The sequence below is a fragment of the Lissotriton vulgaris genome, chromosome 9 (assembly GCF_964263255.1).
Source record: "Lissotriton vulgaris chromosome 9, aLisVul1.2, whole genome shotgun sequence".
In the NCBI taxonomy this organism is placed as follows: domain Eukaryota; kingdom Metazoa; phylum Chordata; class Amphibia; order Caudata; family Salamandridae; genus Lissotriton; species Lissotriton vulgaris.
The window spans coordinates 268,069,411-268,646,126 of record NC_141697.1 but is presented as its reverse complement, the minus strand read 5'-3'; the positions used below and the strand labels follow the sequence as shown (position 1 = coordinate 268,646,126).

At 45.6% G+C, this 576,716-nt stretch overlaps 1 protein-coding gene across 3 annotated transcripts; it reads left to right on the top strand.

Moving 5' to 3' along the window:
• Positions 1-110,182: 110,182 nt before the first annotated feature.
• On the top strand, positions 110,183-487,844 carry ANGEL1 (angel homolog 1). Of its 3 annotated transcripts, XR_015299914.1 has the most exons (11): positions 110,217-110,344; positions 181,423-182,007; positions 183,161-183,384; positions 236,830-236,899; positions 264,109-264,563; positions 346,440-346,566; positions 364,445-364,555; positions 383,969-384,038; positions 384,179-384,342; positions 421,503-421,668; positions 486,267-486,362. XR_015299914.1 is itself a non-coding variant. In XM_086937537.1 (10 exons), the coding sequence occupies exons 1-10, from the start codon at positions 110,278-110,280 to the stop codon at positions 486,425-486,427; spliced, it is 2,034 nt and encodes a 677-aa protein (XP_086793663.1). In that variant the 5' UTR covers positions 110,183-110,277; the 3' UTR covers positions 486,428-487,844. The 3 variants fall into 3 exon arrangements, 2 of the variants coding, with proteins under 2 accessions (XP_086793663.1, XP_086793664.1); XM_086937537.1 differs by lacking the exon at positions 421,503-421,668 and having other exon boundaries at positions 110,183-110,344; positions 486,267-487,844; XM_086937538.1 differs by lacking the exons at positions 421,503-421,668; positions 486,267-486,362 and adding an exon at positions 444,075-444,729.
• Positions 487,845-576,716: the final 88,872 nt, after the last annotated feature.

The following is a 576,716-nucleotide window of genomic DNA, read 5'->3' as shown; positions in this document are numbered from 1 at the left end:
GATGCCACTGATACAAATAGCAAAGGTTTATGTAGTGTTCTCACACAGATGGATAAGAATACAAATGAAGTGGTCATCACTTTTGCTTCCAGATCACTAACATCTACAGAGGAAACATCCTCTGTCATAGAGCAGGAGACACTAGCATGTGTCTGGGCATTGGAACACTTCATATAGATGTTGTGGGGTTGGAAATTCACCTTAAGGTGTGAACACAAACCTCCAACAAAGTTGTTGACTATAGAAGGATTATTCAGGGTAACAGCAAGGCTAGCCAGATTCTCACTGAGGCTACAGGGGTTTAGTTCGATATGAAGTCCAGTATTTAACAGAAGCAAGGAATTTTACTACAGACATCCTGAGCAGGATGGAATTACCCTTAACAGAGTTTAAAAAGGACCAATGGAATGAGTACTCAGTAGCAAGCATTTCACAAGTAAACATTTTGCAATATATCCTTTACCAGACTGACTGGTTGGAAGCTGAAAAGGGTGATGCTGTATTGAGTGAAGTGAAAAAATAAGTTGACCATGGGTGTAGTTATCTGGAAACAAAAGTATATGTGATGAGTTGCAGAGATCTTGGGAAGTCTGTGATGAATTGACTCTATCTGATTATTTTCTATCACGGGGAGAAAAAGTTATCCCACCCAAACCATTAAGAAAGAAAATCATACACTTTTGTCATGAAGGTCATTCAGGCATCACTCACACTTAAAGGAGACTTAAAGGCCTGTATTGGATTCTTGGTATGGATAATGCAGTAGAAAGATTTCTGAGAATGTGTGCAAGTGCGAAGTAGCTGATAAGTCTCAAAAACTCTTGAATCCCCTTTAGGTGCTTTAAGTTGTCCAAACTTACCTGGATGGAAGCAGTAAGAATATTATAGTTTTGACAGACGTTTTCAAGATAGTTCAAAATAAGCATTGTAGATAAGGTAGATACAAAAAGTGTACTTGACTTCTGAGAAGGATTCCCCACGACTATTCTAACTGACAATGGTGTGCAACTCAAATCGAAAGAAATTAATTAATTTTCCCTAATGAGAGTTCCATTCTCTAAGGGTAATCCAGGATGAATGAGAAGAAGTGGTATGGTAGAGTGTGATGTTAAGGAAGTGAAGAGGAAAATCAAAGAAGCTCACATGAAGAATAAGGTGTATTACAATGTTTAACATAGTACCCAAGAAGTGAATTTATGTGTAGGACAATGGGAATGAGTGAAGAGTGCAAGGAAAGTATCTAAAGGAGAGAGCAAATTCAGTGAACCAAGAAAAGTAACACAGTTGAAGAACAACACAGTTGTGTTAGATAATGGGGAAGTGTGGCACATGAGTTGACTCACGTTAGCGAGTAGTAGTAGTGACGGAGTTAAGAAAAAAAACATTCCACATGGTAATTACTGGTGGTTGGATGTGAGTGAATCAAGACAAGGAGTACGCAATGATTGTGAATCTTATGAGGTGAGGGAACAAAATATTCATGAGGAACGTTCCAATTTGGAAGGCCATGCTGAAGATATATATATCTTTTTTTTAGTTTTCAATAACCTTTATTAAACATTAAGGCATGTTGCATTTCACAAATTCCAACAAAGATCATGGCATCCATTACAAGCACAAATATTATTGACACAGCTAGAGACATATTAACTGGTGTGGCCCCCAGCCCGTCACAGCAGAAGGGGGAGATAGAGCCAGTGTGGCAACGTTGTGTACAGGTAATCCAATGCTGAAGATATAAGCTAACAATGTTTTCTCAAATCCTCGCGAGAAAACACATTTCAAACTATAGGTGATAGCTGTAATGATCCTCATGTTTCTTCGGAAATAAAAACATCTCAAGGGTGGATTGTGAGAAAGGCAAGAAATTATGATGTATTCCAATGTGATTAAGACTATGTATATTTTACATGTATTTAAGTGCAACATATTTATTTTATTGTATTGCTACATAAAAAAGGGGGGAATTATGTAGTATAGTGGGTATTTATTAAAATGTAAGTAAGGAATATATGTTCCATGTAGAATGTGTTATGTCAAAGCTATATATTCTAGATTCCAGAGATAATTTTGGGTAGTTGGAATAACAAGAGCATTCTTGTACTGGGAGCTGAGGCCGCTGTCAAGATGCAAATGTGTTGATAACAAAGAAGACTTAACCATTGGTTATTTATTGTCTTGGATTATTTATGAAGATACTACAAACACACACGTAGGAAAAACGTAAGAATAGAAAGACGGCAACACTGCCAACAGAGAAAAAGCAGGAACCTGCAAGAGTGAGAAAAAGGGTCAGGGAGCGTCTGGTAGTGGATATAGGACTTCCAGCCTTGATATTTGGAGGGCAGACTTTTAATTGGCAGCTGTGTTCTAAGCAGAGCTTCGGGGATCAGCACTCTTTATGTAATAAATTAAGCACTGTGTGATATGTGACCAGAGTCGAACAGGTCACGTTGACATTGGCGTTTACCTGGAAGGCTAAGGGACTATTTTTAGAGAATAATAAACTGCAGTGACCGAACATGATCCCATGGCTCAAATGTAACCATATCCTCATGCTGTCTGGGGCTTGTATGAACATTTTTTCCCCATGTTGATTTTGTTTTTTATTTTTTATTCCAGCCCTGCAAATGTCCATGTTGGGAACAGAAGAGACAACAATGAGAGAAATCTGATCTGTAATCACAACTCCACCCACCCATGATAGAACTTTGAGCTATTTGGAAATCGCCTAAGCAAGGCAGACAGGAATGGCTTGTATTTTGAGTACAGACTAAAACATTTTAAGAAACCCTGCTGCAGTAAAACAAACAAAGCAAAAAAAGGCTTACTTTCTCTATACAATGCATCAACAAGAAAATGAATTCAATGTATAATGATTCAGTGTAAGCTTTTTACATTGTTTTTAACTTAACTGTGTATCTCTGTGGGAAGTACACAACTCTTGGAACTTACCCACATTGTATTGGTGCATCATAAATTCTTTGAAGCTTTACAAATTGTTTTTACTAAAAAATAGCCCTGGCCTCTTAGCACTGGGGTAAACCAGTGGTTCAACGATAACTGTAAGAAAGCTAAGAAGGCTCTGCAATTACCAGCTACCGAGTACTCTAGAACTGAAGTAATCTGGGCTCGCAACAGCTACAAAGTAGTGTTAAACAAAGCAAAGCGAGATGTCGCCGACAAAAACTGGCAAGAATTGGTCCTAGCTACCCAATGTAGGGATAGTCGCCTTTTTTTGGCACATTGTTTCAAAGGGGAGCAAGGAGAATGCTTTCACTCTTAGCTATCACATCCAACCGGAGACCTGGGTGGACCATTTCACAAAATTATATTCAGGAACAGAAGTTAAGGACAGTTCTAACACCTATAGGGCTGAACGCAACCCCGCTATTACGACTCTAGCAGTGAATGCTAACAACTCAGCATCGGCCTTCAGCCTAGAAGACACTCTGTCGGCAATCAGTAGATTAAAGGCTGGAAAAGCCCCTGGCCCCGATTTGATCCTGGATGATCTAAACAAATCAGAACCAATGATATGGGCCCCGTATATAAATCTTTTGTCCAATTGTATACTGGCTGGTGGGGACATTCCAGACACCTGGAGGGGAGCAGAGATAATTACCATCTATAAAAAGGGCAATACTGCTATCTCCTCCAATTCAAGACCCATAAGCCTGATAGACAATTTACTAAAGATTTTTTCCAGGAAAATCCTAGATAAATTACAATGTTGGATGGATGATCGTATGATATTGTCAACATACCAGGTGGGTTTTCGTAGCAAAATAAGGACGTGTAATCAAGCTTTCCGATTCACTTTACTAACTTGAAAATATATGCTACTTAGGAAACAGAAGCTTTATGTAGCATTTGTGGATCTGCGAGCTGCGTTTGATCTGGTACCGCATGACTTGTTATGGAAGATTATGCTCGATCTAGGTGCCCTGCAAATCTGGTATCAGTGATAGCACGACTCCACATGGATAATTATGCACAAGTTAGATGGGAGAAAATGGTGAACTAACTGAGAAGATACCGATACGGCATGGGGTGCGATAAGGGTGCATTCTCACCTCACACTGTTTTCTTTGTTCATCAATGAAGTGGCGAGTCGTTTAATGGTTAGTAAGAATGATGCGCCTTCTCTGAATGGGGAAAAAGTCCCTATCCTGCTCTTTGTAGATGACTCCTTATTAATATCTAAGACACCAATGGGCTTGCAGATAATATTGGATAGATTTTTAGAATTTTGCAGAGATCGAAGGCTGGAAATGAACGCCTCCAAGGCAAAATATATGGTGTTTGGGAAAGTACGGGGTGGCCTCCGGGAGATCAAGATTACACACAAGCCCCTGGAGCGTGCAAAAATGTTTGATTATCTAGGCATAGGTTTGAGTGAGTCACTCAATTGGGAATACCAGCTAAACAAGAGTTATCTAATCCTATGCCAAAGGTCTAAATCTATACTAAGATTTCAAAAACAATCATATACTCAGCCCCTATCCCCAGCACTGGAAATCTATAGTGCAAAAGCCCAAAGCAGAGCCATGGATGGAGCTGACATGGGACTACATCACCATCAATAAGTTAACAACTTGCAAAAACATCTTTGTTAGATCCCTCATTTCGGTAACGATTACAACTCCTCTCATTCCCCTTTTCTATGATCTTGGATTGAAGAGAATTGGGGATTTGGCTGCTCTGAAACCTTTAACCTACTGGTTGTGCCTATGGATAACCCCCCAACTAATCGATTAGCGAAATTCCCTATGGGAGGTTATGATGATTGATGGTGCAAAAAGCTTACCATGGTTTAAACATATTGCAGACTGGTGCAAGTCATTGAGTATGAAGGACCTGTGGGAACATCCGGATAGGGCTACAAGAGATGATTTATTAAGATTAAAAGCCAGATACTGGGAGGTGGTGGGCAATAACTTCACTAATAAGTTGACCAGTGGTCAGTTAACATCCACATTTTTAGTTGTAAAGTCATGCACACAATTTGAACCATTTCTGTATCGAATCTCTCCTCTTCTTGCAAAAAGCTTATATGTGAGATTCAGATACGGCAATCTGCTCCTAAAATTTCCTGGTAAGGAGGCAGTTGGCCTAGTACTGGATTTATGTCCTGCCTGTACTACTGTCAGAGAAACCGAAGAACATGTTTTGTTTTTCTGCCCTAGATACCAACAGATACGCAGGAAGTGGGTAAGACCAATCTGCCTCCATTTAGGAGCTAGTATCAGATTGCGCACATAATTTTAAAATCAGATGTATCTGAACTGATATTTTTTTCTGTCAGTCGCTTTTTATTTGCCTTCTAGATGATCCAAAAGAAGCTTTTATTGAAGATTGCATTGTATTATTGATTGTCTTGTAAAATATGCACTGTAAGTACTATGTACTTTAGGAACACTCCCCTTATTTCCTTGGGGACAAGCAAGTTGCATGCTTCTTGGCAGGAAGCATGCCCCACAGCTGTCTCCTAATGTATTCTGATGTATGCTTAGCTGTCCATTTCTATTGCCTATTTTTTAATAAGTTACTTGAAAATGTTCCTGTTTTTACATTTTTAAATTGTGAATTGTCAATGTTTTTATCTTTTGTATACTTTGATGGTTTTGTATAAACAAACCGAATAAAGTTATTTGACTAATTCAGTGTACTTAGAAATGTAAAATAGTCCTGCATGCATTGCAATGCAAGTGCCCATAGGAAAGGGAATCATACACCAAAGAGTCAATTGCACAAGTTTAGAAAGATATACTCCTCGAGCTGGTGTATTTTTTAAAACATTGGTAACAAGAGGCCAACAGTCTGTTGGTCTATCAAGCCAGACCTAAAAAGGCACTATTATTTTAGAAAGTATAGTGATTTTAATGAACATGGCAAATGGGAAATGGCTCTGGTAGTAAGATGCTGCTAATATCACATCATTTGAAAGTTGACCTAAGCAAGACCAGTAAACCAATACTTTTAAATGCACTGTAATCTCCTCATCACAAGAAGTTACAGAGGTTTATATACAAATGGCAATGATTTGCTTTGTACTGGTGCCTTATATTTTTGGTCACTGCAGTGTAATTTGGAGATGTCATATAGTTATCCCTGAATGAAGGAATTACAATGAATTTGTTTTCTTAGTTTAATGAGAGATCAGTAATTGACACAATGTTGGTCTTGATTTATCTTTAGTGATTCTTCTAAATTCGTTGAGTTTAACTGTATTGTATAGCATTTCAGAATTAGAATTTATAAAGAATGTTATACCCCTGATGAGGATGCAAAACAATGCAATTTGCAAAGCCTTTCTGGGCAGGTATTGGGAGTGTCTGGTTGGAAGCATGTTTAAAACAATATGTCCCTAAATGAATTTGGTGATTGAGGTGCATGAGATGAGGTTCAAGGACATGCTTCAAACATGGTGCAGCTTATGTCATTATATCATTGTGGGGAGGGTAGAAACAGGTTCATTTGTGCATGCCTACTTCTAAAAGTATATAGCTGGTCACCTATGTCTTGTGATCACTTGGATGAAAAGAGATAGGATTTGAGTCACCTCTGGAATTCAAATGATTATCGATTTTTGTTATTTGTGCAGACACCAATTTTCAGAGTTTTGCCATCTGAAGAAAGAACAAGGGGGCATATTACCAACAAGTAGCGATATTTATCGCTAAAAAGACTTAGCTGCGATTTTTTTATCGCTGCCTATCGCTGGATATGTTAGCGGAGAAAACATGCTATTAGCAACTTTTTTTTCTCCATTGTGCTAAAATATCCAGCGATAGCGGCGAAATGCGTGAATATCGCTGAGAATACAGCGATATTCACGCATTAGCGACAAAATGCTCTTTGCCATGTTATCCACCGCCCATTGGATAACATGGCTAAGAACTGGTCTGTGAGAAGAGGGACTACGCAGCCCCTTATCCAAATGCACAGCTCTGTGCCGCTGAATTCGCGTGCACATAATATTCACACTCCTTAGTCCATTATAAATTTTCCATCCTTTTTCATCCATATCTTGACTCTTATCTATGACATTTTGATGCTTTGTTTTAATTTACCAATCGGGAAAGGTAAAGTGCCAATTTTCAATCTTTAACATTCAGACTGTGCCATTCCAGGCCTTCATGAAAGAATGCGATAAATGCAAGAAGTCCATCACAAGTGCTCATTTATTATCGGGGGTCACGATTTAAACAAACTACTAACGTCTCCCGTCCTCATCCTGATTACTCGAACCGGCTCGAGTAATCAGGATGAGGACGGGAGACGTTAGTAGTTTGTTTAAATCGTGACCCCCGAAGAAGGGCACATGGAGGCCCGAAATGCATTGGGTATTTTAACTACATAATAAATGAGACAAGCTAATGATAGCACAAACCCAAATCATAGTGCTCTTTTTGTTGACAGAAAATCGGCGCTCACAATGCCATAAAAAATGATGGTCACTGTTAGACCTGACACCCTTGGCTTGGTTTTCCCCTAACTCTTTGCCATCAAATCCCCTGTTTTTGCTGACTTCGTCTTTGCTGGCCTTTGAACTCTGCCCACTTTACCACTGCTAACCAGTGCTAAAGTGCTTGTGCTTTCTGCACAAAACTTGTAACATTGGCTTATACTCAATTGGCAGATGTAATTTACAAGCTGTTGCAGGGCCTATGTGCGCAGTTTTAACCTACCATGTTGACCTGGCAAAATAAACCTTTTCCAGGGTTAAACCTTCCTCTTTACCAAGTATCAGTCACCACTAAGTTAGGCCCTAGAAAGCCTAAAGGGCAGGGTGATGTGTATTTAAAAAGTTGGACCTGTACTTTTAAGTTTTAGATATCCTGGTAGTTAATTTGTTTTACACTACTGCAAGGGCTATTTCTCTTTTGTAGGATAACATTGGTGCTGGCTTATAACATTTTATAAGTGTAATTTCCAGAGAGGAAGTGATCACTGGTTCATGTTTGGTTTCTCTGGAATTCTAATTTAAAATTCTAATTTAAGGTGAAGTCAGATTTTAAATTACAATTCTGAAAATGCCTCTTTTAGAAAGTTGGCTTTTTCTTACCATATGCAAAAACAACAATTGATGGACAGAATGCAGAACAATGTCATACATTCACCCCAGTACAGAGATCTGGGCCTAAATACATAGTTGTTTTGCTCACTGTGCCATTCCAGTTTGAACCCAGCCCTATGCAAATCAGTCTTGACCCTGTGCCTCATGGGAACTGTCCAGCCCGAACTGCCAAGCCAGATCCTCCTTGGACTGGAAACAAGCATCCTAGGACCGGTTTTGGGGTTTTATCCCTCTTCAGCCATGATAGCCTGATTCCAGTGGCATGGAAAGCACAGGACCCACGTCTAGGCATACCCGTCCCACTCGGGGTGACAAATGCAAAAACAACAATTGGTGGGCAGAATGCAGAAAAATGTGATACATTCACCCCAGTTCAGAGATCTGGGCCTAAATCCATAGTTTTTTTGCTCACAGTACCATTCCAGTTTGAACCCAACCATATGCAAATCAGTCCTGACCCTGTGCTTCATGGCAACAGTCCAGCCCAAACTACCAAGCCAGGTCCTCTCTGGGCTGGAAACAAGCATCCTAGGACCGGGTTCGGGGTTTCACCCCTCTTCTGCCAGGATAGCTTGATTCCAGTGGCATGGAGAGCATCGGACCCACGTTTGGGCATACCTATCCCACTCATAGGTGACAAATGCAATGTTCAACACTCCGTCCACCATCCCCTTTGGTTTTGCTTTGTTCGCCCTAAGTTGGCAGGGTATGCCCAGATGTGGGTCCCTTGCTCACTTTGCCACTGGATTCAAGCTAGTCTGGTTGATTAGCCAGAAACCTGTCCCAGGATGCTTGTTTCCGGTCCAGGGAAGAAATGGCTTGGCAGTTCGGGCTGGACTGTTCCCATGAGGGACAGGGTCAGACTGATTTGCATATGGCCATGTCTGAACTGTGATGGCGGAGTGAGCAAAAGAATTATGATGGATTAAACCCAGATCAGTTGACTGGGGGTGAGTGCTTGCAATGTTCAACACTCCGTTCATCATCCCCTTTGGTTTTGTTATTTTCTTTCCTTAGCCATTTGGTATCTGCATCCTACCGCTCGTCACATGACTGGGTGTAGTTGGCGGTTGGGCTTGGTATAGTCCTCCTAGAGAGCCACAAGGAATGGGAGCTTAGGTGTGACTGAATGAGCCATCATTGGAAGGATGGGAGGTAGGAACTGGGCCCAGCCTCACTTACACCTGAATAGGCTGTGTCCTGTCTCCACACAAAGGGCTGCATACCCCCTTTAGTTAGTCTGGAGCCAGGTCAGGGAAGGCAGGGCATCTTTGCACTTCAAAGGCATGCCTATAGAGGCATCTCCTCACTTCAAAGGCAGAACTGTGTATAGAAGAAGGACCTCAGACACCACCACTTCTGAACCTGTGGATACTCTGTCAGGAAGAAGGTCTGCTGTGCTGCTCCAAGGACTGTCACTCTGCTGCTCTGCTGCTCTAAAGGAACTGCTGCCCTGCTGTGCTGACCTGCTGCCTGCAGCTCTCTTGTGTGGGTGAGAAGGACGGGATCTGCATCACTTGAACCCAGGACCCAGAGTGACTCCAAGGGTTAGTTGGCTGGTCTCTGTATCTGAAGCCTCAGGGACATAACAGGCTTCCAACAACCTTGCATCTGCAAGTGGACTCTTCCACCTATGCGTCTACCCTGTCAAGTGGTGCCACCTCAGTCCTAGACCCTTGGAAGTGGGCCTAAAGTGCTCTGTCAGTCTGTAGTGCCAGCGAAACGAGCATATCTCCTCTGTTGCCCGGGGCAGCCTCACAGCTCTTTGGAACCGATGCATCACTCTGACTGCGCACCATATTCTTGATGCTGGACTTTGCATCGCAAGCCCCCTTGACAGGATCCTCGATGTTGATGCAACAGGACCTCGCACCATAGCCTCACCACATCTTGGAACCATCTCATCGCCTCGGCTGAGCAATACATCTTCGACACAGATCCACACTCCATCACGGTTGGCCTGAACTTGTGACTTTGTCCCGGTCCAGCACGGCCAGATATCCACAGTTGGACCTTTATACCTTTAGGGGCTATCTTCTCTAAAAACTTTAAAATCCAATAGTTTTGGTTCTACTAATTGGATTTCTGTCATTTTGGTCTTGTTTTATTTATTAAATTAAGCTCTATTTTTCTACGCCGGGATTATTTTTGTGTGGTGTTTTCGATATTTTATTGTTTGACGTGTTGCATAAATACTTTACACATTGCCTCTAAGTAAAACCTGACTGCTTTGTGTCAAGCTACCAGGAGTTGAGCACAGGTTAAATTTGGGTGTGCTTCTGCCTTACCGTGACTAGTATTGTGGTGGCTGTTTGACCCGGGCTCACACCCCAGTCAACCAGTAACCCAATTTCTATCATCCACAATAAACGACAATTGTTGTTCTGATCCTGTACCCAGACTAAACTTTGCCCTTATGCCGGCCCTCTAAGACTGGGGCTATCATAGCTCAGCACGACATGAACAAGATCCTGACTCTTCTTGGCACATTGTTGCCTATACCAGTTGGACTTTGATGGAAACTGAGAGGCCCTATTCTGAAGCACACCAGAAGAGTCTTGCAATAAGCAGTGAGTTTGAATACTTTTTATTTATTTCTCTATGGCAAGGATTTCACTGACTACACACATCATCAGGGAGTAATCTTCATTTCTGGAAACTCCAGTGTCAAGATGCCTTCAAGAATCGAGAGGCGGCATTTATGCTTGGGTGTGGATATTGATAAATCTGCCCCCTAGTCTCTCCCAAAAAAGGCTTCATTCATCAGGATACTCAATGGAACACTTTACTAGCTCATTCCTGACAATCACTGTACAGACATTGAAATAATTTCTGAGAATGACCAAATAATTGATGATTTTGCCACTCAAGTGTTATCACCCATATACCCTTATCCCTGAAACCCATTACTCTGAGCTATAAGCTTGCAGAATGACATCACAATCATAAAATGATAGACAATTGCAACAGATTATTCCAAGCATTTTGATAAGGTTAGGAAAATGTAGAATTGTCATTACTTTAGGACATGCTGAAAAAGTAAGCTGGTTGGTGGGGACGTGCAGTGAACACAGAACAGGCAGGCACAGCTCCCTGGAGCTCCTGCATTGTTAAAATGGTGCAATGCTTATTCATATTCATAGTTCCGAAGTTTCCTATGTCCATGTGAGAGCAGCTATTAAAATCCAGGTTTTTGCTTTTATTTCTGGGACTTGTAGTTCGTGGCCATCACATGGTAATATAAGGAGTGTGAACCATAGAATGCAAAGTAAAAACCCATGAACCGATGAAACTAGAGATTTCTCATTGAGATGTTCCTGATGCGCGCATAGTTTGCAGTTAGACCTCCACAGTCAGTCAGGGGCGTAGCTTTGGGGCGGGGGGGGGGGAGTTTGGAGTGTTACACACCCTTAGTAAATGTATTTTCTGGTAAATAGTTGGGTCCAGGTGCTTTCAGTTGGGTATGGTGAGGTGGCTGTCAAATTTCCACAGACGCAGATAAAAAAGCACACCCACTCCCCCCCTCTCTGTTCTAAAAGTCTAAAAACATGTTGGCTATTTTATAAAATATTGTGTTTTCTCTCACTTCATAACCATAACCATAACCAATCTGCATTTGCCTCCCTTTCCACAGGCCCTTTAGCCGCTCTCATGCACCCTGCTTGTCGTATTATGTATTTTAACAGTATGGGCCCGATGTAGGTAATTCCGATTTACCTACTCTTAAATACCGAATCATACCAATTCGGTATTTAAGAGTAGGTACATTGGAAGTAAGCAGATGTAGGTAATTTTTCTTTTACAATTACCAAATCTGTGAAATTCGGTATTTACCGATTCGGTAAATACCGAATCGGTATTTCCCTTTGATTCCTATGGGCCGTGAAGCCCATAGGAATCAATGGGAAATACCGAATCGGTATTTACCGAATACCGAATCCTGGCAGGGGGAACGGGGTGTCACTTTGACACCCTGTAGCACCCCAATTGCAGGCTTGTGTGCCATGTGGCACACATACATGCCCTAAGGGCATGTCTGTGTGTCACATGGCATAGGTGTACATGCACAGATGTGCATGTACACTGGAATTCGGTATTTTACCACCCAATAGGATTGGGTGGTAAATACCGACTCCTAAAGGGCCTGTGGCACTCTTTGAAGTGCCAGCTACATCTGGAATTACCGATTCGGTAAATATACTGAGTCGGTATTTTACTGAATCTGTAAATTTACCGAATCGGCAAATTTACAGATTCAGTAAAATTCGGGCCCCCTACATCTCAAAAGCCAATTACCGGCCGATTTCGGCCGTTACCCACCGGTAATTGGCGACCTACATCTGGCCCTATATGCCTATGTGATTGTTGGAAAATCTGAACCTTGCACCACCGCCCCACCCCCACACCCCCCTCATTTTACTGACCAAGCTACGCCCCTGGGCCCTGGTGTCATTATTTACTGGCTATATCATAGCAATGACTCTACTGACGTCTGTGGATGCACCTTTCAAGCTCGGAGACTGAACACAACCGAAAAGAGAGTGACACTTTCAAATCAAGATGACAGAGTCAGCAGGATGGCTCAGTGAGTTTAATAGATCATCGAGGACAAGGTGTCCAAATAACTCCCGGGGAACCAACGATGGACAAAATAAAAGAAGCACTTTATCATTTATTGAATGCCGTGCAGATGTGATTCTAACAACTAAAAGTTCCCCCATACAGATCACTGTTTCTTCTGTTAAGTCCATACATGGTTCCCTGTGGGTTTATTGGTCACCCAGCTCGCAATTTAAAGTTTAGTACAGACTGAGGGTCTGCAAGGGAAACAGTTTTACAAAATAATTGACTTCACCTAGTAAGAGGTTGTTTTTCACATACTACCTATTATGGTAGAAAAGACACTAACTTTTATAGTGCAGAATGCATTGTAAAACTTATAAGACACTGTCCTAATTATAACCTTCTGCTTCGTCTGAAAGGAGGTTCTCTTATTCAGATGTGGAATTGTTAGTACTTAGTTTCTTGGAAAAATAATAACAGAATATTTAAAAGCTGATATTATTCCACTGGGTCTGCAAATTAAGAATATTCTAGTTATTTTCCCAAATGAATCAGAATGCAAACTAGTGTTTAGAATGTTGCAACATGTTCCCACAACTGGATGGTGGGAGGTACTGGAGCAGCTGAACGGCATATGGCCATGTTGAGAAAAGAAATAGAAGAATTAGAAACAAATAATTTACAACACAATCGCTAACACCTTAATAGCCTTAGACATTCTTGGAAATAATAATCATACAACCCAAAATCACCACTTTAATTGTAAAATTGATAAACTGCAAAAAGATATTTTAACTACATAAACTAAAATACTTTTTTCTATACCTACAACCTCATATTTATCAACATAAGCACATGTAGGGGCCAACACAAAAAAAAATCTGTAACGTTCTCTGAAACCTCCTCTCATTCGGGTTCCGATCACGACATTGTAGCCAGTACCTCTAGGAATCTCAACCTCCAGACCGCCGTTTCTTCCACTCTGCAGACTGTCCAGGTCCAGCAACCACAGCCATTCCCTTTTTTAGGCGGAGATTCCCTTTGCGGCAGAGGACACTACAGCAACCAGTACAACTTCGGGAAAAGACAAAAAAGGAGTCTGTACTACCGACAGTCAGGAGCGGCTCTAGGCCCATGGCGGCCCTGGGCAGGGAGCGTAGGTAGGGGGCCCGGAAGAGGGGGTCCGGGTGGAGCGGAGTGCGGAGGCCAGTGAAGAGGGGGGGTCAGGGTGTTTGGAAGTGGAACAGAGCCGGAGGCCGCCAAATCCCTGCCAGGGGCGGCCACGCAAATATGTAATCCATCCTCAGAGGATTATTATATTAAGGATATATATTGGAGTGGTGGCCCCTGGGGTTTGGCGGCCCTGTGCAGGTGCACAGCTTGCACATGCCTAAGGCCGCCCCTGCGACAGTAACTGGCTGTTGTAGATCAAGTGACATTACTGCAACAAATATTCAAATGCCAATTGAAGCTATGTCATCTCCCCCCAAAAAGTTCTGATTCCAATCTTTAATCACTCTAAATACAATTTGTCTACAATTGAAACCATGTACTCTGCAAAGGATCATCCTTTGTCCCACTACTTACATGGTGCACTGATGATTTTGAACAAGAATAGAGCAGCAAAATTGAAAATGAAGTTGAAAATTGTTAATAGTCCTTATCCTCAGTGCAATCTCTCTAAGAAACGAAAGTGGCTCCAATACCATGATATGCGATTCACCAAAATGCGAGGGATAGCGAACGATCCTGCAAATGTACCGACCCATTACACAAAGAGAAGTCAGGATGATTCTGGGAATGGTTGGCAAATCTTGCAAGTGGTTTCCAAACAATTCCCTAGTGGCAAAGCCTCTGCAGAGGCTTACTAGAAATTATGCAAATGATCTGGTACCCTGGAATAAAGAATGCATAAGTGCCTTTCCAGAGCTCAGAAACAATCTCTGCAGAGCTCAAACCATAGGAATGCCAGATTATAATTCGGACTTCGACATTTTCTTTCACAAACATGATTGGTGCACATTGTCTGTGTTGAAACAGACCCAAAGCCAGTGACTTACTTTTCAGGTACATTAGATACTATGGCCGTGCCACTTGCCAGATATCTCTTGCTGCTGTGAGTGTTGGAATACAACAAAGTGAGAGAATTGTAATGGGTTATACCCTTACTGTTATGGTTCTTCACTCTCTTGACATTATGCTGACTCACACTTTAACTCAGGACATGGCAAACAGCAGATTGACCAGATTTGAACAATAGCCACTAAAAACACTATAATTCATAGGTGTAATATCATAAACGTTGCAACACTTTTCCCAGTTTCTGATTCAGATGATGAGGATGCTGACTTTAATCATGATTGTGAATTCGACATAGAATTGTGTAGCGAACAAAGAGCAGACATACTGGATTTTGCACTTGAAATGGCCAAAATAACTTTGATGGTGAATGTCTCTGGTCTCAGAGACCCTTATGGAACTTTGACAGCAGTATACGCTGTGTGCACCACAGAAGAATCCTACTTGAGCAATGTAATCTCAGAACAAGGGCTGAATTAATCGTGCTGACAAGAGCTTGTTCTGTGGCAGAGAAACTGAGAGTTACCATTTACACTGGCAGCTAGTATGGGTTTGGCGTGGACCATGATTTAGGACAATCTGTGTCATTCAATGTAGATGAACCATATAAAAACTGACTGTGATAATGTGGCAAACATGTTATTAACACCTTGGGTGCTACTGATAATTCCCGCTGGGTGCTGCATTTCTCAAAATCCCATTGTTCATGACAAGGTCAACTCGTCATAAGCACAGGGCAGGTAAAACCCATGACGAGTTGACCTTGTCATGAGCACTGAAGGCGTTAACTACTGTTCATACTCTAAACGAGCTCAGAGACATTTGACTATATCCCTTGTCATCAGGAAGGAAAGGTGGGTCAGAGTAAGTTGTAGCAGGGATGAGAGCAATACCTAGGTTTCAATTGATGGGAGGCCAGTGTTGCCAGATTCACTATTGACCAATATGGTGTGACACGCCCATTGACTTACCAACATTCAGAGAGATGGCATGATCTGTACATTCCAGAAACACTGGGTCACTGGCAGAAAGTTTTGGCCAGCGTTGCATTACATACCAATAATAAAACTATAGTGATCATGAGTCACATAGGAATGTTAGATGGCCCTTTTACGTACATTCATGATGATTTTGTCTTAATGCCGGTTTGCCAGGACCTGAGGTACATACTGGTTGTAACCTGTCTTTTCTCATGCTGGGTTGAAGCATATCCGATAGAAGGGGTGAGTCTCGCTGTAGTCAAAAAGTTGTTGAGGGACTGGATGCTTAGTTTCGGGTCACCTGTTTCTTTCAAATAAGAACGCTGTACCCATTTAAAAAAAAAATTCATGAAGTTGCTCTGCCTACATCTTGAGATCTATCAAAGGTTCCACTGTAGTTACAGTTGTTAGACTAAAATGATGGGACCTAATGAAATGTATTGTGATATGTTTTTATAGATATGATTAAACAGTGAACAAGTCCTGAAGAAGGTGCAAGATTAAAAGAGGCATTGATGTAAACGTCCCCTTGGGGATTTTAGCACCACCTACGATTTACCAAACTCAGGAGAAGGAGATCTGTTTTTATAAAGTTACAGATCATATGCATTCGGAATGGTAGGACAAGTCAACAGCATGTTGAAATCCAGTTTGGCCAAGTTGTGCATCTCCACTTCACTCAGTTGGCTCGATGTACTCCCACTTGTCTGGATGAGTCTCAAATGCAAGCCAAAGAAACGAGCAGGACTCTCACCACATGAAGTGTTGATGGAATGAGCTATGAGAATCCAACCTGTACCTGCATCTGTGATTGTAAACATCACAGATGATATTATTATTGAATACTGCATGGGCTGGCTGATGTCGTGCGTTCTTGCTTTTGGCAGGTCAGTTTGTCAACTACATTCGTGGAGAAGGGACAATGCCATGACCTCAATCCCGGAGACTGGATCTGGTGAAGAGGCATGCATGCAAGCACAGTTTGGAGCCTCGCTGGAAGCGACTTCACCAGATAATCCTTGTGACCAACACAACTGTAAAGTGTGGCATTTCTTTGTGGATTTGTATGTCATACATGACAATGGTGAGACAAGCTGACGAAGAAGTGGTGACAATAGCCACAGATTCACAGAGGCAGATCCCAATCAGATGTGTGTATCTTGAATGAGAATAATCAGAAGTCGAATGCCTGCAAGAGGTGTATCAGTGGACACAAATGGATCAAGTCTCAGAGCAGCAGGGGCAAGATCAAAATGAAGATCCTCAAGCCTCTGCATCCAAACAAAGAGACAAAGATCAAAACTCAAGCTCCGCATCTCTTGAGTTCCTGGTGATTCTTGGATGTCTGTGATGGACAAAGAAGTTTGTGGTGAAAATGGTTCTCAACCTCTGAAAAATTATAAAAGCACGCCAGCAGTTGTCAAAAATAGATCTGAAAACAGAAGTGAGCACTGTGATTCAGAGCCAGCCATAAGTACCTCAAGAGCAGGTCAGTATCAAGAAGAACATTGGCCAAATTTTGCAGGAAAAAGAATAGTGAAAGGAGTATCAAGAGTAGGTGAATCAGTTCAGTTCATAAGCTTTATTCGATTATTCAAAGAAACAATCATAAAAGCACACAGAATAAAAGTGACACATAAAAATTGTTACAAGATAAAAGAATTACAGTATATTACAAGAATTGGAACAACTCGAATGGGGGCAATACCATGGACATAGCAGCAACTAATTATACAGGACACATTATGAAAATTCCAGGCTTTTTCTAATGGACACTGATTTTAAAATAAAGGCTGCAGTAAAAAAACAGATATCCGGGGTAGCAAGTGCAAAAAGTAATCTCAAGGCGTTAGCAGTTGTAAACACAGAGTATTTCTTAAAAAGAGGTTTGAGATAACAAGTACGAAGGTGCATATACAGTGGGCAAATTAGCATAAAGTGCAACGTGCTCTGTTTGGTGGTACCATCACACGGGCATGGAGTTGAAGTGTAAGTTTTCATCCTTGGGAATGCCACCAGGTTATGAACAATGCCTAATCTCAGCCTTGTAAGAACAAACTGATGAGACTGTCTGGTGATTACTTTTAAATACTTAGGCATGCCATAACCTTCCTCCTTATTGGAAAAATAAAAAACATGGGTTGAAAAATGGCTACATTGATCTTTACGCCTATTAGATTTATGCCCCAAGAAAACTCTTTTGACCTCCTGTTTAGGTATATTAATGACACATAAGGGGCCACTGTGGACATCCAAATCAAAAAATTCCTTAAAGGATGTTAAAACATAGTTTAACCACGGAATATGGCGGCTTTGTCCAGGCGAAGACAGTCTTGAATTATTTGCCTGGTAAATCCAGTTTCGTCTTTGGCCCAGATTGACCTCCATGCCATAAGTGGTCTCAATCCTGTTAGGTCAGTCAGGTATTCCAACCGCGCCTCTTTATGGATCAGTTCAGTGGATGCCGAGGGAGGGAGGCAGAGGAGTCTCTTAAGAAATAAGTTTTCAGCAACTTGCAGATCCCCTTGGTTCCAGTGTCCCCACACTCCTGAGACATAGAGGGCAATTGAAGCACATCTGTGCCGGTAGACATTCAGCATATCAGGGATGCGACGACTGCCTAGTTTAGCAGCAAAACGAAATACGCCTGAGGATCCCTTGCCCATCTTGGCCTTGACATTGAGTAGTTCCGGGGCCCAAGACCCACTGTTACTAAAAGTTATACCCAGATAACAAAATTTGTCCACAACCTCAATTCGATGTTCCTTGAACTGGAATGATTTAAGTTGGTTCACCTTTTTCCCGCAAGCCATGATAAAAGTTTTAGAATTATTGATTTTTAATTTCTTCCCCTGAATAAAATCATAAAAGTGGTTCATGAGTTTTTGAAGACCTATAGGAGTTCTCGAGAGTAAGACAGTATCGTCTGCATAAAGCAGTACCAGAATTGGTTGCCCCTCAACTTGAGGAGCGTCAGCTTGGACTCTCTTCAGGTCGGACTCCATGGAATTTATAAAAAGGGAGAAAAGTAGCGGGGCCAAGACACAACCTTGCCTAATGCCAGATTTAACCCTGATCTTCTTCGTGCATTCCCCAGCTTGCCCACAGCGGATCTGAGCCGACAACTTGTTGTAGAGTCTAGCCAGGAAATAAATTATCGCTGCCGGGGCTCCCATTTCGAATAAGGTGGACCACAACAGAGTATGATCCACCAGATTGAAGGCACTAGAGATGTCTGCAAAGCAAAGAAATAAAGAGCCCTGTTTAGCTTTGGTGTATTTCCCTATAATAAGATCTAAATTGATACACTGCTCAATTGTGCCGAGACCCTTCCGGAAACCATATTGGGAGGCCGCAAGGATATTATTGGCTTCAGACCAATCCTCCAGACATAACAGTAGAACCCGCTCATAATTTTTAACGAGGAATCCAGAAGGGAGATAGGGCGGTAGTTCTTGGTCTCTCCTCTATCTCCCTTCTTGTAAATCGGCAAGATTATGGATTCACTCCAGGTAGAGGGAGTAGTATCGTTAACGCAGGCATTAAACTACTGGGTCAGGAGGGGGCTCCAAAGTGCCAGGTCAGTTTTGTACAGGTCGACCGGAACTCCTTCCGGTCCAGGAGCCTTCCCCCCCTTGCTGTTACGGATGGCATTATCTACTTCTTGAAGTGTAATCCCCAGGGGTTGTTTTAATCCTGTAATATCAGCACAAAAACTATCCTGATCCTCGCTGGCTGGGTCAAAGATTCCTGTAAAATATTGAACCCAGCTATCCTCACTAACCTGGGCAGTTAAAACTGGGAATTCCTCCTTTTGGAGGAATGGGCTGTTGACAGTACTCCAAAATAACTTACTGCTACGCAGCTCCGCCGCTTTGGTCAGGTTATCCCAAGCTTGCTCCCTAAGCTCCTGTTTTCTACGGGTCAACTGGTGTTTATACGTCAGCCTGAGAAGTGTAACGGCATCCCTATCTCTAGGGTGGCTAGACAGTGCCCTCTTTAGATCTTGTAACGAATTTGTGCAGGCTCTGTCAAACCAACCTAAAGCGGCCCTCTTGGATATACCCTTAGTGATAGTGAGGGACCTTTTGATTATATCGCTGAGTTTCTCAAAATCGGCAATAATGCACCAGGGGGCGGCATCAACGTCAAGACAGCAAAGTAACTCTTCGGAACCTGCTCCCACTATTTTCCGCAGCAGTTTATCAGAATTGTCCCCACACCATTTAATCCGAATGCCATTTTGCATGCAAGGCGTGATCTCATCAACAATCCTGCGCTTAAAACTGGACATAGACCCCCAGATGGAAGTCGACATAGTAATGGCATTGTGATCACTAATACCAAAATCAACAATGATAGGGACCGTACAGAGTGGGGCAATATGTACCGATATCAGCAAGTGGTCAATGACGGAGGCTGAATTCCTCCCAACGAACGTCGGGGCAATATTGCCCTCTTTATCCGCTGCGGGTTGGTGGATGACCAAGTCAAAATTTAACAGGAGGGTGTTAAGGGAGTGGCCATACGGAGTGTGGGTAAAATGGGCCCGATTCTCCCCATTATCCCCGTCAAACCCACATACATTAGTATATGAATAGGGACAAGTCTGGATATTAAAATCCCCTCCCCAGATGATATCACAAGGCTTGTGGGTGTCTCTACAGATTTTCTTTACAGCTATCTCAAGTTCGTCTACAACACAGGTACTCGTAGAGTCAAACATATTGTTGTAGTGGTTGATTAACAAGGTATCCCGGCCCCCTCTTTGTTCCAACCTTAGAATTTGTGAATGGGAACCTACTGTAGAATTGGATCTCACACGTACTGGGAAGTTCACAGACAGTAAGATTACGAGCTCACCTTTTGCCCTACCCATGGTGGACTCTTGCGCTATACAATTGTATGACACAAAGCCGTCAAAATGGATATCCGTCGTAGACCAGGTCTCCTGTAAACAGAGGATGTCAAACCTGGAGATGGATATCCTCCAGCCCAGGGACGACACCCTCTGTCGCCAACCGGCAATATTCCAGCTCGCAATTTTAAAACCAGGAGGACAAGAGACAGGATCTGCGAACCCAGGGTCACTTGGAAGCACTGGGGTTGGTAGCGGCTCCTCGGATATATCCAAAGAGATTAATGGGTGGTGGGTGTCCGCTATGTCAGCTTCCAAGGATGGCTCCAGGGGTGACCTCATAGGGGCTGCAGTAATTGGCAAGCACTCTGCGGGGGACGTTTCATTTGTCTCAACCTCTCCAGCCAATAAACCATTAACAATGTCTGGTGGGGAAAATTTTGAGTCATGTGCTGGGGATAGTCAGTCAACTCCATCTAGACCATCTAGACAACTGAACCGATTAAAATCACAGAAGGGAGCATACTGGGGCAGCATAACCGGTCTTACATCGTATCTTCTTTGCCTACCCCTCCGCTCAACCCTGGTCCAGTCATCTCTACCTCTACCATGGTTCATATAATTAGGTGGAAAGAAAAAGGACACTGGGAGGGTCTGGATGGTGGAGTCAAAGGATCTATTAAAACCCGCACAAATATGTGAGACAGTTCTGGGGTCTCTGAAACTGACCGTTATACAATCCCCATTTATGGTCTTAATGGTCTTACCCAGCCGAGGCACCCTTCTTACCATAATGATTGCGTTGTGAAGGTGGGCCGGGAGCGGTCTATTCCAGTTGAGCCACCTAACAACTTTTCTTTTTAGGGAGCTAAAGTTTTCGGCTTCTCCTGCTTCCAAGGGAGGGGCTCCTGCTAAAACTACCATAAAACGGTTTGCTTCAGGTAGAAGGTCTGGCAAACGTGGTCTAGGGGCTCTAAGTTCTTTGGCTGGGGAACCTTTTTGACCATCAACCGTTAACCCATTTGCATTAGTATTACTTGGTTGCGGCCCAGATATTTGTTGCGGGGGTACATTATTGACCTGGTTGGAGTCCTGGGGGACTAAGGGAATGCCTACGGGAGGGCAGGTTAGATGTAAGGCCTCTTTAACTAGTGGGGGACCAGGGATAGTAAGAGTAATTGGCAAGGTACTCTGGTTACTGGGCTTGTTGGATTTAGCTAATATAGCAGCTGTGGCTTTCTCTATATTTGACAGTCTGAGTTCTATCCGCTCCATTTTGGCCTCTAGGGGGAATAGGATTGATTTAAATAGGGCACCCAATCTTTCAATTGATACCTCGTTGCTAACCAGGGGTTGGGTTGAATTAGTAGGAGGGGGGATGGAGTCATGTTGTAACTTTGCTGATTTAGATTTTCTACCAGCTTTCTTATTGTAAGACCTCTTATGTTTAGAGGTAGCCCCTTCTTTAACCCCCTGTGACAAAGTATTATTAATGGTATCATCAAGTTCAGAAGAAATGGATACATTATTATCAAGAACTAAATCAATTTCGGGAAGTATTTCATTAACCAAAATGTCCAAGTCCAATGAAGCCTGTTTGTCAGCTTCAGATATGGGGGCTTGGCCAGCCACATCGTTGGTAACGGTATCGACGGGCCTTACTGGAGTTTTAGCATTAGCTATTGTTCCCAGGGAAGATCTCTTGATAGCCAACAGTTCTTTAGACAGGCGTTTTTCAAGGACATTAATTTCAGTGTCTATGATGGTATTGGCTCTAATGAGAAATGTTTCCATACCTCCGACTGTAGATCCTCCGACTAGCAATGACTTGCTCCTCGTTTCACGTCCAGCCATATGAAGCCGGTGAAGCAGACAGGGGATTGGAACAAATGCAAGAGAGGGGGACCGGTCCGGTCAAGACGCTTGGCGCGCACCCGCGCGCGTCCCGCGTGCGTGGGAGTGGGCTGAGCTATATACAGGGGAGGGGGTGGGGCGGGAAGAGTCGCAGGTGCGCTGGTGTTTCCAGCGCTCTGCCTGCTGGGACTCGCAGTCCCGCGCCCAATGTCCACACAAGCAATGATCTCCCCAAGGGTTCTGGAAGGTATGCTCCGGTCCAATACTCCACAGGGCACTCCTCCTCACACGAACTGCTTCTGACTCGCCACTGAACGGCTGCGAGCGGCACCTCTGACTCATAAACTGCTGCCCTCCACCATCATGTCGCGCTCATCTGCTCATCTCCTCTTTCGTAGGTGAATCAAAGAAGGAGCATTAGATCAAGACCAGCAATGTGACGGTGATGATGAACAACTAAAAGTCAAAAGACAAAAGAGACGGGAGCTGCCTCACATAGAGTATGCTGGTTTTTAATGGTCATATCTAGTTGATATTCAAGAAGACGAACAACTTAATTCAGAAATAACTGATCTGGTAGATTACAAATTCATTTTTGAAGAGCCTCCATGAACTTGAACTGATTAAAAGCTGACTCTTGAATAATTTCTGATGAAACATTGAACTGGGATTGGAGCTGGTATTTTGGAAGTTTATCTTGTATTTTGTACTGTAGGTATCTAGTCAAAGATATTAGGTTTCCTTAGGCATCCACCAGAAGATTTAGGGCCATATGTATCAAGCAAATTTTTAGTCGCAAACGCTGTGATTCGCTAAAAACAGCATTTGCGAATAAAAAGTTGCTATTTCCAATGTATGATGCAAAGTAGCAAAATAGCTTCGCAAAATGAGAAATCGCTAAAATTGCGATTCCTTACGTTGGGAGACTCAGAATTCTGTGAATTTCCTTGTGATTCCTTATTTTGAGATTTCTCAGTTAGCGAAATTTGCAAACGGGAAATCGCAAATTAAGAAATCGCTATGGTATGTATGAAAAAAATCGCAAATTGCGAATTCCTGAAAACCGCAATTTAGAGAATCGCAATTACCACCAAGTAGGAGCAGGTGGTAACCAGGTGCAAACTATTTAAGGAGTCCCAGAATGCAACAGACTTTTTCCACAATGGCTAGGCTGTACGTGATAGCCAGGAGGCTGAGACTCAGAGGAGGAGACGTCAGGAGAGGATATTCCGTGCGCACATTACCATCTCCCAGCGCACTGAGGAGGACATCTACACAGACTACAGACTGGATGAAGAGAGTATCACTGCACCTCTTGGCATCAGGTAGTTTCCAGGGGGTGATAGCTTCATCAGGAGGGGCGTCACAAAGTGCACTTTCGTGCTTTTTCCACGCGTTCCTTGATGCCATGGTACAGAGGCTGCATCACCACATTCACTTCCCAAGCACCCCACAGGCACTAGACCAGACCAAGCAGGACTTCTATCAAAAAGCCCAATTTCCCCACGTCATTGGATGCATAGATGGGACACATGTTGCAATATCCCCTCCCTCCCAGAATGAGTACGTGTTCAGGAATCGCAAAAGCAGGCACGGTCTGTCATAGCACCCTTGTACAACGCATCAGCAACGTTGGGATACAAGGAAAAGCATTGGATTGGATCATCTCGTTCCTAGCTGGAAGATCCCAGAGAGTCCTCCTCCCCCCTTTCAGATCAGAGGCCACCGAAGTCATCTGCGGCGTACCACAAGGTTCATCGCTCAGCCCCACCCTCTTCAACGTCTACATGAGCCCCCTCGCATCCATCGCACGCCAGCACAACCTCAACATCATCACCTAGGCTGACGACACACAGCTGATCCTCTCCCTCACCAAAGACCCAAACACCGCCAAAACCAACCTACACGAAGGGATGAAAGACGTAGCCGAGTGGATGAAGAACAGCCGCTTAAAACTGAATTCAGACAAGATGGAAGTCCTCATCCTAGGATCATCCCCCTCTGCATGGGACGACTCATGGTGGCCACCGGCCCTGGGCAGCACACCCATACCAACGGACCATGCTCGCAACCTGGGATTCATTCTAGACTCCTCCCTCTCGATGACCAGACAAGTCAACGCCATCTCATCATCATGTTTTAACATCTTACGTATGCTCAGAAAGATCTTCAGATGGATCCCCACTGAAACAAGAAAGACGGTCACCCAAGCACTTGTCACAAGCCGGCTGGACTGCAGAAACACCCTCTACGCCGGAACCACAGCCAAACTACAGCAAAAACTCCAACGCATTCAGAACGCCTCCGCCCGACTCATCCTAGACATACCCCGCCACAATCACATCTCGGATCACCTGAGAGACCTTCACTGGCTCCCCGTCAACAAGAGAATAACGTTCCGCCTCCTTACCCACTCACACAAAGCCCTCTACGACCTAGGACCCAAATACCTCAACACACGCCTGACATTCTACACCCCCACCCGCCAACCCGATCGTCCAATCAAGCCCTCGCTGTGATTCCACGCATTCGAAGAGCCACCATGGGAGGAAGATCATTCTCCTACTTAGCGGCCAAAACCTGGAATTCTCTCCCCACCCACCTCCGCCTCACACAGAACCACCTCTCCTTCAGAAAACAACTCAAAACTTGGCTATTTGATAGGTAGCGACTCCCCCCCTCAAGCGCCTTGAGACCCTCTGGGTGAGTAGTGCGCTATACAAATCTTTACTTGACTTGACTTGAAACACATCATCACAGAAATTGTTGCGAAATACCCAGGCAGCACGCACGCTTTCATCTTCCGTCACAGTAGGATACACCGTAGACTCACAAGTGGGGAGTTTAGCGAGGGATATTTACTAGGTAAATGCATTTAAACAGAGGACACACTTGTTAAGACTAGCATGTGCAGGACAGTGTTTAACCATATCCATCCCACCCCACAGGTGACAGTGCGTATGCGGTCCGGGACTTCATACTGACACCCTACCTGAATCCTGCCAACGCTGGGGAGCAGCGATACAACAGCGCACACATAGCAACCAGAGGCACCATTGAGCGCACATTCAGGATACTCAAGAGCAGATTCAGATGCCTACACAAGAGCGGAGGGGCACTGCAATACAGCCCCCAGACCTGTTGCAAGATAGTGGTAGCATGTGCCATGCTGCACAACATCGCCACCAGGAAAGGCCGAGCTCAGTGAATCGTATTAGTCAGATGTGGAGGGGCCTGCCCCAAGATGTATGCTAGCCGGTGTAGCTGGTGCAGCTGCTGGGCGCCAGAGGCGAGATTAGATTACACGCAACTATTTCTAGATAAGAAAATATGACACAATGCTAGATATCATTTGTGCTACTGTGTTTTATTCCTTATCTGCAAGATTAATGATGTCACACAGCCTGAATGACAGCCAATGTCTCTCCCAATGTCCAGCACATGTAATTGTCACAGTGCAAGTCTGTATACAGGAGCAAGTGTACAAGTCAAGTGGGTAGCTGCACCCATCCAGTGCTCACATTCGCTGCACCTCAAATGCGGCGTTGTCGTGAGGAAGCCCCTGTTTGGGGTTGCACAGTGCCCTCCTCACTTGTGCCACTAGGCCTACTGGTACGGCCACTACGGCGCCTATCCATGGTGGGCGGGGTGGTGATGCTGCTCCATCCTGACTGCATCCTCATCTGTGGGAGTCAGGACTCCAGGCCCGGTAGTGCGAACTTCCCGCAGCTCGTCTACTGCTGATGTAATTTGAACCAGTGCCCTAGCTGTTGTGTGCCACATCGCGCTGCATGCAGATGCTGCGCCTTGATAGAATATTGGTGGCAGAGGACAGGCGGGTCACCGCGCGTGTGTTCAGGTCCAGGCGCTGCATCTCTCTGCGCCTAGCAGCACGATCAGCCATGAGTTCTTCACAGAGTGCCTCCAGGGCACCCGTCATGCCCCTGAAGCCTGCCCTCACTTCCCTCTGTAATCCTTAGATATGTTTTGCTTGCAGGCACTGTACCTGCAACATGTGCATCTCCAGGCCACCAAAGACGGTTTCCTCCCCTGGATCTGCAGCACTGCTGGATGTGCGAGACCTGCGTTTGGTTCTGACTGGTGGGATTGGGTCAGCATGTGCACATTGTTGTCGCTGTGGCTGTGTTGGCTCAGGGTGCACATTGACATCGCTGTCCTGGCCCTCGTCCTCCAATGGGGCTAGTGGTGGGTCATGTCTCCTGCGGCGCTTTGGAGGGTTGACGGGGCTGTCCTCCTCCTCTGTGTCCTCCTCTTGCCCTGCTGCTTCTATGTTTGGGGAATCGGCCTGCCTCCCACTGCCTGTAGGCTGCGTTCCAGATGGTGCTGTGGACGTAAATGCACACATTTATTAACTGTTCTGACTTGCACTTGACAATTATTAAATATCACTGCTTGGGATTACATGTGTCTTGTATTTGCCTTTCCTGAAGTGCACATGATATTGGGGACTGGCTGGGTGTAAATGCACCACTGTAATGTGCATGTGACTACATTTCCCATAATGCACTGGTGTGTACTTGTGTACCTGCTCTGGACTGATAATTTTGTCCTGCCCCTGGGTCACAGCTGGGGGGGGGGGGGGGGGGGGGGGGTTGGGGGTGTCAGGGGTGTGATGGCATGCTTCTTACCTGGTCCTGGTAACGGGTGCTCCGAGCTGTCTAGGTCAGCCACGCCCATGACACTTTCAGGTAGCAGGGTCCCCTCCACCAGTTCCTCAAGAGGTGTGGAGTCAGTGGCTGTGGAGGTCCCTCCACCGGTCTTCCTGGACTGCTCCAGCCTGGCAGCCACCTTCTCCTTAGAGTGCTGGTGCATGTCATACCATCGCTTTCTTAAATCTTCGACACTCCTGTGTGTCACCCCAACAGCATTAACTTTCTGCTGAATTTCAGCCCATATGCGCCGCTTGCGTGTCTCAGGCACCCTGAGTGATTTTTTTCCAAATAGGTGCTCATGGCTGACCACCATTTCTTGGCTTAGCACCTCAAAGTCTGCCTCAGAAAATTTCTGCTTTCTCTTCCTCTGGCCTTCCCCCTGCTGCTGCTGCTGTTTTTCCTGGCTGGCCATGTCTCCAGTGTCTGCCATTCTGTGCACCACTGCAGTGTTCCCTCTCCACCACTCCTTCTCTCTGACTGTGAATCAGCAACTCAGGTGCAGCATGGGTAGTCCCACTTCCTGGTTGTGATGTCATCAAGCTGCACCTGAGTTTCCGATTAGCAGATTTGCGAAAATCGCAAATTTGCGATTTTTCATGTTAAGGAATCGCAAAATTGCGTTTTTTTTATGTTAAGGAATCGCTATTGGGGGTATCAAAATGTAAATAGTGATTTTTACTGGTGATACATATGGCCCTTAGTGATTTCCCTTTTAGGTATCCAGTTGAAGAGAATAGGTTTCCTTTTCTGAGTTAACATTGATGATATGAACTGAAACTGTTACTTGGACTTCCATATTTTCTTGATTTTCTATTTTGTACCAAAAAATATAGCAGTGATATTTTTTATTTATTTAGTAGTTTTGTAGAAGAAACATAGCAATTAGCAAGGAGATTTGTAGCAAAATAATATAATCAGGATTAGTGATTATGGTATTGATATTCATACTTGATTTACTAGTGGGATATAGCACTTCAGTTGGATATACTTTACCCAAAATAAAAACTAGCCTGAATCTAAGGGATGGTAGAATGGAATTAGATATTAAATTACTGCATACAGATGACTCAGTAGAAAATTATGAAGAAAATGTTTACCTTAGATTATTATATGAATATTCAAAGCTTATGGAAGCCAAATACTGATATATTTTCCTCTTTTTACCCGCTTCTACTGCTGAGGGAGTGATGTATTATTACATCCTTCTTACCTATTCTTCCTAATGCTCTATTTTTAGAAATGTGTTTTATTGACAAGATTTTCTTGAACTGTACCAATGGAACTCTGATGTTCCTCTTGCAAGTGTTCCTTTAGTTAGGCCTTCATATACTTACTATGGAAGTAGGGTCTATGTCTAGATCCATTGCACACATTACCCAAATTATCCCTACTAACCATGGTGTTAATAAATTTACAAACTTTTTAAGCAAAGGTGGGAAGGAGTTTGCATTAGAGCTCAATGAAGGAAGGTGAGATTCAGTGATAAGACTAAGGAACAGAAAAGAGTAAAGTTAAAAAAGGAGGAAGAGGAGAAAGGAAATAACACGTTGCATCTAAGGGGTCAATAACGATGGCATTCGGAAAGGCTACGAATCAGATTCAGGTTTGCCAAATCCAATTCAGAACCCTTTTTCCGACTGATTCAGAAAGCTTTCAGAACGACCGATTACGATGTTCTGAAAGCATTCAGACATTCCGACTCGGTTCTGAATCCAAACCGGACGGCATTTGGAACTGTTGCAGAGATTCTGCTCAGACACAGAACTGTGCACAGAGACCCAGGACCTCAGTGAATTGTGGTGGACCAAAAAACTCACCTCAGTACCTAGAAACCCTAACCGACTAGCAACAGTATCACATTAGCTCTTCGTCCTATAGCAAAGGAACCAATGATTAGACAACCCAAAACATGCAACTTAGGTTACTCTCAGGAATGGTGGGAATCAAGAATACTCTTTCATTTGTTATTCTCATACCAGTCCACAACAGGAGTAAAAAAAGACACAGGAAAAATGTAAATGTTTATTTTAATGACGTGCTCTAAGATGCAGTAATTTTGCTAACGCAAGCAGACATATGATTAGAAATAATATGATAAGCATTGTTACAATTCCATAAAACACAAAAGGAGAAATCATATTACAATGATGGTGAAAGCAGGTCCTATAGTGCCTAGTATATCATCCTCCCTAGCTAAGGTCTCTTAGGCTTGAATAGGGGACCCCATACCTCCAAGATCAGCAGAAGTGTATCACATCAGGATCTGCAAAAGCTCTTTCTCTCTGGGAAACAGATTTCTTCCAAGTGCCTGAAATCATGCCTACAGTACAATATTAAAGGCGCCAGAATCTTCGTTAGATGCAGCTGTCTGCATGTTATATCTAAAACGTGAGCCGATCAGCCTGAACAACAGCTACATTGTTATGATAACCTTGGAGGCTTCCGCACTTACTGTGCAGACTAGGGTCACAATGTAAGTCAAGGGATGTTGAAAACAAGCCATTCTCATGTGAAGACATTCACGAAGCCTAACTTACAACAACAGTTAAATGCAGTGTTGTGTGCAAAAGCAGCAAAAGGATAAAATGGCGTTTAAACTTCTAATAAGCTTATGCTAACTTAGCAATGTGCACATACAAGGCCCTGCCCTCACTATACCCTCCCTTGACTGGAGAACGCACAAGAAGGTGGGGCAATTTTAGAACGCAGAGTTCAAGTTCGAATGAGACAGAACCAGGTTCAAAATTTTGCCATACTGGATAATTGGGAGTATATTCCGAATTAATAACTACAAAAATGTTTTAAACCCAACAGGGGTGTATATTGTCGAACACATTTAACGCGTAGAGAAAAAAAAATGAAGGAGAAAAAATTATGAGTCCAGTACGTATCTATGAAGCAAAAAAAAATTATTACTTCAATCCAATAGCGTATAGGCACAGTACGTTGCAACCACCTCCAATAGGAAGTCGTTATCGTCAGTGAACATTTCAGCCATTCAATTTAGTAATGGAAAAGAATACACATGTTCTTCAACAGCCGGAGCCTCTAGCACCATCAGAGGACAACTAAGGTGTTCTTTGAGATAACTGCGTGCCAAAAAGTCATGGGCTGCAGTCCATATATTCCAATTACCTAGGGCTCCATGAGCCACTGCCCAGGCCATAATCCCGACACCAGAACAGTCTAGTTCATGAGCAACTCATTAGTAGGGACTCATTAGTAGATCATAATCCAGGTTAGGAGACACCGTATTGCAGAGACACAAATTCAGAGCCTATTCAAAAGTGCAATCCAGGGAGTGGAAAACAATCAATCAATCATCGTATTTATATAGCGCACTACTCACCCAGAGGGTCTCAGGGCGCTGGGGGGGCGGGTCCGCTACTGCTCGAACAACCAGGTCTTGAGTTGCTTCCTGAAGGCGAGGTGGTCCTGGGTCAGGCGGAGGTGGGTGGGGAGGGAGTTCCATGTCTTGGCGGCGAGGTAGGAGAAGGACCGTCCCCCTGTGGTGGCTCTGCGGATGCGGGGGACGGCGGCGAGGGCGTGGCTGGTTGAACAAAGCTGGCGTTTGGGAGCGTAGAAGTTGAGGCGGCTGTTGAGGTATTCTGGGCCTTGGCTGTGTAGGGCTTTGTGTGCGCGGGTGAGGAGACGGAAGGTGATTCTCTTGTTGACTGGGAGCCAATGCAGATCTCTCAGGTGTCCGGAGATGTGGCTGCGACGGGGGATGTCCAGGATGAGCCATGCTGAGGCGTTCTGGATCCGCTGAAGTCTCTTCTGGAGTTTGGCGGTGGTTCCGGCGTAGAGGGTGTTGCCGTAGTCCAGACGGCTGGTGACGAGGGCCTGGGTGACCGTCTTCCTGGTCTCGGTGGGGATCCACCGGAAGATCTTACGTAGCATGCGCAGGATATTGAAGCACGACGAGGAGACGGCGTTGACTTGTCTGGTCATGGAGAGGGAGGAGTCCAGGATGAAGCCCAGGTTGCGTGCGTGGTCTGTTGGTTTGGGTGCGCTGCCTAGGGCTGGGGGCCACCAGGAGTCGTCCCAGGCGGAGGGCGAGGGTCCCAGGATGAGGACTTCCGTCTTGTCCGAGTTCAGTTTCAGGCGGCTGTTCTTCATCCATTCGGCTACCTCTTTCATCCCTTCGTGGAGGTTGGCTCTGGCGGTGGTGGGGTCGTTGGTCAGGGAGAGGATCAGCAGGGTGTCGTCGGCGTAGGAGATGATGTTGAGGTTGTGCTGGCGTGCGATGTCCGCGAGGGGACTCATGTAGATGTTGAAGAGGGTTGGACTGAGTGAGGAGCCTTGAGGGACGCCGCAGATGACTTCGGTGGCTTCCGATCTGAACGGGGGGAGACGGACTCTCTGTGTTCTTCCGGCGAGGAAGGAGATGATCCACTCCAGTGCCTTCTCCTGGACTCCGACGGTGCTGAGGCGTTGTGCTAGGGTACGGTGGCAAACAGTGTCTAAGGCCGCGGAGAGGTCGAGGAGGATGAGGGCCGCTGTTTCGCCGTTGTCGAGCAGCGCTCGGATGTCATCTGTGACTGCGATCAGGGCGGTCTCGGTGCTGTGGTTGGCCCGGAAGCCAGACTGCGAGGGGTCGAGGGATCCGTTTGTCTCGAGGAAGGCGGGCAGCTGCTTGTTGACGGTCTTCTCGATGACTTTTGCAGGAAACGGGAGCAGCGAGATGGGGCGGTAGTTCTTGAGGTCGGTGGGGTCGGCCGATGGTTTCTTGAGTAGAGCGCTGAGTTCGGCGTGCTTCCAGCTCTCCGGGAAGGTAGCGGTGTCGAAGGAGGTGTTGATGATGTCCCGCAGGTGGGGTGCGATGATAGCGTCGGCCTTGTTGAAGACGTGGTGAGGGCAGGGGTCGGTCGGAGATCCGGAGTGGATGGAGTTCATTGTGCGGATGGTGTCTTCGGTGCTGATCGGAGTCCAGGCGCTGAGGGTGGTGGTGGGGGGCGGTGGTTCGGTCGTGGTGCTCGTCGGTTGAGTGCTGAAGCTGTTGTGTATGTCCGCGATCTTGTTGTGGAAGTAGGAGGCGAGGGAGTTGCAAAGGTCTTGCGAAGGGGTGATGTCGTTGTTTCCGGCGTTGGGGTTGGAGAGCTCTGTGATGATGTTGAAGAGTTCTTTGCTGTTGTGTGCGTTGTTGTCCAGTCGTTCCTTGAATGCAGTTTTCTTGGTGGCGCGGATGAGCTGGTGGTGTTTCCGGGTGGCGAGCTTGAGGGCAGTCATGTTGCCCGGTGTTGGGTCTCTGCGCCAGGTTCTCTCGAGGGCTCGGCAGTTCTTCTTGGAGCTCTTGAGTTCGTCGGTGAACCATGGGGCTTTCTTGCTGCCGGGTCTGCTGGGCGGGGACCTCAGGGGGGCGATCTCGTCTGCGCAGTCGTTGATCCACTTCGTGAGGTTGGTGGCCGCCTGGCTGGGGTTCGTTGAGCTGGTGGGAGGGCTCGTGCTCAGGGAGGACGTGAGCTGGTCGGCTGTGATCTTGTTCCAGTTCCTGCGTGCCGCCTGTTGCTGGTGGTGGTGGATCGTGGTCCTTGCGAAGCTGAAGTGGACGCAGCTGTGGTCCGTCCAGTGGAGTCCAGTGGTGTGGCTGAAAGCGATGTCCTTGCTGGATGAGAAGACGGGGTCGAGTATGTGTCCGGCGTAGTGGGTGGGGGTGGTCACCAGTTGCTTGAGTCCCAGGTTGGCGAGGTTGTCCAGCAGGGTGGTGGTGTTGCGGTCGTTGTTGTTCTCCAGGTGGAAGTTGAGGTCCCCTAGGAGGATGTAGTCAGCGGAGCAGAGGGTGTGCGGGCTGATGAAGTTGGCGATGTCTTCGCTGAATTGAGTGCGTTGTCCAGGGGGTCTGTAGATGAGGGTGCCTCTGAGGGTGGTCTTGGGGTTGATGTGGACTTGGAAGTGCAGGTGCTCGGCGGTAGAGAGGGTGTCATCGGTGTTGGTCGTGATGCGGATGGTGTTCCTGTGGACGATGGCGATGCCTCCTCCGGTGTGGTTGATGCAGTCCCTACGGATGATCTTGTAGCTGTCTGGGATGGCGATGGCGATGGCGATGTCAGGCGCGGAGGAGGCGTTCACCCAGGTTTCCGTGAAGAAGGCAACGTCTGGGGCTGTGGTGTCGAGCAGGTTCCAGATCTCAATGGCGTGCCTGTGGACGGAGCGGGTGTTGAGCAGGATGCATCTCAGGTGGCTGCTGCTGTTGCTCGTCGAGGTTTTGGGCACTGCTGGAGTGGTGCAGGTCCGGATGCAGGTGAACTTGCAGGCGTTGCAGCTGAAGGCTCCGTGGGTGGATCTCGGGGTGGCTCGGTGGCAGTCCGGGAGTCGGCCAGTGTTGAGTGCGTTGAGGGTGGCGGCGTCGTACGTCCTGCGGGTGGGCTTGGGTCTTCGAGGGCCAGGGGTTCTGGCACTGGGCGCGGTCCAGGCATGGACGGGCTTACCTTTGGCGCGCCTTCGGTGCACAATCGGCGCTCCCGCTGTGCGTGGCCGCTGCGCGTTCGCACGGTCGCCATATATGGCGAAGTGCGAGGGAGGGCGGAGCAGCTGGGAGGCGGGAGCGGGGAGGGCACAGAAGAAGGGGGCGTGGTTAGTGACGGAGGCAGGAAGCGGGGAGCGGGGAGGGAGGATACCGGGGGGAGCGAAAACAGGGGAACAAGCGATAAATATACAGCAAAACAAAATACAATCTCAGACAGGCAAAGGGGCACACAGCAAGGAAAACGGGGCACAGGAGCCTACAGTGGCAGCGAACACAGCACTAGACCGCAGGAGACCATGCCGCTCGGTGGCAGGGGGCGTGGTCACACGGCGGCGGCAGGGTCAGCGAGGCAGGCGGGAGGCACACGCAGCAGCTGGTGGCCGTGCGGCGCGGGGGGTGTCCTAAGCTAGGTCACACTCACCTGCGTCGCACGGTCGCCATATATGGCCAAGTGCGAGGGAGGGCGGAGCAGCTGGGAGGTGGGAGAGGGGAGGGCACAGAAGAGGGGGGCGTGCTTAGCGACGGAGGCGGGAAGCGGGGAGCGGGGAGGGAGGAAACCGGGGGGAGCGAAAACAGGGGAACAAGCGATAAATATACAGCAAAACAAAATACAATCTCAGACAGGCAAAGGGGCACACAGCAAGGAAAACGGGGCACAGGAGCCTACAGTGGCAGCGAACACAGCACTAGACCGCAGGAGACCGCGCCGCTCGGTGGCAGGGGGCGTGGTCACACGGCGGCGGCAGGGTCAGGGAGGCAGGCGGGTGGCGGGAGGCACACGCAGCAGCTGGTGGCCGTGCGGCACGGGGGGTGTCCTAAGCTAGGTCAGGCTGCACGCACGTAAAGTACGAAAACCGGAAAGATAAATCATACGCCACACTCAATGTAGCCAGAGGTAGCGATCCATAGCATCCGGTTACAACATTGGAGCAGCTGGGGCAGGTTGTGGTGGGGGCACAGGTGGTGCAGCCATTCTTGAACAAACAAATTAACAGCAGCACACCGGCAGCCAAGGCGAGAATTAACGGTGAACCCCCAAAGAGGCTGGAAAAAATAGAATAAAAAAAATGCTGGTATCACACCAAATATTGTTTGGAATGAAGTCACAAGTCCAGAACCTACTACTACTACTATAAAAAAGCGCGCCAAGCCTGTGGTCGACAAGGCATTGAATATAGTGTGAATCAACGCTCCAAAATGCAGGGGGAGATCAGTATTCGGAAGGGCATGTACCTCGGTACCAGTGATAGCCACATGAAGGACGAATGTTTTACGTGCAGAAGTAAGGGTGACTTCTTTTTGAGACAAAAGAGCCTTTATTCGACTCATCATGAAACTGCTTTCAAGGTCGGAATGGAAGGCCAGATGGATATATCGAGCTTCCCATGCGGAGGAGGGAACAGAACATTTTTACAACAGACTACATGCTGGGAGGCAGTCACTATGTATTGAATCCCTGCCAGCATTCCACAGCAATCTTCATCATTTAAAAGTAAATAACTACTGTTTGCTAACAACGTGAAAGTCGGTGTTATAGCCGGGGCGGGTGTACCTTTTAAAATACAGGCCAAATTAGGGGCATCAGAATTACAAGATCCGTGCAATTGTATATTCCCACAGACCAATGAGTGATCAGGTGTGGAAGTGCATTCTTCACCTTTTAAATAAACCTCCTTTCCTTTCCTCAATCACCTATTGGTAAACGGTAGAGACCAAACTTCATGGAGATATGAGCTACCTAATGGTTCATATCTGCCTATGGCATAATGTTTCATGCATGCCTTGAATTTAAACAGTGGAAAAGGTAGCGTTATTAACCCATGAATAAGCCAAACTGCAGAATTTGTTTCGGCCACAGAAAATGGTAAAGGATCTAACTTTTCAATATGCAATAGTGAAAATGTTGTATCTTTCATTGAAATAAATTGTTGTTTAACAGTCAAATTAAATGGTAAAAATAGCGAAGAAGTGTTGATATAGTCCCAAGGCACTTTCCCAGCCTTCAACGTTTGTAAAGTCCATGCAAACTGCATAATAGAGCGCAATAGATTTTGACCATGGTACAAAACTGAGACATCATCTTGCACAATATCAACGACAAAAGAAACAATATTGTCTAATGTGTAAATTCAGGAAGAAAGTGTGTTAATGCTATTATCTACAACTGCAAGCACTTTTTCTAAATTAGCTTGATCAATAGCCCTCCACCTAGAAGCAGATTCAACTTGGGACAATTTTCACACTTTGTTGTAAATAGCATATATCCATCTTTTGGATCTGCCAGTTGCAGGACCTTTCACAAAGTCATTCAAGTCAACGTTGTCAGCCAATTTAGACAAGTGGAGTTTTTAAGTCAGTTCTGACATAGCTTGCCTTCAGAATAGGTTGTGACAGAATGGTCACTCTCGAAATGGGGATCCACCCTAACCTTTGTATAGCCAGTGGCCAAACCCAGAAAACTATGCTGGCATGAAGCTGCACTTCTTTGCCATAACAACCAACCTTGGGGATCCAAACTGGAAAAGTTAAAGGACGAATTTTGTAACAGAGTCTGTAAATCACTAGGGAACCTACTGGTGTGATTGTTCCATTTAGGGTGTTCTCCCAAATCAGGAATAGAAGGAGCATTTAATTTTTTAGATGTGGCCAATCCAAAACAGGTGGTTTGTGAAATAGTCGAATTAAAAAACAACATATTGTTCGAGATGAGACATGTACGATGCAAAGCCTCAGTGCCTTGCACTTGCCAACTTTTAGAACTCCAAACAGATTTAAGATCAATCGTATCTTTCCACAGCTCATAGCCTCCTATTTCCATTTGGTCGATAAAGTACTTTGAATGCAATAAGTCTAACTTTGGAAGAGGACTTCTCAGTCATCTTAAAATAAAATGCATCAGCGTTGGATTGATTAAAATCAGTAAAGTAAGAAAACTTTTTCAAAAGAATTTTGGAGCTGCCTTCAACAGGAGCTGGACAATGTTTGCATTGAGTGTAATTAACCACATTCATAAATGTGTTTGCTTTGTGCAGAAAATGATTGCCATAGTGTTGGTAACAAAATAAGTCAGCATAATTTACAGAATCTAAGTACAAATATTCTGCATCAAAGGCAGCATAATATTTCAAATCAGAAAATAGAGCCTCTACGGCTTGGGCATCCCAATCATCAGAGTGTATATTTTGTTTAACCACATCCCCCATTGAAACACGAAGTACATTAGGGACATTAATAACCTCTGTGGGTCCGTGTATTTGAAATTTAACAGCATCCCAGACAATCCCATCTAAGACTGGCGAACCAGTGATATTCACGCGCATTTCATGATTTCCTTGTCTGCTGGGGGCGATTTACTTCCACTGGCCCCCGCTCCTCCAGCTGTTTTGAGGTCAGTCTGCAGCCAGGTCCGCTGAGTGCCGTGAGGGGAACGGCCGCCGACCGCCGAAAAACAGGACAAACTACTACTCCCAGAAGCCCCAGTCCTAGCCCAGGCGCCTGCCATTGGAGTGATCAGGCAGCCCCAGGGCTCTCCAAAAGGGCAAACGGTGCTCCGCAGCGCGGGACGCGCACTTCAGGATTTCCTTGTTTGCTGGGGGCGATTTTCTTCCACTGGCCCCTGCTCCTCCAGCTGTTTTGAGGTCAGTCTGCAGCCAGGTCCGCTGTGTGCCGTGAGGGGAACGGCCTCCGACCGCCAAAAAACGGGACAATCTACTACTCCCAGAAACCCCAGTCCTAGCCCAGGTGCCTGCCATTGGAGTCATCAGGCAGCGCCAGGGCTCTCCAAAAGGGCAAACGGTGCTCCGCAGCGCGGGACGTGCATTTCAGAATTTCCTTGTCTGCTGGGGGCGATTTTCTTCCACTGGGCCCCGCTCCTCCAGCTGTTTTGAGGTCAGTCTGCAGCCAGGTCCGCTGAGTGCCGTGAGGGGAACGGCCGCCGACCGCCGAATAACGGGACAAACTACTACTCCCAGAAGCCCCAGTCCTAGCCCAGGCGCCTGCCACTGGAGTCATCAGGCAGCGCCAGGGCTCTCCAAAAGGGCAAACGGTGCTCCGCAGTGCGGGACGCGCGTGGGCAGCACCGGGCTAAGCCCGGGATAAGGGCGGGACCATCTGTGGCCATCCGGGGCTGAAAAGGCCGGGCTGGGCCACATCTCTTGGCTCCAGAAAAGGACAGCGGTACTTTTCCTTTTTTGACACTCCCTTCCCCATATTATTTTAACCTGTAAACTGGACAGTCTGTTCAGTACTATTGTTGTAGGTGCTTTTAATTTACATCTGACTTTTACCTTTTGAACTCACGTAGGATAATACTATTCAATATTCTATAGTAACACTATTTGGACAAGAACCATGGGCAAGGGCAATCCCCCCGTAGCACGCCCCAATACTCGTCTAAAGGCAGCAACAACTGCCAAAATACCGACCCTGCCTGCCATAGACAAAATGCTACAACAAACCATTGGGGTTGTAGCTAATGCTATTGAGAATTTGTGTGTTGCGTCCGCCCACCCAGATACCTTCTAGGGAGATTATTAAGTGCACGCTGAATGCTATTGAGGTGGGCTAGCCAGTTCCGGCCTGTACCGAAAACCCTAGCTGTCAAGGATTACTTTAAGTCACGGTTCATCCGTTCCACAACACTATTGCCCTTAGGCCTGTATGGAGATGACAATTTGACCTGGACCCCCAATGAACGCATGGCATCCTTGTACGCCTTAGAGGCGAACACTGGACCCTGGTCCGAGTGGAAGGTACCACATGCAAAAATTCCCACAAAGACACGCAAATCCCTTAACACAGTTTGAAAATCAACACTTCTTTGGGGCCACACCCACACAAAGTGCGTACAAGAATCAACTGCAACTAAGATGTATTTATACGCAATATCAGAAGAGAAAGGACTGCAGTGATCTAAATAAACACAACCAAGTGGTTTACTAGATATATAGAACTGTGTCTGGGGCAGGCGTGCAGCAGTTGAAGGTTTAATCTGCTGGCAAATGTCAAAATGAAGGACATAATCACGTATTTGTGTGTACAATCCGCACCACCAGTAACGCTGTTGTAAAAGTGGCACGGTTGCAGAGACGCCGGCATGAGTGGATGCCATACCCTCATGAGCGGCTGTTATCAGTGAGGACCTGCAGTCTGCGTTGGGAATCAATCTGTCACCAACGTCATTAATTTTCACATAAGGAACTTTATCAGGACTTAAGGGATAAGAGTATTTAGAAGGGAAACCTCTAGCGCATTTACTTCCCTCCTCTGTTCCTGCAATAGCAGCCAAGATGTCATCATCAATGTTATGTTATGGTATGTTATATGTCTTTTATATGGCACAAATCACCATCAGGTCTCTAAGCGCTTCTAGAGACGAGTGAGCAAGTCACTAGGGCAGAAATGTCAAGGCAGCAGCGGAGGCAGGAGTTACGCAGTTGTTAGCGACTATCTAAATAGATAAGTTTTTAAGAGCTTATTATAGCTGAGTAAAGCCGGTTCCTTGCGCAGGTACTCTGGCAGATCATTCCAGACCTGCGGGAGGAAAGCAGAAAACGCTCTACCCCCTTTAGATTTGGAGATGCACCTGGGGGAGCTAACCTGCAAGCCTCAGATGATCGTAGAACCTGGCCGGGAACATACTTCATCAAGCGATCTTTTATATACTTGGGTGACTCACCATAGATTGCCTTGTGGGCGATACAAAGGCCCTTAAACTGCGCTCTCTGTTTAACAGGCATCCAGTGCATTTACGTAACAGCGGGTGGCTCGTGTCTTTCTAGGGAGTCTAAAAAGGAGCCTAGCCGCATCGTTCTGTACTACCTGTAGTCTCCTGAGGAGCTTCTGGGGAAGGCCAATGTAAAGGGCATTCCTGTAATCCAGCCTAGAGATGACAGTAGCGGAGACGATTGACTGCAGTGAGGATGTTGATAAGAGAGGAGCAAGTTTCCGTAGCTGCCTAAGTAAGCCTGTGCAGGTTCCTACTACAGTGGTAACCTGACAAGACATAGACAGTTCAGAATCGATTTTCAGCCCCAGGCATTTTACGACCGGGACTGGTGCCGGGGCTACTCCTAGTTCCGGAGACCAAAAGAGATCACACTATGGGCTATTACTTGCTGGAATGACAAGCACTTCGGTTTTCCGGATTTATTTTCAATGAATTGGCTGTCATCCAATTTCCAGTGAACCTGCGCAGGTTTATTGCAGACTCCTGAGCCTGACAGGAGTTATTAAGCCAACAAGAAGTTGGGTGTCATCGGCATAATTAAAGACAATCCATGTGGGTCAAGGTCTCCATCAAGGGTTGCAAATAGATGTTAAAAAGGAGAGGGGATAATGCAGAGCCCTGGGGTACTCCGCAGGTCAGGGAGGCCAGATCCGATAACTGCTCCCCCAGCTGAACTCTCTGAGTGCAGTCTGACAAAAATGACTTTAGCCATTGATATGCTTGCCCATTAATATCCAGATTAGTAAGACGGTTCAGCAGTATGCTATGGCTGACTGAGTCGAATGCTGCTGACAGATCTAATAAAATCAGGGCACTCGGCTGTTTACTGTCGTCCCTAACTCTGAGCTTGTCCAAGACGGACACCATCACTAGCTCTGTGCTATAATGAGCTATAATTAAAGAACAAAAGTGAAGTGCCAGTACTGATATGGGTTGATTTAAATAAACAAATAATCCTCCAGAACTCAAAGAGACATTCAAGAACGGGGATCGCTAGTTAATAGCTTTTTATTCTAGCAATTTCTTGAAAAAGACAATACTCATAAATTTTCAGTTCATCATACAAAAAAAGAAACATTCAAAAAGGACACATAATACATTAAAAAGAATCTAACTGTGCATCAATCATTCATTCCTCATTACATGCATATCACAACCATACAAAAACATTCAACCAATTAGAGAAAATGGTAACAAAAAACATATAATACAATGTATATACAGTATAATACAGAGAAAGGAAAAACAAAGCCACAGTCTGCAAACGATTTTTCAATGGTGTTAAGAAAAATAATTTATACTAAGTACATTCCTATATATTGAACCAAGTGGTCAAAAAAAATCCTTAGAACTATTAGTCCTAGGTAATGTACGACACGGAGCGGCAGGAGAGGTTCATTCGGTAACCTGCGGCTCTCGCAGACCAGGATGTGATAATGAGCTATAAAGCCCGCCTGTCTAGCATGAAGCAGTTGATGATCCTTCAGATACCTTGAGAGTATCTTTAGTGCGTGCTGTTCCACGATCTTAGCTAGAAAGGGAGCTGAGAGATGGGCCTATAGTTCTTTAAGGTCAGGGTATCCGAACTATACTTTTTCAGCAGGGGGGTGACACTGGCTTCTTTCAGATTTGTTGGTAAATAACCCAAATCCAGGGAATTATTGAGTAGTCCAAAGACCTGCTTCTCCAGCCCTGGCAGGGCCATTTGAAAAATCCTCAGAGGGCAAGGGTCTGCTCGAGAACCTGATTTGGTACGATTTGCTAAGGATACCAAAGTGGCTGAGTCAAGATTAGGGAATTTAGACAGCTGACTAATAAGGCAGGGAGGAGGGCTGGTCTGGTCGAGGGAACTAGGATCAATGGGGGTTCTAGCAATTCCGGGATGATGTCTGTAACTTTCTGAAGGAAAAACTCCTGAAAAGCATCACAATCTAAGGATGCGATTGTGGATTTCTTCTCGGCTTTTTGACTCAGTTCCTTCAGAATGGCAAAAGTCTCTTTTCGTTTATTCTCTGCCAAGACAATTCTTCCCTCATAATATTCTGCTTTCCTAGCTAAGATAGCTAATTTGTAAGTAGCAAGAAGGGCTTTGTAGGCATTTAGCTCCACTGACTTATAGCTTTGTCGCCACCGCCTCTCAGCTTGACAGAGGAATTGTTTCTTTTCCCTTAGTGGTTCATTGAACTATGGGGCCCCTTCCCTTTATCTCTGACCTTTTCTTTTGGATCTGGTGCCACTATGTCAATGGCCTGCTGTAAATGAGTAAGTAGTCCAAATTGGCCCTTTTCGTACTAGGGGCGGAATTGAGTGCAGAGTAGCTATTAGGTGATCTGCCTCAAAATTTTTCCAGATCCTTACCTTCCTCCACAGAGGTGGGGGCTGCGGTAATTGGCTATCACTTGGGACCCAACATCTCAACAGCGAGTGATCAGACCAGGCAAAGGGACTGATGTCAGTTATCTGTGCCTGTGAGGTCCAAATAAGGTCAAGAGTATGGCCTTTTACAGGGTAGGACTGTTAACCACTTGCTGCAGGTCCGTCAAGAGCATAGTGGTCTCAAATAGACCTGCTGCAGACTCTCTCTGTGTCTTGTCCCAATGGTAGTTAAAAACCACCACTGCTGAAAGACGTTTATATCGAGAACATAAATCAGTAATGAGTTTAAAAAAAACTCATTAAAATTAGGGGTGGTCCTTGGGGGCTGATAGACTACCATGAGTGCAATGCAGGAGGACTTAAAGGAGATTTATACCCCCCAAGATATCTGCATTGTCGCGATTTTCTGCCATTATTTTAGTGACCATAAGGCTCTTTTTCAAAAGGAACGCCGCTGCCCTCCCCTGGAATCCCCTGATCTATTTTGCCAAAAGGCGTCAAATCCTGTTGGCAGGGCTGCGACGATATCTGGGGGTGACATGTTCCCTAACCAGGTTTCCGTAAGCGCCAGGATGTCTATGTCCCCATCTTGCAACAGGGAAAAGACCTCAAGATATGCTTCTGCAGAGAATGAGTATTAATCACTCTTGGAACATGTAACTGCTGCAACTACATATGTCGCTACTGCTGTCTTTGCTGCTTCATCTGCAAGACTATTGCCAACAGCGTGAACTCCAACACGCTGATGACCAAGAGTATGGATCACAAACACGAGTGACAGCCGTTCTTTATGCTCAGCCACTCGAACTCAGATCTTTTTGTGTTTTATTGTGCTACCTTTGGAATAACAATATTAATTTTGAGTCCAAAAGAACAAATTGTCATTGTAAGGCTGTACACAGTAGTAAGAGTAGTCACACTAGGATCAGCGTACTCCAGTGTAAGCATTAGAGCACGGAGCTCTGCCAATTGGGCGGTACAGTCCCCTAATGTCTGTGTATGCACGACATCGGACTTGAATTCTCCATTCACCATGGTACCAACCACTATTGCACAGGCTGAAGAATAAGCATGCTTTAACCTGTCGCCGGTTGCGCCGAACCGTCAATGTAAATGATAAAATGGAAATCCTCCAATGGGCCCATGGTCAGAGGAGCCGGATGAACAAATTAATACTGCATATACTCCTGAGTCTGCAAAGAAGAGACGAAAATGACTCCGGAGATGTAGCCCATTGTATCCACCGTGAGTGCAAAGCTTTTGAATTTGGTACACTGGCTTTCATCACTGCCTCCAAGGCAGGATACGGAGTAACAACCAATACGCCTTTTCCCTACGACAGTGCACGCTCTTTCAGAATCACCATTTGCACTGCTGTCAAAACTTTTTCCACAGTGGAAAACCACAGCTCAGCCGAATGTTTATGTTTATGTTTATATGTTTGTAAAGCGCTCGATTGCTGAGGCGTCTTGGCGCTGTGACGTGTGGATGTAGAAGGGACATCATGGTGACGGCCTATGGGGCTGTGAACAGCCAGGTCTTGAGACTCCTTCTGAAGGGTAGGGTGTTGAAATATCGATTACTAAAATATAGTTGCAAAAATATTGTTTACAAAAATATCGACACCCTATACTTAAACAGGTAAGTACATAAATATCTACTCAAAAATATCGTTGTAATAAATATAGATGTAAAAAATATCGACTTTTTAAATTAATTAAAATTACATTAAATAATAAATAAATATAAGTACTATTAACAAAATACATTACATTACTTTTATTTTTGAACTATTTAAAACAAATTAACTACACTTTTTCATTATAAACTTAATAAATGTGTACATATACATATATTTAACACATTACTTTATATAACAACAATAATACATACATATAATTAAAATATACAATATATTATTAGTTAAAACATTTGATAGCGTAGGTGTAAAAATTACTATTCCCACTCCAGAGAGTGAAACAGTAGGGAAAGCATTGGATAGCGTAGGGGTAAAAATTACTATTCCCACTCCAGAGGGTGCAACAGTAGGGAAAGCGTTGGATAGCGTAGGAGTAAAAATTACTATTCCCACTCCAGAGGGTGCAACAGTAGGGAAAGCGTTGGATAGCGTAGGAGTAAAAATTACTATTCCTACTCCAGAGGGTGCAACAGTAGGGAAAGCGTTGGATAGCGTAGGAGTAGAAATTACTATTCCCACTCCAGAGGGTGCAACAGTAGGGAAAGCGTTGGATAGCGTAGGGGTAAAAATTACTATTCCCACTCCAGAGGGTGCAACAGTAGGGAAAGCGTTGGATAGCGTAGGGGTAAAAATTACTATTCCCACTCCAGAGGGTGCAACAGTAGGGAAAGCGTTGGATAGCGTAGGGGTAAAAATTACTATCCCCACTCCAGAAGGTGCAACAGTAGGGAAAGCGTTGGATAGTGTAGGTGTAAAAATTACTAAATGTATTTAGTCATTTATAAAATAACACATCTTTATTTTTATTTAATTAATCATTAATTAAATAATTATTCAATTAAAATGTAATTAATTTACTACATTTTCACTAAAAAATTCCAGTACACACACCTAAAATTAATTACAATTAACATATTTAATTACATAATTATTAATCAATTAACTAATTGAAATTAATTAACTATTATTTATTACACTATTTATATTCATTTAAAACATTAATTAATCTATTATTTTATTATATTTAAATTACTTCCCACCCTACTCCCCTATAAACCCACAACCCGCTACGGAACTATTAATACTAAATTCAACATAAAATATATTATTAACTAATAAAATACTACAAAAAATACTACTTTGACAACAAATACTCATTAAAAACACTACATTACTTATAATTATTTAAAAAAAGATATTTTTGTAAACTATGTTTTTGTAAACGATATTTATTACAACTATATTAATGTTATCGATATTACTTACCTGTTTGTCGATATTCTGGTCAGACTATATTTTTGTCATCGATATTTCTTCCTGTAGATATTTTTGCAGCGATATTTATGTTAGTCGATATTTTTACAACGATATTCCCGTTCTGTACCCTTCTGAAGAGCTGAAAGTTAGGTTGGAGCTTCATGGAGAGCGTCCAGAGCTTCGCCGCACAGTGTGTTATTGTTTTCTCCCCCATCTTGCCCTCCTGACCTGACCTGACTCTGGTCGGTGACGGTCGCTCCACCCGCCGCGCGGCTCTCTTCGAGTGTGCCTGGTCCCCCTGCCTGCCTGTTCCTGCTCGCTAGCAGTGCTTGTTGCTCTTGTTCCTGCCCTGGTTCGATTTTCGTCCATCTCTCCTTCAGAAAGCAGCTCAAGACCTGGCTGGTCGAGCAGTAACATACCCCTCTCCCCAGCGCCTTGAGACCCTCCCAGATTTAATAAGACCAAGATTAGCTGACCTGAGATTGCTGGGGGAACATATATCGAGAAAAGGTCTTGTAAATCCTCGGCCCCCGCCATAAATTGCTTTATGTACAAGACGTAAGGCTTTGAAATCAATGCGTTGTTTGATGGGTAGCCAGTCAAATGTTCTAATACCGGCCGAGGTCGGCTGTCCTCTAGGGATGCCCAGGAGAATTCTCTCTGCGGCATTTTGCAGAGACTGCAATTTTTGCAGGTGGCATTTAACGATTCCCAGAAATAGAGCATTGCAATAATCCTGCTTGGATAAGAATAAAGCAACCATCACTGTCTTTTGTAGCTCTTGCGGGATGTATGGGAACATTTTTCTCAGAGTTTTCAGAAGAAAGAAACACGATGAAATTAGGCTGTTTACCTGAGGGCCAAAGTTCAATTTGCCATCAAAGTGAAGTGTACAAGTGTAACTTGTAAGCTATAGGGACTGTGCCACCCTCATTAAAAGTCAAGTACGTGAAACCCATCGCCCCAAGCACGATTCTTATCACTAGGTTGGTGTGGTTATCATGAGTCAATAAGAATTTAGATTCTAGATGATCGGACTGCAAAGGTTGCAAGATGGCAGAACCGTGAATGTTTTTTACCGCGCAGGTCCGACAATGAGAGTTTAAGTGCGGGTAATCCAATTCCAAACGGTATAAGCCATCAGGCTTGGTCACAGTAAAAAGAGGGTTATTCGTCGGTGACACACATGTTTCAATCACACCTTGATATTCCAGTTGTTCAAGGATTTCTGCCACTGGAGCCTTTGCTTCACGCCGAATGGGATATTGGGGTAGGGGCTGTGGCATAGACCGCAATGGTATCTCATGTCGGGGCGAACATTTGTCCCATCCACAGTGAGTATGGTACAAAGCCGGTGTAAGCACCTTAGCCCACTCTTCCGCAAAATGCAGAGCCTGCTCCTTTGGCACAGTGTGTGCGAAACTAGGGAGGATTATCTCCTCCCCTTGCGTAGTGGCTAAAACAAAAGGTGGGGGCCAGTCAGCCTCTGCCAACAAAATGTCATAGGTAGTAGTTAGATTCTCCCAAAATACCCCTTTTACAGTACGTTGTATGTCACCTTCAATTAAAAGACTATTTCAAAAAGTCTTTCAGGGGGAGCCACTCTAGTGTCAGCTGTCTCATTAACAACAAACGTGTTAGTTGCTGTCACCTTCAGAAGTGGACACAATGCTTCCCGCACTATGGTAATTTCCGCTGCGCTGTCTAGTAGCACCAGCGCCCATGTCAGATTCCGTAGCTGTGTTCTCACTATCCATGGCATATCGCTGTTAAAGCTGCAACTTTCTTTTTCTGAAACTGGGGTCTTTGACATGGAGAGTCATCCTGCTTACCTTTACCATCCGTCTTGCAGGGCGGCTCACAACTTTGTTGGGCACCCTGACCTCTGCATCGGTCTCCTCCACCACTGGATGAGACTTTTGTATCCTGCAAAGAGCGAGGAGAATGTTGATCCGGAACCTGAAAACGATCAGGTGACTTAATAGTAGCACGGTTGCGCAAATCATATGTGCGCTCAGTAGACGCAGGTATTGGAGATGCAGGACGGGACCCCTGTTTCTGTTGCTGTTTCCCCTGTTTCTTATTCTTATTCCAATTCTACTTTGGAAAATCGGGGCAATCATCCTTGTCAGATTTCGCCACCTGAGTTTGCTTCTGCGCTGCTTTGGCGAAAGGATTAACACCCAAACTATTACGGCCAATGGTCTTATAAGCCGCTGTAATAATTTTCAGTAACTGACGGGGTTTATCGGCATCGGGGACATGGCTCAAAGCATTCGATACCTGAAAGCTCACCGCATCTCCCTTGACATTAGCAAGGATGACATCGGAAACTACGTCAAACACTCCTACGAGTCTCATCCCCAATTCAACAGCCGCTTCCGCCCCCTGTTTATCTTGGATACGCTTAATGACGGAGAGTAGGACAGACATGGATGGAGTGCTGAAGCACTTACCATAGACTGTCGCAAAAATCTTGCCCCAGGTTTCACAATCGGGAATCTCCGGTATTAAGTCTTTCTGCAAACTAATGGTGAGAATCCTCTGGTTTTCAACAGGAGACCTGTTAGGAAAAACTGTTTCCAGTTGGTCAAATTTCTCAGCAAGCCAAAAAGGCATTTCATCCTTATCTTGGGGGCGCTTGCCCATAACCGAATTAACCATGAAGGGATTAATTTTGATCCCGGCCGGTCCAACTGGATGCGTTGCAGCGCCAGGTGCTCCCACCTGGACATTGTGGGTCACATATTGTACCAGAACCCAGTGCACTCTAACCAATGAGGTATAGAGCACACGCAACTCCTCAATAGTGACTGTGTTATAACGCAGGTGCTGTGTGTACCTGGCCAAAACCGGACGTGTGGCCCCTGGAATAGACAAAGAGCCCAACCAAACTGCCTTTAAGGATTGGGGAAGGGCGCCATCAAACCAAACACGATGCTGCCAAGCATTAATAGGGATATCCAGAGTACTATATGGGGTGTAGTTTATAGGCATGGCTGTGGGAGTGTGAGAGTGAAACAAACCGGAACCTGCATCAGGAAAAGTAACCCATGAGTAGAAGAGTTCAAATGGGTATGCTGCCTCAGCACTCACCACAAAAACAACCGCCAAGCCATCTATGGTGACGCCATATGTCTGTAAATGATTGCGGACGGCCACCCTACTATGTTGTGGAATGTCAACGTCAGCCATAGGGACACGGAAAAGAACAAGAACAATGCAAATGTAATGTAGCAAAAATGGGTAGTAATTCACTAAAAAAACATTTTAAATTATCAAGCTTGAATGACCTATGTAACTATAGGTAGGTTAATCTGTTACCACTGTCAACCGGAAACAACAGTGAGGGGGTCGTAGACTGGTATAAGCACTACTCGAGAGTCTCAAAGTAACACCACTATGTTAGGTGCGCCATGTTGCAGGGATTCTATTCAGACACAGAACTGAGCACAGAGACCCAGGACCTCAGTGAATTGTGGTGGACCAAAAAACTCACCTCAGTACCTAGAACCCCTAACCGACTAGCATCAATGTCACATTAGCTTTTAGTCCTAAAGCAAAGGAAACAATGATTAGACAACCCAGAACATGCGACTTAGATTACTCTCAGGAATGGTAGGAATCAAGAACATTCTTTCGTTTGTTATTCTCATACCAGTCCACAACAGGAGTAAAAAGAGACACGGGAAAAGGTTAAAATGTTTATTTTAACGACGTGCTTTAAGATGCAGTATTTTTGCTAACACAAGCAGACATATGATTAGAAAAAATATGATCAGCGTTACAATTCCATAAAACACAAAAGGAGAAATCATATTACAATGTTGGTGAAAACAGGTCCTATTGCGCCTAGCATATCACCCTCCCTAGCTAGGAACTATGTTTTATAAAATATAGAAGGAAGGTCTCTTAGGCTTGAATAGGGGACTTCCTACCTCCAAGATCAGCAGAAGTGTATCACATCAGGATCTGCAAAAGCTCTTTCTCTCTGGGAAACTGATTTCTTTCAAGTGCCTGAAATCATGCCTACAGTGCAATATTAAAGGCGCCAGAAACTTAGTTAGATGCAGCTGTCTGCAGGTTATGTCTAAAACGTAAGCCGATCAGCCCGAACAACAGTCATATTGTTATGATAACCATGGAGGCTTTAGCACTAACTGTGAAGACTAGGGTCACGGTGTAAGTCTAGGGACGTTGAAAAAAAGCCATTCTCATGTGAAGACATTCACGAAGCCTAACTTACAACAACAGTTATGTGCAGTGTCGTGTGCAAAAGCAGCAAAAGGATAAAATGTTGTTTAAACTTCTAATAAGCTTATGCTAACATAGCAATGTGCACATGCAAGGCCCTGCCCTTACTACAGAACGTCTGAGTCATTCAGAACCAAATCATATGTGTCTACGGGCTACATTTCTGAACGACTCAGATGTTTGCCGAATGACCGATTACGATGTCGGATTTGGACAGCCTTTCCTAATCTGTTGTTCCAACTCAGATCGGCTGTTGGAATCTGACTTTGGGGGCCCGTAGAAGGCTAATCTTCGCCCGGGGCCTCCCGAATCGGCCCCGTGGGGTACCCATGGGTACCCTCTTTCCAATCATGCACAGTGTGGCAGGCACCATGGGGTGAACGTCACAGGGTGCACTATTTTTCCCAGCCACCCCTTTCTTCAAAGGAAGCTTGTGTATTCAGTCGAAACACAGACTCCAATTGAAGTCAATGGGAGTCTGACCGAATGGTATCCAGAACCCTCGTAATTGGTCAGTCAGACTCTGAGAATCCGATTCGGTCGGAAACCATTTTGAGACTGATTTGGTTGGAATGCTTTCCGAACAACATCTTAATGGGGCCCTAAGACTTAGGTCCCGGATTTGTGTAAATGGCTCATCGTCTGTTTCTACAATCAATGGGGCATAATGGCCAGGATTGGAAGCAAGGAGGAGCTGCGGTCTGGTAAGAACAACCTAATTTACTTTTTACAACATTTTAGTATGGCAATTTATTTTAAAGAGAAATGGAGAGAGGAGATAGATGTTAAAAGTAAAACAAATATGTCTTTTGTGTTTTAACAACTTTTACAACCCCAGTTGGTTTTTGAATGCACATGTCGAGAGGGTTAGCTTTTTTTTCAAAATAGGTTTAAAAAAGGAAAAACTATATTAATGTTACTATTTAATTGTAAAACTATTTGAATAAAGTCCAACATTTTTATTTTGGGAGCTGTGTTTCTTAAAGTTGTACAACTCTGGAAAAAGAAAAAGAAGAACATTTTCTTGATTGTTTTTGCAGTCTCCCATTTAATTTGTTTTGCAATTATTTTCTGCTTTTTAAAAAAAAATTAATTGGTAACTTGAATATTGGATTGAGACTTTTCTGGAGTTTTGAAGAAAGCAACATGAGAAAAAAATGTGATTATTATTTTTGAATTTTTATGGGGTTTGAACTTGATGCAAACTTTCTGAATTGTTGGATTACTCATGACTTTAGGTGAAAGGTTTCTTAAAATATCACCAATAGTTGAAAAAAGAAGTCAACCACTGGTAGGTAGGTAAAAGATTTTTTCATGGCGGAAACCTCATACTAAACTCTGCAGCTCGCTTGATTCAAGTGAGACATGCTACGACCCGCCTTAGGCCAGCATGGGATACTATTCACTGTCTCACACCCTGTTTTGGTCTACTAATTGTATATCAATGGATTGCATGACTGGGACATGTAACCGCTATTATAGACAATTCTATAATATTCTGTTACGCTGCTGCTGTAACCTGTAATCTTTAATCTTTCTCTTCTCTTCTCCTTCCTCATCTTTTAACTTCATATTCTTTCTCTTCCTATCCTATATTATTGTTTTCTCGTCCTTTTGCCCCTTCCTACTTTCCTTTTTCTTTTTCTTTTTCTCACATTGGTGCGTGAAGAGTATGGCTCCATGTAGGGATAATTTGCTTGACAAGTATCTACTGTGTGTTTTTTGCCATGTCATGACCTATTAATCATTCATGATATTCTTTTTTGCCCACTTGATGTGAACCGGACAGATTATCATTTGAATGCACCCTCTGTATCCACTTGTGTATTGTTTTCTGTCTCTTCCTCGTTTATTGTGTATTGTTTTTTTTTTGTATGCCCTTTAATCCTTAATAAAAACGATTTGAAATCAAAAATAAAAAAATAAAACATATTACAAAACTTATTTTAAAAAGGCAATCAAATGATGTACTATAGTCATAGCAGAAGAGTTATTTTGGAAAGTATTAGTTGTGGTCAGTAAGGTAAAATGTAGGCAATATTGTCCAGGTAGTCTGAAGCTCCCATTAATGGAAAATTATGCATTTTTTGCCAATAGTCTTTGACATCCAAAGGTTCAGACTACCTGACAGTGATTGTGTCATTCTCATTTGCTGGAATCTTTGTTCTTTTTAAAAAAAAATCCAGGGAGTAACAGAGGCTGGGGTGACTTTTAGAGTTGTTGAAAGAGTTATACCAACCTGGGACACACTATTTAGCTGACCGGAGGCCTGTACCTGTTTTGGTGTGCTGCCACTGGGGTGAGGCTCGGTCCCCCAGCAATAATCACTGTCTGCAGGGAGGTGGAGCAACATCCGTCCCGATGTCACAAAATCACCAGGAGACTCCCGTTTTTCATGACCCTCTTTTGATTACTGAAGAATCTCATAATAGTGAGCAAACCCCACCCACGGCAAAGAAAAGTCGCCAGTCATTGGTTATGCCCCCCAGCCCAAAGAGGGGGGGAACAGTTATTAGGGCAAGTGGGAATAGAAGTGATCCCAAGTAGTGTCCAAAGCGTAAGATATCAAAATTAGTGAACCCCCCAGAATTTACATTAAAGAAGCTACAAATTAAGATGGAGAACTTGGATGAAAACTTCTCGAAGAATTTGATGGAAATTAAGGACTTACAGCTAGATTCATGAAGCCAAATTGCGATCGCAATAGCTGCGAATTAGCAATTGCGATCGCAATTTGAGAAAAAGGAATTCATGATACTGAAATCTCCAAAAAAGCGAATTCGCTAAATAAAAATTGCGAATTTGCAAATAAATTCGCAGAATCCTGGTAGAAGCCCATTAGCGATTCGGAAATTGTGAGAAACCATGGAATCTGCGAATTCATTTGCGAAATCGCTAAATAATCGCAATCGCTATTCAAGAAAATTCGCTAAATGCGAAAAACCCGAAAATCGCAATTACCGACGCGCAAGTTAAGGAGAACCCAAACCAGGTGGTAACCAGTAAGAAAAAAAAAATTGAGAAAAAAAAACTTTAACTAACTACCAACAGGTGCAGGCCTCACCAAACGCACTTAAGGGAATGCAGCTGGAGCATGAGGACTCTCACAATGCCAGGACTCTACATGGTGGTCAGGTGGCGAAGGCTACAGCGAGCAGCACGGAACAGACGTAGGATCCAGGAGCGAATATTCCGCCAGCGGGTCACCCTTCTGTGCCAAACTGCGGAGCAAATTTACACTTAGTACCGCCTGAATGGGCCAATGATCATCAAGCTGATCCGGGACCTAGACCCCCTTATGCAGCTCCCAACAAGGAGGACCAATGCCGTGCCCACACATGTCCAGGTATTGTGCAGCCTGCACCTTTTGGCCTCCGGAAGGTTCCATGGGATAGTCGCTGTTGCAGGGGGATATCCCAGCCCACCATGTCCCGCTGCCTAAGGAGTTTCCTGGAGGCTGTGCTGACCCGGCTACACCACTACATCTCATTCCCCACCAGCCAACAGGACTTGAATGAGACCAAGCTTCAATTTTACAACGTTGCACAATTCCCACATGTTATAGGATGCAATGACTGTACCCACATCCACATCTGCCCACCAGCACGAACGGAATACATGTACCGCAACCGCAAGTCCTACCACTCCCTCAATATCCAGATGGTGTGCAATGCCAAGACATTAATCACGGACATAGTGGCACAGTACCAGGGGAGCACACATGACTCATTCATATTCCGGCACAGCGGCAGCGGCATCCACGACTGGCCAGGGGAGACTTTGGGGAAGGACACCTACTAGGTAAGTACACATGCCCCAAAATAGTACACTGTGATCATGTAGCTGCGCAGAACAGGCACTCACCCTCTGCTCCTATCATTCAGGTGACAGTGGCTACGCTCTCCGTGAGTACCTCCTCACCCCATACCTCGACCCTGCAACACCACAGCAAAGGCGTTACAATGCAGCACACATACGCACAAGAAATTGCATTGAGAGGACATTTGGCCTTTTGAAGAGCAGATTCCGAATACTTGACAAGACTGGTGGGGCCATCAAATACGAGCCTGAGGTCTGCTGCCGCATTGTGGCCGTGTGTGCAATACTACACAACATTGCTACCAAGCGCCGGATACCTGTAGAGATATCTGGCAGTGAGTCGGAAGGGGACCACCGCCCACCTGCACATGCGGGTCATGCATGCGGGGAAAATCCTGCTGAAGGACACAGACGGCGCAACCAAATCACAATGAACTATTTCTAGTGCACCCACTCCCCTCACCCAACACTTCATTCATGCATGACAATGGAAATAATGACATGAGTCTGATGTACTATTATTGAATAAATATTATTGTTAGTTGCACAATAATATTGCATTATTTCAAACTGTAACATTTGAGGTGTATTGCGTAATACAACTCCAGATTTTGTAGTGGGCATGCTTCTGTCATCAGCATGTCCCTGCCCTATGAGCATTAATGTCATTGGCGCCTCCGGCGCGAAGCTCCCAGTCGCCTCTTCTCGACCTCTTCCTCCGGCTGAGCACGTGATGCCGCAGTGGGCCTGCTGCTGCGGCGTGGAACACTAACCTGTGACAAAGACAGGCTGCTGTGGCTAGATGTTCCCTCACTTCTGTCATCCCCTCCTGCATGGCCGTGGCCAGTTGGCTGCAGAGCCTGAACAGCAGTGGTTACCTGCTCGAGTGCCCGTGCCATGTCCTGACAGCATTGGACCATCTGGAGTTGCATGGCCAATGATCTACGGGACAGCTGGGAAGTTGCGTTGCCAATTAAATAATTAGAGCCCGTGTACGCCGAGAGGCGTGTGAGGAGCTGGTGGTGGTGGCGGCGGGTGAGGTCTCGCTGGCTAAGCATGGCCGCAGTGTTTGCCTCCACAGCTGTGGTCATTCGGTCCATCCGGTCGGACAGCTGGCCAACATTCCTGCCTGTATTGTGCAGCTGCAGGTGTATTGCTGCAAGGTGTCGTGCCTGTAATTGGTGGACGCGCAGCATGCAGCGCTCTATTGAGAGCCCTGGCACACGCACAATCATCCCCCTCCTGCCGGTGCGTGGTGTACTTTGGCGCCGCTCCCTGACCTGTCCGCTGGACTGGGTGGACACAGTAGGTGTGCGTTGTGTTGGTGGCCTGGCGGCTGCTGGTGTTGCTGATGCCACTGGCATGGGTCTCACAGCTCACGATGGTGGTGCGCCTGTTGTAGCTGGCGTTGCAGGTGGTGGTACAGCTGCTGGCACTGGTGCTTGGCCAGATGGACCTGGTTGTGTGGATGTATCTTCCTCACCCTCAGAATCCTCATGGGTTTCATCAATTTGCAGCCCCTCACTGTCGCTGCTGGTGTTATCAGCGCCACCTGTGATGGAATGTGGACGTTGATTAATTACATGTATCTTTCACATGGAAGGTTGCTACATGCATGCAGGGTACCATTCCCTGACTGGCTGTTGAATTGACTCCATTAGGACATGTCTGGCTGTATGGGACTGTTTGTAAATTGTGGTCAGACTACATGTCCCACAATGCAATAGGGATATTCTGGTGTGCATGGGCTGCATGACTGGGGGTTCTTATGGGTAGCTCTAGGGTCATGGCCATTGTTAGGGGACAGGGTCGCAGTCGCATGGCACTTACCTTGGCTGTCTTGGGTGGTTTGGGAGGAGTCCAGCCGGGTTACCCCCACGCATGCCTCAGGTTGCAATGTGTCCTCAACAAGATCCTCCAATGGGGTGTTGGGAGGGACTGTTAGCTCTCCCCCTTCTGTTGCATGGCGCTCACCCAGCCTCTCGGCAACCCTCTCCTTGGCACAACCTCGGAGGTCGTACCACCTCTTTTTGAGATCGTCAATTGATCTCTGGGTGACTCCAACAGAGTTCACTTTTGCGCGAATGCACAACCACAGTCGCCGTTTCTCGGCCTCTGGCACCCTCCTGGAGTCCTTCCCGAACAGTCTATCATGGTCTTTACAGACTCCCTCGATGAGATGTTCCAGCTCCTGTTCGGACAATTTTATTTTGCGCCTTCTTCCTGTGGCACTGGGCCCTGCTGCTTCCTGTGACATAGCTGCAGTCTGGAGTATCCAAATACAATAACTGGAGGGGGTTGGAGTGGAGCTCTGAGCAGTGCTGCTTCCAAATCAGCCTCAGTATTCAGAATGAGGGAGGGAACTGCCTGCTTCCTGGTTGTGATGTCATCACAGTGCTCGAAATGCGACTTCCCAATAGCGAGATCGCAATTTCAACACGGGATTTGTCCGATTTCGCGATTTTTCTGCGATTTCAGCAAAATCGCTATCTGCTTTTGCGGCCGAATGCCAATCGCTATATTTTCTCGCACTTTTACATGAATCCCATTATGCGAATTCTAAATTGCGATTCGGTATTAATTGCAATTTAGAATTCACAGAATATGGTTTTCATGAATCTGGCTGATGATTTCCAAATTGGACTAATCCGCAAGAGAAGTTCTAGCACTGATTAAGAGGCCAGAATAATCTGGGGTCACTTTGACTGATGTGGTCACTCCAATTACTAATAATCCCTGCCCACCTCTTATCCCTTTTTCTGTTCCCCAGCAACCACTCTTTGTACCCCCTGAGAGAATAACCGCCTCGGACACTGTCGCTTGTGTAAACACTATTTTGCATCTTCCACCAGAGGCAATCCCATATGTTATTGTATTAAGAAATGTTACCAAATTGCTACCACACTCAATGGAGTCATGGGAGTGATTGGAAACATAAGGTGATTCACTGGTTGGACAAACAGTCCTGGGGCACAAATATTTTATCCCAAGAAGTGATAATGGTAAGAAGGGTATACTGTATAGGCCCTTCTAGAAAAAACTGGTCATGGTGATTGTATTGCTGTGAATTCCAGTACTCCTAAGGTGGTTAAATCTCTCCTTTTTTCCCTTAATGGGAGAACACAAGGGTATATTATGGCTGAACCCCTTGGTTTCTTTTACAGACCTGACATGTTTTCTAACATTCATAGAGGTCCTGTCCAGACAGGACCCCCTTTTAACCAATGTGTTTACCAGCATGAGCAAATACCCACATCTAGCATGCTCATAACAGTTCGAACATCTAACAGATTTGCTTCCCTTTCCAACTGTGATGAACATGACTGACTCCAGGGGTTTGTTGAGTCTGACAAGTCTAATCCAATTGATATTCAACATGTAGAGCGGGATCATGTTATGATGGATAGTGGGGTACCATCTAGCAGTAATAATGATAGTACTAACCTTGTAGTCAGGTCTTAAATTATTGCGGGGGTAAAGAATAAATGAATGAATTTAGAATGGTTGGATACAATGAAATGATTCAATTGACTCTATTTACAAGAAACATGAGCGGTGGGGGATTTCTATTTGGAAGGGTACACCTATATCTAAACCCCGTGCACACCCTTTAGTGGCTGGATAGGATAAGGGGAGTTTAGACCTTTTATTATCCACAACCATCCCATTGAAATAAAAAAGACCCTATTACAGCTCACTCTATTTCCAGTTCTTTCACTTGCAGACTGATGAATCAATCAATCAATAACCAAAATTTGTATAGCGCGCTACTCACCCGTTAGGGTCTCAAGGCGCTGGGGGGGACGCTACTGCTCGAACAGCCAGGTCTTGTGTTGTTTCCTGAAGGAGAGATGGTCCTGGGTCAGCCGGGGGAGGGAGTTCCATGTCTTGGCTGCCAGGTACGAGAAGGATCTTCCTCCGACAGTGGATTTGCGGATTCGTGGACGGAGGCGAGGGCGAGGCTGGCGGAGCGGAGTTGGCGGGTGGGTGTGTAGAATGTAAGTCAGCTGTTGAGGTACTTCGGGCCCGTGTTGTGGAGAGCCTTGTCTGCATGGGTGAGGAGTCTGAACGTGATCCTCTTGCTGACAGGGAGCCAGTGCAGGTCTTTCAGGTGGGCAGAGATAAGGCTATGGCGAGGGATGTCCAGGATGAGACGTGCTGAGGCGTTCTGAATGCGCTGGAGTCTTTTCTGTAGTTTGGCTGTGGTTCCAGCGTAGAGGGTGTTCCCGTAGTCCAGATGGCTGGTGACGAGGGCCTGGGTAACCGTCTTCCTGGTTTCGGTGGGGATCCATCGGAAGATCTTTCGGAGCATGCACAGGGTGTTGAAGCAGGATGAGGAGACGGCGTTGACTTGCTTGGTCATTGTGAGGGAGGAGTCCAGGATGCGTGCGTGGTCCGTTGGCTTGGGTGCGGTTCCCAGGGCAGGGGGCCTCCTGGAGCCGTCCCAGGCGGAGGGAGATGGTCCGAGGATGAGGACTTCCGTCTTGTCTGAGTTCAGTTTCAGCCGGCTGATCTTCATCCATTACGCGACGTCTTTCATTCCTTCCTGGAGGTTGGCTTTGGCGGAGGCGGGGTCGTTGGTGAGGGAGAGGATCAGCGGGGTTTCATCGGCGTAGGAGATGATGTTGAGGTTGTGTTGGCGTGCGATGGCTGCGAGAGGGCTCATGTAGACGTTGAAGAGGGTGGGGTTGAGTGATGATCCTTGCGGAACACCGCAGATTACATCCGTGGCCGAGGAGCGGAACAGGGGGAGGCGGACTCTCTGCGTTCTTCCGTCGAGGAACGAGATGATCCACTCCAGGGCCGCTCCTTGGATTCTGGTGTTGCTGAGGCGCTGTATCAGGGTGCGGTGGCATACGGTATCAAAGGCTGCTGAGAGGTCCAGGAGGATGAGGGCGGCAGTTTCCCCGTTGTCGAGCAGGGACCTGATGTCGTTGGTGGCTGCGATGAGGGCGGTCTCGGTGCTGTGGTTTGCTCGGAAGCCGGACTGTGAGGGGTCGAGGGATCCGTTGGTCTCGAGGAAGGTGGAGAGTTGTCTGTTGACGGTCTTCTCGATGACTTTGGCTGGAAAGGGGAGGAGCGAGATGGGGCGGAAGTATTTGAGGTCCATGGGGTCCGCTGTGGGTTTCTTCAGGAGGGCGCTCAGCTCGGCATGTTTCCAGCTCTCCGGGAAGGTGGCGGATGCGAAGGAGATGTTGATGATGTTCCGGAGTTGGGGTGCGATGATGGAGTCGGCTTTGCTGAAGATGTGGTGTGGGCAAGGGTCGGTTGGGGAGCCGGAGTGGATGGTGTTCATCAGGCGGGTGGTGTCTTCAGTGCTGACCGGGCTTCAGGTGCAGATGGTGGTGGTGGGGGGCGTTGGTTCGGTGGTTGGGCCCGTGGTCTGCGCGCCAAAGCTGTTGTGTATATCTGCGATCTTGCGGTGGAAGAATGAGGCAAGTGAGCCGCAGAGGTCTTGCGAGGGTGTGATGTCGTTGTTGCAGGCTCTGGGGTTGGAGAGCTCTTTAACGATGCTAAAGAGTTCCTTGCTGTTGTGGGTGTTGTTGTCCAGTCGTTCTTTGAATGTTCCTTTTTGGTGGTGCGGATCAGCTGGTGGGGTTTTTGGGTGGCGTTCTTGAGGGCGGTCATGTGTTCTGCTGTCTGGTCGTGGCCCCAGGCTTTCTCGAGGGTGCGGCAGGTTTTCTTGGAGTTTTTGAGTTCGTTGGTAAACCACGAGGCTTTTCTGCTGCCGGGTCTGTTGGGAGGATTCTTCAGTGGTGCGAGTTTGTCGGCGCAGTTGATGAGCCACTGTGTGAACACCTGAATATTGTCCTGGTTAATCATTACAATATTTTTGATAACACAGAATTTAGGGTTATTATTGGTCTTGGCAGGGAGATGGAATCTTTTACAAGCCAGATTAAGGACAATTATATTTTAATTTGAGTAGAGGGGTTTAACATAAGTAAATGCTACAAGCAGGAGACTATAATTTATGACTACTTATGAGATAATTAGGAGGTGATGTTACACTTTCCCTATAACATACATGGGAAAGCAATTAAGGAATTGTTTTATATATATAGATGAAATATAGATTGATATTATTATATCCGAATAAAGAAATACTGACTGACTACAGTTATACTAACCCTCAATGGGATTATTGTTTTGTTTTTTTAAATCTCTGTCAAGCTCTGAGGCCCTCCAAAACTAGCACCTACCATAGCTGTTTATATATACTAAGGATCATACTGTCCCAAACACTTCTCTTTCAGTTTTCTGCCCTGGCCAACCAGCCGAATTGCAGATCACAAAAGAAGAGTAAGAGACCAAAAAGCGAGAAAACATATTCATTGGACCTGTCCCTTCCCTTAACAACCATCTTTCACCTGGGATCTAACCAGTTTAGAGCTGGAGACCAGAATTGGTTTCTTTTTCTCACTGATGCCCTATCCAGGCTGCTTGTATAGTTAACAGATTTTACCCGGTCTACTTCAGTCGGTGGCAAATTACTAATCCAATTTTTACAGATCTCTCCTCGAGCCAAGAGAACCAGATTGAAAACCAACTTTTTTTTACCTCATTAGAGATATCAACATGGAGCACTGGTAACCCCAAACATACGAGAGGCAGACTTACCTGGAATTCTGTATGCACTATAGGTGAAATATATCTACTTACATCTCACCAGAATTTTTGAATCACAGTACTCTCCAGAAACATATGAATATCATCTGATTTCTCTTGACTTCATTTTGCACATCTTGACGACCTTCCCTTCCCTAGCTTTGATAGTCTGTAAGGAATCCAATATTCCGTATCTATGCAGAAGATGTGGTTTCTTCTTAAATTGGCAGGATGTACAGTTGAATAAAGAACGGTAAAGATACTTGCCATAAGTCTTTCAGCTGCATCCCTGGCAAGCTCTTTTTCCACAGGTCGTTCAAGAGTCTGAAGACACCTTCCATTAGTTCCACCAATAACCAGTACCATCTAGCCACCTCCTTCTTCTTTGGCACCTCCCCAGTTAAACCAAAGTCTAGTTCATTTGACGAGCCTATCTCCACCCCAGATGACTGGAACCAACTTTTTATTTGAAAGTACTTAAAACTTGAAATGTTATTGCTGGGTACCTCCGCCAATTTATCCCAAGACATGAAATCTTCTTCCTCCACCAGGTCACCTCATCTCCAAATTCTGGATTGCTGCCTCCGTCAAAGGGAGAGCAAGGGTATCCTTAGTCCATTCTGGAGATCTAGGGGCAATCCATAGTGGCACCAACCTACTATAATAGTGAAGTTTTATCTCCATTCTGATCTTAGACCAAAGTTCAGCCATATTCTGTAATATCTTATAACGCACCTTTTTGAAATACTTTGGGTCTCTAAACTTGTACATAAATTATTGCTCTCCTCCTTTAATGTCTAGTAACATAGATCTGAACATTTTAGAGATATCCGAATTGTCTGGTTGACTTAGTAACATGTTGCCATTCCTTAAAAGAAAAGCCCAGGCGTAATAACCTAAATCTGGCAGGCATAAGCCCCCTTTTTCTTTCTTCCTTCATAGTTTTTTCCAGGCAATTCGGGGGCCTTTTGAATCCCATATAAAACTGTTGATCTAATCTTGGAGTTATGTTAGCCTTAAACATTAGTGGGATCGTCTGGGATAGCAAAGTAAAATTCAGGAGGATTGACATTTTCACCTGATTTACTTTCTCTATAATAGTTAAGGGAAGACGGGACCACCTTAACATCAGGTTGCAGGCTTCTTTCATTACCTTGGAGAAATTAGCCTCGAGAGATCCTTGATATTCTAGGTAATCTTTATACCTAAGTATCTCATCTCTTTTCTGCAGGTGTTTGGGTTCGCCTCCAAATTCAAAGCCATAATCTCAGTTTTTGCCCTGTTTACTGAGTACCCTGCAATAAGCCAAATTGTAGGGTTAGATCATTTAACTTTACTACTACTAAATTGAGAAAAATCCTAACTTTAAGACTTTCGGCATTCACAGAAGGCATTTAGGAGTCCTAAAGTTAGGACTCCTAACTTCTGTGAATAAAGAAATGAGTAAGTGCCTTCTGTGAATACCAAAATGAGTAAGTGCCTTCTGTGAATACCAAAATGGTAGTAAGTTTAGGATTTTGTCTTAAGTTATTTCTGTGAATCGGGCCCTATGCCCGCAACGCATAGCTCACGCAGGGTTTGACAATTACGGGAGTCATTGCTGTACAGGAAGGAGGTGGTCTCTAAAATTCAGCGCGCGATAACGGACTACCTTTCCCACAACAGCAATGCTGAAACTACGCTGGCTACACAGTGGGCCGCGTTGAAAGCAGTTATTAGGGGGAGTTCATCTCCATTTCGACAGCGGATAATGTGGAGCATCGGGCTAAGAGAGAGGAGCTCACACAACAGACCAGGGAGCTGGAACAAATACATAGTAGGACAGAGGCACCGAGAATTTGGAGACAGCAGAAGGCGGTGCGCCAGCAGCTCTCGGCTTTAGATCTAGACCGGGCGGAATTTGTGGCCTTGCGTTTACGTCATGCATACTATACTGGAGGGGACAGATGTGGGCGCCTACTGGCACATAAATTGCGAGAAGTGACACAGCGGCGGGAGGTTCGGGAGATACACATGGGAGATGGCACTCGAGTCACTGAGGACCATGTTATAGCTAGTACCTTTAGCTCTTTTTATGCAGACCTATACTCTGCGGATCCCCCTGCGCCCCTGGCAGAAGCAGATTTCCTGGTTTCTGTTCCCTTGCCAGCTCTATCACAGGACCAGATGGAGTGTTTTGGGAGAGATATCCGACAGGAGGAGGTTATCTCTGCCATCTCTCGCCTCAAGGTAGCTAAAGCTAAAGGGCCGGATGGCTTTCCGGCGAGTTTTTACAAGACATTCTGTGCCCAGGTGGCCCCGCTGCTTGCTCGCCTCTTTACCTCCTTTTCAGAACTGGGGGCGATACCGGAAGATTTGCTAGAGGCTTCTATCGCTTCGATACCCAAACTGGGAAAGGATCATACCGAATGCGGAGCTTACAGACCTATCTCTCTCCTAAACGTGGATCTTAAGCTCTATAAACGTGGATCTTAAGCTCTATATTTGGCCTCGCAATTGGGCCCATACATGGGGGGGTTGGTTGAGACGGACCAGTCCGGGTTCATCCCGGAACGCCAGACCTCTGATAATACCAAAAGGGCCTTCATCTCCTCGAAAAGGCCGCTCGTACGGAAGGCGAGTATATGATGCTAGCCATCGATGCCGAGAAGGCATTCAATAGGGTCCATTGGCCCTACTTGGAGAAAGTTCTGGAGAAGGCGGGTGTGGGCCCGAAATTTCGAACTCGGGTAATGAACTGCTACAGGTTCCCCACGGCCATGGTCCGAATCAATGGGTGTACGTCACTGCGATTTGTGATAGAACGAGGTACGAGACAGGGGTGCCCGTTGTCCCCCCTGCTATTCGCCCTTTATATGGAACCTCTTGCACAGCTTATACGATTGGATTTGAATGTGCAGGGGATTACGTTTGGGGGCGATGTCCATACCATAAGCCTGTATGTCGATGATGTGCTGATATCACTTTCCAGCCCTAGGGACTCCCTACCGTCGTGCTTTGAGGACCTCAGGAAATTCGGCCGGGTCTCAAGCTTCAAGGTTAAAATGACCAAATCGGTGGCCCTTGATTTGTCGCTGCGGTGCCCACTCGTGCCCACCTGCAGGAGGCGTTTCCCATTCAGTGGGCCTCTAAGGCAGTGCAGTACCTCGGGATACAACAGGCTCCTTCCCTCTCGTCCTCAGTAGACATCAATTACTCCCAATTGTGACAGAAAATCAGGCACGAGCTGGGGCAGTGGAAATATTATCCCATGTCCTGGTTGGGTAGGGTTGCGGTGGTCAAGATGACAGTCCTCCCCCAAATCTTATACCTCTTCCGCACGATTCCTCTTAGGCCCCCTCGGGATTGCTTAAAGTTGGTGCAATCTGAGCTGTCACAGTTTATTTGGAATGGGAGGAAGCCACGTCTGAAGCTGCGTGTGGCGATGTTGGCCCCGGAACAAGGCGGGATCGGGGTCCCAGACTTGGCTACATACTTCCAAGCGGCACAACTGCACTACCTGGTGGAGTGGAGTAGGTGGGAGTCCGGGAAGCATTGGTTATTCCAAGACCAAGCTGTCGCGGGGAGAACACTCCAGGAGATTCCCTTTATGCGTGGGGAACACAGGCTCCCTAATCTATATGCATCCTGTATTGCACGGGTTCCAATCCAGATCTGGGACTGAGTCGGGGTGAGTCACGACCTCACTACTCTTCCGTCGCCCCTTACCCCCATTGTGGGGAACCCGGACTTCCAGCCAGGAATGGACGAACGGGCCTTCGCAACCTGCCGGCTGTCGGACTCTTTGCCATATGTATGCCTCAGAGGGCGTGTTACATCCAGTCTTCAATGATAAGCGGAGATGAGACTGGTGAAGAATAGGTTCTTTAATAAGTATCCTTCACAGCATACATGAAGTAGCGTCAGCTAAGAGCAGAGATCAGGCAGCAACTGCCAACAGATAGAACATCAAGGAAAGAACCTAACAGGCATTCTAAGCAATAGAGACAGATAAAGAATATAGATAGACTAAGGGTCTGAACCATAGATACCACACATCTCCCTTCCCCAAAACAAAAAGAGAAGAAGGAAGGAAGAGAGAAAAGCAAAAAAAAACAGATTAAAGATAATAGTCCTTGAGATAAGCAGGAACACAAGTGTTACGAGAACTCCGCCTAAGGGCAGGTGGAAGATCAAATTGAGCAGAAATAACATTTGCAGCAGAGGCAGAACCATCAGGTAAAACATTAGAGGCACAAACATCATCAGTGAAGTCAGTAGGTGAACATTGGTCCGACAGCAAGGAAGAAGAAGGACCTGGACGTTCCAGAACATCAGCACCAGAAATGAAGGAAGAGTCTCCTTGAAGGGAAGACGAGGAGGGCTGGAAATCCAGAGACGAGCAGGCTGAAAAGTTGCTGTCCTTCAGGCCTTTGCAGTCTTTGGAAACAGGAGGATTGACAACCACAACATTTCTTTTGCTCCACCACTTCCCATTTGAAAGTAACACAGCATTCTTGGAGACTCTGATAACTTTAGAAGCAGGATAGAATTTTGAAGACTGACTACTGTTTTTCAAAGGTCTTTTGACTTTGACGGAATCACCCACATTGAAAGGAACCACTTTAGTTTTAAATTTGTCATCATAAGCAGCTTTCATCTTGTTTTGCATAGAAACAAACCTGTTACGAACCTGATCAACATTGGGTAATTTCCCATCAATCTTAGTCTTGTCAAGGACCCAGAGGGGACTAAGCTTGGAAGAGCCAACACGTTTCTTTAACAAGACAAAAGGGGTAATGCCAGTTGTGGAATGGGGTGTGTTGTGATAACTCCACAACCTTTCTTTGACAGCTTTGGGAACATCCAAATTTTGCATGCAGGCTAACTGGATAGTATCTTTTAGCATCTTGTTAACCCTTTCGACCATGCCATTTCCTTGTGGGCTGTATAGGGCAACAGTCAAATGTTTGATGTCAAGATTGGATAAGAACTTTTGAGTGACATGGGACTTGAACTGGACACCATTGTCAGAGACTAGAAACTTTGGGATCCCTTCTCTATGAAAGAGGTCATCCAGAAAATCAATAACACCAACCGTGGAGGGATCAGACATGAACCTGCACTCAACCCACTTGGAAAAATAATCCACAAGGACTAAGGCAAATCTTAAATGAGGCTTCAAGTTATACATGGGACCAATAAAGTCAATGCCCAGTTTCTCCCAGGGGCCCTGGGGGTAGGGAACAGGAATAAGGGGGGTATTCCGCAGCTTGAGAGACTTGTCAGCTTCAAAACAACAGGAACATCTACCAACAAAATTTTCAACATCAACATCTAGATTTGGCCACCAGTAGTAGAGTCTTAACCTTTTCTTGGTACCGGTGATCCCTAAATGACCAAGATGGGCCAAATTCAACAATTTCACTTTGAGTTTGTTAGGAGGAATTAACAAGGAGCCCCTCATCAAAAAATCATCCTCTACAGTAAGTTCATCCTTGACTTTAGAAAACAAACGTAAGCCAGAATCAAGATTCCTGTCATCGGGCCAGCCCATGATAACATGACCCTTGACTAAGTCTTGGACCTTGTCCAACTTAACACACTCCAACCACTCATCCTTGCTAATGATATTCTCAGAGAACAACAAACCATCAACCATACCTACAACGCACTCAGAGTCCTCACAGAGAGAAGAAGAACCTTCAGAATCCTTAAGGGGACATCTAGAAAGGAAGTCAGCACGAGTATTTTTACCTCCAGGAATATGTGTAATAGAGAAATGAAATTCATACATTCTTGAGAGTAACCTGACTAAACGAGGACTGAGATTATTGTGATCTTTGTTCGACAAAAGGAACACTAAGGGTTTGTGGTCGGTCACCAAAATAAATCTTCTACCCCAAAGGTAAGTTTCGAAGTGCTTGGTGGCCCAAAGACAAACCAGAGCTTCCCTCTCAATAGTGCTGTATCTGTGTTCTGCAGGAGAAAGGGATCTGGAGGCAAACCCAACAGTTTGTTCTACTCCATCAACTAACTGGGACAAAACAGCCCCTAACCCGATGCCACTTGCATCCACCGTGACAACCGACTGAATGTCATCTCTAAAAGAATGGAGAGAGGGGGCCTGAACAATGAGTTTCTTTAAATGGACAAAAGTCTTGTTAAGAGAATCATCCCAAACAAACTTTTCACCTTTCCTGAGCAATTTTCTTAAAGGTTCAGTCTGTAAAGCAAAACAATCCACAAATCTAGAGTAATACTCACAAACACCCAGGAAAGACCTAAGTTGATCTTTGTTCTCAGGACAGGGACTGTCCACAATGGCTTTAATAAGGTCCTGTTTGGGAGAGATGCCACTGCTGGAAATGTGATGGCCAAGATAATCAATGCTGTCCACCATGAACTTACACTTCTCTTTTTTTACAGTGAAACCATTGGTTTCAAGAATGTTCAACACTTCTGAAAGTTTCTTTAGATGATCATCATCACATTTGGAATAAATCAGAATGTCATCTTGGTAAGCTAACACATTGCTACAATTACCAAACATTTTGTACATGAGCTTCTGGAAGACAGAGGCTGCAGACGCAAGCCCGAAAGGCATGCGTAGGAATCTATAGGGACCAAAAGGTGTGTTAAAAGAAGTCAAATCACGGGAGTCTTCACAGAGTTCAACCTGGTGATAGGCAGATCTTAAGTCCAGACACGAAAAAACTTTAGAATCACCAAGTTGGGCTAACATATCTTGGATTTTGGGTAGGGGAAAGTAATCAATTAAGATATTTTTATTTAAAGATCTTAAATCAATGCATAATCTTGTGTCTTTGCTACCCTTTTTCTTCGCAATAACAATGGGGGCGACCCATTCTGAAGAATTTATAGGCTCGATAACCTTGTCAAGGCAAAGCTGCTCTAAATGTAGTTTGAGTTGGGACCTAACAGATAGAGGGACATTCCTTACTTTATGGACAACAGGAATGGCATCCTTTTTGAGGACAATGCGATGCTCAAAGTCATGAACAAGACCCAGCTTGTCCTTGAAAAGGGCACTATGTTTGGCTCGAAGTTGGTGTACGGTAAGATTAGGGGAAGAACCAACCTCAACCAAAGAGATAGGACAAGAAGTGCCTGGTCTTAAAACCATGCCAAATTTGCCCTGATCTTTCCATCCCAAAATGTTGTACCCATTTTTGGCTACATATATTTTAGTAGCAATGGACCTGTCCTCAAACGTTATGGTATCATTGAAAAATCCCAACATGTCAATGGAATGACCACCAAAGGAAATGGTGTGAATATCAGGAGGGAATAAATGGGAGGAATTTCAATGCAAATTAAATAAGATGTCAGTGACAAAGGTGATTGGAGAACCAGAATCCACCGTCACTTGAATTACTGTATCACCAATGGTGATGTCACAGATAGGACCACCGTCATCCAACTCAGCATCAATGTACAAAACAATCTTTTTAGAGGAAACAACTGTACATACATTCTCAGGTTCAGAAAACTCAACATTTTCAATGGCATTGATTTTTACAGGATTTCTGTTACACACCCTGGTAAAGTGACCAGTACGTTTACAATTAAGACAAGTTTTACTGAGAGCTGGACAACTTTTGGAATTGGCTAAATGTGAGGAGGAACCACACCTGAAACACGCAAAACTTTTCCTGGGCTCTCTGGTATCTTTGTTTTTAAATTGGAAAGGCTTAGGTTTAATGCTTAAAGCATTGACAGCTTCAGACAAAGTTTCACTTTTATTTTTGTTCAAGACTCTTTGAGAAGAGACAGATCTCTCAATTCCTCTAGCAAGTTCAAGAGTTTCTTTGAGAGATGGATCCCAGCAGCATAGTAATCTCTCTTGGACCTTTTTATTAAAACAGTTTACAACTATTTGATCTCTGAGGTAAGAATCAATGTTACCATCAAATTCGCACGTTGCGATCAAAACTCTAAGTTCTGTTAAGAAAGTGTCAATTGACTCAAACTCAAACTGATGTCTGGTATAGAATTTGTGACGTTCAACAACTACACTGGTTTCATCTATAAAATATTTAGCAAGTCTGGAAACAGCTTCTTGAAAAGCATCCCAATCAGTTTCATGAGGTTGGGGAGAAACGGGTAAATGATCAAAAATGCGTTGGCCTTCAGCTCCTAGACTGTTATAAAGTAAGGCTAACTTTCTGTCAGGTTAAAATTTTTGACCATCTAAAGCAATGATATAACTACCAAAACCCTTGAACCATTGTTTCCATTTAGTTTTAGGTACACCTGGATCAGGAAGAAAATAAGGAGGAGTGACAATGTTTTGTGACATATCAAAGCAAAAATGTGCACAGAGAACACAATAAAAGACACTCAGAAAAAGAAAAAAACACAAAACAAAAATAGTCTCAGTCAATTAACTTTCCAGGAGAGTGTTAAAGAACTTGGTAAGATGTGCACATCATCGAGTAGAATTCAAGGAGATGTGCCGTGGGAAAAACAGAACCAAAGACTTGAATAAAACAGAACCAAACCTGAAGACGATTAAAACTGTTTGCAGTCCAGAACAGCGTCGTGAAAAATGAGGTAAAATTTAAAAATACGCTGTGAAAATGATGAAAAACACGTTGTCCACCGTAATTAAACCTCAGACGATGAGAAAAGATGGCTTTGAAGAAACGAGCGCATGAAATTGACAGCGCATGCAAATTACGATGAGGAGGCTTGCGTGAACTGCACCAAGATGGAGTCACGTCGGGTGAAGCAAACGTGAAGCGCGTCACTCCGTCATCGGCTGGGCGGAAGATTGTGACGTGCGCGGAAGCTGACTGGGAGGAGGAGACGAAGATGGCCGGGAAAGAAGACTCAGATGGGAGCGTTCGAATAGAATCCTCAAGCTGAAGCTGGCTCGAGAGGGAGGAACGTGGAGTCTTATGGCGCTCGAGGAGAAACTCGCTCGAGAAACGAAGGTGCGCAGTGAAGATTAAGTGGCACAGGACAGGTAGGAACTGTCAGAAAATAAGGGTTTTCATACGACCTTTTGAAGAGGAAGCGCGTTTCTTGTAGAAAAAGTTCTAGCGCTCTCGGATGGTCGAGAAGGCCTCCCAGTACTTCTGTGGATGCTGGAGAAGTGAAGGAAATTCAGGAAAAATCCCAAACGTCGCCAAATGTTACATCCAGTCTTCAATGATAAGCGGAGATGAGACTGGTGAAGAATAGGTTCTTTAATAAGTATCCTTCACAGCATACATGAAGTAGCGTCAGCTAAGAGCAGAGATCAGGCAGCAACTGCCAACAGATAGAACATCAAGGAAAGAACCTAACAGGCATTCTAAGCAATAGAGACAGATAAAGAATATAGATAGACTAAGGGTCTGAACCATAGATACCACAGGGCGTCATCCCCTTTCTGCAGTTTCGTCAGGAGTTCGGACTACCGGAATCTGAAAGACTCCGATATCTTCAGGTGAGGCACTGGTCTCTCAATGATAGTGTGCGGTCCTCGGCGGATAGACAGTTGACACCATTTGAACGCTGGCTGATTACTTGCAAAACAGATAAACAACTGATCTCAGATCTCTATAAGATGCTCATGCATACAAACACATACAACTCAGGCGGGGCGCGATGGGAGCGGGAGCTGCGGAGGTCTCTTAGGCACAAGGAATGGGAGGGGATCTACTATAGGGCGCGACATTCAGCATACCACATAGGACTTACTGACACTCTCACGAAGATAGCGACTTACTGGTACTACACCCCTGAGCGCCTGTACGAGATGGACCGAAGCAGTGATCCCCTATGTTGGCGCGGACAGGTTGTCACACTGGTTCATATACTTTGGGAGTGTAAGCTGCTCCAGGAGTACTGGGGCCAGATTCTAGTGGATGTAGATGCCCACTTTGATACGGAGATCCCTAGCCTTCCCTCCTATGTCCTTTTGGGACTCCCTAATGCACTGACCTACCAGTTGAGGTCCCGTAAGGGTCGCCTGATTGCCATCGCGTTAGGGTCCCCGATGCAGAACATACTGGTGCATTGGTGCTCTATGCAGATTCCCACCTACCAGGGCTGGCTTTACCGCCTTTGGATGGTACTTGGAATGGAAAAGCTCTCGTTATCTAGGGCAGGGGAGGGAGCAAAATATGCGGAATTGTGGCAACCCTTCCTGTCCTTGCTGGCGTCCGAGTTCATAGAGGTGACTTGTCCTAAATATCTCCGATTACTGCGATTGACAGATGTGGGAGGGAGAGGGGGGACGGGAGAGGTTTCGAAGACTGGGTAAGGCCACCAGATGGACGTAGGAGGCGGCCATGGACCATGGGGAGGGAGGAAGGTGGGGGCGGGGTGTTAAGGGCTGGGGGCGCGGGTGGGGGGTTTGTTGGGTTCTGGGTGAGGAAGGGGTTAGTTCGTGGGTTTCTTTTTCTTAGTTCATTCCAACTGACAACGTCGCGTATTTAGCCTAGGCTGCCTAGGGGGTTGTACGGCAGAAGTTCTGTCTCAGGGGAGCTGTAGGACTGCTCCTATGGGTTTGGAGGGGGTGATCGGCCTATGCCTATTCCAGTGGAGCTAGTGCGGCGGCACTCCAGCGGGGCCTCCTAGCATTTTCATCTTGCTTATGACGCAGCCGGCCCGAACTGGGTTGTAGGCGGCTTGCCGTGTTTAACAATGGTTCCCCCTGATTTGCGATTTGTATGTGCACTGTCCCTTCCATGCCGGCCCGTTGGGTTGTAGGCGAAGTGGACATCGGTCCGTGCTTCTGCTTTCTTCTTCTTTGTCAATAAAAACATTTAATACTAAAATTACCTTGGGGTGTAGTGGGGCTGAGCCTTGCATTCACACAGTGTTAAGTTAGGGTGAGCTTGTTAGAAGTTTAAACGCCATTTTACCTTTCTGCTGTCTTTTGCACACGGCACACACTTTATTAATTGTTTAGAGTTAGGCTGAGTGTTTTGATTCACATGAGAATAACTTATTTTTGTACATCACTATAGACTTGCTTTGTAAGCTTAATCTGAACAGTGAGTGCCGAGGCCTTCAAGGTTATTTCAACACTGTGGCTGTTGTTCGAACTGATCAGCGCACGTTCTAGATATAATACATATGCAGCTGCCGTCACCTCAGATACCGGCGCCTTTAATAATGCACTGTGTAGGCATGATCACAAACACTTGGAGAACATTCGTATGCTGAGAGCTAGTGCAGAACTCGTTGTGATCCACTCCTACATAGCTTGAGGTATGGGGTCGCCTATGCAAGCCTAAGAGACCTTCTGTAGTTATAAAATAACCTACTAGCAAGGGAGGGTGAAATATAGGTATATATTTAACCTGTTTCCATTTAGCATTATAACATGCTTTCTCCCTTTGTATTTTGTGGAATAGTAACTATGCTGACAATCTTATTTCTTAGCATATGTCTGCTTGTATTAGCTAAAATGCTGCACTTGATATCACAGCATTAAAATAAATATTTTAAACTTGCACATGTCTCCCTTTACTCCCTGTTCTGGACTGGTGTGAGAGTATAACGAAAGAGTGTTCATGTTTTCCGCTTTACCTGAGGTAACCTAAGTCACATGTTCTGGGTTGTCTAATCATTGGTTTCTTTGCTATAGGACTAAGAGCTAATGTGACACTGATTGCTAGTCTGGTAGGGGATTTTGGGTACTGGGGTGAGTATTGGCAAACCCTGATTCCCTGAGGTCCTAAGTCTCAGTGCACAGTTCTGTGTCTGAGCAGAATCCTTGCAACAGGCTAACATATAACTCTTTCGTAGTATCTAACACCTATAGATAGGTCAATAAAGAGAAGTGAAGAAGAAAAAGTGCATTGAAGTGCTGTGAAGAAGAAATGAAACAGGCGTACGTACCCCCCTAGCCATCATACATATTTAATGTAGTAAACTTGTAAAGCCAACAGCTGCCCCCGCAGCGGGGCGTCCTGGCGCTGTATAATGCAGCGGAACCCTTCCTGGCTCTCCCTGTGAGATGCCCCTCCTGGGCACCCCCAAGGTGAATCCAGGCATCCCAGTGTTGTTGGGGCCGTTGTGGAGATTAAGCAAGCTATTGCCCAGAGTTGTAGCGTGGGACCTATGATTAGAGTAGGCGCTGAGGTGAGAATTATCGAGTTCGCAGATATTGAGCCCAAGACCCTGCCGCGTCGGGAATTGAACCCTGGTCCCGGGCCTGATCTCTGCTTCAGAGTCTGCCGCTTCTAACCAGTGAGCCACACTTCTCCATAAGTGCCATCTTCTCCAGAGATAGTTATCATAAATTCTTCAACTTTCTCACTTCTCCTGAGATTCTGCATTATATTCTTATGCATCATTCGTAATGTAGCAGGGAAATTTAAGTGTGCCGTAGCACCTAATTGCCTCAATGGTTCCATCTTTTTCCCTAATTCCCATTGCTTATTGGCAGTGATCTGAGAAATATCTGACCTTATCTCAAAGCTTATCCCATCCACCTTGAGAAACTTCAGTTTTAATGCCTTGGTGAGAATTTCTTCTTTCATTTTATATGTTTGAAAGTTCACTAGAATTTTCCTAGCCTTCGAACAATTAGGGTTTAACCTGAAAGGATCTCTATGTATCCTCTGAATGTCATTAATAATATCCTGATCCGAGCAATCCATTTGTGTCCCAGCTTTAATCAATTTTGCCACAAAAGATTTTAGGTTGTCCCCTTCAGTCCCTTCTGGAATTTTTAACAAGCACAAATTGTTTCTTCTTTGCTTGTTTTCTAACAATTCTAATTTGTCCTTCATGCTAGTTCCCCTTTCTTTAAGGAGGCTAATACTTACCCGATTTGCCCCAGTTTGCAGGGATAAATCCTTAACCGCAAATTCCAACACTTTGGTCCTAACTGCTAGGTCATCCAACTTTTTCTCCAAGTTATCACAGGCTATTATATCTTTTTGATTTGTTTCTGACATCTCAAATCAACTTCTTATTTCCATAGTTAGCATCTGGACCAAATCTGCAACTGACTGTCAGGAGGCTTGTGTTTGAAGTGCTTCCTCCGATGCTGTATTTGTGGCATCTTGGTCTATCGATTCATCCCCCTTTGCTGAAAACACCCTTTCTACTAACACAGGGTTAGCTCTCCCTGACACTGTATTTTGTACAAGAGGATTGTCCTCCTCTGCGTTCATGCCATGTGATTCTTCTACAGTCAGACTTGGAATCTATTCGGACTTAACAAATCCAACCCCCTTAAAATTGCCATGTCACTATTTAGTACTGGACTGTGTACAGCTACAGCCTCACTCATCAATCGTATCTGGCTCCCCTCTGTTTTCCCTCTTCCCCTTTTTTCAAAATCAAGGTTTTTGGCATCACTTTAAAAAAGGTCCGTAATGAGGGGGTGATCTTAAACTTTTGTCCTTGGCTCTCTATCCCTTCTTTTAATCTTACCCCTTTACACCTCGTACCTTCACCCTTGAATGCGTGCACTGCTAAAGGCTCATTCGTACACTTTAGTGTGCTTACTTTCAATGGCCTAATATCAGGGGTAAACAGAACCTTAGTCCTCCCTTTAACTGCTGCATTCCTCAGAGCATATCTGTTGTATTTTTCTAACTTCTCTGTGCTTCTCTGGTGCTGGTGTCTGTGCTATTACTGTGTTTCCTCCCTCTTGGGTAGCCAGTGGAGATTCCCCCACTACTCCTTACCCGTGTCAGCTGAGTATTCCAGTTGGAAGCGGGCTGGCTGCCTCCTCTTCCCTTGATTTGTCCTCCAAAAACTGCCTCCAAATCAGTCCTCTGCCTTACCCCTTCCACCTCTCTCTCACAGAACTCCTCCCAGGCTCCTATGGAGCTTGTGAGTGGCTTTGATCCAGCATACCTCAGAGCCTGGAGGGTTAGCGTGTGCCATGATCAATACTGCCGAAGGGGGCACTGAGGACCCCTTGCCAACGAACTACATCTCGCCTTCAAACTCTATCGTAGCAGGTAGGTTAATTTTAATCAATGACTAGCCCCAAGCATCATTTTACTCCATACTACAGGAGCAAGCCTACAGGAGCACCCATGACCCACTACTAGCCGGCCGCATATTCTCCATTACAACACCCGTGGAATTATTGCTTTTTGCACCTTTCTCTAAGCAGGTCGAGTAACAGTTCCAGCATTCTATAGGAAACCTTGGTATCCTTCTGTGACCCAACCTGCTTAGATGGCCAATCCATATGTCTTCCAAGTAATTTAGAAATGGAGCCAATTCTTCCTCGTTTTGTGAAAAATATTGTGATTGCATAATTGGGGGACAGAAGACATACATACACTCAGAAGGTACAAAACACCAAGCAGTTAGTTTTTTCAGTTCATATTGTAGGCTAGTGTTTGGCATATAATCCTCAGCTAAGGATGTTTTTTGGATTTTTTGCCAGTATGCCTTGGAAATATTAAAGACATCCTTCAATTTGGGTGTTAGGATAACATTTTGTAATGCATTAATCATTTGTAATTCAAAGTCAAATATGATTTCCTATGACTTTTATGTACTGTTTTAGATTTTACTACTGATAAAAATTCAGTGTAAGTTGAGGATTGTTTGTCAGACAGTAAACTAAGGGGATTGTAGTTTTTTTTTGAAGTTTGCATAAATAGTATAAATATGGCTGAATAGATGGGAAGTTGACTTAAAAGTTCCATCCATCATCCAAATGTTGCTATTCTCTAAAGTTACTGTGTTATGCACTGTACTAAAGACCAGTATTCCTTTTAGAGGTTTCTGATTTTCATAGAGTAGAAAAGGTTCCTTAGTAAGAGAAATCATAAGTTCATGGGCAATGTTAATGTCAGAGTAGGTTTGAGAGATTACTCGCCTGTTTTTGTGATTGAATCACTCTTCTTAAATTTAGAGTCATGGGCATACTCCTGGCAACGTACATGACACACAACGCAGTCGAAGTGGTAGTTTGAAAAACAAAGGAAATGTTTACACCCGCCCTTATCCAGACCGGGAGTATTCCCAATCTGGATATTAAGGACAAAAAGTCCAAGATGAACACCAGAAGAAGATGACCACAGTACTCAAAGGGAAAATGTCCTTCCATAAATAATTCAAGCCATTTATTCACATTGCATTAAGGGATCCTACGTAACAATACCTTTTAGGCCCAGCCGAAAGCTCCTGACTTATAGGGCACTAGGAAGGCTGACACATGTTGACCTGGCATTTCAAAAGATAGATGTGTGAGAGATACATAATATTTCTCTCTTCACATCTCCAATTTCATCATACCACTATCCATGATCTCTTGAATAAAGCATTTGTACGGTAGGAGGTATTTTTAACAACTCTTTTTTTCTTCACATGGTGGATCCTATGATGTAACGATCTGTTGCCAACTTACATTTCGAGCATTCACAGGAACCGCAGTGAAGGGGGGTTCTTATGAATGCATTGTAACTTTGATGTTTAGCTCTGTTAAACATGACGGAGCCTTACAGCAAAGTTACCTTTTTTCCCAAAAAGAAAATCCCAAACCTGTAATTTCGCTCTCCATTGGAATTATTTTCAATGCCAAGAGGGGAATTGCAAAGCTTTCACTGCCTCTTCCCCCAGGGCTTTCCTGACACTGACAGGCAGTGAATACTGACCTCTTTGTCCATCCATGTAAATTAGATGGGCAGACATAGAAGCCAACTGCCAACGGTTCTTACTCTATCATAGTGTTGGAGGGGTGTAACCATGATGGAGACAGAGTAGTCTCCGCTGTAGTTACACTAAAGGTCCACCCACATTTATGAGGAGAAATTTGTGGAAAACAACATGATTCTGACTGGACAAGACCCAATTATTAAGAGGATCTATTATTTGTTTAGTAGAACTGCCCATTTTAAACTTCTCCATAACTGGATGGGTAGCCACAACTTATGTTTAACATTTCCTCATGTTTATCACAAGGATGATATAAATTAATAGAGCATAGAACTTTGCACACATGGGTTCGGATCCCATCCTCATCTCCAGTGTTATAAAGAGAACAAAACTTGGGTTCCAGAAGTACAGCCTTTATTGTAAGTCTACACTTCTCCACATCTCTTCACCTGTCTAATTCCCCACAGAATAGAATCCTTCAAATATTCTAATTCAGGTTGTAGTGCCAACAGAAGGAACACTCCAATAGCCCTAACAGGAAGGGGGTACAGGAATATACTATTATAATGGAACAAGTAAATACTTGACTATAAATTCGAAATTAAAACAAGTAAGCCGATAGTGAGAGAAAGATGTAGTGCTGGGCAAGTGATAGAAGATATACTTGGTGCCACAATTCCCACACTTGGTGTAGCTTTTAATTATGTGAAGATTAGAAAATTGTCTACACTGGTGGGCAGATTGATTACTATCACAGCAACCCCTCAAAATAGCTGTAATAAGGACCTGAGGCTGTAAGGGCTATAGTGATGGGAAGCAGCGTTTACATTGCATGTGGTACAACGCATGCGATTACAACACGGTTGTTACAACGACTGCATTGTTACAACGCTATCCATTACAATGCAAGTCGTTTCTACTACTAGCTGTGGGGGATGCACTAAACTAAGCAATAGTATAATTTACTATTCCAACACCTTCCCTACTGTTGCACAAGCTGGAGTTGGAATAGTCAATTATACTATTCCTAAGTCCAGCTCGCCCCCTACAGCAAGTCGTAGAAATGACTTACGATGTAATGACATGCGTTATAACAACGGAGTCGTTGTAACAACCGCATTGTAATCGCATGCGTTGTACCACATGCGATGAATATCGCATATTCTATAGCAATGCAAAACAGGCTAAAAGTAGATATATCATTAGAAAAAAGAGGGCAAAGTCTTTGCATGCTAAAGGTTCAGCAAAACCATAGAGCCATTGGCACTGAAGCTCTGAGGAGTATTGTCTGGCCAAGGGAAATTAGATGCTGCTTCAACACACCTAATTTCTATTTATGCCAATGATGTACTGTTTAACTTACAGCAGCCGAGAGAGGTGTTTAACTCACAGCAGCCAAGAGAGGCCATACTGAAATTACTGACATATTTGGAAGAATTCCGGCTAGGCTCAAGATCATAGGAAAAATACTATACCCTTCCCCCTGGGGAGCCTGGCAGGATGTTCCATGGAACATTTACCAGAACTTAGGCTTCAGAGGGAATTAAATAGCTTCAGATACTAAGGGATATGGGTGGCTGGGAAGCCTGAAAATCTATACAAGTACAACGTGTGAAGGGTGATTGCCAGGCTACATACGTCGATTTGCTTCTGGACATTGCTGCCCCTGTCCACGATAGATAAAGGTTGCCATTGTGAAGATGATTTTTCTTCCCAACTGTCTAGAATTCTTTATGCCTGTTGTCTCAAGAGATGTTTAAGACCTTTAATAGCCTACTATTAATGCTGGTGTGGGCAAAACAATGAAGTCGAGTGGCATGGGATGGGACACCCTTAAGCATGAACAGGAGGATGGGGGATGGGCCTCCCAGACATGAATTATGCAATTATGCAGCACACCTACAACATGCGGCAAGATGGGCCACTGAGACCAATAACTGGGGATTGGCTGCTATGGGGAACATGCTATGACACCTTTGATGGCGGTCTTGGTGAGGAGATCCAGAGTTGAGAGGGAGTACCTATACCTGGTGAGACATACCGCCCACATATGGGAATGAGTGGTGGTGAGGGTCTTGCAGTGGCCTCCTTTATCAAGGGATCTAGAAATATGGGTCTTAAAACCATGCTGCGATATCAGTAACAACATATCTACTGTACAATGGCAGACAGGGCATGTCGAATACTGGATGACCTATATCCTGGGGCTAGAATGATGTTCTCAGTGGGAGAGAGACAATACTTGCAATATAAAAAAATAGCCAGGACCGCTGAAGATATCTGGATGGAGTTCCCTCACACGCCTCTCCGGAGCTAGATGTTATAAGTGGTGCTCAAAATAGGAGAGGGTGGACATTTGATATCACTGCTCTATAGGGCCCTAAAAGCTGACAGGCCTATGAAGGACGTTGCAGCAATAGCTACTTGGAACAATGACCTTGCAGAACAGCTTACTGATATCGACTGGAGTATAACATGTGCATTAGTCAACGGGATGTCCAAAAGCACTAGGTTCAAGTAATACTCTTAAATTAAGTCCACTGTACTTATCTCACCCCGATTTAGTTAAGCAGAATACATGTTGTTCGCACTGAGGCCTGTCTGAGATGTGGACAGGAGGTGCAGGCTTTCTTCACATAGCCTGGAGTGGTCCTGCAGTTTCTGTGTATTAGCAGATGGTTGTGCTACATCTCCAGGGAGTGACTAGGCTGGCCAATTAGCTTATTTCACTACACTGTCAGTTGAGAACTCTTAAAAAGCCAAAATAAGGGAATATGCAGCATAAATCTCTACCCTGTCCACTGTTGTTAGCGAAAGCACAAATAGCTGGGACCTAGGATCCCAACACTCACACTCTGGGCAAGGAAATGATGGAACGGCTAGTAGATGTGAAGACTCGCATCCGGATATGTCTGCATGCAGGGGAAGATTGTTTGTGTACAGGAGGGGGACCTTCCTGTACATAAACAATCTGTAAATGCCATTTGTCACAATTCCATGTGTGCTGCTTAATGCAGCACACACGGAAAACATAAAATGGATAATTTATTTAAATATTACAAATACAAGGCATTTTGCTTTTTCCTTGTGTGCTGCACAAGGCAGCACACATGGATGAAGCAAAAATGAGGAGAAATAATGCATTTCTCCTAGTTTCGCCAGCTTAAGCCCAGGTTGTCCCAGTTCTTAATTTTAACACTGCCTCCCTTTTACTCTGCCCTTGTAAATAGCGCGCAGCATCAAAATCAGTGCCTGTTGCAGTGGAACGCCCACCGCAACACCCACTGCCCACCCTTTCACGCTAAGCATAGCATGAAAGGGGGCCTTATTTACAAGGCAGCGTTAAGCCAAGTTAAGTGGCTTAACTCTGCCTTGTAAATGCGGCAATGCCCCTATCGCCACCACAACATTGTAAAAAGTGACAGTGTGGTTTCTATAGGGGCTTGTACATATGCCCCTGAGTATGATGAAACTATGAGTAGCGCTATAAAAAAAATTATATCCTTGCCAGAAAAGTGCTATAGAGAGGTGAGGTGCATTGTTGGTGAGTGGTAGTGAGGGAATTCATGGAGGAGGAGGAACACTCATTGTTTTGAACATTATTTGCTGGATATGGCCCGGGATATGCGGGTGGCGATCGATTATGTAGTGTACCAGATTCCAGAAATTTCTGTCAGGAGGTGGGGGGGGGCCCGACATCTAAAAAAATTCAGCTGGGGGGGCTCAACCATCAAAAGTTTGAAGACCTCTGCCTTAGGGCATGTATGTGCGCCATATGAGTACACATATCAAATTCAGGGGTGCAGCAGGGTGTCCTTAAGACACCCTTGAACCCTTGAAATTATTCTCAATTTGCGATTAGCTAATTGCTAATCGCAAATTGAGTATAATTTTACATTCATTCCTATGGGCCTCCTGGCCCATAGAAATGAATGGGAAATTATTCCTTAATTGCGATTAGCAATTTGCTAATCGCAATTAAGGAATTCTAAGGAATCGCTAATAAATAGCGAAATTCTACATACATACCATTTTGCACTTCTCAAATAGTGATTCCTTAACAATCGCTATTTGAGAAGTGCAAAATGGTATCTTGATACATCTGCCCCTGTATGTTTTGTTCTGTCATACATGTTGTATGTCCAGGTATGCTTGGTGAGGAAATCCCCCTCGCGCACTTATAGCACCTTAGTGAGTGCGACACGTAGTCTAACCACACACTCACTTAATTTTAATATTATTTTTAAACTTGCACCCACCCTTATTGACGGTCCTGAAGAAAGCCAGCTTAACCTAAGGCACTGGCTGAAACATGCAGACCTTATTTGGATGTAGGAGGTCTTAATTTTACCACCATAACATCCACCAGCCTTGTTTTTAAATGCTAACAGAGGCCCAGTTATTAAAATTTAATTTACCCTCGGGTACTGGGACCACTGTATAGCATTTTAACTTTTATCTTTTTACAACACTGCACTGCACTCTCAGTAACATACCTGCTCTGCTGTAATTAGGCGTCGAAGCACACCCGAGACACATTCGGTGTCACTGGGTGGGCCCGATGATGAAGCATGTCACCAACCAAGTTGGTGGGTGAGGGCTTCTTGACAAAACCTAATGGGTTTCCATTGACAATACAGCTCTGAGTCCTGTAATACGTTCACATATAGTTAGTCCTTCTTGTTTACATATAAATCCTTGGGAATACGGACTAGCTATCTAGTCCTCTCTCTTACTTGATACGCAAAAATTTAGGCAGCGCTCAGCTGCGAGAGCCTCAATCTCATTACCATGGCAGAAGAGCATGGACTCACTTTTAGCGAGGACGACATCAGTGAAATACTCTCTGACCCCTCCTTTCTGGCAGATGTTAACATTTCCAACACTATAGCACAGACCACTGATTGGGAGACACTAACAGAGAAAAAGCGCAACAGGATAAGAACCATCCTACATGGTGTAATTTTGACCCAATACCTCAGAACCAATACGGCCCAGAGGGGACTGTTAGTAACCAACGCCCCCAGAATATTCCTGGACAACGCCACCTTCAGAAAAGACTGGGCCCAAATTGCATGGCACTGCACCAGGGACTGGCTGGTGCTGATCATTAAAACAGCTAAGCGATTATCGGAAGCCATGATAATCGACATCCAAGCCACGGAGAGCCACTTCAAAACTATCATAACATCTTACAAAAAGAAACTTGATGATCAAAATAAGGAGATGACAGAATATAAAGAATACCTAACCCAGGCCAAGATCAATAAATTCTAAAAAGACTTAAAGAAATTCAGTTACTCTAAAACATACCCCTATGCCGATGATGACTATGTCCCAGCAAACAAGACGGAGGAGCCAGTGACTCATCAGGGGACGACAGCTCGGCATCCAGTGACTCGAGGACCGGATCCACCAGACAGCGTGGCAGAGGATGCCGTGGGCAACAATGTCCTCAAACATGGCAGGGACCACAGCAGGGTCAGTTCTATGGCGCACCCCCACAGTTTGACCACATGCAGAACGCCTTTTACGGATATACACCCATGTACCCACCAGGCCTCATGCCTTTCTACCCTGGAAACCACATACCTCAGTTTCCTTTTATAGGACAGGGCCGCAGATCACGCTGCAGAAGAAGGCAGTACCAACAAGTACACTGGGCCTAAGAAGAGAACCCAGTGAGCTCCAACACCCGCCAGAAAGCCAAGGATCAGCCAGGCACGAGCAAACAGTGACACATGACCAACACACATCATTGGTATTCAATCTGTCAAGCACCCAACTTACCGAAAAAGAATACTCTGTATTCGAAAAAGGCCTCTCATTTGTGCCTACATCTAGACTGGATAAGTTCAAACTCCACGTCGAACTATCGGAATTCTTCAGGAAATAAAACTCAAGGCATTTTTTGAAAAGACTACCACTGATGAGAACACCATCAATTACAACCCAAACATAACTGGTCTAAGACCTAAGTCCACTTTTGTCCCCCCACCCTCTACTATTCCACCTAAAATTTATACTTTTGAACAAGTGGTGTACACTGACATCGAAAAGCTGAACCCCACGGGATACTTCAACAACCTGTCCAGGGAAGACAGGGATAAAATCAGACGCCTACAGAATAACCCTTCTTTAGTCATAAAGCCTGCTGACAAAGGGGGAGTCATTGTACTTATGGACAGGACGGATTACGACAAAGAATGTCGCAGATTGCTAAGTGACACACGCAATTACAAGCGACTTGATCGGGATCCAACCCCTGAACTTCGAACAACCATCCAGACCCTGGTGAAAACAGCGAGCGACTTGGAACAAATTTCCAAACAGGAAGCCGAATACCTCTGCATCAAGAATGCGAAAGTGCCATACTTCTACACTGTACCCAAAGTACATAAGGGAGTCATACCACCGCCGGGTAGACCGATAGTCTCGGGGATCAACTCACTTCTGAAACCCCTGTCGCGATACTGCAATTACTTCCTCAACCCCCTGATCCAACAAACCCCCACCTACATAAAGGACACAAAACATCTCCTAAATATCATCAACAATGAAACCTTTGATACAAGCAATCAACTATTAGTGGGATTGGACATTGAAAACCTGTATACCAGCCTCCCACAGGATGCCACCCTCCAAGTATTCCATGAAGTCCTCATGCAGACTCCTTGGACATATCACACACCCAGACAGTTCATTCTGGACTGCGCAGCTCTGGCACTCAAAGAGAACTACTTTGAATATGAAGGCACCCACTATCTACAGAACAACGGAACATGAATGGCTAGTGTTTTTGCACCCAGTGTGGCGGGACTGTATGTCCACCATTTTGAACAGACCCATATAATGTCAGTCACCAACCCCTATGCCAGCAACATAAGAAAATGGCGTAGATACATAGACGACATCCTAGTCATCTGGCAAGGCTCCAATGACAACCTGGACACATTTCTCACATGACTCAATACTCGGGATCCATACTTGAGATTCACAAGCACCTCAAGTTCCACGGAACTAGCCTTCCTAGACCTCAACATCTCGGTCAGACAAGGCTCTCTCACCACCACAACCTACTACAAACCAACCGCAAGGAACTCCCTTTTGCGGTTTGAGAGTTTCCACCCAAGACCTTTGAGAGAAAATCTTCCGTACGGCCAGTTCCTGCGAATATGCAGGAACTGCAGTCAACTGGCGGACTACAAGAAACAATCCACCACCGTCGCGAAAAAACTATCTGAACGTGGCTATCCCCAGGCCATCATCGCCAAGACCAACAAAAGAGCCCGCAACCAAAACAGGGAAGCACTTCTAGAAACAGTTACCAAGGAGCCCCAAGAACAACCCATGACATGTGTGACCACCTACAACACGGCCTCCAATCAAGTTGCAAAAATCATCCGTATCCGCTGGAAAATAATAAATTCAGGAACAAGAGGTTGGGACACACCAAGCTTCACGTATAAACGGTCCAACAACCTGAAAGATCACTTGGTGTCGACACGCCCAAAACTGAACTCAAAACCACAGACAAACACCATCTTAAACACCGAGGGGCTCCCAAAAATAACTGGTCACTACCCCTGCAATGACTGCAGCATATGTCACCTTACCAAACATACCAAAACCTTGGACTTTGAACCGGGTAAGACCTGGGTCCAAAGCCAACACACCAACTGCAACTCCAGCAATGTAGTGTACCTCTTCGCTACGTTGGCATGACAACGCGAAAAGTGCGAACTAGAGTGGTAGAACATAGGAGCACCATCAGATGCAAGAAGAATATCAGCAGACTCACTGATCACTTCTTGCGCCAACAATACACCCCTAATGAATTAACCTGGACTGTCATCAAGCAACTTGCCATTACTGGACAAGACAATGAGAGGTTACTTCTCAGCAAGGAGCAGAGATGGATTTACCACCTCTCACTCCAACGGGATGGGCTCAACGATTCCATACCATGGAATTCACTTAGCCTTTAACAGTAAGGCCCTACGTTTCTCGTTGCACAGAATAGCACAGTGTCCGCCCTGGACAGTGATGTGCTCTCCAGTGAATGCCCTGAGAATGACATCCTGGGCCTCCACATCCTATTCGTACTGTATTCACAACATATGCAGACCCTACACATACTGTGTTTATAATATATGGCCATCAGTATGCACTACTGCCTTGGAGTACACACCTCTCCTTGCACTATTTTTCCATGCCCTGCGCTACACAGGCGCACTTCCGGGGGGGTCTTAAAACTGCATATAATGGTTTACCCGTATGCGCAGCCCCACGGTAATTTAATACACATACGCCCCGCGATAATTTAATACACATACATCGCAGATAACATCTCATTACAGAGTGTGAAAATTCCCACACCTTTTGCGCAGGCGCCACTCGAGACGCTAATGCACATGCGCGATAACAGAAACACCTCTAGTCCTGAGACGCGCATGCGCCCAGTGCACACGACACACCACCGGCAGTCTGTCTTTTATGGTCTCCCGATACAGGTGCTGGCAATCAAACAGGAGCATTTGAGGACCAGCACAGCCTCCATTCTGGTTCCGGAGACTGATGACGGCACAACAGGTACCCCGCAGGTCTTGACCGACAATACCGTGAGTGTGATGGAACCACCACGCTCTCCCGGGTAAGCGCTTCTCTCCCTACAGGTTGTCTCACCGCTAGTGGCTCTTTCTTTTTAGGGTCATACCCCTCTGCCGAATCACTCCAGGGAGCATTCGTGGCATAACGCTGGCGTGAGAATACTATTTTACTTTATGCTCCTATCACAGAGTGTGTGTGATGCTCGCTCTCTAGCCTCACCACGCTTACAATTTACATCGATAAGCCACCACTTGAACAGTACCACCAGTACTGTCACACTTTTGCCGTTTTTTAGTCATCCACCCTCCACTTAAAAATCGGCATTTATTATGATCATTGTGAACCTAAGCAACATGCTAAAAGACTCTATCCCTGTATGTTTTGTTCTATCATACATGTTGTACGTCCAGGTATGGATGGTGAGGAAATCCCCCTCGGGCACTTATAGCACCTTAGTGAGCGCGACACATAGTCTAACCACACACTCACTTAATTTTAATTTTATTTTTAAACTTGCACCCACACTTATTGACGGTCCTGAGGAAAGCCAGCTTAACCTAAGGCACTAGCTGAAACATGTAGACCTTATTTGGATGTAGGAGGTCTTAATTCTACCACCATAACATCCACCAGCCTTGTTTTTAAACGCTAACAGAGGCCCAGTTATTACAATTTAATTTACCCTCGGGTACTGGGACCACTGTATAGCATTTTAACTTTTAACTTTTCACACCACTGCACTGCACTCTCAGTAACATATCTGCTCCACTGTAATAAGGCGTCGAAGCACACCTGGGACACATTCGCTGTCACTGGGTGGGCCCGATGATGAAGCATGCCACCAACCAGGTTGGTGGGTGAGGGCTTCATGACAAAAACCTAAGGGGTTTCCATTGACAATACAGCTCTGAGTCCTGTAATACGTTCACATATAGTTAGTCCTTCTTGATTACATCTTAATGGCAAATGACATTGTCAAAAACTCCAGGCAATTTATGCGTAGATGATGTTCTGTCTGTGACAACCTGCTCTCGTGGATATCACTCTGCATCTCGCATTCCAGCCCCATCTGCTGGCATTGGATTCTATCACTGTCTCTGGTAGATACCCAGAAGTGGCACAACTATTCCAGGCCTCCATATCATCCAACCATCAGGCCATCTCTGTCCAGGCTTCCGTCACCAAAGGTCTTTGTTCTGTATACAACAATTCCTTGTGGAGATGCTTGATTTTCAATCTCTGAAGGGCCCTGTAATGAAAGGGACCCTAAAATATCACCTGAATGGATGAGGCCAATAGGCCGTAAATCTGGGTAAGGGACCTCAAGGAAAAAGTCTGTCTGGATAACGCTAACTTCAACTCTTTCTTGATGGAACACAAAGAGGTTTCAGCACTCTATACAGTAGTATTAACGTTTCATATCGCAGTCCACAAAAAAGTAGCACACAAGGAAAAGATCATCCAAGTCCAGGGTATATGTTTCTTGATGCAGTGTTCACTTTATTTTTTCTCAAACAAATTCTCTCTTCAGAATTCCATTGAACATTGCCAATGCGTTTCGTCTCCTGAGAGACTTCTTCAGGGCTATTAAGAGAATACACAGATACATTTGTTTAAACAACGGAGCCTAAACCCATTGACAACAGTTGAATATACAAAAAACAAATATATTTACAAAACCATATAATTACAACAATTATATACAGTGATTTCTACATAGTCAGACACCTATGGATAATAACCAACCACACATTTAAGTGATCAGATGTTAATACCATAGAAAGATCAAGTATTCGTCTACATATAAGTTCCTATGGTCAAACCCATTAGGCTAGACATCAGATGGCATCAATATGCAGTGAAAAACCTTTTATTAAAAAAAGAGACAAAAAAACACATTAAAAAATATGCAAAAGACCCAATACAATAATTCATATTGTGATGATAAAAACCCATACCTTCAACGTATGGCATACAGTGTATTCCTCAAATAATCGCAGTGTTTCTTGATGGACTTCACCTCCTGTCCTGACAGTCGTATCTGCACATTCATAAAATCCACATGTTATCTCAGAAACTCCACACACTGACTCGGCACCAAGGATGACTTTTCCCCCTAGTAAAGTGGCACTACCTGTGTCCAGGGACGGTAAATTAAATGCTACTACTGAGCCTGTAGCACTTATTAAGCCAACCACTTAAGTAGCCCTTCAAACCATGTCACTGGCTGCCATTGCAGCCTGATTGCAGTGTCATACTGCCATGTTGGCTTGTCATATATACCCCTTTTTATTACATACAAGGCACCCAAAAGGAAGGCCCTAGGTAGCCCATAAGTCAGGTTCCTGTGTAATTAACAGGTTGGACATGTACTTTTAAGTTTTACGTTTTCCGGTAGTGAAAAACTCCCAAATTCATTTTTGACTACTGTGAGGATTACTCCTCCTATAGCAGTAGTAGTAGTAAGCTTTATTCGATAAAAAAATCATATCATAAAAGCATTTCATACATTTTAAAACATTAAAACAGCAATCATCAGCATAAGAACATTTCATAGCAGCATATTAGATGTGAAGGCTCGGTCACTGGATTAACAGTTTCCTTGCAACCCTAAGACGCCAGGCCCAGCCCAAGAATTTTGCCATGCAGGTAGAAAAGAAGGGTCTAGCATCTGTATGTAAAATGCGCAGTGCTTCTAGATGAGAACGAGTTCCCAAACACCTGCAGAGGGGCTTCAACCACCTACGTCTCGGGGCTGCATAAACATTGCACTCAAACAACATGTGGGACACAGACTCTATCCTTAGGTCACAAAAAGGGCAGTAAGGTACGGTTTGGGCCGGCGGTCTCCAAGTGGACGTAAACTCGCATAATGGGAGCACCACCACCCTAAACTTGATGTACAGTGATCTGTCCCATGAGCTCTGGATAATATCCAAATAAGGTTCCCTTAACGGTAACTCTTTAATCGACAAGAACAGTAATACAGATTTGCAATGGTTTGTACTGCGAACCCTCTCACTGTCTACCCATGCCCAATAGACTTTCTTGAGCTGTTGTTTCGGGGGTGCAGATTTGTTGGCCCAAGCCTCTCCTAATCCTAGTTTATGCAACAACTTTTTGACTTCTCTGAGCCAGATGATTTTATGCGAGCCCGGTAGTGACATAATGTCATTCAGGGCTTCTGCATAACTTCGAAGCTCCTGCACGTTCCAGATTCTGGACCATAACAGGAGTGGGCGTAGTTTCGCTTGATCGCAGATAGCCCGGGTGCCTGCATCTAGCAGCAGTGGGATGGTTGGTGTGCTGTGGGGCAAACCCATTAGATCTTTGTGAAAGTTATTCTCAAGGTGAGCCAGAGTGTCAACTTTATGAGTGCCCCACAGTTCGGCACCATAAAGTGCCGCGCTCACAACCCTTTCCCTATAGATGTCCAGGGGCGCCCCAATAGGTTTTAATGATGAGGCTCGCTGCTCCTTGAGCAAGGCACCTGCCACCCTTTTGTGCGTCAAGAATACTTTATGGTGATGTGCCTTCCAGCTCATGGTGTCACTGATGCGTATTCCCAGGTAGTCAAATTCTTTAACGCGATCAAGTGGAACAGAATCTAGGACCGGGGGAAAGACAGACTTTTTGGGCGGATTGAGAACCAAAAACTTGGTTTTCCCTATATTTATGGCCAAACCCCTTTCATCACAAAAGGCCTTAAAGCTGGAGAGCAACGATTGGATGCCCATTGGGGATTTCGAAATAAGGAGGGTATTGTCCGCGAACAGGAGCGTCGGAATTTTCCTTCCAGCGAGGGTGGGTGCGTCTGATGGTTGCTGAAGTAAGTGCTCCACCACTCCGTTGATATAAAGAGAAAACAGAGTGGGGGCAAGCACACACCCTTGCCGAACGCCCCTGTCCACGGGTATACGAGATGTTTTCTCTCCCTGTGTACCCCATCTAATTTGGGCAAAATTCCTGTCGTGAAATTTTACAAGGAGCGAGAGCAGGTAGGGGGGGAGGCCTAACCCATCGAGGACGTTCCATAAAAGTGCTCGTGGTACTAGGTCGAACGCAGTCCGCAAGTCAATGAAGACCAAGTACAGACTGCCCCCTCCCAGCACCACCACTTTCCAATAGATCATCAGAAGGCGGAACGTCTGCTCGATTGTGCCTGTTCCTGTTCTGAAACCCGCTTGAAGATCTGACAGGATATTATTTTCATCGGCCCACTGAATAATTCTGCCCAATACCACCTTTCCTGCCACCTTTTGGGAAGAGTCCAGTAAGCTAATTGGCCGGTAGTTCGCTGGGTCGTCCCTAGAACCTTTTTTAAAAATAGGTACAACTTCAGCGCCCCTCCAGGAGTCTGGAAAAGCACCACCCAGTAATACCTCGTTCAAAAGGGAGGCAATTAATCTGCTCCAGGAAGATGGGTAATTCTTGATTAGGTCTCCTGGGATCCCATCAGGACCTGCCGCTTTGTTTGGGACGATGCATTGGATTGCTCTTTCAACATCCAAGCTGGTAAATAGCTCGTCCTGGCACATGGGAGCAGAAATAGAATTAGGCAGTAAGACCATGGGTGGGTCCCCCGACTGGAATGCACCTGAAGGGGCAGAATATAATTTCAGAAAATGGTCAAACCATACGCCCCCTGGGATGCTACAAGTGAGCTGCTGGTCAATCGGCTTTTCCCTAGATCTTAATAGGTCCCAGAACCCCTTGGCGTCCTTCCTGGTGCTTGCCTCTACTAGATCTCCCCAAAAATTAGAATCATATTCCTGTTTGGCTACAGATAAGGTTTTTTTGTAAGTTTTCCTAGCGGCCCTGATATCAGCTGCATTTTTGGATTTTAATGTGGCAACAAGTTCCCTCTTAGCTACACGACATTTGCCTGTAAACCACTTAGCTGTTTGTTTCGAGGGGCCCCTACGAGTAGATTGGGGAACAATGAATAAATTACTCAATGCCAATACAGTCTCAGTGTATAGGGGTAGAATCTTAGTATCAGTTAGCTCTGAGGTGTCCATCCGAGACTCTACTCCTTCCAAAATAGTCCCGGCTTGGGCCATCCTTGTTTCATCGGCTGAAACTTTCGCCCACTTCAGGCGCCTACTACAGTTTGTAGGGGCTAGTTCGTGGGTAGATTTCCACTTATGGCCGGGAGGGCCTTGGTTTCCTCCTATAGCATAACATTGGAGATTACTTATTACATTTAATAGGCTGCAATTTACAAATGGGAGCTGGTGACTTTATCATATTTGGTGTCTGTGAAATTGCAGTGATAAACCCTCTTTAATGGAAAGTCAAGGTTTTCTTAACAATTTCTGAAAATGCCAATTTTAGAACATTGGTATTTTCCTGCCATAAGCCCTTTTGTGCCTGTAGCCCATCTTGGGTCACAGGCCTGGGTGTAGCTAACAGTTAGACTTTGTGAATTCATCCCAGACAGTCACAAAATAGAGTGATTTGTTGTGCCTAGATGGGACATCTGCTGGCAGGATGGGACGGAGCAATGCCCCACTTACACCTGAATAGCCTGTGCTCTGCCTTTACACAAAGGGATAATGACCCTGTATTGTCACTTCAGTCATTTTGTAGCCATTTTGTAGAGATTTCCATGCACTTCAAAGACACTTATAGAAGCTTCTCCCACCTTCCAGAACCAGGGCAACAGGTTATAAAAGGAAGACCTCAGCTACCACTGCTGTGCTAACCTGCATCCTACTGTCCTGTTGCCTGGGGAAGAAGAACTGGACCTGCAAGTCCATCTAGAACCCCAAAGAGAATCAAAGGGATAATCTGCTCGCCTCCTGATATAAACCTCAGGGATATAAGAGGCTTGGTGAAACACCAAAAGGCAGATGAAAGTCCTAAAGGAAGGACTTTGAAAACATACCAACTGGCTCGCCACCAAAAATGGAGAAATCGCCTTTGAGGGGGAAATATAGGAACGGAAAGATAGGTGTCTTTTAAGTCTGATGCACCAGCCAATCGAGTTCCTGAAGCAAATCCCTCGAAAGATGGATTCCCTCCATCTTGAAATGCCTGTAGACGATCCAGGCATTGAAGTTCCAAAGATTTAAGACCAGTCTGTAACCCCTACCTTTCTTGGTCACTGGAAAAATCATACTGACAAAACCTTTGATTTGGGGGTCACCTTTCTTTGTCAACAATTTGTGGATCTCCAAGCCAATGAAATGGTGTTCTTGTTGAGATAAACACAGCTGATTGGGTGGAAGAGCCTGGACGGGAGTCCCATTTAAATCAAACTAGTAATCCAGAACTGTGCCCAACACCCAAGTATCTGGGGTAATTACCTGGCAATTGCGAAAGAAAAGGTAGCTACTGACCCGCAAAGTGACTCTGGAAATCAGAATAATGCTCAGCTGTAACAGAATGGTTTGTGGCTCCTTGGACGCTGCCTTTGTAAGCGCATCTTGTGAACTGTTGAAGAACGTTGCTCCTCTTGTGTTGTCAGACCAGTAACATAATAGCCTCTGAATCAACAGGTCTGCTAAAAAAGCGCAGGATAAAACACCTTTTAAAGAGAAATCTGCACTCTGTTGAGGGCATTGAAAGTGCTGATGTATTTGCCCAGGTCTTTGAAGAAACAAACCCCAAACAAAAGTCCACTTGCTCTGGGACCAGCTTCTGCAGAGACCAGGTTAGTGTGTATGGTGGGATAGACTTTTAATAAAATTGGGCAGCGTCTCTCCAATGACATAGAGCAGTTAGCTTATTCCAGATAGCATATAGCTCTTTGGGCTCATCCCATCAGCATCTCTGGGTCAATGTGAGACTCCTCCTCTTTGGCTTGATAAACTAACCCTCAAAGTTTAGTGAGAGGGTTGGAGATGTCCAACAATTTATCCTGGCAGTAGTGCCAGGAACGATAAGTTTCCTTTTTGGGATCCTTGGTGGACTTCCTGAAAAATGTGACTACATTTTGTTCCTTTTCTGGGGTGTCTGCCACCTTACCAGGAAGTGAGGGGCCAGGACATTCAGCTCTTAGATGGTTCCTAACGTCTTTCTCAAACCCCTTTTGGAAACAAGCATAGATATATTCAGCTACCTTAGGAATGGGAAGACAGGAGGAGGAACAAGGCCAGGACTATCTCATCCAGTTCAAAATCCAATGATCTGCCCTATTGCCCCTGGGTTTAGACACCCAGAAGAGGTCTGCGTACTGTACTTTCTCTTGATCGACACTGGTCTGACATCATCCTGGAATGAGTCGGAATGAGAGGAGTGGTTCAAAGTCATCATTACCTTCCACCATGGGCGGGGATTTAGAACACAGTGGTCTTGGGTCATCACCAACTCCATACTAATGATCTAACCTGATTGAGTCAGACATTTTCTCCAAGGCCTCAGAATACATACATTTTGTGATCTTAGCCTTGGCCTTGGAAGGCACCTCATCGGCAGACACCTTGACCTGGAAGAAAGGTGCGAAGCATTCCTCTGGCTGGAGACCTCAGCCATACTGCTTCAGGGATCTACCAAAGGTATGTTCACAGATTCCCAAACTGAATGGTAAAGAGGCGCCACAAGCCATTCTTCAAAATGTGTGCCCGAAGGCTCTTTACAGTATTCAAAATAATCATTGTTATCAAAGGGTTCATGCCCTACCATTATTAAATCAACAAGAGTTGCACAGCTTACAGTGTCCAGATCCAGAAGGGTTATTAGGGGGAGAGAACCCAAGTCAGGAAGATGAACAAGAAATCAGTTGGAATGCAGAGAGAGTGGCCAGGTCTCCTAAAGTGTCACCCTTTCAACAATTTATACAACCATGGGGCGTCTCATGGCTTCAGAGATCTAAACACACTATTGTGCACTGATACATGGTAGGGAAAAGAGGACATTAGATGGAAGAGCCTAATTCTGCACCTCTAGTAGCGGTATAGCCCAAGAACCAATGGAATACCGCAGACGGCCACACACATGGGTGCACTCACAATGGAAACAGAGGACTGTACCTGTTGTAGGAGGCTGACTGGTGTAGTCCTCGCTTCTTCACTCTCGCTCTGCTTAAACATTGGTACCTCTTCAACTGAGCAGCAAAGAAAGAAGAATGGGGATGATGTTCACTGTATTTATGAGGACTGACAATTTCTAGTGAATGGGTCACGATGAACTAGACAATGATCATGGGAAATTTAGTTTTAATGTTTTGAAATATTTTCTTTGGCTGCTGTATGTTGGTGCAGTGAAGTAGGAGAATGTTATGTTATGTTATGTTAGTGCTATTTGTATTGCGCACGGCTGCTCCAGCGAAGGAGCGTCCCGGCGCACCGACAAGGTGGCGAACACAACACAACTGGGGAACAGAAATAATTATTAAGAAATTGGGGAGTGAAGGATTTAACAAAGCTCAGAAAATAAATGAGTTTTAGCGGCCTTGCGGAAGGAGAGCAGGTCACCAAAGGTCCGGAGTTTCAAAGGGAGAGCGTTCCAGAGTGCGGCTGCCCGCACCTTAAAAGAGCGACCCCCCACCCGACTGAGTTTGAACCGAGGGGCTACCGCTAATTCTTGGTCTAGCGAGCGCAGAGTGCGGCCCGGGATGTAAGGGCGCAAGAGTTGGTGCAGTAAGGGAGGTGATAGGCCCTTCAGAATTTTGAAGGGAAGGCACAAAACTTTAAAGTGGATCCGCTGCCTAACGGGTAACTAATGCAAGGCTCGCAAAGATGGACCGGCCGAGCAAAACCTAGGAAGACCTACGATCGCTCTGGCCGCAGCGTTCTGCACTCTTTGAAGTCGGGTTAACTCAGCCTGGTTTAATCCTATAAAAAGGGAGCTGGCATAGTCCAACCGCGCCAAAACCGTTGCTTGCACCACCAATTGACGAGTTGCGGCATCGAAGTATTTAAGGGCAGGGCGCAGATTGCGCAGGATGCCGAAGCAGCAAGCCGCCGTCCTTTTGGTGTGGCCAACGAAGTTGAGGGAAAGGTCCAGCCAAACACCAAGGTTTTTGATCTCCGCAACCGGAGTGGGGGTCGGCCCCAGCTCAGAGGGCCACCAAGTATCTCCCCATAGGTCCGTCCGCTTCCCAAAGATCATCACCTCCGTTTTTTTGGCGTTTAGTTGGAGACAGTTGGACGTCATCCAACCAGCCACCGCCCTGAGTCCTTCTCTGAATCTTGGGGCATCCACCCCAGAGTCCCCGCTGATCGTGACCGCTAGCTGGGTGTCATCTGCGTACGACACCATGGTCATACCACAGAGCTTCACAACCTCAGCCAGCGGCCTCACGTAGATGTTAAACAACGTGGGGCTCAGTGAGGAACCCTGTGGGACCCCAAGAGACAGAGGATGACATTTGGACTGGTAGGGCGGGGACGCCACACAGAAGGAACGATCCCTGAGAAACGAACGGAACCACTGGTGTGCAGTGCCGATCACCCCTATCTCCTCAAGACGTTGCAGGAGAATGTCATGGGAGACCGTGTCAAAGGCGGCGCTTAGGTCTAACAAAACAAGCGCCGCCGTTTGACCTGCATCCAGAACTACCCGAAGGTGCTCGACCATAGATAACAGTGCTGTCTCCGTACTGTGGCCAGCCCGAAAACCATTCTGGGTGTCGTCCAGAATGTTGGCACGCGACAGATGACCAGTGAGGGCGGTGTTGACATGCGCCTCCGCGAGTTTGGCTGGCCACGGGAGAAGCGAAATCGGGCGGTAGTTCTCCGATTTTGTAGGGTCGAGAGATGGTTTTTTCAAAATGGGCATTACTACTGTATGCTTCCATTTCAAAGGCACCTGGCTGATGATAGCGACGTGTTGATTAAGTCGCAAACCGGGTGAGCAAAAACCTGGTCTCTGAACATAGGTGGCTTGAGCGGGTCGTCCGGCGACCCCGACTTAACTCGGAGAGCCATGGCCGTGTAAGACTCCAAAGAGAGAGAGGGGAGAGAGTCTAGCACCACCTGATCCAACCGGATGGGAGGCCCCATACTGGTTTGTGCAGTGGAGGAGGGGAAGGCCCTATATATGGTCTGGACCTTCTCCAGGAAGAAAGCAGCCAGCGCTTCACAATGAGTATTGGAGCTGATGGAGTTACCGGCCGGCTTCCTTGCCACAAGGTCTTTAAGGGCCTTAAAGATGGTTTTAACAGGATTCCCACTATTGCGAAACTCCAGAGCGTAGTATTCAGCCCGGGTTCTACAAACCGCGCGGTGATAAGACTTGACCGCAGCCATATACAGGGTTTTTTTGCTGCTGTCATACCTCTTCCTCCAGTCTCTCTCTGCACGTCTGCAGACACTTTTCAGAGCCCTCAGATTGCCATCATACCAGGGACTGGGGTCGCGGGAGCCACACTTACTGGAAACCATCGGGATAAGGGAGTCGAGGGCCCTGGTTACCCATCCGCAGAAATGGTCATAACCAGACTCCACGTTCTCCACTGCACCCAGTGGGTCGTCAGTGAGAAGGCGGTGGAGATCTTCCGCCTTTAATTTGCTCCAGCGCCGTCTGGGCATGGCTCGCAGTGGCACCTTAAGTGGGGCTTCATCAAGAGGACAGTGAATGGTCACGAGTGAGTGGTCTGACCAGGTCAGGGGGAGGGGGGGCCACTGTAACCCCTTCTAAGTTAGAAAAAAAGGGGTCCAGAGTGTGGCCACCACTATGAGTGGGGTCCGAGACCAGCTGGAACAATTGAAGGGCCTCAAGGTCCGCCACCATCCCTCCCACAGAAGAAAGACATAAAGTGTCAAAATGGAGATTCAAGTCACCAATGATAGAAAAATTGGCAGACCCTACTGCTAGTGAACTAACCGCCTCAGGGAGAGCCTCTCGAAATGCCACTGAGCTACCAGGTGGACGGTAAATCAGCAATCCTGACAAGGTAAAATGCGGAGTAACCGCAACCTTGAACAGGGCGCTTTCGCAGCCCGTGATGTTCTGCACACTCCAGGCGCAAGAATAGCACGATTTAACAGCAAGAGCGACGCCACCCCCTCTCGAAGAGCGGTTGAGCGTGTATATGGAACACTCAACGGGGAATGCCAGATTCAATACCGTAGAATCGGTGTCTTGCAGCCATGTCTCTGTCAGACAAAAGATGTAGGGGGGTCATTGTCCACAAGATCAGCAATATCCTGATAATGCTTGACCGCCGATCTGACGTTTAAATTCCAGATGGTGAGATGTCGCGAAGAGACCTTACTGCTTATGGCAGGCTGCACTATACAAGACCCCAAACAGGAAGGGGCTTCGAGTAGCCAGCCGCCACAAGCACAGCGATGGGGGCCACACAAAGGGTCAACGCGGACTTCGGCGCAGGGAGGCAGACAGGTGTTAAATGCCAGGAGACTATCCCTGGTATACATAAGCATGGTTAGAGATGCACCTGATGTAAATATCGCCGCGAAGCCAGCGCAACCGAGCGCGGACGGGCAGGACTCTGGCACGACTCCGGCCACGCGAGGACACGCCCGCTGCGCGATCCCGCTGCGCTAGGGGAGGAGCCTTAAATAGGTGTTCCCAGGCGTCACATGTGCATTCAAGCGCTGTCAGCTGGAAAAGCCTCACTCCACTCACCCCACTCCAAGATGTCTGCCAAAAACGAACCAGGCACCCACCCCAGGACCAGACCCGCCAAAACGGCGGTGAAGGGGCACAATTTATGGTGCAGGTAAGGGGCAATTTAAAAAAGGGTCAAAATGACCAAAACAAACAAAAAGAATATATAACGTTTTTAAAACAGCAGTTTTACTGCAAAAACGCGCAAGCGCTCTCGCAGCAGCAGCTACCTTGTCAGGGGCTGAAAGCAGGAGGGACTCGCCCTAAATAGGTGTTCCCAGGCGTCACATGTGCATTCAAGCGCTGTCAGCTGGAAAAGCCTCACTCCACTCACCCCACTCCAAGATGTCCGCCAAAAACGAACCAGGCACCCACCCCAGGACCAGACCCGCCAAAACGGCGGTGAAGGGGCACAATTTATGGTGCAGGTAAGGGGCAATTTAAAAAAGGGTCAAAATGACCAAAACAAACAAAAAGAATATATAACGTTTTTAAAACAGCAGTTTTACTGCAAAAACGCGCAAGCGCTCTCGCAGCAGCAGCTACCTTGTCAGGGCAGAAGCTTGAGAGAATTTTGTGAGGGAGCAGGGGGGCCTAAGTGGGCCAATTCTGTAGTGCTGACTGACTCTTGCATGCCAGAACCATTAGCTCCACTTCTTCCCAGCTCCAGGAAAGGGCACTTTATGAGTTTAGCACCAGCCCCGTTGCCTGAAGAACCAAAGAAAAGAAAATGCAGCAGGCGGTATTAGGACAAAATACTGCACAGTTTTGCCTCTTATGATCCTGGGAACCATTACCTCCTCGGAGCTTTACTAATATTAAGGAGGAGGGCCATAAGGACCTCCTTCTTGGAGCTTCAAGAGCTCCGGGTACTGCCACCTCTGAGGGGCTTTATTTAAACCAAGAAGGGGGGCCTAACAGATCCCCCTCTCCTGGTGCATCGCATGCTCCTGGGACCACCACCTCCCCGGGCTAACTTAAAAATTAAGCAGGCACGTGAACACCCCGGTACCTGGGGAATACCACCTCCCGGGGTCATAATCTTTCTTAAAAGTGGGAAGAGGGCTGCACGCCCGCCTCCCCGGGCCGATTTTGGTCCCTAAACTGTTAGACTTGCCATCTTTGGCGTGCTTTCCCCTGACGTTTTGCCTCTACAGCGCTTTATTTTTGAAGGGCAGGTGTTTCCTGTGTAAACTATTATTACAATTGGTTCTCCCTGATTGGCATAATTGATTTACTAGTAAGTCTTAGTAAAGTTCACAGAGTGTGCCAGGGACTGTAAATCAAATGCTCCTAGTGGGCCTGCAGCACTGATTTTGCCGCCCACATGAGTAGCCCTGAAAATGTATCTCAGACCTGCCACTGCAGTGTCTGTGCACAGCCGTAAACTGCCATGTGGAGCTGGCAAGTGCACTCACTTGCCAGGCCCTAACTTTCCCTTTTCTTACATGTAAGAAAATCCGTATGGTAGGCCCAAGGTACCCCCACGGCTAGGATGTGGTGTATGTGAAAGGTAGGACATATACTGGTGTGTGTGACATGTCCTGATAGTGAAATATTGCCAATTTTGTTTTTCACTATTGAAAGGCTATCTGTTCCATAGGATAGAATGGGAGTTACATTGTAACATCTTACAAGTATAATTGCCCATTGGGACAAGACAAAGAAATAAAGTTTAGCCTCTCTGAACTCAGAATTTAATAACACATATTTTAGTAAAGATGCTTATTAAATTGTGTGTTCGAAAATGCCACTTTTAGAAAGTAAGCATTTTCTTGTTAAACCATTCTATGTGCCTCTGCCTGTTTGAGGATTGACTGTCTGGTTTTGGGGATGTGCATTCACTGTAGACAACCACTGGGGGTGGGGGGGAGTTTGAGGTGTGCCTGGCCTTTCCTTGATGAATCAGAGCTCAGCTGAATGGAGCTTGGCTGCATTTAAAGTAGTGGGGGGAGATTTCATTGCACCTGAATAGGGCCTGTCTCCCTTACACAATGCTGTCTCCACCCCCTGTGGTCATACTGCACCAGCGAAGACAGAACTGGTTTGGACTGGGTTCAGAGACCCTTGAACAAATAGAACAAAGACAAAATGGGGTATATGTAGTGCACTTTAAATCCCAGAACTTCAGATCACTTCTGGACTCAAGAGGAACCGTTGCCAAGGAGAAGAGCTTAAGAGGTGTGAGGAAGAGTACTGCCCCTTTGCAATGTGGGGTTGGCCTGCAGTTGTTGTTTCTGCCAAGGAAAGGACAAAGACTGGAACTTCGCTGTGAACCTGCATGAAGAAGAATCTCTAAGGGCCTGTGTGTGTTGGCCTCCTGTTTCGAAGTCTCAGGGACACAAAGACTTCACCCCCAGCTCCCCTGAACTCTGCTGCTGAGTGTTCCGACCTGCCAAGTGGTGCCTGTTCAATTTCTGGGCCTCTGGAGGTTGTTCCTGCTGTTGGAAGCTGTAAGAAACCAGAAAAAGTAAGAAAATCGGTGCATCGATCTTCTTGCGGCTGTTTTTTCCGAAACAGCACAGCCACGCGAGATTATGCATGAATCAATGCGCCGCTGCCAAGAAAATGTAGCGCCTGACACGGCTGCAAGAACCGACACATCGTGGGATCGCAGCTGAAGAAAGTGACGCAGTCCCGCCTGTTTGGCACTGCATCGATCACAGACGCATCTTGGATTTCCACGCATTGCACCTGTGCGGGAAGTTTTTCTGGTGCATTGCCCGCGGACCAGAACTGTCTTGGAGTCAACGCATCACTTCCCCCTAAAGTCCAGATTCAACGCATCACTTTTCCTGCGTGCAGCAGAACTGTGGCATTGCCTCCCTAAGGAGTCAGGAACGGACGTATCTCTTTGTTTCTCAACGCTTCCCATCTCCCTGGATGTTTGGCCTTGTGAATTTTTATGCATCTACAGGTAGTTTGTGTAGAATCACGCATATGTACTTTTCAATGGACCCAGTTACTTGAAACATTTTTAAAGTCATATTCTTATTACATATATGCTGGATTTTTGTCGTTTTGGTCTTATTGAGTTTAGATAAAGATAGTTTATTTTTCCTAAACTGGTGAGGTGTCCATTTGTGGTGTTATCACTGTATTACTGTGTGTTTTGAGTACACATACTATACACATTACCTTTGGGATAAGTATGTCTGCTCGTGCCAAGCAGGGGTTATCTAAAGTTTGTATTCTCCTTACCCTGACAAGAAGCAAGGGTCCCTATTTGGACAACGGTACCTACCTCTGCCAACAAGAGACCACCATTTCTAACAGGGACTCCATCCCTGGGGCCCAGCTTTCAAATGCTGGGTGCCCTGGAGCTCACCCAGGGCACCCAGTTAGCAGCATTGCAGACCGTGGGGGTGCCTCAATGCACCCACAGTCCCTGGCTGCTCCCCTCCTCCTGCAGGAGCCGGCATTGCTCTCACATACAGGGAGCTGCTAAACATGCAGCTCCCTGTCTGTGAGAGCAATTCTCTTGTCTGCTTCCCTGCCCGCATGACAGCTGGCAGGGAAACGTACAAAAACTGCGCTCTTAGCAAGCTGGAGTGGATTCACTCCCGCTTGCTTAGAGTAAGGTTAGTCTTTTCTCTGACTTGGTGGGAGCTATCAGAGCAAACAGCTATGTCACTGGGATGGGCACCCCGGGACATAGTAGGAGCAGGCCCTTCTGTATTGACGGGCTGGTCCCAGTGAGGTGGTGGTTCCCAGGGCCGTATATGGCCTGGGAGGGGGCACGCAGCTCCCCTCCCCGTTTTATTTATTTAATAGGCCACGGGGAGGTGGTGGTCCCTGGGACTTGGGGGGGCACCCGCAGCCCCCCTTTAATACTAGTTTATTTCCCCAGGGAGGTGATGGTCTCTGTGGCTTCTTCAAAGCCCGTGAGGGGAGTCCGTGCAGCCCCACCACCTTTAATAAAACTAAAGCCACAGGTAGGGGATGCGCCCCAGGACTTCAGCAAAGCCCAGGAGTGGGGTCCGCGTAGCCCTCCCCATTCTTAAAGATAAATACCAGGGAGGTGCTGGTCACTGTGGCTTTAAAAGCCTTATGAGGGGAGCCCTGTGTGCCCCCTACTTTATTTGAACAATGCCCACCCAGAGGCTTTTTTTAAAACCAGCACGGGAGCCCACCCTTTTAGAAGCCGAATACTAAGATGGCTGCCAACACTTCCTGCGTAAAGTGATGGCAGTCAATCAGATTTCAGCATGAGATCAGGAAGGTTAGCGGAGCCTTCACGTCCCTATATATACAAATTTGTTTTTTCTTTAATATCTCCCAAACTACTGAATGGATTTACACCAAATAACCTAAAATATTCTTTCTTGACCAAGAGCTACCTTTCTGCCAAATGTGGTGTAATTACGTCCAGCAGTTTGGACTGTAGTCATGTCTAAAATCGCTATGGAAGTTAAAATTGGAGAAACATTTTTTTTTACCTCCACCACCCCTTTTTCTCAGCCCTCGCTTCACGGATCACCCCGAAACTTTCCATATGCAACAAGAATCACCAGCACACTTTTTGGGAGGAAATTACGTGAATATTCGTCAAATGGCACCAAAGATATAGGCAGGTAAAAAAACGCTTTTCCTATGGAAGCATCTGGCGACCGACAGTAGGTAGTTACATACATATATTAATCAGGCCCTGCCTACTGAAAAATAAAGTGAAGCAGATTAAAAGGGAGGACTATGCATGCAGATTCATTACCACCTTTTCAAATGAAGCAGGGACTCTGAGAAGAATTTTGAGCCGTAATTGGCATATCTTGAAAACTGACCAGATATTAGGAAGGATACCCCCTGACTATCCGCAGATAACATTTAGGCGGAGCCAGTCTTTGAGAGATGAACTAGTCCAGAGCCACTACGAACCAATTCCATTTGTCCCAAGGATTAGCAAGGTCAGTGGATTTTTCCCTTGCTCTAAATGCAAGGCGTGTAAAAACAGCCTTAGTGTTCTTTCGTATAAAATACCTGGGATGAAGGGTGTTAAAACGATAAATAAGTTTTTAACGTGCAACACACCATACTGTGTATACTGCCTTTATTGTCCATGCACTAAAAAGTATATAGGAAGCACTATACACCCAACGAAGAAGAGAATTCTAGAACATGCCAGAGCGAACAAAAATAAAGACTTTTCACACCCTGTGTCAAGACACTTTCCTCAACATCATAGTAGTGACAGGAATCTCTTAAAATTCTTCTGTTTAGATCATATCCCTGCCAGCGATCATGGTGGTAATAGAGAATTAAAGCTTAGAAGGCTTGAGTCAAGGTTCATTATCGACATGCAAACAGTAATCCCTGATGGCCTAAACACTGAGGAAGAACTTTCAATTCACTTAGGTTAATGTATGAGTCGAGAGGCTAAGAATAACTGTATATGTTGATTTCTGGTAAAAACACACGAGATTAATGAATAAGACAATGTCTGCTGTTTATGTAAATATTTATTTCCTTTATTGTAAATTGGATTATCTAGCGCCTTAAGTACAAACTGATTAGAATTGTTTGATGCATTTGGTTTGGTAATTGGAACGAGTAGTGCAATACAGTAAGCCCATCCAGGGCTCAATTATGCAAGCCATAACGAGAATAAAGCTATAATTTTTAGATCCAATCATGAGGAAGAATTAATCATGTGAAGGCTTCAGAGAGCGTTATTTGAGAAAAAACAATTAATTTTCTCAATGAACTATAACCAAGGGTGGTTAAATTGCATGACTTTGTAATGGTTATAAGCAAAGCACTGAAAGTATTTATATGCTCTGATAAATATTGTTTTGAAATGTTTTTTGAGTTCTTAAAACACCAAACATAAATTTAATGATATTGTTTTAAGAAAAACAAGAGTTAAAATGATGCTTGCTTTGTAAATATGTACTTCGGGGATGTCCCCTTTCTATGCCAATGATTAGTGTGCAGGAAACACTGTCGGCAAGAAAGTTTAAATGGCAACTTTGTACACAGTGGAAAAAGGCGAGCAAAGCCGAAACGCGTCCTGCGTTTTTTCTGAAAACTGATGCATGAACAAACCAACTGGTGAAAAAATACCCCAGCGAGTGTGGCCCGTTCTTTACCCTTCACCGGGAATCGAAGCTGGAGCTTATATGTGTGTGTGTGTGTGTGTGTGTGTGTGTGTGTGTGTGTGTAAGTAATGTATGTATATACCAAACACACCCCACATTCGTATTTCTCTGAGAATATTTAGCATACACTCAAGCAGTGTATTCCATCATAAATCCAAGGTACAGAGGTTTATGAAAAAAACACACCCAATCCTTTCCTGCATTCATGACGCCTTGGTCATGGGTGGGAACAGACATAATGTATTGGTTTAAATCAGCTGGTGAGAAAGTGCCAACTTAAAAGACAAACCAACAGGTCCTTAACATAGAGAATTCAATGGTGGACATCTTAATTCAGATTATGTACAATGAACAATATCCTTTATACAGCATCATCATATCATTTCACAGATCGTACCTCGTAATTATGCATATTAATAAACTGTAAGTTAGGAAAACACAAAAATTCCCTGAGAAAGTAGATGAATCATATAGCTATACGGAGCACTGTACGTACAGTATGGATAGCAAAAACAATCTCATGTTCAATGCCGTCTGCTATGCTCACTCCTGCATGTAATTTGGTCCCCAAATACACTTTATCAGAAGGACCAATAGATATATTCCCTATGACACAGACAGACCTGCATCTTGTATGATGTGGTCATACGAGTTATCGCATATCAGTCCCTCACACATTCAAGTAATTAACTCATGGTGAACACATGTCCACAATATCATAGTGAAAACTTATAAGAGAATGTAACTGAATATATAAAACTTAAGAGAAACACAACATATCATCCAATTAAGCCCAAGTGGGCTGGGGTAACCCACAAATTAAGACCCCTACATGACTCAATCCATAGTGTAGGGTGGGTTACAAATGTGTCTCAAATTCTGGGTCTATGATGGGCAATCCAGAATTAAATGAACAAGAAATATGAGGAAGACAACCCTCAACCACCTTGTAAGATAATTGCTCTGTTGTGCCTTAAAGTGCACAAGTGCTTCTAAATTCCATCGTATGGACAGACACAGGTAAATTCACGACCTGTCAAAGGGTTTCCCAGCGCTGCACCAACGTAACCCTCATTTTTGTCTTGAAAAGTTAACAGGTATCTAGTCACACTTGTAAAAACTGAGCCATGCATTTGGTGTGCACCTCCACGTCACAGAGCTATATTCAAGGTCACATTTCATGTCACTGGTTAGAAATCAACTACGCATACTTCTCCAACAAGTAACTCGTGAGCTCCTTGTACCTGCAAGTATCTTTCCTGTGTGCCGTCTAGTCAACTAGATTGGAAGCTTGTGCTTGGTTGAATTATTATTTGTGTTCCAAAATTGAAAAGCATGGATTTGAGACTAAAATGTGTGCATTTTCAGAATTCATAAGCTGATGTGTGGTTGAAATGGTTGAATTTCGAAAAATATATTTAAGGCTTATATTTGAAAGAGAAAAATCAAATGGTGTTGGGGAGATTTTTTTAACTAATATAATTAACTTGGTGGCAGGGCATCGCACCTATGGCTGTTATGTATTACCAATGTAGAGGCATTCCACATTGACAAAGCATATCACCTGACGGAGCTGCAGTCATTCTTTTTCCAGATTTTGCCGCTTACTAGCCCTTATCAAGGAGGCCCATGCAGCCTCACTGTTTACGCTTATCTTACTATAGATGCTACACTACTTTATGCCCTGAAGAAGTTCATTGTTATGAACAAAATGCGTTGGCTGACAATTTCCTGAATTTGTTTTTTTTTGCAATAAAAGACTGTTTAAGACAACTTAACAAAGACTATAAGACTTACTTCACACAACGGGTGGTGCACCACTCCATATTTTGGGTAAAGCATTTACACATTACTGCTACTGCTAGCAACTGTTCCTGATGCACTGATGTGATCGCTGCTGGTAACCTTGCATAAAATGGCCACTAAACTATATTTAAATTGACACATTGAATTGTTGTGCAATTATAATTACCCAGCTGTATTCTGTTTGTAGAGGTATAGCATAGTATTTCTCAAGTGAAAACAGTGAAGTATTGCCAATCTCACTAGGTATGGCTTAGCAATGAAAGTGCCTTTTGTGTCAATGATGGATTTAGTTACTCAGTAAATCATCACATGTGCAATTATGTCAATCATTTTTGCCCACATGTGTCCATTCACACATCCACTGACCTATTTTTGCATTTGCTCTCTGACGCAAGCACAAAAAGCAAAGGCAAACTCAACAATATAGGCAAGATAGATTAAAAGAAAACAAGTAGAAATCAAATCAGTTGCCCCTGCTACAATAGGAGCAGTCTAATCTGAACTGCCAGGCCAGGTCCTCCCTAAACCAGAACACAAGCAACCCTAGACCGGTTTTGCCTTGATTGGGGCTCATCATTTGGGTACAGTTTGGTTCCAATGGCACAGTGAGGATGTGAAAACCTCTGGCCATACCATTGCCCCTTAAGGCATTATATGAAATATACAAATGATGATGAAAGGAATGCTTGAAATAAGTCTGACTACTGGCAATCGCTCTGGGTAGCATTCCAATTCATTGTTCTTTTGTCAACATGCCACCTCAGTTTGTACCCAGCAATACCCAAATCACTTTTGCCCCTGCTCCAGTAGGAACAGTCTTGTCTGAACTGCCAGGCAAAGACCTCCCTGAACTGGAACACAAGCAATCCTGGACCATTTCTTCCCTTTTTGGGGTGCATCAGTTGGGTGTAGCTTGGTTCCAGTGGTACAGTGTGCATGGGACCCAAGTCTGGGAATACCCGTCCCACTTAGGACGACACACTAAAGTATACTACAAAGTGCTACCTGCAGGTACTTGCCGGCTCTGAGAGAGTGAGTCAGTAATGTCTGTCACTGTGCTGTTTGAATTGATAGTTTTTTCCAGTTGAGAAGGTGTTTTAATCAGTCTTGACTGCATGTATTTATGGATTTTACTAGTACATTTCTGGTTTTTATAATGCAAGCGACAATCCATGGCACCCAGTAACGATTTTGTTGCACTTAACTGTGTGTGTGTTTGCGTATGTGCACAAAACGTTAAGAACTGCCTGTGAAAGACATGTTCATTGTTTAATATTTCGGTTACAAAATTGTTTAACTGAACAATCATCTTACAAGGGTACTAGGTTAGTGCCCTTCCACTTTGCAGCAGTTTCAAGATATTCTTACAGTTTCTCATATGGTTGTTATTTCTGATGTTTATCTGTTTCCATGGACTTCATTGCTTTATTTTGCACACGAGAAAGTGTCACTTGACGTGCCACACATTTGGTCATTGAATGTCACTTATAAGTGCACTGAAACCATGGAAATGTCACACATAAGCAATCTGAAAAAGTTGGCAGCTATGCATACAAATTAGGGTGACCAACTGGCATGGGTGCAAATTTAGGACAGTGAGTGTAAAAATTCAGGATGAAGGGTCAACATTCAGGACAAAAATTTAGGACAGTAGGTCACAATTCAGGACAAAAGGTAAGTTTTACAGACACATCGGAGGAGGTTGCACAATAGTATATAGGTAAGTAAATGGGAAACCACTTAAGTACAAGTGAAAATAAGTTTATATTAGGTTGAGATAATTGTTCAGTTCATGGTTTTTCAGTATGCACACAGCTTTAAGCAAATGTGCAGGTCTTTTGTGGTAACAAAACAGCTGCCCCAACCCCTTCTCCAGCTCCCAGAGAAAACTCCCGATGCCCTGTCCGGCCAGCCTGGCATTGCTACCACCCTCCAATGGTTCCCCTCATCTTTACATAGACCCTCTCTCATGTGTATTTATTTATTTTATAGTGCTACTCAAACCAGGGCAGGGTGTTGGAGTGTGTTCCATCCATTATCCATTCATCCACCCTTTCACCCTATCCATCCGTACACTCATCCATCCACTCTTCCACCCTTCCATCCATTCACTCATCCATCCAGCCATTTACCTATCCAACCATCATTTCACTTACTCATTCATCCACCCAGTCACTCATCCTTCTACCCATTCACCCGTTCAGTCATCTATTCACCCATTCTCCCTTTCTCTCTCCATCCCTCTTTCACTTAACCATCCATCCTTCCATCCACCCACCCATCTATCTACCCATCCACTCATGAATCCATTCATTGAACCTATCACTCATCCATCCTTTCACACATCCATCCATCCTTTCTCTCGTCCATCCACCCTTTCACTCCTTCACTCATCTATCCATCCTTTTGCCCATCTACCTGCCCTTTCACTCACTAATCCAGCCTTACATCCACCCTTTCACTCATCCGTCCATCCATTCACCCTTTCACTTATCAATTCATGAATCCATCCATCATTTCACTCATCCACCCACCCATTCACTCATCCATCATCCACCCTTTCACTCATCTATCCATCTATCATTTCACTCATCCATCCATCCAGCCATCCATCCACCCATTCCTTCACTTACTCACTCACTCACCTTTTCACATTAATTATGAGCTGAGCCTTTGTCTGCAGAGTTGCAGACAGAAGAGACCCATCAAAAACTCCACTCTGGCTGTAGTTCCTAAAGCAAGGGGCCAGGGAGGGTTCAATCTGCCTCTGCACATAGGCAATCTGAAAAAGTGGAAGGCATGAGTCATGCATGATGCACAGTGCCTGGACGGAAGGCAGCTGTGACATGTTGTTTCCAGAGCTTTAAGTGCGATGAAAAAACTAGGGGGGGTCTCTCCAAAAGGGTGTTCAATTGTAATTAAGGGCGTGGCTTAAAACACCCGAGCCAAAAATCTGTGTTTAGTATAATGTGCTGCCCGACTGGTATTTTTGTTGCTTCTGTCATTGCATCCAGATATAGAATACAAGTAACGTTACACCTAGAACAAGTAATGTTACACCTACAACAAGCCAGAGTTATTGGCTTTGTCAATGGTTGTTGGTTGCATAAAATAAAAAAGCAGCAACCATGGCTGTTGAATATAATATTGAAAATGTGTTACTTTAAAATGATGACACTCTGAATTAACTAATCGTTTGCCTTTGAACTTCTTTCACCGCCTTCCTTTGATGAACTGCATTCTCATGTAGCAGCAGCATGGAAGGCTTTGCACTTCCATGTGACAGAATGCCCTGCCCTAGACCTAGGCTGGTGGGGGCTGTGTCAGCTCAGACTGGCCCATTGTCATTCTGTATGTGGCAATCAGTCCCACACAGAATGACAATGGGCGGGTGGGGTTGCTTTGATGCTCAAGGGAGTGCGAGGCGCCCCATCAGGGAGCTGAGGCCTCTCACACGGGAACAGCACACACAACCCCCACACACACACAACCACACACACACACACAACACACAACCACACACAACCACACAAACCACATACACAACCACACACACACAACTACACACACACAAACACACACACACAACCCCACACACACAGAACCCCACACACACACAACCCCCATACACACAACCCCCCCACACACACAACCCCCCACACTCAACCCCAAACACAATCCCCCCCACACACACATGCACATACACAAACCCACACATACAACCCCACAAATACACACAACCACACAAATACACACAACCACACACACACACAACCCCACACAAAACCCCACACAAACCCACACACCCACAACCACACAATACACACACCCACACAATAACCACACACAGCCCATTACACACACACAACCACACACACAATCCGACACAACCCCACACACACAACCCCCCCACACACACAACCCCCCACACACAACCCCACACACACAACCCCACACACACAGAACCCCAAACACACAGACACAACCTCACACACACAGACACAACCTCACACACACAACCCCACCCACCCACAACCCACCCACACACAACCCCCCACACACAGACACAACATCACACACAACACCCCCCTCCCACACACACACACACAACCCCACTCACACACGCAACCCCGCAACCACACAAATACACAAAACCACACAACAATCAACACACAACCTCACACACAACCCCCCAAACACACACAACCCCCCACACACACAACCCCCCACACACACAACTCCACCCACACAACCCCACACACAACCACACAAATACACACAACCACAGAACAACCAAACACACAACCCCACACATACAACCCCCCTTACACACACAACCCCCACACACACAACCCCCCACACAGAGCCCCCCACACACAGACACAACCTCATACACACAACTCCACCCACACACAACACCCCCACACACAACCCCACTCATACACACAATCCCACAAACACACAACCCCCCACACACAGCCCCCCACACACACAACCACACATACAACCCACACACACAACCACACACACACACAACCCCCCACACAACCCCACAACCACACAAATACACACAACAACCAAACACACACAACCCATTACACACACACAACCCCGGAAACACAACCACACACAACCCCACAAACACACAACCCTCCCCCACACACACACAACCACAGACACACACACAACACACACAATCACACACAACCCCATACACAACCACACACACACAACCACACACACACAACCACACACACAACCCCACACAACCACACACACAACCACACACACAACCTCACACACACAACCATGCACACACAACCACACATACACACAAGCACACACACACACACACACACAATCACATACACACACACAACCAGACACAACCAAACACACACAACCCCCCACACACAACCCCATACACATACACAACCCCTCACAAACACACACAACCCCCCACACCCCCACACACAAACCCACATGCACACAACCCTCCCCCACACACAACCCCCCCCACACACAACCCCCCACCAAAACACAACCCCACACACACACAACCCCCATACACACAACCCCCCCACAAACCCACATGCACACAACCCTTCCCCCCACACACAACCCCCCACACACAACCCCACCCACACACAACCTCACCAACACACAACCCCACCCACACAACCCCCCCCACACACAAAACTGCACACACACAACCCCACAACCCCCCACACACCACAACCCCCATACACACAATCCCCCCACACACAACCCCACATACACACAACCCCCCACACACACAACACCCCCACACACAACCCCCCCACACACAACCCCCCCACACACAACCCCCCCACACCCACACCCACACACAACCCCCACACACAACCCCACACACACAAACCCACCCCCCCTACACACACAACCCCCACACACACAACCCGCCATACACACACAACCCCCACACAGCCCCACACACACACAACCCCCACACACAACCCCACACACACACACACAGCCCCATAAACACACACAACCCCCCACACAACCACACAAATACACACAACCACACAAATACACACAACCACACAAATACACACAACCACAGAACAACCACACACACACACACACACAACCACAGAAGCAACCACACACATCCCCCACACACACAACCCCCCCCACACACAGCCCCCCACACAACCACACAACCACAAACAAAAACCCCCACACAACCCCCCCACACAAACAACCCCACAAACAACCACACACACAACCCCACACACAACCCCATACACAACCCCACACACACAACTTCACACACACACACACCCAACCCCACAAACACAGCCCCACACACACAACCCCACACACAACCCCGCCCAGACACAACACCCCAACACACACAACCCCACACATATACAACCCCCCCCTCACACACAAAACCACACATAACCACACACAACCACATACACGCACACACAACCAAACACACACACAAACACATACATACACAACCCCACACACAACCCCACACACACACCCCCACACACACAACCCCCCACACACACAACCCCACAAACACAACCACACATAACCCCCCCACACACAACCCCACACACACCTCACACACAGCCCCCCACACACACAACCCCACACTCACACAACCCCACACACACACCCACACAACCCCCCCACACACAAACAAACACATACACACTCACAACCCCCCACAAACACAACCACACACACACACACATAGCCCCCGCCACACACACAACCCCCCACACACAAACCCCCATGCACAACCCCACACAACCCCCTACACACTACACCACACACACACATCCACCCACACACAAGGCCCCCATACACACAACCCCCCACACACAATCCCCACACACACACAACCCCACACACCACACAACCCCCCCCACACACACACAACCATCCCACACACAACCCCACACATACACGCAACCCAACACACACACAACCCCACACACAACCCCCCCCACACACACAACCCCAAACACAACCCCCCATACACACAACCCCCCACACACAACCCCACACACACAACCCCCTCACACCCTCCCCCACACACCCTCCCCCACACACACACAACCCCACACACACGCCACACAACCCCACACACACACCACACAACCACACACACCACACACACAACCACACACAAGTGTTTAGCCATGCAACAGTTGATGTGGTTGCAACAAGGATATTGTGCTGCATAACTAAATACTTAGAAGGTCACAAAAGCGAGACCTATTGGCTATGCCAATGCTTGTCTTTGAATTCATGTACTTGTAGTCTTGTTTACTCCATTTTAAAACAGTACTACTCCTCCCAGAATTCAAAGAAAAAAAAACTGTAGTGGGGCAGCACATCGCACATGAACCTGGGAAACTTGACAACTTAACTAAACTAAACTAAACTTGGAAACTAAACAAACAAAATAATTACATGCGTGGTACGATTGCACTTTTTTATGTGAAACACACAACGTCTGCCTAATCAAAACATGTACCCCCATTTAAGCACCTCTCAGTGAAAGCTCTTTATAGGTAAATCACATAAGGTCATGTAGTATCTAAAAAGCCAGACCTAACTAGTGAGCCATTTGCTGAGGTGTTGTTTCTTTTCCGCTGAAAGAAACCTCTCTCTGGCCCTTCTTCTGTGTCCATACCATCAGCAGCAGTCCTTCTTTTGTACCCATGAAAGCTAGGAGTAGCGCTGCTGGTTGCCATGGAGATGCCGTTTTCCGGTTCCGACTCCTTTGAACAAGGAAAGGGAGGTTGTTGTTGTTGTTGTTGGACCGGAAGCACGTGGTGGAAAGGTTGCGCCGCGAGCTAGGAGGATGATCGGGAGTATCCTGTTCTACATCCTGCTGCCCGTGGCTAGGGCCCTGCGAGGGTGGAGCCAGGGTAAGGTGGGAACAACCGTGAGGAGGGGGCAAGTTTAGTAGTCTAGGGGGCGAGAGGAGAAGAGACAGGCGGGAGGGGGTTACAGTAGAAGGGGAAACCTTCTTTGGAAGAAGGGGAGGCTGCCAGGGGATTCGGGACAAGAGCTAAGATCAGAACAGAAAAGACGTGAGAGCTAGATAACGCGTGCCATGTAGCTCATACACAGCGCTCTTTAATTAGGAGACTCCCGTAATTTTCTATCAGATTTGTTACTAATTATCATCCTCCGGTAAGCCGGGTTCGAAGCGCTACGAAGGACCTTTTGCGAGGCATGTAGCGCTTTCTAATGCCCAAACGAATGAATGCATCCTAGGGTCACAGGAGTTTTGTAGGTGTTCCCATATATTGAAATGTATAGAGGGGACAAAGTGAAAAAAGCCAGAAAGAAAAACTTGGGGACGGAGAGCGGTGCAATGCGAAGTGGAGCAGAAGGAAGAAGGGTCGTAAAGGTGGCGTTGAGATAGTGCCGAGGAGAGGAATGAGCTGGAGGTTCGCAGGGAAAGATGTCAAAAATGAAAAAGAAAAAACAAGAGTACCACATATTCAAAACCGATCTCAGGAATGGGACAATGGGACAATGAAGTGCAGGATGTGTGACCAGCTATTATTCTGCATATTTATGGGAGTTGCTCTGGAACGTGGCAAAATGCTGCGACGCTCGCTAGCCTATGAGGCTTCTGTTACCACTCCCACCAGCAACAATATCAGAAATAATGACTATGGTTATCTCAATGTAAGGCATTCCAAAGGTCATAATGCACTATTGGGTGGTGTACTTGGGCTGGTTTGTGTTGCATGTCATAAATGACAAGAACATGCCACCACCTTGTTAAATATTTCTTAATCGTTTTTCTGGTTAGGTTCCAGGAACGTTTCTAGCTCTGGCCCTTCATTAAACAACTTGAATACACACCCCACAAAAAAACAGAACCATCACATTTTTTGCTCATCCTGTTTGTTTACATTTTCTAACCTTAATTCCCACTCCTCCAGTCATTCTAGAGCTTTGTGTCATCAGTTCCGGTTTTGCTCAGACGTAACGTAAACAACTGTGAAAATAGCCTGTGCATAATCCTACATTTTTGAGTAAAACTATATCCCTGCCTTCGCAACACCCCGCAGCGTGAAGTGTCTAAATATTGGCTGGGAATAAATGGCCCATTTTACGATTTTTCACTCTGACAGCTGCTTTCATGGGCGATATGTAGGTAAACAGTTATGAGCTAAAGCCCATCCTTGCTTATGCGCAATTGACTCCACAATTTTCCTTGCTGACTGGATTTGTCCAGTTTCTCTGTTACCGTCTGGCTCTTTGCTGCTTGTGCCCCCCGCCCCTCTCGATGTGCTCTTTGCACAGCTTGCCATATAATACTTCCAACAGAGAACTCCGTTACAGACTCTTAATGCCTGCTAGCAATGGCCTCGCCCTTCTGACCGTCTGGTTTGATAAATTTGGAGATCTGAGTGTCTCTGACCCGAAGCTTGCCTGCATGTTTGTTTCCTTCTTCGACTGCCTGTGTCGTGCTGACTGTGCTATCTGAAATGAGATCTGAGTGTGGAATGTTCAGGGACGTTTTAAAAACAATAGATTCTGGAAAGTTCCATTCAGTTGTGAAGTGTCAGTTTAGAGCAAAGACAATCCAGGAACACCAGGGAGTACTTGTATCCACAGCAAGGAACACCTAATACAGAAACTACCTTCCTGTCCCCAGTGGGCCACCAGGTAAGCAGCTCTGAGTGGAGCCAACCTCGGATCACTTCGTGGGATCTTAGGGTAATGCCTGCAGTTAATAGAGGTTTTCTGCTGTCAGCCTAAGGATTTCAAGGCCTAAATAAGTTTGTAGGGCAAGGCCTCTGTGAGTAGAACTGTTACTAGTTTAACATGTACCGCATCTGCTATAAGAAGACTAACTGTGGTGTCCTTCTCCAGCAAAGCATGCCGTAGTAGAGGAGCCTTGAGAGTAATCGGTGCCGTTCAATACCTTTTACGTGTATGGTCACCTTGTGAGTAGTCAGTCAGAGGTTACAAAGGTATGGGCCGGAAGTGTTGTGAGTAGATATGCTTTTGGTCTTGGAATACTTTACTGGTGCAAGGCCTTGTGTGTGAAGAGGCTTCATGCGATCAGTCTGTGGAGTACAAAGTCCGTTTTGAGGGGAGCATGCAGTGTGTAAAGCTATCCTGGGACGTCACGAAGGCCCAGGGCAGGAGCTCTCAATGCAAGGAACCTGTCTTAGATGTGCAGGGCAGTTTGTGAGTAAAACCGAATTAGACCCAGGGTGACTGCGTCCTTTCTTTCCTTTTTCCCCTCTTCAATTCCACTAGTACTGATGATTTATTTCGACAGTAGCTCTTCCTCTTAGTGCATATTCCCAATTCTCGTATATATAGCCCCAGCAAACATGTGACATCACCACACTCGACTTTTTGTTTTACCGTAGGTCATATGTGTACTCCTTTAAATACCCACAAACTGAGATGTAATCAAAAATCACTAAAATTATTGTTTAACTGCAACGCTGCTTGCTCATGCACCCTATGTTCTGATGTTATGAAATCTACAATACCTGCACTCTGGAAAGAGTAAAATAAAAAATAAACGAATATACATGAATACTGAGTGAAAAGTTACAAAGTGTGTGAAATGCCGAGTGGGCTCAACACTGTTGTTAAAATAAGTAAGGCTCTGTAGTGGATCTCTTTCCCTTTCCCCGTGCTCCCTGGTCGCGTTCTTCATTCCTTTTATCATTTCGTGCTCTCTCTCACTCGTTACTCTCCTCTTTGACCTGGTGTCTTTTACATCCCTTGGTTGCCATTCTGCTTTTTGAACTATCATCTGTGTACTTGCCCCTATGCTTTGGGTTCTCTTTCAGCTCTTAATTGACCCCCCTGTGATTCTGGATCGCTCTCTTTCCTTTCCCTCTTCCTCCAGTGTTCTTTGGTGTCTTGCATTTCTCTTCTGTCCATCTCATCTCTGGGTTCTCGTAAATCTGCTCTTCACCCTGTGATATGGGGCATATCCCACCCACTCCTACTACTTTGGGCTCTCATTCCTTTCAGTTTGTTGGCCTCATCGTAGCCAAGGCTCTCCCTCCTCCTCCTCCTCCTCTTTGATGTAGGGGTGCTGTCACTCATTTAACCCATTATCTGGTACTTTTTTCAACTCTGGGTCTTCTATAATGCCTCCATTAGTCTTCCGATCTGGAATCCCTTTCATCCTTTTTTCCCGACAGTGATGTAGAGTCTTATTTCGCATCGTGACACCGAGCTAGCATTTCTCATTACTCGTCACATGACACTGGGCAATATCCTAGCACTATGGTTGCATAGCAGGGTCCTTTCTGAAAGACAGGCAAATTTAGAGGCAAATCAGTCAAATGTCAGTATTAACTCTGAAAGGCTGACAGAACTAGAGATAGTCAGTCACATGCCATTGTCTGTGTTAAAGGCCAATGGGGATGGTTAAAGATCAATCAAGTGGCAGATGTGCCTCTTGAAGACTATTAGGGCTATGACAACGGTTGACTGATTAGTAAAACTGAGATTAGTTAGTCACATACCGGCATTATCCCTGGAAGACTGGCTGGGCTGCGAAAGATTCATTCATACATCAGGCCTTCTTCAGGAATGGTCAATAAGTTGAGGAAGAGTCAGTCACATCCCACGTACCTTTATACAGCTGACTGACTACTGCATTACATGATAATAAAAATTAACTATGCAGTAATTTTTGAAAAAAGGAACCTAAAATATATATATTTTACTCCTGATTTAAACATTTTAAGGAAGCAAGGTTCAGTAGTTTTTGTGGGTATATTTTTCAAGTTACTTGACGTGTTTTAAGTGGCAATTTGTTGTTTTGTCTATCCCTGCAATTGCCATTTTCCTGATGTGGTCATGTTACTTTGGCATTTCTCTGGACTGGCCATTTTAGATCAGTAGCCTTTCCATCAAGTGTGCATCTAATGTCATTGATCTTTTTGTGATCATTACTTTTCAACTATAGTGGTTTGCAAAGTGGTCTGTCCTATTTATTTGCCTTTTTCTTTTTCCATAAGGCTGTCTCTTTCCGATTCCCTCTGATCCTTGGCTATGTTTGAATTGGTCTATTTCTCCCCTTGCACTTTTTATTGAAGAGCACCCCTCTGTTCATCTCTGTATTTCTGTGAAGAGCTCTTCTTTCGCCAATGCCATTTCTTTGAAAAAGTCAACCGTTTTTTTGCTCTTGTGCCAAAGTGGTTGCATCTTATTGATAACCTTTGTATAAGTGTTCCCTCTTGGCATTTCCCCTTCTCTGGAAGGATCGAATCTGGCCAGTAGCCGTCCTCTGCAGTGGTCACCTTTCCCTGGAGTGGTGGCCTTTATTTGAAGGGGGAGTTGATAATTGTGTCATTGTCATTTCTCTGAATGTTTTACCTCCTAACCTATTGCCTCTCTTTTGGGAGTTCCCTCGGTTAATTGCCTTTCTTTGTTGGGAAAGGCCTTTCAGCTGGGGCCGCTGCTCTTTTTACAGAATCGGTTTCACTTACTCATTGACCATCATCTGTGGGAGACCACTTTGGCAATTCATTGGCATTCCGGAGAACAGGTAACTTTTGTTCACTAGTCTTTTTCCAGAGGGCCACCTATGGTCATTGCAGTTTCTTTTTATGGACTGCCTATGACCATTGCCTACTATTTGGTGGAGATCTCTGGTCATTTCCCTATTTATGAAAGGTTGAGCGTTGATCATTGGTGTTTCTCTGGGGGTCACCTCTGTTTATTGGTTGTCCTTGAAAGGGTTTTGATTGATCAGAGGTTCTTTTCTAGATTGATCCCCTCTAGCCTCTGGTGGCTGCTGAATGGGTTATGTATATTGAGTTTTTATAGCAAACGTTATCCTCATTCATATTCTTTTTTTAAACTTTTTTTTTTTATCCTCGTCACCTTAAATCTGATACCCTTTTAACCCTACCACAAAGCCATTCCGAACTATTGCTTTCATGGGTTGGTTCTCAGACCGTCACGCTATTTGAACATTGGCCTTTATTGGCATAGTAAAGGTGTTTTAATCTTTGCACCTTGGAATTCCTCTGGAACAGTTACCTTTGACCATTATTCTTTTTTTTTTTGGTGAAGGTGGCAGGGTTGTTATCCCTTCTTTGGAGGATTCATCTCTGGTTCTTTCCTTATTTGGTATTTTGGTTATCTATGAAGGTGTCGCCTCTCTTTATTGGCCATTTCCTAGATAGAATGCCTCTGGTCTGCGTTCCTTTTATGAAGGGACCATCACTTGTCATTGTTCCGAGACCAGGTTGTTTTAGTTAATGGTCCTTTTCTGAAGAGTTGTTGGTCCATTATTGACCTGGCAGCTGGTTGGAGGAATAGCTTTTGCAAATCAGGTTCTAACAAAACATAAAGTTGTCCCTTTGCTGATCATTTAATAATAGTGACAAGTTCCAGCTACTTCTAACAGTCTTTGTGGTGGTACTATCAATACAAAGTAATCTTGAACTGTCAACATTCAAATAACATCACTAGCAAACAAGGTAATCGAAACATTATCTGCATTTATTCACTAAACATGATTACTCCCAACATTTCGTTGCACCTTACTATAGAAACGAAAACTTAAAAATAGTAGGGAAATGTCCTCATTGGAGAAATATATACAGTCTAACGATACATTGTTGTTGTTGACTAGAGAAGTAAAGATTTTGACTGCACATTAATGCAGCTTACTACGAATTTGAATGTTCCCAACCACAGAAACATATACTCTAAAAATAAATGCATTTCATGGATTGTAAAAATGTATGCATTTTTAATACAGGCGAATATCGTTGATGGTACAAATATTTTATGTACATGTGAATCTCATAGAAACACAGGTACTCTAACTAATGGTGAACATCACAAACTATAAAAACGTACACTCTGACTAGGCCTTTGACACTTAAATAGAAGCATATATTCATAAATATATGTGCCTCTTTCTTACTACAGAAACATATACACGCCTAGTAAGCTAACCTGTAGAAAAAACATTCATACTTACCAATACCCTCCCCACAAAGTCGAGAATAACTGGTGGTGCTAGACCCAAATGAGGGCTCTGTCCCGAAGGCACCTCCCACAAAGGTGCCCATGTTTGCCAAATCTTTTCCCATTTGTTTGGGCCCCCTCTGCTAAACATGTTTTTTAGTTCGTTAGTACCAGTCCACTATAAAGTCACCCTTGTCGTCCTCCCATTTTGCCTTAAGGTCCACCTGGGGTAAGGAGGTATTATTCATGATTTTTTGATATGAGAGATAGAGAGAATTTGGCTTGGTTGCCTCTGACAGAAGCCTGTTTTCCAGTGGCAATGCATTGTTAGGATTCGTGTCATATTCGAGACATAGGTCACCAAAGCATGGCTTAATTGTATGCGTCTGAATGGCTCAGTGTCCGTCTGGGTGAATTCACCTAGAGGTTCCTCTACGGGATTAGGCCCCCTTGCTCCACACGCCCCCCCAGTTTGCTGGGGCCAATTAGGTCACATTTTGTAGCGTTCCCACCTCCTGTAGTGTATCACTGTCCCACAGTGGGCAGTATCCCATTTTAAACGTCACACCCAATAGTTACCATTAAACCTGTACAGATGGTATTCACAAATAGATTAGGCAAAATATGGGGACTCCTATTGATGTAAAATTAAATACGTACAATTCTGAGTAGGTTTGTTGTAATAATTGATATATTTGTTTTTCTTCCAAAGTCACAATAAATTGTTACCCACCACACGTTTTGTCCCATACCAGTTGTACCTTTTCAAACCCAGGCAAGTGTAGAAAAAGTGCCCTGTATTTCAGCAAAATAAATTCCTAATTTGTGAAAAATGTTCTTCTGAAAGTCTTTCAAACTGGCGCTAATGACATGTAACCAGACAAAATGATATGGCCATATAACTATCTTCAATGCAACAATCCCCAGCTAATTAAAAGAGTAGTGTGCAGTATATAGTTTAGATGTAGAGGCTGAAAGGAAACCTTGCCGCTCGTTAAGGAGTCACTGACCTGTGCTGCTGCTGGCCGTCTGAAGCCCCGTAGGACATCGAAAACGCTGTTGGGGAGTGCTTGCTGCAGGAGGACGGGACTGCGAGGCCCACCGGGCTGTGCGCGTTCCACCAAGCACACCTGCTGCCTCTTCCCGTGTCTCCGCCCCCTGCTTGTGCTGCCGCTGAAAACTCCTCGCGGCCCCCGCTCCGCGGGTGCCGCTCGTTAAGGAGTCACTGACCTGTGCTGCTGCTGGCCGTCTGGAGCCCCGTAGGACATCGAAAACGCTGTTGGGGAGTGCTTGCTGCAGGAGGACGGGACTGCGAGGCCCACCGGGCTGTGCGCGTTCCACCAAGCACACCTGCTGCCTCTTCCCGTGTCTCCGCCCCCTGCTTGTGCTGCCGCTGAAAACTCCTCGCGGCCCCCGCTCCGCGGGTGCCGCTCGTTAAGGAGTCACTGACCTGTGCTGCTGCTGGCCGTCTGGAGCCCCGTAGGACATCGAAAACGCTGTTGGGGAGTGCTTGCTGCAGGAGGACGGGACTGCGAGGCCCACCAGGCTGTGCGCGTTCCACCAAGCACACCTGCTGCCTCTTCCCGTGTCTCCGCCCCCTGCTTGTGCTGCCGCTGAAAACTCCTCGCGGCCCCCGCTCCGCGGGTGCCGCTCGTTAAGGAGTCACTGACCTGTGCTGCTGCTGGCCGTCTGGAGCCCCGTAGGACATCGAAAACGCTGTTGGGGAGTGCTTGCTGCAGGAGGACGGGACTGCGAGGCCCACCAGGCTGTGCGCGTTCCACCAAGCACACCTGCTGCCTCTTCCCGTGTCTCCCCCCCCTCCCTTCTTCATCCTGTATAAGATCTGGCTTAGCCACGCGTTAGCGGGACGCGTGTGCGGGACATCACCCGGGACAAAGCCCGGACTAAGGGCGGACTCTCTGAGACCCTCCGAGAACCGAGGAGACCGGACTGGCCTGATTTCCCGGCCTATATGGTACTTTTTGTTGCCATCTCCCTCTATTACGCTTGACTGCCTTGGTTCCCCCACCCCAGCCTTTGCTAATGGCGTCGGTAAACTTAGACCTGCCTGGACCTGATAAACAGGGAGTGCTGTTAAATGGTACCTTAGACAATTATTTTTCCAAATCATCCCCTGACATCGCTAAGGAATCTGCCCTGGCTGAGAGGAGGGCTGACCGACGTCGCTCTGTGGAAAATATAAAAAATGGCTTAGTCCCTTTGTCTTCGCTTCCAGCTAACGGTTCCAATGAAAATGACACTGATGTGACAGTAAATAATTTGTCCTCCTTATTGGATAGTCAGCTCTTGGAAGCTAATGTAACTGTGCTCACACAAAGTCCCTTACCTACCGAGGATGCGAGTGGATCATCTCTACCTTCTAATAATCAAAGTACATCAAAAGGAGAAGCCTCGCCTGTTGTAAAAATATCTCGCACTAAGGTTAAAAAACTGAATCCTGCCCCAAAAACATATGGTCCACCACCGAATAAAAAACAGCGGAAAAGGGGAGACCCGCTTCAACCAAAACTAAGTTGTCGCAATTTTGGCAAGAAAACAAGTAATGCTGTTAAAGATCTCTGTACTTCACATACAGACAGCAAGGGGGGTAATGCTCCAATGATAGTTTCCGCTATACCAACTACCCCGTTAGCCAACGAAGATTCTATGGACACGTCTGTGGTTGTTAATGCACCTACTGTGAGCAGGGATCCTGTGTCCCTATTTGATATAGAGAGTTTGATTAAATCTTACTCAGCAAGCATACTGGAGAGGTTGATGGAGGTGGAATGTAGGTTGTGTAATATTGAGCGTGCATTGGGCAAAAGGGACGATGTAATTAACATCGGTTTGAATAATGCGACCAAAACAACTGTAGCAAATATCCTACAAACCACATCAGCTAAAGCCCAAGCAGCCAAAGCTACCACTACTCCTATTAATATCCCTCCCCCAATTGCATCTACTTCTAAATCTACGGTGAACAAGCAGATGACGACTGCACAAACTCACCCACCCCCTAATCCTCCACACCAAAAAAAAAACCTTGTACCTACATCGTCATCAAATGTTACAAATAAAAATACTGGTAACATATCCAATCCACCCTTGGTGAAACCAACAAGGGAGGTGGGTGACACTAGCCATGCTTGGGGGACAGCTAGAAGGACACCTCTGCCCGAACTTCCACCAGAGGCAGTACCCTTTGTGGTAGTTTTAACAGGGGTGCCTGCGCTCGGACCAAACAAGAGGGAAGGCTTTGCCCAATTAAAAAATAAGATTATGCATTGGCTTAGCCTATATAGGCCTATTGCAAATCACGTCAACTGAGAAATTGTTCATGTACGTCGCCTTCAATGGTTGGGGGGTAGACCCAAAGACATTGATGGTGACATAGTGGTGGTGAATTTTAGGGATCCAAACGCTGTCCAGTTTATATTGAACTGGCAGGTTGGAAATACTAATAACATAATAATCCCCAAACCATTGACCTACTTCTACCCGAGGTCAGTGGTTTTTCCGCCACAGCTTCACTTGCCGCAATATCAGCAACTACATCACATACCCACAACTCAACCAAATAACCATCCTATTGTACAGAACGCTGGGAGTAATTGTTACGCACCATATCCCCCACCTCTGCAGAGTGTAAACAACATGCACTACATACCATGCCCCATGATAGCACCAGATCCAATGGGATGGAACTATGTATCGGCCAAAACTCATAAAATCCAGAGGGGCAGGATGGATAATCTGAAACCATTTACACCGCTAGAAACCTCTAATAGATATGACATCTTCAGCGGTCTAGAGGACTGTGATTGATGCCATGAGGTGTTGGGGTGTGTGGGGTCAGATATATTGAGTTGCGATGATGTGAGTAATACCACTCAGAATGTATTGGCTAATGCTGTGTTTTTCGATGATGTGAATGATGTATTGGTTAATACAGCTCCCTCTTGTATGGGCAAAACTAATAATGACAATGTTAATGTACCCCATGATGTCATCCTAAATTCTCAGGCAGTGACGCCCAGGCCCTTCACTGAGAGATTAGCTACTCCTGAAATTCCGATAAAAATGATCTGTTGGAATATAGCCGGAGTTGATAAAAACTTAAGGGACCCGGAGTGGGCTTCTTATATAGAGTCCTTTGATTTCTGCCTCTTTCAGGAAACTTGGGCAGTGGTGACGCCTCATAGGGTGGGTTATAAGACTTATGGGATTGGTGCGATACCCTCTAGAAGTGGTAGGGCGTCAGGGGGGCTTCTGATATGGGTGAAAATAAATTTAAGGGTTCACATAGAGGAGATACCCACTGACTCGGTAGACATATTAGCTTTAAAGATCACAGCTTGCAATGGGAGGATCCTTTTTCTTATAAATGTCTATAACAGGCCTTCACCCCCTTCAAAAGAATCACCGACCATTGCCAAGTTGGATTGTTTTCTGAGTAGATTAGATCCCAGGGAGAATCTTGTCATCTTGGCTGGTGATCTAAATTGTAATTTTGAGCCAGTCCTGGGTCTTAGCGAAATCTTTAATGATGAAGATCAAGCAAACAACATTCCTATCCTGGAGAATGTAAAACAGGTTAAATGTACAACACTGGGCTTACAACTTATTAACCTATGTACGGAACACGCCCTTAGGGCATGTAACGGACGGCTATCCTCCGACAGCAAAAAAAAAACCAACATTCACCAGGAATAATTATAAAAGCAATTTGGATTTTGTGATTGCTTCTATTCCCCTCTGGCCTCATCTTCTAGACCTCAAAGTAATGGAACGGTTTGAAAGTGACCACTTTCCCTTAAACTTGATATTGGATGCCCACTTGTTAAATGACATGGGCCAACAATCAACATCTGGGGAAGATGAAGTTGCTAACTCCGAGATCCATATCAGTAATAATAGAAGGTCCCTAAAATGGCCATTTATATTGGATCATAGCGATATTTTAAGAGAAATCTACTCGCTTTTGGCAGACACTTTTGGTCCTTACTTAGAAAGTACAGGCGATAATGAAAGAAATACTTCATTTCTCCAAATCCATCAAAGTTTTTTTTCTGACCTAAAGTTACTAGTCACAAAGATGCCAAAAAAAATCCAGCAGAAGACCCAGAATCTGTCCCATAGTAAGCCATGGTATGACAGATCCTGTAGAGAGTCAAAGAGGGAATTACTATTGGCAATTAAGACCAAATCTTCAATATACGTAAAAAAAGCAAGGAACGACTACAAATCCGCTCAAAGGGCCGCAAAGACAGCTTGGGAGGAAGACAAATGGGCCGATTTGCTACTAGCCGCCAAGTCACGTGATAATGTGGCCTTTTGGAGGCTGGTCGCTAATGGGAACCATGTAGGCAGGGTAACCAAAGATGTTTTTTTGGATGAGCTAACATGGGTCACACACTTCTCGAATTTATATAAAAAATACGATGACCCACACATGAATACGAGCGTAGAAAATCTTGAATCCCCAGCCGAACGTCTGGTCTTCACTATAGGGGAAACAGAGCTAGCAATATCACAAATCAAATCCGGGAAAGCTCCAGGTCTGGATAAAATCCCAGGGGACCTGTACAAGCACAACCTTGAAGTATGGGCACCTTATATTAATTATTTGTGCAATACATTTTCTCGAACTTTAGTATTCCCAGAAAGTTGGAAGGGAGCGGAAATTGTTTTAATTTTTAAAAAAGGAGATAGGATGGATCCATGTAATTATCGGCCAATAAGTCTAATGGACATTTTACAGAAGATATACTCACGACACATTTTAATAAGAGTGAGTAATTGGCTAGATGAAAATTCCTTTTTAACTAAATTCCAAGCTGGATTTAGATCGAAGGTCAGTACAATAGACCACATTTTTAGATTTTGCTGCCTCTACTGGAAGTACGTAGTGATTAAGAGGTGCCATTTATATGTAGCCTTTGTAGATTTAAGGGCTGCATTTGATTTGGTGCCTCGCAGTCTTCTATGGGCAACCTTGAGTGCAGCAGGCATACCAAAAAACCTTGTCGTCCAGATCAAAGAATTACATGAAGGGAACTTCGCGAGAGTTAGATGGGGTCCAAATGGTGAATTAACCCAAAAAATACCCATCGAACGAGGAGTACGCCAGGGTTGTGTTCTGGCCCCGACGCTATTTTCCCTTTTTGTAAACGACATCCCCTCCTTTTTAGAGAGATGTAAAAACGATTCTCCAAAACTGAATGGCGAGAAGGTGACATCCTTGCTTTTTGCCGATGACACCATTCTGATCTCCCAAACAAAAAATGGGTTGCAGACATTATTAAATACCTTTAATGAATATTGTAGCCAAAAGGGATTGGAGATCAATGGCAAGAAGACCAAATGTATGGCCCTAAATCCTATTAAACCAGATAAGGGCTGTTTAACACTCAAAGGAGTTACGCTTGAATCAGTGCCACATTTCTCTTATTTAGGGGTGACTCTGGATTCAAACTTTACTTGGAAAGCCCAAATTGATAAAAGCAAACTAACCTATGTGCAAAATGTAAAACCAATACTTAGGGAGCAAAGTATGAGCACCAGTAAAGCGGTATCCCCAGTGATGGAATTATTCAAATTCAAGGTTCAAGCATCTGCTCTTTATGGTGCTGAAATATGGGGCCCCGGGTCTAGGGAGTCTTTCAGTGTTTTGGATAATAATTTTATGCGTAGCCTGGTAAGAGTCCCTAGAGGTACCCCGTTAGTTCCCCTGGAGCTTGACTTAAACTTCAAAAGGACTGATCACCAAGTTTTGATCCGACCTTTAATGCTGTGGGTAAGACTATGGAAAGTGCCCGAACTTCGGGACTACCGAGACGGGTTAAAGGAAATTATGACTCTTGACAGTCAGAGCACCACTCCATGGCTAAGGCACATCAAGACTTGGATGAATAATATAGGATTGAAACACTTTTGGGAGAATCCCGAGCAATTACCTGTTAATCCCAAATTAATCCTAAAAAGAGCATTTTGGAGCTTTATGTTAAGTAGAACTGTAAATGTTACAACCAGTGGCACATTAGTTGCAAAGTTCCTAAACTTTAAGGATGAACCGCTCTACGAGATGTTTATGGATGAGATCGAGCCGCCACTTGCCAAAACTTTATTTCTAAAATTTCGGTATGGAAATCTATTGATTAAAACTACCTTGGCACGGTGGGCTAGAAATCGCGATTCAACATCCCCAGTAATGGATGAACTCTGCCCATTGTGTGACCTAAATCAGACCGAAAATGAACAGCATATTCTTTTTTTCTGTCCCCTCTACGCACGTGCTAGAGGGAGGTGGATTAAACCAATATGCTTACTTCTGGGCTTGAGGTCATGCTCCCAGGCTCTGAGAATCCTATTAACAAACACATCTCAACAAATAGTATTTAGTGTTAGCAGATTTTTGCTCTCTATCTTTTATCAAAGGAAAAAAGTTGGGCATCAATTGTAACTGTATCGATGTTGGGTTTTTCAGGATGGTCCACTATATCCTTTATGAATGTATCCTTCTGCTCAAATTACCTTCCAACTTGTACTGTATTTTATATTTTGTGTTTTATGTATTTATGTGATAACATGTTTTTAATTACTAATGAATCGTAATGTAATGTATGCACTGTCTTTTATGGCATATTAGCCGAAATAAAGAATTTAATGATAAATGAATGAAAGGAAACCTTGGTAAGACATTGAAGTTTTTTGTTCTCAGTCAATGTATTATACTGTCATGCCATACAGACACTTTTTTTCATAAAAGTTCTGACATTATGTTATGCTATGCTATGTGTATTATTATAACACACAACTCACATGGAAGGCTACCCTAGTGCTGAAGTAGCAGCTAAATGGGCCGAACCACGTTCGGGGCTAGGTAAAGAGCCCTGTCATCAGTTTATTGTGGAATTCAGGAACTGAGGAGGAGGCTCTGATGTGCAGGGACATGTTTTTCCAGGCCTTAGGAGTAAAATATGTGATGGACTAACCACTGGATCTGGTTTTGAGTATGTGTGGATTGTGAGTTGCGAGTAAGAGTCCGACTGAGCAGAGGTGTCGGTCTTGTAGGTTTGTTGAAGTTTATGCGCTTGCTACGGTACATGAGGCCTATGCTGCCTAAGGCTTTCTATGTGTGTGTGAAGAGTTTGAAGAGCGCTTATTTGTGAATTGGGAGCCAGCGTATCTCTTTGAGCTGCAGGATCAGTGTAAGTGAGAGGTGGGAAGTTTAGAGTGAGTCTAGTTGCTGAGTATTGTATGGTCAAGAGTCTCCTGGTCAGTTGAGCGTTCATTCCAGCATTGATTGTGTTGCCGTAGACCAGCTTTCTGGTGATGAGTGCTTGGTTGCTGGTCTGCAAGTGTTGGTGGGGAGCCATTGAAACCTTCTAGAGCATATTGAGTGTGTGGACGCAGGTGACGGAGACTGCATTCACTTGGCCAGTCAGAGGGAGTTGATTGTTGATTACTATTCCAAGGTTCTTCGCATTGGTTTCCAGGAGGGGTGTGGGCCTGAGTTCAGCAGGCCACCAGGTGGAGTCTCAGAGCGAGGTGCCTTTGCTGAAGATTAGTACTTCCGTCTTGTCTGTATTGAGCTTGTGGACATTGGCTTTCATCCATCTGGCGACTTCTGTCATGAAGGCGGAGAAATCAGTCCGGGTGTTTGGATTCCTGTCTTAGAAGGAGAGTATGAGCTGGGTGTTGTCCGCATAGGATATGATCTTGAGGCCCTGGGCGCAGATGCATAGGATATGATCTTGAGGCCCTGGGCGCAGATGATGGAATCATGTATTTTAATTGTAATATTTTTAGAAACTTAGAAACGTATGTCAACAAGTGCTTAGCACTCAAGTTCTCACAGAGTGCAAATACAAGTACAGTGAGAAAAGTGTACACATCATTACAATAGACCAGAAAGAAGCATATGTGTTTGTTGGGTTCAATATTAACAATGCATATTCCAGTGGCTTTATCTGAACAAAAATGATTGGGCTCTTTTAATTGTCTGTTGCATAAATGGGTGTTCAACCCATAGTGGTTTGAGGGGTCATCATCTGGATGGAGTAAGTTAAGAGCATAAGCAAGATGTGACCCACTTGTGGGACACCCCCGCGCCGCACGGCCACCAGCTGCTGCGTGTGCCCCTGCCTGCCCTCTGCCTCGCTGCTGCCTCGTTTGCCGGCTGCCGCCGCTGCGAGTGTTTTTTCCCTTGTTTTGCCTGGTTTTTGTGCTTGCTTTGTGGAATCTTTGTGTAACTCTCTTTTTCCCCGTTTTTGCGGTAATTTGTGCCTGTTTTAGCATTTATTTCCGTGTTAGCTCTCCTTCCTTGTTGTCCGCCTACCGTGCCGCCCCCCGCCCTCCCTTCCCGCCACCGCCGCTTGTCCCCGCCCCTTTTGTCTTCTGTATCCCTCCCCGCTCCTGCCTCCCAGCTGCCCCGCCCACCCGCGCACTTGGCCTTAAATGGCGACCGTGCGACGCAGGTGAGTGTGACCCACTTGTGGGACACCCCCGCGCCGCACGGCCACCAGCTGCTGCGTGTGCCCCTGCCTGCCCTCTGCCTCGCTGCTGCCTCGTTTGCCGGCTGCCGCCGCTGCGAGTGTTTTTTTCCCTTGTTTTGCCTGTTTTTTGTGCTTGCTTTGTGGAATCTTTGTGTAACTCTCTTTTTCCCCGTTTTTGCGGTAATTTGTGCCTGTTTTAGCATTTATTTCCGTGTTAGCTCTCCTTCCTTGTTGTCCGCCTACCGCGCCGCCCCCCGCCCTCCCTTCCCGCCACCGCCGCTTGTCCCCGCCCCTTTTGTCTTCTGTATCCCTCCCCGCTCCCGCCTCCCAGCTGCCCCGCCCACCCGCGCACTTGGCCTTAAATGGCGACCGTGCGACGCAGGTGAGTGTGACCCACTTGTGGGACACCCCCGCGCCGCACGGCCACCAGCTGCTGCGTGTGCCCCTGCCTGCCCTCTGCCTCGCTGCTGCCTCGTTTGCCGGCTGCCGCCGCTGCGAGTGTTTTTTCCCTTGTTTTGCCTGTTTTTTGTGCTTGCTTTGTGGAATCTTTGTGTAACTCTCTTTTTCCCCGTTTTTGCGGTAATTTGTGCCTGTTTTAGCATTTATTTCCGTGTTAGCTCTCCTTCCTTGTTGTCCGCCTACCGCGCCGCCCCCCGCCCTCCCTTCCCGCCACCGCCGCTTGTCCCCGCCCCTTTTGTCTTCTGTATCCCTCCCCGCTCCCGCCTCCCAGCTGCCCCGCCCACCCGCGCACTTCGCCTTAAATGGCGACCGTGCGAACGCGCAGCGGGCGCGCCGATTGTGCGCCGAAGGCGCGCCAAAGGTAAGCCCGTCTGCGCCCGTCCGCGACCGGATCGCGACCAGCGCCAGGACCCCTGCACCTCGCAGATCTCGACCGACCCGCCTGACGTACTCATCCGCCACCCTCATCGCTCTCAACACCGGCCGACTCCCAGAATGCCACCAAGCCACTCCAAGACGCACCCACGGCCCGTTCAGCTGCCACGCCTGCAAGTTCTCCTGCACCTGGACCAGCCCCGCACCAGCACCCGCCAAGTCGAAGTCCAGCAGCACCCACCTCAAGTGCATCCTGCTCAACACCCGCTCCGTCCACAGACACGCCATCGAACTCTGGAACCTTCTAGACGCCACAGCCCCTGACGTTGCCTTCCTCACGGAGACCTGGATGAATGCCTCTTCAGCTCCCGACATCGCCATCGCTATCCCAGAGGGCTACAAGATCGTCCGGAGGGACCGAAACGCCAACCAGATGGGAGGAGGCATCGCCATCATCCACAGGAACACCATCCGTCTCACGACCAGCACCGACAACACCCTGACCAGCGCCGAACACCTGCATTTCCAGATCCACACCAACCCGAACACCACCCTCAGAGGCACCCTGATCTACCGACCCCCTGGACCACGCACGCAATTCAGCGAGGACATCGCCGACTTCATCAGCCCGCATGCCCTCCCCTCCGCTGACTACATCCTCCTGGGAGACCTCAACTTCCATCTGGAGAACAACAACGACCGCAACACCAGCACCCTGCTCGACAACCTCGCCAACCTGGGACTCAAGCAACTGGTGTCCACCCCCACCCACCTCGCCGGACACACACTCGACGCCGTCTTCTCATCCAGCACAGACATCGACTTCAGCCACGCCACAGAGCTTCAATGGACGGACCACAGCTGCGTCCACTTCACCTTCAAGAGAACGACGACCCACCAACACCAGCAACACACCGCCCGCAGAAGCTGGAACAAGATCACAGCAGACCAGCTCGCCACCTCCTTGAGCCAACACCCTCCTGCCAGCTCGGCGAACCCTAGCCAGGCCGCCGATAACATCACGAAGTGGATCAGCAACTGCGCGGACGAACTCACCCCGCCTAGCAGACCCGGCAGCAAGAAGGCCCCATGGTTCACCGACGAACTCAAGAGCTCCAAGAAGACCTGCCGAGCCCTCGAGAAAGTCTGGAAAAGGGAACCGACACCGGACAACAGGACCTCCTACAAACTTGCCACCCGGAAACACCACCAGCTAATCCGCGCCGCCAAGAGAACAGCATTCAAGGACCGGTTGGACAACAACGCACACAACAGCAAGGAACTCTTCAACATCGTGAAAGAGCTCTCCAACCCCAGCGCAGGAAACAACGACATCACCCCATCGCAAGACCTCTGCAACTCCCTCGCCTCATACTTCCACAACAAGATCACGGACATACACAGCAGTTTCAACAACCAACCAACGCACACCACGACCGACCAGCCACCCCCCCCCCCACCACCACCCTCCACGCCTGGACCCCGATCAGCATCGAAGACACCATCCGCACGATGAACTCCATCCACTCCGGATCACCAACCGACCCCTGCCCTCACCACGTCTTCAACAAGGCCGACGCTGTCATCGCACCCCACCTGCGAGACATCATCAACACATCCTTCGACACCGCCATCTTCCCTGAAAGCTGGAAACACGCCGAACTCAGCGCTCTACTCAAGAAACCAACAGCGGACCCCACCGACCTCAAGAATTACCGCCCCATCTCGCTTCTCCCGTTTCCAGCCAAAGTCATCGAGAAGACCGTCAACAAGCAGATGGCCGCCTTCCTCGAGACGAACGGATCCCTCGACCCCTCACAGTCCGGCTTCCGAGCCAAACACAGCACCGAGACCGCCCTCATCGCCGCCACCGATGACATCCGAGCCCTGATGGACAATGGAGAAACAGCGGCCCTCATCCTCCTAGACCTCTCCGCGGCATTCGACACGGTCTGCCACCGCACCCTAATACGGCGCCTCAGCAACATCGGAATCCAGGACAAGGCGCTGGAATGGATCATCTCCTTCCTCGACGGAAGAACACAGCGAGTCCGCCTACCACCGTACAAGTCAGAGGCCTCCAAAGTCATCTGCGGCGTCCCCCAAGGATCATCCCTGAGCCCCACCCTCTTCAACGTCTACATGAGCCCCCTCGCGGCCATCGTACGCAAACACCACCTCAGCATCATCTCCTACGCCGACGACACCCAGCTGATCCTCTCCCTGACCAACGACCCCGCCGCCGCCAGAGCCAACCTGCACGAAGGGATGAAAGAGGTAGCCGAGTGGATGACGACCAGCCGCCTGAAACTGAACTCGGACAAGACGGAGGTCCTCATCCTGGGCTCCTCACCCTCCGCCTGGGACGACTCCTGGTGGCCTCCCGCCCTGGGCACCGCACCCAAACCGACAGACCATGCACGAAACCTGGGCTTCATCCTGGACTCCTCCCTCTCCATGACCAGGCAAGTCAACAGCGTCTCCTCGGCGTGCTTCAACATCCTACGCATGCTACGGAAGATCTTCTGGTGGATCCCCACAGAGACCAGGAAGACCGTCACCCAGGCCCTCGTCACCAGCCGACTGGACTACGGCAACGCCCTCTACGCCGGGACCACCGCCAAGCTCCAGAAGAGACTCCAGCGGATCCAAAACGCCTCAGCCAGACTCATCCTCGACATCCCACGATCCAGCCACATCTCCGGACATCTGAGAGACCTTCACTGGCTCCCCATCAACAAGAGAATCACCTTCCGCCTCCTCACCCACGCACACAAAGCCCTACACGACCAAGGCCCGAGCTACCTCAACAGCCGAGTCAACTTCTACGCTCCCAAACGCCACCTCCGATCAGCCAACCACGCCCTCGCCGCCGTCCCCCGCATCCGAAGAGCGACTACAGGAGGAAGGTCCTTCTCCTACCTGGCCGCCAAGACCTGGAACTCCCTCCCGTCCGACCTGCGCCTGACCCAAGACCACCTCTCCTTCAGGAAGAAGCTGAAGACCTGGCTGTTCGAGCAGTAGCGGCACCCCCCCCCCCCAAGCGCCTTGAGACCCTACGGGTATGTAGCGCGCTTTACAAGTGTCACTGATTGATTGATTGATAGATGTCTGACTAGATGCTGAGAGGGATTTTGCGTCTTTGTAAAGGAGTATAAGCATTTATTTAACCCCTTCGCTGCGGCGGCTATTCCGCCGCAGCGCTAAAGGGGCGGGGCGGCCGCGCGGCGGCCGCATGCTGGTGACAGAACCGCTCCGTCACCAGCCGCGGTTGAGCTATGCTGGTGACGGAGCGGTTCCGTCATGACCCACCCCGCTCATTAGAACGCCCGCGCAGGCGCGGCGGCTGGGCCATGACGGAACCGCTCCGTCATCAGCACAGCCCAACTGTAGCTGATGACGGAGCGGTTCCGTCATCAGCAGGGGAGGGGTTAAAGAGGTACGGCTGTATGGCAAATACTTACATTTAGAGTGTGTGATGGCTGCGTATATATTTTACCTATAGTTGAACACCGATAACTGTGAAAACATGTACACTATCTACATTTACATTTACCTATCTATGAAGCATATATTTTGATATTGTGAATCTCATGAACTATATATTGAAAAAGAAGCACTCTTAATACAGTCAAATGTCGCAGCTACACAAAGATACTATGACTACAGACAGATTTTAGTGAAACGTAATTACAGGTGTATGTCATAGACTACAGGAACATACACTCTGCCTAGTTCAGTGACACATACTGAATAAACTTACATTTTGAAATATAGAGTATAATACTTCAATTGTTTACAGAAGCATATACACTGTTAAAAGGATATGCATGCTTTTATTCTTACCGTGCAGACATAAACAGGTCATTGTCATCAAGTGTAAAAACATATACTTTCTGACTATTGTTGATTTTTGCTGAGTACAGAAACATATACAATATAAATACTAGTAAATGCAAACTTGTAATCGGAGCCACTGGAACTATGAGATTCTACGGCTGCAGTCTTTTGGACATAATTATGCATATGGTACATAATCCATCAAATATGCATAACCTGTAGATTGTAACAAAAATACATTTTTTATCTAGTTCAAACGGATTAAAGTTACTGAAAATGTTTGTCATGTTCCTACGCAGACAAAGGCCCTGTGCAAAGATTGACTGTCTGCTTTCATATTCTTATTGCTCTATTTGGGACTTAAACTGGTAGTAATGAGATGAAATCTTTGCCCAAATAGTGTTAACGTATACAAAAATGTCAAAATAATAATGTAATACTATAAAAAAAACATGTGCTGCATTATGCTGCATAATTTGCCTTTTCTTGCTGCATCATTTAGTCAACCCTGTCGCACAATTTGATCTTTCCCTACTGCATAGTTGTGGTAGCCCTCATTATAATGTTCGCTACTGAAAACAGAGTGTCTTTGAATGAAGGTTGAGGCTTATTACTTGGATACACCTGCAGATATCTGGTAAATCTCTCAGAACTGTCTGCACTCTTTTTCAAATATTATATGACTACATGTTTAGACTTCAAGATACATAGTTGGTATCCTTGCCAAGGAACTTTGACCTTGTGTAATTCTGACGCTACCAAAACTTACCAATTTCCCTGAGTGCCACTCAAAATTGATTCGAGTATTTTGGGGGAAAATAATTCTCCCAGATAAATCTACTGTAAAAAACCTTGGTGTGTGATTTGATGATGCGCTCTCTTTCGAAACACAAGTCAGGACGCTAGCACATGCTTTGGCACCTTAAGAAACCTCAAATCTATTCTAGGATTCGTCCATCGACAAGTTCGCCAAATGATTATACAATCTCTCATCATTTTGCATCTGGACTACTGTAACATTCTTTATTTGGGCGTCAGAAATCTGGCATAAATCGGTTACAGATTGGCCAGAATGTAGCGGCCAGACAACTTTTTTATCTCACCAAATTGTGCTCTGTCTCTCGACTCCTCCGTAAACTTCACTGGGAGCCTATTGAGAAGTGAACGCAAGTCAAAGCCTTGTACATATTTAACAAGCTCATGAACAAGCAAGGGGCTCCTAGTTTGGCTGCTTTGATGCAATCGCACCTGCCTATCAGAGCTCTGCACTTAGCAGATTTGAATCAGGCCTGAATACCTCGCATTACAAGAGCCAGAATGGAAGGACACTCTTTCCGAGCTCTGGCTACGTACCTGCCGCAGTTTTATGGAATACTCTGCCACCACATTTAAGGAAGATTCAAATTCATTTGAGCTTTTGAAAGCAGCGAAAGATTTGGTAGTTCTCACTCTAGACCTTGCCAGATTTCCTTTCTAGTGCTTTGACAGGTTTCCTGGCATTTTTTTCATATCTGTGACCAGTGCTGGGAAGCCCTGTTCGGGGCAGCTATGCTCTTTAGAAATCTATTTAGCATAACCTAACATATTTGTCCTTTTGCCCACAACTGAGCTGCCTCTGCCTTCATCTCAAAACATGGTTGTCCGATTGAGCATCACTGTTACACCTAGTTAAGCAAGCGGGTACACCTGCATGTTTTACTTCCCAGAGCTTGCATTTCTACACGGTTGACCGTTAGTCTTTCCCTCCAGGATTAGTTAAACGTCCTTCTTTTGTAATTTAGAAATAAGATTATTTTAGCGAGTAAATGATTATTATTCTTCAAGATGTGATTTTTAGAAAAAGAAAATATATTGGATTTTTATTGAAAAAACACTAGCCATATATTGCACCGTCACAAACAGCCTGCACAAGTTGACACCTGTATCTCAAAGAGCCTCATACCAGCTAACAGTGTATGTCACACAGTGCCTAGCAATAGGATCGATGTTCATGTTTTTTTAATTGATTTTCTGAACATTATATTTTGCAGTTCAAGACAGGATAAAACAAAATACCAGTTGACATAAATAGAGCCTAAATCAAACGTTTAGTTAATTACTTCAAATTCAGACATTCAATCAATATCATGAATAACTGGATAATCATAATATAATTGAAGTACTAGTACGCTTGTTTATAATAGCAGCATACTTTACGGTAAATATAAACACAATGCGTACAATATGTAAAATATCCAGCAGAGAAAAAGAATAGGCAAAAATTTAATCTTATAATTGTTAACATAGAGACAGATACTTAGAGATATTCCCTGATATAAGGGCATAATAGTATGTCTAGAAGTCGGTTAGAACCAAGCCCTCTGCTGCCAGTTTCCTCATAAGCATTTTCCACGAAAGCCTAATGTCCTTTGATGCCCACACAAAACTGCTTCCTTTGCACTCCATCTTACTGATATGATCTATTGGAAACATAAGTGGTATGGTGTTGTACAGAAAAGTCACTTTTGGGAGCACCATCATCTTAACCAAATTAACCCTCTCCTAGATCATCAGTGGTAGACTATCCCATCTCCTTAGGAACTTCTCTGCTTCGCAGCTGAACTTTATCAGATAACAGTGAGTGTCTCTAGATCATGTGCTATTTGAATTTACAAGTATCTCATCTGTGTCTCAGAATTCTGAACTTCAGTTTCCAGCCTCCATGACATGATCTCTGTTTGCACCCTGTTTATTTGGTACCCTGAAAATTTACCAAGCTTTTCAGCGTATCCTTCTGTTTTAGGAATTGAATGAGTCGGATTACCAGTGTACAACAAGATATCGTCTGCATATAGGGTCAGTTTGACATCAAATCCCAAGGCCAAAACGGAATTATGGTGCTGTCAGACCTAATCCGTTGGGTAAAAGGTTCAATCTCAAGTCAAACAACAGTGAAAATGCCAGCCTTGCCTACTTCCTCTTGTAGTAGGGATGCTCTCTGTTAATATATCATTCACTAAGACCCTGGTGGATGGTGCTTCATATAGACTCTGCAGGGGCATAATCATAGCTTGATTAAACCCCAACATTTTAGGAGCCTCCAATTGATGTGACCAATTCACCCGTATCAAATGCCTTAGCCGCATTTAGGGCTGCTACTGTCAAAAGAATTGTTATGAGTATTTTCTAAATCTATAGCTCCAATCAGGAAATTGGTTAGTTCATTTAGTTGTCAGCCTGTTATGAAGCCCCGCTCATCAGAATGGACAATATTTCTAATTACGTCTGTTACTCTATTAGCAATGTGCCTGCGAAGATCTTATAGTCAGAATTTAGTAACTATATTGATCTATAAGAATCTGCTCTGGTTGGATCTCTAGTGGGCTTCAATACCATTACAATAGTAGCTTCACACCAGGAGGGCAGAATAATTTCTCCCTTTAGATAGATTAAATTAAACAATATCTTCCGCACTTGCATTAAAGGCTCCAGCATCATGTTTAAAGTTTGGCAGGAAGCCCATAGTGTCCTGGTGCTTTGCCATTCTTTAGGCTCGTCACCTGCCTTCAATTTTTTACCTTTGTGATGTCAGAGCCCAAAGCTCTAATCTGTGATGGGGAGCAGCATTCTGAAACATAAACATTACTGTTATACCCATTCATAACTGTCCAGGCATTGTGGAGGCTGACTTTTGGCTGAACTAATATGTGTTTGAAATGCTGATCACACGTTATATTTGCCTACAGGTATAGCACTAAAACAAACTTGCATCTCAGAATTCAGATTAGAGAAAGAGAGAGCGCTAGTATGTGAGAGAGATGTCACTAAGGGTTATTTTAGCTCCAAGGTGCAGCAATGCATGTTACAGAAAGCATTGGTATGGCAGCAGGAGCATCTCGTACCTAGGGAGCGGAACATAGCTATGCTGTGCAATGTTATACAGCAGTATTTCGCATATGTGCTTTGGTTGAAGTCAGATTTTAAAACAAGCAGTGGCTCAACCAATATGCCTGGTTTTCTTTTTGAGTCCTGACTACAATTCTTTTTAAAGGTCTGCTGTAGTGAACAACGCAAAAACAAAGTGGTTGCTTTATGTTTACAATGCTTCTAGGTGAAAAGTGATTTAATTTGTTGTGAGGTATGAGAAAAAATATTCCTTTGGGTAGAGCCAAAGCCGAAATGAGTACATTTTTAAAAATTTGTAAAAATAGGCAACGCATACAGCTCTGCTGTGAAGCCAGACCCAAAAGTAAACACAATGAATAAGTAAAACACAGCGACATATTATTAGGATATTAATAAACAGCAGACTGCAAAATGTGTTTTACACATGTCATTTAAAATAAATATGCTTACAGTTTGAGGTACAGGGTGATACAATGATTTGGCTACAGTCACACAATTCTTGAGCTAGTTCTAGGATTAGAACCCAGACCTACAAGTTCCAAGGTTAAAATTAGTGCATTTTTATTCCTGAGGTGGAATGTAGGGCTCCTGTGGAAAATTAAAATTATGACCGTCTCATGAATCCTCCCACCAACAGAAAAAGGTGTCTTTAGTCAATTCAGTAGAATGGTTTTTTAACAAGGAAAAAGCTTAAAATATATACCTATTCATCGTTTATGCATCTGAAAGTCTGGATCATCTTGCTATAGTAGGATGACTGTGAAGTATGACTAGATATATGGCGAATTTTAAGCACTTACCCAGCTTTCCTTATAGAAACATACAAAGAATAGCGGTGTGGCCACACCAGCGACGAAGATTCCGCTTGGCAGTGAAGCTCCGGCTGCTATGGCCTTTGTCCGACAGGGATCAGGCCATGATTCCAATCCACGGGTATTGAGACCATGGGCCCTGACTCCCTGAGAACAGCGGCATTATCGTGTGCCGAGATTCTGGCACCTGGAAACACATTGATCTTAGGGGAACAATTGTTGGCTCTCTTGCGGCCTGCTCCATGTTTGCTCTCCACTGCGTTCCCTGCTTTGCTACGGCCAATGTGGGGGCCCACCTCTTCCAGTGGAGAAAGATGTGGCTGAGCTGATGAGACCTTCATGCTGCTGACCATGTGTATGGAGAGTGCTGTCTAATGCCTGGATTTCACACCCCAGAATTTCTCGTCTGCATGCCATCAGGGTGTGCTATGGTAGCCTGCATCTATTGTTTTCTGCACTGTGTCAGATAAGGGAGGCCTGTGACTGTGTGAGCCTACTGTTTGCTCAATCTTCCTTTGTTTGCCTGGGGCCCTGCGTTTATTTAATGCACCCCCCGCTTTGTATGCTGAATTTGGTGCTATGAAGCGCACTTTTGCGGCCACACATTGCTCACGACACCCCGTGAGAGTCCTCTGGTAGCAGTGCTCTGCAGCTGATGGGCTGGGCACGTCACCGGTGATAGGGGGCAGCTGCCTTCAGCTCATCCTGGCTAACATGGTACAGGGAGACCGTAAACAACGTAAATTTCCATTTGAGAAATGTCAAGCCTCTGGATGTGCAGACCCCCCGACACTGAGGAGGGCGCAGTGCGGAACCTCAAACCAGAGCAGATGACTGGTACTGATAATGACCGAGCTTTGTGTGGGTTTCTGCTCGATTGACACATGCTTTAACCACCTAACTGGCCCGCTTACCCGCTTAGGTGAAAGCATGGACTGCCAGGGCGTGCTACTGAATGGTGTAGAGGAGTGCATCTTGAGCTTGGAGGACGGCGCCTCAACAGTCACCTAGAACCTTGAAAAACTGGAACATCTACTAAAAGCTGTGGTAGTGGTTAAAAACGAAGATTTAGAAGCAAAGTCCTGACAAAATAATATCCGCAGAGTGGGCATTGCAGAGACTACAGATGTGGGCCGTCTGGATCAGTTTGTAGAATGTCTTTTGGCCGATCTATGTGGCCAATAAAACTGCACCTCCTCTTTCATGGTGGAAAGCCCACTGCTCACTGGGCTGCACCATGCTTCAGGTACTCCGCCTACTTAACGATAGAACAAGGCCCACTGAACTACCTATGCTCCCCAAAATCCTTATTTCCGGACTTCACGCTGATGGTGCAGGAGGCCAGATGCAAGTATACGGACGCAAAGAATTTGCTGCGTAAACATAGACCGAAGTATAGCAAGCTCTACATAGCTTAACTCCGGGTGGACATTCACAGAAAGGCTCAGTTTTTTTAAACCCAGCTGATGTTATGACTTTCTGTAAACACTGCAGGAAGGAGACTTCTTGCACTTTGCATGTTGCCCCAGAATGTTCTCCCCCTTATGTTCATGCCATGGCAATCACAGTCCTTTTCCCTCCTGACTGATTGTTCTACTGCAGACTACTCTGCAGTGCCTTTTCCCACTTGCCATGAGTTGCTGACACAATTCCTTGGCGGTGTCCCCCTGGTCTCGAAACCTACATTGACTGCTTCATTAATTCTTTAGCTATAGGGCCCGTTAGCCGCAACGTTGCTCAACCCGCAGTGTATACCACATTAGAACCTGTTGGAGTCTTGATATTTTTTGTCCTTTTGATTGTTCATAGTGGGATTTGCTGGGTGGTTCTATGCCTGGTGGGGAGGGGGGGGGGGAGGGGGCAGGGGGGATTGGCTGTTACTATGGCTTTTAGGTATGTTGACCACTGCTGCTTGGCGAATGAGGACTGTTACCACTGATCTTTGCATGTACCCCCACGTGTTCCCCATTAAATTACAGCTCAGCACTGGTGGCAAGAGCATGTAGCTGAGCTCACGTTCTTGTGGAATATCAGGGGCCTTAATAACCCACGCAGAGGTCACCAGGTGCTTTCCTATCTTAATCAGCATGGGCCCAAATAGCCTTTGTGCAGGAAATGCACCTCCGGCCTGGCGACTCACATAAATATGCATCTTCTTGGGGTCCCCATCGATATTTCTCCTCTTACAGTATTAATTCATGAGGGGGGTCTATATTCTAATACATAAAAGCATCCCCTATGCGTGACACATGTTGCCTGAAATACGTCACTGAGCTTGGGTATACGTTTTACTTCACACCACATAAAGTGTGACCTGCCTCGATTATTGGTACTTGACTGCAAACATCCGCCCTTGGTTGGCTGGTGTTAAGCATTTGCCACATACATTATCAGATCACTCTTCAGTGCAAATGGTGCTACATGTACTATACAGAGGGGTCTGGAGCGCCCTTGGCACTTTCTCTGCAATACACTTCTCAACTAATTGTGTCGTCTGAACTCTGGGACTCCATTTTTGAGTATTTTACATTAAACACTGGTTCCGTTTCCATGCAGGACACACTGTGGAAGGCTTCTATGGATTACATATGTGGGGTCTGTATGTCCAAGCTTACTGGGTGGTGCAGGATATTCATACCAGATTGGCCCACATAGAAGCCGACCTGAGAGACATTGGTCACATGGTGGCTCAACAGCAGTATGAGAGCCACCTTCATCATCGTGCAACGCTATTGGCTGAATTTAGAGAAAAGGCTGACCGTGAAACAGTCTCCCTGGGAAAGTATGCTAAGGCTCGGCGGTATGGAGAAGGTGAATGGCTGGGTCCCACGCTGGCGAGGATCTTGCGACGACCTGAAGTAAAGGACACATACCTGAGCTGCACCTGGACGATGGGGTGACTGACTCCCCTGGGGTGGTGAGGGAACTACTTAACTATTATACATGGAATACCTGGCTGAGATTGCCATGGTCTGGTCAACGGATAGCCAGATACACCTTTTGTGTCTTTCTCCTGTGAGGTGATCATGGAGGCTACTGACTCCATTGATGGCTCCAAGGCGCCTGGTCTAGATGAACTCACGGGTTTCTTTTTAGGGCTGTGGAATTAAAACAAAAATCTACTTGTCGTTGGGGCAGGCTCCGTCATAAATCTACTGCCCTGTAACAAAATCCATTTGTCCCTTTCGTGCCATGTAGCACAATGACAAATTATGGCAGCAATCTCATTAAATAGGATCTAGGATATAGCCTTTCTGATTATGCCAGGGCTCATACCATGGTAGGGTTTGAATACTAGCAATTCCCTTATTTTTCCACCTTTCCGCAGATCTACATACTGGGGCTGGAGGTTGTGGTAAGCAATAGTACCTGTGTTGGAATGCCCTTCTGTGCAAACATACTAACTTGCACATTTGAGGGTTTTTACCAGCTCTTCTCTAATCTTTTCCCATACTGAGAAAGATTATCAGTTTACTCTTGACAATGGCAGACGTCAAGAGGGTTGGGAAGAAAGTGGTTGGAAGGAAAGTGAACTTGCACATGTATGTTTGCTCTTGCTAAAATGCAGTTCACAAATATTTTCTAGGAGTACCATTCCTTGACCTACTTCTGTACTCTTGTGAATTTATGAAAGCTGTACATCTGCACTAATGCAAGGACATATACTATAGACATATATCATGGGTGCACTTTTTAGATTTCTATAATAATTGGGCCCCTAATTAGGTCTGTTGTTAACCAAGACCTTTTGTTTTTATTAAAATTCTATCATTCCCTCTCTGTAGATCAATTGGCTGGCTTCACTATGAGTAAAAGCCTCCTGCACTTTCACAAGGAGCATATTGGCACACAAAGTAGTTTTGTTGAGTGCCAGGAACTGAAGCGACAGCGCGAGCTTTTTGCAAAAAAAAATAAATAAATAAAAAATATATATATATATATTCCCCAATGCTTGTCATAATGGTGAGGGCCCAGCAGCTGCCACGCCGATAAGGTTTTACAAAAACCATGCCAAAACAATACACGCATTGACAAAGCCAAAAGGCTGAATACCAATTTTTAACCTATTGACTTTGCCAGTGCTTGTTTATTTTTGTTTCTCATAATCTTGTTGAAACTGGTTACACCTATTTTCCATTACTTTTTTTTATCAATAATACTGCAAACATATGGTATCTACAATTCTAACACTAGTTCAGCAAAATGTGTTTTTTTCCTAGTTGCTTTTTTTTGTGAACATTTTATTTCGAAAGCAAAGAATCATTCATCTGGCTTTCAAGCTTCTGCAAAGATTTACATCTAATCATAGAGCATTCTTGGAGCATTATACATAGCCTCATACTACTAAACTTTGAAAACGTGTGTACACATGTTTATACTGGAACCGCCATCAGTGGTGCAGTCTGAGCTTAAAACATTTCCTTAGAACGTTCGCCCTAATAATAAAGGCTTTGAATTAGTGAACCATTAATACAAATTTGAATAGCATTAACATATGAACCCAAATATTACCTTATCTGCAGCCATGTCCTTCCCGGATCCACAATGTGGTACTGTAAACTGTGAGCCAAAGGGTTTTGCCTACTTAGCACAAGGACAAAATACACATTAAATCTTGTTGTCCTCTACCCCAAACAATATGTCTTGGGTGTCTGCTATAGGAATTCCACACCCCTGCTTTTACAAAATGTACATAAATCTCCTTGAAATGTATGCAGAGGTCCTTGAGGATGAAACCGTGCCACCATCACTGCGGTATGCTGTGCTCCCTTTATTTTTGAAGCCCGGCATAGACCCCATCTCAGTACTTCATATTGCCTGCTCTTACTTCTCAAGTTTTATACTACACAGAGCGCGTTGGCCAAAATCAACCCTAATCGATATTTCTAATGCCTGAAATGCCACGTAGCTGAGGCTGATTTAGTACACTAAACGTGGACGTGTATGCATATTTGGGTTTACCGGCATAATAATTTCTCCAAACTGTCTTTGATGATTGGGATTACCCTCACCCCAACCTCCTCTTGGCACTTCTGGGCTATGTTCATGATGTACCACAGGGAGTCTGAAAATCAGCTGTAATGACTTTGCTGCTGGCTAAGCAAGAGATTGCACTAGATTGGGGTAGCAACTAAAGGCCATCTGGTGATGCATGGGTGAAAAGCATGATTTATTGCGACTGTACCAGTGAGTTCTACTCTACATTACAACCTACTACCGCCCACCCTAAAGAAATATGGCAGCCATTCAGGGTATGTCTACTGTCCTTGGAACCCACCGACTAGGCTCACACTAGTGTTTTGTATGCTGTAATTGCTCTTTTACTTGTATAATTCTGTTTATGTTTACGTGCAGGTGCACTGTTGTCATGGTCTCCGACTGGTCTGTCCTGCCTCGCATCAAGCTATGTCTCTTTGTTATATGACATTGTCAAGTGGTCTTGTTTTTGTATGTTAATGTTATATTCAAAATGCTGAATAAATAAATAAATAAACAAACCTAGAAAGTAAATACTACCACACAATTCTTAGTTGGCCGGGGTTTGACAGGCCTTTGGTAGTGATGGACTGAAATACCTCCATCTGATTGGGGCATCTTTTTGGCTGATTGCTGGTATAATGGATTAAAATTGGGGGATTTTTATCTGTAAGCCTCGAAGTAACACATCCAGCTACATTTTTAATTTGATTTATCAAAACAGGAGCAAGAATATAACCATCATATGCTTTGCAGTGTGGCCTTAAATATATTTGCAGGCTATACACTCACATGCATATTATTGGTGGACCTTTACTGTCTGGACCCAAGAAACTAAATTGAACATTATAATATTGAAGCATGTTCAGGTTTAGAAATAAGAAGTTGATCCTTGGACTTTGACCTCTTTTTAAAAGTTTGGCCCTTTGGTAGAGGACACAAAAAGTAAAGCCGAACATTGTTAGACAACAGTTATGCTTGAAACATTAATGTTCTGATTGAGATCTTAGGAGAAAAGATTGTCACTTGCGAATTGGTAAGAAGGGACAGCTAAAGCAGAGAAGGAGATAGGGGAGAGAAGAAGCCAGATATGTCATCAGCACACATCTCTGTGTGTGAAATGTGGAGGCATCACCAGATGACACTTTAGGTATAAAGGGCCAGTGAATATCCAGCTTTACTTCCAACATTAGAATAACTGTCCACTGGCTGGAAAAGTTCAAGGAGGTTCGAAAGATAGCAAACATTTATCTTGAGTATACAATAGAGGCCTTTCACTGCTGACTAAATCATTGGGGTTGGCAGAAAAAAATATTGCATATTTATTAATCAAAAGAAGCCATGTTCACCCTGATGTTGTGAGGGTTTCAAAACTGGACTCCAGTGAAAGGATATTTTTTTTACTGCTGATGCGAGCAATTAATCAAGTATGTAGTAGTGGTTGGGGAAAGTGGTCTATTTTCCTCTTTGACTTAAGATCCCAAAGAGAATAGAGCCAAGTTAGACTTTAAATATTTGAAGACCTCTGGAATAGTTTGCTAAATCTCTTCTCCGTGTTATTACAAATTTACATCCAAATAACTTAAAAGTTTATGTAGGAAGCTGGCTCTGTATATACTACACCAAAACGAGGTGTAGAGTTAACAGCGTCCAGGGATTCAGCAGAGACTAAGTTAGGTATTCCCTCAAGCAAGGACGGATACACACACTCCGAGACAGAATCCAGACCAATTTGGTAAGTATAAAAATTATATACTTATGTTTTATTTTAGAACCAAGCAGGACTTTGCACAGGTGAGTAAAATTCTAATGCGAGACATTTCAAGAAAATGCAATTCTAGGAATTGCAGTTGTTACAGGCTTGTATCACTTTTAAATACAGTTTGTTTCATACAGTAAGTACTTTCAGATTTCTTTTGGGTTACTTTGGGTCACTTTAAGTACTGGGGGTGATATGCCTAGATAGCACACCTTAGGATCGCTAGATAAAGGTAAGTATGCCTTTTTATATTTTGCAATTGAGATCATTTTCTCCATACATTAACAGTTCCACACTTTAAACATTTTAGGCCCAAAATCTCATAACATGGGTTCCTATAGGAGAACAAGCATTTACAATGCAAAGGTTTTGCCTTTGACAGTGTTAGTTATTGGCATTGTAAATGTTAAAATCTTTTTTTTTGTTTTTTTGAGTAAACAGATAAATAAATGGCTTTGTTGTTTACTAGTAAATAGCTTTATGTGTAGCAAATGTTAGATGTATTGCATTAGCACTTATATACACACCTAGGTATATGTCTACAGAGACATACACACACACAGAGCTCTCCTTCTACACATATTGACTGGCTTTGTATAGACAACTACACACACAGCACAAGACATACATAGTTATACAGACATACACAGTCACATAGTATTATACATACATAGCATCACACACATAGCATCACACACAGACAGCATTACTCAGCTCCTGGACATATATCTTCATACATACACAGCTACAGACACACACAGCCACACATTGCTACATACACACACATAGCATCATATACACATAGCATCACACACACAGTATCACTTAGCTCTTGTATACATAGCTGCACACATACACTTGTACAGAGGTACACAGTTCGACCTTGCTATAGACACGCACAGTATCACACACATATAGTATCACACACACATTGCATTACACATACATATAGCCTCACTCAGCTCCTGTACACATAGCTCCACACATACACAGCCACACACAGCATGACATTTACACACATAGCATCACTCTGCTCTTGTACTTAAAGCTCCACATATATAGCCACAGAGAGACAGTCAGGCATTGCTATATACACACACATTACACACATATGGCATTACATATACATACCATCACACATACACATAGCATCACTCAGCTATTGTACACATAGCTCCACACATACACAGCTACACAGTCACACACTGCTACACACACACATCTTATAACGCACACAGACAGACTTATATGCATACAGCATCATGCACACACAGCATCACCCATATAGTTTACACACATACTGAGTTCTACACTTATACATAGAGTTCTACACACACACAATGCAAGCTTAGATGATGGTGTCATATAGTAGACCAACATCCTCAAATAATGGGTGCATAATAAAAAGTATAGTGCAGTTAAGCAAGATAATGCTAGGAAAGGCATATGGAATAGAAAGAAGTGAGCATTGTAAGACAACACATAGTAAAGTAGAGCAACAAGTTAAGCTAAGGTAATACAGGGTGTTTTGATATTTTTCCTCCTTTACTGTTTTTGAAAGTATACTCTTGAGGCAAGCATTATATGTTGGCTGAGTGTTTGTTTATCAACTGTTATGGCGATTATTAGGCTTCTTTTCTTAACATTGTATTGATATGGGCATGTTAGATGCTTTGTTTTTATGACTTTAAGTGCTAAACTTATTCACAGTCATTGTTGCTTGCTGTTAGTCTCAGTACTGAGACAGGTGTTTCTTAGTTTTGTTTTTGGCAAAGTTATAGATACTGGCATTGTAAATGTCAATTATTTTATTTATGTCTTACATACATTGATAAGCTCTGTACACACAGCTACAGACACAGACACACACAGTTATACAGACAGACACAGTTACATACACACATACAGCATCACACACACATAGTATTACACGCATAGCATTACTCAGCTCCTGGAGACATATCTGCAGACATACACAGCTACAGACACTCACAGGTACACATTGCTACACACACACATAGCATCATACGCAAAGAGCATAACTGTAGACATAGTTGCACACATACACAGCTACACACAGTAACACATTGCTATACACACACATTGCATCACACACACACAGTATCACACATATAGCATCTCATACATACAGCATTGTACACACAGACAGTATTACACACATACAGCCTCACAGACACATAGCATTACACTCATACATAGCATCACACAAAGACATTTGCACACACACAGTACCATACACACAAGGTCCTCTCACACATTTATACACAGAGCTCCTATACACATAGAGTTGTAGTCCTATACACAGAGTTAAACATACTTACAATGCAAGCTTAGATGGTGGTGTCATATAGCACAGCAGACCAATATCCTCAAATTATGGGTACATAATAAAAAGTAGAGTGCAGTTAAGGAAGATAATGCTAGGAAAGGTATATGGCATATAAGGAAGTGAGCGAATTAAGACAACATATAGAAAAGTAGAGCAACATGTCAAGCTTTTGGCAGGCGAAACCAAAAAATGTTGCCAATGGAAACAGGATAGAAGAGTTTTACGTGGACTGAAATCCAATAATATACATGTGGCACACATCTAGTCCCGGATTTAAAAAAAATATCAGCAAGGGCAATTTGATTAAAAATCCCATGTAATTACTTTATTTTGCAGAATGTAGATTTTACCAAATATACAAGTTTTAAACATCAATAAAGATAAAACAAGCAACTTCAGAGATTCCAGTCCATCAATGGTAGAATGCCTATCTGTGACGGGCATGACCTGCTCATTAATACTCTGATCTGACACCATCAGCGTTTCAATGGTACAGTTCTAAACTATATTTTAGGGTAGAGGGAACCAGCATGCTACCATGATGTGTATACAGCACTGCCGCCCGTTATATAATGCCGGAGGGCTACTGGAGTCTGGTTAACGTCTAGTTGTCACCTAGGATTGTTTAGCGACTTTCTATTGATCAGGGATAGCAAGGGCAGAGGGGACACGGTTTGTAGAGAATGGCAGAGAATGATTGCGATAAACGGAAGTCAGTTAATTGACCTGCTGCAAGGGGCAATCTGGATCACCTTCTGCTTCATAGGGGGACGAAATGTTAGGTTTCAAGCCGGTGCAGGAAGATAAGTGCTTCACAAAACATGTATTTAATTACACTCTTTTTCGTAACGTTAGCATGTCTCCTTCAGTCACATAACGCTGCATGCAAAAATACAGAGCTGCAGCTGAACCCACTAAAGAACGAGGAACAGCTCTGACCTTCTTGACGGGGAGCCAATCGCTGTTCGTGATTGTTTTTCTGACTATGTATTTATAATGTTTTATTTTTTATTTTAGAAGTTTTATGTGTACCTTTGAGGAGAGGTCGAGGTCCTACCGGGTGCCACTGCGTTTTTGCTGGATCAGAGCCAGAGGCGACTAACCCAGAGTAGATTTTAAAAACCCAAAACGCCTCCGCCGCCCCAGCACTGCAAACTGACCCTCCACAAACAAGGGGCTCGTCCTTGTTCGGGTTGTGCCGGACAAAGCTCGTGATATTTATTTAAACCTTGTTCTAGACTAATCCTGCCGTTATCTAAACAAGGACTTCTAGACACGTTCCTCTCCGGTGAGATGGGGCAACGAAGTCTCGCGTGTGACCAATCAGAACTGGCCCCGGAACACATTGGCCCTTTGTAAAAGGGAATTAAGAGATGTGAGGGGCGGGGACGAGGCCGGACTTCTTCTGGGCACACATCCTGGGGCGATACCGACGCAGCCACTGCTCCACTCGCTGCAATGACTGCACCGTTCACCAACTCGAACACAACATGGCACTCCGTTGCGTCCCAGCACGGCGATCGCATCATTCACTCATCCTGGCCTCCACATGTACAATCGTAACAACTACTAACACGCACAGCGGGAGGGGGGCGGGCAGGCACACGGACAGCGGGAGGGGGGGCGGCGGGAACCGCCAGCACTCACCTGGACCTGGACTTCCTCCGGCGGCGGTCGGCCGCGGAATGGCCAAAACAAACCTGGACGACAAAAAAAAATAAACCCCGCCCACGGCCGCATGACGATTTTGAAAGGGGTGGAAAGCCTAAAATTTGCAGGAACGCCCCCGAATCTGCTCTCAGGAAGCCAAGCAGATGTCTGTTCCAATGGCTAGCCTCCATTTATGGAGCTAGCCAATGGAAACAGAGGCGGGGACCAAAGCCACTCTACTCTTCTCATGAGGTTTTCCCTGCAGCTGCGCAGTGCGCAGCCCGCTAGTCAAAACCTAAAAATGGTTATGGGTTTTGAAGGTAAGTACTCGACTCACGAGGGTGAGCTTTGGGGGTTAGGACCAAGGTTCTCCAAGGTCTAGATAGGCATTCAAGTTGCAGCACCAGCAGCACTGGGGTTGGCAGGGGCCGGGTGTTAGCCAATGGGCTAAGGGGGCCTTCACTTAGGGACTGCTAACGAGAAGGCTACTCTAGTATGGGAACAAAGCTGCTAGGGTTAAGGTCAGCATTGCAGGGTCCAACGACCATCATGGGAGCTGTAGCGGCACTGGGGCATCCGGGTGCAGGGTGCAAAATGGCAGTTGAGGACCCTGTGTTTCCCACTGGAGACCTTTGGTTTCACAAAGATGCTGGAGGCGTTGGCTTGAGGGAGGTCGGGGATCACTGGATCCCAGCTCAGGATCCCTGGGGAGACCTCCTTGAGTGTTGGGCCACTCGAAGTCTGGTCGTGGGCCTCGGGTGCAAAGTGGTGCAGAATCATGGAGTTACCAGAATCCAGATTCTGGAGGTGAGTCTCTGGTTGAGCAAATCCGGTGCTCACAGGAGACAGTCTGTAGGAAGTTTGAAGGGCAGGTCCTCGGGGCTCTGGGAGTTGCTGGATGCTGGACTCGCTGGGGTTCTTGCTGTAGGCAGCTCGTAGACTGGACAGGCCGGAATGGCAGGGGCCAAGGCTGTTGGTGTCCTCTTCTCCTTCTTGGTTTCACACAGCTCTTCAGTCCTTCTTCCTCTAATCTGAGGAGGCAACGTCTAGGTTTGCCCAAAATACTAGATTTAGGGGCGTTAAAGGGGTGTTCAGATCGAGACCAATGGGTCCCTTCTTTGGGGTGGGTAACCCCCTCTATTATGCCACTCTCCAGTGGGAGGGGGCATGAGCCTCTCCCTAACTGGCTGAGTCCCCTCATCTTCAAGATGGAGGGGACTGAGATGTGTGCTTCACCGTGTCTCCCCCACCGGAGGAGTGGGGTTGGTCAAGGTAGCACACCTCTCTTCCTAGCTTGGTTTTCCCACCGATTCTCCCACTCAAAATTGGGGCCAGAACCGGTGGGAGCCAGTTGCTTCGGGCAGCAAAAGGCTGGGTCAGCTTCCGGGCTCACTGTGCCACGGGATTCAAGCTATCCTGGCTGAAGAAGGGTGAAACCCCGAAACCGGTCCGAGGATGCTTGTTTCCGTTCCAGGGAGGACCTGGCTTTGCAGTTCGGGCTGAACTATTCCCATGATGCACAGGGCCAAGACTGGTTTGCATATGGCCAGGTCTAAATTGGAGTGGCAAGGTGAGCAAAAGAATGATGGATTTAACCCAGATCATTTGACTGGGGGTGAATGTTTTGATTTGTTCTGCATTCCGTCCATCAATTGTATGTCTTTAGCTTTGAAAGGTGGCGGGCCTTTGAAGCTTCCCCTTTCGTGGACCTAGCCTTTCCTGGGAGAAGAGAGATGACACCTCTGCCCAGGATGGGCTTTGTATTTGGACCCAGAGAGAGGAGCCTCTCTTCCCAAGAGTCCAGAAACCTGTCTGGTGGTGCACATGGCGGGCACCCATTCAGGAACCACACCAGGGCTGGTCAATTTTCAGTGGGCATCTCTAAGAAGCCTTCTGAGTTCATTTTACATTAAACCTACTCAGATTCCAATGAGGGATTTAATGTGCTGAGAAGTTTGCCACCAAACATCCCAGTTTTTAGCCATTATGGAGCTGTGTAGTTTGTAGTGACCAACTCCCAGACCATATACTCTTTATGATTTTACTACACTTACAATGTCCAAGAATAGACTTAAACACTGTAGGGGTCCATGGCTCATGCCTCTTTACCCTTACCTTAGGGCTAGTGCACCCTGCTAGAGGGGTAACTTACCTTGGCCCTTTGGCAGTGGATTGCAGGCATGGCACAAAAGATTGTGTGCAATGTCGACTCGTCACTTTGCTCTGCACCAAAGCATGCAGCCTGCAGTGGCAGTGTGTGTGGGTTAAGGTGCAGGGGCTCTAAGGGTGACACAAAAGGTGATGCAGCCCATAGTCACAGTGCCCTGGGTATCCATGGTACCTTTACAAGGGGCTTACGTTTGGCTAGGGATGGCCACTTGTGGATACAAAGGTAAAGTCTTGGGAAAGAACACATGCGCTGGGAACCTGATTGGATGTGACCCAGGGCACATCAAGTCTGGTTGCATAAGATGTCAGACAAAAAGTGGGGAATAACCATTCAAAAAGGGGCACTTACCTACAGTTTAGTTTCCAATTTCCGATTGGCTGTGCCTACATGAAAGACCTACATGAATGGAAAAGCGAAAGGCCAATTTTGTGCATTTGATGTAAGTTCCAGAGTGGTCTTTGCACTGTCATGTGACTTGGTAGTGCTAATGTAGCTGTTATCTTATATTTAAAGGTAGGGTTCCAATATAAGAGACTTCTGATCGTTTGATGTTGATGTACAGTTAAATCTGGAGAGAACATTTTTACATTTAGCATTGACTTTAAAATCAAATTTATATGGAACGGTCTTCAAGTTGACTTTCTGGAAGCAACATTCCACAATTTATAGGATTTTAGTAGGTTATTGATACAGTTTAATTTGTTAGTCTATCTTTCAGTATGAAGTATACTTTGATTTTCAAAAAGTCACAAACATTCACCAGCCTGTACAGTGTATTCCTCCTGGAGTTGTTAAAATGCTTTCGAAAACAAGCATTTGCAAAGCCAATAAGTCTTCCCTATGCAAGATCTTTTTGATTTGTCATTATTTTTAGCCATTTGTACAGCAGCGCAGCCACTCTGCTACATGGCTAACAATAAATAAATGAAAGCACATTGACTTGGCCAGTGTTGACTATGTCTCTACACTGTTGTTTTCTTTACTTTCAAATGTTTGCACAGCAGCAGCACTGCTGCGCAATATGACTAAAAACAACATTGACACTGCTTTGCAAAACGACTAAAAACAACATTAACAAAGCCAGTAGATCTTGAATACGCAAGACCTATTGGCTTTGCCAATACTTGTTCTGTACAACCTCGTTTTTTTAGGTCGAGCTGGAGAAAGCAATGTTGCCCGCCCCCTGGGAATCTGAGACAGGGGTCGGGCACGCGCGGCGATAGGTGTCTGTGGACGCGCACGTCCAGGCCGGCGCTGTGCACATCTCCTGCCTCAGATTCCCTGAAGTGCGCAAACACACACACATGCAGGCAGGCACATACACACACGCGCGCATGCACACACACGGCAGGACACACACGGCAGGCACACACACATGCAAGCACACTCCCCCCCCCCCCCACCCCCTCTTACCTTACCGGGGTCGCACCATGTGGAACACGCTGGGCTTTGCTCCTCTGTCAGGCCAGCACAAAGCGGGACTCTCCCCTTAGGCATGGGAGCCCGGCAGTCTCCCCGCAGGTCTTCACCGGGCCCCCTCCTGGGACCCGGGACTGCAGCTGCGGCACTTCGCTAAAATCGCTTTGACTCCGGGCTTGCTCCTCAAAACGAAACTTAGGAATGGCGCGCATGCGCAGGCAGTCCTCGCCCTCCCACTCCTCACAGCCCGGTTACTGAGCTTGTTTAGTAATGTTTTTTACCACGTACTGTCCAATCAATATGTCTCTTGCGTGCCCATTATTAAGGCCTGCGCGGACTTTACTCGAAGGTGTCGGAGCGCTTCACAATAGGTACACAATTCCCCCCCCCCCGCCCCCCCCTCTGTCTACACAGGTTCAGGGACGGCTCCTGTGATGCACAACTCCCAGTCAGAGGTGTGCAACGGTCCACGCGAAGGCACAGACATCCCAGGAGTTTCTGTTCCATAAAACTGGTGCAGGGGTGGGTGTCAGTCATCAAGCACAAGGACCACAGGCTCGTTGCGTGGGCCCTTGTTTGTGCACTGCTGCGGTGTGTGCCCATGCAGTGCTGGTCTCAGCACTGCCCAAGGATTGTTAGTATCGGGCAGGGTGTTGTGCAGCTGGTTTAATAGTAATGATCACCACTATGTGAGGGCATTACGTCCGAGCTCTTCCTGCTATGCGCGGAGTCACTGAGCCTGACGGAAGAAACATTCTCTCCCAGCCCCAGCAAGGCCCGCAGGCAGGTTACCATCTACAGGGTGTGGGTTAAAATGTCAGCGCGCTCTCCTGTTGCCCAAGTGTTAAATTCCAGGCTGCGCACCAGGTCAGAAGGCTTCGACTTGTTTTCCTTGCTTTGGTACTTGCAGCCACAGGTTTTTAATGGCTAGTAAGGGTTAAAAACACCAGCAGACAAATAAACTAATTTGAACTGGACGAGTTACTCGGACACGGAATCGGGAAACATGAGAGCCCTGTAAAATCCCCAAATACCCCATTTTCTGAATAACGGCTCTTCTATTTACAATACGAATGAGTAAATGATCCGTGGTAAGAGTGAGGTATGCCTCTAATCTTCTGATTGCTTTTTGGAAACTGAAGATGCCAATTAATGCTAATTTGCCTCCGTAGCAAAGGAAAATAAAGTTTTTTCAAAAGCAGTACTCAGTACTCAGTTACCCTTCATTGAAGCATTTACAATTTAGCAGATACGGGGATAACTGAGAAACAACAAAATAAAGTAGTCTGCTCAGGATCATGCAGTTCGCAGACCTCGCAAGTGCTGGTGCCATAGCTGATGCACTAACCACTGGTTCACATCTCTTTCACCGAATGCAAAACCTCACAGTCTTGATAGGCTCTGTTTACACCCATTATAGCCTTGCCGCAGCATCAAAGGCACTGAGGTGCTGGTGATACAGTTGGGGCTCACTGGGGTCCCCGCTTTGTGGTTGCCCGTCTGCCATCATGAGAGAGAGTTCTCCAACATGTTGCCTGCCTTAGAAACCCTGCAGGAGTCAAGCTGGAGAAGTTGTAGGATGGGAGATGTTTTCCTGTGGTTGAGGACAGTCACAGGGAGGTGGGTCTCATGAGATGGACTTGCCCACCTCCTGATGGTAAATATACTCCAAGAACGAGCAGCAGTAGGGGGAGGGCACGGGGGAAGCCATCATTTGATCAAAGGAACGAAGAGGAGCAAGCCCTTAGCAGCCCTCAGCAGCGGCACTTTACGAAAAGCAAACTTTTCAGCGCTGACATTAACTAATGTGTGTGGATTAAAACCAAATGCTTTGTACTGTTGCCCCCAGTTATTTCTGCTCCGCGTGCTGGATTTCACTGACAGGGACCTTGTGTTGCGTAAAGCCCGATATACCTATCGCCTCACCACAGCATCACTCAGCACCACCACATCATCACTCAGGGGCACCACAACATCACTATGCGCTACCACAGCATCACTGAACGCCACATCATCACTCGTCGCCACCACAACATCAATCAGCCCCACCACAGCATCAATCTGTGCAAACATTCAACAACAACTGGTTCAAATATGTTCTCTCAATGCTTCAAGCTTTATTACAAATGTCACAAAAAGATGTTAAAATTTCACTTCTGTTCTTGGATTTTCGTCACACTGAACATAACCTACATAAAAGTTATTTACAAAAGTTTAAGCTATTATAAATTACAATAACTTTTATTTAAGTATTAATTATTAAAAATAAATTAAAAGCCATTGTTATTTGTAATATCAATACATGTAAGTCACGTAAATACGACACATATTGCATTACAAATGCTATAGGTGTCACATTTGCGAAAGTTAAAACTATTGGCATTGTAAATGACAAAGGTATTAATTTCGCTATTTTCAAAACCAACACATAAATAAAAAATGTGTCATTTACAATACCAATAGCTCAAACTTTCCTAATGCGAGACCTATTGCATTGCAAATGCTTGTTCAGCTGGGCGGCTACTCTCAGGACACATGGACAGGAAGTCAAATTTAAGAAAATCATCACCGTCCCCTGTATTTTCCATGCAGTGTTTACCATGGCACAGTGGTGAGGGAGTTGTTCAAACGATGCCCTCCTTACCTACTCTGTTCAATTGAAAGTGGCACTGAAACCGAAAAAAGCATCCTAAATTTCATTGTAGGGCTTTTGTAATGGCTTTTTGGGCTGCTGGGGCTCGGAATAAAATAAGAGTTTGAAAGTGGGGCACTGGATCGGGAGCGAAGAATTATCATGGACGAAGTACTAATACTGAATTCCGCCAAGCCTTCACCTCTTCCGTAATTATAGCTACCATCTTTGAAAGATAAGTGCTTGAGGTTGACTGCTATAGACTGCCCTGTGTACATTATTGCGAAATGGAAACATTTTTGCTTTAGCCCCAATTAATCGGTTGATATTGCATCTTGTAAGTGATGCTTCCAATTAAGAATGCAGTATTTCGTTCTCAATTCCAGTCACTTGCTGTGCTTGCCACACAGCACTTATTCATTTTTGCATTTTTTTCCCATCTGCTTTGGGTCCTGGATGTAAGAGGAGGGTGAGGTTTCCGTTGGAACACTGAAGCCCCATTGGTACCCCAGTTTTCTTTCAATACCCCTGTACCCTGGTATTAGAAGGAGGAAAGTGATTTTAGAATATGGTAAGTACAAGATTTACTGGAATAATAAATGTAAGGCACTAGGTGGCAAGCAATGTGGGTGGGAAAAAATGGATGACAGAGGGTGGAGTAAGCCATGCCTGGTTTCTAGTCCATGCAGTCCTTAGTTAAGAACCCTAATTGTTGCTGCTCCTCACAGTTCGATTCCAAACCACATGGGGGGTTACAACTGGCGCAGCAGGATCAAGATATCCTTCTACAACTCCTGAGGTCCAGGCTGAGGACCCAATAATAAAGAGAAAGAAGGAAATCTCAATTTTCGCAATCAACACCGGAGGTGTAAAATTGAAAACATTTGAAGGGATATATCAAGCTTCAGGTTACAAAAAAATATATACCATGTTGTGATGTTACATTAGGGACCGTTTTGAACCACCATTTTAGTTTACATTTTTAGTTTGACTACTATTTAATAGTGACTTTTTACATTCTTTACACTTGCACGATAATGTACTGGGAAGCTTTTGTTCATGCAGTTCATTTCTTAGTATGCATTAATGTCATGTTATACGTACACACTGTCCAAGGCTCATAGAACACGATGCCCTAGTATTTATGTTGTCCAGTTGGAGACAGCTCTTGGCTGCCAGACAGACTATTGCATCATCTCTGCACCGTTGGCACAGTGTGATTTGAATGGTGCTTTTGATATATAAACAGCCCTGAACATTTGGCACAGTTTGATTTGAATGGTGCTTTTATTATATAAAGAGCCTCTGTGCCACTTTTGGCAGAGGCAAAAACAACAATTGATGGACAGAATGCAGAGCAATGTCATACATTCACCCCAGTACAAAGATCTGGTCGTTTTTTTGCACTCCACACCACCCCAGTTCAGACATGGCCATATGCAAATCAGCGGAGCGGCTGCTGAGGCCCCCACACCTCACACTTGGGCACACGCAGGGCTGCGACGGACGGACAGGTGGAGGATGGAAGTGTATTTTATCGTCAAAACTGTCCTGATCTCCAGCCAGACAAGCACGCTGCCCCGGCACAGTGTGTGCACATGTGTGTGTGTGTGAGCGGGGCGTATCTAGACAAGGGCTGTGATATCCTTTAATCGAAAATATAGTCCCTCTGAGGGGATAATGTTTTCCCGATGTGATTGTGCTCACTTATAAAACGATCCCTGTTTGAAACTGAACTGTAGGAACCCCTCTTCTTCATAAGGGCGGGGGTCGTCCTGCACCCTATTTCACACACCCCCTCTACCCTTTACCGAAGCTATAGAATCTCCTTTATTCGGTGATGTCTGCTGAGTTTGTGGGGCTGAAGACCCCTCTGCCGTCACAAGCAGCAGGCAGTACAGAGGTGTGAGAAGGTGGCCTGATATGCAGTGCTCACTATTCTAGTGAACACTATGTATCAGTCCAGCAACCCTTATTGATGATTGGTTGTAAGTCAACCTTATAGACCAGCTATCCTAGTAGCGTGGATACGAGCAGTCGAAGGCTAAAGACTCGAGAGGGCGTGTTAAGCCAGCTGTTAAACCACACATATACCCCTTGAACACCAAGTGAAAGGACACCACACAAGTGTTATGAAAATAAACAGTGTATTTATTAAAATCACAACAGCCCTGTACTCTTTATGAGGACAGGGTACTAAGCACAAAACAAAACTCTTACGAAAATACTTAAGTTAGCACAGTATATACAAATGCCTGAGGGGCACGGAAAACCATATACTCTGAAAGTGGAATGCGAAATTACTAGCAGGTAAGTACAGTACTAATAGGCTTTGGAATCGCTAGGACTTGACTATAGAATCTTTAGATTACTTCTAGGAGGCCCAGGGGACTCGGGTGCAGAGTGTGCACTCTCACGCGTGATGCGGGACAAAGTCTATGGTAGCTAGTAAAGACAAAGTTAGTGTTCTCGGGCGAACCCGACCTGGTAGGAGGAAAACGAAAGTGGATTCTGACCCTTGGATAGTGAGGCTATGCTGGGGCACCGAAATGCCGAAGTTACCTAGCCCAGGGGCTGCAGCTGCATAGGTCTCAAAAGACGTCCGGAATCCTCGTAGACGGACCAGGAGCCTGGAAGGAAGATGCTGGCAGGCGACCAGTGAAGAGAGTTCGAAGTGATCCAAGCCTGGATCTTGAAGATAGATGACACCTGAAAGCAGAGGGGACCAAGTTCGTGACTACTAGCCAGTAGTCAGGTGGCACCAGGAGGGCACTGGATGGTAGTCACCTCGACTAGGTGAGTGGGCGACGCTGGGCTCTGCAGATCTCACGGACCAGGCGGCGTTGTCGGCGACCAGGATGGAGGAGCGAGCTGTCCCACGATGGATGAAGCTGTCGGCGTCGCTGGACCCAGGATTGGGCAACAAAGCCTTGGCAAATTCAAGCCCACGCGGTGGACCTAAAATGGCGTCTTGAGTGGACCAGGAGGGTCCGGGGTGCTCCTCTTTTGTAAGGGAGCAAGGGCCAGTCTGGAGCAACCAGACCAGCAGCAGTGATGTCATCGGGCGTCGTTAAGAAGGCCACAAGCCAGCGGGCTAGTAGCCAAACAACGCGGTGAGCAGCAAAAAGCAGAAGGGCCCCACGCAGATCGTGGAGATGCTGGGAGACTGTACTTCGGTGCTGGAGCTGCTCAGGGTCGGGGCTTCTCGGACCCCAAAGCACTCACCAGAGGATCCCTCGGCGGTCGTGCTGGAAAGAAGTCGTGCAGTCTTGAAGATGGCCGGTCCCTCGAGGTCTCGTCGCACCCACGGTTCTCAGCTTAGCTGTAGAGGTGAGTAGAGGTCAGAGGTGCCAGGGAAGCCGGTTCTCGTTGAGCTGGGCAGTCGGATTCCGGAGGAAGGACTTGCAGCAGACCGCAGTGTTCTTAAGATGGTGCCTGCGGATGCAGGGTGACTACTCCTTAGTCACAAGGGAGAATCTTGAAGAAGAAATCGTGAAGTCCTTTCGCAGAAAGTCGTGTCTTGATTCCAAAGATGATCTAATTTGAACAGGGGGCCCGCTCCTATCTTTATACTAGGAAAAGGGGCTGACACGGTGACTAGGTCCTGCCTATGGGTGGGACTAGGAGGGGGGTGGTTACACCCCTCTCCCATGCCGGACTTTCCCCAGGCCAGGGGCTGGTGTGCCCCTGGAACTGGTTCTGGCCGGCCTATGCGTAGTGAGCACCGGGGTGCCACTCAGCAGTCACCTTCCTGTAAAGCCCTGCCTACCCAGGATACACAAAACCCTGTCTGGGATGGTGCTAGCACCGCCCCGGACAGGAAACCCTTTGTCCAAGCTCTCCTCGCTGGAAGGACTCCCAGCAGCAGGAGGTCAGACTCGTGTCTGTGGTGGCAGCATCCATTTTGTGGAGCTGAGGCTTCGTTTAACTTTAACCGGGGTTCACAGTCACATACATGTCGTGTCCCTCTAGAAGGGTGGAATGCTAACCCCGTCGCCAGAATTGGCGAGGGGTTAGTATTCCAATTCGTATGACACCTTACTCGACATGTTTTGATAAAGTAATACCAAAGATAGCATTTAACCGCGAGGATTATAATGCACTTAAGAGTATATGGTATGCGTTATCATGGAACAGCTATTAGGACTTGGTTCCGCAAGCTGTAAACGGGCTCAGCTCATGCCAGAGCACCATTTCACACGATTCCAAGCACTCTGCCTTCAGGATTGTTAAGGCCTGCCATAGGAGTGACTGATAGGAATCTGTGTGTCCATTTTTAGGGTTAGATATAGGTATACTATATCTACAGCAAAGGGTGATTACACAACTTTGCCCCAGCTGTCATGCAGCCAGTTGTGTCAGATTTAGGAGGCCATCCAGGGGTGGCATAATACATGCTTCAGCCCCTGGTAGGCCCTGTTTACACCTATGCCCTGAGTTACAGGGTCTGATAAGGTGGCCCAGTACCAATTGGAAATGTACCTAAGGTACATGGAATCCATTTTACAGAGAGAGCAGTAGGCCTGGGGTCCTGATTGGCAGGGTCCCAGGTCGACTATGTCAGAAACCAGCTAAAACACAGGGCAAAAAGTTGGGGGCAACCATAGTCAGGAGGTACCTTGCTACACAACCCCCCCCCCCCCCCCCCCCCCCAAACGAAAGGAGATAAGGCTATCCTTGTCCAGGTAAGCCTCTATTACCTAAGTGGCCATATAAGGAAGGACCAGCTCTGGCTTGGTTTCCCCCTGTGTCATGGTCCACTAAGCAACCCCTCACCCTAAGGGTATCTGAGGGTCTCCACCATAGGGAATCTCTGTGTTTGGTGTGTCTTGGGAAAGAAAAAGGCTGAGGCGGGGATGGAGTGCTGAAGTGAGGCTCCTCTACCTTTGGGCTCAACTTCCTCCAATCACCGTCCATCATGCGTGCCTTTCTTTCCTTAGCTGAGATGCACTGTGCTCTCAGGGTCAGCCTCTGGCTACCTAAAGCTGGAGGCTGAGTCCCTCTGTTTGGCTTACTGGAAGGACAGGTCAGGTTTGGGGTTTTTAGGCCCCATGTTTGGCTGTGCCCAACAGTGTCCAGCTGTGGGAGGTCCCTAACTACTTTTAAGGGGGATCCCTCAGGAGTCTGATTTATTTTCACTTGGCTAGGTTTACCAGCTTCAGTGATCCTAATCTGTTGATTAAGGAGTTCTGTTGGACAGGGGGTCCCTTGGGGTCCACCACTGGCCTCCCTGACCTCTTCAGCCCTGGGCTGACTGAGGCAGGGTAGAGAGGGGCAGGTTACCTGCTCCAGACTGGGTCCCACCTTGGAAGGGTCCACTGACAACAGATGCTCTGCCAGGCTAGGCCTGACTACCTCTGGGGCAGTTCCTTCACAAGGGGTCAGATCAGTTCCCTGAGGAGGCTGATCCTTTCCTAGAGTCTGGTGGGAGGGAGATTTCTCTTCCTCCTCAATGCTCTCTGTCTGAGTGGAGTGATCCATTGTTTCAGGCTTCACAACACTATCTGTTTGAGTGGAGGCTGAGACCATTACAGCCTTGCCAACCTTTTCAGGAGTGCACTCAGTTTGTGTTTGGGCTGTGACTGTCACAGCCCTCCTATCCTGTTCTGGGAAGTCTGTCTGAGCCTGGGCAGTGGCTACCACTGCCCTTCCAACCTTTTCAGGGAGGACTGGTGCTTGGACTGGGGCTGTAGCTATTACTGCCCCACTAACCTTTCTGGGTAGGCCTATCATCCTGGAGTGAGTTTCTTGCTCCACCTCAGCCCATGCTGAGAGTTCCAGGTCATTCCCCAGTAAGCAATCTACAGGTAGGTTATCTGTCCCTGCCACTCTCATGGGCCCTGTGACATTACCCCAGCTGAGCTTGACTACTGCCATGGGATGCCTTCTTTTCACTCCATGAATGTCTGTCACCTGATAAGTAAAACCAGGGGTCAGTTGAGCAGAGGGGACCAGATGGTCAATCACCATGGTGATGCTGGCCCCTGTGTCTCTGAATGCCTCAACTTTCTGACCATTGACTAGGAGCTCTTGTCTATACTTTCCCAAAATGTGGGGACCAGTAGTGAAGTTGGCAAACCCCATGCCAGTCTCACAGACAAGAGTGGTGTCAGGGGACCTGGCTAGGCCATAATCCACCTGATTGCCCAACGTAATGCCCACCACATTCTTGGGGGCACTCCCACCACCTGGGGGATTACCACTAGTGGTAACAGGAGGTCTGGGAGTATTACCTGTGGGTATGTTTTCCTTATTGCTATTCTTAGGGCAACTGACATCACTTTTGTAATGGCCCACCTGTTTACAGGTATGGCAATAAGGTTTCTTCTGTTCTGAGGGAGTGTTCTGGGACCCACCACCCTTGTTGGAGTTTTGGGGCCCTTGGGAAGTCTTCTCTGTGGATTTATCCCCACCCTTCTCTTGAGGCTTGGTCGATTCCTTCTTTTGGTCACCACCCTGGTTCTTAGGCCTGACCCTGGTTCTGACCCATTTGTCTGCCCTCTTACCCAATTCCTGTGGAGAGGTCAGATCAGAGTCTACCAGGTGCTGGTGTAATAACTGGTTCTGACAATTACTTAAGATTTGCTCCCTCATAATTAGATTGTACAATCCTTTAAAATCAGTAACCTTACTACCCAGTAGCCAGCCTTCAAAAGCCTTAGTGGCACAATCAACAACGTCAGTCCAATCCTGAGACTGAGCTTTCTGGGTGTCTCTGAACATCATCCTGTACTGTTCAGTGGTTAAACCAAACCCATCAACCAGTGTATTCTTCAGGACTTGGTAATTGTTAGCATCCTCAACTCTAGTAGTGAGGAGCTTATCTCTACCTTTACCTTCAAAGGAGAGCCACAAGATAGCTGCCCACTGACTTTGGGGAACACCCTGCACAGTGCAGGCCCTCTCCAAAGCAGTTATCCATTTGTGGATGTCATCCCCTTGTTTAAAGGGGGGCACTATCTTACTCAGGTGTCTTGTATCAAAACTCCTTTCCCTATTGCTAGGTATAATGCTGCCACCAGTGGGAACTGTCCCACTCAATTCTTGCTCTCTAGCAAAGGCAAGCCTTTCTTTGGCCAGGGCAAGTTCTTCCCTTTCAATCCTCAGATTGACTTCCCTTTCTTTAGCTTCATACACTCTCCTCTGAGGGGATGTCATCCCTCTGTGAGAAGAGTGTTGAGAGCCATTGGTTCGAATGGATCTGTTAGAGCCTCTGGATAGAGACCTAACTCGTCCATTCCCAATGTTAAGCTGGCCTGAGAGGGGTCCCAGGGGTCCCCTAGTACCATTCTCATGCCTGCTTAAGTTGGACCTGGTTAGTCTGCTGACTTCTACCTGTCCCTTGTCTGCCTCATCCCCTGAGAGATCCTCATCCTCACCCCCTTCATCAGTCTCAACTGTGAGGTGGATTAGGTCAGGATCACCTCGATTCCCTCTAGGGGAGGCATGTTCCCATCTGGATTAGAAGGGTCTGGGTTACCAGCCCTCCTGGCATCATAGGTCTCCAAGAGACCAATCAGAAAGGAAATTGTAGGGTTAGAACCCTGTTTTAACTTCCTGGATGTGCAGATTTGCCTCATCTCCTGGAAGCTAAGAGCAGCATATCTGGAAGTGGCCTGTGGAAGGTCCACAACCACAAGAGGGGTCTCTGAAGACTCTCCGTGGTTAGACATGCTTCTATTGTGGTGTAAGTGATGCACCTACCTACACTATTTGTTTGCCTACTGATCCCTTGCTAAGAGTTGCAGCCAAGGTGTGCTAAGCCTTGAGGAGCTACAACAGCTGGTTCAGTAGAACTCAGAGTATTCTAAGCTAAGTTATATGTACCTGAAGTACTTATGTGATCTTTCAACAAGATATTCTTAGGATACGTGTGGTAAAACAACAGCAAGCTCAAATCCCAACCGCTGCTCACCAATGTGAGAAGGTGGCCTGATATGCAGTGCTCACTATTCTAGTGAACACTATGTATCAGTCCAGCAACCCTTATTGATGATTGGTTGTAAGTCAACCTTATAGACCAGCTATCCTAGTAGCGTGGATACGAGCAGTCTAAGGCTAAAGACTCGAGAGGGCGTGTTAAGCCAGCTGTTATACCACACATATACCCCTTGAACACCAAGTGAAAGGACACCACACAAGTGTTATGAAAATAAACAGTGTATTTATTAAAATCACAACAGCCCTGTCCTCTTTATGAGGACAGGGTACTAAGCACAAAACAAAACTCTTACGAAAATACTTAAGTTAGCACAGTATATACAAATACCCGAGGGGCACGGAAAACCATATACTCTGAAAGTGGAATGCGAAATTACTAGCAGGTAAGTACAGTACTAATAGGCTTTGGAATCGCTAGGACTTGACTATATAATCTTTAGATTACTTCTAGGAGGCCCAGGGGACTCGGGTGCAGAGTCTGCACACTCACGCGTGATGCGGGACAAAGTCTATGGTAGCTAGTAAAGACAAAGTTAGTGTTCTCGGGCGAACCCGACCTGGTAGGAGGAAAACGAAAGTGGATTCTGACCCTTGGATAGTGAGGCTATGCTGGGGCACCGAAATGCCGAAGTTACCTAGCCCAGGGGCTGCAGCTGCATAGGTCTCAAAAGACGTCGGGAATCCTCGTAGACGGACCAGGAGCCTGGAAGGAAGATGCTGGCAGGCGACCAGGGAAGAGAGTTCGAAGTGATCCAAGCCTGGATCTTGAAGATAGATGACACCTGAAAGCAGAGGGGACCAAGTTCGTGACTACTAGCCAGTAGTCAGGTGGCACCAGGAGGGCACCGGATGGTAGTCACCTCGACTAGGTGAGTGGGCGACGCTGGGCTCTGCAGATCTCACGGACCAGGAGGCGTTGTCGGCGACCAGGATGGAGGAGCGAGCTGTCCCACGATGGATGAAGCTGTCGGCGTCGCTGGACCCAGGATTGGGCAACAAAGCCTTGGCAAATTCAAGCCCACGCGGTGGACCTAAAATGGCGTCTTGAGTGGACCAGGAGGGTCCGGGGTGCTCCTCTTTTGTAAGGGAGCAAGGGCCAGTCTGGAGCAACCAGACCAGCAGCAGTGATGTCGTCGGGCGTCGTTAAGAAGGCCACAAGCCAGCGGGCTAGTAGCCAAACAACGCGGTGAGCAGCAAAAAGCAGAAGGGCCCCACGCAGATCGTGGAGATGCTGGGAGACTGTACTTCGGTGCTGGAGCTGCTCAGGGTCGGGGCTTCTCGGACCCCAAAGCACTCACCAGAGGATCCCTCGGCGGTCGTGCTGGAAAGAAGTTGTGCAGTCTTGAAGATGGCCGGTCCCTCGAGGTCTCGTCGCACCCACGGTTCTCAGCTTAGCTGTAGAGGTGAGTAGAGGTCAGAGGTGCCAGGGAAGCCGGTTCTCGTTGAGCTGGGCAGTCGGATTCCGGAGGAAGGACTTGCAGCAGACCGCAGTGTTCTTAAGATGGTGCCTGCGGATGCAGGGTGACTACTCCTTAGTCACAAGGGAGAATCTTGAAGAAGAAATCGTGAAGTCCTTTCGCAGAAAGTCGTGTCTTGATTCCAAAGATGATCTAATTTGAACAGGGGGCCCGCTCCTATCTTTATACTAGGAAAAGGGGCTGACCCGGTGACTAGGTCCTGCCTATGGGTGGGACTAGGAGGGGGGTGGTTACACCCCTCTCCCATGCCGGACTTTCCCCAGGCCAGGGGCTGGTGTGCCCCTGGAACTGGTTCTGGCCGGCCTATGCGTAGTGAGCACCGGGGTGCCACTCAGCAGTCACCTTCCTGTAAAGCCCTGCCTACCCAGGATACACAAAACCCTGTCTGGGATGGTGCTAGCACCGCCCCGGACAGGAAACCCTTTGTCCAAGCTCTCTTCGCTGGAAGGACTCCCAGCAGCAGGAGGTCAGACTCGTGTCTGTGGTGGCAGCATCCATTTTGTGGAGCTGAGGCTTCGTTTAACTTTAACCGGGGTTCACAGTCACATACATGTCGTGTCCCTCTAGAAGGGTGGAATGCTAACCCCGTCGCCAGAATTGGCGAGGGGTTAGTATTCCAATTCGTATGACACCTTACTCGACATGTTTTGATAAAGCAATACCAAAGATAGCATTTAACCGCGAGGATTATAATGCACTTAAGAGTATATGGTATGCGTTATCATGGAACAGCTATTAGGACTTGGTTCCGCAAGCTGTAAACTGGCTCAGCTCATGCCAGAGCACCATTTCACACGATTCCAAGCACTCTGCCTTCAGGATTGTTAAGGCCTGCCATAGGAGTGGCTGATAGGAATCTGTGTGTCCATTTTTAGGGTTAGATATAGGTATACTATATCTACAGCAAAGGGTGATTACACGACTCTGCCCCAGCTGTCATGCAGCCAGTTGTGTCAGATTTAGGAGGCCATCCAGGGGTGGCATAATACATGCTTCAGCCCCTGGTAGGCCCTGGGTACACCTATGCCCTGAGTTACAGGGTCTGATAAGGTGGCCCAGTACCAATTGGAAATGTACCTAAGGTACATGGAATCCATTTTACAGAGAGAGCAGTAGGCCTGGGGTCCTGATTGGCAGGGTCCCAGGTCGACTATGTCAGAAACCAGCTAAAACACAGGGCAAAAAGTTGGGGGCAACCATAGTCAGGAGGTACCTTCCTACAAGAGGGTGTTGGGGTTCAAACTGCTTGTGGATACACACGTCTCCCGGAAGCACAGATATAAGACTGTGTTTGTGGGTGAAATCCGGAGCTTATAAAACTATGCCGAGACATAGGTTTATTCATCTTCACATCAAAAGGGTCCCATTGAATTCGCCGGGATGTGCTCGCCCCGTCGTTTTTTTGCACGTCTGAACTGGGGTGGGGTGGTGTGGAGTGCAAAAAAACGATAGATTAAGGCCCAGATCTCTGTACTGGGGTGAATGTATGACATTGTTCTGCATTCTGTCCATCAATTGTTGTTTTTGCATGCGTCACCCCGAGTGGGATGGGTATGCTCATTCGTGAGTCTCATGCTCTCCACACCACTGGAGTCAAGCTACCCTGGCTGAAGACGGCTTATAGCCAGAAACCGGTCCTAGGATGCTTGATTCCGGTCCAGGAAAGACCTGACTTGGCAGTTCGGGCTGGACTGTTCCCTTGAGGCACAGGGTCAAGGCTGATTTGCATATGGCCATGTCTGAACTGGGGTGGTGTGGAGTGCAGAAAAAACAATGGATTTAGGCCCAGATGTCTGTACTGGGGTGAATGTATGACATTGTTCTGCATTCTGTCCATCAATTGTTGTTTTTGCATTTGTCACCCCGAGTGGGATGGGTATGCTCAGAAGTGAGTCCCATGCTCTCCACACCACTGGAGTCAAGCTATCCTGGCTGAAGACGGCTGATAGCCAGAAACTGGCCCTAGGATGCTTGATTCCGTTCCAGGAAAGACATGGCTTGGCAGTTTGGGCTGGACTGTTCCCATGAGGCACAGGGTCAAGGCTGATTTGCATATGTCCATGTCTGAACTGGGGTGGTGTGGATTTCCAAAAAAACGATGGATTTAGGCCCAGATCTCTGCACTGGGGTGAATGTATGACATTGTTCTGCATTCTGTCCATCAATTGTTGTTTTTACTTTTGGCAGAGGAGCACTTCTGCTGAGATTGTCCCGGAATGCTATGCATTGTGCCTGAGATGCAATCCTGCTGACTCTGACCTCTCTCCTGCAAAGGACGGTACCCTGCTTTAAATCAGACTGTCGTCCTGGCACATCATACCCAGGTATGAGGGGTTAGGCTATCCCAATGGATCTGGAAGAGGATGCTCCCACTATGGTCTCGATTCTATAGGTAGTATTTGATGAGTATCTTCACATAGTAATGTCATCATGGTTAAATTGTTTCTCTTTTTGACCATTTGCATAATGCTGGTGTCAATGCTTTGTTTCGTTTGCCTAATAATTGCAGTATATGCTGTTTGTACCAGTATACGATTGTTTGAATAAATATTTGAAAATCAATTTTATTATTTTACTTGTGTTTACCTTGAGCATGGAAAAGTGATAACATAAGGGTAGATCTGTTTCCACAATGTCCTTGGGGAATAAGAGTTGTCATGTTCAAGGTTGCTGATACCATCTGTTACCCTGGTAGGGTTAGGGGTTCAGATGGGGCACTGTGAGCTATTTTCTGATGTGTGTGAACTGAGTCCCCATATTTTGAAGGTCATTTTGTCCAAACGCACAGTCCTGCTTATTCGTGGGAACAGTATATCAACCCCTTGTTAGAAAAAGATTTTTGTTCAGAAGCAAAGAACACTCGACCATTGAATCAATCTCAGGAGAGAAGCAGAAGACGCTTCATCAACGTTTTGGAAAGAGTGGGCGCTAGAGGTCGAACTGCAAGATGGCTGCGCCTTGGAGCAGCTCTGCCGGGCGTTCAAGAATCCGACCACAATCCTGCTTCAAGGCATGGCAGACCGCGTCAATCCACATGTTATTGATCAGCATGAGCACATGGGACCAGTTTGTGGCAAAAAGAGACGCTGAAATCACTGTGGTGTACCATATCTCAGGACTTGCAGAGTTGCTGTGTGAAAAGACTAAAATGGCAATTGCGGCCTGCGACTGAAGACCGGACCTGCTCCCCTGTGCAATGGTGAATCCTGCTGCGCTGTGGCACGCGGCCGGACGCCCCCTGGATGAATTTCCCGCTGGTGCTATTGAAAGCGGGGGCCGATGTGAAGCAGTGGGGTCCTGAGTAACTAAGGGGCCGAATCCTGGTAGGCCTGCTGGAGGAGACGCCGTTCCTGGTGTTGACTGCCGTTTGGCCGTGGAGAGGCTGTTCGCCTGCGATAACCTGACTCAGGGAGACCCCGCACTTATAGTGGTGAGCCATATATCTGTGCTTAAGGAGCAGCCGCTCGCCGCTGTTGCGTTGTCAGGGGATCACAGCTGAGGGCTGCGCCTATCCCCCTGCTACTGAGTTTCCTGTGCGGCAGGGTGAGCCTGAGCTGGGGCCTCACCGCTCGTAAGCTGGGCCACGGAGGCATTGGAAGAGTGGCAAGGGGTCCTGGTGCCATCGATGACTGCAGCTGTGGGATCTGGCTAGAAGTGCTGGCGCTGCCGGTGCGGGAGGCTGCAGGGCCTGGGAAAGATGCTGCCGGCTCGCTGCTCTAGAGCCACGGTGAGTGCCTGTGCCTGCGAAGTGGCAGATATACCCCTGGTGACATTCTTGTGAAGTAAGCATCTTGAAATCATGAAATTAGCGTACACAAGAATTGCTTTGAACTCTGTAGGCGCTTATTAGTATACCTGCAGCCACCTCTGTCTTGGTAAACTAGAAGCCCTTCTTGTGGCAAGATCGTGGAGGTCTGTGTGCGTGACAGCCGCACAGTGAAATTGACGGTGTGCATAGATCGCCTGGAAGACTGAGTGGCCACTGGGCGCGAAAGATTGGCCTGTGGCTTCCATGTTGAAAAAGGGTTTCACTTGAAGGCCTGCCACTCCATGCCCTGAGGGAGACGAGCCCATGGGACTGTGCTAATTGCTGTAGTTGTTTTTGCGCTGGGTAGACCAGTGGAGACACAGTGACACACCGGCAGTCCCAAGAGGAGAAGACGTCTACATTAACGGCCCACAGCCTGTCGCACGTGAAAGACATCTGCTCTGGAGTGCCCTATATTCGTCTGCAGATCTGAGTAGTGGGGAGTGTAGTCTGCCAGTGCTACATCGGGTCTGGACACCATGGGAAAAACGGACAAGACACAATCTCGTCTCCTATTCGAAATGTGCAAACCTGGAAGATCGCAGTCCAGACAGACTTCGGACTCTGAGGCTCAGGTCCCAGCAGACGCCACTCCGATGCTGGAGGCCACACTTCTGGCAATGCAGCATAGCCTGCAGTCAATCGATGGGAAAATTGATGCGCTTAATTCACGTATGGACCATATGGCTGCAAAGCTTGACCAACAGGACACCAGGCTGGGGGAAGTTGAAATACTAGTCTCCACGGCGGAAGATTTTCCAATAAAACTTTGAATATGGACAAAGTACTGGCTCTTATTCAGACAAAGAACGAAGATTTGGAGGCGAGATAAAGGCGGAACAATCTCAGGAATACGGGTCAGCCAGAGTCGACCAACACTGGGAAGATGGAGGTATACGTGGAGGGAATGCTTAAAGATATTTTTGTAGAAGATTACCCGTCGCAGTTGCTGATTGTGGAGCGTGCACAACGCTCTCTGTTGGCTCGCCCAGTCCCTGAGGCTCCGCCGTGACCCATTATTGTGTGGCTACTAAACTACAGGGATCGAGACAGCATCCTCAGAATGGCCAGAGAAAAGATTACTATTAACTATAAGGGAAATAAGTTAGCCTTCTTCCTGGACTTTACTGCAAATGTCTAGGCGTCGAGATGGGAATTCGGGAAGAACACAAAATTGCTGCTGGCACAAGGCATCCCCTATGCAATGCTGTACCCTGCATGTTTGAAGATAGGGAAGGTAGGGTCTTCCAGGATCTTCAGTATTCCGAAAGCTGACATGTAACACCTCAAAGTATTTAAAAAACGACGTTGTGAATCTGCCTCTGGCCAGGATGAGTAGGAACTGTGAGGAGCTAGCTGAGCCCACATAATAGTGACCTATGTGCCTGAGGGTCTATGCAAGTCTGGTTGGGTTGCAGGTGGAAGATCAGAGGTATCATTGCTGCAGGCTATAGTCATGAGATCTGTTGCTGCTCCAGGCTGAGCATATCCCCTGGATTGGGATGGAATGTTCTGCAGTGTTACATGTACTGTGTGTTGGCTGTGCTATCAAGTCGGGATTCTGGACGAGAACGGCCACCTCCCCTACCACTAGGAGGCTGAATGCACTCTAGTGCTCTCGAATGGGTTTACCCCGACTAACTCTTTGGGTTGGGTTTCTGTTGAAGAGCTTATTTGTATTCGTAGGGGTGTCTTTAGCAACTTGGGGGTGCTGAAGTGGATGGAGGGGTTCGGGGGTAACTTTGCAGACACAGTCTAATGGAAAAAGCAACAGGTCTGATAGCAAGATGGATCTATCTGAGAAGGGTGCAGAGTGATATTTTGCAATGTATGATTGGTAAATATGCGTCTAGGTAGTATTATCAAGTTGATAACTTGGAATGTGCATTGTCTCACAACCCCAAAAAGATCTGAAATGTTGGAGCATATTTAGACAGACAGGATGTGATAGTCGCACTGCTACAGGAGACGCATCTTACCAAGTATACGGAGCAAAGCATGGGAGGGGTGGTTGGGCTATGGTGCATGTTGCAGCATTGTATTCTTCATACTCTAGAGGTGTGCTGATTTTAGTCAACAGGGGCACCTCTTTCACTTTAACTAAATCTGAAACAGATGAGCAGGAAAGAGGGCCCTGGTTCAGGGCAAACTGGGTGGCACGTTGGTGCTTTTTGTGAACACATACGGTCCGAACATCGACGATCTAGCATTTTTAGTGATGTTTGGAGTCACATTACCCCCCCCCCCCCTTCAGTAATAGGTGAGGTGATCTAAAGGTATGCCTAGACCCCGGGCTCCACCACTCGGTGGGTGTGACGGGGCATGGGAAACAGGCTTCTCAGGTTGTGGCCGAACTGATGGAGTCTGAGGGGCTTCAAGACATATGGAGGCCCCGAAATCATGTTGGTAGAGAGGGCACATTCGTATCTACCGCTCATGGCTCCTGGTCCAGGTTGGACTGTTCGCTGGTCTCAAAGGAGGTGGGTCTCTAGACGGTCTCGGTTAAACATCTGCCTAAAATGCTCTCTGACCACTCCCCTGCCCTTTTAGAGCTTCATGGGTTATCCCATCATTTCAGTGGCGTTTGCAGCAATCCTCCCTACTAGACCCTGTGTTCCGGCCCACTAGTGGGGATGCTATATTCAATTTATTTTATTGAAAATGAGGCTTCAGTCAACAGCACAGGCACCCTCTCAGAGGCGTTTAAAGTTACAGTAAGAGGGGAATGCATTGGTGCTCAGGCTGATGTTTTGAAATATCTTTGGAACAGAATAAATAGTCTAGCTGCCAAGATAAGTGAGTTACAGCATGTATATGAGTTATGTCCCGTGCCTGCTACCCTGGCACAAATTAGGGAATTAGTATTAGAACACAATAAGACAGCCGACCAGGAGGCCTGCACAGATCTAGGAGATGTAAGGCGCGCTTCTAGAGGGTGGTAGACGGAGTAGATCCTTGGCGCATAAACTAGCACTTCCTAAATGGCAGAATCACGTAACGGAAATGCTGGATGAAGACTCCATTGCACATCACTCCACCCGGGATATCAGTAAAATGTTTGTTGATTTCTACACTAAGCTATTTGGGTCTAGGCCCTCAACGAGCGAGGATGACATTTCCAGTAATCTAAACAACTATGCATTTGGGTGGTTATCTGATGGGCAGCAAGAATTCCTGCCACAGCCCTTTGATGTGGATGATGTAAAAGAAGCTATAATGGCCCTTCCGACCTGCAAGGCGTCTGGTATAGATAGGCTGCCCAGGGAATTTTATAAGGCGAATGTTGAAGATCTAGCCCTGTTCCTGCTCGCATTCTTTGCAGAGGCCTATGAATCTGGCAACCTCTCCCCCACCCTTGGGGAAGCTTTAATCATTACCCTTCTAAAACTGGACAAGTCTGCCAATAAATGTGAGTCGTACAGACCTCTGTCCCTAATAAACATGGATACTAAAATATTGGCTAAATTAATCGCCAGTAGGCTACAGCCCCTGATCCCAAACTTGATACTCCCCGGCCAGTCAGGATTTATCCCCAAACATTCGACTGTGCATAATTTATGGACTATATTTGCTGGAATGCATCTCCTAGATGCTGAGCTCCCTGTGAGTGCAGTGCTTTTGGATGCGGCGAAAGCATTTGACTCTGTACAATGGGGATACATGTTTGTCGTGCTGAGGAGAATGAGAATGCCGCCATTTTTTTTTCTGAAATGAGAGCGCATTCTGTATACTGACGGGTGGGCATCGGATGCATTTCCAATATGCAAAGGTACCAGGCAGGGCTGCCCACTTTCTCCAATGCTTTTTTCATTGGTGCTTGAGCCGTTGGTGTGCAAAATCCGACAAAAGCACGCTGAGGTGGCACTGGGGCTCTGACAGCATCCATTGGTTATCTCTCTTTCTGCGGACACCATGATGTTTTATGTCTGTGAACTGGCCACTCAACTAGCGCCACTTATTCATGAATATGTGCTGTTTGAGAGACATTCTGGGTTAGGTGTAAGTCCACTGTTATCCCACTGTCGTACTGCACCCAAGAGACGGCACTGGAGTACCTGCTCTCCTGGTCGACTGACCCAGTGAAATACCTAGGGATCTGGGTGCACAGGGACCCTGATACGGTGCTCAAGATGAACTATGGAAGCTCCATTACCAACATTATGGACCAGGTTTCACAATGGACTGTCTTGCTGCTGTCACTGGCGGATAGAAGTAAAGTCGTGAAAATGTCTATTATTCCCAAGCTCATCTATCTTTTCGTAAACATTCCAGTTGCACTGAATGCAGCCCTTTCTAGGTCTCGCCTACGCAGCGCACATGCGTTGCATAGGAGGGCCTTTAGCCGTCGGTCTGCTCACTTTCAAGCACACACTCGTGCTTGTGGCGGCACCCACCTTACGGGAGCGAGCAGCGGCGTGCCACAAGCACGAGTGCAGTGCTTGATAAGTTTAGACTGCGCGTGCACGCACGCACCACTCCCGGGCAAGCACAAGTGCTTCGCCGGGCTTTAAATAAAATTCCTTTTAGCGTGCACGTACATGCATACGCGCACGCACCACTCTCGGGCTTGTTTTGGTTTTCTTGTAGTCCATTCCATTTGACAAAAAAAACACAAAACTATGTAGCCTGGCGGCCTAGGAATTGCTCACTATACACATGTAAAAACTCCCTCTTTAGACCGGAGAAATCTGATTTATTAAGATAAAAATGATGTAACCGTTTCCCATTTAAAACATTTTCTACTGCTTTAATGTAAGTTAATTCCAAACAGAACTACAGCCACAGCAGCGCCTGCATCAGCCCTTTTTTAGTGCATTCTTTAGGCTCCCTGTGCTAACACAGTTTACGTACATAAGCCATTAGAGCTTGCACGGGGTATCTCCTGAGTGCCTGTAACAGATTGCTGTGTTTGTTTTATGTGCTTTATGCTCGTCTGTGATTGGTGTGGCGCTTTGTCGCAGGAAGGCTGCTCAGGCAAGCAATGCTACGGCACATTACATCATTAAATTAACACCTGTCAGAAGGTGTCTTTCAGGGTGCAGTCCTCATACAATTTGACTGCCTCCGCTTGGCCCAGAGATTATAAAAACACCTCTGGTAATGGTCCCTTAGGCAATAGGGATAATGGACTGCATGAGTCATGCGCTTTTTTAAATACAACTACTCAGTCCCTCGCCCATACCTACCCATATTTAGTTTTCTTTTCTCGTCTTAATGCTGCTTGTTCTCTGACCAGTTAGTGTCTCCCTGAGTGACTTCACTGCTCCTATTAAAACAAGTATTGGCATAGCCAATAGGTCTCGCCTTAGGGACCTTATAAATATTTAATTATGCAGCACAATATCCTTGGTGCAACATCAACTGTTACATGGCTAAACACTTATAATGCCCCAAAGGCGAGACCTATTGGCTATGCCAGTGCTTGTTAAAACTCTGCAGTCCAGTATAACGGCTCTGGTATGGGCTTGTAAACCGTTTAGGTGCAGCTGGATCACATTGACACTACAGTTTGAATGTGGGGGGTTTGAAGTGCCTGCTTTGCATCCATATTACCTGTGTGCACTGGCGCAATGCGTGCATTACTGGCATTATCCGCAAGGATTCTTGCCGCACTTGGCGGTGGAGGCGGACATTGCATTTCCAGTCCTACTGGCAGCTATTGTCTTGCATGGGAGTGAGGGCATTTCCAAAAAAGAGCTCAACCCGGTCAGATGCAATATCTTGGCGTGGGAGGCTATGGCTGCCCTTGCAGGAAGGGATTATCTATATACACAAGACATGCTAATCGTGGCACACCGGGGCATTTCTACAGCGCAGGAGCGCGGGCCCTGGGTCCTACATGCTGGTGTAACGAAACTGGGGGACATGTATTTAAATTAATCCTTTATATACCAGAATGATGTTATGGCTGGCCAATCCGAATGGTTTCACATATTCCAGGCACGAGCCTAAAGTGTTGAAAGTGCTACAGGTGGTTGTATCTGTGAGGGACAGCAAAGGACTAATCACTGGATAGTATAATCCATCCCAAAGGAAAATGACAGGTCCAGCTCCCCTGTGCTCGATAAATGGAACAAGGAACTTGATCCACCCATGTCCTGAGAAAACTGGGAATCTTGCTGCAAGCTTACTGGACACCTAACTGCCAACTGAAGTCTTCGCATCATACATTTTAAGTATTTAGAAAGTATTTACATCAGATGTGTTATACCCCTGTACAGTTGCTGAGGTTTGATTTAAGGGAGGATGCAAGATGTACCAGATTTGGGCAAGATGGGACCAAATTCATGCACTTGGCGTGGGGATGTCCTCTATTACTTAGATTTTGGCAGCAGGTTGTGAAAGTGATCTCCGCTATGACTGGAACAAATTGCATGTACACCAGAATTATGTCTCCTAGGGCTTCTGCAGAAGATTAAGCCTTGCAATAGGCGAATTGTTGCAATCTCCACCTTATTTGCTAAACGTGCGGTAGAGGGGTGTCTACCATGGTGAAGTGGACAAGAGACCTAGTGTATTGTAAAGAACAACTGGAGATATATGCGGAGGAACTGCCAATGCCTTCTAGACCCAGAGATTTCTGGGCTCCACTGACAACATACTTGTTGGTGCACCCGGATATGACCTTATCGATAGTAGCAAACCCTGTCTGTACGGATGGTTAGGTCTCTGCAAGCTCTACTTACTCTTCTTGCTGCTATTACTGTTGCAGAAAATAAGTTCTTGTATTACAAATGCTGTCACTTGTGTCTGTGAATTACAGTTGAGTTGTGGTTGGATGGGGACAAAAGTTATAAAACAATGCTGCATATTATCTTTCATACAGTGAATGCTCCATAGTGCGCTGTTGTTGTATCATGCAGTATAATAAATAAAGTTTTTAAAAAAACTTTTCGGAGAGCTCTTCTTATTTTTGTGTAAATGCATACACAGTCACTTGGCATAGGTTTTTTATGAGGCACAAGGAGAGAGCTTAAAAAACGGTGGCAGAACCAAGGGGCCTGCAAGAGCAATACTTGGATATACACATACAGATGAGGGACAGAGACCCAACTCCAATTAGACCAAAACTTCGGATGAATGTGAAAAGTGGGTTTTGGAAAAAGCACTGTTGTTTTTTGATTCAGTTCAGAAAACTGATTTTACTCAACCGAGGATGGAACATGCACTTTTTTTTCTGGGACGATATGATTTCATGATTATTTTGGGAAATTGGGCACCCTTCAAGAAACAAGCTACACCGATCTTAAGATACCTTCTAAATTCTGACCAGCCACTCAGAAAATGTTGATTGAACTTATTACATTTGAAAAAACTGTCCACAAAGAGCTAGATAAACTTGAGCAAACTAGAAAATGTAAAGAAATTATGGCCCACATGTATCGTCATTTGAAATAGCGATTGCGTAATTGTGATTTTCAGTGAATCACAATTAGGTAATTGCTATTCCTAATTTATAAAACTCCAAAAGAATAATTTAGCGATTCCTAGCGGGTTGCAAATCGACCTACCTCATTAATATTAATGAGGAAGGTCGCAATTCGCAACCTCCTAGGAATCGCTAAAATCGCATGGATGGTGGCCTGCTAGGGTCAGCAGACCACCATGTTCGTGATTGCTTTTCAATAAAACACAATATATATTTTTTAAATGCAGCTCATTTTCTTTCAAGTAAAACAGGTTGCCTTGACAGAAAACATTAAAAAGTTTTCTTTTTCTTTACATTTTTTAAGGTCGAGCCTAGTACAGCGCGCATGTGCTGACTAGGAGATGACCATTAGAAATCGGTCAGCACTTTTCAAGCACTCGTGCTTGTGGTGGCATCCACCTTGCGGGAGGGGGCAGCGGCGCGCAGGGGCCATCTATTTGTAATTAACGCGCACTTGTTTATACTTCTTTACTTTCCCTTCCACTGCCTGCCTCACCCTCCCCTCCCTTGTCAACCGGTTCCTTTTAAACAACTTTGTGGCTTTTTGATCTCTGCCAATTACTGTGCTACATATCTAGCAGCTGCACTAAAAATAATCGTATTTTGACAAAAGTATCTGCTAGCATGTATTTTTGTATAATACATTAAAACAGGCGCTGCTCTCTACACACACATCATATAAACAAGCGCTCTCTCCTAGCACATGCTGGCTCTCTTCTCAAATTATAGGAAGGATGAAACTTCGAGTCAGCCCTGCTTTAATTTGAAGCTGTGGCTGCTGTGTGCGCACATATTTCTGGGGCCATCTGATTTTGTGGCTCTGCAATAGCTGTGCTACATATCTTGCAGCTGCACTAACAATAATCGTATTTTGTCAAAAGTATCTGCTAGCATGTATTTTAGTATAATTCATTAAAACAGGGGCAGCTCTCTACACACACCATATAAACAAGCTCTCTCTCCTAGCACATGCTGCCTCTCTTCTCAACTTATAGGAAGATTGAAACTTAGTCAGCCCTGCTTTCGTTTGAACCTGTGTCTGTTGCATGTGCACAGCTTTCTGGGGCCACCTGTTTTTAATTAGCTTGGCCGCTCCGCTTCTTTATCTTTGTTTACTCTCTCTCCCTTGACTGTCTCAACCTTGCCCTCCCTTGTTAACCATCTCCACCTAACCAAGTTTGGGGCCTATGGGTTACTGCCATTAACAATCACTTAATCTCCCCGTGCCTATCCTTGTTTTATATGTTTATGTTATGTTATGTTATGTTATTTATATTTTTATAGCGCACAGCTGCCCCAGCAAAGGGGCGTCCTGGCGCTTAGACAGGCACTATAACATAACACACAGTAAAAGAAAAGGGACGGCTACTCAGCGGCGGGAAACAGGAAAGTTTTAATCGCCCGCCTAAAGGTGAACAAATCATTGAGAGCTCGAATGTGCACCGGGAGCGAGTTCCACAACCCTGCTGCAAGCACCCGGAAAGAACGGCCACCGTTTCTACTCAATTTAAAACGGGGGCAGACTGCCAGATGAAGAGCCTCTGATCTTAATGATCTCAGAGGGATGTAAGGAGTGAGTAAATTGGCAGGTGCCGGCGGCGAGGAAAGTTTCAGTATTTTAAAGGCCAGACACAGCAATTTAAACTTGATCCGCTGTCTGACCGAAGCCAGTGTAGGGCCGAGATGGTACCTGACACAGAGCAAGGTCTGGGGAGGCCCACAATGGCCCGCGCCGCGGCATTTTGCACCCTTTGGAGCCTGGAGGCCTCCGCCTGGTTCACCCCTAACATCAGCGAACTTCCGTAGTCCAGCCGGGATAAAATCGATGCCTGGACCACGAGCTGCCGGGTGGGGGGATCAAAGTACTTTAAAACCGGCCTTATGCCCCGCAGGATGCCATAGCATGTGGCAGCCACCTTCTTAGTGTGGTCCGTGAAAGTGAACGCAGGGTCCAACCAAATGCCTAGGTCTTTCACTCCGGAGGCTGGGATCAGAGTGACGCCCAGCTCTGATGGCCACCACTGGTTTCCCCATAGCTCAGCGTGTTTCCCCAACACCAACACCTCAGTTTTGGTGGCATTCAACTGTAGGCAATTGGTGCGAAGCCAGCTTGCTACTGCCACAGGTCCAGCACGGAATCTGGGAGGCTCCACCTCAGGGTCTCTACTAAGTGTCACCGCCAGCTGCGTGTCGTCAGCATATGAGGTCATCGTCAAACCCCACTGTTTGACGACTGCAGCTAGCGGTTTCACATAGAGGTTGAACATTGTGGGGCTCAACGAGGAGCCCTGTGGGACTCCCAGATCCAAGGGATGGATAATGGATTGGCCTGGTGGTATTGCCACTTTAAAGGTTCGATCTGACAAAAAAGATCGAAACCACTGGAGAGCGATATTTGTGACTCCAGCTTCCTCTAAGCGTTGGATCAATATGTGGTGGGACACAGTATCGAAAGCAGCGCTTAGATCTAATAGCAGGAGCGCTGCTGTACGTCCGGAGTCAAGAACCTGGCGAAGATGTTCAATGATGTAAAGTAATGCCGTCTCGGTACTGTGTCCTGGCCGGAAGCCATTCTGACTGGGATCCAGTATCTGATTGCGAGCCAAATGCTCAGACAGGACTGAGTTGACATGGGCTTCCGTTACTTTAGCTATCCAAGGCAATAGGGATATAGGGCGGTAATTTTCTGGCAGCAGGGGGTCAGAGTTGGCCTTTTTTAAGATTGGAGTGACTACTGCCTGTTTCCAGGCGGTGGGAACCATTCCATTGGACAGAGACATATTGATGAGGTTCAATATGGGAGCTCGGCACAGCGGGGAAAGTGTGCTAAATAGAGCTGGCTTCAGCGGGTCCAGAGGAGAACCTGATTTAACACTGAGGCTTAGTTTGTCAAAAGTCTCAGTGGACAAAACTGGTAGGGTAGTCAAGGTCTCATACCCCAAAGAGTCAGGGTCAATTACCTCTGGGTTAGGCCGGCATGGATCAAATCCTCGGTACATTTTTTGCACTTTCTCCAGGAAGAAAGTGGCCAGATTCTCACAGTGGGAGTCTGTGCAGATCACTTCCGAGGTAGCTCTTTTTTTCATAAGGTCCTTCAGGACCTTAAAGATCAGTTTAGATGGATTGGTGCTGGCCAAAAATTCCTGAGCATAGAATGCGGCCCGTGTTCTGCAGATGGCCCTGTGATAGAGCTTCAAATCGGCAAAGTACCGGGTTTTCAGAGCAGGATCATATGATCTTCTCCATTCCCTCTCTGCTTTCCGGCAAGATTTTTTCAGCTTGGCAAGGGACTCGTTATACCATGGGCTGGATGTCTTCGCCCGGCCTTTCGACCAGCGCATGGGTATAAGAGAGTCAAGGGCATCAAAAATCCAAGTGCAGAACAGCAGGTAACCCTGGTCCACATTCACAAAAGCGCTCAGAGGTTTCTGTTCCAGTAAACTATAAAACTCTTCCAGTTTGAGCTTGTGCCAAAGCCTTTTTAGCGTAGGCCTGTCCACCGATTTAAAAGGCTTGTCGTGGACAGGACAAAAGGCTTCCACTAGCAAATGATCCGTCCATCCCATCTGCATCGGGTCAGACACCTTCACCCCCTCAAGCGTGGAAAAGAAGGGGTCCAGAATATGGCCTCCTGAGTGGGTAGGAAGAGTAACCAGCTGGATGAGTTGAAGAGCTTCAAGATCCGCCAGCAGAGTGTTCACGGTCGTGGATGACCTATTATCAAAATGGATATTGAGGTCCCCCATGATGTTAAAGTTCGCACAACCGAGCGCTATAGGGCTAACCATATCGGCCAGCGCGGATTTGAAGGCAGAGTCATTGCCGGGAGGGCGGTAGATGAGCATACCGCTGAACGTAAAGTGATGGCTGAAAGCAACTTTGAAGAGAGCACTTTCACAGGCGGGCAGCCCCGAAACTTTCAATTCAGCAGGAAAGCAGGATTTAACTGCCATGGCGATACCACCTCCTCTCGTGGTCCTGTTGGACGTAAAGACCGTGTAGTTCTGAGGAAAGGCAAGATTCAAAATAGCGGCATCTGAATCCTGAAGCCAGGTTTCAGTAAGTAAAAAAAGATCGGGATCTTCTTTTTCAATCAAGTCATGTATAGACTGGTGATGTTTGACCAGTGATCTCACATTTAAACACCAGATCCGGAGGCCCCGAGCCGCATCGATCTTGCGTATAATAGGGGTAGCATCTTCCAGGGAGCGGATCTTGGTAGGGCTCTCAAGTGACCAACCCTTACAGGCACAGCTATATGGGCCCGCTAATGGATCAACAGGCTCACATAAGCATACCCTGTCCCTGTGCCCTATAGCCAGCAGCTCTGACCGTGTGTAAGACAACATCCCGCGGGTGGACTGATGGGAGCCACAACGGAAGGGACCAGGACCTGCCGCGTCTCGCGCTTCCTCGTCGCGGACGAGCGCAGACGGGCAGGACTCTGGCACGACTCCGGCTAAGCGACGGCGTCCCACCTGCGCGGGAGAGGAGAGCTTTAAATAGGGCCACCAATCCCAGCGCGAGGACGCTCCAAAATGGCGCCCGTAGTTGTACACTGATCCCAAAGCAAAATGGCGCCCACACTGGACCACCCTCGGGACCCAGGCCCGCCAAACGGCGGTGAAGGAGCCAATTTAAATGGAGTATGAGGGAGGGGGCGAAACCCAGCTAAAAGCAGGGGAAAAGTGCTGAAAGAAAATTCAAATCAGATACAAAATCGAGGATTTTTTAAAAGCAAAAGCGCCGGCAGCAGCGCATGCACGGTAGTGCTAGAACCTGTCAAGGCAGCCAAGATGGAAAGATCCGCCTTAAATAGGGCCACCAATCCCAGCGCGAGCGCGAGGACGCTCCAAAATGGCGCCCGTAGTTGTACACTGATCCCAAAGCAAAATGGCGCCCACACTGGACCACCCTCGGGACCCAGGCCCGCCAAACGGCGATGAAGGAGCCAATTTAAATGCAGTATGAGGGAGGGGGCGAAACCCAGCTAAAAGCAGGGGAAAAGTGCTGAAAGAAAATTCAAATCAGATACAAGTTTACATTTATTTTTATAACGTTACCGGTGCACATTATCAATTCACATTAAAACAGGGGCTGCTTTCTACACACACCATATAAACAACCACTCTCTGCTACCACATGCTGCCTCTCTTCTCAAGTTATAGGAAGGATGAAACTTAGTCAGCCCTGCTTTCATTTGAACCTGTGGCTGCTGCATGTGCACAGATTTCTGGGGCCATCTACTATAACAACACAAGTGCACAATACTGAAACATATCAATCTATGGATATTAGCAATGAACTTCTAATGGACTGGTTTATGATCAGTACAGATGTGTAGGACTTATCAGATGCACTTATGCCATATTTACCGCAGACATGTGAAGTAATATTTTGCAATGACATTATTACAAAAATATTTAAAGATATTGCAACAGAATAAATATATTTATAAAGCATGTATAAATGTACATCCTAAATATTTTTTTCCAACTCATCTTACTTTAAAGTACTAAAACTGTTAACTAAAAATTCTTGCAATAAATGTAAAATAACAAACATTTGTCAGTTATTCCTGGACAAACCATTGCCAATATCTTTGGTTAGACACTTATAAGGTGCCAACAAAACAACACATATTAGCAATGCCAATAGCTCAAAAATAAAATCCAAACTACCAAAATCTAATTGGGTGTTTTATGTATGCTAAAAAAAATGGTACTGCACATTGCTCAGAAGTAACATTTTGTATTTTTAGCCTTCAAGGCTACTTTAGCATTGAAACTAATTTTCAACCAACTTAAAGTTGATGGTAAAATGTGAATGTTTTGCAACCGCATTCACAGTCACAAAATATTCATACATACTGCTGTGATTCGGTATCTGGAAGGGACACTCTAAACACACCCCTTCCAAATACTGTATCAAAAACCCATTTTGCGATTCGGTGAAAGGTTACTGAAGCGTAAAATAGGGTTTGACACATATGAAAGATCGAATCGGCCTGTTTGCATACGCAAAATAGGTTCATACATGTGGCCTTTTATCTTTCAAGACACTTTTTTTATTTTTTACAAACTGAATACTGCCTGAGCGTGTTTACTTAAGGCAAGAATCAAATCCGCTAATAATCGATTGGTGTGTGTAACAACATATAACAACCATACGAGCATGAATAAGTGAATTATAAGAAAAAAACTTAGCATTTGATCAAGATTTCCACAATGTCAAGTGCCCACATACTCACGGTACTGGTAGGGTCCATGTTTGAGCATGACACCGCAGGGATACTTGTGACGACTTTCTTTCTAAGCGTTCTGCTGACATGAGACATTCTCACTGTGTTCAGCTTGTATGGACTGTTGCACAGCATAGGAGCAAGTGAGTGTGTAGGCACTGGACCTTGTTGTTCTCCTGAGGAAACCTTAATAAAGAAACCGAAATGTGTTGACACTTGATTATAGGAGCACAACAACACACTCTTAAGGATACAAATCTGGAGGATATTGTGTTATCATATCTGGTCATTTATGTACCTTCAGGACTGCTTGCTGTGCGATCAATAGCCCGGACCCCATGTTGAAATTTGAAAGTAGAAGCCTTGGCATATCAAATTATTGAACGATAAGGATGAAGTACATTTGGGCTTTATAGGATAATATGACATTTTCCATTTAGAAATTTTCTAGAATGCATCTTGGAACATGCCATATGCGGGCAGATGTTTAAATGTTAACATGTTTTGATGTATCAGTGAGAAAAGATGTGTGCAACACACTGTGAAATAATGATCTTAGCTGAATCAGATTGCCCGTCCAATAAGATGTTATTATTGTTGGCAAATAATTTTTTCATCCATGCCTACGGAGAACCTTCTTTTTTTGCAACTGTATGCAAAGTCTTTGTCACAAATTGGATTCAGGGAAACTTCTGCATCCTTCCAGGCTGTGGGGACATATGTTTTGGGAAGTCTGAGATTAACCAATTCTTCCTCCAAGACGAAGTTATTTTTCTGATTTTTGATATTTCCATTTTTACTTGTCCCATATTCATCCACACTTATTTCCTACTCATATTTGATGTATTTTATGTCATCCCTTTAATGTTATCACAGCTAATACGCTTTCTCACCCTGAGGTTTGTAATTCCAAACACATTGATTCATTAATTTGGGACATTGTGTAAAATGTTGCTGAGATTCTTATCTCATATTTTCAGGTGATTCAGCTGTAGTCCATATTTGTTGTGTTTTTCCCTTTACTGCTATTCTTTCCACTTACGATTTAAATGTATTAATGCCAACAGATACTGCAGTATATTTCATTGGCAGGCCTTTTTCTACGCATGAAGGCCTTATGGTAGCCCATGCTAATGAAATGTAAGGTGTATGTAACGTTTTCTACTGTTTTAATATATCTTCTCCGTCAAGTGGTTTAAAATAGACTGAAGTTTATAGATGTAAATAGTATCATTTATTACTATTGGGTATCTTTGTTATCAAGGTGTACTTTGTTTTTGGATTTTGATCCTAAAACGAGGTGCTGTGTGTTATGTTGTTGCGTTGTACACATTGATTTTATTGAGAAATCCACAGTAAATCTCAATGAATGAATCCATTATTATTTAGTTGCATTTATATTGTTTTGACTTTAGTTCACTTTATAATCTCAGATAGCCATTACTAATGTGTTTGATCTCTAGATGTTTGTTCTTTTATTTTGTTTGCAGCGCTTGCCTAGTCTCCTTATACTTTAGAGCTGCTATGGCAATCTGGCTTTAAATAGTGGATTGTATTGCATCCAATAAGACTGTCTTGTTATGGCAAGAGACTTGATTTAGCTTATCAAAATGTAACATGTCATTTGGAAAAACTGCAATGTTTGTTGAAGATTCTGCTACATTATTGTTAAGTCGCCACACTTAAAATTTTAGTCCGAGATTTCATATTTCTAATGACATGTACACACATCCATTATCCAATATACAGATTGACTCCGTTATCGAGCTGCTGTTCATCCTAATCTTATATCTATTAATGAGTACCTGTCTCTCAGTTGGTGATGCGCAGATAACTTGGGAGTAGTGAGTAGCAGAGGAGATGAGATAGAAATAAGAGGGATGGCAGGTGTGGTTGCTTTGCCTGTGAAAAGAATCTCTATCAGTGCCTATAGATACACTGGTATGTACCGTGTTGCATAAGTGCCCTGCAACTCAGCCCAACTCGGCATATACCTCAAAACCAAGGTAGGGGGTACTTACACTTGCATATCTGTTGCTACCTGGTTTTGAATATATTGGCCTTGTTTTTAGGAGTGTAAAAAAGGCTGGTGGTTCTCATTTGTCATATCTTCATTATCCGTTCCTCGTTTATTGTATTAGCAGCAAACCCATTAGGTTTCTCTCTTCCGATCCACTGTCCTGTGGCTTTGAAGGTCAGGAATAGGTTTTCAGACGTATACATTACAGATGCATAGATTTGTATTGGCTAACAAACGACCAGTTTTTTGACTCTTTTATTTGGTTTCTGCAGGAACTTCCACTGTGAGTGAGCAGAATGCAGAACCTGAAAAGGATCTTTCCTGTGGGGATGAAGGGGGCTCTGTGATGTCGGGCAGCAGAGTGCTCTCTCCTCCGTCGCTCCGAGATGAGCAGAGATCACTTACACAGCAGTATATAGGCGAAGGAGATGGCAGCCGGGAACCAGACTCAAAGGACTTTGAAGCCTCCGGGTGTGGGAGGGTGGCCACAGGGACAAACTGGCCACAGGGACAGATACTGCATTCCTGCCAAGCCCTGGGTTTGGCAGAGGTAGAAGAACCTGTCATTCATCGGAATGGACCAGTTGGTGCAATGCTGCCAGTGCCTGTAGCTGATGCTGCTAATGGGACTGTGGAGCCAGAGAAGGATCTCACAATGTTGAGGCCACTGGCTGCCCATGGGGTCTTGGACTACCCAGCTCAGTTTTCTCCTTTATCTGGGCACAGCTGGCATGAAGACAGTGCTGTATTGGAGTGGAGTTTGGCATCCACAGCAAATTTGGACGAAACGTCTACATGCACAAATTGGAATCTTCATTGTATGGAGCAATCGCTGCCAGAGTCGATTCCGTACCATGGTGAGTAATTACTGCTTTATCAAGGAAAGTAGTGGCTGCCGTGCCATCTGTAGAATACTTTAAGAGTACTATCCCTACCTCCACAGCACCAAAGCCAGAAGTGCAGGGAGTAAAGGACAAATGAGATAGGAAATAGGAGAGATTTTGTAGGAGATTAGATTATTTTCCGTACTTTTATATTACAGGAGATATACAGGGAACATAGGTTTCCCAGTCCTTGAATTGTGTAGCAATGGGATAAGAACAGAGATCCTCTGTGGCAACTTTATTACATCTGTAAAAGATGGGAGGAAACTTTGTAGAGAAGGTCATGGGAGATGAAGAGGATACCTTAGTGAATATCACCCTCTGCCAGAGAAGGAAATTAAACTTTCAGTAAGGTATCATCATTCGATAATTGCTAGATTCGCAACGAAATAAAGAGTTGTTTTAGAGAGCAGGTTCTATTGTAATAGGCAGCAACATGGATTGCATTTTCGGTGAGAAAGTGAGGGGCATTTATATTTGAGTAATTTTCAAAGGGCAGAAAGAGAACAGTAGAGCCAGTCCGTACCGGTACAAAGTGAGACTTGACAATCTCAGGGTCCGATGTATTAGAAGATAGATCCATCCTGGAACAAAAATCCTGAAAAAGGTGCATTGGGAAATCTTATAATTGTTCTTGACTTCTCAAGAGAGAGCACTGAAATATAAATAAAGTGACATTTTCATCTTGGGAAGAGGTGTACTAAGGGAAAGGTTAGACTTTTCTAAACCTCTAGCTAAAGAAGAAACTGAGAGAAATCTTGTTTCAGAGAAAGGAGATACATACTGGACAAAAGCAGACATCCCATAAAATTATTGGAGGATAATGCAAAAAAAATGTGCAAGACTTAGGAGCAAAGTGACGTTTGCTTCTCAGGAGTATATGTGCTGGAAAGTGGAACGGTCCTAGACATCTTAATGAAGGTTTAATTGGCAACTGTCCAAATTTCAAGGAGAGCTGTATGGGGACTTATGATCACACTAGACCTTTTATTGAAGATGTAGTGATGGAACAAACCAAACTTATGATCTTTTGACCTATAAAATTATAGCTCCCCAGCCATTCTAAGAATTTGATGACAGTCTATAGGAAAGGTTTTTGATTTCTTTCTGTATTCCTTTCATTCAGAGATTTTATGGCGAGATTGGGAGTACTTTTCACTTCTTACGCCCTGTGAACTGAACCCTGGAGGAGTTGCACAGTTTGAGTTCACTGTCATGTCGTACAACATCTTAGCCCAGGACTTGGTGCAGCAGAGTCCAGAACTGTACCTTCATTGCCACCCGGACATCTTGAGCTGGGACTATCGCTATCAGAACATTTTACAGGAGCTCCAGCACTGGGATCCTGATGTGAGTACAAACATGCAAGGTCATGCTACTGCTGGCATACTCCTCATGCAACATGAATTCTGAAAAAAGTCTTTATATAAACCCATAGTTGTTAACTAGCATGGTTCTTCATGTTTGCCTCCTTACCAAGCTTTTCCTATGGTAATATGAATATACTTGCATATAAAATCCATTAGCTCATTTCACACCCTTTCTGATAGATACATCTGCCAGTGGATTCCTCACCTTGTGAATATCCCCTGCGCAGCAGCCAATCGGAAACTTTTGTAGCTCTCCACGCCGGCAAGGTCATGGACGACGTCACAGAGGGTACGACTCCGCTCGCGACCCGGCTGACATCACTGGATCCATAATAGGGCCTCGTTGGCGTGATGACGTCAGTTCCCTTTTTTCTGCGCCGTCGACGCCAACGGTTTCTTGGGACTCTCCGTAGTAACATTGTTATTATAGTTGTTCTTGTCTGTTCTTCTCGTTTCCTTTCGAAGATGTCTGGGAGAAAATCTGGTTTCAAGCCCTGCAGGGAGTGCGGTAAGCAGATGTCCATCACTGACCCGCACGAGGATTGCGTATGATGCTTGTCTTCCGATCACGACGTCGATGGATGTGCGTGTTGCAGGAAGATTACCTCTAAGGCATTGAAGGAAAGGGAGGCGAAGTTGTTTATAGCCAAGATGAAGAAGAATAAGAATGCGAGTAAAAGAAGATCGAGGTCGAGGTCTCGTTCCGAATCCAGATCGGGTTCGAAGTCGGCGTCGGGACATTCGAAATCGAAGAAGCATAAGAGAAAGAAGCACTCTTCGAGGCGTCACTCTGATAAGGAACCGGCGCCGAAGTCATCTTCTCCTCGACGTCACCGAGGTGAGGTCAATCCTTCTCATTCAAATCCGGACTCGCCAGAGAAAGAAGTCGCTCCTGAAGTCGAAGTCTCTCGATCACCGACGCCGGCTCCTTCGGATTCGGTCCATTCTTCGTATCCGGGTGAAGCCGAGCAAGAGCAAGAAGATCAGGAGCAGCCTGAAGAGGTTCCTTTGTCGGCGCCAACGGGCCAGACTCCAGGTACACCGGCTTCCGAGGCGGCGCCTGGAAATTATCCTCCTTTCCCGGCTCCAGGTCAAGACCCATCACACTATCTTAACGCTATGTATGGTGTCTTCGCAAGGGCCATGTACCCCTCTGGTACGGGTCCTTTTGCCTACAATTTGGGTGTTCCTCAGGCATATGCCCAGGCTCATTTATGCCCTTTCTTCCAGCGACGGCATCCTGGAATTTTCCGGCGCCGAGGTCTCCGGCGCCGTACCAAGAATCTTCAGCGCCGTACCGATAATCTCCGGCGCCGTCTGTTCGCCCTCGTTCGCCGCAAGCGGTGCCGTCGGATCTGCGTTCGACGCCGGTCCCGAATCCGATGGAGTCGGTTGTGGATCCATCGACTCCAGTCCCGAGGATCCGCTCCAAGAGGGAGGCCCAAAGAGCTGTGGAAGAGGCACACTATCGGCAGGAAATGGAGGAAGGTGAACTTCCTGATTCTGAGGACTATTTTGCAGAATTAAAAGATGCAAGTGGTCTTGATGTTTCCCCTTAGTGGGATTTTTCTCCGGGATCAGATGCTCCTTTGAAGGAGGTAGCCCCGTATCATGCAGTTGTGAGAAAGGCTGCTGAATTATTGGACATTAATCTTCCTTCCACCGAGTTTAAGTCCAATTTATTGACTGAAGTGTTGCATTTTCCGTCCTCTGTGACTGAGCCTTTGTTACCATTTAATGAGGCAATTCTGGAGCCAGTGTTGGAGGTTTGGAAGAAGCCTTTGTCTGCACCTGCAGTCTCCAGGACTGTGGCACGGAGATATAGGGTGGCACCTGAGGATCCAGAATTTTTGTTTGCTCATCCTTCGCCTGAGAGCCTTGTAGTTCAGGCGGCTTGCTCGAAGAAGTCTTCATGGGCTTTCCCTCAGGTTCCAGCAGACAGGGAGTCAAAACGGATTGACCAGTCTGCTAAGAAGGTGTTTTCATCGGCGAGCATGGCACTGAAATCTACTAATACAACTTGATTGATGGGAAGGTATATCCATGCCCTGATGGATTCCTCTAAACAGTTGCTCCCAAAACTGTCTGATGAAGACACAAAGAACTTTCAGGATGTTTTGGATGATACCCAAGCTGCTGTGCGCCAGGTAATTCAAAGTGGCCTGGAGACGGCTGACTCTGTGGCTAGAATTATGGGCTACGAGAAGGGGAGCTTGGTTGAAGTCTTCAGACTTTTCTCAGGATGTGCAGGCTACTTTGTTGTACTTACCATTTGATGGTACAGGTCTGTTTCGGAAGAAGGCTGATGCCGCACTTGAAGATTTAAGGATAGTAAGGCCACGGCAAGATCACCTGGCTTACAGCCTGAATCCAGAGGTTCCTTTCGTAGATACAGAAGATTTTGGAAGTCATCCTTTCGCTCGCAAGGGCAGCCTCGTCAGCAGCAGTAGCAATAAAATAAGCTGTATAAATCTTATAGAGGAAGAAACCGAGGTCGTCCACGAGGTCGTCAACCCTCTTCCTCCACTTTCTCTACCTTTCCCCCTATCGCCGCAGTAAAGCAGCCCTAGAATCCCCATTCCCAGTCATGTTGGTCCTGTGGGGGGTCGGCTTACCCATTTTCTGCGGGATTGGGAATCGGTCACTACAGACCAATGGGTTCTCAATCTTGTGGCAAATGGGTATGCTCTTCCCTTCAGGGAATTCTCTCCAAATCACCCTCCTTGTCAAGGGGCTTGCTCAGAGGAACACCTCCATCTCCTACAGGAGGAAGTTCTGACCTTGTTAAGGAAAGGCGCGATAGAGGTGGTTCCAGAGCAAGAAATGGGTCAGGGATGCTACTCCCGGTATTTCCTGATTCCCAAGAAGGATGGCAGGCTTCGCCCAATCCTGGATCTCAGGATCTAGAATCTTTATCTGAAACAAGAGAAGTTCAAGATGCTTACCCTTGCGCAGGTTCTTCAGGCGCTGCTGGAAGAAGACTAGATGGTGTCGCTCGACTTGCAGGACGCGTATTTTCATATCCTGATCCTGGAGTCGCACAGGAAGTATCTCCGGGTTACGGTGGGATCGCAACATTCAGTTTGCTGTCCTTCCGTTTGGAATTACTTTTGCACCTCGAGTTTTTACCAAGGTGATGGCAATGGTGGCAGCCCATCTCACGAGGGCGGGGATTCCTGTATTCCCCTATCTGGACGACTGGCTGATCAAAGCAGAGTCCCCAGAGAAGGTGCTCCATCATCTGTAAGAGACAACTCAGTTGTTGTACAGGTTGGGTTTTTTCAATAAATGTACCCAAGTCTCACCTGGTGCCCTCACAGCGCAACCTGTTTATAGGAGCGGTACTGGACACTACTGTTTGTCGAGCATTCACTCCACCTCAAAGGATTCTCGACATTCAGGAAATGATTCCTTTGTTTTACAATGGAGCGGTCGTTCCAGTCCTGAAGGTCCTTCGCCTGCTCATTCTGTTTGCTTCCTGCATTCTGCAGGTCAACCATGCACGCTGGCACATGAGGGCGCTCCAGTGGTGTCTCCGCAGGCAGTGGTATCAGCACAACGGAGATCTCAGGGAGTCTGTGAGGATCTCCAGAGACACTGCAGCAGATCTCTCTTGGTGGAGCGTGGAGGGCAATCTGTCTCAAGGAAAGCCCTTTCATCTGCCTCCATTGGTTGCCACAATGATAACGGACGCCTGCACTCTAGCGTGGGGTGCTCATCTGGGGGATCTGGAGATCAAGGGTCTTTGGTCTCCAGAGGAAAGGTTGCTTCACATCAACCTTCTGGAATTGAGGGAGATTCGTTTGGCACTCAAGGCCTTCCTCCCTTCCCTTCGCGGTCAGTCGGTTCAGGTCCTGACGGACAACACGACCGCAATGTGGTATGTCAACAAGCAGGGAGGAGTGGGGTCGCATCTTCTCTGCAGAGAAGCTCTGTGTCTCTGGTCCTGGGTTCAGGACCACCAGATTTGTCTGATGGCAAATCATCTGGCCGGAGTTCTGAACGTTCGCGCAGACCGTCTCAGTCGGCAGTTCTCAGCCGACCACGAGTGGAGGCTTCACCCAGAGGTGGTTCGTCACGTCTTCCGGACGCGGGGAACTCCTCAGGTGGACCTGTTTGCCACTCACGAGAACGCTCACTGCCTGTCATTCTGCAGTCTCCAGTATCCGTCGCAGGGAGCTTTGGGGGACGCCTTTCAGTTGAGTTGGAGCTCGAAACTCCTTTACGCGTTTCCTCCCATACCCTTGATTCCTCGGGTTCTGAGGAAGATTCGTCAAGACCGGGCCCAAGTTATTTTGGTCGCCCTGGATTGGCCAAGAAGGGTGTGGTGCACAGATCTTCTCCACCTCTCCTCGTGCCCGCCGCTCCGTCTCCCTCTCAGGGCAGATCTCCTCTCTGAGATGGAGGGGCAGGTTCTACACCCCCACCTCCAGACCTTACACCTTCATGCTTGGAGATTGAACAGGGCAACCTGAATTCTTTTTCTCTCCCGCCTGATGTGGTGGACGTAATTCTTTCGGCCAGGCGTCTTTCCACCAAGTCCATTTATTCCTATAGGTGGTCCAAATTTGTTTCCTGGTGTGGAGAGAAATCTATTGACCCCTTGAGAGCTTGTTTGTCCAACATACTTCCGTTTGCTCTTTCTTTAGCCCAGCAGGGTTTTGCTGTGGCGACTGTAAAAGGTTATTTATCGGCCTTGTCGGCATTCCTTTGTTTGTTGGACCAGCCGTCTTTATTTAAGTCACCTATTGTGTTTCGTTTTATAAAAGGTCTTACCAACAAATTCCCTCCAACTTCATTTATTGTGCCTCAAGGGGACTTGAATCTTGTCTTAACCTATTTGATGTGTTCACCTTTTGAACCTTTGCACAAGTGTCCCATGAGACTTCTGTCTGTTAAGACTGTTTTTCTTGTAGCAATTACCTCGGCAAGGAGGGTAAGTGAGCTTCAATCTCTTAGTTCGAAACCCCCACTCCTGACCATTCATGCTGAGAGAATGGTACTTAGGACCAGGGCTGCTTTTCTGCCTAAGGTGGTAACTCCCTTCCATCTGGGGCAATCCATTACCCTCCCTACCTTCTATCCTCCTCCTCACCCTTCTAAGGAGGAGGAGCGGCTTCACCGCCTAGACCCTAAGAGGGCGGTGAGTTTCTACCTTGATAAGACTAAAGACTATCCTGTGGACGACCAGCTTTTTGTTGGATTTGCTGGCTGTAAAAAAGGAAAAGCGGTGCACAAGCACACGCTGTCGAGATGGATTATCCTGTGTGTAAAGATCTGCTGCGCCCTGGCTGGTAAGGGGTCCAGAGGGTATAAGGGCTCATTCTACTAGAGCAAAGGCTTCCACATCTGCTTTGGCTAGAGGTGTGCGTGTAGAGGATATTTGTAGAGCTGCGACTTGGGCATCCCTCTACACTTTTGCGAAGCATTACTGCTTGGATTCCGAGGTGATGAGGGACGTCCACTTTGCGTGCTCTGTCCTCCAGGATTTCTTGGTATAGCAGAGTGGACACCCTCCTCCGGGAGTGGGGACTGCTGTGGGATTCTATTCACAAGGTGAGGAATCCACTGGCAGATGTATCTATCAGAAGAACAAGTTACTTACCTTCGGTAACGCTTTTTCTGGTAGATACAGTATCTGCCTGTAGATTCCTCACTGACCCACCCACCTCCCCGTTGTCCACTCTTCTATACCTGCTAAGTGTATATTTGAAAAAGAAAAAAAAATGTTTTAATGGATGTATTTATATGTTCATGCATATTGCATTGATTTCACACTGTATGTGTGTTGTTTTGAATACTGTGTACTATGTATACTATTACTGTTTATGTCGGCCCGTCCGTGTGCCTCGGGGGCACGGAAAAAAAGGGCGGAACTGACATCATCACGCCGACGAGGCCCTATTATGGATCCAGTGACGTCAGCGGGGTCGCGAGCGGAGTCGTACCCTCTGTGACGTCGTCCATGACCTCGCCGGCGTGGAGAGCCACAAAAGTTTCCGATTGGCTGCTGTGCAGGGGATATTCACAAGGTGAGGAATCCACAGGCAGATACTGTATCTACCAGAAAAAGCGTTACCGAAGGTAAGTAACTTGTTCATCATTGCCAAAGTAGATAATCAATTCCATTGCATTTTTCATTTGAGCAACGAGTACACTCCGTGGCTAAGGCAACCTACAGTAGACCTCCGTTGTAATGGCTATCTGAAATGAGTTTTCTTTGGCGACCCCGCTCACCACACCCCAATTGTTTTCCCTTCTCAGTCACGGCATCCTGTCCATACAGCTGCTAGCCTTGTATGTTTAGACCTTTGAAAGGATGATTTGATTCCAATACCCACCAAGTTAGCCAGCCTCTTTACTAGTTCACTGGGGAGGTATTAGATTTCCATGCGTGTGTGATCTTGTACAGTTACATTATGTTAATTACCATCTTTGTCCATGAACTACTACTGAACATCTAGGTATTTGTTTCTTTTCTATTTGCTCAAATAGTTTTCATCACTGAATGACCTTTCCAGTCGAGTACCCTGCTACCATTTGCTACCTTTACGCTTTTCAATTTTCCCATTCCCGACACACACATACTTGCTTGAAGCCTTTTTAATTTTGTTTAGCCTGAGAGTGAGGTTCAAATTTTCAAAAGCCTGGTGAGTTCCTCTTATCGTTTTGTGACTGGGAAATGCCAGATGTAATCAGGGCTTATAGAAGAAGCCTATCCAGCTGATGTGCAGAGGTTTATGGCAGTGTTCTAATTACAATTGAAACTCTTGTCTCTGTGTGGTGGTTTTCCACTCTTGTCCCTTTCCTTACCCTCTTTCAGGTTATCTGATACTAAAGGCTAAAGATGCTGTAGGTGTAACAGAAGAGTCTTGGGTAACTCAAGCAAAGGTGTAACTGGTAATGGTCATAGGGTAGGCATATGCACTGTAATAGTATCAAATCCAATTTTGACACGACAAAGCAGTAAAATGAACGGAATCTAAATGACTGTTTCAAGAAAAAATTAACCCTTTCTGTTATTGCTGCATTACGCTACTTTCAAACTTGATGGTCCTTAAAAGAAGTGATATTTCATTGAAACATTTATTATGAATTACTCTATGCACAATGCAAATCTGGTGTGTAAGGAGTAACCACGGTGCTTTTATGTATTGGGTACAAACCTTTAACTGTTTACAAATAAAATGTGTAAGAAGGACTAATTGCTGCCTATTGCTCTTCTTTTGTTCCTAGAGGAGTCTGAATATCTTTGAATACTTGCAGTTGGATAGCTTCTCTTTCTATGTAGTTAAAAGGACTTCTCTAATGTTTGTAACTGACAATTCTCCTTCACATATTAATTTCTGGAATGTGTTTGACAGTCTATATTAGAATTTGGATAGACAGAACTCTTAGGCCTGGAGGAGGAGCAGGCATAACCTGGGACAAAATCCTCTCTGACGCGTGGCACTGATGGAGTATCTGTTTCTCTTTAATGGGTGATAGGCTGACAGCACTACACTAATTCTTGCTGTTTGTGCATTTTTTCTGATTAAGAAGCTGATTTGGTCCTTGGAGTGAGGTGATTTGTCGAAGTGTTTTTCAGTTTTAAGGTAGGAAGAGCCCTGCAGACTAGGAATCCACTGTGTGCATTCTCCTGCTTTTAGACTAGGGCCAGTGCATCTAGAGATGACCTATCTACCCCCTGAGTCTGCGACTAGGGTTTGCAACGTGAGCTTGGATTGCGGATTCACCCAAGTAATAACACCCCTGGCATGCGTTGTGAAGCCAGCAACAGCGATATTCCCCTCCAGACCCCTACATTGCAGCATCTTACTGTTAATAGGAAGATGAGTCTCCTGGATTAGGGCTATGTCTATGTGTTGACGCTGTAAGTAGCTAATAACTTTCTTAACTTTTCTGTGGTCAGTCAGGCCACGAACATTCCATGTGAGTGCCTTGAGCCTTGGAGCCCGTTTATTGTCAACTTTATCTGTTAATGCAGCCATGCCAGTAGTTTGCAGGCACACCCATTGTGAACGACACTTGTGTACTTGATGCGGGCCTGGTGTCAGATGCCAGATGGTATGTCTCCCCTTGTGTAATTAAACTTCCCCAGCCCAAAGTCCCTCTACCCCCCACCCACAGCAGACCAACCCCTACTCGGCCTTGCATGTTTGAACCCCTCCCCCCTCCCCTTCCCCGCTAGATCTCTAGAAAGCCCCCTAAGGGGCTGAAGGTGAACAAAGCGCGGGGGACAAGGTTGCCAGGTAGTCAATTAGTAAACTCTGTACAGTGCTGGCCTGTGACCTAGTCCAAGCGCCACCGCTATGTATCTATATTTCGGCAGAAACCAACAACGCAGAGTTATTTAACAGAAATTGCGCGCAGCCCCGGGGCGCAAAGTCCAAGCGGCCTCCCAGGTTTGTTCCTTTTTCACAGAAATTAACAAATTACATAAACATATTCACTATGAACCCCACATGCTGGATACATGCAAAACATGCGTATTGGAATAATCTCACCAAAAAGCAGGTCAATCTGTCCTTATGTTCCAGCACTAGGTTTTCGTGCTTGCTCCCCGCCAGGGAGCAGTGTCCATGTCGATGGTGATTCCGGACTCAGGGTCGGAGCAAAGCTGTTGGTCCAGTTGTGTGGGCGCATCTCAGAGCGCAGCTACTCCGCTGCCTAGCCCCGTTAGTCCTGTTCATCGAGTTGGCTGCAATTCCCTCCTCCTTCTGCTTGGCTGTCCGGGTCTCTCCGATGTTCTTTGGACCATCCCTTCAGGGCCTTCTGTAGAGCCTTCGGGTCAGTGAAGATGTGGGAGTGACCCTGCCGGTTGATTCTCAGCTTTGCGAGGTACAGCATGGCATAATCAAGCCCAAGCTCGCAAAGCTGCTTCTTGTATGGAGCAAAATGCCTGCGCTCCTCTTGTACCTTAGCAGTAAAGTCTGGGTATAAGGAGATTTCGAAGCCTTCGAATTGCAGTGTCTTCTTGTCACGGGCTAGTCGGAGGGCAGTGTCCCTATCCCTATAATTTAAAAGCTTGGCAATGATTGGCTGTGGAGGAGCTCCCGGGCGTGGGCGAGGGCCCAGCGAGCGGTGGGCCCGCTCCACGATGAACATTGAGGAAAAGGCGTTCCCTCCCAGCAGTGTGGTTAGGAGTTTTTCGATAAATGTTTCCATATTGCCAGTTGGCGTTGTCTCCGAAACCCCAGTAATTCGTATATTAGAGCGTCTCGAGCGGGCCTCTAAATCCTCTGACTTATCCTGTATGACTTGAAGAAGGTTGCCGATGGGCTTCTTCTACTTCTGTTAGGCGTCGCTCAGACATGTCCAGACACTCCGCGTACCTGTCCACACGCTCCGCCATGTGATCCATTCGGTAGGTAAGGGCATCTATCTTAGTGCCTATAGTTGTCATACTGTCCTGCTGGCCCTTCTCCATCGACACAAGTAATGCTTTAATATCTGAGTAGACCGTACTCTCTGCGCCTCTAGCTGGGTGGCCAGGATCCGCCTCTTGAGTTTCAGAGGGCTTGGTGCGACGGTTCTCGAACGGGAGTTTGCTTTGAGTCTTGTCCCCTTTAACCATATTGGCGCCTGGTCTGGTGGCGCTATCAAAGCAAGCACCTCCAAGCTTCAGAGGCCGCGCGCGTCAGTCAATTGCAGGGCCACACCCCACACGGCTCACAGCCAGCAGCGACCAGCCGTGTCCTACTCTTGTGGGTCTGTTGGAGGCTTCAAAGGTTGAGAGCGAGGTCGAAACCCGTCCTTGGCGTCGGACTTAGGGGAAGATGGCGCCTCCGTCCCCTCAGATCAATTAGGACTTCACTTCCTCCCCGGGCACTCGTCAGCAATGATCATCTAAGGGGGGGGGGGGGGGCACCCCGCAATCCTCTGCGGGCTAATCTACAGTGAGGCTCCACTCCCAATGGGCAGCGCGCAGCAGGCAGGTGCCTAAGACTGCCCTGCACCTGTATGCGCGTAGATCGTCGTCCACTAATTCCACCAAACTCTGAGGCGCTCAATGCACACAGTACAGGCGGGTATATAGGGTCTGTTCAAGTGTAGATGGCGCCAAAGAATGCCCCCTGTCTGTTCTCCCGCTCCCAGGGGGGCACACGATCAGTATGGAGCGTCGCGGGGGGGCCGATTACAAGGGCCACAGATTCCCCCCTTCACGCCTCTGTGTAGACCCCCGGAAAGCGCTGGAGTCCGGGCACGCAGGAAGGGTGAGCTGCGAGGCTGCTCAGGGTATTGCGCAGCTCACCTTCAAACAAGTCTCCGGTCTCGCCTCCCCGGTCGCGAGGGGTTAAATATTGTCCGGACTAGGCCCGCGTCACCCAGCCGCACATCACAGCACGCCAGCCGGCGCGTGCTTTCTCTCAAGGCCGCGGATTAGTGGCCCAGTCCGCTGTCCGACGTGTCTCAGGCGCCGACGGCTCTCCCCGCCCCCCGGGTCTCCAAACAGCTCGCACTCTCCACCGGGGCAGAGCGAGTGTGTGCCGGTGAGTCCCGGACAACGTCGGGACGGGCTGCTAGTATAAATATAATTATACTAGCAGCCCGTCCCGACGTTGTCCGGGCATGAATTGCTGCCGGCCAGTAGTATATTGTTTTGTAGGATTTCGTTTTGATAGCATTTCTTATCTGTGACAGGCCTGTGAAACGCTCCGATTCACAGTGCACTGCTGATGCACTTAAGAGTGCGCGTTCAGTAGTGTGTGAACTCGAGTTTCCCTACTTTATTTTTCCTTGGAAAATTATAGTGCAAACTCGACAACATGGCATGAGCACAATTTACATTACAGAAGAACACATTCATTTGTGGTAGGCACGGGGAGACAAAGCGATTTGCCTGGAATCACAGGATGTAGAGCTGATGCCGAGATTCGAACGTAGCTCCCCAGCTCTCAAGTTCGCAATTCTAGAACTTGTGGCGGGAGGTGTGTCTAAAAGTTTATGTCGGTGCTGCCCATCAATGAGAGAGACCTGTGCATTTTTCGAATGGGTGGTGAAAAAATATGAGTATGTTGCTGGAGATGTGGGCCGCCGTGGCACCAATGTACTTACCGGGGGAGGGTAAACACCCATTATTCCGCAACTTTCTTTCCGCATACTATCACTCCGCATACTTTCATTACGAAAGTACCATGACCCGGCAATGCCATTATAATGCAAGGCATTACATTTTATATGCTTTTACCACGCATACATTTACGACGAAATTCGTTGTAAATGCATGAATGGTAAAAGCATGGTTTTTTTATGCTTGGATAAGGTAAGTATGGATATAGGGGTATATGTTTTGGGGTCTGAGGTATATGTTTCAGGGTGTTTGGGTATTTTAAGGGTTCAGATATAGTTTTGGGTTGTGGGGTACAGGGGTAGTTTTAGGGTTAGGTTTGGGTTTTGGGGTACAGGGTTTTTTTTAGGGTTCAGGGCTAGGTTTGGGGTATAGGGGTATTCTTAGGGTTCAGGGTTAGGTTTGGGTTTGAGGTACAGGGCTATTTTAAGGGTTCAGGGCTAGGTTTGGGTTTTGGGGTACAGGGGTATTTTAGGGTACGTGGTATTTTTTTTCGGGTTCAGGGCTAGGTTTGGGTTTTGGGGTACAGGGGTATTTTTCGGGTCCAGGGGTAGTTTTGGGTTTTGAGGTACAGGGGTATTTTAGGGTTCAGGGGTAGGTTTGGGTTTTAGGGTACAGGGGTATTTTTAGTGTTCAGGGCTAGGTTTGGGTTTTGGGGTATAGGGGTATTTTTAGGGTTCACGGGTATGTTTGGATTTTGGGGTACAGGGGTATTTTAAGGGTTCAGGGCTAGGTTTGGGTTTTGGGGTACAGGGGTAATTTTAGGGTTCAGGGCTAGTTTTGTGTTTTGGGGTACCGGGGTATTTTAGGGTTATCCAGTATTATGTGTGTCTTTCATAGATTCACATGCCTGAATCATTCCCCGTCGTCGAGACGGGAGTCTCCAGTACATAGAAAAGTAATGTCCTATAGACATACCTAGAGAATAGTAGGCCTAAAGGCCTCACCTTAGTAACATATCCATGTCCTTTTGTAAAAAGCACCAAACTCTAGAGAAGAGCCAATCAGCTATCACCTCCCTCTAGAACCTTCCTGGCAGGAGCCTCAGTCCCTCAGATTTTCTACCGCACGTTGTGCTAAGGGAGTCTCCTCTGAGCTCTGCTCAGATTCTGTGTTTTTTCACTTCATTAAATGACTTTGTTGTCAAGGATTCTTTTCTACTATGGATTATCTTCAAATACATTCTTTAAAGAAGGTCTGGTAAGGAAGAGGTTGCTCTGCTCTGATCCTCACACCAACTGCATTTACTGTCTATACCGCAGGCCAAAGACTGCAAGGTCTGTCGCACTTTCTCAAGTACGTTTTTGAGACACTAAGACCAGAAAGGAGGTTTTTTATTTTCTCCAGTGACCGTGATGAGGTGTTGTCCTCAACATCTAGGAGACCTCAAAAGAGAAGAGAATCTCCTCAGACTCATTCCTCAGGGTAACATCCTGAGAAGGCCCTCAAAAAGACCACTCATGGGTCTTCTGGGTACAGTCCTTCAAAATCTCCTCACTCTGTGGAGAAGGAGAGTAAAGGACTTGCTTTTGGAGAAAAATCATGTAAAAAAGACGACTTCTGAGCCGTCAAAATCACCTCCTCTGGTCATAGGACCCTTCAGAAAGGCGTCTTCTATACAGTCTGAGGTAAAGACTAAGAAGTCAACCTCGTCAATAGGATAGTCGACGAAAAAACCATCATCATTGCCTATTACAGCCTCTTCATCTACGATGGCCTCGTCTATGATGGCCTCGTCTATGATGGCCTCGTCTATGATGGCCTCGTCTACGATGGCCTCGTCTACGATGGCCTCGTCTACGAAGCTCGTCTACGACGGCTCGTCTACGATGGCTCGTCTACGACGGCTTGACGACTGCGTAGTCTACGACGGCTCGTCGACTGAGTCGTCTACGACGGCTCGTCGACTGCGTCGCCGACTACGGCGTCATCGACGACGGCCTCGTCTATGACTACTCGTCTACGATGGCCTGTCTAGGGCGTCGACGATGGCCTCATCTATGATGGCCTCATCTATGATGGCCTCATCTATGATGGCTTCGTCTACAATGGCCTCGTCTACGATGGCCTCGTCTACGATGGCTCGTCTACGATGGCTCGTCTACGACGGCTCGTCGACGACAGCGTTGGCGATGAGAGCGTCGACGACGACGCAAGAGTCGACGAGAGCGTCGACGACTGCCTCGTCTATGACTGCTCGTCTACGACGGCCTCATCTATGACTGCTCGTCTACGATGGCCTCATCTACGATGGCCTCATCTACGATGGCTTGTCTACGATGGCCTCATCTACGATGGCTTGTCTACAATGGCTTGTCTACGATGGCCTCATCTACGATGGCTTGTCTACGATGGCCTCATCTACGATGGCTTGTCTACAATGGCCTCATCTACGATGGCTTGTCTACGATAGCTCGTCTATGACTGCTCGTCTACGACGGCCTGACTACGGCGTCGACGATGGCCTCGTCTATGATGGCCTCGTCTACGATGGCCTCGTCTACGATGGCCTCGTCTACGATGGCCTCGTCTACGATGGCCTCATCTACGAGGGCTCATCTTCGATGGCTCGTCTACGGCGGCATCGCCATCGATGGCCTCGTCTATGACTGCTCGTCTACGACGGCCTGTCTACGGCGTCGACGATGCCCTAGTCTAGAATGGCGTCGTCTATGATGGCCTCGTCTATGATGGCCTCGTCTATGATGGCTTCGTCTATGATGGCCTCGTCTACGACGGCCTCATCTAAGATGGCTCCTCTTCGATGGCTCGTCTACAACGGTGTCGACGGCCTCGTCTACGATGGAACGTCTATGGCGTCGTCTACGACGGCCTCGTCTATGACTGCTCGTTTACGACGGCATAGTCTATGACTGCGATCTCGTCGACGGGCTCATCGACTAGGGAAATTCCGACAATTCTGTAATCTCTTATAAGGTGGTAGAGAAGGCTGCTCAACGTTTTAAGATCTCAATGGCCTCTCAAGAACAGGACTGCTTCTTGTATGACTTCAAAGAACCTCTCAAGAAGGCATTAAGGTCAATACCGATTATCGATTACCTATAGTCAGAAGGGGTATAGGGCCCCAGATACAGCACCGGGGTGCAGGATATCCTAAGCCGGACTCCGTAGTGACACAGGCGACCCAGAAGAACTCCAGGAATCCTTCGGCCCCTTTGTCGCTTCCTCCTGATAAGGGGGGAAAAAGAGTGGACAACATTGGGAACAGGTTTTCCTCAATGTCGGCAATGACGGTAAAGGCCGCAAACGCCCTAGCGCTCTTGGGACGCTATCATAGACAATTGTGGGCACACATAGCCCCATCCCTGTCGGAATTGCCAGATTCATCCAAGGAGGATTCTGCTAGATGGTGAAGCATCGGCGTCAGAAACTATAGACTGCGCGATGGATATCGCTATGACAAGGTTCCGCCAGTTGGTTGGAGCAGCAGTCTTGCGGCTCCATGGATGGCTCTTTCCGTTCTGAGGTGCAAACAAAGATTTTGGACATGCCATATGATAGCCAGTTGCTATTTGGCACAAACAATTAACGAAGTAGACACTGCGAGAGCTTTGGGCACTCTTCAGTATAAGAACCAGTCCTTTAGTGGAAATGGAGGAAGAGGGCTGTCTTCCTACAGAGGAAATTATCAATACAAGTCTTCCTGCTCTTCAGGCCAGAGTAGACCGCAATACCAACAGCGCCAACAACAGCAAAAGAGCAATCCTCTTTTGGGAATTCGTCCTTTCAAGATAAAGGACAGCGAAAATATAGTGCTGCTTCTACGAGAGATCTCGATTATGCTGTAGAAAGGAGCAATAGAGAGAGTACCTCCTCCTCAGAAGGGAAAAGGGTTTTATTCCCCCTTCTTTTTGATCCAGAAAAAAGACAAGAAGTGGAGACCAATCTTGGACTTCAGGGCCCTCAACAAATTCCTAAAGAAGCAGTCGTTTCGCATGGTAATCCAGGAGGTCTTGCAACTACTGGAAGAGCAGGATTTTTATAGCGTCCCTAGTTCTACAGGACTCTTACTTCCATATCCCATTTCACAGGATTCATAAAAAGTACTTGCGATTTGCAGTAGTGGGCAGACACTCGCAGTTTCGCGTTCTGCTTTTCGGGCTCAAGTCTGCACCGCGTATATTCACGAAATGCCGTTTCCCGGTGGCGGCATATTTCAGACAGTGCCATCACCAAGTCTTTCCGTATCCGAATGGCTGGCTGGTCAAGGCTCCATCCTTAGAAGACTCGTCCAGGTCTCCCAATGCCTGTTTAAAGCTTTGCGATTTCTTGGGTCTCACCCTCAATCAGGAAAAATCGGTCCTACAACCTTGTCAGTGCATCAGTTTCCTAGGTGCAACTCTGGACACACGGTCAGAAAAAGCTTTCCCATCCAGAGAGAGGATGAACAAGCTCCTTGCACTAGCTGCTGTAGTAGCCTCGAAGAAAGTCTTCAAATCCCTCCTGGGGATGATGTCATTGTGTATCCTCCTGATTCCTCGCTGTTGACTACGAATGAGACCTCTACAGGAGGAGCTCTCGAAGCAGTGGGTCCAATGCACAGGGTCATTTGACGACCACATAAAAGTGAATCCTCAGATGGTCGGAGCCCTGCAATGGTGGTCATCATCTCAAAACCTGCCTCAAGGCTTGCCATTCCTGCTTCCGGCTGCCCCTCATGTTGTCACAACAGGCGCCTCCTTGAAAGGCTGTGGGGTTTTTCTGCAAGAGCTACAGATAAGCGGAAAGTGGTCTCCTATGGAGAAGAAACTACATATCAATCTGCTCGAATTGCGAGCGGTCTTCCTGGCCCTTCAAGCTTTCCTGCCAAGAATAAAACATTCCCTGGTGCTCATCCGGACAGACACCACGACTAAGCACTACCTCAACAAAGAGGGAAGGCCACGCTCGCTGACACACTCTCGCGAGTTGCAAAAAAAAATCTGGAATTGGCTCATACTCCACAATATAACCCTAAGGGCGGAATATGTCCCAGGCACGGACAATGTGCTCACCGATGCGTTGAGCAGGCAGAAAACATCGTCACACGAGAGGGAGCTAGATCAACAAATTATCAACCAGATCTTCTCCAGATGGGGCACGCCGCAAATCGATCTATTTGCGACAAGAATGAACGCCAAATGCCCACACTTCGCAAGTTGGCATCCCTAGTCAGGGTCTCTAAGGAATGCATCTTCCATCGCATGGCGCAACGTCTTTGCGTACGCCTTTCCGCCATTCCCAATGCTTTCCAGAGTCCTCAGGAAAATTTAGGTGGAGCCTTGTACGCTAATTTTAATAGCCCCAACTTGGCAGAGGCAACATTGGTTCACAGAGCTCCACCGTCTATCCCTGGAGCCGCCGGTCCACCTGCGGTATTATCTATCTCTGCTTACAATGAACAACAATCAAGTTCAACATCCGGATCGGAAGTCTCTCAGGTTAGCCGCCTGGCTCCTGAGTTCAGAGTTCCACAATCTGAATATTCCACAAGACTGTAGACATTCTTGCCAGAGCAAGGGCGGATAGCACGACCAAAATGTATTCCCTGAAATGGGAGCGCTTTTTGTGTTTGGTGTGCAGATCACGGAATTCGGCCTTTCTCCACATCACTGGAGCAACTTTTACCTTATCTATTACATCTGGCACAGTCGGGCCTAGCCCACTCCTCCATTAAAGTACACTTAGCAGCAATATCTTGTTATAAAAAAACTTCAACAAGTCCATCGCTCTGGTCAAGCGGGTTGATTAAGCAATTTCTAAAACGATTATACAGATCTTTCCCGCCAGTAAGGATGTTGCCACCTACCTGGCATCTCAATGTGGTTCTTATCCAGCTCATGAAACATCCGTTCGAACCAGTACACAGAGCTGACCTAAAGTATGTCTCGTGGAAAACAGCACTCCTCCTGGCGCTCACATCTGCAAGGAGGGTCAGTGAGCTACAGGCGTTTTCAATCCAGGATCCTTTTCTACAGTTTAAAAACGATAGAGTAATCCTGAGAACCAATCCTAGGTTTATCTCAAAAGTCCCGTCGGACTTCCACCTAAATGAACCTGTGGTTCTGCGTTCCTTCTTTCCAAACCCAAGCACGGCAGCTGAAAGATCGCTGTTTTCTTTGGATCTCAAGCGATGCTTGAAGTTTTACATTGACAAAACTAAAACATTCAAGAAACCTAACCAGCTATTCGTAGCTTACAGCAGACCTAGGAAAGGTCTACCGCTTGCCAAGCAGAGCATCTCCAGATGGATTTCTACAGCCATTGCTTTCTATCATGACCAAGCTGGACAGCCATTGCATTCCAAAGTGAGAGCGCACTCCACGAGAGCTATGTCCACTTCTATTGCTCTCTTTGCAGGGGTGCCAGCCATTGACATTTGCAGGGCGGCAACATGGAAGTCGCCGCATACCTTCACTAGGCACTACAGCCTGGATACGGAGCTGATGAATGATGCAGCAGTGGGACAAACAGTGTTACGCCATCTATTTCAGTAAGGTGAGCCTTCCTCTGTCCCTCCATCCTACTCTGGTATGCACATTTCTTTAGTAATACTTACTGTGGATGTCTAATTATGGTTCATGCTCGCATGGTGTGTCTTATCTAATGACTTGTATATGCTGTTCCATCAGAAATGTGCACTCTGCATTGCTTGCTACTCTGATTCAGGCATGTGAATCTATGAAAGTCACCCATAATACTGGATAAGAAATGCGTTACTTACCTGTAACTGCAGTTATCCAGTATTGGTGTCTTTCATAGATTCACATGCAACCCTCCCGCCTTCCCTGGAAGGACTCACCTAACTCTGTCTCACGCCTACTTAGCTTAGTGCGTACGAAAATCTGAGGGACTGAGGCTCCTGCCAGGAAGGTTCTAGAGAGGTGATCGCTGATTGGCTCTTCTCTAGAGTTTGGCCCTTTTTACAAAAGGACATGGATATGTTACTAAGGTGAGGCCTTTAGGCCTACTATTCTCTAGGTATGTCTATAGGACATTACTTTTCTATGTACCGGAGACTCCCGTCTCGACGACTGGGAATGATTCAGGCATGTGAATCTATGAAAGACACCAATACTGGATAACTGCAGTTACAGGTAAGTAACGCATTTCTTCAGGGGTAGGTTTGGGTTTTGGGGTACAGGGTTATTTTTATGGTTCAGGGGTAGGTTTGGGTTTTGTGGTACAGGGGTATTTTTTGGGTTCAGGGGTAGGATTAGATTTTGGGGTACAGGGGTATTTTAAGGGTTCAGGGCTAGGTTTGGGCTTTGGGGTACAGGGGTATTTTAGGGTTCAGGGGTAGGTTTGGATTTTGGGGTACAGGGGTATTTTTAGGGTTCAGGGCTAGGTTTGGGTTTTGGGGTACATGGGGTATTTTTAGGGTTCAGGGCTAGGTTTGGGTTTTGGGGTACAGGGGTATTTTTAGGGTTTAGGGATAGGTTTGGGTTTTGGGGTACAGGGTATATTTATTGGGTTAAGATGGGTTAGTGTTTAAGGGTGTTGGGATTTTTTAAGGAGTAAGGGTGGGTTATGATTATGGGGTGCAGGGGTATTTAAAGGGAGCAGGGTGGACACCCGGAGCTGGAATGTACAGAAACTGGGAAGAGAAAACAATTAAATATTGGGCACAATGCTCGCCTTTTTTTCCGTAATCCCGCACCCCGCACACGCCCATGCCCCCAGCACACGCCCACAGCACACAATATGAGACCTGGCATGAAGGGCGGAACGTACCACACGCCCCCAGCATTTGTCACGCCCCCAGCACACACCCTCAGTACAACGCAGATACGCCCACAAGGGACTACTTTGCTGGCATGGTTCTTTACCTTTTAAATGTATATGGTGGGCGTCTTCATAGCCTATGTCCTTCTGCTGCAACTGCCCTTTCCAACGCTGTATTGGGTGTTGTGATTGGTGCTGTGGTTCCTGAGATTACCTGCCTCAAAGGTTTGGGTTCTCTATTTATTATATTAGTATAGATAGTCGTTTATATAGAAGTCCTTGTCGAACTTACAATGAAAATTTGTATTGTATCACAAGAGTGGTCTTTTGTGCTTGTTGCTGGCAAGGGTTCCTTTTATGTATGATTTCTTTAATGTTTCGATTTTTCTTAATGATATACTTTGGCTCTGCACTAATAAGTGCGATTTCTTTTTTCAATAGTATTGTAATGTGCTTTTTAGCTATTATGTATACAGAATGTACATGGCTGTGTGCATATGTGTTACACATTTCTGAAAGATACATATGCCAGTGGAATTCTCACCTTGTGAATATCCCCTTGCGTCAGCAACATTTGGAAATTCTTTTTGTTGCTTCGCGCCGACGTGCACGACGTCACAGAGGCACGGCATCGCGCGCGACTCCGCTGACGTCACCAACACCATAATAGGCCCACGCCGGCGTGATGACATCAGTTCCCTTTTTTCTGCTTCGTCGACGCTAACGGTTTTCAAGGGATCGTCTGTAGCTGTATAGTAACTTTGTTACTTTGTGTTTCTACTGGTGTTTTCTTTGTCTTCTGTCGTGATGTCTACGAAGAAGACTAGATTTAAAGCGTGCGGATAATGTGGCAAGATGATGCCGATCACTGATCCACACAACTGCTGCGTTTGGTGCTTGAGCTCAGATCATGACGTCGAAGATTGTCCTTCTTGTAAAAAGATGACTCCGAAGGCACTCCGGGAGAGGGAGACGAAACTCCTCGTAGTGAATTTGAAAAACAAAAAGGATAAAAAGAGTTTGAGGTCACGAACTCTGCGTTCGAGGTCGAGGTCTCGTTCGAGATCGCATTCGGAGTTGTCTTCGGCCCATGCTTCGAGGTCTTCGAGGAAGAAGCATAAGAAGAGGAGTCATGAATCTCGCCATCACTCTGAGAAAGACTCGAGTTCAAGGCCGAAGTCACAGGTGAAGTTACTTCGAAAGGAAGCAGTGGCCTCCGCTTCAGAAGTACAGGTCTCCGAGGGTGAGGCTTCGCATGCAGATTCGCCTGTGTCACCAAAGCAGTTGCCGAATCATTCTCCGAATCCATCCCAGCCTTCTGATCAAGAAGATGAAGATGAAGGTAAAGAGGAAGAAGAAGGAGAGGGCGAGGCTTTGTTGTCTGCGGGTTCGTCGACCCCGGTGCACCAGCCTGAGGTGGAAGCCGAGGTCGAGAAGACTCCGCTCCCTCAAGAGCAACCTGGCGGCTCTTATCCAGCCTTTCCGGCTCCAGGTCAGGATCCTACTCAGTTCCTGAATGCCATGTTTGGAGTTTACTCCAGGGCAATGTACCCCTTTGGTGCACCGGTTGGTCCCACTGGTCCATTAACATTTAATCTGGGTGTCCTCCAGGCTTATGCTCCTGTGCCTTTTATGCCTTTCATGCCGGCTCCAACTCCGCATTGGCATTTCTTCGACGCTGAATCCATTGACGCCGATACCCTCGACTCCGATGTCGAATCCGGTTCGGCCTTGGGTTAAGCTGCCTCTTCCGACTTCGAGTTCGGTGTCGGTTCCGGCTCCGGTGGAGTCGGTCCCGGATCCGTCGACTTCGTTTATGAAGGAGAGGTCGAGGCGTGAGGCACAGAGGCTTCTGGAAGAGGAGAGGTTTCGTGATAAAAATTTGGAGGAAAGTGAACTGCAGGATTCGGAGGATCCTTTTAATGACCTGAGAGAGGCTAGTGGTCATGAGCTGTCTCCTGAGTGGGATTTGGCCTCTGTATCTGACGTACCTTCTAAGGATGTGACACCTTATCACGTTGTTATAAAGAAGGCTGCAGACTTGTTGAATATTACTCTGCCTACTGCTGAATACAAGTCTAACATTCTAACTGAGATCCTTCAGTCGCCTTCCTCTGTTATTAAACCAATGCTCCCATTTAATGACGCTTTGGCCGAGCCTATTTATGAGGTGTGGAAAAAACTTCTGACAGCCCCTGCTGTTTCAAGGGCGCTTGCGAGAAGGTATAGAGTGACACCTGGTGACCCGGACTTTTTGTCAACGCACCCCCTGCCAGAGAGTTTGGTTATGCAGGCTGCCTGCTCAAAGAAATCTGCGGGTGCTTTTCCACAGGTTCCTGGGGAAAAGGAATCAAGGAAGCAAGACCAAGCGGCAAAGAAAATCTTTTCCTCAGCCAGCATGGCGCTAAAGTCTACAAATGCTACTTGCCTGATCGGTAGATACATCCATGCTTTGATGGATTCCGTCAAACAATTGGTGCCTAAAATTCCTGAGGACGATAGGAAGGATTTTCAGGAGGTGATTTCTGACACTCAGGCTGCGGCAAGGCAGGTAATCCAGAGTGGGCTGGACATGGCTGATTCAGTGGCGAGAGTGATGGGCTCTTCGGTGGCCACTAGGAGAACTGCGTGGTTGAAATCTTCAGAATTTTCAGCGGATGTTCAGTCTGCTTTGATGGATTTGCCTTTTGATGGGTCAGGATTGTTTGGAAAGAAAGCTGACGCTGCTTTAGAGCGGTTTAAAGACAGCAGAGCGACGGCAAAGTCTTTGGGCCTTCAGACCAGGGGCTCTTTTGGAAAGCGATTCAGAGGATTTGACAGATCTTCCTTTCGGGCCTACAAACAATCACAGCACCAGCCGCAGCAAAATACGCTGTGCAAGTCATACAGGGGCAGATAAAGAGCTCGTCCTAGAGGTCGCCAAGCCTCCTCCTCCTCCTCTTCCCCTGCCCAGCCTCCTGCCAACACAGCAAAGCAGCCCTAGATCCGCCATTCAGGATCATGTGGGTCCAGTGGGGGGTCGGCTTACCCATTTCCTGCAAGATTGGGAATTGATTACATCAGATCATTGGGTTCTCAATCTCGTGGAGAATGGGTATGCTCTTCCCTTTCGGGAATTTCCCCCAAATTACCCTCCTTGCCAGGGTTATTGTTCGGAGGACCACCTGCTATTCCTGCAGGAAGTAGTCCTGGCACTGTTCAGAAAGGGTGCGATAGAGGTGATTCCGGAGCAGGAGAGGGGTCAGGGATGATACTCCCGGTATTTTCTGATCCCCGAGAAGGATTGCAGACTTCGTCCAATCCTTGATCTCAGGATCTTGAATCTTTACCTGAAGCAGGAGAAGTTCAAGATGCTCACCCTTGCGCAGGTTCTTCAAGCGCTGTTGGAAGAAGACTGGACGGTGTTGATCGATTTACAGGATGCGTATTTTCATATTCCCACCCTGAAGTCGCACAGGAAGTATCTCCGTTTCACGATTGGATGGCAACACTACCAGTTTGCGGTCCTTCCATTTGGTCTTACTACTGCGCCTCGAGTCTTCACCAAGGTGATGGCTGTGGTGGCTGCACATCTCAGAAGATCGGGGATACCGGTATTCCCGTATCTGGACGATTGGCTGATTAAAGCAGAATCTCCAGAGATAGTGCTCCATCATCTGCAAGAGACAACTCAGTTGTTGCACAAGTTGGGTTTTTCGATAAATGTACCCAAATCTCGCCTGGTGCCTTCCCTGTTCATAGGTGCGGTACTGGACACAACTGTGCGTCGTGCATACCCTTCTCCTTAAAGGATTCGCGACATACAGGAAATTATTCCTTTATTTTACAATGGAGCGGTCGTTCCAGTCCTGAAGGTCCTTCATCTCGGTCTGCTCGGTCTGATGGCTTCTTGCATTCTGTTGGTCAGCCTTGCACGCTGGCACATGAGGGCACTCCACTGGTGTGGTATCAGCACCGCGGATATCTCAGGGAGTCAGTGAAGATCTCGAGAGAAACTGCAGCGGACCTTTCTTGGTGGAGCGTGGAAGGCAATCTGTCACAAGAAAAGCCTTTTCAACTACCTCCATCGGTGGCCACAGTGATAGCGGATGCATCCATTCTAGGGTGGGGTGCTCCTCTGGGCGATCTGGAGGTCAAAGGTCTTTGGTCTCCAGAGGAAAGGTTGCTTCACATCAACCTTCTAGAGTTGCGGGCCATACGTTTAGCGCTCAAGGCCTTCCTCCTTTCCCTTCGCGGTCAGTCAGTTCAAGTCCTGACGGACAACAAAACCGCGATGTGGTATGTCAACAAGCAGGAAGGAGTGGGGTCGCAGTGTCTCAGCAAGGAGGCTCTGCGTCTCTGGTCCTGGGTACAGGACCATCAGATTTGTCTGATGGCAAATCATCTGGCCAGAGTTCTGAACGTACGTGCAGAGAGTCTTAGTCGGCAGTTCTCAGCCAACCACGAGTGGAGGCTCCATCCAGAGGTAGTTCGTTATGTCTTTTGGACGTGGGGATCCCCTCAGGTGGACCTGTTTGCCACTCACGAGAATGCTCACTGCCCGTTATTCTGCAGTCTCCAGTTTACGATGCAAGGAGCACTGGGGGACGCGTTTCAGTTGAGTTGGGATTCTCAACTCCTTTACGCGTTTCCTCCCATACCCTTAATTCCTCGGGTTCTGAGGAAGATTCGCCAAGGCCGGGCCCAAGTTATTTTGATCGCCCCGGATTGGCCAAGAAGGGTGTGGTACACAGATCTTCTCCACCTCTCCTCATGCCCTCCGCTCCGTCTCCCTCACAGTGCAGATCTCCTCTCCCAGATGGAAGGGCAGGTTCTACACCCCCACCTCCAGACCTTACACCTTCATGCCTGGAGACTGAGCGGGGCAACCTGATTTCCTTTTCTCTCCCGCACGATGTGGTGGATGCCATCTTATCGGCCAGGCGTGACTCCACCAAGTCCATTTATTCTTATAGATGGTCTAAATTTGTTGCTTGGTGTGGGGAGAAGTCCATTGACCCTTTAAGGGCTCGTTTGTCCAATATACTTCAATTTGCACTTTCCTTGGCCCAGCAGGGTTTTGCGGTGGCAACTATCAAAGGTTATTTGTCAGCCTTATCGGCTTTCCTATGTTTGCCGGACCAACCCTCTTTGTTTAAATCTCCTATTGTATTATGATTCATTAAGCGCCTTACCAATATATTTCCTCCTACACCTTTTATTGTGCCTCAATGGGACTTGAACCTTGTTCTTACATTCTTGACGGGTTCGCCTTTTGAACCTTTACACAAGTGTCCCTTGAGACTTTTGTCTTTTAAGACTATTTTTCTAGTGGCAATTACCTCGGCAAGGAGGGTAAGTGAGCTTCAAGCTCTTAGTTCAAAGCCCCCATTCTTGACAATTCATGCTGAGCGAATGGTTCTTAGGACCAGGGCTGCTTTTCTGCCTAAGGTGGTTACTCCATTCCATTTAGGACAGTCCATTACCCTTCCTACCTTCTATCCTCCTCCTCACCCTTCCAAGGAGGAGGAGAGACTTCACCGCTTGGACCCTAAGAGGGCGGTGATCTTTTACCTGGACAGGACGAGAGAGTTCAGGTTGGATGACCAGCTGTTTGTTGGATTTGCTGACTGCAAGAAGGGAAAGGCGGTGCACAAGCGCATGTTCTCGAGATGGATTATCCTCTGCATTAAGATCTGCTACGCCTTGGCGGGTAAGGAACCTCCAGAGGGTATAAGAGCTCACTCTACTGGAGCAAAGTCTTCTACATCTGCTTTGTCTAGGGGTGTACCTGTTGAGGATATTTGTAGAGCGGCAACTTGGGCCTCCCTCCACACTTTCGCGAAGCATTACTGTTTAGATTCCGAGGTGAGGAGGGACGGCCACTTTGCGCGCTCTGTCCTCCAGGACTTTCTGGTATAGGAGAGTGGACACCCTCCTCCGGGAGTGGGGACTGCTCTGGGACTCTATTCACAAGGTGAGGAATCCCCTGGCAGATGTATCTATCAGAAGAACAAGTTACTTACCTTCAGTAACGCTTTTTCTGGTAGATACAATATCTGCCTGTGGATTCCTCACTGACCCACCCGCCTCCCCTTTGTCCTCTCTTCTATACCTGAGTTACTGTAATGTATATATTTTTATTGTCAAAGGAAATGTTTATTACAATTTTTTTCCTGCATTGGCTTCACACTGTGTGTGTTATCTTGACATTTGTGTACTGTGTATACTGTGTACATATCTGCTGCCATCTGTCTGTCCGTGTGCCTCGAAGGCACGGAAAAAAGGGCGGAACTGATGTCATCACGCCGGCGTGGGCCTATTATGGTGTCGGTGACGTCAGCGGAGTCGCGCGCAATACCGTGCCTCTGTGACGTTGTCCATGTCGGCGCAAAGCTACAAAAACAATTTCCGAATGTTGCTAACGCAAGGGGATATTCACAATGTGAGGAATCCACAGGCAGATATTGTATCTACCAGAAAAAGCGTTACCAAAGGTAAGTAACTTGTTCATTTGGTCTTCTATATTTGAAAAAAAACCAAAAAGATGTGTTGCTTCTCCTTTCTTATTTGTCTTGGTGCCTTGAGCATGTCCACGACTCGAAGTCATGTTCAGAATGTCGGACCATGATTCAGACGGCCATGCGGGAGCAAACTTTGTAGACTTGGCCAGCAAAATTCTGTGAGAGTTGTCGGGCACCTCTGAGTCTCTTGTGACTTATTGATTATATCGGTATTTATATATAGGTATATAATTGATAAATATCTATACAAGATTCAAATCTCTTCTCTTTGGTGTCATTTTAGCTTCTTTACAGTGGATTATGTAATCTTCGAATTGTCATTTTGTTCAAACAAAGTTCTTTATTCCATGGAGGTATTATTGTTTATATTTCTTGGTGTATGGATTATGTCTCCAGTTTTTGTATTGATGTTCATTCAGCTTGGTATAATGGGAATGAGTTCTGAGAGTCCTTCTATTTGGATTTAATCAGGACAGATAGTTCGCTAATATTTTTTTAGTGTCTTGAGGAATGCAGATTACATGGCTTTTGTCTTGCACTTGGCCCTTTTGGTCAATTCCCCATCCCCTTGGGGGATGGGGAATAATGTCTGATAACTGTCAGATGATTCTTTGGGGATTTACCCCTTTTTCCTCAAGGCCTTATGCTCTCAGGCCTGTAGGGTTGTTTATTATTTATATTTTCTGCGACAGTGATCATGGTTTCTATTAAGATCCAAGGTCTTGTTCTGCTATTCCTAAGTACATTTGATTGGATGTTAGTTATGACCGACTGGTTCTCTTTGAGAACTTATTGTAGGGTTAGTTCACAGACCCTCCTCCATGGGGGTATGGCTATGGTAATTCAAAAAGTTAAGGAATCTTTGGCTAGATGCCTCTATAAGATGTACAAGTTATTTCCATTCGGTAACGTAATATCTGGTTGTGACACAGTCTAGCTGCAGATTCCTTAATGCCCTGCCCATCCTCCCGACTGGGCGAACGACCTATGAGGTAGGGGTTATACCCTTTTTCAGTACTGGTTTTATATACTGGGGATCACTGTTTCAACTAATGTTTGGAATCAACAGACCACTTGGTCTTGCCACATACGGTTTGTTTAGATGTTGCCATACCATCCATTTCCAATTGTGAGTGATCGGTAGTGTAGGGGTGTTTTCTCTTTAACATTGGATTAAACACCAGTGAGCAGTGTTGATTCATTTAGTTCTTTCTTTGAAAGTTTTTGTCTAGAATCATCATACACTGTATTGGCACTGTCACTATGTATCTTTTTGGCACACTGTTTCTACAGTGGCTCTGCTTTCTGGTGCAGAATGTTTCACAGAAGAAATTGACGTCTGCTCACCGAAGGGGACTTATAAGGCTCCACTTATGTCATGACCGGAGTTGATATCATCACGGAGCCTTTCGACGCCATCCCCCGGCATGCAGAGGTACTGCTGAAACTTTTCCAAATCCAGTCTGATGCCTGGGGAGAATTCAATTCAGATGTTAAGGAATCTGCGGCTAAACTGTGTCTCTACCAGATATTACGTTACAGAAGGTAATTACGTTGTGCTTCTAATGGGTTTTCCCTTGATTCTATTCTTATACATTTAATGAAGTTTCCAGGTAGTTGTCTCCACTACAAAACCACTTTTCCAGCCCTGGATGTTTCATAGATTCAGTGTGCCATCAGGCTTGGGACCTTTGGTGGGCAATGTTATCATAGCAGTGTACAAATCAGTAACATTGAAACGGCCTTAGATTATTAGCAGTCTATGCCCCTTACCCCCAACTGTGGCCATTCTCTTGGAAAGGCAGTGAACTTTAGGCCCCAACTGAAAGATTTTCTATCACCCGTCTGTGTGAGGAAAACTTCTCAAATACCTCAAAATTTTTCTTGAATTGTTGGAGTATTTCGAATTTTGTTCTCTTCAGAATGCTCTTGCTATTTTTTGGTGAGTGTCTCCAAAATTGGTTGATAGTACTTCTAAGCAGTCCATATTCCCAACAAGTGGTGCTCCATGCAATGTCAATGGTATCACTGTTGATGGCTAATTAGCTGTAATATGACTGGTTCACTCACCATCTGCACCAGAATTCTTAACTTTAGGCACCAATTTGTCAGCTGCTCTCTATACTATTTACTGAACAGCTGGTTGCAACATTACTGACATTACTGCTTCCCCACAACCACCCCCTCAGTTTTTCTTCCCCACGCCCTCCCCATTTGTGCTCCTTCTGCTATCTTCTGTTTGCAACCCCCTACACCCCCCACACACACTTTTAAACAAGCATTTGGAATGTAATAGGTCTCGCATTTGCAACAGTTTAAGCTATTGGCATTGTAATTGACACTGCCCTTTATTTATGTTTTAAAAAAACATAAATAAAAGCTATTTTCATTTACAATGCCAATAGCTCAAACTGCAGATGCTTGTTGTAAGTTAAGACTAGGATGATTGCTTAGTGCAGCCTCACTAGTCTCTAGATTGAGAGGAGCACGTTCCCTGTGCTGTGTAGCTAGTATGAAAATCCTCCTCCTCATTTAGAATACTCTGCAGTTCTTGAACAAATTACAGTGGGTGAAACATTTTTTTAAGAACCCATCATGTCAGTCTGGGGCGTACTATGCTCCTCTATCACTACTATCACAAACTCACATTTTAAGGTGTGAGCCAAATGTGTCGTCTCAAATTGTAATCTTTAATTTTTTTCCTTTTTCACTCTGGGTTTTCCATTTACCTCAAAGTCGGTTTACTGTTTGCACATTGTAAAGGTTTATTATGATTGTGCAGTCTGCACTCCCTATCGTTGTAAGCTTTCTTTTGTGTAATTTACATTTTTAGTCCACGATATTGGCTGCCCTTGGCTACCTGCTTCACTTTGTTAATCAGTATCACTGTCACACTTCTCATGTTCTTACAAGTCACTATGGCCTTAACAATATTTTGTCTAGGATTTTTTCCAGTTGCATTATCAAATGTCTTATCGCCAGGAGACAGACGAGAACTAGAACTTTAATTCTAAGCCAGTGGCACCCTCGCTATTGCCTTAGGTTTGTGGTCTCTACTTCCCCCCCCACAACGTGAGTCAAGTTCCAATATCAGTTTATCGATATTCAGGAGTATAGAAGGCTGAGTTGGTCTTTCCGGCATTTAAACTCGTACCTACAGATCACCGCTTTGTTCAACTTGTGAATGTTGAACTAATTGAGTAATGGTGATTTAGGAACACTCCCAAAAGATTGTGGTATCAATTGCTGGGCAATACTATCAATCCTGACACTTGTACCACCGGTATCAAGAACCTCCTAGTTTTTATTGGTATCGAGTCTGACTCCTTTTTCTGCCCATTTCTATTAATATAGCTCTAAATTCAAATGTGTGTTACCTGTGTAAGCATCAATTGTGCAGTCAGATGGAGTATTAATTATACATTGCCGGTGTATTCTGCTAAATTCATCAGATAGGGTATTTGCAAAATGAAAACAAGAGACTAACTTCAAAGCAAAAGTGACGTTTACACTTCTTAGTCCTGCTATATTGGGCAGCCTACTGTGACCCCTTGTCAGGTTTCAGTCTTATGAAAGTGGCAAAGGCAAGCGTAATATGAGCGATGTGCACATACTCCTTGTTCCCAGACCTAATGCCCAGGCCCTCCCTGTTTCCAATTTGGTTCCCTCTGCAATTGTAAGTAAATAGTTTTACTGTCCCCTCGCCTTCTCTCAGTAAAGTTGTTTCTGTTAAGTAAAGAAATACATCAGTAGCAGCAGTGGTGGAAATCGTATTTCTATGTGACAGGCATTCAATAATAGATCAGTAGTCAGTATCTTATGAATATGTCGGAGTTAGGGAAATGTAAGGAGATGCAAGCACACAAAACGTTATGGGAAGAATGCTTGCAAATTGCCTAAAGCACTGGCAATCTCTCTGGGTAGCATTCCAACCCTTGGTTATTCACCCACCATGCCATTCTGGACAGAGGCCTTCTTTAATGTAATTGTATTTATATTGTGCTTACTCCCCCTGATAAGGTGGTTAAGCACTTTACAGCGAGTAGCAAGCTACTCTGGAACCCAAGGTTAGCGGTTAGTCGAGTGGTTATTGCGATTAGTCATGGGCTTTTAAGGAAAATAATGCATGCATTTAGTCCAGTTACTTAGCAATAGATTATATTAATACCAGATAAGTGTGATCATTAGTAGGGGCTATGTGGTATCAGATGCTTGGTTGGAGGAGAATAGGTAATGGTAGGTTACAGGGATATGGTTTCAGAAAGGTGAGGTAGTGATCTGTGAAATGAGGTACCAGCCAATTGCAGAATTAGAAGGATTGAGCCAGACAGACATGAGACTGAGATTAGGCTATACTCAGAAATGGAAGGCATGCAGAGGTTGGAAGGTAAGAAGAGGGTCACTCTGGAAAAAGAAACGAAAGGAATCAAGCAGAAGTAAGTCAAGGTCAATTTTTCATTGAGAGTTTTAGTGGTATATTTGGAGAAGGCTTTCTGAGATAGTAAGCATTCGGAGGATGAAAGCTGTAGAAAGAAACAGTGTTCTAAATAGCTCTCTATGTCCAGGGCAGACAGCTTAAACATGCAAATCCGAAGTGTACGCATCATTTAAGCATTAAGAGTCCTATTCTGCTGTGTTCCAAGCTTAAAGCAGCACTTTTAAATATAGGCTGGTGTATCCCAAATCTACACTCTGCACAAGAGGCGTTTGCACAGAAAAAAGAAATAGTCTCATTTAAAGATTTTCCCTCACTATTATGTAACTAAAGTTTCTTTCACTCAGTCACTGGAATTAGTTATTTAGCACTACAGAGAGCATCTCGCCAATGTGCAGTCACATTTATATCCTGTCACCTAATTCTATCCAAATATGTTGTGCTTGTTTGTGTATGCACCCATTGCAGTATAGGTATTTTACGTTTAAGAGAAGTAAAGTGATGGAGGCCTGTGAGTTCCATTTTGTAAGCCCCTGACCTGTTCCTCTGCTCAATATGGGCATGATGTTCTTTTCCCAGGCAATGGAAGTGTATCAGTAGAGATGCAGGAGGGAGGGGACCTAGACAGTGAAGTTAGGACATAAGAGAAAAGGCTCCTATCCTATAGCACTCATATTTAAACGTAGTGGTGAAGAGGGCTGCAGTCTGTTCTTCAGAGTAAGAGGGGTATTTTATGTAAAACCTCCTTTTTGCCTCCTTCCGGTTCCTGTAGGTGCAGATAGTTCACACCTCTTTGTATCTTTGTTGTGGGTGCTCTAGGCTTAAGACTACCCTGCTGTCAGGAGCATCACCCAGTCCAAAGAATGTGTCTGCAGAACAGGGTAGAGAAGCAAATGAAAACAGAAGCCACGACAAACCAGTTATCCAGTATTGGGGTATCTTTCATAGATTCACATGCCTGAATCATTCCCCGTCGTCGAGGCGGGAGTCCCACGGTAAATAAAAAAGCAGTGCCAAAAGCACTTTGCAGTAGTAGGCCCTAGAAAAAAGGCCTGAGGCCTATATTATAGTAGCCTATCTACCTCCTTATGCTAAAAGACCCAAAGTCTTTGCTCCAACCAATCAGCTCACAGCACCCTCTAGAACCTTCCCTGCAGAGCCAGCTCTCCTCAGATTTTCACCGCACGTCGTGTGGAAGGGAGTCTCCCTGAGTCTTGACTCAGTTTTTTCTTCAAGAGCTTCAAGATGTCTGACAAGAAGGCCTTGTTCAGACCCTGCAGAACATGCGAGAAGAAGAGGGTCCATGTGGATGACTTACACAAGGACTGCATTTATTGCCTGTATCCCAAGCATGAGGCAAAAACCTGTAAGATCTGTGTTACCTTCCCTGCCAAGACCTTAAGGGATAGGGAGGCCAGAGTCCTTTTGTGGCTTAAATCCTCTTCCAAGGATGATGATGACAGAGCCTCTACCTCTAGCAAGAGGGCGAGGTCTCAAGAGGATAAGATAAGTGAGGGGAGAAAGCATGTTAAGACCTCCCACTCTACTTCAGGCTCTTCACAGAGATCCAAACATTCTGTCTCTGGAGCCTCAGCCACCAACGATCCGGCAAAGAAAACAGTGAGTAAGACTTCTACTGTCTCCTCTCCAGTTACCACTGTCTCCACTTCAACCTCTTCTTCTATGGATATGATATCCACTACGTCTATCACTACACCTATTGTGTCTACTAAAATTAGTATCGTGACAAAAAGAACTCTTGTGGACGACTCGTCGACGAAGACGCCGTCATCATCAAAAAACTCGTCATCTAAGAAGAGCCCGTCGACGAAGTCGGCGACGCCGCCGTCGACGACTGCCTCGTCGACGAAGAAAGCATCGACGTCTATCCCGTCGACGACGAGCCCGTCATTGGTTACCCCGTCGACGACCGTCCCGTCGACGGTGGCTCCATCGACGACGAGTCCATCGACGATTGTCCCGTCGACGTCAAGCCCGTCGACGACAGCCCCGTCGACGGCAAGCCTATCGTCGACGATGCCCTCGTCGTCGATCTCGTCGACGATAAATCCGTCGACGACGACATCTTTTCAACAAATGGATGCGCCTTGGTCTCCGGGGTCATCAAGGTCGATGGAACCAGCTTTATTAAGACCTGCCACTGGGAATCAGGCCTTTTGTACGCCAATAGCGACAAAAAACTTTCAACTAGTGTCTTTTAAGAGGCAACAAGGTTCATACATATCTCCACTTATGCCTTCTCATCTTCTGGAAACCTATGCGGATGATGAAGAAGATGACTATGAGGATGATGATGATGAGGGTGCTTTTGGTGTGGCACGTCATCCATCCGAGCTTGTCATCAAGTGCCAAGATGATGATGAGGAGGATTCATACGCTGAGCACTATTACCAAGGGGATATCATAGTGCCTCATTCATTGGATCATCAGAGAAGGCCTAGAGTCTCGGAAGTCACTCAGTTGCCGCCTAATTTGATACAGGATTTACAGGCTATGCTGGCGGATTACAAACAGCGTTTTCCTCCGCAAGTACCTCAATCTGACACGGTAGCTCCTCCTCGGCAACAGCCACCGGCTTCTCCAATTGTGGAAACTCCGCAACCGGTCTTGCCTCCACAAACTCTGGATTCATCATCAGAAGAGGAGGTAGAAGATGGAGAGTTGCCTAACATTCCTTCATCGGACCCATGGGATGAATATGTTATACCCATGCCGTCCCCTCCGACTCCACAACCTTCAGATTCACCGCCTGAAGATGTAGGTGGTTTTCACAACCTGATGCAGAGGGCATCAACCAGGTTTAAGCTCCTGGTTACAGTGGAGCAAACGGAGTGTTTTCTCCATGACTTTAAAGAGGAAACAAGGAAGATATCTAGAGCCATTCCCATGATTGATTTTATTTGGAAGGAAGGCATAAAGATAATGAAAAACCCTGCATCTGTGCCTGCTGTGTTACCCAGAATAGAAAAGAAATATCGTGCCCCGCTTTCTAGTCCGGCGTGTCTTATTGGCCATCCACGCCCGGATTCGGTAATCTCTCAAGCGGCGCAGCAAAGGTCAAAGAACCCAGCTACCCCTATTTCTACTCCACCAGATAAAGAGGGGCGAAGATTAGACCTTATTGGGAAGAAGTTTTCCACTATGGCTGCAGCATCCATCAGGATAGCAAATTCAATGGCGATTATTGGACGCTACGATCGCCAAATGTGGTCGGAGATGGCTAGATTCATAGAGCTATTGCCAGAGGACTCAAGGCAAGAAGCCAGGAAAGTTTTAATGGAAGGAGAGCGGGCAGCGGAAGAATCCATCGACTGCGCTCTAGATATGGCGAATACGAACTTCAGGCAGTTGGCTGGAGCAGCCGTCCTGAGACGTCAAGGGTGGTTAAAAGCCACTACGTTTCGTCCGGAGGTTCAGTTGAAAATACTGGACATGGCTTATGACGGAGAGTCTCTCTTTGGAAAACATGTCGATGAGGCTCTCCAGACGATTAAAACTGACACGGATACCGCAAAGTCGCTAGGATCCTTACAATATAAAAGAGGTTCGTTCAGAGAAGCTAGAGGACGAGGTTATTCTTCCAGGGGAAGTTATTACCAACAAGGCAGACAGTATCAACCACAATACCGTCAAAACTACCAGTCTTCTTACAGACAATCTGGATCGGCTGGTTTCTCTCGTCAAGGAGGAAGAAGGCGCGCAAACAACCAAGGACGAGACAGTCACAAGAAACAGTGAGAGCAATTGGGCGCCACCTCCAACCCCTTACCTTCCCGTGGGCGCGAAAATATCTGCTTTTCAACAACAATGGCAGAATATAACATCGGATCGGTGGGTGTTAGACTTGATCCAACATGGTCACACCCTAGAGTTCATCACCAAACCTCCACCAACTCCGCCCAGGGGCCCCCCTTCCCCTCGTCTTCACTTATTGTTCAAGGAGGTTCAAGCTATGCTACTCAAGAACGCAGTAGAGAAGGTTCCAATCCATCAGAGAGGGACGGGTTTCTATTCCCGTTTTTTCCTCATAAAAAAGAAAACAGGGGAATGGCGACCGATCCTAGACCTGCGCAATCTGAACAAATATCTCAAGAAGCAGGGATTTCGAATGGTCACCCTCTCGGACATTCTCAGTTGCCTCAACGAGGGAGATTACATGGCCTCCTTGGACATGGAAGACGCATACTTCCACATCCCAATCCACCCAAACCATCGGAAGTACCTCCGTTTCACTGTGGCAGGCGCCCATTATCAATTCAAAGTTCTCCCATTCGGCCTCAAGTCGGCCCCAAGGATTTTCACGAAGTGCCTGGCCCCTGTGGCAGCAGCTCTTCGGGCAGCAAAAGTGCAGGTCTTCCCGTATTTGGACGACTGGCTAGTCAACGGTCCATCAGAAGCCAAAGTGAGAGCCGACATTACGGCATGCTGCAATCTCTTCGCATCGCTAGGCCTCACAATCAACAAAACCAAGTCTCAGATGCATCCGGAACAAAGCCTGTTGTTCCTAGGAGCTTGCCTGGACACGGTGGAATGCAAGGCATCCTTGTCTCGAGAGAGACAACTCCGTCTGCAGGCGTTAGCCAGAAAACTGGCAAGAAGAAAGTCACTTTCAGTTCGCCTATATGCATCACTTCTGGGGATGTGTTCTTCAGCCATCAACCTCATTCCATTGGTGCGTCTAAAGATGCGACCACTGCAAGAGGAGCTAAACTGTCAATGGCATCAAGCAAAAGGTTCATTCGAGGACACCATCACAGTCACCAACAGGATGGTACACGCACTCCAATGGTGGTCTCAGATCAGCAATCTGGAGCAGGGGCTTCCATTCTTGCAGAATCCTCCGGATTTTATTCTTACAACGGATGCGTCCATGGAGGGTTGGGGTGGTCACCTCCAGGAACTGCAAGTGCAGGGACGATGGTCTCAGCAAGACAAGAGATGCCACATCAACAGCCTAGAGCTGAAAGCCATTTGTCTGTCTCTTCAAGCGTTCCTCCCCAGGATAGTGGGATCCTCGGTCTTAGTCAGAACGGACAACACCACAAGCATGTTTTATATCAACAAGCAGGGAGGAACGAGATCGGCAACACTATCCAAACAAGCCCAAGAGCTATGGAAGTGGTTAACAGTTCACAACATAACCCTCAAAGTGGAGCATGTCAGAGGCCTCTACAACACCTTGGCAGACAAACTGAGCAGAACTTTGTCAGAGTGCCACGAGTGGGAACTGGACAACGGCCAGTTGATCTATGTGTTTCAGAGATGGGGCAAACCCAGGTTGGACCTATTTGCGACCCAACAGAACAAGAAATGCCGGTACTACGCCAGCAGATATCCTCAACAGGGGTCAAGGGGGAATGCCCTTTCGATGCGATGGTCAGGGACATATGCATACGCTTTTCCTCCGATCCCTCTGATTCCACGAGTGGTGCGCAAAATGAAAGTGGAGAGTTGTCGCCTTCTCCTCATTGCTCCCAAGTGGCCTCGCCAGTATTGGTTTCAGGAACTCATGCTACTTTCTCAGGAGCCACCGATCAAGCTGCGGGTAGTTCCGAAGCTACTATCACGCAACGAGGGTCAGGTACTTCACCCAGATCCTCAATCACTGAAATTGCACGCATGGCTCCTAACTTCTTAGAATTTGAGCATCTTCAAATTCCTCAGGAATGCCGGGACATTCTAGAGAAGGCAAGAGCCCAGAGTACATTAAAGACTTATCGTCTCAAGTGGAAGCGTTTTTGCGCATGGTGCATCTCTAGTGCTTTGCACCCTATAGAGGCACCGGCAGAAAAGATATTGCCCTATTTGTTACACTTAGCGCAATCTGGCCTTTCTTTTTCATCAATAAAGGTCCACTTAGCGGCCTTATCCAGGTACAGAAAGAGGACCAATTCTCAGTCACTCTGCTCTTCATCGCTAATCAAGCAATTTATGAGAGGTCTGTTCCGGGCTTATCCACCAGTCAAGCCCTCACCACCGGAATGGGAGCTCAACACGGTTCTATCACAACTGATGAAACATCCGTTCGAGCCTATCCATAGAGCCGACCTAAAGTTCTTAACATGGAAGGTTGCTTTATTATTGGCGCTAACTTCCGCAAGAAGAGTGGGAGAAATTCAAGCTTTCACTATAAAGGAGCCCTTTTTGCATTTCTCCCAGGACTATTTCACTTTACGAACAAATCCAACATTCATACCGAAAGTGCCTTCCCAGTTTCATTTAAATGAACCTGTCAAGCTGAAAGTTTTCTTTCCAAACCCGTCAACCCCGGCTGAAAAGACTTGCATTCTTTAGACATCAAGAGATGCTTAAAATTCTATCTTCAGAGAACCAAGACTTTGAGAAGATCAGATCAACTGTTTGTGGCTTATGGACAAAATACTTTGGGGAAAGCGGTCACTAAAGCCACAATTTCAAGATGGATCGCATCCGCGATTCAATTCTGCCACGTCAAGGCTAATCGACCATTGACAAGGTCTGTTCGATCTCACTCCACAAGAACTGTAGCAGCGTCTGCGGCTTTATTTGCAGGAGTGACGCTTGAGAACATTTGCCGTGCTGCGACATGGAAGAATGTCCACACGTTTACAAGACACTACTGCCTACAATCAGCAAATCAGGATGATGCGGCAGTAGGTCAAGCTGTTTTACGTCACCTGTTTCCATAAGGAGTATGTTCAGGTACTGATGTTCACTTATTTCATATAAAGTATATGCATTTATTAGATTGTATTTATATATATATGAAAGCATTTAACATGTTGTGTTTTTGTTGTATGATGCCTAAGATTTCTTTCCAGAAAGAAAATGCGTAATGTCAATGTTGAACTTGAACATGATGTAGTAATGGTTCAATCTCTAAGCGTTTGTTGGTTGTTGACGATACACTCATGGGGGTGCACTGCAATAAGTCTCCCACCATCCGCAACCGACTTTGCCTGGCTTACTGCTTGCTATTCTGATTCAGGCATGTGAATCTATGAAAGATACCCCAATACTGGATAAGAAAACAAGTTACTTACCTGTAACTTCAGTTATCCAGTATTGGTATCTTTCATAGATTCACATGCAACCCACCCTCCTCCCCGGAGAGTCAGTTCTCTAAGTTTGGGATACTTGTTCCCACTTGTGCTACGAAAATCTGAGGAGAGCTGGCTCTGCAGGGAAGGTTCTAGAGGGTGCTGTGAGCTGATTGGTTGGAGCAAAGACTTTGGGTCTTTTAGCATAAGGAGGTAGATAGGCTACTATAATATAGGCCTCAGGCCTTTTTTCTAGGGCCTACTACTGCAAAGTGCTTTTGGCACTGCTTTTTTATTTACCGTGGGACTCCCGCCTCGACGACGGGGAATGATTCAGGCATGTGAATCTATGAAAGATACCAATACTGGATAACTGAAGTTACAGGTAAGTAACTTGTTTTCATCTCCTTCCTGCAGACTTCTGAAAAAATTACCACTTCCCAGTTTTCTGGGGTTTTAAGGAATGATTCCAGGGAGGGTTTGTGTGGTACTACGCTTACATGACCAAAGCCAGCCGCTGATCTCATGTTAACTCTGGGGATTTAATGTCTATTGTTTACACATTGTAAGACACCAAACAGCAGGTATAAAGGTGCAAGAGCAGTATGGAGGGCGGTAGTAGAAATCAGTACTGAGCCTGCATCTCATGGGAACATCCAATCCTGAGCTGCCATGCAAGGCCCCATTCAGAAGGAAACGCAAGCAACCACATATCAGTTTGGACCTTATTAGGTCTCGTCAGTGAGGAATAGCTTGGATCCTATAACACAGCGAGCTAGGGACCCACATATGGGCATACGTTTCACCAATAAAGGCATTACATCAGACACAAAAAAGATGTTGGGAAGAATGCTCGCAAATAGTTAAAACCATTGGCAGTCACTCTGCGTAGCATTCCAACCCATAGTTTTTCACCAACTGTGCCACTCTACACAAAGCCTGCCTCATGCAAATTAGTACTGACCCTGATCCTCAAGGCAACAGTCCATCCCTATCTTCCATGCTAGACCCCTCCATAACTGGGTTCTGGCTTGTTAGGCCTCGCTTAGTGATTGCGTAGCTTGCATCCCTTGGCACGGCTAACTATGTAAGGATGGATAAGTCCACAAACTCTACACCCCTAGATCCAAGCCAGAATGACATGTGGTCTCCAGTTTGGTTTTCCCCTGTATTGTAAGTAGGTACTTTCACTGCCTTCTTTCATGCTCACATTAAAGTGCTTTTTACACACTTAAAAATGCAGATCAGTTGCAGCAGTGTCAGAGGCACATTTCTCTGTTGGCACTTTTTCATATTAATTCAAGTTTTATAACATACCTAGAAACATACCAATTGTAGAACCATTCCTGCCTTTTAACCAGTCTGACAAATTGTAAACCCAACTGTATATTTGGCTGAAACTACCAATGTAAAACAACATTTAGAGTACAGACCCATCAGTCTGATAGATGTGATTCAGAAGGTGGTTGGCAGGGTCATTATCTCTAGGGTGGGAACCTGGATGGAAGAGCAACAGGTCCTGCCCCATTTTCAGGCAGGATTCCGCCAAAAGGTAGGCACGATGGACCAGGTCTTTCGTTTTTTTGCCATCTTTTGGAAGTGTGTGACCATTAACAAGGGTAGTCTCTACCTCGCTTTCATAGATCTCAAGACGGCATTTGACCTGGTCCCTAGAGCAAGGCTGTGGGATACGCTAGAGAAGATGGGCTTTCCTGGGCCTCTTCTGGGCTTGATTGTAAGGCTTCACAAGAGGAACTATGCGAGGATTAGATGGGGCACCCAGGGATAACTAACAGATAGGGTGCCCGTGAGGAGTGGAGTCCGCCAGGGTTGTGTCATGGCGCCGACCCTCTTCTCTCTCTTTGTGAACGGTGTGGTGGACCATCTGAGAGAGAAAGAGGCAGACGCGCCAACCCTGGCGGGGGAAAAAACACCCACTCTGCTCTTCGCGGATGATACCATACTGATCTCCAAATCCCCTGTGGGACTCCAAAAGTTTTGCACCGATTTAGCACCTTTTGCACGGATAGAGGTCTTACCATCAATACCTCTAAAACTAAGCTTATGGCCCTCTCTCCCTCCAAAAGATTTAGGAACAACTTCACGCTCAACGGGTCACTTCTGGAGCTGGTAGATTCCTTCGACTATTTGGGGGTTCGGGTTAATAGTCGGATGAATTGGAAGGACCACCTGGCCAAAATGTTACTCAGCCACAAAAGAGTGTCAGGGGTGACCTTGAGAGAACATCGGGAGTCAATGAGCAAACCTGTGGCACCGGCTCTGGCAATCTATGAGGGACAGATTTTACCGGCCGCCCAATACGGCTCTGAGCTGTGGGGGTTTGAGAATGTCTCGGAGTTGGTCTCAGCTGAAAATAAATTTTTGAGGGACCTGGTGGCTCTCCCAGCCTCTACTCCGTGAATCCCTCTATGGCTAGATTTAGGCAGGTGCTCCTTTAAAGACTTAGTGCGACTGCGCCCACTATTATTTTGGGTACGGCTGAGAAGGACCAGGGAACTTACAAACTATGCTGCTGTCTTAGATGAACTCATTTTGCTCAATACCAGTGATAAGATCAGATGGTTGAGCAACGTGAGGCAGCTGGTTGTGCATCTGGGCTTTAGCGATGTATGGACTAGCCAAATGCCACCCCCTAAATTAGTGATGAAGAAACTCTACTGGGATTGGGTTCAGGCAGAGGCAACGCGTAGCGGTGCAGGGGGCTTGCTCACGGACCGGTTCTTAGAGTTTAAATGGTCAAGAAAATTTGAATTTTTCCTAGACCTTATACCAAAGCCTCTGGATAGAGGCCTTTATTTAAAACTTAGGTATGGGACCCTCCCGGTGCATGAGTTCACCTCGGGGTGGACCAACGCTGGTGGTTTGTTGAACCATTGCCCCTGTTGTGCTGCCCCCAGTGAGTCTGTGGCGCACTTCCTCTTTGCTTGCCCCGCATATAAAGTTGCCAGGAAGGTTTGGCTAAAACCATTATGTAGGGGGTTGGGTCTTAGATGCCACAAAATGGCCCTACGAGTACTTTGCACAGATACGTCCTCCTCCCTTATGGTATGCAGGGTAGCTAAATATCTGGGTAGTGCATGGCTGACTCGTGTGAGGAGGTTGAAGCCCCGTCCCACCCCGCTTAACACCTAGCCGGCCCTCTTGTAGGATACTTGATGGTATTTTTGTATTGATTAAAATGTACCCTACCAGTATGCAAGGGGACAGTTATGTGAGATCACAGGCATATTTGGTTGTTGGGCCTTACCATACTATGTGTACTGTACAATATGCACACTCTCGATGGAATTTTATTGTATGAGGTATCTATTAATGTATTTTCAATTTTAAATATGTATGGTATAATTTGTATACTTTTATGGTGAATTTTTTTACCAAATAAAGTTATTTCACACGTAAAAAATTGAAGCAGGCAATCTCATCCCAAGACAGTATCTTTCTCTCTGGTGGTGTTGTCTTGTTCCAACATAGTTTATGAATTTGGATCATTCATTGTTTGGCGCCATCATCTATGTATGTTTCCATGTTATAGATTGGGTTGGTTTTGATGGGCCTGTGGGGAAGAGGATCTTGAGTTAATTTTATAATGTTTGAACAAAAAGCGAATGAAGAAAAATAAATATTTTTAACAAGATGCTAGATCACATTGAACACAGTTGTCCCCCAGAGCTCATCGCCCAGTCCCACGCTCTTCAATGCCGGTATGACCCCTCTGGCCAACATCTTCAGATCCCACAGTCGCAACATCATTTCCTACAAAGACATCACCCAACTAATCCTATCACTCACTGACGACTCCACCACCACCTGAACCAACTTCCACAGATGCATGACAAACATCGCTGACTGGATGAAGCACAACTGCCTGCAGGTGAACACAGACAAGACAGAAATACTGATCTTTGACAACAACAGTAACACATGGAACGACTCCAGGTGGCCATCAGACCCATTCCTTCCTACCACGCCAGAAACCTCGGAATCATCATTGACAACAAGCTCACCATGAAATCACAGATCAATGCAGTCTCCTCCTCCTGTTTCATCAATCTGCTCATTCCACGTAAGATCTTCAAGGGGCTACCCTTACGCATGAGACGTACCATGACACAGGCCATCATCATCAGCCGACTGGACTACGGTAACACCCTCTAAGTATGAATTGCCTCTATGTAGAAATTGCCTCACATCTCTTATAAAGACTTCAGACCACACAGAACGCCACAGCCGGACTCATCCTCGGCCTTCGCCAATGAACCCACATCACTCCCCACCTAAGGCAACTTCACTGGCTCCCCATACAGAAAAGATGCCAATGCAAGCTGTTGATCCATGCACACAAAGCTTTACACATCGAAGGACCCGCATACATTAACCACCGCCTGAACTTCCACCAAATGGTGGTTACTTTCAACTGGAGATTCCTCACTTCTAGAATATGCTGCAGGCACCAGACTAGATCTGGAGGTTTTTACAGTGGTGCTCACACGAAATGATAGGTTGTGTCTTGTGGCTCCGGGATGAAATTATTTCACCCCAGAAGAAATGGAGCAGAGCAGCATATAGGTGCCACCCCTGCGCGCAAGTCCATGAACTGAAATTCTACGTCACTGAGCACCACAAAAGTCCTTCTCCAGTTGAGGGCGTGGATCCCTTCCTGCTCTAAATGCCGCTCCCTCAACAGGTCCTCTTCGTGGTCAAAATGGACCATAAGTCCATGTGAGACTCAGTCGCATCATGCCACTCTCTGTCCATTGAGAAGTTTTTATGGCACCAAGATGCCAATCGATTTTTCTCCTGATCTCAGATGGAGGAGCCAAATACATCTGGTCCTGTTGTGCACTGAATTTGCCAGGCCATCGGGAAAACCACAGCAGGTCGAGGCCTTTAAGGAGGCCATACTGAGTATTCTTGGTGCTGCTCCAGTTCCCTCGGACATGCCTTCGGGCCCCAAGGATCTGCCGGCCTCCAGTCGGGTTACTAGCAGTAGATCTGTCCTCAGCACTGCCTGTGTCCCTAGAAGCCCACCTTAGGTTCTACACCAACTTGCTTCCGACTTCTATTCTGGCTCCAAGATCTGTGCCGGTCCCTTTTCTCCCGACAGTTGTTCCGACATTGCCGGCATCAAAGGTTGATCATCTGCCGACTCTGGATGCTAGACCTCTAACCAAAAATACTTCGACCCCAACTGAGGCCGAGCCTTGGCTCCGCTCCAGCGCACCTGATCCCTGTACACACTGATTCAGACAAAAGGCTTCCTCTTCCACAAGGACTTCTTCAGAGGCTTCATGTCCATTCTGATCAACCTGAGACTATTATTAATAATAATAAAAATCATAATAATAATAATAATAATAATAATATGATCTCTGCATGGGCTTGCAGATGGCCAGTGGGCTGAATGCTAACTCCCCTGACACAGGGTTGGTTTTGCCCCTTGACCCTCAGCAGAGTAGAGTGTATCATTTGTCATAGTAATTTGGCTGATTTGCATATGGCCATGCCTGAACTGGGGTGGTTTTGTGAGCAAAATAACGATGGATTAAACCCAGATCTGTGACTGGGGGTGAATGTTCTGCCTTTGTGCAACATTCCGTCCATCATCTTGTGTGTTTTGCTGGACATCCTTAGGCAGCACTCGACACCTGAGAGTTTGCTGGTCCAAGCTTCCACCAGCAAAGTCACTCCCATTGCTTCCCCATGGCTCCTCCAGTCAGGCAGTCAGAAAGGATTGAGGTGTTAGGGATTGAGGTTAGTCAACACAGTCTGTAAGGCTGTTAATAAACATGCTTCTGGGACGTGTCCAGCAAGACCTTTTTTGGACTCTTTCAATCAAACCATTCAGGACGGCCAGAATGCTACAAAATATGTTATTAGTGTTAGCCTGGATAATACTGACTTCTTGGGAAGTGAAGTGGACACTATTGTGGTACTCTGCTTCCACACGTTGATGCGATCCACTTGCTTTTTTGGAACGTGCGGTTGCCCCTAATGGACATGCATTTTGATGGGTTCCCCATCTGGCAAAAACGCTCATTCTGCCCTCGAACACTTTAAAAAAGCAGAGCCACAGCAGGTTCCTTGGGCCTGTCAATCTGTGTCTGACAGTTTGCTCAGTATTTCTGAAACTGTCTAGGCTACCCCAGAGGGCTGGCATGAAGCCTTTCCCCCCAAATTTGAGTTCTGATAGATACATCTGCCGTGTGGATTCCTCACCTTGTGAATATCCCCTTGCGTCAGCAACATTCGGAAATTCTTTTTGTAGCTTCGCGCCGACGTGGATCCGGATTTCACAGAGGCACGGCACCGCTCGCGACTCCGCTGACGTCACCGACGCCTATAACAGGCCCACGCCGGCGTGATGACATCAGTTCCCTTTTTTCCGCTTCGTCGACGCTAACGGTTTTCAGGGATCGTACTGTAGCTTTACAGTAACTTTGTTACTATTATCCTATTATTGTGTCTATCTTTATATTCTTCGAAATGTCGTCGAAGAAAACTGGATTTAAGGCTTGCGGCGAATGTGGCAAGACTATGTCTATCACCGATCCTCATGAATGCTGTGTTTGGTGTTTAAGTTCCGACCATGACGTCGAGGACTGTCCTTGCTGCAAGAAGATGACTCCGAAGGCATTAAGAGAAAGAGGGACGAAACTCCTTGTGGCAAAACTTAAAAATAAGAAAGTTAAAAAGTCTGCGAAGTCTCAAACTCGTCGGTCGAGGTCGAGATCGAGGTCTAGGTCTCGTTCGAGGTCACGCTCGGAGTTGTCTTCGGCTCACGCTTCGAAGTCTTCGAGGAAGAAACATAAGAAGAGGAGCCATGAGTCACGTCATCACTCCGGAAAGGACTCTAGTTCAAGACCGAAGTCCCAGGTCAAACTTCTGAGTAAGGAAGTGGAGGTTTCGGAGTCGGAACATAACTCTGTTGGTGAGGCTTCACATCCGGATTCACCCGAATCTCAGAAGCAGGTCCATTCTCCGGTTCCATCCAATCCTTCTGGTCAGGAGGATGAAGGTGAGGAGCAGGGGGCTGGTGAAGTCTAAGTTCCGATGCCTGCGGGTTCGTCGACCCCGGTTCCTGGACTCGGTGAAGAGGTCAACGTCGTTTCGACTCCACCTCCTCAGGAACGACCCAGAGATCCATATCCTGAATTTCCAACTCCAGGTCAGGATCCTTCTCAGTTCCTGAACGCCATGTTTGGTGTCTTTTCCAGGGCAATGTTCCCGTTTGGTGCACCTGTTGGTCCCACGGGTCCAATGGCCTTTAACTTGGGTATTCCCCAGGCTTACGCCCCTGCGCCCTTCATGCCTTTTATGCCGGCTATACCACCGCATTGGCATTTTCCGACACCACCGGTGTCGTCGACGCCGAAGCGCTCGACGCCGACTCCGTCGACGTCAGTCTCATCGACGCCGATGCCTACGACTCCGAGGCAGGGTTCTGCCCGACCTCGTATTGAAAAACCTCATCCGACTTCAGGTTCGACGCCGGCACCGACCCCGTCGGAGTCGATTCCGAATCCGTTGACTTCTGCTATGAAGGAAAGATCTCGGAGAAAGGCCCAGAGACTTCTGGAAGAGGAAAGATGTCAATATTCAGATACTGAAGAAGGGGAGTTACGGGATTCTGAGGATCCTTTTGAAGACTTGTGTGAGGCCAGTGGGCTTGAACTGTCGCCTGAGTGGGAATTGGCTTCAGTGTCAAATGTACCATCAAAGGATGTTGTGCCTTATCACACTGTTATAAAAAAAGCAGCGAGTTTATTGAATATTCATCTGCCCACTGCTGATTATAAACCTAATATTTTAACTGAGGTTCTTCATTCACCCTCGACAGTTATTGAACCTATGTTACCCTTCAACGAGGCCTTATCTGAGCCCATCTATGAGGTTTGGAAGAAACCTTTATCTGCTCCTGCAGTTTCTAGAACAGTGGCGAGGAGATACAGAGTTGCACCTGAGGACCCTGCGTTTTTATCAACTCATCCCTTGCCTGAGAGTTTGGTGGTGCAAGCTGCCTGCTCAAAGAAATCTGCTGGTGCTTTTCCACAGGTTCCTGGGGATAAAGAATCCAGAAAGCAAGATCAGAGTGCCAAGAAGGTTTTCTCATCAGCCAGTATGGCGTTAAAGTCAACCAACGCAACGTGTCTGATGGGAAGGTATATTCATGCCTTGATGGATTCTGTCAAGCAGCTGATTCCGAAAATTCCTGAGGATGACAGGAAGGATTTTCAGGAAGTGATATCAGACACTCAAGCAGCTGCGAGACAGGTGATTCAGAGTGGTCTGGACACTGCTGATTCGGTGGCAAGGGTCATGGGCTCCTCCGCGGCCACTAGGAGGGCTGCCTGGCTTAAATCATCGGAGTTCTCTGTAGACGTCCAGTCTGTTTTGATGGACTTGCCTTTTGATGGCTCAGGATTGTTTGGCAAGAAGGCTGATGCTGCTTTGGAACGTTTTAAGGACAGTAGGGCCACTGCAAAATCTTTGGGTCTTCATTCCAGTACTACTGGTAGACGCTTCAGGGGGTTTGGAAGATCTTCCTTTCGTTCTTACAGACCATCCCAGCAGCAGCCTCAACAGCAGCAGAATACGCTGTACAAGTCATACAGGGGCAGACAAAGATCCCGCCCTAGAGGTCGTCAAACTTCCTCCTCCTCCTCTCCTTCCCAACCCCCGGCCAACGCAGCAAAGCAGCCCTAGATCCGCCATTCCGGATCATGTGGGCCCAGTGGGGGGTCGGCTTACTCATTTTCTACAAGATTGGGAATTAATAACATCGGATCTTTGGGTTCTCAATCTTGTAGAGAATGGGTATGCACTTCCTTTCCAGGAATTCCCTCCCAATTACCCTCCTTGCCAGGGTTATTGTTCGGAGGACCACCTGCTTCTCCTGCAGGAGGAAGTCCTGGCTCTGTTCCGAAAAGGTGCGATAGAGGTGGTTCCAGAGCAGGAAAGGGGTCAGGGGTGCTACTCCCGGTATTTCCTGATCCCCAAGAAAGATGGCAGGCTTCGGCCAATCCTGGATCTCAGGATCTTGAACCTTTACCTGAAACAGGAAAAGTTCAAGATGCTCACTCTTGCGCAGGTTCTTCAAGCGCTGCTGGAAGAAGACTGGATGGTGTCGATCGACTTGCAGGATGCGTATTTTCATATTCCCATCTTGAAGTCGCACAGAAAGTATCTCTGTTTTACGGTTGGGTCACAACACTACCAGTTTGTGGTCCTTCCGTTTGGTCTTACTACTGCGCCTCGAGTCTTCACCAAGGTGATGGCAGTGGTGGCGGCTCATCTCAGGAGAACGGGGATACATGTGTTTCCGTATCTAGACGACTGGCTGATCAAAGCAGAGTCGCCGGAGAAGGTGCTCCATCATCTGCAAGAGACAACTCAGTTGTTGCACAGGTTGGGTTTTTCGATAAATGTACCCAAGTCTCACCTGGTGCCCTCACAGCGCAACCTGTTCATAGGTGCGGTACTGGACACTACTGTGTGTCGTGCATTCCCTCCACCTCAAAGGACTTGCGACATACAGGAGATGATTACTTTGTTTTACAATGGAGCGGTCGTTCCAGTCCTGAAGGTCCTTCGCCTGCTCGGTCTGATGGCTTCATGCATTCTGTTGGTCAACCATGCACGCTGGCATATGAGGGCGCTCCAGTGGTGCCTCCGCAGGCAGTGGTATCAGCACAATGGGGATCTAAGGGAGTCGGTAAGGATCTCCGGAGAAACTGCAGCGGATCTGTCTTGGTGGAGCGTGGAAGGCAATCTGTCTCAAGGGAAGCCTTTTCAGATTCCACCATCGGTTGCCACAGTAATATCGGATGCGTCCACTCTCGGGTGGGGTGCTCATCTGAGGGACCTGGAGGTCAAAGGTCTTTGGTCTCCAGAGGAAAGGTTGCTTCATATCAACCTTCTAGAGTTGCGGGCGATACGTCTGGCGCTCAAGGCCTTCCTCCCTTCCCTTCGCGGTCAGTCTGTTCAAGTCCTGACGGACAACACGACCGCGATGTGGTATGTCAACAAGCAGGGAGGAGTAGGGTCGCAGTGTCTTTGCAGAGAGGCTCTGCGTCTCTGGTCCTGGGTTCAGGACCATCAGATTTGTCTGATGGCAAATCATCTGGCCGGGGTTCAGAACGTTCGTGCAGACAGTCACAGTCGGCAGTTCTCTGCCGATCACGAGTGGAGGCTCCATCCAGAGGTAGTTCACGACATCTTTCGGATGTGGGGGACTCCTTGGGTGGACCTGTTCGCCACTCACGAGAATGCTCACTGCCTGTCATTCTGCAGTCTCCAGTATCCGATGCAAGGAGCCTTGGGGGACGCGTTTCAGTTGAGTTGGAGCTCGCAACTCCTTTACGCGTTTCCTCCCATACCTTTGATTCCTCGGGTTCTGAGGAAAATTCGCCAAGACCGGGCCCGAGTCATATTGATTGCCCCGGATTGGCCAAGAAGGGTGTGGTACTCAGACCTTCTCCACCTCTCCTCTCACCCGCCGCTCCGTCTCCCTTACAGGGCAGATCTCCTCTCTCAGATGGAGGGGCAGGTTCTACACCCCCACCTCCAGACATTACACCTTCATGCCTGGAGATTGAACGGGGCAACCTGATTTCTTTTTCTCTCCCTCACGATGTGGTGGATGTCATTTTATCAGCCAGGCGTGACTCCACTAAGTCCATCTATTCTTATAGGTGGTCTAAGTTTGTTGTTTGGTGCAGGGAGAAGTCCATAGACCCTTTGAGGGCCCATTTATCTGATGTTCTCCAGTTTGCCCTTTCTCTGGCACAGCAGGGGCTTGCTGTTGCCACGGTGAAGGGTTATTTATCTATCAGCGCTGTCGGCGTTTATCTGTTTGCCTGACCAGCCTTCTCTGTTTAAATCTCCTATAGTTTTAAGGTTTTTGAAGGGCCTCATTAATAAGTTCCCTCCTACCCCTTTTATTGTGCCTCAGTGGGATTTGAATCTAGTTTTGACATTTTTAATGGGTGCTCCTTTTGAGCCTCTTCACAAATGTCCTATGAGGCTCCTGACTTTCAAAACAGTTTTCCTCGTTGCAATAACCTCGGCAAGGAGGGTTAGTGAGCTGCAAGCTCTTAGTTCTAAGCCCCCTTTCTTGACCATTCATGCTGATCGAATGGTTCTTAGGACCAGGGCTGCTTTTCTGCCAAAGGTGGTGACTTCTTTCCACCTTGGTCAATCCATTACCCTTCCTACTTTTTATCCTCCCCCACACCCTTCCAAGGAGGAGGAGAGATTACACCGTCTTGACCCCAAAGGGGGTGTCTTTTTATTTGGACAGGACTAAAGACTGTCGCTTGGATGACCAGCTCTTTATTGGCTTTGCTGGCTGCAAGAAAGGAAGAGCGGTCCATAAGAGGACTTTGTTGAGATGGATCGTCCTCTGCATTAAGATCGGCTACTCTTTGGCCGGTAAGGAACCACCAGAGGGTATAAGGGCTCATTCTACTAGAGCTAAGTCTTCGACCTCTGCATTGGCTAGAGGTGTGCCTGTAGAGGATATTTGTAGAGCGGCAACTTGGTCTTCCCTCCACACTTTCGCGAAGCATTACTGCTTGGATTCCGAAGTGAGGAGGGACGGCCATTTTGCGCGCTCTGTCCTTCAGGATTTCTTGGTCTAGAAGAATGGACACCCTCCTCAGGGAGTGGGGACTGCTGTGGGACTCTATTCACAAGGTGAGGAATCCACACGGCAGATGTATCTATCAGAAGAACAAGTTACTTACCTTCGGTAACGCTTTTTCTGGTAGATACTATATCTGCCTGTGGATTCCTCACTGACCCACCCGCCTCCCCGTTGTCCACTCTTCTATGCCAGAGTTTCTTTAATGTATTATTTTATTGTCAAGGAGTTGTTTATTTCAATGTTTTATTGCATTTGCTTCACACTGTGTGTGTTACCTTGATTTCTATACTGCGTATACTGTGTTTATGTCTACTGTCATCGGTCCGTCCGTGTGCCTCGAAGGCACGGAAAAAAGGGCGGAACTGATGTCATCACGCCGCGTGGGCCTGTTATAGGCGTCGGTGACGTCAGCGGAGTCGCGAGCGGTGCCGTGCCTCTGTGACGTCCGGATCCACGTCGGCGCGAAGCTACAAAAAGAATTTCCGAATGTTGCTGACGCAAGGGGATATTCACAAGGTGAGGAATCCACAGGCAGATATAGTATCTACCAGAAAAAGCATTACTGAAGGTAAGTAACTTGTTCATCTGTACTCCAGTACAGGCAATTGATTTGTGTTCCGCATCCAGAGCGTGGAAAGACTCAAGCGAGAAACTGAGGTCAGTGCGCAGTAGTGGCCCATATATGTGGCGCTGCTCCAGCACTCCTGGGACAGAACAAAGCCAACACAGAGCCGCATGGCACCACCTAGCGGTGCACAGGAGCGCCGCTGAGAAACTTTCCGGATCCAGTCTGGTGGAATATACTGAAGGTGTAGAATATGCAGTTAGAGTATTCACCAGAAAAAGCTTTACCAAAGATATGTTAAACATGGTTAACTTTGACAAAACCAATACCTCTAGTAGTTGAGACCTATTGGCTTTGCCAATACTTGTTGCAATCATGTGCCCAAAGACGTTTTAAGGCATGGGCAAAGTCGGCAAATGTCAACTGGGTGGGCTCCCACCTTCCCAAGGGGCCCCCTTAGGAAAGTGAACTTTACCTGTATGTGACCTCTGTCTGTTTTATTTCTAAACCTCTCTACCTCTACGCCTACATTTACCGTTGACTCTCTCCCACAACCCAGTGTCATATTAAGGAATTTTGGGGTCCCAGGCAGGATATATTTCAATTTTTTTTGTAACTCTGTTGAAGTTGAACATAGAACTTAAAATGTGATGTTTGACGTCATGCAGTCTTGAATTGGCTGAACACGGCTACTAAAATTAAAAGTTGTTCCGTTCAGGTGCTCTTAAAATATGCATTGCCCGGAGCCCCCCAAATCCTTAAAATAACACTGCTATGTGCCTAAAAAAAAGGAAAAAAATATACTAGCTGTGGCAACCATATAAATGATTACATATTATTTTAATGTAACAGGAGCAGGCAACGGGAGGAGAAAGATGTAGTTCGAGTAATATTATCAAAACGTTTTTATTGGTTTTAAGTATTTTAGTATCCAGCATCCTTAACACCATCACAAAGTAAAAGAAAAATAATTGCAACATATTGTGAATAGTGAGAACATGACCATCAGTCATATACAGAGAAAAAAGGCATTTCACATTACTTAAAGCACATTTCTGTTCAGGAATACTGGGCGGGGGGCATCTCTTATCTAGTTTAAATAGGTAGTATCACCCCATCTTCTAAGATTACTGACTCTTCCAATTTGATATCTTCAGCAGCTGGGGAATTAGGGTGTGGGGTGGGGAATCCTTTCTGAGTTTACATCAGAGTGCACCACTTCTCCCTCAAAAAACGTTCTATGTATTCTTTCACTTCACTGAAGTAATGTGTCAGACGAGAAATGGGGTATATAAGACCCTGAGTTTAGGTCCTCCAGTCTGCTAGGCCCTCTGCCATTTTATGGCTCAAGCCCATTTAAACAAGTTCTTTCATTTTCTTGCTTACTCTAAGCTGATAAAACTTTCAAATGTGTGGTAAACTAGGAAACTTTGTTTTACATTTTCTAAAGCTTGTGCATATGTCATGGTATTTCTAATTGAGAAAGCATCCGAATAGACCTGGGCAGACAGTAGGACCCCAAAGGTGCATGCACAGACTTCTGTGCACCCTGGACACACAAGTTCAAATTGTGGACCATGTATGGTGGTGAGAGTGTTGACATATAATGTACATAATTGTGTTTTACATTGTCATGTGCTCGTTGTTGTTTAAACAGTTGTGTGAATGAATCGAATACTGTATCATGGGGTGGACGTTAAGAGACACTTGATATGGTTGTGGCACGAAGATAATGAAACACCTTAACTTAGGAAACTGAGATCTTTTAAGTTTTATATATTTTCAGAAACTCTTCCTTTTGGAAGAATGATGGCACTCCTGGTAAATGCAGTTTCTAAATTATTGACTGTAGTGTAACAAATCCAGAGCACAACATCCAAAGCTTTTCGTTGTCTTGATATTGACTTTGAGTATTTATGCCAGCTGATATACACCTGCCTCCATGTTTTTCACAATAACTCTAATGCATTATGGGATTCGTAGTTTGTAACCAGGTTTAGTTGTCATTTCTCTTTATCTATTGTGAAATCGTATCATACTGTTGCTTTTTGCTTGCAATCCAAAAGGTATATGTATGTCTTCGAGTGGAATGATGTTGGTTTTTACTGGATGGTGGCCTTGTAGTTCCAGTGAAAGGTGTTCATTTTTCTTTAGTTAGTAAATATATGATTTTTTGGTAGTAGGTGTTATGGCCATTGACTTTCAACTCTTTTTTGTTTATATTTTACTCTTTGGGCATTCAGTGATTTAGATGCTTCGGTTGTGCTATTTTACTCTCTGCGTATTTCTGTGCATTATTGCCTAGTGCTTGCTGCAGGAAAATTTGCCAGCGTTTTAGGAAATATGTACATGTGAAATATGATTTGTTTTTCTTAAGTTATGCTTTTAAGAGTGCTGGGACCCTTCCCGAGAGTGGGACTCTTTAGTGTTTATGAACTTAATAAAGATTCCTATGTACAGAGAAGAGGGGTCACAGGTAAATAACTTTTTTATTTGCTCGAACCGAAGAGGAGGGTGTAAAGCAAAAGCTTTAAACATCACAGGATACAGGTTTCAAAGAAATAATTAAATAATGAATCCAAAACTGCTACTCTGGAAACTCAATGAAGGGGTGGCTTTGTGGATAACATTACATTTATGTCCGTTAAGTAAAGCAGAGATTTCTAATATCATAGGAGCTCATTAGGATGACGGGCAGACTTTGTCCGCCCGCCATCCTGTCGGAATTCAGGACCGCTCGCCATTAGGGCGGGGGTCCCGTGTGGGGTATTAGGATGTGCCCGCCACAGTGGCGGGCACATCTTGCATTTATATCATTGTGGCGGGCGGTGCTCTCTGCACCGCCCGCCACAATGCTATAAATGCATAAATGCATTTGCATAAACAAAGCGACAGGCACCGCGCAGGGCCTGCCGCTCTGTTTATGCAAATGAAGGGGTACCACAGGTACCCCCCGGTGTGCGACCCCAACCCCTCCTTCACTCTGGGGGCCCGCAGGGGGCCCCCAGAGTGAAGACCGCATGCCTTTCCGTGGCGGCATTGCCACCACGTAAAGGCATTGCAGGCGGTGTCTGACAGACACCGCCACCATAGAAAACCTTTTCCGCTCCAGTCGCCTTGCGACCGGGGCGGAAAAGCGGCTGACGGTCTTTCCGTCCGCCGCGGTCCCCACCGCCATTCTAATATGGCAGGGGGCAATACTGGTGAGGATGTCTGGCGGATTGCCCCCACCAGGCCAGCCTGGCGGGGGCAATCCGCCTGACATCCTAATGGGCCCCCTAGTGTTTCCCATAGGATCTGTATGATACAAGATGTGTACAGTGAAACACTTTTTCAACAGAACAGGAAATGATCGGAGAAACCTCATACCGTTATAACAAGACCACAGGAGTAGGCAGTGTAATTGGGGGCATGGAGTGGGTATAGACTTGCAGTGTCCATCATTATTAGTCGGTGTCTCAATTAACAGCGCTCAAAAGGGCTCTCAACTCTGTCATGCTGTTCCATCAAACGTTTGCACTTCACAAGTCTCAGTTCTGTGACTATTTTTACAACTAATCCAAGTGCAATGGAAGCATATCCGTGGGTGAACAGATGTAATCGAATAAAGACTGCTTGAGTATCCATTATCAATTGTCTGATTGGAGATCAAGCACATTACGTTCATCGATAGTCCTATGCACCCAAGATATCCTGAGGAAACCATATGTAGGACTCCAGAAGAGAGGGGATAGCATGAGATAGGTAGGGAGCCACATTCCTTTAATTATTTTTTATTATTTTCCCTTAGTATATTAACCAGTGGTTCAAAAATAGGTTGGAGTGACTCACCAGAATTCATGAGATGTGGCGTAGAAAGGATTTTCTATGTGCAATTTTTAAATGCTTTGTCGTAGCCTATTATGGGGAGGAAGTCACATGAGCATTGTCTGTGGTGGTATAGTGGACGTTAAAAATGGATCTCCAGCTGGTCCTCTTAAACTATTTGAAGACATTGAATTAATCAGATGCAAAATTATTTGTGTTGTTTGCTCTAATGGTGACAAAAAGAAATATTGCACAACAATGTAAAGCTGGAGACCTGTTAATCCTCCCAACCTGGCTTCCATGGATAGATTGGAGGTGAACGAGAGATATGAGGCCAGTGGATAATCACAGAAGCATGGGAAGGTGTGGGGACGACACCGTGAATATTTTCATATTCATTGTGTTAGAATGTCTATATTAAAGGAATGCATTGGAGTTCTTTGAGTAATTTGATCAAATGTTTAGTGTTATTCAATCAGTTTTCCTTAATAAGGTGAATTGGTATCACCTGCAATATATGTGACTTATGTTCAGTAAATTATACTGAAGTGTGACAATTGTAGTTAAAGAACCTTGGATTGTAGCCTTATGATTCTTTTGGGATTCCTTTGCAGATTCTTTGCCTCCAAGAAGTGCAGGAGAATCACTACTATGATCAACTGCAGCCAATCCTAGAAAGCATGGGTAATGGAGACTTTCGATGTGTGTCATTGAGCATGTCCAGCTTCTTATTAAACTTTGTTGAGTGACTTGTTCAAACTCCAGATGGGCATGAACTGGGATGACCTGCTCATATTTTTAATTCATCCTTTCCATAGGAACAATTTCAGAATTTTCAGTGACGTGCAACCATACATATGTAGAGTGCAATTGAAGGGATGTCCTGATTTTCATTGATCTGTTTTGAATGCATGTGAATGAGTCATGGTGCCACATCCATTGACATGCACTGAAAACACTAGAGGGACATGCTGCAACACCTTGCAGAAGGGAGACCGTACTGGTGAGGGGCGTACACTCTTAGTGTGTAAAGAGTGTATCTGAAGAGCATGCTCCATCTTCTCATTGGCATGCTTTGGAATCATGGCATTCTCTTAAACTCAGAGCTTCTAATGAGTGGCGCCACAGCAACATTCCCTATCACAACAACATATCTGCTGTGGCTGTTACTTCCCGTTGCTTTTTAAATGGGCATGTCTTCACTAATAGACACTCGGAGTGTTAATTTATATTTTGGGATTAACAGGGAAAACACTGTTTTAGCTTTTCCATTGTGTGTTGCAAAATAATGATCCCTTGTACACCAGCATAAAGTCGGTTTCTGGTTCTCCTAGAGATTGAGGTATACGTGAAATGCACCAGGGCGGCTCCTCCACTAAGGCGCAGGAGCATCACCCCACTGCATTCAGAGTACGAAAGAGGAAAAATTAAATGATAACAATGTTATCATTTTATTTTTTGTAGCTACGAGGCTGGGTTAGGGCCTGGGAGGACTGGTTTGCACACTCTAAGTACACATGATGGTTTGGCCTTCCATCTTGGGCTGGCCAAACAGTCATGCACATTTTGCATGTTCCCCACCAGGCTGTAATACACAGCCTAGTGGGGAACATGCATAGGCTCCCAGTCCCTGTCTGAGCACCAATCCACGTTGCTCGGACCAATCCCAACGCCATTGTGATTAGCTTGGGGTGGCCTGTGTACTTCCTCCTTCCAGGTCGAAGCAACAGTGGAGGAGAGATCGTAGCCAGCGGCTGCGAGGAGGTAAGTGGTTGTATTTTTTATGTTTTGTCCACCCCTCCACCCCCTTTCCCTGCCAGCCACCACTGAAATACACAATGTAGTTTTCATGGTTGCAAGAGGAGGAAATGAAAAACAAATTCTCCTCAACTGGTTGGTAGGTGTGACCCAAAATGCTTCCTTTATTTATTTTTCATTTTATCAAGTCTTCAGCGTTAAAACACTGCTCTGACCCTTTTCAATCCTGAGTGCTTTTTGGGTAGACGACTTCAAGACTGATTGGGTCCATGGATGACATTTTTTAGGTCTCGCCTGTCGATGCGCATGCGCATCGAGCAAGCGAGACTATGGGGGCTTATCCACTCTTTATCCAACTTTCAAGGAATCGTGGCGATTCCTTGCAGTGCCCGTGACTTTTAAGCTCAATGCGCATGCGCATTGAGCTTAAAAGCGCGTGCACATCAGTTCCCTCAGCCGCACTCCAGGCCCCCGGTCCGCCCCCTCCCCTGCCCGCCGTGTCGCATTTCTCCTCCCCCCTCCCCTTATCTGCCTTCCCTCCGTCTGTTCCCTCTCCCCGCTTCGCCCCCTCCCCTGCCCGCCGTGTCGCATTTCTCCTCCCCCTCCCCTTATCTGCCTTTGCTCCGTCTGTTCCCTCTCCCCGCTCCGCCCCCTCCCCTGCCCTAAGCTACCATGTTTGCCACCTGCCTAACATCAACATTTACGATCTTGGTCTGTTCCGGGAGCTCAGAGACTCCTCATTATACCATCACTACCCAACCCCCTTGCAAGAAGTGCTGGAACTGTATCCTAAATAATTAATGTTGCATTCTATTTTAAGTTAACAGGGGCGACTGCTCCCCAGACACTTCCGCCAAGTTCTCGCTGCAGCTTGCAATATGTCACTTCACTTTTAAACAAACACTAGCAAAGCCAATAGCTTTTGCCTATTCAGAATCTATTGGCTTTGTCAATTTTTTTTAGACATGTTACACAGCGGCACGAGCCGCTATGCAGCATGTCAAAGTAAAAAAAAAACAATGACACGCCCAGCGTTGATTGCGCAGATTGTACATATTTTAACAACAGCAGATTCCATAGAGAGCACAATGGCTTGCGAGTCATTGTTTTTTAAACTTTGACACCTGCGCAGCTGGGGTTTTCACATAAACAGGACCAGGCTCCATCAATTTCTAAGGGGCTGTCGTTAGTCAAAGATCGGTCTCTACACTACACGCAACATAATTCACCCGAGCACCACTGACTTTGAACTCCTGTCTAGAGACATCATTCCGAGTGATGACTTTCAAGCCCAGCTGACTCATAACTTTGCAAACCTACAACTTAAATAATTACGGTCTTTTAACTAAATTGAGGAACATTTTAAATATAAGTGTCTCACAAAATGTAAGAAAATATCAATTGAATGATCTTGCTCTTATTTTAAATTGTCTGAAGTGCAAACCAATTACAACTGTGGATAACCAACGTCACAGCATCGGTGTCCGCGTGGCACCTTCCCCATATACTGGAAGTTATTTTTTTTATCCAGAGAATGCAATGAGCACACTAGCCCTGGGCTTATTCATGCATACATGCAAATTAAGCTTATTTTTCAGAAGTGTTTCAAAGTGTCCAGTTTTACGCCACTATATTCCTTTTATCATTCACAATTCTGACCGTAATCTCTCTATTTTGTGTGGTCAGTTTAGAGTGCCTCAGGAGTTCTGCAGAACACCTGGGTACTCAGGGAAAAAATCTATGTCCCACCTGCTTTCAAGGAATGCCTTCTGAGTCAGTAGACTGGGCTTTCAGGCCTTCTTGCCCAATTGTATGCACCTGCCCACAGCCTTTGCAAGGCCATCAAACTAATGGTATGTACTGTGCTACAAATTCTGGCTCGGGTATCATGGGAGAACGTGTGTTACAGGGAGTTAACTAGTTTAAACACCAAGTGAAGCCCTTCGGATGTGGTCAGCATTTCTTGACTGAACAGCAGTGAATTACACGTTGATGCTACTGTTTCTTCATATAAAAGTCTCCTCCATTCCCATAAAGTGTGCATAGTGGCTGCCATACCTGAATGCTGGGAGAGTCACTTCATCCACAGAGGAGCCCTTTTCTGACGTCCCAATCGTGAGGTCATAACCTTCTTTGTAAGGGCACTCGGAAAACACTGCACCTGCAAGAGGGGAAGAGGCTCTGGCTCACCCTCACTCACCCTCACCCACCCTCACTCACCCTCACTCACCCTCACTCACCCTCACTCACCCTCACCCTCACTCACCCTCACCCTCACTCACCCTCACCCTCACTCACCCTCACCCCCTCACCCTCAACCCCTCACCCTCACTCACCCTCAACCCCACTCACCCTCACTCACCCTCAACCCCTCACCCTCAACCCCCCACTCACCCTCACTCACCCTCACTCACCCTCACTCACCCTCACTCACCCTCACTCACCCTCAACCCCTCAGCCTCACCCTCACTCTCACTCACCCTCACTCACCCTCAACCCCTCACCCTCAACCCCTCACCCTCAACCCCCCACTCACCCTCACTCACCCTCACTCACCCTCACTCACCCTCACTCACCCTCACTCACCCTCAACCCCTCAGCCTCACCCTCACTCTCACTCACCCTCACTCACCCTCAACCCCTCAGCCTCACCCTCACTCACCCTCACTCACCCTCACCCTCACTCAACCCTCACCCTCACTCACCCTCAACCCCTCACCCTCACTCACCCTCACTCACCCTCAACCTCTCACCCTCACTCACCCTCACTCACTCTCAACCCCTCACCCTCACTCACCCTCAACCCCTCACCCTCACTCACCCTCAACCCCTCACCCTCGACCCCTCCCCCTCAACCCCTCACCCTCACTCACCCTCACTCACCCTCACTCGCCCTCACTCGCCCTCAACCCCTCACCCTCACTCACCCTCACTCACCCTCAACCCCTCACCCTCAACCCCTCACCCTCACCCTCACTCACCCTCACAACACATATTGTGTTACAATAGGTGTCACATTTGCGAAAGATAAAAATATTGGCATTGTAAATAACAAAGCTATTAATTCGCTATTTCCAAAACAAGCACATAAATAACAAATGTCTCCTTTACAATACCAATAGCTCAAACTTTCCTAATGCGAGACCTATTGCATTGCTGTGCTTCTCTCCCCTGCTGCACTCTCCTGCTCTCTAGAGATGTGGCCTAACGACCAGAGCTGCCATCTAAGTCACGTAAATACAAAACATGTTGCATTCCAAATGCTATAGGTGTCACATTCGCGAAAGTTATAACTATTGGCATTGTAAATGACAAAGCCATCAATTTAGCAATTTTAAAAACCAACAAATAAATAAAACATGTCATTTACAAGACCAATAACTCCAACTCTTCTAATGCGAGACCTATTGCATTTCCAATGCTTGTTTTTGTCTGCTCATTGCTCTGTCAGAACATGCAATTTTAAACGTTGGATTAAAAGTTTGATTTACGTCTGAATAGTTGTCCTCTTATTGTCTTTTTTGATTTGTTTCAGACAAGCTGAGCCAAGAGTCCTTCTCTATCGAAACCCTAAAAACATTTATTGGCACTGCCAAGTTTGCTTCATCAGGAGCTGATCTTATGAATTAATTTGAGATTTCATCAGTGTCTTTTTTTTTAAGTTTAGAAAGCTTTATTGAAGTATATAAGCAATGTAAACACCAATACAGAAAATTTAAAGAAACATAGCAATGAAAATAAAATGGAAGTCATAAAATATACCAATGAAGAAAATGTCCCAAAAGGGACTAAGGAACATTACTAAGGGAAAAAGCTTTTAAAGATTTTATTTAAGGGGGAAGAGAAAGAGACGAGAGGAAGAGAAGGAGAAAGGGGGAGAAAGACCAGAAAAGGAGGGAGAAAGAAAGAGAAAAAAGAAAAGAAAGGGAGAGAGGAGAAGATGAGAATAGCCTAACAAAAGAGCTCATACAGTAGAATAAAAAATATCATATAATAGAAAGAAAAAACATTAGGAAGATAAATTAAGAAAGAAGAAGGTGCATCATATGACAAGAAAGCTTCAAACAGGTGTAGAAAGAAATTCAGTTAACGGCATCCATATTAAATCCCTTTTGATTAATAAGGTGGTCGTAGTAGCAAAGGCACGATCAAGTCTATAATGATGACACAGCAAATTCCACCAAGCAATGTAAGAGATTTTAGAAGTGTCTTTCCAATTGGTGGTGATGACTTGAAAGGCAATTGCCAATGCAAGGTCCAAGAATTTCCGAAAATTACAATGAACATCCCAAATAGATGAAGAACCACCTAAGGAAATATGTACGATTTCAAAAGGAAAGGTAGTATTTAGGATTTTGTTCAATTGCGACCAAACCTTTAACCAAAAAGAGTGAACAAGAGGACAATGAAAAAACATATGCATAATATCAGCAGTGCTATAAGAACAGGACCAACAAATTGGAGTCTCAAGTAATTTGAATCTGCATAAATCATGTGGTGTAAAAAAGATTCTATTATAAAAAAAAGTAACATGTCTGTGTAGTACTGGCAGAACGGGATACAATATGTATTTTGGACCAGATAGCATCCCATGTCTGAAATGAAAATTCTTGAGCTAGGTCCCGTTCCCAGAGTAATTCCAGTTTAGTTTTAGTTCTCGTAACGTTGGAACAAGAGAGTGTCTTATAAATTATAGCTGCTTTAAGGGGAAAGGAAAAGTTTGGTGAAAAGAGAGAAGTAGGGGGAAGTGTAGGTAATAAAGATTGCTGAGAAATGAAATCAGTGAGAGGATGTGTGAGAGCAGAATATTGAGGGGAATGTGCATTGGAGATATGGAAGGTAGCACAGAGCTGAGGAAAAGTAAGAAGGGTATTGTCTACAAAGAGTTGAGTATAATAGATAATGCCTTTATCAATCCATCCCTTCCAAAATAGCGCTTTATTATTAAGTCTAAGGGACTTATTGTACCAAATAGAAGTAAGGGAGTGTAATTCAGCTTGCGATAAAAAAGAGCGAAAAGAGATAAAGAGAGTGTCTTAGAATGTTTAAGAGTAGAAGCGAGAAAACGTGCCGGCGGGTGAAAGAGACGAGTGGCAGTAAGGAAAGAGAAAGGAGCGATCTGCTCAAGTTCCAATGAGCTCCAAGCAGTTACAGGGAGAGTAACTGAATCTTCCAGAAAAGGCCAAATCTGTTTAAGAGTGAAAGCAGAGTGAAAACGGGATATGTTGGGGAAGTTTACACCACCTAAGTTTTTGGGCTGTTGTAGGCGAGAGAGAGATAAGCGAGCCTTACGATTATTCCATAAGAATTTAGTCAGTAAACGGTTGATAGATTTAAAGAAATAAAGTGGAAGAGATATAGGGAGCATTGAAAGACAAAAATTAACAATAGGAAGTAGCATAATTTTAACTGTTGCGAGACGACCCCACCAAGATAAAAAAAAAGGGGGAGACCAACCATTAATAAGGGAAGTAAGTTTATTGAGAACATCTTTATGATTAAGTCTGATAGTTTCCCTAATGGTGTTAGCATAAAGGATACCAAGACATTTAATGTGAGTAGGGGTCCATTCAAAACCAGAACCATGAAACTGATGAGAAAGGCAGAATTTATTAAGAGGTAGAATTTCAGATTTATCGACGTTCAGTTTGTAACCTGAGACTAAGGAGTAGGCCTGTAACAGGGAAAAAAGAGCAGGTAAAGAGGTGGATGGATTGGAAACATATAGCATAATATCATCTGCATAAGCTGTATATTTGATCTCAATAGTCTTATAAAGAAAGCCAGTGTAGGAAGAGGATCGACGAATTGTTTCTAAAAATGGTTCTAAAGCAAGGACAAATTAAAGGGGTGAAAGAGGACAACCTTGCCGAGTACCTCTATGAAGGGAAAAGTACCTGGATTGCGCACCATTGACCCAAATGGAAGTAGAGGGGGCAGAATATAATAAATGAATGTAACGGATGATGTGGGGACTAAAACCGTGCCATCTTAAAGCCCCAAAAATAAAATCCAAGTTAACACGATCAAAAGCCTTCTCGTCATTCAATGTAATGGCCGCGATAGGGGCTTTCATTTTAGAAGCTAGATTAATGATGTTAAGAAGAGTTCTTGAGTTGTCCGTAATGGAGCGTCCTTTAACAAAACCAGATTGATAGATATTAGTGAGATCGGGGATGATTTGATTAATCCGGAAGGCTAAGATTTTTGCATAAATCTTACAATCAGTATTTATAAGATAGATAGGCCGATAATTTTTACATAAAGTGAGGTCTTAGTCTTTTTTAAGAAGGAGACAAAGCATTGCCTGAGTAAATGAACCTTGTGATTCGCCTTTAGCAAGAAAGGAATTAATTAAAGAAAGTAGGTGTGGTATGAGAATAGATTTAAAATGCAAATAGAAACGCACCGTAAAACCGTCCGGACCAGGTGTTTTATCCTTGGGTAAAAGAGTAATGGCCTTAAGAATTTCCTTATCAGAAATAGAGGCATCTTAAGAAGAGAGATCAACAGTATCTGAAGAGGATTTAGGTATGGACTGGAAAAAGGAGTCAATCTGTATTGGAGATGGAGTGGATTCTGGAGTATAAAGATTAGAATAATAATCAACAAAACATTCAAGAATTTTGGCATCCGAAGAATGAGAGACACCTCGAGAATCCTTGATAGAAATAATATTTGTTTTCTGCTTTTTAATTTTAAGATAACTGGCAAGCGCTCTCTCCGCCTTATTGCGACCGCCATACATTTTTGCATTAAATTTAAGAAGATTATTAGAGGCAGAGTCCCATGAGTGTTTGTTAAACTGTATTTTGGCTTGAATAAGAGAAGACCGCGTATCAGGGGAATTAGTAGTGAAATATAAGTGCTCCAAATGTTTGATTTGTTTAAGAATGTGGGTAGATTGGGTTATGGCTTTCTTCTTCTTACGAGACACAAAATCAATAATACAGCCTCTAGCAGCGGCCTTAAAGGCATCCCAAACGAAGTAAAATTCAGAAACGGAGTGAAGAGTAGTGTGGAAGAATTCCGTCATGAACGAAGTTAAATGTTCTACAAATAAAGGGTCCAAGAGGAGGGAATTATTGAATTGCCAGCATTTAGAAGTGGAGATAGGAGAGGGAAAGTCCATATCAAGAATAATAGGAGCGTGATCGGAGATAAGAATAGAACCAATTTCTGAATTAGTAATGAACTGAAATGCATGCTGAGTGAGAAATATGTAAGCAATGCGGGAGTGTGAAGCGTGAACGGGGGAGAAAAAGGAAAATTCGAGAGAATCAGGGTGAGATATTCTCCATGGAGTCAATAAGGCCTCTGGATGTGATTGCCTTATGAAAAGACTTTTGCATTTTAGTGGGAATATACCTAGTTCTGGATTTCCTGTCCAAAAAGAGGTCCATGAGCTGATTACAACCCCCCCCCCCCCAAAAAAAATGAGGTCTTCAGAGGTATGTGAGGAAAGAAGGGAGGAAAAATCATTCAAAAATACATTATCAACACCAGTCGGACCATAGAAGTTGCAGAAAGAAAATTTAACATTGTTAACCGTACATTCTAAAAACAACCATCTACCATCAGAATCCTGAGATTCATACAAAACTTGAACATTTAACGAGTTATGAAACAAGAGAATAACACCATTCTTGTGATTAACAGCTGGGGAACAGAAGGCTGCTCCAACCCATTGTTTACGCAATGTGGATAAATCTTGCAAAGTCAAATGCGTTTCTTGCAAAAGAGCAATCTGACATTTCAGTCTCGCTAAGTGAGAAAGGACACGTTGTTTTTTAATCGGATTGCGAAGTCCTTTAACATTCCAAGAAATTATTCTGAGACCTTTCATTCAACCAAAATAGAAAGAATAGAGGGAAATACAGAAGAACACTGGTGAAATATAGAAAAGAGGAGATAGAAGAAGCAAAAAATAGAAAAAGGAATGCATAAAAAGCCAAAATGAGATAATATAAAAAAGAGAAGAAGAGAATATTCCAATGAAAAAAAGCACCAAAAGAGTAGTAAGAAAAATGAGCAATAAGAGGGTATAGAAAGGCTAAATGAGAAAAAAGGATGAAAAAGAAAGCAAAAGAAGAGAAGAAGGAGAGGGGACTGGGAGACGCAAAGTCCCAAAAGATAAGAGGCAAAAAACAGGATGGCAAAAAACCGAGGGGTTTTAGCCATACACATCAGGAGCAAAACAGACAATGAAGTGAGAGCGGGAGCAACAGGGAAAGACGGCCCCACTACAAAAAGAAAAGTCAAAGGCAAAGCCTCATACAAAAAAGTACTTAAGAAGAAAAAGAAAAGGAAGACGAATAGATGGAGACTGAGCCTGACAATGTACTACAAATGAAGGAGACTTACCAGAGAACCATGAGGAAAAACGGCGTGATGGGGTGTGACAGAAAAAATCGTACGATGATACAATACAACAGAGGAAATGTAGGATCAGACACTTGAAATGTATTTCTGAAAAACAAAGGAAAAAGAACAACTCATATCAGAGTACGAAAAAGTACAGCAAAAATTTTGAAGACAAAAGGAAAGAAACAATTAAACATCAAGTGCCGCTGTGTTCCATGGAATCCTCCTTATGAGTGTTGATGAACTTCCGCAGATCTGCTGGATCATCGAAACTGAAAGACCTTTCTTTGTATGTGACCTTGAAAAAACACGGATGGATGAGCCCATATCTGGCATTCATGGCACGAAGCGTGGGTCTTAAGCCCAAAAATTCCTTGCGACGGGCAGCAGTCAACTTTGATACATCCTGGGTGAAAAATAACTTGTGACCAGACCACATTAGCTGCTTGTGCTGCTTAGCGAGTGAAGAATAGTCATTAAGTCAGAGTAGAGGAGAAAAAATGCAATAATGCCCCTGGGTTTTGAGGAAGCAGAAGAATTTTCAGAGCCAAGGCGGTGCGCCCTCTGAATATTAACGTCCAGATGTTTAGGGATACCAGTGATAGGCAGTACTTGGGACTTCAGAAAGTGGATGATATCCGACCCTTCCGAATTTTCTGGAACACCATAAATACGTAGGTTGTTGCGCCTATTTCGATTTTCCAAATCCTCAGAGGTCTTTTTGAGGAATTCCACTTCTTTGGTGAGAGTGACGACCTTGGCGGCGACATCCCTGGCATCACTTATCTGCTGCTCGACATCAGTTACCCTTTTGTCTAGAGTAGACCATTTCTCATTAAGTCTCTGAAGAGTTGTGGTAGTATCCGCCATGAAGGGGCAAATATGACGAAGTTCCTCCATAATGTCCTCAAGCGTCACAGGAGGCGGAGACTTGGAAGGCGAAGGAGGGTCTTTTTTGAGGCGCTTGCCAGAAGATGTGGAGTCTTTGCGCGTTGCAGCTACCGCAGAGGAAGCCTTAGAATTCTGTGTGGATTCCATAGTGTATGAGTGAGGGGCTCAATAAAAGGGATGGAGCAGGCAGCTCATAAATGCACCAGCAAAAAGGAGATATACAGAGGCCACCACACAGAGTTAAAAAAATACAACCAAAAAAGGCAGTAAATGCGTAAAGCATGCAGGAGCTCATACAAAGCAGTAAAGGTAGCAGGTTCAAATGCTATACTGCAATTCTATGGAGGAGGAGCACCCCCTTCACCTTGAGAAAACAAAATGGCGGCCATTATCAAAGAGAGTTACTCCTCACATGTAAATCTGCGAAAAGGAGCACTTAAAAAGCAACAGTCCCACAGCAGTGTAGCCAGCAGCTAAGGCAGACCTTTCTGAAGAAAGACGCCAAGAAAACTAAGATGGTTCATTGAAAAATGCCAGCAGAACTGCAGAAAATGTAAGGGAAAAAAAACCCAAAATGGAGGCAGTTCTCGGAAAAGTCCGTTTTTACCTCATTGCGCCATGAATAAAGGGGCATTAGGAGCCCCAAGCATATCGTCCGGCGCAGGAGAACTTCCGACAGTCAAATCTGCCTTGTAAGGAGGGAAACGCTGACGTAAAAAGGTCCCTTCGTTCTCGGAGCGCCGCCGAGGTTGCGGAGCTCAGGGAGGAGCGGCAATCTTGGCTGCCGCATCGCTCGCTCTCATGTCATCAGTATCTTGAACATAGATTGAGCCTTATTATACCTCAATCAGTCATCCTTGAAGACAGTTTGTACGTTACTTCTGCCACCACTTAGGAAGCATGCTTCTCATGAAGACGAGGTTCCTCTTTTATATCATATATCCTCTTTGCAAGGGATATTAGGACTTGTCCATGACATCGTTTAGCTACACTACTTTGGCAAGCTCTGAGAGCCTGAGTTCACTCAGGACAGGTCTTTCAGTAGGCAAACGTGTCTCCATTGTGTTAAATAAAGAAGATTAAAGGTGAATTTACTGTTTTGGGAGCTGAAAATGCAGAGCCAACTTTTTGAAAAAAATATGTTAAACTATCAGGGGAAAAAGTCTTCCTCGAAAAATCATAACCCGTGTAGGTTTCCTTGAATTATACTCAAACGTCATCCTCAGTGTTTTCTTAACATGTGCGCCCGGGCAGAGAGTCCTTGAATATTAAATAGGTTTGTCTGTTCTTCAAAATAGTTAGTGTCAGATATTCAGCTTCATTTGTTGGTATTGACTTAAAAGATTCCTTTAGTGCAAAATCTAAGGGGAAGGATCACACTCCCAGCAAATCAGAACCAGTTCTCACATTGCATTCTAGTTGATGCATTTCATAAAGGGTTTGAATTCTCTTCAATACAAAGGTTTTTGCCACTAGCATGGACACATCTAGATTTTGCATTTCTAAACTCGTTTCTAGGTTCCTTCCTGTCTTCAGCATCTTCAGGTAGGTTTGGGGGTACAAGATCTGTCCGAGCCAGATTAGTTGGTTTCCTCAATACAGACTGAAATTTGCGTAGAGGTAAATTAGCGTAAGAAGATATAAATCAATGAATACAGGTCTCATTAGAGGTGGGGGTGTTCCTCAGAGCCTTTTTAGTAGAAAAATATCCTTTAGGTCTGAAATTTGTCTAGCAGGATTTCAGTGCTGCAGTGGGTCTGTATCCTAGCTACATTCTAGTACAATACCCTCATCTGTTGCTCTCTGCGATCGTTTGGCTTAACCATCCTGTTGGGTCAGCATGGAGGCACATTTTGCTGAAACAGCAGACATAAAACACACATTGAAGGGTCAGCTAAAACCGGAGTCAGAGTGCGGTTACTTTGCACACACAGCTTGAAGAGGGAGGTTCAGGCTTTTGAAAATGCTCACATTAGAGGTCTATGACTTAACTGAGGAAATCATTATTTGTAACTGAGAAAAGGCTCTTAGATCAGTGGGTCTTGAACAGTGAAAGGCTACTCAAGGTTCAGTTTCCTTACACAATACACCCATCTCAGTCTGAACACCAGTTTTGGTGTTGTAGAGGACGCTGGAGAGGCTGTTTGGTACATCCCTTCTAAAAGCACATTCACCCAACACTTACTCTCTACAGTCCAACGTTTAACACTGGTCTTCAGTTTTGAGCGGGGTTTTTAGAATATGCTGCCTAAAGAGGAGGACGTTCCTTTAGGTAGATGACTTATGGAGATATTGTTTTGGACACAGTGTTTAGTTTATCTCAACACCATCAATGAATGCATTACATCCAAACGCATTAGCAAAAGGCCATCTTCTTCTTCTACAATGAGTCCTGTCCTAGGAAAAGGAGCAATGAAACTGAATTTCATTTTGCAACATGTTTGTGAAATGCCAAACCATCAAAAAAGAATCATTTTCCAGATACTTTGCCTTTCATCTTGTCACTACAAGACGTACAAGATGGCTTCTCTCAAATACCTGTATTGCCTATGATGATCATCTTTGTTGGGGAATAACATTCCCTACCCAAATTCTATCTTTTGTATTGTAATATGCTCCACGTGTTCATGCCAAATGCCTTGCCATGGTAACTGCTGATTTACAGTGTCAGGGTTTCCATATCTCATCTGTATGCTTAGCTAGGACCAGCTGTTTCCATGCAGACAATCTGTAGGTGGATTGACCTCTGCATATTACATTTACCAGGTTGCCAGGCAGGTTAATCTAAGTTGAGGAGGCTTGTTTTACTAACGCAAAATAAGCAACCTTGTACTTTTAGGAATCATCCTTGGGCAGATATTTGCAGAACTGCCTCACAGAGATCCAGCCACACTTCACGTAAGCAACATTGCTTAGAATTAAATACATATTAAAATATGAAAGACATTTGAAAACATTGCTTTAGCAAACCTAAAGGTCCTCAACTGTTCCTTCCTAATCAGCTGGAGTGTTACTATTTGGCACTCTTTTCTTAGCTTACGAATATGCAGTGTATGTCTTGTTTGAGGATACGATATTACCTGTAAAAATAAACATTCACTGAAGCTATCCACCCCAGATTAATAAGTGACTTTCTCTAGTTTTCGGTCTTACTTGAGGTTTGGGTTGCCTTTAAAGGCTACAAAATGAAAACTGTGTGATGATCATCTGATGCAAGCATATTGCAATTGCTCTGACCTAGAAGAGCTGTAAGTAGGAATGGGTGGTGCTGCACCACCCCTAAAAAAACAACCATGCTGAAGTTAAAAAGGTGAATGGGCAATAAAGATGACTTTACATCTCGTTTTTATCTTGTCACATTTGCTGTGCATTCAAAGACAGAGGTCAAAGGTCAGGATATGTCTTCTGACAAATTACTGTTTATACTTTTAGGATGAAGATTGATGTTTACTTTTCGCTCTCTGACTGCAGAGTACAACTATGCTGGGTTACAGGGAGTGTTAATGGAAAGGTTGCAGGAAGTCATTTTTTTCCTAGCACTCAAGAAAATGTAGTACTTGTAAATGAACTGTACAAGCATTTCTAAATATATCAGCAACTAGGAAAGCACAAATGAAGAAAACATTTCTAATTCTGAAGTATTATGGAAACACGCATCCTAATAGGATATAATCCTAATCCTGTCTCTTTACTTGGTGGTTCACAAATGATAAATATTCGCTGAAACCCGATTTGCACACATTATCATGTGTGTACTATATAGCTTACTCAGTAAACCTGAATATTGGTGCACATTTAGTGGCCATCTCAATGTAAAATATGTTGTCTGTAACTGCGCCCTACCAAGCCACGATTTAGTAATATATTTGCGACAGTGTGCTCCAAAATGCACCACCAGCTACAAACCACACTTCTGCTGAACGGGCATTGATAATTTGCTACTCTTATTCTTTATGTGAAACATTTTTCACAATCTGTATGTCAGTGATGTAACGCCGGAAATTGTTCCAGCACCATTGCTCTGACCTAACAGTGCTGGTAAACATAAAGGGAACAGCTCCTTTTTCCTGGTCTGTGAACTTAATACCATTTGTGGTGGCACTTAATTGGAAAACTATTTATGTATTTATTTTGACAGTTGTGTTACAGTTGTGTTACAGGGTCATGTTAATCTGTCTATTGTATCCCATGTCTTCTCACTGAAATAGATAACCACCGACCGGGTCTCCTTACATCAGCTATAGATTGCCCTGACATTCAAGAAAAAAATCCTCATTTACTAAATGAGGTCAGTATGTACAATGCTGTAGACTAAAGTAATTCAAGGGATTATGGCGGACTTCTGGATATTTCTTCACATTTTCTCATGTCTTAAACCTTTCAGGAGACCCCCCCTGCAGTGTGAGTTAAGAACATTCAGTTAGTTACATTTGTCTCTAACTGAGGTCAATCAGATTACTGTTTCTGTAAATAATTCCGTAAATAATTAATTTACTCTCTTAATTTCTATGCAGGTAAGTACTTAATCAATGATAACTCAATCAGAATGAAAGAAAACAGAGTCCGTGGTGTTAGAGTTTCTAAGGGTTTTATTCCTCATAAAGGAATCAGGATATCATGTTCTGACCACCACAGGGGTGTCAGAAGGGATAGATGAGCGCGCTGTCGTTTATTGACAATACATAGCTTATATACTTGATTTACACCATAAGGTTCAATGTAAGAGGCGTAACAGCTGAGAGAAGACAAGATAACATTATACACGTGATACCAATACATCATCAAGAGGCGTAAACTAGGCGTGAACTAGAGGTGTGTGCTAGAAACGTCACTGATAGGTGACGCAAGTGGGTGGCACCAAGGGGTGGTGCTAACAGAGTGTTGCAATGTCAGCAGAAATCGGAAGCTTGGATGCGCGCGCAGCTGCATGACGTGTGATTGACGGGGTGCAGGGGACTTGACATTTACACTGACGGAAAGAGACAGAAGTCTGGCATGTCAGATCAACTTGTACTTCTATCATATCTGATATCTGATGTTTAGGAACTATACTATCTGGGCGGAAAGGTCTCTAGGGCAGAAGCTATTCTATGCTAACTGTGGATGCGTGTATAAGCGCCTGAGTGTCTACATGTGAAGCGTGGGGCACGGGGCCTTCCATGGAAGCATGGCAACAGAGGCTATGAATTACTTGTATTAAGACAGGTCGGCCCTTTGGCTCTGCAGCTGGAGAGGATGTTTACAGGATCTAGTAGGCAGGAATGCATTCTCGGGGAGCGGAACAGATAACTCGAAGGTTATAGTCAGTCTTGGCAGAAAGCAGGCTTGAGCTGAGCGCGAGGGGCCGCGCTGAAAGTAGGACAGAGTTCACGAGTACAGAGGTAGCCTGGGCAGAGTCAGGAGCCACAAAAGAGGTTCAGATGGCAGGAATTCAGGGCCTACTCTTGCTAGAGCAGGAAAAATATGAAAAGTGTACTACAAAAAGACGGTGGCATAGCATACTTAGGAACGGACTACATAATCCATTCATGGTGGATCTGAAAGAGGACATGTTAACGTTGGACGCAAATGTATTTGCGTCTTCATAGCTGGCACAGGAGGGAAGTTACATGCACTTTAAGCTGGTACATGGAGTCGGTGGGGTACGCGCTAGGGAACACAACATGGCCAAAATTTAATTTTCCTCATTCCCTCCTTGTTCCCTACGGACCCTTCATGAAATATCGATCCTCATGAATCGATCAGTCTGTTCTTGTAACATCATTTGTTCTTCTTTCTTTCGATTACGTTTTGAGTGAAAACTGGAATGTTCAATACAAGAAGTGGCACACAGTCCACAAATCGCTGGCCCACACTGCAGGCACAGGCAGCAACTGAATACTAGGACTAGGCCAATGCCTAGGAAGGATAGGATCTTCCATCCCCAAGCTGTTAACGTTGTCCAGAACCAACCGGACCAAGTCCAGGTGCCTGGATTCTGATGTATCTGATTTGCAATTTTATGAAGACGGGTGATAGCTTGATATACAGATGGTGCATTCTGTGGAATGAAAACACAGCAGCTTGACCCGATGACCTTACAGGCTCCACCTCTATCTGCCAAGATGACGTCAATTACAAGACGATTCTGAAGGACAACAACCCGCATAGCGGACTGCTCTTCTGTTAAGTTACCTAAGGCGGAGGTAGTTTCATTTACTACAGCTTCAAGTGTTCTAGTTAATCTGCGTATTAATTTACTATTCTGGACAGGGCCTTAAAAGAAAAAGAATCCTTTATTAAAGTCAGTGTACTGTTCCCATGCCGTTTCTGTGTAGTCGACAAGTGGGGCGTCTCTTCTGGGTCTATTCTTTACTAGATTGCTATTTCTATGGTAATCAGGAGGAGCTAGAAAAACAGGTGGCAGAAGGAATGCAATGTAACAGGTACCATCCCAATCTGGAGGTAGACGAATGTATGCGGTATGACCACAAACAAAGTAAGAATGACTGATAGCTTTGAAAGATGATTTTCCATCATCACTGAATTCGACCACAGTAGTGCATTTACTATGACCTAAGTGTACTGAACCTTTCTTCTTGATACATAATTCACCAGTGACTGGTAGTACTGACATAATAGGCAGAACGGGTGTGGCTTCGGATTCGACAGTAAGAATCATAAGGCTAATTGTATAATTACCTAATCCATATACTTCATTTTCTAGATCAGTTCCTATTCTAGTGGGGAGTCCCTCCTTATCTGGGTAACAGACGTCTAGTAGGACCAAGTTCAGGTTTCCCCAAACCCAACCCCCATCGAAAACAGCAATGTCGGGATCTAGAGAATTAATTATTTTAAACCATGCTCCGCAGGAGCCATTGTGAGTGAACGGATACGGAAAGAGAGGCAGGGCTCCCTTGTAATTCTGGTAGGGAGGGAGTCGGCCACATATCCAGCAATTTGTAGCATTGTTAGTTTGATGAGAATGATGTAACATACTAATGAATGTGTTGTTGCGCAGCGCGAGTCTGTAGGAAAGCTCGTGAGGAGGTAACTCACTAAAAGTGTGTTCAGCAGAGACATTGTAAGCAGATTGTTCACGCTTGAAAATAGGATAGTAGATAGGTAATAAGACGCTAGCAATAATAATTAAAACACTGAGAATAAACATGATTATTAGTGTCACTATGCAGTGACTACGAAGTGATTTGCAATATGTGCGTTTCTTTTCTTCTCTCTCTCTAACTCGATCTAGGGGATACATGTCAGAAACTATTTAACCGATTCACCTAGGGGAGGACTTAAACAATTAAACTGTCTGACTTGCTAGATCGTAGTTTCATGCGATATTGTTCTTGAGGAGTTTTTTCTCGTTTGGATTCGGAAAAGTCTTTGGTAACACAGTCTTTGGTGGGGGTGGGTGTGTCTTGTTCCGGTTTCAGTCCTGGGAATGTTTTGATATGGCTTAGGTGGACCCACCCCTTTCTGCCTTCCAATTTGACTGCGGTCCTCGTGGTAAGAAGAACGGTCTTTGGAGACTGCCAACGGGGCTCCAACGGACTTTTCCTGTCGAAGTTGCGAACTAGGACAACATCTCCGGGGCGGACGTCATGCGGCTTCACATCAGTGTTGTCAGGGAAGGCTGCGGCAACCTGTGAACGACATGATTGGAGTGCAGACATCAAGGAGGCAAGGTAATCTGTCAACATATTAGAATCAACATCTGTAATCTTTTTAGGAATGGGCGTCCCCCACATATTCGGTGGTCTGCCAAAGACCACTTCGTACGGGGATAGCCCTGATCTCGAATGGGCGACCATTCTCATATAGAATAGTGCCACTGGCAGGGCGACTATCCAGTCGACCCCTTTGTCCTGACATATTTTGGCAAGGCGGATCTTTAATGTCTGATTATGCCTTTCTACAAGGCCTGCGGCTTCTGGATGTCGGACACAATGGAACTTCCACTGGTATCCCAGTAACAAGGAAACTTCTTTCATTAAGGCAGACGAGAATGGCTGTCCGTTATCTGAGTACACGACACGAGGCAGGCCGTACCGTGGGAAAAATTCACGAACCAACTGTTTGGCAGTGGTCGGAGCAGTGTAATCTGGGACTGGGTATGCTTCGGTCCAGCGGGACAGAGCACAGACAACTACGAGAACATATTTAAATCCTCGACAACGGTCCATCTGGATATAATCCATCTGGAGGACTTCAAAAGGGTGATCGGGAGGATGAAATCCACCTTGCTCTACAGGGACGCTTTTACCTGGATTGAACTGACAACAGATCATGCAAGTACGCACTTTCTGTTTTGCTGCTGCTCGTAAGTGTTTATTGTCCCAGAGATTTTGTAAACTGTCTAGCATTGCTTTCTCTCCTAGGTGGGCAGGACTATGTGCTGTATTTATCATGACTTGAACCATAGAGTCAGGGAGAAACCATGTAGATTTTCCCTTCGTCATCCAACCTTGATCTGTCTGGATCCCTCCTAGTTCGATCCATTTCTTTATTTCGTCTGCAGTAGCATGTGTCTGAATGTCAATAACATCTAGTGTGGGATCTCTGACTGTCATACAATTTGTCGGATCTGTTGTCTTTGTCATGTCAGTTGTCTGAGTGTGAGTCAGTGCTGTATGTTTTGCTGTCTGATCTGCCAGGTCGTTACCCTGGGAAACAGAATCTGTGGCTTTAGTATGTGCTTTACACTTCATGACTGATATGGCTGAAGGCAGATGTATTGCTTCTAACAGTGCTTGAATGAGAGGACCATGCTGTATCTTGGCACCATGAGAGGTCAGAAAACCTCGTTCCTGCCAGAGCATGCCGAAGTCGTGTACGACTCCGAACGCATAACGGGAATCAGTGTATATGTTGACATTTCTGTTCTTGGCTAGAATACAGGCTCGGGTCAGAGCGATGAGCTCTGCTGCTTGAGCAGACAGTGTATCAATACGATGTGTCTCTTTAACTTCAGTTTCAGTGGTCACTGCATACGCGGCCACTAATTCTCCTGTACTTGTTCTCATGCATGAACCATCCACATAAAGTGTCAGGTCTGGATTTGTCAATGGAACATCTGTTAAATCTCGTCTGGGCTTTGTTACTGCATTAATGATCTCTATACAATCATGCGGAGCTGGATCTGTCATAACTGTAGGTAACAGTGTCGCTGGGTTCAAGATACTGCAGCGTCTGATTTCTATGTGTGGCTGGAATAATGTCAATTCGTAACCTGTAAGTCGTGCTATAGTCAAGTGTTGAGTCTGGGTTCTGTTTAACAGAACCTCTACGGAATGTGGAACTTGTACTGTTAACTGATGACCTAAAACAATTGAGTCGCTTTGTCTGATTGCTAACGCTGTTGCTGCTACTGATTTTAGGCACGCAGGGAGTGCCTGTGCTACTGAATCCAATGTACTTGAAAAATAAGCACAAGGCTTATGTGATCCTGCTTGACCTTGAGTGAGGACAGACAACGCTGTACCGTCACGTTCTGTAACAAAAAGTGTAAACGGTTTGCTGTAACATGGTGTCGCTAAAACTGGTGCTTGGCATAAGGCTTTCTTTAATTCCTCAAAGGCTTGTGTATGTTCCTGAGTCCAAGGGAGGGCAGTCGAAGTCGCTGCCTCCTGTGTCGTTAACTGGATGAGTGGTTTAGCTAGAAATGCATATTGAGGAATCCATTGTCTGCAGTACGAGGTGAGGCCTATGAAGGCCCGCACTTCCTTTTGTGTCTGGGGTCGTGGCATGTTTACAATTAACTGGATGCGATCGGGAGTGAGCTGTCTCCCCACTTTGGACAGCAAGTGACCCAAGTACACAACTTGCTGAACACAGAATTGAAGCTTCGAAGGAGACACCTTGTGTCCCTTGTCGGCCAGGAAATGCAAAACTATCAGAGATGCTTGTTCACATTCGGGCTCACTTCGTGCGGTGATCAATAGATCATCGACGTATTGCAGTAAAGCGGTATTAACTGGCATTTGAATACAATCTAGTTGTCTTTTCAGTGCTTGACTATAGATGCTGGGGCTTTCTGTAAATCCTTGAGGTGCGCGGGAAAATTTGAAACTTCGTCCATTTAAACTGAATCCGAAGAGATATTGGCTCTCCGGGTCAATAGGTACACTGAAGAAAGCGTTCTTGAGATCGATTACAGTAAAGAACGTTGCTTCTGAATCAATAGCAGTCAATAGGGAAGAGATATCGGGGACCACAGGATACTGTGGTACAATGCATTTATTCAGTTCTCGAAGATCAATCACCAGCCGGTATACTGGCGGTGCATTGCGGTCTGTACGTTTAAGAATTGGAATGATGGGTGAATTACAGATATTGGAGTCGGTCTCTACAACCACTCCCTGGGCAATAAGCTCTTCAATGATTTTCAGTAAAGCCACTACAGCATCGGGTGGTAACTTGTATTGTCTGATTCTGGGTAAAACAACTCCGGTCTTGAGTGTAACACGGTATGGTGTGATATGCATACAACCTACATCAGCTGGGCCTTTTGCCCATAAGTGATCTGGTACATTTTTCAATCTTACATCAAAGTCACGTAGAACATAATGACCCTTGAAATCCCGTAGAAAGAGTCTGACTCCTTCCGGGGAACAGCAAATTATAGCTCCTAAAGCCTTCAGTGTTTTAATTCCTAACAGATTTTCGGGACATGATTTCGTAAGTAACAAATCTGTAACTCGAGATAATGGACCCACAGATAGTGGTACTGGTTCTGATACTTCATTTACAATAGGCTGTCCTGAAAAACCAAGGGAAACATTCTGTGAGCCTGAGAGGGGTGCCCCTGGGACTTCATTGTGACTGATAGTAGTGCGACTTGCCCCTGTGTCAATTAAAAACTTTCTGTCTTTTCCTAATACGTGACTGTGTACATAAGGACCTTCTTGATCTACAGGAATTTCAATAAGAGGCAAATCACTTTCCCTCCCTAGGCTGTTTCATGTATAACGCTGATAATCTGGATATGCCGACTGGGCATACTGGTACATCTGTTGTGATACTTGCCGAGTTGCGGCAGCGGGCTGTGTCTGAGCATGCTGTGGCTGCGGTACTGCTACTGTCTGTACTGTATGGGACTGATCATGCATAGGCTGTGTATTCTGCATTGGCTGTTCGTTCTGTGAGGTCTGTTGATGACCCTGTTCATGTCTAGGCGGACGCGGTCTTTCTTTAGTTTTACCTGTCTCGATGTTATGTTTCAGGACTGGACATTCATGTACGTAGTGACCTGGCTGCTTGCAATAATTACATGTCCCTTTAACGGGAGCGGCAGAATGATTGGTCTGGGCCCCACCTTTTCTATGACCGTCGGCTGGAATCGTTTGGGCTACTAACATTTTCATTTTCGTGTCTTTCATACGTTTCTGTTCCTGATCTTGTTCTTCCCTAATTCTATTCTGGTGATACTGTAACATTTGTAACATCTGTGATGGCGTATTTGCCTGCCAAGTACTCTCAACTTTGTACACTCTATTTTTGACTAATGGTAGGGCGTTCTCGACTAATTTTGTTACAAAAAGGTGTGGATATGACTCGCTACTAGTTTTTAGACCACTATTGATAATGAAACATTTCTCGAATCTTGAATAAAAGTCACTAGTATCTTCATCTTGTTTCTGTTTACAGGACGGGATTGCGTCCCAATCTTCCTTTCTAGTTGTCAATAATCTTGGCAAAACCTGTACTATTAAACCTGGTAATGCTTTAGTCTTATCCCCAAGGCCTACCCCTGGGACTCGTGTTTTTTCTTCGTCTTCTATTTCTGCCCATGCTATCTTTGACTCTCCCACCTCCCAATCCTTTTCCTTTAATTTCTCGTAAATGCCCGTGGGCAACAGTACTTTTAACATTTTCATAATATCATCATACGTGTAATCTCCCATCAGTAACATGTCTTTGAGCTCTCTGTGGAAACCTGCAGGGTCTTTATCATGGCACGGAACTAATTTCTTCATTTCTAACAGTTCTAACTTGGTCAGTGGTGTGTGAACATACACACGCTTCAAGCGTTGGTCCGTACCCATAACTGGATGTACTTCTCGTAAGGGATTCTGACTTTCAATGCCACCACCGCATTGCATGTGGTACGTTTTTCTTTCTGGAGGCGGGGCGGGAACATATTCAGAACTTAGGAAGGTGTTATACTTACTTCGTTGTTCTAGAATTATTTGTATTAATTTGGTACTAAAACCTCTCCATCTATCCATGAGTAGTGCTTCTAATGTTTCGTGTAAGGGACCTGGATCGGAATGATGGTTTCTGAACTTGATGAGGAGGTGCTGAATCATGTATACACCTGCTATTTTCTGCTCTTCCGGGGAAAGGTTCAAGAATGTCTGTACTAACGTGTCATCATTATATATGTCTGGGTTCTCGGCCCATAATACAGCTGACCGGGCTAATTCCTGTTCATCCATAGAATTGAGTACGTGGTACCCCACTCGGTCTCGAAGCCTTTTATCAGTTTCCTGGAACTGATGTTCAGAAGAATTCGGATTTGTTAAAGCAGAGAAAAGAACTCTCTTGCTCTCCGGACGGATACCTTTCCTAAGGTAGGCTCCCCTACCTACATACGCTATAGTGTCTGTAGACTTTCCTGATGCTTCATGTTCATCTTCCTCCTCGGAGGAAGTTTTATCATTCTCTTCCTGGTGTGCAGTCAATACTGCCTTTCTAATTTTCTGGGACATACTGGCTATGCAAGTCCCCTTGTCATGTTTTGCGTCTGCTATATTTTGACCCCACTTGTTTAATGCGTCTAACTCACTTTGATCTGTCCCGGGCCTGTCTCGTTCTCTTATTACACAATTTATGAAAAATCGTAATATCTGTGCTTGAACGTCAACTTTCTGTTTATGCATGGCAGCTTTGACACTGTCGGGGTCTTTCCCTGTCTGTATGAACTTATATAGTCTGTCGAGAACTTCCTGCATTCCTACATAGCATAGCAAGTTATCGGTGGCAGATCTTAATCGTAGTGATGCCAATATCATTAAATCGTCTTTTCCGGGTACTGGATCATATCTGCAAACTGACATCTTATCTTTGAATACGTCAAGCCGGGATGAGTAGGGAGACTGGATAGGATTCTGCGTGTCCCTTAAATTGAGTCTGTGTGTCAATGGCGGGGTCTGAGGACCCCCAGTTGCACCTCCTGAGGCGGATGCTTGAGCATTATCTCTCCGCGGAGTCTGTATCTGGACTTGAATTTGTCTTTTAGTAAGATCAGGTAGTATTGGTTTCGGTAGGTCAGTCTTGGGTGCAGGAAGTGGCGGAGCTGGCGGAACAGGGGAGGTCTGTCGCGGTACCGGCGGAACCGGATCTGGGGGCGTAGTGCCACCCCCATCCCTGTCAGTAGGCAGGGCACGAACAGGCAGATTGGTGTAAGCTGGTGCTACATCCTCTAGATATGAATTCAGGAATATGTCTTTAGTAGTTTTATGCATTACTTTAGTTGGAACTAATGGTGTCGGTAAGTTTTTCGGTATCTCTGATTCAGTTTCAGATGTGCCATCTGCTGCAAGATACATACCGTTTACAAGATTATTTCGGGCACGGTCTATTTGTTCTGTTTTTACTCGGATCCCTTCAGTAACTAATTCGTTTTCTCGTTCTTTATCTGATTCTTTAAGTCTATCCTCTCTACGGAGTGCTTTGTCAGCACGCTTACGTGATTCCTTACGCCAAAATTCTATGGCGTCCTTCTGAGATTGTCTAGCTTTCTTTTTCCATAACGCTTCTTCTACCCTCATGATGCACTCGGCATCCCACGTTCCGGTAACAGGCCATCTGTGTCTCTCATCTAGGTGCTTGGTATAATCGGCCCATAAATCTAGATATAATATGGCATCTATGCCGTGTTTCTGATACATAAAATTGCCTGGAGTGTCCCTAGGGGGGATAGGAATTTCTTCCTCCAGTAACCCTTTCCTAGTTCCTATCTGTTTTAACTTGTTGAAGAACGGCATCCTGCTTACTTATTACTGAACGCTAGATCTTTATTCCTTAATACGAGTTTACAGCTGGTTGATACAAGAAACACAATAATACACAATTAAACAGTCGCATTCATACCACAACATTAATCACATGAAAACATTGAAGACATAGCTAACTACCCCCTATACTGGATGTACTGCTCAACAGTACGGATACACTGGTGTAACAGTGCAGAAATTCGGAATACTTGATATACTGCTAAACAGTACAGATACACTGCCTAAAAACAGTGCAGACCGGACTTGCGTACCCAAACCCGTCTAGATACGACCCAGCAATGGTACTCACCGGGAAGCACGGAAAACAGAAGGCCTCGGAAAACTCGACTGGACTCGACTCGAAACTTCGGAAAACTTCGGAAAACTTCGGAAAACTTCGGAAAACTGGTGGGCCTCTTCACACCTCGGACCTTGCTTCTTTCGGCTGGGCTCTGGTCGGGATCCTCCGCACTCCTCACCGCCTCGTCTGGGCACTGATCGCAGTCTTCGTCACCTCCGTGGGTCAGAGGGGGATGCAGGAAATCCTGCCAGTACACGTGTGGTCCGTCTAACTGATGGCAGGGGACACGGATTGCAACGCACCTACCGGCGCGTGAGGTGGGGGAGGGGTCCCTGTTCGGGCGCCAAAATGACGTAAATAATTAATTTACTCTCTTAATTTCTATGCAGGTAAGTACTTAATCAATGATAACTCAATCAGAATGAAAGAAAACAGAGTCCGTGGTGTTAGAGTTTCTAAGGGTTTTATTCCTCATAAAGGAATCAGGATATCATGTTCTGACCACCACAGGGGTGTCAGAAGGGATAGATGAGCGCGCTGTCGTTTATTGACAATACATAGCTTATATACTTGATTTACACCATAAGGTTCAATGTAAGAGGCGTAACAGCTGAGAGAAGACAAGATAACATTATACACGTGATACCAATACATCATCAAGAGGCGTAAACTAGGCGTGAACTAGAGGTGTGTGCTAGAAACGTCACTGATAGGTGACGCAAGTGGGTGGCACCAAGGGGTGGTGCTAACAGAGTGTTGCAATGTCAGCAGAAATCGGAAGCTTGGATGCGCGCGCAGCTGCATGACGTGTGATTGACGGGGTGCAGGGGACTTGACATTTACACTGACGGAAAGAGACAGAAGTCTGGCATGTCAGATCAACTTGTACTTCTATCATATCTGATATCTGATGTTTAGGAACTATACTATCTGGGCGGAAAGGTCTCTAGGGCAGAAGCTATTCTATGCTAACTGTGGATGCGTGTATAAGCGCCTGAGTGTCTACATGTGAAGCGTGGGGCACGGGGCCTTCCATGGAAGCATGGCAACAGAGGCTATGAATTACTTGTATTAAGACAGGTCGGCCCTTTGGCTCTGCAGCTGGAGAGGATGTTTACAGGATCTAGTAGGCAGGAATGCATTCTCGGGGAGCGGAACAGATAACTCGAAGGTTATAGTCAGTCTTGGCAGAAAGCAGGCTTGAGCTGAGCGCGAGTGGCCGCGCTGAAAGTAGGACAGAGTTCACGAGTACAGAGGTAGCCTGGGCAGAGTCAGGAGCCACAAAAGAGGTTCAGATGGCAGGAATTCAGGGCCTACTCTTGCTAGAGCAGGAAAAATATGAAAAGTGTACTACAAAAAGACGGTGGCATAGCATACTTAGGAACGGACTACATAATCCATTCATGGTGGATCTGAAAGAGGACATGTTAACGTTGGACGCAAATGTATTTGCGTCTTCATAGCTGGCACAGGAGGGAAGTTACATGCACTTTAAGCTGGTACATGGAGTCGGTGGGGTACGCGCTAGGGAACACAACATGGCCAAAATTTAATTTTCCTCAGGTGGTTCACAAATGATAAATATTCGCTGAAACCCGATTTGCACACATTATCATGTGTGTACTATATAGCTTACTCAGTAAACCTGAATATTGGTGCACATTTAGTGGCCATCTCAATGTAAAATATGTTGTCTGTAACTGCGCCCTACCAAGCCACGATTTAGTAATATATTTGCGACAGTGTGCTCCAAAATGCACCACCAGCTACAAACCACACTTCTGCTGAACGGGCATTGATAATTTGCTACTCTTATTCTTTATGTGAAACATTTTTCACAATCTGTATGTCAGTGATGTAACGCCGGAAATTGTTCCAGCACCATTGCTCTGACCTAACAGTGCTGGTAAACATAAAGGGAACAGCTCCTTTTTCCTGGTCTGTGAACTTAATACCATTTGTGGTGGCACTTAATTGGAAAACTATTTATGTATTTATTTTGACAGTTGTGTTACAGTTGTGTTACAGGGTCATGTTAATCTGTCTATTGTATCCCATGTCTTCTCACTGAAATAGATAACCACCGACCGGGTCTCCTTACATCAGCTATAGATTGCCCTGACATTCAAGAAAAAAATCCTCATTTACTAAATGAGGTCAGTATGTACAATGCTGTAGACTAAAGTAATTCAAGGGATTATGGCGGACTTCTGGATATTTCTTCACATTTTCTCATGTCTTAAACCTTTCAGGAGACCCCCCCTGCAGTGTGAGTTAAGAACATTCAGTTAGTTACATTTGTCTCTAACTGAGGTCAATCAGATTACTGTTTCTGCCACCCTGAATTCTTTTAGAAGATTCCAGCTGTCTGTACTAAGTTTTCCACAGAATCCTTGGCTGTTTTCTTAGTGATTGTTTTTTCCCTGAAAACGAAGGTAGTGCATGTACTTATCTTCTACAGTGCATGGGACTCAGCTTTTCTACTCGTAGTGTTTTGTCTAAAGAGTATATTTTGTAGTCTCACACGAATGTTTAACCTGTGGCGATGATGCTAATTTCAATTTCCTGGTTGGTTTCTTTTTTTTCCGCAGGCTTCATTTGTTTTTATAAGCGAAGAACAGGAAGGAAGACGGATGGCTGTGCCACCTGCTATAAACAAGACCGATTCAGTCTACTGTGCATCAGCCCAGTGGAGTACTTTCGGCCTGGCATCGACCTCCTTAACCGTGACAATGTTGCACTAGTGATTTTACTACAGCCATTAGCCCCTGGCCAAACACAAGACTCAGTCCCGAAGGGAAGCATAGCAACAGCAAGCTCTATCTGTGTGGCAAACACTCACTTGCTGTACAATCCTCGCCGTGGGGACATCAAGCTGGCCCAGCTTGCATTGCTTCTTGCAGAGATCGACAAGGTGGCACGGACAGAGCACGGCTCCTACTGTCCTGTCATCCTTTGTGGGGACATGAACTCCGTGCCCAACTCGCCTCTGTACACCTTCATTCAAAACGGAAAGCTGTGCTACCAGGGCATGCTGGCATGGAAGGTGAGTTTTCTGTGCACCTTCATACTTTTTCTTTTACCTGATTATCTCTGGGCTGCTATGGGCCTTTAGGACAGACCTGCATTATCTGTAATGTTTTTAGCTAATTAGAATTCCTGTCCTGCTCTTATACATACTAATGCTACCTCTATTATAGTGACTTCTAAGATGCTAAACTCTTAGCTTCTTGTCATGTTTGCTGAGTTTCAAGGGGCTAGTCACAAACTGCATTTTATATAATGTTTTGTAGCACCACAAAACATACTACTAAATGCTCCCCCTCCCCCCCTATGTGTGGAGTTTATGCCTCCACCTCTCCAGTATTTTTATGTGCGGAGAACTCCACCTGTGTAGGTATACATTTTAGTAGTACATATGAGGGGACAAAGGGGAGTGGCTGGAAAATGTAGAATACGTACGAATGAGGGGTATAGGTTTAGACTGGGAGGAGTTTGCAGGACGTCGACCCACCCACAAAAGAGTAATCCCATTGCTATTCACAAACTGCATTTCTATAGTTCTTACAGCCAACAAAAGAACCAAAACAGAGCGGCAGTAAGTCTAGCTTCACATGAGGCCAACCACTGGTACTGCAGCCCCATCCCATAGAAAATAGTGGTTATGGACTTGAATAAAACCCCATAGGAAAAAATGTTAAATCAAAATATATTACTTAAAATAGTTAAAAATACAATAAAAAGTTGTGAATATTTGTAGTTTAATTATACAAATATTTTAATAATATTTTTTGCTTTTAAAAATAAATGTAACCATACATTTTATTAAAATATAATTAAATTACTTTTAATTCATTCTATACACCACTTTTAACAAGTACAAATGCAAAATGAAAAATATTTTTTTACTTTAGGTGAGAATTTAGATTTTAATTTAAACCTCATTAAAGTAATTTTCATTTAATTTATTCTTTACACCTTAACAGTTTAATTCATAATTAAGGTACTATTGCTATACTATTTTTCTTTAGTTCTACATTTAGAATACATCTATTAATGTAATTTACATTCATATTTATCATAAAATATTTGTAATACTTTTTCTAGTGAAATAAACTTTTGGACTTTGTTTTACACTTTACCTTACAGGACTCAGAAGTCGGGGTTAAGATCACTGCATGGTGAAGTAGCAATAAAAATAAAACTCGAAAAATAATTACAAATATTTTTATGTTCAATATTACTGTAAATTGATTTTATATTACCGTAGTTTTGATTTAAAAATGTAATAAATGTAAATATATTGCATTAAAATTATTTTTAAATTAACAAAAAGATTACCACGGAAACGAAAATAATTATTTAAAAAAATTATGATACATTAATAATTCTCCAGCATTGGATCTTTCATATATTCACATGCTTGAATCATTCCCAGTCGCCAGGCTGGGAATCCCTAGTAAACTTAAATGGCCGTACACAGTGTTAAAATTACCATAGGCTTAAAGAACAATGTTTTTTTAGTAGCTCTATCTTATTTGAAGCAACCAGAACTTCAGCAATGAAGGTGGAGTCCTAGCTCTACTACTCCTCTAAAGGCCACCACAGCTCATATTATTACCATACGTCATGTGTGAGGGAGTCCCTGCTCTAACTTCTCAGCTGCCTTATCTTGCTACCAATCTGGCTTACCCTGGACCTGAGCCAGCCCTACGTTCAGCTTTCAGAGTACTAGAAGCTTTTTTTAGGGTACATTTTCTGGATAATGCCCTTCTTCCGGACCAGGGAATCGTCTCCTCTGCTACCAACTGTCACCATGACTGGCAAAGAGAAGAAATGTATTTTCAAGTCTTGCGCTACTTGTGGACAGACAAGATGTAGACTGGTGATCAACGTGAGCAATGTATTTATTGCCATTATCCAGTGTACAAGGCTCCGCTGTGAGACATTTGTCAAACTTTTCCATTTAAGACCCTGAAGGACAGAGGGAAGCGGTTGCCACTCTTTGTTTTGGAAAGGAAGAAAATACCCTCCTGCCAAGTGGGATGCCGGCTCAATTGTGGATGATTCCATGAAAAGTGCTCCACCATGCACAGGTGCTCATGGATCCTAATTCCGCGTCTGACACCGAAACTGGATTTTCCTCTTTCTCGGTCATACCCCTGGCCAAGTCCCTTGCTGCCTTGACCTCTTTAAAATCTGGTTCCCCTCTCGATCCGTGCCCCGCTAAACTCATGGCCCGCGCTGCTGTAGTCATCAATTCTCTGGTGAACCAGCTGAATAACGCATCTTTGCGGTCGGCTTCTGTTACTCCCGCCTGGAAGCAGGTCTTGCTGGTCCCGCTTATAAAAAAGCCGACTATGGACCACCACACTCCGTCCAGTTATCGTCCCATCTCTCTGCTTCCAGGCATGGCCAAAGTTTGTGAGAAACTGGTCAATAAACAGCTGACTTCTACACTGAACAGCAGGGCTTGCTGCATCCGGCTCAATCTGGATTCCGTGCCTCATATAGCACTGAGTCTGCCTTGGTGGAAACTACAGAGGCCATCCGGGAGACTGGGGGCAGGGCGGTTCTGGTCCTATTGGACCTATCTGCCGCATTTGATACTGTCCCCCACACTCTTCTTCTGGCTCGCTTACAGAGGCTAGGTACTGCTGGTGCCGTGTGGAATGGTTAAAGTCCTTCCTCGACGGCAGAACCCAGCAAGTTTGGTTCCCCCCTTTTGCATCTACTATCCAAGCCGTGCAAACAGTGGTTCCTCAGGGATCCATACTGAGCCCTCTGTTATTTAACCTGTATATGACCCCTTTAATCCAGCTAGCCGAGGATCTTGGCGCTAAAGTGGTAGCGTACGCTGATGATACCCAGCTGTTATTCACCTGGAAAAAGCATGAGTCCGCTACTTCTCACGTCAGTACCTGCCTGTCTGTGGTTTTCGATTGGTTTGCTTCAGCCCAGCTGAAATGCAATGAAGATAAAACAGATATACTGTTCTTCTGGGATTTTCCTCCATTGTTTTGGCATGACTGCTGGCCTGCTGATGCCCCTCGACCGTGCCCTTCGGGTCCTCCAGTGAAAACCTCTGGATTTGGTTTGACAAAAAACTCTGCTTTGTCAATCAGATCTGTAAATTGACCGGCACATGTTTTGGCATTTTGAAGCTTCTTAGAAAATGTTTGTCCCTGTTGTCTCTCTCCGCCAAAGAAACTGTAGTTCGGGCCTTGGCCACCTCCCGGCTTGATTATGCTAATGCATTGTATGTGGGTCTCCCGGGCTATCTTATGGATAAGTTTCAGGTTGTGCAGAACCCCGCTGCGTGGCTGCTGCTGGACCTACCCAAACAGCTAGGGTCATGTTCAAGGCCTTAGTTACGGCCCATGCACCTCTTTACAAGTATGGCCCGGCTTATCTGAGGAAACAATTCTTGTTTTATGTTCCGGGCAGACTCTTACGCTCTTCAAACGCATGCCTGGTCTCCATACCCAGAATCCGTTTGAAAAGAAAGGGGGCAGTTCTTTGTCTTATCTTGCAGCTAAGTCTTGTAACTCCCTTTCCCTGGAGCTCCGCAGCCTTCAAAATCTTATTCAGTTCAGGAAAAAACTCAAAACCTTTTTGTTCAACTGAGCCTGTTCCCTTTCTGCCTCTACCTCGGTTTTTACTTTTTCACGTTTCTTTCTGGGCTCGCGCCGGGACACTCTTCTGAGTAGCTGTGCGTGTTATAAATCACCAATAACATAACATACCACTTTCAAGAAGGCAGCGTAAAGAAAATAAACACATATAGTTTCCAGAGTTGGACTTAAAATCAAAAGCGCTGGCAGATACCTCCTGATAGGAAAAAAATGGTGTTTCCTCTGTAAATCACTCCAGGAAGGACAGACTCCAGCTGTGAACATCCGGTTCCTATAATGTCCTGTCTCACCTGCTGTCCTCCAGATTGAAGATAAAAACAATGTTGTCATAGACATTCCCATTGACATCCATGGGACAAGCCTCGTTGACGACTATGAGAGGATCATCGTCGGTGATAACAGCACCTTCGGCGACTTCGACTAGCACTTCAAGGATGTCCATCCTTCTGCCATCGACACCATTGATGATGAAACCCATCAATGACGACAAATCAAGGATTCATGCCAACAAAACTGTTGACATGGATGTTCACATACAAGCTACCTTTTCACGTATAAAGGTGACAGCAAGTCTACCAACCCAGATTTTGAAATCCATATTGGAGCCATACCTCAGCAACCAAGACATCTCTGAGACTTCCTACAGTCATACTCAGCTGGATGTGTGTTACGTTCCTGGGATTAAGGACTAAGCCCTAAATGACGAGGACCGTTATTAGGTCTACAAGAATCAACCCCAAACCTTCTTACTTGACTACCCTCCTCTCTCTTTTATGGACATCCTCGTTATGGGAGACTAACAAAGTCATACAGGTGCCTGTGACATCATTTGTCAACATGATAGACACTTTTTAAAGGTTGCTTCCTTTTCAAGCTGTGCCTGTTCAACCTTTGCTACCTATTGCACTTATACCTCCTCCTCCAATCCCACCAACAGCACCTACACCACCTCCGGCGCATTTGCCTCCAGCGGACATGCCTCCCATAGTTGTCAGACAACCACTCGCCCCACTGACTTCTAAAGACAAAAGAGATAAAGACCCATTGTCTTCTGTGTATTCAGTTTTGGAGGAAGGTGAACTTCCGCAGGGGGATGATGGAGGTGATTTGGAATGGGATTTCTACTTCTTAGCCAAGGAAGGCAATACACCACTCGCCCAACCAGATTACCCCCCAAGATGGTGTTCATGCTCTAATGGAGAGAGTAGATAGAAGGTTAAATTTTCCAATGGTTTCAGAGGAACAGCAATGCCTTCCTTATTGTTTTAAAGAACAGCCACACATGTCCACACCTCCATACCTATACTGGATCACATCTGGCCTGAAGGGCTGCAGTTCAAGTTTGGTTACATTTCTGGAGAAAAATACAGAACCTGGATTCTGCATGCCTTATGTGTCACCAGAAGCCAGACTTTCTGATAGATACATCTGCCGTGTGGATTCCTCACCTTGTGAATATCCCCTTGCGTCAGCAACATTCGGAAATTCTTTTTGTAGCCTCGTGCCGACGTGGACTTGGACGTCATAGAGACACGGCATCGCACGCGACTCCGCTGACGTCACCGACGCCTACAATAGGCCCACGACGGCGTGATGACATCAGTTCCCTTTTTTCCGCATCGTCGACGCTAACGGTTTTGGGATACTCTGTAGCTTCTAGTTACTCTGTAGCTGTATTTCTTCGTTTTAATCTGTTCTCTTGCCACTTTGTTCGCTAATATGTCGACAAAGAAGAGGGGTTTTAAGCCCTGCAGAGAATGTGGAAAAATGATGTCCGTTACGGATCCACACCAGGACTGTCTTTGGTGTTTGAGCTCCGACCACGACGTGGAAGGGTGTTCGTCGTGTCAAAAAATTAATCCAAAGGCCCTGCGAGAAAGGGAGTCTAAGCTTTTTGTGGCTAAGCTGAAGGCCAATAAAGAAAGGAAGTCTTCGAAATCCCATTCGAAGAAGTCGAGGTCGAGATCGAGGTCTCGGGAGGCATCGGCTTCGAGGTCTTCCTAGGATCATGCTTCGAGGTCGTGAAGGAAGCATAAGAAGAGGAGACATGAGTCCCGACGTCATTCAGGTGATAAGTCTGGCTCGAGGTCAAGATCACCCAAGAAGATTAGATCCAAGGTAATTCCTCCACAAGAGGTTTCGGATCAGGAGGGCGAGGTACATTCACCGGCTCCGGCACCCGCTCCGACTCCGGCTCCGTCTCCGGCACAGGAAGAGGAAGAGGAGGTTCCTGTGGAGGTTGAGGGATCGACTCCTGTTGTTGAGACAGATTCGAATCTACCTCGAGGTCGACCTGAGCATCCACCTTTTCCAGCTCCAGGTCAGGATCCTTCAGCGTTTCTTAACGCTATGTATGATGTTTTCTCAAAGTCTTGGTACCCCTCTGGAGCGCCTTCAGGTCCTATGGGTCCAATGGCATTTAATTTGGGGGTGCCTCATTCATATGCCCCGGCACCTTTCATGCTGTTTTTGCCGCTCCGACCCCGCTGTGGCAGTACCAGGCTCCACCGAGGTCGACGCCGATGTCGACGCCGGCTCGGCCGAAGTCGACGACTCCGGCACAGGCTTCGCCCGCTCCAAGCAAATCTTTGGAACATCCTTCTAAGCCTTCGGATTCGATTCCGACGTCGGCTCCGGCGCCGTCTGGGTCGGCAGTGGATTCGGCTGCACTCCGTGTAAAGCAGAGGTCTAGAAGGGAGGCTCAACATCTGCTGGAGGAGCAGAGGTATTGTGAGTCTCATTCTGACTTGGAAGAAGGTGAGCTGGATAAAAATTATTTCGAGGATCTAGCAGAGGCTAGTGGTCTTGAGTTTTCTCCAGAGTGGGTCTTGCCATCAGGTTCTGATGTTCCGTCCAAAGATGTTCAGCCATATCATGTGGTGATGAAAAAAGCAGCGGGACTTTTGGGTTTAAAATTGCCAACTGTGGAATTTAAATCGAATCTGCTTACTGAGGTTCTTCATTCTCCGAGCTCAGCTGTGGAGCCATTGCTCCCTTTTAATGATGCTTTGACTGATCCCATCATGGAGGTGTGGAAGAAGCCTCTTTCTGCTCCTGCTGTCTCGAAAGGTGTGGCTCGGAGGTATAGAGTGACTCCTGAGGACCCTGCCTTTTTGTCGACACACCCTTCTCCTGAAAGTTTGGTGATCCAAGCGGCATGTTCCAAGAAATCAGTAGGTGCTTTTCCCCAAGTTCCTGGTGACAAGGAAGCTAAAAAGCAGGATCAAGTGGCCAAGAAAACTTTCTCTTCCGCGAGTATGGCGTTAAAATCAACAAATGCCACTTGCCTTATGGGAAGATATATCCACGCTCTTATGGACTCTGTACGTACGTTGATCCCAAAGGTTCCTGAAGACTGCAGAGGTGACTTTGAGGAAGTTTTATCTGACACTCAGGCGGCAGCTCGTCAGGTTATTCAGAGCGGCCTTGATACTGCAGATTCTGTGGCAAGGATCATGGGCACTGCTGTTGCCACAAGGCGTTCAGCTTGGTTAAAATCTTCAGATTTTTCTGCTGATGTGCAGTCTGCTTTGTTAGATCTGCCTTTTGATGGAGAAGGACTCTTTGGCAAAAAGGCAGATTCAGCCTTGGAGAGGTTTAAGGACAGCAGGGCAACTGCTAGGTCTCTTGGTCTACAAGTAAGAGGTTCTACAGCCAGGAAATTCAGAGGCTTTGGACGCTCTAATTTTCGTACATTTAGACAAGGTCAGCAGCAGCAGCAGCAGCAGCAGCAACAAAATACCTTGTATAAGTCATACAGGGGAAGGCAAAGGGCGCGTCCTCGAGGGCGTCAGGCCTCTTCCTCCTCCACCTCCTCCAACCCCCCAGCCACAGAAAAGCAGCCCTAGATCCGCCATCCAGGATCATGTGGGTCCGGTGGGGGGTCGGCTTACCCACTTTCTACGGGATTGGGAATCGGTTACATCAGATCTTTGGGTTCTCAATCTTGTAGAAAATGGGTATGCCCTTCCCTTTCGGGAATTCCCTCCCAATTACCCTCCTTGCCAGGGATATTGCTCAGTGGAACATCTGCTACTCCTACAGGAGGAAGTTCGAACTCTGTTGAGGAAGGGTGCGATAGAGGTGGTCCCGGAGCAGGAAAAAGGTCAGGGATGCTACTCCCGGTATTTTCTGATCCCCAAGAAGGATGGCAGGCTTCTTCCTATTTTGGATCTCAGGAACTTGAGTTTTTATCTGAAACAGGAGAAATTCAAGATGCTCACCCTTGCACCGGTTCTTCAGGCTCTGCTGGAAGAAGACTGGATGGCGTCGCTCGACTTGCAGGATGTGCACTTTCACATCCCCATCCTGAAGTCGCACAGGAGGTATCTCCGTTTTACGGTGGGATCGCAGCACTATCAGTTTGCGGTCCTTCCGTTTGGGCTTACTACTGCGCCTCGAGTCTTCATCAAGGTGATGGCAGTGGTGGCAGCGCATCTCAGAAGGTCGGGGATTCCAGTATTCCCTTATCTGGACGACTGGCTGATCAAAGCAGAGTCGGCCGAGAGAGTGCTCCATCATCTGCGGGAGACAACCAAGTTGTTGTTCAGGTTGGGTTTTTCGATAAATGTACCCAAATCTCACCTGGTGCCCTCCCAGCGCAACCTGTTCATAGGTGCAGTACTGGACACAACTGTATGTCGTGCATTCCCTCCTCCTCAAAGGATTAGCGACATACAGGAAATGATTCCTTTGTTTTTCAATGGAGCGGCAGTACCAGTCCTGAAGGTCCTTGGCCTGCTCGGTCTGATGGCTTCTTGCATTCTGTTGGTCAACCATGCACGCTGGCACATGAGGGCGCTCCAGTGGTGCCTCCGCAGGCAGTGGTATCAGCACAACGGAGATCTCAGGTAGTCAGTGAGGATCTCCAGAGAAGCTGCGGTGGATTTGTCATGGTGGGGCATGGAAGGCAACCTGTCTCAGGGGAAGCCTTTCCAGCTGCCTCCTCCGGTGGCCACAGTGATTTCGGATGCATCCACTCTAGGGTGGGGTGCTCATCTGGGGGACCTGGAGGTCAAGGGTCTTTGGTCTCCAGAGGAAAGGCTGCTTCACATCAACCTTCTAGAATTGCGGGTGATACGTCTGGCGCTCAAGGCCTTCCTCCCTTCCCTTCGCGGTCGGTTGATCCAAGTCCTGACGGACAACACGACCACGATGTGGTACATCAACAAGCAGGGTGGAGTGGGGTCGCAGTGTCTCTGCAGGGAGGCACTGCGCCTCTGGTTCAGGACCTCCAGATTTGTCTGATGGCAAATCATCTGGCCGGAGTTCTGAATGTTAGTGCAGACGTTCTCAGTCGGCAGTTCTCTGCCGACCACGAGTGGAGGCTTCACCCAGAGGTGGTGCGTCACGTCTTTCGGACGTGGGGGACTCCTCAGGTGGACCTGTTCGCTACTTGCGAGAATGCTCACTGCCCGTCCTTCTGCAGTCTCCAGTATCCGATGCAAGGAGCCTTGGGGGAAGCGTTTCAGTTGAGTTGGGGAGATCAACTCCTTTACGCGTTTCCTCCCATACCTTTGATTCCTCGGGTTCTGAGGAAGATTCGCCAGGACCGGGCCCAAGTCATATTGGTCGCCCCGGATTGGCCAAGAAGGGTGTGGTATACAGATCTTCTCCACCTCTCCTCTCACCCGCCGCTCCGTCTCCCTCTCAGGGCAGACCTCCTCTCTCAGATGGAGGGGCAGGTTCTACACCCCCACCTCCAGACATTGCACCTTCATGCCTGGAGATTGAATGGGGCAACCTGATTTCCTTTTCTCTCACACCTGACGTGGTGGATGTCATCTTGTCAGCCAGGCGTGACTCCACTAAATCTGTCTATTCGTATAGGTGGTCTAAATTTGTCACTTGGTGTGGTGGGAATTCTATTGACCCTTTGAAAGCCCGTTTGTCTGATGTTCTCCAGTTTGCCCTTTCTCTGGCGCAGCAAGGGCTTCCTGTTGCCACGGTTAAGGGCTATCTTTTGGCGCTGTCGGCATTTCTCTGTTTGCCTGACCAGCCGTCTCTTTTTAAGTCTCCTGTAGTTTTAAGGTTTTTGAAGGGCCTCACAAATAAGTTCCCTCCGACTCCTTTTATTGTGCCTCAGTGGGACTTAAATCTTGTTTTGACCTTTCTGATGGGTGCTCCCTTTGAGCCTCTTCATAAATGTCCTATGAGGCTTTTAACTCTTAAGGTGGTCTTCCTCGTTGCAATAACCTCGGCAAGGAGGGTAAGTGAGCTTCAAACTCTTAGTTCCAAGCCCCCTTTCTTGACCATTCATGCTGATTGGATGGTTCTTAGGACCAGGGCTGCTTTTCTTCCTAAGGTGGTGACTCCTTTCCACCTTTGTCAATCCATTACCCTCCCTACCTTTTATCCTCCCTCAAATCCTTCCAAGGAGGAGGAGAGGTTACACCGTCTGGACCCTAAGAGGGCGGTGTCTTTTTATTTGGACAGAACTAAGGACTGTCGGTTGGATGACGAGCTCTTTATTGGCTTTGCTGGCTGCAAGAGAGGAAGAGCAGTCCATAAAAGAACTTTATCGAGATGGATCGTCCTCTGTATAAAGATCTGCTACTCTTTGGCCGGTAAGGATCCTCCAGAGGGTATAAGGGCTCATTCTACTAGAGCTAAGTCGTCTACCTCAGCATTGGCTAGAGGTGTTCCTGTAGAGGACATTTGTAGGGCGGCAACTTGGTCTTCCCTCCACACGTTCGCAAAGCATTACTGCTTGGACACTGAGGTGAGGAGGGACGGCCACTTTGCGCGCTCTGTCCTTCAGGATTTCCTGGTTTAGAAGAGTGGACACCCTCCTCCGGGAGTGGGGACTGCTGTGGGACTCTATTCACAAGGTGAGGAATCCACACGGCAGATGTATCTATCAGAAGACCAAGTTACTTACCTTCGGTAACGCTTTTTCTGGTAGATACTATATCTGTCTGTGGATTCCTCACTGACCCACCCGCCTCCACGTTGTCCACTCTTCTTTACCAGAGTTACTGTATTGTAATGTATTTTTATTGTAATGTCAAGGAGATGTTTTCTCTGCTTCACACTGTGTGTTTCTCCTTGGCTATTGTGTACTGTTGTACTTTGTATATTTCTACTGTCATTGGTCCGTCCGTGTGCCTCGATGGCACGGAAAAAAGGGCGGAACTGATGTCATCACGCCGGCGTGGGCCTATTGTAGGCGTCGGTGACGTCAGCGGAGTCGCGTGCGATGCCGTGTCTCTATGACGTCCAAGTCCACGTCGGCGCGAGGCTACAAAATGAATTTCCGAATGTTGCTGACGCAAGGGGATATTCACAAGGTGAGGAATCCACAGGCAGATATAGTATCTAGCAGAAAAAGCGTTACCGAAGGTAAGTAACTTGTTCATTTGGTCTTCTATATTTGAAAAAAAAACAAAAAGATGTGTTGCTTCTCCTTTCTTATTTGTCTTGGTGCCTCGAGCATGTCCACGACTCGAAGTCATGTTCAGAGATCAACTGCGGAGTGCCTCAGGGGTCGTCAATCAGGCACACGCTCTTCAACATCTACATGGCCCCCCTCTCCGCCATTGTCAGACAGCACAGACTCAACATTGTCTCCTACGCCAATGACACCCAGCTCATCCTCTCCCTCACAAAGGACCCCGTCACCACCAGGCTCAGCCTTCAGGAAGGAATGAAGGATGGCGCAACCCGGATAAGCAGCAGCTGCCTGAAGCTCAACTCGGAGAAGATGGAGGTCCTCGTCCTTGGACCCTCCCCCACTGCTCGGGACAGCAACTGGTGGCCCACTGCCCTCGGCAGCCTGCTCATCCTATCCAAACAGACAACACAACTACGATGTTCTACATCAACAAACAGGGAGGAACACAATCAGCTCCGCTATCAAACCAAGCACAGGAGATATGGAGATGGGCCATCCCACTGAAAATAGACCTGTTAGCCATACACCTACCAGGGAAGGACAATGTGGAAGCGGACTGGCTCAGCAGACAGACATCGGCATCCCACGAGTGGGAGCTCAATACGCAGGAAACACAAAAGCTATTCAAAAGGTGGGGAACGCCGGCAATAGACCTATTTGCAACACACCTGCAAAATGCCAAAGCTTCGCGTCCAGGCAACCAGGAGAAAGATCCCTGGGGAATGTCCTATGGATAAGTTGGCCGAAAACATTTGCCTACGCTTTTCCCCCGATACCACTGATACACAGAGTACTCAACAAGTGCAGAGCCAGAGCATGACTCTGATCCTGGTGGCACCCAAGTGGGCCAGGCAGACGTGGTACTCCCAGATAATGGATATGGCACAAGGTGCCCCCCACAAATTTGGGAAAAGAAAGGACCTACTGTCCATGCAAAACGGAGAAGTATTACACCCAGAGCCGGAGAGCCTCAGCCTGGCGGCATGGCTCCTGAAGACTTAGAGTTAGCACCCTGCGGGTACTACGAGAGGCAAGGAGACCTAGCACACGAAGGTGCTATGTGGAGAAGTGGAAAAGGTTCACACAAAGGTGCAGCAAGAAGAAGCTACAAAAAAAGATGCCAAGAGAATCAACGGTGCTAAGGTATCTCACGCACCTGCTGAAGGAAGGACTAAACTCATCCTCACTGAGAGTACACCTGGCAGCAATAGTGGCCTACACAAGCGGTGAAACAGGGAAGAGTTTCTTTACATCACAGATAGTAAAGAGATTCCTGGAAGGGCGAAAAGTATCGCACCTCCAAAGAGGATGCCGCCACAGGCATGGAACCTTAATTTAGTATTAACAGAACTCATGAAAGCGCCTTTTGAACCCATCCATAAGGCCTCTCTACAAATGCTAACAATGAAGACCGCTTTCTTGGTGGCAATCACCTAACTGCGCATGGTGAGCGAATTACAGGCGCTAACACTACAAGAACCCTACATCCAGATACACAATGATAGGGTGGTGATAAGAACGGACCCCCACTTTATGCCAAAGGTGGTGTTGAGGTTCCACATCAACCAGACAGTGCAAATACCAAGTTTCTTTCATAAACCAACCACAAGCGCCGAGAGGGCGCTGCACACTCTGGAATCTAGAAGGGCAGTAATGCACTACATAGAAAGAACCAAGGAACTCAGGAAGACAAAACAGTTCTTTGTGTCCTTCACAAGCAGTTTTCTGAGTAAACCAGTAACAAAGGGAACCATCGCACGATGGATCGCACGGACAATACAATTCTGCCACAAACAAGCAGACCAAGAACTAGCAGAGGGGGCACGGGCCCACTATACTAGGAAAAAGGGAGCAACAATAGCCTTCCTGGCTAACACACCCAATCAAGAAATATGCCTGGCGGCAACATGGGCTTCAGTGCACACGTTCACTAAGCACTACTGTGTGGATATACAAATAAACAAGGAAGCCCAAGTAGGACAGAAGGTGCTTCAACATATATTCAACAACCAACGCTCATCTTCCACCCAGCCGCCGAAAACATAAACCGCTACAAAGTCTATGCACAGCATAGTGAATCCAGAAAGATTCACGCTGCAAAACGAATAGTTTCTTACCTGTGGGTGTAGTTTTGCAGCTTGAAGATCTTTCTGGATTCACTAGCGAACCCACCCACCTCCGCCAGAAAGATAAGGCTGGGGAAACAGGTGGTAAAACAAGGACAATACTGAAAACAAGACACCTTGAAGGACTAAGCGGGTAAAACACTTACTTGAACATTGCCAAGGATTCGCAAACAGAGCACAAAACGAGAAAAAAAGAATCCGAAGATGGTGCCCAAGGGTGGGAGCTTCCGCAGGAAGCGTGCCAACGTCACGAGAAGGACACCAAAAGGTGGACGTCAACGCCCACCTGGGCTACGAAATAAAAAAAAACCACAAAGAAAAGACTACGATTCCGGACCCAACCAGTAGACCGCGGAATAATGCACAGCATAGTGAATCCAGAAAGATCTTCAATCTGCAAAACTACACCGACAGGTAAGAAACTATTCGTTCTCCATTGTTGGTATCTTTCCTATATTCATTCAATCCTCTCTCTCCCCCCATTCAAAGGCTCATTAGTTATGGACTCCTCTCATGCTTTAAATTTGAAATCTGAGCTATGGTGGAGTAGGAGAGCTAGCAATTCCATCCCTTGGTCAAGTTTGGGTTGCTTCGAATGAGATGGATTTGCTACTAAACAGTGTTGTTGAGGCCAGTGGGCATTTTAACACTATTTGCTGTTATTTAAAATTTCTGGAGATTCCCAGCCTGACGATGAGGAGTGCTTCTTGCATGTGACTACAGGAAAGATGCCAGTGCTGGAGAACTGCAGTTACAGGTAAGTCACTAAAAGCAATCTATAAAGTTACTTTAAAGTAATTTAATTATATTTAGTAACATTTATTGTAACATACATTTTTTAATTTAAAATAGGTTATTAAAATATTTTTTTTTAAATGGAAAACATATACTGATTTTATAACTTTAACAAAATTATATTTTTTTATATTTTTAACTATTTTAAATCATTTAATTTAACTTCATTTTCTATGGGACTGTTTTTAAGCTCTTGAAACCATTATTTTCTATGAGGGGTGTTGCAGTACCGGCGGTTGGCTGTGTGTAGTGCTGAATCTCCACAGTTGTTTTTTTTTTTTAAGTAGCAGTTTACAGTCATATGTTTGAGTCCACCCTCTTTTTCATGGGCTGGAGAGATGTAAGTCTACACTATGAGTAACTTTACACTCTGGTTTTGTGAATAGCCAAAAGCAGTAAATTTACTGAAAAGTGTAAGACTAAATTGCACATGTAGATGTACTCATAGGTGTAATTTATCTTTATGAATAGCCTGGCAGGTCTGTCAATGCTCTTAACAAGTTATTCATTATGATTGTCAAAGAACATGGATGCTGTTTGTCCCTTTATGACAACTACAGATAAATAAAATACTCTGTCCCAGTTGGTTGGGACTTACCAATGTCAGGATCGGAAAAGTCTTTCAATTTGTGAAATTTGGAGCATCTGTCAACCCAACACCGTTTAAGAACATCACAAACCACCAAAACCAGTTCCTCTTTTCGTGACTATCAAATTGGGCACAGAAGTTGACTTTTCTAGTGCGCCCACCCCTTGTTTTTTAGTGTGGTACTATTTATTCTATTGCTGTATACCCTTTTTAGAAGTAGTGTGTTATATTACAGTTTTTATTATTTTTTTTGTTTAGTTTGTATAGCGCAAACAGCTACCCAACAAAGGGTTTCCCGGCGCTTGTGATTCAGAGAAGGAAGTTTGGACAGCTGACTTAGATGTTAAACAGCCAAGTTTTAATGGCTTTTCTGAAACTGATATAATTAACCTCTGAGCGCAAAGCCTGTGGCATAGAGTTCCACAAGGAGGGGCCAAGGTACGCAAAGGATCTACCTCCCATGCGTGATAGTCTTATTTTAGGCACAGCAAATTTGTTTGCTGTTGCGGATCTCAGCGTCCTGGATGAACGGTAGTGTTGTACCAGATTTAACAGGTATTTAGGGGCTTTGTTTGCTGAGATTTTATGCATAAAGCATAGTGATTTGAATTTAATTCTGCTCTCAATTTTCAACCAGTGTAATTCTCGTATGAGTTTGGTAGTAGGTGCATGGATGGGAATTTTACCTAGCAATCTAGCCGCAGCATTCTGTATGGTTTGTAGTTTGCGGACAGTGGCTTTGTTGGCTCCCAAGTATAGTATATTGGCATAATCCAATCTGGATGTTATGAGGGCGTTAATGACAGTTCTTTTGGTGTGATCTGGTAGCATCCAGCAGATTTTCTTTAGCCACTTCAGAATGACAAAGCAGGTGGCTGATGTTTTGATGGCCTGCTGGTGCATACTAAGAGTGTCATCTACCACAAAGCCAAGGTTACGGGCCTGGTTAGTTGGTATAGGAGGAGAGCCCATTTCTGGGGGCCAGTGTTGGGGTCCCCAGAGTTCTTTATTTTTTCCTAGGATTATGAGTTCGGTTTTTTCACCGTTTAATTTTAAGAAATTATTTTTCATCCATCCAGCAATTTTTGTAAGCCCAGTTCTCAAGATAGAGGGATCATTATTGTCTGTAGGCGGAAGGGAAAAGAGAAGCTGAGAGTCATCAGCATAGGAGAACATTATCAGTCCAGTATCCTTAGCTATTTTAGCAAGAGGGCTCATGTATAAATTAAAAAGTAATGGGCTTAAAATTGAACCATGGGGGACGCCATGTTTCAAGGTATAGGTATCTGAGTACGTAGAGTTTGAAAAGATTTGGAATGTTCTGTTTTCAAGTAGGGATGTGATCCAATTTAAAGCAGGGCCACAGATGCCCATTGAGCGAAGGGTTTTTATTAGTACCGCATGTGAGACAGTGTCAAAAGCGGCACTGAGGTCTAAAAGCACCAGTGCCACTGTTTCACCCCTGTCTATCATTTGACGAATATTTTCGGTTACACCTAAGAGAGTGGTTTCTGTTGAAAAACCTGCTCGGAAGCCAGATTGAAGGGGAGGTAACAAGTCATGTGTTGTTATATAATTTGAGAGACAGCGGTGGACATGTTTCTCTAGAATTTTTGCAAATATAGGTAGGAGAGAAATTGGTCGAAAGTTTGTGGGTACCTTCGGGTCAGCATTCGCTTTTTTTAGGAGGGGATGGATCATGGCATGTTTCCACTCCGATGGAACACATTCTTCTTGCAAGGATTTATTTAGAAGCTCTGTGACAGTGGATAGGGCTTTTCTGCTAAGTAGTTTTAAGATGGAGCATGGTAGCGGGTCTTTTGGCGAACCTGATTTGATCGTGCTTAGAAGTTCGGTGACAGTGTCAACGTTGAGTGTAGGCCAAACACTCAGAGAAGGGGTAGTGATTATATCCGAAAGAGTGGCAGACTTGGTCTCTTCACTATCTAATCTATTAGCATCACTACCGTCAAAATGACTTTCCTCATGATTGTCCTGATTAAGTTGGATGGTCTGATAAATTTTATCAACTTTGTCGACAAAAAATGCGGCAAGTTGATTGCATTGGGTTTTATTTAAATCAGGTGGGGTTATGAGGTGTTAGAGCCAGCTAGCTCTTTAACTGTTTGGAAAAGTGTTTTATCTTGGTTTAAAGCAGCAGTAATTTTTGAGCAGACAAAGTTGGTTTTTACTCTACTGCACAGCTTTTGGTATTGATTTATTTGATTTTTGTATTCATTCTTAGCTTCAACGGAGTAGGACTTTCTCCATTGACGCTCAGCATTCTTACATTTAGTTTTTTCCTGTTTTAAAGAGTCATTAAACCACGGAGCAGGTGGACATTGGTTAATGCCTTTTAGCTTAGTCAGAGGAAGACAGGAGTCAATGGCTGTTAAGAGCCATGATTGAATAGAGATGGATAAATTTTGAACTCCTGAAGTAGTATATGGTATCGTATTTTCTAGCAAGGTGTTAAGAATATTAATATCTAGTTTTTTCCATTTCCTCACCATGGCGGGCAGTGCCATATGAGGGATATTAGAAGTTGGTATTTGAAAGGAAAATTTAATGGGAAAGTGGTCGGACCAAGGAATGGATAATGCTGGGAAGGTGTTTAAATTTTGAATATTCGAAAAGATTGGGTCCAATAGGTGACCTGCAGTGTGGGTTGGGCCAGTATTCTTAAGACTTAAATTGAGGGATAGGAAGTCATCAATGAGTTCCGTGGCCTTAGAGCAATGCTCATTATCCAAATGAAGATTTAGATCACCGATGACTGTAAAATTGGTGGTATTCATAATGAACGGGCCTAGAAGATCCGAAATATTATTTAGCCAATTTGAAGCAGCACCAGGTGGACGGTAGATAAGCGCGCCGGAAAAGGTAAAATTGGGTGAGAGTATGATTTTGAAAGTGGCGCCTTCACATCCTGGACATGGGAGGTTGATAAACTCACAAGTATATACTTTTTTAAAAATAACCGCTATGCCTCCTCCAGTTTTATTAATTCTGTCAAGGCGTATAATCGCATATGAGTCCGGGAGGGCCATAGCCACATCTGGTCCGGAGCTTGCAGGAAGCCAAGTTTCAGTGATGAACAATGCATCAGGGGCTTCATCCAGTAGAAAATTAAAAATTTCTGTTTTATGTCTTGGCAGGGAGCGACAGTTCAGACTGAAGAAGGTGAATACTTTAGAGTTAGATGTAGCACATGTAGCATTGGTTTGGGTCTCAAGCCTTTTGATTTTAGTGGCATTCGTAGTTAGTGAACAGCCATAACAGATGTTATGGTGTCTATTTAAGTCGAGAAGACAGCAGTCTGGTTGTCTAGGCGTTCTTAACGCTAAAAGCTGTTTAGCACTATATTTTAAATAAGGGTTTTCACCTTAAACTAAGTAATCCATTCTCATGGGTAATCTTCGTACATGACCGTCACCTTATGAATATCCTACAGCACCAGGCTTGACCCAGAATCTTTTCCGCCAACAATTGCGCTCCAGAGGCACCCGTTAGTGCCATGAGACCTCAAATGCAACTTCTCCTGGTTCCTCAGCTTTTTGACAGAGACTAGCTCAGATTTCTCCTCCAAACATTACAAGATTTAAGCCCTGTTCCAGATGCTGCAAGAAAATGTCTATGTGGGACCCACACAACATATACACTAGGGGTCTGGGACCCAACCATGGCTCTGGGGCGTGCAACTCATATTGGCTGATTCATCCAAAGGGCATCAGAGAGTGGGATGCCAAGCTGTTTTTGGCCAAGTTCTGCGGGGACCTGCCAAAGCATACCCCTTCTCCAGTTAAGGTTAAGGAAATAACCCCCCAAGTGATCTAGGAAGGAGAAATCTTCTTCCTTGAGGAAACAGGTCTGCTTTTCAGGTCTGGCATTCCCACATAGTTCCTCAAAGCAGGTAATGCCCTGGCATTACCTTGTCTTCTGAGTCGATTCCAAAGTTGAAAAAGATATGGCTGTAATTCCTAACTTAATTGGCCACCCCTTTGGATGACATGCCTCCCAACAGAAAGACACAACCGATGTCACCGGGTCTAAACAACAGAAAAACAGAAAGAATGTGGTCCTTCTAAAGGTATGTGAGTGAGCTTACATATAGACCTGTAAACAAACAATTCTGCCGCCATTGACGGCGAGGTAGAGAGGCCATGCCTACTCCTAGGCCACGCCCACCCGCCCTCCACAGTATAAAACGCTGCTCTCAGCGCCACAAAGCCAGACCTCGTAATCTCCTGAGGCGGAAGCCGGGAGACCTCTTGAATTTTAAAATTGTATTTTCGTGTCACTACTTTGCATTATTCTTGTATTTTAACCTCACTTACCACTGTGTCACCACTGGATCAGGCGCTAGAAACGCCGAACAGCGACCCCTTCGCTGCAACATAGGAACCTGTAAACAAACAATTCTGCCGCCATTGACGGCGAGGTAGAGAGGCCACGCCTACTCCTAGGCCACGCCCACCCGCCCTCCACAGTATAAAACGCTGCTCTCAGCGCCACAAAGCCAGACCTCGTAATCTCCTGAGACGGAAGCCGGGAGACCTCTTGAATTTTAAAATTGTATTTTCGTGTCACTACTTTGCATTATTCTTGTATTTTAACCTCACTTACCACTGTGTCACCACTGGATCAGGCGCTAGAAACGCCGAACAGCGACCCCTTCGCTGCAACATAGGAACCTGTAAACAAACAATTCTGCCGCCATTGACGGCGAGGTAGAGAGGCCACGCCTACTCCTAGGCCACGCCCACCCGCCCTCCACAGTATAAAACGCTGCTCTCAGCGCCACAAAGCCAGACCTCGTAATCTCCTGAGGCGGAAGCCGGGAGACCTCTTGAATTTTAAAATTGTATTTTCGTGTCACTACTTTGCATTATTCTTGTATTTTAACCTCACTTACCACTGTGTCACCACTGGATCAGGCGCTAGAAACGCCGAACAGCGACCCCTTCGCTGCAACATAGAAACCTGTAAACAAACAATTCTGCCGCCATTGACGGCGAGGTAGAGAGGCCACGCCTACTCCTAGGCCACGCCCACCCGCCCTCCACAGTATAAAACGCTGCTCTCAGCGCCACAAAGCCAGACCTCGTAATCTCCTGAGGCGGAAACCGGGAGACCTCTTGAATTTTAAAATTGTATTTTCGTGTCACTACTTTGCATTATTCTTGTATTTTAACCTCACTTACCACTGTGTCACCACTGGATCAGGCGCTAGAAACGCCGAACAGCGACCCCTTCGCTGCAACATAGGAACCTGTAAACAAACAATTCTGCCGCCATTGACGGCGAGGTAGAGAGGCCACGCCTACTCCTAGGCCACGCCCACCCGCCCTCCACAGTATAAAACGCTGCTCTCAGCGCCACAAATCCAGACCTCGTAATCTCCTGAGGCGGAAGCCGGGAGACCTCTTGAATTTTAAAATTGTATTTTCGTGTCACTACTTTGCATTATTCTTGTATTTTAACCTCACTTACCACTGTGTCACCACTGGATCAGGCGCTAGAAACGCCGAACAGCGACCCCTTCGCTGCAACATAGGAACCTGTAAACAAACAATTCTGCCGCCATTGACGGCGAGGTAGAGAGGCCACGCCTACTCCTAGGCCACGCCCACCCGCCCTCCACAGTATAAAACGCTGCTCTCAGCGCCACAAAGCCAGACCTCGTAATCTCCTGAGGCGGAAGCCGGGAGACCTCTTGAATTTTAAAATTGTATTTTGGTGTCACTACTTTGCATTATTCTTGTATTTTAACCTCACTTACCACTGTGTCACCACTGGATCAGGCGCTAGAAACGCCGAACAGCGACCCCTTCGCTGCAACATAGGAACCTGTAAACAAACAATTCTGCCGCCATTGACGGCGAGGTAGAGAGGCCACGCCTACTCCTAGGCCACGCCCACCTGCCCTCCACAGTATAAAACGCTGCTCTCAGCGCCACAAAGCCAGACCTCGTAATCTCCTGAGGCGGAAGCCGGGAGACCTCTTGAATTTTAAAATTGTATTTTCGTGTCACTACTTTGCATTATTCTTGTATTTTAACCTCACTTACCACTGTGTCACCACTGGATCAGGCGCTAGAAACGCCGAACAGCGACCCCTTCGCTGCAACATAGGAACCTGTAAACAAACAATTCTGCCGCCATTGACGGCGAGGTAGAGAGGCCACGCCTACTCCTAGGCCACGCCCACCCGCCCTCCACAGTATAAAACGCTGCTCTCAGCGCCACAAAGCCAGACCTCGTAATCTCCTGAGGCGGAAACCGGGAGACCTCTTGAATTTTAAAATTGTATTTTCGTGTCACTACTTTGCATTATTCTTGTATTTTAACCTCACTTACCACTGTGTCACCACTGGATCAGGCGCTAGAAACGCCGAACAGCGACCCCTTCGCTGCAACATAGGAACCTGTAAACAAACAATTCTGCCGCCATTGACGGCGAGGTAGAGAGGCCACGCCTACTCCTAGGCCACGCCCACCCGCCCCCCACAGTATAAAACGCTGCTCTCAGCGCCACAAATCCAGACCTCGTAATCTCCTGAGGCGGAAGCCGGGAGACCTCTTGAATTTTAAAATTGTATTTTCGTGTCACTACTTTGCATTATTCTTGTATTTTAACCTCACTTACCACTGTGTCACCACTGGATCAGGCGCTAGAAACGCCGAACAGCGACCCCTTCGCTGCAACATAGGAACCTGTAAACAAACAATTCTGCCGCCATTGACGGCGAGGTAGAGAGGCCACGCCTACTCCTAGGCCACGCCCACCCGCCCTCCACAGTATAAAACGCTGCTCTCAGCGCCACAAAGCCAGACCTCGTAATCTCCTGAGGCGGAAGCCGGGAGACCTCTTGAATTTTAAAATTGTATTTTCGTGTCACTACTTTGCATTATTCTTGTATTTTAACCTCACTTACCACTGTGTCACCACTGGATCAGGCGCTAGAAACGCCGAACAGCGACCCCTTCGCTGCAACATAGGAACCTGTAAACAAACAATTCTGCCGCCATTGACGGCGAGGTAGAGAGGCCACGCCTACTCCTAGGCCACGCCCAACCGCCCTCCACAGTATAAAACGCTGCTCTCAGCGCCACAAAGCCAGACCTCGTAATCTCCTGAGGCGGAAGCCGGGAGACCTCTTGAATTTTAAAATTGTATTTTCGTGTCACTACTTTGCATTATTCTTGTATTTTAACCTCACTTACCACTGTGTCACCACTGGATCAGGCGCTAGAAACGCCGAACAGCAACCCCTTCGCTGCAACATAGGAACCTGTAAACAAACAATTCTGCCGCCATTGACGGCGAGGTAGAGAGGCCACGCCTACTCCTAGGCCACGCCCACCCGCCCTCCACAGTATAAAACGCTGCTCTTAGCGCCACAAAGCCAGACCTCGTAATCTCCTGAGGCGGAAGCCGGGAGACCTCTTGAATTTTAAAATTGTATTTTCGTGTCACTACTTTGCATTATTCTTGTATTTTAACCTCACTTACCACTGTGTCACCACTGGATCAGGCGTTAGAAACGCCGAACAGCGACCCCTTCGCTGCAACATAGGATCCTGTAAACAAACAATTCTGCCGCCATTGACGGCGAGGTAGAGAGGCCACGCCTACTCCTAGGCCACGCCCACCTGCCCTCCACAGTATAAAACGCTGCTCTCAGCGCCACAAAGCCAGACCTCGTAATCTCCTGAGGCGGAAGCCGGGAGACCTCTTGAATTTTAAAATTGTATTTTCGTGTCACTACTTTGCATTATTCTTGTATTTTAACCTCACTTACCACTGTATCACCACTGGATCAGGCGCTAGAAACGCCGAACAGCGACCCCTTCGCTGCAACATAGGAACCTGTAAAAAAACAATTCTGCCGCCATTGACGGCGAGGTAGAGAGGCCACGCCTACTCCTAGGCCACGCCCACCCGCCCTCCACAGTATAAAACGCTGCTCTCAGCGCCACAAAGCCAGACCTCGTAATCTCCTGAGGCGGAAGCCGGGAGACCTCTTGAATTTTAAAATTGTATTTTCGTGTCACTACTTTGCATTATTCTTGTATTTTAACCTCACTTACCACTGTGTCACCACTGGATCAGGCGCTAGAAACGCCGAACAGCGACCCCTTCGCTGCAACATAGGAACCTGTAAACAAACAATTCTGCCGCCATTGACGGCGAGGTAGAGAGGCCACGCCTACTCCTAGGCCACGCCCACCCGCCCTCCACAGTATAAAACGCTGCTCTCAGCGCCACAAAGCCAGACCTCGTAATCTCCTGAGGCGGAAGCCGGGAGACCTCTTGAATTTTAAAATTGTATTTTCGTGTCACTACTTTGCATTATTCTTGTATTTTAACCTCACTTACCACTGTGTCACCACTGGATCAGGCGCTAGAAACGCCGAACAGCAACCCCTTCGCTGCAACATAGGAACCTGTAAACAAACAATTCTGCCGCCATTGACGGCGAGGTAGAGAGGCCACGCCTACTCCTAGGCCACGCCCACCCGCCCTCCACAGTATAAAACGCTGCTCTTAGCGCCACAAAGCCAGACCTCGTAATCTCCTGAGGCGGAAGCCGGGAGACCTCTTGAATTTTAAAATTGTATTTTCGTGTCACTACTTTGCATTATTCTTGTATTTTAACCTCACTTACCACTGTGTCACCACTGGATCAGGCGTTAGAAACGCCGAACAGCGACCCCTTCGCTGCAACATAGGATCCTGTAAACAAACAATTCTGCCGCCATTGACGGCGAGGTAGAGAGGCCACGCCTACTCCTAGGCCACGCCCACCTGCCCTCCACAGTATAAAACGCTGCTCTCAGCGCCACAAAGCCAGACCTCGTAATCTCCTGAGGCGGAAGCCGGGAGACCTCTTGAATTTTAAAATTGTATTTTCGTGTCACTACTTTGCATTATTCTTGTATTTTAACCTCACTTACCACTGTGTCACCACTGGATCAGGCGCTAGAAACGCCGAACAGCGACCCCTTCGCTGCAACATAGGAACCTGTAAACAAACAATTCTGCCCCCATTGACGGCGAGGTAGAGAGGCCACGCCTACTCCTAGGCCACGCCCACCCGCCCTCCACAGTATAAAACGCTGCTCTCAGCGCCACAAAGCCAGACCTCGTAATCTCCTGAGGCGGAAACCGGGAGACCTCTTGAATTTTAAAATTGTATTTTCGTGTCACTACTTTGCATTATTCTTGTATTTTAACCTCACTTACCACTGTGTCACCACTGGATCAGGCGCTAGAAACGCCGAACAGCGACCCCTTCGCTGCAACATAGGAACCTGTAAACAAACAATTCTGCCGCCATTGACGGCGAGGTAGAGAGGCCACGCCTACTCCTAGGCCACGCCCACCCGCCCTCCACAGTATAAAACGCTGCTCTCAGCGCCACAAATCCAGACCTCGTAATCTCCTGAGGCGGAAGCCGGGAGACCTCTTGAATTTTAAAATTGTATTTTCGTGTCACTACTTTGCATTATTCTTGTATTTTAACCTCACTTACCACTGTGTCACCACTGGATCAGGCGCTAGAAACGCCGAACAGCGACCCCTTCGCTGCAACATAGGAACCTGTAAACAAACAATTCTGCCGCCATTGACGGCGAGGTAGAGAGGCCACGCCTACTCCTAGGCCACGCCCACCCGCCCTCCACAGTATAAAACGCTGCTCTCAGCGCCACAAAGCCAGACCTCGTAATCTCCTGAGGCGGAAGCCGGGAGACCTCTTGAATTTTAAAATTGTATTTTCGTGTCACTACTTTGCATTATTCTTGTATTTTAACCTCACGTACCACTGTGTCACCACTGGATCAGGCGCTAGAAACGCCGAACAGCGACCCCTTCGCTGCAACATAGGAACCTGTAAACAAACAATTCTGCCGCCATTGACGGCGAGGTAGAGAGGCCACGCCTACTCCTAGGCCACGCCCACCCGCCCTCCACAGTATAAAACGCTGCTCTCAGCGCCACAAAGCCAGACCTCGTAATCTCCTGAGGCGGAAGCCGGGAGACCTCTTGAATTTTAAAATTGTATTTTCGTGTCACTACTTTGCATTATTCTTGTATTTTAACCTCACTTACCACTGTGTCACCACTGGATCAGGCGCTAGAAACGCCGAACAGCGACCCCTTCGCTGCAACATAGGAACCTGTAAACAAACAATTCTGCCGCCATTGACGGCGGGGTAGAGAGGCCACGCCTACTCCTAGGCCACGCCCACCCGCCCTCCACAGTATAAAACGCTGCTCTCAGCGCCACAAAGCCAGACCTCGTAATCTCCTGAGGCGGAAGCCGGGAGACCTCTTGAATTTTAAAATTGTATTTTCGTGTCACTACTTTGCATTATTCTTGTATTTTAACCTCACTTACCACTGTGTCACCACTGGATCAGGCGCTAGAAACGCCGAACAGCGACCCCTTCGCTGCAACATAGGAACCTGTAAACAAACAATTCTGCCGCCATTGACGGCGAGGTAGAGAGGCCACGCCTACTCCTAGGCCACGCCCACCCGCCCTCCACAGTATAAAACGCTGCTCTCAGCGCCACAAAGCCAGACCTCGTAATCTCCTGAGGCGGAAGCCGGGAGACCTCTTGAATTTTAAAATTGTATTTTCGTGTCACTACTTTGCATTATTCTTGTATTTTAACCTCACTTACCACTGTGTCACCACTGGATCAGGCGCTAGAAACGCCGAACAGCGACCCCTTCGCTGCAACATAGGAACCTGTAAACAAACAATTCTGCCGCCATTGACGGCGAGGTAGAGAGGCCACGCCTACTCCTAGGCCACGCCCACCCGCCCTCCACAGTATAAAACGCTGCTCTCAGCGCCACAAAGCCAGACCTCGTAATCTCCTGAGGCGGAAGCCGGGAGACCTCTTGAATTTTAAAATTGTATTTTCGTGTCACTACTTTGCATTATTCTTGTATTTTAACCTCACTTACCACTGTGTCACCACTGGATCAGGCGCTAGAAACACCGAACAGCGACCTCTTCGCTGCAACATAGGAACCTGTAAACAAACAATTCTGCCGCCATTGACGGCGAGGTAGAGAGGCCACGCCTACTCCTAGGCCACGCCCACCCGCCCTCCACAGTATAAAACGCTGCTCTCAGCGCCACAAAGCCAGACCTCGTAATCTCCTGAGGCGGAAGCCGGGAGACCTCTTGAATTTTAAAATTGTATTTTCGTGTCACTACTTTGCATTATTCTTGTATTTTAACCTCACTTACCACTGTGTCACCACTGGATCAGGCGCTAGAAACGCCGAACAGCGACCCCTTCGCTGCAACATAGGAACCTGTAAACAAACAATTCTGCCGCCATTGACGGCGAGGTAGAGAGGCCACGCCTACTCCTAGGCCACGCCCACCCGCCCTCCACAGTATAAAACGCTGCTCTCAGCGCCACAAAGCCAGACCTCGTAATCTCCTGAGGCGGAAGCCGGGAGACCTCTTGAATTTTAAAATTGTATTTTCGTGTCACTACTTTGCATTATTCTTGTATTTTAACCTCACTTACCACTGTGTCACCACTGGATCAGGCGCTAGAAACGCCGAACAGCGACCCCTTCGCTGCAACATAGGAACCTGTAAACAAACAATTCTGCCGCCATTGCGGCGAGGTAGAGAGGCCACGCCTACTCCTAGGCCACGCCCACCCGCCCTCCACAGTATAAAACGCTGCTCTCAGCGCCACAAAGCCAGACCTCGTAATCTCCTGAGGCGGAAGCCGGGAGACCTCTTGAATTTTAAAATTGTATTTTCGTGTCACTACTTTGCATTATTCTTGTATTTTAACCTCACTTACCACTGTGTCACCACTGGATCAGGCGCTAGAAACGCCGAACAGCGACCCCTTCGCTGCAACATAGGAACCTGTAAACAAACAATTCTGCCGCCATTGACGGCGAGGTAGAGAGGCCACGCCTACTCCTAGGCCACGCCCACCCGCCCTCCACAGTATAAAACGCTGCTCTCAGCGCCACAAAGCCAGACCTCGTAATCTCCTGAGGCGGAAGCCGGGAGACCTCTTGAATTTTAAAATTGTATTTTCGTGTCACTACTTTGCATTATTCTTGTATTTTAACCTCACTTACCACTGTGTCACCACTGGATCAGGCGCTAGAAACGCCGAACAGCGACCCCTTCGCTGCAACATAGGAACCTGTAAACAAACAATTCTGCCGCCATTGACGGCGAGGTAGAGAGGCCACGCCTACTCCTAGGCCACGCCCACCCGCCCTCCACAGTATAAAACGCTGCTCTCAGCGCCACAAAGCCAGACCTCGTAATCTCCTGAGGCGGAAGCCGGGAGACCTCTTGAATTTTAAAATTGTATTTTCGTGTCACTACTTTGCATTATTCTTGTATTTTAACCTCACTTACCACTGTGTCACCACTGGATCAGGCGCTAGAAACGCCGAACAGCGACCCCTTCGCTGCAACATAGGAACCTGTAAACAAACAATTCTGCCGCCATTGACGGCGAGGTAGAGAGGCCACGCCTACTCCTAGGCCACGCCCACCCGCCCTCCACAGTATAAAACGCTGCTCTCAGCGCCACAAAGCCAGACCTCGTAATCTCCTGAGGCGGAAGCCGGGAGACCTCTTGAATTTTAAAATTGTATTTTCGTGTCACTACTTTGCATTATTCTTGTATTTTAACCTCACTTACCACTGTGTCACCACTGGATCAGGCGCTAGAAACGCCGAACAGCAACCCCTTCGCTGCAACATAGGAACCTGTAAACAAACAATTCTGCCGCCATTGACGGCGAGGTAGAGAGGCCACGCCTACTCCTAGGCCACGCCCACCCGCCCTCCACAGTATAAAACGCTGCTCTTAGCGCCACAAAGCCAGACCTCGTAATCTCCTGAGGCGGAAGCCGGGAGACCTCTTGAATTTTAAAATTGTATTTTCGTGTCACTACTTTGCATTATTCTTGTATTTTAACCTCACTTACCACTGTGTCACCACTGGATCAGGCGCTAGAAACGCCGAACAGCGACCCCTTCGCTGCAACATAGGAACCTGTAAACAAACAATTCTGCCGCCATTGACGGCGAGGTAGAGAGGCCACGCCTACTCCTAGGCCACGCCCACCCGCCCTCCACAGTATAAAACGCTGCTCTCAGCGCCACAAAGCCAGACCTCGTAATCTCCTGAGGCGGAAGCCGGGAGACCTCTTGAATTTTAAAATTGTATTTTCGTGTCACTACTTTGCATTATTCTTGTATTTTAACCTCACTTACCACTGTGTCACCACTGGATCAGGCGCTAGAAACGCCGAACAGCGACCCCTTCGCTGCAACATAGGAACCTGTAAACAAACAATTCTGCCGCCATTGACGGCGAGGTAGAGAGGCCACGCCTACTCCTAGGCCACGCCCACCCGCCCTCCACAGTATAAAACGCTGCTCTCAGCGCCACAAAGCCAGACCTCGTAATCTCCTGAGGCGGAAGCCGGGAGACCTCTTGAATTTTAAAATTGTATTTTCGTGTCACTACTTTGCATTATTCTTGTATTTTAACCTCACTTACCACTGTGTCACCACTGGATCAGGCGCTAGAAACGCCGAACAGCGACCCCTTCGCTGCAACATAGGAACCTGTAAACAAACAATTCTGCCGCCATTGACGGCGGGGTAGAGAGGCCACGCCTACTCCTAGGCCACGCCCACCCGCCCTCCACAGTATAAAACGCTGCTCTCAGCGCCACAAAGCCAGACCTCGTAATCTCCTGAGGCGGAAGCCGGGAGACCTCTTGAATTTTAAAATTGTATTTTCGTGTCACTACTTTGCATTATTCTTGTATTTTAACCTCACTTACCACTGTGTCACCACTGGATCAGGCGCTAGAAACGCCGAACAGCGACCCCTTCGCTGCAACATAGGAACCTGTAAACAAACAATTCTGCCGCCATTGACGGCGAGGTAGAGAGGCCACGCCTACTCCTAGGCCACGCCCACCCGCCCTCCACAGTATAAAACGCTGCTCTCACCGCCACAAAGCCAGACCTCGTAATCTCCTGAGGCGGAAGCCGGGAGACCTCTTGAATTTTAAAATTGTATTTTCGTGTCACTACTTTGCATTATTCTTGTATTTTAACCTCACTTACCACTGTGTCACCACTGGATCAGGCGCTAGAAACGCCGAACAGCGACCCCTTCGCTGCAACATAGGAACCTGTAAACAAACAATTCTGCCGCCATTGACGGCGAGGTAGAGAGGCCACGCCTACTCCTAGGCCACGCCCACCCGCCCTCCACAGTATAAAACGCTGCTCTCAGCGCCACAAAGCCAGACCTCGGAATCTCCTGAGGCGGAAGCCGGGAGACCTCTTGAATTTTAAAATTGTATTTTCGTGTCACTACTTTGCATTATTCTTGTATTTTAACCTCACTTACCACTGTGTCACCACTGGATCAGGCGCTAGAAACGCCGAACAGCGACCCCTTCGCTGCAACATAGGAACCTGTAAACAAACAATTCTGCCGCCATTGACGGCGGGGTAGAGAGGCCACGCCTACTCCTAGGCCACGCCCACCCGCCCTCCACAGTATAAAACGCTGCTCTCAGCGCCACAAAGCCAGACCTCGTAATCTCCTGAGGCGGAAGCCGGGAGACCTCTTGAATTTTAAAATTGTATTTTCGTGTCACTACTTTGCATTATTCTTGTATTTTAACCTCACTTACCACTGTGTCACCACTGGATCAGGCGCTAGAAACGCCGAACAGCGACCCCTTCGCTGCAACATAGGAACCTGTAAACAAACAATTCTGCCGCCATTGACGGTGAGGTAGAGAGGCCACGCCTACTCCTAGGCCACGCCCACCCGCCCTCCACAGTATAAAACGCTGCTCTCAGCGCCACAAAGCCAGACCTCGTAATCTCCTGAGGCGGAAGCCGGGAGACCTCTTGAATTTTAAAATTGTATTTTCGTGTCACTACTTTGCATTATTCTTGTATTTTAACCTCACTTACCACTGTGTCACCACTGGATCAGGCGCTAGAAACGCCGAACAGCGACCCCTTCGCTGCAACATAGGAACCTGTAAACAAACAATTCTGCCGCCATTGACGGCGAGGTAGAGAGGCCACGCCTACTCCTAGGCCACGCCCACCCGCCCTCCACAGTATAAAACGCTGCTCTCAGCGCCACAAAGCCAGACCTCGTAATCTCCTGAGGCGGAAGCCGGGAGACCTCTTGAATTTTAAAATTGTATTTTCGTGTCACTACTTTGCATTATTCTTGTATTTTAACCTCACTTACCACTGTGTCACCACTGGATCAGGCGCTAGAAACACCGAACAGCGACCTCTTCGCTGCAACATAGGAACCTGTAAACAAACAATTCTGCCGCCATTGACGGCGAGGTAGAGAGGCCACGCCTACTCCTAGGCCACGCCCACCCGCCCTCCACAGTATAAAACGCTGCTCTCAGCGCCACAAAGCCAGACTTCGTAATCTCCTGAGGCGGAAGCCGGGAGACCTCTTGAATTTTAAAATTGTATTTTCGTGTCACTACTTTGCATTATTCTTGTATTTTAACCTCACTTACCACTGTGTCACCACTGGATCAGGCGCTAGAAACGCCGAACAGCGACCCCTTCGCTGCAACATAGGAACCTGTAAACAAACAATTCTGCCGCCATTGACGGCGAGGTAGAGAGGCCACGCCTACTCCTAGGCCACGCCCACCCGCCCTCCATAGTATAAAACGCTGCTCTCAGCGCCACAAAGCCAGACCTCGTAATCTCCTGAGGCGGAAGCCGGGAGACCTCTGAATTTTAAAATTGTATTTTCGTGTCACTACTTTGCATTATTCTTGTATTTTAACCTCACTTACCACTGTGTCACCACTGGATCAGGCGCTAGAAACGCCGAACAGCGACCCCTTCGCTGCAACATAGGAACCTGTAAACAAACAATTTTGTCGCCATTGCGGCGAGGTAGAGAGGCCACGCCTACTCCTAGGCCACGCCCACCCGCCCTCCACAGTATAAAACGCTGCTCTCAGCGCCACAAAGCCAGACCTCGTAATCTCCTGAGGCGGAAGCCGGGAGACCTCTTGAATTTTAAAATTGTATTTTCGTGTCACTACTTTGCATTATTCTTGTATTTTAACCTCACTTACCACTGTGTCACCACTGGATCAGGCGCTAGAAACGCCGAACAGCGACCCCTTCGCTGCAACATAGGAACCTCTAAACAAACAATTCTGCCGCCATTGACGGCGAGGTAGAGAGGCCACGCCTACTCCTAGGCCACGCCCATCCGCCCTCCACAGTATAAAACGCTGCTCTCAGCGCCACAAAGCCAGACCTCGTAATCTCCTGAGGCGGAAGCCGGGAGACCTCTTGAATTTTAAAATTGTATTTTCGTGTCACTACTTTGCATTATTCTTGTATTTTAACCTCACTTACCACTGTGTCACCACTGGATCAGGCGCTAGAAACGCCGAACAGCGACCCCTTCGCTGCAACATAGGAACCTGTAAACAAACAATTCTGCCGCCATTGACGGCGAGGTAGAGAGGCCACGCCTACTCCTAGGCCACGCCCACCCGCCCTCCACAGTATAAAACGCTGCTCTCAGCGCCACAAAGCCAGACCTCGTAATCTCCTGAGGCGGAAGCCGGGAGACCTCTTGAATTTTAAAATTGTATTTTCGTGTCACTACTTTGCATTATTCTTGTATTTTAACCTCACTTACCACTGTGTCACCACTGGATCAGGCGCTAGAAACGCCGAACAGCGACCCCTTCGCTGCAACATAGGAACCTGTAAACAAACAATTCTGCCGCCATTGACGGCGAGGTAGAGAGGCCACGCCTACTCCTAGACCACGCCAACTCGCCCTCCACAGTATAAAACGCTGCTCTCAGCGCCACAAAGCCAGACCTCGTAATCTCCTGAGGCGGAAGCCGGGAGACCTCTTGAATTTTAAAATTGTATTTTCGTGTCACTACTTTGCATTATTCTTGTATTTTAACCTCACTTACCACTGTGTCACCACTGGATCAGGCGCTAGAAACGCCGAACAGCGACCCCTTCGCTGCAACATAGGAACCTGTAAACAAACAATTCTGCCGCCATTGACGGCGAGGTAGAGAGGCCACGCCTACTCCTAGGCCACGCCCACCCGCCCTCCATAGTATAAAACGCTGCTCTCAGCGCCACAAAGCCAGACCTCGTAATCTCCTGAGGCGGAAGCCGGGAGACCTCTTGAATTTTAAAATTGTATTTTCGTGTCACTACTTTGCATTATTCTTGTATTTTAACCTCACTTACCACTGTGTCACCACTGGATCAGGCGCTAGAAACGCCGAACAGCGACCCCTTCGCTGCAACATAGGAACCTGTAAACAAACAATTCTGCCGCCATTGCGGCGAGGTAGAGAGGCCACGCCTACTCCTAGGCCACGCCCACCCGCCCTCCACAGTATAAAACGCTGCTCTCAGCGCCACAAAGCCAGACCTCGTAATCTCCTGAGGCGGAAGCCGGGAGACCTCTTGAATTTTAAAATTGTATTTTCGTGTCACTACTTTGCATTATTCTTGTATTTTAACCTCACTTACCACTGTGTCACCACTGGATCAGGCGCTAGAAACGCCGAACAGCGACCCCTTCGCTGCAACATAGGAACCTGTAAACAAACAATTCTGCCGCCATTGACGGCGAGGTAGAGAGGCCACGCCTACTCCTAGGCCACGCCCATCCGCCCTCCACAGTATAAAACGCTGCTCTCAGCGCCACAAAGCCAGACCTCGTAATCTCCTGAGGCGGAAGCCGGGAGACCTCTTGAATTTTAAAATTGTATTTTCGTGTCACTACTTTGCATTATTCTTGTATTTTAACCTCACTTACCACTGTGTCACCACTGGATCAGGCGCTAGAAACACCGAACAGCGACCCCTTCGCTGCAACATAGGAACCTGTAAACAAACAATTCTGCCGCCATTGACGGCGAGGTAGAGAGGCCACGCCTACTCCTAGGCCACGCCCACCCGCCCTCCACAGTATAAAACGCTGCTCTCAGTGCCACAAAGCCAGACCTCGTAATCTCCTGAGGCGGAAGCCGGGAGACCTCTTGAATTTTAAAATTGTATTTTCGTGTCACTACTTTGCATTATTCTTGTATTTTAACCTCACTTACCACTGTGTCACCACTGGATCAGGCGCTAGAAACGCCGAACAGCGACCCCTTCGCTGCAACATAGGAACCTGTAAACAAACAATTCTGCCGCCATTGACGGCGAGGTAGAGAGGCCACGCCTACTCCTAGGCCACGCCCACCCGCCCTCCACAGTATAAAACGCTGCTCTCAGCGCCACAAAGCCAGACCTCGTAATCTCCTGAGGCGGAAGCCGGGAGACCTCTTGAATTTTAAAATTGTATTTTCGTGTCACTACTTTGCATTATTCTTGTATTTTAACCTCACTTACCACTGTGTCACCACTGGATCAGGCGCTAGAAACGCCGAACAGCGACCCCTTCGCTGCAACATAGGAACCTGTAAACAAACAATTCTGCCGCCATTGACGGCGAGGTAGAGAGGCCACGCCTACTCCTAGACCACGCCAACTCGCCCTCCACAGTATAAAACGCTGCTCTCAGCGCCACAAAGCCAGACCTCGTAATCTCCTGAGGCGGAAGCCGGGAGACCTCTTGAATTTTAAAATTGTATTTTCGTGTCACTACTTTGCATTATTCTTGTATTTTAACCTCACTTACCACTGTGTCACCACTGGATCAGGCGCTAGAAACGCCGAACAGCGACCTCTTCGCTGCAACATAGGAACCTGTAAACAAACAATTCTGCCGCCATTGACGGCGAGGTAGAGAGGCCACGCCTACTCCTAGGCCACGCCCACCCGCCCTCCACAGTATAAAACGCTGCTCTCAGCGCCACAAAGCCAGACCTCGTAATCTCCTGAGGCGGAAGCCGGGAGACCTCTTGAATTTTAAAATTGTATTTTCGTGTCACTGCTTTGCATTATTCTTGTATTTTAACCTCACTTACCACTGTGTCACCACTGGATCAGGCGCTAGAAACGCCGAACAGCGACCCCTTCGCTGCAACATAGGAACCTGTAAACAAACAATTCTGCCGCCATTGACGGCGAGGTAGAGAGGCCACGCCTACTCCTAGGCCACGCCCACCCGCCCTCCACAGTATAAAACGCTGCTGTCAGCGCCACAAAGCCAGACCTCGTAATCTCCTGAGGCGGAAGCCGGGAGACCTCTTGAATTTTAAAATTGTATTTTCGTGTCACTACTTTGCATTATTCTTGTATTTTAACCTCACTTACCACTGTGTCACCACTGGATCAGGCGCTAGAAACGCCGAACAGCGACCCCTTCGCTGCAACATAGGAACCTGTAAACAAACAATTCTGCCGCCATTGACGGCGAGGTAGAGAGGCCACGCCTACTCCTAGGCCACGCCCACCCGCCCTCCACAGTATAAAACGCTGCTCTCTGCGCCACAAAGCCAGACCTCGTAATCTCCTGAGGCGGAAGCCGGGAGACCTCTTGAATTTTAAAATTGTATTTTCGTGTCACTACTTTGCATTATTCTTGTATTTTAACCTCACTTACCACTGTGTCACCACTGGATCAGGCGCTAGAAACGCCGAACAGCGACCCCTTTGCTGCAACATAGGAACCTGTAAACAAACAATTCTGCCGCCATTGACGGCGAGGTAGAGAGGCCACGCCTACTCCTAGGCCACGCCCACCCACCCTCCACAGTATAAAACGCTGCTCTCAGCGCCACAAAGCCAGACCTCGTAATCTCCTAAGGCGGAAGCGGGAGACCTCTTGAATTTTAAAATTGTATTTTTGTGTCACTACTTTGCATTATTCTTGTATTTTAACCTCACTTACCACTGTGTCACCACTGGATCAGGCGCTAGAAACGCCGAACAGCGACCCCTTCGCTGCAACATAGGAACCTGTAAACAAACAATTCTGCCGCCATTGACGGCGAGGTAGAGAGGCCACGCCTACTCCTAGGCCACGCCCACCCGCCCTCCACAGTATAAAACGCTGCTCTCAGCGCCACAAAGCCAGACCTCGTAATCTCCTGAGGCGGAAGCCGGGAGACCTCTTGAATTTTAAAATTGTATTTTCGTGTCACTACTTTGCATTATTCTTGTATTTTAACCTCACTTACCACTGTGTCACCACTGGATCAGGCGCTAGAAACGCCGAACAGCGACCCCTTCGCTGCAACATAGGAACCTGTAAACAAACAATTCTGCCGCCATTGACGGCGAGGTAGAGAGGCCACGCCTACTCCTAGGCCACGCCCACCCGCCCTCCACAGTATAAAACGCTGCTCTCAGCGCCACAAAGCCAGACCTCGTAATCTCCTGAGGCGGAAGCCGGGAGACCTCTTGAATTTTAAAATTGTATTTTCGTGTCACTACTTTGCAATATTCTTGTATTTTAACCTCACTTACCACTGTGTCACCACTGGATCAGGCGCTAGAAACGCCGAACAGCGACCCCTTCGCTGCAACATAGGAACCTGTAAACAAACAATTCTGCCGCCATTGACGGCGAGGTAGAGAGGCCACGCCTACTCCTAGGCCACGCCCACCCGCCCTCCACAGTATAAAACGCTGCTCTCAGCACCACAAAGCCAGACCTCGTAATCTCCTGAGGCGGAAGCCGGGAGACCTCTTGAATTTTAAAATTGTATTTTCGAGTCACTACTTTGCATTATTCTTGTATTTTAACTTCACTTACCACTGTGTCACCACTGGATCAGGCGCTAGAAACGCCGAACAGCGACCCCTTCGCTGCAACATAGGAACCTGTAAACAAACAATTCTGCCGCCATTGACGGCGAGGTAGAGAGGCCACGCCTACTCCTAGGCCATGCCCACCCGCCCTCCACAGTATAAAACGCTGCTCTCAGCGCCACAAAGCCAGACCTCGTAATCTCCTGAGGCGGAAGCCGGGAGACCTCTTGAATTTTAAAATTGTATTTTCGTGTCACTACTTTGCATTATTCTTGTATTTTAACCTCACTTACCACTGTGTCACCACTGGATCAGGCGCTAGAAACGCCGAACAGCGACCCCTTCGCTGCAACATAGGAACCTGTAAACAAACAATTCTGCCGCCATTGACGGCGAGGTAGAGAGGCCACGCCTACTCCTAGGCCACGCCCACCCGCCCTCCACAGTATAAAACGCTGCTCTCTGCGCCACAAAGCCAGACCTCGTAATCTCCTGAGGCGGAAGCCGGGAGACCTCTTGAATTTTAAAATTGTATTTTCGTGTCACTACTTTGCATTATTCTTGTATTTTAACCTCACTTACCACTGTGTCACCACTGGATCAGGCGCTAGAAACGCCGAACAGCGACCCCTTTGCTGCAACATAGGAACCTGTAAACAAACAATTCTGCCGCCATTGACGGCGAGGTAGAGAGGCCACGCCTACTCCTAGGCCACGCCCACCCACCCTCCACAGTATAAAACGCTGCTCTCAGCGCCACAAAGCCAGACCTCGTAATCTCCTAAGGCGGAAGCGGGAGACCTCTTGAATTTTAAAATTGTATTTTTGTGTCACTACTTTGCATCATTCTTGTATTTTAACCTCACTTACCACTGTGTCACCACTGGATCAGGCGCTAGAAACGCCGAACAGCGACCCCTTCGCTGCAACATAGGAACCTGTAAACAAACAATTCTGCCGCCATTGACGGCGAGGTAGAGAGGCCACGCCTACTCCTAGGCCACGCCCACCCGCCCTCCACAGTATAAAACGCTGCTCTCAGCGCCACAAAGCCAGACCTCGTAATCTCCTGAGGCGGAAGCCGGGAGACCTCTTGAATTTTAAAATTGTATTTTCGTGTCACTACTTTGCATTATTCTTGTATTTTAACCTCACTTACCACTGTGTCACCACTGGATCAGGCGCTAGAAACGCCGAACAGCGACCCCTTCGCTGCAACATAGGAACCTGTAAACAAACAATTCTGCCGCCATTGACGGCGAGGTAGAGAGGCCACGCCTACTCCTAGGCCACGCCCACCCGCCCTCCACAGTATAAAACGCTGCTCTCAGCGCCACAAAGCCAGACCTCGTAATCTCCTGAGGCGGAAGCCGGGAGACCTCTTGAATTTTAAAATTGTATTTTCGTGTCACTACTTTGCATTATTCTTGTATTTTAACCTCACTTACCACTGTGTCACCACTGGATCAGGCGCTAGAAACGCCGAACAGCGACCCCTTCGCTGCAACATAGGAACCTGTAAACAAACAATTCTGCCGCCATTGACGGCGAGGTAGAGAGGCCACGCCTACTCCTAGGCCACGCCCACCCGCCCTCCACAGTATAAAACGCTGCTCTCAGCGCCACAAAGCCAGACCTCGTAATCTCCTGAGGCGGAAGCCGGGAGACCTCTTGAATTTTAAAATTGTATTTTCGTGTCACTACTTTGCATTATTCTTGTATTTTAACCTCACTTACCACTGTGTCACCACTGGATCAGGCGCTAGAAATGCCGAACAGCGACCCCTTCGCTGCAACATAGGAACCTGTAAACAAACAATTCTGCCGCCATTGACGGCGAGGTAGAGAGGCCACGCCTACTCCTAAGCCACGCCCACCCGCCCTCCACAGTATAAAACGCTGCTCTCAGCGCCACAAAGCCAGACCTCGTAATCTCCTGAGGCGGAAGCCGGGAGACCTCTTGAATTTTAAAACTGTATTTTCGTGTCACTACTTTGCATTATTCTTGTATTTTAACCTCACTTACCACTGTGTCACCACTGGATCAGGCGCTAGAAACGCCGAACAGCGACCCCTTCGCTGCAACATAGGAACCTGTAAACAAACAATTCTGCCGCCATTGACGGCGAGGTAGAGAGGCCACGCCTACTCCTAGGCCACGCCCACCCGCCCTCCACAGTATAAAACGCTGCTCTCAGCGCCACAAAGCCAGACCTCGTAATCTCCTGAGGCGGAAGCCGGGAGACCTCTTGAATTTTAAAATTGTATTTTCGTGTCACTACTTTGCATTATTCTTGTATTTTAACCTCACTTACCACTGTGTCACCACTGGATCAGGCGCTAGAAACGCCGAACAGCGACCCCTTCGCTGCAACATAGGAACCTGTAAACAAACAATTCTGCCGCCATTGACGGCGAGGTAGAGAGGCCACGCCTACTCCTAGGCCACGCCCACCCGCCCTCCACAGTATAAAACGCTGCTCTCAGCGCCACAAAGCCAGACCTCGTAATCTCCTGAGGCGGAAGCCGGGAGACCTCTTGAATTTTAAAATTGTATTTTCGTGTCACTACTTTGCATTATTCTTGTATTTTAACCTCACTTACCACTGTGTCACCACTGGATCAGGCGCTAGAAACGCCGAACAGCGACCCCTTCGCTGCAACATAGGAACCTGTAAACAAACAATTCTGCCGCCATTGATGGCGAGGTAGAGAGGCCACGCCTACTCCTAGGCCATGCCCACCCGCCCTCCACAGTATAAAACGCTGCTCTCAGCGCCACAAAGCCAGACCTCGTAATCTCCTGAGGCGGAAGCCGGGAGACCTCTTGAATTTTAAAATTGTATTTTCGTGTCACTACTTTGCATTATTCTTGTATTTTAACCTCACTTACCACTGTGTCACCACTGGATCAGGCGCTAGAAACGCCGAACAGCGACCCCTTCGCTGCAACATAGGAACCTGTAAACAAACAATTCTGCCGCCATTGACGGCGAGGTAGAGAGGCCACGCCTACTCCTAGGCCACGCCCACCCGCCCTCCACAGTATAAAACGCTGCTCTCAGCGCCACAAAGCCAGACCTCGTAATCTCCTGAGGCGGAAGCCGGGAGACCTCTTGAATTTTAAAATTGTATTTTCGTGTCACTACTTTGCATTATTCTTGTATTTTAACCTCACTTACCACTGTGTCACCACTGGATCAGGCGCTAGAAACGCCGAACAGCGACCCCTTCGCTGCAACATAGGAACCTGTAAACAAACAATTCTGCCGCCATTGACGGCGAGGTAGAGAGGCCACGCCTACTCCTAGGCCACGCCCACCCGCCCTCCACAGTATAAAACGCTGCTCTCAGCGCCACAAAGCCAGACCTCGTAATCTCCTGAGGCGGAAGCCGGGAGACCTCTTGAATTTTAAAATTGTATTTTCGTGTCACTACTTTGCATTATTCTTGTATTTTAACCTCACTTACCACTGTGTCACCACTGGATCAGGCGCTAGAAACGCCGAACAGCGACCCCTTCGCTGCAACATAGGAACCTGTAAACAAACAATTCTGCCGCCATTGACGGCGAGGTAGAGAGGCCACGCCTACTCCTAGGCCACGCCCACCCGCCCTCCACAGTATAAAACGCTGCTCTCAGCGCCACAAAGCCAGACCTCGTAATCTCCTGAGGCGGAAGCCGGGAGACCTCTTGAATTTTAAAATTGTATTTTCGTGTCACTACTTTGCATTATTCTTGTATTTTAACCTCACTTACCACTGTGTCACCACTGGATCAGGCGCTAGAAACGCCGAACAGCGACCCCTTCGCTGCAACATAGGAACCTGTAAACAAACAATTCTGCCGCCATTGACGGCGAGGTAGAGAGGCCACGCCTACTCCTAGGCCACGCCCACCCGCCCCTTTCTCCACCCATAAAAGATGTGCAATTACCGGACGCGCAGCGGACGGGCGCAGCGGGCGCGCCGTCAGCGCGCCGAAGGCGCGCCAAAGGCAAGCCCGTCTGGGCCCGTCCGGGCCCAGACGGCCCTAGGCCCAGATACTATGCCCAATTCACAGTCCCACATATCCTATCCCCCGGACACTCTCCGTCTCTGGAACACAAAGAAAAATCCTCAGTGTGAATTCATCCTTAAGGATGACACCCCGTTCACAGGATGTCCCCTCTGTGACACCCCCGAAGCCACGGAACTTAGCCACACGCTTCGATTGGGCCTCCTGAACTGCAGGTCGCTAGTTAAGCACTCGCACGAGATAAACCTCCTCACCCAAACCTCTCGCTAGACGCCCTATTTCTGACCGAAACGTGGCTGACCCCCAGCAACGGATCTGAACCTACACTTTCTAGACCTGGCAGACAACACTGCCGCTAATCTCCTAGCAGACCTCATGTCAGCTGACCTCCTGCTCCTGAACTCGAAACCCACTCACGAGAAAGGACATCTCCTAGACCCAGTTTTCACCAACATTAGGAATCTCCAAACCCAAGACCCTACCCCTCTCCCATGGACTGACCACTTCCTGGTCCCTATGCACTGGTCCTTTCAGCCCGCCTCGGCTCCTAAACAGAAAACTAGGATACAAACCAGACGATGGCACAAGTTAAGACCAGAACAATGGGAAGCGAAGCTTAGGGAATCTGATGGCCCCCTCTCAACTGACCCTAACACCGCCGATAGAGAATTTAACAGCTGGCTCACCAACCCCCTAGACAGCCTCATCCCATTAACATGCTCTCTTAAGCATGTAAAAAGGATAAACCACGCTCCTTGGTACACTCCGCCCCTGAACATTCTTAGGAAGGAGTGCAAAAAGACGGAGCGGACATGGAGAAAAAACAAATCGGCGACGGATAAAAACACTTATCAAACAGCCATGAAGGCTTACAAACAAGCCCTCCACAGCGCAAAAAGCTCCTTCTATGAGGAAAGAATAAAGAATTCCGCGTGCTCGGCTAAAGAGACTTTCTCCATCCTCAAAGAGCTCCTCCATGTCCCAGCCCCCCGCAGATACCCATGGACCCCAAAGCAGCCGAGGAAAAATGTGTCAACCTGGCTAATTTCTTCGACAACAAAATTAAGAAAATCCTTTCCTCCCTACCTGCCACCAATCAGGCCACCTCTGAAAATAGCCAAGGATCGCGCCCCTACGTCAGGAAACCCCCCTGACAAATCCGAACCCCCTCGTTTAGCTTCTTTCGGACCAGTCACAGAAGAAGAAGTGGCAACCACTCTAGCAGCCACGAAAAGTGGCGCTCCCAGCGACTCAGTCCCCATACGGTTCACTAAAAACATCGCTCGGACCATCACAGCTAGACTCACGGCCCTCATTAACACCTCGTTTGCCCAAGGAGAAGTCCCACAAAGCTGGAAGGAGGCCGTTGTTAAAGGACTTCTTAAGAAGCCGTCGCTAGACCCCGCGGACCTATCCAACTACAGACCCATCTCGCTCCTCCCTTGGATAGGTAAGGTCGCGGAGAAGCTTGCAAATAAAAAGCTGTCCCACTTCCTAGAAGCAAACCATCTCTTAAGAAACTCCCAAACAGGCTTCAGACCAGGTCAGGGCACGGACACCGCCCTCCTGGCGGCCGTAGAGAAAGCTAGGGAAATCATTGACACAGGAGGATCAGTGGCAGTGGTCCTCCTAGACCTTAGCGCGGCATTCGACACTGTCAGCCTCCAAGTCCTAGCCCAGCGCCTGGATAACACTGGCGTACAAGACAGTGCATTGAAATGGCTCACATCCTTTCTCTCCCGACGCTCCTTTCAAGTCTGGGAAGGAGAAAGCCGCTCCCCCTCGATCCCCCTCCGGTGTGGAGTGCCTCAGGGCTCCTCACTAAGCCCCACGCTTTTCAACGTGTATATGGCCCCACTGGAGGAGTTGGTCGCCCCATTCGGAGTCACGATCGTCAGCTATGCTGACGACACTCAGCTGGTGGTGACCCTCTCACACCCCAAGCTTAAGCCCTCCAACCTGCGAGACTGCCTCTCCAACGTCCATCAATGGATGAGCGACTCTGACCTAAAGCTTAACGGGTCAAAAACAGAGATCCTGCTCCTCTGTCACAAAACTTCGAGTCTCCCCTCCAACCTCTGCCCCGCCTGTATGGGTGAACCCCCTCTCCTAAGACAGAGGTTAAGAGTCTGGGAGTGTGGCTGGAGACAGATCTCACCTTCAGGACGCAGGCTAGGAAAACAGCCGGTATCTGCTATGGTCTACTCAGATCATGCAGAAAGGTGCTCCCCCTACTACCACTCCAGTCCCGTCTCCTGCTAATTCAAGGTTTAGTGCTATCCAGGCTAGACTATAGCAACGCTATTTACCTCGGGCGCCGGAAGCCACCTTCCAAATACTGCAAAAAACCCAAAATGCCGCAGCTCGCCTTCTCACAAACACCCCAGCAAGAACATCAGCCAAACCTGCTCTGAGAAAACTTCACTGGCTCCCCGTGAGGGAAAGAGTCGCCTTCAAGGCCCTCTGCCTGGCCCACAAGGTCCTGCATAACGCTGGTCCCCCCATTCTGAGCACTTGGATCACTCCATATAGACCGCCAAGAGCGCTCCGGTCTGAACAGGGAAACCTTATCGTTGTCCCTAAGGTGAAGAAAGCCCGCATCGGCGGCCGCCGATTTTCGGTAAACACGGCCAGAAAATGGAACGCTCTCCCCCCGAGCCTCAGAGCTGAACCAAACCTCCTACGATTTAGGAAGTCCCTCAAAACCCTCCTTTTTCCCTGATTCATTCGCAGCTTCCCTGTGCCCCCCCTTAGGAGTTTGAGGTTTCAGCGCTGGGATACTCGAGGGTGACTACGCGCTCTATAAAAACCTAAAAATAAATAAAATAAATAAAATAAGGCTAGGTGGGCACCTTGTGATCCTTAACAGGGTACCCATCAGTCACCACTCGGAATTGCCCTTCATCATTTGGGATTCCTGTATAGCCATATTTTAGGTACAGCACGGGTTTCACAATAGAGGTGAAGATGTAAGCACCTCTGATGAACCTAATGCTGACCTATATGGTAAGAGTATCACAGGCTATTCGTTAGCTGGAAAAAAGAGGGTGACTAGTGTGCAGTGCAAGTGAGAAGAGTGCTAGGTGAAACTAAAATTGGGTGAGGGAGCAGAAAAATACCTTTATTCTATGTTTTGCTCGCTCCTCCAATATTAAAAAGCAGTGAAGGTAAATTAAACAAATATTTACCCAGATGTAACGGTCAACATGTTTCTGCAAATCTGGGGACTACAGAGTCCATTGCATTCATCAGGACCTTAGTAAAAGCTACTGCAAAAATTAGTGAATAAGTGAACTAAAGGAAAATGTGACTACAATTGTCAATCTGCGACATGAATAAAGATCACCTGGATCCCTAGGTTTCGTCTGATTTCGCAGTCGATGTATGTCACTAATGGAAAAAAAGACACAAACATCACAGAGAAGAGTGACCACATTAGTCTGTACACAGTTAAGATGTGTTTAGTACATATATAACCACAATTAATTTTGTCAAATACACTTTGTTTTAAGGTTTTTTTACCACATGAAGATGCTGTAAATTCTTACATGGGAGAATATATACTTCATCTTACCATTATGATCGAAGTAAAAGGCTGCACCTCGCCTGGCAACGGCTCAGGATACGAGGGAAGCACCGCTCTATAAAAAGGAAGCAAGGAACAGCAGTGTCATAGCCTCCTAGGTTTGTCTGAGGGTTGGAAACGCACCGGCACCCCGACAGAAGGTCAGGACCAACGCACATAGAATGATGTTACAGAGTTAATTGTTTGATACTGGAAATGTGAGTCTGTATGCCTCACGTTGCTCAAGGACTATTGGTGAAACCTTATCAGTACATCAGAACACTCGTCATTACCGACTATTTCACCCGCCCAAAAGGTGTAACAAATGACATTTATATCGGCATGTAGTTGCGAGTAAAAACACCCAGCGTTAGGTAGTGATGCCGAGTGAATGTCGCAATTCGATATTGGACGGAAATTGCGAGTAAGAAATAATAAGAGATGTGGCGTTTAAAAATAAAGGGGACGCCGGTCGCTTGAGTCGCTTACCTGTCCGTCGGTACTTCGCCGCCTTCCTCTGAACCGAAGGGGAGGCAACGAAGTACGGCGGAGGCATGGGTTAAGAGCTTGTCAGGGATTGGCCCGTGTCCGGTCAGGTGGCACTAACGGACCAATCTGTGCGCTCGGACTGCTGAAGATTGAAAAGACGGCTTACATGGGCCCTGATTGGTTGACGGAGAATCACATGATCGGGATTTCTAAACGTATTCATTGGTTAAGCCCTGGTTGGTTGCCATGGAGTTCCTACTTGTGTATGTTGTCAGAAACAAGTGGGACTCTGAATATTAACTGTTTAGGGAGACATTAGAGCAGAAACATGCGCAAGGTCTATTGCAATAATACACCAGCAATATATAGTATTTGAGGATGTATTCAATATGTTGTGTATGAAAAACCAAATATTATCATACATCAAGTGTCACAACATAACACATGGAAAACGTATTAGTATTGAGAACCTACCATGCATCAGTGTCACTATTTGTTTCAGATTGAATCCAAGGAAGAGCCATGAGCTATTCTGAAATGTCTAGTCTCAAGTTATTTTTCAGTATCGATTCGTGCTGGCATGTATGACGAATATTTATGGCTACAAAGTTAAAGAGTGGACCAAGGAATCTCATCATTCAGTCCGCCTCGGTTTGTGCCTAGCTTGACACTGACCATCTAGTTTCATTTGACGTGGAGTCGCTGTATACATCCATACCCCAAGATGAGACTCTAGAAGTCATCTCTTCTCTCTTGAGGGCAAGGGATCTGAACAGCATAACACCTGTCAGTTTCATAATGGACTGTGCAACTATAGCTATGAAAAGAAACTTTTTCAGATTCGAGGAAACAGTGTATCTACAAACGTCTGGTACCAGTATGGGGAGCGTTTTCGCCCCCAGCCTGGCGAACCTTTACGTTCACCATTTTGAACAGGAATACATTTTGAATGACACCAATCCATATATCACTTCCATAATAACATGGAAGCGATATATCGATGATATATTGGTAATCTGGAGAGGCACGCTTGTAGATCTTATGACATTCCACCATTGGCTAAACAGCAGGAATAATTTCCTGCGATTCACTGTGGAAGTGAGTAAAACTGCCATTGCATTTCTGGACTTAAAGATTTTTTCCACCCCAGAAGGATTACAATCAGAACTTTACAAAAAACCAATGGCAAAAAACTCTCTACTCCGTTTTGACAGCCACCATCCTAGATCTCTCAAAGAGAATCTGCCTTATGGACAGTTTTTGAGAATACAGAGGAATTGTTCGACCAAAGAAGGCTACGTGACACATTCTAGAGCCTTACAACAACAATTGATAAGCAGAAAATATCCAACTAAACTAGTACGAAGATCAATGAAACGAGCCAGCAATAACAACAGACTGGCTCTCCTTGAACCACCAGTGGAAAAAACCACATTGAACAGACTTACATGCGTCGCCACGTTTGGTACCTTATCAAATGACATCCAGAAAATAATAAAAAAACACTGGCCAATCCTCAATTCAGGACAAGAAACCATTGAGAAACCTTTGTTTTCCTTCAAGAGAGGTCCAAACTTGAGAGACCGCATTGTACATACAAGACCACGCAATACAACACCTAGGGCTCTTGGAACCATTTGGAACCTACCACCAGTGACAGGCCACCATCCATGTGGATCATGTCAAGCCTGCCCCCAAATAGCTAAATCTCTCGAGGTCGACATTGGCACCAACAGACCATGGAGACAAACAAAATTCACGAACTGCAACAGTGATAATCTAATTTACTTGATTACCTGTCCTTGCGGTCTCAAGTATGTCGGAATGACTACACGGAAAGTAAAGATCCGAATCTCCGAACATAAAAGTACGATTCGCCGGAAAAAACAAGCCACTAAGTTGACGAATCATTTTATAGAGAAACAACATGACCCCACTGCCTTCATGTGGACTGTCCTTGAACAGCCCTACATTCCTCCGCATGTTACTGACCACACAAACTTCCTCATGCGTAAAGAGCAAAAGTGGGTATTCAAGCTAGGCACAAACCGAGGCGGACTGAATGATGAGATTCCTTGGTCCACTCTTTAACTTTGTAGCCATAAATATTCGTCATACATGCCAGCACGAATCGATACTGAAAAATAACTCGAGACTAGACATTTCAGAATAGCTCATGGCTCTTCCTTGGATTCAATCTGAAACAAATAGTGACACTGATGCATGGTAGGTTCTCAATACTAATACGTTTTCCATGTGTTATGTTGTGACACTTGATGTATGATAATATTTGTTTTTTCATACACAACATATTGAATACATCCTCAAATACTATATATTGCTGGTGTATTATTCCAATAGACCATGCGCATGTTTCTGCTCTAATGTCTCCCTAAACAGTTAATATTCAGAGTCCCACTTGTTTCTGACAACATACACAAGTAGGAACTCCATGGCAACCAACCAGGCCTTAACCAATGAATATGTTTAGAAATCCCGATCATGTGATTCTCCGTCAACCAATCAGGGCCCATGTAAGCCGTCTTTTCAATCTTCAGCAGTCCGAGCGCACAGATTGGTCCGTTAGTGCCACCTGGCCGGACACGGGCCAATCCCTGACAAGCTCTTAACCCATGCCTCTGCTGTTCTTCGTTGCCTCCCCTTCGGTTCAGAGGAAGGCGGCGAAGTACCGACGGACAGGTAAGCGACTCAAGCGACCGGCGTCCCCTTTATTTTTAAACGCCACATCTCTTATTTTTAAACGCCACATTTCTTACTCGCAATTTCCGTCCAATATCGAATTGCGACATTTACTCGGCATTACTACCTAACGCTGGGTGTTTTTACTCGCAACTACATGCCGATATAAATGTTATGTGTTACACCTTTTGGGCGGGTGAAATAGTCGGTAATGACGAGTGTTCTGATGTACTGATAAGGTTTCACCAATAGTCCTTGAGCAACGTGAGGCATACAGACTCACATTTCCAGTATCAAACAATTAACTCTGTAACATCATTCTATGTGCGTTGGTCCTGACCTTCTGTCGGGGTGCCGGTGCGTTTCCAACCCTCAGACAAACCTAGGAGGCTATGACACTGCTGTTCCTTGCTTCCTTTTTATAGAGCGGTGCTTCCCTCGTATCCTGAGCCGTTGCCAGGCGAGGTGCAGCCTTTTACTTCGATCATAATGGTAAGATGAAGTATATATTCTCCCATGTAAGAATTTACAGCATCTTCATGTGGTAAAAAAACCTTAAAACAAAGTGTATTTGACAAAATTAATTGTGGTTATATATGTACTAAACACATCTTAACTGTGTACAGACTAATGTGGTCACTCTTCTCTGTGATGTTTGTGTCTTTTTTTCCATTAGTGACATACATCGACTGCGAAATCAGACGAAACCTAGGGATCCAGGTGATCTTTATTCATGTCGCAGATTGACAATTGTAGTCACATTTTCCTTTAGTTCACTTATTCACTAATTTTTGCAGTAGCTTTTACTAAGGTCCTGATGAATGCAATGGACTCTTTAGTCCCCAGATTTGCAGAAACATGTTGACCATTACATCTGGGTAAATATTTGTTTAATTTACCTTCACTGCTTTTTAATATTGGAGGAGCGAGCAAAACATAGAATAAAGGTATTTTTCTGCTCCCTCACCCAATTTTAGTTTCACCTAGCACTCTTCTCACTTGCACTGCACACTAGTCACCCTCTTTTTTCCAGCTAACGAATAGCCTGTGATACTCTTACCATATAGGTCAGCATTAGGTTCATCAGAGGTGCTTACATCTTCACCTCTATTGTGAAACCCGTGCTGTACCTAAAATATGGCTATACAGGAATCCCAAATGATGAAGGGCGGTTCCGAGTGGTGACTGATGGGTACCCTGTTAAGGATCACAAGGTGCCCACCTAGCCTTACAATTGTCTATATGTAAGCTCACTCACATACCTTTAGAAGGACCACATTCTTTCTGTTTTTCTGTTGTTTAGACCCGGTGACATCGGTTGTGTCTTTCAGTTCTTCAGGGAACATGTCACTGCAAGGTCTTTAAATTCCCTGTGGCCCCCCCCTACCCTAGTTTGTTCATGCCTCCCAACAGGCCATGTTGCATTTGTTCATGACAGCTGTGGTGCCTACTGGACCAAACCTCAAGGGTGAGGCTGTTTTTGCAGTTTTGGGTGTCTCCAGCTGCTCTTCGCCTAATGCCTCTCAACTTTGCGACTCTTCAGGCTCCAGTCTCAGCACCTTAAAAAATGTCTGTGCTCAAGGAGCTGTCTCCCATTTAGTTGACACCGCTCACAACCCCAATCCATCCAGATGTCAACTTTGGAGCTGCTCTCAGTGCTGCCCTCGTAGCCTTTAAAGTCGGTTGAAATCATCAGAGTGGCAAAAGAAAAGATCAAAGCATGTTGTCATTATGTGCCCTTGGCACATAATGACAATCTCTTCCTAGAAATTTGCCTTCATAGAAATATAATTTAGATCCAAATCAAACGCCCTTGTCGTGGCTGATAAATATTATAGGTGTACAGATAGTGATGACTTGGAGGTTTACAACCTCGTTCTTTTTCAAAATATTTATGCTGGCCTTTATCTTGATTTATAAAATTCAAGTTTGTTGTGTAGTTTACTAGAAGAAAATATCCCTTAACCCTCTGGTCCTGCTTCAGAAGAAGGGTCTTCTACTTGACTACGGTGATACGCCATGGAGCATAAACATGGAAGCCCAGCAGTCCACAGACAAGTAGCAAGGCAGCATAGATTAACTCCATGTCACCCAAAGTTCTTGTTGTTACACCCTTCACCAAAAAGCCTTGTGGTCCAAGCTTCATCCTCAAAAATGTAACCCAAATGCCTTCTCACTGCTCCTCCATATAGAAAGCCAAAAAGACTGGACTCTATAGGAAGAAAAGTCTTTGCTTCAGGTATCCTTGCCACTTGCCTCCTGACCACTATGACACACCCTGTGAGAGCAGGCAAATTTGACTCTTATCAGCCTCCTGCATCACATGAAAAAGCCACTTTACACTTTGGTCAGCAATGGTTCGGATACCTCTAAATAGATTCTGAAGTGTTGCTCAGATTCTGCAGATGTGGACCAGGGCAAGTCAGTGGTCTCGGCTGCCACGCTTCCTCACCATGCATGGATACATTCCAGTGGCGTCTCAAGAGATGTCCAAGAAACCTGCATGTTTCTGCTGTTTGATGACAATGAGAAGGCCAGTGCTGCCTTAGAGTTGTAAAAAATGGATGGCATTGCATGCTTCTCGCTGAGCCTAGCCTCCCCGTGGCTGAGACAGTTTGCTCAGCAATTCTAAAAGTTTTGATGATACTCAATACTTGACAGTGCCAGCCTTCAGAGTTGCTTCAACCACCCTGGCAGATGTACCACTCCTTACACAGTAAGGGAGGTTTAAGCTAAGTGGATGCCTCCCCAACAACAGCAGCAGATCTACTCCCCAACTTCTTCTGCCCGCTCTACCATCCCAAAACCTCTCTGACTCCTCTACCTTATGCCTCCATCTTACTTGGGAAGGTTAGTCTCCCATTTTCCACAAATTGGGAAAAGATAGCAATGATTCTTTGGGTCATCCTGCTAATTCACAACACGTACATTCTTTTCCCTGCTGGGCCACCCTCTGTCCATCAGGACAAGCTTTCTGGCACACATCCTGATTTTTGCAGTTGAAGTTATTGCTGTGCTAAACAAGGGGCCCAAAGAGGTAGTACATCTAGAAGAAAAGTGCACAGAATTCTATTTTCTTTACTTCCCTGTCCCCAAGAAGAATGGGGCTGTAAAACCTATGCAGTAAATATACAATTTCAACTTGTTTATTGGCCAGAACAATTTGCCCCTGTGCCATGTTTTCTTGTCCCTGAATGCGGGGGGTCCTGTTGGGATTTCTAGACCTCTGCAGCACCTGTTTTCATCTTCTTAACCTCTCCACTAACAGATGTTGCCTGAGATTTACAGTGGAGTCTCTGACTATTGATTCACAGTTCTACCTTTAAGACTGACAACTGCATCATACATTTTCACCAGAATAATACCAGTTGTGACTGCTTCATTAGATAGATTAGGAGTCCGTTTTTTTCCATAAATGGATTACTGGCTGGCGAAGACGGAGTATCTGCTGCTCACCAAAGAACATCTTCAGCCCACTTTGGTGCTCCTTCATGACTTCGGTTTTTTTCAGTCAACATCCCAAAATATTTGCCTGCAGAGGCTGACTTTCACAGGAGCAGTACTGGGAATGACCCATATGAAAGCTTTTACTTTTCCTCAGAGGACTGTGAATATTCTTGAGATTATTCTGATGTTTCTGGCTTAGACATGGATGACAGTCTTGCACCTCATTTATTATTTTTTTTTTTTAAACCGTTTTTATTGCAGAACCAAGTCTTACATATACCATATACTTATGAGTCCTTTACATAACCATCAACGGTGCTTATTGCTTGTTCGGGTGATTCGTCTACACAGCCTATGGGCCCACAACCCGGAGGTCAGGCGGCGTCAAACAATGATTCATCCTTCCCAGCAACCCCTGAGCACATTAAGTCCTCGTGCAAGAATGTTTACAGTCTGCTTTTACATTTTTCACCCCTCCCCCTCCCCTCGCTCCTCCTCCCCCCCCCCCAACTTCCCAACTACCCCCCCCCCCCTTCTCCCAATGCCTACGCCTGGATTCGCAGTTAGTGTATGTATGTGACCGCTGCCAGGAGGGACGTGATATTCACTAAGAGTGTGCACCTGATGTGCCAGTGGGATCCTCAGTTCCTGAGTTAGAGTGCCGCTCTTCCTCCCCCAGCGTACTATCTCGTAGCTCTTGCACTAGTGCCTCCCATGCTGTCGCCCTTTCCAGCGCCTTTTCGCCAGCTTTGCGGCGGGCCAGTTGATAACTAGTCATACCTATCATAGTGTACTGGCAGGCCATGGACGTGGCGGGCTCCTGCAACTCTTCCCCCCCAGTGGGCCTGCATGGCTCTGGTCACAGCGGCATGCATCAGATAGTCTCCTCTCGGGAGATCGAATCGATCCTGCAAGGTCTGGTATGGGAGTAATACCCCGTCCTCATATAGGTCTCCCAGCATTTGTAGCCCTGCATCTTCCCACCCCTGTAGTCGCGACCAGTCGCCGCCGTGAGAGAGTGCTGTCACCATTCCCAGCGGTATCTCGGGTGCATACATACGCCGTACTCCTGCTCTCCGTCGCGCTCGATTCCAACAGAGCCAAAATGTCTGCTCCTCTAGGGAGAGATCTCTGAGGAGGAGCTTCTGCTGTAGAGTGATGTATTCAAGCACATGCCGGGGGGTGCCTCCGTCCCTTTCTTGTTCCGGGCCTCGATACACGCTCGCCACCTCCTCCGTGAAGACCTGCAATTGAGCCGCCAGGTAGTAGTACTCAAAATCCGGTACTGCCATGCCCCCCTCATCCTTTGGTCTAATCAACGTGTCTAACGCTATTCTGCGTCTGCCTGTACCCCATAGGAATGATATCATCAACGATCTCAACTGTCGAAAGATAGAGCCCGGTATCCACACCGGCAACGTACGGAAGTAGTAGAGGAGACGTGGTAGGGCTATCATTTTTATTAAGGAAATACGGCCAGTCACCGAGAGCAGAAGAGTGGCCCAAAAGGTCATGCTTCCCTTCAATGCTCGGACACAACGGCCCACATTGCCCTCCAGCATATCTGCCGCCGAGTGGTACACATATACTCCCAGGTATTTCAAACAAATAGGCTCCCATTTGAGTAGCGGGCGATTAGTAGGCAGCTTCTCTCCCTGTCGTAGTGGGAATAAACAGGATTTGGTCCAATTAACCTTTAAGCCTGAAAACTTACCAAAAAGTTCGAGTAGTCTTTCTGCGCCCTCCAGCGCCTCACCCGCATCCTCCAAAAATAATAAGAGGTCGTCCGCATACAGCGAGATAACCTGCGGGTTTCCCCTGTGAACTAGGCCCTTGTAATATCATCCCGTCCGTGCTTCCGCCGCAAAAGGCTCCATCGCCAAGGCAAACAGCAGAGGAGATAGTGAGCACCCCTGCCTAGTGCCACGGCCCACTTGATATTGGCTCGAAATTAGGGATCCTATCCGGACCCACGCCTTCGCCGACGTGTACAGCACTTTGGTCCAACCTATATAATTATCCCCAGGCCGAAACGTCTCATGACCCTGTAAAGATATTCCCATTCCAAACTGTCAAACGCTTTTTCGATATCAACTGATAACACCAAGGGCATGCTCGTCTCTGACATCGGGTCACCCATTAGTCGTATCAGCCGGCGTATATTAATGGTAGTGTTCCGCGTGGGAATGAAGCCGGATTGATCACTATGGATCAGCTCCGTCATCTGGCTCAACAGTCTAGTGGCCAATATTTTGCTCAGGATTTTATAGTCCGTTGTCAGCATGGATAGTTTACTGCTCTCCCTCCCCGGCTTTAGTAACTGAATCATTAAAGCTTCGTACATGGATTGAGGCAGCCTCCCTCTCGACCTAGCTTCGTTGTATACCGCCTGGAGCAGCGGAGCTAGTTGCTCCAGGTATTTACTGTAAAACTCTATGGGCAAGCCATCCAATCCCGGGGTTTTGTTTCGAGCCATCTGCTTCACCGCGTTCCCTATCTCCCCCAGTGTAATGTCCCTGCCCAGATCGTCTGATTGTTCTTGATCTAGCTGCGGCAATTGCAGTCCCTCCAAAAAGGTGTCGATCTCAAACTCCTGGCCCTCTAGTCCGCTTTCGTATAGCCTTTCATAATATGCCCGGAAGCTATCCAAGATCTCTGCTTGGGTGTTGTAGATGTACCCCCCTTCTTCCTCGATGGCCAAGATCGGGTGGCTACGCCTAGTCGGATTAGCCAACCAGGCGAGCATCGTCCCTGCCTTGTCCCCCTCGGTGTGCACCCTCGTCAGGTAGATCTTATGATCAAACCTCCGGAGCCGTTCCATTTCAACCGCCAGTGCTTCCCTTGCCTCGCTAACAACTTCCTGCAACTCGGGCTGGTTAGGGCGTGCCAACTCGGCTTTCCGCAGCGCCTCCTCGGCCTTATCCAGATCGTCTAAGAGCGTCTTGCGGGCTCCTGCATATTTTCCAATACAGTGGCCTCTGATGACAACCTTGAAGGCATTCCACTCCATCGCTCTGGAGGCCGTGGTGCCACTATTTTCCTCAAAGTATTGAGTGATTCTCTCCCCTAGCGCTTCCCTGAACAGTAGGTCGTCTAGGGTGTCCGGTTGTAGCTGCCACGTCGGGACTCGTGAGGTCTCGGTCATCCAGTTTAACGTCAATAATAGGGGATTGTGGTCGGACAGCGTGCGGGTCAAATACTCAGCGTTTGCCACAGTAGAGATCACGAGCGAGGAGCACAAGAACACGTCTAGACGGACGTGGAGATCATGCAGACTAGAGTAATACGAGTAATCCCTCAATGTTGGGTGCAGTGCCCTCCAAGCGTCCACCAACTCCCATCTCTCCTGCCATTCGAGCCTACGCTTCACCAGCCGATGCACTGGCGACGCTCCCAGTGGTGGGTGAGACCTGTCTAGCGCGGTATCTGCCACGGAGTTAAAATATCCTCCCATGACGATAGGACCTGCTAGGTAGCTCACCAGTGTGCCTGAAAGCTTCGTTAAAAAGGCTGGCTGATTAATATTGGGTGCGTACACACTGCATAGTACAATGTCCCGGCCCCTAAGTTTCCCCTCTACGGCCACAAATCTGCCCTCCGGTTCTATTACTTGTCTAGCCACTTGAAAGGGAACCCCCGCTCGGATCCAAATCAGCGCCCCCCCTTGCAAATGCAGAGTATGTGGTGTTGAACAGTTGCCCTTTCCACCTTCGCTGTAGCGCTATACCCTCCTGTTTCGTTAGGTGTGTTTCCTGTAATAGCGCAATCTGAACTCCTCTACGAACTAAATAAGCATGCACTTTGTGTCTTCTCGCCATAGTGTGCAGACCCCGCACATTTCAGGTCACACATTTCATTGCTCCAGAGCTAGCCATTGTCCCATGTTAACCAATTCACAGTATCATCAGTCCGCTTCCAGGCGCATATGGCGGCCTCCCCCCAACCCTGCTCCCCCCCCCATTCAACAGATCCCCAAACCCCACATCCCTCGCCTCGAGCCCCCCCAACTACTCTCTGCATCCACCCCCCCCAGAACAGGACCTAACTTTACAAAAGCAGCTCCCATCCAAACTTCAACAAAAGGGTCAGTTAACCCAACCACTATCCCTCTAATCCACAGTCTCCACTACGGTGGCCTTATGGGCCAACAGGGCGTGACACAACTCCGAGGGTGGCTACAACAATCCCATCCCCCCGCCCCACAATCCCCCCATAATCACTCACGAGTTTCCGACCTTCCTCACCATAGTCATTTACATCGAAGGGTCCCGGTCTCCCCAGAGACTTTGTATAGATAGTTCTGTTCACCTTCCCCCTCAAGCTTCTATAATTTCCTCCGATGTTTGCGGTGTCACCACTGGGCCCCTGGCACCACCAAGTTCTGAAAGGTCTGTTTCCGAGCCCGTTGCATGGCCCTCAGAGTTCGAGCCCTTACATGATCGGTTGCTCACCGTTCCTTGATAAGTCCACCACCGCTTATAGTGCTGCCCTTCTCTCCACCGCTTGTAGTGCTGCCCTTCTCTCCTCCTCCGTTTGCGAGGCTGTTGGCTTCTTAGTTCTTTGGCGGTGCTTCCGGAGTCTCTGTGATTTTCGGGTTGGCTGTCTACGCTTCTCCTCCTCAGCTCTGACTTGTGCTCCGTCCGTTCCAGCCTTGTAAGTTTCCCACCACGCCCGGGCATCTGCTGATGTGGGAAAGAAGAGTGCTTTGTCATCCACCACAACTCTGAGCTTGGCCGGGAAGAGGAGTGAATATTTTATACCCTCCACACGCAGTTCTCGCTTGAGTGACAAGAAGGTGGCCCGCAGCTTCTGTGTTTCAAATGTGAAGTCCGGGAACATTGTCACGTTGTTATTATCCACTTGAAATGGGCCCGCTTCTCTGGCTCTTTGCAACAACCAGTCCCTATCCTTATAATGCAATAGTTTTATTACCACTGGACGGGGCGGTTGGCCCGGGTTAGGTGGTCTGGCCGGGACCCGGTGCGCCCGTTCCAGCGTGAAGAAAGTTGAAAGCCCTTCTGGCGCCACTTCTGTCCGAAACCAGTTATCCAGAAATCCCACCATGTCGTCACCTTCCTTTTTCTCTGGCAGGCCTACCAAACGTATGTTTTTGCGCCTACTGCGATTTTCAGCGTCCTCTGCCTGCCGTTCCAGCGCTAGTATTCGGTCTAGAGCATCCCCCAACCGTCCTTCCATAGTTTTATGCTCTGGTACTATCTCTTGCAGAGTGACCTCCGTGCTCCTGACCCTGCCCTTTAATTTATCGTGATCCGCTCTCAGGAGCCCCAATCCTGTCGCCACCTGAGCTATATCTTGTCGCAGAGCTTCTTTCGTGGCCGTCATAGCTTCCAGAATCCGATCCTGCATTTGTTGTAATTCCGTAGGGCCCTGCTCCGTGCCGTCTGCCGTCTCAGAACTAGTAGCTCCTTCTATTCTCCCTTTGGGGTTCCCCATCTCGATTATGTTCGCCTGCCGGCGATGTCTCTCCTTTAAACCCAAAAATGAGGGGGGGCTCACTCGCTGTCCCCCTACCAGGAGCGTAGATTCAATGTACCTCTGTGAGCCGTTCCAAGGGCACCTCAGGCTTCAGCCTGTGATTTCCGGCCAGCTCTCAATGACTCATCCTCTGGTCAGCGCCTTTTTACGTGATAGCAACCAGTTCCAGGTGACCCCTCACAACATCAGCCCACCCAGCACCTTCCGGCTTGGTCCAGTCATCTGTTGTGTACTAGGCCTCCCTTCAGCCGTTACTAGGCCTGCGCACCGCCAGGAAATAGGGGTTTCCCCATCGCTACCAATTTGCCGTTTTGCTCACCTCCAGCGTACTTTGAGGCCTCTGGCTGAATATGTCCGCTCTTGTTGCTGTTCACTTTACGGCACTCTTGGTCTCCCGACCCTACCAGCGCAATCCCAGCCGGGCTTGAGTGGCAGTCTGTAGTGATGCTCTCCCTCTCGGGACCGGGGGTCCTCACGGAGCCTCCGCCGTCTCCGAAGTCTCTCAGGCGGTGTGAGCCCCCGCTCGGGCACCTTCCCAACCTGCGCACCCCTTGGGCTGCGCTGCCGTCGCCTGCTTCGTCAGCGGCTTGGTTTCGATTCCGCTACTATGCCTCCCTTTTCATGAGACTCCGTGCCCCCTCAGCTCCGTTAAAGCGCTTGTCGCTCCCAGTTCTCGGCAGCCCGCGCTGCGGTAGGAGCACACGACTCCGTGCCCCCTGGTTTCGGGCTGCCAGTAATGGCCGCCTCTCTCCCGCTTCCGGCCGGCACTCCGGCTACAAATCGCTAGGCAGGTCGTTCCTCCGTGCATTCAGGTGGATTGCTTCCCTCGCCAGCGGGCTCCGTATAGTGCGGTCACTGCGCTCTGCTTGAGCGAGTGTCCTTGGTCCTCTTACCCTGCAGTCTCTTCAGCCGCCGACTCCCGGGGCCGCCACCATCTTGTGTGTGCTTGTGGAGGAGCCCATCTTTCACCAGCCAGTGCCGCCGCTGCTGCTGTCAGGGAATTCAAGTAGCTGCCTCCGTCATTGTAGTCGTTCAGTAGAGTCTCAGGTGGCGCCCCTTATTTGATCGGTGCATTCGGAGAGGGGATTGTTATTCTCTCTCGGCGCTCAGCTGCGCCGGCTCCGGTCGCTGTCCGCCATTTTGGGGCCGAAGCGTCGCGATCCTCGATCAGTCCGTCGAGTGGGTTTTTGAGCTTCAGAGTGGCAATTAGTTCGTACCCTGGGGTCCCGTCGCCCCTCCGACGTCCCCTGCTGCCAGGATGTTCCTTGCCCGCCGGTTTATGTGCCTTTTAGCAGGATTTCAGCCGGGATCGGGCGCGGAGCTCCGGGCTCACGCTGCCTGTCCCCTCGGCATCCAAGCCACGCCCCCACAGTCTTGCACCTCATACACCTGCTTTGGGTTGGGCATCCAATTGGTGCCACTCAGTAAATGCCAACGGGTCCAACCCCAAAGTAGCCCTACTGTTCTGGTGTACATTTTCCTATCAGTCCATCTGGATCTCCACTGTTAAATTTGCGTATACAACCTTTCGATGCGATATTCCTTCCGCTGTCCACTTATGCAGGATACCATGGTCACAGACGCTTCCTCCCTGGGCTAGGCCTCCCACCTTGGCAACATGACAGTCCTCATTAGAACAACACCTTCACAGAAATCTGCTGGACCTGCAAGCAGTTCTGCTTCTCATGAAGGCCTTAATCCCTTCTAAATCAGACGGAGCCATTCAGATTCCGTCAGACAACACCACTAGTGTCTATTATCTTAACAGACAGGGTGATGAGTGGTCATTGACCCTGTGCTGGGAGACAGTTTACCTTTGGAAGTGGGAGCAGTGATGGAATTTTTCCAGTGGTAGTTTAACTTACATTCACTGTCAGCATGAGCTGGGATCCCCTGAGTTACTGCTCCTTGGAGGACCACAAGTGGGAGCTACAGAAATGCTCCATTATAGGTTGTTTGGTCCTTATGTTGATCGCTTCACCATGGCCCAGAACAGAGAGAATCATCATTTTTGTTCCATAATCCATACACTCTGAATGGTTTCAAGTGGGATGCCTTTAGGTTTATTTTTGCTTCTGTTGAAGCTCCTGGGGGAGGTGCAGGACGAACATGCATAGCTAATCCTGATCAGCCAAGATTGGCCAAGGAGGATCTTATACATCGTACTGTTGGCACTCAGCCTCTCCTTGCTGTCTTTCAAAGGGTGGACCTGCTCTTGCTGCAGGATGGGTCAGGTCCTCCACCCCAGTTCCCTACACTGCTGCAGCACATATGGAGACTGAGCGGCACCAGCTACCATTCATCTGAAGTGGATTATGGATATCATCTTGGCTGCCAGGAAACATGCTGTAAAATCCATTACTTTGGTCACTGGCACACTTGTTCAAATAGTGCAAGTCGCAAGGTCTGAATCCTTTTCTTGCATTTCTGATGGTCTGTGATTCACACTTAATGGTAGCCATAGTAAATGGTTATTTGGGTGTCCTATTCTCCTTCCTTTGTTTCCCTGAACAGTTTGCTTTGCTGAGATCGCCACTAGTGGGGCATTTTCTGAAAGGTTTGAATCTGGTGTTGATTTTTTAAATGGGTCCCCAATTCAAGTCAATGCATAGTTGTCCAACACAACTTCTCATTCCAAAGACTTCTCTTGGTGGCAATAACTTCAGCCCGTATGACTCAGTCTCTCAGTTCACCCACCATTCATGGAATTCTAGCTAGTCAAGTTGGGCCCCTGTATCTAGTAATCCTTTTTACCGGAGGTGGTATCTTATAGGTCAGTCTATCAATCTTCCATTTTTCCTTCTTCTTCCACTGATGAGAAGGAGTGGTTACTTAGATTGGACCCCAGGCATGTGGTAACCTACTATATCATCCTTGCATAACAACGACAGAAGGATGATCAGCTATTTGTGGGCTTTGCTGGTGCCAAGAAGGGCAAAGTGGTGACAAGCACACCATTTCTCTTTGGGTTATCCTCTCTATCAAGATGTGCTGTACCTTAGACAAGTAATAACCTTCTTTGGACTTTCATACCCACTCCATAAGGACCAAGGGTGCTTTCAGAGGTGTTTTGGCAGTTGACATTTTGCATGCAGCCATACGGTCATCCTCAAATACTTTTTCTAAACATTAGTGTTTGACAGCACAAACTAGCTTTGATTGGTACTTTACCATAGATGTGTTCTTGAATTCCCTGGTTAAACAGCCCTTCTCAATCCGGCATCCTGTAAGTTATTGCTTTGAGCTCATTCCTAAAGTAAGGAATCTGCACGAAGATGTATCCATCAAGGTTATTTGCCTTCTGTAACAATATTTCAGTGACTACATAATTCTCCCAACAAATTTCTCAGTTCCCTCAACCCCAATTAGTGCTGTAGTAAATAAGACCTCAAGGTATGAAAACATATACTGTAATTGTCACTGTCAGTGATGCCCACTCGGTTCTTCTATGCTTACTCGATAAGGCACTGAAAAAGTTTCGGAAACTGACACTAGCACATCCTTTGGAAACTTATATCTACCAATATAATTACATCCTGCGCAGTTGAAACCGAGGCATGTGTTTCCGGATCCAGTCTGGCACATGAAGGATGTTCATAAAGTTAGAAATCTGGATAAATATTATGCAACCACCAGAACTATTGTTACTGAAGATCTTTTGGTGTCCTGTAAGCATTTATGTATCTGATGTATTGGATGCTGTTTAGAACACTACCCAAGAAATGTCTGGTAATTTACTATCTTACTCATTCATTGTATTATCTTACTAGCAGCCCGTCCCGACGTTATCCGGGTATGAATTGCTGCCGGCCAGTAGTATATTGTTTTGTAGGATTTCGTTTTGATAGCATTTCTTATCTGTGACAGGCCTGTGAAACGCTCCAATTCACAGTGCACTGCTGATGCACTTAAGAGTGTGCGTTCAGTACTGTGTGAACTCGAGTTTTCCTACTTTATTTTTACTTTCAATATTATATAGCGCGAACTCGACAACATGGCATGAGCACAATTTACATTACAGAAGAACACATTCATTTGTGGTAGAAACGGGGAAACAAAGCGATTTGGCTGGAATCACAGGTTGTTGAGCTGATGCTGAGATTCGAACGTAGCTCCCCAGCTCTAAAGTTCGCAATTCTAGAACTTGTGGCGGGAGGTGTGTCTAAAAGTGTATGTCGGTGCTGGCCATCAATGAGCGAGACCTGTGCATTTTTCAAATGGGTGGTGAAAAAATATGAGTATGTTGCTGGAGATGTGGGCCGCCGTTCCACCAATGTACTTACTGGGGGAGGGTAAACACCCATTATTCTGCAACTTTCTTTCCGCATACCATCACTCCGCATACTTTCATTACGAAAGTACCATGACTCCGCAATGCCATTATAACGCATGGCATTACATTTCATATGCTTTTACCACGCATACATTTACAACGAAATTCGTTGTAAATGCATGAATGGTAAAAGCATGTTTTTTTTAATGTTTGGATAAGGTAAATATGGGTATAGGGGTATATGTTTTGGAGTACTGAGGTATATGTTTTTGGGTGTTTGGGTATTTTAAGGGTTCAGATATAGTTTTGGGTTATGGGGTACAGGGGTATTTTTAGGGTTTAGGGATAGGTATGGGTTTTGGGGTACAGGGGTATTTTTAGGGTTCAGGGCTAGGTTTGGGTTTTGGGGTGTAGGGGTATTTTAAGGGTTCAGGGCTAGGTTTGGGGTTTGGGGTAAATGTAAATGTGTGTAAATGTAAATGTGTTTTGATTTATATAGCGCACTTTAACCCAGGGGCCTCAAGGCGCTTGCTTAGGGAACCCGTCCTGGTATTCCCCTGTGAGATACCCCGGCCGGGTATCCACAAGGTGAAAGCCAGGCATCCCGCCGCGAGGGGCCGTAGTGGAGATTAAGCAAGCTATTGCCCAGAGTCGCAGAGTGTGACCCCGTGAGTCGAGTAGGCACCAGAGCGAGAATTGTCGACTCCGTGGAATTTTTGAGCCCGAGACCCGGCGAGGTGGGGAATCGAACCCTGGTCCACGGCCGATCTCAGCTTCTGGGTCTGCCGCCTCTAACCACTGAGCCACGCTTCTCCACAGGGGTATTCTTAGGGTTCAGGGCTAGGTTTGGGTTTTGGGGTACAGGGGTATTTTATGGTTCAGGGGTAGGTTTGGGCTTTGGGGTACAGGGTTATTTTTAGGGTTCAGGGCTAGGTTTGGGTTTTGGGGTACAGGGGTATTTTTAGGGTTCAGGGGTAGGTTTGGGTTTTGGGGTACAGGTGTATTTTAGGGTTCAGGGGTAGGTTTGGGTTTTGGGGTACAGTGGTATTTTTAGGGTTCAGGGCTCTGTTTGGGTTTTGGGGTACAGGGGTATTTTTAGGGTTCAGGGGTAGGTTTGGGTTTGCGGTACAGGGGTATTTATAGGGTTCAGGGCTAGGTTTGGGTTTTGGGGTACAGGGGTATTTTTAGGGTTTAGGGATAGGTTTGGGTTTAGGGGTACAGGGTATATTTATAGGGTTAAGATGGGTTAGTGTGTTGGGGTATTTTAATGAGTAAGGGTGGGTTATGATTATGGGGTGCAGGGGTATTTAAAGGGAGCAGGGTGGGATTAGCACACGATATAAGACATGGCATGAAGGGCGGAACGTACCACACCCCCCCAGCGTTTGTCACGCCCCCAGCACACGCCCACAGCACAACGCAGACACGCCCACAAGGGACTACTTTGCTGGCACGGTTCTTTTATCTTTTAAATGTATATGGTGGGCGTCTGCATAGCCTATGTCCTTTTTTTGCTGCAACTGCCCTTTCCAACGCTGTATTGGGTGTTGTGATTGGTGCTGTGGTTCCTGAGATTACCCGCCTCAAAGGTTTGGGCTCTCTCTTTATAGTATTAGTATGGATTAAAATGGGTGCCTCATGATTTCGCTATCTATGATTGTGAAGATTGCTTTTTTGTACTGTTTACTGCATTTCTACAACTTATCCCAGCATCCAACAGAATTCATAAGACAGAACATTTTCACGTTTGTACCACGTAGCACAATAATTATTCCTTGTTATTGGCTATCATGATGGTACAAAATACACCTAATATCAAACAAGCACTGGCGTTGCCAATAGGTCTCGCAGTAGGAAAGTTGGAGCTATTGGTTTTGTAAATGACAAAGCCCTTTATGTATTTAAAATGATAACCAAAGTGAAAGGCATTGTTATTTGCAATTGTAATGGCTCCAACTGTCGTACTGCGAGACCTATTGGCAACGTGAGTGGTTTTTCGTGTGTGAGTGGCGTTGTGTGTGTGAGTGGCGTTGTGTGTGTGAGTGGCGTTGCGTGTGTGAGTGGCGTTGCGTGAGTGGCGTTGCGTGTGTGAGTGGCGTTGCGTGTGTGAGTGGCGTTGCGTGTGTGAGTGGCGTTGCGTGTGTGAGTGGCGTTGCGTGTGTGAGTGGCGTTGCATGTGTGAGTGGCGTTGCATGTGTGAGTGGCGTTGCATGTGTGAGTGGCGTTGCATGTGTGAGTGGCGTTGCATGTGTGAGTGGCGTTGCATGTGTGAGTGGCGTTGCATGTGTGAGTGGCGTTGCGTAGTTGAGTGGCGTTGCGTAGTTGAGTGGCGTTGCATGTGTGAGTGGCGTTGCGTTGTTGCGTGGCGTTGCGTAGTTGCGTGGCATTGCGGCGTTGCGTGGCATTGCGGCGTTGCGTAGTTGAGCGGCGTTGCGTAGTTGAGTGGCGTTGCGTAGTTGAGTGGCGTTGCGTAGTTGAGTGGCGTTGCGTAGTTGAGTGGCGTTGCATGTGTGAGTGGCGTTGCGTTGTTGCGTGGCGTTGCGTAGTTGCGTGGCATTGCGGCGTTGCGTAGTTGCGCAGCGTTGCGTAGTTGAGCGGCGTTGCGTAGTTGAGCGGCGTTGCGTAGTTGAGCGGCGTTGCGTGTAGTTGCGTGGCGTTGCGTAGTTGAGCGGCGTTGCGTAGTTGAGCGGCGTTGCGTGTAGTTGCGTGGCGTTGCGTAGTTGCGTGGCGTTGCATAGTTGCGTGGCGTTGCGTAGTTGCGTGGCGTTGCGTAGTTGAGTGGCGTTGTGTAGTTGAGTGGCGTTGCGTAGTTGAGTGGCGTTGCGTAGTTGAGTGGCGTTGCGTAGTTGAGTGGCGTTGCATGTGTGAGTGGCGTTGCGTTGTTGCGTGGCGTTGCGTAGTTGCGTGGCATTGCGGCGTTGCGTAGTTGAGCGGCGTTGCGTAGTTGAGCGGCGTTGCGTAGTTGAGCGGCGTTGCGTAGTTGAGCGGCGTTGCGTAGTTGAGTGGCGTTGCGTAGTTGAGTGGCATTGCGTAGTTGAGTGGCGTTGCATGTGTGAGTGGCGTTGCATGTGTGAGTGGCGTTGCATGTGTGAGTGGCGTTGCATGTGTGAGTGGCGTTGCGTTGTTGCGTGGCGTTGCGTTGTTGCGTGGCGTTGCGTAGTTGCGTGGCATTGCGGCGTTGCGTAGTTGCGCGGCGTTGCGTAGTTGAGCGGCGTTGCGTAGTTGAGCGGCGTTGCGTAGTTGAGCGGCGTTGCGTAGTTGAGCGGCGTTGCGTAGTTGAGCGGCGTTGCGTAGTTGAGTGGCGTTGCGTAGTTGAGTGGCGTTGCGTAGTTGAGTGGCGTTGCGTAGTTGAGTGGCGTTGTTGAGTGGCGTTGCGTAGTTGAGTGGCGTTGCGTAGTTGAGTGGCGTTGCATGTGTGAGTGGCGTTGCGTAGTTGAGTGGCGTTGCGTAGTTGAGTGGCGTTGCATGTGTGAGTGGCGTTGCGTTGTTGCGTGGCGTTGCGTAGTTGCGTGGCATTGCGGCGTTGCGTAGTTGCGCAGCGTTGCGTAGTTGAGCGGCGTTGCGTAGTTGAGCGGCGTTGCGTAGTTGAGCGGCGTTGCGTTTAGTTGCGTGGCGTTGCGTAGTTGCGTGGCGTTGCATAGTTGCGTGGCGTTGCGTAGTTGCGTGGCGTTGCGTAGTTGAGTGGCGTTGCGTAGTTGAGTGGCGTTGCGTAGTTGAGTGGCGTTGCGTAGTTGAGTGGCGTTGCGTAGTTGAGTGGCGTTGCATGTGTGAGTGGCGTTGCATGTGTGAGTGGCGTTGCGTTGTTGCGTGGCGTTGCGTAGTTGCGTGGCATTGCGGCGTTGCGTAGTTGAGCGGCGTTGCGTAGTTGAGCGGCGTTGCGTAGTTGAGCGGCGTTGCGTAGTTGAGCGGCGTTGCGTAGTTGAGTGGCGTTGCGTAGTTGAGTGGCGTTGCGTAGTTGAGTGGCGTTGCATGTGTGAGTGGCGTTGCATGTGTGAGTGGCGTTGCATGTGTGAGTGGCGTTGCGTTGTTGCGTGGCGTTGCGTTGTTGCGTGGCGTTGCGTAGTTGCGTGGCATTGTGGCGTTGCGTAGTTGAGCGGCGTTGCGTAGTTGAGCGGCATTGCGTAGTTGAGCGGCGTTGCGTAGTTGAGCGGCGTTGCGTAGTTGAGCGGCGTTGCGTAGTTGAGTGGCGTTGCGTTGTTGCGTGGCGTTGCGTTGTTGCGTGGCGTTGCGTTGTTGCGTAGTTGCATGGCGTTGCGTAGTTGCGCGGCGTTGCGTAGTTGAGCGGCGTTGCGTGTAGTTGCGTGGCGTTGCGTAGTTGCGCGGCGTTGCATAGTTGCGCGGCGTTGCGTAGTTGAGCGGCGTTGCGTAGTTGAGCGGCGTTGCGTAGTTGAGCGGCGTTGCGTAGTTGAGCGGCGTTGCGTAGTTGAGTGGCGTTGCGTAGTTGAGTGGCGTTGCGTAGCGTTGCATGTGTGAGTGGTGTTGCATGTGTGAGTGGCGTTGCGTAGTTGCGCGGCGTTGCGTAGTTGCGCGGCGTTGCGTAGTTGCGCGGCGTTGCGTAGTTGAGTGGCGTTGCGTAGTTGAGTGGCGTTGCGTAGTTGAGTGGCGTTGCGTAGTTGAGTGGCGTTGCGTAGTTGCGTGGCGTTGCATGTGTGAGTGGCGTTGCGTTGTTGCGTGGCGTTGCGTAGTTGCATGGCGTTGCGTAGTTGCGCGGCGTTGCGTAGTTGAGCGGCGTTGCGTGTATTTGCGTGGCGTTGCGTGTAGTTGCGTGGCGTTGCGTAGTTGCGCGGCGTTGCGTAGTTGCGCGGCGTTGCATAGTTGCGCGGCGTTGCGTAGTTGAGCGGCGTTGCGTAGTTGAGCGGCGTTGCGTAGTTGAGCGGCGTTGCGTAGTTGAGTGGCGTTGCGTAGTTGAGTGGCGTTGCGTAGCGTTGCATGTGTGAGTGGTGTTGCATGTGTGAGTGGCGTTGCGTAGTTGCGCGGCGTTGCGTAGTTGCGCGGCGTTGCGTAGTTGAGTGGCGTTGCGTAGTTGAGTGGCGTTGCGTAGTTGAGTGGCGTTGCGTAGTTGAGTGGCGTTGCGTAGTTGCGTGGCGTTGCATGTGTGAGTGGCGTTGCGTTGTTGCGTAGCGTTGCGTTGTTGCATGGCGTTGCGTAGTTGCGTGGCATTGCGGCGTTGCGTAGTTGCGCGGCGTTGCGTAGTTGAGCGGCGTTGCGTAGTTGAGTGGCGTTGCGTAGTTGAGTGGCGTTGCGTAGTTGAGTGGCGTTGCGTAGTTGAGTGGCGTTGCGTAGTTGCGTGGCGTTGCGTAGTTGCGTGGCGTTGCGTGGTTGAGTGGCGTTGCGTGGTTGAGTGGCGTTGCGTGGTTGAGTGGCGTTGCGTGGTTGAGTGGCGTTGCATGTGTCAGAGGCTAAATGTAGCACAGGGAGACCTCCAGTGGTAAGACAATCAAAAACAACTTAGAAAACATTTCACAGTATGAAGAGATCAAACTCATGAACAAGCGTGATACACCTCAGCTAAAAATCATGATAAATAACAACACACATTAGAAGTGAAACTGCAAGTACAGAAGGACCAGCTTTGCTTGTTTAAAACTCCCACTTCAGGCAGATGAGTGTAATGTGTAAAGCGCCTTGTGCACATGAGCAGATCGGAGTCTGGAAGCAAATACAAAGAAGAGGAATGACTGAGGCGCATTGGTGTGAAGCACATCAAAGGGCTTCTCCTCCCCTAATTAGCCGTTCCGGGGAAACTGAAAGTACGGCCGGCCTGCGGCCGGCCATGAATAATTAGGGGAGGAGAAGCCCCTTGATGTGCTGGGCTGGCTGGCCCTGAATGCGCGTGCATGTTATCACGTGGTTCACGGGCACTGCATGAAAACCGCGGGGCTGAAAGCCCTTTGGTTTGAAGCTGTTTTCGCCACATGAATTCTCGCTCCGCGAGACCTAAAAATACCACACTTTCCAACAGTACATTTTACATTAACATTCTCAAACCCACGTTTATGGTTGTCTTGAGTAAAATTGTGTTATTCAATATTTTTGTGAAAGTTAATATTATCCAGTATTGGGGTATCTTTCATAGATTCACATGCCTGAATCATTCCCCGTCGCCGAGGCGGGAGTCCCACGGTAAATACAAAAGTAGTGCCAAAGGTAAATAACAGTAGTAGGCCCCAACGAAAAGGCCTGAGGCCTAGATCTTAGTAGCCTATTTACATCGTTATGCGAAAAGAATCAAAAGATTGCTCCCAACCAATCAGCTATCAGCACCCTCTAGAACACTCTCAGCAGAGCCAGTTCTCCTCACATTTTCACCGCACGTCGTGTGGAAGGGAGTCTCCCTGAGTGTCACTTAGTTTTGTTCATTACTTCATGATGCCTGTCAAGAAGGCCTTTGTTCAAGCCCTGCAGAACCTGCGACAAGAAGAGAGTCCATGTTGATGACCAACATAAGCACTGCTTCTACTGCCTTTACCCTAAACATGAGGCAAAAGATTGCAAAATTTGCCGTACCTTCACTTCTAAAACCCTTAGGGATAGGGAGGCAAGAGTCCTGTTGTGGCTTAAATCTTCTTCGGCTTAAGAGGATGATAGAGCCTCAACTTCCAGCAAGAGAGCTAGATCACAGGACAGTTCTTCAAGTGAGGGGAGAAAACACCTTAACTCCTTCCACTCTACTTCTGACCCTTCTCAGAGGTCTCCTTTAATCTCCTCTGGTCCTGGGCAGTGTCCCCAGACTTCTGCTCTCAAGGACTCCAAGAAACCATCTTCAAAAACAGTGAGTAAAAGCCTCTCAAAATCTCTGGCTTTTCCTCCTTCGTCGACGATTTCTGTCACTTCTTCTGCTCCTTCGTCGACGGAGACTATCTCAATGACGTCTATCACCTCTCCTATACTGTCGACGAGGATTACCATTCTGTCAAAAAAGACCGTCGTTGAAGAATCGTCGACGAAGGCCTCATCGACGAAGTCGGCTTCGAAATCCATGTCGACGACAGTACCGTCGACGAAGCCACCACCGTCAATGAGAGTTGTATCGTCGATGAAGACGCAGGTGTCTACTGCACTGCCGACGACTGTCCCGTCGACGAAGATCCCGTTAACAAAGCCTCCATCGACGACGAGCCTGTCGACGACATCGACAAAGAGCCCGTCGACGACAAGTCCGTCGACGGAGAGCCCATTGACAACCATTCCATTGACTGGGGACTTACCTGTTCCGTTTACGGCATTGGCTGTGGTTCCGACTCATTCAACGCCTGTTCCATCTAGGAGCTTTCAACTCAAAACATTTCAAAGGCATGAGTATTGCAATATTTCACCTCTTACTCCATCACATCTCCTTGAAACATATGTGCAGGAAGAGGATGATGATTACGACAATGAGGAAGAAGAAGGACCATTTGGGATAGCTCATCATCCTTCTGAGCTACACATCAAATGTCAAGATGATGAGGAAGAGGAGGAGGATTAACCCAAACAATATTATCAAGAGGACATTGTCGTCCTGCATCATAGAGTGTATCATAGGCAATCTCGCCAGAGTGAGACCAGCCATCTGCCTCCAACTCTTATGCAAGACGATGCAGATTACAGACATCGTTTTACCCCACAGCATGTTAATCCACAAGTCCCACCTCCACCTGTGGTGGTTCCAGGCCCTTTGCCTCCACCTGATGCTCCGGTTCCAACGCCTCAACTTCCAGAACCCCCTCAAGAACACCAGCCTCCAGACCCTCATCAGGGTCAGGACACATCCTCTGATGAGGAAGTTGAAGAAGGTGAATTGCCAGAGAACCCTCAAGTAGATCCTTGGGATTCTTACATTATCCCTATGCCTTCACCACCGACTCCTCTACCATCTGATTTGCCACCAGAGGACATAGGGGGATTTCACAATCTCATGCAGTGAGCTGCTGCTAGATTTCAACTGCCTGTCACTGTTGAACAAACAGAATGTTTTCTTCACGATTTTAAAGAGGAATCCAGGAAAATTACCAGGGCCGTTCCTATAATTGATTATATATGGAACAAAGGTATCAAAATCATGAAAACGCCTGCATCTGTGCCAACTGTGCTTCCACGGATAGATAAGAAGTATCGTGCTCCGGCCAATAGTACATCCTGTCTCATTGGGCATCCTCGGCCAGGTTTGGTTATCTCCCAGGCTTCCTAACAAAGATCTTAAGAACCCGGCAACACCCATTACTATACCACCGGACAAGGTCTGATTGGCAAGAAGCTTTCAACTATAGCAGCTGCATCCATCAGGGCAGCTAACTCCCTAGCGATCATAGGGCGTTATGTGGTCAGATATGGCTGGGCTGATTGACCTCATTCCTGAGGACAGAAGACAGGAAGCAGGGAAAATCTTTCTGGAGGGAGAACGTGAGGCATCTGAAACAATAGATTGCGCACTAGACAAATGTTAATACCAATTTTAGACAACTGGCTGGGGGGCAGTACTCAGACGCCAGGGTTGGCTTAAAGCCACCACTTTCAGACCTGAAGTCCAGAAAATTTTTTTGGACATGGTCTATGATGGCTAATCGTTGTTCAGAAAACACACTGATGAAGCCCTCCAGGCAATAAAAACCGATACGGATACTGCAAGATCCTTGGGTTCATTACAATACAAACGTGGAACCTTCAGTGGAGCAAGGGGGCATGGTTTTTCCTCTAGAGGAGGATACCAAACCTGCAGAAAAGACAATACCAGCACCAATATAGACAGAATTACCAATCTTCATACCGGCAATCCAATATGACTGGTTTCTCTCATCAAGGCGGTCGAAAACTATCGCAAAATCAAGGACGAGACGTTAACAGAAAACAGTGATCTCCGCAGAGCGCCAGTCACATCCATTCCCATTCCCGTGGGCGTGAAAATTCCAACATTTGTGGACAAGTGGCAAGAAATTACCTCCGATCAATAGGTTCTAGACCTGGTGCAAAACGGACATTCCCTAAAATTTGTCTCCAAGCCACCTACCACTCCACCCAGGGGACCCCCTCCCCCTCGTCTTCACTTATTATTCAAAGAAGCGTTTACAAAGCTCCTCAAGAATGCTATAGAGAAGGTCCCATCACACCAGAAACTGACAGGTTCCTATTCTCTTTTTTTTCCTGATCAAAAAGAAATCAGGGGAATGGCGACCGATCCTAGACCTTCGCAACCTGAACAGATTCCTCAAAAAACGAGGATTTTGCATGGTCACACTTTCAGAGATTCTAGGTTGCCTAAACGAGGGAGATTTTATGGCTTCCCGGGATATGGAAGACGCTTACATCCACATCCCAATCCATCCCAAACATCGCAAATATCTCCGCTTCACTGTGGCTGGCGCCCATTATCAGTTCAAAGTGCTCCCTTTTGGTCTAAAATCGGCTCCAAGGATCTTCACAAAGTGCCTAGCTCCTGTAGCAGCAGCGTTAAGATCCCGGGGAATCCAAGTATTCCAGTATTTAGACGATTGGTTAATCAAAGGTCCTTTGGAACAAGCAGTCAAGATTGCCACTGCAACGTCTCTTCATCTTTTCAACTCTCTGGGACTAACTGTGAACAAAAGCAAATCCCAGTTTCGTCCGTTGCAGGTCCTTCCATTTCTTGGAGCCCTTCTGGACACGATCCAGTGCAAGGCATTCTTATCTCACGAACAACTGGTTTGTCTTCAAAAGCTTGGAACTCAGATTAATTTCTGTCCGCATGTTCGCTCCTGGGGATGTGCTCTTCGGCCATAAATCTCATCTCATTGGCACGACTCCGAATGAGACATCTACAGGAAGAACTGCACCTTCAGTTGCAGCAAGCCTTGGGTTCCTTCAACGACACCATCAAAGTCACACCACGCATGGTAAACGCTCTACATTGGTGGTCAAAGATAGCCAATTTAGCAGAAGGCCTCACTTTCAGCCAGGATATTCCAGGTTGTGTTCTAACAACAGATGCCTCCATGGAAGGAAGGGGAGGTCATCTCCAGGATTTACAAATACAAGGCGAGTGGTCTCAATAATACAGACAACAACATATCAACAGCCTGGAATTACGAGCGATTTTACTGTCCCTGCAAACTTTCCTTCCAAGGATTGCAGGTTCATCAGTACTGGTTCGGACCGACAATACCACCAGCATGTTTTACGTGAACAAGCAAGGAGGGACCAGATCGACAACTTTGTCAAGAGAGGCGCACGAGTTTTAGGAATGGGTCACACTCCACAACATAACCCTCAAAGCGGAACATGTCAGAGGCCTCCACAATAGCCTGGCGGACATGCTCAGCAGGTCCATATTGGACTACCACGAGTGGGAGCTGGAGCACACTCAAGTGAACAGGGTGTTCCAAACTTGGGACAAGCTGACATTGGATTTGTTCGCAACGAAGCACAACAAGAAATGCCGGTATAACCCTCGCAGATATCCTCAACCGGGATCAAGGGGGAATGCCCTGTCCATGCGATGGTCAAGGATTACGCATTTCCCCCAATACCTCTAATCCCGAGGGTGTTACGCAAGATGAAGCTGGAGGGCTGCCGTCTCATCCTGATTGCACCCCGGTGGCCACGTCAGTACTGGTTCCAAGAACTGCTTTTACTATCCCAGGACCAGCCGATCTGTCTTCTTCCAACACCCACAATGTTGTCGTGAAACAAAGGGCAGGTGGTTCACCTCGACCCGCAGTCTCTACATTTATACGCATGGCTCCTGATTTCTTAGAATTCAAGGACCTTGACATACCTCAGGACTGTCTGGACATCTTAACTAAATCCCGAACTCAAAGCACGATTAAGACTTATTGTCTAATATGGAAGAGGTTTTGCTGTTGGTGAGAGGCTAACAAGATTCACCCGGTAGAAGCTCCTGCGGAACGAATTCTCCCTTTTTTGCTTCATCTGGCGAGGTCTGGACTCTCTAACTAGACAGACTGGGGCCCCCAAAAAACAGAATATGGGCAGGTTCGTAGGGGGAAACAAGCACTACATAAGAACAGAGAAGAACCCTGCCACTAATCTTTGAATGAGGTCCTATACAAGGATCCTAAACTATATACTAGACTTCGGAGCAACCATCAAGAGCATCAAAACTTCAGACCCAACAATGCATTAGTAATTTTTATTCCTTTTTTTCAAGTTTCAAGATTTTATACATTTATTACAAAATTAACATTAGTTCATTATATCGTCATTAAAAAACACACACATGATTTTCAATATATAGAGTCCCACACACACCGTTCAATCCTTACACTCACAAAAACACACTCGCTCAACTTTAACTCAAACAACCAATCTTACATTCACAACCACGCAAATATTCACAATAGTACATAAACGCCACAGGGTGGATTGATGACCAGATGGAACATAAGTCATCAAACAAAAGGAAGCGGGCATGGATAAGAATAGGGATGGATGATGAAAGGAACAATCCTGCTGCCCACAAGAACAACGCCTTCAGAGGTCTGGACTCAAGTTTTCATCAGTTAAGGTTCATTTAGCCGCACTTTCCAGATTCAGAAAAGGTGCTAAGCTTCCTTCTTTATGTTCTTTATGTTCATCCTCAATAATCAAACAATTCATGAAAGGTATTTTCCGAGCGTTTCCTCCAGTGCGGCCTCCTCCACCGGAGTGGGAACTTAACACTATACTAACACAGTTAATGAAACACCCATTCAAGCCGATCCACAAGGCTGACCTCAAATTTCTCACGTGGAAAGTGGCTTTACTTCTAGCTCTAACATCTGCTATAAGAGTGAGTGAAATTCAGGCTTTCACTATAAAGGAACCATTTCTACACTTCTCTCAGGATTATGTGACCCTCCGGACTAATCCTACATTTATACCTAAAGTGCTGTCACAGTTTCACCTCAATGAACCAGTGAGAATACAGACTTTCTTTCCAAATCCATCGACACCAGCGGAGAGAACCTGACATTCTCTTGACATCAAAAGATGTTTAAAGTTCTACCTACAAAGAAGAAAGAGCTTTAGAAAATCCGACCAGTTGTTTGTGGCTTACGGACAAGCTACTCTGGGAACTGCAGCCACAAAAGCCACAATTGCCAGATGGATAGCATCTACAATACATTTCTGTCATTACAAGAGGCCATTGCTAAGGAGAGCCAAGGCCCACTCCACAAGAACTATGGCAGCGTCTACAGCGTTGTTTGCTTGAGTGACTCTAGAAAATATCTGTTGTGCTGCGACATGGAAAAATGTCCACAGGTTCAAGAGGCATTACTGTCTTCAACCTACACATCAAGAGGATGCAGCGGTTATACAGGGTGTCCTACGTTATCTTTTTCTTTGAGACTAGTTACAGGTACCTTTCGATATTTTAAATACTGCCTATGATTGTCATTGTTCTTGATACAAACAAATTTCTGTGATTATAACATGTTTTATTGTATATATTAGCTAACCCATCGCACGTTGCTGCGATATCACAAGAAAGGAAATTCAAGGAAACTCGTTATGATAACATTAAATTTACATTGTGTCATTGTTATTGAAACTTATTCATTTTATTTTTGAAAACATTTCTAAGTGTGGCTTGAGCAGTGCATCCCCGATTGGCTTCCAATCTTGATTCTCGTTGCTTGTTCGTTTGAGAATTACGGGCTTGAGCAGTTTGTATTCGAACACCTTCTAATCTTGCTTCCCGTTGCTCGTCTGTTTCTGAAGCTCGTAATGCCTTTTTAGGTCGAAGCCTGCTAGCAGCGCATGCGCTGTAGCAGGCAAAGAGATATTGTCAGGAGGGGTTTTCTATACGGCATGAAGCCATGCCCCTTTTTTCCATTGGCAGGCCTCTCGAAACGGAGGCCTGCCATTGGAAAAAGCTTCTGTTTTGCAGGTTTGTCTGCTCTGGATACCGCCTCTCGAGGACTCCATGACCTGCCTTACGGTATCACGACAATATTTCTTGAAATATCGTCTTGGCAACCATGAGGCAGGTCAGGGAGTCCTGGAGGGGCGGAATTTAGTATCCTGTTTCTGCCCCGTTTTTTCTTTTGCGTTTGTGCCGTCATTTCGTTGGGAGTCCTCGGAGATGGAGGTTGTGGGGGTGAGGCGGTGCTGGTTAATTATTCTACAGTTAATTATTGGAAACTGATTTGTAGCATATTTTTTCCTTTAGAACCAGTAGGTTCCAGCTATAATCCTATAATATTTGTATAATGTGCAACAAAACAGACCAGGAGGCTCATTTACAAATAGAACTCCGGCCCTGGAATTTTTGTGTGTGCGTTTGAAAGGGGGTAGGGGGTGGTTATGTTAAAAATCCCTCAAGAATTTTAAGAAACAATTCAAAGGTGGTAATTTTGCATGGACAGAAGTGATCATGGCCCAAGGCAAAAACTTAGGACCACCTTTGAAAAGCTGCTCGCCATGTAGTACAGTGCCACTAGGCTCTACAATGTGGTGTGACTTACTTTCCCCAAACCCTGAAAGATTAAATAAAGGGAGAACCCAGTTCACGGTCTATCTCGATACCGCATTGCGTAGTGTTTATCTCCTGGCTAAAATAGGCTTGCGGCGTACGTTCCAACAACTGAAACACATATGGTGCCAGTAATAATCCTGGCGAGCTATAAAAATCAATCACGTTCGCCTCTGAAAACAAGTACAGCAACCACATGGCTATATGGAAAATACGTTCAAGGCGGTACCTGGGCCAGGTCAGAATACGGTATGAAGAGAAAATTTCGTTATAAAGAGAAAACTTTTTGTTATTAAAATTATTAAGGACGCTGTTAATGCGCAGTAGTGTGACCTAACTTTTTTTTTTTTTTTTTTACTAAAGGGCATAAATGGGAGGGATCTGCTCGCATCATCTGGTATCGGGCAAATCAGTGCACATGAATGGAGGCCTTTCTCTACAAGATTCCACATTTGAATCCTCTGCACAAAGGTGCAAGACTCACCTTTCTCTTTCAAATAAAAAAGTTACGCCTCCATTTACGCGGGGCGTTGCGCCGTGCTGCGTAGGGCTGGTGATGTTCATGTACGTTGTACGAACCACCAGGTCAGAGAGCAAGGCTGCGCCTGCGCAGGTTGAGCTTGAGTTGTGTTTCTGTGGCTGTGCTGCTTGCACCCATCTGAGTAAAAGTGCGAGCCAGGCCCGTGACGGCATCAGCTAGAGCCCCCCATCTTCAACCGAGAGGTCAGAGGACTCCTTGGGCTGTAACATACGGTAACAGCTTCAGGTACGTTGGTGAGAAGTAAGCAAGAGAAAGGAGCTTGGTCTCAGCATTGGGTTTGTGTGGCCGTATTTAAAGCTAAGTTTATTGTATCTTCACCGCAGAACATTCCAGAGCGTACCTCAGTTGTCCGTTCTTTTGAGGGAGCACCACTATTCCAGAGCGCCGTGTCAGTGCAGCTGTCGCTACTTAGACTAAATGATCCTTCCTTTTTTGGTCCACTCTGGTCATCTCTGGAAGCCGCGTTCCCTTTTCAGGGCAAATGTACCAGCTGTTTACCGTTTGAAAACCATGTCATCGGTCATTTTTAAGCCTAACAAATTTCCTTCTCCAGGAAGTGCTATGGAGCACAGATGGTTACTCCCAAGGTTGTAGTATCCGGCTTAGAAGGTTTGCCTACAAGCAAACTTCTCCAGAAATTAATGCCTTGTTCTAGCCAGAGTCGGCCGTTGTCAGTGTAACATCTCGCACTGGTGCCAAGTTGTTGGAGGGGGTTAATGGTGTGTGGCAGCAGGAGATGGGAGGCCAAGAAAGCAGGCTGAATGTGTGTTAAACCGTGCCTGCAGCACCGGAGCCAGGTGACAGGGACTCTGGTATCTGCATGACCTTAATGCAGACAGCACTGTACGCCCTATTGAAAACTGACGGCCTTGGCTCAGCTCGCCCATACCAAAAGCTGGTCCTGCGTTAGCCCTCTGTTAAAGAGCACACATTCCTTAGAGTTCCCCTGTTCCCCTTCCGATGCGGACTCAGTCAGCCCACGTTTTCTATGCATTTGAGCACGTTCAGTTCTGATTTTATAATTGGATAAAGGTAACTACAAGTAATTGAGTGCAGTGGCAAAAGAAGCATTGACATAGCCAATAGTTCTCGCCTTTGGGACCTTAGAAGTGTTTATACATCCAACAGTTGATGTTGTTGCACCAAGAATATTGTGCTGCATGACTAAATACTTATAAGGTCCCAAAGGCGAGACCTATTGGCTATGCCAATGCTTGTTCTTTCATGCTTCTGATGACCAATCGATTTCCGTTTGGGGATCATAACTGTCGACGATGCTCACAAATTCGCTGTCTATTTCAGTATTCGAAAGATTATGAGGTTCCTGGGGGGCCGATTTTTTAAAAAAACAAAAACAAAAAAAAAAAAACCTTCGCTGGAGTGTACTCAACAACTTCCCAAAGTTTCATGGCGATCGGATGAATGGTGTAGTAATGCATAAAGGACAAACAGACAGACATACTTTCGTTTTTATATATATAGATCATAATATGTGCATAATGGCTTACATATCCATAGAGTGATATTACTATTCATGTTTCATTTTCCTATTTATAGGTCAAGCTTTTAACTTTGAAGGTTTGGTTTATTATACCTTTTGTTAACAATTTATGGATGCAATTGGGAGTTTATCAGCACAAGTCTCCCACCATCCGCAACCGACTGTATACTTGGTATACGCTTGCTACTCTGATTCAGGCATGTGAATCCATGAAAGATAGCCCAATGCTGGATAAGAAAACAAGTTACATACCTGTAACTACAGTTTTCCAGTATTGGTATCTTTCAAAGAATCAAATGCACCCACCCTCCTCCCAGGAGAGTCAGTTCTCTATGTTTTGGAATGCTTATTTCCTACTTGTGCTTACAAAAAATCTGAGAACTGGCCCTGCAGAGAGTGTTCTAGAGGGTGCTGATAGCTGATTGGTTGGGACCAATCATTTGGTTCTTTTAGCATAATGATGTAGATAGCCTACTAAGATCTAGGCCTCAGGCCTTTTCTTTGGAGCCTACTACTGTTATTTACCTTTGGCAGTACTTTTGTAATTACCGTGGGACTCCCGCCTCGGCGACGGGTAAGGATTCAAGCATGTGAATCTATGAAAGATACCAATACTGGATAACTGTAGTTACTGGTAAGTAACTTGTTTTCTTATTGAGCATTGCCATGGGTGTGATAATAAGGAAAACATTGGATTATTATGATCATTGATAAAATACTGCAGTGACTTTTTGACAAAGCTAATACCTCTGCTGTATGTATGATGTTGTGATGACCCCCTGATAAAGCCAATAGGCCTGCCTTCTATATTTTAATGTTCTGATCCTAAGCCAGTGGATCTGCCTTACTTGATGTGACACCACTTTATGTTTATATTGTTACTTTACACTGAAAAAACAAAGGTTTAAGTGACATTATAGTTAGCTGAAAGTGTCAGCTAAAACGTAACATTTTAAACTCTTAAAGCCACAGAAAGTAACTATAAATCACACCCTAACTGGTCACTACTTATGACCTCACATATTACATCTCTCTTCATCTTCTATGACATCATTAATAGCGTCACTAATGACATCCTAAATAACATCATTGATGACAACACTGCATGGTGGGGCGCAAGTTATAGTTTTCTTGAATTAACTATAACTGGTCAATTCTATGTTTTTTTAGTTTAAAATGTTTTGAGATGCATATATATATATATATATATATATATATATCTATATCCATGAAGCTCATCACACGCCACAGAAAATGAACTGCCAAATCACAAAGTGACGAAGAGTCGACCCCAAGATTGCTGGTGCAAGTGTGATTTATTCAATTAATGCCAGCGCTGCCGCCATGACGCGTTATATATATATATATACTGTACATTTTATTTAAGCGTTTATTACCTCAATGAAGGTTCTTACTATGCAGAACTAGGGCTACAAGAAAGTTTGTTTTCTTTCTGATCTTTTTCCCTGTGCCACCTGTATAGCTTTACAGTAACAGTGATTAGAATTGCAGACACTCATTTTTTCCAGATACCTTAAGACGTCCATCCCATTAGCATCACAGACCCAAGCATATCAGTGTGACTGATTATCATCCTCCAAACTTTGGAAAGTGGCTTTCAATCTTCTTGATTAACGTGCAAGTATCTAGCCCTGTGTTGTTTAACATGTATCACAACACTGTTTCATCCTTCACTTCTTTGACACTGGTACTCTGATTCACAGCTAAGACTCATTACTTTGCCAGTGTATTTTGCATTCTGCAGAACTGACTGGAGGTGTTTATACAGTAGCCCTGTCAAAATTTCCTTACTAAGTTCTTAACTAGTTCCGACCCCTATAAAAGGGGGACATTGACCAGAACTTGACACTGTCAATTATAGATGAGCCATTTTGTCACTAAATCGCCTATTGAGAGTGAAGCATTCTAATAGTTAACTAAATGATTTAAATCAACGGCTGTATGTGGCAAGATTAGAGGTTCTGCATCTTGTGATGTTCAGTGACCGGCACAAATGTTAGAATAATTCATGCTGCATGGTGGTGATGCTGAAACACTTCATATCAATATATATGTCAATTTGTCCACAAAGAGGGTGAAGAGACCAATATGCCTAGATGTTGTACAGTGCCCACCAAAAGCTTATTCCAGGCAGGGTTTTCCTCAATTTAGACTTTTTCGTACCAGAACATCTTGTCTGAAAACTGCGTTGAATCACTTAGAACATCAACTTCTGACTACTTGTCTAAGTAATGAGTAAAAGCGTAGCCTAGCAGGCTTACATTAAAGAGTTTTAAAAGCTTTGTGTACAACATCTTGGTTTACTGGTGTTGCTGATTTTTCTTATCTTGTCATTCTTATCCTCACTTTTGCGCTTTCCTTTTCATACTCAGTCACTCTCTCTTTACTAACTTTAATTTCCCCGTCTTTCCTTCCTATGTCCTGTTTACTCGCCCTTAATTGCTCATCACACTTTGCTCAATTCCTCTTACTTTTCCTTAACTCAGTTCCCTTGTCCCTCATTTCAATTACCTCTTTCTTGCCTTTTTTTCCTCAACTCACCTAATGCTGCTCTTTCTTTCTTTCTTATCCAGTATTAGGGGTGTCTTTCATAGATTCACATGCCTGAATCATTCCCCGTCGTCGAGACGGGAGCCTCCGGTACATAGAAAAGTAATGACCTATAGACATACATAGAGAAAATAGGCCTAAGGGCCTCACCTTAGTAGCCTATCCTTGTCCTCATGCAAAAAGGACCAAACTCTTAGAGTCAGCCAATCAGCTATCACCTCCCTCTAGAACCTTCCTGGCAGGAGCCTCAGTCTCTCAGATTTTCTACCGCACGTTGTGCTAGGGAGTCTCCAGCCTGAGTTCTCCTCAGGATCTCTTAAAAAAAACAACTTGTTCACTTTTAAAAGTGACTTCTTTCTTCTAAATCTCGACAAGGATTACTCCAAACCACCTATCACTGCAGTAAGTGATTTATTTCTCCAAAATTCTAACATGTCTGAATCCCAGAAGAAAGCCCTGTTCAGGGCCTGCTCTTCATGTGGGAAGAAAAGGCTACATGTTGAGGATAAGCATGCTCTATGCTTATATTGCCTTTATCCAGACCACGTCCCTAAAGGCTGTAAGATATGTAGGTCTTTCCCTAACAAGACCTTGAGGGACAGAGAAGGATGCCTGCTCATCTGGCTGGGCAGGCTTAAGGAGAGGGAAAATGTGGAATCTTCAGTGGGGAGCATTTCAATGACCTCAGAAGTGTCCCTGAAGAGGCCAAGGGTGGCTTCCCCTGGCCCCTCAGACACTCTTCCTATGAAGGCACAAAAGAAGTCTTTAGAGGCAAGATCTACGAAATCTTCAGTGTCTGTAAAGGACTCTCAGACTTTTAGGAAGCCTACACAGTCGTCCAGCAAACTTGCGACATCCTCCTCAGTGCAAAAAAGAATTGCGGCTCCAGTTCATGTCACCACAGCGACGACGACTGTGTCGACGACGACAGCGTCGTCGGTTTTCCCATCGACGACGACAACTCCTTCATCGTCGTTAGCAGGTAAACCTATTCCATCTATAATTCTGCTGAAACCGTCGTCGACGTCCAAAACCTCGTCGACGACAAAGATTGTCCCGTCGACGACGGCGTCGTCGATGAAGAGCCCCTCGTCGACGGGTATGTTGACTTTAAGGAGCAAACTCAGAAAACAGCGAAGTCTATCCCAATAATAGAATTTCTCTGGGACCAGGGAAAGAAACTGATGCTGACACCGGCCTCTGTACCTGCGGTTGTTCCACGCCAGGATACAAAATACAAGGCTCCAACCAGCTTGCCTTAATAGGCACCCGAAACCGGATTCGGTCGTAACCCAGGCGGCCCAAAAGAATTCTCGCAACCCTTCCTCTCCTCTGTCAGCCCCTCCGGACAAGGAAGGCAGGAAGTTAGACACAATCGGTAAACGGTTTACAACAACATCGGCCATGACCATCAAGGCGGCCAACTCCATAGCCCTGTTGGGGAGTTATAACCGCCAGCTCTGGGAAGATATAGTCCCATATATAGCGGAACTGCCAGACACAGTTCAGGAGGAAGTCAAGGCACTGCTTACGGAGGGTCAAACCTTGGCAGCTGAAATCATTGATTGTGCCATAGATGCAGCCATGACTGGCTTTCGGCAACTAGCTGGGGCAGCAGTCCTGCACCGTCAAGGATGGCTTAAGGCAACGTCATTCAGACAAGAGGTGCAGACGAAAGTGCTGGACATGCCCTTCGATGGCCAACACCTTTTTGGAGACAAGATTGACGAGGCGCTCCAAACGATAAAGAAAGACACTGATACTGCCAGAGCACTTGGTACTTTACAGGCACGGAACCAGTCCTTTCGAGGCAACAAATCCAGGGGCCAGTCCTCCTACAGGGGATCCGATCAAAATAGGTCCTCATATTCCTACCAGAATAAATCCCAGTACCAACAGAAGCAGCAACAAGGTCGTCAGACTTCTTATGGGAGGTCAAACTTCAGGGGCAAAAACCAGCGGAGGGGCACTGGCGGCCGCCAGTGACCAATTACTCCAGCCAGTCCAGAAACTATATCCCTCATTAAAGATTGGAGGAAAATTGACCCATTTCCTAGACAATTGGCATCTCATCACCACAGATCGGTGGGTACTTCAATTAATAAGATTCGGCCATTCCCTGGAATTCACCACCATCCCACCTGCAACCCCTCCCCGTAGGCTGCCACACAAACATCTATGCCTGCTACTCCAGGAAATATCTGCGATGTTGAAGAAAGGAGCAATCAAATGAGTTCCATCGTCTCTAAGAGGGAAAGGATTCTATTCCCGCTTCTTTCTTATACGCAAGAAGGAGAAAAAGTGGAGGCCCATTCTAGACCTCAGGTCTCTCAACTCTTTCCTGAAGAGTCAGTCATTCAGGACGGTGACGATCCAAGAAATACTAGGCATACTGGAAAAAGGAGATTTTATGACATCTTTGGATCTCCAGGATGCCTACTACCACATCCCGATCCTCAAGGGTCACAGAAAATTCCTGAGATTCGAGGTGGCAGGACAGCACTTCCAGTTCAAAGTCCTACCGTTTGGCCTCAAATCCGCACCGCAGATTTTCACAAAGTGCCTTTTGCCTGTGGCAGCTTTCCTGCGTCAAATGGGTCACCTAGTCTTCCCCTATCTCGACGACTGGCTGGTAAAGGCACCTTCAGCTGCAGGCGCGATCGAATCTTCCAACGCCTGCACCAATCTTTTTCAGCAACTAGGATTAACTCTCAATCACGAGAAATCCTGCATGACCCCTACGAGAAACATCACATTCCTCGGGGCGACCTTGAACACGGAATGCGCAAGGGAATTTCCTTCAATGGAGAGGAGGAGCAAAATAATATCTCTGGCCACGGCTGTGGCATCAAAGAAGTCCCTAAGAGTTCGAACCTACAAATCACTCCTAGGAATGATGTCTTCCTGTATATACTCCTCATCCCTCACTGCAGACTCAGGATGCGCCCATTGCAAGAAGCCCTCACGAACCAATGGACACAGAGTACAGGTTCTTTCGAGGACATTGTGAAGATAACGCCACAAATATCCAAGAGTCTGGAATGGTGGAGAAATCACAATAATTTGTCTATAGGACTGCCATTCCAACTTCCAGCAGCACCTCTGGTGATCACCATGGATACATCCCTGGAAGGCTGGGGAGCTGTCCTCCAGGACCTCCAAATAAGCGGCAAATGGACAAATCAGGAGAAGCAACTCCATATCAATCTTCTGGAACTAAGGGCTGTGTATCTGGTACTACAAGCCTTTTTGCCACGCATCCAGAACTCCCAGGTGCTCGTCAGAACGGACAACACCACGACGATGCACTATCTCAACAAACAGGGAGGAACGCGTTCGCTCACTCTATCACGCGAATCGCAAAAGGTCTGGAACTGGCTTGTACTCCATGGGATCACGCTCAGGGCGGACTATGTCCCGGGCAAGGACAACACCATTGCGGACGCCCTAAGCAGACAGAAATCCCTCTCCCACGAATGGGAGCTCGACAAGAGTACGCTGGATCTCATATTCTCAGAATGGGGAGTCCCAGGAATCGACCTGTTTGCCACCAAGGAGAACGCCAAATGCCCAAACTACGCAATCTGGCGTCCCCATCCAAGGTCACTCGGAAATGCTTTTTCCATCGGTTGGTTCAGCGTATTTGCGTACGCTTTTCCACCATTTCCGATGATTCTCAGGGTCCTCAGGAAGATGAAGGCGGAGCCTTGTACCCTGATCCTAATTGCCCCGTTCTGGCCGAGGCAGCACTGGTTCTCGGATCTTCATCGCCTCTCCATCAGGACACCGATCCGTCTGAAGCAGCACCCGAACCTGCTGACAATGTCCAATAGGCAGGTGCAACACCCGAACCTGCAATCGCTCAGGTTATCGGCCTGGCTCCTGAGCACAGAGAGTTCTGTCATCTAAACATCCTGCAGGAATGCAGGGACGTGCTGGCAAAAGCAAGAGCGGACAGTACCAACAAAACGTACTCTCTAAAATGGAAACGATTCTGCATATGGTGTTTAGAGAAAGGCCTGAGACCACTCCATATCACACCCGGACAGATATTGCCATATCTACTGTACTTGGCACAGTCAGGACTGGCACATGCATCCATAAAGGTGCATTTGGCGGCCATTTCACGATACACCAGGACCTTCAAAGGACCGTCTCTTTGGTCCAATAGGCTTATCAAGCAGTTCCTAAAGGGACTATATAGATCCTTCCCAAAACCTAGAAGGGTCCCACCGACATGGCACCTCAATTTAGTCCTCAACCAACTCATGAGGCACCCTTTTGAGCCCATTCATCGAGCCCTTAGGCCTATTTTCTCTATGTATGTCTATAGGACATTACTTTTCTATGTACCAGAGGCTCCCGTCTCGACGACGGGGAATGATTCAGGCATGTGAATCTATGAAAGACACCAATACTGGATAACTGCTGTTACAGGTAAGTAACGCGTTTCTTCTTCCACCTCCAACATTCCTTGTTTCCTGTTCTGTAATTCCTCTACCTCCCTCCTTTCCGCTTATTTTGTGGTTTTTACTGCTGCCATTTGTGTTCAGGTATCTGGACAAGAAAACTGTTCCCACCAGCCGTACCAGCAAAAGCTTCCTGTTCCGCTCTGGCCCAGTTTACTTGGGATTACTGAGAGCTGTCAGTATGTATCACAGTTTGTGGCTACTAAAACAGGTAAGCGCCATCATGCAGAATTTATGATACTATCAATGCAGATATTGATGGGGGTCATTCTTTGTTTTAAACATTTGAAGTTCCTTTACCAATCCCATATCACATCCCTTTGCCAGCCTTACCCTTATTACCAGGGTTTTTTGTCTGGGGCATGAAAAAGAATGATTAACTGCGGAACTCAGCAGAGGGAGAGGTTCCCTTTATTAGGAGATCGCATACAGATCCCTAACTTCTTAAATGTCCTTCTTATACCCTGACCTGGAACATGCAAGATCCTGGAGCACTGTTAATATCCTTAGCTAGCAATGAAACCGTTTTTATCTAGCTGATCCTTATTACAATGTTCTCATGGCTCTGACCCTATAAGACTTAGCATTCCTGATATGTTCTACAGTGTTTGGTCTCTTGAGGGAGAGCTGTACAAGTGAGCACATGCCGGTGACATCAAACCTTAGAGCCAGTGCTTAATTTGTAAGAAAATAAGTGCCAGGGCCGTTGTCAGGGGGCCACTTATGCTTGCACCGCCCATTGCTGCTGTCAGTTCAGCCAGTTACAGAACAATCAACCTACTAACCATTAGACTCTACAAGTGTGATCATTCTTACTATTTCATGCCCCCCCAAACCTATAAAAACTACTTTGGAGGCATGTGTTTGTCCTTTTTAATGTTTTTGAATTAATAAAATTAATAAACAGCTGTTGTTGTGCTGGTTTCCAAATTAGACAAACAACGCTACCATGTGCAGACTGTCATAAGTGGAGGTGCTGGCAATTAAGTGGCTCAAATTAAGCACTGCTTAGAACATAGGTTATTTAAGAGCAATGCCTTCTGCTCAATTTGATAATTCTAATTCTTTACCTGTATTGTGTGCATGTCTGAGTTTCTGTGTTGAGTTGCACCACCTTCACAGCTGGAGCTGCAGGCTGGCCAGGCACTGGGGAATTTCGGGTGGTTGTCTTTTTGAATTAGTCTAACCATTCTGATGTTGAGGATTACAAACACTTCAAGGCAAGCAAATATGGAACTCTTAGAGGAAAGGAAGAGTCTCCCGAGATGAGCTGAATCTTTTTTCAGCTGCATCATCCTAAGGCACTCACCTCTTTAAAAGCTGTTGAGAAGTTCAAGGCAAGCTGAAGGCCAATGTGTTTGCTAAGAAAAGGATTGCCTTCCTATCCACTGTTTAACTGAAGACCCAATCCGGTAGCCCATCGTATTGATATCAACATCAGGTGAATTACTGAAGCCATTGTGTCTTTTGGCATCTGCTTTGACGTTTGCTTCAGCAGTGCTGCCAGTGTAGAGCTTTTCTTCTATGTCAAGGTATTCTGTTGCAGGGTTTTCAGGACTCTCTGCATCAGAATCTATGGCCCTACGGCAAACAATTGTTCTCCAGCCTTGGATCTTTCATATTTTCACATGCTTGAATAATTCCCCTTCGTCAAGCTGGGATTCCCCAGTAATCTTAAATAGCAGTAAAGTGTGTTAGAAGAGCCATAGGCGTCAACAACAGTGTTTGTTTAGTAGCACATCCACCTCATTTGAAGCAACCCATACTTCAGCCAATGAGGTGGCGGTGCCAGCTCTTCTACTCCCCCTAGAGGCCACCATAGCTCACTTTCTAGAGCATGTTGTGTGTAAGGGAGCTCTCAAACAAAGCTGTGCTCTAACCTCTCAATGGCCTTATCCTGTTACATTTCTGTTCTACCCTAGGACTGAACCAACCCTACCTTCAGGTTTCAGAGTACTGCTAGTTTTATTTTGGTAACATTCATTTTTTCTGGGGACACTTCATTTGTCACCAACTGTAACCATGGCTGACAGAAAGAAAATCTCTCTCTTCACAACCTGGTCTTGTGGTCAGAAGAAAATCTACACAACTACATGAACATAGATATTTATTGCCACTACCCAGTGCACAAGCCATCACGCGGTGACATTTATAGAAACTTTCCATCAAAAACCCTAAAGGACAGAGAGAGGACTTTGGCTCTCTGTTCATTGGAAAATACCTTCCTTCGAAGGGGGATACTCCCTCTTCAGGGCATGATTTTTTGAAAAGTGTTCCTCCAATCTCTTCCAAGAAGGCATTGCAAAAAGAGGAAACATGGATTTTCCTCAGCTGGAATTACTTCCTAGAGTGCCTGCAGCCACCTGGAGTTTCCTCACAACACTCCAGGCATGATGACCATCCGCCAGCACAACAATCTGTAGGGAAATCAAGCTCTCTGGACATCCTAATTGACTTCCAGTCTCTGCCGGTGACCAGTGGCACTGTGCTCACCAGGGTCCATGAAGAAAATTATTGTGATGACAATGTTTACGAACAGACCCCCTTTGACGTTGATACAGTTGATGACCAGTACTTAGTCAATGAAGATAGCTCATTTCTGTTGAGATCATAGTCCGTAATCACACAGTCGATGACGACACCAAGGATGTCCTTGCACCTGATGTCGACTCATCAACAGCAAACCCCGTCAATGCCGACCTCGACTTCATTGACGACGACACAGTTGACAACAGCTTTTTCCACACCAGTCACTTTTTTGCCTATTCCAGTGACAGCAAGCCTTCGTTTGCAAATTCTGGACTCTAAATTGTAGGGCGAACTGAGCAACAAAGATGCTTCAGAGACTGCTTACAGTCCAACACAGTTGGATGTCTGCTATGTTCTGGAATTTGAGGGAGAAGCCATGGATTATGACAATGCCTACCAGGAGTATGCTTCCCAGCACAAACGTTTGTAGCTTATTATCCTCATCAACCCTATAACCATCCTCGTGGCTACGCCGAATCTGAGATACTTCAGGTGCCTGTGTTTTTGACAGCTATGCAACAGATGATGGACACCTTTCAGAGATTACTTCCCCAACAGCCAGTTGGCCAGCCAATGCCTGCTTCTCCTCTGCCTCCACCTCCACCGCCACTCCTGCAACACCAGCACCTCCGATGCCACCTCCACCTTCTTTACCTCTCAGAGACCAATTTCAAAATATAGTTCCACCAAAGTTGACCCTGCCAAGTCCTAAAGATATTTGAAACAAGGATTCTTCTTATTCTCCCTTTTTGGGTATGGAGAAAGTGGACAAATTACCTAACAATGATGGTGCCGAGGAGTAGGGTGAATATTTCATACCTTAGGAAAATGACAAGTTCTTTTGTCCGGCTGTATTCTCCTCTGGACGACACAGCCCATTTCGATGCACTGATGGAAAGAGCTGCTAAAAAATATCAACCTAGCAATGTCCTTTGTGGAGAAACAATGCTTCTTATATGACTTCAAGTAGCAACCACGTAAAGCTACTAGATCAGATTCTCCTCCTCCTTCTAAAAGGAGTGATACAGATGGTGTCAAGAACCCAAAGAAATCAGGGATATTATTCCAGATTTTTTCTCAAATAGAAGAAAACAAGGCAGTGGAGAACCATTAATATCCCCAAAGAGCTGAACAAGTTCCTGATTAAGGTCCAGAAAGTCCTCTCAATGCTCCAGGTTTAAAAGCTCTGCTTTGTTTATTTGGTAATAGGGCATATATAAAATGGATGTTTGTTTTGATATTCACTATGTATGGTGTATATCTGAGTGAATTGTTTGAGACACATTTTGAAGGTCCCAGCCGTTGTCCATGTTTGACATTGGCTAAGTTTCATTAAGTTGTTTGCAGTAGCAAATATTATTATTCTTTTTTTTCATTAGGTTGTGATGCAAAAGGAAAGGTTCTTCATTGTGTGTATTTGTTAATGATCAGGTATGTGTATGTCTTGGTATCTTCTTGGGGTAGGTGTGGTACCTCTGGCTTTTTTAGTTTGTGCAATTAGGCATTTTAAAGTGGGGATAGGAGGCAGTTGCCCTGTTATGTGTTCGGGTACTCCAGGTAGTATATCTTTCAGGATTTTGCTTGTGGTTTTCTGGGTGCTAGTGCTTGCTTCTCTAATATCTTGCAATATTTCTCTTCTATTTGTCACATTTGGGGGGTGGTTGTGCTCTCTTCCATAATTTACAACATCATCTTTTGTAGTTGCCCTCCCATAGCACGCATTAGGATAATAATATTTAGTACATTTACAGTTTATCGTTTGTGATGATGCGCTTTCTCGGCTATAGGTGTAGCCCATGTGATTTAGTAAGTGCTTTCGTTTCTGTGAAGTGATACATTTAGCAGCTTCCGTCATTTTATCTGTAATTAGTGTAATAGTGTGAATATTTTATATATTTTATGTTTTGTATGTTTATCAACTTGTTAGAAACGCAAAATGTAATTGATTCTATTTTGTATACTTACATGTATGTTCTGTTGAGATGTTTCGCCAGCTTTTTTGCCTCTGGCTTGGGCCCAGATGGATACCTTGCCACCTACACCTTATATATCGGTGATGTTGTGATTATTAATATTATGCTCTATCTTCATTAAACCTTCTTATGTGTATTTGGTCACTCTTGGCAGACTACTGTTACTGAAGGGAACACAACACAACACTCCTCTTAAGGAAACAAGACCGCAGGCTATGCAATTCACGCCAATACTGCCTAGGACTCCGGTCTCGAGCTGGGACTTGACTTGGTCCTTATATACCCTCCATTGATGGGATGAATTTAAACCCTTATTTCGGGTGATTACCTGGTGATGATACAGCGGTTAACACTGGAAACTATGTGAATACATGTCAGGACCGCTCCCCGAGACACCCCCCCCCCCCCCCTGTACCTGGTAATATGTCCGGACATAAGAAGACACCGAACGGCGTTCATGGCAGCCGCCTTCCGAGCCTACAACCTACGAGCGCCGGAACGCGGCGCAGGCATGACGTCTCCGCCGCGCCACAGGAACTACAATGCCCAACAGGCCGTGCCCGACGCATGTGCAGGCCTTTCACGGCATATATGGCGGCCGCCAGTCAGTAGCGGCGTCTGATATTGGCGGACGCTAGCTGCAGTTAGCATACCCCGGGAGAAACACGAGGCTGGCGTTTGTCTCCCTTTCTTCACTGCAGGTTCTTCAGAGCCTTTAGGAACGTTCCACAGACAGCATAGCGGCGTCCGTCAGCCCTGCCTCGTGTGGCTTCAGTGCTTGCCAGCTGCCTCATAATGGGGAACAGGAACCATCGACTGGGGCCTTGGGAAGCCCTCCAGAGCAGGCAAGCCCCTAAGAAGTGCTAAGGGGTTCAAAGTGGTGTCATTAACCGCTGGTGCAGTAACCCCGCAGCATAAACTCATACCCTGCTGCAGCAAGTGGAACTCGAGCGTAATTTTCGGCCGCTGCTTTGCACGGTGTCCTCCGTTGGTGAGCTACCAGGACAGGGGCTCTTGCGGAGGATGGTTAGTCCCTACGGTTCGCTCAGCATTGTCGGCTGAGAGGGGTTCCGCCTGGCTTTGCTGAACGGCAAAGGGTATCGTTGACTTTACATTATTGTTCATTTCCTGAATCTTTACTTTGGCAATGCATTAAACTGCCTAACAGTACTTTATCTCGTTGTTGTCTGAGCGTTTGTAATTGCTTTTGTGTGCAGAGTAGGGGATGACATTCTTGGTTTTTGCCTCTGTCTCACTCCCACAGGAACTCCGCAGCCAGGCAGTGGTTGGTACACTGCAAACATTCCTCTGTGGCTGTTCTCGCTGGCGTCAGGCCGACCCTGAGGACCAAGAGGTTCACATAATATCCGACCTTTAACAATCGTCTTCCTGGTTGGTTTGACGACGCAATGGCCACGATGGACGATATCCTGGCAGCATTGGCTGCGGTCAGAGTGGCGCTGGATGTTTCACGGCAGGAAACCGCTGACCTTAGGGCGCGGTTGGATGGGACCCAGAGGAACCCTTTCGGTGCAGGGGCTGCACACACCACCCCACCGGCGGCGGTGGTAGTGGAGATGCCGGTTTCCATCCCGTTGGCAACACCAGAACGCTACAACGGGGAGTCAAACAAAGTGCAGGTGTTCCTGACACAAGTGGCATTACACTTCTCGTGCAAGCCTAAGTCGTTCCCCACCAACCAGGCCAAGGTCGCTTTCATGATTTCATACTTGGCAGGAGACGCTGCTCAGTGGGCTGTGCCTTTCGTGAGCTGGGACGATGCGCTCCTGCACGACTCGGAATCATTCAGGGAGGAGTTCATCAAGGTGTTCGACCGCAGAGCCGACTCCTACACGGCGGACAGAGAACTACTAGAACTCCGCCAGGGCAGCAAGGCACTGCTGCACTACCTAAACGCATTCAGGCGTTTGGTGGCAGAAACTAAGTGGCCTGAGTCCAAGAGGGCTGCACTCTTCCATCAAGGACTTAGCGAGGAACTGAAAGACGTTGTCGCGCAGATAGACCCCCAGCCAGGCACCTGTGAAGGGTTGAGAGGTCTAGTCCTACGACTGGAGCACCGGTTGGGTGAGCGAGGAGGCGACCACAAAAAGAAGGACAAAGTCCCGCTCCTGAGTAGCCATTTGGGACCGTCAGAAGCTCCTCCCACTCAAGGGCCTGAACAGATGGACATCGGGGCCATCAGAGCCACCCTTACCTCCACTGAAAAGGAATCTCGTCGCAAACAGGGCCTTTGCCTGTATTGCGGCAAGAAGGACCACTTCGTGCGCAAATGTCCTGCTAAGCCTAAGACCAGTCGCTTTCGTTCCGGTAGGCTGGTCACTGCGGCAGTAGACCCGATGGTGGAAAACTAAAGGACTCCCGGAAAAGAGAGGGTGCTTCTTGGAGTTGCAGCTATATCCCTTCACTGCTAAACACTGACCAACTGAATCAAACACACCTGTTTATCTCCCTGAAACTCCTAGTACAGGACATCTGGGTTTCGGCGGCAGCCATGGTTGATTCTGGAGCCACGGACTTGTTCATGGATGCAGAGGAGGATCGTCGTATAGGCGTTTGCCTGTTACGAAAGTAAGTACCAGAGGACCTATATGCAGTGGATGGGCGCACACTGGTCTCTGGTCCTATCGGCCAACACACAGAAGAGGTTCAAGTCAGGTGCGAGGGAACACACCAAGAAGCGATAGACTTCAGCATCATAAGGGCCCCTCAGTACGGTGTCATACTGGGATTGCCCTGGCTCCAAAAACACAACCCGTCGATCGACTGGATCACAAGAGAGGTTACCTTGGGTTCACCGTATTGTCTTCGACATTGCAGAACGCCACTACACAGGGGGAAGCAACCTCAAGCCCCGTCTCAGGTGGTCGCTACGGCAGCCGAAAAAGCTGTGAGTCTTCCGGTAGAGTACCATGAGTATGAGGGTGTTTTTGATGACGCCCGAGCCGAAGTATTTCATCCCCATAGGCAGTACGATTGCCAAATAGACTTGGTGCCAGGGGCATGCGTACCCAGCAGGCGTTTGTACGCCCTCACGGAAACAGAGAACCTCCACTTGCGCTCCTATCTGAACAAGCTCTTGGACCTGGGATTCGTCCGGCCATCCAAGTATCCAGCAGCGTCTGCCCTTTTTTTTATACCGAAGGCCAACGGAGAGCTGCGTGCCTGTGTGGACTACAGGGCCCTCAACGCCATCACTATCAAGAACTGCTACCCCTTGCCGCTCATCAATGTACTCCTGGAGCAGGTAAGGACAGCCAAGATTTACACCAAGCTCGACCTGAAGGGGGTGTATCACCTGGTTCGCATGAGGAGCGGGGACGAATGGAAGACGGCATTCAAGACGCGATACGGTCTGTACGAGTACCTAGTGATGCCCTTTGGGCTCTGTAACGTCCCTGCTGCGTTCCAGTATTTCCTGAACGACGTGCTTCGGGAGATCTTGGACGTCTATGTAGTGGTGTACATAGACGACATGCTGATATATTCGGATACGGTGGAAGCCCACATAGAACATGTGTCTAATATCCTGAAGATCCTACAGGACAACAAGCTGTTTTGCAAACTTTGCTAGTGCGATTTTCACGTCACGACGGTGGAGTTCCTAGGAGTGATGTTAAGTCCGGATGGGCAGGAGATGGCAGAGAGGAAGGTCAAGGCGGTGAGGGATTGGCCTGCTCCGCAGAGCGTCAGGGATGTACAGTGCTTCATTGGCTTCGCCAACTTTTATAGGAGGTTTATTGACGGATTCTCTGGTCTCGTTGCTCCTATCACACAACTGCTGCGCAAATCACAACCGTTCCTTTGGACCTCTGAAGCCCAGGCTGCATTCCTAGAGTTGAAGCGGGCTTTCATAACAGCTCCTGTCCTTGCATACCCGGATCCGGAACAACCGTTCATAGTGGAGGCGGACGCCTCGGCAGTGGCACTAGGGGCCGTTTTGTCCCAGAGACAGGCGTCTACAGGCGTCCTACACCCGGTGGCTTTCATGTCACGGAAGCTGAACGATGCAGAGAGAAACTACCACATCGCAGAAAAGGAGCTTCTAGCCATAAAAGAGGCGTTCACAGACTGGAGACATCTGTTGATGGGGGCGAGTCATGTGGTGACGGTGTTCACGGACCACCGGAACCTCCAGTTCATGACCGCAGCTAGGCTCCTCTCTCCCCGCCTGCTGCGGTGGATGCTCTTCTTCTCCGGTTTCCATTTCAACATCACATACAGACCGGGTGCTGAGAACAGAAAGGCAGACGCTCTTTCGCGTCAATCAGACCCCTCATCGCAACCCCCCTCGACGATCGGTCCCATCATCCACCCAGCTAAGGTGATAGGGGCTATACAACTGAACACGTTTCTACGAGGAGTCCAGAGGGGGGTCCAGTTCTTTGCTTGGAAGACCTTGTTGCGAAGACACAGGGAGTGGCAGGTGAAGGATGGTATTCCCGTTCGTGGACGACAGCTGTTGGTTCCCATCTTGCGCCTTCGGAAGCAAGCTTTTCGTTGGTGTCACGATGCACCCAGTGCGGGACATCTGGGGCCGGAAAAGACGATTGAGTATCTCACCAGACAGTTCTGGTGGCCTTCCCTTAGAGCTGACGCTACGGAATGGGTCAAGGCATGTGACACCTGCGCCTCTATGAAATCCAATCATCGCCGCCCACAGGGACTACTGCAACCCCTTCCGACGCCCTTGAGACCTTGGGAAAACATTTCGTTGGACTTCATAGTGGGGCTACTGTTAGATCAGGGCTGCACCGCGATCCTGGTGGTAGTGGACTATCTTACGAAGATGGGGCATTTCGTGGCATGTAGACAAGTGCCTTCTGCCGGACAACTGGCCAAACTGCTATTGGTGCATGTGGTGAGGTTGCACGGGTTGCCAAACGTGATAGTGTCAGACAGGGGTTCACAATTCACGGCCCGGATCTGGAAGGTGTGGTGTTCTTCCCTCCATGTCCACACCGCACTGTCCACAAGCTACCATCCACAAACGGATGGCCAAACAGAGCGACTCAACCAATCCCTCAAGCAATACCTGCGATGTTTCATAGACCAGGGCACAGAGGAGTGGGTGGACCACCTGTGGCTTGCCGAGGTTGCGTACAATAACCCCACACACAGCTCAACAAAGGCATCCCCTTTCTACAGTAACTATGGGCATCACCCGCGGTTTCTCCCGTTCCTGCATCCGAACTAAAACCACAGTCCACCAGAGGCAACACGGAGGGTGGCTCACATTGAGGGAACCCTGCTGCGCCTGCGAAAGAACCTGGTTAGTGCCAAGGAGGCGTACAAAATGTCTGCCGATAAGCACAGGAGGCCGGGGCTGCTGTACCGGGTTGGGGACCACCACGTCTGGGTGTCGACCAGGAATCTGCGCTTCCATAAACACCGCGTGCTCCACCCACGGTTCATAGGTCCGTACCGCATTCTGGAATGTGGCAGCCCGGTAAACATGCGACTGCGCCTGCCGTCTCATATGCGCATCCATCCGGTGTTCCATGTCTCTCTGCTCAAGCCGGCGACTACACTCAGGCGGAAGACCCCATGCCCGGTGGTGGTAGACGCGGCGGAGGAATGCGAAGTGGAAGGAATTCGGGACACTAAGTGGCGCAGAGGCAAGTTGTGGTATCTGGTGGCATGGAAGGGCTATGGCCCTGAGGAACAGTCAGGGGAACCGGCTTCAGGGGTGCACGCTCCACGACTCGTGGACTCATTCCACAGGAAGCACCCTGCGAAGGCATGCCCGGCGCTGGGCTTTTGATGGGAGGGGGATGTACTGTCAGGACCGCTCCCCGAGACCCCCCCGTACCTGGTAATATGGCCGGACATAAGAAGACACCGAACGGCGTTCATGGTAGCCGCCTTCCGAGCCTGCAACCTACGAGCAGGCATGACGTCTCCGCCGCGCCACAGGAACTACAATGCCCAGCAGGCCGTGGGCGACGCATGCGCAGGCCGTTCACGGCATATATGGCGGCCGCCAGTCAGTAGCGGCGTCGGATATTGCCGGACGCTAGCTGCAGTTAGCATACCCCGGGAGAAACGCGAGGCTGGCCTTTGTCTCCCTTTCTTCACTGCAGGTTCTTCAGAGCCTTTAGGAACGTTCCACAGACAGCATAGCGGCGTCCGTCCGCCCTGCCTCGTTTTGCTTCAGTGCTTGCCAGCTGCCTCATAAGGGAGAACAGGAACCATCGACTGGGGCCTTGGGAAGCCCTCCAGAGCAGGCAAGCCCCTAAGAAGTGCTAAGGGGTTCAAAGCGGTGTCGTTAACCGCTGGTGCAGTAACCCCGCAGCATAAACTCATACCCTGCCGCAGCAAGCGGAACTCGAGCGTAATTTTCGGCCGCTGCTTTGCACGGTGTCCTCCGTTGGTGAGCTACCAGGACAGGGGCTCATGCGGAGGACGGTTAGTCACTACGGTTCGCTCAGCATTGTTGGCTGAGAGGGGTCCGCCTGGCTTTGCTGAGCTGACTTTACATTATTGTTCATTTCCTGAATCTTTACTTTGGCAATGCATTAAACTGCCTAACAGTACTTTATCTCGTTGTTGTCTGAGCGTTTGTAATTGCTTTCGTGTGCAGAGTAGGGGATGACATTCTAGGTCTTTGCCTATGTCCCACTCCCACAGGAACTCCGCAGCCAGGCAGTTGTTAGGTACACTGCACACATTCCTCTGTGGCTGTTCTCGCTGGCGTCAGGTCGACCCTGAGGACCAAGAGGTTCACAATACACTACAATTTACATTGAGCCCTAATGAAGTTCCTAGTTTGACAGGAACAAAACGCGTTGGCTGATTTTAGTTCAGGTGCAACAATTTTGAAAAATAAAAGAATATGATGGACTGAAATTTGCCATATTTAATTTATTTCTGGTGCACCTTCCATTTTGAAGTAACTCCTCTTAACCTGATAAACACATACGCCAAATGGGGGGTTTCTATCTGACCTTTTTGGCGACATTCTGCCCTGATCGACTGGACTGGGATATTTACTCGCTGCTGCTATTAGGCTTCTGGAATACCTTAATAGAATCATCCTTCTTCCACAGCTGGCCCCTAAGGGATCGCCAAGCCTGACATCGGTGCCTCTCATGATCGCCTTGCAGTTACCCGGTGATCTTATTCTTTGGACCATCTCCCCGTATTGTGCGTGACCCTCCTAGGGTTCTATTCTATATCTAGAATATCGGTCCGTTTCACTGCCATCCGGATCTTTTCTTCAATTCTTCCAACACAAATGTGTCCCTTGTTTGGCTAGTCTAGGCGCTTCTCTGTTTTTCTCTCCCTTGTTACTGCGCCCTGAATAAGGTGAGCCTCAACATTAGGGTCGCACACCGAGAGGCACATCGGCGCTGGAGTTCTTGTGTTCCTTGGGCTCCCTCCAAGATTGTTCATCTATGTTATCTAATCTTTGTGCTTATCAATCATATTAAAATGTTGGCCTAATTTATGAAAATAAACTGTGTTGATGCCACTACTTTGTAAACCAGGACCTTGTGGCTTTCCAGTATTGTGAACTTTGTGTTGGGGGGGGGCTATTTATCAGATGTTATGTTGTGAGTTTGCTTGCTGGATTTGTCTGTATATTAGGATTTGTGGGAATGAATGAGAAGGCATTGGTTTGATTGAATGGTTGTGTTGTAATGTACGGGTTGCGCCTGGCTTATTTGTTCTTGTTATCTATTTCATATTATCATGCTTTTTGTGATTTAATGCAATAAACCTGATGTAATTTATTTCCAATATATCCGTTGATTCTGTTTACATTGTTCAAAAAACTTTCTGATTTTGTGTGTTCTGGTGTGGGGGGCAGGTACTTTCGCATGTCCATATACAACAGTGACGATCAGCACTACTATAACAAGTCGTTAGGCAGTGGGGTTTCTGTTATGAGTATTACTTTGATGAGCAGTTGTGTCACTATATGCCGATGATATGATGCTCATGGAAAAAATCCAGAGATCATTTGTGAGGTCGTACAATATGGAGGTGTTTCTGGCATCCATAATAGGTGGCCCAAATCTGACATTTTTCCCCTAACCAAAAGGCACCACAAAACCAGACCTTCAATACCCTCTGCGATGGTGTGAGAACTCAGTCAAATAACTGGAAATTTGCATTAAACAAGAAAACCAATTATTGATATGGGATAACTGGGATCAAGGTATTTGACAAGCTTATTAGCCAAGTTGACAGATGTATAAAGCTGCCATTATCGATAGCTGGCTGGAAGCACTGCTTAAAATGATAGCGCTTCCCAAATTTCGCTGTCTGTTCACCACCATTCTCATCCCCCTCAATAAAAGCTTTTTCCTTTTGATTGCAGTCGCACCTGATCAGGTTAGTCAAAGGAGGCAAAAAAACCCAGACTAAAATGTGAATTCCCTCTGCTATTATATGATAAAAGCGGGCTATGCAGTCCCTGATTTTGGAATGTATTAACACCCCTCACAAACACTATGCAATAGACATTTGTTTACTGAGCACTGCCATCTCCTCCAGCTTGCTCAGGCCAACTCAACTCATACAAACTGTTAGGTGCACCAACTGGGCTAGCTGGCTTATGGCCAGTATGACAGATCTTTCGCCTCTTTACTCCCTGGCCGTACAACTTTCCAAGAACCCCGAGAATCCCCACAATGGATAAAGTTGTAGTCAGTAGTCTGGAGAAGACCGATCTCCAGCATATAGGCTAGCTAATATCCAGGAGGGAGGTTTTGATTCTAGATCAGTTCAAAGGAAATAGAAATGTTACAGCACTAGACATCTTTGCATACTACCATGTGCTGAATGACATTTCAGTGCGACGGTCTTCATTTCAAACTGAGAAGAGTTCCTCCCACTCGCTCATATGGTTTGTACGCTACGTCTCCGAGGTTGGGTATCAGTCTTGTATGACATAAATATAGACTATCACCCCCGGTAGAAAGTAAGGAGGCGAAACACTGGAAAACTGACTTAAATGAGACCCCAGAGGTAACCCTCTGAAAATACTGTTGTTTCCAAACAAAATGGGATCCATTAACAACAGACACAAGCGTCTTTGTTTTAAGTTCCTTAATCAGTTGTACTGCTTTCCACACTCATTAAATAAAATGGCCCCCCACCGGACCCTCACTGTGCAATAGATGTGGCTTGGATCCTGCTGGATTCTTGTATTTAAAATGGGAATGCCAACTAATTAGAGTTTACTTTTTTGATCTAGCACAAATGATAGGGGAGATAACAGAATTGCAAATTGAATGCACTCCTAAGCTTCTGCTACTGGGATTCACCAAACCTCTCTCTCAACTAGCTGGGAGATTATCTAAAGTACTAATATTGCTGGCATTAAGTATAAATGTTTCCTTGGATGAATGCTGGAAAGGTTTGTGGCACCCCCCTAGAAAACAAATGACTTGAAGGTCAGGGAAAGGGGGGAAAAATGGAACCAACAATATCATTATCCCTCTAGACCTATATTTCTTTGCATAAGGCTTATAGTAAGCTCATACCTGGGGCACAAAGAACTGCTCTGCTACACAAAAGATTCTTATTTTTGTTCGTCACATTTTATTTCATTTTTTGTTCTGTTAAAGCATTCAGCTTTTCATTTCTTTTTTACATAATATGTTACATTATTATCATTTGTACATCAGTCTACAATTTCATCAGATGCAAGACTGAAAAAAATATGAACATTAATCAATTATTACAGACAACACATATAGTTCTTTGCCAAGGACATAGTCTGTACAAAACGTATATACACTATCTCTACAGTTCAAAACTCCATATTCACGGTCCCCCATACTCATTCACATACATACACTATGCCTGCTGTTGGACCCGGCCCTTTGGGCAGGTTCACCCCGAGACTCTTTGCTTTTTCCTAGCCTGTTTCTGGAACCTGGTGGTGGTGATTTTAGGCCTCTGCGCACTTTTTCACTGTGGTACAGTGTAAAGTGCTTGAGCTCTCTGTGTATGTGTGGGGAGTGACCTGCCCTCTCATAGGAATGAATGGGGAATATGTATGCCCATGGTAGTTCCTGATGTGTGGGAAGTGCAGGGGCGAGTTTGGTATGAGAGAACTCGTGAGACTGAATGCTGTGAAATGGTATATGCGGCATGACTGTGTCTAGTCTAGAAGTGCCACTTTTAGAAGTTGGTATATTTGTGTAATTTGTGTCTGGCGTATGATTGGCTGGTGAGCCTGGTCCAGGAGTGCCTGGGCCTGCTTGTGGATTGACTGTCTGGTTTGAGGGTGACAGGGGCTGGAGAGCCCAGGAGGTTGTCTGAGTCAGCCCATGGATGAAAGGCAGCATCTGCTGCCAGGGAAGTGGGAGGAGATGGCACCTGATAGTGAAGGGCTGTGCCTACCTGCCACAATGCTGGCTCCACCCCCCCGCTGGGCGACTGTCACCTCTGTCCCTGATACTGACAGGACTTCCCTATAACCAGTTCTAGCTGGTTCTCACACTGCCTCCACAAAGGCTTCAAAGACTTATCTGTGTATAAGAAGGGGCTGTGTCTCCTTCCAAAAGGTTCTTGTTTCTGACTTGAATCTACCAGGGGGGGCGCTGCCCAGCCCCTGGATGCCTGGAGGACTTCTGGGGGACCCCTCTGCCTTGCCTGGGCTGATGGGGGACTTTGCTTTGCCCTAGGATCCCTTTTGGACCTTCTCCCTAACCCCTGGAGAACTTGCTTGTCAATAGCGCTTAGGAGCGCTTTATTTGCCTTTCCTAGCGCTTGGGAGCGCTCTGCCTATTTTCTAGCGCTTTGGAGCGCTTTATTGCCCCCAAGCGCTGGAGAGCGCTTTATTTGTACTTATAGTGCTACTTGGCCCCAAGCGCTTAATAGCGCTTTTATTTTTATTGTTTTTTTTATCGAGGGTGCCACCCCTTGGATCGTGATTCCCCGCCTGCCTTCCTAAGCGGGGCCGCTGCGCTGCCCCCACCGCACGTTAATGCCGGGTAGCAGCTGAGGAGGAGAGGCGGAGGGGGGCCGAGGCACATTGCCGGTGCCAGCCCCCACAGCAGAAAGAAGAGAGACTGCCGCCGGGAGCCTTGCTGGCTCCACACTGAGTCCCGCTCCCGAGACGGGGGACCGGGTAAAGCAAGGAGAGTCCGCTGGAGGCAGAGTCTGCTCATCAGATGCCGATTAGCCTACCCCCGCTGCACCGCAGACCGGCGAGAGCACAAGGAGCCCCGGTGAGTGCAGCTCTGTGGGAGGCGGTTGGGGGGTGTGTCGGAGCACGCTTTCGGTGCTCGCCCCCGTGGCCTAGGCCTCCTTCTCCCTTCCCGCTGCCCCGCTGAACAGTGGGCAGCGGCCGCACCGTGGGGCATTGGAATTTCCGAGCCTGAAAGGCTCAGCGATGTTTGCCGGATCTTGAGCCCCCAGAGAGGGAGGGCTCCAACGACGCCACAGTTGTTTAGAGCCACGAGGGCTCTAGGGGGCATATCTTAGTGTGGTGTATTAAGGGCGGCCCGATTGGCAGTGGGTTGCCCCAACGTGGTCTAGAGCCCACGAGGCTCCCTGGGGGCATTTGTTTTAGAGCCTGAGTTTGGCCATGCGTAGTGTCAGAGCCTGTGTGGCTCCAACATTCTGCGGAGTGCCCAGAGCCTGTGTGGCTCCCGCCGGGGCGCAGTTTTGATGATTCCCAGCTGCCCAGCAATTAGTGGGCAGCTGCACCGTTTAGGTCTTGGGATTTCTCAGGTGCCCAGCAAGTAGTGGGCACCTACTACGTTTAGGCTTGTGCTTGGACTGGCGCTGCATGGCAGCGCGCCCTGACATTGAGACTCATGGCGTCCTAGCCCCAACAAGACCAGTTGGCCTAGGGACTGCCACAGGTAGTGGCTTATGTGAGTTTTTGCGCAATTGTATGGTTATTGCACCTCTGAATGTGTTTTCTTGCATCATGTGTTATTCCTGCACCTCTGAATGTTTTTAGACATCATGTGATTTTTGCGCTATTGTATTGCTCTGGCACCTCTGAATGTGTAGGTTTATGCATCATGTGTCTTCCTTTTCCCTGCGCTGCACCTCTGAATGTTTTAGGCATCATGTGTCTTCTCGCGCTGCACCTCTGAATGTATTTTATTGCATCATGTGCTCTGTTCTGAACACCGCTGATTGTGTAGGTTTATGCATCATGTGTTTCCTTTGTCTTACACCTCTGAATGTTTAATCATCATGCGCTATTGTATTGCTCTGGCACCTCTGAATGGGTAGGTTTATGCATCATGTGTCTTCCTTTTCCCTGCGCTGCAACTCTGAATGTTTTAGGCGTCATGTGTCTCCTAGCGCTGCACCTCTGAAAGTATTTGTGATGCATCATGTGCCTTATTCTTAACACCGCTGAATGTGTAGGTTTATGCATCATGTGTTTCCCTTTACTACTCCCCTGAATGTATAGTTATACATCATGGGTAATGTGTTCTTTCCTAGACCCCTAAATGCTGTGTGATTCTTAGGTGGTTGTTCTTTTTAGTACAGGTGGTCCTAGTGAGGTCCTGGTACCTGTTACCAGTAGTTACTGGTTGTGATTTATAACTGTTACTTTGTGCTACAGTGATTTTATATTCTTTTATTCTAATCTCTGACAGTATTTCATTTCTACTAAGTGCTGATTCTGACAGGCGCCCACGTGGCCCTGTCCTGTGTAAATAATCCCATGTGAATATTGCCCGTGCCAGTTGGCACTATGTATTTTGTGTGATCCTATCTGATGTGTTTTTACAATACAAAAGTTATTTTATAATAACCTTGTGTGGAGTTCCTTTTGTGGTGTGCCCAGTATGTTGTTGCTGTTGTGTGCTGGCGCAAATGCTTTACACATTGCCTCCGAGTTTAGCCTTACTGCTCGTGCCAAGCTACCAAGGGGGTGAGCAGGGGTTATCTTGGCTTGTGACTTCCTTGCCCTGACTAGAATGGTGGTTTCTGCCTAGCTTTGGCGTCAGCCTTAGCCAACCAGAAATAGCCAGTTCTAACATCTGCACTATGTATTTCTGTTTTTTTGATGATGTATTTTGTTTGCATTTTCATAAAATAATATAAAAATTTTTAAAATACAATGTTAGTAAGTGTAAATGTAGAAGGCTGCATGGATGTTATTACCGGGTGTTCCCAGTCTGACACGGGGGAATCATTCAAGCATGTGAATCTGTGAAAGATGCCAATGCTGGAGAATCAGAGTTGCAGGTATGTAAAGTTTTCCTTTCTACTGATGCTACCTATTAATATTAACACATGACCATACATTCGTTTGTTCGATCAATGATTGGAAATGTGTCTAAAGTTAAGGCACCCTATGCTATTAGCTCTCTCTACTCTCTTTTTTCGATTAATCACAGAGAGTAAAATACATGTAGAAAATGGATTTGTTATTGGTTATGTGTTGTCAGAATCGAACTGCACTGATATTTTATGCGGGAGTCACCAGTGTACTAACCCAGCCTTCTTTCATAGATCCTGGAGGTATAGTAAACATGTTTTAGTATTTTCATTCGGCTTTGAGTACAGATAATGATCTTGATATCTGACATGGTAATGGGAGCATCTGCTATTGTAATACATGTTCTCTGTTCTCAGACCGGCTGAAATATGGGCGAGACTTTTTGCTTCAGTTTCAGTTTTGTGAGGCTGCTTGCCAACGCCCACCCAGTCTCCTCCGTCTTGATGGAGTAACTGATGCTAAACCAGGTAAGGAGATGGCATACTGAACTGCTTCTATGTTATCAGTGCTCTGTGCCCATCACCAGGCAACCGTATTGCAAGCAATAGAGTGTATAGGCATTATTCGCATCTCTTTTATATTGTAGTTATAATAGACTTTATACCACTGTAATGGTACTTTTTTTCTTTACTTCATTAGCTTAAATCTGATCTCAGTGAGACAAGACCAAAACACATTACTATCATCTAGCGTCTTTTGTACTCTAATCGCTGTGAAGTGCATTCATGTTAATTCATTTTGACTCGGAAACTGTTCACTTTACAGAATCACTGCAGAAATTGTCACTGCTTTTTAAGACCTTTTTACTTGCAGGTGTAAAACAACTTGACTTCAACCAGCAATCTTTGCCCAGTACCGTGTTAAATGCTTTTGGTGGTCTCAACTCAATGTGTTTGTTCGGTTGTAGGTGCACTTCTCCTCAGGGAAGCTCCATTGATGATCATAAACATTGAACTGTCCCACCCACGTGTGGGATCTCAGAGCACTTTACAAAATAAAAATATACTACATTTCTTACTATATTAGCCACTATTAATTTATTGTACTTTTTTTTTTTTTTAAAGACAGCCAATTATAATTTAGAAAAGTAATTAAAAAAACAATTTTGACAAGAAAAACGCTGTGACACTCCTTTTTGTAAGAAAAGAGAGAGCATAAGAGGGCAATATAGCAAGGTAAGCTGCAGGCAATAGAGGTTGAAAAACGGACACTTCTCCTTTAAGGAAGCGCACGCCACCACTGACTTATCTTGCTCTGTCAGTGACATTTGCTTCAGTTCTTTTTCCAGCTCCTGGCAGCAGGATCGTGGAGCCCCAAGCTCTTTCTTTTTTGTATCTTTTTTGTGAAAAATCCTTTCAAACCTTCACTTACAGCTCTTCACATATGTCTTTATATGTGTTGAGTATTTATGTTCTGTTTCCTCTTAGACAATATGTTTCTTTTCTGAGAGAAATGCCATCACTCTTTGTTAAAATGCCTTTTTCTTTGTCAAAATGAAAGCACAGTCTGATCCTTACGATGTCTGCATTAGTCTGTCTTTCTAATTTCCACTGTCTGAGGTCACCGTTCATGTATAAAACCGTCAGTTGCACGATGTGATTTAAAAGGAATATGTGCAGAGATGACAATTTGAATGTGTACTGAGTCTGTTTTTGGATAAATGAGATCATAATCTATGTGAGCGCTTATTTACTCACTAAATGCGAGGAACAAAGTCCGTCTGTATAGAGTGCGAATAAACATGAAATACTATGATCTGTTCTGTTTAATGTGCAGTGCGGGCTGCCATTAATATATGGGAGACAGTCAACCTACTCGTAAGATCTGGCGCGCTCTGTAGACAGAAATCGAGGCTGTGATTGGGTGGATACATTTGATCTTATTTTGGTACAGAACTTTGTACCAAGAATTATCTTCTCGGGCCTAGCAATTTACCTAAGCTACATTGTTATTCAAACTAGATTTAAATTTGTATCGAAAAAAGTGACTGTAGTTAACTACCCGACTATTGAGTATGCCGTCTGCTGGCTGATTGGTGTATCTAAGAGAAATATGAAATAAAATATCTCCTAAAATGTGGTTATTTCAAAGTGCCGCTTGCGCTACTTGCAAGTTCAGATGAGAACGACCGACAGAAATCAAGGCTGCGACTGTGCCGATACATTGTATATTGTTTCAGCGCAGAACTTTATACCTTTTATATTATATACATGGGCTAGCGATTCACATGTACAACATTGCTATTTACATATGCCAGACCTTGATTGATATGGAAAAAATAAACCGCAGTTAACTCAGCAAATAATGGGAACACTGTCTGCTAGTCGTTGTATCTATAGGGTGATGCAAATAGAAACATTAGCTCTTATGAACTTGCTGTCACAACAGTGCAGCTCTGGCTGACACTGGGGAACGTGGCAGTCAACCTACTTTAGAGATTCGAAGCGCTCAACGGCACCGATCACTCTTCATAGAAAAACAGCTTTAAGAGAACAGAATGAAAGCTAAAGCCATTTTAAAGCACAAAGAGCAAGTGTTGACCATGTTCATTGAAGCTGCTGCAGATTTATCAGTGTGTTGTTTTCACTAAATTCGAAATGCTTGAATAATAAGAGATTATGGATGGCTAGAGAGCACATTTTTCTGGCCGAAAGTCCTGTCAAAGAGTATGGATATGCAGTTTGAAGGTCAAATTGGCTTTGAAAAGAAAGTGGATGAAACTCTTCAATCCACCAAAGCATATACTGAAACAGCAAGATCTCTTTGTGTGCTACAGACCAGCGAACCCTTTATGCACTCTAGGTGTCAGACCCAAAGATCCTCTCACCAAGGTTCCTTTTTTTGCCAACACTGTCAATATGTGAACTATGGACAGCAGTCCGCATAGTCATGGCAGCAGAGCCACCAACCTAGTAAGCAGAGCCGGCGACAAAGTGGCTAACAGACATCAAAATTTGACAAAGAAAATAGAGCCTCTTTTTTCCAGGTTTTCCTCCGCCCTCCGCTGCTGGGAGGCAGGATTTCTAATTTCTTAGAGGAGTGGCAGAAAGTGACAGTAGATGTTGGTGTTTGACATAGTTAGACATGGTCATGGTCATGGCCATACCCCGGAGTTCTTAAAGAAACCTCCATCTCTTCCTCATGTAAGAATGGAAAATTACATACCAGGATTGCAGTATTTCAAATGCATTTCTATTGCTTTTGTGTCAGGAGGGGAGCTTTTTTGTGTTTGCGGGTTTTTAAATGTTGTGGATTTTTGTACAGTTTTTATGTTTTGGTTTTTTGGTATTTTTATATACTTTCTGAGCCATAACTTTTTTCATTCTTTTGTGTTTAGCTGGGTAAGTGGTGCTGTAATAGGGAATCTGTGTTAGTGGCAGGAGGCAGTCTGTGTTTCCCGCTGTGAGGCTCTTATCTCGTTAGGTGGCTTTCCGGTCTGGTATTCTCCTCCCAGTTAGAGAATGTGTAGGACAGCCATTTTGTCTTCTCCCCAAAAAGAGAGGCAAAGTACAAATGTGTGCATTGACAATCAGTTCAAAACACAACTCGCAGGTCCTTGTCATAAGTGCAGTTTTTCTTTATTCGGGTTTCTTCACCCAAAACACAAAAGCGCAGCCAATGCGTTTCACCTGTCAAAGGCTTCCATCATGTAGAAAATCGCTATACTCACTATCCCAAGCAGAATAAATGAGTATCTGATATGGCTCCTGTGTGAAGAAATCAAGACCTATGGTGTTCTTGAAGCTAGATCACCTCAGTTTTACTTTTTTTGCCCTGAAGAAGTCCCATGTGAATAGGGTCGAAACGCGTGGGCTCTTTGTTTGGATGTGTCATCTTGTCTTGTCCGATCACTTGAAGACGCTTGAATAAAGACAGTTAAGAATTAACACGGGCGTGATTTTTTTCTCTCCATTTTTAAAAAAAGTATTGATTTTGCTGTCTCACGTGTATAAGATGTATGAAACATGCTTGAATATTATATAACACTTGGAAGCTGGATATTTATACTTCAAGGCTTTGTGCTCCTCAACTTGTAGGGTTGTAGTTGTTGTTAAAATTAGGTTGTTTACGGTTGACCTGTAGAGTGAGCACAGCCTAGACGTTTAGGACAAACAGAGTACAGGCAATTCTTTAGCCACAACCATTTTGCTGTATTTGTGTTATAGGGGAAAATGTGTTCAACAGAAATTTAAAGCCCATTATCCCCTGTGAGTAAAGTAGCTATTATCATTTCCTTACAGTAATCATGACAATACAGTGGCAGGTACATGTGAAAGCCATTTAACGCCCTTCATCCCGAAGCAGAAAATCCCTATCCCTATTTCCTACCTGGAACAATCTTAATGCATTTCCAAATATATTCAGTGGCCACATAATGCCTTTAATCCCCATGCAAAACACAACTATTCCGATTTACCTTCAACATTTACAAAGTAACAGTGTCAGGCATATGTACCAGCAATTTAACCCCCATCATACCCATGTAAAAAGATGTATGCCCATTTACTCAACACACATCACTATACTACAGACTACAGTGGCAGGTATATGTTATCACCATTGAATACCCATTATTCCCATGTAGAAATCTTTATGACATTACTATTTCCTTGCCGTAATCTTGAAAATACAGATGCAGGCATATGTAAAAACGATTTAAGCCCATCATCCCCAGTGTAGAAAACCATACCTACCTGTAACAATCCAAATACAGTCCCAAATATATTTTCAGTGACCATGTAACCCCCGTAATCCCCCATACAGAACACAGCTATTACCATTTGTTTTCAACATTTACTAAATAACAGTACCAGGTATATGTATATGTAATGCCCCCCATCCCCAATGTAGAAAATTCATATCCCCATTCAATCCTAATACATTGCTAAATTGATTCACTGGCAATGGATCACCCATAATCCCTCATGCAGAACAAAGCTATGCCCATTTACCTTCAACAATTACTAAATAATAGTAACACGTTTATATATAATAGTCATTTAAGCCCATCATCATCTTGTAAAAGTAACAGCCAGTGTTAATTACATGTTACTGTTCTACTTCATCCATACTTAATCCCTCTTTCGTAATTTATATTGTGTGTCCAGTACCACTATAAATAGCGGCCTTGTAGTTGTATGTGACCCACCAATGTAACAGTTAAACCAGCATATAATCTTCAAAAATCTACCTTGGGATAAAACATCATACCCTATCTCTCTCTCTCTCTCTCTCTCTCTCTCTCTTATATATATATATATATATATATATATATATATATATTACCTACTGGCGGTCGCCAGTAGGTAGTTATAGTTAGGATAATTTTCAATGTTAAATCTCAACATTCTATTTTGAATAACTTTGGCGCCGGTTGACGAATCTGCCTGAAATTTTCAGGAAAATGGTCTCATGGCGGTCCGGTCCTTCCCTGAAAGTTTGGGGGGGATTCGTCAAGCGGGGGCCGAGATAAAAGGGGGGTCCCAAAACGCGTTTTCCCCATGTTAATTTCCATAGGGCGGTCGATTTCACTTTTAGCCCGAACGGCTGAATGGATTTCCACCAAACTTGGCAAAATTGTAGGGACTGGTAGCCCGATGTGCCTTTGCTATGTCTCAAGATATGTGCTCCAGTGGATTTTGAGTAATTTAGGTTCAAAAAAATATATATATCTATAGGCGCTCTCCCGTGCGCGCACCGGAGTGCGCTCCAGGCGCGACACGCGACTTGCGCGCAGGAAGCTGATTGGATCTCAGTTGTCTGTAAACATTCTAAACAGTGCGGAGCGGCCGCCATCTTGTGTCTCGGTAAAATCGAGACACAAGGGGTTTGAAAAAAAAGGGGCAAATGACCATAAGGGGGAAGAGTAGACCCCCTCTGACCCCCTAGGTTTGATGTAGGGATTAAAATAGGGTCCTGCAGGGCATTAAAATTTTTTTTTCGTTTTGCGCGGGGGAAGCGCATGGTACGCGCACCGGCGAAGCACGGGGAAAATCCAGGACCATATTTATGAAGGCCTTGCGCTGTTAGTTTTGCGCTTCCTGTGCGTCAATTTTTGTGACGCACCAGCGGTGTAAAAAAATGCGCATTGTTATGCAATATTTAAAAAGTGACGCATCTATCTAGATGCGTCACTTTTTAAATATAGTGCAACGAGGTACATTTTATTACACTGCTGGTGTTATGCGTCACTTTTCTGTGCGCACTCCTTATGACATTCCAGATGTGTCATATTTAATGTATGACGAATCATGTTGCAGATACAATATGGCGCAGAGTTTTAAAAAGTGACCCATGTACCTAGATGCGTCACTTTTTAAAAATAGCGTCAGGTATAATGCATGCAGAGGGGGTGTTCTCCCGCAAAAAGCTTTGTAATAGCGACGCAGTGAAATCTTTGAGATTTCACTGCGTCAGTTTTAGGATGCTGTTGCGTCAAAATCTTGTGCCTGCTTTACAGCAGGTGTTAGACTGAGGCAAGACCTTTCATATGCTGCTTTCCCCATTTGAAAGGACACATTACTGGAGTTGCGTCACTTTTGTGACGCACTCCAGCAATGCGTTACTTGGAATGTCATAAGGAGTGCGCACAGAAAAGTGACGCATTGCACCAGTAGTGTAAAAAAATGTGTTGCGTTGCGTTATATTTAAAAAGTGAGGTATCTAGGTAGATGGGTCACTTTTTAAAATCAAGCGCCACATTATATCTGCGTGAGGTATAATGCATGCAGAAGGGGTGTTCTCCCACTAAAAGCTTTGTAATAGCGACGCAGTGAAATGTTTGAGATTTCACTGCGTCACTTTTAGGATGCTGTTGCATCCTTTAAATATAGTGCAACGAGGCACATTTTATTACACTGCTGGTGTGATGCGTCACTTTTCTGTCCACAGTCCTTATGACATTCCAGATGTGTCATATTTAATGTATGACGAATCATGTTGCAAGGAGTTACAGATACGTCAGTATTTCTGACATATGTGTAAACATAAAAGTGATGCGAGGCCGGCGCAAAATTTTGACGCAATAGCATCCTAAAAGTGACGCAGGGAAATCTCATAGATTTCAGTACGTTGTTATTACCAAGCTTTTTGCGAGGGATTGCCCCCTCTGCATACATTATACCTGATGCAGATACAATATGGCGCAGAGTTTTAAAAAGTGACCCATGTACCTAGATGCGTCACTTTTTAAAAAATAGTGTCAGGTATAATGCATGCAGAGGGGGTGTTCCTTGCAAAAAGCTTGGTAATAATGACGCAGTGCGTCACTTTTAGGATGCAGTTGCGCCAAAATCTTGCGCCTGCTTCACAGCAAACCTTTCACATGGTGCTTTTTCCATGTGAAAGGACACATTATTGGAGTTGCGTCACTTTTGTGACGCACTCCTGCAATGCGTTACTTTTGTGTTTACAGATACGTCAGAAATACTGACATATCTGTAACTCCTTGCGAATTGATTAGTCATATATTAAATATGACATATCTGGAATGTCATAAGGAGTGCGTCCAGAAAAGTGACGCATCGCTATTTTCACGTAGCGATGCGTCACTTTTCAGAAATGAGGCCTCCAGTTTATTCACTGTGTCATAACTTTCTTTTCTAACACTCACCTTCTTTCAGTCCTCCTACTTCACTTCCTTTCACCTCTCATACCTTTCTGTTCTTTCTTACTCATTCTCCTTTCAATTATCAATGCACTATATTTCACTTACTCTTCATTTTTTAAGATTATAGCTCTTTGATGAGAATTGGAGGTAGTTCTGAAAAGAACTTTTGGTTTTCTTCTTTTAACTGAAGAGGAACAAAAACAGGGAATAGAAACTGCTCAACAGGAGCAAAAAGAAAAGAAAAAAATTAGGGGTGGGAAGAGCAGTGATGGTTCTCCAATGCCCGAACCATGAGCAGGACACTTTGCTCCCCATAGGTGAGGAGTTGATTGCAGTATCTGCATCTGACGACCCCATGGTTGAATGCAGGTTGAATGTTTGCTACCTGCCCCTGAGATTGTTCTCTTCCAGAAGAAGTTGCTCCTCCTGTTGATGTAGAGGCCCCATCTCTGGGAACCTCCTGTGCCAGAGCCCTGACACTTTCCCGGGCAAAATTCTGGGGGTGCCTCCTCTCCACATAGCGAATCATGGTGAAGTTGCCAAAAGAGTATTTTTTTTGGGGGTTACCCCGTGACAGGACCTGTTTGCAGATCCTGCACTCTACTTTTGGTGCATTCACCTTCTTCTGGCCTTCTGGAAACTTAAAAAATTTCCAGATGAAATGTTCCTTCACCTTTGGGGTAGGAGGCTCTTCATCAATGAAGTCATCTTCACTGCTGGATGGTCTGGCAGCCATGATGAATCCAGGAATATGGAGCAGCAAAAAAGGCAGGTCTTTCAGTCACAAAAGTGAAAGAAGAAGTGAAGGAAATGGGTGGGGATTTCATTCATTGTAAAAAAAAACTGTTAGCAACCAATGAAAAGTGTTATTTGAGGGTCACATGACCCGACGCGTTTACGCTGCGCGCTCCGGAGCACTTCCGGGTGCGTTTACGCAGCGCGATCGTAGGCGCTTCCGGGGCGCAAACGTGGCGCGATCGTAGGCGCTTTTCCGTGCGTTTATGCGCCGCGCACGTATGCGCTTCCGAGGGCACTTACGTTGCGCGCCGAAGTTACGTCATCAATCTTTTATAGAAATGCATAATCATTTTCCATATTAAAAAAAACAAATTTTATTTGTATGGTACGAAATGTTTTGCATTATTATTAACTTTTCATTCATATTTTTTTTTCACGAACGACAGTTGCGCTCTGGGTGCGCTTTCAGATGAGCTCTCGGAGAAGCTTACAGGAGAGCTTAGCTGAAAGCTTCCCGGAGCGCGCACCCAGAGCGCAAAAGAAAAAAAATATAAAAAAAAATAAATACTTTAAAAAAAACAGCAAATTGTAAAAAAAAAAAAGGTTAGAAACTCGATATACAAAGGAATTAGCATTTAAAAAACTATGAAATTCACTGAAAAAACCATAGGTTTCACACCAGTTATAGTTAGGAATTAGCATTTAAAAAACCTATGAAATTCACTGAAAAAACCATAGGTTTCACACCAGTTATAGTTAGGAATTAGCATTTAAAAAACCTATTAAATTCACTGAAAAAACCATAGGTTTCACACCAGTTATAGTTAGCTGGAAATTTTACTGATATAAAACCATTGAAATTCCCACGTTATAGTTAGTTGGACTCACTATAACTTGCGCGCCTGCAATGCACTGCTGATGACGTCACATATTACATCACTCATGACATGGTCAGTGACATCACTCATGACATCACTGATGACACCATCCAAAGAATGTGTGTCTTTCTGAAAAAATAAATATGTTTTATATATGAGTGTGTATACATATGTTTTATTCTAGTATATGGAGTATTGATTTATATAAGTGAGTAAATGTGAGAGTGAGAGATTGTAAGAGTTCCTGTTTAAATAAGTATGTGATTCTATAAGTGATTGTTTAAGAGAGTAAGTATGTGTAAGTTTCCTTAGGAATAAGGTGGTAGTGTGTGTATAGCTGTATATGCAAATAAATGGATGTTCAATAGTTTTTTTGCATGTGTGAGTATATGTGTGAGTAACTTTTGGAAGACTGTCGGTGTGTTAACGGATGTAAAGGTGTTTCACTACATATGATAAGTGAGTATATGTATGAATGACTATATAGAACTGTTGGTGAATGAGTAAATGTGTATATAAATGGTTGAATTACTGAATTGGTTGTTGTAACTGGTATAGGTATCGCCACTTTTTTGTAAATGTTAGTTTCTATTTTTGAATATGTGTTTCAGGGGTTACATTACACTGAAAGGAGGTCAGTCACTCTGTCACAGGGATGGTGTCATCAGTGATGTCATGAGTGATGTCACTGACCATGTCATGAGTGATGTAATATGTGACGTCATCAGCAGTGCATTGCAGGCGCGCAAGTTATAGTGAGTCCAACTAACTATAACGTGGGAATTTCAATGGTTTTATATCAGTAAAATTTCCAGCTAACTATAACTGGTGTGAAACCTATGGTTTTTTCAGTGAATTTAATAGGTTTTTTAAATGCTAATTCCTAACTATAACTGGTGTGAAACCTATGGTTTTTTCAGTGAATATATATATATATATATCCAAATGCATACTATGTGATTGTCTACCATCAAGGTAGTGCTGAATATAAAACATAATCTGATAGGTTAACAATTGCTGTAGAGGGTTAACTTTCACTTTGCACATGTAAGAATTAAACTACACTGTCACCGGAGGACACTTAAAAGAATGCATCCTGTCATGTCATCCACAACTAACGCTCTCCAAAATACTTGTAAAGCTTGTCAACAGCCAGCAGTGGACTTTTCTGTAACAGCACAACTTTTTTAAATCAAAACCAATCTGGGTTCCGCCCCTGACATAATAAGAATACGGCTGTGTTAGAAATCATATCAAGCTATCACTTGATCAAGGGAAGAATTCTACCCTGATCTTTCATGATCATTCACAGGAATACAGTACTGTCTCATTACATCCATCTTTGACAGCTTCCTAACTTGGGGATTTGAGGCCTGGCACTGGGCTTTAATGAGTCCTTTTTAGACTCAAAGGGGCAGGCAGTCAGGTTGATTCTGTTCTCCTTTGCCATTCAACTTCTTAAGCAAAAAGTGCCACAGGGTCTTCACTGAGTCCTACATTATTTAATGTTTACATGGCTCCCTTGGGCCCATTTTTTGAGTCATATGAGTTTAAAGTCTTCTCCTATGAAGATGACACCCTAGCTGCTTCTTACTTACATGAGAAATTTGTCAACGTATGAAGCATCTTTCAAAGCCTGTCTTCATGCTGCTTTCGAGTGAATACACATGAGTCAGCTAAAGTGCAACTCTGATAAGACAGAAATTCTTTTATTTGGGTCAGGGGCAATTTATTGGTGATAGTCAGGTTGGCCTGCTTATTCACGACATCTCCCGCCCTGTGCCACATTCACTTTAAATCTTGGAGGTAAGTTTCACAATATACTTTCCATTTAACCTCGGGTGTCTGCTTTGCTAGGTCCCTGCTTTAAATTGCTTTGGGCTCCTAAGAAGTTTCTGTTCTTCCATTGCATTCTAGTTCTAGATTGCATCATGTCTAGTCTCTTTATCTCAGGCTCACCAAAGTCCTGGCCAACCGGCTGCAGGTGGTCCTGAACGCCGCAGCTTGCCTAATTCTGAAACTACCATGGCATGTCTTGGTTCCTAGACATCGTAGATCTCTCCGCTGGCTGCCCATTAAGAAAAGGATTCTATTTAAGTTTTTGTTTCTGGTTCATCAGACTCTTCTCTCTGCAAGATTTCAATTTGTCTACCTGTCAGGACACTTCAGTCAGCCACAGCTGTTTTGGAGATAGTGCCAAGGGTTAGGCGGTCGAGAAAAGTGGGCACTCTCTTTCTTTTCTGGTGGCTAAGGCTTGGAATCAGTTACCTCTGTAACTTCGGTCAGTCAGGTCCTGACTGTCATTCCGGAAGCAGCTTAAAACATGACTTTAATCTGTGGTAAACCTGTGGCAGAGTATTGTTTGAGCTTCACATCCTCCAGTACTGAGACACTCCTTAGAGCAGCTTTACAAAACATCTCCATTCATTCAGAAGCATCTCTTGAAAAATAGATCCTTGTTTCACACATTTCATTCATTCCTTTATTTATGGATTTTGGAGGCTGCAAAATTACTACAAAAAGCAGCCAAAGAAAAAGTACTGCTCTGAGAACAGAACCTGAGATTACTCAAGGTTCTTTTTATATGCTGAAAAAATCTGGTGTTTCACAACCAGTATTAGATCTAAGGAACCTCAACAAATACGTCAAAAGACAGTTGTCTAAAGATCACGCTTATGGAAATGTTACCCTTCTTCAAAAAGAAGAATTCTTAGCATTAATAAATCTGTAAGATGCTTAGTTCAATATCCACATTCATGCAAAGTACAGGAAATGCTTTCAATTTCTGAGAGTGGGTTGGCATTATTATTCAATTACCTTATTTTGGACTTCAGTATTAGTCTCCATACTTGTTTACGAATGTATGGATCCAGTAATAGCAGCCGATCTAAGAAAAAAAGGTTGTGTGGTATATCCTTATCTGGATCAGTGACTAGCCGCAAGGACACAGCAAGAAGCATTGGGTATGACTTTAATGACAATGGTGACTCACTCAAGCTTGGAATTAGCAGTCAACATGAGAAAATGAACTTTGACAGCACCCAGGGACATCTGGTACATCTTCAGCAATTTCAAGATTTCTGAGAAGTCCGAATAAAACTTGCTATACTCAGAAAGGCTCATCAAGAAATGTATTAAAGGATAATTTGGCCCTTTCCTTCAAAAACTATATTGTCCACAGAGTAGGAGTTAATGAATCCACTCTTCTAGCCAATTTATAGAGCGTCTGTTCCATACCCTTCTTGAAAAAGTTAATTTCCCCTAGCAATAACATCTGCAAGAAGAGTTATTAAGTCACAGACTTTACCCTGTAAACAACCATAGTTATGTTTCTCCAATGAAAGATTGTTCACCACTAAACCGAAGTGTTAAACCCTTATGTTGTCACAACTTTTCATTTAAATCAAAATCTCTCTCTGCCTACATTTTTCCAAACCTCAGCACTGCAGCAGAAAAACTGCTGTCGCTGGACAGTGAGAAATTTCTTAAACTTTATATCCTAAGTATAAAAGATTTCTATCAGACTGATCAACTATTCTCACCTTATTGTCCCTCACAGCTTACTGTCCCTCTACTAAGGGTAAACCTATAAGAAAGCAATCTCTATTCAAGTGGGTTCTGGTGTGCCTTAGTCTGACTCGTGCCTCTAGAAAAGGTCTCATTCCAGAGCAGTCACAGCTCATTCAACAAGGGCTGAAGCATTGGAGACTGCCCTCTTTGCCAGAATCCCCCTCAGAGAAATTTTCTAAACCGCGATGAAGAGGACACTTGCATTCACACGGCATTACTGCATAGATATGCACACAAAGAGAGAAGAAACAGTACAGCTAGCAGTGCTTAGAAACTTTCTTTATAAGGTAAGCCACATTCCTGCCTTCCACTGTTTATGTACTGCTTGGATAATCTTAATTCAAGCATATGAATCTATGACAGATCCAATGCTGTAAAAGAAAAAGATTTACCTAGCTGAACCTGCAGTTCTACAGCACTGGCTTCTTTTTTACATTCACCTGCGACCCACAACTATCACCTTTTCTGAGGCTGTGAATCAGTGTTTATTTATACTTAACGCTCTAGACAATCTGGCAGTTGAAATAATCTATCGGGAGAAGAGCTGGGGGCGCTGGCAGCTAATTGACTGCAGTTTAGCTACATTGAATGATGAATATTGGGCTATATGTTCTCTATGGCTAGTTCAGTTTTATTAAATAACGTAGTACACAGCTCTGTTAACATTAATTTCTTGCTGGCTCCAGCCTGATGATGAGGAGCATATGAATCTATGAACGATACCAATGCCTGAGAAAAACAGTTAGAGGTAAGTAACAGTTTTCTATTTTGTTGCCTCCTAAATTTTCTCCCAGACACATGTCAAAACAAGCCTCTGTGCCTACTGCACCAGTGCCAACTGTGTCAGTGCCAATTTCTCCTCAACAACCAGCGAAGCTCCGAGCACAACCTCTGGTATCCTCTCTGGCTATGTCTTTGTTATGTGCTAGGTTTGCCTGTTGCCGTGAGACATCTTTGCATTTGAGAATTAGAGTGTGGAGACAACACAGCAATGGTAGTTGGAGGAGAGACGATGCTGGCATGGCTTCGGAGCTGCCCGTTTGATGCTTACTATACTGCTTTATTCAATAAATACTTTTCTTACCTATTGGGCTTTCCTTGCATGCTACTTTTGTTCATCGCAACATTGGCGATGAAGTATCAAATCCCAAGCTGGCGCAGCAGTGATGTTTTCTGCTTTGATAGCATCGCATTCCTTTGTGCTGCCATTATCATCGGGGTATATTGAGGTGAGGTGGAGCTTGCAAATTAAAGTGTATGGCAGATCCCTATAGTAATCTGTACACTTCGACTGTTTCTGCCATTATAGTTGTTTTTTCCTCTTCATGCTGATGTCATTCCATTGCCTGATTTGGGATTGGCCATAATTTCAATGTTTGATGCTTAACTTATATTGTTTAAAAGCCTTTATTAACCTTCTTATTTGGAGGAATATTAGATGAATTTCCACATTTCTACTATGCAAGATATTAATCACCCACCACCTTTTCTGCAAAGACTAATACAATTACCAATTGAACAGCAAAAATGGTCCAGAGCTTTTAATTCCTATCTAGGTGCTATTGATGGGTTCAGGTTCCAACCTGACAGGAAGACATGGCTACTCTTATGCCAGCACCATGATACCTGTGTAGGAAGGTGGATATCTGACTATATGGTTACCCCCGCTTTTTTCCTGGTGTTTTGCTGGTTTTCGACTTAGACTGGGGCCCTGAATAGCAGGGTTCCTGGCCAACTATATGCTTTCTCTATAAAATGGACTCCATGTACTTTAGATACATACCAGATTGGTTACTGGGTCACCCTTGTGAGCCCCTGTATAGGGGCATAGGTGCACCCTAGGCCTACCAGGGGCTGCCCCCGGTTTGCCTTCCAAACTGACACCACAGGTCTGTTCACACAGCCTGGGTTAGGTGGTGTAAGCACCCCTTACTTAGATATAGTATACCTATATCTATAAACCTATATAGACACATATACACCTATAAGCCACTCCTAAAGCAGACCTCGACAATCCTAGAGGTAGAGTGCTTGTTTTTTTGTGAGAGGGTGCCCTAGCATGAGCTGAGCCCCTCTGCAGCTTTCGGAACAATCTCCTTATAGCTGTTCTATGATATAGCCATACCATATACTCTTAAGTGCATCATAATCCTCGCGGTTAATGCTAACTTTGGTTTGGCTTTATCAAAACATGTCGTGTAAGGTGTTAAACACTTTTGAATACTACCCCCCCTCCCCCCCCCGCCAGTCCTGGCGGCAGGGTTAGCATTCCACCCTTCTAGAGGGAGAAGACATGTAGTTACTAATAAACCCGGTTAAAGTTAAACAGAGCCTCAGCATCACAAAATGGATGCTGCTGCCACAGACACAAGTCTGCCCTCCTGCTGCTGGAGGAAACTCCGGCAGGGAAGGCCTGGACAGTAGGTTTCCTGTCCAAGGAGGTGCTGCCACCTCCCCAGACAGGCTTTTGTGTATTGGGGCAGGGAAGGCTGCATTCAGTGAATGCTTTCCAGGCACTGCCTGGGGCACACTAGGTGCTCCATGCATTTCCCAGTTCAAACCAGTGCTGGGGCACTCTGCCCCAGCTCTGGCGCGAAACTGGACAAAGGGGAAGGGGTGTAGCCACCCCCTTCCCAGGTCCACCCATAGGAGGGACCTTACAGGTAGTCCAACCCCTAAACTGAGTAGAAGTATAGGAGCTGTGTCCCTAGGACTTTAGATTACCCTGGACGAAACTTTGAACCATAAATCCTGGACATTCCATTTCGACTGGAAGACGGAAGACATCTCCCTTGTGGTCAAGGAGTGACCACCCTGTTCAAACAGGCACCAACAGCAACTTTGCCGGTCTGCATTTTCGAGGCTCACGCCGGATCCCGAAGAATCTGCGACACAAGACACTGACTTCCAGACATCTCTGACGCTGCTCGACGTTCACAGCAAAGCTGAGACCCGTGGCGGACACAAGAGACGTGGGACCGGAACTCCTGGACATCCTGTGCTTTGCTAACTGCATCGACTCCTGAGGTATCTCGCAGTTGTGCATTGGGGTACGAGAAGCCCCAGACCCGAGCACCATTTGCACCAAAGCTCAGGCCTCTACACTCCACGAGTGTCCCGTGGGGCCCGCTCTTGCATTTCAGCTCGACGCGTCTTCCCGGTTCCTAGTCCGTTGGCTAGTGAGCACCCTGAAGACTCCATTTTGAATCTAACTTGCTTTCCTGGTTGCTCCAGGCTTGCTCCAACTTCCCTGCAAAGGAGAAGCGCCACAGACCTTGCTGGTCTGCAACGAAGCCAATCTCAACATCCTGCGTGGGTTTTGTTTGCCAAAGCGTGTTGGGTCCAATCCGGATACCGACACCGCAGTCAACTAGATCTTTTGTGGGACAGCTCGAATCCAGCTCCTGGTAGTCGTCAACACCTCCTGGACCTCCCGGCTGAAGAGACAAGCTTCACCTTTTCACCTGAAATCACCGACATGGCCTGGTTCCTTCCTGGTTCCATCCTAGTCACTGGCAAATGACCCAGACTCTGTCCCTTGTGCTTTCAGGTTCTTCATATCTTCAATCCACTCTTGGATCCACCCGGACACTTTTCCTCTGGTCGCCTGGAGCACTTCTTTGCAGCTCTCCATTGAAATCGACGACGAAACCCGACATCAAAAGACACCTATGCACCCGGCTTCCATGGGTGGGGTAACATGAGTACTCTGGTAGTCTCAAGGGTATTGGCCCTCTTAGTGTATAAGTCTAAAAGGGTTTCATCGTAGTCCATCCGGAAGTATCCTTAAATTGTATAATTGTAACTTCTTCATTTCCCATAGAAAGTCAATGGTAACTCTGTGTTTAGACACTGCACGCATCTCCCGTGGGCCTCCTACTTTCTAACCTTTGGTTGTTTAGAGTAGCCCCAGCGATTCCCTAGGCCTCAGGCCTACTTTCTATTTCAGACATGGTTCTTACACCACTATTTTAGTATATGGTTTGTGAGGTCCCTAGGGCTAAACGTACACTGTGCAACTTATCGTATGCTAATTGAGTAACTTGTATTGTAGTTTTACCTCTGACCTCATAAAGAGTGCAGAGAGGTTGTGTTTAGAATAAATACATATATATTTATATATACCTTGTGTGGTGTCCTTTCATTTGGTACTCAAGGGATTATAATTGATAAAACAACTTGCTTAACATCGCCTACGAAGTCTTAGCCTGATGACTGTTGGTCCATGCTACCACTAGGATAGCTTTCTATAAGGTTGACTTTACAACCACCATCAATAACGGCCGATTAGACTGGTGCAAGGTGCCCACTAGAACTAGTGTACATCATATGCCAGGCTAACTTCTCACAACCTGTACAGGTGAAAATTGTGCTTCATAAAAGCTTGTTAATAATTATTAATAAATAAACTTGAACATTCTTTAGGCATGGAAGGGCAAGAGTTTTGTGAACATGTGTGTGTCTGGAGATGAGGATGAACAACTTGATGAATATAAAGAAGCTGTAAAATAGTGAAAAAGGCATTTTGCTAAGCCACCATATTTAGCAGTTAGTAGGCATAAATTTGTTTCGAGGGAACAGTTTGTCACTGAGACTATTGGTACGTACGTAGCTTCTCTACAAGTTTTGGCATCTAAATGCAAGTTCCACACTTTTACAGAACCAACTAATCGGAGACTAATTAGTTACAAGATGCTTTAATAAACAAAACTACAGGGAATGTTACTGACCAACTGAAGAAGCAATGGGAATTGCCGACAGCATACAAGACTCTGGAGAATGTGCTAAACCTTTGAAAAAAATAAACTGAAGATACCATTTGTAATGTAAGAGGCAACAAGTTTAACAAATCTAATCCTGCACAAAATAAGAAGAGTGTTATTGGATCTTTTTTTCGTTCTGGATCCAAATTTCATGTTGCTTCCTTTAAGCATTGCACCTGCAGAGATAGTGCGACATAAGAGCGAATAGCTTCCAGGTTGGCCACAACAGCCAGCTGAAGATAGGTTGTCAGTGGAAAGAGTAGAGCAAATTGAAGAGCTGTCGGCTGTACACTGGTTAGAAATGGCCCGCGGCGTTGGATCATCTAAGAATTAAAAATGTATATTGGACTCTAAATTGTCAATCATTTGCCCTAGTGGGTGATTCTGAGGCTGGATTTAGGGAGGGGATACACCGATCTTTATGCTGATTAGGTTCCTGGGGCCAATATTTGAGACATATATTTGGATGATCAGGGTAGAGTTCCAAAAATCGAACCCCACTAAGTTCTCTATAAGGAAGGATCAACTCGATTGTGTCGTATTTAGAGCCCATTCGGGAATGCCTGCGTGACAAACTTTCTAGGATACAGGGAGTGTGAAAGGAAAGGCTGTAGAAATACATTTTTTGTCACACGCACCAACCTGTAAATACCTGTAAATGAACTGTACACATTCGGCAGTCAAGCAAAATTGAAGCACATTTGTTTTTATAATTCTGAATTGTGATGGAAACAAAGATTTCAATAGGATCAACACACATTAAGAAACGTTATTTGGTGATGCACAAATGATAAATATTCACTAAAACCGGGTTTCTACACATTATTATTTTGGTGCAATTCAATTTCATCAGTAAAACTGCATGTCCCTGCAAATTTAGTAGCCATTTCAATGAAAAATGTGCTGTCTTTAAATGACAGGCCGCTACCTCGCAATGTTTTAATTACATTAAAAAAATCACCCACCTCCATCAAAGCGAGGTGGGTCGTTAAAGTTTATACTTCTAAGAATTGGGTTGTGGTTCTAAAAAGTTTGGGACGCACTGCAATTGTAAACTGTGTACAGTTTTTTTCAGAAAATCAAAGTTGGTTTGAGGGCTCATTCTAGTTACATTCCCAATGTGGTGTCAGACATTCATGTCGATCAAATTATTTCATTTCAAATGTGTTTTCCAACACCCCTCTTATCCAGCAGAGAGATCTTGTCATTGTTAAGAGATTTCTGAAGTTCTAACGGGATAAGACTAAGAATATTAGACAATGTAACTACCTCCTTGTCAATTATGGGCCTGTTCAAACAAACTGAGCCATCTCAAAACAGTTTATTTCCAAACTTGTTGCTCTTATCTAATTTTTTTACATTACTATAATGCTAATAAAACTCTTTATGGGAAACCCATTCTACAGGGTATATAGTTACTACTGTTGCATTTCTAAGGAACAGGATTTTTTCCGGAATATCTGAAGTTGCCCCTCAGATGCCCATGCATACCATTATGAGACATTATTGTCTTGATTAATTTCCAAGTCAGAGTCGATTATGGAACAAGCACCATGGAATATCTTTTGGGATAGAATTCTTATTTTCTCTGCTGCTCAACTCAATGCTTATGACTATAAATAAAGATCCTCTTCAGTAGAAGGAATAATTATGTGTAATCCTAGTTCTTCTCCAGGAGTATCTTAATTAGAGTCATAACAATTCTCCTTGTCTAAGAGAAAGGGGCTATTTTACCTCAGAATCCTTGATTGCTGTGAAAATTAAACTGGCATTACTGTCACTGGGAGGGCATGAAGTTGATGTTTTATAGAATTCTCTTCATCTCCTGGCTGTGGCCTGGTTGGTTCCATTGCCTTTTTTGCTCACGTTTGCCTCTAAAAAGGTTTGTGGAAGTGTTTTTTTCTCACTTTTATTTAAATAGTGACTTGCATTGTTTTTGAAAGTAAATGAGTGAAAATTGGCCAACATAGCCTCCATTAAATTGTCAGTTTCTTTTTCTTGTTGTTGAAGTTGACTTTTAAAAAAATTAAAAATTAAATATTTGTTTTATATTAATTGCTCTGGGATCCCGCATGCGGTTGGGACAAGTCAGTGCATTATGACTACAATGAAGCTTCCATTTGAGGAGAACTAGGATAACAGGTAAGTAATTATTCCATCTTTTCTGTGAGCTCTTTCTTTTTATTCTGCTTTCTTTCTAGGGACATTTTGAAAGAGCTTATTTCACTACTCACCTTTTGTTCTTCTGGATCTGAGGGATGATAGTTAAATGAAATCTTATATAGTGTAAAGAAAAACATTAATGCCCATTCTACTTTTCAGTGCCACCAGAAGATTGGTCACAGCGTGTAACAAAGGTTAATACTCCAGATTCAGAAGGCTCTTCTCTGAGGTAATTGATATTCTTAGTAATTAAAGATGCTGACCACTAAGGCCAAGTATCCCATCTCAGAACTTGATTACATTGAAACTTATTGTATATCTTGTAGTTTCATTAATATATTAGTCAACCCTCTTTCTTGTGATCTGCAGGGCACCTGGTACTATCCAGCATGGCCTAAGCCTGACATCTGTGTACAATCACTTCCTGCCAGCTAAAGGTCGTGCAGAGGTCACTACCATGCCCATGGGATTTGGAGCTACTGTAGACTACATATTTTTCTCTGCTGAGCCCTTTCACGATGTGATCCAAGGAGGTTAGTTTGTGAATCAATACAGCTTTGGATGTAACTGTGAGGTTCGGAAACATAGATGCAGATCTTCAGTTATCATTTTGCGAGAGGAAGTGATTAAGTTCCATGCTTGTCACTTTGCAGCCCATGTCAGAGTTCAATTACTTGTGTCAAATGTTTTGAGAATAAATTACTTCCATGATAGAACTATATTATAAGTTCGATCAAATGCCTCTCAAAAAAATCATTGTTTTCAATTCATGTAGCAAATGGATGACAGTGAAGCCAGTATGATTTGTAACAGTGCTCGTATCTGCGAAAGGAGTAGTGTAAGACCTTGGGAAACATTTAAGGAGGGAAAACTGAAGTTCATTTTGGGAAACGTTTAGGGTTGAAAGTCTTTTTAAAGGTTACAGCAATTTATCAAAGTCTTTGGCTTCTTGACTCTTGGTCTTAAAACGGTGTGTGTAAAGATGATAAAGAAGGGAAAATGAATAAGTAGAAATAGAGAAATAAAGTTTGTTGTTAAGGGGAAAGCAAAAGATTTGTATTGGTGATGGCTAGAAAATCAGAAGACAAATGTAGGAAGAGGGAAAAAGGGTGAGCATAAGAGTTTTATGAAGAGCAAAAGCCTAGGAGTTGAACATTATGTAAGGAAAAAGACAAGGAGTTTATAGTTCAGAGGCAGAAGAATTCAAAGAAGAGAGAAATCCAACAAGAACATCTGATAAATATTACAAGGAAGGTTAATGTTAAGATGGAAACAGGCATATGTAAGTGAAAGGGCCAGGCAGTAAAGTGTATCTGAAGTGGAAGGCGGCAATGAAGTAAGTATGGAGGTTAGAGGGCAACCGGTACAAGCGTCATCTACCACTGTTGGGACTGACATTGGCAAAAAGAGACATTGCGAGATCCTGGAAGGTGCCTCGTGCCCCTTCCTTCCTAGCATGGCAGAATGGAATGGACTTTTGTATGGGACTGGAACAGCCGGTGTATGTCGCACGGGGGTGCCCTCTCAAGCACTATAGAATTTGGAAGTGGTGGGCAGACTATCGGGGCTTGGACTTAGACCCGCCACCGGAGGAGGATGATGTACAATTAATCTGACAGTCTCATAACCTGTGTAATGGCGAACATTGCAACACGCATGGCACGACACGGTCGGAGTAGGCAGCAGCACGCATGGGAGGGAGGGAGGAGTTGGGGGGGGGGGGCGGGAAAGGGCGGGGGGCTTGTTTCTGCACAACTAGGCATTTTCTTTGTTTGATTATTTTACTGTTTGCTCGCCCGTACAAAATGTTTGCATGTTGCAGTCCTTTATCATTTGCCCTAGTGATTGTCTCTGGAGATCAGAGAATTACTTGATGTATTTTTACCATGCAACTAATAAAATCTGTTGTGAAAAAAAAAGTATGGAGGTTAGAGAAAGCTTTAAAATCTTGATGAGGACCTAAACCAAATATTTTAATTGCAAAATTAGCAAGGATACTGGGTGTGTAGGGAAACATTTAGCATTATGCACAGTGAAGATTCTCAGGCCCCTTGTACTCTCTAACCAGTGATCTGGTTTTTTGCTTCACTTACGATTAGATTAATTGCCTTACCAATGCAAGCAGCAAGGGCCAGCTGACTCCAGATCCGTGGATCCTCTCAATTGGTTTCACGTTTCAAGTCCGTTTTTCCAGACCTTTTTTGAGGTTCACAATTTGTTGGAGTGCATATCATCATGCTAGCCCCAGTCAAAGTAAGAAGGTTGGAAGGAGCTACTTTTTGCTCAGTTGCAGCCTATACTTGAGACACTAAGATTCCACCCCCAGGAACCTTTGGTGATTATTGGGGCCCAGGTTCTAGAGTCCTTTCCAGAGAGAAACTGGCTTCCTACAGTAGACCAACAAAATATCTACTTCAAATCCAAATCTTGAAACCTCACCACCAATAGCTCTATTTTTATGAAAGACCATTGGTTGTCACGCAGAAGTCTGCCTCACCCTCCCAGGTGCCTAAATGTACCTTTTTTAGAAGTGGAACATTCGTAGAAGCACAAGTTGAGTATCCCCTAACCTTAGGCAACATCACATCACAAGACCACTTACAGAGAGTTTGCATTTCTACCAGTAGAGTCCACTCTAAAAATGTAGTGATGCCATTAAAGAGTGTTGTATGTTTACATGTTGTATTATTTTTTCATGTTTTGTGGGGGCACCTTGCCATATCGAGCTGATCTGGAGATTCTATCTTGAAAAAAATACTTTTCATTTTTTTCCTTTCCATATTTCACCTTCAAGAGCAGAGAAAAGCCTACTAAGGATTTTTTTTTAATTTTTAACTGAAAGCCGCCGTGTAGGTTTGTGCTCTCTTATTCCCATCTTATCTGGAATGCATCCTTTGCCAACAGGATATAAAAACCTAAGCTTTTCCAAATGATGTTTTCATTTTAAAACTGTGCAAAGAGGTCCCAGTCCCAGTAGTCTCTCTGTTTGCACCGGCCATTCTAACAACCTTCTTAGCGCTGTTAGTATTTTTCTACCTAGTGCATGTAAATTATTCTGATGTATTTTTTCTCTTTCTGCTTTTCTTCCTTTTTTCGGTTTGTTTCCCTAAAAATATCGAAAAATATTTTGCAGTCTTCCCTGCATGCTGTTAGAAATGCAGCACAGTGCTTTCTTCACAGAGACTGATTCTCACAGAACTTGTGTTTCTTGTTTGGTTAATTCCCATCCGTCAAATACCTGTGCTGGACATGCCTTCTTTCAGTGCAAAGGTAAGTCCAGTGCTGCAAGAGAGGTGCTCTTTGTGATGAAACACAATAAGTCACAGTTGCTCAAGAGAATTTCAAGACCGGTCGTGGCACCATTTCGCGTAAACTTTAATTCTTCAGCATTGGATAATCCATAGATTCACATGCTTGAACTATTCTCAGTCATTAAGCTGGGAACCCTTGTTGATCAATGTTAGCATAGCACCGTACCATTACACTAAGTAATATTTAAAACAGCCATGTATTACGTAGAAACATTGTGTGCCCCAAATTTCAGCCAGTCATGAACCAGAACTCACAACTATTCCCCTGACAGAAGCTTCCATTTGCCAGATTTTCTACCTCCTCTACCGCCTGTGCCTTAATTGCAAACCCTCTGGATCTCTGTCTCTATCTGAGCTTTTAATGTGTTTTTCCACTCAGTTGTTTGCTTCTTGACTTCAGTTCTGATTTCTAGCAGTGAATGTGTGTTCAACCACTTTTTCTTTCTGTTTTGTTTTCAATTTCAAGATTAAACGATAGAAGGTTCAGAAATGCAATCTCTGTTTAGGGCCCGTGGAATGAGGAAGATTTACATTGGTGATCTTCTTACCCTTATTTCTACTGCCTGCATGTTGGTCATGACCCAAAGAAACATATTCACAATGACAGGGAGGCTTTCCATCCCAGTAGTGTCAGTTAAACTGCCTCAGAGAAGTTTAAGGCTAGGACACCTACTCCAGCTAAGGGACCCTCTGACCCTACTGTTAAGAGTAAGACTCTGCACTACTGCGGTGGATTGCCTCCCTGATCAAAGGTAAGGAATCTGCAGCTAGACAGATTCTCTACCAGATAATGCGTTACCAAAGGTAAGTAACTTGTTCTCTTTGTAGAAAGCTTCCTGTCCTGCTCCCTGAGCTGTACTCGTTATAAATGATGAGAGCTTGTACTGCTTGTGAAAGATCTATTGTGGGCTTATAAAGAACCTGGTTGGCCTTTTTGTCACACTAATTTGTGTGATTGTTATTCGATGGCTTTGTTTGTCCCTCCGTGTAACTTTATGCCATCTATCTAATTGGTTGACTTCTTTCCTCCCACTGCTCACTTTTTGGGAACTTGTTTTTGTGTTTAAGCCTCTCATGAGCGTTGGTGCGTTTTCTAATTGTCTACCTGTTGTGCTCTTCTTGCCCCCACCAAATTCCCACTCTCCTGCGCTCCATGTTGGTCTCTTTAACCCCTGTGCCTCTCCCCAGGCCCTTTGTTGCACTCTTCCTTGTGTGCTTTTCCCCTCACTTTGTGTTGCTCCTAATCTTTTGTGCTGCGTTCCCTCCTTTCCCCCACTTTTATTTATTATGTTAACCAGATCCGCTTGTCCCCCGACACTTTCTATCAGATCATCTTACTTCATAAAGTTGAAGAGATTCTGCCTCCGGTCCATACAAAGTATTTCAATCCTATGTAGTGCTAAGAAGTGCTTCTATATCTGCTGTATGTGGTTAGATTGGTTCTGCAATTCTCCTCAGTTATGGTACATCTGACAGCAGCTATGCGTCAGCTTAACAATCCTTCACAATCGCTTGTCTTGGAAGGAATATTAAAAGCCTTTAGGATGCCTTCTCCTCAGGAGTTGAACATATTCCTTTCATACCTTATGGGTCAATCCTTTGAAACTATTTAATACATGTGGAGTTTTTGGTGGTCGTTAATTCATCCATTAAGTTAGTAAAATACTTGTTCTTATGAGTCTTACACAATGTGAAGTAAAAAGGTGGTGATGACATACTATTTTCCATTTCTACCAGAAGTGATTTGGGATTTTCACATAATATCAAAGATACCCTTGCCTGATTCCCACCTCCCTCCCACACCCGCCGACACACATAAAGTCTGGACAAGGGAGACGCTGGAGGAGAGAGAAATGAAACTTGGTGAAGTAAGAGACAGATCTTGAGGCAGAGTTGTGAAATTGAGGTATGGCGACACAGACTTTGAAACATTTTACATAACTCCCTACCTCAGTTACTGGCATGGGAGCAAGGAGAGGTGTAGCACAGCGGCCTGAGCGCTGGCTCTGGAGCACGGGACTCAATGTTCGATCCCTGGTGGCAGCAGCAGTTCAGCTCAGCATTGTGTTACTCTGGGAAATAGCTCACTTAATCTCCCTGATGGCCCCTGCGCCTTGAAACCCTTAAGGAGGTATTATGTTTGCGCTTTAACAAAGAGGAATTATTTATAAGGAGACAAAGACACACTGGCACAGGGAGGGACTAGAACAGTTAACATGAATTCTGGTTCAGGAAGACACAGACATTGAGACCGAGAGGACTAGACACTGAGGAAGGGAGAGGCATATGTATGTGTGTGTGTATATGTGTGTGTGTGTGTGTGTGTGTATGTGTGTGTGTGTGTGTGTGTGTGTGTGTGTGTGTGTGTGTATATATATATATATATATATATATATATTGCAGTACTCTATCCACCAGGAATCCAATGAGGCAACACGGACTCGGATAGACACGCGGACCCAATTTCTTTGTGCTATTTCATTTATTCAGTTTTCTGCCCTGCATCCCATGCCGCCATGACGCGTTTCGGTCCGACCTGGACCTTGATCACATGACGCGTTACTCATGGGCAGGCGCCAAATTTAAAGTGCAAAGTTCACAAAATACCAAGCAGCTGTGTAATCACACATATAGAACTGGAAAACAGACTATATATTGCAATGTAAGTAAAACATACTGCATATTATCAAGAAGTGGCTACAATGAAATGTACAAAGTTAAAATTCCAATGTAAAAATTTCATTAATGTACAAAACTTAATACATAATAATTTAAATATGTATTATAAATAAAGTTAAAAAACTCTTTAATTTTGTCTAAAAAGTTTTAACTATATATGTACTGAAATTCTCCAGTAGCCACACAATTTAAGTACTAAAGTACAGTCTGTAAATTGCTGCTGAGAAAATAAAGCCCAAGTGGGCAAGCACTTCAGATAGACAACCAAACCCAAAAATTTATGATCGATTAAATCAACTGCCTAAATGTCAAAGGCAAAAACTAACGTGATATATGAAGTAAAAAGTGATAAGTGAACCCAAATTGAATCCATAAAGATTCAAACATATGAACACCACTGTGTAGAAAGAATAGCTGATAAGTGAGATGTGTTGTTAAAAACAAATACATTGTTTCATTCCAAAGGACGCAAGTTTATACATTCAAATCATAATACGACGTATAGATGGAATTAAACTGACGGTAATCTATCCAGTTGGACTTCATTTGATCATTCATAGCTCCCTTTTGGCATTGAGGTATCAACACCTTATAGATGTATACTCTCTATAATACAGGTTTCATCAAGAATAAAGAGAACCAGCTCCACACAGTACAAGGTACAATGATTCATATACAGGTATATAAATCCTCTGTGGTGTTTAAGCCTGTAGGAGACTTGGAGTTGAGCTCCAGAATATACTTGGTCTCTAGTACTCGTAAGGCACTATCTCTATCCCCACCCTTGCGCGACGGCGGTATGCCGTCGATGGCATAATACCAAAGAAGAGTGTTGTCACTGCCATGTTTAGCTTCAAAATGCTGTGCAACGGGGTATGATTGGTCTTTGTTATTGATCGTCCGGAGGTGTTGTAAAATCCTCATATGCACGGGTAATTTTGTGCTGCCGATGTAACGGAGTGCACAAGGGCACTCCAAAACATAAACCACGTATTCCGTTTTACATGTTATACGTCGTTTAATTTTTACCGGTTGGGGCAAGAAAGGGGTGTTGTATTCCTTAACGTTTCTTGCATGTTTACAAGCTTTACAAGTAAAGCATTTGAAGAAACCTTTTTGCTTAGACAGCCAATTTGAGGGTGGCCTGATTTCAGGATTACATTTGTCTAGGCAATTACCCATGGATCTGGCTTTACGAAATGTCATTTGCGGGGTATGATTGCTCTTAATTAAATCCTCGCCAATGACTGGATCTTTTAACAGCAAATCCCAATGCCACCTAAGTATTTTTCTTATGGCCGCTTGTTGTTTACTGTAAGTGACGATGACTCTCACCTTGTTAGTGGCGCCATTAGATACAATAGGGATTTTAGGGGCCAGTGCACTGTCGCGAGTCAAAGACTCAGTCTTGCGGATAGCCTTCTCTATAATAGAGGTACTGTAACCCCTTGAACGAAACCTTTCCTTACAGCTGTTTTGGGCCAGTTTACATTCCTCCACACTACTACAGATACGTTTGATCCTCAGCATCTCCCCATACGGGATGCTGTTAATCAAATGTTGGGGATGGTGGCTAGATGCATGTAATACTGAGTTCCCAGAGGTCGGTTTGCGATGTAGTCTGGTACATATTCTGTTATTACATATGTACACCTCCACATCGAGGAAGACTACCGACACCTTACTCATTTGGGCAGTGAACTCTAAGTTCAGTTGATTGATATTTAGCCTGTTAATAAAGTCTCTGGCCAGGTCCTCTGACCCCCTCCACAAAAGGAAGAGGTCATCTATATATCTAAGCCAAAGAGGGACATGTGTCATCAAGGTTGCCGCATGTTCTTGTTTCAGGACCTGCTCCTCCCACCAGCCCATATGTAGACAGGCATAGCTTGGGGAGAAGCAGGCCCCCATGGCAACCCCCCTGATTTGCTGAAAAACAGTGTTGTCAAATGTGAAATAATTATATTCCAAACACATTTTAATCATATCAATCAACATTTTGTTATGAAGCATAAAACATGCAGGTCTGCGATTTAGATAATGCTCAACCGCTTTAATCCCACCCCGATGACCAATAGAGGTGTAGAGGGACGTAACGTCCATGGTAATTAAAATCAAGTCGTCAGATATATATATATATATATATATATATATATATATATATATATATATATATATATATTATCCAGTATTGGGGTATCTTTCATAGATTTACATGCTTGAATCATTCCCCGTCGTAGAAGTGGGAGTCCCACAGTACATATAATAAAGCGGTAAATATTAACTTCCATAGGCTATCATGAAGGTAACCATATATTCTATAGCCTATCAACCTCCTTTTGTAAAAAGGACCAAACTCAAAACCTAACCAATCAGCAAACAGCACCCGCTATAACCTTCCCAAGAGAGGCTGAATCCATAGGATTTTCACTGCATGTCGTGTGTAAGGGAGTCTCCCTGAGCTCTGCTCAGTTCTTTAACTTTTCTAAGATAAGTCTTGTTTCTATATTTATATAGAAGAATGTCTAATAAAAAAAGATTATTTAGACCTTGTAAATCCTGCGGAAAGAAAAGAGTACACGATGATGCCACCAAGGCTTGCATCTATTGCCTCCATCCCCACCATGAGGCAAAACAGTGTAAAATATACAGCACTTTTTCAACAAAGACCCTTAAAGACGGAGAGGGCAGACTTTTATTGTGGCTGTAGAGGAAGCAGACTGCTTCATCAGATGTTGAGAGCGACATGTCCTCAAAAACTCATAAGAGGCACAGGTCACCTGAGGGTCAGCTTGAAGAGAGCAGGAAACATTCTAAAGTCTCTCATCTGACCAGAGAATCTGTAAAAAAGGAGAAACAGCCTAAGGTCTCCTCAGAGATAGGTTCCCATCGTTCTTCGGGGATATTTAAGTAAAAAAACTGAATCTTCAAGTCTTTCCAGGCGCAAAATCAGTCACAAATCCTCATCGGCGTCAAGCTCGCCATCAACGCCTACTACTTTAACAACACACGACAACAACTCTATCGTCGTCGAGACCATCGACAGCACTGACTAGTTCGACAGCAAGTATTAAAGATTCCATACCGTCGACGTTACGTCTATCGTCGATGACGACTCAGTCAACGGAGATACCACCATCGACAAAGATTTCATCATTGACGAGACCGTCGACGAAGACTTCATCGTCGACGAGGACCCCAGCATTTTTGATGACTCCATCGTCTGCGAAAGCTGCAGCATCAACAACAACTCCACCCTCGGCAGCAATCTCGCTGGCGATGACGACTCCGTCAACGACGATAATTCCACCATTGACGGGCTCGGCGACGGCATCATCAACGATAATTTCAATTTCATCTATGGGCCCGTCAACTCCATTTCTACAATCTACACAAATTGAATTTCGAACACCCAAAATTTCTCCACTACCTCCAAGTCATCTGTCACACTGATGATGATGATGGCCCATTTAGGACTGTGCATAGTCCTTCCGAACTCAATGTGAAGTGTCAGGAAGAGGATGAAGACTATGAGGAGCAATACTATCAACCGTATCTAGTCCCTCATACACAATATTATCAATTCAGATACTATGAACAGCCGAGGCAACAACCTGCTCAACTGCTTCCGCCCCTAATAGTGGACCTACAAAGTATGCTGGTGGATTACAAAAGGAGGTTTCCTCCTCAAGATAACCACGTCACAGTGCCCCCCCCTCCACCAGTGGCTCCTCTGACACCACCACCACCACCTCCTGTCATGCCCAGGCTGACGCCACTTCCCATAATTTCTCTGCCTCCTAGATAGGATCCTCCCACCTCTGAAGAAGAGGCTGAGGAGGGAGAAAGTCATGATCTTCCTCCGCCCACGAATGAATGGGATGATTATGTAGTATCAACACCGTCCCCTCCTCTTCATCGTCCTTCAGACTCCCCTCCAGAGGATATTGGAGGTTTCCATAATATAATGGATAGAGCTGCAGCCAGAGTCCACTTGCTTACAATTGTAAAACAATCAGATTGCTTTCTTTATGATTTTAAAGAACACTCAAGGAAGTCCGACAGGCCAATACATATCATAGATCATATTTGGCAAGAGGGTATTAAGGTAATGACGCTGGCTTCTGTAGTTCCGGTGCTACCAAGACTAGACAAAAAAAAGGGCACCAGAGGATTCTCCTGCATGTCTTACAGGGCATCCCAAGCCGGACTCTGTGATCTCACAGGCAGCCAAAAGGAGATCAAAAAACCCTTCTACTCCCATTACATCTCCACCGGATAAAGAGGGACGCTGTTTAGACTCCATTTGGAAAAGATTTTTGTCAATGGCGTCAAGTTCTGTCCGAACTTCGGATGCTTTAGCCATCTTGGGCCGCTACGATCGGCAGATGGGGTCTGATATGGGGACACAGAGAGACCTTATTCCAAAGGAAAATAAGGAAGAGTTTAATGAGATCTTTGCAGAAGGAGAACACGCAGCGGGCAAAATCATAGACTGCGCTATGGATATAGCCACTACAAGCTTTCGCCAATTAGCGGGTGCAGCCGTTCTAAGATTATGATAAAAACAAGGAATTTATATATGTGTTTGTGGTTTCGTAAAGTCAGATAATTTATTAATGTGATGATAACAAATAGTTTTGTGAGTACATTGAAGGATATTATTAGCACTACTCACCGTCCACTTAAGTGCTTACTAGGATGTATATATGTATGTATGTATATATGAATGTATATATAGATAGATAGATATAGATAGATATCTCAAGCACTCCACTGGCGCTGGCTCTTCAGTTCTCGAAGAATGGAGCACGGACCACAAATATGGTGCATAAAATAAAAATGTATTCACCACAAGGGAAATCAGTGTGTGTGTGTGTGGATATATATGTTCATATATATATATATATATATATATATATATCTCCCCTTCCGGCGGTCGCCAGTAGGTAGTTATAGTTCAGACCGAGTTCCCATATGAAGAGTATTTTTTGTTTTGCTTATAACTTTGGTGTTGTATGATGATTCTTCATGAAATATTCAAAACAAATTCTCTGTTCATATCAGCTCCTATGTTGAAAGGTTGGGGGTGATTGGTCAAGGGGGGGCCGAGAAAAAAGGGGGTCCTAAAACGTGTTTTTTCCATGTTAATTTCCATAGGAAACCTTAGACAAGGCTACAGGTTGAACGGGTGAACGGAATTACCCCAAATTTGGTAGGTAGAAGGGTCTTGGCCTAGAAAGCAATTTTTGTTTGGTGTAAATCTGTTCTGTAGTTTTTGAGAAATATCGAAATTTACAGATATCGATATTTGGGAATTTTGCCATCTGATTGGCTGAGGTTTACGAGCACAAGCTTGCTGCTGATTGGCTGTGAGCAGTGCGAGCGGTTGCAACTAGGAAGTGTTGCCCGCCATTTTGTGATTCCGTTGAAGCGAGTAAGGGGAAAAAAGGGTGAAAAAAGTGGGAAAAAGGAGGGTAGGAGCACTGTAACCTCTGTGTTTGGTTTAGGGTGGGCTATAGAGGGGGTGCGAAGCAAAGTATTCACCCCTACCGGTGTGAAAGTGCTGGGCTATGGAGGTATTGCCTAGAGTGTGATGCTGCTAAGGAGAGGTGGTGCGGGACTCGGGGATTAAAGCGTGAGCCCAAACTGTGTGTCTTATGCTGTGAAGTCATGTGCCCTGGCCGCTGCAGTTCAGCTGTGGAAGTAGTGTTGGCAAGTATTCATATCTACTAGGATGAACTACTGACCCGTACTGGTCTTAAAGTCCTGTAGTTCGGAAAATCTGTGAGGTATTGTCTAGAGCAGGGGTCTCCAACCTTATCTGTAGTGAGAGCTACTTCTGATCAGTGAAAATCGGTGTGAGCTACTAAAGGCGAAGCAACGCGCACATTTTTTCAAGGGACCCCCCTTACCCAGCTTCATTGACTTTGTCTAATGTCTTTGGAACCTATACTGTTGTTTGAACAAAATACTTAGAGTTCCCTAGAATATATGTTCATGTGGCACATTTTACTCTAGGGCACATGAAACTCTTTAAAAAAGTCTGCTTTATTTCAATGATTCCATAGTACTCATTCCATCTTTGATTAATAAAACATCACAAGTCACCCTCACACTCAAGTAGTACACCCTCCAGTTGAGCCATGAACAAAGCAGAGAGTGTTGGAGGGGAAGGAAAACACCTGGATGCTGTTATAAACTGAGACAAAAGCTCTTCCAGGATTAGACTGGGCAGCTGAGTATGGGGTTCTGATCCCTGGAATGGGAGGATGGAATCTGGTACTGAAGGTGTCTCAGTATTTCCATATTGAGTTTCATGTGCTTTTAAAAACAATACCTTGGAGTACAACACTTATTGAACAGTAGGAGAAACAGGGTCTTCCATGTACCTCACACGCACAGCCTCATGTGTGCCTGCTCCCTGCATCTCACATGCAATATCATAAGTTTGTTCCGCATATCCTACATGTAGTCCTCTGTTTGCTCCCTGCTCCCCACACGCAAAGCATCATGCCAGCTTGTCCTTGTACTTCAAATGCACAGCCTCATGTATGCCTTCCCGCTTTGCACATGTACAGCCTCTGTACCTGCACCTCACATTCACTGTCATGTAACTTTTTTCCCTGCACCTCACATGCATAGTGTCATCTCTGCTTGTCATCATCATGTGTGCCAGCCCCTCAGGTGCAGCTTCTTAATTGCCTCCTTCCCTGGGCCCCACATTTGCAGTATCCGTGTGTTCCCTACATCACACATAGGCTCGTGTTTATCTGTCCCTTCACCTCACATACAGAGCTCCCGCTCTCTGCTGCACTTCAAATATTCAGCCATCATGTCACTGAGGGTTGGTGACAAAATGGCAAAAATATGTGTAACTATTGTTTTTCCTGTATTTTAATAATTTCAATGTGGGCGGGCGGTGACGAGGAATTTTTTGCACCGGGTACCACCTGACCTTACTACGCCACTGGGGAGTGGCCTATGTAATTATAGGCATGACTTAAAACGTTAACTAAATTTCTGGGATTTTCATAGTGTGCCATCAAACCTGCATGCTGGTGTCTGTCTGAGCTTTCTGTTATTGTATCCTGGCATTTAAAACAACAACTGGCATACACCTAAAACAAGCCAGGACTACTGGCTTTGTCAGTGGTTGTCTCTGTGCTATATGCAGAGAGGCCAAAGACGAAGACCATTGTGTTCTGAACTCCTCTCTGACCCTATGTCCGGCACTTTGAGAAACTCCACTGTCTTCCCGCAGCTCCAGAGCACCCATGGCGGCCAGTTTTGTACACCTCGAGGCCAATCAGATCAAAGTATGTGCACCACACAAGATAATAGATTACATAATAAAATATGAAAACTGTCCAGCCTGGAAATAGTCATATACTGCTGTGGGCCGAGGCGACCATTCTGAGGAGGGGGGGGGGGCGGTGGGGGGGGGGGGGGTGGGGGCTTTGAGGGTTTAAATCATGGTTGGAAGTGTTGTAAAAGGTTCGGGAAAAAACAAAAAAATGCCATAAACATTAAAATTTCCAGAAAACATATAACTGCACCAATATGACCCATTGCACATTTGTGCATCCCTCCTCGATGTTCATGATTTGGCGTCAGTGGCCAAATTGGAAATGCCTTTGCGAGCTACTCATGGGGCCTCGGCGAGCTACTGGTAGCTCGCGATCGACCGGTTGGAGACCCCTGGTCTAGAGTCTCATGGAACTAGGAAGTGTTGGCTGCCATTTTGTGATTCTGTTGAAGCGAGTAAGGGGAAAAAAGGGTGAAAAATGTAGGAAATAGGAGGGTAGGAGCACTGTAACCTCTGTGGGGTGTTTAGGGTGTGCTATATAGGGGGTGTGAAGCAAACTACTCATACCTACCGGTCTGAAAGTTCTGGGCTACAGAAATTAAGTGAGGTATTGCCTAGAGTCTGATGCTGCTAAGGTGAGCTGGTGCAGGACTCTGGGATTAAAGCGTGAGCGCAAATTGTGTGTGTTATGCTGTGAAGTCATGTGCCGTGGCCGCTGCAGTACATCTGTGGAAGTAGTGTCAGCATGTGTTTATATCGAGTAGGATGACCTACTGACTTGTACTGGTCTGAAAGTCATGGGGTACGGAATATATGTGAGGTCCTGTCTTAAGTCTCATGATGCTAAACTGAGCTGCTGGCAGACTCTGGGATGAAAGCGTGAGACCAAACTGTGTGTCATATGCTGTGAAGTTATGTGCTCTAGGCGCTGTGCCATACCTGTCCAAGTAGTGCGAGCATGTAGTTATAGCTACTTGGATGAACTTTTGGTTCGAACATTGTAGCTTGTGCATGGTGCTTACGGGGTGTTATAGAGGGATTGTGAAGGTAAATTTGCGCGTATCAAATCAATTTGGTATTTGTGGAGTGCTAACTACTCACTCCTACGGGTCTGATGGCGCTGGGGGCATAAGCTGAGCTGCTGACTGACTCGGGGAAAAGCCGTTGAACTACTGACCCCTACCGGTTTGAAAGTGCGAGGTACATAAATTAAGTGAGGTATTGCCTAGAGTGTCATGCTGTCAAATTGAGGTGCTGCTGGACTCTGGGATGAAACCGTGAGTCTAAACTGTGTGTGCTATGCTGTGAAGTCATGTGCTCTAGGCGCTGTGCCACACCTGTCCAACTTGTATATGGTGCTTAGGTGGTGTTGTATAGGGAGTGCGAAGGTAAATCAATACGGTATTTGTAAAGCGCAAACTACTCACTCCCATGGGTGAGTAGAACCAGGGATCATAGCGAGAGCTCTGTGCTGCAAAGTGAGATGGTCTGGCCTCTGCACCATAGCTGTGTGGAGAATACATTTTGGCGAGGGTCCGGGTGTTGCCGTTACCTGGTCCTAAAATAGCAGGCCTAAGTTGTAAGTTATAGGGTGGCTCTAAAAAGAGCCCTTGTGTTCATTAGTTGGAGCTACATATAAGTGCGGATGCACAGCTTCAAGTTATTCAGGAAAACTCGGTTTCCCTGATGCATGAAGTGTACTCCATCACTTCTGTAGGTATCCGCCATATCAAAACGTATGTTGTTTTTGTAGATGGACCCCATTTTTTGGTCTCTGAGGTATGCAGACACAGCTTTGTTGACTTTCTTCTGAGATTTTTCAATCTGAGGACAAAATTGTTTGGACCATTTCCACTTCTGTCTTTGGCATATATTGGAATATACAAAGATAGTTTGAGGCAAAAGTAATATCAATTGTCCAAAGGTGTCCTTCATAAGCATTTCCAAACCTACAATGTGCCTAGGTCGTTTCCACCACATTGCACAATCACGAGGTCAGGGTGTTGGAGAATGGAGATCCAAACAGGTTTAAACCAAAGGCAACAATTGGTGCCACTTCAATCCTCTCTGTTTAAACAAGTTAATGTCCACATTTTGTAAACCGAGGTCTAAGTCAATACGTCTTGGTTCTGCATACCTCTTGCACTAGAAAACATAGCTAGGTCATACGCTCCACACTACCATTTTGAAGGTATGGCTGGAAGGTCTGGAAAGATGTCTGTAGCTCATGCAGATCCTTAGTAGGATAAGAGATATGTTTAAAGATGGGGAACTAGTTTCTTTTCACATACAAAATGGTACCTGATTGGGAGATGAAAAGCATTGTTTTTTAAAAGTAGGGTGCACATTAGTTTTGTGGAAAAGCATCTTTGTGATTGGTAAGACAAAGCAGTTTGAACGTGGAGTACATATTATGGGATAAAATTTGATCAACTCAACCACACCTGCTACTTGCATTTGGAATACAGTTTTCAAACTTAAAACAATTGTGAACTTTTAACCTGCATGTGCCGTTAAATGTTTGAGAAAATGTTGCAAAAAAATTTGGTTAGGTTTAAAAGAAAAATTGATGAACTTTTAACCCCCACGTGTTGTAGAATGTTCTAGAAAGTGTGTGTTTTCTCCATGTTAATTTCCATAGGAAACTTTAGACAAGGCTACAGGTCGAACGGGTGAACGGAATTACCCCAAATTTGGCAGGGAGAAGGGTTTTGGTCTAGAAAGCACGCTTTTGTTTATTTGGTGTAAATCCGTTCAGTAGTTTTTGAGAAATATCGAAATTTACAGATATCAATAATTGGGAATTCTGCCATCTGATTGGCTGAGGCATTACGAGCATGAGCTTGCTACTTATTGGCTGCAAGCGGTTGCAACTAGGAAGTTTTGCCCGACATTTTGTGATTCCGTTGAAGCGAGTAAGGGGAAAAAAGGGCGATAAAAGGAGGGTAGGAGCACTGTAACCTCTCTGGGGAAGTGTGAAGCGAAGTAGTCACTGTTACCGGTTTGAAAGTGCGGTGTTGCTCAGAGTGATATGGTGCTGATATAATATGGTGCTACACTCGGGTATGAAACAGAGAGCCTAAACCGTGAGGTCATTGCTGTAAAGTGATGTGGTCTGGTCTTTGTAGCATACGTGTGCAAGTAGTGTTAGTAGGCGTTTATACCATACAGGGAGTGGGAAGCGAACTACTGACCGCTATCGTGCGTTTATACTATACCGAAAGCAGGAAGCGAAGTACTAACGCCTACCGGTGTAAAGTTTTGGGTATGAAACCGCAGTGATTGCAGTAAAGGGATGGGCTCTGGGCGCTGTAGTATACGTGTGCAAGTAGTGTTAGTAGGCGTTTATACCATACAGGGAGTGGGAAGCGAACTACTGACCGCTATTGTGCGTTCATACTATACCGAAAGCAGTAAGCGAAGTACTCACGCCTACCGTTGTAAAGATTTGGATATGAAACCGCAGTGATTGCAGTAAAGGGATGGGCTCTGGGCGCTGTAGTATACGTGTGCAAGTAGTGTTAGTAGGCGTTTATACCATACAGGGAGTGGGAAGCGAACTACTGACCGCTACTTTGTGTTGATAGAATCCCGGAAGTGGGAAGTGAGGTACTCACGCCTACCAGTGTGAAGACTTGGGGATGAAACCAAGGTAATTGCTGTAAAGGGATGGGCTCTGGACGCTGTAGTATAGGTGTGTTAGTAAGCGTTTATACCATACAGGGAGTGGGAAGCGAACTACTGACCGGTACCGTGCGTTTATTCTATACCGGAAGTGGGAAGCGAAGAACTCCCGCCTACCGGTGTGAAGAGTCGGGGATCAAACCGAGCTGATTGGCGAAAATTTATGGGCTCTGGGCGCTGTAGGATACTAGCCGCTGTAGTGTAAGTGTGTAATTAGTGTTAGTATGCATTTATCGTATATAGGGAGTGGGAAGCGAACTACTCACCCCTACTGGTGTGAAGACTCGGGGATTAAACCGTGAGCTTAATTTGTGAGCTCATTGCTGTAAAGTGATGTGCTCTGGGGGCTGTAGCATATCTGTGGAAGTAGTGGTAGTTTGCATTTATACAATAGAGGAAGTGGGAAGCGAACTACTCACCCCTACCGGTGTCAAGACTCGTGGATGAAACCATGAGCTCATTGCTGTAAAGTCATGTGCTCTGTGTAGTATTCCAATGTAAGTCATAGTAGAATGTTAGTATGTAATTCTACTAGAATCTAAGTATGTAATGTTAGAACGTAGGGCTGTCATGAGGGGAACCTTGCGGAGTTTGTACATGGTGCTGGAGAAGACGGTTGCCTTACTGTCTGCTCCTGTTGGTGGCTGTTTCTGGTGTCTTGTTTTTCTGTAATAAATCTACTTATGGGATCCACTGCTGTCTGCCTCTTCACTACATATTTTTGGCGAACGAGTGGGAGAAGGTAAAAAGAAGCCGGCACTCACCAATATTTCAAAGTTGCTTACGTTGTGCTGAAGACCCATTTTCTTTGTGTAGCTGTTTCTACTCATGCCAGGGTCGTCGGCTCATGGAACTATGTCATCCGACTTCTGGTAGGATATATATTTTTAGATTTTGCGCTTCCTCTCCTTCTTCACTACATTCTGGTCTCTGTACTACACGTGTGTAAGTAGTGTTAGTATGCGTTTATACTAACAAATGCATCATGGTCCTAGGGAGAGCGACTTCTCAGGCGCAGCTCATACAATGTCCCGGGGTGTGCATTCGCGGGACATTTGTGTTTGCTATTAGAGGGCGGGTGCATGGCTTCCACCCTGTGATGGCAAATCCTTGTTTGACTACTTGAAGCTAAAGGAGGAAAACCTTGTATCGCTTTAATAGAGGGGCTGTGGATGGTAAAAATGGAGAGAAACAAAAAGCGGGGTCTCACCTGTTAATTTAAATGAGGCCACTGGTGGGTAATGTTCCGTGGCCAATCCAATTATTATATTGCGGGGTCTCTGTAGGACTGGGGATCTTAATGTCACATGTAAATTAGGCGCGGAAGGGCACAGAGACGTTTCGCAGCCTGGGGGACCGCCACCTTCCCGGGTATTGTTTACTAATTGTTCGGGGGGTTCGAGGCCAACTGAAGTAAGGGGATCGCCACACTTCAGGGCTTTACTTAAATATGCAGGGTGGGCCTCGGCAGTCCCTGAAGCCTCGGTGGTCCTAGGCAGTGCCTTATTGGTTTTGTAATCACACAAGCAGTACTCATGGTGTTATAAAGTGATACACTCAAAGAACTTTTGCAGTTGTCGAATTACCCAGGCTTCATTTGTGTAATAGTCAGTTAGATTGTTGTGTAGCTGCACTGTAATATTACAAAGGTTTGCCATCATAATCTCCTTTAAACAGATGATTTTCACAATAAACTATAGACAAGTGTTGTCAGAAAAAGACCTATACACTCAGTTATTTATTTGAAAAAAATGTAACCTTTATTAAGACATGAATAAATAGAAACTTAAGTTTAATAGAACAAACAGTATAATATAAAAAATGTGGGTTGGACTCCAGTGGAAGCAGCGTAGAAAACCTGCAAGACAAAAATGAAACATAAGTATGGGTGCTATGTGGAAGAGGTAAAGAAAGGTAGTCCGAAATGAAAGGACGATAGTTAGAATGGGAGGGAGGGGGAGTGGGTGGGTGGAAGTGAGAATGGGAGGGAGAGTCAAAAGAAGAGAGGGATGAGGAGACGAAGCGTCGGCCTACTGTACCCAGCCTCCTGTCACCAGTTTGTCTAGGACGCTTGGGTCCGCCAGAAAGAGTGTGGTCCAGCAAGTCCTTAAAATGAAACATATGAGGCCAGAGATTAGGGGCCATATTATCAAAGAACGGTGAAAACATTATTGCTGCTTTAGCGGCAGGAAACTGCCGCTAAAGCGGCGATAAGGGGCTTGATAATATGCCCTTGTGAATTCCCATAGAAGCCCAGGTTCTGGTGTGAACCTGGGCTTTTATGGGAATTCACAAGGGCATATTATCAAGCCCATTATTGCCGCTTTAGCGGTAGTTTCCTGCCGCTAAAGCGGCGATAATGTTATTGCCGTTCTTTCATAATATAGTCCTACATTATTAGCTATGGGAACATCTCTTGCATTCACCTGTGCACCCAGGGTGCTGCACCCCAGCCCCTTCCCCCGCACTGCGCTCAATTGTAGGTCCTGCACACCGAGGTTTCACTGCTCACCTTCCACCACCAGTGTGTCCCACGACGTGTTGGTGCAAGCTGCGAGTCCGGGGTACGTATGTACGGAAGGAGAGCAGGTCTCCGGTCGGGGACGGTGTTTGATACCACGATGGAAAGCGTCAGAATGCCCAAGGCATCATTGCGGGGTGTGCTCCTGCTTCCCCCATCTTGAGCCAATCAATTCAGTGTCTGAAAAGGGAGGAATAATTTAATGGTGGAAACGTCTGGAGGTAAATGAAGATTTATTTAAAGCTTGATAGAAAACAGGAGTTGAGTGCATCCTTCGTTTTTGAAGTACGATCTACCAACTGTTAGTGGTAATCGTGGTTCAAAGAGGAGTTGGAGTGCACGAGAATTCACAAGGTTAAATAATAATACGTTATACAAAGGTTCACATAGAACGGAACAGAGCACATGGTAGAAGCATAATGTGCACGTGTAATGCAGTGGCGGAAGGCTGTGTGCATGCCCCTTCCGCAGCATGTAACGAGCTCACTACAGTGCCCTAAAAGCCAACGTCAGGTGTCTGTAGGGCATCGCTGCCCGCTGGCTCAGGCCTACAATATGGTCCAGCAGGTCCTTAACCCCTTCGATGCTTGTGACGGAACGGTTCCGTCACGAGCGCCGGTTGGGCTGTGCTTATGACGGAACAGTTCCGTCACGGCCACGCCTGTTTCTTAGAACCTTCAGCACAGCGCGAATATTTGTGCCGTGCTGAAGATGTTAAAATGAGACAGAGATGTGACTGAATGAGGTCAGATATCACATCATTACGCACGGCAACATCGCTTATTCGCACATGTGCACTCAGGCTGATGCACCCCACCCCCTGTTGTTTAATTATTTTGTCCACCATAAGCGTGGAAGGGTATACTCAGACGTGAGTCCCTTGCTCATTGCACCATCAGGATTCAAGCAAGCCGGGCCGAAGACGGCTGAAATGCCAGAAACCGGTCCCCGGTAGCTTGTTTCCTTCCCAGTGAAAGAATTGGCTTGGTAGTTTGGTTTGCCCTGTTCCCATGATACACTGGGCCAGGGACAGACTAATTTGCATATAGCCAGGTTCTGAGCTGGGATGGTGCAGTGAGCTAAAAAACGGTGTTGGATTAAGCCCTGATCTCTTGACTGGGTGAGAGTATTCTGCTTAATTCAGAAACTCTGTCCATCACCACCCCCTGTTGTTTAATTACCCCACCCCTTCCGCAGCACCACGCTCAATTGGGGGCCCTGTGCACCCAGGCCGCTCTGCTCACCGTCATTGTTGTGTGAGCAGACACTACGGCAAGCAGTGCTCACAATTCAGCTGGAGTGATGATTTCAGGATGGTGTACACCTCATGGAGCCCTTTTTTTTTGCGCTTTGTGATATGCGAAGTGGATGCAGCCATTTCACCTGAGGCAGTGTGGAAGAAGAAGGACATGTGGCGTTGTGGTTATCCTATTTATACGTACGCAAAGTGGGCTGGGCTTGTGTTTGCCAGGCCAGCATAGGGCTGTGAATAATTATTCCGGGGACCTGGGCGTTGTTCAGTTCCTGCCTGGACAGGAAGTGTACTTATGTGTGTTTCTTTTGTAGTTTTGACCTCGCAGATTGTGCAATTTACGTTAGTGTAGCATGTGTCGGGAGGGCTGCAACTATCGCTAATGAGATGGTGTTTGAAAAGATTGAATGGCGAACATCACATGTCGTTGTCAAGGTTGTGGATATGCACAGACACGCATGTCAGTGGTGTGCGGTATTATTGAAAGTGTTGCTATCGCGAAGCGTACACATGTGAATGTGCTCGGATTTAAGGATGATAAGCATTGAGGCTACGTCATTGACAGTGATAACACTCATTACAGTCAAGCAATGCATGTCAAACGTGAATCTGAAAGTCTCACATATAACACACTACTATATTGGTAAAGCCTGACAACGGAGCGTACAGCAAAAGAAATCTACACATTGCTGTTTACTGTTTGTCACATGTGATCTAGGATGTGCACTCTGCGCGTTGCCCCTTATACTTCTTAGAGTCACGAATACCCAGGCCGAAAGGGAGCACAATAATGTTCACACACACACCAGGGGTATCGAGTTACACACATTTGTTTTTTTGATGGAACACTTGAGATGCATGGCAATTACACGTGGAAGGCTAATGTACAGACCATGAATATTGATCAAGAAGATTGTTGCATGTTGTGTCTAGTATAAGATATGTGTATACAGGAAAACACTTTTCAAAAAAGCTTTCCAAGCAGAAGAGGTGTCTCTCATCAAACGCTGTAGAGAGAATGAGTAAAGTGGGTGGGGTCGTCCAACCGTTACAATGGGAAATGTTATGAAGCAATCAAATGTTTTTTTAAGGTCACATGGCAATCGCGCACCGAGCGCTCAAGGAGTTCGCACCCGATGTGATTTTGACAAAAAATATTTTTTACAATATCCGTTTATTGCAGTAAGAAATATATAAATGTTTAAACTATTTTAGATTATCGCTTGCTCTCATATACTGTTTAAAGTTATTTAAATATACTCTTGAGACAAAAAAAAAATCGAGGGAATGGCATACCCGGCGCAACACTATACGTCTGTGACGTAACACAGGGCCTGGCAGCGTGTACTCATCGCATACGCAACGCATACGCAACGCGCAGTGGGCGTGACCCCATACGTACATGAAGTAACGCGTGGCTGGGTACTGCGTACCCGTCGGATACCAAAGTAGCAGCTGGGGTGAATTCATGAGTATATGATGTTACGCGGGACGCGGTGCCACGAAGTAGTCGGAAACGTAATGCGCATCATTTACGAGTTTAGCAATATGGCGGATAGGATTCGCGTGGTGATTGAGCTTGGTACGCTACCGGTATGGGAGTGCAGTTTTCTCCCCCCCCCCCCCCCCCCAAAAAAAATATACATTACATCTTTTTTAGGATTAAAAAAAAAGAAGTATATTAGAGTTCCAAAATATAAAAAAAATTTGAAAGAAATATAGGTTTCAGAAACATTAAAATATGAAATTAACATTTAAAAAACCTTAGAAATTCACTGAAAAAACCATAGTTTTCAGGCAAGTTATAGTTAGGAATTAGCATTTAAAAAACCTTAGAAATTCACTAAAAAAAAATAGGTTTCAGGGACATTAAAGTCAGGTGAACATTTGACTCATATAAAACCAGAGAAATCCGCCTGTTATAGTTAGTTGAGCTAACTATAACTCGCGCGCCCGCAATGCACTGCTGATGAGGTAACATATTACATCACTCATGACCTGGTCAGTGACATCACTGATGACATCACTGATGATATTTCAAATGACATCATCCAGTGAATGTGTGTTTCTGTAAAGTTTACATATGTATATATATATATATATATATATATATATATATATATACCAAGGTGTATTGAATAAAGAATATATTTACAAGTGCCTAAAGGAAGGTGCGTGACTGACTGTATAAGTGAGTGATTGAACATGAGTGTCTATATAGGTTATTGATTTGTTGTCTGAGTATCTGTATGGGTCCCTGAGTGTCTGTGGGTGGGTGTATGAGTCTGTGCATAGATGTCTGAGTGGGTGATTCAGTGGCTGTATGGATTAAAAAGTGCATCTGGGAAGGGCTGTATGGGTGAGTTAGTGTGTCTATGGGTGTGTTGGTGAGTGAATAAATGTCTCAATGGTATATCTGTGACTAACTACATATGTTTTAAGCCACTATATGTGAGTGTTGGAGTATATAAATGAGTATACTTCAGACTAAGTTATTTGAAGAGTGGGTGTATAAATAAGTGTCTGCTTCTATCAGTGATTGTATAAGACATTAAATATGTGTTAGTATCTGTATAAATAAGTGATGTGGTATGTCTAAAAATAACGCAGTTGGTGTGTATAACTGTATACATGATTAAATGGGTATTTGATTGATTCTTTGTATTACTGACTAGGTGTGTGAGTAACTCTATGGATGAGTGGCAGAGTGTGACTACATCGATAGATGTATGAGTGCATATTATAGTCCTGTATTGATGAGTAACTACATGTATAAGGGACTGAATGTGTGTGTAGACCTAGGAAGTAGTGAGTGCTCTGTAGTATATGGCATTCTTCTGTATATTGTTTCAAAAATAGTAGTCAGCATTTTAGAATGGGTGTATCAAAGTTTATATTAGAGCATCAGTATGTGAATCAGGTTGTCACATGGATGATATCATGAGTGATGTCATCAGGGATGTTATCAGTGATGTCACTGATCATGTCATGAGTGATGTAATATGTGACATCAGCAGTGCATTGCGGGCGCGCAAGTTATAGTTAGCTCAACTAACTATAACAGGCGAATTTCTCTGGTTTTGTATAAGTCAAATGTTAAACTAACTATACCATCCCTGAAACCTATGGTTTTTTCAGTGAATATATATATATATATATATATATATATATATATATATATTCACTGAAAAAACCATAGGTTTCAGACAAGTTATAGTTAGGAATTAGCATTTAAGAAACCTTAGAAATTCACTGAAAAAACCATAGGTTTCAGGGGTGTTATAGTTAGCCAGACATTTCACTTGTATAAAAACCATGGAAATTCCCCTTTTATAGTTATTTGTACTAACTATAACTCGCACGCCCGAAATCCACTGCTGATGATGTCACATATTACATCATTCATGACATGGTCAGTGACATCACTGATGACATCTCAAATGACATCACTGATGACATCATCCACGTACAACTCATCATACAGTAGCATAACCCTTCAACACACATTATAAAATATGGAGTATCATGTTTGAAAGCAGTGACACACCAATACTAGTTTCTAAAAACCCACTTAGTAATTCCTACATCTACACACACATCTAAACACTTACATATAGATTCAGTCATGCATGCTAACAAAGATCAATAGAATACTATGAAATATACTTATATACCTACATCAACATTACACACCAGTACACATCCTATTCGATAATGCAGAAATCCTACTCACTTATGCAAACAATTGATCATACTTATATTTACTACACACTTACACAAACACCACTTTATTTATTCATATAGTTAGAAAGTCATACTTAGTGTCTTATAAAATCACTATTACAAGTTGTGAGAAGTTGGCCTGATATATAATGTTCACTCTGTTTAAGAACACACTGTGGCCCCCTAACATCCCTAGCCCAAAAGAGATGGGAAGACCGGTTAAAAACCTGGGCATCTGGTTTGCAGAGGACCTCAGATTTGAGGAGCATATAAAAAAGCTGACTGGCACCTGCTTTGCCACATTGAAAATGCTCCGCAAGTTTTTTCCTCTGCTCCCTAAAGAGGCTAAGGAGACGGTTGCCCGAGCTCTTATACTGGCAAGGCTGGACTACGCGAATGCTTTGTTCAGTGGTATTCCGGCCTACCTGGTGAAGCGCCTGCAAATCATCCAGTACGCGGCCGTCCGTCTGATTTTTAACATCCCCAGATGGAAGAGCGTACGGGCTGAGATGAGCACCATTCATTGGCTCCCGGTTGCGCAGCGCATCTTGTTTAAATCTCTGGTGCTGGCATTCAGAGCCATTCACAACCAAGGCCCCATCTATTTGAGAAAGAGATTTATTTGTTATGTGCCAACCCGCTCTCTTAGATCTTCCACGCAGCTGAAACTGTACCTTCCCCGTTTCAAACGTGCCAGACTTGGTGGCCAGTCCATCTCTGTGATTGTGGCCAGGGCGTGGAACGCTCTACCTCTTCATCTGCGTTCCTCCCAAACTGTGGCGTTATTTAAGAAAAATCTAAAAACACACTTATTCAAGAGTTTAATATAAGTTGTTTTCTCTGTGGTTCTGTTTCCTGCCTTTCCCCTCGCGCCAGGATACTCTCAAGTAACGGAGCGCGCTACAAAATAGTTTATACATACATGCATACATACTATTCTAGTGAGCACTTTGTATCAGTCCAAACAACCCTTATGGTGATTGGTTGTAAGTCAACCTTATAGACCAGCTATTCTAGTAGCGTGGATACGAGCAGTCTTCGGGCTAAACTCTAGAGGGCGTGTTAAGCCAGCTGTTATACCATCACATATACCCCTTGAACACCAAGTGAAAGGACACCACACAAGTGTTATGAAAATAAACAGTGTATTTATTTAAGTCACAACAGCCCTGTACTCTTTATGAGGACAGGGTACTAAGCACACAACAAAACTCTTACGAAAATACTTCAAGTTGCACAATTTACACAAATGCCCGAGGGGCACGAAAAACCATATACTCTGAAAGTGGAATGCGAAATTACTAGCAGGTAAGTACTGGACTAATAGGCTTTGGAATCGCTAGGACTGCGTTACTGAACCTTCAGATTACTAGTAGGAGGCCTAGGGGACTCTGGTGCAGAGTGTGCACTCTCACGCGGGATGCGGGACAAAGTCTATGGGAGCTAGTAAAGACAAAGTTAGTGTTCTCGGGCGAACCCGATAAGGTAGATCGAAAACGACAGTGGATCCTGACCCTTGGATAGTGAGGCTATGCTGGGGCACCGAAATGCCGAAGTTACCTAGCCCAGGGGCTGCAGCTGCATAGGTCTCAAAAGACGTCGGGAATCCTCGTAGACCAACCAAGAGCCTGAAGAAAGAAGTTGCTGGCAGGCGACCAGTGAAGATAGTTCGAGTGATCCAAGCCTGGATCGAAGATGGATGACACCTGAAAGCAGAGGGGACCAAGTTCGTGACTACTAGCCAGTAGTCAGGTGGCACCAGGAGGGCACCGGATGGTAGTCACCTCGACTAGGTGAGTGGGCGACGCTGGGCTCTGCAGTCTCACGGACCAGGAGGCGTTGTCTGCGACCAGGATGGAGGTGCAAGCTGTCCCACAATGGATGATGCTGTCGACGTCGCTGGACCCAGGATTGGGGCAACAAGTCTTGGCAAATTCAAGCCCACGCGGTGGACCTAAAATGGCGTCTGGGTGGACCAGGAGGGTCCGGGGTGCTCCTCTTTTGGAAGGGAGCAAGGGCCAGTCTGGAGCAACCAGACCAGCAGCAGTGATGTCGTCGGGCGTCGTTAAGAAGGCCACAAGCCAGCGGGCTAGTAGCCAAACAACGCGGTGAGCAGCAAAAAGCAGAAGGGCCCCACGCAGATCGTGGAGATGCTGGAAGGCTGGACTTCGGTGCTGGAGCTGTTCAGGGTCGGGGCTTCTCGGACCCCAAAGCACTCACCAGAGGATCCCTCGGCGGTCGTGCTGGATAGAAGTCGTGCAGTTCTGATGATGGCCGGTCCCTCGAGGTCTTGTCGCACCTACGGTTCTCAGCTTAGCTGTAGAGGTAGGTAGAGGTCAGAGGTGCCAGGGAAGCCGGGTCTCGTCGAGCTGGTCAGTCGGATTCCTGAGGAAGGACGTGCAGCAAACCGCAGAGTTCTTAGATGGTGCCTGCGGATGCAGGGTGACTACTCCTTAGCCACAAGGGAGAAATCTTGAGAAGAAGTCGAGAGTTCCTTTCGTAGAAAGTAGTTTCTTGATTCAAAGATGATCTAATTTGGAAGGGTCCCCGCTCCTGCCTTTATCCTAAAGAAAGGGGTGGGTACGCGACTAGGTCCTGCCCTAGGGGTGGGACCAGGAAGGGGGGTGGTTACACCCCTCTCCCATGCCGGACTTTCCCCAGGCCAGGGGCTGGTGTGCCCCTGGAACTGGTTCTAGCCGGCAGATGCGTAGTGAGCACCGGGGTGCCACTTGCAGTCACCTTCCTGTAAAGCCCTGCCTACCCAGGATACACAAAACCCTGTCTGGGATGGTGCTAGCACCGCCCCTGACAGGAAACCCTTTGTCCAAGCTCTCCTCGCTGGAAGGACTCCCAGCAGCAGGAGGTCAGACTTGTGTCTGTGGTGGCAGCATCCATTTTGTGGAGCTGAGGCTTCAGTTAACTTTAACCGGGGTTCACAGTTACATACATGTCGTGTCCCTCTAGAAGGGTGGAATGCTAACCCCTTCACCAGAATTGGCGAGGGGTTAGTATTCCAATTCGTATGACACCTTACTCAACATGTTTTGATAAAGCAATACCAAAGATAGCATTTAACCGCGAGGATTATAATGCACTTAAGAGTATATGGTATGCGTTATCATGGAACAGCTATTAGGACTTGGTTCCGCAAACTGCAAACGGGCTCAGCTCATGCCAGAGCACCATTTCACACGATTCCATGCACTCTGCCTTCAGGATTGTCAAGGCCTGCCATAGGAGTGACTGATAGGAATCCGTGTGTCCATTTTTAGGGTTAGATATAGGTATACTATATCTAAAGCAAGGGGTGATTACACCACCTTGCCCCAGCTGTCGTGCAGCCAGTTGTGTCAGATTTAGATGGCCATCCAGGGGTGGCATAATACATGCTTCAGCCCCTGGTAGGCCCTGGGTACACCTATGCCCTGAGTTACAGGGTCTGATAAGGTGGCCCAGTACCAATTGGAAATGTACCTAAGGTACATGGAATCCATTTTAGAGAGAGAGCAGTAGGCCTGGGGTCCTGATTGGCAGGGCCCCAGGTCAACTAAGTCGGAAAACCAGCAAAACACCAGGCGAAAAAGTTGGGGGCAACCATAGTCCGGTATCCACCTTCCTACACAAGTATATAGTTATCCATACAGTCATTCATACAATCACTGAGTCTTGGGTATACTTATCTATATACAACAACTGTCACATACACTGTCTTTTGTATTTCTAGTTTCTTGGACATGTATGATTGAGAAATATTTTTACTCATCACCACACCTATAAAGAGATTCACTCACTCAAACAACTGTTTCCACATACAATCTTAAACTCATATACCTACTAAATCAACTATTTACACATCTTTGGGCAGTTACCTACCCCCCACCCAACCACACACACATTCATTCACTATCCCATACAAATACTCACTTAACTAATTAATAACTAATATAGACTTTCACATACCTACTAACCAATTTATGTAGTACTTTACGCAACAAGAGATAGAGTGATATAGATATTCACAGTTTAATCACTATCCCATATATTTAGTGAGACACTTTAAATTTGTCAATCAGTCAATCACATTGGTACTAAATCCTCCATTCAGACACTTATACATCTATTCACTCTTCAATAGAGATGGCTATATATATATATATATATATATATATAATACTTATTTAAATATCAAACCAAACCACATTCACTGGATGATGTCATCAGTGATGCCATCAGTGATGTCACTGACCATGTCATGAATGATGTAATATGTGACATCATCATCAGTGGATTGCGGGCGCGAGAGTTACAGTTAGTACAACTAACTATAACGGAGGAATTTCAATGGTTTTGTATGAGTGAAATGTCAAGCTAACTATAACACCCCTAAAACCTATGTTTTTTTCAGTGAATTTCTAAGGTTCTTCAAATAATAATTCCTAACTATAACCTGCTTGAAACCTATGTTTTTTTTCAGTGAATATATATTTAACTAACTAACTATAACTCGCGCGCCGGCAGTGCACTGCTGATGACTTCACATATTACATCACTCATGACATCACTGATGACATCTCAAATGACATCACAGATGACATCACTGATGACATCATCCAGTGAATGTGTGTCTTTCTGAAAAATAAATATTTTTTTATATGTATATCTCAAGGTCGATGGAAGAATAAATGGGTAAATAACTGTCTAAATGGATGTGTTTTTTTTCCTAAAATTGATTGTATAACTGACTTTTTAAGTGCATCTTAGTGAATACATGTATTAGCAAGTAATGTTTAAATATGTAAATATCCGTATCAGTGTCTCACTTTATGTATAAGTGGCTGCATGGGTTGGTGAGTAGCTACATGAGCGTGTATATGGGTTATTAGTTGCTTTTTTGAGTATCAGTATCAGTGTCTGTATGGTTTGATGGGGGTATTACTTAGCGCATAGATGCATGAATGAGTTACTCACTGTTTGTATGTGTTTTGAAGACAGCATGTGTGCAGGACTGTATGGCTGGATAATGTGTATATGGGTGTGTTAGTGAGTGAATGACTGCCTCAATAGTGTCTTTTTGAGTAAGTGCATATGTTTTAAACTAGTATATGTGAGTATTGATGTATACATGTAAGGATATATGAGAGTGACAGATTGAAAGAGTTTCTGTATAAATAAGTATGTGTTTCTGTAACTGATTGTTTAAGAGAGAAAGTATGTGTATGTTTCTGTAGAAATAAGTGTAGTGGTGTGTGTAAAGCTGTATATGCAAGCAAATGAATGTTTGATAGTTTATTTGCATGTGTGAGTATGTGTGTGAGTAACTCTATGGATGAGTATTGGTGTGTAACAGGATGTATAGGTGTATGAGTACATCTGATGAGTGAGTACATGTATGAGTGACTATATAGAACTATTGGTGAATGAGTGGATGTGTATGTAGATTTTGGAATTACTGAATAGGTTGTTCTAACTGGTATTGGTATCTCCATTTTTTTGAAAATTGTAGTTTCTATTTTTGAATGTGTGTATCAAGGGTTATATTACGCTGAGAGGAGGTCTGCCACTCTTTCACAAGGATGATGTCATTTGAGATGTCATCAGTGATGTCATGAGTGATGTCACTGACCATGTCATGAGTGATGTAATATGAGACGTCATCAGCAGTGCATTGCGGGCGCGCGAGTTATAGTTAGCTGAACTAACTATAACGGGGGAATTTCAAAGGTTTTGTATGAGTGAAATGTCAGCTAACTATAACTATGTTTTTTTCAGTGAATTTCTAAGGTTTTTTAAATGCTAATTCCTAACTATAACTGGTGTGAAACCTATGTTTTTTTCAGTGAATTTCAAAGGTTTTGTAAATGATAATTTTTAAAGGTATTCATTATTGTATTTCTGTCTTTATATACTAATTTCCTACATTTTTATTATAATTATTTATAGTTATTTTATTTTTTAAGTTATATTTCATATTCTTAATGTAAAATAATAACAAAACAAAAGTCTAAAATACTTTTTGTATTAATTATTTTTTTCCCTTTAATTTATGAAAATCAAACTCTATATATTTCCTTTTTGTATAATTGTACAGTACGCGTACGGTGATTGCACATACTTTGTACAAGTAATCATCCACTGCGCGTAACAATGCATACGTTATGAATACGTGTTGACGCTACGCGTCGCATCGACGCTTCCATGTGACGTCATGTACGACGCCCCATGCGCGTTCGGCGCAAAAGTTTCTAATTGTTTAAAAACATATATTCATGTATTTAATGTACATACTAAGGAAAGACATTATCTGGGATAATCATGAAAATACTTTCTTTAACTTTTAATAACGTATATTACTTTTTAAAGCAATTACGAAAAATGCAACTGTACGTTGTATGTACTCGCAACGTAAACGCACAGTAAATGCACTGTAAGTGTATGCAAAGCCATGTGAGCATAAAAGGAAAGTTTTGATTCGTTCATAATACTTCCTATTTAAACTGTTGAAAGACCCTTCGTATTTTGATCATTCTACTTGGACTTTCTCAAGAGAAGCATCTATTCTGTTGGGCTGTACTCCTTTAGAACCAAACTATACAATGGCTGCTCTTTTTGAAACTTCATCAGAACATTCCTGTGAGGAAGAATTTGTTGCTGAGCAACTTCAGAAAAAGAGAAAAGAAGCTTTCATTTGGAAGTTTTTTTACATATCCTGAGGGACTGAAAAAAGTCATTGCATCGAAAGTAACTTGCAAGATCTATGAGGTTACTTTTCCAGGGTTGATCCCACTAAAAAGTACTCTTTCAATACAACCAGCATGGTTCACCATGTCAGAAATTTGCATCGAAATAACTATGCAAGGATGGCAACACAAACGTTGCAGGAGAATCCTCAACCTGCAGTTCCTACTACCTCATCTCCACCACCACCTCCTCCAAGCAGTCCGCATCCTATTATTGTGCCACAGTTTCCAGATCTGAAATTTCATTGTAAATATTGCAACAAATTACTTTGTTACAATCAGCAGTCTATTGATTTCATTGTGAAACTAAAGAAGAACACCATTGTCCAAAACATTAATTTTATTTTTAACTTTTTTGTTCCTGTTCCACAATTTCTTTGTTTCCAGTTCCATTTTTTTTTTAAACTTGTTGAAAAAAATAGAAAAATAGAAAACTAAAAAGACAAATAAAACAGTTCTTATCAGACCTACCTTCACTGGTCAAAGAAAAAACTATATTTCTATATTAGTCTGTTAAAGTTTGTCAAAATGAAAGTGTAGTTCATAAATGAATACATTAGTAGTGTATGGTGAATGTGAAACTGCCCAGTGAAAGTGAGTGTCTGGCTGAATGTATAGCAGCTTCACTTTTAGAACAGTATATACATAAGCACATACTGCTGAATGACTCACTAGAACATTGAACCAGTAGTGTGAGAGTGTTTGGTGAAAGTCTAATGATACACACTAGGGAATAGAACCTATAAAATACAAGTTTGCCAGTGCATAAAAAAATATGTATGTTGTCTATAAGAGTTTGAAACAGTCCATACCCTAAGGCCCACTTTGCACCATGACTACTTGGGTAGTAGCTAAATTATTACAATTCTGGAAGCAGAGTGTCTCAAACCATTATTATTATATAATAATACATTTATTCTTGTAACATTTCACAAGTTAATTCCATTAGAATTTCATCAGGAATTTCATTTTCCTGGATATCATTTTCAAAAGTCATCTGATGAATCTCAATCTCATCTATTGCTTCCACAAAAGCATCATCCAAGGATTCATCAAGAAAATCACACCTGATATCTCCAACATTCATTTCTTCCACTTCAATAACGTTGCTCATAAAAGCTATGTTCCTCTCTTCTACGACAGTGTTAGTATTTTCAAAATCGTCTTCCATATTGTTTTCTTTATTTTCCATTATAAATTTGTTATGCTGACCTCCTTCTACAAAAACATAAACACTTTATTTTATCTTTTTTCCTAATACAGAACACAAAACTAGCTTTATCAACTAATTTGCCCTTTAATAAATATTATATAAATACCATTCTCAACTACTTTATAACATTATATAATTAAATTATTTATATGAACGTACAGTTTTAAAATTTCTTAAATTACCAAACCAGTCCCTCCTTATCTGAAAAAAAACAGGCTGTTATTATAAAATACAGTAGCTGGTCCAAACTAGTACATGTGTTGTAGTGAAATGCAAAGAATACTGAAACACTCAGTATATTTATCTTTTAAGATTTTCTAATCTATATAAAAGATACAAACCATCTTTGTATTATTGACATGCATACATAACGGAAATAACAAAGAACAATTATTTAATAACCTACCCCACTCTATCTCTATTCCTTATCTATAATGTAGTCTAACACTACTAATTACCTACTCCTTGGGCTTTCGAACTAGCCTCTCCTCTAGTGTTTATCTGCAACCTTTGTGCTTTCTCTTCAGAAATATCTCTGAAGCAATTCAAAACGGGTCTGAACTCTGGAACGTTGTAGGTGAAGTGTGCACTCGTTAGGGAGCGCACGCCTCACCAAGGATTCCACACAGGTGTGTGGTACATGACTAAACCACCACCGCGTCTTTCCTCGACACGGCCAAATTTGAATTCCTCTGTTGCACTAAAGCACTCCAAGTATATTTCCTTGCGGATTCATCATCTCTCCTGCGCCAGCTAGGGTTTAGACAAGCCATTATCGTATCCACTGATTAATTACGGGTTCTGACAGGTACACTCGCTATATAATTTTTTGAAATGTCTTTAAAAAATACAAACCATCTTTACACACTAATGTTCTCCAATCCTTGTTTTGTTACTTTAGCTCGGTTGAAGCACATTCCATCGACCATTTTCAACAGTTCTTTTTGCTTACCTTAAGCATAATAAATATTTTAAAAACTATATATTATAAAATTACCATCTGTGGAAGACACAAAAAATATAGTTACAATATATCTTTTACAATGCAAAATAATTTGTAAACTATTACATTTGCCTTTTTTGCTGTTCTCAGAATATATTGAATTTCACTAGAAACAGTGACTTCAACAATACTCGTCACATAACAGCGGGCAAAAAAGAGACAATCAATAAGATGATCTTAAAAAAAAAATTCAACATTCTCAATAACAATCTAAGAAATAGAAAAAACATTTAGGAAATGTTTTATTTCTAAGAGCAATTTCTTACGTAAATATGACACATCTAAAACAATCATAAAATAACAAAGCATTATGATTAATTTCTATACATTTTAAATAATGTTACTTACAAATATATGCTTCAAAACAAAACAAAAACTCGTTATTGCTTTCACATACTTTTCCGCACGGCCAAATAGTATCCGTCAAATTCTTACTTTGCAAACTGTCCAATAGTAATCCTGAGCATCTGCCTCCCAGCCTTCTGATCCAAAACCACCTAAATCAATTGCTCCGTCCGCCAGTCTTCATCCCTCAACCCAACACTATTCAACATCTACATGGCAACTCTCCCACAAGTAGCCCACCATCACAATTTAACAACATCTCCTACGCCAACAACACCCAGCTCATCCTCTTCCTCACTAAAAAGCGACATACCACCAAAAGCAACCTCCACGACATAATGAAGGATGTCACCAACTACATAAAGAGCAGCTCTCTAAACATGAACTTGAACAAAATTAAGGTACTCATCCTCAGACCCACCCCCTGAGCCTTGGACGACTCCTGCTAGCTAACTACACTGTTGACAGTACCAACACCTACCAACCACGTCCACAACCTCGGATTCATCCTCAACTCCTCCCTCTCCATGTGTAAGCAAGTCTACACCATCTCCTCGTACTGCTATAACACACTCCACATACTCCGCAACATTTACAAGTGGATCCTAACCAAAAGAAGAAGAACAGTGACACAGGACCTCATCAGCAGCAGACTACACTATGACAAAACACTCTACACAGCAATTCCAGCCAAACACCTGCAACGACTACAACAAATCCAAAACACCTCTACCTGAGTGATCATCAATGTCCCCTGCTGCAGACACATCACCAACCACCTGATACACTTACACTGCCTCAATATCAAAAAGACGATCACCTTCAAGCTCCTCATCCTCACTTACAAATTACTCTACAACACCAGACTAATCTACCTTAACAGCAATAATCCAGAAAGACCAAATTTTAATCTTAAAATTTTGGCTTTAAAAATATTAGGTAAGAATTTGGTAACTCTTTAGGCAAACGTTGTTTAAAAACTAATTGACTATCATTACAATGTATCCAACCTTTCAGACATCTTAAATAAACAGTGTAATGTCCAGATGTTGTAGAAAGTCCATCATGAAAAATAATTGCAACAGCTACAAAAGTTCTTCCTGATATTGAAACTTGACCAGCTACAAAAATTTTAAATAAAGTTTCCAATTTTCTTCCATCAACTCTACAGCGTTGCAGCATTAAAATTACATACTGTCCATATCTTTGTATAAATAATGTTGATGACATTTCTGATTTACATTGGCTACACTCCATGTTTTGACTTGCTCCTCTAATTAGATTGTTAAAAGACACTGATTCACAGTCAGGTAAAGTCAAATATATGAATCTTTCAGTGTCTATGTTAGTGCTACATGTAAACAAACAATTTTGACAGTCATGTTGCCATTTATAAGAAAGGCCACAAAGGTTTTCAATATCTATACCTTCATCTTCCAGTACAGCAAGCATAAACATTAAAAATTCCTGACAATCTTACTGAATATTCGGCGTAAATTGACTAGAACCAGAACATATGTCCAAAACATTATGAATATCAAAAACACTTTGTATTTTACTTTTATCACTACTACATTTCTCATAAACAGAATACAAAAATGAACAGAATCTTTTGTCCCGATTTTCAACAATTTGCTGTTGCAAACTTTCAAGATCAAAAACAACATTAACAACTACATTAGCATAGCAGTTGACACCATAACTATTTTCAAACCGATAACCAATATTCTCTTCAACACTGTCCTTTTTCTTTTTGCTTGCAGGCGCAACTTCATCTTGTTTTTTTTCTTTCTCTACATTTTCACTACAGATATTCTCAAATCTTCTTTTTCTACCTACCACATGCTTTTCAAATACTGGATATTGGCCTAAATTAGTTGCATATTCTCTTCTTAACCTATTATACTCTTTCACACAATTTATATCTGCACTAACCTTTGTCTCATCAAAATCAATCAAGTACAATCCAGATAAAGTTCTGACTCTAGACAAAGCAACATATGCCATACCCTGTTTAAACACGTACTTCCAATATTCACTAAAGCACTATCTACACTTAAACCATGAGATTTATGAATGGTCACTGCATACGCCAAAGAAACAGGAAACTGTTTTCTGTGAACATACAAATCTTTTACAAGCAAAAACCGAGCTCAACAACGATTAATTGTTGTACTTCTTCAATTTGATCAAATTTGATTTTCAAAAATTCAACACTATCTCTATTTACGTAATTAATGAAATCAATAACTTTACCCATTGCTCATTTACTAAACCTTTTTCCACATTCAAATTACGTAAAATTACCCTACAGTTTACACATGCATACAAATTCTTTTCTAAACCAGCCGTTTTACTTATCGATTTCTCTAAAGAATATAATTTCCTCTTCAACTTTTCACTCAAACTAATAGTGATTCCTTCATGTTCTATTTTATCAATAGCTTCCAATTTTAAAATTTCTTCATTTTCCAACTTCAACATTTCTTCATTGAATTTAGAACATTCACGTAGTGTTGGCATTAAGCAGATTACAGATTTATTTTCATTGTCATGTATATATTCTCTGGTACAATATTTTCATTTGGAAACAAATTGGAAAGTAATAGTCTCTGTAAAACTTGTTTGCCATGTCCAGTCATTTTTCCAATTCTTATATCTTGAAGAATAGTTCCATAATATCCATCATCGCTTGTCGCATATTTGTAATAAGTTCCTTATACTCAAAATATGACCAAAATGTTTAGATTTCCATTACTCCCCAAAGACTTTCTAGTATCTTCATGCAGCATTGTTTTAAACACTGGTTGTCCTTTTACAGGAGTAAGTTGTAGAAGATCTCCAAAAACTATGACGTGCTTTCTTCCAAATAATACGGCATACTCTATTGTAAGAATTTGCTGCATTCTTAAATGCACAAAAGCAAACATTAAGTTTGCTACCATGCTTACCTCATCAATAATAAGAAGTTTCCTTTTCCTCAAAACTCTTGAAACTTCACAACAAGCTTCTCCAGATAGCCTGTGGTATTCTAATTTCTTTTCATGCTCTACTGGTAGCATTAATAAACGATGTAAAGTAATTCCTTTAATATTGTGGGCTGCTAATCCAGTTGGAGCAGTGACAACACAAGACAAATGCGACTCAGTTATTTTCTGTAGAAAGCTTCTGATTAGTTTAATTAAAAAACGTTTGCACATTCGGATAGGTTCAAATGATGAGCAAGAGCACTCTTTCTTCTCATGAAGTAATCCATGGTCAATCTGTTCTCTCACTTGCTCATATATTTTTCTGCTCAAGATTTAGTTGTTCTTCCAAATTTCCTAAGTTTCTAACATCTTCTTGACCTTATACATTGCTGTTTCCACCTCTTCCATAGCAGTTGCTGCTTCATTTTGAACAATTGGTTCTCCTAGTGGGTCCTGACTCAACGGAGCAGAAGTTTGACTCTCTTGAGAATTGTCTCTAGCAATCTCAGCTGTAATTGTAGCTTCTTGCTCAATTTCGTCATTCAACATTTTCACATAATTAGCAAAAACAGCACATTGTACAGTACCCTTAGTTGCATGGAAGGAATCTTCATAGCTCTCGAAATCTCCAAGTAATTCCAATTCTGAACGCCATGGCTTGAAAAGTTGCAAAAGAGCTAAATAGTAAAATTCTCTTTTGTCAGGTGTTTCGCAAATCAGTTTACGGTGATTAATCAAATGTCCTTTTCTTTGTTTCACCAGACATCCTTCAGAACCAATCACTGCATATATACCATTATTGATGTTTTCTGTAATATTCCGTTTAAAAATATAGTTTTGCAGCACTTCATAGAGATAAATGTTCTCAAGATGATGACTTCTATTTCGATAATATGTATCCAACATATTTGTTTTCACAATATCTGTACTTTCTGGCTCTTTTTCAGCTAAATATTCAATTTCTTGTACAGATTTAAGAACTCGATTATGTGTTGCAGCAAGATCGAGACTAGCCCAAATGATTCTTTTTGATTTGGAGTTTTGACTTGCAGATGATAAGCGATCCGAGCATTCATACGCTCCAATTTCTCAATGAGATACCATCTTCAAACTGTAAGTATATAATTTCTTACTTAGACTCTTCTCGTGGGAAATCTCTTCCCACATTTCCTTCAATTCCGTCTTTTCTGATTTTGTTATGTATGATGTTACATATCGAGCAACAGCAATGGAATTGTCTGCAACATATTGAATATCCATGTTAGCATTCCACATGGACAAAATAACTGGGTTATAGTCATTTATGTATTTTGACTCTTCATTTCTTCTTAAGTTGTAGGTATTTTTTGGAGACTTTCTTGTCGCAAAGATGACATAAAACTGTTCACTCTTCCTTTCGATATTACTGGACGTGGAAATGCAAAACGACATTTGGTGTAGAATTTGTCCTTAGATTTGTACTTTTGACGACAGTATTTCCCACAAGGATGGTTTTGGAATTGTAGGACTTGTTGTCTTAAGTCCTTATCTTGTGTACTTTTGGGTATATCACATGTAGCATATTCTTCAATAAAAGACAATACAGTATCATCTGAGTCTGATGCAAATTTGGGAGCATCTTTGATCCATATTAGCATCTGTGTGTGAGGAGCACCTCTTGATACTCCTTTCTCCAAAAGAAGTCCAGAACCTCTCCAAGAGGAGGATTTTTTTTATTGGTGATAAAAGACATCATAGCTTCAAATCTATGATTGAAATACCTGCATACATTAACTGGATCCAAAGAGCACAATTCTCCAGGTGTCTTGTATTCAATATTTAGTATATTTGGATTTGCCTCTCAAAGAAATTTAAGTAAATCATCCCAAGCATATTCAGCACAGCTTAGAGTAAGGAACCATGTAGGAATTCCTAAGTTCCTTAGCATACATTTGAGTTCTCCATGACGACGGTACCAGTACTCATTAGTACTACGCTGACACGCCATGAGATTAATTAGCTGAGATTCCAAAACATTATCTTTCTGCGGTACTTTATCCATAAATTCCTTTGCCGAAACATTTTGCAGATGTACACCTGTTTTCAATATATGGTTTACTGCATAAGAAAGTCCAGACCAAGCACTCTCAAACAAACGATTAAACAAATATGGAATACATTGTCGGAATCTTGGATCTTCTGCATATAATCTTGATGTCCGGTATTCAGATGCAGGAACCTGCACAGGTCGGTCTTCATATCATCCTCCTTTTCCTGTGGGAAACAATTGAGGGAAACAACAAGCTTCCAACCTTTTTTCCCATACACTAATCGGACTTCCTTTTGCTTTTTTCATTTGGAATAACTCTATCACTCCCCATCACTTCTTTAAAATGCAGTGGATGAACACTGTAATGTTCGTAGATTTCTTCAGTTCTGGACACATCCACTTTTTCAATTTGTCCAGATGGCAAGTCACTATGTTCTTCTACAGTTATTTCTTCTTCTCTCACATACACATTTCTGTAATATTCATTATTTTTTACCTGATACAACGTTGCCTTTCCACTTTCATAACATCCACTAATTCTTGCCAGATTTTCTTACTTCTAGTAGGAATGCCATTAGCAAGAATAACTAAAGGCTCATCCTCTACATTTTCTACACCAATTGTTTCATTATTTTTCTTTAAATCTAGAGGCAAATATACAACTCTTCCCTTTAATCCCCTCTGTAAATCAGAAGGAGGCAATTTTCCTGACTTGTGCTCCATGCGAACAATAGCCTGAAATGGATGCACACATTGAATAAGAATAGACTCATAGGTATTTAAATCCATCAGTTCAGAAGGAATATTCACCAACTCAAGATTATTATGCACAGCTCTAGCAGGCATTTTGTTCTTGTCTAATTTGTTATAGAAATATTTACAAATACGCTCATCAGAACCCAAATTAAAACAATTCTCTACCAACAAATAAGTTGCAAAATCCTTCCACTCATTATTATTTTCCTTTTAACTCTTTAAATACAAATCAACACTCCTGGTCTGATTTTATAATGAGTTCGTCGACAACAGACACAACAATAATTTGGCCTTTCACCTGAAATCACCTTAAACTTTGTAATTTCTTGCTCAAAATTATCTGTACTACAATGTTGTACATTCTCTTCTACATTTCCTTCTATTAATATCTCAATTTCTGCACTGTCTTCCTCAGGACCAAAATAACTAACCTCAATTTCATCACAATCGTTCTGTACATTTGATACAGATCCATGCAAAAGATCACTGTTCAACTTTTTTAACTGTAGAGCTGGACTTTTTGCAAAATGCAATCTTCTGACTAATTTCATCATTTCAGAATGATGTACTGCTAACATCCTGAAATGGTGAAAAACACTTCGACATACTTTTTCAGAAACACAAGCCAGAGAATGACCTTGCAAACCAGTATTTTCTCTTACTCTGCAAGGGTCTAGTCCGTGCAACATCTTAATCTTTTGTTTCACACTTTTCTTTGTATAGTTACATAAGAAATTGCGTAAAAAATCAATAGATTCTTGCTGTACACTACAAATACTACTACAATTACAAGTGTACACTGGAGCTTTAGGACGTCTCCCTAAAACGTCATCAGCTGACACCTCTTCTGCGTTTCTAGGAACAATTTCCTCTTTCTCAATAGGACAACCATTTCTGATAGATACATCTGCCGTGTGGATTCTTCACCTTGTGAATATCCCCCTGCGTCAGCAACATTCGGAAATTCTTTTGTAGCTTCGCGCCGACGTGGACCCGGACGTCATAGAGGCACGGCATCGCTCGCGACTCCGCTGACGTCACCGACGCCTATATTAGGCCCACGCCGGCATGATGACATCAGTTCCCTTTTTTCCGCGTCGTCGACGCTAACGGTTTTCTGGGATCGTCTGTAGCCTTGGCTGTAACTTTGTTACTTGCTATTTGTTTCTAGTCTCTTTGTCTTCACTTTCTTTCGACATGTCCTCGAAGAAGACCGGGTTTAAGGCCTGTGGAGAATGTAATAAGATAATGTCCATCACAGATCCACATGAATGCTGTTTGTGGTGTCTGAGCTATGACCACGACGTCGAGGACTGCCAATCCTGCAGGAAGATGACTCCAAAGGCCCTCCGGGAAAGAGAAGCAAAACTTCTGGTTGCCAAGTTTAAAGAAGGAAAGGGAAAGAAGAAATCAAGATCGCGGACTCGACACTCGAAGTCAAGGTCTCGCTCGAGGTCGCGATCGGATTCGTCCTCAGCCCATGCTTCAAGGTCTTCGAGAAAGAAGCATAAAAAGAGAACCCATGAATCCCGACATCGATCGAGAAAGGAGTCCGGTACCAAGCCGAAGTCGCAGGTGAAGCTGGTCGAGAAGGTGGTATCTTCGGCTTCGGAGGAACAGGATGCCGAGGCTGAGGCGTCGCATGCGAATTTGCGGAGTTCGCCGAAGCAGAAAGCTGTTCCATCTCCGGACCCATCCCATCCTTCAGGTCGGGAGGATGAAGGTGAGGAGGAGGTGTTTGGAGAGGGAGAGGCTCCGTTGCCCGAAGGTTGGTCGACTCCGGTGCACCAGCCTGAAGAGGAGGTCGACGCCGCTTCGACTCCGCGCCCTCGAGATCCGCCTGGGAGTTCATTTCCAGCCTTCCCAGGTCAGGATCCTTCGCATTTTCTGAATGCGATGTTCGGTATTTATTCAAGGGCTATGTATCCCTCTGGGGCTCCTGCTGGTCCTCAATCCTATGCACCTGCGCCCTTTATGCCGGCTTCGACGCCGCATTGGCATTATCCGAATCCGGCGAGGCCTTCGACTCCGAAGCCTTCAACGCCGAGGTCGGCATCTCCGATTCCGTCGACGCCAGTCCCATCAACTTTGAAGCCGAACCCTGATCTACGTCGTGGATCTCTTCTTCGTCTGACTTCGAGTTCGACGCCGGCTCCGGCTCCGTCGGAGTCGATTGCGGATCCGTCGGCTTCGATTGTGAAGCAAAGATCAAGGCGTGAAGCCCAGAGGTTGATGGAGGAGGAAAGATATCGAGAGGAAATTCTGGAGGAAGGCGAACTACAGGATTCTGAGGATCCTTTTGAGGACCTGTCTGTGGCTAGTGGCCTCGAACTGTCACCTGATTGGGACCTTGCTTCGGTTTCTGATGAACCCTCAAGGGATGTGACGCCTTATCATGTAGTGATTAAGAAGGCTGCAGGTTTGTTGAACATTGCTCTACCAACTGCAGAATTTAAATCTAATCTGCTCACGGAGGTCCTTCATTCTCCTTCTTCAGTGACTGAACCGTTGCTGCCTTTTAATGATGCCTTAAAGGATCCAATTTTGGAGATGTGGAAAAAAACTGTATCGGCTCCTGCTGTATCTAGGGCTGTAGCTAGGAGGTATAGGGCAGCTCCTGAAGAACCGGAGTTTTTAACCTCTCATCCTCTACCAGAGAGTTTGGTGGTGCAGGCTGCCTGTTCCAAGAGGTCTACGGGTGCATTTCCGCAGGTCCCAGCGGAAAAGGAGTCGAGAAAGCAGGATCAGGCTGCTAAGAAGATTTTCTCTTCTGCCAGTATGGCTTTGAAATCCACGAATGCTACCTGCTTGATGGGGCGTTATATCCACGATCTTATGGACACTGTGAAGCAGTTGGTGCCTAAGGTGCCTGAGGAGAATAGAAAAGACTTCCAAGAGGTAATCTCTGATACTCAAGCTGCAGCAAGGCAGGTTATTCAAAGTGGATTGGACACAGCAGACTCTGTGGCTAGGGTCATGGGTTCTTCCTTAGCCACAAGAAGAGCTGCATGGCTGAAGTCAAGTGAGTTTTCCACAGATGTCCAGGCGGCATTGATGGATCTTCCATTTGACGGGTCTGGATTGTTTGGGAAAAAAGCGGACACTGCTTTGGAACGCTTTAAAGACAGCAGGGCGACTGCAAAGTCATTGGGCCTTCAGACCAGAGGCACTTTTGGTAGACGTTCAAGAGGATTTAGCAGATCTTCTTTTCGAACCTATAAGTCAACCCAGCAGCAGCCGCAGCAGCAGCAAAACACGTTGTATAGATCTTATAGAGGCAAGCAGAGGTCCCGGGCTCGGGCCGTAACGCTTCCTCTTCTTCCTCCTCTTCCCCTTCCCAGCCCCCAGCCTCCGCAGCAAAGCAGCCCTAGACCCGCCATTCCGGTTCATGCGGGCCCAGTGGGAGCCGGCTTACCCATTTTCTTCAAGATTGGAAATTGATAACATCGGATCTTTGGGTTCTCAATCTTGTAGAGAATGGGTATGCTCTTCCCTTTCGGGAATTACCCCCAAATTATCCTCCTTGCTAGGGTTATTGTTCGGAGGACCACCTGCTTCTCCTGCAGAAAGAAGTCCAGGCACTGTTTCGAAAAGGTGCGATAGAGGTGGTTCCGGAGCAGGAGAAGGGTCAGGGATGCTATACTCCCGCACGATTCTGGATCTCAGGATCTTGAACCTTTACCTGAAACAGGAGAAGTTCAAGATGCTCACCCTTGCTCAGGTTCTTCAAGCGCTGCCGGAAGAAGACTGGATGGTGTCGCTCGACTTGCAGGATGCGTATTTTCACATCCCAATCCTGAAGTTGCACAGAAAGTATCTCCGTTTCACGGTTGGGTCGCAACACTACCAGTTTGCGGTCCTTCCGTTTGGTCTTACTACTGCGCCTCAAGTCTTCACCAAGGTGATGGCTGTGATGGCAGCACATCTCAGAAGGTCAGGGATACCTGTATTCCCGTATCTGGACGATTGGCTGATCAAAGTGGAATCTCCGGAGATAGTGCTCCATCATCTGCAAGAGACAACTCAGTTGTTGCACAGGTTGGGTTTTTCGATAAATGTACCCAAGTCTCACCTGGTGCCCTCCCAGCGCAACCTGTTCATAGGTGCGGTACTGGACACTACTGTATGTCGCGCATTCCCTCCTCCTCAAAGGATTCGCGACATACAGGAAATGATTCCTTTATTCTTCAATGGAGCGGTTGTTCCAGTCCTGAAGGTCTTACGTCTGCTCGGTCTGATGGCTTCTTGCATTCTGTTGGTCAACCATGCACGCTGGCACATGAGGGCACTCCAGTGGTGCCTCCGCAGGCAGTGGTATCAGCACAACAGGGATCTCAGGGAGTCAGTGAGGATCTCCAGAGAAACTGCAGCGGATCTATCTTGGTGGAGCGTAAAAGGCAACCTGTCTCAAGGGAAGCCTTTTCAGCTGCCTCCTCCGGTGGCCACGGTAACATCGGAGGCATCCACTCTGGGGTGGGGTGCTCATCTGGGGGACCTGGAGGTCAAGGGTCTTTGGTCTCCAGAGGAAAGGTTGCTTCACATCAACCTGCTGGAATTACGGGCGATACGTCTGGCGCTCAAGGCAGGGCCGGCCCTAGGCATGTGCAAAGTGTGCACCTGCACAGGGCCGCCAAAACCCCAGGGGCCGCCACGCGACGCGGATCGGTGATTAGTGCACTTTACATACAGATACTGTTTACTGAGGTGCCGTTTTTGACAGCTGGTGGGTTTTGTCCTGACTGCTTCGTGCAGAAGCCCCCAGAGGGCCTGCGTGCCAACCCCCCGCGCGACCCCTGACTCCAGGTGCTGCTCCATGACGCAGAGGATTCCTTGAACCCCGGACTTGCTGTTTGACCCCAAACACCCTCTAGGCGCTGCCCCGGGCCATTTGTGCCGGTGCTTTCCGGGGGCAGCGTCTGCACGTCATATCGGAATGACTGCTTTATTGCTAAAGCGTTGCGTTGATCTTGTCTCCAGAAGTGTTGCGGCTGTGAGAGCCGAGTTCCTAAGCAAAAATTCATGTATACGCGATGGAGGTCACATCATAGCCCTTGGTTCAATGTTGCCGAAGGGCGGGAGTAGGGACACCGAATTGGGCTGGAATCTGGTATGTATTTGGTTCTGCAGGGCTGTGTGCAGCAGGCAGCCTGTACAGATTTTTTTCAGAGAGCCACGTGACGCTCTAGCACACCCCCGTGGCTGAAGCACAACCACGAGTCATTGTCCGCTCGATGGCGTTGAGGAGCAGATACATCATATCCAGTTAATAAAGCAGTGCCAATGACCCCAGTCCCCCACCATGAGTAAACTGTAAGTACGCCAATGTCATACCAGCGCTGTTTTTATCTTTTGGAGCGTGGTGGCGGCACTACAAGATTCCATCATTCACTACTGCAGTGCTTGCCCTGGCCTAGTAGCGGCCCGCGGGCGTCGATTATACACATTATAATATCCACATTTGCAAGTTCTACACACGGTCTTACGCAGCATCATGGAAAAAAAGGGAAAAATAGGCTAGACGTTGGTTTGATTAAGACTTTGGCTCCCGTAGTATGTCTGAACCTAATTTAAGGGCCGAGAAGCAGTTAAGGTAAGGCCCTGCCCCGGCTGGAATCTTGATTATTTAGTTCTGTGTGCGGTAGGCAGCGTGTGCAGATTTGTTTTCAGATTGCCACGTTTTGCCATGATTTTAATTGTCTACATAGCCACTAACCAACCCTTACTGTTAAATATAATACATTTGCGGTGGGATGGTGAAGAGAACGTTATCTTTACAAGACGAGCAGGACGTCGTTTTTTTAACATAAGACATTTGCAGCGACGTGAAAACACATCCTGTCCTATTTGTAAGGTCTCTTTTCATACTTAACTCCACTCCTGAAGCCACGGGAAGGTCGTACAATCTGTGAAGATAATTGAGAGAATTACAAGTGTGTGGTAGAGACATGTCAGCCTCCAGAGGGGCACAACTTGAGGCCTGGCGGGTGTCACAGCCTTTTGTGATCCTGCAATTTAACAAGTTAATATTTTCATGTTAAAGTCATACCTGTTATTAACGTGATTTAAAGCCATAGGGTAAATACTATTACAATGTCATAATGTACTGGTATTTCCTGTTCTTAATCAGGCACTTCCTCTTCTAGAAATACACTGCACGAAAATACCATTAATGCAATTAAGTGGTCTCTCTTTGTCTTTCTCTCTCCCACACTTTTTTCACTATCTTTTTCTGCCCCTCCCTCTCTTTCCCTGCCCCTCTGACTCTGTTTTCGCTCTCTCTTTATTGCTTCTTGTTTTCCCTCTCTTTCTTAATAGCCTTCTGTCTCCTACATGCTCCATCTTGATGCTACCTTATATTTTTCATTTTCCGTCAAAGCCTTTCCCTCTCTCTTTTATTACATGCTTGTCATTCTCAGAACACCATAGCGTGACAGCATTTTGAGTAATCAAGTGCTGCTGACTCATTTAGTTTTTATGTGAAAGTGATGTTGATGGAAATGGTGTGGCCCTCCCATCAGCCTGGTCGTTTTTTCTGCAAGTCATTATATTGACTATGGCAACATGTTTTTGTCCAAACTGGCACGGATTATGTATGTCACTTTAAAAAAAAAGATTTTTAATCTGAAGTTTGTATACACCATCCCAGAGGCAGAATATCCATAAAGAATGGCAGTGGCTCCCTCTTCCTAGATATATAGATAGATTGTTGTTTCTCAACCTACAGCTTTGACTTTATTCCCATGGTTGTTAGAACGTGGAAACCTTTATGTTCGCCAGATCACAATATCCAAATCCTTGCAAATCATTTTGAAAGAAAGGTACTTGTGGGCTATCGTAGGGAGTGAAAAAAAACAGGTGCTAACAGTATATTTTGTACTACCGTTTCATAAGAACCTTAGAGGAGAGCACCGCCTGGGCTTACTCTGGCTTTGCACTAGCCTTTTACCATCATAACTATTGCTTTTTTAAAAGACTGCACTAGAAACAAATTGTTGCCCATAGATTTAGTAAATGCACTCCTGCTTTTAAACACAGTGTTGTACTAGCAGATCAGGCATTTCCAAAGTGCCAGTCCCAGTGTGACTGACAAGCCTGCTCAACTCTTTAAAGATAGAACACCTGTTAGAGGCAACTTTCAAACTCACAAATCTGAAGATATTTAATTGTTTGCAGGCAAGTACGCCCCCATGCATTCTTCTTTATGGTGTAATCCAAGTGAGCTTCAGAAACAGTTTTGAAAAACTCAGACATCACTACTTCATTGTTCATTACTTTCAGTAAAATTACATTTATTGTTGCATTTGCTTATGAGGAAGGCTCCCTTGCTAAAATTCAGATTGGGTATTACATTTAACTTTTAGCAGTGACAGTTGAGGATGTGGGTGAAGCCAATAGACCAAGTGGGTGGAGCTAGTGGAGGAAGTGGGTGGAGCCTGGGAGAAGTAGGTGTTGTGTCCGACAAACATTTGAGCACCTGGACTTCATATTTTACAAATTAAGCACTGCCTGGCTTCTTGGCACTCGGGCAGGCGGCGTGTCTCCTCTCGTGCCAGGGACAGCCCCGCGTTGTACAGAAACACCCAGACGGATACTTTTCCGCATGCAGCGCGTGTTGTGACCACAAACAGCACCTCGACGGGTCGGGTATAAATTCCCTCGAGGCCGCAGGCTGCCCGGAGGTCGGCGGGTTTGTTGTGCGCCCAGAGGCCGCGTCACAGCGGGCCTCGGCCGATGGTTACACCTGCCACCGGGGGAGGTTTACACCCAAAAAGCAGAGCTTCGAGGAGTCAACAGGCCCATGATCCTCGAAATATGAAACAAACAGAAAGTTTGTCCCAACTTGTGATGCCGGAGGGCTCGCCGCCTCCCGGGCAGAGAGTGCCTCGAAGCATGCGCTCTTGCGCCCAGGCGCTGCGAGGGAAGGGTTTGGCCTGGTCCTCTTCCCACATACACACCTGCTCAGATTGTCCTACAGTGTGCACAATGGCAAATATTTAGGATAACAAGGAACCAACCGGCAACCGCCCCTGAGGAGAGGGCGGGCAGGACACCAGACCTCCGCAGAAAGACGGACAGGACACACTGACAGTCAGGCCCGGCTCTAAAGGGCGGGCAGGACACCAGACCTCCACAGAAAGACGGACAGGATACACTGACAGGCAGGCGCGTCTGGCGGCCCCCTGGCAGGATTTGACGGCCTCCGGGCAATGGCAGCGTGAGCGTTGTTGTTTTCAGTTTCACTTGCCCAGCCAGCCAGCAGTTTGGGTCCGAGGGCCGTCAATCTTAGCCCTACTATACCAATGACGTGACAGCCCTGGGACAGCCCCCGCGCGCTGTGCGCAGTGCGCAACTGTGCACCTGCTGCTCTTAGCCGCTCAGTGACACGTCACGGTGGTCACGCTCCCGCCAGGGAGAGTGCGTGACGTGAGTGAGCGGTGCGTCGTCATCGTGTGAGATTGAGAATAAAGAACAATTAACGTCGCCACCCGATCATCAGACAGAGAACACCTGTCTGACTCCGGCACTATCTCGACTCTTCCCCGAGTCTGAACCTTCAAATTTGGAATGGTGACAGTCTGACTGTCTCTGAGACGAGACTGCTCACAAAATATTTATAATGTAATCGCCTGTCTTTCCAGTTGAGCTGCCTAGTTATGTGAGTGTTAACAACATGTCTCAGATGCGCAGCGTAGTCAATACTGAATGGTTTGTCTGCATTATGCATGTTCACGACACGCGTGTGTATGCACATTTGAGTGTGTGCCTGTGCATAACCGAGAACTCACGAATGCATGCGTCTGTGTGCTCCTCAACGTGTGTGTGTGTTCCTGTTGTGCATGAGTGCGTGTGTGCGTGCATGCACATTTGTGCATTCGTGAGCATGCGAATGTGTGGTTGTTTGCGTGAGTGTTTGTTTCTGGCTGCCTTTTATATGCACTAGCCGTGCTTGTTGAGTTGAAGGGTGACATACGAGCAGCGAGATACGCCTTGGTTAATGGCAAAGTTCCCGGGGCCTCCACCTACGCTCCCTGCACAGGGCCACCATGAGCCTAGAGCCCGCCCTGCTCAAGGCCTTCCTCCCTTCCCTTCGCGGGCGTTCTGTTCAGGTCCTGACGGACAACACAACCGCGATGTGGTACATCAACAAGCAGGGAGGAGTGGGGTCGCAGTGTCTCTGCAGAGAGGCTCTGCGTCTCTGGTCCTGGGTTCAGGACCATCGGATTTGTCTGATGGCAAATCATCTGGCCGGAGTTCAGAAAGTTCGTGCGGACAGTCTCAGTCGGCAGTTCTCTGCCGACCACGAGTGGAGGCTTCACCCGGAGGTTGTTCACGAAATCTTTCAGATGTGGGGGACTCCTCGGGTGGACCTGTTCGCCACTCGCGAGAATGCTCACTGCCTGTCATTCTGCAGTCTCCGGTATCCGATGCGAGGAGCTTTGGGGGATGCGTTTCAGTTGAGTTGGGACTCGATGCTCCTTTACGCGTTTCCTCCCATACCCTTGATTCCTCGGGTTCTGAGGAAAGATCGCCAAGACCGGGCCCAAGTCATATTGATCGCCCCGGATTGGCCAAGAAGGGTGTGGTACTCAGACCTTCTCCACCTCTCCTCTCACCCGCCGCTCCGTCTCCCTCACAGGGCAGATCTCCTCTCCCAGATGGAGGGGCAGGTTCTACACCCCCACCTCCAGACCTTACACCTTCATGCCTGGAGATTGAACAGGGCAACCTGAGTTCTTTTTCTCTCCCGCCTGACGTGGTGGATGTCATCTTGTCAGCCAGGCGTGACTCCACTAAGTCCATTTATTCTTATAGGTGGTCTAAATTTGTCACTTGGTGTGGAGAGAAGTCTATAGATCCTTTGAGAGCCCATTTGTCTGATGTTCTTCAGTTTTCTCTTTCTGTGGCGCAACAGGGGCTTGCTGTTGCCACAGTGAAGGGCTATCTTTCTGCGCTGTCGGCATTTCTCTGCATGCCTGACCAGCCGTCTCTTTTTAAGTCTCCTGTTGTTCTTAGGTTTTTGAAGGGCCTCACAAATAAGTTCCCTACTACTCCTTTTATTGTGCCTCAGTGGGACTTAAATCTTGTCTTGACCTTTTTGATGGGTGCTCCCTTTGAGCCTCTTCACAAATGTCCTATGAGGCTTTTGACCCTTAAGACAGTTTTCCTCGTTGCAATAACCTCGGCAAGGACGGTTAGTGAGCTTCAAGCTCTTAGTTCCAAGCACCCTTTCTTGTCCATTCATGCTGATAGAATGGTTCTTAGGACCAGGGCTGCTTTTCTGCCTAAGGTGGTAACTCCTTTCCACCTTGGTCAATCTGTTACCCTCCCTACCTTTTATCCTCCCCCACACCCTTCCAAGGAGGAGGAGAGGTTGCACCGTCTGGACCCCAAGAGGGCGGTGTCCTTTTATTTGGACAGATCTAAAGACTGTCGGTTGGATGACCAGCTCTTCATTGGCTTTGCTGGCTGCAAGAAAGGAAGAGCGGTCCATAAAAGAACTTTATCAAGATGGATTGTCCTCTGTATAAAGATCTGCTACTCTTTGGCCGGCTCATTCTACAAGAGCTAAGTCGTCAACCTCTGCATTGGCTAGAGGTGTTCCTGTGGAGGATATTTGTAGGGCAGCGACTTGGTCTTCCCTCCACACTTTCGCGAAGCATTACTGCTTGGATACCGAAGTGAGGAGGGACGGCCACTTTGCGCGCTCTGTCCTTCAGGATTTCCTGGTTTAGAAGAGTGGACACCCTCCTCCGGGAGTGGGGACTGCTGTGGGACTCTATTCACAAGGTGAGGAATCCACACAGCAGATGTATCTATCAGAAGAACAAGTTACTTACCTTCGGTAATGCTTTTTCTGGTAGATACAATATCTGCCTGTGGATTCCTCACTGACCCACCCGCCTCCCTGTTGTCCACTCTTCTATGCCAGTGTTTCTATTATGTATTTATTTTATTGTCAAATGTTTTATTGCATGTACTTCACACTGTGTGTGTTACCTTGATATTGGTACTGCGTATACTGTGTTTATGTCTACTGTCATTGGTCCGTCCGTGTGCCTCGAAGGCACGGAAAAAAGGGCGGAACTGATGTTATCACGCCGGCGTGGGCCTATTATAGGCGTCTGTGACGTCAGTGGAGTCGCGAGCGATGCCGTGCCTCTATGACGTCCGGGTCCACGTCGGGACGAAGCTACAAAAGAATTTCCGAATGTTGCTGACGCAGGGGGATATTCACAAGGTGAGGAATCCACAGGCAGATATTGTATCTACCAGAAAAAGCGTTACCGAAGGTAAGTAACTTGTTCTTCTAACCTCATAAGCACGACCACTAGTGTCAGCTGCAAGCAACAAATCATTACTCTGAAGATAACTTTCTTCATTTAAAAAAGGCTCAGAACTTGAACTATGTTTCCATTCACCCAAAAAACCTCACAAAAATTACTTCTGTTAATTCCTCTTCTCCACTTACTTTTGGCTTTCATTAAATGGATTAGTTTATCTAGTAATCGAATTCTTTTGATTACTAAAATAAACAATTTTGTTTTCAATTCGAAAGCTTTGGCAACTACATTTACTATACCTTCTTCTTATAAAAAGCTGTTTTTTATTACATCCCTTAATTTCTTTAATTACATTTTACAGAACTCTATTTAAAACATTTTTTCCTAATTTCCATAAATTGGTTTTTCCTCCATTTACTATACACTATTTTTTCTGCAGTTGACTTTCCATGATTGTTCTCTTTATTCTTCTTTTTCTTTTTCGTTGCAGACACACTAATACCATTTTTTCCTTTGTGCACACTACTCTTAGTCTTTAATATTTTCCTCAGAAAAGTGTTCCTTCTCTTACTAGGACTTTTTTCTTTTTCTTAACACATGGTTCTTCATGTAAATCTTGTGGATGACTTCTCTTCAAATAAACACCTTTCTTTCTTTGTTTCTTCTTTTGACATTTGGTAGGCATGATACCGTTTTTTCAGTTTTGATAAACAGAATCTATTAAAAAATATATATATAACATTACAAAAATAAATATATGAAATATTCTTTAATATTACTTATAAGAACAGAGGGAGGATTTTGACGAGAAATGTGAGACTATGAAAATAAAAGTCCTTACAACAAGAGAGGAAGAAGTATGAAACGAGGGAAAATATAACGAAAAAGGGGAGTATAAACAGACACTGCAATATACCGGGATAAAGGAAGTATGAATAAACTGGAAAGTATCAATAGGTAAGGGAGACTATGAAGAGAAAGATGGAAATATGAGGAGAGAAGAAAGAGTATAAGAAGAAAAAAAGAAACTAAGCAGACAAGAGGGGGCACTATAGGAAGACAGAGAAAGACTCTAAAGAAAAAAGGAATATGTGAAAAGACACACAACTAAAAGAACAAAAAACGAATACTAGCAAATGACAGTGTGTATAAGGACAGACAGAACAGTACCAGAAGAGAGCACGAAGAATGTGGGGAAAAGTGGAGCATAAGGAAAAAAGGGATGTACAAGAACAGAGAATACAGTCTGAGGAGAAAAGAAGGAGTATAAACAAATGGAATATTATGAAGAGTGTATGACGAAAGAGGCAGAAGTATGACAAGAGAAACAAATATAAAGAGAGAGATCAGTATGAAAATACGGAGACTATGAGGAAAGTGCTGCAGAGTGTATGCAGGGAGTCAAGGAGGAGTAAGAGAAGAGAGCAAACAATATCAACAGATTTAAGAAGTATAGACAGAGGACAGAAAATGAAAAGAGAAAAGGAATATGAAGAAAAAGAGGAAAATATGAACAAGGAGTACAGGACAAAAGGAAATACAAGAAACTCAGTACTATAAGGAGACATGCACAAGTAAGAGAAAAGAGAGGAGAATATGAAAAACAGGGGGGAGTATAAGAACAGGGGGAAAATGAGGAGACGAATATGACAATAAGAAAAGACGGCAATATTTGTAGAGAATGCAAAATATAAGAAAAGAGAGGAAAAATGTGAGTACAGAGAGAAGAGTATTAGAAGAAAAAGAAAAGTGTGGGAAAACAATAGGGTGTACCTACAAAGAACAGAGTGAATAAAAAGAAACAGAGAATATAAGAACAGAAGAGTATATATGAAGAAAGAGGAAAGACTGTAAAAAGACACAGACACAAAAATGTGGACAAAAGACAATTATAAAGGAAGACTGACCGTATAAGGAGCGAGGGAGTACTATGAGAAGACAGTAAGAACTATGACAACAGTGGTGAATATAAAGAGAAGAGAGAATATAAAGAGGAAGACAAACATACAAAAAGAGGAGCAAGTATGAAAAAAAGTATAAAAAGAGAGCAGAGTATAAGAAAAACAAGATAGTATAATGATAGAGGAAGGAGTAAGACGAGACAGGAGGGAGTATAACAAGAGAGTGTAGAAAATATGCAAAAATGTTCGAATATAGGGCCATATTATCAAGCCTGGGCGATAAAATTATCGCCAGTTTATCGGCAGGAAACTGCGGCTAAAGCGGCGATAATGGGTTTGATAATAGGCTCTATGGAATTCCAATTGAAGCTCATGTTAGATGTCCTTCACATCTAACATGGGCTTCGATTGGAATTCCATAGAGCCTATATAATCAAGCCCATTATCGCCACTTTAGTGTCAGTTTCCTGCCGATAAAGAGACAATAATTTTATCGCCCAGGCTTGATAATATGGCCCATAATTCCTTAATATATGCACAGTGTGATATCACCCAAAAAATTATAACTGTTAACAGAGGTCAAAAGTTCAGCACTGTATAAAACACTGCTCCTCAACAATTTTAGACTATGCATAAGCACTTACTTATAAGTACCAATAAAGAGAAAAGGTCTCATTACAAGCAACCAACATATAAACACATAAACTTAATAGATATCTGTAAAATATCTATTTAACAGTTAATTTGTTGGGCATGAAACAAACAGTACAGGGACCAACACACAGAGCTGGACACACCTTGGATGCAGTTTGCACCAATTTTAGTTCACTCCAGACAGGTAATCCAAGTCCACAGGTCTGGACGAATCAGTTTTATTCCGTTAGTTTTTCTGATTCCCACTAAGGACAATGTAGGGAGGTTGAAGGATGTAGGAGCCCCAAGGAGACAATCGCATTGTTTAGCCATAAATCCCTCTCTGCCTACAATTGCCCAAAACAAGGTCCCTACACTTACGGGCGAACCCGGAGAGGACTCTCGCCGATTTCATAACTGGATCCTGTCTGTAGGCGAGGAATTAGCCCCGATGAAGCACATGGCTAGACAGAGTAAAAAAAAAACTCATAACGACCCTTGGTTCTCAAAACAGCTAGAGGGACTGCACTTGCAGTCTAAACAGTTGGAACGGAGATGGAGAAAGGGCAATGATGTCCTCGATCTACAGGTGTTTAAAACTTTTAGGAAACGCTATCATCGGGCCATTAGGTTCGCGAAAAGAGAATATTTCCATAATAAAATAATTTCAGGAAAGCATAATGAAAAAGAAATCTTTACAATTGTAAAATCTTTTACTGACCCTAAAGGTCTGCATATGGAAATTCCCCCTTCTCAGAAGTTATGCAATGAAAATGCGATATATTTTGATAACAAGATTAAGGTCATTCAAAAGAACACGTCGGACAGTTGAGATGTCAGACCTAGCCTTCATGCCTTTCAAGCGGCTACACTCTCTCAGACCAAAGAGGCAATTCTGGCCTGCAAATCAGGTTCCCCGTTGGACGCATGTCCTCCGGTCCTATTACATCATATTGTTGATATTGTAAACCCAGTGATCAATAATATTGTGAATTCATCACTTTCTACTGGTATTGTACCGGAGGAATGGAAATTTGCTATAGTGAAACCTTTGAAGAAAAAGCCTAACATCGATGTTGATGATCTATCCAACTACAGGCCTATATCCTTGTTACCACTCTTGAGCAAGATCAGAGAGAATAGTTTATAAAGAACTTTCCAGCTATTCAGAGTCATCAAAGATTTTCCATGCCCGTCAATCTGGCTTTCGATCAAAACACTCAACTGAGACTGCGTTACTTGAAATATCAGATACCATTAAATTTATAATGGGTAATGGCAAGAAGGCAGTCCTGATCCTTTTGGACTTGTCTGCCGCTTTTGATTCCATTTCACACAACATCCTGTTAGCCAGACTGAGATCTTGTGGCATATCCGATTCCGCATTGGCATGGATTGCATCCTTCCTGTCAAACAGGAAGCAGGTGATCTCGTTGGGATCTTTTTTTTCACCTGCACGGACCGTGTCCACTGGTGTGCCCCAAGGGGCAGCGCTCAGTCCACTTTTGTTCAATATATATATGGCCCCTCTGATTTTGTTGATTTCGTTCTATGGGATTGGAACCACGTCATACGCAGACGATACCCAGTTAATTTTGTCTCTGGATAAGAATTCCACCGATGCGGAAGAAAACGTTAAAACTTGTTTTGCAGCAGTCATAAAGTGGATGAAAGATAATCTTCTTTGCTGCAATACCAATAAAACTGAGTTTGTACCTATCGGTAAAAATAATTGTTTTCAACCAGAGGACTGGTGGCCCGATGGCATAACAGCCCCCCCATCGACTGTGGGGACAGCAAAAAAAAATGTGGGTGTTTGGTTCGACTCTTCTCTTTCATTTAAGCCCCATGTACTGAAAACAACTGGGACCTGCTTTGGGCTTATAAAAATGTTAAGAAAGTTCTTTAATCTGATCCCATTAGCCGCCAAGCAAACAGTGGCAGTGGCTGTGATACTCTCGCGATTGGACTATGTAATAGCTTCCTCGTAGGAATCAATAAAACTATCTTGAGGAGACTACAGGTAGTCCAGCACGCAGCAGCCAGATTGGTCTTATGGCTCCCGTGTAGGGCATCAGCCTCAGCCGCCTTGAAGACCCTTCACTGGCTTCCAGTTCACAAAAGAATTTTGTACAAATTACTACTGACGACTTTTAGAGCACATCATCAAATGGGCCCAACTTATCTCTCTTTTTTTTTTATATTTTATTCGCAACTCAGTACATAAAGACGACAAAAAAATACATGTTTGATAGTGCATAATACATAGAAAACAGGGAAGAAAAATAACAGCATGGCAGAGTGAAACCGTAAAATCATTTTACAAACCGAAAAAAACCTAATTAACATTGCAGGAAAGTAAGTTCATCAGAATAAATACCACTTGTTTTTCACATAATAAATGAACCCCAAATGTTTTCACATTTCATTAAGGAGCGAGTACCTCTTATTTTAGCCAGGGCCATTTCCATAGAGTATATATCATTAATCAGTGTCCACCATTCCATAATATGGGGAGGTTTAGGAGAAATCCAAGCACGTGCAATCACTAGCTTGGCACATGATAATACAATGGTAACTATTGACTGCTGCAATATAGATGTTGCATGAATATCAAGTAATATAGAAGGGGCTATAAGAGAGGGGGGGAGCTAAGTTTCACTTTCAGAATTTTATCCAGCGCAGACCAAAACTCAGATAAAACAGGACAGGAAAACAGCATATGCTCCAAAACAGCAGCTACAAGGCCACATTTTGGGCATTTAGTTCGGTCACTAAATAATATATTATTAGCCCATTTGGATATCCTTTCAGGTGTATGATAAAGCATACAAGTAGTTTTAAATTGTTGTAATCTTAAGCTAGAGGACTGAACAAAACGATGGATATTATGGAGCGAGGAAGATATCATGGTGGAGGTGATATTAAACCCTAATTTAGCACTCCATTTTTCTGCCAGTTTTGAACAGTCGTTGATTTTATACGTGAAGAGACATCTGTAAGTTTTGCTAATTAAAGACTTGTTCTTTAATAAATAAAAACAGTCCCAAATACCATTGTCAAATATTTCACGCATTCTCATTTTACGAAGAAAATAATCATGAATTTGCATGTATTTTAATCTCATTGTTTCTGTAATTTTATATAAAAATTGAAGTGTCTCGAAGCTCAAGAAGCAATGAGTGCCAAATAAGTCTCCAAGTGTATTAATACCATGTGTACGCCAGATATTCGTCATGTTATCCCTGAATATCCCGGGAAGTCCGGGGTTGCCCCATAGTACCAATCTGGGATGAAAAAAAGAAGCTTTACAAAACATCAGTATATTAAACCATATCTTAACAGAATCCCTGGCAGTCTTAAATTTAACTCTTTTGAAGTAGTTGGGGTTGTTAACTCTTAATAAAAACATACTAGAATCCGATTTTAACATAAAAGTGTGGAAATAGAATTGATTATCAGCATGAAGTAAGCTTTGTAGACGACCAATAAATGTTGCCCAAAAATATAATTTAAAGTCCGGGAAGTTAAGTCTCCCATTCTCTTGGGGAGATTTGAGTAATAGCATTGATCGGCGGGCTTTACGGTATCCCCGAATAAAACTGCTAAATATTCCATTGAGTTTTTTAAAAAAAAGATTACTAAGAGAGAGAGAGGGATTGATTGGAATAATTAAAGAAATTTGGGAAGTATTTTCATTTTAATTAAATTAATCCGGCCAATAATATTTAGTGGAAGTTTATGCCATTTTTTTAATTGTACAATAGTAGATTTAACTAAAGTATCATAATTGATTGTAAGAATTTCATTAATTCTAGCTGATAATTTAATTCCTAAATAAGTAGCCGTATGACAGATACCCAGTACTGTAGTTGTTGGTTTATAATTAGCGATAACCTGTGTTTTATTTAAGTTTAGTTTATAACCCGAGACATCGTCAAGTCTGCTAGCTTCCATAATTATTCCATCTATAGCTTTCACAATGTCGGTGGAATAAACGGCGATGTCATCGGCATATGGCGTAATTTTTAGTGTGCGAAGGCCAAAACTAAAAGGTATTATGCAAGATTGTAGTTGCAGGGCATAGAGAAAAGGTTCCATCGAGAGGGCAAAAAGTAAAGGTGACAAGGGACACCCTTGACGGGTGCCCTGAGATATAGAAAAAATAGTTGATGTCAAACCTGCATAACTAATACTCGCAGTAGGATTGTCATATAAGGATCGCATCCATACTACAAAATGCCCACTAAAGCCCATAGTTTTTATTACTAGCCAGAAATAATCCCACCCCACCCGGTCGAAAGCCTTCTTCGCATCCAGAAGAATCATACCGAGTGGGGAGGGGTCAGTCCCGGCTATATCAAAGGGGGTGATGGCCATGTTAATGTGGGCTGTAGTATCTCTTGCTATTACAAACCTGTGTTGCTGTAGGTTGACAATCTTGGGTATCAACGGGGCCAGCCGCATGGCCAGTACTTTTGCAAAAACCTTTGTATCTGTATTTATAAGTGAAATAGGGTGATATGAACCACATTCATTCAGCCGGCTTATCCTTTTAAAAAAAAAAGATCAGTTTAGCAATGTTCCAAGGATTCGGGGCTTTACCATTCTCACCAATATAGTTAATAACGTGCTGGAGAAGAGGTGCTAACTCAGCAATGCAGATCTTGTATACCTCAATAGGTAAGGTGTCTTCCCCAGCTGCCTTTCCAGATGGTAAGGAAAAAACAGCTTGCCGTATCTTTAATAAGCTAACAGGTTCAGATAATAGATCAAGCCCTGTGGCCGAATTTTCCTGGAATATGATGATCCAAATAAGCCTGAATGTTAGTCAATGTAGGAAAATTGTCTGGTGTATAAAGTTGCTTATTATAATTCTGCAAACTGTTCTAACATCTGTAGGGGTTGATCAAGTGTAACATTGTTAAGACCTTTTAAACTTTTGATCCGAGTGTTAGCTCTCTCATCAGCTACTTTATAGGCCAAACGTTTTCCTACTTTATCTCCACGTTCATATTGGGCAATATAGGATTTATGTAGTTTTATACTACTTTTTCCCCAAAGTATTGATTTTAAAGCTGCTTTTAGCCGTCCAAGTTTAAGACCAATTTCCAGCATGTTGGAAGAGCCGGTACGCAGGGCGTCGGCTAATAAGAGTTCAGCTAGAAGAATGTTATTGGTTAGAGTTTTGTTAGTTTTACCGCGCTCAGAGTTTTGTACAAAGAGAAATTGTTCGGTGAACCCACGGATACTAGCTTTACATGCACGGATACTAGCTTTACATGCATCCCATACAATGATACAGGAGATGGAATCGAGATTGTTTCGAATGAAATCTGTATTATGAGCTTTCAGTTGGGAAATAAATTGTGTTTTGTAAATAAATCCTGGGGCTAGTATGAAATTGTGGAATATTAAACATAAGTAAAATAGGATTGTGATCCGAAGTGACTCGAGGGCATAATGCGATATAACTAGTATTCAATGCATTATCAGATGCCCAAACCATATCAATACGAGAACAAAGTAAAGGAGCAGTAGATTCCGTTAACTGAGGGGCGTTAATGTTGTTAACCAAGCCTGAGACCAATATCAAGGCATCTGTATCTGGGGCCCAACTTATCTCTCAGCACGATTTAAGCGGTATATCACAGCAAGAACACGAAGATCTAGTGCTGCAAGAGTGCCGAACTTTAAATTGGTAACCAGAGGTGGGAAATCAACCACTGTACTGGGAGCAAAGGCCTGGAACTACATGCCAAAGGAACTTGGAGTAATTGAACAGGAGGGACAGCTCAGGAAAGCATTAAAGACTTGGATTTTTGGGTTGTCTGATACCTGTTGTTTACACCTAATCTAGATCCCGTTCCATGTAATCTGATCTTTGTCATTTTCAGCGCCAGGAGACTCCGTTAGGAGTGACAGTTGCACTATATAAGTAGCACTTTTCATTTCATTTAATTTTTTCTTGCTTATGTACGCTTATGTGAAACGACTTTCACAGTACACGTACACTAAATATACCTTAAAAAAAATAAAAATGTTGCATCTATCACTAATTTTTTTCAATCCCCGGGGACCCCATCCCCTGGTGCTCAAATATAACGTTCAGAACCGTGGGGAGAGCCCCAAAACCCCCACGGTCCCGGCCGACTCCCTGCGTCCTTCGGGAGCCAGCATTGCTTTTTGTCAGAGAGACCAGCTTACATGCTGCTCTCTCAGACAAAAAGCAATCTGCTTTCCTACTTGAAAGAGAACTCTCGCCCTACCATAGCAAAGAGGGATAGGCACCCCATAACACTACGGGAGCCGGCCCTGTTAGGTGGTGGTCCCCACGGCCATCAAAGGCTCAACAAAGCCCATCCAAGACTTTGACCTTGCGGATCATTATAAACTCCCTTAAGCAGTCCTAGGGGGACAGGAAGTCCTATAGCAAATAGCACACTTTTCATGTCAATCTACACACTCAATCTACGCACATATACAAATAAATAAAAAATCACATGTATTCCCACATTAAATCAAAACGAAACACACTTTTATATTGCTTGAACTTTTGCACCCTTTCCAACTGACAAAACTTTCAACCCTTCCCCATTCCACAATCTGCCAGTTACCATAGAAACACTTCAGAAAACATCTAACTCAGCACACAGGTGAAAAGTTCATCATGCATTGTTGCAAATTAAAACAGCAAGTGTGCTTGACTTGAGAATATGCCAGCTTATCTTATGTAACGTTCTTTTCTATCAGTTTTTCTTAACCAATAAAAATCAGGCTTTTAAAAAACAGAAACATGCATCCTAGCTTAGTGTAGAATATTGTGGAACAACCAACCATTTCTTTTCTTTTTTCAAAACTGCATGTTGTCCTCCATTTTAGAAAATCTTACTTTTCAAACTTCCATTTCATTTACAGAGACCTTCAGAGTGCATCCAGATCTCTCTTCAAGATGTTTACAGTGTGGATTGTGGGACACAGCTATATTTTCTGGAATCAAAGGTACGCACAACAGAAAAGAATTCACAAAGACCTACGTTTACCAAATGTAGACATTAAATGGATTGGACAGAGAGGATTAAAGTGGCATCAATTGATGTCATTGGTGAAATCCTTTTTACATCTCCAACACCCTGACCTCATAATTGTGCACTGTGGTGGCAATGACCTAGGCACTTTGACAGGGGTAGGTCTGGAAATGCTTACGAAGGACACCTGTAAACAATTGATGACACTGTTCCCCAAAACTGCCTTTGTATATTCTAAAATATGCCAAAGGCAGAAATGGAAGCGGTTCAACCACTATTGTCCACAGATTGAAAAAGCTAGGAAACATGTGAATAAATCTGTTTCTGCCTTTCTCCGAAACTATAGAATGGGGTCCATCTACCACAACAATCTACATTTCAATATGGATGGCATCTATAGGAGAGACGGTGCACATTTTACAAATGAGGGAAACCGAGTATTCCTCTTGAACTTTAGACTCTGTATTGGTACTTACTTGTAGGTACTAAAATCTCCCAATAAACATGAGGGCTCTTTTTAGAGCCACCCAACATTTAAACACATACACTTCATAAATATCTGAAAAATATTCTTCTTTTTCTTACTTCAGTATGCTTATGGGACGACTTCCAATCTTCGCACCGTACGTCGTCCATAGGTGCTTGGTACGCGTACGATAAATCAACCATAAAAAATATAGCCTTTATCACTAATTTTTCATAATCCCCGAGGACCCCATCCCCCGGGGCTCAAATGTAACGTTGCTGACCGTGGGAAAAGCCCCAAGGCCTCCACGGTCCCAGCCGGCTCACCACTTCCTGTGGGAACCGGCATTGCTTTTCGTCAAAGACAGCAGCTTACATGCTTACATTCTACTTTAAAAGATGATTTCAACACTTATACATTTTATAAAATAATATAGTACTGCACGCTAAAGGAGAAAAGTCAGCACAATCATAATAGAATAGAAAATAGAAGAAAAAAAATACTTCCACACTCAACAAACTCAAACGCAGACTTCACAGTTTAATTTAAAAGCACGCTATCACAACTAGTTTTTGAAATGCATTATACAATAAAATGCGTCACAAAATAGGCTACATACATGGTGACTGTATTGTAACGTCACATAGAAAAAAGAAAGCCACTCTTACGCTACCAGGAAAACACAACACTATAAAGCCCTAATTTCTATTGTAGTGATTTCTTAGTTGCAAGTCTAGTTGTCGGATCGACACACACACTCCCTCATGACTGGTATTCACCCACACCACACCCATTCAGCGTATCTGTCACTGCACATGTGACCCTATGTATAAAAAAGACGGAGCGCACGTGTTGTACGCCATTTTAGAGTTGTTCCCAAAGCACCGAACAAGGGGACCACTACCACATGCGTGGCCTCTTTGTTCACGGAGTTAGTGATGCCCGAAGCACTGATCGGGCGAAGCACCGGCGATGATGATGATGGGAGCACGAATATGTCGTTAGCCATAGAGATATCAAGACTCACCTTATATGAGACTTCTTTGTTGGAGATCGGAACTACCTCATGAAGAAGGTGTCTTTTCCACGAAAAGGTGAGCAGTGAGGCTTGAGTATGCATCGGAAGGAGTCAAAGGGTTGTAGCTGACTACATACAAAATTGCGACTTAGTATTTTAGAAAAACGCACTCCTACATAATGTATTAATTGACATGTTTAATTTTTTTTCCCAATAGCAGTAACGTTTTTATAATCGCTGAAATGTCCGGAATATACACACAATACAAACAGTTCCTAGAAATCTGACTATCATCGTCTATAAAAGCACAATATTATCTAACTCCAAATTAATATAGCAAGAATTACCAATTATAACATCTTTCTTTTAATATCTTTTAGATGTACAGCTTCAGGATGGATTATGTAACACGGACAACGGCAATAGCACAAGGTGAGCAAGCAAGCTTGTTTCTGAAACAACGACAAGTTATCAGTCAAAGGAGAGAATATGTAATATGCAGCAGGTGCAAGAAAAACATTGGGCTAACGGGGCTTCAGCTAGGTTGAGATAGCGTCCTGGGCCCACTCACAGTCGCACCCTAATATGTTACAGATCTTTTAAAAATATTTCGCTGGTTAATGAGGCTTTGATAATCCCCCCCGCTTACAGCCCCTGCAGCTCCACTCTTCCTTTAGCTTGAACTAAAGCCCCCAACCCCACATTTTTTCTAGCCTCCCACCCCTGATATTTTTGACTGTGGTTGCGCCTCTGGCTTCACGTACCCCTCCCCTGTCGTGTGTGTCTCTCCCACGTTTTAATGTCCTTTTTCCCTTTCTCTTTCTTACTCTCTCACATTGTTTCTCTTTCTTTTTTAAAGATTTGGACGCTGTTATCTCCACTCTACTGTATACAACCATATCTGAATTGAAATGATTAACTCTCTTGATTACAGTGAAGGCTTCTTCCACACGTAGAGCACCATCTTTCAATAACGCCAATGACACTAGGTGATAAAGAATTTTGCTTCCGAAACAACAAATTATCTATGTAAGGAGTGAGTGGGTAGTGTGCACCAGCTTCACTGTGTAAAACAAATAATTACCTCACAGCAGTGACGACAGATAGGTTACAACAGTCTGACAAACAGATCTACAAGCTCATTACGCCACTTTTGTATCACTGTTAACATGGGAAAAATGACGCAAGCAGCTTGTAAATCTACGTCTAACTTTTCAAGAAGAAAATCTCAACTCCATACTCTGCGAGACAGTTTTAATGTTGTTTTCTCTCTCTTTCTCTCTCTGACTCTCAATCAATCAATCAATCATCGGCATTTGTATAGCGCGCTACTCACCCGGAGGGTCTCAAGGCGCTGGTGGGGAGGGGTCCGTTACTGCTCGAAGAGCCAAGTCTTGAAGAGCTTCCTGAAGGAGAGATGATCCTGGGTCAGCCGGAGGTGGGTCGGGAGGGAGTTCCATGTCTTGGCTGCCAGGTAGGAGAAGGATCTTCCCCCGGCGGTGGCTTTGCGGATGCGTGGTACGGCGGCGAGAGCGAGGCTGGCCGATCGTAGCTGGCGGGTGGGCGCGTAGAAGGTCAGACGGTTGTTGAGGGCCTTGTGTGCATGGGTGAGGAGTCTGAACGTGATCCTCTTGCTGACGGGGAGCCAGTGCAGGTCTCTCAGGTGGCTGGAGATGTCCAGGGATGTCTCTGTGACATAATTTCTCTTTCTCTTTTAAACTTATAGAAAATGCTGTCTGCTTTGACATGTAGAAGCAAAAGTGTCTTCAAGTTGTGAATTCCACTGGCCGCAGTGTTTGGCTGCAGTGTTTATACAACGGTAAGCACAGAGGCCTAGATATACAATGCCTTCATTACAATGCATCAGAAATAAGTCTGCATATTTATAATCCCGTTCTGCCACTTTTGTGTCAGTAACGCAGTAGGCACTTCCATATAGACACCACTTGATTGCGGCACTATAACAGAACTGAAATGTACTAGGCACACTGAACACGTAAAACTGTAGTGTTACCTTCATTTGTGAAAGGAGACAGTGGGTAGTGTGCAGCAGCTTCACTGTCTAAAATGTATACTTACCTCCGAGCACTGACAAAAGATAGGTTACAACAGTCTGACAAACATATCTACAAGCTTATTACGCAACTTTTGTGTCACTTTTAATATGGGAAAAGTGATACAAGCAGCTTGTAAATCTACGTCTAACTTTTCAAGAAAAAATCTCAACTCCAGACTCTGCGAGACAGTTTTAATGTTGTTTTCTCTCTCTTTCTCTCTCTCACTCTCTGTGACATCATTTCTCTTTCTCTTTTAAACTTATAGAAAATGCTGTCTGCTTTCACATGTAAAAGCAAAGAAGTCTTTAAGTTTTGAATTCCACTGGCCGCAGTGTTTATACAACGGTAAGCACAGAGGCTTAGATATACAATGCCTTCATTACAATGCATTAGAAATAAGTCGGCATATTTACAATCCCGTTGTGCCACTTTTGAGTCAGTGACGCAGTAGGCACATCCATATAGACACCACTTGAACGCGGCACTATAACAGAAGTAAAATGTACCAGGCACACTGCACATGTAAAATCGTTCTGTTACCGTGACTTGTAATGCTTCAGCTCATTTACTCGCATCTACATAATTCTAAACTCTAATTTTCTTTTTTGTTTTGCAGATTACCAATCCAACATCCTTTGGAGTCCACTTCACAATTTGTTTATAATATTGTTTTTTTAAAGTTTATTTTTCTAGTTGTTTATAATATAATTATCATTAAGTTTCATTTACAGTTATTCTTTTAATAAAAGTTAATTAAAAAAACTACATACTTCTTTTTTTTGTGGGGGGGGGGGGGGGGGGGGGGGGTTGACGGTCCACAACAAAAATAATATTTATAATGTTGAAGTACTATAGTAAGATGTTCAAGAGTAAGATTGAAAAGTACTGACTTATATTTTCTCTTGGTACACTACAACATGGTAAACATGGAAACAATCACCCAACAAAGATTTCTATATTGTATGAGAGGGGCCGCGTGCCCTCCGCCTGGTGCCCTGGAGTCCACCACGCCCAGACCCGCTTCCTGCAGTGTCCTAGGGAGAAACAGCCATTACAACGCGGTCATAACCACGCCTGATTGTCACCACAAAGCCATTAGCATGCATATGGCTTTACCACACATGCTTTCACAACTGGTATGCATTTACCACGCATGATAAACGCATAATCTTAATAATATCTTTGTGTTGACGAACACGCGTTGTAATGGCTCTGGCTTACGTCCTTCAAATCAGTTTTTAGGTATATGTGTGACCAAGTCATAAGATCGAAGGCCAAGGACAAACACCGTGGTGTCTGTGCCGGGAAATCTCATGGATCTTAGAGAAGATAAGCGGAGAGTAAAATGAAAGTAACAGGTATAATAAAAATAACGGAGAAAAACTACTAAAATGTATGTAATCAACGTTTGGCGCCTCAACACTACATTTCAAATAAACATAGATATAATATGTTTATTAATGTATTACAAAAGTATAGCAGCGGATGACACACACGGCCCTAGAAAAGAAAGCGGCAAATTTAATACCTGAAATGAGGAGAGATTTGCTTGGCGAACTTGAAGAAAAAGAAAAAAACGTGGGCTTGGAAACAAGGCTGCGCATGCGTAGGGAGTACAACTGGTGCACAAAAAAAAATTGAAAGTTTTGCATACTATCATAGAAATAAAGCTCTTTTTTTGACCAGTAAAGTTAGTTCTTAAAAATATATATATTTTTTTTAACCCCAATGCCCCCACGATCCCAGACGGCTCCCTGCGTCCTTCGAGAGCCGGCATTGCTTTATCAGAGACATCCGCTTATATGCTGCTCTCTCTTTCCAAAAACAATCTGCTTTCTTGAAAGAGAGAACAGATTAACTTGCTCTCATTTTCAAATAGGAAAGCGGTTTACTGTGGTAAAGTGGGAGCGGCGACGATACCGCCCTACCATACCAAACAAAAGTGTCCCGGAAGTATGCACCCCGAGACACTGCAAGAACCGACTAAGGGAGATGGTTGACCCCAGGGCCACCAAGGGTTCCAGGAGGGGGGCAGCGCGAACCCCTCCCAACATTAAAAAAAACCCCGGGGAGTGCAAGTACCCGGGGCTGGAAGGTCATTTTACATATTACTGCCCCATGAAGGTGGTGGTCCCCGCAACGTGTACGGGGAGAGATAGAAGGAGAGCTGAAAACACACTTTAAAAAAAAAAAAATTTTGTTTTTAAAAAGCCTCGTCAGGGTGACTGAGACTGAGGGGAAGAGGATCGTAACTCCCCCGCATACTTCAAAATAAAACCACAGAGGGGTGGCGTTCCCCGGTGCTCGGGCCCCATACAAGCCCCCCACTATGAAAAAAATTGCCCCCGGAATATGCCCCCCCGGAACCTAACAAACTTCGATTTTTTTATTTCCCTTTTCCACCGCGTACGTATACCATATGCGTACCCCTGATTTTTTTTATTTAAAAAAAAATAAAATTGCCGAAAGATCCATGTTCGACCCCCTGAGCAAGCCTAGGGGGTCAGGATGTTTCTACCCTGCCCCCTTTCCTTATTTCTCAACTTTGTTTTACTGTTTTCTTGTGAGTCGCATCTAGCAACGAACAAGATGGCTGCCAACAATTCCTGGTTTTGAGTGTTGACGCACAGTTTACAGCCAATCAGCATGCAGCTCGTGCTCGCAATTGTACGGATTTCCGTACTCGTGCTGTACTTCGTCTCTAGATATCGCTATGATTTTCCTTTTAATTTTCTAAGGAATTTCTGAACGGATTTACACCATTTAACAAAAAGCACAATCTGCAAACCGAACTCTACCTCTCTGCCAAATTTGGTGTAATTCCGTTCAGCCGTTCAGGCTGTAGCCCTGGCTAAAGGTCCCTATGGAAAATTGCATGGGGAAAACATGTTTCGGGACCCCCCTTTTTTCTCGGCCCCCACTTGACGAATCACCCCCAAACTTTCAGGGAAGGAGCCGAGCCGAGCAGGCCATTTTCTTGGAGAAATTCGCCAAGATTAGTCCACCGGCGCCAAAGTTATTCAAAATACATTTTGTGGATTTCCTATGGAAAGTAGGTCCCAACTATAACTACCTACTGGCGACTGCCAATAGGTAATATATATATATAACTGCAGTTATCCAGTATTGGTATCTTTAATAGATTCACATGCAACCCACCCTCCTCCTCGGAGAGCCTCTTCCGGCATTACAGTACTAACTACACATTACAGTACTACTAACTACACTTGAGCCTCTCTTGGGAAGGTTCTAGAGGGTGCTGGTTGCTTATTGGTCGTGTTTTGAGTTTGGTCCTTTTTACAAACGGAGGTTGATAGGCTATTGAATACATGGTTACCTCCATGATAGCCTATGGAAGTTATTATTTACTGCTTTATTATATGTACTGTGGGACTCCTACTTCGACGATGGGAAATTATTCAAGCATGTGAATCTATGAAAGATACCAATACTGGATAACTGCAGTTACAGGTAAGTAACTTATTGCATATGTGTGTGTGTGTGTGTGTTTGTTGATGTGTGGCTGTAGATACACATGCCTAGCGTAAGTTTACCATCTAGTGTTTGGCTTGGAAGTGTGCAAGTTGTTTTTCTTGGAAGAAGCTCTTAGAGTCACAAGCTATAGTGACTCCTCCTCTTACTTGCATTTGCGCATGGTCATCGATTCCATTGTTAGATTGTTTATTTCTGCAGTCGGGTTCGGTCGTGTGTTCTTCTGCTCTTGTCAACACCATCAATAGGATCCTTTTCTATTACCATTGGTATTGTTATCGATTGAGATTCATTATATTATAAATCTTAAATCGTCAAAGAGATTCGGTTCCATTCCGGCCTTACCGGCCTCCACTCTTCGAGCGGAAATTCTCTTCAGCGTTTTTCTTATATAGAAACTACTGAGGGGTATGGAACAGACACCTTTTAAATTGTGCTCTTAGTGTCATTCGAAATTCCCTCACACCGATTTACACAAAGTGTGTAACTCCTGCCTCTCACCGGATCATCAAGAGCAAAACTGCGAGGCCTGTAAATCCTTCGGGACAAAGAAGACTCTTTGTGAACGTAAAGCAGGAAGAATGCAAATGTCTCAATGCAGTATTGATGATACACCTGGCATTTTTTGTTCGGAGGAAACTAAAACAGAAACATCCATCGGCTGCAGATGAGGGTACTTTCTCTCAAGAACAAAGCACTGACTCCGAGGCAGAAACCCTTACACCTGGGCAACAAACGGTGAGTAAACTTCCCCAAAAAGTTACACCCAAGGTACAAAAGTCTGCTTTTGGGCCTCCACTGACTTCGGGCCATGTTCGGCACCGAACGACTGATCACGGAAAGTCTGGCCTTGGCTCAGCTCTAAAAAGACAGTCAAAGACTATCGATCCGAAACAGTCCACCTCTAAATCCCAAAAATCTTCGGAGCCGAAAAATTCCAAAGCAGACACAGCCACATCTTCAGTAACAAAACCTTCAGATCCGAAAAAGTGTTTGGACTCGAAGTCTAAATCTAAAGCCTTGGACCTGAAACACTTACAGGAGACAAAATAGAATCTAAAAAAATGAACTGTTGACTATTCTTCAGAGGAGGTTCAACCAGTATTTGAAAAATTGCAACAGCAATTAGATAATAAACACAAACCTCTAGTAATTCATCCAGATACAGGAATAGTACTCCTCAGGAACATGTAAGTCCTGCAAAGAAAATAAAACAGGAGGATAAAGCCTCCAGTCCACTTAGGATTAGTCCTCCTCCAATACTACATACAGCTTCACCTCAACCGCCTCCAGACCATGACAACATACATTCAGAAGGGTCAATACACTCTTTCACAAGGGGATGGGGATGATGATGATCAACCCAGACTACCTCTGCAAGATGACTAGGATACATTTGACACAGATCCTCCTGATGATACGGATCCAGACATTTATCCCTCTGAACTCTCTCCACCAGATGATACCACCACACATTATGACCTTATAATAGGACGGAACATTTTCATAAGGTACCTTTGCATACTGAGGTAATAGAAGATGAATTTTGATTTGAAACTCTTTCCTTCACACAAAAATCAACCCAATATCTACCAATATTAAAAGGTATGCTTAGACATACTACTGATATTTTTAAAGAGCCCTTAAGAGCTAGAATTATCACTCCGAGTGGACATAAAATATAAACCTTCCCCAACAAACCCTACCTCCATTAGGACTCCACTTAAACCCGATTCCTTAGTAGTTGTAACAGCACGTAAAAGAGTAAACACTTAAGCAACTGGTGATGCTCCATCAACAGACAAAAAGAGTAAACGTATAGACGCAGTAGGTAAAAGGGTGGCAGCACAATCCTCTAATCTCTGGAGAATTGCTAATTCTATAGGTCTGTTATGAAGGTATGACCGGTCACACTGGGATGAAATGAAAGCCATTTTACAACATCTCCCAGGACGTTACAAAGAAAGGCATACCAAATTACAACAGATCGTAAACTTATATGAAACACAAACATATGGTGCGCCCTTGAGGCAGCTGATGCTGCAGCTAGATGAATAAATACCAGCCTTATGCTAAGAAGACATGCATGGATAAAAGTATCCTGTTTTAAACCAGAAGTGCAACAAAATATTATAGGTCTTCCTTTTGATGGTGAACACCTTTTTAGTCCACAAGTGGACACTTCACTAGAGAAAATAAAAATTAAAAATAATGAGACTGCAAAGTCAATGGGTGCACTACAAACACAGTCTCAAAGAGGCACTTTTTGTCGCTCTACATATTACGGAGGATCTAAAACAACCTCCCCAGATACAGCCACCCCTTTTAACAATACTCAAACTCAGACAAGTTCCCCAAGAGGATATTATAGAGGATCATACAGGGGAAATAATAACGGGTCGAGGTAGAGGAGATTTTAATGAAAGCAGTTCCTCTCCTACAACAGAACAGTGACTCAACTATCATTCCCCCAATCACATAACAGCTGTCGGAGGAAGATTACGGCAATTCTTTCAATAATGGGTAAACATCACATCAGATCAATGGGTTTTGGATGTTATCCAATTTGGTTATTGTCTGGAGCTCACCTCAACTCCTCAAAACATACTACCTCGCTTTCACAGAATGTCTACACAACATCAAAACCTGTTAAAGGAAGAGATTCAAGCTCTATTACAAAACAGAGCAATAGAATCAGTGCCAATACAACAACAGGGAAAGGAGGTTTACTCCCTTTACTTTCTAACTCCCAAAAAGATTGGAACTCTCAGACCCAAATTAGATCTCAGACTTCTAAACAGGTATATCCTATCCAAACATTTTCATATGGTCATTCTTCAAAATATAATCCCACCTCTCCAAAAAGGAGATTTGACAACAGCATTAGATCTAAAGGATGGATATTTTCACATCCCAATTCATCCAGCACACAGGCAATATCTCAGGTTTGCCTTCAACGGACTGCACTTTCAGTTAAATGAGCTACAGTTTGGGATTACCACGGACCCCAAAGTAATTACCAAATGTCTATCAATAGTTGCAGCCCATTTACATATCTAGACAATTGGCTTATCAAAAGCAACACATATTACACATGTTTGCAAAGCACTCAAACAACAATCAATTTACTGCACAAACTAGGCTTCACAATAAATGCAGTAAAATCACACCTACAACGACTACAAGTACAGCATTACTTGGGAGCAATTTTATATTTTCATACCGGATTAGCTTACCCAAATGCAGCCAGAATTCAGACTTTCAAAAATCTGGTGCCACTATTTCAGCCTCCAAAACAAATATCTGTGAAAACAGTTATGCGTCTCCTAGGAACCATGGCTTCAATCATAGCCATAGACCCTCATGCCAAACTAAATATGCGTCCTGTACAACCATGCGTAGCGCAACAATGGTCTCGAGCGCAGGGTCATTTGGATGATCTAGTGTTGATCAGCCTTCAAGTTTGTCAATCTCTGCAATTGGTAGAACTCCAACAAACTAGTACAGGGACGGCCTTTTATAGACCCAGTTCCACAAACAATCATTGCAACTTACAATGATAGGTTGGGGAGCATACTTACAGGATATAACTCTGCATGGACAGGGGCTGAGCTTGCCTGACTTCAAGATGGCTGCAGGTATTTTAAAACATCCGAGAGTGAAATCGCACAGAATGCAGTGCATGTTGTACCACTCGGTGAGAGCAGTCCAGGGAAGTACTCCTTGCTGCTGAAAGCCCTCGCTGTGAGCAGTTGCACGCACGTTACGAATGCGGCCAATCTGATCTGAGGTGCTGTGAACCTGAGCTGCCTATAGGGACCCTGATCCTGCTGCAGCTTAAGCGGAATAAACACATTTCGATCCATGAGTGTGCACCAAAATGACGGTGGTACCGGGGTGCGTTCTCCGCAGTGTGGGGGGAATCGCTTGGTGCGGTCTGGCCTTACCGTGCCTACCATTCGGCAGAATCCTGAGGCCTGAAAGAGGCGGCTGAGCGTACCGCGCGTCGGTGAAAGGAGCAGAGTACATGTGGTGCGGAAACTGAACGCTCACTGCACCGCTGCAGAGAGACATCAAACCTCGGAGCTATGCGGTGAGTGGGCATCACAAATCACCCTTGCCTAGCACCACAAGACACAATTCGTCTCCCCACAGCAATACTCGAGCATAATAAGTATACGCACCACACCACTTAAGGCACCCCGAGAAGCAGCATTGTAATTTCGGTGTCGCCTGTGTTTACTTAGGTGGCAGTTAACGTCAACAAGTCACTCTAACATGGAGAAGGTAGACAGGAATTAAACAAAACTCCAATTCGAGCAACGCTAATCAACGAGACTCAAAGAGGAGCAAACCGACCTAATGGCATCAGAGCAGGGGGCCACAGCTATTGAAATGAGAGGACATACGCCAAATACTGATGGCAATGCAACAAAGCCTCACCACAATAGATGAAAATATTGACTCTCATACCCCATGGATCACATGTCAGATCGTATAGACAAGCATACTGAAAGGCTAGACATGGTAGAGAGAGAAGGGCATCAGAGGCCGAAGATACCCAAACAGAGGCCATGGCCACCCAGAAACAAATGGGAAATCTATTAACATCAATACAGGCCAAAGCTGAAGACCTGGAAGCGCGATCTAGGTGCAGTAATGTGCGTATTATAGGACTGCCAGAATCCGCAGATACAAAGAACATGGAGCTATTCACCGAGCAACTACTAGGTACTCTGCTTGGTCGCAACACATTCTCTTCAGTGTCTTTGTAGAGGTTGCACATCGCTCTCTGACTCCCAAACCCTCTCCGGGTGCACCACCTATGCCTCTGATAAAACGGTTAGTAAATTACAGGGATAGAGATGCCGCACTAAGACGGGTGGGAGAGATGCGCATGCTCAGGTACGACGGTTCTGATCTGTTGCTTTTCCCTGACTTCACTCCACTGATTCAACAGGTTTGACTGTTTGCACCCATGAAACGTAAACTCAGAGAGCTTAATATAGACTACTCAATGCTATATCCTGCAATACTAAAAGTAACCATAGATGGCAGGCCCAAGATCTACACTGACCCCAAGCACCTGCAGCAAGCCCTCAAAGGATACAACAAGGACAAGGCCAGCAAGCAATCACCAGGGCCTGATGTTGACAGGGAAAACACCAATAGTGAACTGGAACACCAGGATTGACAATTAACTATCACTCATAACAAACCACCACATGTGCAACGAAGATCAACCACAAGATGCATGTTCTGGGGAAGACATTGAGCATGAGAGAAAAGTTGGTTACCTGGGGCGGGGGGGTGTAAACAGTAATGGCAGGAAAATGACGCAGGATTGATGAACAATAAGGAGCGCCGAAATACTAGTATCTTACTCACCATCAAAATAGAACTTAAGCACCTGTAGAACGGTATAGAACTAGAAAGTAAATGAAAACTGTCATCATTACTGTTTGTCTGCAATGCTAACTCTCTCGGATACAATATTTAATAGGAAGGACAGAAATGGTTCACCAGAGAAGTAAGCGCAAGTCAGGCAACCACCGCCTCTAAGTGTAATACACACACCAAGAGGGTTACATCAAGGTTTTGGAAGGGGGTTGGGGGGGACAGGGGATGGGTCTATGAAGTCATGTCAAAAGTTGGGGGATGTGGTGTGGGAGGGGGGACAGGGGAATTCTAGTAAAACTGTTTGTAGTTTACAGTAGCCAAGTCGTGGATAGTTGTGCAGGTGAAATCAATCTGTTATACATTGAACATGCTGTGGACTGTTACAAGTATGGGTAAGGAATTCGAGACTGTAACTGCCAATTTTGGCACCCTGTTAAAATTCATAACATGGAACATGAGGGGTCTAAATGACCATCGTAAAATCCGCAAGGTAGTGGCGTATTTGCAGAGGCACCACGTAGACGTGGCCATATTGCAGAAGACTTACCTAGCACCTCACACCTGCCTACTAATGCAGCGAAGAATGAAGGGCATATGTATAGCATTGGACTTTGCTACAGATTCAAGAGGGGTGCTGATCTGGATACGCAGAGACACCGGGTTACAGATGTGAGATGTGGACATTGACCCAGGGGGAAGATATGTGATAGCCAGATGCCATAAAGATCGTTTCAATGTACTCCTGGTTGGTGTCTACGGACCCAACCATGACGACCCGCAATTCTACTGGTCACTACTTGCTAAGATCATGAAACATTGAAATATCCCTCCACTCTGGGGAGGGGATTTTCATTGCATACAGTGCCTTGAGCTAAATATATCTAAGGGACTCCCCTGCCCCCCAGATGATCCTCAATGAACGCAAGAGCCATAGTTGCGATTGCCGAGGCAGAAGGGCTAGCAGATGTCTGGCATCTCCGGTCACCCCTACACACATTATTCAGTCTGTAGATGATATGCATACGTGCATTGTTTATTGGTTTGCTTCACGTAAACTTCTGCCCTTTATCTGTGAATATGAACACATTCCGCGTACTAACTCAGACCACTCGCCTGTCCAGCTGAGCATATCGATCAGTAATATGCAACCCAGAGAGTCTTCCTGGCGATTCCCGCAATACTCACTTCTAGACCCGGTATTTCGCGATGAATTAGCGAAGGCAATAGATAAGTTTTTCAGCACCAACTTAGGAAGTGTCCCCAAAATCAGAACCATTTGGGATGCAATCAATGTATATATTCGGGGAATAACAATTTCAAAACATGCAGGAGTGCTCCGGTCGATTAGAACACAACTATAGAAAGTGGAAACGGAACTGAAGGGGCTAGAAAGTCAAATTCAGCGTAGGGCGGAACCCAAACTTCTACAAATTTAAGCAAAAATAGATGAACTTCACAAACGGGCAAATACTGAGATTACACACCTACGAAAATATGCCACAGTCAGGGTATATGCAAAGGGAGAGAGGGCCAGTGCTACACGAGCAACACTAATACAACCTACTAGAAGAGACGACAATGTATTACAATATAACGAAAATGGAGAGTGCACCTGAGATAGTGGATAGTGGAGGTATTCCATAACTACTATGCTAAACTTTACGCCACATTTGACACCAGCGCGGACGAGACTGCCCATATAGCAATAAAGTGGATGACCAACACAGATAAGGAGAGGCTTATGGCCCCACTCCGCCCAACAGAAATCTCTGCAGCGCTAAAAGGTATGCCTAATGACAAAGCGCCTGGATTGGATGGCCTGACTTTTGCCTTTTATAGAACTTGCTAAGAACAGTTGACACCACACCTGATGAAAATCTTTGAAGAAATGTCAAACGAGGGAATAATGTCACCTTTGATGCGAGAGGCTACCTTGATCACGTTACTAAAGCCGGGCAAACAACTAGATCAGTTGCTCCTCATAATACATCTATCACTACTCAATATAGATACCAAGGGATTCGCCAAAATCTTGGCAAATAGGATAACTCCCTTGCTACCGGGAATAGTGGGTCAGGAACAAACTGGATTTGTACTGGGGCCATCACGTGCAACCTGCGAACCCTTTTTTGGCACCACCACGCGTATCGACCCGAGTGTTTGAGCTGCAGCCCTTTTCTTGGATGCAGAGAAGGCATTCGACTAGGTCGAATGGAAATTCTTATATGCGTTTTTGAGGTGGGTGGGAGTGAGAGAGGTATTCCTCAAGCTGGTTGAGGTCTTGTACACACAACCCTCATCATGAGTGCTCGTTGACGGACTACTCTCTACGCCAATAGCAATCACCAGAGGCACTAGGCAGGACTGTCCACTCACTCCAATATTGTACTTGCTGGCAGCGGAAACACTGCCCTGCGCCATGTGGGAATATCACAAGCACAGTGGCATAAGGTTTCCAAAACTCAATCTGGTTATCTCTACATACGCAGATGACGCTTTACTATATATGCGCAATCCAGAACATAACCCGATGCCAATGCTGCAAGAAGTAGTGCAATTTGTTCAGCATTCGGGCCTAAGTTTCAACTGGCATAAATCAATGATAATTCCCCTTACTCCCAGTACGAACCCTGTACAAATCGAATGACCAATAGAATGGACCACAGACGTACGTCCAAATGCACACCGACCCAAAAGTGGTCATGCTACAAAACTATGGCCCATGTTGGAGCAACTCACAGAATCCATTGAAAAATGGATTAGGCTTCCCCTTTCACTTTTCGGTTGCATTGCATTAATGAAAATGATTGTCCTCGCTCGTTTTCTTTTTCTCTTTCCAAATATTCCAATCTCATTACCGAAGTCATTCTTCCGGAGCCTTCGAACCCCCCTGATTCGACTGGCTTGGGCTAGTAAACAGCCCCGGGTTAAATGGGATACACTGACAAAGTCATACTCCATGGGAGGCCTGAATTCTCCAGACGTCGAAACATACTACAGGGCTGCCCTGTTGTTACACGCACACTACAGGAAACATGGCCCTCACAACTTCCTACAACTTTACATTGAAAGGGATGAGGTTAGTCCTATTTCACTCCCACAAAATTTACTGAGTAAATCGCAATGAAGATTTCACACAATAGATCCTGTTAGTGTACAGGGATTCAAATGAGGCAAATAGCGGATAATCAGCAGATCTTACTCCAAAATTCTCTCAAGCTGCCAGTAGAATGTTGCGACTGGTTTCCTTAGAGTGGGGAAAGGGCAGTCACACACACTTTGCACGTTAAACATAGGATACATGTGGGACTTCTTTCAGGAAGGTGCAGTTAAGACATGGGTACAAATACGAATGCAAGCACCCCAACTGACCATACTGGATAGATGTCAATGCCATCGGGTGAGGCAATCACTGCGTACTTTACTAGGGGACAGAATGGCAGAAACGCAGGAATTAACATCACTGACTTAACTTCTACAGGCAAAATCACTGCAACATGGAATGACTGCCCTTTGTGCACTCTCAAAAAGACACAACACCCAGATATTGACTAAGACTTAACAAGAGTGGCAAGACGAATTAGACATGGAAGTCATGGAGCCGCAATAGGCTCACTGTTACACAGGCTCAAAAACCATTTCGCAAAACGGGAGGCACAGGCTAATAGATTACAAATACGGCCACAGAGTTTACTACTCTCCGGCCCGACTGCATAAATACGGACTGAGGGAAGACGATAGGTGCATGAGATGTAGGGCTAGTGACGCAAACTTTACTCATTTAGCATAGGGGCGCCCTCTAGTCCGAGCGCTTTGGGTGGAAGTGTTCACCGCACTGAGAGATATGTTGGAGATCCATGTGCCTGAAGCCCCACTTGTTGCGCTGCTTGGGTTTGATAGGGAAATACATAAGCCAGTCTTCAAATTGGTGGCAATTGTTATCCTATTAGCAAAAAGAAGAATTGCAGTGCGCTGGATGCAGGACCCACTACCCACGCTAGCTGAGTGCCTCACAGATCTAGCTGAATGCTCAACACAATCAAACAATTTAAACGCCCTAATACCGGTCCATTGCAGATCCAAAAACATTTGGGGACCATTTCAGGCATACCTAGTGCGGAAGGCTGCAGATGAAGGGGAATCAACACGTTTCGATGAAACAGTGACTGGATAAGGTACATCCAAAGGCAACATTGCGCATGCAGTAGAATTTGCCAGTAAGAGCACCCTCAATGTTAGCAAATGACCATGCAGCAAGATGCGGAGTACACATATAGGCACCTGACGAGCAGCCACATTAGAGGACCAGACGAGACTGATGTGGTTGTAAATTCTCCTCTTTGGTTTAAATGTGATTGACGTTTAGATTTCATGACGTATACCTACAAATGATAAATGTGTATTGGTTAACTGGCTGTTATATGTCTACATAAAAGTATAAATAACTTTTTTTTTAAAACCTCTGCATGGCCATTGGACACTGAATCTCTTCTACCCATCAGTCAGCTAGAAATCTTAGCAGTTCATCTGGTGATGAAAGCATTTATTCATCACTTAAAAGGCAAGGTAGTTTTAATCAAAACAGACGACATGACTATCATGTATTATCTGCAAAAACTTGGTTGGACCAAATCTCCAAAATTGTCTCTGCTAGCACAGATCTGGATGTTTGCTCTACAGCACAACATTCAGTTGTTTGCCAAGTACGTACAGGAGTAAATAATCATCTGGCGGATCTTTTCAGCAGAACATGCCAACAAGTCCACGAGTGGGAAATAATTGCGCAAGACCTACAACCTTTCTTCCAACAATGGGGACGACCGGACATAGATCTATTTGCAAAATGCAACATGTCAAAACTTCACCTCCAGGTTCCAACATCCACAATCCAAGGGCAATGCACTATTGATTAATTGGTCAGGTATATTTGCTTACGCTTTTCCACCTCTCCCCCTGCTTCCATTTGTCAGTCATAAACTAAAACAGACATCCCTCACCCTAATACCAATTGCTGTAACATTTGCCAACTACGGTACACAACACTGCTGGAGATGATGATACTACCACATCAAATGTTGCCCAACCGACAAGATCTGCTCACACAGGACAAAGGAGCAATACTCCATCCAAATCCCATATCTCTCAATCTTACTATTTGGCTCCTGAAGTCTTAGAATTCGGATATCTAAACTTACCTAAAGAATGTATGGATAGCCTAAAAGAGGCAAGAAGACCCACAACAAGAGCATGCTATGCAACAAAGTGGAAACGGCTTGTTAATTACTGCTATTCAAATGACATTAATCGTATACAAGCATCACCTCAAAACATATGTTACATGCTTCATTTACAGAATGTAGGCTTGGCTTTTATCTCTATTAACTAAACTTCACTATTTAGAATTCCTGTAATTAAAACTTTTTTACAAGGACTTAAGAGTTATTCCACCTCGAGCACCATCCACACCAATGTGGAGTTTAAATAATGTGCTAACAAGGTTAATGGATCCACCATTTTAACCACTGCATACATGCCAATTGCAGTGTCTATCATGCAAACTCGCTTTTCTCATTGCGATTACCTCACTCAGAATAGTAGGAGAAATGCAAGTATTGACTTTAGAAGAACCATTTTTTCAAGTACATAGAGGTTCTAAGAACCAACCCTAAATTCTTACTTAAAGTAATATCGCATTTTCACATGGCACAATCTATAGAGTTACCTGTATTCTTCCCTCAACCAGAATCAGTTGCTGAAAGAGCGTTACATACATTAGATGTCAAAAGAGTGCTAATGTTCTATATAGCTAGAACACAATCTTCCCGTAAAACACAATTATTTGTGTTGTTTTCAAACCCACATAAGGGTAAAGAAATCTCTAAATCAAGTAGTGCTTGTTGGATAGTAAAATGTATCCAAACTTGTTATGTTAAAGCCAGAAGAACACTCCCTATACCCCCAATAGCCCACTCTACATGCAAAAAAGGGGCTTCTATAGCATTTATAGGTCTAGTCCCATAGCTGACATATGTAAATCAGCCACATGGACTGCTCCACATACATGTACAAAACAATATTGTGTAGATGCTATAGCAGGACAAGAAAATGTTGGTCAAACAGTACTACATATTTTATTTCTAACAAAAGCACTAAGCATAAGTTAGTCACCGCTTACAAGGAGAACTGCTTTTTAGTCTATGCGTTACATTATCTCCCCTTGTGTTAGACAAGGGGAGATTAAGTGATTTGCCCAGAATCACAGGATGTTGAGCGTTGTTGCCAAGACAGGAACCTGGTGCCCCAGATTTGAGGTTGACCGCCCTAGCCATTAGGCTACATCCTCTCCTCCTTCCTTACCGGCAGAACTCAGTGGGTCAGACTCTCTCCCTAACCTCTCAGAAACGACAGAGACCAACTATGGAGTGCCCCAGAGCTCCTCCCTCAGCCCCACCCTATTCAACATCTACATGGCCCCCTCGCAACCATTGTCAGGAACCACAGGCTCAACATTGTCTCTTACGCGAACGACACAGAGCTGATCCTCTCCCTCACCAATGGACCCAACATCACCAAACAGAACTTCAAGAAGGGATGAAATCTGTCGCCACCTGGATGAAGAACAGCTGCCTGAAACTCAACTCAGAAAAGACAGAAGTCCTCATCCTTGGCTCCACTCCCTCCACAAGGAACGACTCCTGGTGACCTTCTGCCCTCAGAAATCCCCCCACCTCAACGGACCACGCTTGAAACTTCGGCATCATTTTAGACTCATTGCTCACAGTGAACCGCCAGATCAGTGCTGTGTCCTTGACCTGCTTCAACACCCTCTGTGTGCTTCGAAAGACATTCAGATGGATCCCAACCGAATCCAGAAAAACTGTCATGCCCGCAACGCTCTCGATGCCAGAGCCAACAAGAAACTCCTTTGCAAGCTCCATACTGTCCAGAAAGCCGTAGCCAGATTTATCCTCAACATCAATCACCCATCGCAGTCACATCACCCACACCTCTGCGATCTCCACTGGCTTCCAGTCGAAAGAAGAATAACCTTCAAACTCCTCACCCACACATACAAGGCCCTTCACAGAACCGGACCCGCATACCTAAACAGTCTCCTCTCCTGCCACGCACCAAAAATACCCCTCCTATCAGCTCAGCTCTCTCTGGTCACCGTCACATGTATCAACAAGACCAGACAAGAGAAAAATCCTTTTCGTTCCTCGCAGGCAAAGCCAGCAACATACTCCCCCTGCACCTCCGGCAGTCTCCCACATTGCCCCAGTTCAGGAAGGATCTCAAAACCTGGCTCTTTGGGTGAGCCCAGCACCCAATGGAGCTGGCGCCCTAAGCCATACCCAACGCCTTGAGACACTCATGGGTGAGTAGTGCTTTACCAACCCTGATTGATTGATTGATTGAACTCTTCTTCATGGTCGAAGTCTCTAGCTAAGTCTGAGAAGAAACACAAGAAGTCTCCTCAGCCTCTTCCTGCCGCTCTTGGTCTCCAGGGAAGGTGCAAGGGCATCACGTACCTCCAAGTCTCACTCCTGTTCCATTGAGGAGTAAATTCCAGTTTTGGTTTTGATGCACCCTAAGTTCCCCGGTTCATTGAAGACGTTAGAGTATATTGAAGCCTTTAGAGAAACTGTGCTGCATTTCTTTGGCATGCTTCTGGCTCCCTCTGACGTGCCTTTAGTCAAGATGGATCTGCAGGTTTCTCCAGTGTGTTACCACCAGCGGATTCATCCTCAGCATCATCTGTGCCCCTTAAGCCCACTTTGGATTCTGCACCATCAAATTAGAGGTTTTGTTTTTGGCATCTGACCTCTGTGTCAAGAGAGGTCGGCCGCCAAAATCTGCAACAGTACCTTGGACATCAACGCCGGAGCCGATGTCTGAGGAGGATCCATAACCTATTGTGGTATCAGACTCTGAGCTGTAATCGCCAAGGCTGCTCCCAGTTCCTGATGTGTCACAGCCAGTTGACAATTCCTCCAACTCAGACACTAATTTCATTACAGTGCAGTAGCACACAAACAGTGCCATGACTTTTTTAGCTAAGACTCCAAACAGAGTCAGCCATATGGAGACAACAAAGGAGATGATGGGGAAGAGTTTTGCCTCACCCTATGATGAGAATAACTGGTAGAGCGTTCTACAAGATGCCACTGGGTTAGATACCTCATTGGACAATGGGTTGGTCCCCCATTCCAGAGATCCCGACTCCTCCCTTGCAGACAAGCAGTGGAAGAAAGTACATCCTTTGCAACAGTCATTAGGAGTTATGCTGAAGTCCTTGACCTTCCCCTCTCCACTATGGATGTTAAAAAATGTTCTTACTGAGGTCCTTCAGCCTGGCCAGACATTGACTGAACCTCTTCTACCTTTCAAAGAGGCTCTCACTGATACACCCTTGGGCACATGTGGAAAGCTATGTTTTTGACCTCCATTCAGTCACCAGATGGCATGCTGCCATAGTCTAATGCCAGGCGAGTCGGAGTTTATAACCCTGCATCCAGCTCCTGAGAGTTTGGTTATGCAGGTGTCTACCAGCAGAGTGAATCCTAACAAGTTTCTGACTACTCCCTCTGGCAGAGTTCAAAATTATAGAAATGTTTGTCAAGAGAATGCTATCATCAACCAGCCTTACCATGAGCTTGTTCAAGCCCAGGTCCCTTCTAAAATATTATACTCCTGCAAGGAGATGTTACCGGCAGTCCCAGGGGCCTATAGGTTTCATTGGCTTAAACCATTGAGGATGACCGGGATGCCGCAAAGGTTGTCATTTGCTCAGGCCTATATACCTCTTATTGTCTAGGAAGGGCTATTGGGACAAGCAAAGTTTTTCGGCACCACACATGAATGAGAGCCACAGGCTTCTCTGTAGAGGACCGGGCATCCATAATTTACATACTCTTCAATGGTTCTCGCATGTTTGATGAAAAGGCAGACTTGCCCTGAAGCGTTTTAAAGCGAGTCAAGTGACAGCATGCTCTTTGGACATTTCTGCACAGTCTGGCAATCCTCACAATTGGCGATATGCTCGGGCTTTGGCATATCAATAGCATCAGGCCTCGCCTCATGCACAACAGGCCTCTCAGCTGTTTTGAGTTTGGGCCTTGAGCCTGACAGACAGCAATCAGGTCATCAAGAGCAGAGAACCTCTCAATCCCCTACTGCTCCAGCAACCACTTCAAAACCTCTTTAGTGCACCCTTGGTGGCACACAGCCACCAAGTAGGAGGACAAGTCAGCCGCTTCCATCAGGGGTGGCAGTCCATTACATCTGGGCACGCTCTGTTACAGAGCAGTGCACCCATTTTGATTATTTTGATTAGCCTGATTAATCTAACAAGCTTTGAGTGCACTGTACTATTCTGGTTCCTCAGACCATAGCATCCAACAGGTGGGTTCTTCAGATTGTCCAACAGGACTACGACCTGCTGTACTATTCGACCAGCTTTGTTTGCCACCTACCCCAGAGCAGCTTTCAGAGTACCGTCTGTCTGTTTGTGCCATGAGGTGCAGATGTTTTAGTCAGAGGAGCCATAGAGAGGGTACAAACCCCAGAAGAGGCAATGATAGGTTATTCAACTCTACTGTTTTTTTGCAGAATAAGGAAAAAGGCCTTCCTCCTGCTTTGGATCTTCACCCCCCCCAGTGCCTTGCTATGAAAGGATACACTCAGGATGCTCATGTTAGCCTGAGTTCTATCTGCCATGGATCCCATAGACCGGATGGTGGCGTTGGTCCTGCAGGACACTTATTTTCACATCACGGTCCACTTTCCATTTGCTGTGCGCCCTTTCAAGCTCACCAGTGCCCCTCGGGTGATGGTGGTGGTCTCTGCCTTCTTCGGAGGTTCATTGCTACCAGTGTTTCCCTACTTCAATGACTTACTTTTGAAGGCTGGCTTGCCACAGTCAGTCGCACACCACCTCAATCAACCTGTCAAAGTCACACCTGACTCTTCTGCAGAGTCTTCTGTTCATCTGAGCCATCCTGGATAAAGATTGCCTTTGAGGCCTTTCCTCTGGACTGACAAAGTCCAGGACATTGGGCTGGGATCCCAAAGTTTCAGCCTCTCTCCTGGATCTCGGTAAGGATGGCTGTGAGACCTCTAGGCCCACCAGCCACCTACATCTTGTTCGCCGACCATGCCAGATGGCACATGTGAATTCTACAGTAGGATCTGATGCCTCTCTGTGCCGAGCACCAGGGGAACCAGTCAAATTCCACCTAGGTGTCGGAGGAGACTGAAAGAGAACTTCAGCAGTGGTGGCTGTTTGACTGAAATTGAACTAGTGGAAGACTTTTTTCCCGACCCCCCTCACATTGGATGGTGGTGATGGACATGTTGCTGCTGGGTTGGGAAAGCCATCTGTAAGATATGGAGATCAGAAGACTCTGGTTTCCAGCGAAGCCCCACCTCCACATCAGCTTGCTGGAGTTGCAGGCAATTTGCTTACCGTTGAAGGCCTTTCTGCTCATCGCCAAAGGGAAGCTTGTGCAAGTTCTCATGGACAACACCATCATAATGTGGTACAAGCAAGGTAAGGAGGGGGCCTTGGTCAGGTGACAGGAGACTCTGCGCCTTTAGAACCAACTGAATTATCAGGCATTTCCCACCGGGCAGGATCCTTGAAGACCAGGGCGGACGAACGCAGCCTATGACACCTAGTGGATGACTAATGTCAGTTACACCAGAAGGTGACACAGGGCAATTTCCAGCAATGGAAGGAACCCTGGCTCAGTCTATTCACCACAGCTGAGAATGCGCAATATCAACGCTTTTGCCCGGTTGGGTTCCCAGAAAGCTTTCTCTTTCTGCATTGCGTGGAGCGCCTAACTTCTGTATGCCTTCCCACTGCTACCTCTCCTGCCCCAATTTCTGAATAAGATCAAGAATGATTGGGCCCATGTCATCCTTGTGGCTCACGATTGGGTCAGGAGAGTATGGCACCTGGCCATCTGTCCTCTTTTCAGTCTGTGACTTCGGGAGACTCTGTCGCAGCAGGGCTGCACATCCTACACCTCATTGCATGGAGGTTGAGTGGCAGCAGTTTATATCCTTTTATCTCCCTCCCAAAGTCATTGATGTAATCCTGGAAGCAAGGCTCCCATCTACAAAATCAATGTATTCTGGGCACTGGCAAAAGTTTACAGCTTTGTGCGGCACCCGTCAGAAGGGCCCGTTGCAGGTGAAAGTGTTGGAGGCCTTGTTTATTTTTCCTCTGGCCCAGCAAGGACTTGCAGTGGGCACTTTCAAAGGTTACTTGTTGGTCCTCTTGGACTTTTACCATTTGCAGGATAAGCCGTCCGACGAAATCACCTGTTGTGATGAGTTTCCTTAAAGGTTTTCAACTTATGTTTCTGCCAAAACTCTTCGTGATGTCACAGTGGGACTTAACTTTAGCTCCCACTTTCCTCATGTGTACCCTTTTCAAGCCAACGCACAGTTTTATGTTACATCTCCTGTCCTAAAAAACAGTCTTTCTGGATGAGATAACATATGCACGCTGTGTAAGTGAGCTTCATGCGCTCTCAGTCCAGCAACCTTATACCACCTTTTTATTGGTATCCGCTGCAATCCTGCCACAAGTAATGATGCACTTTCATGTTGTAAAAGCCATTACTCTTCCAACTTTCTGCTCTGTCTCATCCCTCGAAAGTGGGGTAGAGGCTCCATTATTTGTACCGGTTTACTGACACAACATTGATGTAAAAAATATCGATATTAAAAATATCAAGTAAAAAATATCGACTCCAATACATAAACAGGTAAGTACAAAAATATAGACAAAAAATATCGATGTAAAAATATAGATGTATAAAATATCGACTTTTATATAAATATAAAATAATAAATGTTAAATATATTGAATATTAAATATACATTTTAACAAAATAAAATACATTTAATATACATTTTAATAACATAACAAATAAATGTAATAAACAAATACACAATAATGTATACATATATACTTACTTTAAAACAATTAATAAATATTATTTTAAGTTTTTTTAAAGTTTAAAATAGTATAAAAAATACAAATTGATATTAATGATTTAAAATTAAAAAAAACTAAAATCTATAACAAATTAAAACTTTAAACTATTAAAAAATATTTAAACTTACATTTTACAATACAATCAGTGCAATAGTAGGGAAAGTGCTGGATAGCGCAAAGGTAAAAATTGCTATTCCCACTCCAGTAAGTGCAACATCAGGGAAAGTGTTGGATAGCAGAGAAAAACAATTCTATTGACACCCAAACAGTTAAAAAAATATATATATATATCTATTCTACTATTATAAAGAGAGAACTGGGAACCTTTGAGGCGGGTAAACTCTGAAACCACAGCGCCAATCCAAACACCCGATACATCATTGCAATTGTCAGGGTCTGCAGATGGACATAGGCTATATAAAATAAAAAATATACGTTCTTTAAAAAATTTACGATAAAAAAAAGTAGTCCCTTGGAAGTAGCGCCGGCCGCGCTGTGCGTGCTGACATCAGGAGTGCGGAGAGGAGCGGCGTACAGGAGCGCGAGGAGGAGCGGCGGACATGAGCGCGGGGAGGAGCGGCGGACAGGCAGGGAGGAGCGCTGAACTCAGGAGCGCGGGGAGGAGCAGCGGCTGAGGTAGGTGAAGCAGCCGCGGGTGAGTTCTGGGGGACCCACGGACAACGTCGGGCAGGAGGGGGCCCTGAAGCCTGATTGCTCCCGGACAACATCGGGTTTTAGCTGCTAGTATATATATATATTAAAAATATCATAAAAATAAATAAACAATATTTAAAAAATTAAAAATAAAAATATATTAAATCTATAAAAAGAAACCATATTGTAATATTAATTACATATTAACAAGACCTACAAATATTATATAAAATAAAATAATAAATAAAATGTAAACTAGAAAATATTTACAAACAGAAAAATGAATTAATACATAAATGTATTTTTTTATTTCCTTCCCTATAACACCACACCAAAAACAGAACACTTCAACATTTAAAATTAAATGTACTTCCATAATTAACATAAGGAATTAAAAATATATTTTTAAGTAAAAAAACTAATAAACATCAATTGACTACACACACTTTATAATATTCACAACACACTCCTAAATTAAACTATAAAATAATAAAACACAATAAAAACTTATTACTATTAACAACTAATACTAAAGTAATGGGGAGCTCGTTTTTGCCGTCCTTCCCTTGCCCTGACATAAGCTCACAGGAGCCTGCACACCAGGGTAGCCCACCGAGCCCTTGAACTCTCCCCCTGCAACGAGGATTATTGCCCATGCAACATTCGCGCTGCTTCTGGGAGGTAGGTGACTACACCTCCCAGCAAGCCTTGCGCCAGGGATGCTACAACGACGCGAGGGACGCGCCAGGAGGCGCATAAGACTGCCCAGGGGTCCTGGGCCCGGGACGTGCGTGGGCAGCGCCCAGGACAAGGGCGGGCCCGTCCTAGACAAGAAGAGGAAGGGCAGGACCAGAACCCCTGTTTGTTACGACACGTGACTTGGCAGTACTAGCGGGTAAGACTTTTATTGTTCCCTGTGCCTCCTTGTTCCAAACCTCTCCTAGCGAGGATCTATTATCTCCACCACTGGCTCGAACTGTGTACTGTGGAACTCCAAGGACCAGCAGACTGATCTGTCACCCCATTTAGCGAACAAACGGGTTGGGCAGGACAGTGTGGAGAAGGTAACACGGTTGATAATATTTTGTTTTATCTGGTAATTTTGTTTTTTTCCAAGTTTCTAAGTTAATCACAGGTGTATATACCCGTCACTTGTCATTTAGAGCCAGGGCGGAGAGAACTCGGGTGTTAGACCAGCAGGTGGTTACAAAATTGGGAGGAGGGCAGGCCCAGCCAAAGCCATAACCACAAGTGCGCCCCCATTGCTGCCATCACCAACAGCTATAGACAAAATGTTGCAGAGGGCAATAGGGGTGGTTAACTCTGAAATTAAGTTAATGGAAAGGCGGTTATCACTTACACCTGATTTATTCATCCTACCGCCTGATATGGCCGTGACACCAGATACCCCTCAAACCCAGTCAGATGTCCAACCCCTGCCACTTCCACTGGCTGTCCCTTACAAGAAAGTAGCATGCAAGAGTAGAACTTCCACGAGCATTCCCAAGAACGGAAAGCGTAAGCTTCTATTGGAGGTTGTTCCCAAAAAAAAAGAAATGTGGCGAGGGCAATTCAGTCTGTACAGAGGGGGGAGAAGAGCAAGACCAGTCCCTAGGTAGAAGGCTGACTGACACTATAGACCCAACCTATCCGGCATGGGCTTGGATGACAGATCTGCAGAACAACTTGAGGTCCATTATCATAGAAGAAGTGCCCCCCCTCCCTTATTAGGCACCTAGACAGATTGAAGAAAGCACTGCCAATAGGGGAAGCAAGACTTATTGACTTTCAAAATCATTCTTCCAGCAAGCCGGGGAGATGGATTGACATGGGCTGCTAGGCGGATAGTGTGGGCCCAATATCCCTGCCCGGGGTGAAGACGCATGCCCTCGAGGGTCCTTCCAACAGACAAGAGCCTGGGGATCAAAACGATCTTATGCACCAGAAGCAGGGGTGTTAGCCTCGAACCCAGAGCTACAAATAGGTCTTCCCCTCCCAGGTAGCGAGATAAACCCAGCACCCAAGACCAAGTTATTAATAGGAAAGTTAGTAGGCAACAGGCAAAAGAATCCAGTGAGGGGAGACATGCCTACCCAATCAAAAACCTGCCCAACATAAATCTTCCCCCTCCATGCTCCCCGTATGTAGCTGTCTTGACAAATGTTCCGCCAATTGAATCCAACTCAAAGGAAACCCAATTTGAGCTGAGCAACAAATGTCTGTTCGGGCTGGCTAGACACAAGCATTTTGATTATGCCAGAGGAGGGGAGATATTAATGGTTAGAAGCTTGGGGTGGGTAGGTAACCGCAGAAAGAGCGAACTGGGCGAATGTGTAGTCATTAATTTTAATAACCCTAACACTGTCACCAATTTACTCAAAAAGACCCCTAACTGCTATAATCCTTCAACATGTATGAGTCTCTGTTCATTGGATTTTTTCTATTCACAACACCAATCATACCCTAGAAGTTGTGTACCACCTGTACTCCCACTAAAGAGAGACCTGCGCTGGCTACCTGTCAACAAGAGGATAACCTTCAAGCGGGAAACATCCTTTACAACGCAACTTTTACCACGCAGTGCCTTTACGACGCAACTTTTACAACGCAAACCATTACAACGCATTGCGCTGGGGGGCACTCTAGGGTAGGGAATAGGTTTAATTGACTATCCAACACCTTCCCTACTATCCACGGGGACTGGAGTTGGAATAGTAAATTAAACTATTCACTATCCAGCGCCCCAAAGCACTATGCGTTGTAAAGGCATGCATTGTAAAAACCACGTTGTAAAGGCATGCGTGGTAAAAGCATGCGTTGTAACGTCATACATCCCCTTCAAGCTCCTCACCCACGCATACAAGGCACTCCACAACACCGGACCAGCGTACCTCAACATCGACTCAGCTTCTACACCCCCACCCGCCAGCTCCGCTCTGCAGACCGCGCCCTCGCCACTGTCCCCAGCATCTGAAGAGTGACCGCCGGCGGCGGATCATTCTCTCACCTCGCCGCCAAGACATGGAACACCCTTCCCATCCTCCTACGGCAGACCCAAGACCTACTGACCTTCAGAAGACTCCTCAAGACCTGGCTCTTTGAACAGTAGCGGCAACCCCTCCCCCCCCACCCCCGTTGCGCCTTGAGACCCCCATGGGTATGTAGTGCGCTTTATAAATGCTATGATTGATTGATTGATTGATTGAAAGGGTTCTTTCAGGAGGGAAGCTGGGTTGCCCAAACTAGGTTCCCCCATTTCAATATCCCCGTGAACAACAGATATGGCTGCCTTGAGGAGTTAGATTGGTGGAGGAACCTCCTAAGGGTGTGGATCTAGATCCGGCTGGTCTCGACCCAATGGGTAAAGAGGGTTGCGGACCAAAATGTCCTAACAGGGGTAACAGTTCAATCCTCTCTCTTCGGATTGATCCGTTAGGAGGTAGGATAGAATCAAGTGGGATCCTCCATTGTATTTCCCCTGTTTTTCCAGGCTCTGCAAGAAGAGAAGGTCAATCGAGGAGGGCATCAGATATGCAGTGTGTGGTTCACACTGGTGAACCGCACCCTTACCATGCTAGTGTTTCTGAGGTTGCAGGTGGGGAAAGAGGGCAAGTCAGTGGGATAAGGATACTTTCGTGGTAATCTGGCAGGTATCAAAAACAAACTGCCCTGCCCTGACTGGGGAGATTTTGTTGATGAACATGATATATGATTCTTTCAGAAGACATGGGCGAGGAAAGATTTCCAGCGAATGGGTTTTGCCCCATTTAACATTCTGGCAACCATGGGGAGGAGGGGCAGACTGTCGGGTGGCCTTTACATCTGGGTAGGTACCCACCTAGGCTGTAGGGCGGGGCAGATGACAACACCCACAAATGACGTTCAATGTGTCCTGCTCTCCTTTCCCTCAAAGACGAAAATCGCCCTAATCAAAGTGTATTCTCGCCCTGTTAATAACAGCCAAGAATCTGCCGCAATCGACCACCTGGAACATTTTATTCCCACCCTGGACCCAGAGATATAGTTGATTGAAGGGGGTGATTTAATTTGTCATTTTGAACCCCTTATCAACCCTAATCATTCTGCTTCCACTGAAGAAGATCTTTATTAGTCTATACCCGATCCCCTGACCACCCCAACTAAAGTATGGTCACCATTGGTAATGCAACTCAACTCACTTACCCTAGCTCTATCGCTCAGGGCGTGCAATGGACGGACTAAATTCGGTCAGCTAAGTCAGCATACATTTAATAGAGCAGTTCAGTCCTTCCTAATTGGTTACACCATGGTAGAAACGAGATTTTGGGATAAGGTCCTTGATTTTTATATTACTCAGAGGCAGGACAGCGACCACAACACCCTGAATCTGACCTTAAAACCATGGGACCTTGGCCTTGCTAAACTCCCTTCTACCACCACAAACGGTACAGGTTCACTAACCTTAACAAACAATAGAAGAAATGTTAGATGGGGCTATATACAACAGTCACAATCCATGCTGGCCAAAGTTTACCAGCTAGCAAGCCCAATGATATCCAAAATGTGGGAGGCAATACAGATGGAGGGGCCCATTGTCGATCTCAAAAAGGTAGGGAAAATACACACCGATCTAACCACAAAAATTGCGGATGTATTCTTCCCCGCTGTCCGCAGGTGGAAAACTAACAGAAATAAATGCTCCTGGTTTAACGACAAATGCCGCAAGGCCAAGAAGGACCTCCTGGATGCGGTGAAGGTGAAGGACAGGACACTAATCAAACTTTCCAGGGCTAGGTATAAATGGACCACCAACCAGGAAAAAAAAACCTGGGAATTGGAAAGGTGGGAAAGTCTCAGAATTGCCCTTAACGACAAAGACCTGATAACCTTTTGGGCAATAGTAAGCTCGGGCGACAGGGAAGGGAGATCGGCAATAGAGCCTAACATAGCGGCCAAAGCTTGGGAGACCCACTTTGGGTCCTTGTATGCCATTGGGGATGGTGGCCCGTTAATCCCACTACTACCAGTATGACATCGGAGGACCACCTGGCGGGGTTCTCAGAGATTACCATGACTGAAGTGGGAAATTCCATTAATAAGTTACACTCCAATAAAGCACCAGGTCTAGATAAAATACCGGGGGACCTTTTCCAGGAAGAACCCAAAATATGGATACCATGCCTGGGTGCCCTATTTAATGCCATCCTGAAGGGTTTGGATCCCCCTGATACCTGACGTGGGGCGGAGATAGTGCTCCTATTCAAAAAAGGTTGTCCTCTCTCACCCTCCAATTACAGGCTGATTAGTTTAATTGACATCACCCAAAAACTTCTTGGGCAGTTGCTTTTGGACCATCTCCAGGGTTGGATGGAAGAAGAACAAATACTCAGTCCCTACCAGGCCTGCTTCAGATCAAATATGTCAACCGTAGACCAGATATTCAGACTACAACTTATTTTCTGGAAAACGGTGACTATAGACGGTGGCAGCCTCTATCTTAAATTTGTTGATCTGAAGTCGGCTTTTGATCTTGTCCCCCGGGAGAAACTCTGGAAGGTGCTGAGTGATCTTGGGATTCCTCCCTACCTTCTCAACGGTATAGAGAGACTCCACCTGCGAAATTTTGCCTAAGTACGTTCGGGAAAATACGGGGAACTTACTTCCCATTTCCCTGTTGAAAACGGGGTCGGACAGGGATGTGTTCTATCTCCTACCATAATTTGTCTTTTTATTACCGGCCTTGTTGACCGCCTTATATATATATAAAGGACAACCATGCTCCAAAGCTAGTATCGGGGAGGGTGCCTGTGCTGATGTTTGCTGACAACACTCTGTTACTTTCAAAAACATCAATGGGTATCCAGCGCACTCTTGATGGCTTCGCCAATTTCTGCAAGTTGCGAGGGCTGGAGATCAACTTAACTAAAACTAAATACATGGTCTTCAATCCCCCAGCATGACTAGGCCAAACCTTAAATGGAACTCCTCTAGAAAGAGTAAAGATATTTGACTACCTGGAAGTTACCCTGTCAGAGCACTTTGAAAGGGGGCCCCAGCTGGCCAAAGTAAGACTTAGGCTAACCCAGACAGTGGGCAGTATAATGAAATGCATTGAAGCTCAGTCTTTAAACCAGCCACCCCTGTGGTGGAAATCTATAAAGCACAAGCAAAGGGTGCCACGCTATACGGGGTGGAGTAGTGGGGGCATTCCTCTACCACCAACCTGACGAAGGTCGAGAACAATTTTATGTGGCAACTTGTTGGCCTACCTCGTAGTACCCCCTTATTTCCCTCCGCATGGACATGGGTATCAGCCCCCTTGATGAAGCGATTGCCCTGAGACCCCTAACATTCCGGAAGAGGGTATGGGTGACCCCAGAGTTGTCCGTCTATAGGGCTGAGTTAAATGAGCTCCTGACCATCTGTTCCCCAAGAAACTCCCTTGACTTTGCCATATAAGGGACCTTGACTTTAAGTTAGGCAAGCCGGGCCTCTGGAGAACTCCTGAATTATCATGTGCTATGGTTTCTAGGCTAGAACTAGTTAAATGCTATAGACAATTTAATTTAATGTCTCTAGAAGAAAGTGCCACACGTGGTCGTCTGACAGCAGAGTTTTTGTTAGTTAAAAACACATACAGCAAGGAACATTTTCTGGATTTTATTCAACCCCCTTTGGCCAGGAAATTGTATGTGCAATTTAGATTAGGGACCCTCCCATTACAAGCGATTACCAGCAAATGAATGGGCTAAAGACCAAAAGGCGGATTGTCCTGCATGTACTTATAAGGTGAATTCTGAAATACACGTCCTGTTCCTCTGCCCAGCCTATTGGTTGCTGCGCAAGCGCTAGCTAATCCAGCTTTTTAAGAACCTGGGCTTTGTGCTGCTGTGCAGAGGCTTGGTGAGTTTTAAAGCACGACACCCATTCACCAACAGTCTTTGCTGTATCCCGATTTTTACATTGTATGTGGCATACCCGACAAGCTATCTTTAAGTAGAACCTCTGGAGAAGTAGAAATGTACTGAAATTAGACAGGTTTAATAACTCTATCCATGCTTTGGGTTCACTGTTCTAGTCTTATATTTCTAGTTTTGTAATAATTTCAGAGCGTAGCCCTCCTCCAGGTAGCTGCTTTTATTTTATTTTAATGGGCTGAAGATTGGATCATGAAGCTTTTTACTTCTCTGCTAGATTTTTAACTCCTGTGTGTCCAGCGTATTATTATTGTTCTTACATATGAATTTGGGAAATCTAAAACTTTCACTATAAATGTATAATATTTGTTTTATTGCTACCTGCACTTTGATGGCCCTAGTGGCCGAAATAAAGTTATTGAACAGAATAATAAAGTAATTAAAATGTCTTTAATACCCACCATTTACCCCTTTAAAAGTAAAAACAAAATGCAAAAAAATAAGCAATTACCCAACATAAATAACAAATAATTTACATGAAATAACAACTATATATTAATTAATTAAACACAAATTACTTCCCACCCTTTACCGCTATAAGCATCACAACACACACCTAATTACCATAATATGGTTTTAAATAATTTAATATCAATTTACAAAAATGAATAATAAAAAAATAAACTACTTAACACCCTTTACCCTATACACCCCGAAACACACGTAAAATTAATTACAGAAATACCATGATTAATTACCAATTAACCGTCATTAACAACCAATTATTAATTCATCCAATTATTAATTCATCAAGTAAAAAAAATTACTTCCCACTCTTTACACCTATAAACACCTCAACACAGACCTAAAATTAATTACACAATTACCATAATTAATTACCAATTATTTGAAATTATTTAACCAATTATTAATTCATAAATAAAAAATAAATTACTTCCCACCCCTTACTCCTATAAACACCACAACACACGCCTAAAATGAATTACACAATTACCATAATTACCAATTAATTAAAATTAATTACCCACCAATTATTAATAATAAATTATTTTACACATTTAAAACTATAAAATCTCAATTAAATATATATGAATAAATAAACAATAATCAATTATTTTAATATATTTAAATTACTTCTCACCCTGTTCCCCTATAAACCCACAACCCGCTACAAAACTAAAAACGCAAAATTCAAATAAAAAAAAATAACTGATGAAAATGTAACAAATATATTAAAAATACAAACCATTCTTATACAAAAAAATATATAAAGTATATAGTAAAATACATAAAATTAACTAAAAAAAATGTTTTTAACTATATTTTTGCATACGATGTTAAACACTATATTTTTTAAATCTATTTTACTTACCTTAAGTCGATATTCTTGACCACTATATTCTTGCTGTCGATATTTCTGAACCACAATATTTATTACTCGATATTTGTGCAACTCGATATTGTTTACTCTGTCTGGACACTTGTGAACCTTCGGACCAGGGTTGAGTCTGTACTGCGGGGTTTTCGAAAAGATTCGCACACACGGGCTCTCTGGGTAATGCAGGTTTTATTGCTTTGTACAAACGACGTTTGCGAACAGGCACTCTATAAAATGGTAGTGGTGGGTCCGCCTCCTCCGTCCTGGATCGTCCTCCTGTTGCTCTCCTGTCCCAAGGTCTCCTGGGTGTCGTAGGCCTTTTCCCCGCCGTCTCGCTGGTCTCTTTGCGCCGGTACCCCAGAGAAAAAGGAAAGAGAAATGTCCGTCTCAGTAAAGGTGCTGGGAAAAACGTCTCTCAGGGAAGGGAGTGAGGGGAATCACACGTGCAACCTTCAACCCTGACTGTGGGATGTGAACCCTTGTGAAACCATCAAGGGTGTGCAGGGGTGTTTTCTTTTTATGAGGGCTTCCCTCGTCTACCACCACCCCACGCTGTGTTATCGGACCGTACCTGGGTGAGCCACACTTCCGTGTTAGTGTGGCTGGGCGATGCGCGTCCCGCAGAGCCCCCTGGCTTCCCGCGGTAATCCACCTCAGGTTCGTTGTCTGGTCCCGTCGCCGCCTTCCTTGTTGGAGTCGTCCTGTAGCTCTGCCTCGTCTCAGGTTCCGTCCGGCTCCGCCTTCCTGGTCTCTCTCCGCTGTCCCCGCCGTGCCTGGGATGATCTTGTTGTTCCTCCTCCACCTCCGTCCTACTCTCTCCGTCCTCCTCGTCCTCCGACCTCCGATCTTCCTCCGTCCTCCGCTCGTCGTCTTCCTCCTCCGTCCACTCCGCTCCGCTGTCTCTCCACTCGCTCCACCAACCTCCAACTCCGCCTCCGGGTGTCTCGCACACCTGGCTGGACTCCGGGATGGGCTTTACGTCGTCAGGGAGGGTGTGGCGCCACTCCGACTCCGTCCCCTTAAAGGTGTAGTCCCGTAGGTGCACTGCTTCAGGTCGTCTCCGTACGACGTCGGGGGTGTTCCACGCCTCTGTATGCTGGGAAGAAAAGGTAGACACATTACTAGGCATACCAGGGGGGCCCTCGTCGGGGTCCCCCGCGTCACACATCCCCCCCCTAGGAATCTCCCGATCGGGGAGAGGATACCGAGAAAGAAAGTCCGCATGGACGTTCTCGGCACCCTTCTGGTGTCGGACCTGAAACCGAAAAGGTTGTAAGGCCAGGAACCACCGCATGACGCGAGGGTTGTTCGAAATGTTCCTCGCCATCCATATGAGAGGGGCATGGTCTGTGTACAGCAGGAAAGACCGCCCTTCAAGGTAGTAGTGTAGCTTGTCCACCGCCCACCTGATGGCCAGGCACTCCTTCTCAATAGTCGGGTACCTAACCTCTCGAGGAAACAGCTTCCGGCTGATGTAAAGAACGGGCCGGAGGCCCCCCTCCCCGGTGTCTTGGGACAACACCGCCCCGATACCAAAGTCAGAAGCATCCGTGTGCAACACAAAGGGCTTGTTGAAATCGGGTGACGTAAGAACCGGCCTGGTGGTGATGGCCTTTTTAAGAGTCTGAAAGGCTGTCCACATGGCCGGTGTCGGGTTGTGGAAGTCTGGGCGGGTCTTCGTTTTCCTGAGGGTATCGGTCAGGGGAGTCGCGACCTCAGAAAAGGAGGGTATAAAATGTCGGTAATACCCGACCAGGCCCAAAAAGGCACGCATGTCCTTTAGAGTTTTCGGAAACGGGGTTTCCGCGATAGCCCGCACTTTTTCCACCTGAGGTTCAATGATGCCATGACCCAGAAGGTACCCCAAATATTTGACTTTATGGTACCCGATCCTGGACTTCTTGGAGTTGACATGGAGACCCGCAGATGCGAGTAAATTGAACACGGCATCCAGATGTTGCAAGTGAGTCTCCCAGGAGGGACTGAAAATGATGATGTCATCAAGATATGCGGAGCAATATTGATGATGCCCCTGTAGTACTGTATTCATAAGTCTCTGGAACGTGGCGGGAGCCCCGTGTAGACCGAAGGGCAGAACCGTAAATTCGAACAGCCCCTCAGAAGTGGCAAAGGCTGTTTTTCTCCTGTCCTCTTCGCGCAGGGGCACCTGCCAATACCCCTTTGTCAGGTCCAGGGTACTAATATATTTGGCCTCCCCGAGTTTCTCGATGAGTTCATCGATCCGGGGTATGGGGTATGAATCAAAAGCTGATACTTCATTTAATGCCCGGAAGTCCATACAGAAACGGCTGCTGCCATCGGGTTTAGGCACCATAACTATAGGTGACGACCACTCACTCCTGGAAGGCCGTATTACCCCTAACCTGAGCATTTCTGCCACCTCTTTCGCTATGGCGTCCCGTTTAGCCTCTGGAATCCTATACGGTCGTTGCTTGACCACGGTACCAGGAGGCGTCTCAATTCTGTGCTCTGCCAAGGTGGTTTTACCTGGAAGGTCGGAGAAGATGTGTGCGTATTTCCTCAGAACCTGACGGAGCCCCTCCTGCTCTCCTTCATATAATTCCTCACTGATAACCAAGTCATCCATCGTGGTGGAGGGGGTTTTTATGGGATTAATTACCAGACTTGCTGCCACCGGAGGCGTTCCAAGCCATTTTTTTAACAGATTTATGTGAAAAATCTGGGTCTTTCTGGTGGTGAGACGGAGCCGATAGGTCGTTTTGCCTATCGTCTCGATGACCTCATAGGGGCCCTGCCACTCGTTACTGAACTTTTTGGCCATTGAAGGCAGTAATACCAGGGCCCAGTCACCGATTTTTAGCGACCTCCACTTTTTTCCCCTATTATAGTGGGTCTGCTGATGTTTCTGGCTGTCCTCCAAGTGTGTAAAAGCGAGTTCCCTGATCTTTCCTAATTTGTTCCTCAAATTCGAGCTGTATTCGAGAAGAGTTCTGGTTTCTCCGCCTTGTTCCCTTTCCCACATATCTTTTGTCATATCCAGCAAGCTCCTGGGTTGTCTCCCATAGAGCATCTCGAAAGATGAACACCCAAGGCTACTTTGTCGCTGGCCTCTTATCACATACAGGGCTAATGGCAACAATGAGTCCCAGTCTGAGTGGTTTACCTCCACCATTTTTTTCAGGACCGTTTTTAATGTCCTGTTGTATCGTTCAACTAACCCATCCGTTTGCGGGTGGTACACGAACGTCTTAATCTGGTGTAAACCCAACATTTGGCAAACCTCCTGCATAACCTTGGACATGAATGGGGTCCCCTGGTCCGTGAGGATCTCTTTAGGGAACCCCACTCGAGAAAACAACTCAAGAAATTTGTCGGCAATGTTCCTGGAGGTGGGTGATTTTAAAGGAAACGCCTCAGGAAATCTAGTGGCGTAGTCCACAATAACGAGAGCGTATCTAAAACCTTTTTTTGTGGTGGTTAAGGGGCCTATCAGGTCCATCCCCACTCTCTCGAAAGGGGTCCCGATGACTGGCAGAGGTTGTAAGGGTACTGCCGCAGGACGTTGGGCATTCTTCCGTTGACAAAGGTCACAGGTTTGACAATGTTTTTTTATATCGCTATAGATACCGGGCCAGTAGAAGTTCCTGAGGACATTCTGGGTCGTTTTCTCACTCCCAATGTGTCCCGCCAGTAGGTGGGTATGGGCATAGTACATTATTTGGTCGCGAAAACAGGCTGGTACCAACAGTTGCATCGGCTCATCCTTAGAGGCTAGTCTATACAAAAGATCATCCTTTATCACAAAACTGGGGTAGGAGGGATTAGGATTGGTTAAACCGACATGTGCCTGTTCCCAAGCATTGATGAGCGTCTCGTCATTGGCCTGGGCGAATCGGAAGGACCTATCTCCTTCCCATGGACCTGTGGATAACAAGTTGTTTACTGTTTCTCCCTGTTCACTGTCTCGGCATAACTGGCCTTTGAAGAGGTTCAGGAAGTTCGGATTATCGGTGCCCAGGATCAAAGGTTCGGGTAGGGTATCCATTACTCCCGCTTTTACTACCATCTTTTCCATCCCCTCTAGACCTAGGGGAATGTTAGCCACTGGGTACTCTTTCACATCCCCGTGTACGCATTTAATATACACACTGTTCTCCGGTACTAACTGTGTTGGTGTCACATAAATCCCTTGGATGACAGATTGCTTACAGCCGGAATCCAGGAGGGCCCTGACCACCACCCCATTAACAGTAACACTCACATGGAAGGAGCCTCCTAGTTCAGCCGAATACAACACCGCCTTTGGAAGATAATTAACGTCCATTGGCTCTTCGTGCGTTCTTTTCTGGGGGCACATACGGGCTATGTGGCCCCACTGTCCACAATCGAAACACTGTGGGCCCCGAAAAGGGGGGTGTTCGACAGCCGATGGTCGGGGAAGAGGAGGGAGGGGTCCTGGTTGAGCCCTCACTCGTCGCTCGGGTCTTGTCGGTCCCTTGCTTGGCTTCTCCGGTTCCGCATTGTGAAGACGAGGTTGGGCCCGGGCGTAGGTGGTGGCCATCTCCATGGCCTGAGCCGTGTTCAGGTTAGAATGTTGGCGTAGCCACCGCTGTGTCCCATAGGGAAGGGCTTCCAAATACTGTTCGAGGTATATTTTGTCCATGATTTGGTCTTTGGAGCTCGTGGTTGGTGTAAGCCACTTGTCCGCTGCGGTTTTTAGTCTAAAGAACAAGGTTTTGGGGTTGTCTCCAGCGTGTCCCCTCTCCTTGCGGAACCGAACCCTATAGGCTTCTGAATCTAAGCCGAGGTGATCCAGAATCACAGTCTTGATTTGGGCATAAGGGGTAGTACCATTGTTGTTCGCTACCTGATAGGCTGCCTGTGCCTCTCCACTCAACAATGGTGCCAAGAAAAACGGCCACTTGTCCACAGGCCACCCACAAGCTAGGGCCACCCTTTCAAAATTTGTTAGGAAAGCGTCTGGGTCCTCCCCCGTGACATATTTTTGTAAGGAAATGCCCGCGGGTGTAGGAGGAGCCCTGGTCTCACGGACGGTGACAGTGGAGGGATCTCCCGTAACCCTCATTCCTTCCAGTTGTTGTACCACGGAACTTCGGAAGGTATCCCGGTCCAATTGGGCTGCGGCGAGTTGTTGCTCTACTGCCCATGCCAGTTGTTCTTGGCCCTTCACGAGGGCTTGCAGGATCGCATCCATCGTTGTGTCCTCGATGTTGCTCACTGTTGTGCTGCCCGCATTCTCCACCACTTGTGAACCTTCGGACCAGGGTTGAGTCTGTACTGCGGGGTTTTCGAAAAGATTCGCACACACGGGCTCTCTGGGTAATGCAGGTTTTATTGCTTTGTACAAACGACGTTTGCGAACAGGCACTCTATAAAATGGTAGTGGTGGGTCCGCCTCCTCCGTCCTGGATCGTCCTCCTGTTGCTCTCCTGTCCCAAGGTCTCTTGGGTGTCGTAGGCCTTTTCCCCGCCGTCTCGCTGGTCTCTTTGCGCCGGTACCCCAGAGAAAAAGGAAAGAGAAATGTCCGTCTCAGTAAAGGTGCTGGGAAAAACGTCTCTCAGGGAAGGGAGTGAGGGGAATCACACGTGCAACCTTCAACCCTGACTGTGGGATGTGAACCCTTGTGAAACCATCAAGGGTGTGCAGGGGTGTTTTCTTTTTATGAGGGCTTCCCTCGTCTACCACCACCCCACGCTGTGTTATCGGACCGTACCTGGGTGAGCCACACTTCCGTGTTAGTGTGGCTGGGCGATGCGCGTCCCGCAGAGCCCCCTGGCTTCCCGCGGTAATCCACCTCAGGTTCGTTGTCTGGTCCCGTCGCCGCCTTCCTTGTTGGAGTCGTCCTGTAGCTCTGCCTCGTCTCAGGTTCCGTCCGGCTCCGCCTTCCTGGTCTCTCTCCGCTGTCCCCGCCGTGCCTGGGATGATCTTGTTGTTCCTCCTCCACCTCCGTCCTACTCTCTCCGTCCTCCTCGTCCTCCGACCTCCGATCTTCCTCCGTCCTCCGCTCGTCGTCTTCCTCCTCCGTCCACTCCGCTCCGCTGTCTCTCCACTCGCTCCACCAACCTCCAACTCCGCCTCCGGGTGTCTCGCACACCTGGCTGGACTCCGGGATGGGCTTTACGTCGTCAGGGAGGGTGTGGCGCCACTCCGACTCCGCCCCCTTAAAGGTGTAGTCCCGTAGGTGCACTGCTTCAGGTCGTCTCCGTACGACGTCGGGGGTGTTCCACGCCTCTGTATGCTGGGAAGAAAAGGTAGACACATTACTAGGCATACCAGGGGGGCCCTCGTCGGGGTCCCCCGCGTCACAACACTGTATGGACCATAGGAGAGCACGGAGCTTTTACATTGATCGGGTGATGCAAGTACATGAAAAATGGCATAGAAACAACTCACACCCTGTTACCGAAAAGTATGATTATGCAGGCCGCCATTACTTATTAGGTGCAGAAGTAGGATTATACAAGCCCCAGGAAACTAATCTACAGATTGAAGTTAAAACTGGGGGATGTAGAGGTTGGACATTAAGAAAGGCTAGACTGAATACTGGAATGGCTGCTCACTGGGATTGCTAAAAACGTGCTGAAAAGGAGAATGTTTGTTTATTTTGCCTAGTAAGGGTGACTGTTTGATGTCATTCATCCGTGACTATTTTGAGAAACGTGTTAATTGGCGAAGAGTTGATATATCAAGCTGGACCTATATTTGTCTTTATTAGAGATCTGGTATACAGCAAATGCTCATTTTTGTCAATATTAATATATTTTGTGTGGCTCATTGTACCAGTCTCCTGTCATTTACAAGTGCTGTTAGTAACAGGTGTTAATTTTACGTTATTTTATGGTAGTTAATTTGCTGGCCTCGCAAAAATTAGAATCTGTATTTTCCAGCCACGGACCTCTTCCCTCTTTTGGTGGACTAGGCAATCATGCTCCTGTTAGCAACAGTTAGGGTCCCTTTTGGGTTATTCTTCTTGAATGAAACTACCAAACAAATACAAAATCTGTCCTAGAGCATGGCTTGACCTAGAATGCACAACCGTAGTGCTTGCTGGTCCTATAATTAGCATATTTTTCTTGTCATTGGTATTATATGGAAATTATGCAAAGAAAATATTAAGTCAGCCATGCAAGAGACTTGAAGCTCCATTTGAAAATTATTTAGCATTTTGTCTTTTACTAAGAATTGTCAGCCTGTTCTTTTTAAACAGGCCTTTGTTGTTTTTCAAGGGCAGTACATCTCATAGCTATTACTTTGTACTGAAACGTTATTGGAGTTGGACTTTGTTCAAAGTTTCGTAACTAAACACAGCCTCGAAGTATAAAATAGCAATATCTTTCACACGAACGTCTTCTAGCCTTAGCCTTTTGATAGTTAACATTTTCTTTCTTTTCAGATATTTTTCTTTTTCAGTTTTTCGTAGATATAAGATAATTCCAAGGGCTCATTCATGGTTCCTGTTTAACTTAGTTTCAATGTTTCTAGTAGTCAGTCAATTTATCTACCTTTGACAGCCCGGCTAGTGCTCCTGGACGACACTTCCGACCTCCATTCAGTGACTCAACATGCTAATAAGTGGTTCTTTACTTCCCATGGGGTGGCCAAACTGGCGATTCTTCAAAACTGGAAATCGACACTGATTCCCACCTTACAGACTTGATTGAACAACTTGTACAGCTTGGAATGCTTTCAGTGCCTTGTTTATAAGCTAAATAATAAATTGCAGATATTTGAAGACATTTGGGACTCTTTTTTTTAAGGACAGAAGAGACACAAATGCCCACAAACCCAGGGGGCCTATTGTGTAATTGGTCTTGCGTCATCTGCCACATAGTCCCCTGTGCATCACTCCTTGCTTGGTATATTCCATAGATTCACATGCAATCCATCATCAACTCTGTCCCGCCTTTCGTCTTTCAAAGGTGTATCTAAGAATCACCTGGATTGATGAGTAGTTGTAGAATTCTGAGTCTTTACGAGGAAACACTGCGGGGAAAAAATCTGATTATAAATTGCTAGTAGGTTTTTGTACTGAAATATGTGAAGTTGCACCCTAGACTTTTAAATATTATTATACCAGTTTGTAAATGTAAGGGACTAATGCATGAGAAACGTTTTCACAGGTTAGTAACACTTTCATGTATCACTTTAAGTACCTTAAAGTTTATACTATTTGATAGAGGAGACTCTCTGTCCCAATAGAGCTATAAATTGCTAGACATAGGTTGGTGAGAGCTCTATCTGTCATTGGATCTTTCACCATTAATGCTTTTAATGTAAGGCATCACCTTTCTGTGATAGACCAGATGCTTGGGCTTCAGTATGGATTTTTCATTGAGGAGCTTGTTTGTGAAGTGTCTAATTCGCTGGGGATATAATCACCCAGCCCACAGAGAACACTGTCACAACCCTGGCCGTTAGTTTACATGGCCTTTGTACCGGATGTTTGATACTAAACAGGTGTAATACTAGTACTGGAGGAAGAGAATTCTGTCTTGCAAAGGGGACATAGCTGTAGAGCAGATTCACGTGATGTGCATTTCAAGCAGGTCCCCTCTATGCTCTTCTTTATTTACCCAGTGCATGGTATGTTTGCTTCTGCAGAATGAGTAATTTGCATGCTCTTACAAGACATGTGCCACTCCAGTGTTCTTTTTACAGTTCATCATTTCTGATGTTAATTGCAGGTCGAAGGCCCTACCGTAATGGAGCACTAAGATTAATCGGACGTCTCTCGCTTCTCTCCGAAGAAGACCTCTGGGCAGCTGTTGGCCTGCCTAACCCCTTCTGTTCATCTGACCATCTCTGCCTGCTGGCAAGATTTGGAATGGACCTGGTAACACCCTGAAAAGACCACAGAGTGAGGTTGAGAGAACCATCTGATGCCAGACATCAGCAAGTCTTAGCTCTCGCCTGTCTCGTTTTCAGTTCTTCATTCACATTTCATACCAGCACCCATTTGGGACAATGAGAGAGAATGTGGTCATCCCCATAGACTGGATGTTAAGCAGCTTGGATACTACTATACCAAAGTTGGAAAGTACTTCTTAAAACAATGCTATGCCGGAAGTTGATACTTAATTGTACAGAAGACTACTGTGCCTTCTTCTTTAAAGGCAGATTGGATCTATACCGAAAAAGTGCCCTTTGTAGTGATTCCCTATAATATTCCTGCTCAAGTTTACACAGAAGATGAGGCCGCAGTGTGGTCTCTAAATTGTGCAGCAGAAAACGTATGCTGCCGTTATGCTCATCAACCCTAGATTTGTGCCAAAGGCATGCTTTATTGATGTACACATTTGCCTTAGTCTTGTGAGATTGGGAGTGGTAAATGCAACTGCGATCTCTGTCTCTATAATCTTGTTTTATTCAGGTAGGAGAAATGTAGCAAAATATATTTGTAGATAGGACACCATTCCAGATCCATTTCAAATAGCCTGTGTGGAAATTGCTTGGCATCACAGGGAGCCCTGGCAAATATTAATCAATATGGAGAGATGGCCCGGTTGCCAGCTACAGTTTAGTTGATACACATTGTTGACTTCTGACTGCCAGATTTATGACTACAGAATGATACAGTATAATTAGTTTGTCGAATGTCCAACGGCTGTGAGATGGTATCTGAAGCCTGTGCCTCCCCTTGATGTGATGGGACTATTGTGGGACCGCGAGTACGCATTGTGGAGCACTACGGTTAGGCTAAGACGAGACAAAATGAAGTTCCTTTGATCCTCCTGCCCATCCTCACAGAATTCTCAGGAGATACACCTCTCCATCAAACCAAGGGTGCCTCAGGGCAGTACAGGTATTTTTTTATTCTGAGGACTGAAACATGCTTATAGTTCCACAATGAATTATTTTAGTGTTAAGTTTTTTTTTTTTAAATTATAGTTTGACAAACATGCAATGTTTGGATTTGTGTCTGCTTATATGTTTTGTTGTAATTTCTAGGTCTTTAGCCCTGGATATCCCTGCCTGCAGAAGAAGCGCAGAATAACAAAGGATCCACAGGGATAATAGACTGCCTTGCAATCTACTCACTGGGCCTAGCCCTAAGTGCTGGCATGCGCTCTAAGCCGGTCAGTTTTAAAGAAGAATAATTTGTGCATAATTAATGCATTTATGCAAGCTAAGACTATCAGCTTTACAGTTGTTCAAATGGAAATAGCGTGTTTTGTTTTCATAAAATGCTTGTTTTCATGATTTATTGTAGACTTTGTATGATCAGTTGGTGTGGCAAAAGATTAAATACATGCAGACATTAAGTGCTTCTTTACTGCCATTTTTCTTCTCTGTCAGAGATTTGGAGGGGAAGAAAAGCCTATTTTGAAGGGTACAGCATAACATTTGAAGTGCACAGCATAACACTTCAGTCCCCTCCCTTTGGTCCAGAATAGGCTGGTAAAGGAAGTACACTGAACAAAGGTCGGTATCCGTTTTAGACATTCCCTGAATAATTGCCAAACATGTCAGTGATACTATTGTGTCAGGACAAACTCTAAGGCCCTATCTTGAAGTCTGTTAAACGACTAGTCCCTGATAACCATCTTGGTTTCTCCTTTATATAATCTTCATTAAATAAATGAAAACGGAATATTTGCATCAATGGGGGACATCAGAGAACCTCTTACTTCAAAGAGAACACTTTATCTAAACTAATTTAATGTTTTTTGCCTTGTTTATTAAACACAAATTAAAAGTAAATGGACTGGAAAGACTTTAGGGAAATTAAAATGAAGTGTAAATCCTTTCACTACAAAAAGAAAACATGCACAACATTTTGATAGATTGACTTCCACAAAGAAAAGTAATTTTACTTGTCCTCTTTAAAGGTGCAGCATGTTTCAAGAGCCTAAAATGCAGTGCAGTGACGTACAGCATTCAACTGCACTTTCAGCAAGGATCCTAAACATCAGGACAGGTCATCTTTCTATTGTTCAGAAATGTTTTTCTAAAGTGATTATTTTTCTGCACTCTACAATGTATGCAGTTTGCTCCCCCCTGCACCCTCAGACACTGCAAACTATTTGGTGCTTCAAAATGCCAGCGGTTTTGACACCTCTCCGGAAACAGAGAAGGAGTGCCCTTCGGCACCAGCACCGGCACCTCCTGAGGTAGCTTTCTTAGTAAAGACTTGCTACATTATTTACAGCTGCCTACCATTGAGGCAAAATCTAGTATTCTGATAGAGATATTGGAGACCACTTCAGCACCATGCTGCTACCATTAAATGATGTTAAGCTTGAACCAATCAAAGCAGTTTGGGACAAGATGTATTCTGCCCAGCTGTGAGTATACCGATGACCTCAATTAAGACAGCAAATGCCCTGGCAATCCTAGGTCGCTATGATTGCCAGATGTGGTATGACTTTGCTCCTATATTGGAGCTCATTCCTCCATATAAGAAGTAAGAGGTAAAAACGAACCTAAAAGAAGGGGAGCTTCCATCTTATCATTATTTTCTGTACACAGGTTTTCACCCACTGGCGGAGGTACTGTACTAAGAATATAAGGCTGGTTAAAGTCTACAGCATTCCTTACTGAGGTCTAATCCAAGATTCTGGATATGCCTTTTGATGGCCTCACTCTCTTTGGCAAGCATGTAGATGAGGCTTTGCAAGGTCTGACACTGACCCCGCAAAAGGCATTAGGACTTCCAGTATCGTAGGTTGGATGTATCTAATTTTCATAGCTCAAGAAAATAAAATTTCATATCAATCAATATGGAGGTCAGGGACATTCATATTATCCTTAAGTTGGAAGTGGGATTTGTCCACGTTGATGGTGAAACCCAGATCATGGAGGAGATCAATGGATCACTGACTAAATATCGAGGGACAAAATATAGACTACCCAAAATATAGATTCCAAAATATCGACAGACAAAATATCGAATTCCTATCTACAAACAGGTAAGTACCAAAATATCGAACCCAAAATATCGTTTATATATATATACATACTTTGTAAAAATATCGAATTTCTTAAAAATAATGTAAAATTAAAAAAATATTAAAAATAAATAGCTAAAATATACTTAAAAATACTTAAATTACCTTAAAATGATTAAATAACTAATTTAACTTATAAAAAAAATATACAATCATATCTGTTAAAACATATATATATTAACATAATATTAATAAAAAATACTCAATATTATTACCGTAGGATAGCGTAGGGGTAAAAATTACTATTCCCACTCCAGAGAGTGCAACAGTAGGGAAAGCGTTGGATAGCGTAGGGGTAAAAATTACTATTCCCACTCCAAAGAGTGCAACAGTAGGGAAAGTGTTGGATAGCGTAGGGGTAAAAATTACTATTCCCAATCCAGAGAGTGCAACAGTAGGGAATGCGTTGGATAATGTAGGGGTAAAAATTACTATTCCCACTCCAGAGAGTGCAACAGTAGGGAAAGCGTTGGATAGCTTAGGGGTAAAAATTACTATTCCAACTCCAGAGAGGGCAACCGTAGGGAAAGCGTTGGATAGCGTAGGGGTAAAAATTACTATTCCCACTCAAGGGAGTGCAACAGTAGGGAAAACATTATATAGCGTAGGGGTAAAAATTACTATTCCCACTCCAGAGGGGGCAACAGTAGGGAAAGCGTTGGATAGCGTAGGGGTAAAAATTACTATTCCCACTCCAGTAAGTGCAACAGTAGGGAAAACATTATATAGCGTAGGGGTAAAAATTACTATACCCACTCCAGAGGGGGCAACAGTAGGGAAAGCGTTGGATAGCGTAGGGGTAAAAATCACTATTCCCACTCCAGTAAGTGCAACAGTAGGGAAAACATTATATAGCGTAGGGGTAAAAATTACTATTCCCACTCCAGAGGGGGCAACAGTAGGGAAAGCGTTGGATAGCGTAGGGGTAAAAATTACTATTCCCACTCCAGAGAGTGCAACAGTAGGGAAAGCGTTGGATAGCGTAGCGGTAAAAATTACTATTCCCACTCCAGAGAGTGCAACAGTAGGGAAAGCGTTGGATAGCGTAGGGGTAAAAATTACTATTCCCATTCCAGAGAGTGTAACAGTAGGGAAAACTTTGGATAGCGAAGGGGTAAAAATTACTATTCCCAGTCCAGTGAGTGCAACAGTAGGGAAAGCGTTGGTTAGTGTAGGGGTAAAAATGACTATTCCCACTCCAGAGAGTGCAACAGTAGGGAAAGCGTTGGATAGCGTAGGGGTAAATTTTACTATTCCCACTCTAGTGAAAATAAGTTAATATAATTCACATAATTATCAATTAATAAAATTAATTATCAATTAAGAATTAATTATCAATTAAAAATTAATTAACAATTTATTCAAAATAAATACCAATAAATTAACATATTTAATTAATTATAATTAAATGACTTTCCACCCTATTCCCCCATACACCCACAACCCGCTACAGAAAATAAATAATTTAATTCATATAATTATCAATTAAACAATTAATAAAAATTAATTATCAATTAAGAATTAATTAATTTCCAAATAAAAATTAATTAACAATTTATTCTAAATAAATACAAATTAATTAATTAACATATTTAATTTATTAAAATTAAATTACTTTCCACCCTATTCCCCTATAAACCCACAACCCGCTACAGAATTAAATCACGCAAAAATTAAATAACATTAAATTAATTACTCAAAATAAATTATAAAAATTTATACACTTTTCACACATATACTAACATACAAAACACTTGAAAAAATTCGATATTATTGAAAATTCGATATTTTTAATAAACTATATTATGTACTTCGATATTTTGACTGTATATTTTTAAAATCGATATTACATTACTTACCTTCAAAACGATATTTTTGATGTCTATATTCTGTCCATTCGATATTTTGTCCGTTCTATATTTTGGAGTCGATATTTAGGTTAGTATTTTGGAATCGATATTTTGACCATTTACCCAGATCAATCAGGCAATTGTTAAGCTAACTATTCACCCGTGAGGTTCTCAAGGCGCTGGGGGGGTTACATCGCTCCAGTCAGTCGAAGAGCCAGGTCTTGAGGGTTTTCCTGAAGATGTGCAGAGAGAGGCACGTCTGATGTCAAGCGGGAGCTTGTTCCAGGTCTTAGTCGCGATGTAGGAGAAGGCTCTTGCAACCATTCTGGCTCTGTGGATGTGCAGTGTTTTGGCAAGAGCGAGGTCGACGTGTCGGAGGTTTCGTTTGGGTACGTGGTAGGATATTCTTTCGTTGAGGTATTGGGGTCTGATGTTGTGGAGGCATTTGTAGGCGTGGGTGAGTATCTTGAAGGTTACTCTCTTCTCGACGGGGAGCCAGTGGAGGTCTTGCTGGTGTGGGGAGATGTGTTCTTTTCAAGGGATGCCGAGGATGAGTCTGGCTGCGGTGTTATGTATGGTCTGAAGTTTGCGGAGCAGGGACTTGTTGATTATGGCATAGAGGGCATTTCCCTAGTCCAGTCTGCTGGTTATTAGTGCGTGGATGACTATCTTTCTTGATTCGCAGAGGATCCATTTGAAGGTCTTGTGGAGGATGCAGAGGGTGTTGAAGCAGGTGGAGGTGACGACGTTTACCTGCCGGGTCATGGAGAGGGAGGAGTTGAGTACGATGCTGAGGTTCTGGTCATGGTCATGGTCGGTGGGGTGGGCAGGCTGCCCAGGGCGGTGGTCCACCAGGTGTGGTCCGATGCTGTGAAAGGGGGTCCGAGGATGAGGACCTCTGTCTTCAAGTTGAGCTTCAGGTAGCTGGTGTTCATCCAGGAAGCGGCGTCCTTCATTCCTTCCTGGAAGCTGAGTTGGCTGGTGACTGGATCCTTGGTGAGAGAGAGGATGAGCTAGGTGTTGTCGGCATAGGAGACTATGTTGAGTCCGTGATGTCGGACGATGGTGGCTAGAGGGACCATGCAGATGTTGAAGAGCGTTGGGCTGAGATATGATCCTTGAGGTCCTCGTGTGTTTGGAGAGGAAGGGTGGCGGTCTGATTCTTTGTGTTCTGCCGGTGCGGAAGAACCGGAGCCATTGAGGGCAGTTTCCTGTATGCAGGCATCGTGGAGTCTGGCGGCGAGAGTGTGATGGGAGGCGGTTTCGAAAGCTGCGGAGAGGTCAAGTAGCATCACGACTGTGGTGTGGCCTTGGTCAAGGAGTTTACGGGTGTCATTTGTGACGGCGAGTAGGGCGGTCTCAATGCTGTGGTTGCTGCTGAATCCGGATTGGGAGGGGTCAAGGATGGAGTTCTCTTCGATGAATATCGTTAGTTGAGCGTTGCCGGTCTTCTCAGTGACCTTGGCCACAAAGAGGAGGAGTGAGGTGGGTCGTTAATTCTTGAGATCCGAAAAATCTGCTGAGAGTTTTTCTAAAAGGGGCTTGACTTGTACGCATTTCCAGTCGTCGGGAAAAGTGCCGGTTTTGAAGAAGGTGTTGCTGGTGCATCGTCGTTCCGGTGCGATGGCGGCGGCGTGAAAGATGTGTGGAGGGCAGGGGACCGTGGGTGCTCCTGAGTGCATGCCTTTCATGGTTGATTCGGTGTCTTCTGTGCTGCCTGGGGTCCATGCGAAGATGGAGGGTTGACTGGCGTAGCTGAGGGAGTGCGTGCGTTCGCCGTCCAGTGTTGGTTCGTTGAAGTTGAACACTGGAGGGACTTGATTTTCAGATGGAAATAGGCACTGAGCTTGTTGCAAAGGTCCTGGGATGGGGTGATGTCCGTGGCTTTGCTGAGGGGTTTAGTGAATTCTTGGATGATGCTGAAGAGTTCCTTCGAGCTGCTGGAGTTGGCGGTAATCTTGTACTGGATGAAAGTTCCTTTTAGTTGATCTGATTAGTTGGTGGTGTTCTGCCATGGCGTTATTGTATGTGGGGCGATCTTCCGAAGATTTGCTGTTCCTCCAATTCTTCTTGAGATGTCTGCAGTTGCGTCAGGATTCTTGGAGGTCGTTGGTGAACCAGGTGGCCTTCCTTGCGCGCTGTCTGTCGGGTTCGCGAGTTCGTCTGCGCAGTTGGTGCTCCATCTGTGTAGTTCTTTGGCGGTGAGGTTGGCATTGGTCTAGTGGAGGGGGCATCGCGGCCGAGGTTGGAGAAGATGTGCTCCTCTGTGACCTTGCTCCAGTTCGTTTGTGGCGGTCGGGTGTATGTTCGGGGGCGGTGGGTTTGTTGACATGGAAGTGGACGCAGTGGTGGTCCGTCCAGAGGGGCTGCGAGGTGTGGGTGAAGTAAACGTTGTTACCTCCTGCGAAGATAGGGTCGAGGGTGTCTCCTGCCTTGTGGGTGGGGGTGGTGATGAGCTGTCGTAATCCGAGGTTGGCGAAGTTGTCCAGGAGGGCGGAGGAGTTGAGGCCGTTGAGGTAAAAGCTGAGGTCTCTGATGAAAATGTAGTCCATGGAGGCAATGGCGTGGGGTGCGCCGGTGTCGCTAATGTTGGTGGTAAATGCTGTTCGAGGTCCGGGGGGCCTGTAGGCGAGGGTGCCGTAGGGTGGTTCTAGGGCAGGTCTGGATCTGGAAGTGAAGGTGTTCCGTGGTGGTGTCGTTCGTGGTGAAGGTGGAGAGTCGTAGGGAGCTCTTTTGTGCGATGGCGAGTCCTCCTGGGCAGTTGGGGCGGTCCTTCCTTTGGATCTTGTATCCGTCGGGGATGGCAGTAGTGATGTCGGTGGCAGAGGAGGGGTTGGTCCAGGTTTCCTTGAAGGAGGCGACGTCTGGCAAGAGGAGGTCGCAGATCTCTACAGCATGTCTGTGCAGGGAGCACACGTTGAGGAGGATGCACTTCAGGGCTTCGTGGTGTTAGCCTCCGGCATGGGGGTGGCAGCCGTGATGGTGCATAGGGTGGTGAAGGCTCGGCAGCAGGGGAGGCTGGAGGACTGCCCATGGGTGGTGTTCAGTGTTTACAGCAGGCAGTTGTTGTCCGGGGTTGAGTGCGAGGAGGGCAGCTGAGTCATAGCGGTGGGAGGGCGGAGGTTCAGTGTCTCTAGTGCTGGTCGCGGTCGGGTGCAGAGGGGCTTACCTTTGGTGCTCCGTTGGCGCACCAGCAGCACCCTTGCTGCGCGGCTGTGCAGCGGCCACCATTAAATAGGGAAGGGGGAGGGAAGCGGAGCTGGGTGAAGGAAACTACCAGGGGGAGGGGTCGCAGGGGCTGCAGCGGCAGTAAAAAGGTGGTGGAAACAGTCAAGGCGGACAAAGACGAAGGGCAAAGGCACAACAACGAGGAGTCACAGAGAGGAAAAACAATGTACAATAAACAATATACAATACAATATGATCACAACAAATAGACAGCAAAAGACCAACACCATTGTATTTTTCATTCGAAATACATCATATAACATAACATTTCCATCACATAGAGAAGTGTACTCTCAACTTGTTTGAACACAGACTTTATTTTCAGAGAAAAAGGCAAGGTGATAGCAGGCAGATTAGCCTAGAAGGCAGCATATAGAACACTCAGAGAAAAACTGGTGCCATGTCTTTGAGACCTACAGGCTCCCATCATGCCCCACAGGTGACAGTTAGATCAGTTCTTTTTTCCAGCTCCTTCTCTGAGGATCCTGGAGCATTGAGCTCTTCAGTTATTGTTTTTTGTCACTAATTGGTCTTTTCAAGTGAGATTTTCTGTCTTCACTCGATGTTTTTAGTACTTATTGTACTATTTCCTTCATATTTTTCTGAATTTTCATAATGCCAGCCTTATTTAATAAGTGCCTTTCCTGTGGGAAGAAGATGGCTAAGTCAGATCCGCACGCGGGTGGTATTGTGTGCCTACCATCTACACACAGACCTGACAAGTGCTACTACTGCCAGCAGCTTTCCAGAAAAACCTTTTGTGAAAGGGAGAAGATCAATCTGCATGCCATGCAGGAGAGAGGAAAGGAGTCTGTAGTAGCCTGGAAGGACATCCCTTTAAAGAGCCCTCCTCGCATATAAGGTCAGAGTGCAAGAAAAACGAAGACACAGGTCAGATTCGCCGTCGAGGGAAAGATTGACTTAGAAAATACCCCTGTTCTCTTCATCAGCGTGAAATTCTCCTGTAGCGAGGTCGGCGTCGAAGACTATATCGCTGTCAAAGCGGACGACTCCAGGTACAACTAAGCATGTGTCAGCTTCCTATCAGGCGACGTCTACACCCTCTCGCAGACACCGACAGCAGGGCGAACACCGCTGTCGAGGAGGTCGACGTTGAGAAGGTTGCCGTCGAGAGTGGCTCAGGCGAAAGGGTTGCCTTCGATGTTGAGAAGAAGGTCATCTTCGACGTCGAGAAGGTCACCTGTGGTTGCCATCAAGGAGGTCCGACGTCGAGACCTACTTCCACCCACAGGTCTCCACCTGCTAAGTGACTGAGAACAGATCGTTCACCAATGCCGACGTTGAAGGATCCGTCGACGTTGAGGGAAATTCACTATCTGACTTCTAAAGGCGTGACGTCGAGGAGTGCGTCATCCTCTCTGGATCTACCGATTGTTCAGGTCACGCCGACGACTAATCTCTCCCCTAGATGGTTGGAGAGTATAAAGTACTGGAGGATGCGGAAAATTACCCCTGGCTCAGAATACTCTTAAATATATCCGCCTTCTCATTCTCCGGTTAGGCAAGTGCGACATGCCACACCTCAAAAGTCCACATCCTCGAGCAGACAGATCAAGATCTCCTCGTAGTCGCTCTAGATCAAGATCTCTGCACCATTCGCCTAGAGAGTGAAGACACAAGTCTTCTTCATGGTCCTCTGACTCCAGATCAGGAAGGGTCACATGGGAGCCTCCTCATCTGCTGTTCCCCCTGACAAGGACAGCAAAGCCATGGACTCCATTGGTAAGAGAATGGGCAACACCTCTGCCTCTTACATGAAGGTGGCCAGCGTCTCTGCACGAATGGGTCGATATGACCATTCGCTAGGGGACTCTCGCACACTTTACGGAGACGTTGCCGAAGGAAGATCGGCCGGATTTTCAGGAGATCCTGCATGAAGGAGGGCTCATGGCGAATCAGGTCATCAGTGCGGCAGCAGATTCCTCAGACATTTCTGCCCATGGCTATTCCCATGGTATCTGCGCTAGGAGATCCTCCTGGCTGAGACTCACAGGCTTGAAACCAGAGGCCCAACACAGGTTTCTCAACCTTCTCTTCAATGGTACATCTCTCTTTGGCTCTCATGCAGATGATGAGATGTCAAGGATGAAATCCGAATTGGACACCTTGAAGGCTGTTGGTTTGGAGAAAAGGAAGGACTTCCGATGTCACTACCGACCTTATGATCCCCGTCAATACCAGCAGACGGTTCAAACCTCTCATTGGTCTTCGCAGCAACAACATGCAAAATCACATTACCACCAGTGACAGCCTGGTAGAGGAAGAGGGGGATCTAGGCAAACAACACCTACGGCAAAACAACAGCCTAAGCAGTGAGTTCTTACTTCCCCCAACTGTTACACACTTCGGTGGGGGAAGTATAAGCATTCACTTGGAAGAGTGGATAAAAATAGCGCAGGACAACTGGGTATTCGGTATTGTGCTGAATGGGTACTCAATCAGATTCAAATCCCTGCCACCCTCTGTACATCCTCAGAGAACCCCAGTCAGTCGGCTAGATGGGCTGCGAAAGGAGGCAGGCCCGGACTGGCCGTTGCGGGCACCGGGCAATCCCCCGGTGCGCCGCAAGGGTGGGGGCGTTTTTTGTTACAGGGCCGTTTTTGCAGCATAGCACTTTGCCAGGACCGGTTTTGTTTCCCAGTCCGGCCCTGAAAGGAGGTCTCCATCCTACTACAAAAACATGCCATCAAAAAGGTTAGCTGGCAACAATATCGATAGGGGATCTATTCCTGCTACTTCTTGCTTCCAATGAAAGGTCCAAATGAGGAGTTCAGACCCATACTAAAACTCTGACTCTTCAACAAATTCGTCCTCAAAGAGAGATTCAGGATGTTGGCATTACACCAAGTAATTCCACGCATTCATCATGGGAACTGGATGTGCTCCATAGATCTTCAGGATGCTTATTTTCATATCCCAATTTCCTAGAAGCACCAGATGTTCCAACGATTCAGACCACTTCCAGTTCAAAGTCTTGCCTTTCGGACTCAAGTCTGCTCCTCGCACTCAAGAGTGCTTCTCCCAGTCTCTTGCAGGAACATCTGAGATACTGCATTCAAATCTTAAACCAATTGGGCCTGTGTGTAAACTTCAAGAAATCTATCCTTAACCCTACTCAGACGATACATTACTTGGGTGCTATGCTGGACGAGCGTGTCCTTCGGAGGAGAGACTATTATCACTACTCCACAAAAATCATACTTTCCTGAGAACACCTCATCCCACTGCCAGGCAGGTATCCTCGCTGCTGGGCTCGATGGCATCATGCGTATTCATTGTTCCAAATGCCAGGCTGCAGATGAGACCCTTACAACAAGCTCTAGAGGACCAATGGTCACAAGTTTCCAACTGCTTCAAAGACACCATAACTCTTCCTCATGCAGTCCAAATCTCAGTAAGATAGTGGATGCAACAGTCTCATCTTATGAAACGAGTTCCCTTGCACCAGGAACTCCCCAAACAAACTATTGTCACAGATGTGTCCCATTAGGGCTGGGGGGATGCTCACATGGGATCTCTTCAGGTCCAGGAGATGTGGTCGGAAAAGGAGAGAACACACCACATCAACATGTTAGAACTAAGAGCGGTACATTTGGCTCTCAAAGCTTTCTTCCCCTCCATAGAGTCACGTTCCCTGTTGGTTCAGACGGACACCACCACAACAATGTACTACATGAACAAACAGGGAGGGACCAGATCCAGACCCCTGTCTCTGGAGGCTCAAGTAATTTGGAAAAGGCTACTGGCAAGGAATATGTCCATATCTGCAGTTCACCTTCCAGGCGCCCTCAGTGCACAGGTTGACGACCTAAGCCGAAACTTTGTCGAAGCGCACATATCTACTTCCCCAGCTCCTTCCTCCCTCCACTGAATCTTTCCCCTTGCTTGCTTTTCCCCTTTTGTATTTGTCCTTATTGTTTATCTTGACTTGCAAGTAACTATGTTGCCATGCTCTAATAACTGTGTAACCTTTATAACAATGTAACCTGTAACTACGATTTGATGCTCATGTAAAGCGCTCTGATACCTCCGGGTCTAGCCAGCGCTATATAAAACCTTTATAATAAATAAAATAAAAAAACCTCTCCAAGGCACCACAGAGGAGGTTGCCATGCCATCCGGATTTGTTAACCAAGTCAGGAGGGAAGATTTTTCACCCCAACCTTCCCTCACTGTGATTGACAGCATGGCTCCTGAGTTCCTAAAATATGGTCACTAGGCCTCTCGTAGGACTGTATGCAGATTTTAAAAGAAGTGAGAAGGCCTTTGACGAGAAAGTCATATGCTTTCAAATAGAAGCGTTTTTATCTATGGTGTACAGCTAATGGTCATGACCCTATCCTGGGTCAAGACCAGGTTATTTTGCCATATCTTTTGTACTTAGCTAAAGCTGGCTTAAATTTCTCTTCTATTAGAGTACATCTGGCAGCACTTACAGTTTCTAGAAAGACTCCCACTCAGGCTTCTTTCTTTCAAATGCCAGTTGCTAAAGACTAAGAATGGTCTACCCACCAATTCAGTTACCTTCCCCTGCCTGGGAACTTAATGTGGTCCTCTCTAAATTAATGGGCCCCTCCTTTGAACCCATTCACAAGTGGTTATGAGAACTCACCCGAGTTTCCTACCTAAGGTGATCTGTGACTTTCATATTAATCAGTCGATCAGTCTACCCACATTTTTTCCAAATTCTACCACACCTCCTGAGAGGGCGTTGCATTCACTTGATCTAAAAAGGGTGTTACAATTCTTTCTGGATAGAACGAAGGATATAAGAAAGTCAGACCTTCTCTGTTAACTGTGGTCCAATTCACACTGGGTTTCCCTCTTCTAAAAGGTCCATCGCTCGGTGGATAGTTTCTTGCATAACATCTCCGGTTCCAGTCCGAACTTAAGAAGCTCCAATACTCTACTACTGAAACCTCCTAAATTCAACAATAAAAAGAACTTACAACCGCTCATTCTCAAGGCTGGCTCCAAGAATTTGGAATGCCCCTCAGACGGAGATCAGAGCCAACCCCTCGACTGCTTCATTTGAAAAACAGGTCAAATGGCTACTCTTGGATGAACTTCATCAGCAATAGCCTCTATGACATTTGCTAATTACTTCCTTCTCTTGCTTGACAATCGTTTTACAGTGTGTTTCGAAATGTATTTTGTTGTTCTTTGACTTAGTGCTCTGCTAAAACTTCAGGGCCCCTTCTAGTGGGTTTGTTACCTGTTGATCACTTGCTACTTCGTATTCCCCTTGCACCCCTGTTTACTTTTTATGTTTCAGGTACCTCTTCTGTCTCCTTATTGTATTGTACTCATGCAGTTTCCTCATGTCAACATTCGTTATTTTGTACAGCTCTCTGATACCCGTCTGGGTCTTGTTTGTGCTTTATAAAACTTTTCAAATAAATGATCTTATCAGCCAGCTCACAAGCAGCTCCCTGGCAGGCCAGAGGCTCACTCTACGAGGGGTAAAGCAGCTACTACGGCTCTACTTTAAAATGTACCTATTCAAGAGATATGTAAAGCAGTTCGGTCCACACCTTAGCCCGCCATTAGTGCTTAGATTCTGATACTCAGGCGGATGCTCAGATTGGGCAAGCGTCTTTAAGGAATTTATTTGGATAATCGAATGATTCAGATTATGTTAGATATGCAGGTATTCGTCCGCAGGGTTCAGGGATGGGCTTGCTACTCTATTTAGTGCTTATGACTATTGGTGAGTATCCCCTGGAAGAGAAGGATAAGTTACTTACCTGTAATCCTAGTTCTCTTCCAGGGGTATACTCATCAAAGTCATAAGCAATCCTCCCTCCTCCCCGGACGAATACCATGTCTATTCCAGAATGTTTTTTCCTCATGGTATTTATACAATGTAATACGCCGTCAAAAAGACCGGATCTAACTGTCACCTGTGGGGCATGATGGGAGCCTGGAAATCCTGGTGGTCTTAACGGCATGGTGTCAGTTTTTCTCTGAGTGTTTTATATGCAGCCTTCCAGGCTAATCTGCCTTCTATCACCTTGCCCTTTTCTCTGAAAATAAGGTCTGTGTTCAAACAAGTTGAGAGTACACTTCTCTATGTCATGGAAATGTTATGTTATAGGATGTATTTCAAATGAAAAATAGAATGCAATATTGGCATAGTTGAGCCTAGATTTGGATATTGGGCTGCATATTTATATACGTGTGTATATTATAGATATATGCATATCATTAGTAGATATATATTTATTTATATGTATGGTTATATATGCATGTATTTTTTTTGTTAATGCTGCGGAGTCCCCGCACAAGGGTGGGACTATTCAGTGATTATGACTTTTTTTGAGTATACCCTGGAAGAGAACCAGGATTACAGGTGAGTAACTTATCCTTACAGGTAAGTAACTGATTTCTTCTCAAGCAGTGGATCTTTATTATCTTCACATACTTGAATCAGAATAGCAAGCTGTACACATGAAATACAACAGAACAGAAAGCAGGCTCACCTTTAATTAAACAGATTTCTCAGGACTGCCTGTCCTACTGCTCCATCAGGTTCTGCGCCCAAATCTAGGCTTTAGCGCTTCATGAACGTATGTCTGCTACTCCAGATGGCTGTGCTGGGGTGCACTTTAAGAGCATCTGCTGTGCAGAGTGCTGCATTTGGAGTCATGCCTCTAGTGGAATGCACCCTCACTTTTGCATGGAGAAGACGCCTAACTTTTAAATGAAAGAAAGCGATGCAGGCTGACAGCCGAGCTGTCCCCTTTTTGGACATGGCTTGACCTCTTCGTGGTTGACGAAATGAAACAAACAGCTGATCTGAGGTGCATATGTCCTTTGTCTTGTCTATAAAGAATTTGAAACATCTTTGTAAGTCTAAAGAATGTAGCGATTTTTCTGCTGCTGTTGAAGATAGGTTTGCAAAGAAAGATCTAAGAATGACAGGTTTATTAGTCGAAACCTTTCAGGTTTGCTCTGAGAATTATCCTGTCCTCCATAAACTGGAGAAAAAGCTCCCTGATGGTGAATTCTTTAATCTCTCCTACTCTCCTGGCAGATGTTGATGTTAGAAGTGCTGTCTTCCAAGAAACACATGTTAAGTCTGCTTTATGTACAGGCTCAAAAAGAGGTAGCATCAGCCAACTGAGGACTGGAAATGCTCTGAAGAGCCCTTTTATAAACTGCATGATGATCTTTTGGTAAAACAGAGTGATAGCTGATTTATCAATTGTTCTAAGTCTTGAGATTGCAGTTAGATAAACCCGGACTGAAGAATACTTGAGTCCACACTTGGCTAAATTTAACAAATATGGAAGGATATGAATAGGTTTTATTTGAAGTGGATGATGAGTGTTATTCCTGCACCAGATGCTGAAACGCTTCCATTTACCTCCGTAGGTTTAAATGGTGACTGGAGATTGAGTCTTCACATGAATATGTTTACATCTTGCGGTAGATCTCAATGACCACATTCTAGATGATGAGGTACCAAGCTGTCGAATTCAGGGACTTGGTATTGTGGTGGAGAATCTCTCCCTGATATCTGTAAATACCTTGGGATGCACCTTTAGAGGAATGGCTGGACGTGCTTATAACTGCAGTAGCGCACTGTACCAATACTGGCGAGGCCATGTCGGAGCAATGAGGCTCAGAGTGCAATGGTCTATCATTCCTTTCTTCAACACCCTGGGGCTCAAGGGAAAAGGAGGGAAGGAAGCGCTTAATTTGTGCTGGTGCTTAGCACCAGCACTTATCAGGGCCAGATTGCCACTGCCAACTCATATCAACAGCGTGTGTCAAAAAATGAAATAACAAGCATTTACAATGCAATGGTCTCGGCATTATTAAAGGGAGAGCTATTGGCGTTGCTCATGACTTTTTTTTTTTAATCATAAATAAATGGCATTGTCATTTACATTGCCAATAGCTTAATCGTTAAATAAATGGCATTGTCATTTACAATGCCAATAGTGTAATCGCTCGCAAATGCAGGACCTATTGCATTTACACCACACAGAGCCACACACATAAAGCCACCCACACACAAATACAGGCACATGAGAGAGACAGATGGAAAATGCATGCACGGTTATGGAGCGCTTAAACAGGGAGAAAAAAGTACCTTAAAAAATGTCAGCAGTGGAAGGACACAAGTACTTTGGACATGCTGCAGGGGAGGGACAGACACAAGAAGAGGAGGTAAAGGCTACAGAAGCTTGAATAATAAATAAGCAAATGAGAGTGACAGTACAACCAACTAATTGTAAACAATAGTCCCAGTATTAATGACTTTCGGCTGTTAGATGAGGCGCTGGGCTGTGTGTGTGTGATGGAGGGAGTGTGGGAGCAGGGCGCCGTGCGGGAGACGCTGAAACATCTTGCAGGCAGAGGTGCTGTCATGGGAAGTTCTCACCGATAAACTCGGCTACGTGAACATTCCCACCATCGAGGCCGGGCCAGATGCTGGGCACCGCACAGCTGCTAGTGATTATAGCTGACAAGAAGGCCCGGCGTGTTAATGTGTCTGGCGCAGAGACGCCCGGTGCTTTTGGTGTTTTTCGAATGCCAGCAAGACAGCCGAGTGGATTTATGTGCCAGCAACGGAGATCTGTGTGTAAGCATCCAGGTCCAGTTCCACTAAGACAGCTCAGTGGGTTGACGTGCCTGTTTAGAGATCCGTGTGCAACATTCCCATCCGCTCAGTGGGTTAACGTGCCTGTCACAGTTTTGTGTGTGTAGCCAGCAAGTCACATATTCAAAATCCAGGAAGGCACCTCATAAGGATAATATGCCTGTCAGCAGTGCTCACTTTAATACGTTTTTAGGTCGAGTTATTTATTACTCAAAACTTTTGTGTTGAAACCAACTCTTAAAACCAAGGGCTTTGGGAGACGGATTACGCACAGTGCATGTGCCCGTGCACGCGCTTTTCTCCCGAGCCTCGGCATCACTCTTCAAAGGAATTCCTTCCGCTCCTTATCTCCTCAGGCACTTAGCGTCTACATGTGTCTCCCAGGCTCCTCACAGTGCCATATGTCCTCAGGGCATCACACTTCTAACGTGAACGACCGTCTGCTCCTTAGAATGCTGGCATGGTTGCCCAGTGCTGCCTGATCTTCTTCAAAGGCAGCTTGTAACCCGAGCTGCCCTCTGCCTTTGCATTCTGAACTCTTTCTTGGATTTCACACAGTCCATAGCGCTTCCTTCTACCTTTCACCAGGCACACACACACCACCAGCCATCAGTGCACGCATTCACCAGGCATACACACCACCGGCCGTCAGTGCACACTTTCACCAGGCACACACACACACCACCAGCCATCAGTGCACGCTTTCACCAGGCATGCACACCACCGGCCCTCAGTGCACACTCTCACCATGTATTGCGATTTATATAGCGCACGTATCACCCGAAGGCATCAAGGCGCTTGCCTTGGGAACCCGTCCTGGCTTTTCCTTGTGAGATAACCCCTACTGGGCATCCACAAGGTGAAAGCCAGGCATCCCGCAGCGGGTGGGCCGCCGTAGTGGAGATTAAGCAGCTATTGCCCAGAGTTGCAGCGTGGGACCCCATGATTAGGATAGGCACCGAGGTGAGAATTATCGAGTCCGTGGACATTTTTGGGTTCAGGACCCTGCCGCGTCGGGAATTGAACCCTGGTCCCGGGCCAGACCTCTGCATCAGGGTCTGCCGCTCTAATCAGTGAGCCACACTTCTCCACTAGGCACAGACACCATCAGCCTTCAGTGCCCGCATTCACCAGGCATACACACCACCACCGTCAGTGCACGGTTTCACCAGACACAAATACACACACACACACACACACACACCACCAGCCATCAGTGCACACTTTCACCAGGCATACACACCGCCGGTCGTCAGTGCACGCTTTCACCAGGCACACACACACACACCACCAGCCATCAGTGCACGCTTTCACCAGGCATACACACCACTGCCGCCAGTGCACACTCTCACCAGGCACAGACACCACCAGCCATCAGTGCACGCTTTCACCAGGCATACACACCACCGGCCGTCAGTGCACGCTTTTACCAGGCACACACACACACCACCAGCCATCAGTGCACGCTTTCACCGGGCACAAACACCACCAGCCGTCAGTGCTCGCTTCCACCAGGCACACACCAGCAAACGACAGTGCACGCTTTCACCAGGCACACACACCACCAGCCGTCAGTGCACGCTTTCACCAGGCACACACCACCAGCTGTCAGTGCACGCTTTCACCTGAGACACACGCTACCAGCCATCAGTGCACGCTTCCACCAGGCACACACACCACCAGCCGGACAGGCACACCACCAGCCATCATTGCATGCTTTCAACCGGCGCACACACACCACCAGCCATCAGTGCACGCTTTCACCAGGCATACACACCACCGGCCGTCAGTGCACACTTTCACCGGGCACAGACACCATCAGTCGTCAGTGCACACTTCCACCAGGCACACACCACCAGCCGTCAGTGCACGCTTTCACCAGGCACACACACACACTGCCAGCCATCAGTGCACGCTTTCACCAGGCATACACACCACCGGCCGTCAGTGCACACTTTCACCAGGCACACACACACACACCACCAGCCATCAGTGCACGCTTTCACCAGGCATACACACCACCAGGCGTCAGTGCACGCTTTCACCAGGCACACACACACACCACCAGCCATCAGTGCACGCTTTCACCAGGCATACACACCACCGGAGATCAGAGGGACACACACACCACCAGCCATCAGTGCATGCTTTCACCAGGCACACACACATCACCAGCCATCAGTGCACGCTTTCACCAGGCACACACACACACCACCAGACATCAGTGCAGGCTTTCACCAGGCATACACACACACCACCAGCCATCAGTGCACCCTTTCACCAGGCACACACACACACACCACCAGCCATCAGTGCACGCTTTCACCAGGCACACACACAGACCACCAGCCATCAGTGCACGCTTTCACCAGGCATACACACACCACCAGCCATCAGTGCATGCTTTCACCAGGCACACACACCACCGGCCGTCAGTGCACGCTTCCACCAGCCATCAGTGCACGCTTTCACCAGGCACACACACACACCACCAGCCATCAGTGCACGCTTTCACCAGGCATACACACACCACCGGCCGTCAGTGCACGCTTTCACCAGGCACACACACACACCACCAGCCATCAGTGCACGCTTTCACCAGGCACACACACCACCGGCCGTCAGTGCACGCTTCCACCAGCCATCAGTGCACGCTTTCACCAGGCACACACACACACCACCAGCCATCAGTGCACGCTTTCACCAGGCATACACACACCACCGGCCGTCAGTGCACACTCTCACCAGGCACAGACACCATCAGCCATCAGTGCACGCATTCACCAGGCATACACACCACCAGCCGTCAGTGCACGGTTTCACCAGGCACACACACACACACCACCAGCCATCAGTGCACGCTTTCACCAGGCATACACACCACCGGCCGTCAGTGCACGCTTTTACCAGGCACACACACACCACCAGCCATCAGTGCATGCTTTCACCAGGCATGCATGCTTCCACTAGGCACACACCGCCAAACGGCAGTGCACGCTTTCACCAGGCACACACACCACCAGCCGTCAGTGCACGCTTACACCAGTCACACACCACCAGCTGTCACTGCACGTTTTCAACAGAGACAAACACACTACCAGCTATCAGTGCACGCTTCCACCAGGCACACACACCACCAGCCGGCCAGGCACACACACACCACCAGCCATCATTGCATGCTTTCAACAGGCACACACACACACCAGCAGTGCACGCTTTCACCAGGCATACACACTTCCAGCCATCAGTGCACACTTTCACCTGGCACACACAGCACCAGCCGTCAGGGCACGCTTTCTCCAGGCACACACACCACCAGCCATCAGTGCACGCTTCCACCAGGCACACACACCACCAGCCGGCCAGGCCCACACACACCACCAGCCGTCAGTGCACGCTTCCACCAGCCATCAGTGCACGCTTTCACCAGGCACACACACACACACACCACCAGCCATCAGTGCACGCTTTCACCAGGCATACACACACCACCAGCCATCAGTGCACGCTTTCACCAGGCACACACACCACCGGCCGTCAGTGCACGCTTTCACCAAGCACACACACACACCACCAGCCATCAGTGCACGCTTTCACCAGACACACACACACACACCACCAGCCATCAGTGCACGCTTTCACCAGGCATACACACCTCCGGCCGTCAGTGCACACTCTCACCAGGCACAGACACCATCAGCCATCAGTGCACGCATTCACCAGGCATACACACCACCAGCCGTCAGTGCACAGTTTCACCAGGCACACACACACACACCACCAGCCTTCTGATAGATACATCTGCCGTGTGGATTCCTCACCTTGTGAATATCCCCCTTGCGTCAGCAACGTTCGGAAATTTTCTTCGTAGCACGCCGTCGTGGGCGACGTCACAGGAGCACGGCATCGCGCGCGACTCCGTCTGACGTCACCGACTCCATATTAGGCCCACGCCGGCGTGATGACGTCAGTTCCCTTTTTTCCGCGTCTCCGACGCTAACGGTTTTCGGGATCTTCAGCGATACCTAGTATCTTTCTGACTATTATTTGTCACTGTTTCTCTCTTGCGACTTTGTTCTTCTCCGGAGATGTCGTCGAGGAAAACAGGCTTTAAGCCATGTAGGTCTTGTGCCCGCATGATGTCTATCACGGACCCGCATAAGGATTGTTTGTGGTGTCTTGGATCGGGCCACGACGTCAAGAACTGCGAGTCCTGTTTCAAGATGAATCCGAAGGCGCTTCGGGAGCGTGAAGCAAAGTTGCTCTTGGCGAAGGTGAAAAAGGACTCTGGGCGACTTTCGAGATCTACGTCACGGAGGTCGAAGTCGAAGCAAAGGTCTCGGTCGAGGTCGAGATCGGCGTCGAGGACCAGAGCTGGTTCGAGGTCTGGAGACGATTCGAGGTCCAAGGCGAAGTCGAAGTCCAGAGAAAGGTCTAGGTCTAGATCTAAGTCGGCTTCCGGACATGCTTCGAGCTCTTCGAGGAGAAAACATAAGAGGAGGAAGCACAGTTCGAGACATCATTCGGGGAAGGATTCCTCTGACTCGAAGAGAAAGTCTCACAAACACCGTAAGGACTTTGTCTCTCCTTCACCTGCTATGTCAAGAGTGGGTTCTCCGGAGCCGGAGCCGGACCCGGAGCCGGTTTCCTCGGAGCATGAAGAAGAGGAGGTGGTTCAAGAACCGGCTTCGGCGGAGACTCCTGTGAATCCAGAAGGTCAGGGTGAGGATGTGTCGGGTCGGCCTCCATTGCAACATCCGGTAGGTCCGTACCCTTCCTTCCCTGGACCTGGACAGGATCCCTCGCATTTTCTCAATGCGATGTTTGGAGTTTATTCTAGGGCGATGTACCCCGCTGGAGCGCCTGGTGGCCCCATGGGTCCGTTATCGTACAACCTGGGTATTCCTCAGTCGTATGCCCCTGCTCCATTTATGCCTTTCATGCCGGCGCCTGTTTCACCTTGGCTCGGTACGGCTCCACCGAGGTCCTCGACTCCGCATGCGGCTTCGCCGACTCCGGATCGACCTCGCAGTCGAGATCGAGGTGCCACACCTGTTCTTGACTCTCGTCCTCCTGCTTCGGTTCCTCGAGCGACGTCGGAACCGGCTCCGTTGGAGTCGTTACCGGATCCGTCGACTTCGATTCGAATGGAGTGGTCGAGGCGAAGAGCTCAGCGTCTTCTCGAGCAAAAGGATGATGAGAGTTCAGATGTGGAGGAAGGTGAGCTTCCTGATCATGGTGATGACTTCGAAGAGCTTCGGGATGCTAGTGGTCTGGAACTCTCTCCCGAGTGGGGTCTGCCTTCGACTTCTGATGCACCATCAAGGGACGTGGCTCCTTATCATGTGGTTATTAGGAAGGCTGCTGAGCTTCTTAACTTAAAGCTGCCCACGGTGGAGTACAAGCCCAACATTCTCACGGAAGTCCTGCATTCTCCATCCTCAATTGTGGAGCCAACTTTGCCGTTTACTGATGCCTTGTCAGATCCAATTAAGGAAATTTGGAAGAGGCCGTTGTCTGCTCCTGCAGTTTCAAGGGTTATTGCAAGGCGCTATAGGGTGGCTCCTGATGACCCTGCATTTCTTTCTACGCATCCGTCTCCGGAAAGTCTTGTGGTTCAGGCGGCTTGCTCTAATAGGGCGGCAGGCTCCTTCCCTCAAGTGCCTGCTGACAAAGAGTCAAAAAAAGTGGATCAGGCTGCGAAGAAGACTTTCTCTTCTGGGAGCATGGCTCTAAAGTCATCAAATGCCACTTGCCTTCTAGGTAGATATGTGCACGCGCTGATGGACTCAGTGAAGCAGTTGTCACCAAAACTTCCTGAGGAGGATAGAAAAAACTTTAATGAAGTCATCTCTGACACTCAGGCTGCGGCCCGCATGGTCATCCAAAGCGGCATGGACACTGTGGATTCAGTTGCCAGAATTATGGGCTCATCCATTGCAACTAGGAGAGCCGCATGGTTAAAATCATCTGATTTCTCAGCGGATGTACAATCCACTTTGTTGGACTTACCCTTTGAAGGATCTGGCCTTTTTGGTAAGAAGGCGGATGTGGCCTTGGAAAGGTTTAAAGACAGCCGTGCCACTGCGAGATCGTTGGGTCTGCAGATGAGAGGGTCTGCAGCCAGAAAATTCAAGGGTTTTGGAAAATCTTCTTTTCGTCCCTTCAAGCAGGGCCAACAACAGCAGCAGCAGCAGAACCCTCTATATAAGTCCTATAGAGGTAGACAGAGGGGTCGTGGTCGTGGACGTCAAGTCTCCTCTTCCTCCACTTCCTCCAATAATGCCCAACCCCCACCCGCATCAGCAAAGCAGCCCTAGATCCACCATTCTGGATCATGTAGGGCCAGTAGGGGGTCGGCTTACTCACTTTCTACGAGATTGGGAATCGGTTACATCAGATCTTTGGGTTCTCAATCTCGTAGAGAATGGGTATGCACTTCCTTTTCAGGAGTTCCCTCCCAGTTACCCTCCTTGCCAAGGTTATTGCTCGGAGGACCACCTGCTTCTCCTGCAGGAGGAAGTCCTGGCTCTGTTTCGAAAGGGAGCGATAGAGGTGGTTCCAGAGCAGGAGAGGGGTCAAGGGTGCTACTCCCGGTATTTCTTGATTCCCAAGAAGGATGGCAGGCTTCGGCCTATCCTGGATCTCAGGGTTTTGAACCTCTATCTCAAACAGGAGAAGTTCAAAATGCTCACCCTTGCTCAGGTTCTTCTGGCGCTGATGGAAGAAGACTGGATGGTGTCGATCGACTTGCAGGATGCGTATTTTCACATCCCAATCCTGAAGTCGCACAGGAAGTATCTCCGTTTTACGGTGGGGTCGCAGCACTATCAGTTTGCGGTCCTCCCGTTTGGACTTACTACTGCGCCTCGAGTTTTCACCAAGGTGATGGCAGTGGTGGCGGCGCATCTCAGGAGGTCAGGGATTCCTGTATTCCCTTATCTAGACGACTGGCTGATCAAAGCGGAGTCGCCGGAGATGGTGCTCCATCATCTGCAGGAGACAACTCAGTTGTTACACAGGTTGGGTTTTTCGATAAACGTACCCAAATCTCACCTGGTGCCCTCCCAGCGCAACCTGTTCATAGGTGCAGTACTGGACACTTCTGTATGTCGTGCATTCCCTCCACCTCAAAGGATTCGCGACATACAGGAAATGATTCCTTTGTTTTATCCTGGAGCGGTAGTTCCAGTCCTGAAGGTCCTTCGTCTGCTCGGTCTGATGGCTTCTTGCATTCTGTTGGTCAGTCATGCACGCTGGCACATGAGGGCGCTCCAGTGGTGCCTCCGCAGGCAGTGGTATCAGCACAACGGAGATCTCAGGGAGTCTGTGAGGATCTCCAGAGAAACTGCAGCGGACCTGTCCTGGTGGGGCGTGGAAGGCAATCTGTCACAGGGAAAGCCTTTTCAGCTACCTCCATCAGTGGCCACAGTGATATCGGATGCATCCACTCTCGGGTGGGGTGCTCATCTGGGAGACCTGGAGGTCAAGGGTCTTTGGTCTCCGGAAGAAAGGTTGTTTCACATCAACCTTCTGGAATTGAGGGCGATACGTTTGGCGCTCAAGGCCTTCCTCCCTTCCCTTCGCGGTCGTTCGGTCCAGGTCCTAACGGACAACACGACTGCGATGTGGTACATCAACAAGCAGGGAGGAGTAGGGTCGCAGTGTCTCTGCAGAGAGGCTCTGCGTCTCTGGTCCTGGGTTCAGGACCATCAGATTTGTCTGGTGGCAAATCATCTGGCCGGGGTTCTGAACGTGCGTGCGGACAGTCTCAGTCGGCAGTTTTCTGCCGACCACGAGTGGAGGCTTCACCCGGAGGTTGTTCGCAACATCTTTCGGATGTGGGGGACTCCTCGGGTGGATCTTTTCGCCACTCGCGAGAATGCTCACTGCCCTTCATTCTGCAGTCTCCAGTATCCGATGCAAGGAGCATTGGGGGACGCGTTTCAGTTGAGTTGGGAAGGTCGACTCCTTTACGCGTTTCCCCCCATACCTTTGATTCCTCGGGTTCTGAGGAAGATTCGTCAAGACCGGGCCCAAGTCATTTTGGTCGCCCAGGATTGGCCGAGAAGGGTGTGGTATTCGGACCTACTCCACCTATCCTCTCACCAGCCGCTCCGTCTCCCTCACAGGGCAGACCTCCTCTCTCAGTTGGAGGGGCAGGTTCTACACTACCACCTCCAGACATTACACCTTCATGCCTGGAGATTGAACGGGGCAACTTGAGTTCTTTTTCTCTCCCACACGAGGTGGTGGATGTCATTCTCTCTGCCAGGCGTGACACCACTAAGTCCATTTACTCCTATAGGTGGACAAAATTTGTTTCTTGGTGCAGGGAGAGGGATATTGACCCTTTGAGGGCTCATTTGTCTAATATTTTACAGTTTGCCCTTTATCTGGCGTGGCAAGGTTTGGCTGTGTCCACGGTCAAGGGCTATCTTTCGGCCTTATCGGCGTTTCTATGTTTGCCGGATCAGCCTTCTCTCTTTAAGTCTCCGGTGGTTGTGAGATTCTTGAGGGGTCTTGTGAATATGTTTCCTCCTACCCCTTTTATTATTCCTCAGTGGGATTTGAATCTTGTGCTGACCTTTTTAATGGGTTCTCCCTTCGAACCCTTGCACAAGTGTCCATTGAGGCTTCTCTCTTTTAAAACTATTTTCCTCGTTGCAATCACCTCGGCAAGGAGGGTAAGTGAGCTTCAAGCTCTAAGTTCCAAACCCCCGTTCCTGACCATTCATGCAGAAAGGATGGTTCTTAGGACCAGGGCTGCTTTTCTGCCTAAGGTGGTGACTCCTTTCCATCTTGGGCAGTCCATTACCCTTCCTACCTTCTATCCTCCCCCTCACCCGTCTAAGGAGGAAGAGAGACTGCATCGCCTGGACCCTAAGCGGGCGGTGTCCTTCTATCTGGACAGGACTAAGGACTTCCGGATGGACGACCAGCTGTTTGTTGGCTTTGCTGGCTGCAAGAAGGGCAGAGCGGTGCACAAGCGCACTCTTTCCAGATGGATAATCCTGTGCATCAAGATCTGCTACTCCCTTGCGGGTAAGGACCCTCCTGAGGGTATTAGAGCTCATTCAACTAGAGCAAAGTCTGCAACATCTGCTTTGTCTAGGGGTGTGCCTGTTGAGGATATTTGCAGGGCCGCGACTTGGGCCTCCCTCCACACTTTCGCGAAGCATTACTGCTTAGATACCGAGGTGAGGAGGGATGGCCACTTCGCGCGTTCTGTCCTCCAAGACTTCCTGGTGTAGCAGAGTGGACACCCTCCTCCGGAAGTGGGGACTGCTGTGGGAATCTATTCACAAGGTGAGGAATCCACACGGCAGATGTATCTATCAGAAGAACAAGTTACTTACCTTCGGTAACGCTTTTTCTGGTAGATACTATATCTGCCTGTGGATTCCTCACTGACCCACCCGCCTCCCCGTTTGTCTACTCTGCTATACCTGGTCTTTTTGTATATATGATTATAATACTGTTGTATTGATTTGGTTCTATTTGTACTGTGTACATTGTATATTTGCATATTTGCTATCGTTGGTCCGTCCGTGTGCCTCGAAGGCACGGAAAAAAGGGCGGAACTGACGTCATCACGCCGGCGTGGGCCTAATATGGAGTCGGTGACGTCAGACGGAGTCGGGCGCGATGCCGTGCTCCTGTGACGTCGCCCACGACGGCGTGCTACGAAGAAAATTTCCGAACGTTGCTGACGCAAGGGGGATATTCACAAAGTGAGGAATCCACAGGCAGATATAGTATCTACCAGAAAAAGCGTTACCAAAGGTAAGTAACTTGTTCATCAGTGCACGCTTTCACCAGGCATACACACCACCGGCCGTCAGTGCACGCTTTTACCAGGCACACACACTCACCACCAGCGCTCAGTGCACGCTTTCACCAGGCATGCACGCTTCCACTAGGCACACACCGCCAAACGGCAGTGCACGCTTTCACCAGTCACACACCACCAGCTGTCAGTGCACGTTTTCAACAGAGACAAACACACTACCAGCCAGCAGTGCACGCTTCCACTAGGCGCACACACCACCAGCCATCATTGCATGCTTTCAACAGGCACCCACACACCACCAGTGCATGCTTTCACCAGGCATACACACCGCCAGCCATCAGTGCACGCTTTCACCAGGCACACGCACCACCAGCCATCAGTGCACGCTTTCACCAGGCACACACACCACCAGCCATCAGTGCACGCTTCCACCAGGCACACACACCACCAGCCGGCCAGGCCCACACACACGACCAGCCGTCAGTGCACGCTTTCACCAGGCACACACACCACCAGACATCAGTGCACCATTTCTACAGGCACACACACCACCAGCCATCAGTGCACACATCAATTGTTAACACATCCACAATTAACTATTGTAGCAATCGCAGTATGGCACACTTTACTTTTAAACATATTCATCGAAAGCGCAGCATGTCACCATTCCCTCACACGCAGCACCCTCACACACTCTGCAATTGAACATACACACCAAATACCACTCAGTGCCACATAATTGCACGCCACATAATTACACTGCACTCAATGCAACATACTTTTCAAATACCACTCAGTGCCACATAATTTCACTCCACATAATTACACTGCACTTAATGCAACATACATTCCAAATACCACTCAGTGCCACATAATTACACGCCACATAATTACACTGCACTCAATGCAACATACTTTCCAAATACCACTCAGTACCACCTAATTACACGCCACATATTTACACAGCACTCAATGCAACATACACTCCAAATACCACTCAGTGCCCCATAATTACACACCAGATAATTACACTCTACTGAATGCAACAGACACTCCACACAATACCACTCAGTGCTACATAATTATATGCTGCATAATTACACTGCACTGAATGCAACATACACTCCAAATACCACTCAGTACCACATAATTACACGCCACATAATTACACTCTACTGAATGCTACACACACTCCACACAATACCACTCAGTGCCACATAATTATATGCTACATAATTACACTGCACTCAATGCAACATACACTCCAAATTCCACTCGGTGCCACATAATTAAACACCACATAATTACACTCTACTGAATGCAACACACACTCCACACAATACCACTCAGTGCTACATAATTATATGCTGCATAATTACACTGCACTCAATACAACATACACTCCAAATACCACTCAGTACCACATAATTACACGCCACATAATTACACTCTACTGAATGCAACACACACTCCACACAATACCACTCAGTGCCACATAATTATATGCTACACTGCACTCAATGCAACATACACTCCAAATACCACCCAGTGCCCCATAATTACACACCACATAATTACTCTACTGAATGCAACAGACACTCCACACAATACCACTCAGTGCTACATAATTATATGCTGCATAATTACACTGCACTCAATGCAACATACACTCCAAATACCACTCAGTACCACATAATTACACACCACATAATTACACTCCACTGCACTCAATGCAACATACTTTCCAAATACCACTCAGTACCACCTAATTACACGCCACATATTTACACAGCACTCAATGCAACATACACTCCTAATACCTCTCAGTGCCACATATTGTATGCAACATAATTACACTGCACACAATGCAACATACACTCCAAATACCACTCAGTGCCCCATAATTACACACCACATAATTACACTCTACTGAATGCAACACACACTTCACACAATACCACTCAGTGCCACATAATTATATGCTACATAATTACACTGCACTCAATGCAACATACACTCCAAATTCCACTCAGTGCCACATAATTAAACACCACATAATTACACTCTACTGAATGCAACACACACTCCACACAATACCACTCAGTGCCACATAATTATATGCTACATAATTACACAGCACTCAATGCAACATACACTCCAAATAACACTCAGTGCCACATAGTTACGCGCCTCATAATTAAACTGCACTCAATGCAACATACACTCCAAATACCACTCAGTACCACATAATTACACACCCCATAATTACACTCTACTGAATGCAACACACACTCCACACAATACCTCTGTGTCACATAGTTATATGCAACATAATTACACTGCACTCAACGCAACATACTCTCCAAATACCACTCAGTGCGACATAATTACACGCCACATAATTACACTGCACTCAATGCAACATACACTCCAAATACCACTCAGTGCCACATAATTAAACTCCACATAATTACACTGCACTCAATGCAACATACACTCCAAATACCACTTATTACCACATAATTACACTCTACTGAATGCAACACACACTCCACACAATACCACTCAGTGCCACATAATTATATGCTACATAATTACACTGCACTCAATGCAACATACACTCCAAATACCACTCAGTACCTCATAATTACACACCACATAATTACACTCTACTGAATGCAACAGACACTCCACACAATACCACTCAGTGCTACATAATTATATGCTACATAATTACACTGCACTCAATGCTACATACACTCCAAATACCACTCAGTACCTCATAATTACACACCACATAATTACACTGTACTGAATGCAACAGACACTCCACACAATACCACTCCGTGCTACATAATTATATGCTGCATAATTACACTGCACTCAATGCAACATACACTCCAAATACCACTCAGTACCACATAATTGCACGCCACATAATTACACTCTACTGAATGCAACAAACACTCCACACAATACCACTCAGTGCCACATAATTATATGCTACATAATTACACTGCACTCAATGCAACATACACTCCAAATACCACTCAGTGCCTCATAATTACACACCACATAATTACTCTACTGAATGCAACAGACACTCCACACAATACCACTCAGTGCCACATAATTATATGCTACATAATTACACTGCACTCAATGCAACATGCACTCCAAATTCCACTCAGTGCCACATAATTAAACACCACATAATTACACTCTACTGAATGCAACACACACTCCACACAATACCACTCAGTGCCACATAATTATATGCTACATAATTACACTGCACTCAATGCAACATACACTCCAAATACCACTCAGTGCCTCATAATTACACACCACATAATTACTCTACTGAATGCAACAGACACTCCACACAATACCACTCAGTGCCACATAATTATATGCTACATAATTACACTGCACTCAATGCAACATGCACTCCAAATTCCACTCAGTGCCACATAATTAAACACCACATAATTACACTCTACTGAATGCAACACACACTCCACACAATACCACTCAGTGCCACATAATTATATGCTACATAATTACACAGCACTCAATGCAACATACACTCCAAATACCTCTGTGTCACATAGTTATATGCAACATAATTACACTGTACTGCACTCAATGCAACAGACACTCCACACAATACCACTCAGTGCCACATAATTATATGCTTCATAATTACACTGCGCTTAACGCAACATAAACTCCAAATACCACTCAGTGCCACATAATTACACGCCACATAATTACACTGCACTCAATGCAATATACACTCCAAATACCACTCAGTGCCACATAGTTACGCGCCTCATAATTAAACTGCACTCAATGCAACATACACTCCAAATACCACTCAGTACCACATAATTACACACCCCATAATTACACTCTACTGAATGCAACACACACTCCACACAATACCACTCAGTGCCACATAATTATATGCCACATAATTACACTGCACTAAATGCAACATACACTCCAAATACCACTCAGTGCCCCATTACACACCACATAATTACACTCTACTGAATGCAACAGACACTCCACACAATACCACTCAGTGCTACATAATTATATGCTGCATAATTACATTGCACTCAATGCAACATACACTCCAAATACCACTCAGTACCACATAATTACACGCCACATAATTACACTCTACTGAATGCAACACACACTCCACACAATACCACTCAGTGCCACATAATTATATGCTACACTGCACTCAATGCAACATATACTCCAAATACCACTCCGTGCCCCATAATTACACACCACATAATTACTCTACTGAATGCAACAGACACTCCACACAATACCACTCTGTGCTACATAAATATATGCTGCATAATTACACTGCACTCAATGCAACATACACTCCAAATACCACTCAGTACCACATAATTACACACCACATAATTGCACTCCACTGAATGCAACACACACTCCACACAATACCACTCAGTGCCACATAATTATATGCTACATAATTACACTGATCTCAATGCAACATACACTCCAAATTCCACTCAGTGCCACATAATTAAACACCACATAATTATACTCTACTGAATGCAACACACACTCCACACAATACCACTCAGTGCCACATAATTATATGCTACATAATTACACAGCACTCCATGCAACATACACTCCAAATACCTCTGTGTCACATAGTTATACGCAACATAATTATACCGCACTCAACGCAACATACTCTCCAAATACCACTCAGTGCCACATAATTACACGCCACATAATTACACTGCACTCAATGCAACATACACTCCAAACACCACTCAGTGCCACATAATTAAACTCCACATAATTACTCTGCACTCAATGCAACGTACATTCCAAACACCACTCAGTGCCACAAAATTACACGCCACATAATTACACTGCACTCAATGCAACAGACACTCCACACAATACCACTCAGTGCCACATAATTATATGCTTCATAATTACACTGCGCTCAACGCAACATAAACTCCAAATACCACTCAGTGCCACATAATTACACGCCACATAATTAAACTGCACTCAATGCAACATACACTCCAAATACCACTCAGTACCACATAATTGTACGCCACATAATTACACTCTACTGAATGCAACACACACTCCACACAATACCACTCAGTGCCACATAATTATATGCTACATAATTACACTGCACTCAATGCAACATACACTCCAAATACCTCAGTGCCACATAGTTATATGCAACATAATTACACAGCACTGCACACAATGCAACATACACTCCAAATACCACTCAGTGCCACATAATTACACACCACATAATTACACTCTACTGAATGCAACAGACACTCCACACAATACCACTCAGTGCCACATAATTATATGCTACACTGCACTCAATGCAACATATACTCCAAATACCACTCAGTGCCCCATAATTACACACCACATAATTACTCTACTGAATGCAACAGACACTCCACACAATACCACTCTGTGCTACATAATTATATGCTGCATAATTACACTGCACTCAATGCAACATACACTCCAAATACCACTCAGTGCCTCATAATTACACACCACGTAATTACTCTACTGAATGCAACAGACACTCCACACAATACCACTCAGTGCTACATAATTATATGCTGCATAATTACACTGCACTCAATGCAACACACACTCCAAATACCACTCAGTACCACATAATTACACACCACATAATTACACTCCACTGAATGCAACACACACTCACACAATACCACTCAGTGTCACATAATTATATGCTACATAATTACACTGCACTCAATGCAACATACACTCCAAATTCCACTCAGTGCCACATAATTAAACACCACATAATTACACTCTACTGAATGCAACACACACTCCACACAATACCACTCAGTGCCACATGATTATATGCTACATAATTACACAGCACTCAATGCAACATACACTCCAAATACCTCTGTGTCACATAGTTATATGCAACATAATTACACTGCACTGCACTCAATGCAACAGACACTCCACACAATACCACTCAGTGCGACATAATTATATGCTTCATAATTACACTGCGCTTAACGCAACATAAACTCCAAATACCACTCAGTGCCACATAATTACACGCCACATAATTACACTGCACTCAATGCAATATACACTCCAAATAACACTCAGTGCCACATAGTTACGCGCCTCATAATTAAACTGCACTCAATGCAACATACACTCCAAATACCACTCAGTACCACATAATTACACGCCCCATAATTACACTCTACTGAATGCAACACACACTCCACACAATACCACTCAGTGCCACATAATTATATGCTACATAATTTCACTGCACTAAATGCAACATACACTCCAAATACCACTCAGTGCCCCATTACACACCACATAATTACACTCTACTGAATGCAACAGACACTCCACACAATACCACTCAGTGCTACATAATTATATGCTGCATAATTACATTGCACTCAATGCAACATACACTCCAAATACCACTCAGTACCACATAATTACACACCACATAATTACACTATTCTGAATGCAACACACACTCCACACAATACCACTCAGTGCCACATAATTATATGCTACACTGCACTCAATGCAACATATACTCCAAATACCACTCAGTGCCCCATAATTACACACCACATAATTACTCTACTGAATGCAACAGACACTCCACACAATACCACTCTGTGCTACATAATTATATGCTGCATAATTACACTGCACTCAATGCAACATACACTCCAAATACCACTCAGTACCACATAATTACACACCACATAATTGCACTCCACTGAATGCAACACACACTCCACACAATACCACTCAGTGCCACATAATTATATGCTACATAAATACACTGCACTCAATGCAACATACACTCCAAATTCCACTCAGTGCCACATAATTAAGCACCACATAATTACACTCTACTGAATGCAACACACACTCCACACAATACCACTCAGTGCCACATAATTATATGCTACATAATTACACAGCACTCAATGCAACATACACTCCAAATACCTCTGTGTCACATAGTTATATGCAACATAATTATACTGCACTCAACGCAACATACTCTCCAAATACCACTCAGTGCCACATAATTACACGCCACATAATTACACTGCACTCAATGCAACATACACTCCAAACACCACTCAGTGCCACATAATTAAACTCCACATAATTACTCTGCACTCAATGCAACGTACATTCCAAACACCCCTCAGTGCCACAAAATTACACACCACATATTTACACTGCACTCAATGCAACATACACTCCAAATACCACTCAGCGCCACATAATTACACGCCACATATTTACACTGCACTCAATGCAACATACACTCCAAATACCACTCAGTGCCACATAATTACACACCACATAATTACACTCTACTGAATGCAACACACACTCCACACAATACCACTCAGTGCCACATAATTATATGCTACATAATTACACTGCACTCAATGCAACATACACTCCAAATACCTCAGTGCCACATAGTTATATGCAACATAATTACACAGCACTGCACAGAATGCAACATACACTCCAAATACCACTCAGTGCCACATAATTACACACCACATAATTACACTCTACTGAATGCAACAGACACTCCACACAATACCACTCAGTGCTACATAATTATATGCTGCATAATTACACTGCACTCAATGCAACATACACTCCAAATACCACTCAGTACCACATAATTACACGCCACATAATTACACTCTACTGAATGCAACACACACTCCACACAATACCACTCAGTGCCACATAATTATATGCTACACTGCACTCAATGCAACATATACTCCAAAGACCACTCAGTGCCCCATAATTACACACCACATAATTACTCTACTGAATGCAACAGACACTCCACACAATACCACTCTGTGCTACATAATTATATGCTACATAATTACACTGCACTCAATGCAACATACACTTCAAATTCCACTCAGTGCCACATAATTAAACACCACATAATTACACTCTACTGAATGCAACACACACTCCACACAATACCACTCAGTGCCACATAATTATATGCTACATAATTACACAGCACTCAATGCAACATACACTCCCAATACCTCTGTGTCACATAGTTATATGCAACATAATTACACTGCACTCAACGCAACATACTCTCCAAATACCACTCAGTGCCACATAATTACACGCCACATAATTACACTGCACTCAATGCAACATACACTCCAAATACCACTCAGTGCCACATAATTAAACTCCACATAATTACTCTGCACTCAATGCAACGTACATTCCAAACACCACTCAGTGCCACAAAATTACACGCCACATATTTACACTGCACTCAATGCAACATACACTCCAAATACCACTCAGTACCACATAATTACACGCCACATAATTACACTGCACTCAATGCAACATACACTCCAAATACCTCTGTGTCACATAGTTATATGCAACATAATTACACTGCACTCAACGCAACATACTCTCCAAATACCACTCAGTGCCACATAATTACACGCCACATATTTACACTGCACTCAATGCAACATACACTCCAAATACCACTCAGTACCACATAATTACACGCCACATAATTACACTGCACTCAATGCAACAGACACTCCACACTATACCACTCAGTGCCACATAATTATATGCTTCATAATTACACTGCGCTCAACGCAACATAAACTCCAAATACCACTCAGTGCCACATAATTACATTGCACTCAATGCAATATACACTCCAAATAACACTCAGTGCCACATAGTTACGCTCCACATAATTAAACTGCCCTCAATGCAACATACACTCCAAATACCACTCAGTACCACATAATTGTATGCCACATAATTAAACTCTACTGAATGCAACACACACTCCACACAATACCACTCAGTGCCACATAATTATATGCTACATAATTACACTGCACTCAATGCAACATACACTCCAAATACCTCAGTGCCACATAGTTATATGCAACATAATTACACAGCACTGCACACAATGCAACATACACTCCAAATACCACTCAGTGCCACATAATTACACACCACATAATTACACTCTACTGAATGCAACACACACTCCACACAATACCACTCAGTGCCACATAATTATATGCTACATAATTACACAGCACTCAATGCAACATACACTCCAAATACCACTCAGTGCCACATAATTACACACCACATAATTACACTCTACTGAATACAACATACACTCCAAATACCACTCAGTACCACATAATTACACACCACATAATTGCACTCCACTGAATGCAACACACACTCCACACAATACCACTCAGTGCCACATAATTATATGCTACATAAATACACTGCACTCAATGCAACATACACTCCAAATTCCACTCAGTGCCACATAATTAAGCACCACATAATTACACTCTACTGAATGCAACACACACTCCACACAATACCACTCAGTGCCACATAATTATATGCTACATAATTACACAGCACTCAATGCAACATACACTCCAAATACCTCTGTGTCACATAGTTATATGCAACATAATTATACTGCACTCAACGCAACATACTCTCCAAATACCACTCAGTGCCACATAATTACACGCCACATAATTACACTGCACTCAATGCAACATACACTCCAAACACCACTCAGTGCCACATAATTAAACTCCACATAATTACTCTGCACTCAATGCAACGTACATTCCAAACACCCCTCAGTGCCACAAAATTACACACCACATATTTACACTGCACTCAATGCAACATACACTCCAAATACCACTCAGCGCCACATAATTACACGCCACATATTTACACTGCACTCAATGCAACATACACTCCAAATACCACTCAGTGCCACATAATTACACACCACATAATTACACTCTACTGAATGCAACACACACTCCACACAATACCACTCAGTGCCACATAATTATATGCTACATAATTACACTGCACTCAATGCAACATACACTCCAAATACCTCAGTGCCACATAGTTATATGCAACATAATTACACAGCACTGCACAGAATGCAACATACACTCCAAATACCACTCAGTGCCACATAATTACACACCACATAATTACACTCTACTGAATGCAACAGACACTCCACACAATACCACTCAGTGCTACATAATTATATGCTGCATAATTACACTGCACTCAATGCAACATACACTCCAAATACCACTCAGTACCACATAATTACACGCCACATAATTACACTCTACTGAATGCAACACACACTCCACACAATACCACTCAGTGCCACATAATTATATGCTACACTGCACTCAATGCAACATATACTCCAAAGACCACTCAGTGCCCCATAATTACACACCACATAATTACTCTACTGAATGCAACAGACACTCCACACAATACCACTCTGTGCTACATAATTATATGCTACATAATTACACTGCACTCAATGCAACATACACTTCAAATTCCACTCAGTGCCACATAATTAAACACCACATAATTACACTCTACTGAATGCAACACACACTCCACACAATACCACTCAGTGCCACATAATTATATGCTACATAATTACACAGCACTCAATGCAACATACACTCCCAATACCTCTGTGTCACATAGTTATATGCAACATAATTACACTGCACTCAACGCAACATACTCTCCAAATACCACTCAGTGCCACATAATTACACGCCACATAATTACACTGCACTCAATGCAACATACACTCCAAATACCACTCAGTGCCACATAATTAAACTCCACATAATTACTCTGCACTCAATGCAACGTACATTCCAAACACCACTCAGTGCCACAAAATTACACGCCACATATTTACACTGCACTCAATGCAACATACACTCCAAATACCACTCAGTACCACATAATTACACGCCACATAATTACACTGCACTCAATGCAACATACACTCCAAATACCTCTGTGTCACATAGTTATATGCAACATAATTACACTGCACTCAACGCAACATACTCTCCAAATACCACTCAGTGCCACATAATTACACGCCACATATTTACACTGCACTCAATGCAACATACACTCCAAATACCACTCAGTACCACATAATTACACGCCACATAATTACACTGCACTCAATGCAACAGACACTCCACACTATACCACTCAGTGCCACATAATTATATGCTTCATAATTACACTGCGCTCAACGCAACATAAACTCCAAATACCACTCAGTGCCACATAATTACATTGCACTCAATGCAATATACACTCCAAATAACACTCAGTGCCACATAGTTACGCTCCACATAATTAAACTGCCCTCAATGCAACATACACTCCAAATACCACTCAGTACCACATAATTGTATGCCACATAATTACACTCTACTGAATGCAACACACACTCCACACAATACCACTCAGTGCCACATAATTATATGCTACATAATTACACTGCACTCAATGCAACATACACTCCAAATACCTCAGTGCCACATAGTTATATGCAACATAATTACACAGCACTGCACACAATGCAACATACACTCCAAATACCACTCAGTGCCACATAATTACACACCACATAATTACACTCTACTGAATGCAACACACACTCCACACAATACCACTCAGTGCCACATAATTATATGCTACATAATTACACAGCACTCAATGCAACATACACTCCAAATACCACTCAGTGCCACATAATTACACACCACATAATTACACTCTACTGAATACAACATACACTCCAAATACCACTCAGTGCCACATAATTACACGCCACATAATTACACTGCACTCAATGCAACATACACTCCAAATAACACTCAGTGCCACATAATTACACAGCACACAATTACACTCTACTGAATACAATATACACTCCCCATATTACCACTCAGTGCCATATAGTTACATGCCTCATACTTACACTCTACTCAATGCAACATAAATACACTTTATCTATCTGTCTATCTATCTATCACCCTTCTATCCGTCTATCTCTCTATCACCCTCACTCTATCTATCTATCTATCGCCCTCACTCACTCTACCTATCGCCCTCACTCTACCTATCGGCCTCCCTCTATCTATCTATCGCCCTCCCTCTATCTATCTATCGCCCTCACTCTATCTATCTATCTATCTATCGCATCACCACAGCATCACTCGGCACCACCAGAGCATCACTCAGGGGTACCACAACATCACTATGCGCTACCACAGCATCACTGAACGCCACAGCATCACTTGTCGCCACCACAACATCACTCCGCGCCACCACAGCATCAATATTTGCAACCATTCAACAACTAGTTCAAATATGTTCTCTCAATGTTTCAAGCTTCATTACAAATGTCACAAAAATGTTAATAGTTCACTTCTGTTCTTGGATTTTCATCACAATAAAATACAATGAACATAATCTTCACAAAAGTTATTTACAAAAGCTATTGCCATTATAAATTACAATAACTTTTAAGTATTAATTATTAAAAAAATAAAAGCCATTTTTATTTGTGATATCAATACATTTAAGTCACGTAAATACAACACATATTGCATTACAAATGCTATAGGTGTCACATTTGCGAAAGTTAAAACTATTGGCATTGTAAATGACAAAGCTATTCAATTCACTATTTTCCAAACCAACACATAAATAAAAAATGTGTCATTTACAATACCAATAGCTCAAACTTTCCTAATGCGAGACCTATTGCATTGCAAATGCTTGTTTTCACAAGCTTTTCCCCAAAGCCTGCGGCCGGTGCTATCAAAGATTGAGGTGCAGTACAACAAGAGAGCGCAGTCTTGATTCCACCTCATGCATCTCGCGTCTACCCCCCATACATTCCCTGCCGCTTTATTTCACTCACGCAGGTTCTTTTTCATTAATGCTTTCTACCCTTGACACTGATTGTATATGTTTCTCTTCGCCCTCCTTTCCTCCATTTGCACTGGCTCCAATAGAGAGCTGTTGTTACTGGTAGCTCTGAGATAGTGCCACTGGAATTATCAGATTTTGTGGCTGCCACGTTTTTTGCTTGGTTATAAATTTGCTCCATAATCCATCACGTGCTGCATAACCTGCATTTATTTAACCTTCCCAAAACGTTTCTGGTTCAAAAAATGACTAAAATCACAGCAGCGTATGTTGCTGCACTTGGCAAAAGTTGACAGTTCCCCTGTTGCTTATTGTGCATGTGGGTGTTAAACTGGTACTAAAGACGTGAAACATGTTCCCAGACAGTGTTAACCTGAGCCAAAATGAAAAATAGGGTAAGTTATACTATTCCAAAATGTGCAGCAATGCACCGCATAATTTGCATTTTCTTGCCGCATAATTTAGTTAACCATGCCGCATAATTTGTCCCTTCCATGCCGCATAGTTCCAGTGGCCGTGGTCTCAGGCTTCACTTCTAGATATTGGTCAGCTCAGTAGGGAGAGAGTAGGCTGGAAACCACAGCCGCAGATCTTATTAACATATCTCAGTGGGTTCATGCTCTTGCCACAGAATCTCCAAGCAACCTGCAAGCTACAAGTTTGATCTAATGCTGAAGTTTCAAATAATGCTTAGGCTGCACAGGCATGTGTGATCTGTAGCTCGTTTAATGTTAATCCTTTTAAAAACAGTTCTTTTTTTGATATGTTGCAGAGGAGAGACTGTGACCTTTAAGTCACTTTGCACCCGAGTAAGAAAGATCAGTGTGTTATGTTATGTTATGTTATGTTATAAAAATATTTCTAGAGCGCACTAACACCGATTGGTTGCTTGGCGCTGTGATCAGCAATAACATGAACATAGAGGGAAGAGGGTTTATGAAAATGCTTGTCTGAATAGCCAGGTCTTCAAGGCTTTCCGGAAGGAGAGGAGATCTTGACAATTCCGGGTCTCCATAGGGAGAGAGTTCCACAAGCGGGAAGCAAGGGTAGCAAACCTACGACCTCCTGCACGCTTTAGGTTGAAGGAAGGCGACTGCAGGAGGTTCTGGTGGAGTGAGCGTAGGTTGCGGGACGGGGTGTACTTGGAAATCAGGTTGTTGATGAATAGTGGGCTTTTACAGTAAAGGGACTTGAAGATTATGCAACCAGTTTTGAAGGCACATCGCTGGACCACAGGGAGCCAGTGTAGTTTCCTAAGGAGGGGGGTGGCTGCCTGACGCCTAGGTTGGTTCAGAATTAGCCTTGCAGCATGGTTCTGTGCCATCTGGAGTCGCTTAGTTAGGTAGTTGGGAATACCTATGTAGATGGCATTTGCGTAGTCCAGATGGGGCAGTACAGTAGAAATAACCACCTGGGTGAGTGCATCAGGTGTAAGCAGGCGGCGTACCTTCCGTATTTTCTTCAGTTGGAAAAAACACTTGGAGACCACTTGACCAACTTGAGTTTTAAGGGACAGGTCTCGGTCCACGGTGACTCCAAGTGTTTTGGCTGACAGGGAAGGTATTGGAGCTTGACCTAGTTCAGAAGGCCAGTAATGCGGGCCCCAATACTTACTGCTTTCACCTGTCAGGACTAGTTCCGTTTTACCCGGATTTAATTTGAGCTGGTTCTGGTCCATCCAAGCTTTAATGTAGCTCATGGTGGACTGGAAATGCCGTATAGAGTCTTCGGTGTTATCGATGGTGAACAGCAGCTGTAAGTCGTCTGCATAATTGAAGACTCTCACCTGGTTGTCTCTTAAGGTCTGAATCAGAGGGAGTATATATAAATTAAATAGGTGAGGAGACAGGGAGGAGCCCTGTGGCACTCCACAGGTGATTGCCTGTTTGGTGCCCATTAAATCACCAAGGCGCAGAGTTTGGTTGCGGTCAGTCAAAAAAGATCTCAGCCAGCCGGCTGCTAAGTCCCTGACGCCGGCTTGTTTGACAAGGTCGACCAAGATGTCGTGGTCGACCGTGTCAAAAGCAGCCGAGAGGTCTAGGAGCACCAGGGCTTGAGGAGAGCGTCTGTCAGCACAATCGCGCAGGGTGTCCAGAACTGTCGTGACTACTGCTTCGGTTGAGTGAGCAGGCCGGAAGCCTGCCTGATGGGGGTCGAAGCAGGAGGATTCCTCAAGGAAATTAGATAAGCATTTGGCCACGTGTGCCTCAAGGACTTTTGCCAGATAGGGCAGCAGCGAGATCGGCCGAAAGTTGGCTTTGCAGGCTGGATCTGCCCCCGGTTTTTTTAGAAGCGGAATGACAATGGCTTCTTTAAAAGCTGTGGGGACTAAGCCAAGAGTCAAGGATTTGTTCAAGAGTGTAAGGGCCGGGACTGGGTGGGTCAGGAAGCACTCTTTTAAGATGTGGGGCGGACAGCTATCTGAAGGGGCACCGGATTTTACTCTAGGTAGTAATTCCCGAAATTGATCCTGGGTGATGAGTGGGAAACTGCTCAGAGTGTAGTGATTCGATTTGATTGACATGCCAGTGGTAAGGGGGGACACTGGTCGGGGGATGCTGGCTTTGATGTCCAGTATTTTGTCAGTGAAGTAGACATTAAGTGAATCACATAGAGACTGGGTGGGGGTAATCTTGGGTCGGACCGTGTCAAGGTTTGTAAGTTCATTGAGGATGGAAAAGATGTCCCTAGACTTATTTGTGGATTCCAAAATTTTGGCAGAAAAATAGGACGCTTTCGCCGTCTGGATGGCCGTCATGTATTCTTTCCTAGCTTTCGTAAAGGACTTTTTTAAATCAGGATCGTATTTCCGACGCCATTGACGTTCTAATTGTCGTAAGGCCAGTTTCCTTGCTTTTAAGTCAGTGGAGAGCCACCGATTGGCGTCAGCACGTCTCGCCCGTTTGATTTTTTTAAGAGGGGCATGAGAATCCCTGGCCGTGTTGAGCCAGTTGGTAAGCGAGGAGACCGAGGAATTGATCTCGTCTTGAGCAGATGGGATGGTGTTGGCTAGTGACTCTAGAAAAGCAAGTTTATTGATTGAATTCCAATTCCTGGCTGATACGCTTCCGACTGGTGCGGCAGTAGTCGCGGGGGGGATGCAAAGGTTAAATTGAAGGAGGGCGTGATCAGACCAGATGCATGGCGATATGGTTGGAGCAGTGGTACAGGAGGTGTTAGACCACAACTGGTCAAGGATGTGGCCCTTGCAGTGGGTGGCGGAGGAGACTAGTTGGATGAGATTTAAGTTAGAGAGGAGGTCCGACAGTTCAGCTGAGTGGGGGCCTTCTAGGGGATCTTTATACCAGTAATTTAGGTCTCCAATCAGAAAGATTTTGGGGTGCTCGAGTGCTAGATTAGCAAGTTGGTCGGCCAAGTTCATAGGAAATGTAGGCATTGGGATCGGGGGTCTGTAGAGAAGAACACACGCAATTGTCGAGTCGGGAGTGGCGATTTTCAGTACAAGATTGTCTGACTCCTCCAACGAGAGGCCAGCGAGGGAGGTGACGGTCAGGTTGGAACGGATAATAGCTGCGACTCCTCCCCCTTTCCCGCTGGTGCGGTCAGCGTGGATGATGTAGTAGTTAGGTGGGAGTGCCGGAATGATGTCGGGGGCAGAGTTGGGGTTTAACCATGTCTCTGTGAGCAGGAGGATGTCTGTTTTCTCTGTGTCTAATAGGAGGAAAATGTCCAGCTGGTGTTTTACCAGGGAGCGAGTGTTTAGGTAGAAGATGGTAAGCTGTGGCGGGAGTAGGTCTCTCTGCATGTGTTGTAGCGCCGGGGTAGTTAAATGACAGCCCTGGGACAGGATGCCATTAGTGCAGAGACGACTAAGGGTGTCCCTTGATAACAAGCCCTGTCCTTTGGTTCTATAGCGCAAGAGGACAGATCTCGAGTAGGCGCTGGGACGGGCAGCATGGACTGCCCCTGGTCCCGGCAGGTCGCGGACGGGCGCAGACGGGCTTGTCTTAGGCCCGTCTTCGGCGCGCCGTCGACGCGCCCGCTGCGCACGTCCGCTGCGCTTCCTGGGGGGATGGAAAGGAGCTATTGCGGCGATTGTGTGCAAACTGCGAGTCACGCGGTAAATCTTAGCAAGGTAGCTCAGCGGGCTAATACCCCTGCGGCTGAAACCTGCCTTGAAAAAGCAGGCAACAGAGCTTTGATTTTTAGCAGACTAGTTTAGCCATTCATCCCGACAAAAGTCCACTAAAAAGCGCACTGAGTTATGCTAATAACACATGTTATTTACAACGGTCCAAATAATAGAATTTCATCTTTAAAAAGAGGGGGCACCTAAAGAGCGGAGGAAAGTAACTGACAGGTTGAGAGCCGGGTTGTCACCAGGCCAGGCGTGCTCTCCAAGATTTAATGAGAAATGTTGTTAAATAAGCAATGCAAATGCGTGTGTGCAAAGCCGGGCGAAACCTTTTAACCAGTACTGAAAAGTTTGGGAGTGATTCGCCCCCTGCCTCCACCCCCATACAGAAGCAGAAACAGAACATCTGTACCGCGAGGCACACCGCAGCTTATTGGCATGACGAGCCAGGCAAGCATTGCCAAAATTGCATGGAATACATCCACAGAATATAAATTACTTTGTATTCAATAGACTGATATGCCAAATTCAGGTTGTTTCTTGGCCTGTGTACTTCTAAAAGGGGTTGTGAAAGGCAGCCACGCCCCTTAAAGGGGTACTTGCTGCAGGGGCTGAGGGCTGCCAGCAGGGGCACCATGAAGGGGGAGTGCTCGGGGTGGGGGCACGGGATTAACATTCCAGCCCCCTCCATTCACAGGATGGTGAATACAGGGTCCAGCCTCCCAGGAGGAGTGATGCAGGCGTGAGCCGCAAACGAATAAGGTCATGGGGATGGCGCTTTCATGCCCTCCTTAGATAAAGACGCTCTGAAACCCGATTGGACGACGTTGGCGCTATTTAAAGCAATGCATGAATAAATCGGCCGTGTGTCCGATTGTACAGAACCAACCGTCCTCCTCGGTTCTCTGGTCCAAGTCTGCACCTCCAGCGAGGTCGGGCACTTCTATCCTCTTTTCTACCCATGTGGTGAAGAGTGAGAACTGGTATTGCTGCGGACTGCCCGGTGCATGAACTACTGATGTAGCGCCAATCACCAGACCACGCAGACAGCTCTAGGACCGATCGCGCCTACAGGCTTTGTCTGTATACGGACAGAGATGCTTGAGCGAGCTCTCTGCGCACGCCAGGCCTGCTCCTTCCTCGAGGAATGTAAAGCTCGCCCCTTCCAAATATTCCCACCATCGTTGACACTTCACTTCAAGGCGCTATGACGCTGCGCTTCCCTCCTCGTCTGTATTTGAAAGCATTGCCCTCCATTTATATTGCAAACATACTAACATTTCTTTCTAACGTTAATGAGCCATTAGTAATACCCCCCCCCCCCCCCCCGAAAAACAGTGCCCTTCACAGGGGCACGTTAGTACAACACCGTCAGCGTAGTAGCTCCCCTGTGTAATGTTGTGTGCCCCCGCTGCCCCTGGTAACAGCCCTGTATTAAAGCATCCGTCGCCCCTTACCTCCGGAAGGCCTGTGAGCATGCATGTGATTAGTGCAAGGGCTGGTGAAAGGGTCTTTGCACGTACTGTATTCACGGAGGTCCGGCTGAGGGTGCAGCCTGCCTCCAGTCGATGCAAAAAAAAAAAATGGCGCCCACATTTTTCGCATTCGGGGGCGTGTTTTGCTGTCCTGAGTGACGGACGATGTCACGAGCTAAAGAACAGCAAAATGTACGCCCCCGAATCTGAAAAAGACAGAGCTTCTTTGGAGGGACGGCTCTCTCCTCCAATGGCTGGCCTCCGTTTAGGAAGCCAGCCAATAGAGGAGAGACGGGCAAGGGAGGCGGGTTCTAAAGCCCTACTAAGATACATTAAATCTCCTCCCCAGACTGCGCAAGCGCAGCCATTAGGTCCTCGACCTAAAAAGGACTGTTCAGCGTTCATAAGATCCGCACTCTCCCTCTTTCTCCTTGTGAAGGGCTGAGCCACTTATAAATCCATGCCTTCATTTTGTGTTGCCGGTTGGGGGGCATCTGATTGGGCTAAGTTTGGCCATGTGTGGCCGAGACAGGCGGTCGGCAGCGTGCGTGCGTAACCTTTTTAAATTCCACGCCGCCAGCCTGCCTTATAATCAGGAAGCATACACGCACCGGCAATGGCAGTCCGGCACTATTATTTGAAGCAGGAGCGTGTCGTGAAGTGTGCAGCACCACGTCACGGGTAGGTATTTCTGCAATCAATGTCCAGTTTTACCAAATGAGGTTCCTTTTCTGAATAAGAAAGTAGACACATTTGCGTACCAGGGATGCTTTCTCCGCAGCAAAGTTTAATTACGGCAATTTACTTAATGTCTTGAACACATTTAAATGTATTCTGTGTTCCTGCGCTCTCCTCTCTCCCGCTGTTAAACTCAGGGGCGACTCAGTATGTAGCCTCCTTCTGAGTGGGGGCCATCAATCACGGTCTTGTCAGAGAGAGAAGTTCGGCTCTGGCTCTCTTTCTAAAATCTTACTAAAATATTTCTGTTTGGAGTATTTTGCATACTGGAGCAGTTTCGCATATGTTGAAGAAGCTAATGTGTGTGTTGCTAATTACTATGCTTACTTTACAATTAGAAATGTTCTCTTCCTTAGTTTACTAACGCTTGATTTGTGGACTCGGAGCTCTAAGCATGAACTATAGTGTTAAAGCAACACATGTCTGTGCGAGCTGGAGGTAACTTGTGGTACCATCAGTCCTGAATCTGCTCATATGATAGCAGGTGGTGGTGGACTCAGGCACTCAATTTCGCTGACCAGGCCCAGTAATATGTACAGAGTGCACTGCGCTGTGGTACACCTTTGGGTGACACAGGTGACAATGTGCAAAATATAATCCCTCAAGGGAAATAAGCATGCCTTACGCCTAGATGCGGTGAAACAGGATGTTTGCAAATATTCATCCCTGGGTGATGTTGTGATAGAATTCATGACTATCAGGGCAGAGGGATATGGCCAGAGAAACATATTTTGATTTTTGTGCCTACCTGACTCTCAGTTGTATTAGAGAGACCAACAGTTGGCTGAGGCTATAGATGTGTGTGTGGCAGTGTTGAGTGCTTAGAAAGTTTACCACTGTCTGTGCGTTTGAAAATTATACTATGCAACATACAAAGGGTGGGATTGATGTATTACGCAGTATAAAATTTATGTCCAAGAGTGGTAGTATGTGAGCAGGTTTAAATTCCATGTGTTGGAAATAAGCAAAAAAACAGTTGGGTAATTGGTGCTGCTGGTGCTAGGTTGAGAGGACCCCTAAACTGAGGTTATGAATTCTGAAATAAATCTTCATTTCAGATTCAGGATTCGAATCACCATTAATTTAAGGAAAACTTTCAAAGAGAAGCTGCATAATCTAGAACTGAAACCACCAGACGTCTAACATTGGGAACATCGAGGTTCAAAAATGTTTCCTCCAGTATTTTGATGACCAAGTGAATATTAAGTAACCTCTTTTGAAATCTCTGTTTTGCCTGTGATACAGAACTACATTTGGAAACGCCAGTTAAGTTTAGTTTTTTACTATTTTGGATTTTAATAAATGCACATATATTGCTCCGGGAGTGAGTAGTAGTAACAAGCACAATTGGTAAATTAATAGATTTTACAGAATGCTCAACTATTTGGTCAATGGAAGTGAAAAATGGCTCATTCAAGTGTACTATATGATTTTTTTTCCGCAGGGCGGGAGAAACTCCTATCAAAACCTTACTTGAGCAGGGCTCCCATGCTCAAATTCTGATCCAGTATTACATCTGGATTTCAGCAGTGCCAGTTGAGGTTTTGGGTGGAACCAATAGAACAAGTGGGTGAAGCAAGCGGAGAAGTGGGTGGAGTCGGCAAAGTGGGTGTGGTCTCCGAAAAACATTTGAGCATCTGCACTTCATTTTTTTTACAAATTAAGCACTGAGGGAAGGCGTAGACAAATATTTTGGACCAACTGATTGAAAGAGCATTGCCCATCCTCCCTGAATGCCAGAATCGGCTTGCACTTTACAGGCATGTCCTGTTGTTCAGAGTGGCAACCAGATCGATTGTGGGGTGACCCTATTGATTGAAAATGTAATCCCTCTGTTTCTGTTCTAATTCCCACTCGTGACAATCTGACATTTGCCGACTGAGTTCATCTGCCTGATAGTTCTGCCACCCTGGCAGATGTTCCACAGTGATGTTCATTCTTGGAGGAATGGCCCAGTTCCACATCAGCTCAGCCTCTTCTGAAAGGAGTTTGAACCTTGTTCCTCCTTGCTTGACCATGTACAACATGGATGTCTTGTTGTCTTTTATGACTAGGACTGGCTGATTTGCCAATCTGAGGAGGCAAACTTAGAAGCCTTGGGGCATATGTACAAGCCCTTAGCACCACCTGAGCGTCACTTTTGGCATGTAGTTCCTACAAATCTATATAGGATCTGTGCTTTAGACAACATAAACTAAGGGACTGGTGATCATACTGATTCCAGACACACCCAAAGGATATGGTAGCCTTTAAACCAGCTAGCTCACAGTGGTGCTATAAGCTCCCAAACCTTACCAAGAAGCAAATAGTTTCTGGCAACTATCGAACATGACAACCCTTCATCCTTCAGGCATCATGGAAACAGTGCAATACTTTTTGCTCTTTCACTCGTGCTCACTTCTTCTCAGAGCGATACACAGAATAAATGAAGGGGCCTTTTCAATAAGCATTTATGGATCCAGTGTCTTTCTAGTATAAAATATGTCTGCTGCGACAACCATCAGACAAAAACAGATATATACAATTACCAACAGAGTAAATAAAAGATAGAATTCTACCACGCTAAAACAGTGAATATATGCAGGCTTATAGATACTTGACCGTGATCAACCATACGCCTAAGATGCAAACCCTAGCTAAGTGTACCTAGCATGCATGTAGGTATGAAGCCAAGAATCCCCCTAGGAAAGAGCCAACCCATTTACCTGATGTGAAAGAATGAAGGACTCTGTCTTGGTCTCGAGTTGGACACCCCGTAAGGGATGTCAGACCACTGTGTGCTGGAGTTTGCGTGCAGGGACTTCAGCACCTCATGTCAGCATGGAAGCTTCTCCTCAGGTTTGCCAAGCGAAGATGTGGTGCTTATATACCCAAAATGTACCATATGGGGTTCTACGTAGATGTCTAATGGTACTGTGAGCCCGTCCTCCTAGGATGACGTTAGTGGTGACTTTTGTACAGAGTTATTATAAAGAAAATTGTAAGCCTGCCATGTGATACTAAGAATCCTCATGCATAATAAATGAGGCTAGTTTTCGAAGAAAGCTACACAACATTTATTCAGCACATAACTAGGCAAAAGGTCAGCGCCAGAGCCGTTATGTAGAGCAAGGTAGGACAAATGTAGGTAGAAGGTGATGAGCTACCTAGGCCTATATTGGGGTACATTGGGGCTCATAACAACATATTTGCAAAGTGCCATTAAGCCACTTGTGTGGCGTATGCTGCTTGGTAAATATGGTACTCTTTCAGGCAGGTATCTACGTGAAAATGGCGTGCAATAGGTGTTACTGTGGGCATTCCACCGCAACACCCAATGCTTTTTGACGCTGCCACAAATACTAGAAGGTGTAAATCTGAGGTGGCGCCAAAAACGAATGCTATGCAAGAGCAGGCGTTAGAATGACACAACGAGGAGAAATACTTTTATTTCTTCTCATTTTTGCTGTTTCTATGTGTGCTGCAGAAAGAGCAAAATGCCATTGATGATTGTTTATGTGCAGGAAGGTGTCCCTTCTTGCACGTAAGCAATCATTAAATAATGACTAATTACTACTACCTGCGGGACTCCACACTACATAGGATGGACGGATGAGAAGAATAAACCTTTGCTCAGTTGGAAGCTCCCGTTATCCAGGAAAGCTTCCAGCTACTTGTTGGCACCCCCAGTGATGCTGACTTCCATCATCCTCTGGATGAGAATGGGATAATATACCATGTCGAAGGCTGCACTTCGGTCCAATATTATTATTACCGCTGAACCACCTTGGTCTAAAATTGTACAGTACAGATGTTTATTAACAGGCTTTTCTAGTAGTTTGCTCACTACTGGAACCAAGGAGATGGGTCTGTAGCTATCTGTCAAGTGAGGATTCGCTGTACATTGTTTTAGGAGCCGCTTCACTATTGTGTGTTTCCAGGTTTGGGGAATATAGCTAGTTTCGAGCGAGTTTTTGAGAATGTCCATGTGAATGGATAAAAGTGAATTGCCGCATTGCCCATCGTCCCTGAATGCCAGAATCGGCTTGCACATCACAGGCATGTCCTGTTGTTCAGAGTGGCAACCAGATCGATTGTGGGGTGACCCTATTGATTGAAAATGTAATCCCTCTGTTTCTGTTCTAATTACCCCTCGTGACAATCTGACATTTGCCAACTGAGTTAATCTGCCTTATAGTTCTGTCACCCTGGCAGATGTTCCACAGTGATGTTCATTCTTGGAGGAATGGCCCAGTTCCACATCAGCTCAGCCTCTTCTGAAAGGAGTTTGGACCTTGTTCCTCCTTGCTTGACTATGTACAACATGGATGTCTTGTTGTCTGTTATGACTAGGACTGGCTGACCTGCCAATCTGAGGAGGCAAGCTTAGAAGCCTTGGGGCATATGTACAAGCCCTCAGCGCCACCCGAGCGTCTCCGAGTTCCTACAAATTTATATAGGATCTGTGCTTTAGACAACATAAACTAAGAGATTGGTGATCATACTGATTCCAGACACCCCCAAAGGATATGGTAGCCTTTAGACCAGCTAGCTCACAGTGGTACTATAAGCTCCCTAACCTTACCAAGAAGCCCCTTGGACCCTGCCCCTGGGAGGGGCAGGGTTCAAAAGAGATCCAGGTTTGATTGGCTTAAGGGTGGATTCCATGTTGACGTTAAGCGTGATAGATGATGGTAGAAGGTTCAACATTTTTGTTGATGAAAAGTTAACAAGCATGTTGCAACATTCTTTTGAAGGTGGGGGCCTATGGAGCATGAAGGAAGAATTAGAAGGTCAATTCAATTCAATTTCAAAGCTTTATTCGATTATTAAAAACAATCACAAAAGCATACAGTAAAAGATACACAAAATACACATTATATTAGAAACGACAAAAGAACTCATCAGTATTGGGGTTTAAAAAAGTTATTAAAACACCAAACTTTTCCTATGCGAAACAGCTTTGAGTAGAAAGGTGGCAGTAAAAAAACAAATATCAACAGAGTCAAGTGCAAATAACAATTTCAGGGCTTGGGCTGTAGTATACACAGAGGGTTTTCTAAAAACGGGTCTAAGATAATAACGGCGAAGGTGCAGGTAAAGAGGGCAAATGAGCATAAAGTGCAAGGTGCTTTGCCTAGACTGGCCATCACAGGGGCAGGGGGATTGACTATGAAGTTTCATCTCTGGGAAGGCCACTAGATTATGTACAATACCAAGTCTTAGCCTCGTAAGAACAAACAAATGCGATTGCTTGGTAATAAATTTAAGGTACATAGGCATGCCCTTGTCCTCCAACAAGTTAGAATGATAGAATGCATAGGTTGACATGGTGCTACATTTCGCCCTGCGTAGGTTAGAGTTGGTCCCAATAAAGACATTTTTAAGTTCCTTTTTGGAAAGAGTAGCAGCACTATGGGGATCATTAACAATGTCAAGGTTAAAGATATTACTGTAGGAAGATGAAACATAACTTAACCAGGGGATATTGCCAGCTTTGCTCATTTTAAGACAATCCGAAATGATCTGCCTGGTAAAATCAGTCTCATCTTTAACCCAAATTGACCTCCAGACCATTAAAGGTCTCAATCCCACTAGGTCTGTTAGGTGATACAAACTCACCTCGCTATGACACAGTTCATTGGAAGCCGAGGGAGGTAAACAGAGGAGTCTTTTAAGGAACCCATTCTCGGTGACTTGAAGTTCCCTGTGCGGACAGTAGCCCCAAATACCAGATCCATATAGAGCAATAGATACGCACCTATGCCTGTAGATATCAAGCATATCCGGTATGCGGCGGCTACCAAGCTTAGAGGCAAAGCGAAAAACTCCGGAGGAGCTTTTAGCCATCCTAGCGTTTACATTTGAGAGCTCATGTGCCCAAGTCCCTTTGTTATTAAAAGTCACGCCAAGGTAGCAAAATCTATCCACCACCTCTATTTTATGATTATTAAAATGGAACCGCTTTAAGAGTTTCATACGTTTACCACAAGCCATGATATACGTCTTAGAGTTATTAATTTTCAATTTTCTCGCCTTGATAAAGTCATAAAAATAATTCATTAATTTTTGAAGCCCATTTGGAGTGCGCGAGAGTAATACCGTGTCGTCGGCATATAGCAAGACAGGCACGGCATTGCCACCAACCTGGGGGGAGTCAGCCTCTACCAGCTTCAATTCAGACTCTATAGAATTTATAAAGAGGGAAAAGAGCAGGGGGGCCAACACACAGCCTTGTCGAATACCAGACTTGACCTTCATTTTCTCTGTGCATTCACCTGCCTGGCCAAAACGAATCTGGGCTGATAAATTAATATAAAGTCTGGCCAGGAAATGTATTATTGCTGGGGGGGGCACCCATACCCAATAAAGTGGACCATAACAGGTTATGGTCCACTAGATCAAAGGCACTCGAAAGATCAGCGAAACAGAGAAATAGAGAACCCGGTTTCGCCTTCGTATACTTTCCGATAAGGAGGTCAAGATTAATGCACTGCTCCATTGTCCCCAATCCTTTGCGAAAGCCATATTGGGATTCCGCTAGGATTTTGTTTTCCTCTGCCCATTCCTCCAACCGCATCAAAAGAACCCTACTCATGATTTTAAGGGAGGAATCAAGAAGGGAGATAGGGCGGTAGTTCTTGGCCTCTCCTCTATCTCCCTTCTTGTAGATGGGTAAAATTATAGATTCACTCCAGGTAGGTGGTGTGCTCTCCAAGACTGAGGCATTAAACACCTGGGTTAGAAGTGGGCTCCAGAGTGTCGGGTTGGATTTGTACAGGTCAACCGGGACCCCGTCGGGTCCAGGAGCCTTTCCCCCTTTACTCCGACTAATAGCAGTGACAACCTCAGGAAGTGAGATGTCCAGGGGTAACTTCAATCCGGGCAACGGGGTAGGATAACTGGCACTGTCCTCCCTAGGCGGGTTAAAAATCCCAGTAAAGTGGGCAATCCAATTTGCCTCGCTCACCTGAGCTGACAATATAGGAAAATCTTCTTTTGCAAGAAAGGGACTATTGACAGTAGACCAAAAAAGCCTACTATCACGCAATGCTGAGGCTTGAGTAAGAGCATCCCAAGCTTGATCCCTTAACTCTTGCTTCCTACGTATCAGGTTCTTTTTATAGGTGAGTCTAAGGGATTTAATAGCCTCCCTATCTCTGGGGTGTACAGCTAGTGCCTTCTTAAGTTCTCGCAGGGATTTAGTACACAAGCTATCGAACCACCCCACAATTTCCTTCTTAATTCTGGCTTTGGTGATGGTAAGACAATTTTTTATAACAGTGCCGAGCTCCACAAAATAGGCTATAATACTCTCACAGGGGACCTCTGGATCTAAACATTTATAGATTGCGGCAAACCCAGCTTCAATAATTTTAACCTGCAGCTTCTCGGAATTATCCAAACACCACTTTATACGGATACCGTTCTGTCTACAGGGGGTGGCATCTTCAACTGTCAGATGGTAACTGTTAACTGGTAACCCCCAGGCGGAAATCGACATTGTGATGGCATTGTGGTCGCTACTTCCAAGGTCAACAACACTGGGGACCGTACAAAAGGGAACAAGGTGCGTGGAGACCAATAAGTGGTCAATAACAGAAACCGAGTTCGGTCCTACAAAGGTTGGGACAGGTTTGCCATCAACATCTACAGCCGGAGGATGAATCATAAGGTCCAAGCTTAACATGAGAAAATTAAGTGAATCACCATATGGTGAGTGAACAAAGTGAGCCCGGTTATCCCCATTATCCCCATCAAATCCGCAAATTCGAGTGAACGAATGAGGACAGGTACGGATGTTGAAATCCCCTACCCAGATAAGATCCATTGGTTTTTGGATTCCCTTCCGGATGTTACTCAAGGCAGAACCCAACTCCTCTACCACCGAGGTATTGGATACATCAAACAAGTTATTATAATGATTGATTACCATTATCATTTGTCCCTTTATATGTTCTAGTATTAAGATTTGGGAATGGTGACCCACAGACTGGTGCAATTTCATGCGGGCTGGAAATTTCACAGAAAGTAAAATTACTAACCCCCCTTTGGCCCTGCCCATACTAGACCTTTGTGCCAGGTTGTTATATGACACGAAACCATCAAGATTAACATCAGTGGTTGCCCAGGTTTCTTGTAGACATAGGACATCAAAGTCTGTAAGAATTACACTCCATCCTAGTGACGTCGTATGCCGACTCCATCCTGCAATATTCCAACTAGCGAACTTGAAACCAGGGGGACTGGGGGAAGGTTTTAGAGGCGCAGGAACAGGGGTAAAAGAAGGATTATTAACAGCTACAGGAGCCTTTGGAACAGGAAGAGCAGCAGGGACATTTGATATAACTCCCTGCGAAGTTACAGGCACTTGGGAGGAAGTAAAAGGTGATCTAATTACCAAACTTGGACCCAAGTCAACAACTAAGTTGGTATTTAAGGTTCCTGTTCCCTGAGGGCGTAAATACACCGGGGCAATAGTTGGAGACATTACGGGGGTGGGGGTAATGGAGGAACTAATGCCAGTGGTTACAGAAAAACCATTGCCGGAAGAGGGTAGAGTGTAATCTGGGGCAGGGGGCAGTCAATCAACACCATCCAGTCCGTTAAGACAGCTAAATCGATTGTAGTCATGGAAGGGTGTCGCCGGAGGTTTAAAAACCGGACGTGATGTGTAGCCATAATGTCTGCCCCTCCGAACAACCCTCGTCCAATTGTCATGGGCTTGGTCATGGTACATAGGAATAGGGGGGAAGAAAAAGGACACTGGCAAAGTCCGAATGGTGGATTCGAGGGATCGATTTGACCCAGCACATATATGGAGAACAGTCCTTGGGTCGCGAAAGCTCACCATTATACAGTCCCCTGTTATGGATTTTCTAGTTTTACCCAGCCAGGGAACCCTTCTCACCATGATAATTTCGTTGTTAAGGTGGGCCGGGAGAGGTCTATTCCAATTCAACCACTTTATAACTTTACTTTTCAGTGAGCGAAAGTGCTCTCCTTCGCCCACTTCAAGTGGGGGAACACCGGCCAAAACTACCATATAACCATTGGCCTCTGGAGGGAGATCAGGTCTCCGGGGCCTAGGGGCGGGCTTCTCTGAGGCTGGGGGAGCAGTGCCATCAGTAGTTGTCACAAGGGAAACTGGGCCTACGGATTGAAGGGAAGGGATAGTGGATTTGCATAGTTGAGCCAGGGCTAAATTAGCCATAAGGGCTTGTGGAAGGGGGGCAGCGATAGGCACCAGGGGAGGTCCCGGGTTAGATGGAAGGGTTAGGGGATTAGGGGGGGCAATGGGGGGTGGATTAGACTCTGGGGGTCTGCCCTGGAGGTTAGCCGTGGATTTCAAACTACTTATTGTTGCCTCCAGGATAGTGAGTCTAATTTCAACTTTCTTAATGCTCTCGCTAATGGGCAGGAGCAATGACCTAAGTAAAAATTCCAGGTTCCCTAAGGGGGCAACCAGAAGTGGAGCATTAGAAAGATTATTCGCAGTGGCATCAATCAGGTCGGTTGTGGTAGTGCCCTTGGCAGGGGGAGATTTACATACATCAACCAATATTCTTCCAGCGATTGGGGGAGGCTTAGGTGCTCTCCCAAAATCAGAGTGGGGAATTTTAGATTTACCCTGGCCTCCCCTCGTCTTCCTTCTACGTTTATTAGGAGGGGGGCCATGTACCTCTGACACAGCAGCAGGCTTTGGCTTGACTTTCCTAGCTTTAGTTACAAGAGGGGGATGGGTAATTAAATCAGTAGTCACACGGCTAGGACTAAGGAGGGGGGTAACACTAGGGACTTGCTCAATGGATGTACTGGGGTTAGGAGTACAATCCCTCAACAAAAGGGGGATGCCATCCTGGGATAATATCTCCTCGCTAATAGTATTAGAGGTACCTCCCTCTAGGGAAATAGAAATATCTGCAAAGGGCCTATTTTTCAGGTTTTCAATAGAGCGACGGCGCTCCGCCCTGCGCTCCGCCACGGAGGTTTCTTTGTCCCCATCGCCCAAAGCCCGGGAGAAATAATTGTCCAGGGTCCCGTTTTTGATTCCCCCCGCTTTCGAAGAAGTGCCCTCCAGAGCGGGGGAAGGCATGTCTAGTTCCTATAGCAACAGACTATAGCCAAATAAGTCCAACAAACACACAACAGGCGAAGGAGAGTTGGCCCAGCCCGACCTACTCTGGCCTATGAGGGCCTTAGAGGGCCCGCCCTTTGCCCAGCCTTCGCCCCGAGCTTCGTCCCGCGCGATTAGTCTGCTTATATCCTCCCAGGCGGGGGGGGGGGGGGGGGGGGGGGGGGGGGGGGGGCCGCTGCGGGAAGAGGCTGCAGGTGTGGAAAGTGCCTCGCAGTCCCGCAGCGGTGTGGGCGGTGAGGGCGGGTCCAAGTCCGTCAGCAGCAGCTGACTAGCGGGAGCCGCGTCCAGGGGGAAAGCCAAGGGTTCCAATTCCAGCGTCGTTCTCTCTCCACGGACGGCGGACAACAGCAGATGGAGCTGTGCCCAGTCAAAAGTGCCCCAAAAAGTGAGTAGCACCCGCGCAGCGGGTGCTACGAAAGTTTGTACTGAGACCAGGCGGGGGGGGCGGGGCCGCTGCGGGAAGAGGCTGCAGGTGTGGAAAGTGCCTCGCAGTCCCGCAGCGGTGTGGGCGGTGAGGGCGGGTCCAAGTCCGTCAGCAGCAGCTGACTAGCGGGAGCTGCGTCCAGGGGGCAAGCCAAGGGTTCCAATTCCAGCGTCGTTCTCTCTCCACGGACGGCGGACAACAGCAGATGGAGCTGTGCCCAGTCAAAAGTGCCCCAAAAAGTGAGTAGAGAAGGTCGTTAACTGCCTTAAATATTTTCTTGGAGGAATTGGGAGAGGTCTCTATTTTATCCTCGAGGGTGGCAATTCTGGCCTGCCTTAGGACTTGTTTGTACTTTTTTATAGCTATTCTGTAGAAGTTTTTGCTGTTACCATTGTAAACCTTTTCTCCATTCTCTCTCTCTCTCTTATTAGCTTCTATTTTTAACAGGGTCAGCTCTGGAGTGTACAATGTGGCCCTGTCTTTTGTCTGATTATGTTTAGGAGGTTTACAGGGGACTCAGTGTTCTAGAATATTGTTTCGCCATTTCTCAAATGTAATGTATCTTTCCGTAGTGTCACCCTTTAGAGTAGGAACAGATTCAGTGAGGGCATCCCCTTACGTTGAGCTCAGACCATGGGCACCTAGGTTTTTGGGAGAGGGCGTGCTTGACTGTTGTTTCGAGAACTTCGAGCCAGAAGGGGACTATGTGGTGGTCAGACCATGGTATAGGTATTGTTTCACATCCATTTTGCTTGAAGGGCATTATTAGATCCCCTAATAGTGTGAAATTAGCTTTTTTTAGGCTAAATTCAGCCACAAAATCAAGTAAAATTACGGCAAATTGAGAGACCGTCCCAGGGGGGCAGTAGAAAACAATGCCAGAGAAGGTAAAGGTAGGGTCAAACTCCTTGAGAATGGAAGACTCTCACAGCTCAGTGTATTAATAGGAGTAAAAGTGGCTGCAATTTCCTTCTTTGAGCTACCTCTCCTCCTCTTCTGTATTCCCTATTCCGGCTAGCTATCAAGTAGCCAGGTGGAAGGGCCATGGCTATGTCTGGGTTGATTCAGTTTTTAGCCATGTTTCAGTTAGAAACATTGCATCAGGTCTCTTCTAAGAAGATGAATAGCTCTATGCTATGTTTAGGGAGAGCTCTGCAATTCAGTAGGTACCTCTGCATCTTATGAGAGTGGCGTGACTTTTTAGGATGTTTAATGCTAGTGGTTGGTGTAGAGTGATGTCGTATCTTCCAGTTGTATTTTGTGCTGATTGTTAGTGTATCAAGCGCAGGTATTACATTCCTATAGTTATTTACCTTGAGCCTGTTGATTTGATGCTGTTTTTTGATGTATAGGTTAGTCTCACTTTAAAAATAAGCTGGTTCTCTGGCCCCAGCCGAATGTGGAGTGCCTTTGTACCTGGCCAGACTAATGCAGAAACATAAGACCACACTCTAAAATGGTGGTTCCAGTCGGAGACTAGGAAGTGGCTCTGAACATGGCCACAGTTATGATTGCTAAAAACAGCCCCTGCCCTCTGCCCCTAACATGACACACTAAAAACAATTAAAACATAAGAGTGATTAAAAAGTGTTCCCCCAAATCGATTTTATCAACAATAGTGTTATAGTGTTATAGCAGTCAAAAATGATTAAAAGTAGTCCCCGGGGAGGGGGGGGGTATGGCCTGAGCGGCAATGGTTAGGACGTGTGGTCCTTGAGCTCTGTTCTCCCGGCGTCTGCCGCATAGCCTCCCGCTGCCATGGGCTATCTACACTTACGCTGAGAATGTGAGGCTAGAGAGTCTCTAGTGTCATCCCTTAGTTGGCACACATCTGATCGTCTTTAGAACAAACTATGACTTTCATTCAATGTTATTTCTTTTTAGATTTGGTTTATTTCAAAGTTCAGTTCATATTCATATCAAGATTGTATCTTCAAAATCATATATAAATCAGGCACTGTATTTCAAGCGTGTCCAATGCATTTCGGGCATTGTATCACATGCCCTTCATCAGGGAAATCACACTACAAATGATAATATAAACAAGTGTTAAGTTATGTCGGTCAAGATGTCTTTAGAAAAAAAACAATATGTGGCATATATCCATGCAAAACAATAAATGCATTCCAATTAATAAACGTGATCACACAGAGAGTTAGCTAATCACATTCGTGTCAATGTATCGATTGTGCGCGGTGGTTTCATGCAATGTGAAAAAGAAATGGGTAGTGTGACACTTACGTGCCCTTCGCGAACGAGAGGTCTCGGATCTAAGTGAAAAAAGCGGCATGAAGAAAGAAGGATTAGTCCATGGGCTTCGGGTGCTGCATGGAATGCTCGACACTACGAGGCTAGCGTCGGATGTGAACTAACCTGGTATTCTGGTTTAACGGGATCTTCTTAGTCCGGTATACGTCTCACGGGACGCAGGCAGCCGCGAAGGTTTGCCGCGTCTGAATATTTTGAACGCGAGGTGTCACGTGATATATCGTGACTAGATGATATGGTAAACAGACTATGTGGGACGGGAAGTACGAGGGTGCAGCGATGCTGTGGGTGGTAAAATTGGTAAAACAAAGATTGAGGCTGGGCAACACTACATCTACACTTACCCCAGAGAGCCTCCAGGCTGAATGGTAGCACACGGCACGACTGGGACCCCCGAAGCGAGGGTGATGAACGGTGGCCAAGATCTTGCTGTGGAGGGCATCCGAGTCGCCGGGACTTGCGGCGGTGTGGAGAGACGACGCCTGGAACACTCCTGAGGCTTTGGTGGCGTCTACTGCGGGGAGCAGCCTCACCGAGACCTCAATCTGGTGACACCACACAGCACCTGCTATTTTGGCGGCGAGGGACTGCCCTCTGGAGGAGCGTCTGCGGGAATCCTCCTGGCATCGGAGAAGACGAGGCACGGAACCCCTCCAGAGCTGAAGCCACGAGTGGGCCTAAGCTGAGACGCCTTGGGGCCATTGAGCCGGTGGTAAAGAGAGATGGCCGCCATTTTGCTGGGGGAGCCTGTCGGGCTTCTGCCGCCGCGTAACTGAGGAGGCTTGCAGTGGGGCGCTGTGCACACCGATCGTTCAGCCCCCTAGCCCTGCGCAACCCGGAGAGTGGCCTTAGCAGCTGGGACTTCCTGGGGACCGCTCGTCTGCAGAGAGCCAATGAGTGTGCGCTGCTGTGCAGGGCCTCATGTGGGCAGCTGACCCGCAGCGGATCATCCACCTGTGAAGCTTTGGGGTGGGTGCACATGCGAAAGGGGGAGAATAGACACGCTGCTTTCCCCTGGCCCCGCTCACAGAGACTGCTGTATTTCATGCTGGGTGGGTTGTGGCCCTCATGGACTTTGTGTTTTGCTGAGGACTAACAGGTGCCAGAGACAGCTTAACACCGGGTGACATAGGCCCAGATGAGTAGCCTGAGACTTTGAGCAGGGTGACTGGGGTCCCCCTTGGCATTGTCGGGAGTGAGGTGGACACAGCCATTGCACCAGGCTCCAAATCGGAGGGCGGCGTGGAGCACCTCCGCCCTTGGTCTCAGAACAGGGGTCCTCTCTCGACGCACCTATAGAGCGGATCTCCATGCCATTGACACACAGTAGCAGCAAGGTAGGAATTCACGGACTACCGGGGATCTGTGTGGCAGGGTGGCACAAGATTCCTGAGGTGAGAGGTGCTGCGCCATGATCTGAAGGAGCAGTATGGGCATATGCTCACGGAGATCAGACAGCGGAGCCGGTACAGAAGTGTAGGGTCATTCGGGCACCCTTCGCCCACAACACAGAGAGAGGAGATACCGGCGCCCCTCCCGGCTGCTCTGGTGGAGCCTGGTGACCCCTGGCGTGACTCTGGGACGATCCAATATATGTGCGCTCAAGTGCCTAGTGCCGGGCTTTTGAAGAGGGAATCCCTCCCACTGGGGAACCCTTCGTTGGGGGCATAGATTGATCAGAGTTGACTGTGGCACCGCATTGCGTGAGCTGCACCTAAGATCTACTGGCGACTTCCCTAACAGGTGAACTCCTCCACAGTGGTGACCTTTCATGTGGAACCCCATATTTTAGTGCCTCTGGACCCTTGCTATGTCACGTTCTAAGGCAATTAAAGAATCCCGGTGACATCCTTGTGGAATAAGGCCCCCCAGCCGGTGACAATGCCATCCATTCGATCTTGGCTCCGGCGGGTCGGGAACCCTTGGCGCCAGTCACTCAGGGAAATATGGATCAATTCCTGCAGGAGATACGGACAGAGATCTCCCCACTCAAAGACTAAGTTAAGTTGGGTCTCCGTGACATCTGGAGAGAGGCGACTGAGATTGGGGACAGGGTGGACGCCCTGGAGCGGACAGTCGATGCTAGATCAGAAGACCATGAGATGCGGCTGAGGCCGATAGCGCATTGGAGGACCAACCCATTGAGCTCCAGACCAAGCAGGAAGACCTATAAAACAGGAGCCGCCGCAACAATATTCGCATACGGGGTCCCGACAGGCTCTGAAGGAAAAGACATTGTAGTGTTCACAGAAGAGCTTTTGCAGGCAGTCAGAGGTGATGATGATGATGATGATGCATCCTCGCCCGCCCTTGATTGGGCTCACAGAGTCTCAGTGGGAACGGCCCTCAAGGACAGCGGGCCGGACATCCTAACTAGGGTGCATTTGTTTTTACACAAAAAGAAACAATCATGCAGGCAGCCCAAAACAAGATGGAGATCAATTTTCAGGGACACAAAATCCAGCTCTATCAAGACATCTCCACTGTCACTCTCCGCAAGCGACAGGACTTTAAGCCTGTTATCGATAAGCTACATGCACAGGGTATTCGATACCAGTTGGACCACCCCTTTGCGCTCCTGTTTCAGTGGGAGGGCAGGCGCCGCTCTCTACACTCGCTGGCAGAGGCCAAAGCATTGATGGGCCCAATTGATGAACCCCTGACAGAAGAAAGCTCTTCCTCCTTGGGAGCCTCAGGATGTGATTTTAAGCCCAGGTTGGCCAAGTCTCTCAGCGCCGCTCAAATAGACAGCGTACAGAACTATTGTCTCAGGAGGCAAAAAAATACATTGTCGATCACCTACGCAATCTTAGCAGGGGCTCTGTTTGAAGGTGGCACTATGTGACACATCCAGATTCTGCTGTGGCTAGACAAAAGTCCCAAATGAATGCAGTGGCAGCCACTGGCCCTCACCCCAGGAAATATAGATGTAACTGGTGGGTCCTGGGGGGGCATAGGGATTGCCTTGGTTGTGCTCTGACACTCCGGTTATGCTCCAGAGACCCACTTAATGAAGGCAGACCTACACCGCATGACTCACCCGAAGTACCCCGTCTGTCACTGGGCTTAAACAACCTCTAAAACTTTGGGGGTAGGAGTGCTGTGTGAGGCTAACTTTTACACCTGTGTCACTCGGGTGACCCGGGATGGGTAGGGCCAATATTTGAGATTGCAGATGCTGCGGGGGAAGCGCCAACTGACACTACTCAATGTTTATGCTACACAGTATGCATACATCAGACGCGTTTTACGCGAACAGCTTAATGGAGTAGACGGGGACTTAATAGTATGTGGGAATTTTACCCTAGTGTGGGACCCCTCCCTAGACAGAAGCAGCGCAAAATTTAAAAACACTAGGGCCATGTCAGCGCATCCTTAGAGAGATATTGAAGAATGGGGTCTGGTAGATGCATTGCGATACAAACATCCAGGTGTGAGCAACTATTCCTTCTCTTCACATGTGCACCGTTACTATTTGCGCATCAACTATGTTTTTGTCATTCCCTCTCTCTGTAAATGCCTGCGCAAGGCGGAACTCTCTGATATTTCCATCTCTGATCATGCTCATCTCGAACTCACATGGGAAGATCGGGCCTCTCGTCCGGTCAGCTCACCCGATGGCACAGGAAGGGAATCTGAGTATTTCCAACTCAACACCTCCCCGAGAATTCCCTGCAAACACTGTTGGATGGGTTTAAAGCCACAATACGGGGCATGATAACATCTATTGCCATCGCCAGATGAAATCGGAAGAATCTAAACTCACAGCAAAGATCAAGCAGCTAGAGCGCGCCGACAAAGAGACCCCAGCCCGAAGAAGTAAAAGACAACTAGCCCTGTTGCGTGGTCAGTTGCGCGCCCACCTCACGGGAAATGCGGAGCGCGTATTAATGTCCCTGCAGCATAAATATTATGAGGGTGGGAATAAGGTGGAGAGGCTACTGGCCCGTAAGCTGCACCAGCATCAAGTTAAGGCACACATCGCTAAGATTCAGACAGGTACTACTACATAGGCAACAGCAGAAAAGGACAAATCTGAGACCTTTCGAGATTACTACCAACAACTCTACCCTCCTGAAGACCCCTTCCCCACAAGACATCTCTCCTACCTTGCTGATTGTGTGTGGGAACCACTGCCCACGCACCATGCGACTCTCTTAGATAGCCTCATTACAGCGGAGGAGCTATGCACAGCTGTCCAAAGTCTTCCCCTAGGTAAAGCCTAGGCCCAGATGGGCTCCCTGTTCTCTTCTACTGTTTCTTTCATCCTCAGATGCAGGAGCATCTTCTGTGCCTGTTTAACTTCTTTTCAGGAGACACGGGCCTTATCCGCTTCGCCGCGGCGGACCTTCCGCCGGGGTGCGGCCGAATCGGACACGTGCGCAGATTGGATGGCCCTGGCTGTTCTCTGCACACGCCCACCGTGACGTCGGATGGCCCCCGGCCGTCCGCCGCATGGAAAAGGTTAACCCCACCATGGCAATGGCTGAGATCTCCCTCATTCCCAAAGCAGGCAATGATCTAGCACAATGCTCTTCCTACCGTCCAATTGCCCTCCTTAACAAAGAATCCAAGGTTTTTACTAAAATATTAGCTACACATCTCGACCCCTATCTTCCTGGCCTCATTAGTCCAGACCTGGTGGGGTTTAACCGCCATCATCAGGGCACAGATAATGTCCAGCTTGTAGCTCACCTTGTCAAAAAAGTGCAAGACTTGAACATCCCCACCTGCCTTCTCCCGCTTGATGCAAAGAAGGTATTTGACAGGGTGGATTGGTCCTATCTCCGCGCCGTGTTGGGTAAAATAGGCCTAGGACGGGAATTTATTTAGAATGTTATGGCATCATATGCGGCCCCAACAGCTTACATCTGAGTGAATGGGTGGCCTATGAGGCCGATATCACTTCATCGGGGCACACGCGACAAGGGTATCAACTCTTGCCCCTGCTCCTCGCGTTAGTGGTGGAACCCTTGGCCATACGGGTCAAAAAATTAGAGGCGATAAAAGGCCTGTATTTTTGTGGCCAAACCCACAAAATCAAACTGTTTGCGGATGACCCCCTCCTTATTCTGACTCAACCTGAAATCTCGCTCCCTTGTATGGTTGATAGTTTACAGACTTTTGAAGCCGTTTCTGGCTTCAAAATCAATCTATTCAAGTAATTTGTCCTAAACATTATCATCCCGACCCCAGAGGCTAGAGTTCTGCAGGGCCTGACCCCCTTTCAATGGACTTCGGACTGCATGAAGTGTCTAGGGTTCTGTATCACCCCCTCGCTCGCTTCCTGGTTCTGTGCTAACTGGATTGCTCTCCGCCGCTCAGTGCTAGCTGATCCCCAGAGATGTAAGCCCCTCCACATCTTTTGACTGGGGCACATCAACATTATTAAAATGAACATCTTACCGCAGGTCTTATACCTGTTTCAGACGCGGTCATTGCCAATCCCACAAGTGGACATCCAGCGCCTCCAGGGGGACTTATGCTGCTTTGTGTGGAATGGACCTCGGGTAGCGCATTCACTACTAATGCGCCCGCGAGATAGAGGAGGCCTTGCATGCCTAAATCTGTTGGAATACTATTGGGCATCCCATCTGAGGTACATCTCTGAATGGGTGGTGCATAAAAGCGAAAAGCATTGGTTCCACATGGACCGTGCAGTAGTGTGCCGGCCACTGTGGGACCTTGCCTGGTTGCCCAAGCATGTCCGACCTCGAAGCGCATATGTCATGAACCCAACCAAAACAGTACTAGATATTTGGGATAGAATAGCGGTAAAAAAGGGATTAACCATATTCCCGTCCCCAAATACTCCTATTGTGTGCAATCCGGAGTTCCTTCAGGGCCTACCAACACTCGCATTCAGTAGATGGAGTGATGGAGATTGCCGGCTGATCGGACTGAATTTACGCTCTCCCTCCCACTGCACGGTTTCAATACATTCAGTTAAGACACTGGCTTATATACAATGTTCCAGTAAAAAGCAGGTTGAATCATTGCAGTTTTTGGATGATGTGGATTGACATAATGGTCATTATTATGGGGAATCCAGTGGTAAGCCAGGAGGGAACATAATCAACAATCAGTACAAAAGCAATGACCCATACGAGGTCCAGTGTAAGACACTTGTCCCACGTTTTCCGAAACCAGCTCCCTCTAAGACTCAGCTACATATAAATAAGCAAAGCGTTAACAGAGAAAACGACTTCTTACTTGCTACTACCCCGATTCTAATCAGGGGCGAATCTAACATTAAGGGAGCAGGATCCCCTTCTAACAAGCTCACCGTAGATAAAATACCAGTTGATAGCCCAATTCGGGCAGTAACGACGAGAAAACACGTAGGCAAAAAATCCGATATGCCTTTCGCCCTAATACTAAATCAGGGAGCAATAAAAATTCTATCATGGAATATTTGTGGTATTAAGTTTAAAATTACAAATAGTGTTTGGGGAGATTTTGTCCAAAACATGACATCTTATGTCTGCAAGAGACATGGTTATTATCTGAGCAGCACCTGGATGGGTATAAAATATTTCACGTTCCTGCATTACAGTCTATCCATGAGAGAAACAAGGGAGGCATATGTATCTATGTATCGAACATGATGATGGTACAGAGTATTAAAATGACAAATAGTACCCCATACTACCAAATGGCCTCTATCGATCTGTTATCCCATACTAAGTTGTTAATTGTTAACTTATACAACAACATTCATAAAGATAAGTTCATGATTGTTTTAACAAATCTTAGTGAGGATCTAACTGCCCAAGCGACCAGTAATGTAAAGGATGTAATTGTGGTATGGGGAGGGGACTTTAATATAAGCACCTGTAATTTAATGTGTGTGGTTCAGGAAAAAATTGTAAAGACGAATTGGGTCCCACCAAACACTTTGTGCATACGGCCAGGGGGGAGAAACTTAATGAGGTTATGGCAACGTTTGATCTTGAGTTTGTAAATACAATGTGTTCACCAATTACCAACTTTGACCCCACTTATATTGGACGGGAATTTAGAACCGTGATTGACTTCATCATTATGCCAGTATGGTGAAAACATTTACAATTCACCCGATTGGATTAAGCGATCATCTGCCCCTTTGGAGAAGTGTGGCTCACTGGTTAGAGGAGGCAGACTGGAAGCAGAGGTCAGCCCGGGACCAGGGTTCAATTCCAGGCTCGGCGGGGTCTTGAGTCCTAAAATGTCCATGGACTCGACAATTCTCGCTCCGGTGCCTACTCGATTCACGAGTTCACACTCTGCGACTCTGGGCAATAGCTTGCTTAATCTCCACAACGACCCCTCGCGGCGGGATGCCTGGCTTTCACCTTGCGGATACCCTGCCGGGGTTATCTCACAGGGGAATACCAGGACGGGTTCCCTAAGCAAGCGCTTACAAACCGCTCGGTGATTTGCGCTATATAAATTCCTGTACATTTACATTTACATTTACATTTGCGTGGACATATCTGTATATGGATATAATACTAGGTCCACAATAGAACGCTTGGCATGGGTCCAAGATTTAGTACTGTCCTGTCAGAATGGTTTCTCACTAAGATGGGGGGCAAAAAATCCAGTACTCACTAACAAAGACATAGTCACTAAGGCCCTAATACCTATTATGACGTGTTTAAACGAGGATACTCCTAATGCTGATGTTTTAAAAGCCTTTATGCCGATTACACAAATCATCCAAAAGATTATGACCACACCTAGAAACAAGAAGCAAGTGAAAGGGGATGGGTGGTTTGATAGTCAATGCACCAAGACATATACATTACCCAAGGCTGCTTTAAGTACATTAACCAGGGATGGGGACGAAGTCAGAACCTGTAGGAAGGCCTATAATTTGTCAAGAAAAAAGGAAATTAATTAGCAGGTGTGGGCCAACTTGTATCAGGCTGCCCAGTGCAGAGATTCTTGCTTATTTTGGCAGGCTGTGAATGCCCCTTTTCTGGTAAACAAAGACAGCGCAAGGTTGGAAATTGCCATTGATGAGCATAAGTGGATTGAATTCTTCTCGAATGTCTATAAGAAGGAGGATACTGATGAAGTAACCCTTTCCGAGAATGAGGAGGAGAAAGGACGCAATATAGCACAATCGGCAATAGCAATTGAGATTACACAGGGGGAAGTAACACTGGCAATCAACCAAAGTAAGGGTAATAAGGCCCCAGGCCCCAGGCCCCAATGGGATCCCAATCGATCTATTTAAGACTACTATTGATCTTTGGGCTCCACTCTTAACGCGAGTATTAGAGGCCTGCTGTTCGAAAGGATTTATAAAATCCTGGTCGGAATCAATATTCGTTCCCATTTATAAAAAAGGGGATCGGGAAAGCCCATCCAACTACAGGCCAATTTCACTTCTGAACTCATTAAAAAAAGTGGCAGGAAGGTTGATATTGAATAAACTCCAGACCTGGGCTGAAGAAAACAGTATTTTGAGCCCGGTTCAATACGGGTTCAGGGAAGGGATGGGCACCGTGGAGCAGGTTCTAAACTTTATATTACTCCAAGGGAAGTACACTCAAGCAAAAAAGGGTTGGCTGTATGTAATATTTGCAGATCTTATGACCGCATTCGATTGTGTTGAACATAATACGTTGTGGAGTACCCTGGAGGACATTCAGGTTGAGCCAGCTATTGTGCGATTCCTAAGACAGCTATATTCAGAAGCCTCAGCCAAAGTGAGATATGGCCTTAAGGGTGAGTGCACTAAATCATTCCGCGTAGAGAAGGGAGTTAGGCAAGGCTGCGTTTTGGCCCCATTCCTCTTTTCCATATATACCAACTCTTTGGAGGCGGAATTGAGGGCCAATGTCACTGACTGCCCAAGACATAACAACAAGCAGGTTGTCTCCCTTCTCAATGCGGATAACGCAGTCTTAATGGCCAGAGCTAAAATAGGTATCCAGCGAGCACTTACCACATACATTGAGGTTATGGCTAGTAGGGGCCTAAAGCTCAACGCTAAGAAAACCTTTGTGATGTTGTGCGGGAAAGGTCAATGTAAAGCTAGTAAACTAACAGTGGGTGATCTAACCATTGAATTCACTAAAGCCTTCTCATATCTAGGCGTCCTCTTGGAGGGAGCAGGCTCTTGGGTCCCGGCAATTAGAAGTAGGACCCTTTTATTTAAAAGATCGATTATGGCACTAATGAACTTTGCATATAAATTAGGTAAAAGACCTCCTGAGATATTAATAAAAATATATATAGCAAAGTGCAGGAGCATTGCAATGTACGGGGCGGGTATTTGGGGTTTTAACAATGTGGCGTCTATCCAAGTTGTTGAGAATTCTTTTTTAAGATATATTGCAGTCCCACAGAGTACGTCTGTTTTTAACTGTCACGCAGAACTGGGCAACAAGTACATTACAGATCTTGTCAAGCTGCAGCTAGTTCTATTATGGCACCATCATTGGGACTAAATAGAGAAATCATTAGGGATGTAATGATTTGGACCAGGCAAGAAACATCCCATGGCTTAATACATCAGAAATCTTTTTAATGACCTTAATAGTCCGGAGTATTATGATAATCCCGAGATGGTTTGCGCCATATCAAGGAAGGCATTGAAAGAATTATGTATGAGTCACTTTGAGTAGATAAGATTAATCGGGGAGATTAACAAAAAATCTGTTATCCAGCACCAGATGACCTTGAACTGTTACAGGATTCAACCCTATCTATGTTATTGTATAAAAGGTTTTGACAGGTACATTTTAACAAGGTTTAGATTTGAATCATTCCATCGTCTGGTGACCTTCCCAAATAAGAACGAGGAAACTGGCACTTTGCCCTTGTGATAACGTCTCCCAGCAAACAACAATTCACACGGTATTATTCTGCAAATATTATACTCAAGAACGCGCAAAGAGGATTAAGCAATATTTGAAGCAGGGCACTTGGCGGCAATATCGCCCAGCTCATTTATTTTTACAACAATTGAATGATGAAAATTGCACCGTAATTATGACCGGTCTTTTAAAGAGTATATTGAAGAGAAGGAATGTGATAACTTGGTGAATATAGCTTGGAAATAGATAAGTCCCATATTTTGCAAATTCTCTATGATGGTATATTCTTTTAAATTGTAGATGTACAACTTTTTTTCAAGTATAGACTGACGAATTAGGAAGGAAATGATGTATGAATCTGACTATTTTTCTTTTAACTGTTGCTTTTATATTTTCATAAAAATCGAATAAAGCATATATTTGACTTGACACTGGCTTTCCATCCCTGGGCTCTGTGCGGCGGCGGCACGTCCCTTCACTCTATTCGAGAAACTGGTGCTGGCCTTTGCAGGCACTAGGGGACTGATCTCTCAAACTGTTCACGTATTGCAGCACTCTACCCTGATTCGTACCCACAAATATCAGACTGCCTGGCAAAATGCAACACCGGGTTGACTCTCCCTCAAACAGAGAGACACGCTATGGCAAGATATACCCAAAACATACTGCAGCCTTGTAACCTGTGAAACCGCATATGAACTAATGCTCCAATGGTACCATACGCCGTCTCGCCTGGTGGCTTTATATTGCATGGTCCCCAGCCTCTGCAGGCACTGTGGGAGACGAAGGCACTCTAGATCACATATGGTGGTCATGTCAGGTTATAGCCACCTTTTGGAAGGAAGTCTTGGGACATATCAAGGGCGTCATGGGAAACCCGCTTCCACACTTGCAGCACATGGCAATCCTAGGTATACACCCCTCCACCCTAACGGGGCTGACTGGGCCCTCATCAGCCATTTACTCCTAACAGCTCAGCAACTTATAGCATGCGTGTGGAAACAAACCTCCTCCCGCTCCGTGGCCCAATGGTTTGCCAGGGTCTGGCACATCCTAGCGATGGAGAGACTCTCCCACAACCTAGCGAACACCGAAAAGAAATTTCAGCGCATATGGTAGCCATTAATATGTTATTTAGTGTTAATCGAGTTCACCTGCTTTAGCCCCCAAAACTTAGAGCCCTCCAGCTTTTCCCTAGTGATTGAAATGCACGCTCGCACAGCCTACATGGAACATCCCGCTACTGCTGCTGCTTGACCCCCACCTCATGCGCACCACTACTTGGAACATGCTAGACGCCCCACACCACATACCACATCATGACCTGTTCAGTTTTTGTTTAGTTGACATTGCAAATTTTTTCTTTCCTTTCTCTTTCGGTGCTACCCGGCCTTAGGAAGCAACGCATATTCAACAGCGCAACACGTCTGACTTAGCTTGTTAGTAGTCGCAACAAGGGCTACATAGAAGCAGACACCCCCTTGGGGACACGGCTGTGTTTCATGGTCTTACACACCCTGGCTGTACCTACCTGGGGGCATATGTGTACCCAATCTACTGCTGTTGGTCATGGTTTATGGCTTCATGCTCTACACTGATTGATGACCTTTTTAAAGCCTGTTTATTCTGTGTGCAGTGATTATCTTTACGCAGCCGGCCCGAAGTGGGTTGTAAGCGACTTGTTGTGTATCTTCCTGCTGGATATTTTGTTGTCATTGTAAGTAGTTACGCTGCCGGCCCAGTCCAGGTGTGTAGGCACCATGCTGTGTTTAACACTGATTGATTTCAATAAAGGTTGTTTTTTTTAAAGTAGTCCCCCACGTCGATTTTAGCAGTAATATTAAATTAGCACCATAAAAAAAGATTTAAAGTATTCCCACAGGGCAATTATTGCAGGAATGTTATTTAAGAGCAACAATAACACAACTGTACCAGGGAGATGTGATGGCAGGAGTATGCAGAGCATGTTCATCTACAGTTCTACATGCCACGAACAGATTCTTACAGGGTAAGTAACATTTTCCCTCTGCTGCATAGTCTGGCTGTGGGAAGTAGATGGGCACATTAATAGTATGGTTAACTTGAAATGGGGAAATCATCTTTGGCAGAAATTTGGAGTTTGTACCGAGGACCACCCACTCTCTGTGAGCCTGAAAGAATGGTTCCTTTTGGTGATAGTCTGCAATTCTCTTATCATTCTTAGAAAGACAATGACCACTAAAAAAGGTTGCCCTCTAGGACAACAATTGCATGTCACAGGAGGGTAGTGAGCCTTGAAGGAACAACAGTTAAATTCTAACTAGGTACTGGAGGTGTCCTTGGCGGATTGATTATTTTTAAGCCCTTTATGAAAGGCCTTAATGATAGGGTATGTAAAGATTGACAAATGCTTCCTGTTTTGCAAGTAGGGTGCAACAGCAGCTAAATATAAATTGCCATGTGTGGGTTAATCCTGCTTTTTGAAAATTTAACAAATAGCAGACCACGTGTACAGAAACTTTAAGGGGGTCTATGTGTTCACCAATGCATTATTAGACAAATGCTTTCCACTTTGCAGGATAGCGCACTGAGTTTACGTGCCTTTGCTCTGAAAGTTTGAGGTTACCAAACCACCCTAAGACAACAGGAGCCAGATTGCTAGGTCCAATTTCCAGAGGTTTGGATGCATGAGTTTGCCCCAATGCTGGGAAGGTCTGGCCTAAATGGCAGTGTTTTTGCTGATGCATTGACACTTCCAGAAGCACAGAGATCCTAGTTTGGAATTTTGGCGCTACCTGCTTGATGGTCATTGACACTTGCCTCATTTTCCTGACCACATATGGGATCAGAGGAAGTGGAGGAAAAGCATAAGCAGATATCCACGACTAGTTCATCCATAGTTCGTAAACTGGCTACCTAGAAACAAAGTTATGGCATTTTGTGACGGACAGATCAATGGGCAGAGTGCCACATCAGCGGTTATACCATTGGAGGTCTTCCGGGGCTTCATTTCTCATGTAGACTTGTTGATGCGTCTTCTTAGCAGGTCTGCAAACTCATTGTCCATGCCATGGAGATGCTCCATAAGGAAGTGCAAATGGTCCAATGCCATATCGTCTGAGCTAACATACACAGCTGGTGCAAATATGTATCCTATTGCTTCTGTATTTAGTACATGGTGGTCATGTTGTTTGTTTTTACAGGGATTGTTTTTCATAAAAAGTGCTCAGTGGACTGCCATGAGTTCCAGGAAGTTGGTGTGACAACTCTGTTGTTGTGGCATCCTAGTACCCTGTGCAGTCAACGGATGGAAGTGTACTCCCCAACCTATGAATGAAGCTTCATCCGTGGTAATGGTCACATGTGGCAGTGGGTCAAGAAAAGGCCTCCCAAACAACACGTTATTGCTGTTCCACCAAAGGAGATTGCTCTAAGTCTTGGCCTTTACCAACACTAGATCGTCCTAATGACGTCTGCCTGCCATCTTTGCATTCCCAGACACTACACCAGTGGGTGCATATGCAGTCTGACATACTGCACTATTGCAGTGCATGAAGATGTCACCCCCAATAACCTCATCATTGTTTGTACAGTGAGAGGACATCCTATCTGAAAAGAAAGGCAGCATTTTTCGGAATGCCATTACCCTCTCCTAGTTTGGGTAGGCTTTCCCTGTGACAACGTTTAGGCCCGAACCCTAAAAAGGCTTCATGTGATGGGGCTGAGGTGGCGCATTTTGGCATTGATGGTGAGCCCTAGCCTGTGTAGCAAAGACACTGCTGTCTGAGTAGGTGCTAGGCAATTGTTCCCTGCTTCAGCTCTTTATCAGCCAGTCGTCAAGATATGGAAAGAAATCTACCTCATTTCTTCACAGACGTGCCGCCACCACCGCTCAGAGACATTTTAAGGCATGGGCAAAGGGGGCTCTGGCCCAGGGCTCCAGCCTTTCAACGGGCCCATGATTGAACCTGATCTGTTCCGCAGAGACTCTTGCCCAGATTAACTTTGATAATCCATAAACATATTGTTTTAAATACGGTTTTCCTTTTTTTTATTGTGGGTGATTTGTGAGAGTCTATTATAGTCATTTTGCAGATAAATGTTGTGTTTGTGTTTCTTGCAACATTCATGAAAAAGTTTCTTCTAGATTAAAACAGGACCTCACATATAAGAAAGGTGTCACAGAGATTATTTATTGTATAAGTGATCTGCTGCTGTGTTACAATATTGAAAAGACACATCACTATCCCTAAATTTTAATTGTAAACATATTTAGAATTTGGGCGAATGTGCCTGTGCACTGTCAGTGATCTGGCCAAAGAGCGTAAAAGAGCTGCAACTGGATCATGAATTCAAAGCTGTTCCGAACAGGGGCCCCCAACCCATACAATTCTTAAGATGTCCCTGCCACCGCTAAAAGCTTTGTAAACACGCGTAGTAACACTGAATAGCAGTAGTTTGAGTTTTGTATACTTACCTCAGGTACTAGTGGTGGGCTGGAGGTATGGGGTTGTGGAAGAAGGCGTCCATGGGGTCTGAGGCCACCATGAAATCCCGAGTCCAGAGTTACATGATGATTCATGCAGATTGTGGAAGTGCTCTGACAAGATGTAATGTTTCAAGGACTAAGGTCCAGGATTAACCATCAGACCCAATCATTTTAGGAGATTATAAAGTAGAAGGAGTAAAGAATTGTAACACTGCTCTGAGGGCACTAGCTCTATGGTACCTTTGGTAAGAAGTAACAGCAATTCCTCCTTCAGCAGATGCAAGTGGTCGTGGCTAAAAACTTGGCAATGTGGTGAAATGTTTGGTGATGTGGGAGGAAAAACCTCAGTCTTTCCCAACAAGTGTTGTATGATTGTGGGGAGGGGGGCCATTAGAGGGTCAGTGTTTTGAAACAAAGGTACTCATGTTGGAGCCACCACTTCCTTTACCTCTCCTGTTTCCCCAGTATTCACATTTGCAAAAGGATTTGTTTGGACAAGTGTCATTGAAAGCCTTGCCTCTTGTGGTAAACTTCTCTCTGGGGACCGCCAATTCTTTTGCATCGCCACTTGCCCGGTGTTTATACAACATTTTCTTGGGGCTTTCCTAGGGATTAAGGGGAGGAATGGGGAAGGTGGGCTGCATGCTAGTAATTGGAATTTTGATATATGATGTTGATTGTGGGGCATCCGAACTGCCCAGGGATTGGGTCTGAAAGATGGGTTGCCCAATGTTTTTGAATGTGCCAGACAGACAAGTTGTGGTGGTTCTCTTTCATTTCTTACTTTTTTTTGTTGCAGATTGGGGACGGGTGTGGGGAGGGCGGGAGGGAAGCACCACCCATGGTTGGAAAATGATGCATTACATAGTACCTATTTTGCCTGGGAGGGGAAGGTCTGCCAGGCGATTAGGTGGGCTGGGGACGAGTGGGTGGGAACGGCGCACAGGGTTAGACAGGGAAACAAAAGAAAAATTGAAATGTGATTCTGAGGTATCAGAGCAGAGGGAATACAAGGATATAGATCACAAGGCTCTGGAGTGGCTTTTTCTTTTTGGTACATAGGGCCCATCCAGGGATTACAGCTAGCGGCCTATTGTTTGGGGTGGCAGGATATTTGCCAAGGGCCTTACGGGACGGTTGGGCTGCTATCTTGTCCAATGGTCAATTTAGCTTTGGTTAATTTCAATACTAATGGTCTCAACAACAGGGTAAAGAGGGCAGCCATGTTAGCTTGGTCGAACAGATCAATCTATTCTTCTACAGGAAACATATTGAGTGTCGGGAAAGGAGGAGGAGAAAGTGAAGCACCTCGGGCAATGGGACATATTTTTTTCTTCTGCAATGATGATGCAGAGGGTTGTTGCTGTATTCATAAGGAAATATTTACGAGCGAAATTCCAACAGGTAGTTAAGGATTGGGTGGGGTGTTGGACCATTCTTCCAATAGAGCTGGGGACCCATAGAATCGGCCTGGGAAGGTATTATGTACCAGTCAGTGATGATCCTAGTCACCTTCAAAAAGTTGTCATGGTCTTTATGCGCTCAACTTAGGGAGGCCATCCTGGAGAGGCTAACTTTTACTGGCCCCAGTTGTAAACTCATCTAACCCATCACGCACCAAGTACAAAAGACATACCGGGTAAATCTTCAAAGACTTGTGCTCTCATCTGGGTTTGCTCGATATATGGAGATCAAGGATTGCAGGGTTCAAACCTTTTATCCGAAGTTGTAAACATTTCCACTCTGCTTCTAGGATTGATCTCTTTTTAACATTTTTTTTCCTGTCCCCATAGACATCCCCCACTTTGTAGGATGCTTTTCAGACCACTCGGCCATAGCTGCTCTTTTCCTCTGCAGATGAATGGGACTAGATGGGTCATTGATAAGACCATGCTCCCAGAGCCAGAGTGTTTGAATCGAATAAGTACGGAGATACAAAAATTGTTCTTAGTCAATGATTCTTTGACAGAAGTGGCAACGCTCTGGGAGGCATTCAAGTGTACTGTCAGAGGGGTTTGTGTTCAGAGTTAAAATGAATAGGAAGAGGCTTGTGGAGCTTATCACGTCACTCCCTGTTAGTCTTTTGAGAGATAGATGATAGTAAACAAGGGAGAGGGTCAGAGACTTACTCCGAAAGGAGTCAAAAATCAGCAGACTTTTCAGCGTCAGGTATATGAAGAGAGCGAATGTGTAGTCAGATTCCTAGTCTGGCGAGCTAAAGACAGTAAAAATCGCAACTTGATCTTGCAAGTTAAAGACCCGAGTATGAATTGGCTCACGGATAAGACGAAGAAATTAAGCAAGTGACAAGTCTTCTACCATTATTACTCCATATAGGTTTGGTTGCGGGGGGTGGGGGGGGGGTTCACAGAGCAACAAATAGAGGATTTCCTGGTAGGCCTGGATTTACCCTCTTTGACATCTGAAGTCTCCACAAAGAAGATAAACACAATTTCAGAGAGAGAGAGAGGTACTGGAGGTAATAGGACAGCTTGTCAGTGGCAAGGCTCTGGGTGAAGATCGCCTGTGCCCTGAGTTTTATAAGGCTTTTTCAGCAGTCCTCTCAGAACCTCTGCCTACCTTGTTCAAAAGTCTCCTTGTTTGATTGCAGGTACCAGACACTTTTTTTAGAGGGGTCTTGATCAATATTCCTAAAAATGGGAAACCTGTAGCAGACCCCAGGTGTTAAGGGTCAGTCACTTTATTAAATACAGATTATAATCTATACACTAAAAATGTAGCTAATAGGATCAGTATTGTGGCCTCAGTCCCGATCTCTTCGGCTCAAAACATTTTTTATCCAAGATTGAAGCTTGTCCACAATTACTCCATTTATAGCTGAATTTATTGATCTGGCATCAGTCTATTTGGGCGGCTATTATCCTATTGGACACAGAAAATAAATTTTTACCTTGTGAGCTGGAAGTGTTTATTCTATACTAAGGGCAAGTTCCTATAAGCAGCTGAACTTACAAGGTCAGTCCAAGCCTTATATCAGGGTGCAAGAGCCCAATTGGTTATTAGCAAAGCACAGGCAGGGGAAATAGTGTCTGAGTGGGGCACCTGGCAGGGGGGTCCCCTCACCCCACTTTTATTCGCTTTGTTTGTAGAACCATTGGCCCAAGCCCTATCTCAAAGTAGACCGATTACAACTGTATCAGGGCATCTAAAATTAAGCTATACACAGATGATGTGGTGTGGTCCTTAACCCCCATATTGGATAATATTGCCTTACAATTGAGCTAGGCTTTCACTGCTCTGGGGGTGTTATAAGATAGATAAGGTCAAGACAGAATGTTTACTTTTCAATGTCTCTACAGAAGCACTTCCTCCTTTTCTGAAAAGGAACTAACTATAGAATGGGTTCAAAGAGATATCTAGGGATATATTTCTCTGACAGAAAGGGAGAGTTTTTCAGGATAATCATAACCCAGTCCTGAAGAAAGTAGATAGATAACCTTTTGGAAATTAGGAGCCGACATCTACTCTCATTAATTGGCAGAACTGAACTCATTAAGATATCAATTCTTCCTTAGTTTCGGTTTCTTTTCTTGCCGTCACCTCCTAACTAGAACATCCTTTTTTTGCTACACTGGACGATATGCTACGTACATTTGTGGAACCAGAAACACCCCAAAGTTAAATTTTGTGTTTTACACTTGCCCACAGGCAAGGGCGGGCTGGTACTACAAGATTTACATGTTTTATTTGACGTCCATAGTGCTAGAGTTGTGCCGTCTGACAGTTTTGACAATACGGACCCGCACCAGATGCTGAAAGTCCTAAACACTCCCAATTTATCCTGGTGTGCAAAAATCCCCAAACTTCCCAAAAAAGTGAGATATAAAATGTTATCCTAATTTGTGGCACTGTAGCAAAAGATCTTTTTAAGTCAGCAAACTACAAAAACACTGCTGTGTTTTAGCATTCATGATGGGTATGCCCGGTCTCCTGGTTTGTCCAAAGAAATCATACGCAAATGGGCAGATTTACATATAACGAAGATCAGAGACTTTTTCATTGCAACGTTGCTCGCCGGTCATTGATTACTTCCCATTAGAAGCCCACTGTTGGTTCCAGTTTTTAGGTCGTGCCTGAGCCAGCTCATGTGCTGACCTGCGAGACATTTTGTAAGTGGGGTTTTAAAAGTGCTACCAGAGGCTTTTGCTTCCCTCCAGCGTGCGGTTACACACGCTTGCACGAGCGCAGCCGCCAGCTTTCAGCACCTGAGGCGCAATCTTTTTTTAAATTTCCTTTTGCTGCTCGCACCACTCGCGGACTTGGCCTTGTTTTTTTGTAGTGCTTTGTATAGTACTTTTGCTGCCTCTAAGCACTGTGAGTAACACTTGTTACTATTATCCAATGTAATGGGACTCAGTTAACCGGCCGCAGACACATGCAGAGCCCGTCCGTCTTGCTGCCGAGCGCCGCTGCTGCAGTCATTGCCCGGAAGATGCTGTTACGAGTCCCTGCATGAATTCCCGATCCAGCAGCAAGTGCTCCCTCCCAATAACTCGGCCTCTCCTTACTGCTTGCCTCTCCTTACTGCTTGCCTTTGATAAAACGCACGTCTTATCCTCCAAATGTCTGCAAGCACTCAACCGAGAAAAGTGGAGAAAACAACAAAAAGACATTTACCAGTACTGTTCAGAATTCCTTTTGAAACACACACGGGTTCTCTTTCATATCGCTGAGGGTGATATATACCGTCCCGGGTATTTTACTTGCAGTTAATGACTGTTCGTGTTCACCGGCACGGAATCATTAAAGCATCGGTTGAAATCATAGAGATTAGCCCGGATTGGCCACCTTTTAACAGGTGACACATAGGATGATGTTATAACGCGGAAGCCATCTAAGCTTCGGTTAATCTGCACGTACTATCGAAGCGTGAGGAGGATCACCCTATCCGATGCAAATGCTGCAACCTTAAAGTAAGTTCTATGATTAGCCAGCGTCTAGTTATTGCGTCATACAGATTTTTATCGTTTCATCACTTTATTGTACGTCCTCTAGCTCTGATACAGAGTTCCTTAAGACCATTCGTTCAGATGCCCCGCCTCACGCACATATATATCTTAGAGCTCAGTATGCTATTGAGGGTTCCATCAGGTTTTAGCATACTTGAGAGCTCTACTTCTGTAGTTCCATTATGGTATGTTTACCACTATAGATTTCGATCCCGCAGTTTTGAACTCTCATACTGCAGGTAGTTTTGCTCGTATTTATTATTTTGCAATGTTAAGAGCAAATGATTCAGTTTTATTCCCCTATCGTTTTTCTGATGTTACCCTGTATCCCTGCCCAGTCTCAGTACAATTACGAGCCTCATGACATCCTCTTATGATACTGCTTCCATTTCTTAAATTCTTTCAGTCGCAGATCATTATAGTTATTTTTTGTGCCTCTTTTCATCCCCTAGAATTATCTCAACGTATACATTGGTTAGACCTTGATGTAAGCATAATCTCCCATCCTTTTCTTTTGCATCCATTGTGAATTGTTTCAATTATAACTTTATATACTTATAGCATTTCAGGCACCTTCTTTCTATCTTCCTCACACACTATTGCTGCTCGCACAAACTGCCTATCCTTTTCATTCCTACTTTCTGCAGCTCTCACCACTATCTATTCACCATGTCATGCAATTCTACCACACAAATACAGTTACTATGTAAACAAGCATTGGCATAGCCAATAGGTCTCGCTTTTGGGACCTTATAAGTGTTTAGTTATGCAGCACAATATCCTTGGTGCAACAACTTCAACTGTTGCATGGCTAAACACTAATAAGGTCCCAAAAGAGAGACCTATCGGCTGATGAGGGAGTGGATGACCGTTTTCCTGTGATCGGGGGATCCACTTGAATCCACTTGAAGGTCTTGCAGACTAGGCAGAGGGTGTGGAAGCAGGAGGAGGCGGCAGCGTTGATCTGGCGGTCCATTTTGAGTTCAGAGTCCAGGATGATCCAGAGGTTGGGTGCATGCGTGGTCCGTTGTAGCAGGGGAGGCGTCCCGGCGGGCTGGGGCCCACCAGGTGTCTTTCCAGGCATCGGGGTATGGGCCCATGATGAGTATCTCTGTTTTGTCAGTGTTGAGTTGAAGGCAGCTGCTCTTTATCCTTTTGGCGACGGCTTCCATTCCGTCTTGAAAGTTACAATGGTGATGTTGGGTTCATTGGATAGGGAGAGGATGAGTTGGGTGTCATCTATGTATGATGTGATGTTGAGTCCGTGTGCTCTGACGATGGGTGCGAGTGGGACCATGTAAATGTCGAACAGGGTAGGGCTGATGGAGGATCCTTGTGGGACTCCGCAGGTGTTTGGAGTCAGTTCTGAGAGGAATGGAGGGAGTCTGACTCATTGCGTTTTGCCGGCAAGGAACGAGAGGATCCAGTTGAAGGCCTTGTCCCAGATTCCTACGTTGTGGAGTCTGCGGGCTAGGGTGTGGTGGGAGACGGTGTTGAAGGCTGCAGAGAGGTCTAGGAGGATGAGGGCCACAGTCTCCTCTCTGTCAAGGAGGGCGCAGATATCATCTATTGCTACAAGGAGTGCGGTTTCGGTGCTCTGGATCTTCCTGAATCCTGATTGGGAGGGGTCAAGGATGTTGTTATCTTCGATGAAGGTGGCGAGTTGGCTGTTGACGGCTTTTTCCATGACTTTGGCTGGCTAAGGGAGTACGGAGATCGGTCTGTAATTCTTGAGGTGGGTGGGGTCCGCTGAAGGTTTTTTCAGGGGAGGGTTGATCTCTGCGTGTTTCCAGTCATCGGGGAAGGAGGCAGCCTTGAAGGAGAAGTTGATGACATGTTGAAGTTCGGGGGCGATAATGTCAGCAACTTGTTCCACCTGACACTTTCACCTTCTCCAGCAGCGGTATCTTCCTGAAGTCCTCAATTGAGTGAGACAGTGGTTTCCTACGCCACTTCACACCTATGCACCCTGCTTTCCTGGTGTAGGTATCCTGGTTCCTAGGGTATCCACAGGTGGAGTGGTTCTCCAACCTGTCTTCCACGGGGTTTCTTCAGGGTCCACTGGCAAGGGTCCTTCATCTTTAAAATTGCAGTTGTGACTTACCTATTGACTTGTATTGAGTATGCGGTCGTATTCCCACACTGCACACAACCCCCATGGGGTTCCTAGATACTCACCTTGGGTGGTTCCTTGGGTCCCCAGCGCTTCTATGTCTTCTGGTACAGTCTTAACTTGAGTTGATGCTCCCATACCACTATTTTAGTATATGGTTTGGTCTGCCCCTGGCAACCACTGTGTATTCATGCTACTTACCTGTGTTTATTGCAAAATATTGTGTGCATTGTGTATATCTCCGGGTAGGAGATATCTGTATGGGTTAGTGAGTGTCTTATAATAAATAGATATTTTTATAAATACACTGTGTGGTTCTTTTTCACTCACTCTATACCAATAGGATTATGTTCAGGTAAAATAAGCTGCTTTACACTCCTGGACTAAGCCTGAAGGCTGCTCTCCACAGCTACCACTTAGAGAGTTAACTAAGGTTGTCTACGACCACTAAAATCACCTTAAGGGTTGTTTGGATAAGTGCAGAGTGCCCACTTACATAAGTGTGCACCATATACAAAGCCAACTTCTCACAATTAGCAAATATCCTGGACCAACTCATCCATAGTGAATTGCACAGGGACTGTGGGTGTGATAGTCTGGCAGCTAAGTTTGGGCATTTTGCGTTTTCGGCTGTGGCACACAGATCTATCTGTGGGAAGCCCCAAAAGTGAAAGTACATGTGTGTGGGGGGGAGGGGGTGTAGCTCTGTCTTGTCTCTTAGGCCTTTTGGCAGGGGTAGGCACCAATTAGTTGATGGCCTCCTCAAAAGTCAACTTGCTCTTATGAGGAACGGAGAACATCGACACGAATCCTGGCTGTATATGGATCCACTGCTGCTGAGCATCAAGATGTTACTGCAGTTGCTCAAGGATTGACTGCTTGAAGTCTTTGGAAGCCACAGAGGAGGCAGCGGTGGAAGAGGGCCTCAATGGTCTAGATCACTGGTACTCATAGTCAGCCCGCGGGCCGCCGCCGGCCCGGCAAGCCTTCCCTGGCGGCCCACAGACCTTGCAGACAATTTACCTGTATTTTAAAAAATAAATAATAATTAAAGGGTGTCAGCAAACACTGTGTGCCGCGACTCTGAGAGACTCTGCTGCTCTGTGGGGGCCTGGGCATTCCAGTGATAGTCAGAGTGGCGCTGTAGGGGCGCTAAGAGGTGAAATACAACAGCCTCATTAACATACAAATGGTCTTTTAAAGACCTGTGAAGTGATCGGGTGTGGCTCTGTGTGTGTGTGCCAGGAAGCGGTCTCAGCCCCGGCACACACAGGCAGGGTGAGATGAAGAGGGTGACAGGGAGACAGAGGGAGGGAGACAGAGGGAGGGAGACAGAGGGAGGGAGGCAGAGGGAGGGAGGCAGAGGGAGGGAGTGAAGGGAGGGAAAAGGAAGCAGAAACAGACAGAGGGAGAGCGAGGGAGAGAGGGAGAGTGAGGGAGGGAGGGAAAGGGAGACAGACAAAGGGAGAGGGAGAGGGAGGGAGACGGAAAGAGAGAGAGAGGGAGACAGAGAAAGGGAGAGGGAGGGAGACCGGGAGAGGGAGGGAGACAGAGGGTGACAGACAGAGGGAGGGAGGAGGGAGACAGAGGTAGGGAGGAGGGTAACAGAGAGGGAGGAAGGAGGGTGACAGACAGAGGGAGGGAGGAGGGTAACAGACAGAGGGAGGAGGGTCACAGACAGAGGGAGGGTGGGGGAGGGCAACAGAGGGAGGAGGGCGACAGAGTGAGGAGGGAGACAGAGTGAGGAGGGAGACAGCGTGAGGAGGGAAACAGCGTGAGGAGGGAGACAGCGTGAGGGAGAGTGAAGGAGAGAGAGGGAGACAGAGAGGGAGAGGGAGGGAGACAGAGAGGGAGAGGGAAGGAGAGAGAGGGAGACAGAGAGAGAGGGAGTTAGACAGTCAGAGTGAGTGAGACTGAGGGAGTCTAGGAGAGAGAGGGAGCGAGACAGTCTGAGTAAGACAGAGGGAGAAATAGGGAGAGAAAGGTTGAGAGAGGGAGAGGGAGAGAGAGAGAGAGATGTGTGTATGCCGGGTCTGATGGCTCAGTGGACGAAGGCGTTCGCTGCAGGGACCTGTGTTCAACCTCATGGTCACAGGTTTTTTGTTGCTCTAGCCCCGCCCCCTCCCCCACTGACACCGCCCCCACTGGTGCGGCCCTCGGACACAAACCACACTGTAAATTTGGCCCAGAGAGAAAGTTTGTGAGTACCCATGGGCTAGATAGTTCTCCACCAGAGGGTGTCAAGCTCAATCTCAGCGCTGAATATCTCCAATCTGTGAGTATCAGCCCTGAACTTGCCTTCGGCTTCAGGTATTTTGCTGCAATATGTCTCGACTCTGAAATCTTCGACTCCACCCCTTTTGAGTCAGAGGGTGGGCGTGGGTGCACCTTGGGATCCGGCAGCAAAGTTGGGGACAAGTGTCTGTGCTTTGAGGAGGACTTAGGCACCGAATGTGGAACAGCTTTGGGTCCATCTCAGAATGGCAGTGTTGGCCATGGCCGGAAGGCAGTGGTACACCAGAGGCCTCATGGGCAGCAATGGAGTTCAAGGCTGGTGCCTCTAAGTGGTGAATGAGGGGAGCATCAGTTCTCACTGCAGTCTTTTGGTACTGCTGGGTTGGTGAAAGCCCTTCGGCCTTGACATCTGCCTCTGAGTCTGCGCTTTCCAGCAAGAAGGCTGGTTCCATTTCGACGCCTGGAGCATCCACCTCTTCAATATCTAGCTCTTCACACTCTCCAAAGATATTAGGAGTGTCTTATGTCTTTAGTCTATGTGCAACAGCTGCAGAGGAGAGGCAACAAATGTATTGGTTCCGTATAGTTTTTTTGCTACAGAACTGAAGACCTGCCGAAAAGGAGGCCTCGCGGTCGTTGGGAGACAAACAGAGATTGTAGTCTTCGTGGATGTCAGACCTTGGTACTTGGCATGGCAAGTAGGACAGAGGTGAAATGAATGGAGTCCCTTACATCACGGGACATTCTCAACCTATATGGAGGGAGTTGAGAGGTATGTAACCAACATGGAGCAGAATGTAATGCAACAGATGAAAACCGACGAGAAGCAGAATTGTCTTGTAGAAAATAAGGAGAGAACAGAACCTAGGGTCCAGTGAGAACACCACACAGCATCGAGCTCATGATGACACATCTGAACCAGATGGCGGATAAAAAGCAATCTAACAATGGAGACAATGCCCATGTGCAATACCACTAATTGGTGGAGTCACTAAGTCCTGTGACTCGTAAAGACTTCCTTTGAAGAAAAACAAGTTGTACATGTACCAGCCAACCACTAGATGATGGAAGTATGCACAGCATGTGTATCTACAGTTACACATGCCAAAAACATTACCTTTCCTTAATCTACTAATTCCTGGCAGGTTGTACAATGGGCCTCAGGGAGGTACTTGATCAGCTCTTCCAGTTCCTCCCAATGGTGGCTGTCTTATTGGAAAAGCAAGCCGACAGAATTTGCAATTCTCAACTGTGTGGGAGCCCCCACTGCCACACACCTACCTGCTACATCTATCCTTTTGCTCTCCTTATTTGTCTGTGTTCAGGCTAGTTTCCTCTCCATATGGACGGCTGATGAGTCCTGCAACATATGGCCCGTGATATGGACAGGGTCATCAGGTGATGCTTTGAACTTTTATTAACCAGGGGAGTTAAGAACTTTCCCTTTTTCAGGGTCCTTAAAGATTTCCTTATCTGTTTTAAACATACCACTAAGAATTGGGAGATACTTCACGACCTCCAAGTCTTACAGAGGGTCTCAATTAGAAAATCCTCCTAATCCTGTACTATATGCATCTTTACATTATGATGCTGTGCTGCCCTCTGTATTACCATGTGACATGCAGTAGTGTCATCGGGAGGAGAAGCCTTAACCAGGTACAAGCCCAGGTCTGGATCATCTTGAGGGACAGCGTAGTGGTCTTCCCCAGGAGCTACAGGTTCTTAATAGGCTTCCCCAGTTTGGTATGGGCTGTCCTAATAAGAATCTGTTTAGACTAAATGTGGAGGGGGCTGACATTGGTGAGATGGGTGTGTAGGAACATTAGGGGTAGATGCATATAGTGGGCTGGTGGCCATGTACTCAATATTCCCTTAATAGGTGAGTGAAAAACCCTGCTTTTTAGGAATTTTGAGTGGTGTGTTTGGGTGCTCTGGTGAAGGGAGCATGGTGAGGATATTCCCTGTATGGCTGTTTTTTTTAATTAATGAGGAGGGGGCTACGAGGCCCCCCTCCTCGAGCCTTGTTAGGCCCTGGGGACTCCATTCCCCAGGACATATTTTTAAATTAAAGGGGTGATGTCATCAGTGATGTCATAAATTATATCAGGAGTGATGTTATATGTGCGGTCATGAGCAGTGCTTGGCAGGGGCGGAACTTATAGTTAGCGCTGCTAACTAGAACTGGTAAATTTAGTTCAAAACATTAATGTCACTGACCAATTCACCTAACTATAACGTTACATTAACCTTTGTTTTTTTCAGTACATTTCTGGTTTTTTTTCTTAACAAAGTAATATTTAATTACAATATGTAAATCCAACTCCCCGCCACGCATAGCTGAAGGCTGTATGCGGCCGGGGGTTGGCTACAGGGGCTGGCCGCAGCAGTGGTATAGCTACACCTCTTGCTGCCAGTGGCGGTCCCTGCATTTGCCGCCCTGCGACGGCTGCAGGTAAGAACGGGGCTGCTGGCGATCTCTGCGTTGGCCGCCGCATTACGGCCCAGGTAAGGTGCTGCCCATGGCGGACTGCCACCCAACACCCTCTTACGCCTCTGTGCCCCAGGCCATGCGGTCAACGCCCCACATGCAGCCAACCCCACGCTGCGCAAGACCTTTGACCGTGGGCTGGTGGGAGTTGGCGATAGGCCCAGACGACTGCATCCTCCAGGATCTTTTTTTTAAAGGGAAGGGGGAAGCGTGGACCCCCTCCCCAAGCCCCAATAGGCCAATCCTTATTGTACACTGATAGTGTACCAAAAGAAAATCTTTTCTGATTACGGATGTCAAAGAACACGCAACATTGCAGTGTAAATCTCTACCAGTACATTGCTCACCTCAAACATTTTATGCCCGCTTTCTGCTTAGCTACTGAAGACTTTCACACAAGACTGATATCCCAGAAGCTTATCTGGATGCTGTATCTGACATCACAACTGACCACACACATCGATGTGTCTTTGTGACCTCAACATCTGGTCTCCACACCCCAAAATTGAAGCTCCTGCTTCCACCATCTAGCCAGTGGTAGATCTCATCCCGAAGACCATATTTTCAGTACTATCATAACCCCATTAAATACTGATCTAAGTCACTGAAAAAAACGTTGGAGTGATCAGCACATCATCAATTCCAACCTCATCCTTCCTATTATATCCCTTTCCCAGCAGCCCTCGATGAAAATTCAATTTCCAGACTATTAAAAAAACTTTAACTTCTTTCAGTTAGAACGGTTTCGTATGTGACCACGGTACCCTCTGATGGCTCAATTGATTGCTTCCTGAGATTTTCAACAAAGTGGTTCCTCTCAAAGTCTCACAAATCTGACAGCTGCATCAGAAGGATGGCTAGGTCAAACAGGATGTAATTTACAAACAAAACATATCTAAAACTCTTAAAAGACTATAAGTAACTGTGTAAGTGATACAAAGTACAACATTTACACATCAAAGAAAGCAGAGATCTCCTTATTCCAGGACACTTCAGATGCATCATGGCGGTGAAACTGTTCTTAATCATCTCTGAATTCTGTAACTCGGATTACAGCTCGAACTGCAAGAGCGACACTCAAGAGCTCTGCAACATGCTGGTGGTCACTTACATGGAAAACGTTACTAGCCTGGAAAGTCATTTTTAGTTAAAAGCAATAAGTGACACACCAATGGCATGGAATTAGAACCCTATTACCAAATCTCTGCATGTTCAACAATCTCTGTATAAAATAAACTAAAAAAATAGTGAAGGGTACCCTCAAGTGCAAGATCAGCAAATGCCAAGCACCTCCAAACCTATTAAAAATCTCCTCAAGATTGATTATTAACTCTTCCCTCTCAACCAGAGAGTTCCTCATTGTGTTAAATCCAGCCAATACTTAAAATGAAAGGATTTGGTCAATCCGTTGTGTTAAACTATGGGGCAATAGCCAATAGAGTATTCCCAGGAAAGCTCACTGAGAAGGCGGTTTTCATCTAAATCTTTCATTACCTAGAACAAGACTACCCCCAACAAGATAGATACAATCCTTTCCCAGATGAGGCACTAAATAAACACAAATTGTAAACTGGAATGATGTGAAAAAAGCAGACTAATTGTGTGGTAGTCCTTTTCCTTCTCAACCTTCCTTTCACCTTCAACGTAATGTCAGATGGAGCCTAGGAGCTGTCCTTAATTGGATTAAACCTACTTAGCAGAGTAAATCAGGATGCCTCGCCCTTTCTTTGCACTGCCATTCATGCACAAGATAAGCTTCCTGCAAGGTTCAATGAGGCACTTGCTTTGTAATGTTTGTTATTTTTAACCTGTCGCAATAGCTAGAACCTGCCATCCCTTTCAAGCTTACTTGCTACCACTACGCCAAAGACATCCATGTCATCCTACAGCTGGAAAAATAATCAGACCTAGACTTGCCAATACTCAGCCAATGCTTGTGGGCAGTAGACATGTGGATGCTACATACCCACTTGACGCTGAGCTCCTCAAAAACGCTCAGATCCTCAAAAACATAAGTCCTCTCCCATGGAGTGCAGTAAATATTCCATAGTCTGACTTAAGGAAATTGCCCTGCCTCATACTGTCTCTACTAAAGAAAAGAAGCTAAGCATGATCATGGACTCCGAACTCTCACTATAACCTCAGGTTAACTCAGTGGCTAAACGTGTTTTCTTCAGGGTGAGAATCCTATGCCAGATCTTTGCTCACCTGGGACTCTTCCAAAGGATCTGGTCACAAAAATTCAGTTCTGTCACACCTCTAATATGCCAATGGACAATACACAGATCTCTGTAGACACCTAATCAGCAAAATAACACAAACTCAGACTGCTCTAACTAGACTAGTACCAAAACCAAGCAGATGCTACCAGATCACTTTAGTTCTGAAAGTCTTGTACTGACTCATCTCCTGGAAGAATATCATTCAAATATGTTCGCATCACCCAATTGCCGACCTATGGAACAAAACCCATTATTCAATCAGATCTCAGAGGGTCATTTAGATTTTGGCAGAATGGGAACACCATTGTAAACCAATTGTTCTTCCTCTCCATCAAACTGATGGTTCCCCTGCTCTATGTACAGATGGGGGAAGAACTAGATTTGCACCAATGGATCCTTGGACAAAAACCTTTGACCTTGTGGCCACTCCCCAGTGAGCAGTCACATCACAGTAATGGTTGCTACTCTCTATTTAGGTTGAGATGATTATTCCACACCCAGAACCGGCAGGTGAGGCATGGAGGTCCCAGGTAGGGAAAACCTATTATGTCGTCCATGGTCAGGAAGCTAAAGCCTGTATTTGAGGGCCACTGTTTTGTTTTCTGAAAATAACCCACCTCTTTGAGATTTTGTTTTAAAAAGAAAAAAAATTGTCAAGCAGGCACAACAAATACGGCTACCATTTGACAACATTTACTTCCTTTAACAGAACTACTGCAGCCGTGTTCCAACGAAGAAGAAAGATACCTCCTGGCCTGGCGGTGTGCAGTCATCGACAAGGAATGGAGGTGAAAGCCTGTGCTGCCCTGGCCAGCTGCCTGCCAGGATCTAAATGACCACCTTAAGCTCTCCTGATAGCGGGGAATCTTCAGTTCTGGAATGGTTCAGCACTTGATCACCTGCCCTCACCCTTCCTTAAAAAAACAAAAAACATGATCGAGTGGACAATTCTTCTCTGTACAGCCAATCTCCGGACCAAGCTCCTGGAGAAAATGAGTATAAAAAGCAGTCACTTAGAATTTAGTAGTGTGAAAAAGAGCTAGCTGTTCTCTGAAACATAAAACCAGCTGGGCCCAGCAGAAGAATTGCTGGTCTGTATATGCCATCCCAGAATGTACCTCTCACACTCTGTTGTGAGGATACTTATATCCCAGGCACAAATACCTCCATTTTACATATTCATGTTTGAAGTTGACATCTCTTTAAACTATGACTTAACTCACATTTGTTTGTGCACTTATATGGGATAATGTTCTCAGAAAATGGCGTGCTTACATTTACACTTCTTCATAGGCACATTATCAGGCCTTGGTACATTCTGTACAAGGTCCAAGTTCACTGCGCATAATATTGTTAGTTGTTGTCCGTTCGACCACAGCTCTGGGTGGGTGGAATAAACAATGACCAGAACTCCAGTATAGAGAGAATGAGTCAAGCTTATTATATAAACTGCACCAAGCCCTTATTTAGACAGAAGAGCATTTTGGTGGGATTGTCGAAGTGGGCCCATGCCGGAATTCTAGACCAGCTGAATCCTGTTACCATCCTGACAAGGGCGGCAGCCTGTTCCACACCAAGGCTGGCTGCCAGATGAGACACGTTTTTGGACACAAGGGAACCCAGTAGGGGACCTTCGGACCGTGGGTTACTTAACTTGTTTTAGAGAACAGGGGTCCTAAGGATTCACAATATCACAAGCAGATAATAATATAGACTACAATCAGTACTATATTTTTGGAAAACGTCCAGCCGGACGTAAGTTTATTCATAGGATAACATAGAGTTGTGTTGGCCCATGGAGAGGCCAAAGATAGTGGCAAGATAGGGTACAGTCCTGTACCTATCCCGAAAGGTTTAGAAGAGATAAACCAGGAAGAGGGAGATAGAGCAAGGAAAAAGTTTTTCAGGCAAGCAAGAAGTTTTTGAGCCAGAAGGTGACTTGTAGTTACAGTAAATACAGTTACAACAAATTCACCCTGCAGTGTCAACAATTTCAAATAAACATATTAAGTAATATGCTACACTGCATTTTGCGTCGACGTTTCGATCCCTAAGGGCTCATAATACAATGGGATCATCATCAGGACAATTTTTACAGTTAGTGCCTGCAGTAAATATAGCCTGTAAAAAAGGGGGGGAGAAATAATGACAATATTAAGGCCTAGGCCCACAGAAAGAAAAAATGTTCAAGAAAGCTTAATACTCGACAGGGCACAATTGTAAGTTTTAAAAGGCCATTTAATTACTTGAACTCGCCGGTTCTTGGCTGGTGTGGTTGTGAATTTTAAAAGAGATTACTTACAAGTGGAAAAGTGCTGGAAAAACGGCGCAGTGACATGGGTGTCATTTATCGAAAGTTGTGATATATGCGTGGTGACATGGGGGATGCTTCTATTGCATTCTAGTGCTCTGTGATGAAGTGACTTGGTGAGTGAAAAAGTGCCTAGGGGCAGTCACCTTCCAATGGGGGCAAGAGTCATACCTTGCAGAGGCCGGGATTTCAGGGTTAAACTCCCTATTCAGGGAGATGGGTGCTACCAGGTAGTAGAAGACCGCTTATCCCTTTCCACGCTCCCGGCTGCAGCACATGTAGCTAGGTAATTCCCAGCAACCACGAGGACCCACCAGAAGGAAACCTCGACGAATACGGAAAGTAACAGATAATTCTCCCCACCCCTACACGGCCCATACTATATGTGGCCAGGTAAGCCTCCATTCCTCTGTGAAAACCTCTCAATGATCCAATCTGAGCCCCAGTCTAACGGCAACATTTTAATTATCTCATAGCAATTGATGTTGCATACCGGGTGAAATCCCTTCCACCGGTAAGAAGAGCTATTCCAAGTATAGGCGACTAGCAGTAGCGCCAGGTAAGCCTTACCATTTAGTGCTAATGAGACATGGAAACTGTATACTCATGGCACGACCAGTGAGCACCACTCACTACCTGGTAGCACCCATCTCCCTGAATAGGGAGTTTAACCCTGAAATCCCGGCCTCTGCAAGGTATGACTCTTGCCCCCATTGGAAGGTGACTGCCCCTAGGCACTTTTTCACTCACCAAGTCACTTCATCACAGAGCACTAGAATGCAATAGAAGCATCCCCCATGTCACCACGCATATATCACAACTTTCGATAAATGACACCCATGTCACTGCGCCGTTTTTCCAGCACTTTTCCACTTGTAAGTAATCTCTTTTAAAATTCACAACCACACCAGCCAAGAACCGGCGAGTTCAAGTAATTAAATGGCCTTTTAAAA

Coding starts and splice junctions, on each gene's coding strand:
- ANGEL1 (XM_086937537.1), top strand. CDS start 110,278: ATGATCGGGAGTATCCTGTTCTACATCCTGCTGCCCGTGGCTAGGGCC. Junction 110,345..181,422: donor CCTGCGAGGGTGGAGCCAGG/GTAAGGTGGGAA, acceptor TGGTTTCTGCAG/GAACTTCCACTGTGAGTGAG. Junction 182,008..183,160: donor AGAGTCGATTCCGTACCATG/GTGAGTAATTAC, acceptor CCTTTCATTCAG/AGATTTTATGGCGAGATTGG.